This window comes from Bos indicus, chromosome 16 (genome assembly GCF_029378745.1).
Source record: "Bos indicus isolate NIAB-ARS_2022 breed Sahiwal x Tharparkar chromosome 16, NIAB-ARS_B.indTharparkar_mat_pri_1.0, whole genome shotgun sequence".
Classification (NCBI taxonomy): Eukaryota; Metazoa; Chordata; class Mammalia; order Artiodactyla; family Bovidae; genus Bos; species Bos indicus.
This window is the reverse complement of record NC_091775.1, coordinates 30,723,436-31,300,151: the sequence shown is the minus strand read 5'-3', so window position 1 is coordinate 31,300,151 and position 576,716 is coordinate 30,723,436. Positions and strand designations below refer to the sequence as shown.

The window sequence follows — 576,716 nt, the reverse complement described above, 5'->3', positions numbered from 1 at the left end:
TAACATGATAGAGTCCTCCATCCAAGCTGCAAAATTTTCCTCTGGTCTCCCTACAACATGGTTTCACTTTCATTCCCTTCCAAAGCTTGTTCTTGCCTGTTGTCACTTTTTTAAATTACGCAATTCTTTTTTTTCTTAACATGGTTCCTATCATTTTCATCCCACCTGATTCATTACTGACTTTTAGCCTTCTGAGACGTTTGCTTACCCTCTTGGACATTGACATACTTGCTGGCATTTACACAGCCAACTATTGAGCTTGTTTTTGAAGTTGAAAAGAAGGGTGATGAGAGAGATGGCACCTGGCTGACAACCGCTGCATACCCTCCCAGGGTAACAGCAGTATGAGCCTGGCTCTATTCTTGCCCTTGGAAGTTCAGAAACATGGCCATGTCAATTCTTCAGTTTCTCAAGGAAACTGACTTGTAGAAACCACACTCGTACAAAATTAATGTTGTCATTCAGTCACCTAGTCATGTCAAACTCTTTGTGATCCTATGGACTGAAGCACGCCAGGCTTCCCTGTCCCTCACCATCTCCTGAAGTTTGCCCAAGTTCATGTCCACTGCATTGGTGATGCCTTCTGTCTAGCTCATCCTCCGACACCCTTTTCTCCTTCTGCCCTCAATATTTCCCGCCATCAGGGACATTTCCAAGAGTTGGCTGTTCACATCAGATAACCAAAATACTGGAGCTTTAGCTTCAGCATCAGTCCTTCTAAGAAGTATTCAGGGTTGATTTCCATTAAGATTGACTAGTTTGATCTCCTGGCTGTCCAAGGGACTCTCAAGAGTGTTCGAAAGCATCAGTTCTTCGGCACTCAGCCTTCTTTGTGATCCAACTCTCGAATTCATGCATGACTACTGGAAAAACCATAGCTTTGACTCTACAAACCTTTGTAAGCAGAGTGATATCTCTGCTTTTCAACACACTGCCTAGGTTTGTCATAGCTTTCCTACCAAGAAGCAATTATCTTTTGATTTCATGGCTACAGTCACCATCCACAGTGATTTTAGAGCCAAGAAGAGGAAATCTGTCATCACTTCCACAATTCCCCTTCTATTTGCCATGGAGTAATGGGGCCGAATGCCTTGATCTTAGTTTTTTTTTTAATATTTAGTTGATCTTAGGTGTTTTTAATATTTAGTTTTAAGCTGGCTTGTTCACTGTCCCGCTTCATCCTCATCAAGAGGCTCGTTAGTTACCGTTCACTTCTGCCATTAGAGTAGTATCATCCGCAACAACCTCAGGGTTGTTGATGTTTCTCCCACCTATCTTGATTCCAGCTTGTAACTCATCCAGCCTGGCATCTCATGATGTGCTCAGTGTATAGGTTAAACAAACAGGGTGACAGCAGACATTTATAAACCCAAATTCTTATGTCTTCATTTACAATACATTGCACTGGTGGATACGTTCTTGGATCCCTGTAACTTATATCCAGAGCATTGTCTTTTCTGATAGTGAGGTACCTGGGAAATAGAATAATCAAAAGATTACTTGGTGAACATGAAGTAAAAGTTTAGAAAGGGGTGTTGTTTTGGGAGAGATCTCATCCAGGCCTGGGAAGCATGATAACTCATAATAGCGTCACAACAGAAGAGTCGTGTTGGATAAACATGCCCAGTTCAAGTCCTTGACTTCCTTTCCCACCCTGGGTTCACCATCACCAGTCTGAGTACAAGGTCAGTCCAGACAAAGCCCAGTAGAACAGATCAGGATTTTGCTGATGAAATCATCAGTCTGGTCTCCTTGAGATTATTTCTAGGTCACTGTGAGTAGTATATTAGGTGTTTCTGCACCTCTCAACCAAACGTTTATTCACACAACCTCTTAATTCTTTTCCACTGATTGTCATGTCTATTCAGGATATGTGTGAATTTCATTTGTTTAATTTTTTGGAGAGCAATCTTGTTTCCCTTATTTATATTTTTTAATTGAAACATAGTTGATTTACAATATTATATTAGTTTCAGGTATTTGGCATAATGATTCAATATCTTTATAGGTTATACTCCCTTTAAAGATATAAAAGAATGACTATATTTCCCTGTGCTACATAATATATCCTTGTTTCTTATCTATTTTATATATAGTAGTTTGTATCTCTTAATCCCACACCCCTATCTTGCCCCTCCCCCCTTCTCTCGTCCCGCTGGTATCCATTAGTTTGTTTTCTATATTTGTGAGTCTGTTTTTGTTTTGTTGTGTATATTTATTTGTTTAAAAATTTTATATTCCATGTATAAGTGATATGTATAAAACAATGATATTTATCTCTCTCTGTCTAACTTATTTCATAAAGATAATACTCTCTAGGTCCATCCATGTTGCTGCAAATGGCAGAACTTCATTCCTTTTTAGGATTCAGTAGTATTCCACTGTGCATGTGTATGTGTATATATCACATCTCCTTTATCCATTCATCTGTTCTGTCGATGGACACCTGGGTTGCTGCCATATACTGGATATTATAAATTATACTGGTATACACTTCCATATATTGACTGTTGTAAATAATACTGCTACTAGGGTGCATGCATATTTTCAAGTTGATTTTTTTTCAGATATATATCCAGCAGTGGAATTGCTGGATCATCTAGTAGTTCTATTTTTAGTTTTTTTGAGGAAATCCCATGCTGTTTTCCACAGTGGGAATTTCAAACCCAGGTCTCCTGCATTACAGGCAAATTCTTTACCATCTGAGCCACCAAGGAAGCCCCACTTTCCACAGTGACTGTGCCAATTTACATTCCCACCAACAGTGTACAAGCGTTCCCATTTCTCCACATCCTCCCCAACATTTGCTATTCATAGACTTTTTGATGTTAGCCATTCTGGCAGATGTGAGGTAATATATCATTGTGATTTTGATTTCCTTTTCTCTAATAATTAGTGATGCTGAGCATCTTTCCAAGTGCCTATTAGCCATCTGTATGTCTTCTTTGGAAAAATGTTTACTCAGGTCTTCTGCTCATTTTTTAATGGGATTGCTTATTATTTCCCTTATTTTAATTTCTTGGACAATATCTTGTTCTCACCTCCATGAATTACTATGTACCAACTTCACTCTTCTTTTTTTTTTTCCAACTTCACTCTTCTGTAATTCTAACAGAACATTTGTAATAGCCATTGTTTTCCTCATATAACATATGCCCTGTGAAATGATGGCAAGGAATGGGAGAGGGAAAGCACAATGAAGAAGAACATTCTGAAGAGCTGTTTGCTGAGGCCAGCAGCTCATTCCTTGAACGCTGGGAAGATAGTGTGGTATACAGCAGGGTGACCTGCATTGGAATCCTGTCTCTAACACTCATGACCTATGAGACTGTGAGTGTTACTTGATCTTTCTAAACCTGTGCTATTATAAGTGTGATCTCAAGGAAATACGGAGCTAGTGCCAGAAGATAGAATCATCTCTGTCACTAAGCACACTGGCTTTTTCTTTCAAAGGGAAACTTTCTCAGTGGAGGAAGCTGTGCATTAATTTACATTCTGGTTCAGGCTCCTTATCAATAGAAATGGAAAACAGCACCAACTTTATGGGAATAAAATTAATGATGATACAATATACATGCCTGGAATGCTAGGTGTACAGTAAATAATGGTTTGTTATTTTGTTATTATTGTTGCATAATTTAGCACTAGCAACAAACTTTTGCAGCAAGTATAACCCAGCAACAGCCTCACAAACAAAAGAGAAGCAAGAGCTGAGGATTTTATATCCTGCCATTAGCTTCATTATTGCAAGCCTTACCTCTCTAGGCATCTCATCTGTGGAGTAACAGTAGTGCCTACTTCTTAGAGTTGTTATAAGAACTAAATTACATGTGCTATGTAAAACACTGAGACCTATGCCAAACACATGGTGGGTATTCAATAAACATTAGTGTCCTTTCCTTCCTTCATTTCCACCAGCTTTGAGGATACTTTTAAGAATAGTGGCATAATATTTAGGGGAAACTGTAACCATATACAAACATTTCCTAAGGTAACAATAACTCCAGAACTCTAGAAAATAATTAAAGATAGGAGTAATGACATAGAAGGACCCCACTGGTAGAAATAAGAATATTATATTACAGTATTTTCTTTAAATTAACTCTGTGAAAAGCATAAAAATTTGAACTCTGGCTCAATCCAGTCACCAGTCATATTGGAAACAGTGAGACTTATGCTTAGTTGCTCAGTCATGTCTGACTCTTTGTCACCCCATGGACTGTAGCCCACCAGGCTCCTCTATCCACGGGGATTCTCCAGGCAAGAATACTGGAGTGGGTCGCCATGCCCTCCTCCAGAGGATCTTCCCAACCCAGGGATTGAACCCAGGTCTCCCACATTGCAGGCAGATTCTTTACCATCTGAGCCATCAGGGAAGCCCAATGTCTCCTAAAGAACTCTCTTCTGAATCATGGGCTTGGACTTCCTGGCAGTCCAGTGGTTAAGACTCCACTGGACAATGCAGAGGACACAGGTTCAATCCCTGGTCTGGGAACTAAGATCCACATGCCGTCAGGTGCAGCTGAAAAATAAAATCCAATTTTTGAATTATATTTTTGAACCACAGGCTTTCTTTCCTGCAGAGCTGCTCTTTTCTCTGCATGATCCCCAAGGTGACAGATTCTTCCCAACTTCTCAAAGGTCTCTCACCTCCCCTATGCCTTCTTGCTATTGAGTATGGGGTCATTGAAAAAGTCAAATTACTACTCTATTATATAATATTACTATCAATTACATACTAACAATTGTGGTTCTGTTAATATAAATGTACAGAAGGTACATTTTATAACAGTTAAATGTATGGGGAATCTAAGCAGTTCAGCTTCAGAATTCATTGCTTCAGTAGTGTTTCATGCCATAAAGAGAAGTGGTATTTGTGTTTTATTTTTTTATGTGGCTAGGTTTCACTTATTGGAAGCCAAATGAATGAATAAGCTGTTGACATAATACAACATGAAAAGCTCTTTGCATTAAGAATATGTCTCACCACTTTTATCCAGTAACGTCCTGCTTTTGCTTAATTTTATTATTTGTGATCTTTTAGGAGAAAGACAAAATTGATGTTTGAATATATAACTAGGATGGATTCTTGAATGAGATTCAGATTTGCTACCCTTTGTGATTACACATAAGCCTTTTAAAATAATGCTCCCAAGCCAGAAACATCCAAGCTACAGGGTTTTGCAAAGGTTATCAATATTTTATTGCTCCTATGGCTCTGTCACTTCCCAATTGAGTACCTTTGGGCTACTTAATCATGCCATGCCTCAGGTTCCTCATCTGCAAAATGCAAAAAGACAATAGTTTTAACTTCTAGGGTTATTGTGAAAATTAAATGATTTTAAGAGTATTAAAAACTACATACCTTCTCTAAAGTTTTATTCACTGCTTGTCTCCAGCGTATACAAGATACTTGATGACTATTTGTTAAATGCATGATTGAATAAGTGATATTTCTTTTAGTCTGTATGTTTAATTCAGCTTACCCACCTACCCACTCACCCACCCACAGTATCTGTAACTTCTTTCTGGAAATTAGTGCCTTTCTCAACTAAGCTGAAGAAGATCTGGAAAAAGAATTTGACCATACCTGGGTCATACTTTTGAAGCAGAATATACCTACCACCATTCTCTAGGGGTTTCCCATTGCCAGCTTTTATCACACTCCTGGAATCCTGGTTAAACACTGGGTTTACTGTACTGTAGTCAATGTTTATCACATGCTCAAACCTCAGGCCTTCTTTGGAAAGAGGCATAAGGGAACATAGGCAGTCTCCAATACATTGAAATGAGTTAACATGGCATTGCTAATTATTGTTTAATTCATTGGTAAGTTCTGAAAGATCATCAAAAATTGTAAATTGTAAATCAGTCTCTCTGGATCAAGAGACTGGTCATTTATTTTAAGAAAACCTATATAATATCCTCAATGATAAAAACAAAGAAACCTAAAAGTCAGGATAAGTGTAACACATGGGGCTCTGCTAAGTCCCTAAGTAGTCCCAAGAGGATAGTCATTCAGTTTTATAAAAAATCCTGAAGTCCTCCATTTTGCCATCTGTAGAACATCTGTTCCTAAATACAGGGGCACCAGCACATGAATGAACAAATGACTTTAATTTGTCCTCATCTGACCAGACCCCCCTCGCTCATCAAGCCAACCCAAAAGTAACAGAAGGCACTGTCCTGAATTTCCCTGAGAACCAACAGCATCCAGAACTGTTAAACCAGGAGAACAAAATCCCCAAGTATTAGCATCCACTCTCCAACCACATTGCTGAGAGGCTTAGAGCCAAAGACAGGAAGAAGCAATGCCTGTCAGCTGTTTCAGAGAAAGGCTCCAAAGTGATCTCTTTCATATTGCTGGAGAAGATCCATGACCCCTCTAGTGGCACAAGATAGACCTCCAAACAGGCGAGTACCGTTACACAATGCTGGTTACACTATCACACCACTACCACTTCAGCTGTCACAGAGCAGAAAAGAAAATCCCTGTAACTGGAAGATGAGGAACAAAGATTAAGGTAATATAAGATTCTGGTTGTTCTATCCAATAAACAGGATTTCAAAATTGGGCTTCTACATATAGAAACTATGTGCGTCTAGAGCCTTAAAATTCATACAACTTCCTCTAAAATAACCACTGATGAGATCATCTGTAAAAATGTGGAATCTGGGTTAGATGACCTCTATAGCCCCTTTCAGCTCTAACCCCTGTGAGTCTCACCATCTCTGTGTTCTAATAATATGGGTCTGCTTTTTTGCTTATTAAGTATTTAGAAAAATAAAAACTAAGAAAGTCAAAAATTAGCAAATATTATGTGACTGGGTGGAACTGGGCAGCAGACGATGAGATGATTAGATGGCATCATCAACTCAACAAACATTATATATGCATTTATATATAAATGTTATATATATATAACATGGATGTTATGTATGTATAACATGGATTATATATATGAACGCCTGGTGGGCTGCCGTCTATGGGGTCACACAGAGTCGGACTCGACTGAAGTGACTTAGCAGCAGCATACATAATTTTATTTAGAAGCAGAAGAACCTCTTTACACAGTGCTTTTATACACTTAAACTCCAAAGTACATGGGTGCTCACTTGAGTCCAACTTTGCAACCTCATGGACTGTAGCCCACCAGGCTCCTCTGTCCGTGGGATTTCCTATGCAAGAATACTGAAGTGGATTGCCATGCCCTCTTCCAGGGGATCTTCTCCATCCAGGGATCGAACCAATGTCCCCTGCGGCTCCTGCATTGGCAGGCAGATTTTCTTTACCACTGGACCACCTGGGAAGCCCTGGTGTTCGGAAAATTTGAAGGCAACAGAACTGGGTGGCAGAGGGTGAGATGATTAGATGGCATCATCAACTCAACAGACATGAATTTGAGCAAACTCTGGGAGATAGTGAAGGACAGAGGAGCCTGGCCAGCTGCAGTCCATGGGATCACAGAGTTGGACACGACTGAGCACACATGCACTTTGGAATTTAAAGTGGATAAGACAACAACAACTTCCAAAATTGTCATTCTGCTCAGTACTACTAATCTGTTCATTGAGCTTGCCAATCACCTCTACAGAACAGGAATGATTTAATTTTAATCCAAATCGATTTTATTTTGCATAAATGACATTTTTTTTCAAGATCTGCCCCAGGCCTTTAATCTGAAAGGATGATCCCCCATATTTATATAGCACTGTTAACTCTCAAAGACTATTCTTTTCTAATATCTGTCTAGAGTGTAAGCTCCATGAGAGCATGATGGTCCAGCACACGGTAGGTGTCAAATAAGTATTAGCTGAAATGAATGAATGTGATACTTACAACAACTCCATGGGTGGACAAGGATCTCCTGGCTAAGGGTGTATCTGCCAGAGGTGGGAACTGAGGCACAGGATCCAGGTCAGGAAACCAGCCAAAGTCACATAGGGGCCAAAAGTCAACCTTGAGTGGATCCTAATTTAAAAAAAAAAAAAAAAAGCTGTGAAAGATGATCATGAAACAAATGGAGAATATTGAATATAGGATGGGTATTAGATAGCATTATAAGACTATTACTTTTCTTAGATGATAATGGGGTTGTGATTATTTAAGATAATGCCCTCATTCTTAGGAGATACATACTGCAATAGCTGAGTGCCAAAGAATCGGTGCTTTCAAACTATGGTGCTGGAGGAGACTCTTGAGAGCTCCTTAGACAGCAAGGAATCAAATCAGTCAATCCTAAAGGAAATCAACTTTGAATGTTCATTGGAGGGGCTGATGCTGAAGCTGAAGCTCCAATATTTTGGCCACCTGATGCGAAGAGTCACCACATTGAAAAAGACCCTGATGCTGGGAAAGATTGAGGGCAGGAGGAGAAGGGGATGACAGAGGATGAGATGCTTGGATGGCATCACTGACTCGATGGGAGTCTCTTGCTCTCCCAGAGCAAGCTCTGGGAGAAAGCGAAGGACAGGGAAGCCTGGCATGCTTGCAGTCCATGGGGTCGCAGAGTGGGACACCACTTAGAACTGAACAACGATAACAATATGTTGAGGCAGTATCATGATATCTAAAACTAGCTTTCTAACTAACATTTTTACCGGTTCAGCAAGAAAAAAAGATACAGCAAATATTGCAAAATGTGAATATTTGGTGAATCTATGTGGAAAGCAAATGGATGTTCTTAGAAATGCTCTTTCAAAATTTTCATTAAAAGTTGGGAGGGGAAGGCAATGAAAGAGGCCACAGGGGGAAATTGTAGATGTGACTACATGAAAACTTTCATCCTTTCTAGCTGTGGTTTATTTGGGTGGTAGGACTTTATTGGACTCTTTCCCTTTATATTTTCCTAAATTTTTCATATGAGTAGGAATTTTATTTGTAATAAAATATTAAAATGTAAATAATGTAGCAACTACAAGATGAATCTCCAATACCTTTCTAATCTATGGCCATACCACCCTGAACGCGTCCTATCTCGTCTGATCTCAGAAGCTAAGCAGGGTTCAGCCTGGTTAGTACTTGGATGGGAGGCCTTTCTAGAATCACAGTGTAGCAGATTGTATCTTCCAAAGATGGCTCTATTTATACATTTTTCCCATCCTACATGCATGTCTTCCCATCCTACATACAACCTCCTATATGAGATAAGATCTCTGTCTCAAGCTTATGAACCTGAACCTCAACAGGGACTTGTGGCTGCCCAAAGCATTGGAGTCTGGCAGACCATCACTAAGCATATGACTTTGAAGCCCAGCCCACGCAGAAGATACAACCTCCATCTCTTTCTCCTCTCTCTTTAGATACTTGTCCTTAGAACTCAGTCACCACATTGTAAGGAAACCCAGCCCACATAGAGAGGTCCAGTGCAGATATCCTGGCTGACAGCCCCAGCCAGCCCCCAGCCATGAGCCAGCATCAGCCACTGTCATACGGTGAGAGTGGATGATCTCTCAGATGGTTCCAGTCTTTGAATTTTCCAGCTGATGCTCCAGATATTGTAGACCAGAAACCAGCCATCCATTCTGTTCCTGGTCTGAATTTTTGACCAAAGAAACAGTAAGAGGTAATAAATACATTATATAATGCATGATTATAGTGCCTCAAGGCACTATGTTTTGGGGTAACATGCAGTCGTCATAACACAGAGGGACAGTAATATCCTCTGATGTGGAAAATGTGTTTGTTATTGATTAGAAAACTGAGTGCCACTGGGAGAGAAGAACTGAAACGCAGTGTGAAAGTGAAAGTCACTCACTTGTGTCTGACTCTCTGTGACCCCGTGGACTTTTAGAGTCCATGGGATTCTCCAGGCCAATCCTGCAGTGGGTAGCCATTCCCTTCTCTGGGGATCTTCCCAACCCAGAGATCCAACCAGGGTCTCCCGCATGGCGGGTGCATTCTTTACCAGCTGAGGTATCAGGGAATCCTGAAATGCAATGTAAGTTATAATTAATCTTCCTGGCCGTCAGTCAACCAGATGTATCCTCTCTTCAGAGAGAAGCATTTAAATGTTGAAAATGAATGTCTGGTTACTGCAGAGAACACCAAAAGAAAGCATCTTTAGAACTTGGATGACTGAGGTTGTCCCTTTTGCCTATAACGTACCACATATCAGATTACATGTTACACAAATGTGCTCTTTGGAAAAAAAAAAAAAACTTCATTTAAAATCCACTTTTTGATCGTCTTAGTCTTTCTTCCGTTAAAACACAGGTTTTAGTTTTATGAAGAATTCATAATTGTTTGTTTTTCCTATCACATTTCACACATTTTGCCATGTCATTATTTAAGGAAATGATCGTATTGTAATACTTCCTCTTTTCAGACAAAGAAATTGTAAACATATCAGAAAAAGGGAACCATAGCTTTATCTGAACACTAATATATTTAGAGAGTCAATACCATGGCCATCCACTTTCTCAGTGACCCAGATGCATTTTACTGTACTCAAGCAAAGTGTTAGGATTGCAGTAAAAAATATATATCTCTCTATATTCATATCTATCTATCTACTGAGGTAAATTTTTAATGGTGACCTGCTGCTCTCTCCAATGCTATTTGTCATACATGTAGAGGTAAAAACAAGTTAGTGCAACAACATAGAACATTACCCATGTTTCACAAATATGTAAAAAGCCCAGGGAACAATCTCCATTCAGAGTGAGCTGCTTGGCTGTGCAGGAAAAAATTTTTTTCTTTTCTGTCCATTAATTCTCAATAGTTCAATTAAACTATCTAGCCTCTGAAGGGAGAAGGCGATGGCACCCCATTCCAGTACTCTTGCCTGGAAAACCCAATGGACGGAGGAGCCTGGTAGGCTGCAGTCCATGGGGTCGCTAAGAGTCGGGCACGACTGAACGACTTCACTTTCACTTTTCACTTTCATGCACTGGAGTAGGAAATGGCAACCCACTCCAGTGTTCTTGCCTGGAGAATCCCAGGGACGGGGGAGCCTGGTTGGCTGCTGTCTATGGGGTTGCACAGAATCGGACACGACTGAAGTGACTTAGCAGCAGCAGCAGCAGCCTCTGAAGAACAGCACAAGCAGCTGTAAAAAAAACAAAGGATCTATGGCAATCTTTTAAACTCAAATGCTTTTATTTCATTTATCATTTTTAAAATATTCATCATGATGGTGAGCCTCCTGACTTTAGTCATGGATTAATACTTATAGGAGGGTTAAATTAGTAACCAAGAAAAGTTATCTACATCAAAACCATGGGGTAAGACTCCTACACAATATATACTTAACTCAGAATTGCCATCTTTAGCTGTATCATCAAAAAAGAAATTGCATACATGTCATTTTTCTAATTAGGAGTAACACTTCATTAGAAGTTGTATATGTGTTAAAAGCCTCCTCCAACTGCACTAACCTATAATTTGTTTCTTCCATTCAGGTGGAAGTATTGTTTTATGTATTTGTAGGTACTTAATAGGGCTTCCCAGGGGCACTAGTGGTAAAAAACCCGCCTGCCAATGCAGGTTAGACATAAGACATGCCAGTTCAATCCCTGGGTGGGGAAGATCCCCTGGAGAAGAGAATGGCTACCCATTCCAGTATTCTTGCCTGGAGAATCCCACGGACAGAGGAGCCTGGAGGGCTACAGTTCATAGGATCACACAGAATTGGACAACTGAAGTGACTTAGCATGGCACAGCACAGGTACTTAATAGGACTTCCCAGGTGGCACTAGTGGTAAAGAGCTTGCCTACCAACGCAGGAGACTTTAGAGATGCAGGTTCGACCCCTGGGTCAGGAAGATCCCCTGGAGGAGGGCATGGTAACCTACTCCAATGTTCTTGCTTGGAGAATCCCATGGACAGAAGAGCCTTGCAGGCTGCAGTCCTATAGGGTCACAAAGAATCAGACACGACTAAAGCAACTTAGCACAGCACAGGTACTTAGTAAAAGCTTTCTAAATGAATAAATGCAAATGTTCTACCTTCCTACAGTGTGACAGTAAATCTTAATCTCTTTTGTGCTATTCCATCCTCTACCACTTCCATTCCATAAAATGTGGCACAGCTGCTATGTAAACTGCTCATGTTTAAGTGAGTTTCTTCAGCTTTCTGTATACTTACAGGTTCTGCTTCTCTTTTCCAGACCCTCAAGGAATCTTTTCAGGATGTGTCCCTCCCTCTCTACTAAACTGACTTACTCCCTCTTGTTAACTCTGCTCATAGTCTCTTTGCTTCACACTCAAATTTCACCCATCAGCCTGATCCCTCTGATGGGTGAATGATAACTTCAGGCTCTCTTCCTGGGTGCTCTCTCTGGAGTCCTCATCCCACAGCCCGTTTCACTGCTCCAGCCAGTCCCAGCCTGGGAGGGAAATTCAGGCTGCTTGAACTTCACGGTAGGGGTGATCTGACTACTTGACCATTGGCTCCAAGGTTGACCAGTCTGGTCAGTCAAGTGTCTTCTTCACCACTCCCCTCACTACCCAATTAAAGGAAAAGATCTTATCACAAAGGCAGAGGTATAAAGTAACACCTCAAAGGCACATAAGCTTAGTTTAGTGTCTAACACTGTACTTTGCATAAACATTCATTGTCACGGCAGATTCTGGTAGTGACAATCCTTGTCGCCTGTACCTTTCTAATCTTAGGCAAATCTAAACTTCTCTTTAGGGAAACTTACACATAATTTCCTTCTCCAGTTACTTCATAGGGCAGTTAAGGTGGGGCAAGAAGCCACAAAGCCCTGTTTAACAAATTAAAGCAGTGTTTATATTATAGGCTTGATCTTTCATAATAGAAGGGAGGCTGCTGACTCATGGTGCTCAGATCAGACTTCCTGCCACCAGCAGGGTGTTCACATACGGTGAATACAGATGAATGGCTTGGGCTTTGCGCCCATCATCACTGGGCCCTGGTGACCCAATAACAGGAAGATGACTGGTGAGGCTGTATAATTGCTTTTCATCTGTGTTCAGTGAATGGCACCATCACCTCTCAAATTACCCAAGCTAGAAATCTGGTTGTCATCCTGAATTCTCGCTCTGTCTCACAACTCACAACTGATTTGTTTACAGAGTCCTGAAGATTCAACTTCCTAATTATCCTTCGAATTCACTCTCTTTCTGTGTTAATACCTCTGGCCATTGATTTAGAGTCCTCATCATTTGTCATCAGATCTGCTGCAATTGGAAACAACTGGTCTCCTTGAGTCTGGCCTCACCACTTCTAAACTGATATCTCTGGCAGAGCGATCTTTCTAAACTACTGACATGATCAGGTTTCACAGCTCTCTCCACTGAGCTTAAAAATCTTTCAACTAGACACCTTGTTGCTTTAGGCTGCAGTTCAAAGATCTTAGCATGGCAAACCATCCCCTGCCTCTTGGCTATATTTCCACAGGCCCTTCATTCCAGCTATATACATCTCATTTCAGTTGCCTGATCGTCTCACTCTTTAACCTTTCATTGCTGTTTTGTGCCATCCCCGCATCCTGAAATGATCCTTCACTGATTTACCTCCCCTACCATTACCTTGGCGTTCATCTATTCACGAAATGCTTACCGAGGCTGACTGTGCCTGATACTCTTTTAGGTGCTGAGCATCAATGACTAATACAGACAAAACTTCCTGACTTACAGAATTTACCGTTATAGTGGTGGTGATGGTGGTAGTGGGAGAGGACAGACAATGAACAAAATAAATAAATAAATTATATCACAGACTAGGAGGGGTAAGTGCTATGAAAAATATTAAGCAGGGAAGCAGGATGTGGTGGGGATGCCAGAGCAGGTGTGGAGGTCAGGTCACTGCAATTTTAAATGGAGTGGTCAGGGAAGGCCTCACTGAGAAGGGACATTTGAGCAGAGACTTAAGGAAATGAAGGAGCAAGCCATGTGAGTATTTGGGGGAAAAGTATTAAGGGAAAAGTGAGGAGGAAGAGCAAAGATCCTGAGGTCAAGGCAGCCCTCGAAAATGGGAACTGGAAGGAGACCAGTGTGGTCTGAGGAGAGTGAGCAGGGCGGAGAAGAGTAAAAAGGTCAAAGGGAGGCCCCGCCCCTTCCCCCGCCCGGGCGGCCATGGCCATTCCCGGCATCCCCTATGAGCGACGGCTTCTCATCATGGCGGACCCTAGAGATAAGGCGCTTCAGGACTACCGCAAGAAACTGCTGGAGAACAAAGAGATTGACGGCCGTCTCAAGGAGTTAAGGGAACAATTAAAAGAACTTACCAAGCAGTATGAAAAGTCTGAAAATGATCTGAAGGCTCTACAAAGTGTTGGGCAGATTGTGGGTGAAGTACTTAAGCAGTTAACTGAAGAAAAATTCATTGTTAAAGTTACAAATGGACCGAGATATGTTGTGGGTTGTCGTCGACAGCTTGACAAAAGTAAGCTGAAGCCAGGAACAAGAGTTGCTTTGGATATGACTACACTATCATGAGATATTTGCCAAGAGAAGTGGATCCATTGGTTTACAACATGTCTCATGAGGACCCTGGGAATGTTTCTTATTCTGAGATTGGAGGGCTATCAGAACAGATTCGGGAATTAAGAGAGGTAATAGAATTACCTCTTACAAACCCAGAATTATTCCAGCGTGTAGGAATAATACCTCCAAAAGGCTGTTTGTTATATGGACCACCAGGTACAGGAAAAACACTCTTGGCACGAGCTGTGGCTAGCCAGCTGGATTGCAATTTCTTAAAGGTTGTATCTAGTTCTATAGTAGACAAGTACATTGGTGAAAGTGCTCGTTTGATCAGAGAAATGTTTAATTATGCCAGGGACCATCAGCCATGCATCATTTTTATGGATGAAATAGATGCTATTGGTGGTCGCCGGTTTTCTGAGGGTACTTCAGCTGATAGATTCAGAGAACTTTAATGGAGCTACTGAATCAAATGGATGGATTTGATACTCTGCATAGAGTTAAAATGATCATGGCTACTAACAGACCAGATACACTGGATCCTGCTTTGCTTCGTCCAGGCAGATTAGATAGAAAAATACATATTGATTTACCAAAGGAACAAGCAAGGTTAGATATATTGAAAATCCATGCAGGTCCCATTACAAAGCATGGTGAAATAGATTATGAAGCAATTGTGAAGCTTTCAGATGGCTTTAATGGAGCAGACCTAAGAAATGTTTGTACTGAAGCAGGTATGTTTGCAATTCGTGCCGATCATGATTTTGTAGTACAGGAAGACTTCATGAAAGCAGTCAGGAAAGTGGCTGATTCTAAGAAGCTAGAGTCTAAATTGGACTACAAACCTATTTAATTTATTGTAAGGTTTTTGATGGCTGCATGACATCTATTGGCTTAATTTTTAAAAAGTTAAGGAAAATAATGTATTGGCAATGATCTCATTAATAGCATATGAATAAAAATGTGTATGAATAACATTGTAAAAATTAGTAATTCAGTAATTCTGCTTTTAAGAAGTACAGAGGAAATTTGTATGTTTGTTAATGTTGCATTTATTGCAGCAAAAGTCAGAAGAGTATGTTGAAGCTTTTTGTATTTGCTGTGTGAGTATTTTGTAAAACCTTGAAAATGGTTTGACATAGTAGTACCAGGGAGCATTTCTTATGACTTACTTTATATCACTTGTTTTCCTCATCCTAAAAAGTTTAATAAAATCTGTTTAATTTAGTTCTCCTAAAAAAAAAAAAAAAAGGTCAAAGGGAGAAAGGTAAGGGGAGACCTTGTAAACCACTGCAGAGCTTTCTAAAAATATTTATTTGGCTGTGTCGGGTCTTAGTTGTGGCATGCAGAATCTTCCTTGCGTCATGCAGGATCTTTCTTTGCAGCACATGGATCCTTTAGTTGTGGTGCATAGGCTCAGTAATTGCAGCTTGCGGGCTTAGCTGCTCCTCGGCTTATGGGATCTTAGTTCCCCAACCAGGAATCGAACCCACATCCCCTATATTGCCCAGCAGATTCTTAACACTCGAATTGCCGGGGAAGTCCCCATGGCATTCTAAGGGAGATGAGGAGCTTATTGGAGGGTTTGAATCGGGAAGTTACACAATGGAAGTATCTCTCTGGCTGCTGAATTGAGAATAGGTTGTAGGAAGACAAGGGTGGAAGCAGGAGATTTGTTAGGTGGTTGCTACAGAAATCCAAGCAAGAACTGCTAATGGCTTGAGCCAGGGTGGGGACAGTGGAAGCCATGAAACAGGGTTGAATTCTACGTCTAGCTTAAAGATAGGTCTGATGGAGTTTGCTGACGGATTGGATGTGGGATAAGAGAGAAAGAAAGGTCACAAGGATGTCATCAAAGTTTTTAGTCTGATCAACTCTAAGGATGAAGTTGCCATTAACTGAGATAGGGCATACTTGGAGGAGCAGGTCTGGGGCAAAGATTAGGAGTTCTGGTTTGGATTTGAAACATCTGAACTTCTTCTGAGTTTCTTCTCCTAAAAGCCTCCCCAGTTCTCTCTCTCCACCTAGAATATGCACATTGGTTTTCCCCTAAATTGGTTTCTATTGCTCTCAGAGCCCTTAGTACACAAAGCAGCCCTTTTAACACAAACATTTTCCATTAAGCATGTATTGACTCAGATTAAAAAACAAACCAATAACTTCTGTTCTGACTGTAAAGGAGTAATTGAAATGGAACTTGCCCTTCCAGTATAAACAACTAGAAAATGGGACAAAATGAATGAAACAACTGTATTCAGATATTGGGACAATAGGGAGTGAAGAATGTGCCCTCAGAGATGAGGGAAACAAATAAGTGAGCCCCACAATAACTCTAGCTATTAAACTTCTGCTCAGGGGTTGGGAACCCAGTCAAAACCCATGAGATCTTATTGAATTAAAGAGACAAAGACTGGAGTTGTTGGAGGCTGAAGGGGGTGTGGTGGGGGGGGAGTATTAAAGAGACACCATATAAAGAAAGTGTTTCACAAACATCATATGATATTGCTTATATGTGGAATATTAAAAAAAATGATACAAAGGAACTTATTTACAGAACAGAAACAGACTCACAGACATAGAAAGGAAACTTACGGTTATCAAAGGGGAAAGGTAGCGGGAGGGATAAACTGGGAATTTGGAATATACACACTACTATATTTAAAATAGATAATCAACAAGGACTTACTATATATTATAGGGAACTCTGCTCAATATTCTATAAGAACCTAAGTGGGAAAAGAATTCGAAAAAGAATAGACATATGTATTTGTATAACTGAATCACTTTGCTGTAAACCTGAAACTAACACATTATAAATCAACTACAGCCCAATATAAAATATTAAAAATTAAAAAAATAATGAAGTGCTTCAAATATCTGCATGGGGACTCCCTTGAAATTTTGTGTAACTACTAATCTGGGCACATTCTGGATGAAACCCTGAAGGCCTAGCAAAGAGCAGCTGATGGGAATCTCTAAGCTAAACAATCACCAAAACTGATACAAGACTGAGAGACCTGAGTTCTTACTGTGCAGAGTGGAAAGTACTTGTTGAACACTTGGGGTACTGAGTAAAGACCTCAGAAGGGTCATGCCTTAGTATCAATAGAAGAGCTAAACTAAGCCTAAAGTAAAGGCTGTAAAATAAAGCTGTAATTCAAAAAGATCAGCCTGATCTGCAAGTAACTTAACTGCCCCAAGAAAACAGACTTTAACTCTCTTTAAAGGAAGACAAGAAAATCCCATCACTCAACAACAGAACATTTACAATGTCATGAATTTAAAATGGCACCAAAACTATGAAATATTTACAGATACATCCAGTGTGTGTTGGAATCGGCTCACACAACAGCTCATTCTCTCATCCCTTCGGAACTCCATGTTGGGTGACGTCACGTTGAGAGCTTGAAGCTGATCATGGTTTGAGTATTCACACCACAGAAACTGGCAAACAAAACACATCAAAAGTTTGGTTACAAAAATAATATCTATGAATGATGGTATGAAGAATATGTAGTCAACTCATTTTCCTACTTAATCTAAAATTGTTCTTTCATTTAAGCCAGACTTTCAAATTGATATATGCCTTTGCCCCTTCACAGTGACTCATGGGCTAGTATTGTGCTCTATTTCCTAAGCCAAGTAGTGTTATAAGAAATAATCATAGCTTAGTTAGGGTCATTGGATTCCATGGAGCATACACCCACCGAAATTTCCTCAAAACTACATTAAAGTAATGTGGCTCTTTGGCTGACCCTAAGTCAGGCTATTAGGAAAGTTCCCATCTTTATTTTCATGGGCATGATAATAGGGCCTGAATATCTGAGTTTATTCTGTGAATATTTGTTAGTTGAATCTCAAAAAACCTATTTAACACGTGTAGTTTTATAATGAAAATATCCCACAAAGCAAGCATCTACTATTTTGCCTGGAGGCTGAGATGGTAAAGAATCTGCCTGCCAATGCAGGAGACCTGGGTTCAATCCCTGGGTGGGGAAGAGCCCCTGGAGAAGGGAATGGCTACCCACTCCAGTATTCTTGCCTGGAGAAATTTTGACAACTTAGATAAATATTGAACAGTTTCCCCAAAAACACATTTCACCCAATAAAAATCATTTAAATACTCTGTAATTATTAAGAAAATTGAATGCATAATATAGAAACTGCTAGAGCTTCTTAACTGGTCTTGATTCTGACCCTGCTCGTCTCTGCTCTGCTTTCTACACAGTAGCCTGAGAGATATTCTCAAAGGAAAAATCTCATCACACCGACTCGCACTTAAAACCAACCAGTGTCTTCCCACTGCTCTTAAAACCCAAATTCCTATTTTTGTGGCACACATGGTCTGTATCGATTATTCGTCTATTGCCTTTCAGGTCTAAACTCATCCTTTTATTCTAAATTTGTTTTTCTGGATCTGAGAGTCTAAAAATTCTATTTTTGTTTTTGACAGCTTTTTTTTTTTTAGTACCTTGCCAATAGGGTGGTAGAGTGAGACTGTAAATTCAGAGGAGGAAGAAGGAAGCTATTCCTCACTGCCTCCCGTCTGCTTCCTTTTTCTGAGCACATCACCCTTTCTTCATTCTGTCAGTGACTGCCTTCTTCTTAGTAATAGTCAAGTCTAGTCTTCAGTTTTTCTGATGCACACAGAACCAGCCTTATCATGACCCACAGAAGTAGCATCACTAGTTGGCTAGTGCCTCCTTCTTCTCTGAGTTCTGGGTCCGAGCTTGAGAGGCCCCCTCCTCTGAACTTAGAAACATCAACAGAAGCTCAGCCACACCCCCTTCTCTAAGGTCCAGAAATTCAGCTCTGAGGGGCCCCTCCTCCAAGTTTGTGAGTTCTAACAAAAGCATGCTTTCCCTTTGTTCCTTCACCTCTAGGGACATTAGCTGCTTCCTGAACCTGTAGCTTCATGATACCTTACTCTATGCTTTTAGCCTTTTCAGTTACCCAGTTAACAATTGTTTACATAGAATTCTCTCTTACCTAGTTAACAATTGTTTACATAGAATTCTCTCTTTTAAAATAACTGGTTTGATTTCTCTCTTTCCCGACTAAGCCCTGATCATCTAAAGTCCTAAGTGATCTGCTTCACCTAATTTACCAATCTCATCTCACACAACTCTCCTCCTCAATCCATGTTCTTCAGCTGCACCAGCCTAATTTTTATCAGAAAGCTCTTTCCTATCTCCTGGGCTTTGAGTATTTTTCTCCTTTGCTTGAAATGTTCTCCCCCTGAAATTTAATGAGGCTAAGCCCTTTTCATCTATGACTTCCTTTTCATTATTTAATGAGGCTAGACCCTTCTCACCTATGACTTCATCTTCATCATTGAGCAGAGCTCAAATGTTACCCACTCAGAGCCGACTTCCCTGGTGACTCTATCTAAAATACTCCTGAGCACTTTCTCCCATTTCCTGTTTATTTCTTTGCCACACTCAACAAGATATGTAATGATCTTGGTTTTGTTTATTTACTTGTTTATTGTCTATCTTCACATCCATTCCAGAAGAGAATGTAACTTCCATGCATGCAGAGTCCTTGCTTACGCTTTGTGTATTTTCTGGTACACGTTTTAACTCCATATGTACTTGTTGAGTTAATGAATGGGGTCGCAGGTGGGAAAAGAGATTTGAAGGAGAAAAGGGGCCCACCGACTTCTGCAATGCACTAGAACAGGTGCTGTATGACCTGGGCCATAGAGATGCCACAAAGGATCAGACACCTGACTCTGGCCCTGACTGACTGAGATTCCAACAGCTTGTCACTGGGAAAGCTGAGATGTCCTTGGTCCTCCACTCTCCAGCCTCCTTTCCCAATCCGGTGCCTCCTGATCTTTCTCAGGTGACTAGTGCTCTCACAGTCTCCCATTTCCTCTCACAGGGACTCATTTTCATAAAACGATCTGAATAGACTCCAAAATAGAAGTGACAGGACATTCTAGAGCACTCACTATCCTGAAGGCATTTTTTTTTTATCTGGCAAAAATCCCTAAACCAAGAAAGCTTTAGAGCAGGGATTGTTATTTTTTGTAACTTTTGAATATGCCGTGGTAAATGTATTTATTATTTTTAAAGGTCCATAAAGATTTGAAAGGCTGTTTTTTTAAAAAATAATTGCATTATCTTTACCATAAATGTAGTAGGAGTTTGTTCAAGATAATGATGGACTGACTGAGCAAATGTCTATTCCTTTTATTCCTACCCTTTTAATTTTACTGAAGTACAGTTGATTTACAATGCTGTGCCAGTCTCTGCTGTACAACAAAGTGACTCGGTTATACACATATTTACATTCTTTTTAAAAATAAGGAGTGGAAGGACACCCTTTGCCATCTGAGACCACTGGTTGGGATACTTCCCCAGTATGCAAAACCCCATTGGACAGCCAGCCACCTTGCCTGAGTGACAGTGTGTAGGTGACCCTATTGGGGGCAGGTCATCTGCATTTGGTTTCTTTTCTCTTTCCTTTGCTCCAGAGGAACGCAGAAGTCTGTGGCTGCCTGCCCTCGGCTCTCTCAGCTTTTCCTACAATCCCTCCGGATACTAAAACCAGAAACTCAGATGTCATCCTTGACAACTCCCACTCCTGCCTCCGCCCCGTAAAACCCATCACCAAATCTTGCTAACATCACTCCCAAAGATCTTCCAGATCTGTGGCCCCTCCCCACTGCCAGCCCTGCACCCCACGAGCTCTCCTCGCTCTTCTCTGGAGCCCCTCACCAACTCACCCAGCCCCCCTTTTCCTACCCTTTCTCTGTGTTGCAGCCAGAGAAATCTTCCCAGCCGCAGACGGATCGTGTCCCTTTACCCCTCTCCCAGGAGCGGAATACCCTCCGACACTTGTTTTAAGATGAAGACCAGATTCCCTAAAAAGCTGAGTCAGCCCCCTCTGCCGGCTGTGTCCCCACAGCCTCAGTGCCACCACCTTTCTCTGCTCCAATCTCAACGGCCTTGTTTCATCCCATATCCCCTCCTGCTTCGGGGCCTTTGTGTATGAAGGCTCTGTTTATCTGCTTTACACTTTTACTCAACTCCACCTCACAGCTCTCAGGCCAAGCTGATAGCGCCAACGGAGAATTTCTTCACTTCCTCAGGGAAGTCTTCCCGACCTCTTGACTGGGTCGGATCCTCTCATACAGCTTTCCTTTCACAAGGTTTGTCTCAATCACTATCCTACAGCTACAGGCGTGATTACTGGGTTAGGACCTGTCTTTCTGGCTGGAGAGCCTGACTTCTCTCTCCTACCTGCCCCTCATCACTATAACTCGTCTGCCCGGGAAGCAGAAGGGAAGACATCTTAGACTGCAGGGCTTGGAGAGAAATGATATTGCAGGTGGGACTGGGGAAGTAGAGCCTGAGGCAAGGTAGTGGGTGCTTGTAATTTACTGAGAGGTTGTTTTTAAGAAAAACCGGCAAGTGAGAAAAGGAGGCAAAACAGGTAAGGGGAATGGGAGCTCCAAGTAAGGGTGGGTGTCAGGTAAGTACTAACTCAGGTGAAGGTTGTGGTCTCAGGTAAAGGCTGAAGGGGACTGTGGAATGTAACCTATTCTGAGGCACAGGGGGCAGTGTGTACTCCCATTGTCAGTCAGTCAGTGGCTGGAGCTGCCTGCTCCTCCTAGGGAAAAGAGTTCGTAACTTCCCAGCAGGCAGCTCTTGTCAGTCAAGGGCAGTTATCCTAAGAAGGGGAGGAAAAGGCGCAGCCATGATGTACGTGTTAGCCGCCAGCACTCAGCGGGTGCTGGGGATCTGGGTGGGCACCACAGCTTCCACTATGGTGACAGTTCAGATTTCTTCTTTATAAAGTGTGTGTGGGAGCCGCAGGGGGTGCAGGTTCAATCCCTGGTTGGGGAATTAAGATGCCACATGCCGAGCGGTGCAGCCAAAAAATAAACAAATAAAATAATAAATAAGTAAAATGTGTGGGAAGAATTCAGATGATAGAAGTCAAAGAAGGAGATTAAGTCGAGGTAGAGAAGAGTTCTAGCAGATATCTTTCTCTCGTTTTATTTTTTAGACTCAGCCTAATCAGATGCACTGCCCTAGAGTCAGACCTGAGAGTTAATGAAACAAAGGACCCTTCCCAGCTGTGACAGGATGACAGTCACGGTCACCCGCCGTGTCACGAGTGTCGGCGTGGTGGCTGTGGTGTCCGCGGTCCAGTGTGGGCAGTACAAGCAGCACTGCCCTGTATTCTTTATCCCTGTCTCCTCCAGGTCGGATTTTCTAGTCCTAGCCCTTCTCTGAGCTGCCCAGTATCTTCTCAGTATACTTGTCTTCCACTCTAACCTGCTGGTTTCTGTTGCTTGCAACCAAGATTCCTGACGCACACCCTCTCAGGGCCATGCTGCACAGCCCCCAACACCCCCACCCTCAGGACTACCGAGGCGAGGATGGGCCCGATGCCAGTGGCCTGGTCCCTGACTCCTGTCACCAGGCCTCAGGCCCAGGAGAGGGTTCCACAGCCTGCTGGCATTCTGAGGGCAGGGAGGAGGCAAAGGAAGCATTGGGTTCTGCCTTCAGGTCAGAGCATTTATGGACTCAGGGCACAAGGAGACTTTATGGAGCAAGCCTTGGTCTGACAGAGCAGGCTTCCAACATGACCCAGGGCCACCTGTGCGGAGATAGACCTGGCAACATATATGCTCTGAGGAGGGCATGTGACTCCTAAGCTCTTCCCTACCCCGCTGCTTATGACAAACATGTCCAACTTAGTGTTGTTATCCCCCACCCCAGCTCCCTGTAAACCAGGATCCCCCTCCTCGAGGACTCCGAATTCTCATTCCACTACAGACTCCTGCTCCAGCGCTGCCATGTACCTACCACCTCTGCAGAGTCCCAGTTTATCGTGACCAGCCTCTCACTGCTGAGAATGAATGACTTCTCCATCAGAGGACGGGGCCATCTTATGCCTGTTTTTCTCTGAATCTGGTAGCAGTAGGAGGCAGATATCCTTTTCAGAAAGCGACGTTTGCTTGATGACATCCCATCTTGTGACATCATTTCTGGCTTCTGTGCCTGGGGACATCTGAGGATCATTGCATATTTCCCAATCCCAACTGTCCCTGGAATATGTGTTCTCTGGGCTCCATCTCTGACCTTCTGTGCTTGTATACCCTTGGCTGGCTCATTCCCAGTGGTAAGAGATACTGTCAGCAAGACAATCACTTAATACTCCCCCTACCCCCACCAACTAGTTTCGACCTGTTTATCCTCCAAGGACCCTGATGGACCACATTTCAGGCATTCCCACTACCTCTTCTTTTGGCAACTCCTATCCAAGCCTCTACACTATTGCCCACCATCTGTAGTCAGCCAAATGCAAGTTATGAACCAGCTGATGGTGGGTCACAGTTCCTTGGTTGTAAGCAAGAAAAATCAACTTCAGTGAATCAGACAAAAGGAGAAGCTTGTTGAAACACAGGTCGCTCACAGGGTAGACAGGAGACTGGGTACCCAGCTTTGAAATGGGACAGGAACCAACAGAAACCGGTGAAGTGTTGCACCTGAGAGTCACTGATGGGTATGCTCCAAGTGTTCATTGCTGATGATGCCTTGTTCTCTTCAAGAATCACAGTCTCATGGGAATTCCCTACCAGTCAAGTGGTTAAGACTTTGTACTCTAGGATCCCACAAGCCATGTGGCTCAGCCAAAAAAAAAAAAAAAAAAGCAGACTCAAAGTCTCAGGAGAGTCTGAGTTGCCTGGCCTGCATTGTGCTCCCACCTCTTGGCGTGGGAGAGTCCCCTGATTCACTGTCCCACACAGAGTGCACACAGGAGAGAGGCTTAACTCCACAAACAAAAGCTGGGGTGCTATCTCCAATAAAGGGGAAACGAATGCCGGCAATTAAAAAAAAGAACAACTAATGGCTACTATACGTAGCTCTGTTGCTACATGTTCTACCAACCACATGACTAATCAACCCACCTCACCACTGCAGAAACCACCCTGAGGAGCTCTCCCCCACACCCCAACCCAGGCTGCTTCATAACCAGATGGCCTCCACCTCAGCAACTTTCCCATCAGGCTCTGAGGACCTGAGTGCAGGACCGGCTGCCCGGAAGTGCCTCCAGGGTGCCCTCTAGGGGCCAAGGGCCGTATACTTTTCTGAAGGATAAGAAGTCCCCTACATGTTGTTCAGTTGCTAAGTTGTGTCCGACTCTTTGTGCTCCCATAGACTGCAGCATGCTGCCAGGCTTCCCTGTTCTTCACCCTTTCCTAGAGTTTGCTCAAACTTATGTCCTTTGAGTTGGTGATGCTATCTAACCATCTCATCCTCTGTCACCCTCTTCTCTTGCCCTCAATTTTCCCCAGCATCAGGATTCTTTCCAACGAATCAGCTCTTCACATTAGGTGGCCAAAGTATTGGAGCTTCAGCTTCAACATCAAGTCCCGTACATACAAACGTTCAAGTTGCAAACTTTCACAGATGTGAACGTGTCCTGGTATACCAGTTGTTGGACTGTACGGCTGTACTTTTCAAGGTACTGTTTTCTAAGTTTAGAATGTTTTCTTTATTTTCTGTATTTGGTTGTTTTTTATGTATTATTTGTGTGAAAAGTGTTACAAACCTATTACAGAAGAGGACTGGGATTTCCCCTGCCACCTGGTGGGATGCTCTAACCACAGTGGCACCTTCCTCTGAACATTTCTGGAAGGCTTAGCATTGTTCTGTCCTGAGTGAATGGTCCTTAAAGTGGATCATTGGTGGAGGGTGGTGAGGCTAATGACAGGGTGGGTGTGAATGGAGCAAAGAGCAGGGAAAAGGAGTATAAAGAGCACATTTGTGAGTCCAGTTTGTTCATAAATCCAATGAAGTTAGCTTGGGTTCCTAGCTAACACAATCTGCTATGTAGTACTATACTGTAATAGGTTTGTAACACTTTTCACACAAATAATACATAAAAAACAATCAATGTTCATTATAGCACTGTTTACAATAGTCAAGACATGGAGGCAACCTAAATGTCCATTGACAGAGGAATGGATAAAGAAAATGCGGTGTGTATATATATATAATGGAATATTCAGTTCAGTTCAGTTCAGTTCAGTCGCTCAGTCGTGTCCGACTTTTCGCGACCCCATGAATCGCAGCACGCCAGGCCTCCCTGTCCATCACCAACTCCCGGAGTTCACTCAGACTCACGTCCATCAAGTCAGTGATGCCATCCAGCCATCTCATCCTCTGTCGTCCCCTTCTCCTCCTGCCCCCAATCCCTCCTAGTATCAGAGTCTTTTCCAATGAGTCAACTCTTCACATGAGGTGGCCAAAGTACTGGAGTTTCAGCTTCAGCATCATTCCCTCCAAAGAAATCCCAGGGCTGACCTCCTTCAGAATGGACTGGTTGGATCTCCTTGCAGTCCAAGGGACTCTCAAGAGTCTTCTCCAACACCACAGTTCAAAAGCTCCACAGTCCAACTCTCACATCCATACATGACCACTGGAAAAACCATAGCCTTGACTAGACGGACCTTTGTTGGCAAAGGAATGTCTCTGCTTTTGAATATGCTACCTAGGTTGGCTGTAACTTCCCTTCCAAGGAGTAAGCGTCTCTTAATTTCATGGCTGCAATCACCATATGCAGTGATTTTGGAGCCCCCAGAAATAAAGTCTGACACTGTTTCCACTGTTTACCCATCTATTTCCCATGAAGTGATGGGACCGGATGCCATGATCTTCGTTTTCTGAATGTTGAGCTTTAAGTCAACTTTTTCACTCTCCTCTTTCACTTTCATCAAGAGGCTTTTGAGTTCCTCTTCACTTTCTGCCATAAGGGTGGTGTCATCTGCATATCTGAGGTTACTGATATTTCTCCCGTCAATCTTGATTCCAGTTTGTGTTTCTGCCAGTCCAGCGTTTCTCATGATGTACTCTGCATATTATTCAGCCATTAAAAAGAATGAAATAATGCTATTTACAGCAACATGGATGGACCTGGAGATTATCATAGTAGGTGAAGTAAGTAAGCTAGAGAAAGACAAATATAATTTGTTATGGCTTATATGTGGAATTTAATGGTCTCTTTATACTCCCTTTCCCTGCTCTTTGCTCCATTCACACCCACCCTCTGTCATTAGCCTCACCACCCTCCACCAATGATCCACGTTAGGGACCATCCACCCAGGACAGAACAATGCTAAGCCTTCCAGAAATGTTCAGAGGAAGGTGCCACTGTGGTTAAAGCATCCCACCAGGTGGCAGGGGAAATCCCTGTACTGTTCCTATTCCTGTGGTGGGGAGTATATGTTTATATTCACTGAGAAAGCCAAATTGTTCCCTTCTTCAACATAAGGCCACAGGCCCATTTGAATCCATTCCACAAATTTTTATTCAGCATTTACTGCATGCCAGGTACCATGCTAGGTGCTAGTGATACAAGGTTGAATTGACAGGCTGGGGGGGCGGGCAGGGTTGGAAGGAGACATTAATCAACTGAATGTGCACATAGAAAATTAAATTCTGATGTTTGCCATGAGGAAAAAGCACACGAGATCTAGACTAGATCGCAGAGTGACCTGTTATCTGCAGAAATGATGTCTGAGCTGCCATCTGGAGGGTGAATGGAATTAACCAGATAGAGGGGGAATTAACTAAGAAAGACTGTGCTGGACAGAAGGGACGGAGAAGTGAAGACGTGAAGGCAAGAGCGAACTTGTCTGGTTTAGAGAATCGAAAGAAGATCTGTGTGCAGATATGAGAGGGTCAGGAGGAGTGGGCACCAGATGAGGTGCTGCAGCCACTCAGCCCCCGGGTTGTGGTAGGGGCTTGCTCTTATTCCTAAAGCAAAAGTATTCATTGCTCAGTCTTATCCGATTCTTTGTGACCCCATGCACTATAGCCCTCCAGGCTCCTCTGTCCATGGGATTCTCCAGGCAAGAGTTCTGGAGTGGATTGCCATTTCCTCCTCCAGGGTATCTTCCCAACCCAGGGATCAAACCCAGGTTTCTTGCATTGCAGGCAGATTATCATCTGAGCCATCAGGGAAGCCCTAACTCCTAAGAGCAACCATAAAACATTAAATGGTTTTAAGCAGGCTGCTATGATTTGCAGGAAGTGCATTGACAGGAAGAAAGAGAATATTAAGGGAGGCAGCTTGGCAAAGGGTAGTTTGGCTCAGGATAGAAGAAAGCGGAAGTGGAGAGATGTGAATGGATCTAAGAAGCATTTTCGACTTGGAATTGAAAGGACTTGAAAATAGATTGGAGGTGGAGAGTGTTCCCAGGATTCTGGCTTGCACACTTCTCTTCACTGCATTTACAACAAATTACCTAAATTGTAACCTCTTCAAGGTTGAGGAAGTGAATTTATGCCCCCACTTCCAAGTGCACATAAATACCTGGAGAATGAATGAGAAAGCTTCTCTTCCACGGGCCGGCAGTTCTGCAGTTCCTAAGTCTCCCGGGAGGTGGCAGCACACGAAAACGTAACCGATCACTGTTTCCGTGCCCGGAACTTCGTTTCCTGCAGCCTGCGATTTTGACTCCCTTTGGGAGTTTCCCACATTCCCAGTTCCCAGAAAAGAGAGCACTCCCTATCCTTTCCGAGCTGCCTCACTGGAGGGTGTGACTTAGCCGGGGAACTTTTCATGTGGGGGACAAGGCCTGAATTTACTCAGTGATTCTGTGGCCAGCTTCTATATTTTCAGCTGCGGTGGTTTTGCACAGGCATCTGTTTTCAGCATTCCCGCCTTTCACAGAGCTCTCAGGACAAGCTGATAGCGCCAACGGAGAATTTCTTCCCCTTCCTATTGCTCCAGGCTGGGCATCAAACACCAGGTAGTCTAAGTGAGCCCTTCTCAGTTCTGTCGGGGGAGCAGGGAGGGGGGCGATCAGGTGGGTTTGATCCAGGAAAGGAAAACCAGAATGCAGGTAGCCAGAGAAGGAATAGCTAGTCTGAAAGGCTAGTGGAAACAGGCTGAAATTACCCCGAGGATATATGTGAAAGGACCGATTTATCAGTAAACATAACTCTTGATTTATCAAGTTAAACATAAAGCTTGATTTATCAAGCAAACAGAACTCTGAGTTAAGAACAAGAAAGATGGGGGTTGGGTGGCAGGGGAGGGAAGACGTGAAAAGCATAAAGAACAAGGACCCAGTGATGGGCACAGTAAGTTGAAGGTCAGTTTAGGGGGACACATTGCCAGGAAGGGCACAAGTCAGAATCCCAAAAATTTCGCTCAGGGCTGGGATGTTTCCTGTACGTTAAAGGCAAAGGTCTGCGGCTACAGCACCCCAGGACTTGTCTCCCATTGTTCAGGCTCTTCAATCACTGACAGAACAAGATGTGAAGGCCTTTCCTCCTCAGAATAAATCACCAGCAACCCCACTAGTGCTCTCCTGTGCCACGTGCTCACCGTCGAACCCCTTTCAACCTCTTTTCTCGTTCCCACCCTTTCTGCTTCTACTCCTTTTTCTTCTGACTTCCTGATCTTTACAGACTATGAAGAACTAGCGGTTCCCAATTTCAGGGAGCTCGATCTCTCCTGATTTCATGCATGTATCCCTCAACCTCTGACTCATTTCCTGAAGTGCTATATTTCATTTTATAACGTTATTAATACTATTTTTACTATATTTATTATATTTTATTTAATGTATTTTTATTAATTTTCATTATTTTATTATACTTTAGTGTATGTTATTGGAGAAGGCAATGACACCCCACTCCAGTACTCTTGCCTGGAAAATCCCATGGATGGAGGAGCCTGGTAGGCTGCAGTCCATGGGGTCGCTAAGAGTCAGACACAACTGAACGACTTCACTTTCACTTTTCACTTTCATGCATAGGAGAAGGAAATGGCAACCCGCTCCAGTGCTCTTGCCTGGAGAATCCCAGGCACGGGGGAGCTTGGTGGGCGGCCGTCTATGGGGTCGCACAGAGTTGGACACGACTGAAGCAACTTAGCAGCAGCAGCAGTGTATATTATATATTTTATTATTATTTTCAGTATTTTTTAAATCTTAATGCTTTAGTCAGCTGAGTTTAACAAATACATGATGAGGAGCTACTTGGTAAATGGTGCATCCATCACTTAATTCAAACATATATACTCTGGGAGGAAAACACATTTATCTGTCACTTGCTCTTTGATTTTGGATGTTGGTGCTCAGGTGAAGTAAAGTGAAGTGAAAGTGGTTCAGTTGTGTCCAACTCTGTGACCCCATGGACTATACAGTCCGTGGAATTCTCCAGGCCAAAATACTGGTGTGGGTAGCCTTTCCCTTCTCCAGTGGATTTTCCCAACCCAGGGATCGAACCCAGGTCTCCTGCATTACAGGCAGAGTCTTTAGCAGCTGAGGCACAAGGGAAGCCCTGGTGCTCAGGAGTCACCCCTAACTCCTTTTATATAAATAGTTTCATACTTTGGTACCCTGGCCAGGGTTGCCTGATAGATTCTCCTCTGAGTCTATTGGTGAAAGTGCCCCAGGCTTGTCTCTGGTCACTCACGTGTCATATTCTATAGCCACCTTGAATAACCTGCTGTTCTCTATTGTCTCATTTTCTACTGCATCTTTGCTTGTTGCCTCGACTGCTCAAGATATTCCCTGACCTGTTTTCATCTGGTCAATTCTTAGCCATTAATTAGGACTCAGGTTAGTTGTCATCTCCTCCAGGAAGCCTTCCTTGACCACACCAACAGGCACTTAGTATGTTTCAAGCTCTGTGCTAGATTCTGGGGATCCAAAGATAAACAAATCAGAGTACGGAACCTGAAAGTGCTCACAGTCTAGGGGTGAGGACAGTGTGGTGAGTATTATGGGAACACTGGAAAAAACACCCAGCTCAGGGAGGGTGGAAGGATCCCAGAGAATGTGACATTTCAGTAGAGTTAGGCAAGAGAGGAAGCTGGGGAGGGGAGGGATGTTCCAGATCAAGAATTCCTGAGGAGAGGAGTTGCAGTTGTAACACATCTGGGCAATGGCTAGTGATTCCAAATGAGCTCGAAAGACAAAACCAGGAAGTGACAAGAAATTAGGCTTGAATCAGAAGGTAATATGACCAAATCGTAAAGGGCCACACCGCAGAATTTGTCCTTCTAAGGGCATTAGCTTTATGCCCAAAACATGGTGGAGCCTCTGAAGGATTTTAAACAGGGGAAGATGGGATCAAATCTGCATTTTACAGAGATAAATGACTGAAGTGAGAAGATTAGAACAGCTGGAACAAGGCAGGAGACAGGGACTCTGGTGGGCATTCAGATGTCAGATGACCCTGGCCTGAACTGAGATGGTAGTGTTGGGGCCAGATGTGGAGAAGTGAAAAAACTCAGGAGCTAGCAGGGAGCTAGAATTGTTGAAACTGACAAGAAAGCCATCTAGGTCTCTAGCTTTGGCACTTGGATGAATGGTGGTAGGGTTTGGAAAGGCAGAGAACACCATGGGGGATGAGGTTTGGGGGGAAAAGTTTTTGTTTTGGGCAAGTTGAGTCCAAGGTTCTCTAAGATATTCGGACTGAGGTGTCCAGTAGGCAGCTGGCTATGCAAGTCTAGAGTTGACAAAACTCATTTGAATCTTATACCCATTAAGATCAGTTCAGTCAGTTCAGTCATTCAGTCGTGTCCGACTGTTTGTGACCCCATGGACTGCAGCGGACCAGGCTTTCCTGTCTATCACCAACTCCCAGAGCTTGCTCAAACTCATCTCCACTGAGTCGGTGATGCCATCCAACCATCTCATCCCCTGTCATCCGTTTCTCCTCCTGCCCTCAATATTTCCCAGGATCAGGGTCTTTTCCAATGACTCAGTTCCTCGCATCAAGTGGCCAAAGTATTGGAGTTTCAGCTTCAACATCAGTTCTTCCAATGAACACTCAGGACTGATTTCCTTTAGGATGGACTGGTTGGATCTCCTTGCAGTCCAAGGGTCTCTCAAGAGTCTTCTCCAACCAACTTTCTTTATAGTCTAACTCTTACATGCATATATGACCACTGGAAAAACCATAGCTTTGACTAGATGGATCTTTGTTGACAAAGTAATGTCTCTGCTTTTTAATACGCTGTCTAGGTTGGTCATAACTTTCCTTCCAAGGAGTAAATGTCTTTTAATTTCAAGGTTGCAGTCACCATCTACAGTGATTCAGATATAGAAGTCTGCCACTATTTCCACTGTTTCCCCATCTATTTGCCATGAAGTGATGGAACCGGATGCTATGATCTTAGTTTTCTGAATGATGAGTTTTAAGCCAACTTTTTCACTCTCCTCTTTCACTTTCATCAAGAGGCTCTTTAATTCTTCGCTTTCTGCCATATGGGTAGTGTCATCTGTATATCTGAGGTTATTGATATTTCTCCCGGCAATCTTGATTCCAGCTTGTGCTTCTTCCAGCCCAGCGTTTCTCATGATGTACTCTGCATATAAGTTAAATTTTGCAGGATGAGAAAGAATTCCGGAGAAGGGCCATGGTTATGGTTGTACAACAATGTGAATGTACTTAACACTACTGAACTTAAAAATAGTTATGATAAAAAAGAACCCCAAAGATGGTTATGATGGTTCATTTATGTTATGTGTATTTCACCACAATTGAAAAAAGTCATTTGAGTCACAGATAGTGATTTGGGAATCTTTAGAGTATATAGATCACAGAAGGCGATAGCACCCCACTCCAGTACTCTTGCCTGGAAAATCCCATGGATGGAGGAGCCTGGTAGGCTGCAGTCCATGGGGTCTCTAAGAGTCAGACAGGACTGAGTGACTTCACTTTCGCTTTTCACTTTTATGCATTGGAGAAGGAAATTGCAACCCACTCCAGTGTTCTTGCCTGGAGAATCCCAGGGATGGGGGAGCCTGGTGGGCTGCTGTCTATGGGGTCGCACAGAGTTGGACACGACTGAAGCGATTTAGCAGCAGCAGAGTATATAGGTAGCAACTGAAGCCGCGATCTCACCTAGAGTAGGATAGAGAGGGAAGCTACCAGTTGCAGGAAGGAAAAGGAGCCTGACACTGAGGGGCCTGAGAAGTAGCATTCAGAAGCATCGGAGGGAAAACTGGAGGAATGGTGTACAGACGTGAAGGGACGAGAGCAGGTTTCGGGCGCAGAAGCTGTAGAGATGCTAATGGTGGTTTAGTAGCTAAGTTGTCCAATTCTTGCAACCTCATGGGCCGTAGCCTACCAGGCTCCTCTATCCATGGGATTCTCCAGGCAAGAATACTGGAGTGGGTTACCATTTCCTTCTCCAAGAGATGCTAAGGAGAGTGACTAAAAGGGATCTTGTATTTAGCAACAAAGAGAGCATTTGTGACCAAGGTGAAGGCAGTTTCAGGGGAGAATTTGGGGTAGAATCCAAATTACAGTGTGGTGGGGAGTTTATGGGCTGAGGATGGTGAGAAAAGTGCATCCCAGAAGCTTGGCTTCGAAGGGAGGGGGAGAGGAGCTGGTACTGGAGACAGATACGATGCCATCAGAAGTTGATGACAAGATCATTGACTTTGCAACTCACTCCAATTTCATGCTCACTCAGCACCCTTCTGCATGCATCTGGATTCCAGGGCCCACACAAACATCTGGCCCACCAGACAGAGTCACTCTAACTTGAGAAATTGGCATTCTACTTGCTATGCATCTTCTCAAGAATTTGGTTAGCTGAAGGAAGCTAACTGGATGCCAAACAACTCTGACAAAATTGAGTTTTCAGAAGTACAAAGCCCCAGATACTGGAGTGCTGGAGATCCTCATGAGCCCCGGCTGCCTTTCTCCTCTTTGTCTTTTTAAGTTGCAATCTCTGTCTGAAAGATCATCCCTAGGACAGACACAACTTGGTTTCATTCCTATGCGTCCTTCTTTGAGACTCAGGCTTCACTTCAGAAAGCCTTTGCAGACCTTTCCCTCCTGTCCTAGGCTGGGTGACAGCCTCCTCTGTATCCACTCCACAGGGATCTGATGCTCACAAAAGAGTGCTTGCCATGTTGTCTGGTAGTTATTTGCTTGTTCTCCCCTCTGAAATGTGAACAACCGGAGAGCTTGTTTCCGCAGTCCCCGTTCCCAGCACATTGTAGCTGTTTAATAAATGTTTATAGAATTGATGAATGATTGGCAAAGAAAGGTTAGGTTGAAATTGCATGGTGAGTAACAGGACAGGAAATTCCTTCTTAGGAGACATTGTTCATTCAGTGTTTGTCACCCACCACATACGATGAGTCTGTGAAAAGATCCGAGCCCTATCCTTTCAGAATGTAGACATGGGAGCTGTCTTATCCTATCTATCCTATTTGAAAGAGGAATGGTAGTTATATGTGGCCTCTGTGCTTTTAAAATTATTTGTTCATACTTGAGGCTGGCACATTGTGCACAGTAAATCTTTGTTGAACAGATGAATAAGCCTTTATTACAGAACTTTTAATGCGATTTCCTAGTTTTTATGTCTCCTCTAGACTGTGAGCTCCTGGAAGTCAGGGACTGTGTCTCATTCCTGTTTGTTAACAGAAGCTAGCACAGAGCTTTGCACATAGTAGGTATCAAAAATGTTTATTGGCTGAAAGAATAAATATCTGAGAAGAGAGAGAGGAGCACACACACACACACACGCACTCACACATGTATTGTACACACACTCTTTTTTTTTTTTTTCTCTCTGGTATTATTTTTTTTCCATAGGAAACCAGGTGAAAAATTCATTTCTTGTTATTGGCTTTTAATGAGCCTGAACGCTTCTGCAGGCTTCCTTGGCAGTTTGCTCTGGCAGCAGCAGACACACTTCCATTGCATGGCTAGAGGTTCTGAAGGGTCTGGGAAGAAGCACAGGCTGGTGAGTGTGGAGGGTGGGAGGGGGCAGTGTGAACTCCCCAATGAGTGTATTCAGTTCACCAATAGGTACACAAAAAGGCGAGGGTGGAGGGGCTTCCCCATGGCTTAGTGGTAAAGAATCTTCCTGCAATGCAGGAGACACAGTTTCAATCCCTGGTTGGGAAAGATCCCCTGGAGGAGGGTATGGCAACCCACTCCAGTATTCTTGCTTGGAGAATGCGCATGGACAGAGGAGCCTGGCAGGCTACAGCCCATAGGGTTACAAAGAGTCGGCTATGACTGAAGGACTTAGCATGCACGCACACAAAAGGGGGTCCCTAGAAGTTATGGAGTCATCGAGGAAGTTTCCCTTCCTCTGGCCAAAAGAACTTCCCTGCCCCTATCACCCCTTCCCCCCACCCCTGATCTTTGTCTTGCCTCTAGGAGAAATGGGTTTGTTTAAGCAAGGATGAGATTCACAGGAGGGGTTGAGGGAGGAACATGTGTATTTTAATAGATTGGTTTCCCTTTACTGAGGGAATGAGCTTATCAAAGAGCAGAAGCAGAGCCTCCGTGCCACAGGTAATTTAATTTCGGAGGTTCTACGTGTTGCTTTGGCGGCTGTGAGACTGGCTGGCTCAGAGCAAAGATGACAGCCCCTCTGCCTGCTCGGGGGTCATCTCAACATTGTGGGGCTTTGTCCTCTTTGGCGACCAACAGACATCCAATCTGTCCCCACCCTGGGGTCGAGCCCTGGAGGCTCATGGACCTTACTTCAGCACATGTTGTCACTGCCTCTCAGCCTTGATGAGAGCACCGAGCAGCAGTTCAAGGTCAGCCAGAGAGGGGAGTGACCTTGGTGATGATTCTCTATTCTGGGGCTTCCGGGGTTGGTTCCACCTCTATAAACAGAGATGGGAAAGCCTTACCCCGTACTGATCTATAGCCTAATTTCTCTTGGACTAGCCCGATTGCTTTCCTGCTGTCTTCAGAGGGTGGTTGTCCAAAAGCATGTTCTGTTTATTCCCAAGGAAAAGAACTGGCTTCCTCTTCGGCTCTTTTTCTGCTCTTCATTATTTGTAAATTCCAACTCTCCAGCCTCCAGCTAGGCAAATTGACAAGTTATTATTATTAGCTATGTGGAAAACCTCATAGTCCAAATGTTTTCTGATAAAAGAACGGGGCCGTACTTCGTTAAAAAATAATTCAGAGATATTTTGTCCGGCTCTCCCTGCTCTCTCTCCCCTGCACCCCTACCCTCACCCAGCTTACTGACACAGGCAGTCGTTTTACAGTTTTAAGACACTGCCTTCTCATTTGACACAACGCTAACAATATGGGTTTTAGTTAAAGGATTATTTAACATAACGTTTATATTTATCAGAGGAAAAGAAAACCCCTGAAATCAATTGCTTTGCACCCTCTTGCCCTCAGTTCTGTTAGGGGCTTGGTTGCTATCTCAGTTCCCAAGCTGCCAGCAGGGCCACACCGTTTCCTCTGAGAACAGTGAGATCTTAGTGTTCCAGGCTGGTGTTTCTCCCACCTAACAACCACTGCTTGCCAACCATTCTTGCCGGACCTGGAAGTGAACCACTGATCCCAAAGATTAACAAACAAAATAAGGACCTGTAGTGTCCCGTGGGGACGTCTCTGCTAGACTCTACCATGGATCACTGGCCTTGTCCTGTGGTTTGTTCCTGGGGAGAGGAGGTGGACAGACCCTCTAAAGCTACTGGGGGTGGGGGAATCCAGACCAAGATGACACAGTGCTTGACCCTCGAGGGAGCTGAGGGTACAGGATGAAGCTACTGACTCCAGAGCTACAGTTTTAGCTCACTTGGTCACACCCTTGTTTGCCTTCAGTTAACCAACAAACTGGGGCTTCCCAGGTGGCCCGAGTGGAAAAGAACCTGCCTGCCAATGCAGGAGACGTAAGAGATGTCAGTTTGATCCCTGGTTTGGGAAGATCCCTTGGAGGAGGGCATGGCAATCCACTTCAGTACTCTTGCCTGGAGAATCCCATGGACGGAGGAGCCTGGCAGGCTACAGTCCACAGGATCGCACAGAGTCAGACACGACTGAAGCGACTTAGCACGCACGCAACCAACACACTGCATCTCTGTGTGTTCCCCGCAGTGTCTCCACTCACAACCGTGGCTCTCCTGCTTATGTGACATCAGAACCAACAAGTCCCACAAGAGAACTTGTTAAAAGTCCAGATTCTGAGTTTCTGGTCCATAGGATTGGGGTGGAACCCAAGAATTTGCATTTCTAACCAGTTCTGAGGTGATGCTGTTGGCTGAGGAACAACCCTCAGAGAACCAATGATTTAGGAGATAGGACTGGTGGTCTTATCTTATCTCTGTGCTGGGGTGAGACCAAGATCAGGAGAGGAAGAGATGTGGTGGTTTTGCACAGCTCAGTGCTTCTAAGTGTGCTTTTAACAGCAGCACATCCATTTCCACTCTTCTGTGCTCCAGACGTTGGGGAGGGGTGCTGTTTGGGAAGGGGCACATCCAGGTGGATCTCAACCAGGAAGGATTTTCTCTGGTCTTACGGTGACCCACCTGCCCACTTTCCTGGTTGGAAGCCAACTTGCAATTTGTGTTTCTGGTTGTGGTAAGTTTACTAATGATGTTTTTCAAAAGTTCACAGCATAATGAGCGTTTGAAGCTATGTTTCAGGATATCCTAATTCTACCTACCCATCCTGCCTGCTGTTCCCATGGCAGCTCATCCCTCACAGGCTGGCTGAGTATCTGGTTGTCATCTGTCCAGGCCAGTCTCTCAGCCCCACGGAGGACCCAGCTCTGGGGTTTCTGCAGCCAGTCTTGATGCACTGTGGACCAGCCAGCTAGCTGCATCCCAGGAATTCTTGAGGTTCTGTCTGTCTTCTGATGTTTATTTAGAGTTGAGTTATTGGTAGTGCTAACTCAGGAAGTGGAAAAATCCCTGATGTGTGTGTCTTGTGTGTTTGGAGAAAGGGGAGAGCGGGGGAGGGGAGTAGTCTTTGTTTTCATGGCTCAGTAAATTTCCCCAATCTCCACTTCCAACGTTTAGCACTGAAGGAAAATCCCCAAAATGGATTTTTAATAATCTAAAATCTTGACCAACAGGAGCAGAGGGTGAAAGGTTGATAATATATTACTGTTTTCTTATAGAGCAATTAAACCTTGATTTTTGCCGTGGGGCTTTATTTTTAGAGCAGTGAATTGTCTTTGCATACAGGTATAGTCTAATTTTTTATCCTCTCTGTAACATAGTAACTCATTGTACACACACGATATTGTACAAATCCTTTCATTATTATTAAATTTTCATATATAGGAAAATTTAAGCAACATCTATCTTAAAATAAGTTTCTCTTACCTTGCACACTTTGGGAGTGTTTCAGAAGCCTTGCTGTTCTCCCTGATGCTAGCACAATCTTTTTCCAGATAGGCAAATTAGACTTCATTTCCTTCTCCTTACCAGGAATCTTAGATCTGGGGCCATGTTTTATGAACTATGGGACCATTTGGTGACTTCTCTAGAAAGACAGAGAGACACATTCTAACTATTTGCCAGTGGTCCTTGAACTAGGTTACATTTATGTTTTAATGCACCTCACCATTAGATGGTAGTATAGTAATAGGCATAATAGTTGGGGGCAGAGGGACAATCTCTTCACCCATTTAAACAAGCTCAGCGAGGTCTTGGTTGGTCTAGTAGAGCCATCAGGTCCTGGACAGCCCCAACAGGGTAGGTTTGGGCTTGGGACCTCTGTCCTAAATAAGAATCCATGGAAAGCCACCCTGGTAACGGAACTTACTTTTAGCTCTGTTAGCTTCAGATCGGGGATAATTATCATTTAAGCCTAAGAATACTTGATTGGAGTTGAAAGTTGTTCAGAGACTCCTTAGCAGAGCTTTCAGCTTCTCTACTTTTCTAAATTTGGATGCTATCATATATAATTTATCATTACTCTCTGATAAAGCTGTCATTTTCCCAACATCAAATCCAATGCATTTCTTTACATTAGAATACAATTTCCAATCCCTCGTGTCTCTGTGTTCCTAAACTGGTATTTTGAAAAGAAGCAAGTTCAGTGTTTGGCAGCTTCTCTCCTCGGTCACTTGTGACCTGGGGCAGAAAGAAATGGCTCTTCTCAGGTTCTGTCCCTCCTCTGTTTCAAGAGTCCTCTGCCCTTTGACACTGGTGTCTTCCTGTCTTCTGCAGTGAGTTATAAAGTGTCAAGATCCTCAGGATTCTGTGCCCAAAGGGACGAAGGAAACCAGGTCAAGGGGACTTCCAAGGAAGTTTAAACATTTTTAAGAATGACAAGTTTGGCTTAATTTCCAACATAATTGAAAGACTCTCTAATAGTATTAGAAAGCTAATGGGGCTATCCATGGCTGGTAGAGAAAGAAAACATCCAATTAGACCTAGTTTCAGGAAAGATAAAGAGTCCAGGAAGAAAACAAACCGGGAGAAATGAGAAAACAGAGTGAATTCGATTTGTAAAGGTTTTCTTAACTTCAGAATCAAGGTGGTAGAGAGATTTGCAAATAGGGCAGTTTATCAGTGTAGGGCTCAGTGTCCTCAGCCCCAGAACCTGATGCTCCTTTAGGAACCTGACTTTAACCATCACTCATTCCTTAGGTCATTGCCACAGACTGTTTCACTGTTGAGTTTTAGGTTTTTCTCTAATGGCATGCCCTCTCCAGGGAATATTGTAAGTGTCACAGCCAGGAGCTGACCCTCCACATCCTGAGCCTGGGCACTCACTAACCCCCCTGCCCCCACCACCTCCGAGCCTGGCCCATCCTCACACCATGGGGAAAGATGTCAAGCCAGATGACTGCACACCTACCAGAACAGACTGCCAAGGTCCTCCTGGCCTATTCACCTCCCAAGAAGGCTTCTACCATCCCCCATTGCTACCCAAGCCCCTCTGTTCCCTCCTAATGTGAATGGCCTTCATGATCCTCAATAATGCAGCCTTCAAAGGTCAGAAGGTTGAGCACAGCTCAGGGACCATGAAGGCCACATTGCTTGTGGGGCTACAGTGCACTTGTCTGCTCCTGGGCCCTGGGGAAGGCATGTGGGAGCTGAGACTCCTCCAGGCCTGAGAAGGGGGTGGCCCAGCCTGGTGGGCCACTCTGCAGCTGCTCCAACCTGCACAGCTACTGTGAGGAACCCTCCCTCCTCTATCCCATCTGTTAGCAAATTACTTTTCCTAGAAAACAGGTGCTTCCTTAGGCCCTGAGAGCTCAATTGTCCCTTCCCTTCAACGCATCTTTGCTGGCCACTCCCAAGGATATTCCTATGTGGAGTGCAGGCTTCAATTGTCTGCCCTCTTCTTTGTCATGGTTCTAACTGGGAGCCATATCTTCCAGCCAAGTCATGTGAGGCCTCCAGATATAAACAATGTATAACAAGAAGATGCAGGTAATGATTTAAAGCCACTTTTGGATGGAGAGATGGGAGAAAGCTTTAATGTGTAACACTTGCTCATTTCCATGGTGTAAATATTCTCAGCATGGCTGATTTCAAGCTACTCATATGATATCACAGAACATGGTGATTGGGTTTTCAAAGGTGATCGCAACAGCTGTCAGAGCAGATGGAGCAGCCTTGCACACCACTGATGGCATGCATTTCCAGAACTTCCTGTCTGATCCTATCCTAATCCTGACACTATGTCTGTGAGGTAAGAAGGGCAGATACTATTCTCATTTTTATAGATGACAACTCTTATGTGTCCACACAGGTGGTTGGTTGAATAGTATGTTCGTTTTGGGCATGTATGTGACAAACCATACACGCTTTTCAAATGAAATATCTCAACACTGTTTTCTACAACCCTTCAAAACCCCCATCCGTGAAGGAATAGAGCAGGATCAAGAAAATGGAGAGAGGAGAATGTGTGAGGAAAGTTGTGATTGACAGTCCTCCATAAGAGGTGTGGGGCTGGGAGTATTGCCTCCTTCACATCAGGTTACTAGAGGAGAGCCAGTCTGAGACCTGCCTTGGGGAACTCCTGCGGAGGCTACAGCTGCTGCGGCCATGGGAACAGGTTGCTATTGTTGTTCAGTCACAAAGTCATGTCTGACTCTTTGTGACCCCATGGACTATAGCATGCCAGGCTTCCCTGTCCGCCACTTTCTCCCAGAGTTTGCTCAAACTCATACCCAGCCATCTCGTCCTCTGGCATCCCCTTCTCCTCTTGCCCTCAATCTTTCCCGGCATCAGGGTCTTTTCCAATGAGTCAGCTCTTCGCATCAGGTGGCCAAAGTATTGGAGCCTCAGCTTCAGCATCAGTCCTTCCAATGAATATTCAGAGTTGATTTCCTCTAGGATTGACTGGTTTGATCTCCAAGGGACTCCCAAGAGTCTTCTCCAGCACCACAATACAAAAGCATCAATTCTTTGGCATTCTCTTTGGTCCAACTTTCACATCCATCCATGACTGCTGGAAAAAACATAGCTTTGACTATGCAGACCTTTGTCAGCAAAGAGATCTCTCTGCTTTTTAATATGCTGTCTAGATTTGTCATAGCTTTCCTTCCAAGGAGCAAATGTCTTTTAATTTCGTGGCTGCAATCACTGCTGGCAGTGATTTTGGAGCCCAAGAAAATAAAGTCTGTCACTGTTTCCACTTTTCCCCCATCTATTTGCCATGAAGTGATGGGACTAGACGCTGTGTTCTTCGTTTTTTGAATGTTGATTCACCCAGCTTTTTTACTCTCCTCTTTCACCTTCATCAAGAGGCCCTTTAGTTCCTCTTCACTTTCTGCTATAAGGGTGGTGTCATCTGCATATTTGAGGTTCTTGATATTTCTCCTGCCCATCTTGATTCCAGCTTGTGATTCATCCAGCCTGGCATGGGCAAGGGAATAGGTAGAGAGAGACGCGAAAAAAAAAAACAAAAAAAACAGGGCTTCGTTTAAGAAAGAACTGCCCAAGAAACACACACACAAAGTATAAATAAATAAAAGATTTTTTAAAAGAGGAAATAACTGTTCTCTCACAAAAAGTAAGGACCAACCAACGTGGGCCTCATGATGGAGAGAGCAGGCCAAAGATATTTGAAATGAGTTGGCCTGAGAAGGTAAGGGGGTGAGGGGATCATCACAGGGAGAGAGAATTTGTGTGGGAGGAGCAGCAGGCACAATGAGGAGGGCATCAAGGCGCCAACACAAGACTGAAACAAAAGTCAGACCTAGAGAAGAGAGTCCTCTTCACCATCTGCCAGGGCCTCAGAGAGCCTGCTAAGAACTGTGCTGTCCCCTGAGCTCGGCTCCTACCTACAGGCTGGGCGTGGGAAGGGCTGTGAAGCCCCACCTTGAAATGAATATCACGATGTTAATATTCTGGATACTTGGCCCAGACACCTAATTTCTGAAATGAAACTGTTTTGTGATTTAAACATCTGTCCATAGAATGATCCAGTATCTCAGCATGAACATAAAAATTCTGGAATCCGCAGAGTTTAGTCTAATGGCAGGAAAGAGCTCGTGGAATATATTTTGAAGGAGCAGTGGGCGACAAAAACTTGCTTCTGGATCCCATCCCATGAGTGGTACTGATCACATGTGTGGATTTGGTGGTAAGCTGTAAGTGCCAGGCCTCTAGGGCCACTGATCTGCAGGGTTCCTGGGGGTGGGCCCTGTGGTTGCAGAGCCACCTGCAAGATGCGGGGGCCAGCCTGAGCCCACTGTGAACTATGGTAAAGGCTGAGTTAAGAAATGCATCTGTTAATAAAATGATACTTCTGCAGACAGAGTTATTGCCTGAGTCAGAATTCCGTGGGACAGTCTCATTCCCATTTGTAGTTTCCCAGCCCCTTCTGTGACTCATGAAGGGTGGGAATTGTATGCCCACCCCACCCACACGCAGTCCTCTTGAGAAGCCATACTAAAATCTACCATGCTAACCAAACTTCATCTTGGGATGTTTCACGGAATCATAACTGTGAGAAATAGCTGTGCTTGCAGGTGGATACTGGTTCTGGTTTGGAGAATTTGACCCCAGGGACACATGTCCAGCTCCTTAGAGAGAGAGTCTTGATAAAAAATGTTAGTGGAAAGCCGAGTGAACATGCGAAATCTTTATACATCCTGCCAAGTCTGCAGCTCCAGAAACCTTTGATTCTGTGTCTTGTCAGCAGCACAGTCTAAGAGCCAGAATTTTTGCTCTCCAGGCGATGTTTGCACTGTGTGTGTGTGTGTGTGTGTGTGTGTGAGTGTGTGTGGCTGTTGTGTGAGCTGCCACTGCGGCTGCCACCTCGGACTGCAGCTGGTGTTGATGGCACAGAAGCGCTGAGTCACTGGCTGTTTGCTCGCCCTTACATCACGTTCCATTGTCCTTTCTTCCTTTCCAGGCTTTTAAGGGCCTTTTCAGAGGTTTTGTTCTGTTTTAGCCTCCGGCCTATCCCTGTTAGGATAAAGGGGTGTAAAAACGGAGAGGCTGCCGAGGTTTCTGAACAAAGCCATTCAGAGGGATGGCCCATCCCCATGGGCTGCAGCACTCAGGGCGCTCAGATCCTGCTTGGAGGCACCCAGTAGGCAGGGGAGGCGGCGAGGGTGTGGGGCTGGGCCCCAGTGAGGCCAGGGTGCCCCAGGGTGGGCTCTGGCTCATTTTTCTGGAGCTCTCCCTGCTGTGCTGGTTTGAACTGGAGCTGATGACTTTAACAATCTCTTTATGCATTCTGAATCCAACGTTCCTCATGCCCTGTTTTAGCACGAGTGTAACAGGTGGTGCTAATTATCTGTGTGACATAAATTCTTGGAGAGCTGGCCTCTGGAGAGTGCTAGAGAATTTGTTTAAGTGACCATTTTGACCCAACAAGCTTGTCACTTTATTAAAATTTTTTTGGTTGTAAAAATACCTATTTATCATGGAAAAATTGGGGGAAATCCAGAAAAGTATAATGGATGAAATAAAACCACATTTTGATGTATATTTTCCCAATATTTTTTTCTATATATCAATTGATATGCACACAAAATTTACATAATTGGGCCCACATTGCACATCTTATTTGAACTGAAAAATATTCTGTGCATATGCTCTTATATCCTTAAATCACATTCTGGAAGTGCCACAAACTAGTTGCAGTCCAAATAAAGAGATATAGCTCCATTTCATTCACTGTCATTTCATTTTTTATTTCTATAATGTTTCTCTTGCCAAGATAACCTCATCCAGAGGTCTCATCCTTCCCTCCCACTTTCACAAGGTCTGTAAAGCATTTTCTCAGGTATCCATCTCACACCATCTCTTCTTCTTTTGCCTTCTGAGGACCCTTAACATGCATGTCTATCTTGGTCAAAGGTTCTCAAACTTGAAGACACCATCAAAATCACCTGGAAGGCTCAAAAAAGAGCACTGGGCTTCAGCCCCAGAGTTTCAGGTTGGTAGGGATGGCTGGGGGTGGGAGGATCCTGGGGGATGTGGCCCATGTTGGTTCACCACTGAGCCGGATGATATGGGAGCATGGAGGGACAGTTTGATTACTCCAAGCCCTCTCCCACCATTCCTTGGCTCCTTGTCCTTTTCCCTTTGAGCCTTCATCCTGCTTCCAATGTCTTGCTTTATTTCCTATCTATTTTTTGGCTGTGTTGGGTCTACATAGCTGCATGCAGGCTTTCTCTAGTTGTGGCGAGCAGGGGCTACTTTGCAGTTGCGGTACATGAGCTGTACTTGCATGGGCTCCGTAACTCTGGCCCACGGGCTTAGTTGTCTGCAGCAAGTGGAATCTTCCCAGACCAGGGATCGAAGCCCTGTCCCCTGCATTTGCAGGCTGACTTCCACCCACTGTACCTGCAGGGAAGTCCCCAAAGCCTTGGTTTTAACTTGTGTTGATTCCTCCTGGTGTCACCTGTGCCTACAGAGGACAGAGCTACTTTCTTAAGGAAGGATTGGAACCGAAGGTTTCAGAGAGGCCCCTCAGTACCTGAGAGTGGAAGGCAGAGTGGTTTGTCCTTCACTCTTGGCGCATCACATTCTCCTAAAGAGCTGGCTCAACAGGAAATGCACAAATGCCCAGACTACTTGTCCAAGGAAATGACACATTATCCTCTTCCCAACATCTGGTAATTCCTGAAAGACAGTCAGGCCCTGATAATACTGTTGGCTCACTAGACGCCTCTGTCTTCTTTCCCGAAGGGAGGTGGGGGCAGGCAACCAAAGAGGAGAGAGTCTATTTTTGGTGTCAGCCTGAGAGGATGCCTTGAGGAGGGGGCGAAGGGTCAGCGGCACCGCTGTTCTGTTCGCTGAGCCAGGAATGCAGGCTTCCTTCCTGTCCTGCCCTGAGCAACAGTCTTTTTCTGCAGTTTTAAATCTTGCAAGGAGAGCTAAAGAGATTTAAACAGGCCATGCCCAACCAGAATGGCTGGACGGGAGGGCAGATGAACTGTTGATGCAGGGAGAGAAGATTGGGAGGACGCTGGGTGTTGGGGAGGAAAGGGGAGCAGAGCTGTGTCCCATCAAGAGGCTGTCACACTGCACCAGGGTGGCTCAGAGGGACTCAGAAGCTTCTGGGTGCTCCTCAGCTGGGAAATGCACACATTCTTTCAGCCCCAAGTCATCCTCTGGAAGCAAAATACAACGTACAGAAGGACCGGGAGAGGTGTGAGAGGGATGCTTAGTTTCTCCAGGTAATTAATGTCACAGGTAAAAAAAGCAGGAGCCAAGCTTTGAACTCAGTCAGAGAGCCAAGGGGTAGGGGGGTCTCCAGCCTGACCCCTACTTAGCATCTAGGCTGATGGCACAACCTCAAGTGGAGGCCTGAGAGGAGCTGTTAAATTAGCACAGGACTGGGGAGGGGGTGGCGATGGTGGGGAGGGCACCTCTGCCTCCGGAGCTGAGGGCATTGGTTGTGCCAGGCCTTTGTTTTGTTCCAGCCAGGGCACTCTGGGGAAGGCATCCTGGGAATTCGGCCTGCAAACAGAAAGGGCATTTCCTTGTGTGGGTTTCCTGTTTAGGTCTGTGTAGAAACCCAAAGGATTGCTTGGCCTCATAAATCCTCCAGACATTACTGATGTAGATGCTCTGGCCAGATGCCGTGGGAAAATTGCACAAAAATAGACGAAGGGAGGAAAGCACATTGACTCTCAGGCTTCTGGGTGGGTTTCTGGCTTCATATTTTTGGATCTATAAATGGAGGGGGTTGGGTTAGAAGAGAGTATCATCAAGGTCCCCTCCGGCTCTGACGTTCTCAGCTTCTGTTTCCCTCTCAAGGATTACCCGCAGCTTGAGTGGTCCAGCTTGGTGTCGGGGGTCTGCCTGGTGGCTCACCGAACAGAAGCAGGATGAAAGCTTTAGGCAAAAAAATTAGGAAGTTGTCCTAGGATATATTTTAGGCCCCTTCACAAAAGAATAAAGGTACTTTTGAACTTTGGTAATTCCCAGACTTTCCTAAACATTTAGTTTATTCCTAAAGTGACAGACACCAGGCTCAGGAATACTGCGGAGTCTTGGGGCTGGTTTTGGCACCAGGCGAGGTCACCGAGCTGACCCCACGGTGGTAAATAAGGTGTGTGTTAGGAGACAGCACCCATCTCAGGATTCTTTTTTACTTCCTGCTCACCTCAACTCCTGCAAATGTCAAATGGACATTCAAACTTGTTGGATTAATGGAAGAAGCCACTTTTTCATACTTACTCTGCGCCTGGAACCACAGCCTCTGTGGTAGGTTCTTTACTCGGAGTCCAACCAGACGTTAGGTTGGCTGGGAAAGAGATGAGACGAGAGCGGGACTTCTCACTGAAGTTTCTTCTGTCAATCATGCTTTCTTCCGGTGAGGACATTCTCATTTCTTAAACTATACTTCTTGGGTTCTTCATTTTCCCATTTATCCTTGTTTGCATCATTAAAAAAAAATTTTTTTTTTTTTGTCATATGAAACTGTGCTTTTTAGGGGGGAGGTACTAAAATGATATTGAGCAACATGAAGCTAATCTCCTTAGTCTAGCAATGCAGTGTTCTAGTCTAATAGGTTAATTGGATTTTCTACTTAAATGTGGATAAACTCATTTATGCAGCAACATTTCCCAAGATAAGATTGTTCCCTTAGAATTCACCATTGCTCTATTCTCAGTTCTCTCAGGTATGGATTTGATGTTGGTCTATAAACTTTATTCCCTAGAACATGTTCTTACAGGTAAATAAATCAGCAAAGAAATTTTACTTCCAAGATCTCATTCTGTCATTTCTTTTCCAAAGTTTGCTTCTATGTATTTGAAATACATTCTCCATTTTCCTGACTGATCCTGATCTGGTTTTTCAATAATGAAATGGAAGGAAGGTAAAGCAATATGAAGGTCTAAGCTTTCTGGGTCAGTACTCCTTAGAACACTGGTCCTGGGACATGTATTTTCAAAGGGGAGTTCCATGGTCACATATGTTTGGGAAATGCTGCTCTCTTTAAGACTCACACTATAGGGACTTCCCTGGTGGTCCAGTGGCTAAATGCAGGGGACCAGAGCTCGGACTAAATGCAGGTCCGAGCTCTCAATGCAGTGGGCCAGGGTTCAATCTCTGGTCAGGAATCAAGGTCCTGCATGCCTCAACTAAGACCCGGTGCAGTCAAAAAAGGAAAAGAAAGCGAAAGAATCACACTGTACCCTAATGTGTTAGAAGCTCTAAAAATTCATGCCATAAAGCAATGTGTTCAACTCTAACTCGGCATTTCCCAAACTTACCTGATCGAGGACATTTCTTTTTATATTATTTCTATAGCAGCTGTCCCATGTGTTCCATGGGACACATTTTGAAAAATGTTTCTTTCAACCAAATCATAGAGTTTTCTGTCCTGCATTTAGCAGCTGGGAATATGTCTCTCTATCTTCTATTATTTATCTATCTTCCATCTACTATCTATCTATCGATGTGTAATGGAAATGTTTTGCTCTTTTCCACATTTTTTTTTTGTTTTTGTTTTGGCCTTGTGGCTTGCAGGATCTTAGTTCCCCCACCAGGGATCAAATCCATGCTCTCGGCAATGAAAGCATGTTTTCCTAATCACTGGACTGCCAGGTAATTTCCAACTCTTTTCCAAATTTTAGTAAGCATAGACTAGGATGTTCATAGCTATGAAAACATTTTCATAGAAAAAAATACTAGAAAGATACACCAAAACTTCAACTGTGGCCCTTGGTGGCCAGTAGAACGACAGGTAATTTTTTTTTCCTTCTTTCACATTTTTCTACAATGAACATGAATTCATTCTATATTTGGGGTGAAAAGCAAAATAAACTTCATTTTTTTAAGAAAAGAATCAATATACAAAGTTCTTTCCATTTGTTCTTAAAGTGACCGTACCTCTCTGCAGAGAAGATGTCAGATGGACATCCTCCATCCCCAGTCAATTCTCCTAGTTTTCTTGGGGCTCTGTGGCATTTGTCTTCTAAAGTCCCATGCACCTGTCCTTTGGCGTTCAAACAGCTCCTTCTGATTTAAGATGAAGCAAAGCAGTTCACATGATTGGAAGGTCGACCCAAGAGATGGAAATGATCCAGTCAAGCCCGCCATACTCAGTTCTTGTTGGACCACACGTCCACGAAGGAGAGATCGGCATGTTGATCAGAATTCTTGTTTGCAACCCATGAAAATCTCTTCTAGTTGACTGGAGCAGAATATGAATTTACTGGAGGAATACATGCAGCTCAGAGAATCAGTGGGAAGGCTAGAGAATCCAGGTATGGAAATGAGTAAAAGTCAAGGGAGGCAAACACAGATGAAAAGAACAAACATATGGATACCAAGGGGGCTGGGGTGGGCAGTCGGGAGGACTGGGATTGACGCATATATACTATTGATACTATGTATAAAATAGATAGCTAATGGGACATACTGTATAGCACAGGGAACTCTACTTAATGCACCGTGGTGGCCTGAATGGGGAGGAAATACAAAAAAAGAGGAGATAGGTGTAGATGTATGGCTGATTCATTTTGCTGTACAGTAGAAACTAACACAACATGTAAAACAACTATAGACCAATAAAAATTAATTAAAAAGAAATCAAGGGAGGCAAGACACAGCTGAGATCTTGCTGCCACATGGGTGATCTGCTTAAAATGTTACCTCTGGGGCTATCACTACCAGACACTTGTCATAGTGCTGCTGGGCTCTGCCACCTGGGCATTTGTCACCATGCTGTTGGACACTCAAACCCAGCTCTGCCCCTGCCAAAGACCACTGCCTCCCCATAGACTGCGGGTCCCGGATGGGACCTTCCATCTGCCGAGCCCAGGTGAGATCCTAGTATCCTCATTTCGGGCAAAGAAACTCTCTGTTCTCTTTGGCTTCTAAAGTAGGAAGTAGAGTCTTGTTTTTCCTCTACTCTGGACTTCTTCCCAGGTGGGTAGGATGCTTAAAGGCTGGGTAGCCAGAATGACAAATAGGCATAGGTACTCCATCAGGGGGCTGCTAGGATGATGCAGGGGGCAAACTGAGGCCAGTCATGGTCAGAAGAGAACTCACCCTCCCACAGCTACCTAATGCAAGCTTTCCTTTTTTTTTTGAAAATTTTTTAAAAATTGATTTTATTTTTTGCTGCGCTGGGTCTTCACTGTGGTTCGCAGGCTCTTTGCTTCTGCACATGGGCTTTCTCTAGTTCCAGAGAGCTGGGGCTGCTCTGTACTTGTGAAGAACAGGCACCAGGGCATGCAGGCTTCAGTAGTTGTGGTGCAGAGGATTAGCTGCTCCACGGCATGTGGGATCTTAGTTCCCTGACCAGGGATGGAACCTGTGTCCCCTGCATTGGTGGGTGGATTCTTAACCACTGGACCACCGGGGAAGTCCTGCAAGCTTTCCTATCAAACTGGGTTCCTAAGATGGGAAAATTTCCACTCGATTTCTTGGTCAGTTGGTAGAAAAATCCGCCCCTCTAAATAACTGACCTCTCCTAATAAAAACCACACTAAATAATAAAATAAGAATAACCATTTTCCAGTAGAACCAGGTGAACGTAAAATGTCCAGGTGACTGAGGGGCTAAAATTTGTGGCTTACCCTGTGTGTCAGGCACGTGAATTGTCTGTATCACACTGACCAAGAGAAATGAAGGAGTACAAGGTATCAGAAGAATTTTGTTTTCCTCTGAAGAACTTTCAGTATAAGGAAGGTGATTGATTAAATATAATAGGTTGATATCACCTCAGAGAAAGGCCCTGTATGTACAGGGAATGAGAAAGGAGTGGAAAGTGTAAACGTGGATATTTTATTGACTTCCTTATTTGAGAATGTATCTTTCTGTGTGCGAGTGTCCAAACATTGGAATTGAGAACAGAGACCAAAAGATGAGTTCCCGGGGCAGAATTTCTGCTGCTCTGCCTGCTGTGAAATTCTTCGATGCCAAACACAGACCCCAAATTGGACTATATAAGACAAAACTGATGGGGTTGACCACTTCAGAGTTTGCAGTCTTAAGAGTGGAACTAGAAATCAGTGATTAAAAGATGAGAAAAATCCCTTTGTTCTTGAACTGATATGGATATGCTTCATATTATTATAGTGGGTCAGCATGTGCCAGAAGAAGGGTGACATCTTTAAACCTCAAAACTTGTGTAAGACATCCAGGTAAGCTTTCATTTGATGAAACTCAAAAAATGCTACAGCCACTTACTCTGACGTGTTCATTAAGTGTCTCTATAGTGGAAATAGTTAACTTGCATCTGTAATAGTAACAAATCGCTAGCATTAAAATCTTACTAGTGTGTATACATATAACTAATTCACTCTGGTACAACATTGTAAAGCAACTATACCTCAATTAAAATAAATTTTATTAGTAGCAAATGCTTTGTTTCATTGAAGCCGTTCTTAGTTGAGAGAACAATGTGGTTAAAATGCAGCCCTTCTGGACTTTAATATTAAGATCCTTGGAAATGGAGTTCTTATGAGGGGTTAGGGAACCCATGGTTTCTTGTAGTATTTCTTCCAGGGAGGTCCTCAGGATTTGAGGAGAACTTGACCATTTTAAAATTTATGTTTTCATAGAGCATAACTTTGTTTCTCCAACTAGGGTCTGTGAGACATTTTTTTCTTAATCAGATTTCAGAGTAATAATGAAATTTGAGGAATGCTGGTATAGTGGAAAGGACATGGGCTTTGAAATCACAGAGATCCATGTTCAAACTCTGTCTCTACAATTTACTCACTGGGATACCTCAGACAAGTTCCCTGGCCTCTCTGAGCCTCACTTTTCTCATCTGTAAAATGGTGACAATAGCTACTAATCTTGTCATAAACAGTGCATAGAAATTATTTAACATATAATAGGGGCTCAATAAAAATTATCTCCCATCTTTTTGCCTATTTTACTTCTCCTGCAAAGAAAGGAGAGATTGGTTATTCTGTCTTCGTTAAGGAAAGTGATGAGAAACTCAACTGAGATATTTAGCAAGTTTGTACTGGAAACCCAGTGATTCAGATAGTGATGGTGTGGTTGGCTGAATAATGTCCCCCTCCCCCACCTTAAAAAAATTGCCATGAGCCAATGGCTGTAACCTGTGAATATTGCTTTCTATGGCAAAACAGACTTTACAAATCTTGAGATGGGGAGAGTTTCCTGACTATCCAGGTGGGCCCTAAATGCAATCATGAGCATCATCGTTAAAGGCAGTCAGAGGGAGATTTGACAATAGACAGAAGAGAATGAGGCAATGTGACCAGGGAGGCAGAGCTTGGAGTGATACTGCCATGAGTCAGTGAATGCCAGCAGCCACAAGCACCTGGAAGAAGAGGCCAGGAATAGATTCTCCACTAGAGCTTCAGGAGAAGGTGCTGCTGACTCAACACCCTGGTTTCAAGCTTCTGGCCTCCAGAGCTGTAAGAGAATTGGATTTCTGTTGTTTTGAGCCACCAAGTTGGTGGCACTTTGTCACAGCAGCAATGAGAAACTAATACAGCTGGTTGGCATGACTGCAGATTGAATACGATGGAGATGGGATGGAGATGGGATGCTTCTCCCCAGCAGAAACGTAAGACTCCCAAGCAAACCTTTCCGTTCTTTTGCCTAGTTCTTGACTGCAAGGTCAACAGTTATGTAGAAGAGAAAATTCTTTTTAAAATGTAGCATTTTTCACACTGAGGGTTGAGACCTTACCCTGCTGTGAACAGCATATTTTTTTAAAAAAGTCAACTTGGGGAGATGAAAAGCCTGACACCTAATGCTCTTGCCTCTGTAAACCACGTGCCCTCCCACCTTCCCACGCACAGCCACCACACAAGGTCTTTCTTTGAGTCTCTTTCTCTCTCCTGCTGAGTGTGGTCAGGCGCCCTGGTGTGTGTTCCCACGGCCCCTCGTGGTTCCTTTCTTAAGGTCCTCATCTCCACACAGCAGAGGCTGCCCATTTGTTCAGCAAGTCTCCTGTGAGTCCTACTGTGAGTCAGGTGCTGCGCTGGTTGTTGGTCCTAAGTGCTTGTCTGTCTCCCTACTGGATGCCCGTTTCTCTGAGGAACAGTATTTAACAGGTCTGTATTGGAGACCCCGTGATTCAGATAGCGATGGTGTGGCAGGCTGGATAATGCCTGGCACACTAAAAGAGACTCAGTAGGATTACACACTATGGTTGTAGATTTCAGAATTGTTCTTAGGACTTCCCTGGTGGCCCAGTGGCTAACACTCTGCGCTCACAATGCAAGGGGCCTGGGTTCAATCCATGGTCAGGGAACTAGATCCCACATACCGCAACTAAGAGTTCTCAAGCTGCAACTACTAATAAAAGATCCTGCATGCCACAATGAGGACCCTGTGTGCTGCAGCTAAGACCCAGCGCAGCCAAATAATTTTTTTAAATTATTCTTTTGAACAAATTCAAATGGTGCCGGGTGGGGAAGGTCATCTGGTTTGATTCTACTAGCTGTGGACAGGATGTTGCTCTGTGGGCATAGGCTTGATGACCATACGCTTTCTAGAGGCATGATCATAAAAATCCTCAAGCTGGGCTTCACATTTTGGCAACCCCTCAGTACAACTGGACACAGTTCTTCCTCCTCTCCAGGTCACCCCTTGCTATAGTACCCTCACCCTTTTAGAGGGGGAATCACATGACTGATAAAGAAGTGGAAGGAGGTGGTCCTAACCGCAGGACCATGTGGAGAAGATAGACAACAATGTCTCTGTCATTCAGAAGTTTTTAAAAGAAGAGGATGCTTCAGTTTCCCAACTTAGGCTCTTTTACTATTTTATTGTAATATGATCATAACCTTAAACATCAAAATGAGCACCAAATTATATTCATCAGTATCTTAGGCAAAAACCACACATGTAAGTCACGGCTAACTCTATATAATTATACCTTTGTGTGTAAACTTTCTTTCTAGGCTTTCAAAGCACACAAAACACATTATCTGGTTGTTTTCCCCAACACCTTTGCCAGCAAGGTAGGGAACAGGTATTGTTACAGTGTTCTTCTCACATGTATATTGATGGCTTTCCTGGGAATTATTTGTCCAAAGTCCCACTGGCAATAAGAACAGCCAGAAAGAAAATGACTGGCGTTTTGATTTAAAAAACAGAACTTCCTGTTGAGGCAACTTCAGGTCACAGTGCTGGAATATTTCTAATTTCAGGCATTCTTGAAGCAAGGGAGCATAAAGCATTAGCTAGTTCCCTTTATTGTGGGTGTATAGGGAATGAGGTAGCAGATAATTTAAATCAATTTAACTATTGGTATTCTGTGTTCAACGTCTACAGGGAGCTTCTCCATTTGTTTTCCTTCCATGATTGTAGTGGCATCACCAAGCACAGGTCAATAAAATAGGACTAGCAACAGACTCTGGAACATAAACGTACTGTTGAGAGTCCCTTGGACTGCAAAGAGATCAAACCAGTCAATCTTAAAGGAAATCAGTCCTGAATATTCATTGGAAGGACTGATGATGAAATTGAAGCTCTAATACTTTGGCCACCTGATGTGAAGAGCCGACTCACTGGAAAAGGCCCTGATGCTGGGAAAGATTGAAGGCAGAAGGAGAAGGGGATGACAGAGGATGAAATAGTTGGATGGCATCACTGACTCAATGCACGTGAGTTTGAGCAAACTCTGGGAGACAGTGAAGGACAGGGAAGCCTGGCGTGCTGCAGTCTGTGGGGTCACAAAGAGTCAGACATGACTTAACGACTTAACAACAAAGACAGTTTTTTGCTATTAAAAGCAATTCTGCTATAGTGAGGAAAACATTTAGAGTTATAAAGGTCTGGGCTGGAGTACCAACTCGGACAGTAACTTGCTGAGTGATTTAGAGTAAGACTCTTAATCTGAGTCTTTATCTCTCTTTTTTGTCTGCAAAACGGGCACAAAAATATTTACTGTAACCAATGGCTTTCCCTGGTGGCTCAGCAGTAAAAAATCTGCCTGCAGTGCAGGAGATGAGGGTTTGATCCCTGGGTCATAAGATCCCCTGGAGGAGGAAATGGCAACCCATTCAGTACTCTTGCCTGGAAAGTTCCATGGACAGAGGAGCCTAGCAGGCTACAGTCTATAGGGTGGCAAAAAGTCAGACACAGCTGAGCAACTGAGCATGTATACCCACATGAGAATAAATAAAAAAGATCATATTTGTAAAGTGCTTTATTAACAGTAAAATGCTATTATGAAGCTGATGGACCACTAAAATTATAGCCCCTAGTTCCAGTTATGTTATCTGCCAATGGCGTCTATTTCCAATGGGTCAATGGCACAGGAAACATGACTTTAAATCTGTAAATTATTATCTCCCTGGAAAATCAGAAGAAAAGAAAATGAAGAGGGGAAACGAGACCTGGGGCTATAGGTATATCAAAATTTAAAGAATGTGTCAAGTATGAACTCTAGTCTATGTGATGGAATTCAAGTATCTATACACTGTAGCGGGCAGGACGCTTGAAAATGAGGCTTTCCTATGCCTCCTGGAATGTGGAGCCTTTGTTCAGGATCCACGAGGTAAAGCATTCCATAAGAAGTATTTGTTTGATTAATCGTAGCCAGAACTCAGCTGGGGGTAGGCCAGATTCCGTCGTGTAATGTTATTGCTTCTTCAACCAAGATACGTGCACGCTTGAGGCCAAGTGCAAACCCACAAGATTTGAACTCCTAACCTTTAAAATACAAGGCAGCTACTTGGCTACCAGGCATCCCCGTTCTTGTTTACCAGGACTGGGAGTTCTCATCAGACAGAGCTCCATTTACTCCATGACCCTCGCAGAATAACATTGAGAAACTCAAAGGAATATCCATTTTAAAATAGTGTCTGTGGAACCACAAGGATTCTAGAGGTCTGAATCAGCCCCTTACCTCATGGCAAAATTTACAGGCTTGCAGAGTTAAATGGAAATCAGATTGGAATGTACGGGTTCCTATTTTTCTGTAATGACACGTTGTGAGGAGAAGGAAGGCAATTTTCTTAGACATTCCTCTCAAACCAGTGCACTTGCAGTGGTTGTTTTTGGTTTATGAAACCATCCAAAGCAGACCCAGGGCCTGCTGTCCCCTCTGGGTGCAGGATTCTGGGCCACTTAGGCCACTCGTCCGGGGATTGTACTTGAAATCCGTAACCATACCTTGCTTGCTGGACGCGTGTTTGCTTCTTCTCAAAGCCCTCAGAAAGTGGACTGATTAACTCATTCTTTCTCAGAAATAATTTAATGATAATAAAGAAAATAGATTCTCTAAAATACAATCTTACACTTTGGCTAACCACCCACGAGTTGAAAGAACTGTGTGAGGAAGGAACGAAGAAAGGAAAGAAATGTGTGTTTCTCACATCAGACGATGAAAAAAATCCATGTACTATAACCTGAAAAGGAAAAATAAACATAGTCCATGAAAGCCTGTGGCTAAAAGGAATGAATATGTTCTTTAAAAAAAAAAATCCCCCAAAACGGAACTGTATTCTTTGCAGGTTTAGTGGTAACCTTTGCCAAAATCTGTTTTCTGGAAATTTTCCTCCAGACCTGGCTCCCATCAACGAGCTTGGCTGCAGGAGAAAGGCTTGGATGACTGTGGTTTGGAATGTGTGAATGTTAAAATCAGACCTTGTTCCCTTTTCTTTTTCACAACAAGCTTTTGGTTTGGCTGTGTTCGTGCTGGGTTTTCCAGTGCTGCCTTGTTTCTTTTCTTGCTACAGGTTGGAGCTATTGAGGAGTTCTTCTTTTAAATCAAATATGTATTTATTTATTTGGCCGTGTCAGTCTTAGTTGCAGCATGTGGGTTCTTTGTTTCGGCGAGGACTCTAAAGTGCCTGGGCTCAGTACTTACACCACAGCATGTGGGATCTTAGTTTCTCAACCAGGGATTGAACCTGCATCCCCTACATTGGAAGGCGAACTCTTAACCACTGGACTTCCAGGAGAGTCCCTGAGGGGCTCTTCATATTGTATTTTCAGTTCATTTTCTCTTTTGACCACCACTTTGCCCTTTCTCGCAATGCCCTTGAGAATCAATAGACCCCATTGCATGCTGAAAACTGAGAGAGTGTAAAATGATTCATGGAAGCCACACAGCAAGTTGGAAGAAGGTTCTGAATTAGAATTTAGAATTTCCTTATCCACCCAGGTCTGTCAATCTGATCCACTAGGCTCAGTTTTTCTAAGACATTGAAATCCTCTGGTGCATAGTGATCCATAGATATAAAGTGAGACTTCAAACTAGTACTACTATGCAGAGTGACTAGATATGAAATTTTATTGTTGTTCAGTCACTTAGTCGTGTCCAACCCTTTGCAACCCCATGAACTGTAGCCTGTAAGGCTCCTCTGTCCATGGGATTCCCCAGGCAAGAATACTGGAATGGTTTGCCATTTCCTTCTCCAGGGGATCTTCCAGACCCAGTGATCAGACTCTCGTCTCCTGCATTGCAGGCAGATTCTTTAACCCTGAGCCACCAGGGAAACCCAGGTAGTTTGTGTAACCTACCGTATTATATAGCAGTTGTTTCCACTGAAAAAGCTGTTTCCAGGGAAAGGGCACATGCTGAAATCATTTTCACTGGATCTTCAAAGCAAGCAGATGCCTTTATGCTCTGGTGTTATATAGACCAGAACATACATAGCTAGAACCAGAGAACATGAAGAATCTACTTAAAAGAGCGATGGTGGACTGAAAGACTGAGAATGTCCTGTAATTAGTATAAAATGCTTCCTGACATCAGGAAGTTTTGTTGATAGAGGTGGGCATGGGATGTGGGACAGTGTGGGATGCAGAAAAGGATCAGTAGATGAGCAAGAACAAGGGGTAATGGAAGGATCAGTAAGGACCAGGGCAGATATGTTTCCTTTGGTTATATTTGTCTAAAATGAAACCCAGAGCCACACCATATACTAGCTCATTGCATGTGTGCATTTGTCTAAGATATTTATGGTTGTTTTATGATATTGATGTATTTTACACTCTTTCTGCTGATTTCAGATTTTGAAAAATCTAGATTAAAGCCATCTCTTCTTATATTAATAAATATTGATATTAGGCACTTTAGTTGAAGATGGCAGATTAAATGTATACATTAGCCTGCAGTCCCTTCTAAACTGTTCTAAAGTATAAACAGAAGAATTGGGGTTGAGAGGGGAAGGCGTAAACCATAATGACAGAGAGACTAGGACAAGAGAAAATAAAGACAAAGTTTGGGCTGCTAGAAAACACCTGGTCTAGTGATAGCTACTTGGAAAATTGGAGAATGCCAAGTTTATAACAGTGGTTGGAAAACGGAGAAGCAACCCAGTTTACACTCAAGAACCTGAAAAAGGCTGAGGAAGTGGGGACTGGAGGTTCTTTTTGAAGTGATATTGAAGCGGGGCTACAGTCAGCAGATTGGATAAAAGTCTATTTACAAAGCAGTTAGATGGATAAATGGATATATGAAATGTGATATATCCACAGAGTGGAATATTATTTACCAAAGAAAGAAATGAAGTTCTGATTTAGTATAAAACAAGGGTGAACTTTGAGACATCATGCTAAGTGAGAGAAGCTAAGTACAAAGGACCACATACTGCCTGGCTCCATTTATATGAACTGCCTAGAATAGACAAATCTATAGAAATAGAAAGTAGATTAATGGTTGCCTAGGCAATGGCAACCCACTCCAGTGTTCTTGCCTGGAGAATCCCAGGATGGGGGAGCCTGGTGGGCTGCCGTCTATGGGGTCGCACAGAGTCGGACACGACTGAAGCGGCTTAGCAGCAGCAGCAGAGCTCGTGGGAGGTAAAATTGGAGTTTTGGCTGACGGAAATGAATTTCGTTTGGTGGTGATAAACATTCTAAGATTGTTCATGTGATGGATGCACAACTCAGTGAATACAGTAAAAATCACTGAATTGTGCCCTTTAATTAGATGAAATTATATGGTAAGTGAATTATATTTCAATAAGTCTGTTTAAAAAACAGTTAGATGTCCATATTTTCTCTCCCACCCAGGAATGTTTTCTGAACCAGAGAACACCAGACATAATTGAGGATGGGGATACCATACTAAAACCAGAGGTATTAGGTGAAATTTTACTCACTGAATGTTGGTACCTGTATTACTTCTTTCCTTAATCAGTTCCTGGTCTACCAGCAGCCAAGCTTAGGCTTTTCATCTAAGTAGAAAATTGGAAGTCTTCTCTGGGGCATCTGTCCAGCCCTTGAGAAAAGATCTAATTATATTGACATAGGTGGGCCAAGGGGGTGTCCTTTAATGAAATGACCTGGGAGATTGTGAAGGGCAGGGAAGCCTGGTGTGCTGCGGTCCATGGGGTCTCAAAGAGTTGGACATGACTTAGTGACTGAATGACGGCAACAATGTGAATCTCTCTATTGAGATGTTTGCACAACTAGGGAAGAATTTGGAGATGACTCAGCCATAAGTACATTAAAAAGTAAACATGTTTTAAAAACGAAACAAGACTATGTAAAATAAAGTATTTGGGAAAGAAAAAAATCAAGACAGTATACTACATTGCTTAGCTGTTATATCATACAGTTAAAATAGTATAAACACTAAATATAAAAATAAAATTTGTTTCAACTATATTGTAGAATGAGAGTTGAAGAGAGAGTGGATATGAGATACAATACAGGGGGAGAACTGTGAAGGTGAGAGAGCACTAAATCCTCATCTTCCAATGTAAGAAGTTAATAGATAATGCTGGGAAATGAAAAATCCAAAAGAACCAATATAAGAGTAACTTTTAGAAATTTAGAAATAATTACTAGGAGAATCAGTTGCCAGTACTGTCACTGAGGCATAGGTAACAAGACTGGGTTCAAGAAAATGCTGATTTGAATAGCAATACTTATGGATTACTTGATTAAAAAAAAATATGTGCAAGCATAACTTGGATAAACATAAAAATTAAAACCCAACAATTAGAGCATGAACAACTGGGTTTAAAAAAATGGCTTGTTGACCTTAACAGGCACTTTACCAAAGAAGATATGTAGATGTCAAATAAGCACATGAAAAAAATGCTGTACATCTTCTCAAATATCAAAGAGAAATGCCAATCTAAGACATTGGTAACATACCACTACACACCTATTAGAATTGCCAAGTCCAGAATATTGACACCAAATGCTGGTGAGTATATGGAGCAATAGGAAATCTCATTCATTGCTGGTGAGAATACAGAATGGTATGATCCCTTTGGAAGACAATTTGGCAATTTATTATAAACCTAAATATATTCTTAACAAAAAAATCCAGCAATCACACTCCTTGGTGTTGAAAACTTATGTGCATACAAAAACCTACACACAAATGTTTATAGCAACTTTATTCATAATTGCTAAGACTTGGTTACAACCAAGATGTCCTTTGATAGGTAAATGGATACATAAACAGTAATCAGTTCAGTTCAGTTCAGTTGCTCAGTCGTGTCCGAATCTTTGCAACCCCATGGACTGCAGCACACCAGGCCTCCCTGTCCATCATCAACTCCTGGAGTTTACCCAAACTCATGTCCATTGAGTTGGTAATGCCATCCAACCATCTCATCCTCTGTTGTCCCCTTCTCCTGACTTCAATCTTTCCCAGCATCAGGGTCTTTTCAAATGACTCAGTTCTTCGCATCAGGTGGCTAAAGTATTGGAGTTTCAGCTTCAGCATCAGTCCTTTCAATGAATTTCAGGACTGATTTCCTTTAGGATGGACTGGTTGGATCTCCTTGCAGTCCAAGGGACTCTCAAGAGTCTTCTCTAACACCACAGTTCAAAAGCATCAATTCTTTGGCCCTCAGTTTTCTTTATAGTCCAACTCTCACATCTATACATGACTACTGGAAAAACCATAGCCTTGATTAAACAGACCTTTGTTGGTAAAGTAATGTCTCTGCTTTTAAATATGCTGCCTATCATAACTTATCTTCCAAGGAGCAAGCGTCTTTTAATTTCATGGCTGCAATCACCATCTGCAGTGATTTTGGAGGCCCCCAAAATAGTCTCTGTTTCCACGGTTTCCTCATCTATTTGCCATGAAGGGATGGGACCAGATGCCATGATCTTAGTTTTCTGAATGTTGAGTTTTAAGCCAACTTTTTCACTCTCCTCCTTCATTTTCATCAAAAGGCTCTTTAGTTCTTCACTTTCTGCCATAAGGGTGGTGTCATCTGCATATCTGAGGTTACTGATATTTCTCCCGGCAATCTTGTTTCCAACTTGTGCTTCATCCAGCCCAGTGTTTCTTAAAACAGTAATAAATCCAGATAATGGAATACTATTCAGCACTGAAAAGAAATGAACTAGCCAGTATGATTTCAATTATATGACAGTTCTGGGAAATGGAAAACTATGGAGACAGAAAAAAGATCAATGGTGGCCAAGGGTTGAGTGAAGGGTGAGCAGGCAGAACATGGAGGATTTTTAGGACAGTGAGCTATTTATTTTGCATGATATTATAATGGTGGGTACATGTCATTATGCAGTTTTACATTTGTCAAAACCCAAAGCATCTACAACAACAAGAGTAAACCCTAATGTAAACCATGGACTTTGGGTAATTATAATGTGTCAGTTTGGGCTTATCAGTTATAAAAACTGTCCCATTCTGGTGGGGGATATTGATAATGGTAAAGGCTGTGTGTGGGGGGAGGTAAAGGGGGTATTATGGGAAATCTCTGTATGCTTTGCTCAGTTTTGCTGTGAACCTAAAACTGCTCTAAAAAATAAAGCCCATTAAAAAGTAAATAAATAGGGGTGGATACAACTCCCATCTTAATGAAGCATAAGTTGCCATTGTTGTTGTTTAGTCGCTAAGTCATGTCCAATTCTTTTGTGACGCTATGGACTGTAACCCGCCAGGCTCCTCTGTCCATGGAATTCTCCAGGCAAGAACACTGGAGTGGACTGCCGTTCCCTTCTCCAGGGGATCTTCCTGACCCAGGGTTCAAACACAGGTCTCCTGCATTGCAGGCAGATTCTTTACCACCTGAACCATCACTTGTGGTCTAATCTCTATGCTAGACCCTCATCTTTTAACACTTGTGTTCATAAAAGTAAATATACCTGGTGAAGGTGTTGCTTTATTTTGCATTTTAATCATATTCAGGGAACTTCATACATTTCCTTGGTTTGTTTTCTATGCTTTCTTTCCAGGAAATTCTCCCAACTTTATATTGTCATAGGAATGCTATCATCAAAAAGAACTGTGAATTATTTTCAGTCACAGAATTCGAAAAGCTTCAATGGCAATAGTCACTCCAGTTGCCTCTTTGCATGTGTCCAAAATGTATACCCTTAAAAGGTCCATCTGAAAATCTGATCTTGTGTTCATTCATTTATTTATTACTTTTTTTCTACAAATATCCATTGAGCACTTACGATGGGCTAGGCGTTAGGTATACAATGAGCGTAATAGATATGGTCTTTGCACTCATGTAGCTTACAGTTTAATGGGAGAAGATAGACATGAAACTGGCAAACAGTTCAATACTCAGAATTATGTGTGTTAAGACTCTAAAACAACTTGTGGGGCCAAGTGTGTTAGTGAGGAGGAGAGTGGTAAGAAATGAGTTTGGAGAATTAAACTGAAATCTGATCATGCAAGCCCTGTAGGCCATGTAAGGATGTTTCATTTTCTACTAAATGCAATGGAAAAAGCAATAAAGGTTTTAAAGCATGTTTAAACAATCTCTCTACCCACTGTGGCGAGCACAGAAGGAAGGGGCAAGAGAAGATGGGGTAGTGCTTAGGAGTTCCACTGCTGTAGTGCATTGGCAATGGTGAGAGCCTGGACATGGAGAGATACAGAGAGGTTCGAGAAATATTTCAAAAGTGGTTTCAGTAGTATTTGGAATGGATTGCTTGTTATGAGCAAAGGGGAGGGAGCTTGCCTCGATGACGCCTAGGTTTGTGGTTTTAGAGAATGAACAGACGGTAGTTTCATCTACTTAGATAGGAAAGATGGGAGGAGGAGGGTTAAGAATTCAGTTTTTGGACAACTTAAGTTTGAGTTGCCGCTGAGATATCTGAGTAGGCAGTTGGATATCAAGCTTGGATATCAGAGAAAAGGTCTGGGCTGGAGACAAAAATATGGGAGTTAACAGCATTTCGGTGATATTTAAAGCTATGGGACTGGATGAGATCACCCGGGGTTGGGGAGGGGGGGGCGGAATGTAGAGAGAAATGAACAACAGCTCCAGGAGGGCCGAGTGTCTCTAGTAATAGAAGCAGAGAGGAGGAGTTGCTGACAGTGATACTTATATTAACCCAAGCTTAGGGGAGACGAGGCAGCACTGCTGGCAGAACGGGCAAGGGTAGAGTGTTTCAATAATAGTACAAGCAACTGTGCTGAGTGCTGCTGAGAGGTCAAGCTGAGATCTGGAAAGAATCTATTGGATTTGGCATTAGCACTGTATGGTGCTGAAGCTGAGCCCTACCTGCCCAGAAAACCTATTGTGAGCATCTCCTTTCAGTTCTGTGTTTAGCAATGACACACTGTTAGTTTGAAATGAGCCACAGTGGGAGTATTTACAACATGGAAGTTGACAAACACTATGATTTTTTTTCCCTCGAGAGCTAGTTGTTAAACATGTACCAACATGCCACTGGCAATGCAACTCCATTTATAACAACATGAAGGGTGAAACAGCCTTCTCTGCTTTCTCTGGTCCCATCAGAAAGTTTTCAGAACATTTTTCATGGAAATGAGTTCCCTTCAAAGAAAGCAGCTGAATGTCCGAACTTCCTTTGAAATGGGTTTTTACCTTTGCACAGGACCTTCTAAAGTCTTTGCCTTTTAGTCATTAAACTTTGCAAATGGGATGCAGACCAACAGGAAAAAAATATTCAGTGTGCTCATAGGAAGAAATTCTTCCATGTCTAAGATGCTATAATTATGAGTTGGCTGCAAGCAATTCTGGGAAGCATAACGGTAAACCACATTTCATTTACTCCTGGGTTTATTTACTTGGTAAAAAATAATCATTAGAAGATTCCAGAATTCAAGGGCTAAGAGATGATATTTCTCCCATCTTTCTTTTCCATTTCAAAAAAATGTGATTCTATGAAAATGTAGACAAGAAAAGTAACTGGAAGTTGGAAAGTTTGATATGTTCAGTATCATGACAAACGAATTAGATTATTAGATAATCAAGCTAGTTATTAGATAAACATGTTAAGATGAAATTGTTTAAAGAGCTACGCTTTTGACATTATTTCAGCTGTGATATCTAGCCACAGGCTAAATCCTGCTCTCACCTAAAAGTGAACTAAGGATTGAGCTGAATGCATTACAGAGTCTTCAGTTCACTGAAGAAGATGGCATGCAAACCTAATCCAGGCTGCTCTGAAAGTCTGTACTTTGACACATCTTTACTCCAAAAACATAGCAATGATAAATGAAATGTTTCAAGCTTAAAAAGTAAATAAACACTTCTGTGGCCCAGAATTGGGATAGACATACAAAACTCAAGCCGAGCGGAAGCCACAGGCTTACAGGGCTCTAGGTCTGGAACCAGGCAATGCTAGCTAGAGTTTGGCTCTTCCAGGGTAAATTAAAAGCATTCCATGCCGAGATAGGAGACTGAAGCCAGGTTCACTGCTTGAAGCCAGAGGCAGATGCAGGCTCCTCCTATTCTTGAAAGGAGGTTGAAAAAGAAGTTGTTCCTGCCTGGGGCTACAGCTGTTAGCAAACTGTGGTCTTAGAGGAGAGAGAAGACACAGATATGACCCTGTGACTAGGACAGGGAGAAGTCCATCCCCTGGCTTGGTGCCTGGATCTGTCTTCAATCACTGTGGGCTGGATCTCTGAAGATCCGTTAGTAGATCTGGGTCTGAACTGGGGTCCACAGAGCCAAGAGCAGCATGAGGGCAATCACAAAACCACTAGACAGGAAGGAGAAAACACACTGAGAGTGGAGGGAAGAAGAGAAAGAGCGATGGAAGGAAGGCAAGCCTAGTCTCAAAATGATCAACTCAGCCAAAATCCAATAATAAGTAAAAGCCGACTAGACAAAAGAAGATGAATTTATTACTGTTGAAACTACTTTTATGGAACAATCTGAGAAAAGGTTTAACTATATTTAGAATGTTCAAAGAGATATGTGAAAGAATAACTTCCATTAGAAAAAGAGCAAGACATTGTGAGAAAAAAATGCCAGCATAAAGGAAATTAGAATGGATGGAGGCTAAAAAGAACAACTAGAAATCTTAGAAATGAAAAGCAGAGTCATTAAAATAAAAATCCAACAGATGAGATAAGCTCTACACCAGAAATAGTTTAAAAGAAAATGAATGAATTAAAGATAGTGCTGAAGATTTTACCCAAGAAACAAGACAGGAAGACAAGAGATTAAAAAAATGTGAGCGAAATGTTAAGAGAGTGCGTGCGTGCTCAGTCATGTCTGACTCTTTGCAGCCCCATGGACTGCAGCCTGCCAGGCTCCTCTGTCCATGGAATTTTCCAGGCAAGAATACTGGAGTGGGTTGTCATTTCCTCCTCCAAGGGATCTTCTTGACTCAGGGATTGAGCCTGCGTCTCTTGAGTTTACTGCACTGGCAGGTGGATTCTTTACCAGTAGTGCCACCTGGGAAGCTCTAGTTAATTAAGAGAAAGACAGGTCAAGTGAATCTTCAACATAACGTCTCCAAGGAGTTCTAGGACTTGAGGATGAACAGAATGGTGGGAAACCATTATTTGAAGAGGTAATAGCTAAGAATTTCCCACAGTTAAAAAAGATCTTCTATCTTAGATTTGAAGAGTCGTATAAACTGCCAAGCAGGAAAAACATATATTCACACATCCTAGTGAAACTGTGTAGCATCAAAGATAAGTAGAGAACTTAAAAGCTGTCAGAAAAGATGTATCACCTTCATAGGAATGAAAATTTGACTGATAGCTTACTTTTCATATGTAGACATCTATGCCAGAGGACAATTAAATAGTATCTTTATAAGTCCTAAGGCAAAATAGCTGAGAGTACAAAAATCTTATATCTCTTGAAACTATTATTAACCGTGAGGGTCACAGACATTTTAAAAAAGACCCTGATTAAAATATTTCCACTCAGAGACTCTCATGAACATAACTAGTAAGAATGCGTTTCAGGAAAAACAAAAAGAAACAGAGATTGATAATGATAAACAGAGAGATTGATAGATTAGCAAATTTAGTTTTCTTAAAAAACTCACCATTTTTGCATTTATTAAAAGGATGAACTCTAGACAAAACTCTAAACAAAAGTGAAAAAGCCAAAGGAGGTAAAGGAAGGGTAAAGAAAATGAGAATTACTCAATGGGAGGTTTATATATATACTAAGATCACTTTCATGTCAAGGGAAAGGATAAAAATACTGAATAATCTTAGATGTTTTCAGGAAATGCAATAGTTAAGTATGTATGTTAACAATTTTAAAATTCCTACTAAAATAAATAAAATACCATGTCTGGCTCCTAAGCCAGCAGAATAGGAAAAAGGGAATGTAGAAAATGTTTTTAATGCAAGAGAAGGCAGGAAAAGTGGGGGAAAAAGAGCAAAAGATGGTAAAAATAAAAAGAGTTAAAAAGAAGTTCAAATACTCATTAACTTCTGCAACTACAAATGTGTTAAAAATTGATTTAAAACAAGGATATTATCAGAATACATAAAATGCCAAAATCAGTTACATATTATAAACAACAGACATATCTAAAATAGTCATTTGGAAAAATAAAAAATATAAGAAATAGTTCACAGTAAAAATAATAACAAAAAGAAAGTTTGTATAGAAATCTTAATACCAGATACAATAGAATTTAAAAACACAAAAATTAATAAGTATATAGAGGTACACTATACAATAACATGATATGTATGTAATAATCACAAACCTGTAAATACCTCAAAATATGTAAAGAAACACTGACCATATTATACAGAGATTTATTAGTCCAGTATCATGGTAAAGAATTTTAACACACCATTGACAGATCAAGCAGAATTTTAAAAATTAGCAACTCCCCTGCAAGGGATGATTTGAAGGAGTAGCACTGAAATATATACATTATATTTGTAAGGGCTTCCCAGGTGACGCGAACGGTAAAGAACCCGCCTGCCAATGCAGGAGACAGAAGAGATACACATTTGATCCCTGGGTTGCGAAGATCCTCTAGAGGAGGTCATGGCAACCCACTCCAGTATTCTCGCCTGGAGAATTTCACAGAGAGAGGAGCCTGGCGGGCTACAGTCCATAGGGTCACAAAGAGTCAGACACTACTGAACCAACAATAGGTAGTGGGAATTTACTGTATGATGCAGGGGACCCAAATCTGGTGCTTTGTGACAACCTAGATGGGGGGGATGGAGTGGGAGGAGGGAGGGAGGTTCAAGAGGAAGGGGATACCTGTATACCTATGGCTGATTCATGCTGATGTATGGCAGAAACCATCACAATATTGCAAAGTAATTATCTTCCAATTAAAAATAAAATTCGCAACTCCTCAGAATATTCAAATACCAAATTTAAAAGTTTGATCTAGTACATAAATCAAATACATGTAATACTCTGAACCAAGCAAATAAAGAATATGGACAGTGGGTTCTTTTTCAGCGTCATCTAACTTTTAAAAAAGAAATTTATCACCTACTAGTTTAAAAAGTAGTCAAGACAAATTTAAGAAAATCAGTATCATACAGACTACAGTCTTATGGTTAATTAGATTGGAAATCAACACTAAACATTTAAATGTCCACCTGTTTTGAAACTTAAAAATTTATAACCAAATAACTCAAGATTAAAAAGAAAATCACAATGAAAATCACAAAAATGAATAAAATAGTATCTAGAGATAAACATATATCCTTTTTTTTTTATTAAGAAAAAGATTGAAAGCAAATGAGCTAACCATTTAAAATAGAAACTAGAAAGGTGACAGAGTAATAAAGAGTGCAAAAGCAAGGAAGCATTCATTTCCTAGAGCCGCCATAGCAAAGTACCGGAGACTGGTTGGCTTAAAACAACAGAAACTGATTGTCTCACAGTTCTGGAGGCCAGAAGTCTGAAATCAAGATGTAGGTAAGATGTGAAGGGCAAGAACTGTCCGGGGCTCTCTACTAGATTCTGGAACCTCAGGTGTCCTTTGGGTTATAGGTGTGAGTGGGTGCTAAGTCGCTTCAGTCGTGTCTGACTCTTTGCGACCTCATGGACTATAGCCCCTCAGGCTTCTCTGTTCATGGGATTCTCCAGGCAAGAATACTAGAGTGAGTTGCCCTTCCCTCTTCCAGGGGAACTTCCCGACCCAGGGATTGAACCCTTGTCTCTTAGGTTTCCTGCATTGGCAGCTGGATTCTTTACCACTAGTGCCATCTGGGAAGCCCTTGTTTTACAGATGCATTGTTCTAATCCTGTCTTCACCTGCCATTCTTCCTGTGCATCTTCACATTGTCATCCCTCTGTATCTCTGTCTGTGGCCAAATCCTCCTCCTCCTAAAAGGACCTCAGTCATGTCGGATTAGAGACCCTTTCTACTCTAGTATGACCTCGTGATGACTTAACTAAATTCATGTGCAATGACCCTATTTCCAACTAAGGTCACATTGTCCAGTACCAGTGGTAAGGACTTCAACATCTTTTGGAGGTAGAGGGACACGATTTGACCCATAACAGAAAGCATGAATAAAAATAAAAGCAGAATGGCTGAATAGAAGGCAAAGTTGTAATAAAGAAATACAACCAAAAGTTAGTTCTTAAAAAAAAAAATCTAGGGTGGATACAGTCTTTAACAAGGCTCTTCAAGGGGGAAAAAGCACATGTGAGTTCTTATAGCAGTCTTGCACTTAAAATTGATCCTGACTAGATGTTAACTCTACCTTTTGGAGTTCATATTTTAGAAGAAAGAAAATAAAGCAAAAGGAAAAAAGAACACATGATTAAATCAGAAATTTATCAAGCAAAAGCTAATTACACTCACTTAATTGTTCAGTTCAGTCACTCAGTCGTGTCCGACTCTCTACGACTCCATGAATCACAGCAAGCCAGGCCTCCCTGTCCATCACCAACTCCCGGATTTCACTCAGACTCACATCCATTGAGTCAGTGATGCCATCCAGCCATCTCATCCTCTGTCGTCCCCTTCTCCTCCTGCCCCCAATCCCTCCCAGCATCAGAGTCTTTTCCAATGAGTCAACTCTTCGCATGAGGTGGCCAAAGTACTGGAGTTTCAGCTTTAGCATCATTCCTTCCAAAGAACACCCAGGGCTGATCTCCTTCAGAATGGACTGGTTGGATCTCCTTGCAGTCCAAGGGACTCTCAAGAGTCTTCTCCAACACCACAGTTCAAAAGCATCAATTCTTCGGCACTCAGCCTTCTTCACAGTCCAACTCTCACATCCATACGTGACCACAGGAAAAACCATAGCCTTGACTAGACGAACCTTTGTTGGCAAAGTAATGTCTCTGCTTTTGAATATACTATCTAGGTTGGTCATAACTTTCCTTCCAAGGAGTAAGCATCTTTTAATTTCATGGCTGCAGTCATCATCTGCAGTGATTTTGGAGCCCCAAAAAATAAAGTCTGACACTGTTTCCACTGTTTCCCCTGTTTCCCCATCTATTTCCCATGAAGTGACAGGACCAGATGCCATGATCTTCGTTTTCTGAATGTTGAGCTTTAAGCCAACTTTTTCACTCTCCACTTTCACTTTCATCAAGAGGCTTTTTAGTTCCTCTTCACTTTCTGCCATAAGGGTGGTGTCATCTGCATATCTGAGGTTATTGATATTTCTCCCGGCAATCTTGATTCCAACTTGTGTTTCTTCCAGTCCAGTGCTTCTCATGATGTACTCTGCATATAAGTTAAATAAGCAGGGTGACAATATACCTTGTCACCTTGACGTACTCCTTTTCCTATTTGGAACCAGTCTGTTGTTCCATGTCCAGTTCTAACTGTTGCTTCCTGACCTGCATATAGATTTCTCAAAAGGCAGATAAGGTGGTCTGGTATTCCCATCTCTTGAAGAATTTTCCACAGTTTATTGTGATCCACACAGTCAAAGGCTTTGGCATAGTCAATAAAGCAGAAATAAATGTTTTTCTGGAACTCTCTTGCTTTTTCCATGATCCAGCAGATGTTGGCAATTTGATCTCTGGTTCCTCTGCCTTTTCTAAAACCAGCTTGAACATCAGGAAGTTCACGGTTCACATATTGCTGAAGCCTGGCTTGGAGAATTTTGAGCATTACTTTACTAGTGTGTGAGATGAGTGCAATTGTGCGGGTGTTGGAGCATTCTTTGGCATTGCCTTTCTTTGGGATTGGAATGAAAACTGACCTTTTCCAGTCCTGTGGCCATTGCTGAGTTTTCCAGATTTTCTGGCATATTGAGTGCAGCACTTTCACAGCATCATCTTTCAGGATTTGAAATAGCTCAACTGGAATTCCATCACCTCCACTAGCTTTGTTCGTGGTGATGCTTTCTAAGGCCCACTTGACTTCACATTCCAGGATGTCTGGCTCTAGGTCAGTGATCACACCATCGTGATTATCTGGGTCATGAAGATCTTTTTTGTACAGTTCTTCTGTGTATTCTTGCCATCTCTTCTTAATATCTTCTGCTTCTGTTAGGTCCATACCATTTCTGTCCTTTATTGAGCTCATCTTTGCATGAAATGTTCCTTTGGTATCTCTAATTTTCTTGAAGAGATCCCTAGTCTTTCCCATTCTGTTGTTTTCCTCTATTTCTTTGCATTGATCGCTGAAGAAGGCTTTCTTATCTCTTCTTGCTATTCTTTGGAACTCTGCATTCAGATGCTTATATCTTTCCTTTTCTCCTTTGCTTTTCGCTTCTCTTCTTTTCACAGCTATTTGTAAGGCCTCCCCAGGCAGCCATTTTGCTTTTTTGCATTTCTTTTCCACGGGGATGGTCTTGATCCCTGTCTCCTGTACAATGTCATGAACCTCATTCCATAGTTCATCAGGCACTCTATCTATCAGATCTAGGCCCTTAAATCTATTTCTCACTTCTACTGTATAATCATAAGGGATTTGATTCAGGTCATACCTGAATGGTCTAGTGGTTTTCCCTAGTTTCTTCAATTTAAGTCTGAATTTGGCAATAAGGAGTTCATGATCTGAGCCACAGTCAGCTCCCAGTCTTGTTTTTGCTGATGTATAGAGCTTCTCCATCTTTGGCTGCAAAGAATATAATCAATCTGATTTCGTTGTTGACCATCTGGTGATGTCCATGTGTAGAGTCTTCTCTTGTGTTGTTGGATGAGGGTGTTTGTTATGATCAGTGCATTGTCTTGGCAAAAACAATTAACCTTGCCTGGTTAATTTCATACAGTAATGACAGTCATCTATAGCAAAAGTCTAAATTAGAGGGCTCTTGAACAAATATGGGCATGAATTTCAGTCATATACTTAATATACAATTCACACTTATTTTTAAAACAAATTCTATAAATCTTGGATAGAGTAGTACTTCAATCTATTTTTAAAACTTGGATGGGTAGATGATCACATAATATCTCTATTTGTAATAGCTATGTCTCTTCCTTGGGCTTATATTGGGCCTTATTTTCAGATTTTTAGGTGAAAAATAAGGAACTGAGAAATGTGCCCTTAGCCAGCAGGGAGCTGTAGTGTTCAAAAAACGTTTGTGGTAAGATTTAATTTTATCCATTAAATAAATACTTTAGCATATTTGTATACACAGAGCATATATTTTTACCTACTCCAATCTTTCTGGGTGGATATAAAAATAAATATACAAGAAAGTGATAATGGAGCTGCTGACAGATGCTTTGGTACAGCTGCGAAATGAAAACATTTCTCTCTATATATTCATAATCACTGTAGAGATAGAGATCTGTAAACCTGCTGAGCTGGTATTTCACTTATGCACTATTTTCTGTCTCCTTCTTAACAAGGGACTCCACATTCCACATATGATCTACATTTTATTTTAACTACCATGTTCTTGGCTTTGTTCTTGTCGTGTCAGATTTATCTTTTAAGAGTCCTTTAATTCACTATGCTTTAATAGTGATTCTCAGCTTCAGACTGTGACTTGCTTTTCTTCCCCTTCAGAAATGTCCTGTAATTTTATTTCTTGTTTCCCAAAGTGTAGCTGTCACTCATATTTTCCATGAATAACAACCTTTTCCCAGAGGGAGCCATCCTCTAGCTCCACTTAAAAACTGTGTTTAAACGCAAATATAATTGCTCCCATTTGTTTAGCTTTGCTTCTCATATTTAATCTAAAGTATTGAGACATTACCAAATGAAACCACAGAAGACTCTGGATAGGCAAAACAATCCTGGGAAAGAACAAAGCTGGAAGCATCATGCTCCCTAATTTCTAATTATCCTATGAAGCTATAGTTATTAAAGCAGTAGGGCACTGGCATAAAAACAGATACAGAGCAATGGAAAAGAATTGAGAGCCCAGAAATAAACCCTTGCATATATGGTCGACTAATATTTGAAAAGTGAACCAAGACTACTCAATAGGGGAAGGATGGCCTCTTCAGTAAATGGTGTTGGGAAACTGGATAACCACATGCAAAGAGTGAAATTGGACCTCTATCTTACAGCACTCACCAAAGTTAACTCAAAATGGATTAAAGACTTAAACATGAGCTCTGAAACTATAAAAAGCTCATAAGAAAACATAGGGGGAAAGCTCCCTAATGTTGGTCTTGGAAATGATTTTTTGAACGTGACGCCAAAAGCACAAGCAGCAGAAGCCAGGGTTAAAAAGTGCACTACATCAAACTGCAGAGCTTCTCAGAGCACAACAAGCAAGCAAAAAAAAAAATTAAAATTAAAAAGCAATCTATGGATTGGAAGAAAATTTTTGAAAATCATATATTTGATAAGGGGTTAAAATTCAAAATATATAAAGAACTCATACAACTCAAAAGCAAAACTGTCAAACAATCAGATTTTTAAATGGGTTAACATACTAAATAGATATTTTCCCAAATAAGATATATGGGTGGTCAAAATGATTTACTGTCCCTAATTGTCAGGGAAATGTAAATTAAAACCTCTGTGAGATATCATCTTACATTTATTGGAATGTTATTGCTTAGTTGCTAAGTCGTGTCCGACACTTTTTGACCCCATGGACTGCAGCGCCCTAGGCATCCCTGTCCTTCACTATCTCCTGGAGTTTGCTATTTGCTATCTAGTAGAATGGCTATCCTTAAGTGACAAGAAACACAAGTGTTGGTGAAGCTGTCTATGGAGAAAAGGGGACACTCTTGGTAGGAATGCAAATGTATATAGTCACTATAGAAAACAGTATAGAGATTCTTCAAACATTCTAAATAGAACTACCATATGATCCAGCAATCCCACTTCTGGATATACATACACATAGGAAATGAAAACAGGATCTCGAAGAGATATCTGCACTCCCATGTTTATTGCAGCATTATTCACAATAGCCAAGATATGGAGACAACCTAAGTGCCCATGAACAGATGAATGGATAAAGATGTGGGATACGTGTATACACACTTACAACAGACTGGGGGAAATGGGCAAAAGTCGGTCTAAAGGGACAAACTTCTAGAGATAAAATGAATAAGTTCTGGGAATCTAGTGTACAGATGGGGATTGCTGATAATAATATTGTATAATATACTAGAAAGTTGCTAAGAGAATAGATCTTAAATGTTCTCACCACAAGGGAGTGGTAATTATGTCATGTGATGGAGGTGTTAGCTAATACTGTAATGGCAATCATTTTGCAATCTTTGAATTTATCAAATCACCATCTTGTATATCTTAAAGGTACACAGTGTTGTATGTCAATAAAATGGAGTTGGTGAGAAGCATTACCAAAATCTAGCTTTTGTTTTTGTGGTGCTGGCTTTTAATTGTTGAAAAAAAATTTTTTGAGTTGTCTCAAAATTATGTAATCCCCAGGAAAAAGTTTTATTATATAACTTATATTATTAGTATATTATTATATATTAATTAACGTGTATTTATTATATAGTATATAATAAATATATAATTTTACAATTATATTATAAAATCCTCAAATATATAACATATTATTGATATATATTAATATAATACATTAATATATATAAATATATAACTTACATAATAACTATTATATAATATATGATACAATATGTACATTGTATTGTGGTTGCACCTGAATATTAATTAAATTATTAGATTTCTTGTACACACAACCATGTATCCCTATGCCTTTGCTTGCACTGGTCACTGCATCTGGATATTTTGTTTCTCTTTTGCTACCATTCAGTTCAGTTCAGTTTAGTCGCTCAGTCGTGTCTGACTCTTTGCGACCCCATGAATCGCAGCATGCCAGGCCTTCCTGTCCATCACCAACTCCAGGAGTTCACTCAGACTCACATCCATCGAGTCAGTGATGCCATCCAGCCATCTCATCCTCTGTCGTCCCCTTCTCCTCCTGACCCCAATCCCTCCCAGCATCAGAGTCTTTTCCAGTGAGTCAACTCTTCGCATGAGGTGGCCAAACTACTGGAGTTTCAGCCTTAGCATTATTCCTTCCAAAGAAATCCCAGGGCTGATCTTCAGAATGGACTGGTTGGATCTCCTTGCAGTCCAAGGGACTCTCAAGAGTCTTCTCCAACACCACAGTTCAAAAGCATCAATTCTTCAGCGCTCAGCTTTCTTCACAGTCCAACTCTCACATCCATACATGACCACTGGAAAAACCATAGCCTTGACTAGACGGACTTTTGTTGGCAAAGTAATGTCTCTGCTTTTCAATATGCTGTCTAGCTTGGTCATAACTTTTCTTCCAAGGAGTAAACGTCTTTTAATTTCATGGCTGCAGTCACCATCTACTCAACTGGTAAAGAAACTGAGGCCTGGAGCTTGACTCACCCAAAGTCACATAGTTCAGTTCAGTGCAGTTCAGTCGCTCACTTGTGTCCGACTCTGCTACACCATGAACCGCAGCACACCAGGCTTCCCTGTCCATCACCAACTCCCAGCATCCACCCAAACTCATGTCCATTGAGAAAGTGATGCCATCCAACCATCTTATCCTCTGTCATTCCCTTCTCCTCCTGCCCTCAATCTTTCCCAGCATCAGGGTCTTTTCCAATAAGTCAGCTCTTCGCATCAGATGGCCAAAGTATTGGAGTTTCAGCTTCAACATCAGTCCTTCCAATGAACACCCAGGACTGACCTCCTTTAGGATGGACTGGTTGGATCTCCTTGCAGTCCAAGGGACTCTCAAGAGTCTTCTCCAACACCACAGTTCAAAAGCATCAATTCTTCAGTGCTCAGCTTTCTTTATAGTTCAACTCTCACATCCATACCTGATCACTGGAAAAACCACAGCCTGGACCAGATGGACCTTTGTTGACAAAGTAATGTCTCTGGTTTTTAATATGCTGTCTGCTGCTGCTGCTGTTGCTAAGTCGCTTCAGTCGTGTCCGACTCTGTGCGACCCCATAGACAGCAGCCCACCAGGCTCTGCTGTCCCTGGGATTCTCCAGGCAAGAACCCTGGAGTGGGTTGCCATTTCCCTCTCCAATGCGTGAAAGTGAAAAGTGAAAGTGAAGTCGCTCAGTCACGTCCGACTTGTAGCGACCCCATGGACTGCAGCCTACCAGGCTCCTCCATCCATGGTCTAGGTTGGTCATAACTTTCCTTCCAAGGAGTAAGTGTCTTTTAATTTCATGGCTGCAGTCACCATCTGCAGTGATTTTGGAGCCCAGAAAAATAAAGTCAGCCACTGTTTCCACTGTTTCCCCATCTATTTGCCATGATGTGATGGGACCGGATGCCATGATTGTAGTTTTCTGAATGTTGAGTTTTAAGCCAACTTTTTCACTCTCTTCTTTAACTTTCATTAAGAGGCTCTTTAGTTCTCCTTCACTTTCTGCCATAAGGAGGTGTCATCTGCATTATCTGAGGTTAGTAAGGTCATAACTGAGCCTAAAGTCACCTCTGGACTCTGGATTCCCAGGGATTTTTGTCTACCACACCCACTGCCTTTTCAAGGTTCCGCTCAAATAATGCTTTATTTCTGAAGCTTTGTTGAAATCTTCAAATAGAAGTAATCTGTCCCTTCCTTGAGATCCTAAATGTTTAATTTTAACCCCTATGGATAGTTATCACTTTAAATTTTGTATGACAGTTTTTTGTGCTCACTTTCCCCTCTGGATATCTAATTCTTTGAGGACTGGAATCTGCTTGATTTCACTTTTGTGTCTATCATATCATCCAGACTTGTATTATTAATAGTAGGTGCTCAACGTATATTCGTTAAAATAATTAAACTTCTTTTGGATTTTGGAGACTCGTGACAGGATATAGAAGGCAGCTGCAGCAATATGCCAGGGCTTGGGGAATCCAGGCTTTCTTCACACTTCAATGGTTCTAGACCTGCAGTGCCCAAAAGAACTTTCTGGAATGATGAGAATGCTTTATATTTGTACTGTCCAATATGGTAACACTAGCCACGTATAGCCATTGAGCATTTGAATGTCTAGCGAGATGGAAATGTTAATTTTATTTAATTTTAATTAAGTTATATTTAGACAGCCACATGTTACCACACTAGACAACACAGTTTTAGATTACCTTGGCACCCTATTTTGATTCCATATCTTCTGGATCCTCCCTGGTGCTAAGTATGGTGCCAGTTATATCGCAAATATCTATAAATATTGATCAGTTGAAGGTAGCAAAAGGGGATTTGATAAGCAACAAAAGGCAGTACCCGAGACACAGGGAAGAAGGCTTGTTGATGTCTGGTGCTGTGGTAAACAACCTGCCTGCCAAAGCAGGAGACGTGGCTTTGATCCGGGTTTGATGCTCTGGAGTAAGAAATGGCAACTGCTCCAGTAGTCTTGCTTGGAAAATTCTGTGGACAGAGGAGCCTGGCAGGTTATAGTCCATGGGGTCAAAAAGAGTCGGACATGATGAGTGACTGAGCATACATGCACGCACTAAAAACTAAAGGATTTTAGAAATTATTTTTTATTCCCATAACTGTTTTTGCAAATGCCACTTAGTACTATTTTCCAGTCATCTAAGGAGCTCAACTTAAAAAAAAATTTTTTTCAGAGAAATTTTTTTCTGAGTACCCATGTGGCAAAAACTATGCTATCCATTTTGAATGTATTCCTTTCTAATAGGGTCTCCTATCAAAGGAAATTTCTAACCACATTTATGAGCTGCACTTTAGAGTATTTATTTACTGGGAAATTGAGAGGTTGCTAGATGTGCATAACAGTACATTTGGTGGAACCGAAATTAGAATTTGGCTGTATGTTTGTTCAAAAACGTCCCCTAGATGGTCTTGATCATGTACAAGGCTATGCTTTTTGGTGGATGAGGAAATCCAGGCCAAGGCGTTAAGGTTGGTTCACCTTTCCCTCTTTCTTAAGCACCTAAATTATATGTTAGCAAGATTGGGCTCTTGTAGGAATCCAGATAATGGCAAAATTCCTGCTGACCACACCCTGCGTGAGACCACAGTGAGACTGTAAGGGGCTTTGGCAGAGGATTTAGGAAATGAATGATAGCTGCAAAGTTAGAAGGCCCAACCCTGGAATTCTCTCCTGCAGAGCCACACTGCCGGCCTGCCTGCGCTCCAACCACTGGCTCCCAATACCCAAAATATGAGACGAAAATAAGGAAGCCAGGAGGGAGTTGTCCTTGTGGGACAGGAATTTCAGCTGGCAATTGTTAATCACATTTTTCCAGCTCTTTTGACATGTGTTACATAAGGGAACCAATTCCAAGACCAAACAATTAAATGCTGTGACTCAATCAGTCAGTTCAGTTGCTCAGTCATGTTCGACCCCATGCCATGCCATAGCACGCCAGGCTTCCCTGTCCATCACTAACTCCTGGAGTTCACCCAAACCCATGTCCATTGAGTCGGTGATGCCATCCAACCGTCTTATCCTCTGTCGTCCCCTTCTCCTGCCCTCAATCTTTCCCAGCACCAGAGTCTTCAAATGAGTCAGCTCTTCGCATCAGGTAGCCAAAATATTGGAGTTTCAGCTTCAACATCAGTCCTTCCAATGAACACCCAGGACTGATCTCCTTTAGGATGGACTGGTTGGATCTCCTTGCAGTCCAAGGGACTCTCAAGAGTCTTCTCCAATACCACAGTTCAAAAGCATCAATTCTTCAGCACTCAGCTTTCTTTATAGTCCAACTCTCACATCCATACATGACCACTGGACTACAAGGGTGTAAATATAGAATAAGTTGGAGCTGACTTTTCCTTTTAGGGCTACTCTGGTGGCTCAGACTGTAAAGAATCTGCCTTATATGCAAGAGACCCTGGTTCGATCCCTGGGTCAGGAAGATCCCCTGGAGAAGGGAATGGCAACCCACTCCAGTATTCTTGCCTGGAGAATTTCAGGGACAGAGACATCTGGGGGCTATAGTCCATGGGTTACAAAGAGTTGGGCATGACTGAGTGACTAACATTTCCACTTTTTTCCTTTTAACTTCTTAATTATGTAGGATGGATTTGTTTAAGCAATTTGTTTTTTACTTCTGTGAAGCAGCAAATCAAGTATTTTATTCCCCTTTCTATTGTTCATTTTTATTTCTACTAATTTTCATACATTTAAAATCTTTATAATTTGCTGAAAATACTTATGAATCATATGCACACATGCATATGTACAATAAATCAATTTTTTAGAATTAATTAAATCTGTTTTTTTTTTTTTTTTTTTGCTTTGAGGTTGTTACTTTTGAGTCAGCTGTTATGTTTGTTTGCTTCTTTTTTTAACTTTTAATTGTGTATTTGAGTATAGCAATTAACAAAAACATTGTGATAGTTTCAGGTGAACAGCAAAAGGACTTAGCCATACACATACATGTATCCATTCTCCCCAAAACTCCCCTCAAATCTGGCACTCTTTTGTAGCTTACTATGGTTCAAGATTTCAAGGCCTTAGCCCTGTTTGAGTTACAACTTGATACTTACAAAATAGGTGGCTCAAAGGTAAAAGTTTGGTTTAAAGTCCTTTGACAGATACATCTAGATTTAGTTATAAGTAACATGGAAGAAATAACTTTGGTCTCATTCCCATTCATGTCGAGACTAATGAAAAAAATACAGTTGGTAGTATGTGCCCACACTGCCCAGTGTCTAAATAAGATCACATTGATCTGGTGATTATTGATGGTGTGCTTCTGATGTAAAGATTCCACCAAAATGCTGATGAATCCTAAATTATTTAAAAATTTTCTGACTACTCTCCTTAATTCCAAGGTCATACATACCATTTCAGCTTAGTGTCAAATAGTCTTCTCAAACTTAACATGTCTGAAAAACAACTCTTGACTCCCAAACTCCTGGAACTTGCTCTTTCCCCAGCCATCCTCAGTTCAGTTAACAGCATCTTTATTCACCTGGTTGGTCATTCTACAAGTTTTGACACATGTATATATTCCTGTAAACACTACCACAGATAAGATATAGAATAGTTTCAATGAAGAACATTTAGGTTGTTCCTGGTGATTATAAATAGAGCTGCTATAAACCTTCATATGTGTACTTTTGAATGAACACATATTTTCATTTCTTTCTGGGTAAATACTCAGGAGTGGCATTACTAAGTTGTATGGTGAGTATATATTTAATGTATATATTTAACTTTAGAAGAAACTGCCAAACTGTTTTTTCAGAATAGTTGCACCATTTTATACTCCCACCAGTGATAACTTCCCAGGTTACACTGGTGGTAAAGAACCTGCCTGCCAATGCACGAGATAAAGACACCTGGCTTTCATCCCTTGGTCACGAAGATCCCTTGAAGAAGGGAATGACAACCAGTGTTCCTGCCAGGAGAATCCCATGGACAGAGGAGTTGGTAGGCTACAGTCCATAGTGTCACAAAGTCAGACATAACAAGTGACTTAGCATGCAGTGATGTGTGAGAGATTCATTTCTCCCTGAGCTCACCAGTATTTGTATTGACATTAGTTTTTATTTTAACTGGTCTGGTAGATATGCAGTGACAGCTCTTGTGGTTTTAATTTGCATTTCCTGACTGGTGATAGAAGCAAGGTCCGATGCTGTAAAGAGCAATATTGCATAGGAACCTGGAATGTCAGGTCCATGAATCAAGACAAATTGGAAGTGGTCAAACAAGAGATGGCAACAGTGAACGTTGACATTCTAGGAATCAGTGAACTGAAATGGACTGCAATGGGTGAATTTAACTCAGATAACCATTATATCTACTACTGCGGGCAGGAATCCCTCAGAAGAAATGGAGTAGCCATCATGGTCAACAAAAGAGTCCAAAATGCAGTACTTGGATGCAATCTCAAAAACGACAGAATGGTCTCTGTTCGTTTCCAAGGCAAACCATTCAATATCACAGTAATCCAAGTCTATGCCCCAACCAGTAACGCTGAAGAAGCTGAAGTTGAACGGTTCTATGAAGACCTACAAGACCTTTTAGAACTAATACCCCAAAAAGATGTCTTTTTCATTATAGGGGACTGGAATGCAAAAGTAGGAAGTCAAGAAACACCTGGAGTAACAAGCAAATTTGGCCTTGGAATACAGAATGAAGCAGGGCAAAGACTAATAGAGTTTTGCCAAGAAAATGCACTGGTCATAGCAAACACCCTCTTCCAACAACACAAGAGAAGACCCTACACATGGACATCACCAGATGGTCAACACCAAAATCAGATTGATTATATTCTTTGCAGCCAAAGATGGAGAAGCTCTATACAGTCAACAAAAACAAGACCAGGAGCTGACTGTGGCTCAGATCATGAACTCCTTATTGCCAAATTCAGACTTAAATTGAAAAGTAGGGAAAACCACTAGACCATTCAGGTATGACCTAAATCAAATCCCTTATGATTATACAGTAGAAGTTAGAAATAGATTTAAGGGCTTAGATCTGATAGATAGAGTGCCTGATGAACTATGGACTGAGGTTCGTGACATTGTACAGGAGACAGGGATCAAGACCATCCCCGTGGAAAAGAAATGCAAAAAAGCAAAATGGCTGTCTGGGGAGGCCTTACAAATAGCTGTGAAAAGAAGAGAAGCGAAAAGCAAAGGCGAAAGGAAAGATATAAGCATTTGAATGCAGAGTTCCAAAGAATAGCAAGAAGAGATAAGAAAGCCTTCTTCAGCGATCAATGCAAAGAAATAGAGGAAAACAACAGAATGGGAAAGACTAGAGATCTCTTCAAGAAAATTAGAGATACCAAGGGAACATTTCATGCAAAGATGGGCTCGATAAAGGACAGAAATGGTATGGACCTAACAGAAGCAGAAGATATCAAGAAGAGGTGGCAAGAATACACAGAAGAACTGTACAAAAAAGATCTTCACGATCCAGATAATCACGATGGTGTAATCACTGACCTAGAGCCAGACGTCCTGGAATGTGAAGTCAAGTGGGCCTTAGAAAACATCACTACGAACAAAGCTAGTGGAGGTGATGGAATTCCAGTTGAGCTATTTCAAATCCTGAAAGATGATGCTGTGAAAGTGCTGCACTCAATATGCCAGCAAATCTGGAAAACTCAGCAATGGCCACAGGACTGGAAAAGGTCAGTTTTCATTCCAATCCCAAAGAAAGGCAATGCCAAAGAATGCTCCAACTACCACACAATTGCACTCGTCTCACATGCTAGTAAAGTAATGTTCAAAATTCTCCAAGCCAGGCTTCAGCAATATGTGAACCGTGAACTGCCTGATGTTCAAGCTGGTTTTAGAAAAGGCAGAGGAACCAGAGATCAAATTGCCAACATCTGCTGGATCATGGAAAAAGCAAGGGAGTTCCAGAAAAACATCTATTTCTGCTTTATTGACTATGCCAAAGCCTTTGACTGTGTGGATCACAGTCAACTGTGGGAAATTCTGAAAGAGACGGGAATACCAGACCACCTGACCTGCCTCTTGAAAGTCTGTATGCAGGGCAGGAAGCAACAGATAGAACTGGACATGGAACAACAGACTGGTTCCAAATAGGAAAAGGAGTATGTCAAGGCTGTATATTGTCACCCTGCTTATTTAACTTATATGCAGAGTACATCATGAAAAACGCTGGGCTGGAAGAAGCACAAGCTGGAATCAAGATTGCCGGGAGAAATATCAATAACCTCAGATATGCAGATGGCACCACCCTTATGGCAGAAAGTGAAGAGGAACTAAAGAGCCTCCTGATGAAAGTGAAAGAGGAGAGTAAAAAGTTGGCTTAAAGCTCAACATTCAGAAAACGAAGATCATGGCATCCGGTCCCATCACTTCATGGGAAATAGATGGGGAAACAGTGGAAACAGTGTCAGACTTTATTTTTTTGGGCTCCAAAATCACTGCAGATGGTGATTGCAGCCATGAAATTAAAAGATGCTTACTCCTTGGAAGGAAAGTTATGACCAACCTAGATAGCATATTCAAAAGCAGAGACATTACTTTGCCAGCAAAGGTCCGTCTAGTCAAGGCTATGTTTTTTCCTGTGGTCATGTATGGATGTGAGAGTTGGACTGGGAAGAAGGCTGAGTGCTGAAGAATTGATGTTTTTGAACTGTAGTGTTGGAGAAGACTCTTGAGAGTCCCTTGGACTGCAAGGAGATCCAACCAGTCCATTCTGAAGGAGATCAGTCCTGGGATTTCTTTGGAAGGAATGATGCTAAAGCTGAACCTCCAGTACTTTGGCCACATCATGGGAAGAGTTGACTCATTGGAAAAGACTCTGATGCTGGGAGGGATTGGGGGCAAGAGGAGAAGGGGACGACAGAGGATGAGATGGCTGGATAGCATCACTGACTTGACAGACGTGAGTCTGGGTGAACTCAGGGAGTTGGTGATGGACAGGGAGGCCTGGCGTGCTGCAATTCATGGGGTCGCAAAGAGTCGGACACAACTGAGCGACTGAGCTGAACTGAACTACAGTTAAAGACACTAACCATCTTTTCATATGCTTATTTGCCATCCATATACTCTCTGAAGCTGTGCTGTCTTATTGAAGAATCCAAATCTTTTGCCTTTCTTCTTCTTCTTTTTTTTTTGGCTTTAAGGATCTTATATTCCTGACCATGGATTAATTCCCTCCCCTTGGCAGTGAAAACACCAAGTCCTAACCACTGGACTGCCAGGGAATTCCCTTGCTATTTTCTAATTAGATTGTTTTCTAACTGCTAAGTTCAGAAAAAAAATTTTTTTCATTCATTCATTTATTCATCCATAGGGCAAACCCACTATGTTCTAGATACGTCATTTTCATATAGTCAACTACTTAGAAGAAAAGGATCAATTTTTCATAAACTATGAACCAGCTAAATTTAGCCAGGAAGAAATGGACATCCTGAGTAACCATTTAAAAAATTGAGATAATACTTAAAATTCTCCCCGCAAAGAATTCTCTAGGAACACATTGTTTCACTGAAGAAGTCCACCAAATGTTTTGAGAAGAATTAATATCAATTTTACATAATCTCGGAAAATAGAAAAGGTAGGAACACTTCCTAAAAGACCACATAAAGATATTCCAGTCCAATATCTCTTGTGAACTTTTTTTAAAAAATTTTATTTTATTTTTAAACTTTACTATATTGTATTAGTTTTGCCCAACATCGAAATGAATCCGCCACAGGTATACCCGCTCCCATCCTGAACCCTCCTCCCTCCTCCCTCCCCATACCCTCCTTCTGGGCCGTCCCAGTGCACCAGCCCCAAGCATCCAGCATCGTGCATCGAACCTGGACTGGCGACTCATCTCATACATGATATTACACATGTTTCAATGCCATTCCCCCAAATCTCCCCACCCTCTCCCTCTCCCACAGAGTCCACAAGACTGATCTATACATCAGTGTCTCTTTTGCTGTCTCCGGCCAAATCAGCCTGAAGGCGCCCGATCTCGTCTGATCTCAGAAAATTTTTAAAAATAGTCTGAATATAAGTACTTTGTTGGTTATATTTTTAGGGTTAGGATTTTTTTTTTAGAGCAGTTTTAGGTTCACAGCAAAATCAAACAGAAGGTACAGAGATTTCCCATATACTCCCTATGCCCCCCACATGCACAGCTTCTTCTATATGGACTTCCTCCATCAGAGTGGAAGATTTGTTACAATTAATGAACTTACACTGATACATCATAATCACCCAAAGTCCATAGTTTACAACAGGATACACTCTTGGTGTTGTACATTCTATGGGTTTGGGCAAATGTGTAATGATATGTATCCATTTTTATAGTATCACATAGAATAGTTATATCTGTGCACACTAAGTTGATTCAGTTATGTCCAACTCTGTGAAACCCTATGGAATGCAGCCCACCAGTCTCCTCTGTCCATGGGATTCTCTAGGCGAGAATACTGGAGTGGGTTTCTGCGTCCTCCTCCAGGCGATCTTCCGGACCCAGAGATCAAACCTGCATCTTTTACCTCTAACCTGCATTGGCAGGTGAGTTCTTTACCACTAGCACCACCTGAGAAGCCCTAAAAATCCTAAAAATAGTGCTCCACGTCTTCATTCTTCTTCCCTAACACTGGGCCATCACTGATCTTTTTACTGTCTCCATGGTTTTGCCTTTTCTAGAATTGTCCTGTAGTTGGAATCATATGAGAGATAGCCTTCTCTAACTGGCTTTTTTTCACTTTGTAATACACCTTTAAGATCTTTTCCATGTCTTTTAATGGCTTGGTAGCTCATCTCTTTTTAGTGCCGAATAATAATGCATTGAATGAATTTACCTCTGTTTACCCATTTGCTCACTGAAGGACATCTTGGTTGTTTCCAGGTTTTGACAATCTGAATAAAGCTACTATAAACATCTGTATGCAGGGTTTTATGTGCACATAAATTTGTAAGAAACTGCCAAACTGTTCCAAAGTGGCTGTACCATTTTGCATTCCCCACCAGCAATAAATGAGAGAATTCATGTTGCTTCACATCCTCACCAGCATTTGGTGTTTTCAATGTTCTAGATTTTACATGTTTAGTGGTTTGTCTTTGTTGTTTTAACTCGTATTTCCATGATGACGTATGATGTAGCACATCTTTTCATGTGCTTATTTGCCCTCTGTTATCTTCTTTTGGGTCTTTGGACTATTTTTTAAATTTTTCCTTACTGTTGAATTTTAAGAGCTCTTTGTATATTTTGAATAACAGTGTTTTATTAGATGTGCCTTTTGCAAGTATTTTCTCCTAGTGTGTGACTTGTCTTCTCATTTTTTTGACATTGTCTTTTGTAGAGCAAAATTTTTTTAATGTTAATGAAGTCCAGTTTCTCAATTGTTTCTTTCATAGATCATGTCTTTTGTGTTGTATGTAAAAAGTCATTGCCATACCCAAGTCTAGGTTTTTTTTCCTATATGTTGTCTTCTAGGGGTTTTATGGTTTTGCATTTTACATTTAAGACTGTGATCCTCTTAAAGTTATTTTTGTAGAGGGTGTAAGCTCTATGTCCAGATTTATTTTTGCATGTGGACGGCCAGTTGTTCCAGCATCATCTGTTGAAAAGACTATTCTCCATTGCATTTCTTTTGCTCCTTTGTAAAAGATCAGTTGACTGTATTTATGTGGATCTATTTCTGGTCTCTATTTCTGGTCTATTTCTGGTTCTATGAAGACCTACAAGACCTTTTAGAACTAACACCCAAAAAAGATGTCCTTTTCATTATAGGGGACTGGAATGCAAAAGTAGGAAGTCAAGAAACACCTGGAGTAACAAGCAAATTTGGCCTTGGAATACGGAATGAAGCAGGGCAAAGACTAATAGAGTTTTGCCAGGAAAATGCACTGGTCATAGCAAACACCCTCTTCCAACAACACAAGAGAAGACCCTACACATGGACATCACCAGATGGTCAACACTGAAATCAGATTGATTATATTCTTTGCAGCCAAAGATGGAGAAGCTCTATACAGTCAGCAAAAACAAGACCAGGAGCTGACTGTGGCTCAGATCATGAACTCCTTATTGCCAAATTCAGACTTAAATTGAAGAAAATAGGGAAAACCACTAGACCATTCAGGTATGACCTGAATCAAATCCCTTATGATTATACAGTAGAAGTGAGAAATAGATTTAAGGGCCTAGATCTGATAGATAGAGTGCCTGATGAACTATGGACTGAGGTTCGTGACATTGTACAGGAGACAGGGATCAAGACCATCCCCGTGGAAAAGAAATGCAAAAAAGCAAAATGGCTGTCTGAGGAGGCCTTACAAATAGCTGTGAAAAGAAGAGAAGCGAAAAGCAAAGGCGAAAGGAAAGATATAAGCATTTGAATGCAGAGTTCCAAAGAATAGCAAGAAGAGATAAGAAAGCCTTCTTCAGCGATCAATGCAAAGAAATAAAGGAAAACAACAGAATGGGAAAGACTAGAGATCTCTTCAAGAAAATTAGAGATACCAAGGGAACATTTCATGCAAAGATGGGCTCGATAAAGGACAGAAATGGTATGGACCTAACAGAAGCAGAAGATATCAAGAAGAGGTGGCAAGAATACACAGAAGAACTGTACAAAAAAGATTTTCACGTCTCAGATAATCACGATGGTGTAATCACTGACCTAGAGCCAGACGTCCTGGAATGTGAAGTCAAGTGGGCCTTAGAAAGCATCACTACGAGCAAAGCTAGTGGAGGTGATGGAATTCCAGTTGAGCTATTCCAAATCCTGAAAGATGATGCTGTGAAAGTGCTGCACTCAATATGCCAGAAAATCTGGAAAACTCAGCAATGGCCACAGGACTGGAAAAGGTCAGTTTTCATTCCAATCCCAAAGAAAGGCAATGCCAAAGAATGCTCCAACTACCACACAATTGCACTCGTCTCACACGCTAGTAAAGTAATGTTCAAAATTCTCCAAGCCAGGCTTCAGCAATATGTGAACCATGAACTGCCTGATGTTCAAGCTGGTTTTAGAAAAGGCAGAGGAACCAGAGATCAAATTGCCAACATCTGCTGGATCATGGAAAAAGCAAGGGAGTTCCAGAAAAACATCTATTTCTGCTTTATTGACTATGCCAAAGCCTTTGACTGTGTGGATCACAATCAACTGTGGAAAATTCTGAAAGAGATGGGAATACCAGACCACCCGACCTGCCTCTTCAGAAGTCTGTATGCAGGGCAGGAAGCAACAGATAGAACTGGACATGGAACAACAGACTGGTTCCAAATAGGAAAAGGAGTATGTCAAGGCTGTATATTGTCACCCTGCTTATTTAACTTATATGCAGAGTACATCATGAGAAACGCTGGGCTGGAAGAAGCACAAGCTGGAATCAAGATTGCCGGGAGAAATATCAATAACCTCAGATATGCAGATGGCACCACCCTTATGGCAGAAAGTGAAGAGGAACTCAAAAGCCTCTTGATGAAAGTGAAAGTGGAGAGTGAAAAAGTTGGCTTAAAGCTCAACAGTCAGAAAATGAAGATCATGGCATCCGGTCCCGTCACTTCATGGGAAATAGATGGGGAAACAGTGGAAACAGTGTCAGACTTTATTTTTTTGGGCTCCAAAATCACTGCAGATGGTGACTGCAGCCATGAAATTAAAAGACGCTTACTCCTTGGAAGGAAAGTTATGACCAACCTAGATGGCATATTCAAAAGCAGAAACGTTGCTTTGCTAACAAAGGTTCGTCTAGTCAAGGCTACGGTTTTTCCTGTGGTCATGTATGGATGTGAGAGTTGGACTGTGAAGAAGGCTGAGAGCCGAAGAATTGATGCTTTTGAACTGTGGTGTTGGAGAAGACTCTTGAGAGTCCCTTGGACTGCAAGGAGATCCAACCAGTCCATTCTGAAGGAGATCAGCCCTGGGTGTTCTTTGGAAGGAATGATGCTAAAGCTGAAACTCCAGTAGTTTGGCCACCTCATGGGAAGAGTTGACTCATTGGAAAAGACTCTGATGCTGGGAGGGATTGAGGGCAGGAGGAGAAGGGGAGGACAGAGGATGAGATGGCTGGATGGCATCACTGACTTGATGGACGTTAGTCTGGGTGAACTCTGGGAGTTGGTGATGGACAGGGAGGCCTGGCGTGCTGTGATTTATGGGGTCGCAAAGAGTCGGACACGACTGAGGGACTGAACTGAACTCAACTGATTTCTGGTCTCTGTATTTTGTTCCATTGATCTATTTATCTGTTCTTTCATTAAAACCACACTGTCTTGATTACTGCAGCTTAAAGTCTTAAAGTTGGATGCTGTCAGTCCTCCAGCTTTGTTCTTCAATATTGTGTCGGCTATTCTGGTTGTTTTGCCTTTCCATATATACTTTATTTTATTTTGCCATGCCATGCAGCACTTGGGATCTTTTTTTCCTGACCAGGGATTGAACCCATGCCCCCTGCATTGGAAGCACAGAGTCATAACCACTGGACCACCAGGGAAATCCCCATACAGACTTTAGAGTCAGTTTGTTAATAGTCTCACAACTTTCTGGGATTTCGGTTGGGATTCTTTGAATCTATAAACCAGTTTGGGAAGAACTGATATCTTGACAATATTAGGTCCTTCTGTCCACAACAATAGACTATATCTCAACTTGGTTTTATTTTGATACCTTTCATCAGAGTCTTGTAGTTTTTTTATATAGATCTTATACATAGTGTAGTAGATTTATACCTAAGTATTTAATTTAGGGGAGTGCTATCCTTGGAAAGAAAGTTATGACCAACCTAGACAGCATATTCAAAAGCAAAGACATTACTTTGCCAACAAAGGTCCGTCTAGTCAAGGCTATGGTTTTTCCTGTGGTCATGTATGGATGTGAGAGTTGGACTGTGAAGAAGGCTGAGTGCCAAAGAATTGATGCTTTTGAACTGTGGTGTTGGAGAAGACTCTTGAGAGTCCTTTGGACTGCAAGGAGATCCAACCAGTCCATTCTGAAGGAGATCAGCCCTGGGATTTCTTTGGAAGGAATGATGCTAAAGCTGAAACTCCAGTACTTTGGCCACCTCATGCGAAGAGTTGACTCATTGGAAAAGACCCTGATGCTGGGAGGGATTGGGGGCAAGAGGAGAAGGGGATGACAGAGGATGAGATGGCTGGATGGCATCACTGACTTGATGGACGTGAGTTTGAGTGAACTCTGGGAGTTGGTGATGGACAGGGAGGCCTGGCATGCTGTGATTCATGGGGTTGCAAAGAGTCAGACACGACTGAGCGACTGATCTGATCTGATCTGATTGTGTTTGTAATTTCAAGTTCCACTTGTTCATGACTGGTATATAGGAAAACACTCAACCTTTGTTTATTAACCTTATATCCTACAACCTTGCTATAATTGCTTATTAGTTCCAGGGGTTTTTGTTTGTTTGTTTGTTAATTCTTTTGGCTTTTCTACATACAGAATCATGTCACCTGCAAAGACAGTTCTATGTCTTTCTTCCCAATTGGTACATTTTCCTTCTCTTGTCCTGTTGCATTAACTAAGACATACAGTACAATATTGAAAAGGAGTGCTGAGATGGGACATCCTTGCCTTGTTCCTAATTATGATGTTGGCAGTAGGGTATTTTTTGTAGATACTCTCTATCAAGTTGTAGTTTCCCTCTATTTCTAGTTTACTGAGGATTTTTGTCATGAATGGGTACTGGATTTTGTCAAACACGGTCTCTGCATCTATTGGTATGACCATGTGTTTTTTCTTCTTTAGCTTGTTGATGTGATGGATTATATTAATGGATTTTCAATGTTGAACTAGCCTTGCATAACCAGGATAAATCACACATGGCCACAGTGTATAATTCTTTTTATGCATTGTTGAATTCAATGTGTTATTATTTTGTTGAGGATTTTGCCTCTATTTCATGAGAGATAACGGTTTGTAAACTTCTTGTAATATCCTTTGGTAGTCAGAAAATGCTGGCCTCATAGGATGAATTAGGAAGTATTTCCTCTGCTTCTCATTTCTAAAAGAAATGGTAGTGAATTGGTATAATTTCTTCCCTACAAGGTTAGTAGAATTCACCAGTGAACCCATCTGGGTCTGGTGCTCTCTTTTGGAAAGTTATTAATTACAGATTAAGATGTTTGAAAGATATACATCTACTTGGATTGTTTATTTCTTCTGTGAGTTTTGGCTGATTGTGTACTTCAAGGAAATACTTTATGTAATCTAGATTATAAAATTTGTGGCCATCGAGCTGTTCATAGTATTTCTATATTATCCTTTTAATATCCATGAGATCTGCTTACTTTGAATTTAATTTCTTCTTTTTCTAATTTTCTAATGTAGAAACTTAGATTATGATTTTAGATCTTTCTTCTGTTCTAATATATGCATTCAATACTATAAATTCCCCACTAAGCACTACTTTCTATTGAGATATCTTCAAATTCAGAGATTTTTTTTTCCTCAGCAGTGTCCAGTCTACTTATAAGCCCATCAAAGGCATTTTTCCTTTCTGTTACAGTGTTTCTTTTAATCACAGCCATTTCTTTTTGGTTCTTTCATAGAATTTCCATCTCTCTTCTTAATTTGCCCATCTACTCTTGTAGATTGTGTATTTTATCTTTAGATTCCTTAGCATATTAATCATAGTTCCTACAATTCCTGATCTAATAATTCCAACACCCCTGCCATATCTGAGTTTGGTTCTGAGACTTCTCTATCTCATCAAACTGTGTTTTTTGCTTTTCATTATGCCTTGTAATTGTTTCCCTGATAGCTGAACATGATGTATTAAGTAAAAAGATGTATTAAGTAAAAAGAAGTACTGTAAATAGGCCTTTAGTAATGTGATAAGGTGTGATGGGGGAGGGAAAGCATGCTGTAACCCTGTGATTAAGTTTTAGGCTTTTAGTGAACCTGTGCTTCTGGACACTGCTTATCAGTTCATGAACTGCACCGCCCCGCCACCCCCCCACCCCTGAAAAAAAAAATTCCCTTAGGTCCTACCGGATGGCTAGAAGGGGCAGGAGTTGGGTATTTCCCCTCCCCAAGGTCAGTTGAAAGTGAAAGTGAAAGTGAAGTTGTGGCCGACTCTTTGCGACCCCATGGACTGTAGCCTACCAGGCTCCTCCATCCACGGGATTTTCCAGGCAAGAGTGCTAGAGTGGATTCAGTTAGGCTCTGATAAAACAACAGCAGGTTAGGTTCTAGTTAAATAGTTTCTCCTGAGGACAGGCCTTGTTAAGAAGAATAGAATGTTCTATTGTGCTTCAAAATGATTTCTTTTTTCCTTCCCTGGCCAGAAGCACAATGGGATTTTTCTCTGATAAGCACTTGAACACCTGATTGAGTTCTTAGAAGGAAAACCCACAAAAATGTGACGCCGTCTGTATAACAGGGGGATCTTCCTGTAGTTTTTATCTCTCAGAGTCGTTCACACTGAGCCTGCAATAATTTGTCATTGACAGTCCAGGTTTCTCTATCCTGCACTGGTTCCCATGAAGGTTTTTGCTTGCAGGTTTCTGCTCTGGCAAGTTGTGCTTCCCTCTGTTTGTCTGTCCATTTCTTCAATCTGTGGGCAGCAGTTTGCCCTGTGACCTCACTGCTTTTAAAGATCTAAGGAGAGTGGTTGAGTTTTCAGTTGGTCAGCCATCTCCTTCTTAGGCTGGGGCAGCGACTTCCAAGCTCCTTGCCCCCTGGCCTGGTCGTGCTCTGTTTTTAATCCTCTAAGTTGTGTTTCTCAGGGAGCAGAAATCCTTAATTTTAATGAAGTCCAATTTTTCAATATTTTCTTTAATGGATCAAGCTTTTGTGTGTTGTATCTAAGAACTCTTTGCCTAATTCAAGGTCACAAAGATTTTCATCTGTTTTCTTCTAGCAGAGTAATTTTTTTAAAGTGTAAATTAGATCACATCACTCCCTTGCTTAAAACTCTTCAAGGGTTTTCCCTCACATTTAAAATAAAATCTAAACTCCGGATTCTAGTCTACAAAGGCCTGCACGGTCTGGCCTTAGGCTTCTTCTTTGACCTTTGCCTTCTTCCCCTTTCTCTGTTGTTCACTCTGCTCCAACCGCATTTCCTTTCTTACTGTTCCACATACCCTGCTGCTGCTGCTAAGTCACTTCAGTCGTGTTCGACTCTGTGCGACCCCATAGACAGCAGCCCACCAGGCTCTGCTGTCCCCGGCATTCTCCACGTACCCTAATGGAGCCCTTTTACCTGCTGTACCTTTGCCTGGATTACTTTCCTCTTAGATCTTCATGTGGCTCACTTAACACTGAGGACTGCTCAAATACCGCCTCTTGGGGAGCTCCCTTATACCAGTCTATTTCAATTGGGTCCCCTTTCTTTTGCAATTTCATTACCTTGTTGCATTTATCACGACCTGAAACTACTTTATTTGATTGTTTGTTTTTTGGTTCTTTGTACCTCTAAAATGTAAGTTCTTTGAGGTTATGAGTTCTGTTCTGTTTACTACTGTATTCCCCAAGTCAAGAGCAATGTCTGGCACAGGGCAGATGCTCAATGAATTACATGTTACTAAGAACTATACCTAATATCCTGAGAAACTCGAAATATGGATTTGAGAATAAGGGAGAGAGTAAGATCGGGACAGAGTGGGTCTTGTTTTGAAGCAAAAGAAGAATGGAAGACTTCAGAGGGACCACATGGAGAGAGGAAGCCTATTGAGCAAGACACAGCCAGTTCCCAGGAATGTTGACCCCTGCACGATTCCCTCACCTAAACAGAATCCAAGAATAGATCTATAGCAGCTGAAGTTCACTGCTTTCCTCTAGGGCAAGAGCTATCTCAGGATCTTGAGCTTAGGGTAATTTTAGGGGGCCTTCTGAGCTTCAAATTGTATTGCCTCCCATGTAATTATTGACAGGGATGACGACTTTCAAATTAAATTAAAGATAAAAAGTTTTAACATGAGAATAGACATATAACTCAATGGAATAACACTGAAAGTCCACAAACAGTTCCATTTATGGGCAGTTGGTTTTCTAGCGTGCCGGGACAATTGAGTGGGAAAAGAACAGCCTTTCTGACAAATGGTGGTGGAAAAACTGGATATTCACATGCAAAAGAATGAAGTTGGACCCCTATCTCAAACCATTCACAAAAATTAACTCAAAATGAATCACAGATCTAAACGTAACACATACGCCTGCGTGCTAAGTCACTTCAGTTGTGTCCGACTTTTTGTGACCCTATGGACTGCAGCCCATCAGGCTTCTCTGTTCATGGGGATTCTCCAGGCAAGGATACTGGAGTAGGTTGCCGTGCCCTCCTCCAGAGGAATCTTCCTGGCCCAGGGATCGAACCCTTGTCTCTTAGGTCTCCTGCACTGGCAGCTTGGTTCTTTACCACTACTGCCACCTGGGAAGCTCCTGTAGGACCTACTGTAGGGCTCCCCTGGTGGTTCAGTGGTAAAGGATCCTCCTGCCAATGCAGGAGACACGTGTTTGATCCCTGGTCTGGGAAGATTCCACATGCTGTGGAGCAATGAAGCCCATGTGCCTCAGCTATTGAGCCTGTGCTCTAGAACCTGGGAGCCGCAACTACTGAGCCCGTGTGTCACAACCTCTGAAGCCCACGTGCCCTAAAGCCTGTGCTCCTAACAAGAGAAGCCACTGCGGTGAGAAGCCTGTGCACCGCTGCTAGAGAGGAGCTTTGCTCACTGCAACTAGAGAAAAGCCTATGCAACAACGAAGACCCAGCACACCCAAAATAAATAAATAAATGTTATAATATTTTTTTAAGATGGATGATACCTAGTATCAGTGAGGATATGAAGAAAATGGACCCTTATTAATTGTTGGTTGAAATGTAAAATAGTTCAACCATTTTGGAAACAGTTTGGCAGTTTCTTAAATGGTTAAATATAGAGTTACCATATGACCAAGCAATTCCACTCTGAGGTATATACTTCAGAGAAATGAAAACATATGCCCACACAAAAACTTGTATGTGAATGTTTAAAGCAATGTTATTCATAATATCCAAAAAGTGAAAACAACTCAAATGATCAACTAATGAATGGGTTAAAAAATGTGGTATATCCATGCAGTGGAATATTATTCACCCATTTAAAAGGAATGAAGTAGTTGTACATGCCTCAACCTGAGTCCTGAAAACATTATGCTAAATAAAAGGAACCAGTCACAAAAGACCATGTATTGTATACTTCCATTTATGTGAAATGTCCAGGCTAGGCAAATCTATATAGAAAGAAACTAGGTTAGTGATTGCCTAGGACTGGGTCAGAAGTACTGGGGGGTTGGGGAAGTGATAGTTAAAGGGTATGGGGCTTTTTTCTAGGGGAACAAAAAGTTTTAAAATTAGATTGCTATGATTGTTGCACAACCCTGTGAACTTACTAAAAGCCATGGAATTGTATACAAGAGTAATTGTATGTTGTGTGAATTATGGATAAAACATAATGTTCCCCTTGAGCACCTTAACTCACAGCTAGGTAAAAAATCCAAACACATCCACCAAGAAATTGAGGGTATTTCCTGGTGGTCCAGTGGTTAGGAATACACATGTTAATGCAGGGGACATGGGTTTAATCCCTTGTCCAGGAAGATCCCACATGCCATAGGACAACTAAGCCCATGAGCTACCATTACTGAAGCCCAAGCATCTAGAGCCTGTGCTCTGCGATGAGAAGCCACATTAAGGGCAGTGTAATGCATTGCAACTGAAGAGTAGCCCCCCCTGCTTGCCGCAACTAGAGAAAACCCGCAGGCAGCAACAAAGACTCAGCACAGCCAAAAATAAATACATAAATTAAAAAAAATTGAAATTCAAAGCACTGCAGGGTCCAGGAAGGCAGAATAAGCCACCATGCCCAGTATTTTTTTTAATTAATTTATTTTGATTGGAGGATAATTATAATATTGTGATGGTTTTTGCTATACATCAACATGAATCAGCCACAGATTTACGTGTGTTCCCCCACCTCCTGAACGCCCCCTCCAACCTCCCTCCCTTCCCCATTCCTCTAGGTTGTCCCAGAGCACTGGATTTGGGTGCCCTGCCTCATGCATTGAACTGGTATGGGTCATCTGTTTTACATATAGTAATGTACATGTTTCAGTGCTATTCTCTCAAATCATCCCACCTCGCTTTCTCCACTGAGTCTGAAAGTCTGTTCTTTATATGAGTGTCCCCTCTGCTGCCCTGCATGTAGGACCATCAGTACCATCTTTCTAAATTTCATATATACATATATGGAATTAATGCATATATATATGCATTAATATACAGCATTTGTCTTTCTTTTTGTGACTTACTTCACTCTGTGTAATAGGCTCCAGCTTCATCCACCTCATTAGAACTGAATCAAATGCATTCCTTTTCATAGCTGAGTAATATTCCATTGTGTGTATGTACCATAACTTCTTTATCCATTCATCTGCCAATGGACATCTAGGTTGCTTCCATGTCCTGGCTATTGTAAACAGTGCTGCGATGAACATTGGGGTACACGTGTCTCTTTCAGTTCTGGTTTCCTTATGGTATATGCCCAGCGGTGGGATTGTTGGGTCGTATGGAAGTTCTATTCCCAGTTTTTAAAGAAATCTCCACACTGTTCTCCATAGAGGCTGAACCAGTTTGCATTTCCACCAACAGTGTAAGAGGGTTCCCTTTTCTCTATACCCTCTCCAGCATTTACTGTTTGTAGACATTTTGATGATGACCATTCTGACTGGCATGAGATGATACCTCACTGTGGTTTTGATTTGCATCTCTCTAATAATGCATGATGCTGAGCATCATTTCATATGTTTATTAGCCATTTGTGTGTCTTCTTTGGGGAAATGTCTGTTTAGGTCTTTTGCCCACTTTTTGACTGCGTTGTTCATTTTTCTGGTATTGAGCTGCATGAGCTGCTTGTATATTTTGGAGGTTAATTATTTGTCAGTTGTTTCATTTGCTATTATTTTCTCCCATTCTGAGGGCTGTCTTTTCACCTAGCTTATAGTTTTCCTTCATTGTCGTGCCCAGTATTGGAGGGACTTTTTCAGAGGTGATTTTTAAACTGAGATGCTATGGACAAGTAGGACAGTGAAGGAAGAACAGTGTACATAAAGGCACAAAATCACTGGAGTGCTCAGGGTATTTGGGGAATTGTCAATTCATTTGGCAATAGGGTGCATTTCCAGGAGAATGGTGAGAAATTAGTAAGAGTGACAAAGAAAGCTAGGCTGAAGGAAACTTTATGGCATTTTAAGAAATCCCAACATTATTTTACAGGCAAAGGAAAGGCAGGCAAAAGAGACAGTAACTCTGCAAACAGTGCTAGAGGACCTGAGCAAGGAGAGGCTGGGAGAGGGAAACCGGTTCAGATGCTCTTACCCAAAACGATAAGGGTGGTAACACTGGGAAGGTTAGCTGGACTTGCTCAAGAAGCATTCTTGAGATAGATTGCCAGAATATGTAGAGTGGGTTTATTCAGATGAGAGCGATGGAGGAATCTGAGCTGATGCTGGAGAGTCTAATGCTAAAGGCAAAATGGCCAGAGACACAATTCTCTGTAATACAAACATGGGTGAGAGCAGGTTTGGCAGGAGGATAAAGTGTTTGATTTTGAACATGTTATGTATGCTTCAGGTGCCTACAGGACATCCAGGTGGAGTGTCCAGATGGTTGGAAATATATGTCTAGAGCTCGGGAGAGCTATCTGGGCTAAGACACAGATTTGGGCATCTTTAAGTCTGTAGGTGGATGAATTGTCCAAAGGAAGTATGTAGTGTCAAAGCGAGAGGGGCCTCAGCGTGGGGCCCATTTAAGATGCAGGCAGAGAAGAAGGACTGGCAAGAGAGACAGAGAAGGAAGAAGATGAGAGAGGAGGGAACGGTGGTGTGGAAACCTGAAGGAGGGTTTGGAGCCAGCCCTGGGGAAAGCAAAGAGGAAGAAAGGAGACGGAGGGGTTTTTCTGATGGTCCAGTGGTTAAGACTCCACACTCCCAGTGGAGGTGGCCTGGGTTCAATCTCTGCTCAGGGAACTAGATCCCACATGCTGCAACTAAGACCCAGTACAAACAAATTATAAACAGAGAGAGAGAGAAAGGAGGCTGAGAACATACCGGAAAATGGGTATTGAATTGATCAAGACAGGGAGACTGGGAGCAGAAGGGCATTAGCACCAGTGGAGGTGAGTAATTGCTGCTATGGATCAAACGGATAACCAGAGCCAAGTGAGGAAGTTGGAGCACACTTGCTGTCTCTATGATCTTGACTAGAGTTGGTCTTCTTTAAGTCATGTTTTGAATTTTTGGCTGTGTTATACAGATCTTCAATGATAAGCAAGCAGTCACTTTCTTTAAATTGTTTGAGAATGCTGTCAGCAAAAAATGCCTTTGAAAGTTTACAGAACCTCTCCTGCTTGAAGTTCATTTTGTTAGAATAAGAATAATAACATAGACATTGAAATACGCTAAAGAATTCTTTTTTTGTTGTTAACATTCATCTAATTGTTTCTCCACTCTTTTTTCTGCTGTCTTCTTGCAAATCCCTCTGCACCTGGGGGCCTGGCTTGTATAACCTTTAATTATGCACAGCTTGGAGGCAGATGCTACCCATGGAGGTATTTTGTCTCATGTAGCCACTCACGTGGGAATGAACTCCACCAGATGAGATATGCCAACACTGCTTCATGTGCTTCCTGAAGATCAGCGTGACCAATTTGCTTATGAAAAAGGTTTATTTCCAGAAGACCAACTTATGATGGTATTAATATAGCACCATTTGGGGATGAAGTTTTGAAAAAATGTGGCTCCTTGTGGCCTAAGCTAGACTTAAACACAGATTTGCTGTGTGACCTTGGCCAAGTCATTGAAACTTTGTATTCTCAATCTCGTCACCTTCATAATCAAGTAGTTAAATAAGAACCCGTGCCTCTTCAGTTTACTTGATGACCAGCATCTCCTGGCGTTCTTGTTAATTATATAAATTCCAGGCCCTACCCCATGTGGCGCTAGTGGTAAAGAACCCGCCTGCCAATGCAGGAGACATGAGACATGGGTTCGATCCCTGGGTTGGGAAGATCCCCTGGAGGAGGGCGTGGCAACTCACTCCGGTCTTCTTGCCTGGAGAATCCCATGGACAGGGGAACCTGGTGGGCTATAGTCCATAGGGTCGCACAGAGTCAGACACTACCGAAGCAACTTAGTATGCACACCTGCACCCAGACCCACTGGATCAGAGTCTCCAGAGGAGGAGCTAGGGATGCCGTGGGTCTAACAGGTGCTCCCAGCCCTCTGATCCCACCTTTCTATGGTGCCAGTTTATATTAGGGCAGAAGCCTGGGTGAGCTGGAAATTCCCCTTTTGGCCCCAGCTTGAGTGTCCCTTGTGGAAGGTTTGCTGGCGGTGGTGGGTAGAAACATGGTAGCTTTTTATACGCGGGACATTTGTATGTATATAGGGCACCTCAGCCTAAGAAAGAAGCAGCAAAACAGTGGCTCCTTCACTTCTATCTTCCCTTCCTCTGCGAACCCCAGAAATGCCCCTTTAGGGAAATGGGCCCCCTGAGGCACAGCAGGAGAGGCTTCTGAAGGAATGAGCAATGTTTTCTAAATGATGGTGTTGTCCTTTGAAAACACAGTGATGTCATTCAGTATTCTTCTTCCAAAGAGAGAGACTGTTCTTTTGGTATTTCAGCTCGTTTAGAATGGTGTCACTCATTAGGGTCTCCCAAAGCCGCCATTCAGAATAGCATCTTTAAGTGCCCACTTAAGTGCCATGAAGCCATTACAACAGGCATCGTTTCCACACTGTCTAAGCTTTCCGTCAGGGTGCACAAACACATCAAAGGGCAGACAAACAGAGCTGCGTGACTTTGGGAAGAACGTACACAGAGGCCCTATCCAGCAAATAAACATAATTTGAAATACTGACATTCTGAAAAGGGATTAGTACTTGTTCTTATGCTCTCTGTTAAGATGGTTGGAGCCAGTCCAGGGGTGCAGGATTCACTCCCCCGGGCAAACAGAGATCGGATTCTTTCCTCCCTATCTATCCACCCTGTCTCCAAATTTGGAGTTTTTAATTTATTAATAAACATTCATTAAATTTTTTCCCATTTGCTAATTGTTACACCCTGGGGATACAAAATAGAAGACATCTTGCTGCATGTTGGCGGCTTGGTAATGACGACAATTAGGAAAATATAAGAAGACCTTTCTACTATGCAGAAAAATGCAAACCATCCTTTCTTAGGAATTTAAGAGAGCCAAACTCCAAATAAGCATGTAAATGTTTAGATCACTTTTAAAAATCAACTTGGCTTCCAAGCTTTACCCAGGATTAGTTAAAAGCCCAAGCTAGCTTATTCCATGGGAATTGCTGTAATTGTCTTATTGTAGAGTAATTGGATTTTTTTTTTTTCTTTTTGGGTCAGATGAGTTGATCTCATTTTGACTGGAAGCTGTTTTTTCCTTCTCTATTTGCAGGAAGCAGCAGGCTTTAAGTAGATCAGCACTGCAGCTTGTATACATATGGGCAGCTGATTTTTTAAAGGTATTTTTAAATATGAAAGATTCTGGATGCAATTCTGTCAGCAGAGTCAAGTGCAAACCTTCTTTTAGTCTGTGTTCAACTTTTCCAATTTTAGAGGTCATCTTTCAGAAACAGCTGAGTTTCCTATAAGTTGGCCCCTCTGAAGATCTATTATGAAAATCGTTAATGAGTCGGGGCAGAGAAAGTGAACTTGGAATCCTTAGAACATCGTCCAAGGACTTCATGACCACCTCAAACTGACATCTTTGTACCATCTAATTGTGCTCACAGCAAGAAACTGCCTACTGAGATTGGATGTATTTGGTCAAGGGCATGATACAAATTTTTCCATATGTTAACTGAAGCTTTATGGGCCTATAGTTTGATTTTCTGAAATGTAATTCGGTTTTTCTTGCTGCCTTACTTCTATGTTTCCCTCCTAGAAAGCAATAAATTAGATTATACCCTGGCCTTCTGCAAAAAGTCTTCCCTAACCCTTCCAAGCTGGTTGAAAGTGAAAAGTGAAAGTGTTAGTCGCTCAGTCATGTCTGACTCTGCAACCCTATGGACTGTAATCCCCCAGGTTCCTCCACTCATGGGATTTCCCAGGCAAGAATACTAGAGTGGGTTGCCATTTCCTTCTCCAAGCTGGTTAAGATACCTCTTCTTAAGCTTCCAAAATAATACCCTCTGCATTTCACTATTACTGATTTTTTTCTTACTATTTTATACCATCATTATCTTTATTTATCTGACTCTACTACTATATTGTTAGTTTCTTGAGAGTAACAATATTATATTGTTTATTTCTTCCTTGCTTGGCACATGGCAGATGTTTAACAAATGCATTTTTTTTTTTGCCTTTTTTCAGAAATTGAAGGATAATTGCTTTACAATGTTGTGTTGGTTTCTGCTGCACAACAAGTTGAATCGGTCATATATATATATATATATATACATATCGTCTCCCTCTTGAGCACCACCGTCTTCCCATCCCACCTCTCTAGGTTGTCACAGAACACCAGACGGTACTCCCTATGTTATAAAGCAGCTTCGCACAAGTTATCTATTTTATATATGGTAGTGTATACTTCAATGCTCCTTTCTCAACTCATCCTTTCCTTTTCTTACCCCATCACAAATGCATTTTAAATAAGTGGTTAAATGCATGAGCATCAGTCAGTTCAGTTTAGTCGCTCATTCGTGTGTGACTCTGTGCCCCATGGACTGTAGCATACCAGGCCTCCCTGTCCATCATCAACTCCCGGAGTTTACCCAAACTCATATGCATTGAGTTGGTGATGCCATCCAACCATCTCATCCTCTGTCCCCTTCTCCTTTCACCTTCGATCTTTCCCAGCATCAGAGTCTTTTCAAATGAGCCAATTCTTCGCATGAGGTGGCCAAAGTATGGGAGTTTCAGCTTTAGAATCAGTCCTTCCAATGAATATTCAGGACTGATTTCCTTTAGGATGGACTGGTTGGATCTCCTTGCAGTCTAAGGGACTCTCAAGAGTCTTCTCCAACACCACAGTTCAAAAGCATCAATTCTTTGGCGCTCAGCTTTCTTTATAGTCCAACTCTCATATCCATACATGACTACTGGAAAAACTATAGCTTTGACTGGACAGACCTTTGTTGGCAAAGTAGTGTATCTGCTTTTTAATATGCTGTCTAGGTTGGTCATAACTTTTCTTCCAAGGAGCAAGTGTTTTTTAATTTCATGGCTGCAGTCACCATCTGCAGTGATTTTGGAGCCCAAAAAATAAAGTCTGTCACTGTTTCCCCATCTATTTCCCATGAAGTGATGGGACCAGATGTCATGATCTTAGTTTTCTGAATGTTGAGATTTAAGCCAATTTTTTCACTCTCCTCTTTCACTCAAGAGGCTCTTTCATTCTTCTTCACCATAAGGGTGGTATCATCTGCATATCTGAGGTTATTGATATTTCTCCTGGCAATCTTGATTCCAGCTTGAGCTTCATCCAGTCCAGCATTTCTCATGATGTACTCTGCATATAAGTTAAATAAGCAGGATTACATATACAGCCTTGATGTACTTCTTTCCCTACTTGGAACCAGTCTATTGTTCCATGTCCACTTCTAACTGTTGCTTCCGGACCTGCATACAGATTTCTCAAGAGGCAGGTCAAGTGGTCTCAGGGGTCTCGTGGGGTATCAGATCAGGTACCCTGTATCCAAGGGCAGAGAAGCCCCAGTAAGATAATAGGCCCTGGAGCAGTGGCTGCTTGGCGCTGGAGCAGCTGTTAGGAAATATCCCACGTCCAGGGACAAAGGAGAAGCCCCAGCAAGATGGTAGGAGGGGTGAAATCATGTTTAGAATCAAACCCCATACCCTCCAGAGATGCTCAAAGGGCTCAAACAAACCTTGTGTACACCAGGACCCAGAGACCCCACAGAGACTGAGACAGAACTGTGTTTGAGTGTCCCCTAAGGAGGTATGGGTCAGCAGGGGACTGCCGCAGGGACAGGGGCTTTGGGTGCAGCAGACTTGGGTTTGGCATAAGCTCTCTTGGAGGAGGTTGCCATTAACCCCACCATAGAGCTGCATGAGCATATGTATGTATAAATCAGTTCTGCAAGAACAAATACATCATTGGGCACAGAGAAATTCAGTGGTTCTGCTGTGGGGCTAAAAATCCCCTTCTCTGAGTGTAGCCAGTTATCACCTGTGGGTGTTAAAAGTGACTTAGATCACATTGCATGTGGTGCTCAGTTTGGAAAACCAGATACACCAGCTAAGTTGGGTGTAAAGTGAGACTCTGTATCACGAACACTATTTTGGGGAGGTGAGTTCTGGAGGTGGTAGAGTCAAGGGAGGATAGGTTAGGACACAGAGCCAAATAGAGGAGTATTAGGCAGAAGAGAGGAGAGATTAAGCCTTTGACCCACTGGGGTTGAGACCTGGAGTTAAGAGAGTGGGGCTGAGGCCTGGTGAAGCCATATGGGGGAATAAGGGAGAGGGAAGGCAGTCTAGGAGGTAGGGAGCCTTCTGAATTAGAGACTTGATTCCCAGGCATTAGTCAGATCATGAGAAAAAAGCGATTGTGTTAGGCCCTTGAGATCCGGTCTAGACGCACTTGTGCTGGTGTCGGTAGGGGCATCACAGGTGTAACCGGTGCTCCTGAGCACCGGCCCCTCTGCAGCTCTTTCAGCCAGAAGTGCCTGCCATCCCAGGTCAACTTTCTTTTAACTGTGCTGGGTCTTAGTTGCAGCATGTGAGATCTAATTCCTTGACCAGGAATCGAACCCAGGCCCCCTGCATTGGGAGCACAGAGTCCTAACCACTGGACCGCCAAGGAAGTTCCTTCCCTGTCAACATTTTAGCATAGCAATTTCAATCCACTGAATTCAATGAGAAAGGAATTTTTAAATCCTCAAATTCAGAGTCTTCAGGCCATTATTAGGGATTTAATTCCCTGCTTTATTTACTTTCTAGTGCTAAAATCTGGCAAACTTTTTCTTTTTTGCCACAGGATGAGGAATGCTTGTATTAAGAAAAGAATCTACACACACACACACACACACACACCCCTGTAGAGTCCTTGCCATCTAGCTGCTTACAATTGAAACAATGGTTCTGACACGGAAAAGGAACCTGGTGTGCAAAGAGCAGATATTTGACCCTGAACAAACTTTGCATATACTACGGTCAAGTTAGAACAAGGAAAAGAAGAATGAGGACTACTTCTCGAAAAGGAGGTAGTGCCAGCGACTGAAAATGATTTCCTAGGGAGACCCATGAAAATGGCAGGGATTTTATTCAAAAAGCAAATAATCAGGACAAGTTAAAGCAGAGGAGCAGACCTCTACGGGGCCTGCCCGAGCCTGACTAAGTTATCACTTAACACAGACCAATGTATGTTTTCCTATTACATAGTATGTGGTTGTCTTTGCTAGGTGATTGTCTGCATGTCTATTTTAGATTAAAATAAATAAAGAAAGATTGGGAGCTTCCCTTGGCTGTGACTGTAGTCTGTTCAGATGCTGAATGGGATTATGGAAGGAGGTCTGATCTTACCCAGAGTGGCTGCTTGTCCTCCTGATGGGTCGTTCCCAGACGCTGGTGACCTCAAATCATCCCTTGAGGTCTTGGATCTTGAGTCATTCCTACCACTTTTACTAATAAATATCTGATCCTGTGTGTCTTTCCGGGCATCAAGTGATCCAGCGTGTTCTCTGTTTCACTTATTAAATGCTGCTCAGAAACCACACTGGGTTTGCTGCAGAGTGCTTTGGCTATGATGCAAAGAAAACGGCCTTATTTCCTTGCATTTTTAATGCCAAAGCATGGGTTGGTAAAAAGAGGATTATGCCAAACCAATGTTATTTCCTTTTGTGCTTCAGGGGCAGGATATCTGGTGGTGGGTGGTGGAGAGTGGACGGTGGGGTACAGAGAAGGAGCCTATGTGAATATGAATAAAGCAGGTGATTCTACTTCACATGATATGAAATGGCAATCCTCTCCAGTACTATTGCCTGGAAAATCCCATGGACAGAGGAGCCTGGTAGGCTACAGTCCATGGGGTCGCAAAGAGTCAGACACGACTGAGCGACTTCACTTTAGGTACCCTTTAGGCTTTTTTCTAAGTCAGATGCTGAGATACTATTAGCCTACTAAAAATTCCTTAACAGTCAGTGATTATCAGTGGCTCCTTATTAACTCAATGACATCCTCCGGGGCTAGTTCTCTATCCGTAATTTAGATGAAGATATTGAAAGTATTCACTAAATTTGAAGAGGGCACCCATTTGCAGGGAAGAGATGCTATCAATTTGAATATTAGAAATAGAATGTAACATGACTGAAAATATGTCTATTAAAACTAAAATTTGCTTTCAGTCTCAGCAGAGATGAATGCATGTTATAATCTTGAGAAGTCAGAAATATAGACCCAAAGAGGCTTAAGTCTAAAGAGTCACAAACTGAGTAGACAGTGTTTCCATGCCCCATGGACTGTAGCATGCCAAGCTCCTCTGTCCACGGGATTTCCCAGGCAAGAATACTGGAGTGGCTTGCCATTTCCTTCTCCAGGGGATCTTCTTGACCCAGGGATCCAATCTGAGTCTCCTGCATTGCAATTAGATTCTTTACCGTTTGAGCTACCAAGAGTAGACCACACACTACATGAGTTAGCAGTGCAGTAGTATAATTGAAATGATTTATTGTGACTCAAAGATAAATTAAAGGGAGTACGCCATACAAGACAAGAAATCATCTCTCCATGGTGTTTAACAGCATTACATTTGGTGTTCATTTTTTATGATCCCATTTGTGAAAGAGCAAATACTTTGGCGAAATATAATAACGGTGATCATAAGAATGACAAATAGAAGAAATAGAGAGGTAATGACTCTTCGCACTTGAGATGCTGATAAGGCCCTGCCTTCAGTGTCTGTTACATGAGATAGGATCATTGGATCTTAAATATTGTTTGGGGGTCTCTTCTGCAGCGTCAGTTTTTGACTTTGGAACTCAGTATTACTAAATAATGAAAAAATAGGTAACTGGTAGGCTAAAATTAGCCACTAATTATTTGCAAAGCACTCCTCTATCAGGCTCTCCTCATGCTTGTCCTACTTTTCTTTGTCCCTAGCTATAGAGACCATTTATCTTTTTTAAACAACTGCAGAAACACAGCAGCACTTTCTTGGCCTGAAACCCAGGCTTCTTTTGTATTGATTCTAGCCAATTACTGCTCTTCACTAAAAATGATAAACCAAAAGTAAGGGAGGGCGCAAACCTGAGGTTCTAAATCAGTATTTCAGGCGATTCGTCCTCTCAGCACTACTGAGCTTAGGAGCAAACTCTGTGGGGCAGAAGAGCTAGTCTCGGTGAGGGGTGCCTCTTCTCCTCCACAGCGCCCTGTGCTTCCTTCTATGACATCATTTATTATACTGCCATGTTGAGCTTTTCTTTTCTTCCTTTTTTAACAAAATATTTATTTATTTACTTAGTGGCTGTGTCTAGTCTTAGTTGCAGCATGTGGAATCGAGTTCCCTGACCAGGGATCGAACCCAGGCCCCCCTGCACTGGGAGCACAGAGAGTTAGCCTCTGGACCACTAGGGAAGTCCCTGTGCTTTTTGCTTCTAATTTTATACTTTAGATGAGTGCTTCTCAAACTTACGTGTGCATTCAAATCACCTGGGAATCTTGTTAAACTCCAGATTCTGGTTCAGTAGGTTTGGGGTGGGGCTGGAGAATTTATGCTTCTGTTATCCTCCTAGAAGTCCACGCTGCTAGTCCCGTGGAATGCCATTACAAGGTCAACCCCTTGAGAGCTGGGAAAAGTCTCTTCTTGATCTTTAAAAAGAAAATAACCAAAAACTTTCTGTTGAAGAATCACATACATACAGAAATATGCACGAAGCATCAGAGTTCAGCGTATTTCCCAAAAGCGAACACACCTGTATAAACCAGTCTCCAGATCAAAAATTAAAACACCAGCACCCCAGAGGCCCACGTTGTGCTCCGTCCAGTCACCACTTTATCCTTAAGGTAAATAGAATCTGCCGTCCTTCATTTTTGCTCTTCACTACAACGCTTCAGTGAACACATTTGTCTGTGTCCCTTTACTGAAAAAACGCATGTTTTTCTCTAGGGTCGTATGTGGACCCACTCTGATTTTCACAGGAGGAGGATACTCCACCTCCTGTGAAACATGAGTGCCTTGCATCTGTATTAGGACTGTATGACTTGGTCTCTGGATGGCTTTTATCTAGGAAATCAAGGACTTATGAATGATAAATGCTGCTAATAGCTTAAAGTGGTTTTGCATTCTTTCAAACTAAAACAGAATAACTGTGACCTGTGCTTCTCCATTGCCTGAGGTATGTTTGTTTGTTCTTTACATGAAGTCTCGATTTAGAAACTATGACCCAATAATTTGTCAAAAAGAAACAGGTCTGGAGTTTTGAAGAAATTGATGATCTACTAGTTTAAAGCGTGAGTGTGTTCTGAAAATGGAATGGACAAACCTCTATCTACATTCTGACGGAAAATACACCTATTGTTCACAGGGATAATAGTTTGGCAAGGACTGGCATTCACAAATCAAGGCAGCATCTAAGTAATTTTGATGACAGAACTCTTCTGGGGCTTTTCCAATTGAGTAGCTGATCAGCCATTATGATGGGGTTATAATGTAGGTCTCTATAATCTACAAAATATGTACCCACAGTTGTAGAATAGCACAGCTGAAGAAAGCAAGTTGTCTGGTTAAAAATGATTTATGCTTTGATAATTCCATTTACAAAAGAGTTACAATGGACTCAGTGTCCCAAATCTAATTTCACCATTATGTAACTGTAGATATAAAAATCTTCACTGGATTCTGTTATTGTCTAGTTCTTTGAGGTAATAATCATAAAACAATATTAATTTAATGTGTCTACAGTTGATTTTTGCACAGGATATTATTTATTACAGGATATTATTTGTCAGGCTCCTTTTGAGAAATTCAGTTCTTTTTAATATGATTGCTGATGTGTTTTCCTCAGTCTCTAATCATGATTGAATAAGAGATGGATGATACTTTCTTTTTTATTTCAGGCAATTCCCCTGGAGATTACGTGCTGTGCTTAGTCGCTCAGTCATGTCTGACTCTCTGACACCACATGGATGGTAGCCCACCAGATTCCTCTGTCCATGGGGATTCTCCAGGCAAGAATACTGGAGTGGGTTGCCATGCCCTCCTCCAGGGGATCTTCCCAACCCAGGGATCGAACCCAGGTCTCCCGCATTGCAGGCGGATTCTTTACAATCTGAGCTATCAGGGAAGCCCAAGAATACTGGAGTGGGCAGCCTATCCTTTCTCCAGGGGAATCTTCCCAACCCAGGAATCGAACCGGGATCTCCTCCATTGCAGGCAGATTCTTTACCAGCTGAGCCACTAGGGAAGCCAGGCGATCTAACCCAATGTAAATTCTCTGAATAAGCACATTTGGCAGAACCATTACAAACTTTGATGTCCAAATGCTTCTAAATTAAGATGGTAGCTGGTAGCTGTTTAAAAATTCACAATTCAGAAGACTAGCATTGGTTTCCAAACATCTAAGGGATTAGCTTGCAGGTTAGTAGGATGATACATGTGTACATTAAGATGTACTAATTTAGTGTTGTCAGGTCATGTGCATGTGATCACTTAGAGAAGATGTTTCTTTTACTAACTGTAACCAGAGTTCATTGACTCATTTAAAAAGGTCTTCCAGGACTTCCCTGATAACTCATTGGTAAAAAATCCACCTGCCAACGCAGGAGACATGGGTTTGATCCCTGCTCTGGGAGGATCCCACATGTTGTGGAGCAACTAAGCCTATGAACCACAACTACTGAAGCCCTTGCTCCTAGAGTCCGTGCTCTGCAACAAGAGAAGCCACGACAATGAGAAACCTTTACATTGCAACTAGAGATAAAGCCCGAGCAGCAAAGAAGACCCATCACAGCAAAAAATAAATAAATAAATAAATAAAAAACAAAAGGATTCTCCAAGTACAGGTATATATCACATGCTATGGCAGGCACTGAAGATAAAGAGATGAATGTGAGTAGCTCGTGTCCTGGTGTGGCCACTGTCTACCTGGGGAGATACACAAATAAGCAAACATTGGCGATTATGGTGAGTAAGATGCTGTTTCACATTTGTAGTAACTGATTAATCCAGAATCTAGCCTAGTACATGCCCAAATGAAGAAGGCATATTCTCTAATAAAAGAATGTTCTAAAAAGGTGTGTGTGTGTGTGTTAGTTGCTCAGTCGTACCCGACTCTTTGGGACCCCATGGACCATAGCCTGCCAGGCTCCTCTGTCCATGGAATTCTCCAGGTGAGAATACTGGAGTGGGTAACTATTCCCTTCTCCAGGGGATCTTCCCAACCCAGGGATCGAACCCAGGTCTCTTGCATTATGGGTAGATTCTTTACCAGCCGAGCCACCAGGGTAGCTCTCTAAGAAGGTAGAATGATCAATCAAAAGGAATGCCAGAGTCAGGAAAGTGTTCACAGAAGAGAAAATATATATTGCTGATGTGGTCAGCTGAATGATGTCCCCCTCAAAGATCTCCATGTCCTCATCTCCAGTACATATGACTATGTAAGCAACGGAAGGGACTTTGCAGATGTTCAACATTAAAACCTTAGAAATTAAAGATCTTGAGATGAGGGCAGAGGAGGGATTGTCCAGCTGGGCCCAATATAATTAGGGGTCTTTATGAGAGAGAGGCCGGAGAAGGCAATGGCACCCCACTCCAGTACTCTTGCCTGGAAAATCCCATGGACGGAGGAGCCTGGTGGGCTGCAGTCCATGGGGTAGCTAAGAGTCAGACACGACTGAGTGACTTCACTTTCACTTTTCACTTTCATACATCGGAGAAGGAAATGGCAACCCACTCCAGTGTTCTTGCCTGGAGAATCCCAGGGAAGGGGGAGCATGGTGGGCTGCCGTCTGTGGGGTCGCACAGAGTCAGACACGACTGAAGAGACTTAGCAGCAGTAGCATGAGAGAGAGGCAGGAGGATCAGGGTCAGAAGAGGGAGAGATGAGAGAGGCAGAGGTTGGAGTGATGCATTTTTGAGAAAGGAGCCATGGCCAAGGGAGGCAGGCAGACCCTGGAGGCTGGAAAGAGGAGGGGAGAGGTTCTGCTCTTGAGCCCCCAGAGAGAATCCACCCTGCTGACTCTTTGACTAAAGGTTTATGAGACTGATTTTAGACTTCCAACCTCTAAACCTGTAGGACAACAAATGTGCATTTTTTAAAGCCACTAAGTTTGCAGTAGTTTGCAAATGGCATCAATAGGAAACTAATGTATTGGTTCACTGCCTGCTCTCTTCCAAGTTCTCAGACCTGTCTGTTCAGTGACTTCTTTCAGTGATTTCTATCCTACTTGTCACTCACTCACTTGGTGATAGCCTAGTTTTAACGTTACTAATAATTTCAAGCCTTCTCTAACTTTCACTTTCAAGGATCTCACTTTGACCATCACTTCCTATGTTTCCAGCACTCTCTCAAGTGCCCTGATTCCAGTAATCCTTCAATCCCACTGGATCCTCCAATCTACTGATCCTACCATCTGTTCACTGTCCTTCGCCCACTGATGTCCTGGTTTCCCTCCTAACCCGATTTAGATTTCTTGGGCAGTCATTGTAAACATTCCCTTGCCCACACGCTAGCCTCCCTCGCCTCTCTCTCATTTTGATGTACTTGCTTGCCAAGATTCCACCCCTGCTCATAGCCGGCTTTCTGCCTACTCCTTGCCTGCACTTGGACAGCTGAAGAAAAACACACAACCATGCTGTTGGTTCTAAATTAAACAATCACTAATCTCCAGTAGCCCTAGTGCTGCCTGGCCATCCTACCACACTTTCAGAGTCCACTCATAGCTTCCCCTGCCTCCCCACCCAGCACCTTGTCCCCCCACCCCTCGCGCCCAGCCTCCTGCATCCCTACCACTACACACTGTTTCACCCCCATCTTGGGATTCTAGATGAACTCCCTGTGCTCCTGTTTCAGGCCAATTTCTCATTAATCTGCTAGTTCCCATCTCTTTCTGAGGCTCTTCAGTTTAGAAAACACTGCTCCTGATACAGCTCCCCTCATCTCCAACGTCATTATCTTTCCCCTCTGTTTTTGGATCAACCCCATGTTATAGCCAAACTCCTTATAAGACTTGCCTATCATTGCTATCACTATTTTCCTCCTCCAATTCTCTCTCCCTCTTTTTTTAAAAAATTACTTTTAAGGGTGTATGTATTTATGTATTTGGCGGTACCAGGTCTTAGCTGTGGCATGCAGGATCTTTGGCTGCATGTGGACTCATAGTTGCAGTATGTGGGACCTAGTTCCCCAACCAGGGAGGGAACCTGGGCCCCCTAGATTGGGAGCTCAGAGGCTTCACCACAGGACCACCAGGGAAGTCCCACTTCCACTCTCTCTTTCACCTACTCCCATCAAGCTGTCTTTCCCACCATCTTACCGAAATACGTCTTTTTAAAAAATATATTTATTTATTTTTTCTTAGCTCCGGCACTCGGGATCTTCACTGTGTCATGCGGGGTCTTTTGTTGGGGTGTTCAGGCTTCTCTCTAGTTGCAACTCGTAGGCTTAGTTGCTCTGTGGCACGTGGGATCTTAGTTTCCCCACCAGGGATGGAACCCACATGCCCTGCATTGGAAGGTGGGTTTTGAACCACCAGGGAAGTCCCCAAAATGGCTCTTTATCGAGGAGTCAGTAATTCGAGAGTGCTGGTCAGGCCCCATCTAACTTCACCTTTCAGAAACATTTGACATGAATGATCACGTCTCCTTTCATGAAACACTTTTTTTTTCCACTTAGCTTCTGGATCATTCTTTCTTGGTGCTCCTCCTCCCAGGCTGATGACTCCTTTTCCACTTTTCTTCCCAATCTCTAAACACTTAGAAACCCCAAAGCTCAGTTCTTAGAACTCTCTTCTCTGTCTATACCCACTCCAAAGGGGTATCATCCAGACCTGCAGCTTTAGGTAGGTGACTGCACCCACATTTATATCTTCCAGATGGTCCAGAGCTCCCTTTTGAACTCCAGACTTTAACATCTAATTGCTGCCTCAACATATCCACTTGGCTTTATAATAACATGTCAAAATCAACAAGTCTGAAGCTGAATCCCAGGTTTCCATGTTTTCCCCCACAGAATGCCATCAAACCTGCTCCCTCTGCAGGTTTCCCAAACTCTGTGAATGGCAACTAGAGAAGGAAATGGCAACCCACTCCAGTATTCTTGTCTGGAGAATCCCATGGACGGAGGAGCCTGGTGGGCTACAGTCCCTGGGGTCACAAATGAGTCAGATATGACTGAGCAACTAACACATGAATTGCAACTCCGTCTTTCTAGAGATTCAGCTCAGCCTTGACTCTTCTCTTTGCAAATGCTATCACCTTCACAGTATGTTCAAGATCCAAGCACGTAGCATCTCTACTGCTGCCGCTGTGGTCCAAACTCTCATTACCTCTCTCCTAGATTCTTGAATTGGCCTTGTTATTGATCTCCTTGTTTCTGCCTCACCTCCCTGCCCCAGCAAGAAGAGTTAACTCTCGACTTGGAAGCCATTTATTTAACAAATATGTATCAACTGGACATCTGCTCTGTCTGACATGTGAGATCCCATCAAGTGTCTGCTCCATCTTTCTAGAGTCAATGCCAAAGCCCTAACAGTGGCCAAAAGACTAAAAATGGTGTGCCCCTTGCTCCTTTGACCTCATTTCCTAGCAGACCCCTCTTGTCCACTGTGATCTAGCCACACCAGCCTCCTTGCTGTTCCTCCACCTCAAGGACTTTGAGCTTGGGGCTCATTTTGCTTGGAGTGTATTTGTGTGTGTGTGTGTGTGTGTGTGCCCGCCCACACACATCTGCCTGCATGATCAATCACGTCTGACTCTTTGCCACCCCATGGGCTGTAGCCCTCCAGACTCCTCTGTCCATGGAATTCTCCAGGCAAGAATACTGGAGTGGGTTGCCATTTCCTGCTCCTGGGGATCTTCTCCACCTAGGGGTTGAACCCACATCTCTTGCATCTCCTGCACTGGCAGGTGGATTCTTTACCACTGAGCTACCTGGGAAGCCAGAAGTGTACACCACCTCCAAACCTTCATACAGCTGGCTTTATACTGAGAAATTTTACCTAATCAGCAAGAACATCATACAACTTCCTCTTCATGACATTTATTTATACTCTAACAGTATCTTTGCGTATTTACTTGTGTGTTTGTTTATGGCCTGGTTCCCTCCATTAGAATGTAAACCGCATGAGAGCCAGAATTGGAGTTACTTTTGTCTGGCGCTCTATTCCCAATACTTGGAATAGTTTCTGGCATGGGGTAAGTGTTCAGTAAATGTGTGAAGAATGAATAGGCTTGCTAAATAAAGTACAGGATATCAAGTTAAATTTGAATTTCCCATCAACAAGTGATTTTTTAGTATCAGTAGGTCCCATGGAATAGTTGGTCAGAGTTATACTAAAAACATTTGCTATTTTACTTGAAATTCAAATTTAACTGGACATCCTGTACTTTTATTTACTAAATCCGGCAACCCTACGAATGAATAGAATCCTGGGGGGAGACAGGGGTAAGAAAAGCACTCTGGCAGAAAGAATGCATTTGCAAAGGTACCCAGGTGTGAAAGCAGAATCACTCATCCGAAAAAGAGCAATTGAGAAAGGTTATCCTATCCTCAGCTCTGCCAGAATTACTTTGTCAGAAAATAGATTTAAGACGGGTTGGTTTTTCAAAACCTGGACACACTTTGTCTCCTCTTTATAGATGGGTGATATTAAAAGTTTATGGGAAGTACAGAAGATAGATTGTGTTTCTCCGCCACAGGATTGATACACGGAAGGATCTACAAAATATGCAAAGAACATCCTTGGGGTGAGAGAAGATGCATTCTTGCCTTTTTGACCTTGGGATTAAATGAAGTCACCCACGGTTATTAATACCATGTTATTAATCTTGCTGCTGTTTTTAGGCCTGATTTACTGGGCTAAGTCCCCTCCCTTATAATAGAATAAGTTGTATGCTTATTAGTTCTCTTCATTGGAGAAGAAGAATTGGCTTCACATAGTGTGTGCTATGGCAGGTGCCCATAGGCCCCTTCAAGACTGAGGCTCTCATTCACCTAACTGTTATGGGTTTGGGTAGACTCCAGGAGTTGGTGATGGACAGGGAGGCCTGGCGTGCTGCGGTTCATGGGGTCACAAAGAGTCAGACACGACTGAGCGACTGAACTGAACTGAACTGATAAAAGTGTTCACATTAGACTACTCTCCTTTGAATTTGTGTGTGTGTGTGTGTGTGCGCGCACCAATTTGTGTGAATTCCCATAAGCCCAAGAGAGCCACTTTGGCAAGTCACCTTCTCCCTGGAGGTGACCCACATCTCACCCCAGAACTCCCTAGAAGATCAGCCAAGGTTTTTTGCTGTGACTGCAGCACAGTTTGTTTCTCCCTCTTCTAAATCCTTCTTTCTTCATCTCATATTCACAATGATCTGATGACACCCCTCCCCTCCTAAATTCACTGTATGCTAAGCCTCATCTCAGAGTCTGCCTCTTGGAGAACCTGACCTAGGATAGCTGGCTCCGGGACTGGTCTGACCAAGCTGACTCAGAAATGGATTTTGGAGCTGGATTACCCATGGTCAGGCTTCCCTGGTGCCTCAGTGGTAAAGAATCTGTCTGCAGTGCAGGAGCCACAGGAGACTCAAGTTCGATCCCTGGCTCAGGAAGATCCCCTGAAAGAGGGAATGGCAACCCACTGCAGCATCCTGGCCTGGAGAATCCCATGGACAGAGGAGCCAGGCAGGCTACAGTGCACAGTCCACAGGGTTGTGAAGAGTTGGACACGACTGATGTGACTTGGCATGCTCACATGCACCCACGGTCACTGTAATGACATTAACACTGTGGTGGGTGGATGCCTGGAGATTCACTTTCCCTCGTGGTGAACTCGGATAGGGTATTGGTGGAGAGGAACGGAGGGGCGATTAGGGTTAGGCTCAGGCGTTTGAGACATTCAGGGGAAGTAGTAATTTTAAGAACTATGGAAATGGGTGGCTGTTACTGTGGACATTTAATGCACTAGAGAGAGACAATGAAAGGCTGAGGATGATTAGTCAACAATCAGAAAGCCAGTTCTCGTTGGCATCACATAAAGAGACTATTGCCCTGCAGCTAGAACACAGAGAAAACTGAGGATCAGGACCGGGACTTAATTACAAGCTAAAGAAAGCTCCAGGAGAGACTGAGTTCATGTTTTCTACCTCTGTTGCAATGGTTCCTCTCACTCAGCTTATACCTACGGACCATGGAAGGTCTTAAGGATAAGACCAACTGACAGAGAGGAAAGAGGCCATGTTAAATTCACAGGGCCAGTTTGGTGTGCGGATGCAAGATAAAAACGAACTGTGCCTGCACCACAGCTCTATTGTAGCCCCACAGTGGAAGACCCTGAAAGAAAGGGAAAGAAATCCTACCAGCTGGCAGACCTGGGCAGTGCATCTGGTCATCTATTCTTGGTAATTAGCTTTGATGATTCCTCAGGAGGCTAGAAGCAGAAATATTAGAGGATTGGGGTAAAGACATCTGAAGGAGAGGTACGTTGATAGACCTAAGAGTGTGACCCGAAGTATGTAGGTTTTTGAACCCCACTGTTAATTAGCTCATCAGAGAGCACCCACAAGGGAAGGGGCACTCGAATCAAATAGAGAGAATGACTCAGCTGGTAGTCATCAGCCAGTCCCTATCGTCAGTCAACCCAGTGTTGGCATAATGGACAGGGTAGATATGGTGGCTGGAATGGAGGCTACACATGGATCAAGGGCACGGACGCCCACTTACCAAGGCTGGTCCAGCTACTGCAACTACCACCTGTCCAACCTGCCAGCAACCATCTCTCAAGAAATCCCATTAACTGTTTGGTGGCAAGTTGATTACACTGGATCCTTTCTACCCTGAAAAGGACAGCAATTAATCTTGACAGAAATCAATACCTACAGACGCAGTTTTGCCTTTCTTGCCTACATGATCTCTGCCAGCACCACTTTCTGGCACTCAGGCCATCACCAGGGGAGTTCCCTGGTGGTCTCTCAATTTTGATAGTAAGTGGGCAAGTTGCCACAGTCACAGCCTGAGAAGGGCATGGCAACCAGGGTCTCAGGTCTGTCAGGGATGAGAGTCTAGGTCACCCTACCAAGTAAAAGCACCAAGACCATCAGAGGTGCTAGCCAAGGGCGGGAGGATCATAGAATAGGCAGTTACGGGGAGAGATGGTTAGTTGGAGCTTCAAGTTCTGTTGCTTCAGTGACGGAAGTTGTGGTGTTTTTTTTTCCTGCTAATGTTCCTCTTTTAAATTTCCCACAAGAAGAACCAGTCAGAATCCTGGAAGGACTAGCTGTAGAACTTGACTTACAAAGAAAATAACCCAAGCAGCAGAAAGGGTGACATTAGTTAACACTGTGATACACTGCCCAGATTTTCCCTTCAGAACTGCGATATCATCTCCCCAGCTGTGGGGAGTGTTCCCGCTGAAAGCTCTCAGCTGAGTCACTCTCCAGGAAATGCTCTCAGTCCCTCGTCCAAGAACACACCCTCCCTGGGGCCAGTCCTCAGCCAAAGACTGATGGGTGTAGGATACAAAGGTCCACCCTCTTTGCATCAAGGTGGGATCCGAGGAGGAGGAAAAGAAGGCGGTGACAGAGGATGAGATGGTTAGATGGCATCATTGACTCTGGGAGACGGTGATGGACAGGGACGCCTGGTGTGCTGCAGTCCATGGGGTCTCAAAGAGTCGGACATGACTGAGCGACTGAACAACAACAGGCCATGCACAGCTCCCCTTTGCTGGCAGCCTGGTTTCTGTGAGGTTTCAGCTTCTCTTTCTGCCTAATCCTACTTCCTTCCCTTCTTATTGGTGCTGATCCTGAAGGCACTCCCCAATAAACGTCTGGCAAACAAACCAATCTCAAAGTGGATGTCTCAGAGGATATGACCTCAGAAATCTTTGTCACAAATCTATTGCAATTTATGACCGGGGGCAGTTAAATAATATGAGAAACAACCTGAGGAAAGAGTCGTTATCTGATAATTCACCAAGGAAATTACACAGAGGAAATGGATGAATACTGCTATTAGATAATAAGAGTGTTGTTGGGTTAAGCTTTACAGATGGGGAGGGACTCCCTGTTGAGATTGTTTCCGGGAGAGAGTCAGAGTGATGATAAATGAAATAGAAGGTTTGGGCGAAGAGAATAATATTAGGCAATGTTTTGGGAGAAGAGGCATATCAGAGACATCTTGCATCTTACCGTACAACACTTTGACCTGTCTTCTTTCTTTTTAATAATTTTATTTTTTTTGTTTATTTTTGGCTGTGCTGGGTTATTTTTGGCTGTGCTGGGTTTTCATCGCTGCGAGTGGGCTTTCTCTAGCTGCGGCAAGCAGTGCTACTCTCTAGCTGCGGTGTGTGGGTTTCTCATTGAGGTGGCTTCTCTTGTTGCAGAGCACAGGCTGTTGGGCACGTGGCCTTCAGAGGCTGCGGCATGTGGGCTCAGCAGTGGCCCCTCCTGGCCTCTAGAACACAGGCTCAATAGTTGCGGCACACGGGCTTAGCTGCTGCGCCGCATGTGGGATCTTTCCAGATCAGGGATCAAAAGGGTGTCTCCTGCATTGGCAGGCAGATTCTTTACCACTGAGTCACCAGGGAAGCCCCTTGACCCATCTCTATGGGGCAAGTCACTGAGGTGACTGGAGGTATGTGGGATTAAATGGGGTAGGCTTCCATGTAGGCTTGCACCCTGATCAGTCAGAATGTCACCAACAGTGTGCAGGTGTAACCGGACAGAACCCACCTCAACCCTGTATCACATTTCTCTCAGCTTCTCTCACTTTGTACTCTCTTGAACCCTTAGAGGAACACATTCAGCCATTCTGACACAGTGGCCATACGGACCTGGCAGGGAGTTTCGTTTCCTGGGGCAGATATTCCCTTGACCTGTGTTAGAGGCTCTGATGCCTCTGATTCTGAGGCACATTTTACATGACCCTTTAGAAAGTTCCCACCAGGACTGAGCTCGATAACAGCTTAATAACACACCTTTGGTTTGTTTTCCCTCCTTTCCTATTTTACTCCTCCCTGCTTCATTTCTGTTCCTCGAGATCACATCCCAAAATGAATAATCTGCATGCAAACCTTTCTCTTAGGCTCTACTTTCTAGGGAAACCCAGGCTAAGGCAGTCAGAGCCAGAAGTAGCATAGAAAGGAAACTTTCAGAGAGGAGTCTGGCTCTTCCACCAGGCAAGGGCCTCTGACTGGTGTTAAGTGAGGTGATAACAACCACTGGCTTGCAGCAGCATCCTAATCATGGAGAATTTCACCAGTGATGGGCTGGCGTGAGATGCAGGCAAACACTGGAACATGGTCTTATACCACGGTAATGGCATCTGAAGGGTACGGGAATGATGTGTGTTACAGGCATGTGGAGTTGGCTGGGTCTTATGAACAGCATCGCAAGTCAGGAGAAAGAAAACGGCAGGCTCAGATGAATCAAATATCAACTGAAGTGTGCTGTGAAAGTCAGCAAACCTTCACAGCAGCATTTTAAAAGGATCTTGTCTTTTTTACCTCAGACCCAGGATTTAATTTTAAGGGTAGAAGACCTACAACAAAGAGTGAATGTGAAGCCTTGTCAAGTCCTCTATGTTAGGGCCCTGAAGTGGAATGAGTGAGGCTCTGGCACATGGAATGGGAATAGTGGGGTGGATGAACTAAAGAATTTGAACACCCAAGATCTTGGTTCCACTGGACACTCCAGGTTGGCAAACGTGGCTCACTTATCTCAGGGTGAAGGAAAGAAGCCTCTCCCCTTCTGGAGATCCTGCAAAGACCTCACTTGAGTGACTTGCCTGGTGGTCCAGGGGTTAACAATCTGCCTTCCAATGCAGGGGATGTGGATTCAGTCCTTGGTCGGGAATCTGAGATCCCACATGCTGCAGTGCAACCACTGAGCCTGGGCATAGCGACTAGAGAGAAGCCCTCATGCTATAATGCAGAGCCCATGCACCCCAACAAAAGGTACCACACGCCACAGCTAAGACTCAATGCAGCCGAAAATAAATACATTTTAAAAAGAAAACTGACTTGAAGCAGTTGCCTCATGGATGAGTGTCCTCCTCTGGGTCTGCTCCTACCTCCCTTCATTGCCCAAAGATCTGGCTAATATGTACTGGCAGGAAATAGGAAGCTACATCCAGGGATGGGTCTTGAGGGTGCTGGGCTAGGAAGGGCAGGATCTAAGACTGTGTAGTTGGGAATTCATTGATATAAGAGTGCCCTAAACTTAGGAGTTTCATGTCCTGGCAATAAAACCCAAAATCAGTCCTACTATGTGCTGGAATTGCTCCAAAAAACTTAACATAGTGATGACCTGCAGTAAACAAGGTTGAGATGTTGGAACTGTCTTATAGAATATAGAGAAGGACATTATAAATAGTGGGGAGATGAAAATATAATCCTTTTTATTATGTGATAAAGAGAACCCATTACTGAGCCCCACATGGTCCAAAGAACATGCCTTCCACTGAAGCACTAAGGATGTGCCAGTGAGCAGAGCACCAGCACCTTTGAGAAGCCTGGTGATGCTTATCCTCACTGGTTACTGAAGCAGTGGGCTTCTCTGGTGGCTCAGTGGTAAAGAATCCACCTGCAAATTCAGGAGACACAGTTTGGATCCCTGGGTCAGGAAGATCCCCTGGAGGAGGGCATGGCAACCCACTCCAGTATTCTTGCCTGGAGGATCCCATTGTCAGAGGAGCCTGGAGGACTTCAGTCCACGGGGTTACAAAAGGATTGGACATGACTAAACAACTAAAAGCAACAACTACTATTGTTGTTGGACTGCCTTGGACTGGGTTATCTAGTATTAGTATAGGTGAGAGAATTCTGGGATAGCAAAGTCCAGGTACTAGCACTAAACAGATGAGAGCAAGGTAAATGTAACAGAAACGAGCAGCAAGTCAGAAACTCAAACAGGGTGCTTTGTCACACAAAGTTTTATGGCAACGGTTAACAAACAGACCAGTGGTGCTAGGGAGGCAAGATAAATGGGCAGCTAACTAAGATATTAATTCACTTATATAACCAGAAAAACACTAGAGCTTAGTGAACAGAAAGTTAACATTAACTGCAGAAGTGGAAAATCATAATCCCTCACCTCGTTTCCATATCTGAGCCAGTTCTCCCTCCCAGAGGTCATTGATTGAAGGAGAGGCTAGATCCACTTGAGAAAGGACCCCACAAAGCCACTATAGGAATATAAAGCTACGCTACAACAACAACAATTAAAATAAGTATACAGAGGGATAAGGGACCATGCCTTCTGAAGGGTGTTGGACATTGTTTTGTCCAACAGTTCAGTTGCTAAGTCACGTCTGACTCTTTGAGACCCCATGAACTGCAGCATGCCAGGCTTCCCTGTCTTCACTATCTCCTGGAGTTTTCCCAAACTCATGTCCATTGAGTCAGTGATGCTATCCAACCATCCTATTCTCTGTCTCCCCCTTATCCTCCTGCCCTCAGTCTTTCCCAGCATCAGGGTCTTTTCCAATGAGTTGGCTCTTCGTATCAGGTGGCCATAGTATTGGAGCTTCAGCTCCCGTTGGCCACAGGGGACTCAAAACATCAACACAATCCTCCGATTATAGGCAAATCTTATGGAATCCAGGTGATAAATGGAATTCTGTCCAAATCCATCTGCTGGTGGGTCTACTGAGTCTGCAGACCCATCTATGATTATTGTCCCAGTTCCCAAGGGCGTCACTGGGATACATATACTTAACAGGAAGCAGGCACCTTCCACTGAATGCCTGATCTATGGCATAAGGGCTAATATGGTAGAAAGACCCAAGTGGAGGTCCTTAAAACTGCCTTCCTCTAGCCAAGACAATAAATCAGAAGCGGTCATGTATCCTAAAAAAGACTGTGGTGATAAGCAAAAGGATGCAAGGCTAGCAACCTCCATCAAATCCCCTTTCAATTTACCTCTCTGGCCCTTGTGAAAACTAGATAGATCAAGGCAGGTAGTAACCGGGGCGACCCAGTTGCTACAATTGTACCAGATGTTGGATCTTTACTGGAATATATTCACAAAGGCTCTGGCACTTGAAGTGCCACTATTGATGCAGTGAATGTGATCAGTAAGGAAAATTAAAAACCCATTTCCTTTTATAAGGCATCAAGATACCATCACTGTCTTGCCACAGATCTGTGTTAACACGTCTTCTTTCCATGACAACATAGCCCAACAGAGACCTTGGCCATCTCAATCATCTGTGGAACCCAGATGATTGATCATCAGTACATCAGGCTGATCAATTGAATTAATGACATTATGCTCATTCTGATTCAGGGAGCAGGGACTGATAGAATCTTAAGACCCCTCCCCTTGGGTCTTTCTATCATAATAGCTCTTATGCTATAGATCAGGTATTCAATGTAAGGCGCCTGCTTCCTGTTAAGTATATGTATCCCAGTGACGCCCTTGGGAACTGGGACAATAATCATAGATGGGTCTGCAGACTCAGTAGACCCACCAGCAGGTGAACTTGGACAGAATTCCATTTATCACCTGGATTCCATAAGATTTGCCTATAAATGGAGGATTTTGAGTCCCTTATGTCCGATTGGAGCTGAAGCTCCAATACTATGGCCACCTGATGCCAAGAGCCATTCATGTCTGGAAGTAGACATAGTTGCAGATAGGCTCCCATAGGCAGCTTATAGGCAATTTCCCCCAGAGGTGATGAAACTACCAGTGAGATATTATTGTAACATGTGTTTGAGAAAACTCCAGGAGATAGTAAAAGACAGGGAAGTCTGGCATGCTGCCATCCATGGGGTGGCAAAGAGTCAGACACAACTGAGTGACTGAACAATATTAATTACTGTAACTCACTTATAGTAGACAATAAAAGGAAAAAGTTTTGAGAGAGGAGTTTACAGTAACCTCTTGTGTGTCTACCAAGCCTCCCGATTTTTAGTTATGATCATTTTTCTGCTTCAACTAAGGAAGAAATGAGTGAGTGGCAAATGAAAAGCCTTAGAAGTAGAGATTTATTGTTATTGCTGTTTTGTGCATAGGTGTTACAGAAGGAATCCATCTTCTTGCTGATGCTGCCTGGAAACCCAAATGACATGGGTTTCTTAGAAGTAAACAAATAGCCACTGCTATTGTTGGGAAAAATAAAAGGGAAAAAAAGACGCAAAAAAATCCCTCCAAAACAATCGGAGTGTGCAATCAAGTGTGAACACTGCCACTGTTTCTGGAAGGGAATGCTCGAGTCAGCACAGGGGTGGCTGGGTATCCCAGGGAAGCAGAGATGCCTGAGAGAAGGAAAGAAGGGAGACGCAGCAGCATGAAGTCAGGCTGAAGAACGGTCCTTAAATGTGGATGAAATGCCTGGGAAAGAAGGAGCAGCAAAGTCATGAAAAGCTGAAATGAAAGACGAGGGGAAAAAAAGCAGCAAGTCTGTGACATCTATAAGGACAGCAAAGCTGAGTGACACCAAAAGACTGATCAACCTCAAAAATATTAATGCCTTTCCTCAATACAAAAGCCAGTTTTTCTCAGGAAAGAAAACCACAAAATTATCCTAAGAATTTGTTTTCAAAAGTAATTTTCATCACTTTTTAGAAAAATTATGCTTATTCGTTTTAGACATTTTGTAAAACTGTAAGCTAGTAAAAAAAAAACCCATAATTTTACCACTCAGAGTTTAATACCATGAATAATTTGATGCTTACTCTTCAAAGGGTTTGTGTGTCTGTATTCTGTTTTAATAAAAACAGGATCATGCTGTGTCAGACAATTTCTTTTAAAAATGCATTATTTTCATCTGTGAGATGAACAATAGTGCTTCCCTCAAATCATATTCAATTTCTGAAAGGAACTCAACGGACAATAGGAAATCTCTTCTGGGATTATTTTTTTATTTGAATGCTCAACATCCTATTTTCATCTTCTGGAATGTGCTATATCATGGTACCATGAAGCCAGGGCCAGGGTAGGCTCAGCCTGGCTTTTTCCCGCTGCAGAAATACACAGCCTGCCTCATGTGATGTTATCAAGTAGCTTGCTGAAGCTGACCCATATATTTAATTTATTTTTATGGAGGCTTTTTCTGGAATAATAAAAAAGGTATTCTGGGATATCTTCCACAAGAAATGCAGAGGAAGTGCTGTCAGTCTGGGAGAATGGCAGGGCAGGAGCTGCTTTCCCCACAACTCTGTTTCATGGGGTCTGTGTCTTTTCTGCTTCTGCCTTCACTTTGGTTCTGACTGGAAAGTGTTGCTGAGTAGAAGTTTATGAGGCCAGCTATTAATACTAAGTGTGTGTTAGCCCCTCAGTCGTGTCCAACTCTTTGCAACCCCATGGACTGTAGCCCACAAGACTCCTCTGTCCATGGGATTCTCCAGGCAAGCATACTGCAGTGGGTTGCCATTCCCTTTTCCAGGGGATCTTCACAACCCAGGGATTGAACCCAGGTCTCCAGCACTGCAGGCAGATTCTTTACCAATTGAGCCACCAGGGAAGTCCAATAATAAGTAGGGAGTATATAATGACTGAAAGTCATCTTGCCCTCTTATTACAATGAGATTCTGAGTTACAAATGAGTTATAAATTCTCTGAGCCTTGCTTTCCTTTCTTCAGTTAATGGGGATAACTCCTATCAATAAAATAGTGACAAGAACTGAATAGGATTACATAGGTAAAGGACAGACATTTCTGTAATAAGTGCAGAAACCACAGGCCACTCATTCTGTAAACATGCGCACACAATTTATGGAAAAAAGAGTTGGACAGATTGCTCAAAATCTGTGCAACTTTGTAACCAAAGCACTGACAATCACAACGCATATGCTAATAAAATACTATCACAGTTAAAGTTCTCTTTAAAAAAATAATAAGTAAATATCAGACTTGCCTTTTAAGAAAATGTGATGGCTACTTGATGGAAGAGGGTATGAGTAAGGGTAGATGCTGCCAAGTTATGGAGATGAGGGCAAAATGCACTAAGATCCAGGAAAACTCCCAGCAAGAACTTCCAAGAGAGCCAAGAGGAAGAAAGTGGGGTGAATGGGCACTGTGTTCAGTACTGGATTACTTCATGACTTCCTGTGTTTTTTTTAGACCTTATTAAATGGTGTGCATTGAGCTGAAACATATTAACATGTGTGCATTGAGCTGCAAAATATTCGCTTGCTGGGGGGGAAATCACTTATGAATCAAAGTAATCTTGATTATATTGATATCTCCTTATTTGCTATTCAGTTATGAACTAATTTGCCTTATATGTATAGACACTGGAGCAGAACAGACTGAATTTAATGGCTGCCTTATAGTAAATGCTCCTTAGATGATTGTGAAGTCATCTTCAACATCATTCTCATCGTACTCATCATCACAATAATCATCATATATGTTAATTTTCCCTGATCAGGCATTCAGAATAGAGAAGAAAGTTCATACACAGAACCAGCATATAAGGGACGAATAAGGAAAAACCATCCTCAAACAAGATTCCGATCTGAGCCAGAGACTTCGTGTGTGTTCCTGCTAACATAGCAACTGGTTCTAGCATGTTGGTAGTTTTGAGTTTCAGTTGAAAGTGACAAGCTACAGGAGAACCAGATGACTTTGGGGATGGTCATCGAGATTTGAAATTTCTGTAGTAATCTGCTTATGGCAAAATAGTATGGATGGACTTATTTGGTGTCCAAAATAGAGAACAGAATGAGGTTCTCCGATTTTATTTTTATAATTTGTCTACTAAAACAAAATTATGAGTAAGGAAAAACTGAATCTAATCCCTCTTCATCCACCACTTCAGATTGAGCATTTAGCGCAAGAGGTCACGGAAAAACAGCGAGCTCATGTTTTACTATAAGAGCCACTAACGCTTCCTTGCTTTTCCAACAGCTTCTGTCCTGCTTGTTTGACAAAAATTTGTAGTAAGAGTCAATGATTTTAAGAATTAAAAAACAATTGCTTCATATATAATCTTTTAAAAATATTAATAAGAACTTCAATTTCAGAATTCTCTAGTGCCACACTAGCTCAACTCTGCTTTGGCTGACAGAATCCCTTGTCCCAGGCTGCCGTGGAAAGCCACAGTGACCTAATGGTGAAAGGAAACATAAAGTAGAGTAGAAAAAACCTAGAATGGTGCTTGTTTTTATGAAACTGTCCATAAATAGTGTAACGCAACAGTCTTGTGAATTTACACATTCAAGAACCAGGAAATTCCAGAGTTCACATTCTTATGTTGATTCAACTATAGAGCACATTCAATATGGTTTATAACATGCCCTAAAAGTATAAACCATACTGTGTTATGCTATTGTATACCATACAAAGGGGAAAATGGGAAGATCAATTTATGGGTAAAGAGGTCAACTGAACATTGCTATGAAAACTTTGGAATTCCTTATGCTTGGATAATGTATGTTCCTAATGCTTGTGCTTCATTACTATATGTATATTTTGAATTTCGGTAGAAGGTATATCAAAAGAAAAAGTATCACTTTGCTAAAGTCAAATCCCTAAGTTGCAATTTTTTGGAATCAGGAAGCCTTAAGTCAAAGTTCTTGTGAAAATCCGTAAAATGTCCTCTCTTGTGCTTGTTCTTAACTACTTTATTTAAATTTTTATGACTTTAGATTGGCTTGATTTTTTTCTTTTCCTCCATTGGGAGTACACTCCTGCCAAGTTGGAAGTTTATAACAATCATTTTTGAATGACATAAATGCAAAAAAATCTCAACCGTCTGTCTGCCATAGGAAAATTGTATTTCTTTCACCATTGTTTTACTGCAGGCTCATGAAGTTATTTTTATAAAACTATTTTTTTTTTCATGGTGGGGAAGAAAGTTCAGTACAAATATGTTGACTTAAAATCCAAACATAAATTTTCAAGGGAAGTCTTCAGTAAAAGAGTGACTACATTGTAGTCTTAAACATTATTACTTAAAGTTTTGAGGGTTTCAATTTCACTGATTTGAGCAAGGTGACTAGTCTTTATAAACTTCCTTTACCAAAATAAGATTGGGACCAGGTGATCCAGTGGTTAAGAATCTGCCTGCCAGTGCAGGGGACACAGGTTCGATCCATGGTCCGTGAAGATCCCACATGCCAAGCAGCAACTATCTGTGCCCCACAACTACTAAGCCTGTGCTCTAGAGCCCGAGAGCCACAACTACTGAAGCCCATGTGCTCCAGAGTCCCTGCTCTGTAACAAGAAAGAAGCTACCACAATGGAAAGTCCGTGCGCCACAACTAGAGAGTAGCCCCTGCTCGCTGCAACGAGAGAAAGCCCACGTGCAGCAATGAAAGCCCATGCGCAGCCAAGCAAATACATAAAACAAAGGAAGATTGACTATAGTTTATGTAATAAAAGGCAGTAACTATTGTTTGTTAGCCCAGCAAGATTTCCCAAGACTTTCTTTGGTTCACATTTCCTGCTCTAGGAGTCCTTCTCTGGGATTTCTTGATTTGGAGTCTGAGGAGTAATAGTCCTGCCCCTGAGGTCAGGTGCTCAAGGCTTATGAAGTTATGTTGTAAGGGTAGGAGGGTAGAAGGTTGACATCTTCAGGGTGAACAGAAGCCTTCTGTAGTAGAGGATGAAATTAAGCAGAGACAGAAATGAGCAACTTGTGGGCTGAGGGTGGGGAGGGGGGCGGGCGGTGGAGCCAGGGTGCACAGTACTGAACACGGACAAGAGTAAGACGTTTTTTGCCTTCTTTTCAGTCCCAGAAGCCCAGATCCTGTAGGTCCAGATCATTCCTTTGATCCTATGAAGTACCCCCTTATCACAAGCCTCATGAACTAGGATATGCCCTCTTATGCTAAAGCTAAATTTATAGCTAGATTTCTGATATCTGTAACCCAAAGGGCTAACACACAGTGTCCTTGTTAATTTTGTTGTATGAGGTTGTATATAGGGCTGCTGCTGCTGCTGCTGCTAAGTCGCTTCAGTTGTGTCTGACTCTGTGCGACCCCATAGACGGCAGCCCACCAGGCTCCCCGTCCCTGGGACTCTCCAGGCAAGAACACTGGAGTGGGTTGCCATTTCCTTCTCCAATGTGTGAAAGTGAAAAGTGAAAGTGAAGTCGCTCAGTCCTGCCCAACTCTTAGCGACCCCATGGACTGCAGCCTGCCAGGCTCCTCGATCCATGGGATTTTCCAGGCAAGAGTGCTGGAGTGGGGTGCCATTGCCTTCTCTGGGTATATAGGGCAGTGGTTCTCAAACTTCAGCGTGCATCAAAATCACCTGGAGGGCTTGTTAAACTACTACTGGGCTCCTTTCTTAGACTTTCTTAGTCAATCAGTCTGGAGTAGAGACCAGAGAATCTGTGTTTCTAACAAATATTTAGGCCATGTTAATGCTGCTGGTCCAGAGACCACACTTTCAAAACACAGATTAAGGGTTAACACAGATCTTTATACAACCAGAGCTTCTGAGTAAGGAAAAGAAGCACCGAACTACCCATCATCGAAAAATATTCAGGAAGCATCTGGGTGAAGATTTTTCAGGGATGCTGGCAGAAGGGGTTTTGCATTGTATGGAAAATTATACTACACTTCTAGGTTCCCTTCTAATATAATACTAAAATTTTATGTTTCTCTAAAATTTCTTCTAGGTTGAAGGAAGTGAGAGAACAACAAAATTCTCTGTCTGATTCCTCCAAATAATAGAAATACAGGAAAACTAAATGTGTTCCTGCCACAAATTCAGACTTGTTCAGTAAAGCCAGCACCACAGTGCATTCCCATATTGACTTTAGGAAATACACTTTGCCATTATTTATGAAGTTTTGTAGTATATCAACAAACATAAAGTTAACCCCTATTCAAGTTTGCTAACAAAGTATATTATTATGTCCTCGTTGCCCAAACCCAGTGTAACAACTACAAACTAAATACATGGATAAATATATCCAGAGTTCACTTTATAATACCTAAAAAGTTCTAACTTGAGGAGGCAATCAATTTTACTAGCTCCAGAAGTTCAGTTCTGTTACTGTTACCAACAGGTAAATCTAACAGTTAGTCCAGTAGGATTATCCTGTGGAAAAAAAAAGTCCTTTATTTCCTCTTTAAACTTTTGAGAAAGAACAAATTGTGCATAACAAACACGATAGTGAAAATATTATAGTGTTACTTGGTACTGTTTTCCTTGTGTTGTGACAACCTCTCAGGATTTTTTTTTTTCTAACATGGGGCATTGTCCATTTTTGAGTAATATACCCAAGGTCATATGCAGCTGGCAGAACCAGAACAGACAGAACAATTGTTGGGCAATGTCTATGATATCCTGTTGTTAAATATGTTGAATATCACCTCGGATTAATGATTTCTTAGAAACATTCTTAAAGGCACAAGCCCCAGTAGGAATTCTTTGATTAAAAAAAAAATGAGACACAACGGGTTATTTTAGTTGTGTTTGCTTGTTTGTCTTTTGACTTTTAGGACCTCAGTTCCACGTCCAGGGACTGAACCCAGGTTGCAGCAGTGAAAGCCTAGAGTCCTAACCACGAGGCCACCAGGGAACTCCCTTAGTTGTATTTGGAGACTTCAAAAATTTAACCAGGCTATATTAGTCTTCAGATTTTTTAAAAAAAGAAACTAATGCAAATGAAATAAAGGGACTTGCCTGGTGGTCCAGGGGTTAAGAATCCACCTTGCAATACAGGGGACACAGGTTCAATCTTTGGTCAGGAAACTAATGTCCCACATACAGCGAAGTATCTAAGTCCATGCGCCACAGCTACCGAGCCCGTGAGCCACAACTAGGGAATCCATACGCTATAACAAAAGATCCCACATGATGAAACGAAAATCATGTGTGCCACAGCTAAGATCTGGTGCAGCCGAATAACTAAATATTTTTTTTAAAAAAAGAAGTAAATATCAATATTACATGTTTTTAAAACTATACACATACGGATCTGTCACTTACTCGTCTTGCCACTTTGGGCAAATTTCAAGATTCCTTGAGCTCCCCAAAGCTCAATTTTCTCATCTCTAAAATGCAGAGATTGGCCTGGATATTCTTTATGTTTGCTTCAAAGCTAAAATTCTACAGCCTCATGGGAAAGGGATAGCATAATGATTCACTAACAGTTTTGTTTAAACAATCTCAGTTTATTGAAGTTCCTAGAGTTCAGGCATTTGAATCCATGCCATATGTTTATTTAGGAAGTAGAGACACAGAATGAGCCGTATATTACTAAACTTCATGAGAAATTGTTACTTTGTAAAAGGAGAAGATGTGAACTTCTAGAACTGGGCAGAAACCTGTGTATCAGAATTGTGGGTTTGTGGAGAGGTGCTAAAAGGAACACTGATGCAGCCCACTATTCATGGAGGCTCTTCTCTCTCAAAGCAGCAGATTGCCATGGTGGTTTCTTAAGTGGAATTTCACAGTGTAATCTGTGGTAGCTAAATCATTAACTTTTATATATGAGGGAATGGAAATTGTAAAAAATAGCAGTTTTTCCAGGTTTATGCAATGAATGAAAGTCAGACTTGAAAGCTTGATGTGACATGAGGGCTTCCCTGGTGACTCAGACAATAAAGAATCCGCCTACAATGCAGGAGACCTGGGTTTGATCCCTCTGTTGGGAAGACTGCTTGGAGACGGGAATGGCTACTCACGCCAGGATTCTTGCTTGGAGAATCCTATGTACAGAGTAGCCTGGTGGGCTGTAGTCCATGGGGTCGCAAAGAGTCAGACACAACTGAGTGACTAAGCACACATATATGCATAGTCATGTGAAGATACTGGAGAATTAATTTCAAATGCAGAGAGTCAATATGTTGGCTGTGTTTCCTTTTCTATCAACATAAAACCAAATAACTTTATAGGAAATAATTGTGGGGGAGCATTACATCATCACTATTTACAAAAGAAACCATTCAAAGTATTCTGCTAACTCACTTTCAACTGCTTTTGAAAATCTAAAAACAAAACTGGAATCACAAATGAAATTTGGTATGGTAAAGTGTAAATCAGCACAATCCAGGTGAACACAATTAAAGGACAGATAAATTGTGTTAATCAATGTAAAATACTGAAGATTTTGTGTTAAGGAAAGTATATATATTAAGTCTGAATTCCCTGGTTTGAAAAGGATTAACCAAACTCACTAGAAGTAAAGCCAAAGAAAACATACACTTCATTTGTGGAGAAAATAAAAAATACTTAAATTTCTCTTGATGATGTCATAAAGCTACAGGATACTGAGGTCCTTAAAAGATCAGTTCTTACATATTCAGTAAATAATATAAAACACAGTCATTACCACTCTGTTGAGCCTGCTGGCATAATTCACAGCAGACAAAAGAAATATATCCTTTGGCAACTTTTGGCTCACCCTTCAGAGAGTCTGATGTTTGATATATTTAATAAAGCAGTGAAGCTTGATATTGCATTTCTACTGAGCAGAAATATCCCAAGAATGCACAGAGAGAAAATAAATAAGAATGTGACTCTAGTAGAAGAATTGAAGCAAATGTGAAGACAGGAACATCAAAGTAGAAAAAAAAATGACTAGTTTCATATGCTAAACATTTTAAATCACTGAGGATTTATTATATTTTGGCATCAAGTTGGAAGATCATACATCGATAAATCTATAATATAAACAAGATTTTTAATATCTTAAAATAGATTATTAATGTATGATTGCATATATCATAACATGTTTAAAAGCAGATTCAGACAATAATTGTGGCTATACCAACTACTTTGATAAACTCAAGAATCTGAGCATGATAAACAGGAACTGGAGTATTGGAAGGAGGTTCAACAGACTGTGCCTACAGCATATCAGATGGTCAAAATGGAACTTAGAATGAGGTTCTGGGGCTTCCCAGGTGGCTCAGTGGTAAAGAACTCGCCTGCCAATGCAGGAGATGCAAGAGATGCAGATTCAATCCCTGGGTCAGGAAGATCCCCTAGAGAAAGAAATGGCAACCCACTCCAACATTCTTGCCTGGGAAATCTCATGGACAGAGGAGCCTGGTGGGCTACAGTCCATAGGGTCACAAAAGACTTAGACACTTAGCAACTAAAAAACAACAGTAAAGGCTTCATTCCACATTGTATGCCACTTATCTAGGATCTTCATATATCTTCACATGGCTGCCCAAAGAATACAGCTGTTTTAACTTTTTTTTTTTTCTTACTTTCTGTACTCTTGATGCTCTAGTATTTGGAGCCCTACGGATCTGGGGAACTGCCTTCCCAGGGTTAAATAATTCCTAGAGAGACCAACAACTTTCTTGCCAGCATGCTTTTGATACGCAACCAACACCCTCCACCAATTTCCTTTTCTCATACTTCTTCAGTCTGGGACACTGTCTTCTGCCCTAATCACCACAGGACTGGGTACTGGACAACTGGGAACCATCCCTGCAGAGCAGAGCCTGTTAAAACTATTCGAACTATCCAATTATAAGTCTGTACTGCTTGCTTCTGCCATTCTTTTCTGTATGACTGAAATAAAAGCTCCTGCCTGCAGTTCCCCTCACCCGCTCTGCTGTCTCATCTTATTTGGTGCTTTCCTTTGTGGCCCTGCACAGAGTGGTATACTGCTACTGCTACTGCTAAGTCGCTTCAGTCGTGTCCGACTCTGTGCGACCCCATAGACGGCAGCCCACCAGGCTCCCCCGTCCCTGGGATTCTCCAGGCAAGAACACGGGAGTGGGTTGCCATTTCCTACTCCAGTGCATGAAAGTGAAAAATGAAAGTGAAGTCGCTCAGTCGTGTCCGACTCCTAGCGACCCCATGGACTGCGGCCCACCAGGCTCCTCCGTCCATGGGATTTTCCAGGCAAGAGTACTGGAGTGGGGTGCCATTGCCTTAGCATGGCACAATCTCCTGTTTCTAGAGGATTGTCAGTATAATAAAAACTTCTTCCTTTAGACAATCATTTTTATGCCTATTTGTCTTACTTTCCTGCTCAAAACAAGTGCCAAGTACATTTTTAGAACAATTGTGTTTTGTAGATTTACTGAGTTTCTCAACCATTCAAATAGACTGTTCTAACTCAACACATTCTTCTGAGGTTGTCTGTTAGACTATTACACATTACAGTCCCCAGGTCACCTTAACCTCACTGTACGTCTTCACTCAGCACTTTAAAGATACTGTGCTATGATATTGCAATGGACTCTTTTGGATGACCCTACAGTCTTTCCTATTCCTTTGGAAAATGAGAAGTGAGTCCTCTCTGCTCAAATTAGTTCATTAGGTTCCATGACTTTCTCTGTCCAGGGGATGAGCATGCAATCAAGTTAGGTCAGCTAAACATTGTTTTCCTAAAATTTGGTTCTTACATCCTATGATACAAAGATCAAAAGTGTTGAAGCTGATTTATTCTGTCCTTGGCAGCTGGAAGACATGTGCTAAACAAGACATTAGTTCTTGCTGCCTAGATCTTAACAGCTGTCTGGGTGATTCTGGCTTTTCTTTGATTTTGTGAGCTATCTTATAATCTTCCAGGAAATTCCTTATGTTAGCATTGGTTTCTGTTGCTTGCAACCACAGAATTCCAACTTACTTATGAATACAGTTAAACAGAGACACTTTATGCAAAGTTGACTATTAAAGTAAATTCACAGTGATTTCTGAAAGTTCAGGATGTATTAAGAGGATTTGTGTGCACAAGTATTTTGTAAAATGTTAAACAGCATATAGCATTGGCCTCTAGTCTTCTCTCTGCTCTTCTTCCTTCATCCCTTACTCTAAACCAAAAACCAGGCTTTGGTATAGATATTCAGGTTTAAGGATAACTTTTTTAGCCAATCTTTATGAGTGGATGGAATCACTGCTCTGGGATGAAATATTTGGTGTACAAGGAAAGATTCCCTTCTGGACTCCTGCTAGAAGGTTAGACAAATGAGATAAAGCCTGAATCTCCTTCTTAAGAGTGGAGACTCACCCAGGGCTCTCTCATCCCTCACCAAAGGGTAAGGCACCTGGTGTGATAAACACTCACTATATCCTTCTCTTTAGATGTCCTTCCCCTCTTTGAGCCCCGACCTGTTCTGTGACTAATCTGAGAAGTACCGTGTTTCTCCTCTTGTCTAAGAAGCTATGAAGTAGACAAATTTTGGCTTTGAGGCAAACTATCTCTTGCTGTTTGTCCCCTTTGGATCTTTTGCTTCCTATCTTCATATTTTTAGAACAAACATGTTATGTAAATTTACTGAATTTCTCAATCATCCAAATATACTGGATACGACCTATCCGTGCAGAAGAGTGAAACGATCTGAGAATCAAGTTCAGGCTTCCAGTGGAAAACACAAAGTTGGTCTTTGGGTCAACTTAAGTTTGAAGCTATTCAGATTTAAGTTGAGATCTTTGCTAGAAGTTCAAAGTTTCAGCCAATGATAAGGTAACTTGCTATATCTTTTGAGTATATATTTGCTTTGAGTATTACATCCTTCGAGTCAATGAGTATACATTAGTGTGGCTTTATCTATTGTTTACGGTTGTCATCCATTCTGGAATGTTTAGTGTTCATTTCATACTGGTTGCCCTTTAGACATTTTGCATGTCATCTTTTATATCCTTAATAACATACCCAACGTCTCCTAAATGCAATTTTTTTTTTAAGTTGCTCAGTTGTGTCCAAATCTTGGCAACCCTGTGGACAGTAGCCCCGCTGGCTCCTCTGTCCAGGGAATTCCCAGGCAAGCATATTGGAGTGGGTTGCCATTTCCTTCTCCAGAGGATCTTCCCTACTCAGGGATTGAACCCATATCTCCAGTGTCCCCTGCGTTGCAGGTGGATTCTTTACAGCTGGGCCTCTGGGGAAGCCCCTAAACGCAATTTTTATGATATATGTGGTAGGTGTCAAAAATGGTCACAATCATTCTTGCTTCCACATGTCCACACTCTTTATAGTGTATCTTCTTCCATTCAGAGGTAGAGTCTACTTCCCAGTTCTCTGAATCTAGGTTGAATTTGTGATTTGCTTTGGCCAATATAGTATGGCAGAATGGTGGTGTGCTGATTCCAACCCTAGGCTTTTAGAGGCCTTGTGTGTTTCTGTTTGCACTATTGGGACTCCAGCCTTTTGCCATGGGAACAAGTCCATGCCAGTCTGCTAGAGAATGTGAGACCATGTGGATCAGAGTAGAGTCAGCTCAGTTGTCCCACCTAAGGCTCTAGACATGTGTGAGAACCCCCCCAAGAGTAAGAGAACCCATTTGGAGCTGGCCACAGGGACATGAAGAGACCCAGCTGAAGAACTGCCAAGTAGAGCTTGAACTGCTAACTCTAGTTTCATGAACTTTATAAACGATTGTGTTAAGCCACTAAATTCTGAAGTGGTTTGTTATGCAACAACATCAGTTGCTAACTGGTGCAATATATTGCTTATTATTCATAGTAAAAAGTAGAATTATTTAGCAATAGAGAAAACCTTGGGCTTCCCTGGTGGCTCAGATGATAAAGAATCTGCCTGCAATGCAGGAGACCTGGGTTCGAGCCCAGGGTTGGAAAAAGCCCCTGGAGAAGGGAAAGGCTACCCACTCCAGTATTCTGGCCTAGAGAATTCCATGGACTATATAGTCCATGGGATCAAAAAGAGTCAGATATGACTGAGCAACATTCATTTTCACTTTCATAGACAACCTTGAAAAACAATAAGATGCTTATCACTGGGATCTCTCTGTTCAGTTCAGTCGCTCCGTCATGTCCGACTCTGTGATCCCATGGACTGCAGCATGCCAGACTTCCCTGTTCATCATCAACTCACGGAGCTTACTCAAACTCGTGTCCATCGAGTCCATGATGCCATCCAACCATCTTATCCTCTGTCGTCCCCTTCTCCTCCCACCTTCAATCTTGCCCAGCATCAGGGTCTTTTCCAATGAGTCAGTTCTTCCATCAGGTGGCCAAAGTATGGGAGTTTCAGCTTCAGCATCAGTTCTTCCAGTGAATATTCAGGACTGATTTCCTTTAGGATGGACTGGTTGGATCTCCTCGCAGTCCAAGGGACTCTCAAGAGTCTTCTCCAACACCACAACTCAAAAGCATCTACTCTTCAGCTCTCAGCTTTCTTTGTAGTCCAACTGTCATATCCATACATGACTACTGGAAAAACCATAGCTTTGACTAGACAGAACTTTGTTGGCAAAGTAATGTCTCTGCTTTTTAATATGCTATCTAGGTTGGTCATTCCATACATGACTACTGGAAAAACCATAGCTTTGACTAGACAGAACTTTGTTGGCAAAGTAATGTCTCTGCTTTTTAATATGCTATCTAGGTTGGTCATTCCATACATGACTACTGGAAAAACCATAGCTTTGACTAGACAGAACTTTGTTGGCAAAATAATGTCTCTGCTTTTTAATATGCTATCTAGGTTGGTCATAGCTTTTCTTCCAAGGAGCAAACATCTTTTAATTTCATAGCTGCAGTCACCATCTGCAGTGATTTTGGAGCCCCCAAAATAAAGTCTCTCACTTCCATTGTTTCCCCATCTATTTGCCATAGAGCAATGGCATCAGATGCCATGATCTTATTTTTCTGAATGTTGAGTTTAAAGTCAACTTTTTTCACTCTCCTCCTTCATTTTCATCAAGAGGCTTTTTAGTTCTTCTTCGCTTTCTACCGTAAATGTGTTGTCATCTGCATCTCTGAGGTTATTGGTATTTCTCTGGCAATCTTGATTCCAGCTTGTGCTTCATTCAGCCCGGCATTTTGCATGATGTACTTTGCATATAAATTAAATAAGCAGGATGACAATATACAGCCTTGACATACTCCTTTCTCAATTTGGAACCAGTCTGTTGTTCCATATCCAGTTCTAAGTGTTGCTTCTTGACCTGCATATAGATTTCTCAGGAGGCAGGTCAGGTGGTCTGGGATCTCTAAGCCGAGACTTCATGATTCCTATACTGTACCTGTGACAAGATCCCAAGAAGTATTTTCAAATGCATGATTCCAAAATTTTGTGTTATGATAGTTTCATTTCTCCCTCATTCTGAATGCCCACCAGGCTCCTCTGTCCATGGAATTCTCCAGGCAAGAATACTGCAGTGGGTAGCCATTCCCTTCTGCAGAGGATCTTCTCAACCCAGAGATCGAATCCTGAGTCTCCCATATTGCAGTCAGATTCTTTATCATCTGAGCCAACAGGGAAACCCATTCTAACTGCAAATAAACACATTTAAATCATGTTGCTTTTGTCTTTCCATAAATGAAACTCTTGTATGTTAGCATTAAAATATCCCAAGTTAATAGAACATCTGCTGAGCATGGACTCAAAAAAACCAGTTGGTCATGTAATGACAGTGTAAGAGAAGTGAGAGATTCTGAAGCACATGCATCGGTTTCTAAGTCATGATCATGTCTTTAATATCTTCCCACTGTTGCTGTAACACCTCAGCTCAATTCTTCATGCTTTTGAGTTTTAGTTTCATGACCAATAAAATAGGCACAATAATCTTTCCTCTGTCTTGAAACTTGGTATGAGCCAATCATGTATATTCCTTCTATACAGCTGAGAATCCAAGTTAGATTAAATATACATATGAAGCACTCTGATATACAGAAAATAAATCTCATAATGAGAGTATCTTAACAAATATGTCACCTGATGTGTGAATATTCCCAAATAGAAGTGTCATTGAAGAAATAATTAGGTTAGAATACAAATGTTCAAACTGAATTACAGTGGGCTCTTCAGTATTTGTAGGGCTTCCCTGGTGGCTCAGACGGTAAAGAATCTGCACGCTAGGTAGGAGACTGGGGTTCGATCCCTGGTTTGGGAAGATTCCCCAGAGAAGGGAATGGTTACCCACTCTAGTATTTTAGCCTGGAGAAGTCTATGGGCAGAGGAGCCTGGCAGGCTACAGCGCAAAGAGTCACAAAGAGTTGGACACAGCTGAGCAACCGACACTTCAGTATTCGTGGGTTCCACATCTACGTGTGCAATCAAAGTATTTTTGAAAATTTCAGAAAGCTTCAATAAGGAAAACTTGAATTATTTGCAGTTATTATAACAGTTACAGTTATTATATCAGTCACATTGTATACATGACTATTAACACAGCATTTGCATTGTTTTAGTGATTTTACGTAAGCTGAGTGTGAGTGCTCAGTTGCTTAGTCACGTCCAACTCTTTGCAACCCTGTGGATTGTAGCTCACCAGGCTTCTCTGTCCATGGAATTTTCCAGGCAAGAATACTGGAGTGGGGTACCATTTCCTTTTCAAGGGGATCTTCCTGACACAGGGGTTGAATCAGAATCTCTTGTGACTGCATTGGCAGGTGGATTCTTTACCAGTGCGCCACCTAAGTAAGCTAAAAATGACTTAAAGTATAAGGGAAAAACAGATAACTAATAAAGACCTGCTGTAAAGCATAGGGAACTCTACTCAGAACTCTGTAATGGCCTAAATGGAAAAAGAATCTAAAAAAGAGTGGATACATGTATATGGATAATGGATTCGCTTTGCTGTACACCTGAAACTAACACAACATGGTAAACCAACTACACTCCAATAAAATTTTTAAAAATATATTTGAAAAAGTAATATCCCCTCCCCCCAAAAAAGTACATGGGAGGATATGCATAGGTTATATGCAGATACTAAGCATTTTATATGAGAAACTTGAGCATCCGTGGATTTTGGTATTCAAGGCGGCGGGGAGGGAGGGGGCGTATCCTGGAACCAATCCCTGTCAGATACGGAGGGACAGCTGTAATTGTAAAATGTGAACTACTGTAGAGCAACCTAGACAGCGTATTAAAAAGCAGAGACATTACTTTGCCAACAAAGGTTCGTCTAGTCAAAGCTATGGTTTTTCCAGTAGTCATGTATAGATGTGAAAGTTGGGCTATAAAGAAAGCCGAGCACCGAAGAATTGATGCTTTTGAACTGTGGTGTTGGAGAAGACTCTTGAGAGTCCCTGGGACTGCAAGGAGGTCCAACCAGTCCATCCTAAAGGAGATCAGTCCTGAATATTCACTGAAAGAACTGATGCTGAAGCTGAAACTCCCATACTTTGGCCACCTGATGGAAGAACTGACTCATTGGAAAAGACCCTGATGCTGGGCAAGATTGAAGGCGGGAGGAGAAGGAGATGACAGAGGATGAGATGGTTGGATGGCGTCATGGACTCGATGGACACGAGTTTGAGTAAGCTCCGGGAGTTGGTGATGGACAGGGATGCCTGGTGTGCTACAGTCCATGGGGTCACAAAGAGTTGGACACAACTGAGCAACTGAACTGAACTACTGTAAAAAATTTAAACTTACATTTATACAGAAGGCTGAACAGAAATATGAGTTATTAAAACTTCCAGAAGAATAGATGTAAGAGTGGCACTAACATGGTATTCAGCACAGTTAACAGCTAAGCCCCAATCCCAAGGCAAATAGACTTGCTTAGTCATCCTTTGAATTTTAATTTTTTTCTGAAATAAAACAAATAGCTTACTTGTCCATGCCACCGACTTGCAAGATTATATATTTCAAAATTATATATATTTTATAGACATACATGTTCATATTATGATGATTTAAAATTTTTTTACTTATGAAAAATGCACAAAACTTAACCATGTTAACTATCTTTAAGCAGTTCAGCATCATTAAAAGTCTGTTCACATTACAGTCTGGTGATGTTTAAAGAATTAATGACAGATGAAATGTTATAAAAGTGGGAGTATCAGAAAGCTATTTTAAAGCCTCTGCATACATGGGAGTTTAAGGCCTTAAACTGTTGTATCAAAAATGTGGCTCAATGGTGACTCTTATTTTGTAGGAGGATTGTCCCTGGGAATGTTTACCCAGAGGCTGCCTGACCCCTGAATTGGGTGCGATAATGATTTTTCCAGTTCAGAAACTCCAGTGCTTGCTGCTTTGAATCCTGTTCATGCGTTCTCTAATCATTTATTCAGCGCCCTGGTCTGTGCCAGCACACTGGTAGGGACCACAAATGTGAAGCTAAATGGGAGTAGTCCAGTGGGACCATGAGCCCTCAGAATATCTTTCTGTCGTTCCTTTTTACTACTGTTCTAACAGATAGAACTATCTAGCTAATGAAGTTTCTCTTTGCTTTGTCACCATGGACTTTGGTAACAGACAGATTGGGTCTCCCTTCTTCCTCTGTCACATACTTTCTACACCTGTTTCCACATCTGGAGATAATATCGATAATGCTACTTAATTCACAGAGGTGTTGTGAGGATCAAAGAAATGATGCGAGAAAAACGTTCAGAACAGAGCCCCCCCCCCTCCACTGAATGTTTGCTCAGATTTCTCCAATGGTCACTATCCTTATGGAGTGTCCCACAGCGAAGGCTTTTCCTTCATCCCTCTACCTGCCACCAATTGTCAGGAAAAATTACACCTGGCATGCTCTTCCTTCAGCCCTGTCTCTTCTAGGTAAGTTCATCTAAATTTAAATGAATGTGTAAGTGAGCTCTAACTTCTTTTTATTTGTCCCTGGTAATGCATTTACCTTCTTGAAAGGATATTTTCCTCCATTGAGACAGGTTAGCTCTACTAAGTATTCACAAATGATTTTTCATTTATTATTATGAGAAGTTAAGGGAAAGGAAAATAGGAAGTCAGAAGGAAAAAGAAAGAGAAATGAAAGAAAACTAGAAAAGAGAAAGAACACATAAAGGGGGAAGGGAGGGAAGTTAGAGGAAACCAGGGAAGAAGTAGATAATGGAAACTGCTGCAGAAAGATACGTTAGCAGAGATTGAAGCGGGGTTAAAAGGTAGAAACAGAGGGAGGGAAAAAGAGAGAGGTGAGGAGAGAGTTCTTTGTATTGTCAACCTTCACAGAGACTGGAAGCACCCAGAACTCTGCCTAGCACAGTCAGTGTGCCGGAGAGACACACTGAGACACTGTGTCATAGAGGGACACCGTCACCATCTGATTGCTCTTTGGGCTGAGGATGTTCTGCTTTCATTATTTCTTCTAATGACTTTCATTTACAAGGCTGGTTCATAGCTCCACAGCAGTTTATTATCTAACCTTCAGAGGTTCCACTCCGAATAGGATTGTCGTAGCAGACAGTTAAAGGAGAAAGCACTATTTGAATTTTAGCTCCAGAGAATAGATTGTATGCACAAAGCTCTAGATTGTATCCAGCCTGTAAAAGATGTTCCCCCAACTCGACCTTAACTCAAAGCAGTGTCAGACTGCTGAAGGGGTTAAGCATCACGTAGGATGTGGAGAGAGCTAGTTTTAGGTAGGTGGCATCAGTCTGTGGCTCTTCTAGTTCTAACTGGATGTCGGCAGTGATGACCCTCACGCTCCATCCCATAAAGGCCCTGAATAGGGTAAGCCTGGCCTTATAAGACACTGACAACTCTAACCATTAGGCAGCAGTGGTTCTACATCATAGCTTCTACATCTTGGATCTAGTGAGTCCAAAGAAACATTTAGCTCCCAAACACCTTAGAGAGCTTCTACCTGACCCCTGTTCTACTTGGTCACCTTGTATGTCAAGCTTTGCATCTTGGTTTGGGGTTTCTGTTCCAATTTCCTTCTGAAATGAGTTCATTCCTTGTTGGCTGAGTTCTGGGTTCCGGCATCCTGGGTTCCTGCCTATAGATCCTCTTCCCACCTCTCTTACTAGCCTAGAAGAACCACCCTTATACTAGCACCCATATGATAACAATCACTGCTTCTTTCAACCCTGTCCTCATGGAAACGAAGGACCTGAATATTAAATCACCCACATAAGATTTCATTTAGCTGTACTTAGATTTCATTGTCTGTACCTCGTCCCTTCCTGGAGGGCTCTGCTTCTTCTGTCCTGGCTTGTTTCCCACAGTGCTGAAGTTCGCTTTTTCTTTTCTTTCTGCTTGGAAAAATCCCCTGTCTGCTCTGTTCTGTGAGTAACCCAAAGCTTACCAAAAGGTATACTCTAATTCAACTTCTCAGGGAAATTTCTCCGCCTTATCACCTGCTACCAACCAATCTTCCTCTTCCAGTTAAAATGATATTAACAGTATTGTGATACCTTTGCTTATAATTTATAAGTGTGTCTTTGGGGATTTGTACAATGAAGCTTAAACAATATCCACTTATACTTTTTACTTTGTTCCTAATGCAGACTGGGGGCTTGGTAAATGGTGAGTGAATGAATGAAGAAACTAGAACAGGTTAGTGGTTTGAAAAAATTGGGAATGATTGCTCTTGTATTTGTTGCTGCTGCTGCTAAGTCGCTTCAGTAGTCTCCGACTCTGTGCGACCCCATAGACGGCAGCCCATCAGGCTCCCCTGTCCCTGGGATTCTCCAGGCAAGAACACTGGAGTGGGTTGCCATTTCCTTCTCCAATGCATGAAAGTGAAAAGTGAAAGTGAAGTCGCTCAGTAAGTGTCCAACTCTTCGTGACCCCATGGACTGCAGCCTACCAGGCTCCTCCGTCCATGGGATTTTCCAGGCAAGAGTACTGGAGTGGGTTGCTATTGCCTTCTCCACTTGTATTTGTTAATGATTAGCTAATAATTTTATGAGATGGTAAATTCCATTTTTAGTATGAAGTACTCATGAGGACAATGTTCTAGCTTTATCACTGCCTGGACTATTTATTTTTATATAGAGAAAGTGTTTACTCCACAGTACTACTTTGTACTGTGGCTTGTCATTAAATATATCATTCTTTTCTCACAAGGCAGGGTGAGCAAAAGGGTTCAGAGAAATTCAGCACCATTGCTGAGAAAATAATCCACTAAAGATGAACAGGATAACATGTTATTATTATGAGAAACCAAGTTTCAAGGTACAGGAAAATCTAATATTAGAGTAAATAAAAATACTTAATTTGTTTCTTCTAACATCATTTCTTTATATTATTTTATAGCTTTTACCTTGACCTACACCACCCTAGTATCTGAAGAAGTGATTGAAACAAGTCCCAAGTTTTAATACTTACAAAGGGTTTTACACTGTTTCCTGTTTTCTGCAGGGATTTCTGCTTGTACTTGGTCATGTTAGGAACCTTTCTTATTCAAGGAAAGCCCCTCTTGCTATTTCAGATTTAATTTGCTTGAATTTTCATTTCCCTTATTCGCATGAATGCCAGGGGTGATCCAGATACCATCCTATATGTGGGTTTATGTCTTGATACTTTTTATTACTATTATTGTTATACTTTTTATTGTAAGGAACACTGCTGACAGGGCCTTAATTCATTTGGCTTGCAAGTGCTGATGCTGCTATCCTCTGGGTCAGGGAGAGGTCATAGTCTGTTCTAAAACAGAATCGCTGGCTCCACCGTATGCCTGTGGGTTTAATTGGTCCCCCACATAGTATCTTATTGCTGATTGGAGCCTGGACAGCACATCTGTTCTGACTCCCTCACCTTCTGGCAGGTGGATTTCAAACTGTTTAAGAAAGATGGCTGTTGAAATCGAATTGAAAATGATCGTTTTACAAATCCTCAGATATTACAACTCCACAGTCTCTGTGTCTGATTTTGGGGTTTACCAACCTAACAATTAAGAGTTTCTCTTTTTGTCTGCCTGACATAAACCCTATTTCAATAAACTGTTCTCTCTGGTTTTGCTTTTTTTTATATGGAAAACAATGATAAAACTCCTGCCAGAGAATGTCTTTTATGTTTTGAGGTTATAATCAAGTCATTTTAGTTTTTCCTTCTTTTTATTAGACAAGAGGGCTTAGTCTAATTATTAGTCAGTTAACTCCTATTAGTTTCTCTGACTTGTACTGAGACAGGTTAGCAAAACATTTCAGCACATAGGCCTTAGAATGAATCTCACCTGGATTGAAACCCTGACCTTACTACCTATCAACTTTACCAGCTTTGGAAAGTTACTTAAACTATTAATCTTTTGTTTTTCTATATGGAAATGTTATGGACCAAATGTTTGTATTCCTTCTAAAATTCAAATGTTGAAATCCTAACCTTCAATGTGATGATATTAGGAGGTAGGGCCTTTGGGAAGTAAATAGGTCATGAGGGTGAAGTCCTTATGGGTGGGACTAGTACCTTTACAAGAAGGCACACAGAGAGCTTGCTTCTTCTCTCTGCTCTCCATCATGTGAAGGTACAATGGGAAGCCAGCCATCTGCAAACTAGGAAGAGTGTTCTCAGCAGGAACCAGTTTGTCCAGCACCTTGATCTTGGATTTCCAGCCTCCAGAAGTGTGGAAATGAGAGTTTGTTGTTTAAGCTACCCATTCTATTGTAATTTACTGTAGGAGCCTGAGTTGATTAAGGCAAGACATAATAACAGTTTCGGTCCTATAGAGTTGTTAAGAGGATTCAATGAATGGAAAGTCCTTTGGTACTTGAGATGCTGCCGCTGCTGCTAAGTTGCTTCAGTTGTGTCCAACTCTGTGTGACCCCGTAGACGGCAGCCCAAAAGGCTCCTCTGTCCCTGGGATTCTGCAGGCAAGAATACTGGAGTGGGTTGCTATTTCCTTCTCCAATGCATGCATGCATGCTAAGTCGCTTCGGTCATGTCTGACTCTGTGCAACCCCATGGACAGCAGCCCACCAGGCTCCTCTGTCCATGGAATTCCCTAGGCAAGAGTACTGGAGTGGGTTGCCATTTCCTTCTCCAGGTACTTGACATAGAAAATGCTTAATTAATATTAGCGGTTATTAGTGGACAAAGGAGCCTGGTAGGCTGCAGTCCATGGGGTCACTAAGAGTTGGACACAACTGAGTGACTTCACTTTCACTTTTTACTTTCATGCATTGGAGAAGGAAATGGCAATCCACCCCAGTGTTCTTGCTTGAAGAATCCCAGGGATGGGGGAGCCTGGTGGGCTGCCGTCTATGGGGTCACACAGAGTTGGACACAACTGAAGCAACTTAGTAGCAGCAGCAGCAGCAGTGGTACTTGATGGGCACCATACAACAAAGGATATGGCCATCACATCTCGTTTTCCCAACCTCAATAACTAACATAAAGTTTTTCTTTCTCTAATGTTTGAATTTTGCACACATATCATCCACCTTTCTTAGAGAAAAGTGTCTGTGACTTTATGCTTTAGGTATTTGCAGGCTTGTTGTATTAGGATGAGAGGATCCTAGAGATTACTTCCTTAAAGGCACTCAACTTACTGATTGCCAACAAGATCCTGGAGAAGCGGTGGCATTAAAAATCTTAGTAGGCAGTGCAACAGGGAACCTCTTTCCTTAGGAAAAGTCCTCTCCATTTCCTGCTTGGTAGGCAGTGCCTGCTCCTGGGACAGTTTACATGATACAGACAAAGCCCAGGAGAAAGTAGAGCATGGTGTCTAGTACTAAGTGTTGGTGAATGACACAGCATTTCTACCTTCGTGGAGCTTACATTTTAGTGGAGAGACCCAGGCAATAAGCAATATTCAGATCAACAACAACAACAATATAGCCTATGCCGTGTAGACACATGTTATATAAAAGCAGGATAAGAGGCTAGAGAAAGGCAGGGTAGAGGGCTGCTGTTGATAATAGCTTGCATGGGAAAGGTCTCTCTGATGCAGTGATGTTTGACTTGAATGTAGTGGGAGAATAAGATATGTAGATATATGGCAGAAGAATGTTCTAGACAGAGGGAATGGCAAATTGCAAAGACTGAGGCAGGAGTGTGTGGTAGTTGGGAAACAGCATGGGCCATAGCATGGTTGGAACATGAGACTGAGGGCAGAGAATGATAGATGAAATGAGAGAGAGAGTGTCAGGGACCCCACAGCCTTATAGGCTATGGTAGGATCTTGGTTTCTATTCTTTGTATTATGCGTGTGTGCGTGTTCAGTCATTCCAACTCTATGTGACCCTATGGGCTATAGCCCACCAGGCTCCTCTGTCCTTGAAAATCTCCAAGCAAGAATACTGGAGTGGGTAGCCATTCCCTTCTCCAGAGGATCTCCAGGGATGGAACCTGGGTCTCCTGTATTGCAGGCAGATTCTTTACTGTCTGAGCCATCAGGGAAGCCCATTCTTTCTATAATGGGAAGCAACTGGAAATTTCTGAGTTGGAGCATGAAGGCAACAGTAAGACACACCTGTTTTGATGTTCAGATTGGCATCTGTTCTGATTTGTTGGAGCCATATTATTCCGGTTATTAAATATTTTGAATTATATACCTGCTTTCAAGATACGGGATTTGCTGTTAGATTGGTCATGGAGGGTAAGAGAAAGTGAAGCATTTGGGTTAATACCAAGGAGCTGGGTAAATGAAGGTGCCATTTACTGAGATGGAGTACTCTGGAGAAGGATCATGGGTTCTTTTGTTTTTGGAGGGAACAGGTTAAAGTCTTCTGTTTAAACATATTGCCTTAAAATAAGTGTAAATAAGACAATAAGAAATAAGAAAAATAGGTCTGGGATTCAGGTAAAGGCTCAGCTCAAAAACACACATTTGGAGTTATCAGCATTTATAAATTATTCTGCTACTATTTCTGCATAACAAACTACTCAAAACTTAGTAGCTTAACACAATCATTTTACTAGGTTTATGGATGATATGCTTGAGAAATTTGGAAAAGTTACAGTGATGAGAGTTTGTCTCTGCTCTACAATGACCAGGGTGTCAGCTGGGAAGACCTGGAGTCTTGGTTGGGGTGATGACATGTACAGCTAGAATCACCTGGCATCTTCAATCATATGTCTGGTAGTTGTACTGCCCAGAGCTGCTGTCTGAGTGCCTGCATGTGGTTCTTTCGTATGATTTGGGCTTCCCCCTAGCACGGCAGACTTGGGACAGTTGAACATTTTATAATAATTGAACTTCTTTAATGGTAGTGCAGGGTTCTAGTGATAGTATTCCAGTGGACAAGGGGAGGCTGCATGGCCAGCCTGGGAAGCTAAACGGTCACTTCTGTTACATTCTATTTGTTACAAATAATTCACTAAGATTGGCCTAGATTCAAGATGCAGACCCAATCTTCACTGAGAGAAGTGTTGAAGAATTCATGACATGGTTTTTTTCAAACCATCATATATAGTGTTTAAATCTTTAAGACTAATTGAGGTTACCTAGAGACTAGGTGTAAATAAAAAAGAGAAAAGGTCCAAAGATTGAGCCCTGAGGCACTCTAGTTTTTAGAAATCAGGAATACAGGCTGCTGCTAAGTTGCTTCAGTCGTGTCCGACTCTGTGCAACCCCAGAGACGGCAGCGCAGCAGGCTCCCCTGTCCCTGGGATTCTCCAGGCAAGATCACTGGAGTGGGTTGCCATTTCCTTCTCCAATGCATGAAAGTGAAAAGTGAAAGTGACATCGCTCAGTCGTGTCCGACTCCTAGCGACCCCATGGACTGCGGCCCACCAGGCTCTTTCGACCATGGGATTTTCCAGGCAAGAGTACTGGAGTGGGGTGCCATTGCCTTCTCTGAGGAATACAGGAGGACCTAGCAAAGAAGACTGAAGGAGGAGAATGTAAGGACAACATAGAAAGCACATTAAGAAAAGTATTTCAATTAAGGGGGGTGAGTAGTGCTGTCAAAACAGCTAAAAGTTCAAGTGAAATGTGGACTGAGGATTTATCATTGGCTTTGATAATGTGTAAGTCGTGGTAACCCTGGCAGAGAGATTTCCAGAGAAGAATAACCAGGTTTTTCAACTTATTTCTCCAGCTGCCAGCCCCTAGGTCCTGGCTGTGTCACCCCCAGCCCCACTTTGGGGCTGAGAAGAACACATTGGCTTAACTGGCTTGGTTTTTGTCATCACACACGGCATGGAGCCTTTTGCCAAATGTTTCCTGCTAATGGAATTTTTAAAAGAATGGCATCTATCTTCTCAACATTCAAATTTACTAAACTGCTGTAATAGGGGGGCAATATCTGCATTATAATGTTTGACTCTAAACTTATTTTTGAAAATTCCATTTATAGTACAGCTTGTTTATGTGGAGCTTTAAAGAGAAATTCAAATGCAAGATTGAAAGGTAGGACAAAGCAGACAAGATCCACTGATAAGCAAGAGGGAAATATTAGTCTGTGAACCTAAGTAAACATGCCCTAGACATGGAGGGTTGGTTTTGTTGGGATTTTAGCTTTTTGTTTTTGAGAGATTAAACCAAAGCAAAATAAATATGAAAAGGGAGCAGTAAAAACTGCTCCTAGGTTAAAACCACGCCACTTTAAAATCCACTTAATTATTATTCAAAGATAAGACATTTGCTTTATTTTTTTAATAGTTTAGGTAAAACTGAAACTGCATTAATGATACGCATGTAAATCCTTGACCAGTTTATAGCCAGTCCACTTTCATCACCTGCTCTGCTCTGTATCTTTGCGGACAATGCCTGCAGGCTCTCTAACACAAGCTCTGTTTCAGCTGCAAATGCTGGGAGATTCTAGGTAAGAGGATTCTCCTTCCTCTCTCTCTGTCCTTTTTGTACTTCCTCTGTGGTTCCAGCTCCCTCCAGGCCTGGTTTTAGCTTCCACCAGTCTTGGGGTAGTAGATGGTACTGCCACCAAACTGAGGGTCACCTCACTCTCCCGTTTGTCTCCTCAGCTCAGCGCTTCCATCACCTCTGTAACCATTTCTCATAGCTAAAGTTCTTCTGGTTTAAATACATGAATGATTTCTCTTTTTCTGGCTGGATCCTGATCCATCATATGTGTCTCCCTTTTCTGCCCTGATGTCAACTTCTAACATCCAAATATGTGAATTAGCAACAATAGCCCACTGCTTCCTGGTTACAACAGGAATGAGGAGTTGGGTTTATAGAATTCCACAGATCTTTCTGACTCCTCTTGTATAGTGGTTAAAATCATTGACTCAGGCCTGGTTTTGACTCCCAGCTCCTATGTCATTGCTAGCTATGCAGTCATTCACAAGTTATCCAAGGTAGCTCTAAACCTGTTTCCTTATTTACATACAGAAATGATACTTTGTCTACTTCGTATGGTTGTAATGATTGCATTGCATAATATGTTCAAAGTACTCAGGAGAGTGTTGTCATATTGTAAAGTGTTCTCCCCTTGCCCCTCCTTTTTTTTTTTTTTTAAATAACATCAGCTTTTGCAGCTGGTATTACTCATGTCAGGAGCCAGACCCGAAGGGAGGACAAGCATTTGGCGGCATTTTATTCTCAGAAAGCACTAAACCAAGTCAATCATTTTCAGGGTCAGGATGTGCTAACTGGGCTGAAAGGCAAAGTAGTAAAATACTTGTGTGTTACTATACCTGAAGCCCTGCTGTGACACTCACCTTGCTTTTGGGCTCTGTTCTTCATTATTGAACCTATAGTTATTCTGGAGTAAGATATAGCAAGGTAAGAGTGGGCTGGTTGTTATAAATGTTAATTGTTGGATCAGTTCTCCCCTTTGTAGGCCAGAATTGGAGGATTCGTTGGACTAGGCTTAATGACCCCATCCTGTCTTATTCTTTTCACTCTCCTATCCCTGTCCTCTCCTGTCCTATTTCTTTTCTGAAAGGTCAGAATACTTCCTAGCATCTTCGTAAAACTTTTCCTGATTATTTCAAATAATTTGTTTGCGGTTACATCTAATCTCCAGTCCCCTCAGCAAAATTTCACAAAGCCCTCCTTCAGGTTCTTTATCCAAAGAACACCCTGCCATGTAGCCTGTAGCACTCACGTTTTGTAGGATCACTTCAAGCACTGTGGGACTGCTGGGGCTTTGCCTTGCTTTGGTTTCATTAACAAGCATGTTCACACTTTAACCGGAACATTTAAAATAACACCCACACAATGTTTAGGGTCTAGTTAATGATTAAGTCTCTGAGCTTGAATTATTCAAGCAAAATTGATTGGGTTCACCCTTCTTCCTTCTCTTTATGTGTGTGTGTGTGTGTGTGTGCGTGTGTGTTTTTAATAAAATAGTTCTCCTCTTTACTCTCTAAATAATGTGGAAAAGTTTATGAAGCAATCATCAGTACCCTGGACTATGGGTGGTACCCAAGTGCTAACAGAATAGGTAGAGAGAGGACTGGCAGCATGACTCTTCTGTTAAAAAACATATCTGTATCTCATATACTTCCACTGTTAATTAGCATTTATTGAGACAACATGTTTTAGATTCTCTCTTTTAACCTCTTCTTTAGAGTTATTTACAAGTTGGATAAGTGGTTATCTTGGAGCCAGGTCTATGGTATAAAAGCAGAAGAAATTTTCTTTGCTATCCCACCTCATGGTCAATTGAAAGTGTTAAAATGTCTTGGCTTCACTATTAAAAACTGTGTTGTTGAAGAATACGTGTTGACCTGAAAACATGTTTATATTGCCAGTATTTCATGGCAAATGTGTTGTGTTGTCAGTAGTAGCTCAGTCATGTTCGATTCTTTGTAATCTCATGGACTGTAGCCTGCCAGGCTCCTCTGTCCACGGGGATTCTCCAGGCAAGAATACTGGAGTGGGTTGCCATGCCCTTCCCTTCTCCAGCGCATCTTCCCAACCCAGGGATCAAACCCAGGTCTCCTGCACTGCAGGCAGATTCTTTACCGTCTAAGCCACCAGGAAAGCTGTAAATGGGGAAAAAGTGGCAGATTTTATATTCTTGGGCTCCAAAATCACTGCAGACAGTGACTGCAGCCATGAAATTAAAAGATGCTTGCTCCTTGGAATAAAAGCTATGACAAACCCAATGTATTAAAAAGCAGAGACATCAACTTGCTGACAAAGATCCATATAGTGGAAGCTGTGGTTTTTCCAGTAGTCATGGGTGGATGTGAGAGTTGGGCCATAAAGAAGGCTGAGCACTCACGAATTGATGCTTTTGAACTTCAGTGGTGCTTGAGAAGACTCTTGAGAGTCCCTTGGACTGCAAGGAGATCAAACCAGTCAATTCTAAAGGAAATCAACCCAGAATATTCATTGGAAGGACTGATGCTGAAGCTGAAGCTCTAATACTTTGGCCACCTGATGCGAAGAGCTGACTCACTGGAAAAGGCATTGATGCTGGCAAAGATTGAGGGGAGGAGGAGAAGGGAGTGACAGCGGATGAGATGGTTGGATGGCCTCACTGACTCAATGGACATGAGTTTGAGCAAGCACTACCAGACAGTCAAGGACAGGGAAGCCTGGTGTGCTGCACTTCACGGGGATGCAGAGTTGCATACGATTTAGTGACTAAACAACAAGTAAAAACAGGAGGCTATAAAACTTTCTTTTTTTTAATGCATAATTTTATTAAAATACATAGGAGAAAGACTTCAATAGTAAACACGAAAATATTATTTGTGTATTAACCTTTTCTTTTTGTTTTTCTATTACTTTTATAATTAATCAATACATACGTACACACACAAAGTTGTAATGGCTATAATGACCCATCTTTCGTCTGAACCTATGTATCAATCATGTGTCAAGAGCACATTGGAAATGTTTTGTCCTTATTGAAGTCAGGCAAGTGTAGAATTAACAAAAGATTCACAATATCTTCTGAATGACGGCATCTTGAATCCTTAATTTTAGCCTTCATTTCTAAACCTTCCTTAGCTTCCATATTGCTGCTAAGTCACTTTAGTCGTGTCCGAATCTGTGCGACCCCATAGATGGCAGCCCACCAGGTGCCTCCCCCCTCCCCCCTGCCCCGTCCCTGGAATTCTCCAGGCAATAACACTGGAGTGGGTTGTCATTTCCTTCTCCAATGCATAAAAGTAAAAAGTGAAAGGGAAGTCGCTCAGTCGTATCCGACTCTTGGGGACCCCATGGACTGCAGCCTACCAGGCTCCTCCATCCATGGGATTTTCCAGGCAAGAGTACTGGAGTGGGGTGCCATCGCCTTCTCTTCTCTTCTTCTTCCATATTAGTAAGATGTAAAAAACACAATTGTGCGTATTAACATAGAAAATATAACTGCCTCAGGGATGCAAGGAAAGAATATAAAATAACTGTATTTTGGAGAAAGTTTTTATAAAGGAGATGGCATTTTGAAAGGGAAAGACAGAAATGCAGTGACCCAGTTTAGTGACACATTTAAATGTGGCCTCTTCCATGAGAAATTTGTAGAGCGCTCTCCTAAACAGGGTGAAAAAAAAAAAAATCCCTGAAAGGCCCTAAATGCATCAAAGGCCTTACCTATTCAATGACTCGTCTTTGCTGCCAGGTCTCTGCATTGTGCCACTGGGCTACGTGTGTGTGCGCGCGCACGCGAGCGCGCTCTGGGGATGGAGATTTGAGGATAGTGAACTGTCTTGACTCCCCTTCATTGGCTGAATCCCGTGTAGGTGGTAACCTTGGCTGGGGATAAACAGGCAGCAGCTAGAATAGTTCCGGAGAAGAAAACACTGTGCTCTCCGTAGGGAAACTTTTGGGAATAGACATGGGGAATTCTGTTTTTCTCGCACTCAGGGCTTGCAGGTAGCGCGTACAAGTGTGTCACTGTATTCGTCCTGGGAAGTGACACAAGAAGTGGTGTAATTAGACACCCAAGGAATTATTACTTTGGAGTGCGTGAGAACTGAATTTGGGGTGGGGGGGGGGACGGGTGGTGGTGAGCAGGTAAGAGGCGCTGAGAAGGGCACTGTTTTTAGAGATCTGTCGGAAGCCTAAAGCCGTCTGCTTCTGGGCCTCCTTAGCAAACGTGCCAGTCAGGTGGTGCCTCCGAGGCCCAGGAGGAAGACCCGCTCTGCGATCCGTACAAGAAGCCTCGAGGACCGGGAACACAGCGGCGAGGCGGTGGCGCAGTTCCCAGCCCGCGCCCGGGTCCTCCCACCTCCAGACCGGCCGCCGCCGCTGCGGCCTCCCTCAGTCCTCCCGTATCCCTGCATTCCACGTTGCGGCAGCGGCAGCCTCGCCGGCCGATGCGTCCCCACCCGCCCCTCGCGGTGGCGCAGCCGCCGCGCCCCCGGCCCCCTCCCGCGCCCCCCCCAGGGCCCGGGCTCGGCTCTGCGCTGCCTCTGGACCGGACCCCGCCGGGCCGGCTGGACTCGGGCGGGGGCGGGGCGGGGGCGGGGAGGCGAGAGAGGGCGGGCGCGCGCGTGTCGGGGGGCGGGGGCCGGGGCCGCCATATTGGATCTGGACTCGTCGGCCAGCCTCCGCCTGCGTGCGGTGGGCCCTGGAGCTGCCTCGCGGAGCCCAGGGCGCGAGCGCGAGAGAACGGGGAAGGCGGGGGAGGGGTGTAGGGAAAGGAAGGGAGTGGCTGCGAGCCGGGCTGCGGCAGCCTCTGGTCTCCTTACCAGCGGCACCAACCCCTCCTCCTGCGCCTCGGCCGCTTCCCTCCTCGCCGGGGAAAGATGCCCTTAAGCCAGGGGTGTGAAGAAGGGGGAGATCTAGTTGCCGGAGCCGCCCGCGCCCTCGTCGCCGCAGTTGCCGCCGTCCGTGTCCTTTGAATCCAGAAAAGCACCCCCTCGCCAGGGCATCGGGAGCGTCGGCGGGCGGGCGGCCGCGGTGCGGCTGTGGGGGAGACCCGGTTCTCTGCCGGGCGCGGCCCAGGCCGGCGGCCCAGCGACCACCGACATGGAGCGGGCTCTGGCCGCCAAGTAGCCGCCGCTCCCGGAGTCGGGGGCGAGTGCCGCCCGCAGTCAGTCAGGCCCCTAGGAGAAGCGGGGAGAAAAATGAAGAGTTTTCATCGGAATCGGTTGGAAATAGGACTAACTGCAAAGCCTTAAAAAGACGGACTTCGGAAGGAGAAAGGAAAAGCCTCCTCCAGGGAAGACTTGGCGTGCTCCGAGCCGAGGGGCTGCTTCAGGGACCTCGCCCCCTCCCTTTCCCGCTGGAGAAATTGCCTCTGATGCGTTATCCAAGTGGTGGCTGGGAGGATTTGCAGCAGAATTTTTGGTTTTCCCTCCCCCTTATATACATTCTGGCTTTTTCCTCCCCTTTCGATTTTCCTTCTGCCTGGAAGTGAATTGCTGATGCAGATCGGGACTTAATTCATAAATGATGCAGCCGGATTCGTTTCAGGATTCTGTTGCACGAGTTGAATTTTGAATGAAGGAGAAGAGCTTTTTTTTTTTCCCTAAAGAAGTGTTGACTGGTTCGCTGTACTTTTTAATTATTTTATTTAAATATACGATTTAATTGTATTATTCTTTTAAGAATGTATTAAATATATATTTTATGGTAACTTTCCCTCAAAAGTATATGTATATGTGCGGAATTGAAGACGCTTCAGTTAAGTGAGGTTACTGGCGTGTTGGATGTTGAATTCAGCACCGGCATTGCATGACAGTTATTTGAATAACAAGTGGTTTATTTTTAAACCACACATTTTAACATTTAGGTTTCAGTAATCATATTCAAAATCGTTTTAGTAATTGAAAGGAAAACCAGCGGATATTGAAGCAAACATGTCTGGAGAAGTGCGTTTGAGGCAGTTGGAGCAGTTTATTTTGGACGGGCCCGCTCAGACCAATGGGCAGTGCTTCAGTGTGGAAACGTTACTGGATATCCTCATCTGCCTTTACGATGAATGCAATAATTCTCCATTGAGAAGAGAGAAGAACATTCTTGAATACCTAGAATGGGGTAAGTTTGTATTTAAAATAAAAACTCTTTAGCTGGCCATTGTGATTTGTTATAGAGAGCTACCGTGATAAACTCTCTACTCTGTAGTAAGTATATAAACATATAATATCTGTTGTGTATGTATTATGTATTTAAATATGTATGTTTACACACAATAAAAGAGTAGACACCAATTCAAGGGTTTTTTTTTTCAGTAGTTTTCGGTAAATATTTTCCCAAGAGTGAAAGCATGGTACTCAGTTGTTGCCTTGATTTAATGTGAAGCTTGAGGGGAAGAACTTAAGTTTTTTCGGTCAGACAAATTTTGAATAATTCTATGACGGGCGGAAATGGATTATTGCTCACTTTGCCTAAAGCGTGGTGGTCTAACAGGCATTCAAGGGAAAGGTATTTATTAGTGGAAACATTCCTTCCTAGGCTTTGGAAGTCACTCTGGAAATGGGAGGAGGTTTTAAAATATCTTAGATCAACAGGAACTTGAAGGTGGTCATCACTGGGTTTTATTACATCTCTATATAGTACAAGGCAAGGAAATTACTAAACATGGACTTGCCAAAAATTGTCATGTTTGTAAGATGACATAAATAGTTTAAAATTTTTGTGATAATATTTGCTAGAGAATGTTTGGGAGCAACTCCTGCCTGCCTGAGAGTTAGATTCACTCCAAATTTAATTCAGACCTAAACTGGTTCATTTTTTATCTTCATTCTCCGAAATCTAGATGTGATTTAGAAGACATAGATATTGGAGTAGATCAATGATGAGAGCAAATTCTCCATGAGACCTTTAGCTTGAAGTCTTGGTTTAAGTTCTGCTTCCAGTGTTACCTGTGAGCAAGTTCCAACATCCACCAGTTCACTGTGAGGAGAGTATACATCATCACACATCATACTGTTAATATAGTACATACCAATGCATCTGTATTGGTACACTGACTTTTGAAGGATATTAGCCAAAGAAGTTATTTTGTATCTATGGAATAAGGATACTTGAGTTTGTTGGAAAGTTTTTATAGTAAAATGTCTTTGTTCCCAAGTAAAGCTTTATTTTTTTTGAACCAAAAGTCAGTTGGTGATTATTCCCTTTTTTGGACTTGAAATTTATTAAAAATTCATTTGCCAGGTAAATCACTTATTCAGGATTGCATGCACATAATAACTTTAATTATTCAATATGTCAATATCAGGAATTTTCTAGTAACTTGATGTCATAGGGTTAAATATATATATGTGTGTGTGTATAAGACATGAATTGAATGATTTTGAGAAACTGATTAGTAAACTCATACTGGAAATGTAAGAATTTTAAATCATCTTTCAAGAGCTCACTGTGTTAAGAATGAGACAGTTTTGACTTTGATACTGGATTAGTGAGTATATGTCCTTTAATTTTATATGTAGAGCAAAATATTTTATAAAGCCTGTGTAGTTTTATACTTCATGTTTCATAAATTTAGAAATTTTTTAGTTCTTTTTAAAATTTAATGAAAAGATTCTGATACTTTGAGTTAGAGTTTCAGTTCTTAAATTATGGTTCCATAGGAATACTCTAGTTTATGATTATGGTTGTCATTTAATATCCTTTCTCATCTGTAAAATAATGGGAGAACTCTTTGTATGTACCAGTTGTAAATGTAAAAATTATGATAAGAGAGAAAACTATCCTCAATTGCCTTTTGGTTGTTAGGAATTTACATTTATGTTATGAGATATTTTGCTGTATTATCAGAAAAATTTATATACATTTTCCACTAAATATGATTCCCTGGATCTTGTTTCTTTTATCTATATTAAAAAAAACTTGTTTGTATATATTTAATTTAAACCACATAAGCCAAAAGTCAAAGAAGTGTTTGGCCAAATACATTTTATTTTTATTAATATAGTAGATTTTTAAATAATTTTAAAACACGGACTTTTCACAATTTTAAAATAAACTGAGTTTTGGTATTATCCTTCATATTTTGCCTTTTAGAAGTCTGGTGTGATGTAACAAAAATAATATATACAGTCTCTTAAGTACACTCCTGTTGTAATAGGAAATAAGGGACTAGAATTTTTAGGATTTATTTTGTAGGCTTTAGAACTTTTGTTGTTGTTATTTAGTAGCTAAGTCGTGTCGAACTCTTTTGGGATCCCATGCGCTGTAACCCACCAGGCTCCTCTGTCCATGGGATTTCCCAGGCAAGAATACTGGAGTGAGTTGCCATTCCCTTCTCCAGGGAATCTTCCTAACCCAGGGATCGAACTTGTGTCTCTTGTTTAGCAGGCAGATTCTTTACCCCTGAGCCACCTGGGAAGCCAGGCTTTGTGACTAGGCAGTGATTAAGTCTCAGGCATTTTTAAGTTGGTGTTTGAGGTCTTGAAAGTGGAAGGTACCAATCATAGAAGTCTAGGTAAGGAGGAAGACAAGAATGGAAAAAGCTGTCAAGAAGTACATCATGAGTAGTAGTATTTACTATTTTTAAGTTATTTGAGAAATTGGGTTATTTAACAATTTAAGTCTCCTCATTTAATTATTGAAATAGATCCGTTGTTCTTCGAGTATAATTTGATTGCACATTGGGAAATGTCTTATTTTATTCTCACTACCTAACATTATATAAAAAGCAGTTAGATTAAGGAAGTTTCCAGATAGTGAATTGGCCTCAGTTTAATTTTTTAACATTATTTATTTGGTCTGTGATGGAGATTGAAAGAATTTGTTTGTTGGGGTTAAATTTGATAATTTAGATTTGCCTTAAATGATACAGTTTTTAGTTTGAGTTTTAAAAGACCCAATATTTGCAACAGGAGAGCAGTAGTAAATACTCTGTTAATACATGCTGTATATTTGTGTTTGGCTGTCTGTATTAATGAAAGTGCCATCTAGATAATATCTTTATTTTTTAAAAACTTTTTAATTTGTATTGGGGTGTAGCAGATTAACAATGGTTTCAGGTTAACAGCAAAGGAACTGAACCATATGTGTACTTACATCCATTCTCCCCCAAAACACTCCTCCCTTCATATGCCTTATTTTTAAAAATGGAATCAGCAAAATTCTATTTGACTTGCTTCATTTCCATCCATTTCACTTTATTCCTAGTTATGACCCATTTCTCGTTTATATTGATACTGTTCATGTTTTGTTCATTACAGCATCATGACAATGAGAAAACTGACAGTTCAAAGTCAGATTTTGTCTTTGGATAGCACTCCTTGCATTTGCTGCTGATGGCCTCAAGGAGGGAGTAAGTAGAGCTCTAGAGAGGAAGAGGGGACTAAGCCATTGAGCAATAGAGCAAGAGGATAAGAGTGCTTTTATACCTTAACGCGTAGATCACTGTCAAATTTATATTTTCCAGTTATATACAGTAGGATTTGAAAGATTCTGTTTTGTCCTTATTTTTTGTCAAAATGATTATGGTTTATATGTTTTGTTTATAAAATAATAGTTTTTATGTCAGTAGTGTAACTCTACAGTAGAGTTGTAAAAATAGCTTTTACATTATAAGCTAATTTGCTGATAGTGACTAAATGAATATGTTATTCATTAAATTGGCTATCTTCTACTTTGAAATGGAAAGTTAAAATTTTAGGAAATTCTGAATCAAGTTGCTTAAAAAATAGGGTAAAGAAAATATTACTCAAATAAAAAAAAAGCCAGACTGTATGTGGCTAACTGTATTTTGATGCTTTCTGAATATTGGAGTTTACAATATTTCATATAAATTATCCTTTAACAACAGTAATTTTATAGTTTATTCAGTGTATGTACACACACAAAATAGCCTGAATGGTTAATAAACTTGCTACTAGAGTACATCAGTAGGTACTGTGGTTTAAACTTTTCATTTTATTAGAGTAATTTTAAAGCTTATTCACATTTTTTGATGTGTAGGGAGGTGATGATGGCCTAATTACAGAAATCTGACTCTTTTCTTTGTTTTTCACTTATACTGTTCTTCATTGTTAGCTTTTCCTAAGCTTATTAATCATACCAAATTATCAAAAAGTTCATTTAATACACATAATTAGGTTTATTTAAGTCCTCAATTCGGAGAAGGCAATGGCACGCCACTCCAGTACTCTTGGCCTGGAAAATCCAATGGACGGAGGAGCCTGGTGGGCTGCAGTCCATGGGGTTGCTAAGAGTTGGACAGGACTGAGCGACTTCACTTTCACTTTTCACTTTCATGCATTGGAGAAGGAAATGGCAACCCACTCCAGTGTTCTTGCCTGGGGAATCCCAGGGACGGGAGCCTGGTGGGCCGCCGTCTATGGGGTCGCACAGAGTCAGACACGACTGAAGCAACTTAGCAGCAGCAGCAGCAAGTCCTCAATTAGGATCATCATAAATGTCACCATAAATATAGGTTGGGTAGTTTCCTTTATACTAGTCACCTAATAATCTAGTCTCTTCTAAGAGTGATAATAAGTACAATTATTTGCTCTCACACAGTGCTGGCACATGATAGAAGCATGTTCATAAGTGGTGGCTATTATATTTCCACTTCTCTTCTATTTCTTTCTTTTCAAAAGGATATATTGCTCCATGAGTGAGAACAGGGATGTCAAGAATAACAATAACAATTTTAGGAACTTATTTCATATGAAAATGTAGGGCATACCTAAGCATAATGGTGTAAACACAAATAGCATAATATGTTGGAAATTTTATGAAATAATTTTGGAAATTTTATGAAATAATTCCTGGGACTTGACTAATATTAGATAGTAAGCCCAGGCTATTTTAAAGTAAAAGAACTGAGCTTGTTGCAAATTAATAGTTTATTGTACTCCTCTTCTATGGTAGTAAAGAAAATTCTCCCAAAACCTTTTCTTTTCATGTTCACTTATTGCCAGTATATTGTATATATTGCTGACTTCATCCTATTGGTTTTGATAGGTTTTAGAATCAGTTTACTAAGTCCAGCTAGCATTTAAAAAATTAAATATACTAGAATAGAAAATACTAAGTAGCCATGTGTTGAAAGAATAACTATTGTTATACAGAATTCCTGTGTTTTCTTGTATAGTTTACTGAAGATTGGATTGAGCAGAGTTAGAATTCTAGGGTAGATGATACTAAAGCATGTTGGCTGTTTAACAGTGAAAAGATTATGGTTGCCCTTTTCAAAAAGCACACGTGTTTAAATTAGGGACAGACTGAAGAATTTAAAGAAAAGGAACTTAGATAGGGATAAGATACTTGGAAGGAGGGAGGGAGAATAGGAGAGAGGAAAAATGAGATAATGAGTGTGAATATACTGTTTTCCTGGGTTGCTACTTCAGGCTGATTTGTGAATAACTGGGTACTTTTAATTTAGAAATTAACGGACAGGTGAATTCACTCATTTGTTTTGTCTTCGATGGTTCATTTCCTTTCTTTTCACGTTTTTCCTTCTCTGACTTTGGGCTCCTGGATGTTGACTACCATTGACTGTAAAGTTGTATAACTTGTCAAACATGAGGGATATGACCTACAGTTATTGGCTGTAGTTTTTGTTTATGCCTTCCCATTACTCCAGATGCATGTTACAGTAGATACAGGTGAGCAGGGTTTGCTGGTTCCCTTGTTACTCATGGTCTCATCCCTTGTTACTCACAAAACTTCCAGTGCGGTTGCCTTCAAGTTTCAGTAGCTAATACGAAGAATTGCTCAGCAGATTTTGCTGTATCTTGAGTCAAGAACTTCTTTCCATAAAGGTTTTTTTTTTTTTTTTTTTTAACCCGCACTATAAATACAGGTCATCCCAGACATATGAATGACTGTCTTTTGTTATCACTGCATACAAAACTCCTTTCCAGATCCAGGGGATTTCCTTTATCCCCCTTTGATACTGACCAGAGTAACAGAATTGCTTTTCTCAGCTAGTTGCTCCATACTTCCCCTCTGCATTGTCCACTTCTTCTAATTAATAGCTATTAGCCTCTATTGGCCAGTACCCCTCCTCCCATTCTAGTGCTTCTTTATCTGCTGCTGTAGGAAAGTAGCACTTTGGCTCTCATGGTTAACAGGAGGCTCAAAGACCTGGCTCTCCACTTCCCAGTCTCACTATTTGCCCATTAATTCTTCCTCACATGAGCTGTTCTGTTGGGAGTTAGGGTTTCTTTACTCTAGCCCCCTCCCTAGTTTTTAAGTGAGTTCTGGAAATCTGGGATATTAATAGGTGCTTTTGGAGGGGAGAAGGTTTATGTGGCTAAATAAATATGGGAAAGTATTTTGAACAAAATTAAATGTTAGAAATATTGTGGGTTATCCTGAAATTTTTTATGTTTTGGGGAAGATGGATGAAAGCCAGTATTCCATGGAACACCCTTTGGGAAATGCCCTTTCAGTATGAAGTCATGGTGTCCCTTGTGTCAGGGATAGAAAGAGTTAATTTTGAGGGGAAATTTGGAATGTGGTATGGTTTGGAGAGAAAATCCAAATCAGAATAAGTAAGATTTTAACTTAGTGGTTGTGAACTTTTGTCTCCTGTGTGATAGTCACAAGAACTGAAAGATAAGCTTAATCATGGTGGAGTAGGACATGAGTGAGGCTGGTGAGCATTTGCATCCAGTCCAGGAAAAGCACCCTGTAAAGTAGAATGAAATTAAATAGAATAATGAATCAGTGCTGTTAGCGTCTAAAGTCCTAGGAATTACTGATAGGTCTCTATTTATGACCTTTTCTTGCTCTCATATCAACTTGCTATTCACCTATAGGCATTCACAACAAATTCAGAAGTTCTCACCGTATCTTTTTGCAGCTTTAGTTATTTTCATTACTTAGTGATATTTCAGAGGAAAAGATCATGGACATGCAATTTCAGGATTCATTATAGTTTTAAGTACTGTTTTTTCTAAGGTTATAATGTTTTTGCTAAGCTGTTGGTTTCAGACTTTAGGATTAGTGTGGGAACTTTTCTGTTATTTGCATCTGTGAAACTATGGGTTTCAAGTGCCAGCACCTATTTATGTGTAGTGCAAAGAAGCCAGAATATACAGTACTTTTATTAAAGAGGAAGCCATATATAATTGGTGCTGTTTCAGCACTGTGAGCAAGTAGAACTCTGTGATTACTGTAGACTTATATTCTGAGTATAGAGTGGTAGATAATAATACTGGAGAGTAATTTGACTTGATTTTAAAGATAAATAACTTATAGGATCAATTAGTCTTTTTTCCCACTCACTTCTGACATACATTAATTTTTCTCTTTAATTCTTCCTCATCAACACTATTCCTCTCAACCCTGATCTAATTAAGTTTGAAAATACCTACCTATGTGGTTGAAAACAATCTTTTAAGAATACATGAGTTCAGTCATGCAGTCATTTGTTAAATTTCGATTTTTATTTCAAATTGCTTACACATCACTGTAGACTAAATCTACAAAAAAACACACATCTATTCAGTTTGTTCTATTCATAGTGATAAAAGGCTAATTAAATTTAATACTTAGAGTTTCCATGGTGAAGATCTACAGTGGAATACCTCACCCTGAAATATTTCTGTTCTAAACCTATATGCTAAACAATAGCAGGGACTTTGGTTTCAGACTGGCTCCCTTGGTTATGGGCTGGTTGATTTAAGCAAGTTACTTAACTTCTCTAAGTCTGTTTTATCATCAGTGGAAAATTGAGATAATAATAATAGCTTATTCTTCCAAAAGGTTGAAGGTTGGTTTAGAATTTTCTTTTTCTGGTGATTTATAATTAAATTTTGTTGTCTTTTTTCTCATTCTGGTTTGGAGTTTCTATTGGGCCTTATGATAAAGGAAGATAAAATGCTAGTTTTGAAAGTTTGGTTGGCATGTATAGTTATACAGGGATGTAAATAACTTTATTTTACTGTTGACAAACATAACTTACTGATAATGTTTTATTGAATTATATTGGCATCAGAGGTGTCTTTCCTTCTGATGTCTGACTATGCAGACAGCATCTTATTCCTTCTCTTAGGATATTTTGCATTGTCACATTTTGTGGTTTTTAACATAACTGTTTTTCAGTAAATATTGAGCTCATCTGTATTTTCATCACCTACAGCAAATATTATGAAATGGGTAGTTATGAATTATTTTTATATTTATAAAGCTCCAACCTGCAAATCAGTGGTAGAGTTCTAGACCTCAACTCAGAAGATGAAAATAATCCTGAAAAATTATTGGTATTCATTCACTTAGGATGTTTTGTGGACTAAAGATTATGTAGCACCCATAAATGCGTGTTGTGGACTGATAGTAAGCACTAAGAAAATACAGTATACCCTAGTGTTTCCTAAACTGTGTTTCATATATAAAGTGTTGAATCTTCTACTAATCAGATCTTTTGCTTGCTTATTTTTAAGCTATTAGTATTCTATGGATTTCTTTCCTCACTGATGTATCCTGTTTTATTTCAAAAGAGATTTCTCACAAGTAGTGGTTTATCATCCCCTCCCTTAGCAGTTGACAGTCTATAAGTATTTAATCAGGGTAAGGTAAGGAGAAGAGGATGTTACTGTTTAGAGGAATAAGGTAAAACGCAAATAATCTCTAGTTTTTGAAGATAAAACTTTCTTACATTGAGTGTGTAACCTTATTTGCACAACATTCAGCATAGTTTGGTGATGATGAGTTGAACACACAAATTAGTTGCATTTTCTTCTGCAACCGCATTAAAACTACAGTAAAGGAATTTTTAAAAAGTCATGAGTCTTCAAGGATGACAAAAACGGGAGGATACTGTGAAATATTGGAAGCTGAAAAAGCAGGTAGACGAGTGATAACTGCTGACTTAGCACATCTGAGAATGTGGTCTTAAGTCGTTAATTGTGTAAAGCAGTGTAAAGCAGGGCCTATCCCTGTTAACTTGGCAGAATCCTCAAAAGTCTTAGATGTTGGTATTGTCAGGAACCTGTGAAAGTTGAGGTAGGGGTGGAGCTAAATGTGGACGATCCATTGAAAGTGTTGTGTGAATAGTAGGAGCTCTAGTGCCCCTCTCCTCCTCTGCCACCTGGCTCCTGTCTTTCCTCCTCGAGGACTGGATGTTCATTTTCAGTAAAACAGAGCTTCTCTGTGTTGAGTGACGTTAGGCATAGTTTAGGATTGGCATTTCATCATGAAAACAGGAGAGTAAATACATGTTTATTTACTTTTGCTTGACTCGCAGAATGTGGGCAACTAGGCCTTTATCACAAAGGCAGGAGGTTAGAGAAGTGTCTCTGGAGCATCTGACCAGCTCCAAAATCAAGGATTATGATATAGATATATCAGGGATTCCTCAGCAGAGGGCTTAGGCAATCACACGTCAGTGCAGTTCATTATCAGTGGGCTTCACCCAGGGCTTCAGAGCTTTGATTGGTCTTTCATTTTCTCAAACCTAATAGAAAACCAAGGATTGTCAGGTATCTGAAGAAAGCCTGTAAGGAAATAAGTATAACTGCAAAGAACAGAAAAACGGGGAAAAAATACCTTACGTGAAACAGCGTCTGCAGAGAAAGCATAATTTCAAAAAAGCTATCAATATTCTCAGAGATAAGAGAAGGACCATGAAGTAAGTCGTGAGTCAGGATGTCCTAAAAAGGAATAAAAGTGAGTAAAAAAATCCTTTGAAATTAAACGTGATAGCTAAAATTAAAACCTCAGTTCTAGACCTGGAAGGTAAAACAGAAGGAGTTTCTTGGAAAATAGAGCAAAAATCACAAAGGGATAGAAGAGAGGAGATAGAAGAGAAGAACACTGGAGGACCAGTTTAAGAGGTCCGAATAATAGAAATTCCAATTGGGAGGACGGAGGGGAGGAACCTCTAGGAAAATAGTCTAGAATTGAAGGACATGAGTTTCTAGACAGAGAGGCCCCACCAAGTACAGCACAAGGGGTGGAAATAGATTCATACCAAGATTTACAGCCAGTTCACTGTGGAATTTCCAGATCTCTGGGGACAAAGAATAGACTCAAAAAGTTTCCGAAAAGAACTAATCAATACAAAGGATCAGGAATCAGAAAGGCTCTGGAATTCTCAGCAGCAACCCTGGAAGCTAGAAGATAGTATTCTGAAGGAAAAAGATTTCCAAACTGGAATTCTGTAGCCATCCGTATTCTCAATCAGGTGTGAAGGCGGGATGAGGACATGTTAAGAGCTGCGAGTCTTCAAAAAATGTTTGGCCTGCAACCCGTGGACTCCCAGTAAGGTAACCCACCATCCAGGTTTACCTGGAACCAGGGAATTTCTTTGGAGAAGGCAATGGCAACCCACTCCAGTACTCTTGCCTGGAAACTCCCATGGGCGGAGGAGCCTGGTAGGCTGCAGTCCCTGGGATCGTGAAGAGTCAGACATAACTGAGCGACTTCACTTTTTTTCACTTTTCACTTTCATGCATTGGAGAAGGAAATGGCAACCCACTCCAGTGTTCTTTCCTGGAGAATCCCAGGGACGGTGGAGGCTGGTGGGCTGCCGTCTGTGGGGTCGCACAGAGTTGGACACGACTGAAGCGACTTAGCAGCAGCAGGGAATTTAATACATAGACTTATGCTGAAACCAGGAGAGACATAGATAAACTGTGATGAGTTGGATGCTTTAGCCCCAACTAAACGAGAGAGGAAACTAAGATGAGAAAATACAGGATATCTCCTAGTAGAGGATCCAGTAGAGGGGAGAGAAGAAAGGATTTCCTAGGATGATGGTGGAGGGAGAATACAGAGTGATTGCACGGAACATAGAGGTCAATCAGCCCGGATAGAGGCAGCAAAGAAATCTCCCAGAGAGACTTCTTTAAAATCTGATGTAAGTGAATATCTTGAGAGGAGATTCAGAAATCTGGGGAGAGCTTAGAGTTGCTTGGAAAAAGAAGCAAATGAGAAAGCAATTATTAAGAAAAAGATTTGTGTAGAAAATGGTCACACATCATGTCATAGGAATGGAAACAGTGAATATGAATTTAACTAAGGTTATGCTGTACCTGTGTTGGGAGGTTGGTATAGAAAGGGAAAGGCTTTTGGTCAGGGTGAAGGTACTTACTGGGGCCTGGTGGTTTTCTTGAACCTTAATGGGCAATTGAATTTGTGTTTATTAATAACTAATAAACATGAATACTTAAAAAAAATAGTTTTTGAAGAATTATGTAGTCCCTGTTCCTTTAATCCTTCCTCATTAATCTCATTTTCAAATTTTTTTCTAAGTCCTTAACCGAGGAGCTCAAAACTGGGTATGGTAAATAGGAGATTTAAAATTTATCAGTTTATTTTTGAGCAGATAGTCTTTTTTCTTCTTTAGTGATTGCTCTGTTCTTATAGATGGCACTTTATATATAGTCTTTATCTTAGGAAAAGGTAGGGTAAATTCTATGTAATTAATGAAGTTACATAAGGCACACATATTACTCAATGTTTATGGAATGAACACACAACAAAAGAACTCTAGTAGATCAATAAAGACAAACTAAATTATACAAATGATATGAAAGATGGATGAAATGATCACTTCTATAAAGTAGTATGCCACCAGGTATTATGACAACAGACATCAGAATGCTTGTCAGATACTCAGCTGCAGGATAGCTCTGTTTTAACATTACTCAGCTTCTCTTGTAGGCTTACCTGGTGGCTCAGTGGTTAAGAACCTGCCTGCCAGTGCAGGAGATGCGCGTTCGATCCCTGGATTGGGAAGATGCCCTGGAGGAGAAAATGGCAACCCACTCCAGTGTTCTTGCCTGGAAAATCCCATGGATAGAGGAGCCTGATGGGCTACAGTCCATGGTGTCACAAAGAGTCAAATACAACTGAGCAACTAAGCTTACAGCCTCTCTTGAGTCTTCTGAAATTCCTGTTGGACCTTGTAAATGCAAGGAAATGCCTCATATGAAATCAGATTAAATCTCTTTTTGAAATAAAATTTAATATTCCACAGAGAAAATTTTTTTAAACCTAAATAATTTGAGTTATCCTTTTCATATCTGTTTTAGGGCTGGGTTGTGAGAAGTTTGTTTCAGGTAGTTGCTGAGCAGTAGGACTTAGTGGGAAACTGGACTGTTTTCTAACTACTCCTGGGTCAGGTTTTAGGGGATGATTTCCTTTTTTAATTTGAACTCTAGGATACTTGAAAAACACACTCTAAAACAAATTACTATTGAATTGCTGCTGTGTTCTGAATGTTAGTGTCCCTCCAGGATTCATATGTTAAAATCCAAACCTCTAAAGATGATGACATTAGGAAGTGAGGCCTTTGTGGAACCTCTCTGAATGGGATTATTCGTTCCTTTATAATAAAAGAGGCCCCAGAGAGCTTGCGAACCCTTCCACTGTGTGTGGACACAGAAAGCAACTGTGCTGGCACCTTGGAGTTCTGACTTCCAGAATTTAAGAAATAGATCTCCGACATACATCACAGCAGGATCCTCTATGACCCACCTCCCAGAATATTGGAAATAAAAGCAAAAATAAACAAATAGGACCTAATTAACCTTAAAAGCTTCTGCACATCAAAGGAAACTATTAGCAAGGTGAAAAGACAGCCTTCAGAATGGGAGAAAATAATAGCAAATGAAGCAACCGACAAACAACTAATCTCAAAAATATACAAGCAACTCCTACAGCTCAACTCCAGAAAAATAAACGACCCAATCAAAAAATGGGCCAAAGAACTAAATAGACATTTCTCCAAAGAAGACATACAGATGGCTAACAAACACATGAAAAGATGCTCAACATCACTCATTATCAGAGAAATGCAAATCAAAACCACTATGAGGTACCATTTCACACCAGTCAGAATGGCTGCGATCCAAAAGTCTACAAATAATAAATGCTGGAGAGGGTGTGGAGAAAAGGGAACCCTCTTACACTGTTGGTGGGAATGCAAACTAGTACAGCCACTATGGAGAACAGTATGGAGATTCCTTAAAAAACTGGAAATAGAACTGCCTTATGATCCAGCAACCCCACTGCTGGGCATACACACTGAGGAAACCAGAAGGGAAAGAGACACGTGTACCCCAATGTTCATCGCAGCACTGTTTATAATAGCCAGGACATGGAAGCAACCTAGATGTCCATCAGCAGATAAATGGATAAGAAAGCAGTGGTACATATACACAATGGAGTATTACTCAGCCATTAAAAAGAATACATTTGAATCAGTTCTAATGAGGTGGATGAAACTGGAGCCTATTATACAGAGTGAAGTAAGCCAGAAGGAAAAACATAAATACAGTATACTAACGCATATATATGGAATTTAGAAAGATGGTAACAATAACCCGGTGTACGAGACAGCAAAAGAGACACTGATGTATAGAACAGTCTTATGGACTCTGTGGGAGAGGGAGAGGGTGGGAAGATTTGGGAGAATGGCAATGAAACATGTAAAATATCATGTAGGAAACGAGTTGCCAGTCCAGGTTCGATGCACGATGCTGGATGCTTGGGGCTGGTGCACTGGGACGGCCCAGAGGGATGGTATGGGGAGGGAGGAGGGAGGAGGGTTCGGGATGGGGAACACATGTATACCTGTGGCGGATTCATTTTGATATTTGGCAAAACTAATACAATTATGTAAAGTTTAAAAATAAAATAAAATTAGAAAAAAAAAAAAGAAATAGATCTGTGGTATTTATTATAGCTGCTCAAAGGACTAAACAGTTATTCAGTACTTTGTTTCCTTACATGAGAGATTATTCTCCTGATTTTTTTGTTGAAAGCACTGCTGTCGTTGAAGGTCATTTTTACTGTTTTCCACACTGTTAGTAACTTATTTTGTTGGTGATTGTATACTTAAAACATTGTGTGCTTATTCTTGCATTTCATCTAAAAGGGAAAAAGAAAATATTAAAAATAGTATTGCTGTAAACTAAAATTTAAATCTTAAATTGGTGATCATTTTTCAGTTTCTGGATACCATGCTTCTACTTAGAATCAAAATAATTTAAAGTAGCTCTAACCAGAGTTCCTAGATAGTAGCATCCATAGTTTAAAATAGTTACCCAGGGTTAGAATGAAATATTTGTAATAACCTAGTATCATTTTGTTTTCAATTAGGTATGCTACAAAAAATAAAATTTCAACCAACCCATTTTTAAAAAACAGAGGTAAAAGGAAATGATGTCGTATAGCTGGTATTTGGAAATAATGAAGGAATTTTTCCGCTAGCAATAGTGATATTTCCTTTGTAGTAGTATCTAATTTACATTTCAATTCTGAAATATACAAAGATGATTTTTGTAAGAGTATGTAGTTTTTGAAATAGAAATTATTTAGATTTTTAAAGGCCCCAATACTAAGAATTTTCAGGTAAGGCTGTTTGGACTAATTTTTTTCCCCTAAAATTCTCTGCAGGTTACTCAAATTATATTGGAGTCAGAATTTCTCATTTTGAAAGTTTGGAAAACTTTCTGAAAAAATACCAAGAAAATGTCTAGTTCAGTTTACTACTGTCCTTTCACAGAAGGATTTTCACTATGATTAACTGTTTCGCCTGGTTTATATTTCTTCTGCTTTAAAGGTTGTCCATTTCTAAAAGATACTAGCCTCCAAAATGTAAAGACTAGTATTTATTTACATGCCTTTAAATATGACTCTATTCCAGCATATTGGATATGGAGTTTTATAGATGACCAGTGTGTTTAGCTCAGCTTTGTCGCTCAGTCGCTCAGTTGCGTCTGACTCTTTGCGACCCCATGGATGCGGCATGCCAGACCCCCCTGTCCTTCACTATCTCCTGGAACTTGCTCAAACTCATGTCCATTGAGTTGGTGATGCCATCCAACCATCTCATGCTCTGTCGACCACTTTTCCTCCTGCCTTCAATATTTCCCAGCATCAGGGTCTTTTCCAATGAGTTGGCTCTTGACATCAGGTTGCCAAAGTATTGGAGCTTCAGCTTTAGCATCAGTCCTTCCTATGAATATTCTGGGTTGATTTCCTTTAGGATTGACTGGTTTGATCTCCTTGCTGTCCAAGGGACCCTCAAGAGTCTTTCCCAACACCACAGTTCAGAAGCATCAATTCTTGAGCACTCAGCTTTCTTTATAGTCCAGCTCTCATACCCGTACATGACTACTGGTAAAACCATAGCTTTGACTAGACAGACCTTTGTCGGTAAAGTAATGTCTCTGCTTTTTAATATGCTGTTTAGGTTTGTTATAGCTTTTCTTCCAAAGAAAGCTCAGCTTAAAAAAAAAAAAAAAGAAAGCTCAGCTTAGTTTTGATTAATTTTCCTTTGGAGTTTTTAGGGTATAGCAGATATGGCTATATGAATGCCATCTGGTTTATTCACATATTTAGCCAAATTATTAAAACTAAAAAGACGTTATTAGGTTGTTACTTTAGATTATTACTACATAAAGAATACAGCGTGAGTAAAGGCAGTTACAGTGGTTGAATTCTGGTGCTGTTTGATTATAATTTAACTTGTGATTATTTTGTGTTTGTGTTTGTGTATGTGTTTTGGACGTGCTCTAAATGCTCCTTGTTACCAGTGCTTTGGAAATATACTTGAATTTGGAGTCATGGTACAACTCTGGGGAGGGAAGGACCCTTGAAAATTGTAGCTGCCTGAACTTCTTACTACACATGAGAGAGTGTGTGTGTGTGTGTGTGTGTGCGCACGTGCGTGTGTATGTATGTGTTTCTGAGATGAATGAAAAACACCGTCATCTCTCTGGTTTCCCCCATTTTCCTGTCTCCCTTTGTTCTTTTTTTTTTTTTTACCAGTTGTTTTTTGGTGGCTAAACATATGTCAAAAATTTCTGTTTTAACCATTTGAAAATGTATAATTCAGTGACATGTTTACAATGTTTTGTAACCATTACGGCTGTCTATTTCTGAAAATTTTCATCACCCCAAACAGAAACTGTGTACTAATAAAGCAATACTTTCCATTTTCTTCTCCCCCAAGCTCTTGGCAACCTGTAATCTATTTTCTTTCTCTATGAATTTGCCTATTCTGGATGTTTCATAAAAGTTGAATCATACAGTATTTATCCTTTCGTATCTGGCTTATTTCACTTAATGTCTTCAAGATTCATCCTTTTTGTAGCATATATCACAGTTTCATTTGTATTTAAGGCTGAATAATATACCATTGTATGTATATTAACCACATTTTTTTATCCATCCATCTTTCAGTGAACATTTGGGTGGTTTCTGCTTTGTGGCTATCATGAATAATACTGCATCAAATGTTGGTATATAGATATCTGTTTGATTTCCTGTTTTTAATTCTTTTGGACGTGTACCCAGGAGTGGAATTTCTGGGTCATATAGTAATTCTGTGTTTAACATTTTTGAGCAGTTGCCAAACTGCTTTCCAAAGCAGTTGTACCATTGCACAGTCCTACCAGCAATGTACTAACGTTTCAGTTGCTGTGTATTTTTGTCAACACTTGGTAGCTTGACATTTTTTTATTGTATCCATTCTAGTATGTGTGAAAGGGTATCTCATTGTAGTTTTAATTTGCCTTTCCCAAATGATTAGTGGCGGATTTTCATGTACTTTTTGGCCATTTGCGTATCTTCTTCAGAGAAGTGTCTATTCAGGTCATTTGCCAGTATTTTAAATTGAGTTGTTTGTTTTTTTGTTGTTGAGACTGAAGAGTTCTGTATTGAAGAAGCTGAAGAATTCTTCTGTATGTATTCTGAATATTAAGCTCTTATCAGATATATGACTTGCAAACATTTTCTCCCATTCTGTGCTTTGCTTTTTTTCACTCTGTTGATAATTATCTTTTGATGCACAAAGTTTTTTTGTTTTCACAAAGTCCAGTTTATTTATTTTGTCTTTTGTTTCCTCTGCCTGTGGTGCCATATCCGAGAAGTCATTGCCAAGTCCAATATCATGAAGATTTTTCTCTATATTTTCTTGCTAGAGTTTTACAGTTTGTGAATGAGTGAATGAAGTCACTCAGTTGTGTCCAACTCTTTGCGACCCCATGGACTGTAGCCTACCAGGCTCTGCTGTCCATGGGATTCTTCAGGCAAGAATACTGGAGTGGGTTGCCATTTAGCTCTTATTTTTAATTTGATCCACTTGGAGTTAATTTCTGTATATGGTGTGAAGTAGAAGTCTAACTTCATTGTTTTAGATGTGGAAATCCAATTTTCCCAACATAATTCCTTAAAGAGATTATTCTTTATCCATCAAATGAACTTTTAAACCCTTTTCAAAAAGCAGTTGGCCATAAATGTATGGGTTTATTTCTGGACTTTTCAGTTCTATTCCATTGGTCTGTGGGTCTGTTCTTATGTCAGTATCACAGAACCTTGATTACTATAGTTTTGTAATATGTTTGAGATTTGGAGGAGTGAGCCCTCCAACTTTGTTCTTCTTTCTCAAGACTGTTTTAATTAATCTGGGCCCCTTGTAATTCCATAGGAATTTGAAGATTGGCTTTTCCATTTCTATTAAAAAAGGCTGTTAGAGTTTTGAGGGGGCTCCCCTTCTTTAATAATACTCAGTTGACTGTATTTTCCAGCTTTCTTTGCAGTTAGGTTTGGACACAGGACTAGTTTTGGACATTAGACATTAAGTGAAAGTGATATGTTTTATCAGGAGCTTCAGTAAAAGGTGAACTTTCCCCACTTACTCCCTTCTGCTATACAGAGAACATGTCAGGTGATATCTTCCAAGGTTGAACCTTAAGGATGGACGCATGAGGGCCATGCTCCAAGGATGACGTAGTAGGAGGTGAAAGCATCCTGAATCCCTTGACAACTTTGTCAGACTGCCCTACCAGCCTTGGACTGTTTACCTTCAGACTTCTTTTGTTTGAAACAGAAATATGTTTTTATTTTGTTTAAGTTGAGGTTAACTTGAGATTTTTGGTTTTATAGATCTGAATTTAATTGATACGCCTCTCCAGTTATATTAATTTGGTTTCTCTTTGAGTGGAATGTTTGAGGGGATGAATTTATAGATATGTTTTATAAATTACACTTTAAAATTATTTGTTCTTAATATATAAATGGCCACTACAATTTTTTAAAAAGTAGAAAAAAATTTGCCACTATGACATACCAGCTTTTGTCATTTTGTACCTTCCTATTATGTTTTTTTTTTTTTTATATGCACATTTAGTTTTCTACATGGAAACACTTCTGGTATTTTTATATTCTCCTTTTTCCACTTAACATGACAAAGTGATGGTGCGTATTGATGAACCTCTTTGTTCCTCAGTTTCTTCATCTCAAAAAGTGGTGATAGTTATTATATATAATTCACAGAGTTGTTGTGAAGATTAAAATATTGCACATATGGTACTAGACAGTGCCTGGCACACAGTACGCCCTCAATATTAGTTCTCATTAAGACTGAATTATCATAATCTTTTTTCCTCTATTATTCTGTGTAGAATGTATTCTATATTATTTCTGTATTATTGTATCTTTATACTCACCACGGCTGTAGCATTGGCTTCTCTTAACACTTTTCCCTCGAGACTGTGGTACTGATGGCACTGGAGCAACATGATCCCTTGTTTAAGTGGGAGAAGAGAGCGATTGAGAGACGGAGACAGAAGTGGCTTCCTAGGGCCCTTTCAAGAGGGACAAGCCTGCCTTTCATAGAAACACCCCCAAAATCTCCCCTCCAGTCTGAATGGCCAGAATGAGGAAACAGGTCTGTTTTTGAATTAGTGGTTACTTTGGTGAGATTATTAAGGATACATAGGCTATGTGAGGGAAGTATAGATAACAATACTAGGATTCTGTTTAGAAAGAGTGGCTGGGTTCTGGGTAAACCACAAACAGTCTCTACTGCAGTTGGCACTGTGGTTTTTAGCAGTTTATAGCAATTTCTTTAGGCATTATTAGTGCTACAGTAAAGTTTTACGGTGTTCTTTGCCTTTTCCCTGATCACCTTTAAGTAATGCCTTCTCTAATGTGTGGTTTTGATTTAAGGATTCTGAGCCAGTGTTGCTGTATAGAACAGAGAAAAGGATGCATTATAAATACATACAATTAAATTTTAATTTCAAGATTGCAGATGATCATTAAAATGATACTTTTCTCAGCCATTCCATTTTTTTAAAATTTATTTTTAATTGGAGCATAAGCCATGACATCTTTTGTTGGCTTATTCCTCTCTGAATGCCTGTAAAATTTGTTTTGTGGTGCTTGTTTGGCAACCAAAATGAGTAATCTTGGATTATTAATTGTCTTTTTATATATGTCACACTAAGAATCAGCTCTCCTTGTATCTCTGACACAAATAAATTCCAGTGTATCTTTATTGTTGGTGATATCTCCAGATGGTGTGGTTAGGAGAAGGTCTGTTTAAAGTTAATTTATAAATATTTATTGTACACAATAAATGTTATATGTATAATAGAGTGTGGGAATTATTATGTGTATAATAGAGTATGGGAACAATAAAGATGGATGGTATGTGGTTCCTACCCTCAAGGAATTAAGTAGAATATAAATGTATTAAAGGAGGCACAAGAGGGATTACTTTTGATGAGAGTAGGGAATGAAAAAGGATCAGTTATGTTGGCTGATTTAAGCTGATCCTTAGAATAGCATTTTGTGAATTAGAGGTAGGAGGAAGGGCATTTTAGATGAAAGGGAACAGTGGAGCTAGAGTATGGAAGCGGGAAAGCTCAAAGGCATGTGCTTTGTAGCAGAGTCAGGGAATAGTGGGAAATGTAGTTGGAATGGTGGGCTGGGGCCATTTGAGAAGTATTACTGCATAAGTTGAATTTGACTCTGGACAGTAGGAAGCCATTGAATATGTATTTGTTTTTAAAGCAAGGAATCTTGGAAATTGCTTTCTACCAAAGCATAAGTAGCCTTAGGATTTGTAGTCTCTTGTTATGATAGAAAGATTTTGGAGTTCACCCATTAACTCATTTTAACAAATATTTATGGCATATCAAGGATGCGGTAGGTATCATTTTCTGCAGATCCAGCAATTACCAAGGCAGGCAGGGTCTCTGCTATCGTGAAACTTATATCAAAATTTGGGGGGAATTCAGGAAATAAACATGCAAATAAATAGGATTACTTTAGATATTTCTAGAAATGCTAAAGAAAAGAAGAGTTTGACATGACAGAGTGTTTTAGGTCATAATTTAGATCATTAGTCATGGAATGACCCATGGTTTTGCTCTGGGCAACCAGCTGAATAACAATAGCTAATATTGATTATTTACTGTGTGCCAGGTACTGTTTAAGCAGTTTTCATGGATTATCCCATTTAATAATAATCATCACAACCTTATGAAGAAGGTAGCGTTATTCTTATATTATAGATGAGGAAACTGGGGTATTAAGTGGTGGTGTCAAGGTCTAAACCATTTAATCTGATTTTAGAGCTCACACTCTTAATCACAACTTCTCAGTTGTACTGCCATTGTGTTCAGTAGTGTCTGACTCTTTTTGACCCCATGGACTGTAGCTCACCAGATTCCTCTGTTCAGGCAAGAATACTGGAGTGGATTGCCTTTTCCTATGCCAGGGACTCTTCCCAACCCAGGGATTGAACCTTCGTCTTTTGTATCTCCTGCATTAGCAGGTGGGGATTCTTTGCCACTGAGTCATCTAGGAAGTCGGACTGTTACCCCTGAGAAGTGGAGTAGGGTGAGAATTAAGAATTCTGTTTTGGCCACGTTTGAAATAGTCAGTAGTTGTTTTGGAGGTTAGGACTGGAGATAGAAACTTCAGATTCATCTGCTTATAGGTAAAACCATGGGACTAGATGAGAATTTTTAATGTGTAGATAAGAAAAAGAAAAAGATTAAGGGCTGACTCTGGAAGCATTCAGAATTTAAAGCTTGAGCAGTAGAGGAGCCAGAAATGGAGAGTGGCTAGTGAGATAGAAGAAACCAGGAGAACATGTCAGGAAGTCAAAAGAAAAGCTTCAGAAGAAAGGACTGTCACATGTTGTGAATGTGGCTGGTATGCAGGCACAAGTCTAAATTGAGTCCGATGAGAAAATGGAGCCAAGTGGAAGACACACACATGAGCACACATATATGTGTTTATGTGTATGTATATAGACAATTGTATGGACACTTTTTACAGAGGTTTCACAGTGATGGCGGGGCAAAGAATTTTGGTGGTAGTTAGACAAGACATGGGATTCAGGAGGGTTTTTAAGCATGGGGGAAAACTATGGTTGATAAAAGTGATCCACTGAGGAGACAGAGATTTATGATTAAGGAAAGAGGAAAATTAATACAGGGATTGGTCTTTGATTGAAGCAGGGCACTTTTTTTTTAATATATAGTAGAGAGGCAGAGCACAAGGGTACAGTTACAGGGTTGTAGGAGGATAAAGGAGTTCACTTCTGATTGCTTCTATTATTTCATTAATATTTAAGACAGAGTAATCAGCTGAGAGAGGTGGGAGTTATTGGAAATTTAAGGAGAGAGGAGATGTGTTTGACAGAGTCTCTGAGATTACCCCTCAGTTAGGTGCTTCACTAGTGGGATTCGCAGAACTCAGCATGTAGTCATAGTCATGGTTAGTGTAACAAAAAGCTGCAAAGCAAAATCAGTAAAGACAAAAAGCTCATGGGGCGAAGGCAGAGGAAACCAAACAGAAGCTTCCAAGAATCTTCTCCCATAGTTGACCTAAGACGCTATTAATCCCTTCAACAGTGAACTATGACATCATGTGTGAAGTGTTGACTACCAACAACTTTTAATGAGTAAAACTCATTACAAAGTTACTGCCCAAGGTTTTCCTTGGAGCCTGGTAACATGGGCTCACTCTGACTAGCACATACAAAATTCCAGATGCCCAGAACACAAGCATTCAGCCTAAGCCATATTGTTTACACAGTTTAAGCACATTGGAGCCACTAACTCCTGTCAGGATTGAGGGGACACTTCCCACACCCGAGTTCCCAGACTTCAGGCAAGGACCAGCCTTGCCAGCAGGTCTTTCTAAGAATAGGAGCCTTAGGCCTGCAGTGCCACCTCTTTTCTGCACAGTAAGCAGTGATTTTAGAGGATAGGAGAGTGACCATCCTAACGAGAGGTATTGAGATCGTCAGGAATGTTGTGTTCATGTGACACATGTGGTGATAAGTTTAATCAGCTAGTAGGATTGTGGGTTTTTTTAACCCCCCTCTATCTATATCCAGCTGCTCAGAAGCAGGCTATGTTGCAGTTTTATCATGGTAGTTTAGTTGCTAAGTCATGTCTGACTCTTGTGACCCCATGGACTGTAACCCACCAGGCTCCTCCCTCCATGGGATTCTCCCGGCAAGAATACTGGAGTGGGTTGCCATGCCCTCCTCCAGGGGATCCTCCCAACCCAGGGATTGAACTCTGGTTTCCTGTATTGCAGGCAGATTCTTTACCGACTGAGCTACAAGGGAAGCCTGTAGTTTTAACTAGGCTGTGCCAAAATCATTTGACTAGCTTTCATGCATTGGAGAAGGAGATGGCAGCCTACTTCAGTGTTCTTGCCTGGAGAATCCCAGGGATGGGGGACCCTGGTGGGCTGCCATCTATGGGGTCGCGCAGAGTCGGACACGACTGAAGTGCCTTAGCAGCAGTGGCAGCAGCGGTGCAAAAATAAGATTGCTCCTTTCTCATACCAGTCTGAAACAGAGACAAAGATGGAGTTTCTTAGATTTTTATTCTCAGTTGATATTTTCATGGTAGATGATCCTCTTTGTAGTGACAGGAGCATGTGGGACTTAGAGCATAGAATTTGTATGGAATTACCTGGCACTCTTAAAGAAAAATAGCACCAAATCCTGAAAAGCCTTCATTGTGACTTTTTAATGGGGTTCCTCTACCTGGTTTGGTTTTGGGCCAGTTGTTTTAGGACTAGATGGATGGAATTTGGGTCTATTTCAGGAGCAGATAGATGAAACCAAGAAAGTGAATTTTGGTTTTTCTTTCATAGGTATATGTGGCTATTGAAGTCCTCAAAAGCAGTGGTTCTTAACTTAGGGTAGGGGGGTGTGTGTGTGTGTGTGTCTGTGTCTGTGTGTTGGGACCCTCTGGTGTGTAGCCTGCCAGACTCCTCTATCCATGGCATTCTCCAGGCAAGAATACTGGAGTGGGTAGCCATTCTCTTCTCTAGGGGATCTTCCTGACCCAGGGATTGAACCTAGGTCTCCTGCATTGCAGATAGATTCTTTACTGTCTGAGCCAGCAGGGAAGCCTCAACTTAGGGTATACGTCCAAATAACTTGTGTGGCTTTTTCAAAATATATATGATTTTTAACTCACTTCCAGAGATTATGATTCAGTTAACTCAGGATGAGGAAATGGTATGTGAATTTTTAAAATGCTTCCCTATTGATTCTAATGTGCACTTCTGCTTAAGAATCACAGCTTCATACTGGAGAGTGTCAGCTTAATCTTTATAAAATGTTTGGATCCTCCATTAGTACTGTTGAGGCAGTTTGTTTTGCTCCCTGTTTAAGGTAAGAAACCAGGAGAATTTTGTCATGGTCATGTTGGGCTGTGTGTTTGGCTGGATAGATGGGAGAGTGTTGACTGGACCATGTATCTCCACCTGGAGATGTGTGCCAGGGAATTGAATCCTTTGGTCAGCCTGCCTGATTTCTAATAGTTGGCAGAACTTTGGTGTCTTTTAAGAGAGCTCAGCCAAATGTTGCCTTGAAGTCTAGACTCAGGGACCGATTTAGTATTTCTTTAGGAATCATAGATTGAGAATATTAGTACATCTTCAGTGCTATTAAGTTCAGGCACTCTCTTGAAAGTGATGGTGAATGGAAGAATTGATAATTAGTTGTTTAATCTTAGGTTTAAACTTAGAGACTTAAGTGGGCCGGAAAACTAACCATTATTTGTAACACTTTTGATGAGATATTGTATTCTAAGTTTCAGATTAATTATTTGGAAATAAATTTCTGGATTATGACTAGTTCATACCTCATGAACTGCTTGAACTTCAGTTTTTCATTTTGAGTATAAAATATAGAAAAGTAAATACATCTTTTTTTTTTTTTTTGACAAAGTAATTCTTGTAACATTTTGGGTTATAAAATATCAAGACATACTGTTAAATACCTGTCAAACTACACCATCGTATCTGATATGGTAAGACAAAGCATTAATTACTTTATATTCATTTCCTGTTATAGAAGAAAGAGTTTATGGATTGTTCAACAGTTATTTAAACTAGTAAAGCATTTTGAAAGTAAATGTATTACGAACATTTTCATCACAAATAGATCTTACTTTTTGGTTCTTAGATATGTTTGCTATTATTTTTTCATGCAGAAAGAGTGGTAAGACAAAATTTGTATTAGCTCTTAGTAGATATTTTTACAATGGCTCATGAAACATCATTTTTTTGTGGGTTAAATACTTTTTACTCATTTATATTTCTCTTGTTTATGTATATTTAGAAAATCTATATAGGAATTTCTATATCATTTTATATCAAAAGAATTATAAATGCTTGCAAAAATATCTATGAGACTTATCTGTATCTTTTCAGGACATTGGTATTGCATCAGTATATGGACTTTAAGTCATATTCCTTAGAGCACTGATATTCTGCTAATAAAAGAGAATAATGGACAATTTATTTAATTGCAGAAAAGATTAAGTTAATGAATAGAAATTTCTCAGTTTCTGTTTTTGAGTTTTTCATTCTTCTATGAATTAAAAAAATCTTTATTTTAAATATTGTGGTAAAATATACATAACATTTTCCCTTTAAACCATTTTTAAGTGTACAGCTCAGTGTCATCAAGTATATTCACATGGTGGTATAACCAACACTACCGTCCATTAACAGCTTTTTCATCGTACTAAACTGAACCCATTTACTCCTGACCACTGACCATTACCATTCTACTTTCTGTCTGTGAATTTGACTAAGTGTCTCATAGGAGCGGAATCATGTAGTATTTGTCCTTTATCGACTGGCTTATTTCACTGGCTGTACACTTGAGTAAATGCAAGAATCACTAGCAAAAAGTGAGGTAGAGGTGTGCCTTTCTGCTGTGTACTTTTTACCTGCTCTTGAGCAACTAGTATTACTATTTTAAATACTTAAATAATTTATCATCTGTGTTTTTAAAAAGCTGTGCTATGTTAAGCAAGGTCTTAGCTGCCTGCAGGTAATAACAGAGCCCATTGCTGTTACAGTATTGTGCTAGAGAAATTCTGTTGCCTTTTTCCACTCAGCTGCCATCAAAATTCTTATGTCATTTATGTATAATGTACATAAGTAAACACTAGAAGTGATCCTGCTATTTTCTAACATATTTTAGAGTGTTTTGTAAACAACTGTTTAATTTTACTCACTGGAAGTGCTGCTTAGGAGCCATAAAAATAATTTTCAGAAAATTGCTGTTCTGGCCTGAAGAATATTAATATTACAGTCTTAGGCAATATTTACTCCTTCACTCTAAATTTTCCTTTTTCTTTTAGTTTTTAGAACTGCTTTTCTTTTTCTGACTGACTGCTCTGGTTTTACCCAGGACCAGGTGGGTTTTCTCTCTTGTCTTACACTAAAGGATGTGTGTAGCCTGCCCAGGATTACTTGGGAGTGCTATTATGTCCAGTACAGCAGTTCAGGTCTTCTGAGTCTCTGTAGTACTCTGTCCTACTCCAGTTCCTTTCCTGAGGCATTGTTATCACACTCAGTTGTCGGAGTCGGAGCACCTGTGAAAGCTCTCGCTCTGGATGAGGGGTGCTCAGACATACTGCTCGAGGTCCACTGCCTCTGGCTCAGTGCAGGCATGGAGTGTCTGCCACAGTAGACGCGCCGGCTGCAGGTGGGCAGGCCTGTGTGCTCTGGGCTGCTTTTGGGAGACCTGGGATAGCTGCTTCTGAGGGCCTCGTGTCTAGTGGGCCTTGGGACCCAAGACAGGACCCTCGCTTAGAATTGCCAGGGCTGGGATGAGGCTGGAGGCCTGTTTTTGGCTGACTGCCTCTGTCCCATAGATTGGGGAACTCAGCCTGCTGATTGATACCCTTTGGAGCTATGTTCTGAGAAGGCTTGGAATTCCCCGGGCATGCTTGGGGTGTCGGAAGTAGGGACAGAAAAAAAAGCCTGAAGATTTAGGACTCTGAACCTACCTATCCCCATCTGGTTTTTGGTAAAACCAGAGCAGCCAGTCAAGAAAATGAGTTCTAAGAATTAAAAGGAGCCTTGGCCACCAGTGCCAGCAGTCGTGTCCCAGGGAACTTCAGAGGCAGCTCTGGCCCTGAGAAATGGTTCTGACACTCTGAACTGCTGGACTGGGATCCCTAGCTGGCAAGCTTACCTTCCAGTGAGGAAGAAAGGGAGAGGGTTGAGAAAATAATCCCTGTCCCTAGCCAAAACTCCTCTCCCTACATACCGCAAATGTTCCCTATGAAAAAACAGAGCCCCCAGCATGGAGTCCTTTTTAAAGATTTCTTCATTCGCTTACACCTGAGTCATTATAATTCACTTACACCTGAGAGTGATTTTAAATATCAGGTTAACATGTTTTTGTTAAAATGAAAATTGTGAATTTCACTTATAAACATCTACTAAAGCTCAAGATTATGATAATCTAGTGTAGTAGTGTTCAAACTGAAGTATCTGTACCCGTGGTGCATGAAGGCATCCCAAGGGGTTTGTGGATATATATAGTTTAATGGGATTCCAGATCCTCAACTTCCCTAAATATTCTTTCCTAAAACCCATCTGTTTCAGAACACCAAGTCTCTTTTTCTTTTTCCGCTTCCACTACATAATTGCTCATCTTCCACTTTATAAAATAAAGGCATACTTCTCACATCTCACATACATAGTGTTTCACTTCTTGCTATGGTGCATGCTTTAGCTTGTGAAGATGTGTTGGGTGCAAAACAAAAGGGACTATTTGAGAATGCATAGCTCCCAAGGGAGGGCAAAACAAAAACCTATAAAAAGTATTGAAGCAGGTGTTTATTTCACTAGCTTACAAACTAGTGACAAAACTCTGTCATCCATCTTTCTGAAAACTCTGAAGCAAAGTGCTGATATTGGCCTATGTATTAACATACATTTGAGTCAGAAATTTAAGTCTGAACTTTTCTAACAGAAAATAAGTCTGTAGATTGGTTTGACAGTGAGGCTTTGCTTTCCTAATTAGATTATATAGTAGACATTTCCCATAAATTTTCATAAATTCCAGATTTTAATAGAATTCTATTTAAAGCATATATGCAATAGGAAATACGCTGGAAATTACATCATTTACAACTGTTAAACCTATAATTATTCGAGTTATAATGTAGAACTGTTCAAAAGAGTATGTTTTTTGAAACCTTTATGGAGATAGTATGTGAATAAAAATAATTTCATGACCACTGCAAGCATATTGTGGGAATGGCTGGGTTTTAGAGTCATTGTGTGTACCCTAGCTTTGAATCTTGTCCTTGGCAATATGACTTTAGAAGTTTACTTAAAAACTACTCAACGGTTTTATCCGATATACCCACACACACACACACACACACATCTATATATACACCTAATTTTCTAAAGATTTCAAGTGTTTTTTCATTTTAATATAGATTGGTATTAAATTTTTGTCATTTTTTGCATTTGTTTTGATAATCATTTGATTTTTCATCTTTATTCTGTTGATATGGTGATAATCATTGAAGTTTGAATACTGAATCAATCTGACATTCCTGCATTAAACCCAACTTAATTGTGATGCTTAACATATATTTTTGGATTTGATTTATTAGAGCTTTAATGATTTTTTACATTGTGTATACAAGAGAGAATCTTTTCTTAAGTTTTGGTGTAAAGTTTTGGCATCAGAATTCAGTGACAAATCTGTCTTATCATGGAGTTTTCTTTTTGGAGAGATTTTAAAGTAGGGATTTAGTAGTTTATTTATTAGTAGAATTTTATAAAGTCTGATGAAGTAGTTTCTTTATTACCTGTAGAATTATTTAAGTTTTCTGTGACTTCTTGTGTCATTTGGCAAGTTGAGCTTTTTTAGGAATTTGTCTGCTTAATTTTAAAATTTATTGGCATAAACTTGTTCAAAATAATGATTTTCTGTTTATTCTCAATATCTGTAATTGTGTACCTTTTTTCATTTCTAATATTGCTTATTTATGTCTACTCTTTTCTTGGTCTCTTTTCTAGAGGTCTTGTGAAAGAACCAAGTTTTTGTAATGTTGATTTTCTCTATTTTCTTTTAATCTGTACCCTCATCTATGTTGGAGAAGGCAATGGCAACCCACTCCAGTACTCTTGCCTGGAAAATCCCATGGACAGAGGAGCCTGGTAGGCTGCAGTCCATGGGGTCGCTAAGAGTCGGACACGACTGAGCGACTTCACTTTCACTTTTCACTTTTCATGCATTGGAAGGAAATGGCAACCCACTCCAGTGTTCTTGCTTGGAGAATCCCAGGGACAGGGGAGCCTGGTGGGCTGCCATCTATGGGGTCTCACAAACTTGGACACAACTGACGCGACTTAGCAGCAGCAGCAGCATCCATGTTATTTTCTTTCATTTACTTTCGTTTTTTTCCTCATCTTTTGAAGTTCTTTGATTAGTTCATTAATTCTCAGCATTCTTCTTTTCTAATATAAATTTTAAGGCTTTGAATTTCTAACTACCACTGTAGGTGCACCTCACACATTTTGATATGTTGCCTTTTTATTCCATTTCTCTTACTTAAGAGGTTACTCTAATTTGGAAGTTCCATGTTATATGCTTTCTGATTTCCTATTTATCTTTTTTTCTTCAAACTGTCAGTTGTTTAGAGATATGTTTTAATTTCCAAATGCTTTAAAAAGTTATTATTTAAAAAAATTTCCAACTTATTTCCATTGTGGCCCAGTATTTGTTCCATGTATGTAAATGTTTCACATGTATTTCAAAGTAATGTTTCTCCTGCAGTTGTTGTATGTGTCCACTAGACCCAGCTTATTATTTAGATTTTCTGATTTTTGTCTGCTTCACCCATCAATTAATGAGTATTAATGTTACCTATCTTGATGGGATATTTTCCAAATTTACATGTAACTGTCAGGTTTTGCCTATTATATACTTTGAGTAGTACTAGATTAAGTACATAAAATATAGAATTATTACATTTTCATGATCAATTGCATCTTTCATATAATGACCATCATTATCTTTAGTTAGGACTTTTGCCCTACAGTTCCAGTTTTTTCTTTTATTAATATAAATAATGTGACTCTATTTTGGTTATTTTTGTGGTTTGTTTTTCCATCCTTTTATTTACATTCTGTATTCTTGTGTTTGGATGTTTTTTGGGAAAGCATCTGACTGAATTTTTCTCTCTCCGTGTGAAATCTTTGTATTTTGACTGTAATGTATAGACTACTTACATTTATTGTAAATACAGAATTATTTAGATTTATTTTTACCATTTTTTCCTTTTAAAAAACTTTTAAAATATTTATTTTCCATATGTTCTCTTTATCTTTTGGATTAGTTTATTTTCCTGAATCAATTTTCCCCTCTTGTTTGCCTGACATGCATTCCATTTCTCTTCCTTTAGAGGTTACTCAGTTAAAACTTCCAAATGTAAGTATCAAAGTATAAAGCTAATCACTGTCTTTTAGGTGTCTCCCAAGGATGGTCTCCTATGATTCCTACTCTCTATTTCTTTTAATTGAGAGAGAGAGAATCTAATTAAGATAGTTTGGATCAGGTGTCTAGCTCTAGTAGCTATTGTGAGGAGTAGGGGAAGAGGAGGATTTTAGTAGAGATATGGCCCCTGGGTTCCTCTCTTTTACCTCTTACCACCCCCCTTTCTCTTCCCTTCCCTGTGCCATATATTACCATGCCTCTTATCTGCCATTTAGGAGATATCTACTACAGAATTGCGGCAAATCCACATGTATGTAATTCTATACATTTTCTCTAAGACTTCTTTTTCCCCACAAACTCACAGCATGGGGAAATCTCTTCTTTCTCATCTCTCTACCCTCTACCCTTCCCATTTCTCTTTCCTCTTCTTATCAGGTCCACTTTCTCTTCTCCTTCACTTCCCATTCCTTTTTCTTTTTTATATATGTGAATATTTGAAACCTATCAAAGGCAGTCCCCTACCCCAACTGGTCATCTTTTTTCAGGGTTGAGCTGTTTTCAAAAGCCTTGGATAAGTTATGTTTTTTTCCTTGGTCTCTCCGTTCTTTTCCATTAGTGTTTATCTGCTTGAGAATTCCTAGGAAACTTTGAATATGACATAGGTGTTCCACAATTAGAATGAATTATACCTTAACAGTTAAGGGAGGCTCAAGACTGAATATGGAGAAGGCAATGGCATCCCACTCCAGTACTCTTGCCTGGAGAATCCCATGGATGGGGGAGCCTGGTGGGCCACAGTCCATGGGGTTGCTAAGAGTCAGACATGACTGAGTGACTTCACTTTCACTTTTCACTTTCCTGCATTGGAGAAGGAAATGGCAACCCACTCCAGTGTTCTTGCCTGGAGAATCCCAGGGACGGGGTAGCCTGGTGGGCTGCCGTCTATGGGGTCGCACAGAGTCAGACATGACTGAAGCGACTTAGCAGCAGCAGCAAGACTGAATACATATATGCTAAAATGTCTGTGTTTGGAACAGTGTCAGATATCTGACACTGTTCCAAACACAGACATTTTAGCAGGCAAAGACATTCTTCTGAATTCTCCACTGGCCATTATTATTTTCATTTTAATTTGAGCTCCTTATCATTTTTATCAATCATCTTATAGCCAGGTCTTGCTTTCTTTTATGTTTTCATCTTATCTGTTTATAAAATATTAATACTTACCTTGCCAGTACTTTTGGGTTAATAAAGTCTCCATAAAGAAACTGAGAATTAGTTTAAGAAACTTATCCAATAATTTAGTTTTCTTTTAAATTTATTCAGAGAATTAAATTCATAACTTTTAAATAAGCAATAAGGATATATTACATAGCACTGGGAATTATAGTCATTATCTATAATAACTTATAATGGAGTATAATCTTTAAAAATAGCAAATCGCTATGCTGTACATCTGATACTAATATAATATTATCATCAACTACACTTCAATTAAAAATATAACTAAATTTTTGTTAAATCTTTCTATCTTTTCCTTTAGAGTTTTTGCTTTTGGCATCTGATTAGAAAAGTTATTCCTCATCCCAAGAACATAAAAATACCCTACTCTAATACATTTATGGTATACATAGGTTGTTGTTTTAGATAATCTACCTATATTTGGACTGATACTTTTAAAACACATTTTAAATAGCTGGTAAGGCAAGACACTTCATGTTTCTTTTTAAATGTTTTAAAAACATGTAAAAAATATAAACTAAATGGCCAAACTTTTTTTTTTTTTACTTTTGTCATGTTTTATACATATGGAATAATTTTAAAACATCATTTTGAATCCAGTGGTTAAGACTCCCTACTTCTACCGCAAGGGGAATGAGTTCAATTCTTGGTCAAGGAACTAAAATCCCACATGCTGCATGGCACTGCCCAAAAAAACAAAAACAAAACCCCACCATTTGATTGTAGTATTCTGACCAGCTGAGTGGAAATACATTTATATAGTGTCATATTTATTTTGATTTACTTCCCATAAAACTCTCACATAAAATAGCCTTTGAACCTGTTATTTATTTATGCATTATTAGTAGTGGTGATAACTGAAGATACATGAAAGAGGTATGTGATGAGATTGTTACTATGGGAAGACTAAGTAACTGGTCCTTTCTAGCACAGTGGCTGGTACTGAACAGGAACTCGGTATCAAGAATTAAACGTAGAATTAAATGATTAATGAAGACATCTTCTGGGAGAATTTATGAGACTCACCCTTATAGAACTGATTGAGTTTGGGATGCTCATATATTCACTGATCTCACTGGTAGGAAGCCAAGTAGGTGAGTTTAGAATGCTAGTTTATCTATTTATAATAAGGAATGTGTCTTAAGCATTGGAGGCAGTTGTGTCAGCCCTATGAGTGCTTATTTTTTCTTGCAGAAAATATTTTACTAGAGGTTTATCTGAAGAATGGTGTTGGAATAAGGATAGTTACTCTAATGGATTTAAGTTCTGATAGCCCATGACAGGAAGGACATATCAAATGGATTGATATTTTGTTCATTTGTCAGCATCCCCATCTGCTGTGCATGAAAGACTACTACTTAGGTTTTTCACTTACAAATATTCTCTCCTGATCAGTGTCTTCCTCCTGGACACATTCTTTCCTAATTTAGTTATATTATTATTTTACCATCAGATCTTGCTCTGACTTAGGAGCAATCATTTAAAAAAATGTACATGTACATTAACACAGGTTTATTTAAACTATTGGCAGTTATTGAGCTTTTATATATGTGAAATACATTTTAAGTATTTTATTATTTAATTATAAAACAATACACCACCACCACAAAGGTACTATACACCAATGTTCATAGTGATAATCATAATAATACAAGTGTTCATTAATTGATGAATGGATAAGAGAATGTGATATACACACATGCACGATGGAGTATGATTCAGCCATAAAAAGGAATGATGTTCTGATACTGCTGTAACCTGGGTGAGCCTTGAAAATGTTACGCTAAGTGATATAAGCCAGAAATAAGCCACTTATTGCATGGTTCACTTATGAGGTACCTAGAAAAGGGACATTCACAGAGAAATAAAGTAGATTATAGAGTTTACCAGAAATTGGGGCCAAAGGGGAATGGGGAATTATTGCTTAATAGTTGCAGAGTTTCTGTGTGGGGTGATGAAAACGTTTTGAAAATAGAAATCAGTGATGGTTGTACAATATTGTGAATGTGATTAATGCTGGTATGTACCCTCAAAAGTTGTGAAAATGGCATATTTTAAGTATATACGTTTACCATAAAATAAAAATGAAAAAACAAACAACCCACTGACTTAGGTTCTATTATTTCCATTTTGCAGTGAGGTTCAGAAAAGATAAGTAACTAGTATGAGATCATATAGCTAATAGGTTACAAACCCTAGCCTTGAACTCAGATCTAATCTCAGCTTTCATATTTTTAACCAAATGGTTCTCTGCTTTCAATAGTCAAAGTTCCTCCTTTGCTGCTCCCTATGTCCATTCTCTTTCAGATATTATCTCTATTAATTCTTTGGCCTATATCCTTTTAGACTCTCTTTCTGTGCATTCATTTAGGTGGGATATGTGTACATATAAAAATATGTACAACCTTTCCTTTTTTAAAATAAACATGATAATTTTGTACATACTGTTCTGTCACTGCCTTTTTTCTCTTGATAAGACACCTAAGAGGTGTTTCCCTATTCATGTAGGTCTACTTCATTCTTTTTACTGACTGCGTAGGGTTTCATGGTATGGGTATACCATAACTGATATACCATTTCCCTGTTTCTTAGGTAGTTTCTAGGATATCGTTCTACATAGAGTGTTACAGGCTTGTACATATATGTTTGTACTATTCAGGATTAGATACTCACAAGTGAAATTTTGGGGTAAATGCAATGCACATTTAAAATACTTAAAGTTACTGAAATGTTTTCTTTTCCCAAAGTGGTTATTAAACTCTCCGTAATGGTGTATGAGTGTACCTGTTTCCCAGAAACAGGATATTATGAATCTTTTTTTCTTCCTATCCCAAGATCAATAATTGATATTTTGACTTTAACATGTAAATTCTGATTTGCTTCCAGGTCTTTGATATTTTCCATATGATCTTTTTTATTTTAAATTACCCCTTTTGTATGCTCTGCCCATTTCTCTAGTATTAGTCTTTTTCATAGATGTGTAAAAAAACTATTCTATATGTTCTTTTAAGTATATATTACAGATTTTCCCATATACTTCAAATTTTCCCATTGTTTTAAAAAACTTATCTTTAAACTTAGATTTAAGTTTTTATGTAGGTAGAAGACTTAAATTTTTATGTAGATAAATCTAGCACTTCTTTCTTTTATGGCTTCTGGCCATGTGGCTATGTTTTGCTGAGAACGTCTTCTCTACTTCAAGATTACAGGAATGTGCTCCATTATTTCCTCTGGTAGTGCTGTAGTTTTTACAAACATTTATTTCTTTAATTGGAGTTGGATGAGTTTGGATTAATCCCCCGCCCCCTGCCCCCAAATAGTCCATCTTTTTGCCATTGACTTGAATTGCCACTTTGATTTTATACTAAATTTTCACACATTCATGGACATTTTACACTAAATTTTCACACATTCATGGACATTTTACTGAACTTATTTCTGTTTAATTGTTTTGTTGGTCCGGGGTTCGGGAAACTATGACACCATTGGACAAATCTAACTCACCACCTGTTTTTATTTTAAAGACTATTTTGTGAGGAAAGAAAGATTTTGTAAAGAAAGATGTTTTTAAATCTGTGCAGTAAGTTTATCCTGTTATTTGAATACCACAATCCTAAGTTACTAGTTCCTAGTTCCTTCTAAGTATGTCACAGGAAGTAGAATTCACTGAGGCTTGGAATGTGGAAAATGACATTCTCAGCCTATCCTGTGGCTTAAAAGGCTAATATTTTAAAACCAGGTGGTATTTTCTCTGATGACATTTAATTTGGTATAATATATCTACATACTTAATATCTTTTAGAACATGATTTCTTAATCTAGGATTATGCAATATCTGATAATCTTTTTTATATGATATATAAAATTTGAGGTATATGTGCTTTTTCTTTGGGAGAAGTTCATAGCCTTATTTGGCTTCCCTGGTGGCTCAGTGGTAAAAATTCTGCCTGTAATGCAGGAGATGTGGCAGGAGCTACAGGTTCGATCCCTGGGTCAGGAAGATCCTCTGGAAAAAGAAATGGTGGCCCACTCCAGTATTCTTGCCTGGGAAATCTTCTGGACAGAGGAGCCTGGCTGGCTGCAAGTCCATGGGGTTGCAAAAGAATCGATGTGGTCACTCACCTAGAGCCAGACATCCTGGAGTGTGAAGTTAAGTGGGCCTTTAGAAAGCATTACTATGAACGAAGGTAGTGGAGGTGATGGAATTCCAGCTGAGCTATTTCAAATCCTAAAAGATGATGCTGTTAAAGTGCTCACTCAGTGCATCACAAAAATTCAGCAATGGCCACAGGACTGGAAAAAGTCAGTTTTCATTCTAATTCCAAAGAAGGGCAAGAGCAAAGAATGTTCAAACTACCATACAGTTGCACTTAGTTCACTGGCTCAAAATCCTTTAGGTTGTGCTTCAGCAGTATGTGAACTGAGAACTTCCAAATGTACAAGCTGACTTTAGAAAAAGCAGAGGAACCAGAGATCAAATTGCCAACATCCGTTGGATCATAGAGAAAGCAAAGGAATTCCAAAAAAACATCAATTCTGCTTCATTGGCTATGCTAAAGCCTTTGAATGTGTAGATCACAGCAAACTGTGGAAAATTCTTAAATTGATGGGAATAGCAGACCACCTTACCTGCCTCTTGAGAGACCTGTATGCAGGTCAAGGAGCAACAGTTAGAACCTTACATGAAACAGCAGACTGGTTCCAAACTGGGTAAGGAATAGGTCAAGTCTGTATATTGTCACCCTGCTTATTTAACTTCTATACAGAATACATCATGTGAAGTGCCGGGCTGGATGACTCACAAGCTGAAATCAAGATTGCCAGGAGAAATAACAACTTCAGATATGCAGATGATAGCATTCTAATGGCAGAAAGCAATGAGGAACTAAAGAGCCTCTTGAGGGTGAAAGAGGAGAGTGAAAAGGCGGGCTTAAAAAATTCAACATTTAAAAAACTAAGATCATGGTATCTGGTCCCATCACTTCATGGCAAATAGGTGGGAATAAAATGGAAAGAGTGACAAATTTTATTTTCTTGGGCTCCAAAATCAGTGCGGATGGTGACTGCAGCCATGAAATTAAAAGATGCTTGCTCTTTGGAAGAAAATCTGTGACAAATCTGCTGCTGCTGCTGCTGCTGCTAAGTCGCTTTAGTGGTGTCCGACTCTCTGTGACCCCATAGACGGCAGCCCACCAGGCTCCCCCACCTGGGATTCTCCAGGCAAGAACCCTGGAGTGGGTTGCCATTGCCTTCTCCAGTGCATGAAAGTGAAAAGTGAAAGGGAAGTCACTCAGTCGTGTCCGACTCTTAGCGGCCCCATGGACTGCAGCCTACCAGGCTCCTCCATCCATGGGATTTTCCAGGCAAGAGTACTGGAGTGGGGTGCCATTGCCTTCTCTGATGACAAATCTAGAGAGTATTAAAAAGCATAGGCATCACTTTGCTGACAAAGGTCCATATAGTCAAAGCTATGGTTTTTCCAGTAGTCAGGTATGGATGTGAGAGTTGGACCAAAGAGAAGGCTGAGCGTCAAAGAATTGATGCTTTTGAATTGTGGTGCTGGAGAAGACTTGAGTCTCTTGGACAGCAGGGAGATCAAACCAGTCAATTCTAAAGGAAATCAGTCCTGAATATTCACTGGAAAGACTGATGCTGAAGCTGAAGCTCTCTCTGATACTTTGGCTACCTCATGCAAAAAACTGACTCTTCAGAAAAGACTCTGATGCTGGGAAAGATTGAAGGCAGGCAGAGAAGAGGGAGATAGAGGATGGAATGGTTAGATAGCATCACTGATTCAATGAATGTGAATTTGAGCAAACTCCAGGAGATAGTGAAGAACAGGGAAGCCTGGTGTGCTGCAGTCCATGGGGTTGCAGAGTTGCACATGGCTTAGTGACTGAACAACAACTTTAAATAGCGAGTTTGAATTTAGGTATTATTAGTCTAATACGTTTTCATTTCTGACTTTTTTTTTTAATTTGGATCATTTGTTGACTGTGGAGAAAATTTTTGTTTTTTCACATTTTAATGTTGACATCTTGTTTTAAAATTTTTATTATGAAAATTACAATGCCCTACAGAAGTTTGAAGAATAGTTTAATGAACTCCCATGTATCCTAGATTTTTCTGTCTTTGATGTTTTGCCACATTTGTGTGGTTCTTTCTCTGTACACACATGCATACCTATTACTTTTGCTGAATTAGTGAGACTAAATTGTAGGTATCTTGCCCTTACCTATACCTACTTCAATGTCTGTTTTCTGAGAAATTAAAACATTCTTTTAGATCTTTCTACCATACAATGATTAATTTAGCAAATGTAACATTGATACAGTATTATATAATATACATTTAATATTGAAGTTTCACCAGTTATCCCAATAATTTCCTTTACAGCAGTATTTATTTTTTATTTTTGGCTATGAGTCCCAATCCTTTATTACACATTGCATTTAGTTTTTATTTTATTTTATTTTTTGGCCACACTGAGCAGTTAGCAGGATCTTGGTTCCCCAACTGGGATCAAACCTGAGCCCTTAGTGATAGCCTGGAGTCCTAATCACTGGATCACCAGGGAATTCTGCATTTCATTTTAATGTCTCTTTAAAATCTTTTAATCTGGAGCAGTTCTTCATATATATATATATATTTATTTTTTTTTATCTTTTAGGATCCGTGTTGAGTCTTAAAACTTGTCATACCACAGGCAAGATATTTTATAGATTGTTCCTCAACTTACGTTCTTCTGATTATTTCCATGTGATTAGAGTCGAGTTATCTGTTTCTGGGGCTCCCCTGACAGCTCAGTTGGTAAAGAATCTGCCTGCATTGCAGGAGATCCCGGTTCGATCCTGAGTTGGGAAGATCCGCTGGAGAAGGGATAAGCTTCCCACTCCAGTATTCTTGGGCTTCCCCTGTGGCTCAGCTGGTAAAGAATCTGCCTGCAATGCAGGAGACCTGGGTTTGAGCCCTGGATTTGGAAGATCCCCTGGAGAATGGAAAGGCTACCCACTCCAGTATTCTGGCCTGGAGAATTCCATGGACTGTATAGTCCGTGGGGTCGCAAAGAGTCAGACACAGCTAAGCAACTTTCACCTTCACCTTCACCTTATCTGTCTTTGGCAGGTGTGTAGTAATAAGTGATATTCTGTTCATTCAGAACCTCATACCAGAAGGCACATAATGTCTTTTGTCCATCGTCATGATGTTGTGTTGAACACAATAAGACGTTCATCCCAGTAACCTAGACTGATTTTGGTGAGGGCTGGTAAATAGAAATCAATGTCTGGATGTTATGTATGTTCTTTGCTGCTGAGATAGTTGTATGTCATGCTTCAGTGTCTTCAGTATGTTATGCTGTGTGTGTGTCTATGAGTTTATACTGTGTATTATTCTTTTTAAAACATTTTAATTAATTATTTTTTTACCACACTGCTTGGCATGTGGGATTTGGCTCCCTGATCAGGGATGAAACTCCTGCCCCCTGCAGTGGAAGGATGGAGTCTTAACCACTGGACCACCAGGGAAGTCCTGGTTCTTTGTATTCTAACTTAACACGAAAGATTTCTTTCTTGATACCCCTATTTCCATGTTTGTATTTCCTGACACTGGGAACCAAGGCTTCCAGCAACAGTTAAACATTATTGATTTGTTTAACTACACTACATGTAAAATAGTTTCATAATTGCTACCTACTGATTCACAGAACCAATCTAAGTGCAGTTCAAGTTGTTTGTATTCCTTTTTTTTTCCCCACTTGACTGAAGACAAATATTTAAAATACTTTGTTGTAAAGTTACTTGGATAAGATTTTTTTACTAATTCTCTTGTGGTTATGTTATTTGTTTGAAGGCTAAAATTACACACAGAACAGAATACTCAGATAAGTGTCACTGTCACTTGTTACCACCCTGTCACTTCCACCTCACTCCTACTCACACTTTGTAGGTAATCACTTTTAACTTTTTAATTTCTCCTTGAAGAAGTAAGGACATTTTAAAAATATAGTACCAGACTTCGTAAGTATCCAATACTTTGGCCACCTGATGCAAAGAACTGACTCATTGGAAAAGATCCTGATGCTGGGAAAGATTGAAGGCAGGGGGAGAAGGGAACAACGAGGGATAAGATGGTTTAATGGCATCACAAACTCGATGGACATGAGTTTCAGCAAGCTCTGGGAGTTGGTGATAGACAGGGAAGCCTGGTGTGCTGCAGTCCATGGGATCGCAGAGAGTCAGACACGACTGAGCAACTGAACTGAACTGAACTAGTTTCTTCACTTAATGTATCTTGGATTGGATTAACAAGATGTAGTACAATGGAGTACTCTTGTTGTTGTTTAGTTGCTGAGTTGTTTCTCTTTTACGACCGCAGAGACTGTAACTCACCAGGCTCCTCTTTCCTGGGATTTCCTAGGCAAGAATACTGAAGAGGGGTGCCATTTCCTTCTCCCAGGGGGCTTCCCAACCCAGGGATTGAACCCGAGTCTCCTGCATTGGCAGGCAGATTTTTTACCACTGAGTTGCCAAAGAAGCCCACAATGGAGTATTCAGTTCAGTTCAGTTGCTCAGTCGTGTCCATCTCTTTGTGACCCCATGAATTGCAGCACGCCAGGCCTCCCTGTCCATCACCAACTCCTGGAGTTCACTCAAACTCACGGTCATCAAGTCGATGATGCCATCCAGCCATCTCATCCTCTGTCGTCCCCTTCTCCTCCTTGCCCCCAATCCCTCCCAGCATCAGAGTCTTTTCCAATGAGTCAACTCTTCGCATGAGGTGGCCAAAGTACTGGAGTTTCAGCTTTAGCATCATTCCTTCCAAAGAACACCCAGGACTGATCTCCTTTAGAATGGACTGGTTGGATCTCCCTGCAGTCCAAGGGACTCTAAAGAGTCTTCTCCAACGCCAGAGTTCAAAAGCATCAATTGTTTGGGACTCAGCTTTCTTCACAGTCCAACTTTCACATCCATACCTGACTACTGGAAAAACCATAGCCTTAATTAGACAGACCTTTGTTGGCACAGTAATGTCTCTGCTTTTCAATATGCTCTCTAGGTTGGTCATAACTTTCCTTCCAAGGAGTAAGCGTCTTTTAATTTCATGGCTGCAATCACCATCTGCCATGATTTTGGAGCCCCCAAAAATAAAGTCTGACACTGTTTTCACTGGTTCCCTATCTATTTCCCATCATGTGATGCAACCAGATGCCATGATCTTCGTTTTCTGAATGTTGAGATTTAAGCCAACTTTTTCACTCTCCTCTTTCACTTTCATCAGGAGGCTCTTTAGTTCCTCTTCACTTTCTGCCATAAGGGTGGTGTCATCTGCATATCTGAGGTTATTGATATTTCTCCCGGCAATCTTGATTCCAGCTTGTGCTTCTTCCAGCCCAGCGTTTCTCATGATGTACTCTGCATAGAAGTTAAATAAGCAGGGTGACAATATACAGCCTTGACGTACTCCTTTTCCTATTTGGAACCAGTCTGTTGTTCCATATTGAGTTCTATCTGTTGCTTTCTGACCTGCATATGGGTTTCTCAAGAGGCAGGTCAGGTGTTGTCAAACATAAAAATGAATGAACCTCTGCCATTTGTAGTAATGTGAATGGACCTAGAGAATATTATACTTAGTAAAATGTCAGAAAAAAAACATACTGTATGGTATTCATATGTGGAACCTAAAAAGTCATGCAAACAAATGTTATGTGCAAAATAGAAACACAGCTGTAGAAAACAAACTGCTGCTGCTGCTAAGTCGCTTCAGTCGTGTCCAACACTGTGCAACCCCATAGACGGTAGCCCACCAGGCTCCCCCATCCCTGGGATTCTCCAGGCAAGAGCACTGGAGTGGGGTGCCATTGCCGTCTCCGAGAAAACAAGCTATTGGTTACCAAGTGGAGAGAGGGAAGAAAGGAGGAGTAAATTAAGGGTATGGGATTAAAAGAAACTGCTGTGTATAAAGTAGATAAACAGAATGTATTGTATAGCACAGTTAATTGCAGGCATTATCTTGTAATAACTTTTAATGGAGTAAAACCTATAAAAAAAGTGAATCACTATGCTCTATACCTGAAATTACTGTAATATTGTAAATAAATAAAGTGCTATTTCAGATATTTTTCTAGATTATTTTTCAGAAGCTTTTTTTGATATATAGGAGTGAAGTTGACTTGTGAATATTGTTTCTGTCCAGCATCCTACTTGACTCAGTCATTAATAATAATGACTCATACTGATTTTTTTGTGGGATCTATGTAAAGTAATGCTCAAAACTCTCCAAGCCAGGCTTCAACAGTACATGAACCGTGAACTTGCAGATGTTCAAGCTGGATTTAGAAAAGGCAGAGGAACCAGAGATCAAATTGCCAACATCCATTGGCTCATCGAAAAAGCAAGAGAGTTCCAGAAAAACATCTACTTCTGCTTTACTGACTATGCCAAAGCCTTTGACTGTGTGGATCACAACAACTGTGGACAATTCTTAAAGACATGGGAATACCAGACCACCTTACCTGCTTCCTGAGAAGTCTGCATGCAGACTAAGAAGCAACAGTTAGAACTGGACATGGAACATCACACTGGTTCCAAATTGAGTAAGGAGTACATCAAGTCTGTATATTGTCACCCTGCTTATTTAACTTATACGCAGAGTAGTACATGCAAAATGCTGGGCTGGACAAAGCACAACCTGAATCAAGATTGCCGGGAGAAATATCAGTAACCTCAAATGTGCAGATGATGCCACCGTTATGGCAGAAAGCAAAGAAGAACTAAAGAGACTCTTGATGGAAGTGAAAGAAGAGAGTGAAAAAGCTGACTTAAAACTCAACATTCAGAAAACTAAGATCATGGCATCTGGTTTTATCACGTCATGGCAAATAGATGGGGAAACAGTGGAAACAGTGAGAGACTTTATTTTCTTGGGCTCCAAAATCACTGCAGATGGTGACTGCAGCCATGAAATTAAAAGACGCTTGCTCCTTGGAAGAAAAGCTATGGCCAACCTAGACAACATTTTAAAAAGCAGAGACATTACTTTGCTGATAAAGGTCCATCTAGTCCAAGCTATGGATTTTCCAGTAGTCATGTATGGATGTGAGAGTTGGACTATAAAGAAAGCTGAGTGCCAAAGAATTGTTGCTTTTCAACTGTGGTGTTGGAGAAGACTCCTGAGAGTCCCTTGGACTGCAAGGAGATCCAACCAGTCAATCCTAAAGGAAATCAGTCCTGAACATTCACTGGAAGGACTGATGTTGAAGCTGAAACTCCAAAACTTTGGCCACCTGATGTGAAGAGCTGACTCATTGGTAAAGACCCTGATGCTGGGAAAGATTGAGGTCAGGAGGAGAAGGGGACGACATGGTTGGATGGCGTCACCGACTCAATGGACATGAGTTTGAACGAGCTCCAGGAGTTGGTGATGGACAGGGAAGCCTGGCATGCTTCAGTCCATGGAGTCGCAAAGATTCTGACATGACTGAGCAACTGAACTGACTGATGTAGATAAATGACACAATCTGCAGATTGTAACAGTTTTCTTTCTTCCTTTTCAATGGTTTTGTCTGTTATTTCTTACTACACTGACTTGGACCACTATTACAATGTTAAATAAAACTGATAATAACAATTATTTTAGTGGAAGTCATCCTTTATTTCCTAATTTTATAATTTTATTGATTTATATTTGCTGAGTTTCCATCGCTGTACGAGCTTTTCTCTAGGTGTGGCAAGCAGGGGCTTCTCTGTAGTTGTGGTGTGTGGGCTTCTCATTGCAGTGGTTTGTCTTGTTGCGGAGCACAGGCTCGAAGGCGTATGGGCTTCAATAGTTGAGGCACGTGGGCTTAGTAGTTGCGGCTTCTGGGCTCTAGAGCACAGGCTCAAGAGCTGCATGAACCTAGTTGCTCCATGGCATGTAGGATCTTCGTGAATCAGGGATTGAACCCATGTCCCCTGCAGTAGCAGGTGGGTTCTTTACCAGTAAGTCCCCAGGAAAGCCATATTTCCTAATTTTAAAGAGAACAGTTTTAACATATTACCTGTAAGTTATAGATGCTGTTTGCAACTGCTGCTGTTATTGCTGTCATTTATCAGGCCATAGCAATTTCCTTTTATTCCTCATTTGTTATAAATGTGGTTTTTAAAGTTGCATGAATGGTTGTTTAATTTAATTGAAATGTGTTTGTATAAATATATTGATACATTAATTTTCCTTAAATCTCTTTATGTGTTAAATTATGCTAGTCAGATATTATAGTTTCCTTTCATGCTTGGTATAAGCCCAACCTGGTCATATTATGTTATTTATACATTGCTTGATTCATTTAGTTGGATAATTTGATGAGACTTTTTGCGTCTATGTTTGTGAATCAGTTCAGTTCAGTCACTCAGTTGTGTCCAACTGTTTGCGACCCCATGAACTGCAGCATGCCAGGCTTCCCTGTCCAGCACCAACTCCCAGAGCTCGCTCAAACTCATGTCCATCGAGTTGGTGATGCAATCCAACCATCTCGTCCTCATGAATGTTCATGAATAAGACTGTACTTTTGGCATGAGATTAGGATTATATGAATTGGATAGCTTCTCCTCTTTGTTTATTGTTTTGAAAAATCAGTTTTACTGTGGGAATTATCTCTTATATGTTTGGTTGAATTTGCTTGTAAAGCAGTTCAGGATTGGTATTTTATGTGTGAAAGATTTTAAACTATTGATTCAGTTTACTTGTTGAACAATTCATATTTTCAATTTTTGTCAGTTGCTCTTTTTAGTAACTTGTTCACTTCATTTTCAGATTTATGCCCCGAGTTGTTTATGACATTCTCTTACTATCTGTTTAATATCAGTAGAGTCTGTAGTTTTGTCTAATTTCTCATTTCCAGTGTTGACTTTTCTATACCTTCCTATTTTTTTCCATTTCTTATGTTTTTATTTTACTGTGTTCAGTGATTTGTCCTTTGGCCCTGTTGAGCCTCTCTGTTTTATGCTTATTTTCAAATTAATTTTATTTTTTCCTTCTTTATATTTTTGTTTTCTTCCTTCTAATTTGATTTTATTCTCTTGGTCTGACCTTCTGTGTTGTGTTTTTAACATCTTAAATTTCAGCTTTCCTTCTTTCCCATTATAAATACTGAATGCTTTCCCATCCCAGTTATATTATAGAAGTTTTGATATGTAGTATTTTTATTATTAAGTAGTTCTGAATATTTTCTAGTTACCTAATTAATTTCTTCTTCAAAATTATTTTTGGATTTCAGAGCTTATGGATTTTCCTTGTAGTCTTTTTGTTATTGATTTGTAATTGTGCTTATTGCATATTATTCATAGAATTTTGTTTTTATGTTCCCAATACTTTGAATTTTTGTTGGAGATAGTTTTATGTTTTGCATATTATAGAAATTTGTAGAGGTTCAGTGTGTGTTTGAAAATTAATCCTCCAGCTCTTAGGTGGAGTGTTATACATATGTCACTGAGTACACTAAAAGTACAGTAAAACCTTCTTTGGTCTGCTTGAGCTGTCAGTTACTAAGAGAGTCACAGCCCCCTTTAGGAAGGCGAGTTTGTTCTCTTGTCTGTCAGTTTGGCTTTACATATTTTGAGGTTATGTTATTGAGTGTATACATGTTTAAACTTACTATGTCCTGGTTAAGTTCAGCTGTTTTTTTTTTTTTTAATCCTTAGGTATGACTCCTTTAAATCTCTACTCCACTAGTGCCTCCCCACCTGGTATCTCTTTTGTTGAATTTTTATTGCTGTATTGATTTTGAGGGTGAAGACAGATGGTTAATATTAGCCTCTATTTACTTTTTCTGAAATTTTATGTAAGTTTAGTTAAGAACCTACTAAAACAGAATTTTAGAAAGGATGATCCCATGTAAATATTGTATATTTGGAAAAATGCTTACAAAATATGGAAACTTCCAGCAATATTGGTAAAGAAAAGTAATGAATATAGACTTGAATATATATATTAGTAACTGAAAAGGGATCAAACCTATTCATACAGTAGGGTTTATTTATTTTTAAAATTTTATTTATTTTTGCCTGTGCTGGGTCTTGTTGCTGTGCAGGCTTTTCTCTGGTTGTGGCAAGTGGAGGCTGCTGTCTAGTTTCAGTGCACGGGTTTCTCACGGTGGTGGCTTGTCTTGTTGTGGGGCACAGGCTCTAGGACATGTGAACTTCAACAGTCGCAGCACGTGGACTCAGTATTGCGGTTTGCAGGCTGTAGAGCGCAGGCTCAATAGTTGTGTTGCACAGGATTAGTTGCACTGTGGCGTGTGAGATCTTCCTAGATTGGAGATCAAACCCGTGTCTCCTGCACTGGCAGGCAATTTTTTACCACTGAGCCACCAGGGAAGCCCCTGTATAGTAGGGTTTTATAAAAGAAAAGAGTATTTTGTCACCCTATTCCAGTAAATTTGAAAATTTCAATACAGTGTATAATTTCTGAGAAGAATATAATTAATACAGTTATCACAGGTATAAATAGAAAAATGAAAATGACAGTCTGAAAGAAATCAGAATATCAAAAGTACAACATAATGATGCATGTAAGATGTTTCACTAGCAAGTTTTAGCAGACCGTACAGTCATAGTCTCCTTTGTCTTCTAAAACTTCTTTAGTTTTGTTTTTCACAGTAAGATCTTTAAACAACCTGGAATTATTTCATTTTAGAGAAAAGAAAAGGAGAAGAAGCTACTCAACATATTACATGAGGCTGGTTTATCATTGGTACTAAATCAGATCAAGATAGTAGAGAAAAAAATATAATTGTAAACCAACATTGTTTATAACCACAGATGTAAAATACGTAAGTAAAATGAAAGCAAACCCACTTATTTTTTTTTTTTTTCTTAAATACATTACAGCGACTTCCTGGTGGCCCAGTGGCTAAGACTCTGCCCTCCCAATGCAAGGGTCCCAAGTTCAATCCCTGGTCAGGGAGCATGATTCCACATGCCACAGCTGAGTCTGCATGCTGAAACTAAACAAACAAATAATCATGCATGCTGCAACTAAGACCCAGCACAACCAAAATAAATAAATAATATAAAAATAAATCATAATACAATATTACAAAATTAAAAATACAAAAATTAAAAATACATTATAACCAAGGCAGATTTATCTCAAAGTGTACAAAGATGTATCAACTTCTAAGACCTTTTAAAGTAAAATGCCATGTTAAGAGAAGAGAAAAGAAAACCAAATCTTGTCCACAGAGGTTGTAATTACAGTCCTACCAGTTATTTATGAGAATACCTGTTATTCACACTCTGGAAAATCTTGGTGGTTTCAGGTTCTTTTATTTTTGGCATATTTGGTTGTTAAATAATAGAATATTACTAAGTTTATTTGCATTTCTCTAATTCTTGTATTGTGAACATAATTTTCTCTTTATTCAGTTCAGTTCAGTTCAGTCGCTCAGTCGTGTCCGACTCTTTGCGACCCCATGAATCGCAGCACGCCAGGCCTCCCTGTCTGTCACCAACTCCCAGAGTTCACTCAGACTCATGTCCATCGAGTCAGTGATGCCATCCGGCCATCTCATCCTCTGTCGTCCCCTTCTCCTCCTGCCCCCAATCCCTCCCAGCATCAGAGTCTTTTCCAATGAGTCAACTCTTTGCGTGAGGTGGCCAAAGTACTGGAGTTTCAGCTTTAGCATCATGCTTTCCAAAGAAATCCCAGGGCTGATCTCCTTCCGAATGGACTGGTTGGATCTCCTTGCAGTCCAAGGGACTCTCAAGAGTCTTCTCCAACATCACAGTTCAAAAGCATCAATTCTTTGGCGCTCAGCCTTCTTCACAGTCCAACTCTCACATCCATACATGACCACAGGAAAAATCATAGCCTTGACTAGACGGACCTTTGTTGGCAAAGTAACGTCTCTGCTTTTCAATATCCTGTCTAGGTTAGTCCTAACTTTCCTTCCAGGGAGCAAGCGTCTTTTAATTTCATGGCTGCAGTCACCATCTGCAGTGATTTTGGAGCCCCAAAAAATAAAGTCTCACACTGTTTTCATTGTTTCCCCATCTATTTCCCATTAAGTGATGGGACCAGATGCCATGATCTTAGTTTTCTGAATGTTGAGTTTTAAGCCAACTTTTCCACTCTCCTCTTTCACTTTCCTCAAGAGGCTTTTTAGTCCCTCTTCACTTTCTGCCATAAGGGTGGTGTCATCTGCATATCTGAGGTTATTGATATTTCTCCCGGCAGTCTTGATTCCAGCTTGTGCTTCTTCCAGCCCAGCGTTTCTCATGACGTACTCTGCATATAAGTTAAATAAGCAGGGTGACAATATACAGCCTTGACGTACTCCTTTTCCTATTTGGAACCAGTCTGTTGTTCCATGTCCAGTTCTAACTGTTGCTCCCTGACCTGCATACAAATTTCTCTTCATTAGCCATTTGCATTCAACACATTGAAAAATTGGGATACTTATTGGGATACACTTATTGCATAGTTTGTTTACTTGAGAACAAAGCACTATTTTATTTATCTTTATACCTCTTACATCTTATAAAATGCTCAGCATATAGTGAGTATTCAGAGATACTTTTTGAGTGAATAAATATTGGTAAACTATGAGACTTCTGTAGAAATTTGTGAAACTCATTTTTGAATGTAAATAGAATTGTTTTGTTGTGTCAAAGAAATGGTATTTTTGCTAGCATTTTCCAGGAAATAAAGAATGGACAGAATTATTCTTTTAATTCATGTTGTTAATAATACTACAAGGTGCCATAAAATGTGGATATCTGACTGAATCCTTAATCATACATGATTTAACTACTTATTTGCTTGGTGCTTGCAGAATGTATACTGTTGCATGGAAAGATAATATCATTTATTTTTTGACATATTGTTACTCTTTGTACCTTTGCTAAAGATTGTTTCAGCAACCATTTGCTTACCTGAATTGTATTTCAGATACTTTAGTTTTTTAAAAAAGTTTCTTTTCCTGTTTTATGATAGTGTTTTAGAGGATTGAAATACTTAGATTTCTAACCTTTTAGATAATGTTACCCAGAGGAAGGCATATATAGAATTATTCTTTAACCATAGTTGTCTGTGTTGAATTTGCTGTCTTTGAATTTAGGGTCAGAAAGAAACACAGATAAAGAACGTATCCTCTGCTTGGATTAAGATATTTGGAAATCTTGAGGGGGACTGGGTTATAAAGAGAAGTAGAAGAAACAAAGAACTGTTCAATGTAATGTAAGCTGTGTTGTGATATTTTCCAGCTCTAGATGACAACTTACTTGTCTCCCCTGGCTGGCTCCAGGTCTTTATTTTTAATTTACACATTCTATGTGTACCAATTTTAGCCAAGTATTTCCGATACACTGGTGTAGAAGCAGGGAAAGAGAAGGACACTAGTCTCAAGATTATTGCAGTATATCTTGCCATGGCCTTATAACCCTCCTACACCTTTGTAGTGATGCTTTCTAATGCCCACTTGACTTCACATTCCAGGATGTCTGGCTCTAGGTGAGTGATCACACCATTATGATTATCTTGGTCGTGAAGATCTTTTTTGTACAGTTCTTAGTATTCCTGCCACCTCTTCTTAATATCTATTGCTTCTGTTAGGTCCATACCATTTCTGTCCTTTATCAAGCCCATCTTTGCATGAAATGTTCCCTTGGTATCTCTAATTTTCTTGAAGAGATCTCTAGTCTTTCCCATTCTGTTGTTTTCCTCTTTTCTTTGCATTGATCACTGAAGAAGGCTTTCTTTTCTCTTCTTGCTATTCTTTGGAACTCTGCATTCAGATGTTTATATCTTTCCTTTTCTCCTTTGCTTTTCACTTCTCTTCTTTTCACAGCTATTTGTAAGGCCTCCCCAGACAGCCATTTTGCTTTTTTGCATTTCTTTTCCACGGGGATGGTCTTGATCCCTGTCTCCTGTACAGTGTCACGAACCTCATTCCACAGTTCATCAGGCACTCTATCAGATCTAGGCCCTTAAATCTATTTCTCACTTCTACTGTATAATCATAAGGGATTTGATTTAGGTCATACTTGAATGGTCTAGTGGTTTTCCCTAGTTTCTTCAATTTAAGTCTGAATTTGGCAATAAGGAGTTCATGGTCTGAGCCACAGTCAGCTCCTGGTCTTGTTTTTGCTGACTGTATAGAGCTTCTCCATCGTTGGCTGCAAAGAATATAATCAATCTGATTTCGGTGTTGACTATCTGGTGATGTCCATGTGTAGAGTCTTCTCTTGTGTTGTTGGAAGAGGGTGTTTGCTATGACCAGTGCATTTTCTTGGCAAAACTCTATTAGTCTTTGCCCTGCTTCATTCCGTATTCCATGGCCAAATTTTCTGTTACTCCAGGTATTTCTTGACTTCCTACTTTTGCATTCCAGTCCCCTATAATGAAAAGGACATCTTTTTTGGGTATTAGTTCTAAAAGGTCTTGTAGGTCTTCATAGAACCATTCAACTTCAGCTTCTTCAGCGTTACTGGTTGGGACATAGACTTGGATTACTGTGATATCGAATGGTTTGCCTTGGAAACAAACAAAGATCATTTTGTCGTTTTTGAGATTGCATCCAAGTACTGCATTTCTGACCCTTTTGTTGACCATGATGGCTACTCCATTTCTTCTAAGGGATTCCTGCCCACAGTAGTAGATATAACGGTCATCTGAGTTAAATTCACCCATTCCAGTCCATTTTAGTTTGCTGATTCCTAGAATGTCGACGTTCACTCTTGCCATCTCCTGTTTGACCCTTCCAATTTGCCTTGATTCATGGACCTGACATTCCAGGTTCCTATGCAATATTGCTCTTTACAGCATTGGACCTTGCTTCTATCACCAGTCACATCCACAACGGGGTTTTGTTTTTGCTTTGGCTCCATCCCTTCATTCTTTCTGGAGTTATTTCTCCACTGATCTCCAGTAGCATATTGGGCCCCTACTGACCTGGGGCCCAGTGTGGAATGTGAATTCAAGTGGGCCTTAGAAAGCATCACTACGAACAAAGCTAGTGGAGGTGATGGCATTCCAGTTGAGCTATTCCAAATCCTGAAAGATGATGCTGTGAAAGTGCTGCACTCAATATGCCAGCAAATTTGGAAAACTCAGCAGTGGCCATAGGACTGGAAAAGGTCAGTTTTCATTCCAATCCCAAAGAAAGGCAATGCCAAAGAATGCTCCAACTACCACACAATTGCACTCATCTCACACGCCAGTAAAGTAATGCTCAAAATTCTCCAAGCCAGGCTTCAGCAATATGTGAACCGTGAACTTCCAGATGTTCAAGCTGGTTTTAGAAAAGGCAGAGGAACCAGAGATCAAATTGCCAACATCCGCTCGATCATGGAAAAAGCAAGGGAGTTCCAGAAAAACATCTATTTCTGCTTTATTGACTATGCCAAAGCCTTTGACTATGTGGCTCACAATAAACTGTGGAAAATTCTGAAAGAGATGGAATACCAGACCATCTGACCTGCCTCTTGAGAAATTTGTATGCAGGTCAGGAAGCAAGAGTTAGAACTGGACATGGAACAACAGACTGGTTCCAAATAGGAAGAGGAGTACGTCAAGGCTGTATATTGTCACTCTGTTTATTTAACTTCTGTGCAGAGTACATCATGAGAAACGCTGGGCTACAAGAAGCACAAGCTGGAATCAAGATTGCCGGGAGAAATATCAATAACCTCCGATATGCAGATGACACCACCCTTATGGCAGAAAGTGAAGAGGGACTAAAAAGCCTCTTGATGAAAGTGAAAGTGGAGAGTGAATAAGTTGGCTTAAAGCTCAACATTCAGAAAACAAAGATCATGGCATCTGGTCCCATCACTTCATGGTAAATAGATGGGGAAACAATGGAAACAGTGTGAGACTTTATTTTTTGGGGCTCCAAAACCACTTCAGATGGTGACTGCAGCCATGAAATTAAAAGACGCTTGCTCCTTGGAAGGAAAGTTAGGACCAGCCTAGACAGGATATTCAAAAGCAGAGACATTACTTTGCCAACAAAGGTCCGTCTAGTCAAGGCTGTGGTTTTTCCTGTGGTCATGTATGGATGTGAGAGTTGGACTGTGAAGAAAGCTGAGTGCCGAAGAATTGATGCTTTTGAACTGTGGTGTTGGAGAAGACTCTTGAGAGTCCCTTGGACTGCAAGGAGATCGAATCAGTGCATTCTGAAGGAGATCAGCCCTGGGATTTCTTTGGAAGGAATGATGCTAAAGCTGAAACTCCAGTACTTTGGCCACCTCATGCGAAGAGTTGCCTCACTGGAAAAGACTCTGATGCTGGGAGGGATTGGGGGCAGGAGGAGAAGGGGACAACAGAGGATGAGATGGCCGGATGGCATCACTGACTTGATGGACATGAGTCTGAGTGAACTCCGGGAGTTGGTGATGGACAGGGAGGCCTGGCGTGCTGCGATTCATGGGGTCGCAAAGAGTCGGACATGACTGAGCAACTGAACTGAACTGACTGACGCCTTTGTAAATAATCTACTTGTAAATAAAGTATTCTCGGATTGAAATGATTTATTTCTATTAGGACCCTCAGTGATTTCACAGTCTCACCATTTGTCCAGTCCAGTTTGTTCAAAACTAAGATGTCTTGTTTATTTTATTGAAATGTTAACTCCCTGGCTTTACATCTCTCTCTCACAGTATGAGATCCTTTATACCTTCATTCAGATTTGATCTGTTTATTTGATCTTCATCTTTTCCTGTGTGTGAATTCCAAATAAGAGTTTCAATCTGTATTTCCTTTCCTGACAATCTACAGCAGAAATCTAAACCACTGCAGAAACTTCTATACCAATGCAGAAATCTCTCATAGACTGTGTTCTGCAATGTGGAATACCCCTCTTTTCTAAACTAGTTAGGGCTAAATATCTTAGACCAAAACAAGTGGTAAGGCATTCTGTGTTTCTTTCACTCTTCTAGTGCTTAAATACATACCCTTAATCTTCTACATTCTGGTCTATGGTAGGAAGGAGACAGAGCTATACCCATATATAAAGACTTTTAGTCATATTGACTCCTTTTTGTGTGAGAATAAGGAGGGACATCAGGGGAGGAAAGGTGACAGGTCTAAATTTCTCTCAGAGACAGCAGAACATATAATTTATTTTATAATTTTTTTAAAATTTCAATATATTCCCTATAATTAATAATGTTTAAGTTTCTTGCATGGCATCCAAGGCCATTTCCATTTTCCATTTTCTAGCCCTGATTTCTTTTTTATTGTTACAATTCTATTACAGCAATTATTTATTTACCGTTATTGCCCAAAGTTCACTTCTTGCTTCCCTTAATTTGCAAATATCTCTCCCTTTGCTGGGAATGGGGCTTCCCTGGTGGCTCAGAAGGTAAAGCATCTGCCTGCAGTGTGGGAGACCTGGGTTCAGTTCCTGGGTTGGGAAGATCCCCTGGAGAAGGAAATGGCAACCCACTCTAGTATTCTTGCCTGGAGAATCCCATGGACAGAGAAGCCTGGCAGGCTACAATCCACAGGGTATCAAAGGGTTGGACACGACTGAGCGACTTCACTTTCACTTTGCTGGGAATATCTACAGTGCAAACAGGTGAAGTAGCGAAGTTTACTTAGTCCTCAAGGCCCAGGTCCAAACTTACTCCCTCATTAGTGTTCACGTAAGAGGATTAGGGTTCCATTCTCACTGACCCTGAAGCGCTTTGTGTCTGTCTCTGTTAGAAACTTTGATCACATTATTATGTTATGTGTTTACATACTGTGTAAACAGTCTTTCAGAAAGACTGTGAAGTTCTTGAATGAAGGTACCATATTGTAATTATATTTGTTTAAAACTCCAGTAATTGTCACCATGCTTTGTATAATATCAGCTCTTGCTAAAGGAATGTTAAAAGAAGAAATAAATGAATGAATGTGGCAGAAATTTTGATTTACTGTGTGGGAACTGCTGAATCTCTCTGGTGCCAACATATTTCCTTTTACTCCTTGAATCTTTGTGTTAAAATATATATCTAGCATTGAGTTAGAATACATGGGATGTTTAACATAAGAATATATTGATCTCATTTGTATGTCACTGCTACTTTGTGTTATTTCATATGTTGTTTGGCTTTTAAAAATATGTTTTCCACCAAAAATATAATTCATATGTAAGAAATAAATGAAACATGGAAATTAAAACTATTTCTTCTCAGTATAGTTTCATGGGACTATTAAATACGTCAGCTTAATCCTTAATCATAATGTTTAAGAAATTCTGTTTACATCTAATTTGTATCACATTTCAATAATTGTTATTACGTTTTTGTTTCAGCTAAACCATTTACTTCTAAAGTGAAACAGATGCGATTACATAGAGAAGACTTTGAAATATTAAAGGTGATTGGTCGAGGGGCTTTTGGAGAGGTAAGAGATAAAGATTTTATAGAGATCTGATGTTTGTTTTGCAAGCTATTTTATACAGTCTTTGAAAGAATTTAATGAAATATTATTTACTTGCTTTTGTAATTGATACTATTGATCAGAAATCATTAAATTTTGAATGAAATCTTTCTACATGGATTTTTTTCCCAGTATACTTCTATTTTTTATATGTTATTGAAGTTTGAGTATGTGGACTCTTCTGTTTGTCTGTTTGTCTCTCTTGTGTCAATAGTACACTGCCTTAAATTAACTTTAGTTTGAGAAGTCTTAATATCTGGTAGTGTATTTACTGTAACTACTTCTCTCTTTGCCTCCCTTGTTAACCCTTTATATTTTCATATAATTTGGAATAAATGTTTCAGTTTGTACTTACTCTTGAAAATCCACATCTACACTCAGCACTCACATATCTGGAATTTTGATGAGGATTGCACTTAACTAGAGATTACTTTGAAGTTAATTTACATCTTAATAATATTGAGTCAACCAATCCATGAACATAGTATGTTCCTTCATTTATTTAGGGCTTTATAAATTTAACCCATGAATTATTTGTAGTTTTCATTCAGTAGAGATAATTTATGCGTTTTTCAGCAGATTTAGTCCTAGGTATGTTATATTCTTCATGCTGTTTTAATTAGATTGTTTAAGTTTTATTTTCTAATTGTTTTTACTAGTGGTTAGAACTACAATTGAATCTTGTTTATTGACTTCATACTCAGCAACCTAGCTAATTGTACTTTTAAAATCATGAATTGTGTTGGCTTTTAATCAGTGCTTTATCAGCATCTTTCGAGACATGGCTTTTCTCCTTAATTAGTTGAGTTACATTGATGTATTTTCAAATGTGAAACTAACTTTGCATTTCTAAAATAAGCCAGCTTTGTTGGGATATATTATCCTTTTAATTTACTGCTGGACTTGGTTTACTATTAGTGTGTGTGTTTTGGATCTTTAACAGGAATTGGCCTGACATTTTCCTGCTTACCACATCCTGATCAGATTTTGGTATCTTGGTTATACTGGCCTCATAAAAAGAAGGAGGTGTTTCCTCTTTTATTGTTCCATAGAAGAGTTTGAGAAGAATATTATTTCTTCCTTAAATGCTTAGAAGATTTCATTGGTGAAGCCATTTGAGCCTGGAGGTTCCTGTAGAGAGAGTTTCAAATTATGTATTCGTTTAAAAAAATTGAATTGGACTATGCGGATTTCCTGCATAGGTGTGTCAGTTTTGCTAGGTTCATCCATGTCACCTAATTTTTCAAATTTATTACTGAATTGGTCATTAGCACTTCTCATTTTTTTCATTTGTTATGCTTTGAGGTTTATCAGTTCTGTTATTTTTTTCAGTGAATTAACTTTTGCCCTTTGAATTTTCCTATACTAGATTTGTTTTCTGTTTCATTAGTTTTTGCTCTTAAAATATTCTCTGTCTTTGGTTTTAACTTGCTGTTCTTTTTCTAACTTGTGGAGATAGAGCATTAATTTCTAGCTCTTTTCTATACTTTTTCCTCTAAGCAACTTTAGCTATAGCCAAGTTTTGATGTGTCATATTTTCATTATAATTTTCCTTAAAATACAGTGTAATTTCCAATGTGATTACAGATTTCTCTAGTGGATTTTTTTTTTAATCTTTGGTTTTAGAAGTTTATTTCTCAGTCTCTACTTGGTGCATTTTAGTTATATTTCTGCTTCTGAGTGATAATTTAATTCTAGAGCAGTCAGGGAGTATGCACTGTGTACCTTCACATCTTTGAAATTTGCTGTCTGGTGTTCTATAAATATCAGGTGAAAGATATTAATCTTGTTTAAATCTTCCATATCCTTAGTGTTTTTCCTGCTTGTTGCTTCATTTCCTGAGAGAGGATTTGCTTATTTCTTTTTTATTTTATTTCTTTCAGTTTTCATCGATAGCAGATAAACATTATTATATCTTCCTAGTTATTAACTCTTTTATCAGGATGTAATGATACCTGTTATCTCTAAGTAATAAAGTTAAACTTTACTTCATCTGATATTAGTTGAATGATTCCAGCTCTTTTTATTAGTCTTCTACATTAAACATCTTATTCCACCCTTGTAGTTTTAGTTTTCTATAACCTTGCATGTTTACCATTTAATAAAATATAGTTTTTGGTTTTTAATTTGGTCTGATAAATTTCTTATCTTTAATTGGAGTATAGTCAGTTGGCATTTAAATATAATTACATTATTCTTATTTGTTTTCTATTTGTCTTGCACATTTAGTATTATCTTTCAATTCTTGGGTTAACTGAGTATTTTAAATTATTCTTTCCCCCTTCTATTAATTTCTTAGCTGCACCTTCTTTTATTGGTTTCCTGAGATTACTTCTTCTGTTCTTAGTAAATTTGTATTGAGTGGCCAAAAGTTTGTTTGGGTTTTTCCAGAACATCTCACAAAAAAACCTGAATGAACTTTTGGCCAATCCAATATTTTGCCATTTCCCATTTTTTATTTTTTGTCATTATTGTCTTTTAGCTCTACATGTATTTGAAACCCCCCAAAATATGATTATACTGTCCCTCTTCATTTTAGATTTACCCATGTATTTACAGTTTTTTACTCTTCGCATTCACATATTTATTTATATTTATATATTTGTTTTTGATTGGCATTTCCTTTTGACTTAAAAATGTCCTTTAGTAATATTTTGCCAGGTCTGCTGAGATAAATTATCTGCCATTTTTTTTCTGAAAATACATTTATTTTGAGGTATTAACAAATTTGTGTTATATACATACTTAGCTCAGTGAATTTGTACATTTGCATGAACTTCTGTAACCTTTATGTTGATCAAAATAGGCTTCTATTCCTGCATCTCTGTGAATAACCACCTTCTCAGTAACCATCTATTCTGACTTCTATAATTATAGGTTTATTTTGCCTGTTTTTGAATGCTATACTAGTGGAATTATATAATGTATATATATATTTCTTTCGTTTCTGGCTTCTTTTGCTCAGTATTATGCTTATATAATTCACTTTTGTTTTTTATTGATCCACAATATTCCTCTGTATGAATATACTGCTGCTGCTGCTGCTAAGTCGCTTCAGTCGTGTCTGACTCTGTGCAACCCCATGGACTGCAACCCACCAGGCTCCTCTGTCCATGGGATTCTCCAGGCAAGAACAATGGAGTGGGTTGCCATTTCCTCCTCCAGTGCGTCAAAATGAAGTCGCTCAGTCGTGTCCGACTCTTAGCGACCCCATGGACTGCAGCCTACCAGGCTCCTCCGTCCATGGGATTTTCCAGGCAAGAGTACTGGAGTGGGGTGCCATTGCCTTCTCCAATGAATATACTACAAGTACTCAAATTTATTTTTGACCATTGTTATTAATGTTGTTATGGATGTTCATATACATGTTTTTTGGGAGACAGAAGCATTCATCTCTGTTTGCTATAACCCTAGTAGAATTTGGGTCACATGGTAGGCATATTTAGATTTAGTTGGTAGTGCCAAATAATATCCCAGTTGGTTAGGTCAGATTATACTCCCGCCAACAATGTGTGAAGGTCCCAGTTGCTTCACAACATCACCAGCAGTTGGGTCACTTTTTAGACTTCAGACATTTTTTTGGTGGATGAGTAGTGGTATTGATTGTGATTTCATTTTATATTTCCTGATAACATTTAAAGTTGAGCCTATTTTCATATCACTTCATGTAACTTGGACATCCTTTTTCATAAAGTGCACATTTGGGGCCTGGGGGAGTGGGAACAGGTGACTTATTGGTATATTCTGGATACAAGTTCTTTGTTAGAGGGGTGTGTGTGTGTGTGTGTGTGCACGCGTGCACGTGTGCGCACGCATGCTCATGTATTAAACAAAATCTCTTCCTGTCTGTGGCTTGACTTTTCTCTGTATAGATGCTTTTATTGAAGAAAAGATTTTAATTTTGGTGAAATCCATTTAATTAAGCTTTTCTTTATGATTAGTGTTTTTTTGTATTTGTTAAATTTTTTCTACCCTGAAAGTCATGAAGATGTTTCCTGTTATATAATCTATAAAAAATCTTTTTCATTTAGGTCTATGATCCATCTGGCATTATTTTGTGTCTTGTGAGGTATAGTCAAGGTTCATTTTATTCTTTGTGGATTTCACAGCATCATTTATTTAAAGACTACTTTTCTACATTTGACTGCAAAGGAACTTCTGTTGGTCAGGTGTTATGTGTGATACTTTTATTAATTTTTAATAGTTTTTAATGTAGAATTTTTGTTCGTGTTTCATTAAATTTATTTTTGGGTCTTTGATGTTTATTGATGAACCTATAACTGCTGCTAGACTAGAACTACAATTAATTTTTGTGTATTGATCTTGTATTTAAATATCTTGATGTATTAACTAAGCCTAGTGTATTTATAAATTAAAAAAAAGTTTCATGTGCATAGTCATACCATTTCCAAATAATGACAGCTGTTTTCTTTCTTTCATTTTTCCTTTTATTTCTTTTTACGTATTATTGCAATAGAGAATATTTTTGCTTAAAACATTGAATTCAGTTGTTGAAAATAAATTTTTGTGTGGTTTGTAATTCAGGGGTAAGTATGAAGTTTGCTGCAGCTTTTTTTTTTTTAATTGTTACTCTTTTTAGGTTAAGGATGTACTCTTTTTTAGGTGAAGGAAGTTTTCCTTGCAATTCTAGTCTGTTGAGAGCTTTTACCATGCATTAGAGTTAACTTTTGTCAAAAGGTTTTCTGTATCTCTTTTGATTCCTGATTTAACTTCTATATTTGGTTAATGTGGAAGTAATATTGATTAATTTTTAAATATACCAATAGTGGATTGCTATATAAATCTGGTTGTTCCTGATGTATTCTTTTAGTATATTGTTGGTTTTGATTTGCTAATATTTTGTTTTCCATTTTTTGTTATGTCCATGAAAAAGATTGGCCTTTAATTTATCTATCTTTTAATTTCCTTATATTTTAAAAATTATGCATATCTCTTAAGACAATTTGGGAGTTATTCACATATTATCAATTTTCTGAGTTTGTTTAAGATTATTGCTATTTCTTTATATGTTTGAAAGTATTCTCTAGTGAAGCCATCTAGACTAGGAGTGCAGTTTCTTTTGGTTGTTTGTTTATATCTTTGGAGGTAAATTTTATATGTGTTGAAATACACTAGTTGTATTATGTACAATTCTATGAGTTTTGACAAATGGATTCCCCTTTCTCAAGATACAGAATGTTTCTGTCACTCTAAGAAGTTCCATTTCCTGTTAGTTTCCCGTAACTTCTGTCAAGTGGCAACCACTGTTCTAAATTTTAACCATGCATTAGTGTTGACCATTTGAAAATTTCATGTAAATGAAAATCATACCATATATAATCTTTTGTGTCTGGCTTCCTTTGCTCAGAATCATGTCTGTGAGATTCATTCTTGTGATCAAATGTAGTAATACTTTTTACTGCTGATTAGTGCACTGCTTTTTTAGTATACCATAGTTTATTCTTCTATTGATAAACAATTGCATAGTTTCTCATTTTTGGTTGTTAGGATTAAAACTGAAGTGAATATTCGTGTACAAGTTTTACAGAACTGTGTATTCATTTTTCTTGGATAAATAATGGATTGGAACTGCTGTGTTAAGTAGTAGATGCATATTTAAATTGAAAAGAAACTACCACATTTTTTTTCTAATAGGGTTGTACCATTTTATATTCCTATCAGTTCTGTGTTCTCACCAGTATTTTTTGTTGTTGTCGTTAGTCTTTTAAATTTTAGTCATTCTAATGGATGTGTAATAGTGTCTTATGGGTAAATTGCATTGTTATGTGGATTTGTGTTATATAAAAACAGAATGATGAATTTTTGTGTTATATCTTCCTTTGTGAAGTATATGTTCAGATATTTTGTTCAGTGAAAAAAATGAGGTATTTGTGTCATTAAGTTGTAAGAATTCTTTATATTTTATATTTATAAATGTCTTTTGTCAGATAAATATTTTGTCAGTATTTTCTCAAAGGCTGCATAAATTTCCTGTTAATTTTCTTAAAAATGTCTTTTGATGAGCAGAAGTTAGGTTTAATTTTACCAATTTTTTTCCTTTATGGTTATTTTTTTCCTGTGTTCTTTGTAATAAATCCTTATTTATATCCAGGTCACAGAGATATTTACGTATGTCTTTCCCTAAAACCATTGTAGTTTTAGCTCTTATGTTTAGATTGGTGATTCATTTCAGATTAATTCAGGTCTGATATGAGATAAGGATCGAGGTTAATTTTTTTCCATGTGGCTATCCACATGGCACATGGCAGTTGTTTCAGCACCATTTGTTGAAAAGGCTGTTTCTCCTCAATGAATTACTTCAGTTCCTTTGTCAAAAATGTCAGTTGACCATAAGAATGTTGATCTGATTTTCCTCTTTCTATTCTACTTCATCAATATCTTTTTCTATCCTTATGTCAGTACCACACAATCTTGATTTGTAGGTTTATACTGTAGAGTTGAGTGTTTGTTTTAACTGAGGACTTTTCCATTATTATATAAATGTTAGAAATCAGTGTGTCAGTTTCCATAAAAACTTACTGGTATTGAAATTGAGTTTACATTCAATTTGTAGATTAATATTGAGAGGACTGACATCTTAATCTTGAGTCTACTAGTTAGTCCATGATCATGGCAGTTTTCTTTGTCTTTTAACTTTTTTAAAGAGTATTTTGTAATTTTTGTGTATAGATCTTGTTTATAATTTGTTAAATTTATTGCTAAAATTTTTATGTTTTTTGATGCTAATGTAAATGATATTTAAAAATTTATATTTCACATAGTATGCTCTTAGTGTGTAGATATACCACTCATTTTTGTATCTGACTTTATTTTCTAAATTCATTTATTATTTTTTAAATAGTTTTTTGGTTTTTTTGGTTGCTACTTTCTTAGTTGTTCCCTGCAAACAACCATATTATCTGAGAATAGGAATAGTATCCTTTTCACTTTCTAGAGTTTGTGTTCTATTTCTCTATTTTGACTTATTATACTAATTCAGACCTCTAATATAATGTTGAATGGGTATCTTGAGGGTACATGGTCATACTTATTTCTGAATTCAAGGAGATAGGATTTAGTGTTTGACTAGTAAGTATGATGTTAATTATATGTGTTTTTGAAGGTACCCTTTATCTGATTAAAGAAATTAACTTCTATTATTAGTTTGCTGAGGATTTAGTAGTCATGCGGATTTACTCTTTTATTCTGTTAATTTGGTGGATTAATTTGATGGATTTTTAAAATAGGCTTTGTTTTTTTAGAGTAGTTTTAGGTCCATGGCAAGACTGAGCACAAAGTACAAAAATTCTTTGTATACTCCTTTCCCTTGCACATGTGCAGCCTCTCTCATTATCAGCCTACCACACAAGAATGATATATTTATTATAACTGTTGAATCTACATGGACATATCATAAGGTATAGTCTATAGTTTACATTAGGCTTCACTTTTGGTGTTATACATTAGAAAAATGTATAGTTACATTTATCCAACATTTTAGTATAATACATAATAGTTTTTCACTGCCTTAAAAATCCTCTGTGCTCTGCCTATCCATCTCTTCCCGCTCCTAACCTCTGATCACCACTGATCTGTTTCCTGCCTTCATAGTTTTGCCTTTTCCCAAATGTCATAAACTTGAAATTATACAGTATATAGCTTTTTCAGATTGGCTTCTTCCATGTAATAATAGTCATTTTAAGTTTCCTTTGTGTCTATATATTGCTCGATGGCGCCTTTCTTTTTAGCACCAGGGAATATTTCATTGTTTGAATGTACCACTGCTTATTTATCCTTTCACCTACTGAAGGACATCGTTGTTTTTTACCAAGTTTTGGTAATTATGAACAAAGCTGCTATAAACAGTCATGTGCAAGTTGTTGTGTGGACATCAACTTTCAGTTCGTTTGCCTAAATACCAAGAAACAGAATTGCTGAATCATATGTTTAAGAGCATTATTTAAGTTTTGTAAGAAAGCACCAAACAGTCAACCAAAGTGGCTGTACCATTTTGCATTCCCACCAGCAGTGATTGAGAGTTCCTGTCGCTCCACATGCTCACCATCATTTAGCAGTTGTCAGTATTTTGAATTTTGGTCATTCTAATGGATGTGTAGTGGCATCTTATTGTTTTAATTTGTAGTTCCCTAGAGGATGTTTGGCAACCCACTCCATTGTTCTTGCCTGGAGAATCCCAGGGATGGGGGAGCCTGGTGGGCTGCCGTCTATGGGGTCGCACAGAGTCGGAGACGACTGAAGTGACTTAGCAGCAGCAGAGGATGTTGAGCATCTTTTCATGTGCTTATTTATCATCTGTATATCTTCTTTGGTAAAGCATATATTAAGATCTTTAATCTTTTAACAGGATGGTTTGTTTTCTTATTGTGAAACTTTAAGAGATTTTTTTATGCTACATTTTAGATAATAATCCTTCATCAGATATCTTTTGCAAATATTTTTTTCGCAAGGCTTGTTTCTTATGCTTTTGACAGTGTCCTTCACAGAGCGGAAGTTTTTAAATGAAGCCCAACTTATCAATTATTTCTTTCATGAATTATGCCTTTGATGTTATGTAGATTGATTTTCAAATATTAAATTACTCCCTAGGATAAGCTCCATTTGGTCATGACTTACTGTCCTTTGTGGCTTCCCTGTGCCTCAGCTAGTAAAGAATCCGCCTGGGAGACCTGGGTTCGATCTCTGGGTTGGAAAGATCCCCTGGAGAAGGGAACAGTTACCCACTCCAGTATTCTGGCCTGGAGAATTCCATGGACTGTATAGTCCCTGGGGTCACAGAGAGTCGGACACGACTGAGTGACTTTCACTTTCACTACTGTCCTTTTGAGATAATTGATTTATTCAGTTCCTTGATATTTTCTTAAGTGTTTACATGTCTATATTCAGGGGAAATAAAGTGAAAGTGAAAGTTGCTCGGTTGTGTCCAACTCTTTGCAACCCCATGGACTGTAACTCATCAGGCTCCTTTGTCCATGGAATTCTCCAGGCAACAATATTGGAGTGGGTTACTATTTCCTTCTCCAGGGGATCTTTCCAACCCAGGAATCGAACCCAGTTCCTCTTGCACATGACTGTTTATAGCAGCAGATTCTTTACTGTCTGAGCCAAATGTTGACCTATAATTTTCTTGTTTTAAATCATGTCTGTGTCAAATATTGACATCAGGTTATGCTGGACTTATGAATTGGGGAGTGTTTTCTCTTTTTCAGAAAAAATATGTGTTTATTTATTTATGTATTTATTTTTCTTTAAAATTTACCAGTGACGCTATCTGGACTTGGGTATTTCTTTGTGGGGCATTTAATCCTACTAATTTAACTTCTTGATGCTTATAAAGTTAGCAAGATTTTCTATTTCATCTTTTGTCACCGTCAGTAAGTTTTGTGTTTCATAGAATTTGGGTAATTCTTTTAAATTTTTGAATGTATAAGGTTGTTCATAATATCTGTTATTTCTTGATGTCTGTGGAATACAAGATGATATTCTCTCTTTTACTGCATATATTTATAATTCATGTTTTATTTCTCTTGATCAGTCATGTAGAAGTTTTTCAGTGTTGTTAATAATTGAACAAAGCTACTTTGGCTTTGTTAATTGTCTATATTTTTGTCTCTTTTTGGGCTTCCCTGATGGCTCAGCTGGTAAAGAATCTGCCTGCAATGCTAGAGACCTGGAGAAGGGAACGGCTACCCACTCCAGTATTCTTGTCTGGAGAATTCCACGGACTGAAGAGTCCATGGGGTCTCAAAGAGTTGGACACAACTGAGCGACTTTTACTCACTTGTCTCTTTTTAACTTAAACCTTTTTTTTTTTTTTAGCATTTTAAAAATCTTTGTTATTTCTTTCCTTTTAATTTCTCTGGATTTAATTTGTTCATCTTCTATATGCTTCTCTAGACAGAATTAGAGATCTTTGATCTCTTTGATTCTTTTCCATTCCAGTTTAAGCATTAAAGCTATAAATTTCCCTTTACGTAGAGTTAGGTGTATCCTATAGATATTGATGTTATATTTTCACTGTCATTCATATCAAAATACTGTTTAATTTTGATGTCTTCTTTGATAAGTCATTATTTGCATCATTTACTTTTGGTAATTTTTGAACTTTGTGAACTCTTTTACTGTTATTGACTTAAATTCTTTTTTTTTTTCCATCAGACATCACACTCTTAATTTTTCAAAAGTTTTAAGGTTTATTAAAATTTGCCATATGATCGGAATATGGCTTGTCTTCATGAACACTCCATGAGTACTTGAAATTAGTTTTTAGTCTACATTTGTTGCTTTTAGTCTTTATAAATGTCAGTTGGGTCAAGATGGTTGATGTTGTCATTAGATCTTCCATAATTTGTTGAGATTTGTTCAGTGTTTTTGAGGGAGGGGTATTAACGTCTCCAAATATAATTGTGAGTATGCCTGTTCCTCCTCCTGTAATTTATCACTGTTTATTTTATACGTTTTGGAATTCTTAAGGGGGTATACACTTTTTCCATTTTTATGTCTTCCTGATATACCAACCCTTTTAGCATTATGGAATGTTTACTTTAGATAAGGTAATATTCCTCGTGTTGTAGTCTAATTTGTTTCACATAAATATAGCCTTTTTCTTTTCGCATTTGCATTTAAAGGGAATGTCTCAGGCATGCCATATAGTTAGGTTTTGCCTTCCTTATACACTATGATAATCTCCGCACTGTTTAGACCATGGTCAGCAGACTTTTTCAGTAAAGTGCCAGACCGTAAATATTTAGATCTTGAAGGAAGACCATGTGGTTTGTGTGGCAGCTGCTCTATTCTGTCTCTGTAGTGTGAAAGTAGCCCTTGACAATTTGTAAATGAATGGATTTGGTTGTGTTCAAAGAGAGTTTTATTTATAAAACAAGTATTGTGTCATATTCACAAGCCACAGCTTGTGAAGCCTGTTTTAGGCAATTTTTAATTAATATATTTATAAATGTAATAGATTTAGCTATGTCATTTGTTGTTTGTTTTCTCCTTGTCTCATCAGTATTCTATTGATCCTTCCTTTGAGTTGCTAGAGTATTTTTTAGTGATTTATTATTTATGATTTCTCTGTTGACTCTTTTACCACACATCTCTGTATTATTTTCTTAGTGGTTGCCCTTTATTATGGATCTTTTTTCCCCATTCCAAGAAGTTAGTGTGTTTGAAAAAGTGTCACAATATTCTTACTTATCACAGAAACATCAATGTCTGTTTCCTTCTTACTGATAACTTTGCTTTCTTTCTTCTTTTATGTTAGTACATAGCCAGAGAGTAGCATCAAATAAATTGCTGAGAATTAGAGCCAGACAGAAGTGAATTGCAGTGACCCAGAAAAACATGCACATAATTCCTGCCAAAAAGTATATTAATCAGGTATAAGAACTGGAAAGGGTTAAAATTCTAATTTGCCAATATGATATTATTATATATCTTAGAAACCCAAGATAATAACTGAAAGCTACTGTAAATTAAAGAGATAATAATTAGACAGAAGTCTTGAGTTTTCATATGTATAAACAACCATAGTTGAAAGATAATGGAAGAAAAAAATGCACATCTTAAAAGTGTTAATTCTTTCTAAATTAATTATAGATTAAATAACTAATATATATGCTAATTATTAGACAGGCTGACTCTAAGTTTAGGAATATAATTAAGAATCATCAGAAGAACTCTTTAAAAGTAGAGTGATGACAGACCCATTATATAATTGAAACATGTTATAAAGCCTCAACAAATAACACATGAATAAGAAGTCCAGAAATGGGGTCAGTTACATAAAGGAATTTAAAATTTACTAAAGACAGGATCTCCCATTAGTACAAAAGAGATAGAATTCACAGTAAATGGTCTTGAGACAACTGGATCGCCAGTTGGAAAAGTCCATTTGTGGATCCAGTTAAAATTCATACCATATATTAGGAGAAAGTACAAATGGATCAAGTGTTCAAGTATAAAAGTAAAATAAATGTAATACAAAGTACCCATCAATGGATTGACTAAGCTGTGGTCTGTCTACCTATGGAATGCTGTGTAGCTGCAGTAAAGAAAAAGTTCACTATGCTTCTATGGAGAAATCTATAGGATACATTGTGAAGGGAAAAAATCAGGTGTAGGACAATGTCTTTAGAATACTATCTTTTGTTAAAAAGAGGTAGAAATATTATGATTCATACTTGTGTTTTCATAAAGTGTCATTTTAAAGGGACAAGAGGGAATGGGGTAGACAGAAGTGTGAGTGACACTTCTAACTGGAAACCTTTTTATGTTGTTTTAATTTTTGAAATGTGTGTATGTAATCTATTTTAAAAGTCATTAAAAAATTCTTCCAGATTGATATGAATTAATTTGCAGGTTCTGTGAATCATTTAAGGAAGAAGCAATTCTAAATTTAAATTTCCTCAGATAATAGAAAAAGAGGGACAAGGAAGAAGCAATTCTAAATTTAAATTTCCTCAGATAATAGAAAAAGAGGGACCACTGCCCAGTTCCTTCTATGAGGCTAGAACAATCTTGTTTCTGAACTCTTGACAGTATACTGAGTGAAGGAGACAACAGGGAAAAAATGCATATAATTTGCTTTTATCACATATGTCAGGGTGTTGGTTATCTCTACTGGGAAAGCAGAAATTGTGGTCAGGTGAAACATGTCAGGGATTTCAAGGTTGCCCCAGGGTTCTGTTTCTTAATCTTAGTTTTGGTTCTGTTTTGTTCACTTTATAATTGTGGTGAACTCTACCTTTATTTTCTTTATGTATTTTATAATCAATTACAAATGTTATATAATAATGAAAAAAGCTATAATAATCATAGAATATATGTTCATCTAACAAATTAGCTTTAAAATGTGTAAAGTAACAACTGATAGAATTTGCAAAGGGGAATATAAGAACTTTCAATAGTTTTAGAGCTTTTAACTCTCGTCAAAAATTGTCAAGCATGTAAAAAATCAAGACTTAGAAGTATTTATTATTTGAAGGTGGAACTCTTTAATGACATAGTTATTCCATTCTGTGTTTAAATATTTGATGGAGCAGTGATTTTAAAAAATGGTAAAAACTGTTTTCTCCCAAACTAGTTTCACAAAGGGGTTACAGGTCAGTTAAATCTGTATCTAGTGGGCAACACCTAGTTTTGTTTTCAGTTTTGGCAACCCACTCCAGTATTCTTGCCTGGAGAAACCCCAGGGACAGAGGAGCCTGGGGGGTGCTCCTTCCGTCGCAAAGAGTTGGACATGAATGAGGGAGGAAGTACACACACATTTCTTTTTTAAAAGCTAATTTTACTTATTTATTTATTTATTTTTGGCTGTCCTAGGTCTTCACTGCTTTGCTCAGGCTTTACCTACTTGTGGCGAATGGGGCCTGCTCTTTGTTGTGGTGCATGGGCTTCTCATTGTGGTAGCTTCTCTTGTTGGGGAGCACAGGCCGTAGGTATGTGGGTTGCAGTAATTGCAGCAAGCAGGCTCTAGAGCGCAGGCTCAGTCGTTCTGGCTCGTGGGCTTAGTTGCTCCGTGGCACGTGGAATCTTCTCATACCAGGGTTCAAACCTGTGTCCCTTGCATTGGCAGGTGGATTCGTATCTACTGCGCCACCAGGGAAGTGCTATTTGAAGCTATTTCTGTTGTCAGCTGAGAACTTCCAGATGTTCAAGCTGGATTTAGAAAAGGCAGAGGAACAAGTGATTAAATTGCCAACATCCATTGTATCATAGAAAAGGCGAGAGAATTCCAGAAAAAAAATCTACTTCTGCTTCATTGACTATGCTATAAAGCCTTTGACTGTGTAGATCACAACAAACTGTGGAAAATTCTTAAAGAGATGGGAATACCAGACCACCTTACCTGCCTCCTGAGAAATTTGTATGCACGTCAAGAAGCAACAGTTATAATGGGACATGGAACAACGGACTGGTTCCAAATTGGGAAAGGAGTATGTCTGTATATCGTCATCTGGCTTATTTAACTTCTATGCAGAATACATCATGCAAAATGCCAGGCTGGATGAAGCACAAGCTGCAATCAAGATTGCCAGGAGAAATATCAATAACCTCAGAGATGTAGATGACACCATTCTTGTGTCAGAAAGCAAAGAGGAACTCTGCTTTCTTGATGAAAGTGAAAGAGGAGAGTAAAAAAGCGGCCTAAAACCCAACATTCAAAATTCAGCTTTCATAAAACTAAGATCATGGCATCTGGTCCCATCACTTCATGGCAGATAGATGGGGTAACAATGGAAACAGTGAGAGACTTTAATTTTGGGGGATCTAAAATCACTGCAGATGGTGACTGCAGCCATGAAATTAAAAGATGCTTGCTCCTTGGGAGGAAAGCTATGACCAACCTAGGCAGCATATTAAAAAGCAGAGACATTACTTTGGCAACAGAGGTCCATCTAGTCAAAGCTGTGGTTTTTCCAGTAGTCATGTATGGATGTGAGAGTTGGACCATAAAGAAAGTTGAGCACTGAAGAATTGATGCTTTTGAACTGTGGTGTTGGTGAAGACTCTTGAGAGTCCCTTGGACTGCAAGGAGATCAAACCAGTCAATCCGAAAGGAAATCAGTCCTGAATGCTCTATGGAAGGACTGATGCTGAAGCTGAAGCTCCAATATTTTGGCTGCCTGGTGCAAAGAACTGACACATTGGAAAAGACCCTGATGCTGGGCAAGATTGAAAGCAGGAGGAGAAGGGGACAACAGAGGATGAGATGGTTGGATGGCATCACTGACTCGATTGACATTACTTTGAGCAAGCTCCAGGAGGTGGTGATGGACAAGGAAGCCTGGCATGCTGCAGTCCATGGGGTCTCAAAGACTCGGACACGACTGAGTGACTGAACTGAACTGGTTAGAATGTATACTCTGCAACTAGCACAGCAGTTCTAGCCACTGTTAGAATTGCTCATACTATGATCAGCCCAAGTGAAGTGAAGTGAAGTTGCTCAGTCGTGTCTGACTCTTTGCAACCCCATGGTCTGTAGCTCCAGGATCCTCTGTCCATGGGATTTTCCAGGCAAGAGTACTGGAGTGGGTTGCCATTTCCTTCTCTAGGGGATCCTCCTGACCCAGGTTTTGAACCCGGGTCTCCTGCATTGTAGGCAAACGCTTTACCATCTGAGCCACCAGCAAAGTCTTTACAAATAAAGTCTTTGTAAAAACTTTACAAATAAAGTTTCTGTTAGGAAAAAAGAATCATGCTACAGAAAACAGAGGGTATATAACACTGGAAGTTCAACAGTTTTCCCAAGAAAAAATGGCTTTCTTCACTTAAAGGGCTGTGTACCACTTCTCCTCTTAACTTATTCCAAACCTAGAAAATAACTACTTGGAAAGAGATAGTAAACGTAGGGTTTTAAATTCTTGTTAGGAATTCTATATTCCATTTAAACGCTTCAGGTTCTCAGTGAGTTCTGCTCCCTGGAGATGTTCTGGTGGGGGGAGGGTTGGAGGTTGGTTGTAGCAGGCTTTAGGGCAGCAGGCTCTGTGTAGAACTAGTCTCTGTGAAAGTCCTTATTAGGAAATTTAAAGGGCGCTCTGCCTTGTCAGCAGTAAGGAGATGTAGCAGTAAGGAGATGAGGCTAAGATGTAGCCAGGATTTGGAGTTATTTTCTGTGTAGGAGAGCTCTGTTTAATCTAGAAAGGATCAGTTCAAATCGTATACACAGGATTGGCCTCGTCTAGTCTTTCATGCTGCTTAGTCACTCAGTCGTGTCTAACTCTCTGTGGCCCCATGGACTGAAGCCCACCAAATCTCCTCTGCCCATAGAATTTTCTGGGCAAGAGTCATGGAGTAGGGTGCCATTTCCTCCTCCAGGGAATCTTTCCAACCCCGGATTGAACCTGTGTCTCCTCATTGACAGGTGGGTTCTTTACCACTAGCTGCCACCTGGGAAGTCCCAAGTCTTTCATAGCCACTGTCTAAACTCTTCAGTCTTAAGTGAAAAAGAAAATTTCCATCCCCATAATCACCTTAACCCAACCTGCCATATTAAAAACAAAAACTGTGCAAGGATGGCTGGATAGGCTGCAGTAGGCTAAACTTTTTTTCTGTATTGATCAGTGCATGAGATCTGTCCATTATCTGATTTGATCCCACAGTAGTCCTTTTCTCAGAGAATTTGAACAAGCAGTTGTCACTGTGTCCAGTTTTCTAAGGTTGATAGCCAGCCATTAGGGGGTGGCATTCTCTACTCTCCAGTCTCCAGGAGGCAGGTGGTGTGACTTCCCTTCATTTCATTGGTGACATGAACTTTAGGCTTGGACTGCTGAAAGTTGGCATACACAGGGAAGGTTCCCTCTATGGGCAGGCCATTCTTGTAAATATCATCTGTGATCTTCAAGGACATTGTGGAAACTGCAGCTGTAGTGCTTGTTGTCTTTGTAGGAAGGAGTAGACCCGGTTCATAGGTCTTTCTGCCCTCAGGAGACTCTCTTCACTTTCATCATGTGGTGGCTGAGAACCATTGAGATGGTGCTCACATTGGTGGGTAGAATAGGGCCTGCAGCCTACACGGGAGTCGTAGAGGCCTCCAGAGACCTTTCTTGGTCCAGAAATTCCAGGTTTCAAAGGGAAGGCCCCCACATAGCCATCCCCATACCTCACAGTAGATTTTCAACAGGGATCTCTGTTTGCATTCCTATTGTTATCAATACAGATCTGAACAGAAGTGGTTTCTGTGACCCCAGGCCCCCAGGAAGAAACGCAGGACTCTGTTGGTAATGTCTCTTTTAGTGTTTAGACAGTTTAGCCACTATTCCTGGGTAGCACAAATTTTTTTGACAGATCTATTTTCTTAGCAAGCTGTCCTCTCTGAGGCAGCTTGAGTCTATCCAGGAAATGCTCAAAAATCCTGTTGAACTCATATCCCCATTATGGAGCCTAAACAGTTCATCTGCAGAGGGGCAAAAATAGGGTCTGATTACAAAACTGAGCAGCACCATCAGGCCAAAAAGCATGGCTAGGGCCTACCACATCCTTGGATCTGGATCCTGGATTTACTGAAGTTGTAGAGACTAAGCCTGCAGTTGCTATGTCTAATCTCAGTATCTGGTGTCTGTAACCCAAGTCCACTATGTTGCCATTTGGACAAAATATAAAGTATTTTAATGACATGATTGTCATGCTGAACCTAATAGATATATATAGAGTTCTCCATCCATAAGAGAATACACTTTTTTTTCCCTAGCACATGAAGATCCTTCTTAAAATCTACCACGTTCTAGGCCACAAAAGGTGCCTCTGTTGCTGCTTAGTCACTCAGGCGTGTCCGACTCTTTGCGACCCCATGGACTTCCAGTCTCCTCTGCCCATGGGGATTCTCCAGGCAAGAATACTGGAGTGGGTTGTCATGCCCTCTTCAAGGGGATCTTCCCAACCTAGGGATCTAACTCAGGTCTCCCGCATTGGAGGCAGATTCTTTGCCATCTGAGCCACCTGGGAAGCCCACAAAAGTTGCCTCAGTAACTTAAAAAAAAAAATCGTCTTTATGCAGACCATGATCTCTGACCTTAATAAAATACAATCAATATCAGTCAGATACAAAAAATTAAACATGTTTGCAGACTTACAAGCATAAATCATAGGAAAATTATAAAATAATTAGATATTAATGGAAATATTGCATTTCACAGTTTGTAAAGTACTTAAAGAGAGACTTACATTTACGAGGAAATAAGAAACTCTGGTGGGCTTCCCTGCTGGCTCAGTGGTGAAAAATCTGCCTGCCAGTGCAGGAGACATGGGTTAGATCCTTGCGTTGGGAACATCCCCTGGAGAAGGAAATGGCAACTCACTCCAGTATTTTTGCCTGGAGAACTGCAAGGACAGAGGATCCTGGCAGGCTACAGTCCATGGGGTTGCAAAAGAGATGGACACGGCTTAGCAACTAAACAAAACAGCAGTAGTCCAGTATGCGCTGAAATCTTTCTTGGCACTTCCGTGGCAGCTCAGTGGTAAAGAATCCTCCTACCAGGGCAGGAGATGTGGGTTTGATCCCTGGGTTGGGAAGATCCCCTAGTGAATGAAATGGCAACTCACTCCAGTATTCTTGCCTGGGAAATCCCATGGATAGAGGAGCCTGGCAGGCTACAGTCTATGGGGTTACGAAAGAGTCAGACATGACTTAGCAACTAAACAAGAAACTGGTAATTGTTATCAGTTGAATTATGTCTCCTTCTCCACCTATTCAAAAAAAAAAAAACAAAAAAAACCCAGACATATTGAAGTCCTAACCTCCACTACTTCAAAATGTGATAGTATTTGGAAACAGTCTTTTCAGTGGTAACTAAGTTAAAATGAGGTTGGTAGGGTGGGCCCTAATCTAATATCATTTGGTGTCTTTATAAGAAGGGAAATTTGGACGTTGGCAGAGACAGAGGGAAGAGGATATGAAGACATGGGAAGAAGTTGTCCATCTCAAGCCGAAGAGAGAGGCCTGGAACAGATCCTTCCTTCATGACTCTTGGGAGGAATCAGCTCTGCTGATACCTTGATCTTGAACTTATAGTTTCCAGAACTGTGAGAGAAGATAAATTTCTGCTGTTTGACAGCTGCTCAGTCTGTGATACTTTACTACAGCAGCCCTAGCAAACTAATATAGTAACTAATGAGCCAAATACTTCAGAAACTGGAAAAAGAACCACAGAGTAAAAAAGAAGGAAGGAAATAATAAGGCCAGAAATATATTAGAGTAGATATTATCAAAATCCAAAATTGATTCTTTAAAAGTTGTTGGATACATGGTTTGTTCAATTTCAGAAAAAGCATAAGAGTAACATATATTTATTAAAAAGCCAGAAAAATAGTAAAAGAGAATGTCTTTAATTTGATGAAGGATATGTGCCAGAAACCTAAAGCAAACCTTTAGTGGAAAACTTGACATGCATTCCATTTAAGATCAGAAACAAGACAAAGGTGGTTATCACTATTTTTTATGTTACTGGAGTTCCTGGCCAGTGCATTGAGAAAATAGAGATGAGTTAATGGGATTAAAAGAAAAGAGATAAACCTGTAAGTATTTATAGTTCACCTGTATAAAAAACTGTAGGGGAAATAGATGAACTCTATAAAAAATTGTTTTCCAGAAATCAGTAGAATTCCTTTATACTCAAAATACTTAGCTACAGGAAATAATATATCATTCATATAACAACAACAAAAAAAAATAAGTAGGATTTAACCTGACAAGTAATACATAAGATCTACATGGAGAAAATTCTTGAAACTCTTATTATAATATGTGATTTAAAAGACCTGAAAAACAGATACATCATGCCTAAATATGGAACAAAAATATTTCTGAAGATATAAGTTCTCCCTAAATTCATCTATAAATTTTGTGAAATGCCAATCAAAATCCAGTAAAATATTTTGAGAAATTTGACATATGAAATAATTTGCGCAGAACTTCTGATTCTAACACACTTGTTTATATCACACCAACTCTTCTGCTGAAAACAGCAAAGGACCTTGATTAAAATATAAATTCATCTATTTGAAGGTGTTAGAACTATAAAATCATTAAATACTCAAGGTACTAAGAGTCACAGAAATAGGTTTTTTGAGAGGTGAACCCCCAACCTTCAGCTTTACTTTTCTCTTGTAAGCAGTTTTCTGGAGATAGAGAAGTTAAAGATCATGTTCAGAAATCTTACAGGTAAGGGAAACAGAAATTGGAGTTCAGTTCTCAATAAAGAGGGAGGGCTCTGTTAAAGAGGGAGGGCTCAGGTGTTTAATTGGAACATCTGAAAGGGTACATTGTTTGGTATAAGAACAAATGGAAATAGGCAAGCCCTCACAAAACTGAAACTCAGTTCTGATCAAGTCAATCTCAGATTGGACTAAAGTAATCTGGACCCTAGTGTAGAAATGAAACATATAGTGACTCACATTAAAACTTGATAGGTTTCACAGCAAATGAAGAGAGGATTAGTGAACTGGAAGATAGGTCAAAAGGAAATACTGAAGCTGAAACATGATAAGGAAAACAAATGGAACAAAAGTTTAAAAATGAGTTAGGGTTCATAATAGACACAGTAAAAAAATTAACATTCTGTGTTTATAGTTCCAGAAGAAGATAAAAGAGAGAAAATGGGATGAAACAATATTTGAAGAGATAATGGCTGAGAATTTTGGAGCCAACTACATACATAAATCTGTACATAGATTCAAGAATTCCATTGACTCCATGACAGGATAAATATTGATACATCTAGGCATATAATATATCCAGCTACATAATACTACAACTTCTGAAAACCAAAGATGAAGATAAAGTTTTAATAATAGTTAGAGGAAAGGGACATGGCAGGCAGTTCTTGGCCACTGACATCACCAGTGAAAGTTATCTAGCCACATATAAAAAAAAGCAGTGCCACGTTAGCAGATGAATGTATAAGGAAAATATACATACACTCATTAAGCTCTTTTAGTTACAACATTCTGACACCAAATGTGTGGGTTTTCTTTTTCTCACACCAACCAGTTCTCCAACTCTTTGGATACTATCTGGGCACGCAGCAGTTCAGTTGAATTCTGATATTATCTTCCTGGAGTTATCAAGAGATCCCACAAGACTGCCCCTACTACAAATACAATTTGCAAGTCCCAGGCCACTCATACTTTTGACCAACCAGCTATAAATTAAGGGTTCCTCTATCTCCTTCTTCAAATTCAGTAATTTTCTTGTAGACTCACAGAATTCAGGAAATATCCTCAATATGTATTTTTATTAATATATAAGTTTCAGGTGTACAACATTATAGTTTGACATCTACGTATGCTACCAAGTGATGACCTCCCCAAAATCTAGTTACCATCTATCACCATATAGTTGACCCTCTTCACCACTTTTGTCTACTTTCCAGCCCCTTTCCTTTTTGGTAACCACTGATCTGTTCTCTTTATTGATAAGTTTGTTTCTCTTTAGTTTTGTTTGTATTTTTAGATTCCATGTATGAATGAAATCATACAGTATTTGTCTTTTTCCTTCTGACTTTTTTCACTTAGCATAGTACCTTCTAGAGTCATCTGTCCTGTTGCATGTGGCAAGATTTCATTCTTTTTATGGCTGAGAACTATTCCATTGTGTATATGTGTATATATACATATATGTATATATGTATACACACTATGTGTGTGTATATATGTATGTATTGATTGTCGGTAACTTGGATATTGTCAGTAATGTTGCAGTGAACATAGGGGTGCATAGATCTTTTCGATTTAGTGTTTTTATATTTGGCTAAATACCCAGAAGTGGAATAGTTGGATCATGTGGTAGTTCTATTTTTAAGCTTCTGAGAAGTCTTCACACTGTTTTCCATAGTGACTCTACCAATTTACAACCCCACCAACAGTGTGTGTGTTCTCTCTTCTCCACATTCTCTCCAGCACTTGCTATTTTTTGTCTGTTTTATGATGGCCATTCTAATAGGTATGAGGTAATATCTCATTGTGGTTTTGACTTGCATTTCTATAATATTTAGTGATGTTGAACATCTTTTCATGTGTCTGTTGGCCATATGTCTTATTTGGAAAAATGTCTATTTAGCTCCTCTGCTTATTTTTAAATGGGTTGTTTGGGTTTTTTTGTTATTGAGTTTTATGAGTTCTTTATATAATTTCAATATTAACTCCTTATATATATGTGTTATGCAAATATATTCTCCTACTCAGTAGGCTGACTTTTCACTTTAGAGATGGTTCCCTTTGCCGTTTAGAAACTTTTTAGTTTGATGTGGTCCCATTTGGTTATTTTTGCTTTTGTTTCCTTTACCTTTGGAGTCAGATCCCCTAAAATATTGCTAAGGCTGATTTCACTGAGGTTATTGCCTATGTTTTTTTCTAGGAATTCTATGGTTTCAAGTCTTAACATTTAATTCTTCAATCTATTTTGACTTACTTTTTGTGTATGATGTAAGGTAGTGGTGGTCTAATTTTATTCTTTTGCCCATGGCTGTCCAGTTTTCCCAGTACTATTTACTGAAGAGATTGTCCTTTCTCCATTGTAAGTTCTTTGCACCTTTATTGTGAATTTATTGCCTATATATGTGTGAGTTTATTTCTGGGATCTCAGTTCTTTACCATTGATTGTTGTGTCTGTTTTTGTGCCAACACCGTATGACTGATGACTATAGCTTTGTAGTACAGTTTGATATCAGGAACCATGATACCTCCAGCTTTGTTCTTTTCAAGTTTGTCTTGGGTGTTCCAGATCTTTCGTTGTTCCATGCAAATCTTAGAATTATTTGTTCTAGTCCTGTGAACTAGAATGCCATTAGACATTGGATAGGGACTGCATTGAATTTGTAGATTGCTTTGGGTAGTATGGATATTTTAAAAATACTAATACTTACAATCCATGAGCACTGAAGAGCTTTCTATTTATTAGGGTCTTCTTCAGTTTCTTTTATCAGTGTCTTATAGTTTTTAATGTAAGATCTTTTACCTACTTCAATAAATTTATTCTTAGATATTCTTCTGATGCTTGTAATGGGATTGTTGTAAATGGGATTGTTTTCTTAATTTCTCTTTCTGGTAGTTCTCTATTAGTGTATAGAAATGCCATGGATATTTATTTTGTATCCTGTGACTTTGCTTAATTCCTTTATTAGCTTTTTGATGGAGTCTTTAGGGTTTTCTGTATTCAATTTGTCTTCTGCAAGTAGTGACAATTTCACTTTTTCCTAATTTTGAGTCCTTTTTCTTGTCTGATAGCTGTGGCTAGGATTTCCAATACCATGTTGAATAGAAATGGTGAGAGTGGGCATCCTTATCTTGTTCCTAATAGAAGAAAAGCTTCCAGCTTTTCACTGTTGAGTTGTATGATGTAGATTTATCATGTATTTTCTTTACTATGTTAAGGTGATGTCCATTTGTGCATACTTGTTGAGAGTTTTTATCATAAACTGTTGTTGAGTTTTATCAAATGTTTTTCTTATATTTATTGAGATGATGATATGATTTTTATTCTTTGGTTTGTTAATGTGGTGTGCCACATTGTTTGATTTGTGGATATTTAGATATCACTGCACCCCTGGGATAAATTCCACTTGTTCATGGTGTATGACCCTTTTAATATATTGTTGAATGCAGTTGGCTAATATTTTATTGAAGATTTTTACATTGTGTTAATAATGGATATTGACCTGTAATTTTCTTTCCTCACTTCCTCCTTTCCTTCCTTCCTTTTTTAGGTGTGAGTGTGTGTGTTTGTGAATGTGTGTGGTGTCCTTGTCTGCTTTTGTATCAGGGTAATGCAGGCTTCATAAAAAGTGTTTGGAAGCCTTCCCTCCTCTTTGGTTTTATGGAAGAGTTTTAGAAAAACAGGCATTAACTGTTCTCTGACTGTTTGGAACAATTCACCAGTCAAGTATCTAGTTTTGGACTTTTGTTTCTTAGAAATTTTTTGATTACTGGTTCAATTTCATTTCATAGCAATTAGTGTAGTCAGGTTTTCTATTTCCTAAAATTTCAATCTTGGTAGACTGTATATTTTTGGAAATTTATCTCTTTTCTCTAGGTTGTCCAGTTTGTTGGTGTATATGTGCTTAATATTCTCTTACAATCCTTTGTATTTCTGTCTTATCAGTTGTAACTTACCTTCTTTCATTTTTTACTTTATTTGAGTACTGTTTCCCTTAGTCTACCTAGAGGTTTGTCTACCTAGAGGTTTATTGACTTTTGTTTTTATCTTCTCAAAGAACCAGCTCTTAGTTTCATTGATCTCTTCTGTTGTTTTTTTTCTCCCTTCAGTTTTATTTATTATTTAATTATTTAAATCATTTATTTATTATTTTCTTCTATTTATTATTTCCTTCCTCCTACTAGCTTTGGGCTTTGTTCTTTTTTCTTCCTAGTTCCTTTAGGTAAAATTATATTGTTTACTTGGGATTTTTCTTCTGTCTTGAGACAATCCTATATTGCTATGAACGTCCCACATAGGACTACTTTTGCTTCATCCCATAGACTTTGGTACATTTTATTTCTGTTTTCATTTGTCCCTAGGTATTTTTTGATTTATCTGTTGATTTCTTCAGTGAGCCACTGGCTTTTCAGTAGCATTTTGTTTAATCTACATTTCTTTTTTCAGTTTGCTTCTTGTAATTAATGTCTGGTTTCATACCATTGTGGTCAAAAAAGATGCTTGCTATGACTCAGTTTTCTTTGGAATTTATTGAGACTTGTTCTGTGGCTTAACATGTGATCTTTGCACTGGAGGGAGAAAGTTACATGTACGCTTGTGAAGAATATGTATTGTGCTGCTTTTGGGTGGCATACTCTTTATATATCTATTAAGTTCATATTGAATAATGTTCCATTTAAGACCATTGATATGTTCATCTATGTAAATGGGGTGTTAAAAATCCCCTACTCTTATTGTATTGCTTTCACTTTTCCCCCTTAGGTCCATTAATATTTGCTTTATGTATTTTTCGTTCTCCTATATTGGGTGTACATATATCTATAAATATGTCTTTTTGATAGATTGACCCCATTTATCATTATATAGTGCCCTTGTCTTTTATTACGGGGCTTCCCAGGTGGTGCTAGTGGTAAAGAACCCACCTGTCAATGCAGGAGATGTAAGAGACCTGGGTTCGATCCCTGGGTTAGGAAGATCCCCTAGAGGAGGGCATGGCAACCCACTGCAGTATTCTTGCCTGGAGAATCCCATGGGGAGAGGAGCCTGGTGGGCTATAGTCCATAGGGTCACAAGGAGTCTTTTTCATTTCCATTTGAGTAGAATATCTTATATCCTCTCACATACAGTCTGTTTGTATTCTTACTTATGAATTGAGTCTCTTGTAGACAGAGATGGGTCTTCTTTTTGCTCATTCAACAACTGTATGATTTTTGAGTTTTAGTTCATTTGCATTTAAATTAATTACTGATTGGTATTTACTTATTGCCATTTTGTTAGTAGTTTTCTGTGTGTTTTTGTAGCTCTTCTCTGTTCTTTCTTCTTTTTCTCTCTTGTTTGCTGGCTTTCTTTAGTGTTTTATTTATTTATCTCACTTCCTTAGTGTTTTATTTAATCTCACTTTCTTTTGTGTGTTTATTATAAGTTTATGTGTATGTGTGTGTGTGTGCAGACAGATACTGTGAGGTTCACATATAATCTTAATTAGATCTTTTTTAAGTTGATAGTAACTTTTCTGAAAGCTGTAAATTATTACTCCTCTGTCACCTTTTATATTTTTGATGACACCTTTTCCATCTTTTAATATTTTCCTTAACTAATTATTATATATTTTTAGTTTACTTTTGTCTTTTAGGTTTCATGCTTTCTTTGTAAGTGATTCATCCACTACCATTACTGTATTTTTGCCTTTTCCCTTTTGTATGTTCTCTTATTGTTAATTAGTATCTTCTCACTTTCGTATTTCTTACATGACTGGTACAGTGGTGATAATCTCCACTCCCATATCATTCTGAATGATAACCTTGATGACTAGAGAATTCTTGGTTGGAATTTTATTTTTAGCACTTGAATAAGTTATGCCACTCTCTCAGGTCTGTAAAATTTCTGCTGAAAATCTGCTTGTACCTTCATGAGGTTTCCCTTGTATGTAATAGGTATTTTTTTTTTCTTTATGCATTTTAAGATGCTCTCTTTACCCTTAACTTTCCCTATTTTAATTATAATGTGTGTCACTGTGTTTCTCTTTGGGTTGGTCTTATTTGGAACTCTGTGGGATTCCTCAACCTGTATGTCTGCTCTGGATCTCAGGGTGAGTGGGTCTGTATGTGAGCCTTTTAATAGTAGGTTCTCCCTTCCCTTCAGTTCTGATGTTTTCCTGGATTTAATTCCCATTCATTCACTAAATTAGATGTTTTGAGGGGGTCACCTTTCCTGTGCTGGACCTGAGGGTTGGGGTACCTCATGTGGTGCTCAGTCTCTTCACTCCTTGAGGAAAAGTTTTGTATTTTTGGAATCCTTCCCAACTGTGGGTAACTGCTCCTGGTGTGGAGTCCCACATGAAACCATGTCTCTGCCTTTCCTACCTCTCTCCATACATCTCTTTTATCTTTTCTTGTGAAGATGTTGTTCATCTAGTTCTCAGGTCCTTTAGAAAGGAAAACTGCTCCTTATGTAGCTGTAAATATGTTGTGTTAAGGGGAGGAGGTAAGTTTATCGTTCTCCTATGCTGCTATCTTTAACCACTCCTGGAAATTAACCTGGTGTTACTGGTTTATTGTAAAAGATACAACTCAGAAACAGCCAAGTGGAAGACATACATAGGGTAGTGTGTGGAAGGAAGGGCATGGAGCTTCCATGCTGTCTCTGAGTGCACCCCTGTTGCAGCACCTTGATGTGCTGAGTAACCTGGCAGGTACTCATTCAATTCTAAATTTTTATGGAGATTTCATTACTTAGACATTATTAATGACGTTGTAGGCCACTAACAAGATCTCTGGTCCCTCTCTTCTGTGTAGGTTGGGTGAGGGGCTGAAAATTACACTTCTAATACTAGGTTAGTCTTCTGGCAACCTTCCCCTATACTGAACTACCTAGCGCCACCACTTATCTCATTAACATACAGAAGAATTTTATCACTGCACAAATTCAAAGGGTTTTAGGAACTGTGTGCCAGGGACAAAGATCGAATATTTATTTTTATTATACTACAGCCACTATATATTTTCTAATTGACAGTTCTTATGTATGTAGAACAAAAATGGACAAAACTAAAAGAGTAGACCTATTAATTTCATAATAGGAAATTTTGACACACTGTTTTCATAGCTGATACAAGTAGATGAAAATAAGGAATAAAAGATATGAATAACAATTAACAGACAATTGATACAGTACATTATGCTCAGCAGCTGATGAATGCTCATTTCTTATCTAGCACATATGGAACATTTACCGTTTATTAGTGTATGGGGATGCAGAAGGTATTTTGGTACATGGACCTTGTATCCTTTGACCATGTTTTAAATCCATTTATTAGTTTTAGGAGGCATTTTATATATATATATGGCGCCTGTTAGGTTATCTGCCTTATGTGCTGCTGCTAAGTCACTTCAGTCGTGTCCGACTCTGTGCGACCCCATAGACGGCAGCCCACCAGGCTCCCCTGTCCCTGGGATTCTCCAGGCAAGAACCCTGGAGTGGGTTGCCATTTCCTTCTCCAATGCATGAAAGTGAAAAGTGAAAGTGAAGTTGCTCAGTGGTGTCCGACTCTTCGCAACCCCATGTGCTGCCTAGTCTTTATTTCCTTTTCCTATCTGCTTACAGTTACCAACATGAAAATCCAGTCTCTCGAGTATGGGGTAAAGTTTCTGCCTTCGTGGTGAAAGCCAGCTATGCTTGCTTGTGGTATAGCATTCTTAGATGTGCTTAGTTTTGATGCTATACCACTTTCTTGCATTCTAGTTCTGAAATTTGCTTAAAAGGTGATTTTAATAGTTTTTCATGTTTACTATTGCGTTAGCCAAAATGTTCCTTCAGTTTTTAAGTAAAAATAAATGATGCATTTTTCATTTTCATCAAGGACTTTATGGAACAACGTATTCATTGTTTTGTTCCACTACCTTCTGCCATTTTTTTCAGGCCACTTCATAATTCTATCTTCCAAAACTTTTTATCTTTTTGAGCAAAGAACTGTTCAGGTGCCTTTTATAGTCTTCCAGGGAATTGAAATTTTTTCCATTAAGAGAATTTTGTAAAGACCAAAATAAGTGGAAATTCGAAGGTAAAATATCTGGTGAATATAGCAGCTGAATGAGCACTTCCCAGCCAAGATGAAAGAGTTTTTGCCTGTTCATCAAAGAAACAGTGCAGTCTTGGGTTATCCTGATGGAAGATTATGCATTATCTGTTGACCACTTCATGGCCCTTTTTGTTGAGTGCTGCTTTCAGCTAGTCTAATTGGGAGCAATACTTGTTGGAATGAGTCCTTTTGCTTTTCTGGAAGGAGCTCCTAGCACAGAAGGAAAGTGAAAGTGAAAGTCACTCTGTCGTGTCTGACTCTTTGGACCCCATGAACTACATAGTTGGAATTCTTTAGGCTAGAATACTAGAATACTGGAGTGGGTACCATTCCCTTCTCTAGGGGATCTTTCCAACCCAGGGATCCAACCCAGGTCTCCCATATTGTTGCTGCGAAGTCGCACATTGCAGGTGGATTCTTTACCAGCTGAGCCACCAGGGAAGCCCAAGAATACTGGAATGGGTAGCCTTTCACTTCTCCAGGGGCTCTTCTCAACCCAGGAATCAAATTGGGGTCTCCTGCATTGCAGGTGGGTTCTTTACCAGTTGAACTAGCCGGGAAGATCCCCAAACCATCATTCAGGTCCCCCCTCCCAAGATTTGAGGAGGTCATTGAGATGGTTATTCAACACTTCTTTTTTTGTGTGCTTGTGTGCTCAGTTGCTTCAGACTCTGCAACTCATGGGCTGTAGCCCATTGGACTCCTCTGTTCATGAGATTCTCTAGGCAGGAATGCTAGAGCATGTTGCCATGCCCTCCTCCAAGGGGATCTTCTAGACCCAGACATCCAACCTGTGTTTCCTGTGTCTCCTACATTGAGGGTGGATTCTTTACCACTGAACCACCTGGGAAGCCCAAGCAAGAATACTGGAGTGGGTAGCCATGTCCTCCTCCAGGGAATCTCCCAAACCAGGGATTGAACCCGGGTCTCCTGCATTGCAGGCAGATTCTTTATCATCTGAACCACCAGGTAAACTCTTCAGATCCTACCATATAAACATCATCACCTTCTTTGGATGAAGACCAGCCTTTGCAGTGGTTGTTGGTGGTTCATTTCACTTGCCCCATGATCTTTTCCATTCCATATTATTGTACAGTATCCACTTTTCATCCCCATCACAATTTGTTTTAAAAATGGAACATCTTTGTTATGTTTTAGTAGAGAATCATATGTGGAAATATGGTCAAGAAGGTTTTTTTTTTTTTTTTTACTTGTGTGGAACCCAAACATCCTTAATATAACCAAGCTCGTGCAAATGATATTCAGTGCTTGATTTGGATATTTTGGGTATATTGGCTGTCTTTCACGTGGTATAGTATTGATTGTCGTCAATGTCTCGATTTGATCACTGGCCTCTTCAACTGGTCTACCTGACCATGGAGCATTGTCTAGCGAGTAGCCCGTGCTCATTCTCAGTTGTGTCCAACTCTTTGTGACTCCACGGGCTGTAGCCCGCCAGGCTCCACTGTCCATGGAATTTTCCAGGCAAGGATACTGGAGTAGGTTGCCATTTCCTATTCTACTATCGAGCAGTCTCCAGCACAAAATTTTGCAAACCACTTTTGACACATTTGGTCAGTCATAGCACCTTCTCTATATACTCTGCACAAAACTTTTTTTTTGCATTAGAGATGAATTTTTTCCTTTCTTGAAATAATAAAGCATAATAGGCTAAAAATGTTACTTTTTTCTTCCATCTTCAATCTTAAAATGGCTATACAAACATTCACCAATTTTGATAAGTTTTTTTAAAATGCACACTGATATGACTGCTGTCACAACACAATCTAACAAAAGTGTTTCAAGTGAAGTTAAAGACAACTGAGTGGTGCTAGAGCCATCACTGGAAAAACCGAATGAACCTTTGGCCATCCTGATAGGTTTAGAAAACTCGTGCAAAGTTTCTAACCTTACATACCACCAAAAATAGGAGTGTTTATTTTCCTATATGAACTTTAGACTCAACTTGTCTACTTAAAGTGTTATTTTCATTGAGATAATATTAAATTTATAGGTTAATTAATGGAGAATTGATGCCCAGTATTCTTTGGGGATTATTATGATTTATGATTTATAAATTTAAAGGAGAAAGATTGACTCATTTACTACATATTTTTTCTTCTGTTCCTATTGGGATATTTCTCTACCATTATATTTTCATTTCTTTCTTGAAAAATATGAATATCATTTTTTAAATGTATATTAGTTCTTTAATATTACTTTTTTTCAGTTCAATTCAGTCACTCAGTTGTGTCTGACTCTTTGCAACCCCATGGACTGCAGCCCACCAGGCTTCCCTGTCCATCACCAACTCCTGGAGCTTGCTCAAACTCATGTCCATCGAGTTGGTGATGCCATTCAACCATCTCATCTTCTGTTGTCCCCTTCTCCTCCCACCTTCAATCTTGCCCAGCATCAGGGTCTTTTCCAGTGAGTCCATTCTTTGCATCAGGTGGCCAAAATATTGGAGTTTCAACTTCAGCATCAGTCCTTTCAATGAATATTCAGGACTGATTTTTATTAGGATTGACTGGTTTGATTTCTTTGCAGTCCAAGGGACTCTCAAGAGTCTTCTCTAACACCACAGTTCTTCGGTGCTCAGCTTTCTTTATAGTCCAACTCTCACAACCATACATGACTACTGGAAAATCCATTATCTTTGACTAGACAGACCTTTGTTGGCAAAGTAACGTCCCTGCCTTTTAATATGCTGTCTAGGTTGGTCATAGCTTTTCTTCCAAGGAGTAAGCATCTTTTAATTTCATGGCTACAGTCACCATCTGCAGTGATTTTGGAGCCCCCCAAAGTAAAGTCTGTTATTGTTTGCATTATTTCCCCATCTATTTGCCATGAAGTGATGGGACCAGATGCTGTGATCTTAGTTTTCTGAATGTTGAGTTTTAAGCCAACTTTTTCACTCTACTCTTTCATTTTCATCAAGAGGCTCTTTAGTTCTTCTTTGCTTTCTACCATAAGGGTGGTGTCATCCACGTATTTGAGGTTATGGATATTTCTCCTGGCAATCTTGATTCCAGCTTGTGCTTCATCCAGCCCAGCATTTCTCCTGATGTACTCTGCATATAAGTTAAATAAGCAGGGTGACGATATACAGCCTTGACGTACTCCTTTCCCGATTTGGAACCAATCTGTTGTTCCATGTCCAGTTCTAACTGTTGCTTCTTGACCTACATACAGATTTCTCAGGAAAGCTTCTTTTACCAGCTGCCTTACCAAAGTACTTTGTGGTTTTCGGTAGTTTCCTGTTCATTCACTATTTTATTCATGTTAAAGTGTACAATTCTGACTTGTACCAAAAATGATAAAATTTGGAATGGTGTCATGAAGACTAACAGTTTCTTTGTGAGTTCTCTTTAGTCTTTGAGTTTATTGACTTTGAGCTTTAACTCCCTATGTCATTGCTCTTAACTTGTGCCTCAATTTTCTTCCTTAGTGGTTTGGGCTGTGGTTTCACCATTCTTGTCTCTATCTAATCTCATTTTATCCATCCTAGATTTTAGGGGTTCTTTAAAATATCTGATTAGTTGATGTTCTTATTTTCCGATGTTGTAATTTTATTCCTTTAAACAACTTACAGTTTCTATAATTTCATGAGATTGAGGGTGAGAGAGAAGTAAATATCATTTACCATCTCAAAATACTTTAAATAGTAACAAAAAGAAAATGTTATCATTAACAAAAGTATGCCTGGCTCTTGTTCTTCAGTAATTAACTATTTCTTGACTGGTCTGCACAGACCGAGGTTCTTTATATGACTTCAGTGTTTCCATCCTTGGAGAATCCCAGTCTTCCATGTTCTGCCTCTATATATCTTTCATGAATGTCTGTAGTCCCTGTACTCTAGAATCCTGGTTGTTTTTGATATTTTTTATTTCTGGACTATGAGATACTGTATCCGTGTAAGGAGATGAGGTTCCAATTACTCTCTTCTCTTTGCCTCATTGGGTTTTAATCAATATGTTGGAGCCATATCAGGTTCAGAGTTATCAGGATCCCCTGTTGAAAAAAGATTAAGACGTGAACTTGGAGCCAACTTGGAGACTTAACTGCTGCTAAGTCACTTCAGTCGTGTCCGACTCTGTGTGATCCCATGACTGCAGCCTACCAGGCTTCTCTGTCCATGGGATTCTCCAGGCAAGAACACTGGAGTGGGTTGCCATTTCCTTCTCCAATGCATGAAAGTGGAAAGTGAAAGTGAAGTCACTCAGTTGTGTCCAACTCTTAGCAACCCCATGGACTGCAGCCTACCAGGCTCCTCCATCCATTGGATTTTCCGGGCAACAGTACCTGAGTGGGGTGCCATTGCCTTCTCCGGAGACTTAACTACCTTCTCCCAAATGTAAACCTTTGTTCCCCACTTTGGATCGCAAAATAGACTCAAAATATGCATATCCAGCTAGCTGCATTGAAGTTTCCAGTCAGCCTTAAAAACTCATTTGCTACTGGAACAGAGTCATGTTGAGATACGGGCTTCCAGACTGATTGCTCTGAGGCTTAATCCATTTGTAAATTGTGGACAGAAGTGAAGGAGAATTATTGTGGTTTTTCAACACTTGTTTCTTGACCCAGAGAGGGTAGAACCTTTCTTGCTTTAAAGATAGACTGTTTTTATTCACTCCAAACTTGATCTCTAGGAAGAAAAAGGTGGCAGGAAAAGTTTTACAGAAGCTAGAAATAGAGCAGAGTGAATTTGCTCAGGCTCATCTCTTTCGATACTGTTCCTGCCGATAGTTTAAAATGACTCTTGCATTATATTTGTGGCCAATATTAATGGATATTGTGTTTCCAGAAAAAGTGGAGATCATCCTGCCTAACAAAATATATTTTGTTATTACTATGGCTTCTTTAAAATCATTACATATTTTGAAATCAATGAAAGAAAGAATTGATGGCAGAATGCAGTCAATGAAAGAAATGAAGGGGAAAATGAAATCAGTGGATTAATGAGTTCAGAAAAATGGGACTGCAGATGTAAGACACTTTTATCTTTTTATTGGGGAAGGTGAGAACCTTGTACAACTCCTTCCTAGCACTTGTACTTTTAAGTTTCCTTATTTCTAATGTTTAATATTTGTCTTCACCAATAAACTCTAAGTGAAGGCAAGGAGTGAATGTCTTTATTCCTTATACTCAGTACTTAGCACAGTGCTTTTAAATATAATCATTTTCTTTATTGGAGCTTAAAAACAGAAAAGTGAAGTTTTTTTTTTTCTTTCATCCTTGTCTGTTTTGACTAATGAAAAAAATACTTATTAATCATACATTATAATCTAAACATGTTCCATACCCGTGACTAGGATCACAGTCTAATCTACAAGAGGGAAAGGTACACAGCATTGAGATCTACTTTTGTAATTTTCTGGCATTGTTTTTCCCCAACTGTATTTCTACTCATAGGAATAAAATTGGGGTAGTTTTGTAAACATTGATGTCAAAACGGCTCTTCTTACCAAATATTTTAAGTCTTTTCCCCATGTGCTGAAACATTTTCTTTTAAACCTGATGATTCTAATGGTTCCAAACAGTAATATTAAGCTAGAATGTATGCTGTATGAGTATAAGGATTTTATTCCCTGTCAGTTCACTGTGACTCCCCAGCACCTAATAGTACATAGTAGGTGCTCAGAACATAAAAAATGAATTATTTAAGTTCTATTTTTTTCTATATTAGAGATGATGCTCTCCAAAGCATTTTTGAACAAAATGCTTTTGCTGTATTTCAGCTGATTTCTTAAATAATTACTTTAGAATAAACCTCTAGAAGAGGACTTTGCTGGTTGAAAGGATATAGACAACTTACATGATTTCATGGTTTTGTCTATGAAATAATGCTGTCTGTGGCTCTTTTTTACACTTTAGTTTTATAAATTTTCTATGATAATTCTAAAAGAATCAAAAGAATTTTTTTTTTCTTTTAAGTGCATTTCTTTTATTCAGGCAGCAGTTAGTGATCTTGTGCCTGGAATATAAGGGGTTTTGGTGGTGGTGGTGAAAGATGAGGATTGAAAGTTCTCTTGGGCAATGCAGTGAATGATTTGGTATGCTATGGTAAGGAACGTTATTTCATAGGAATGGGACTTCTATCAAATGTTAATAAGCAGAGCAGTGATATAATCAGAATGATAGGAAAGATGATACCGATAGTGTCGATGAAGGATTTGGTAGAGAAGAGACCAGAAGGGAGGGAGATCCTAGATGATTTTTCAAAATTCTAAGTATTTCTTAAATTTCTTCCTCTCTTCCTTATTTAGGTCCTCAAATCTTTCACTTCAGCTACTGCTATAACCTCGTGTCTTTCCTTGCCTCAGACCCAGTCTCCACAGAGCTGTTAAAGTGATGTAACCAACTCTGAAGAGTTGTTCTCTATTATCTGCATTTTAAGGTTCTAGTTGATTAACATGGCATACAAGCTCTTGCATTACTTGGACCCTTCAGTTTCATTTCTAGCCATTCCCTGCTAGGAAGAAACTCTTTCCTAAGAAAGACACCTGCTTATTATCCCTGATCGTCTTCACCCCTTTCCCCTGTCACAGACATCACTTGCTTCTTTGCCTTGCTCATGCTGTCCCCATTTCCCAAAATATTCCCTCTCTTTAATCAGATCCTCTTGGTCCCCCTTTTCTGGGGTTCACTGTGTAAGACTCATATGTCAGTTACCTCTTTCAGGAAATTTTAACATATATATTCACAAATTACATAGATCCCTCCCTTCTCCCTCATTTTGGGTTAGGAATCTCTTTTCTTTCCTTTTTATAGGACCTTGTTTTTACCTTTCTTTTCATGTTGTACTGTAATTATCTGTTTAGTGTTGTTTCCCATACTGGACTGTGAGATTTTTGAGAGCAAGGGCTCTTTTATTTATCTTTGTATTCTCAGCAGTTAGCATAATGTTTGACATGGAGTAAGGTAGTCAAAAAGGAACCTATTAGCATTTTTTCAGATGAAATGAGGGCTTGAACTTGGCCAGTGGAAGTGGGCAAGAAGGGTGGATAGGATAGACAGAATGTTAAAGAAATCACTTTATATGTCACTGATAAATTAAAGTTAGAAATCATGGATAATTGAGGTATGCAGTCTGAGTAAACGGGTTTAATGTGCAGGTTTTTGACTTGTTAAATTGAGATATATGCTGAACATTTCAGAGAGATGACTAGTAGGCAACTGAAAGTATGGGTCTACCTATTAGGAGATAAGAATTTATGAGTCATCAGCATATAGATATTAATAGGATCATATATAGGTAAGGGAAGAGAGGAGATATAAAAAAGGTGGAGTAGGGATCCTTGGAGAAAATCATTTAATAGGATATGAAAAAAAGAATAAGTAGGAAAATATGTTGCTCATCCGCGATGTCCAGTAATGAAGAGAGGTTGAAACAGATGAGAGTTGAGGACAATATAGGAAAATACATTGCTCATCTGCGATGTCCAGTAATGAAGAGAGGTTGAAACAGATGAGAGTTGAGGACAATATATTTTATTTGGAATTTGGAAGGACATTATTAATCTTTGAGAGAGTAATTTCAGTCCAATAGAGGGAAATAGCAAGTAGATTGAAATAGGTGATTACAAGAGGCCGAGAAACTGATGATGAATGAGTGGAAAAAGCAGGCATATAATATTCTTTAGAAATGTGCTTTATGGAGAAATAATACCTTGTGGAAAGGGATGTGATATCACTTTCTTGAGGGGAAGATAGGATAGCAATAAAGTTTTTGTTTTATATTTGGTTTGGATAGGAGATGGTCATGGAAATGTTGATCAGTTGGTGTTCAGGTGCCATAAGAAAGAAAGCTTCAAGTTCAGAAACAAATCTTTAATGGAACAAGGGAAAGAAGGAAAGAAAGGAGAGAATCTGGCATTAAGATTTCAGATGATACTGTTATCCTTGCAAGTGGTGGGGACACTTCTTCATTGGGCTCAAAAGGAAAAGAAATAAGGAGAAGTAGAAAACTAGAAATATTTAAAGGTGATATGAGGAAATGTGAAGGATCTATTTTCTATGATAGACTACTAGGTTATTAGTTGCAGGGTAGGGTTTGGATAGTTCAGGGTTAGAATAGATGGTGATGGCAGGGTAACATAGGTTATTTTAGAAGCTTGGTAGAGGACAAAGGGTTAATGGCGGGGCTGCAAATAGATTTAGGACTCAGTTGAGATGCAGCTAAGGAACAAATAAAGCAATAACATAAATATTTAAATAACTGTATACGTGTTGTTTTATATTTTTTCCATAAAAAGGGCTGAAGGAAAGGACAGGGTACTGAAGAATTGCTTAAAGTTACTCATGAGGATTAAGTGAGGCATATAGTTAAGGACAATGATATTTGCTCTATAGTCCTAATGCTTGGAAGAACTGAAGAATGGATGCAGGGCCTGGGGAGTGGGCTGTAGCAGACAGTAGTCTGGCTGTTAGTGGACTGGGAATAAGTCCTGCCTGGTCATAGGCCAGTGTGATCTGGAGTCAATTCAGAGTATTTAATGCATGACTGATAATATTTGAGATTTTGTATGAAAAGGTACCTTTCTCTGTCTCTCCCTCCCTCTCTCTCTGTTTATTCTTCCTCTCTCTATATATATCAACTAAAGTATATAAAATAAAAGGAACCAATAGGTTGTAGATAATTTACTCTCTTTTAAGACACAGTGAATTTTGTATGAAAAGTACTACTGACTGGTTTATGAGCTCTTGCTGCTTAGCTATTCATTCCTAATTAAAGTATCTTTGATGGCCTTACATACCCTTGTAGTATTTATCAACTAATAGATTTCAAAATTCAAAGACTGCCCTAAAGAGATCATTTTTTCCTCTAAAGTATTTTGTCTTCTATCAGGAATTTGTCAGTAGATATTATATAGACCCAGTGGATAGGTTCACCTCTGGCACAGATGTCTGATAGGAACAGCACCTCTCTCAGTTATGCTTTTCTTAAAAAATATATAACTATGAAAATAAAAGCATAATTTATATAACTCCTACAAGAAATGCATAAATTATGGGAAATAATAAAGGAGCAAGATACAGTTGAAAATCAACAGCTCTACGAGTTAAGAACCTTCTCTCTACGACTCAATTGTTGTCAGTGACTGCTTAACTTAACGCTGGGTTTTCCTTTTTGCTTTCAGGAAAACCTTTAACTTACGCCCTGGGTGTTGCCTGTCCACAGTTTCCTGGTGGCTCACCGCTTCTGCCTGCTCCAGCCTTGCTCCGGCAGCTTCAAGGCTTCTGGGCTTCAGAGCTTGTTGTGAAAGCTTGCTGCTTTGGCCTGCTACCCCTGCTTCAGGTGTCAAAAGCTTTTAATTAGCTTGCTTCCTCTAATTACCATAAGTAGGCCCTTATGTGTCTGCATAACCTAGTCCTAGAGTTTGAAAGGAGAATTATTTTTAGCCATTCATTCTTCCTTAAAAGCTCTGTTCCCTGGCTCTATGGGGAGTAAAAGAAGTTTGAAGTTATGTTGCATGATTCACCTTTGATAGCCTCTGTATATACAGGGCTAGTCTTCAGTCCATAGGAGTACTCCGGCATGGGCATACTGTATTTTTATAGCTAATGTCTGCTCTAATTGGTCAATGCCCAGCCTATACCAATTTCTAAATATTTTGACTATCACTAGTAGATATATAAATTGCATCTCCGTAGAGGGGATACCTCTAGCCAGTTTAGTTAACTCTTTGTAGTGTTTCTGGTTTGTTAAAGAGTCTTAATTTTTTTATTAAATATTTTGAATACAAGCTGATCACTAACAGAATAGTTTATAAAAAACAAATATAGTTATTTCCATATACATTAACCACGATCACCATTAACATGGCAGCAGGAATCAAGACTACAGGCGAGACGAATGGGATGATCTCTATAAAGACCTACAGAACTGTCTAGCACTCATAGCAGTAAATAACACCAGCTTTGCAGCCACATAGTGAGGACTGTAGAAACTACTTTAGCCTGGTGTAAGAATCGATTATGGCAGTACATGTATTGTGCCTAGCCCAGTGCCAGGCACAGAGTAAGCTTTCCATAATTGAGTTGTTTTTAATATTTTATTATTATTAATAATGAATGATGGTAGACATTATACAGTAGAGAAAGAAGGAGACAATGACATGAAAACAGTAAGAGTGAGCAGTAACCATAGGCAAAAGATAGTGAAAGCCAAGCCGCAAAGTTCGAGTTTAAAAGCCATACATGTGATTAAGAGAGCAGCATCAGCTGGAATAATCTGGTACACACTTAATACACCTTAAGATAGAGAATTGTATCTCTTTTATCATAATGCCTTGTCTTTATTTTAGTTTCAGTCTCAATTTAGTAGTGTACTTGAAGCTTGAACATATAGATGGTTTTCAATAGTCCAAGTACATATGATCATATAGCCTACAAATCACTTGTTATTTATTCAGTAAATATTTATTGTCTACCTACTGATTCCCACACACTGGCACATACTAGTGAACAAATGAGAAAAAATAATTCTGCCCTTGTAGAGGTTATGTTCTAGTGAGTGAGGCACACAATAAGCAAAATAGGTAAATAGAATATATAATTTGTTAAATAATAAGAGCTAAGGGGAAAAAGAAGCAAAGAAATGAGATAGAAAGTGTGAAGGGCAGAATGACATTTTAGTGAGGAAGTGAGAGAGCAAACCATCTAGTTGTGGCGGAGTGTGGGGAGGGGGAGACTGTTTGAGACTGAAGTGCACAGACACCAAGTTGACTTTGAACAAGGTGATCAGTATGTTTTGAGCAGAGTGAGCTAGGAGGAGAGTAGTATGAGATCTGGGAGACTGGAAGACCAGGGTGTGTTGGAACCCATAGGAAACTTAAAGTTTTGGAGCAGAGTGTCACGATATGAGCTAGTTTAAACAGAATCACTGTGGCTGCTGTTTTGAGAATAGATTTTGGAGGATAAGAGCAGAAGTAAGAGAGGACAGTAAGAGAGAGTAGAAGTAAGAAGTAATAGAGGACAGTCCAGGCAAGACTGGTGGATAGGAATGGGATGGACCAGAGGAGGTGTGGTGAATTTTAGGTACATTGAATGTGGACTAGATCTGTGGAACTGCATGGCGACTGCTTCTTGATTATTGAAATTCTGTTTAGTATAGTATGATCATTCTGAGTTATATGCTATATCTATAAGTGATAGTTCAGAACTCATTCATTTATACTTGTCACCTACTGATTTTTCTGTAGCGTTTGCTGTTTTTCTGATATCATAGTGCTTTTAATAAGACATCTCTGTATTTGGTGCTTTTAAAAATACATCTTTGTTCTGCATTAAATTTGTAATCTTCCAGTTCATACTAAATGTACTTTACATTTTGGTCAAATTAGATAAGAAGGGACATTTTAACGTACTGCCCTTTTGTATATCAGTTAGCTGTGGTTCTTGAAAGTCTAGAACCTAGAGTTTTAGGACAATCCCTTCTTCAAATTTACAGAAATGAACATGAAAATGATCTGTAGTGTTAAAGGAGAAAAGCATGATCAATTTTATTGCTTCATCAGCTTCATTACTCTTGTCTCATTTTGTCATCAATTTGATAATTTAAGAATCGTTTCTGAATTGACTTTTAAAAAATTGAAATGTAGTTGATTTACAATGTTGTGTTGGTTTCTGGTGTACAGCAAAATGATACACACACATTTTGTTTTCATATTCTTTTCCATTATGGTTTATGATTGGATATTAAATGTAGTTCCCTGTGCAAACAACAGGACTTTGATGTTTATCTATTTTATATGTAGTACTTTGTATCTGCTGATCCAAACTCCTGATTTGTCCCTCCCTCACCCTATTTCCCCTTTGGGAACCATAATTTTGTTTTCTGTGTGAACTGACCTATTTAATTTCACCACATCCCACTTCATCCCAGAGAAGATTTAGGCAGCTCACGAAACTGTTGTAAGACAGTGCTGAGAATGTTTTTCACCCTGAAGCAGCTTGACATTCCTGATTAACACATAGATGTGAAGTGTGGGTCTCATGTTGGCCTTTATCAGTCACACTATAATATCTCAACAATTAGTGGTCATTTTATGTTCAGGATGAATTGTGGTATTCTATACTAGCCCCTCCATGTTTCAAATTTTGTATGTCCTATATAGAAAATATAGAAAGGAGGATAGAAATCATATTCCCTAGAAATAACTGATTTTTAAGGGTCTGATGCTTGTCTTTCTATATATGTATACCTATACATATGGAAATGTATAGGTATATATTTTATGTGTATATATAGAAAATTTTATTTTAGTTTATAAACTTTAATAAAATCCTTTTAAACAGTATATTGTGAACTTTCTCCTATTAATTAGTAATCTTTAACAACATATTCAAGAATTTAAAACATTTTCTAATGTTTGTGATATATTCAGTCAGTTTTACCTTTCAGAATGTATTTATTTGCAATATTTCACAATTGGAAATTACACATAAATATTGTAGCTTAGTTTTTATTTGTAAGAATGTTCCTTTGAGGATATTTCTAACTATATTTCTATGTATATATATGTGTCATGGATAAAAATTTATAAAGTTGAGTGTTGAAGAGACCAAAGCTGCTTATTTCCTAAAGAAATTGAAGAAATTAGGATGTATACGGTCTACCACGTCGTAGTGATAGAGCAAACAACAGTTAAGAGACTGGGCTATAAGGTGCTTAGTGCAGTACCTGACGTGTAATCATAGCTAGTGGTTATCAAACACTTGTGCTGTGTGCTTAGTTGCTTAGTCGTGTCTGACTCTTTGCCATCCCACGGACTGTAGCCCACCAGGCTCCTCTGTCCATGGGGATTCTCTAGGCAAGAATACTGGAGTGGGTTGCTGTGTTCTCCTCCAGGGGATCTTCCCAACCCAGGGATCAAACCCAGGTCTCCTGCATTATAGATGGATTCTTTACTGTCTGAGCAACCAGGGAAGTCCAGGAGTACTGGGGGGGGTAGCCTATCCCTTCTCCAGAGGATCTTCTCAGTCCAGGTATCAGATTGGGATCGCCTGCTTTACAGGCAGATTCTTTACCAGCTGAGGTACCAGGGAAGCCCTACTGAACTCTTACCAAGTGCTAGACCCTGTTGTATGTACTTTATACTTGTATATAACCCGAATCTGGCTGCACAGACTGTGTTATCACCACTACCCTGAACAGTAAGTGCTAGCTCAGTGTTTGAGTGTTCAATAAATGCTCGCTTATTTCAACTGCACATCCCTATAATCCAGAGTTGGTTTTGATTCCAGTAGTTTTTGGATTTTAGAAAGATAATTTAGTACATATACTCTGTATTGCACTCTTAATGGGGTTTTGAGCAGAACCTCATAAGCAATCGCTTATGAGGTGTTTCTGCAATGAAGCACATTTATTTTTATACTAAGTGAGATTAAAAAAAAAAAAAACTCCCCTCAAACTGTGATTAGCCTGATGTCAGTGTATGTTGCCAAATGAATTGTGAAAACCCTTTATCTTGCAGAATTGCAGGTAAAGGATTGTGGACCTGCATAAAACTCTTAGAGGAGTACTTGGCATTTAGTACACACTCAAAATGTGTTGGTGGATTACTACTACACTATTAGGTATCCTCAGGTACTTCTGTACTCATATGCATAGAAAATTGGTGAATCATACAGTGCTGGGAGGAGTTCGTATCACTCCATATGACCTGAGGAGGGCAAGTCTAGGTGTTGGAGTCTTTCAGCAATTCTTCTCTAAATCAGAAGAGAAGGCTTAAGTGATAGCCTTCCTTACCTCTTCCCTGTCCTCAATGTAGGCATGTCTAGCTCTGTGCTCCTATCCTTCCATCCATTTGTGCAGTGTATGATTGGAGTCTACACAGTTGTGTAACTTGTGTTTTCAGTCTATCAGAGATCTTAGTGAAAAAAATGTTTTAAGTTTTTCTGTGCTCTCTATTACAGTACTCCCCTCCTCCTTTTTGGTGATAAGAACATTTAAGATCTACTTTCTTGGCAACTTCCAAGAATATAATACAATACTGTTAACTATAGTCAACATACTGACATTAGATCTCCAGAACTTATAACTGAAAAACTTACACCCTTTGACCATCATCTCCCCCTTTCCCTCAACCCCCAGCCACTGGCACCACCATTCTAGAATTAGAATTCTAGAAATAGATTTCTCTGTTTATATTAGTTTACCTTTTTATATTTTTCCATATAAGTGAGACCACACAGTTTTGGTCTTTCTGTTTCTGGCTTATTTCACTTAGCATAATGCCCTCCAGGTTTATCCGTGTTGTCACAAAAGATAGATTTCCTTCTTTTTAATGGCTGAATAATATTCTATTTCTTTAACCATTCATTTGTCAGTGGGCATTTAGGTTGTTTCTATATCTTGTACAGCCCCTTTTCTTTAAACGTGAACCCATTAAGAGATCCATAACTGGTGCAGAAATGGTGGATCCATAACTGATTCATCATTCTGCAGATATGACCAGATATGACTAAAGACTAAAGTGATTGTAGTTGAAATTGAGATAGTTTTTCTTCCTTCCCACCATTTTATTAATAATTGATGAAAAACTGTACTCACAGTCAATATATAACCATTTATGACATTTCAGTTCAGTTCAGTTCAGTCACTCAGTCATGTCCGACTCTTTGCCACCCCATGGACTGCAGCATGCCAGGCCTCCCTGTCCATCACCAACTCCCTGAGTTTACTCAAACTCATGTCCATTGTTTATGACATTTACCAAGATATATTCTAGTTCAGATGCCATTATAGTATTATAAACTGATTTGCATTATACATGGTCATATTACTGTTATTGTACTGTGATCCAAAAATAAATTTATTATATGACCCTGATATGTACCTTCACTGTTAGGGTTTTAAAAAGTTTGGCACTTGAGTTTAAACCTCAAATTTAAAAAATTCTCTATTCTTGGAAATATCCCTTTAAACTGTTTGAAGATATGCTGTACATAGTTTGTTTTCTATTTCTTCATATTAGAGTAGTGTTTGTTTTCCCTGTCCAGCCTCCCACAACTGATAACAGCGTTTGTCTTCTCTTCTGTAGTTTATCATCTGCTGTATAGCATACTCAGTGAGCTGCAAAGGCCCTTTGAGGTTATCTAGTCAAACTGAGGGAGAGAAGCAGAAATAGAAATGTCATCACTTTGTTGAGAGTGGGAAAAAAAGGGGGGGATTTATATTTGACAGTTTTTTGATCCACAACTAAAATACAAAATACAGAAATGTCTGTTCTTTTTTTTGTTGGGAAGGAATGTGTGAAGTGTACGATTTGTAGAGATAGCAGCCTCAATTGATCTTTAGGGGTCTGTGTGTTGTGGGGGGGTTTGGTTTAGTGTGCAAGACTGTGTGGCATGAAAAATAATATCATTTTCAGTTTATGTCATACTGTGTGATCCCCATGAAATGCATTTGTTTTGGCAGCTGGCTTTACCTGTAACATCGTGTTGGAATTTGGCATGCAGTGTTTAATGTTGTTTACTTGCTAAGTGGTGTCTGATTCTTTGTGACCCCGTAGACTGTAACCCGCCAGGCTCCTCTAGCTGTGGGGTTTCCCAGGCAAGAATACTGGAGTGGGTTGCCATTTCTTTCTCCAGGGGATCTTCCCAACCCAGGGATTGAACCCATGTCTCCTGCTTGGCAGGAGGATTCTTTACCACTGAGCCACCTGGGAAGCCCGCAGTATTTACTAAGCTTTAGTTATTTCATATGGTACATTTTGGTCAATTTTTTAGATAGTAGATACTGAGTTTAAATTCCAGGAAAGAAAACTCGAAAAGGCAAATATAATATATAATCACCAACTGATACCGTGTTCAAAAATAGAGTTGTTTGGCTCATGTTCACTAATGTAACTTTTTCAACTGACAGTATTATTTGATTTAGGATCTTAGAATTTGAACTGCATGGAAATCATTGATAATTTTGGTATTTATTTTTTTTACAGAGAGGAAAAAGGAAAATGGATGACTGAAAAAAGTATTATTTGTCATATTTTAAAAGTTGTATTTCCTTTTCTAGGTTGCTGTAGTGAAACTAAAAAATGCAGATAAAGTATTTGCCATGAAAATATTGAATAAATGGGAAATGCTGAAAAGAGCTGAGGTAAGATTTTAATTATTGGAATATTTAAATATCTTAGAAATATTTTTAGAGAAAAATAAAATTATAGAGAGCCAACAGATCTTTAAGTATCATTTAGTAACCTTTTATCTATTATGGCATCATTTTTTCAGGCCTGAAATAATTTCAGGAATTCATAGTTGTGATATAGTTATTATAAATGTTACATTTGTGATGATATTTTAATGTTGTCTGAAAACCAAATGGAAACTCTTGTAATGTCGGATTTGACCCTTATGTTAAAAGGATGTATGGCAACCAGTTTCTTTTATAGGAAGAAATTTTGTAGTGATTGATATCCAATTTGACATAACTTGTTTATATTATTTTGTATTTATCTCTATTCTGCTCTAAGCAAAAGCCAGCAGGAATTTTGAATATGGCCTATAGGAATTCTATTTATTGCTGACTATGCAGTTAAATTTATGTTGCTGCTGCTGCTGCTAAGTCACTATGTTCTGTATTAAGAATGAGAGTAAAATCTTCTGTTGTAAGAATTGTCAGCATTTTTATCTTGGTACTAAATTTGAGGGAAAGACTGACTGGAGTGATGTTAAAAATGTCTAATAGCTGGTATGGTATGGTCAAAACTGACATTATATGTAAATTTTGGGGAGGGGTTCTAGAGGTCTCCTGCTGTGCTGGGTTATAGTGAGTTCCTGGATGAGGTAAGGCATTCAGGGGCCTCAAGGATGCAGAACTTACCAGTGTGGAAGTATTTAAATATTTTAACTTGGAGAAGGGTTATACTGCTGAATAGGTAAGTATTAGCCCTGGAGGTTAGTAAGATGCATAAGAGAATAATGAGAAATTGGCCCTTAGAAATCTTTCTTTATATATCAGTACTTGTAGCAACCTAAAAAAACAATAAACACATAAGGAAAAGCAAAAATGGTTCCCATAATGATAGATACATACCATGGGAGTGAAAGTGCGTGCGTGCTCAGCTTCTCATTGTATCCAACTCTTTGTGACCCCGTGGACTGTAGCCCGCCAGGCTCCTCTGTCCATGGGATTTCCCAGCCAAGAATACTGGAGCGGGTAGCCATTTCTGAATCCAGGGATCAAACCTGTATCTTCTGCATTGGTAGGTGGATTCTTCACCACTGAGCCTCCAAGGAAGCCCAGTAGTGAAAGTAAATACTTCAATATTTCTTTCTTTTAGAAAATATGGAAAATATAACAAAATTCAGAAAAGAAAATAATAATCACTTATATTCCATCACTTAGGATTAATAACATTTTGAGCATGTTTTGCTTTCAGGCTTTTTCTTTTTTTGTCTACTGAAAAAGCTGCACAAGTGAAATATAGATAAATTCTTTGTAATGTCACATTACAGACAAAGCTAAAGTACTCATTGACTATACCCCACCCAAGTCCAGCCCTTCTCTGCCTCCCAGAGGTAATTACAGAGTTAATAAAATCCTGTAGCAATCAGAATCCAACAACACATTAAAAAGATCATACACCATGATCAAGTGGGCTTTATCCCAGGGATGCAAGGATTCTTCAATATCTGCAAATCAATCAATGTAATACACCACATTAACAAATTGAAAAATAAAAACCATATGATTATCTCAATAGATGCAGAGAAAGCCTTTGACAAAATTCAACACCCATTTATGATAAAAACTCTCCAGAAAGCAGGAATAGAAGGAACATACCTCAACATAATAAAAGCTATATATGACAAACCCACAGCAAACATTATCCTCAATGGTGAAAAATTGAAAGGATTTCCTCTAAAGTCAGGAACAAGACAAGGGTGCCCACTTTCACCATTACTATTCAACATAGTTTTGGAAGTTTTGGCCACAGCAATCAGAGCAGAAAAAGAAATAAAAGGAATCCAAATTGGAAAAGAAGAAGTAAAACTCTCACTATTTGCAGATGACATGATCCTCTACATAGAAAACCCTAAAGACTCCACCAGAAAATTACTAGAACTAATCAATGACTATAGTAAAGTTGCAGGATATAAAATCAACACACAGAAATCCCTTGCATTCCTATACACTAATAATGAGAAAACAGAAAGAGAAATTAAGGAAACAATTCCATTCACCATTGTAACGAAAAGAATAAAATACTTAGGAATATATCTACCTAAAGAAACTAAAGACCTATATATAGAAAACTATAAAACACTGGTGAAAGAAATCAAAGAGGACACTAATAGATGGAGAAATATACCATGTTCATGGATTGGAAGAATCAATATAGTGAAAATGAGTATACTACCCAAAGCAATGCAATCCCTATCAAGCTACCAACAGTATTCTTCACAGAGCTAGAACAAATAATTTCACAATTTGTATGGAAATACAAAAAACCTCGAATAGCCAAAGCAATCTTGAGAAAGAAGAATGGAACTGGAGGAATCAACCTACCTGACTTCAGGCTCTACTACAAAGCCACAGTTATCAAGACAGTATGGTACTGGCACAAAGACAGAAATATAGATCAATGGAACAAAATAGAAAGCCCAGAGATAAATCCACGCACGTATGGACACCTTAACTTTGACAAAGGAGGCAAGAATATACAATGGATTAAAGACAATCTCTTTAACAAGGGGTGCTGGGAAATCTGGTCAACCACTTGTAAAAGAATGAAACTAGAACACTTTCTAACACCATACACAAAAATAAACTCAAAATGGATTAAAGATCTAAACGTAAGACCAGAAACTATAAAACTCCTAGAGGAGAACATAGGCAAAACACTCTCTGACATACATCACAGCAGGATCCTCTATGACCCACCTCCCAGAATAATGGAAATAAAAGCAAAAATAAACAAATGGGACTTAATTAACCTTAAAAGCTTCTGCACATCAAAGGAAACTATTAGCAAGGTGAAAAGACAGCCTTCAGAATGGGAGAAAATAATAGCAAATGAAGCAACTGACAAACAACTGATCTCAAAAATATACAAGCAACTCCTACAGCTCAACTCCAGAAAAATAAATGACCCAATCAAAAAATGGGCCAAAGAACTAAATAGACATTTCTCCAAAGAAGACGTACAGATGGCTAACAAACACATGAAAAGATGCTCAACATCACTCATTATCAGAGAAATGCAAATCAAAACCACTATGAGGTACCATTTCACGCCAGTCAGAATGGCTGCGATCCAAAAGTCTACAAGTGATAAATGCTGGAGAGGGTGTGGAGAAAAGGGAACCCTCTTACACTGTTGGTGGGAATGCAAACTAGTCCAGCCACTATGGAGAACAGTGTGGAGATTCCTTAAAAAACTGGAAATAGAACTGCCTTATGATCCAGCAATCCCACTGCTGGGCATACACACTGAGGAAACCAGAAGGGAAAGAGACACATGTACCCCAATGTTCATCGCAGCACTGTTTATAATAGCCAGGACATGGAAGCAACCTAGATGTCCATCAGCAGATGCATGGATAAGAAAGCAGTGGTACATATACACAATGGAGTATTACTCAGCCATTAAAAAGAATACATTTGAATCAGTTCTAATGAGGTGGATGAAACTGGAGCCTATTATACAGAGTGAAGTAAGCCAGAAGGAAAAACACCAATACAGTATACTAACGCATATATATGGAATTTAGAAAGGTGGTAACAATAACCCGGTGTACGAGACAGCAAAAGAGACACTGATGTATAGAACAGTCTTATGGACTCTGTGGGAGAGGGAGAGGGTGGGAAGATTTGGGAGAATGGCATTGAAACATGTAAAATAGCATGTATGAAACGAGATGCCAGTCCAGGTTCGATGCATGATACTGGATGCTTGGGGCTAGTGCACTGGGACGACCCAGAGGGATGGTATGGGGAGGGAGGAGGGAGGAGGGTTCAGGATGGGGAACACATGTATACCTGTGGTGGATTCATTTTGATATTTGTCAAAACTAATACAATTATGTAAAGTTTAAAAATAAAATAAAATTTAAAAAAAAAATAAAATAAAATAAAATAAAATTAAAAAAAAAAATAAAAGCACCTATTGGACAGATGAAAAAAAAAAAAAGAAATTGGCCTTGATCAAAGGGAAAGGAGGTAAAACATGATTTATCAGGGAGACATCAGGCTGTCCCAGCAGCCTCTCTTGATCCAGCAGGGAAGTGAGGAGCAGAAATGGTCCTTCAGAGTTGTCCTGCCTTTAGACCAAATGATTGCCCTCTTTGCAGTTGCCTTAGTCAGTCATTGGATGTGGGCTGCCTCCAGAAGGACATGGATGTGGACTAGTAGGCTTTTGGCAGCTGAGACAAAGCCAGGAGGGGCTGATGGCATTGCTGACAATTGGAGCAATTAAGTCTTATTACTAAAAAATAGTAAATAATTATGTTCTTAATTGTTTTTCAGAATTCATAATTGTAGTGGGCTAGTGTTCCAGGGTTAGAACTTTTAAAAGATTGAATTAAAGTTTCTACTTACTTTTTATGATGTTGGCTGTTGGGGAAGAATTTTGAAAAGAAAGAGTAACTGGTTTAGCTTTACTTATTGACTAGAGGAAGTGGCAAAATTGAGGCTAAAACAGGAGTAATTAAAAATTAAATATGATTTTGTTGAATTAAAAAATCATTCATATAGTCTTTTTCTGGGGCAAAATGGAATACACATGCTTCTTTTTATCTCTCCCACTAAATACAGTTAAAGACCATGGACATTATATATAAAATAAATATATGAAGACTCTGAAAGGCAGAAAGAATGAGGACCAGCTAGGGGCCATGGAACCCAAGAAACATCACTCATTCTGTGAAGTCTGTATTATTCTGAAGGAACAACCAGATAAGGACCATACAAAGAAAGTTAAAATCAATATGTCTCATGAAGATAGATGCCAATACCCTTAACAAAATACTAGTAAACAGAATTCAGCAATATATAAAGTGAATTATACACTGTGAGCAAGTGGGGTTTGTTTAAGGGATACAAGGCTAGTTCATTATTTGAAAAGAACTTGCCTCAAACTCCTTGAAACTTTCATTTTTTTAGGAGGAATTTCTCCATTGAAACTTTTAAAGAGGAATTCATTTTAAAGCAGAATGGAATTATATATATATATATATTTTTTCAATTTATTTATTTATTTTACTTTACAATATTGTATTGGTTTTGCCATGGAATTACATTTTTGTGCTTGAATTGTCAAATCCTTCTTTAAAAAAATTAAGAAGAAACTTACTTTGATCATTACTTATCCAGTTTTGGAAAACTGGTCCTACCAGTGATGGTTAATAAATTACAAGTGAACAGCAAAATTTCTTATTTTAGTCTGTGTATTGTTGATGCTGTAAAACAGTTTTCAGTGATTTACCTCCAATCTGTTTGTCATATTTATTTCTATTTTCATTGTGTAACAAATATAATTAGTGCAACACAGATTATTTGAAGGTACTAGGAAACTTGTCTCTCATACCTGGCAGATAAATAATTAGTAAATAATCTTGTAGTTACAAGAGCTTCCCTTGTGGCTCAGTTGGTAAAGAATCTGCCTGCAATGCAGGAGACCTGGGTTCGATCCCTGGGTTGGGAAGATCCCCTGGAGAAGGGAAAGGCTACTCCCTCCAGTATTCTGGCCTGGAGAAATCCATGGGGTCACAAAGAGTTGGACATGACTGAGCGACTTTCACTTATAGTTACAAAGATTAATATATCTATAGATTCATCATTTACAAACTTTGTTAGTATGTCAACAGTGTCTTAAGTTAACTTCTCCAAATCAATTCTGTAAATTTTACTTTCTCTTCAAATTTATTCAACTCTTAAGGATTTCACTTACATGGAAGATGTGTTACTTATTTCATTGGAAGATGCAGAATCGATTACAGAAGTGTTCTCCATCTCAAGAGTCAAACCTTTCTGAGGCTCAGTTGTCTCTGTACCATTTAGTAGAGGAATAATATATCTTAGTTTAACCAGGATAGTACTGGTTTATGCCTCGTGTCTTACTATTTTTGTTATTGTTGTTAGCCCTATTTTATTATTTTTATAATTGACATGCCAATGGTAGTAGTTAACAGTAGCAGCAGTAGTAATAGTAGTAATGAATTCAGTTCGTTAGATTGGGATTGCCTCTCCTTCCTGACCTGTTACCTGTAATAAAAAAAGAAAATGCAAGCACTGTAGAAAATAAGTAAAAAGATAAAAGCTTACTTTTTCTCCCTCAGATAACCAGTCTTTCTGTTCAAAGTAAGTCTTTACTAAGAGGTTAGTTTCTTATTTATCCCTTTTTTCTCTTAGATAAATATATATTTGTTTAAATATATATTTATTTGTATACTGTTCATGTTGTATAATGTTCTTTCTGTTGAGAGTTACCTTGACAAAGACCATTCTCAGTGAACATTCAGGTGATTTAGAGCTAGTTCCAAACAGGGCTAAACTTCCACACAGAAGCACACTTTTTTTTTTTTTTCCTGGCAGTGGACAAAAATTCTGAACATATTTGTAGAATTGTCCTTGTTGAAAGGACTTCCCTGGTGGCTTAGACGGTGGCTCAGACGGTAAAAGCGTCTGCTTACAATGCAGGAGACCTGGGTTCAATCCCTGTGTTGGGAAGATTCCCCTGGAGAAGGAAATGGCAACCCACTCCAGTACTCTTGCCTGGAAAGTTCCATGGACAGAGGAGCCTGGTAGGCTACAGTCCTTGTTGATATTTTTGAGTAAAATAGATGGTGAATTTATGAGGGTTTACTGAATTGAAAATATAAACACCTGGGATATGAATATTTATCATGGGGTTTTTGTGGTTTGTTAGTGCTGGGCCCTCCGTAGGCCCTTTCAGTTTTGAAATACATGCTTTTCAGTTCTAGGAAATTTTCTCGTATTACTTCTTTGGTAATTTCCTTTCTTCTGTTTCTTTTGCTCTCTCTTTCTGAAACTTTTATTTGGATATACCCTTAATGGACCAGTTAGCTAATTTCTCATTATTTCTTTTCTAGTGAGGTTGTGTTGGCTTTTGCTGTAATACTTCAATTGAGTGTTTTATTTCTTCAACCACCCTTTTAGTATTCAGTAGCACCTCCCTTTGATCTTTTTTTTTATGTTCGTTTTTAGTGAACCTGTGCCTCTGGACTGTAAACTTAAGGAGTTTCTCAGTTGGGTAAGACAGGATGCTCCCGCTGACTGGTGTTAGGTGTTCTCCTTTCTACCAGTCGAAAGGTCAATTAGGCTCTGATCGTACCCAGCAGATTTGGATCTGGTTTATTAGTTCCTCCTAAGGGCAGGCCTTGTTAAGAACTGAGTGCCGCAGCAAATTTCAAAATGGGTTCCTTGCCTCTTTTCCTACTGGAAGATCTAGGAGATTTTTCTCCTTTACTTACTGTTACCGTGTGATTAAGCTCCTGGAGGTGAGACTAAAAAATTGTGTAATTCTCCCTAACTGGGTCCCCTGCAGTTTTGAACTCTCAGAGTTGTCCAGACTCTAGAAATTATTCCCAGTTGAGTTTGTCTTACTCCCAGCAGCATCAGTTCTGGTTTCTGCGCCTCTTTCTGCTCTGGCATCTCTGCTCTGGTAAGCTGCAGTATGTTCCCTTTTTGTATATCTTGTTTCATGGTTGCAATGTTTTTTTTTCTCTAAAATATATATTTGAAATATATATATATATGTGTATACATCCTTCTTGCCTGTCTCCGTTTCCGCTATTTTATTCTTTTTCTGTTTGGGACTATTATTCACATTGATTGCTATCATGAAATGTCGAAAATTATTTCTAACTGTTGGCTTATGATTTTAATTGAATTTTTCAGTCCTTAAACACTGCACCCCTCCATCTCTCATTTATTTAGTTACTTAATCTCACTATTATTGTCGAGTTTTCTCTGTAGAGGCCTTGAATATCTTTTACTGTTTACTCTGAGATGGTTGGTGTTTTTAATTTGCTTTTGGAAATGGTATTATTTATTTATATATATATATGTTTTAAAAATGGTATTATTTAAAAATATATTTTCTAATTGTTGCAATTATATAGGAATATAATTTATGTACGTTGACATTTAAATTCTGTTAATTTATGTTTTCTTTTGTGATTTCTTTTTTTTAAATTATTTTAATTGGAGGCTAATTACAATATTGTATTGGTTTTGCCATACATTGACATGAATCTGCTATGGGTGTACATGTGTTCCCCATCCTGAATGTGATATCTTGTTATGCATCCACTTTGTCTGCTCTTTGCGTGTCTGACTCTTTGCGACCCCATGAACTGCAGCACGCCAGGCCTGTCCATCACCAACTCCCAGAGTTTACCCAAACTAGTGTCCATTGAGTCACTGATGCCATCCAACTATCTCATCCTCTGTCGTCCCCTTCTCCTCCTGCCCTCAATCTTTCCCAGCATCAGGGTCTTTTCAAATGAGTCAGCTCTTTGCATCAGGTGGCCAAAGTATTGGAGTTTCAGCTTCGCTCTCCTTAGTAATCTTTATATACCTTTTATTTCTTCTTAACTAATTTCACTTCAAATCCCTTATGATTATACAGTGGAAGTGAGAAATAGATTTAAGGGCCTAGATCTGATAGATAGAGTGCCTGATGAACTATGGAATGAGGTTCGTGACATTGTACAGAAGACAGGGATCGAGACCATCCCCATGGAAAAGAAATGCAAAAAAGCAAAATGGCTGTCTGGGGAGGCCTTACAAATAGCTGTGAAAAGAAGAGAAGCGAAAAGCAAAGGAGAAAAGGAAAGATTTAGGCATCTGAATGCAGAGTTCCAAAGAATAGCAAGAAGAGATAAGAAAGCCTTCCTCAGCAATCAATGCAAAGAAATAGAGGAAAACAACAGAATGGGAAAGACTAGAGATCTCTTCAAGAAAATTAGAGATACCAAGGGAACATTTCATGCAAAGATGGGCTCGATAAAGGACAAAATGGTATGGACCTAACAGAAGCAGAAGATATTAAGAAGAGATGGCAAGAATACACAGAAGAACTGTACAAAAAGATCTTCAAGACCCAGATAATCACAATGGTGTGATCACTGACCTAGAGCCAGACATCCTGGAATGTGAAGTCAAGTGGGCCTTAGAAACTAGCATCACTAAGAACAAAGCTAGTGGAGGTGATAGAATTCCAGTTGAGCTATTTCAAATCCTGAAAGATGATGCTGTGAAAGTGCTGCACTCAATATGCCAGCACATTTGGAAAACTCAGCAATGGCCACAGGACTGGAAAAGGTCAGTTTTCATTCCAATCCCAAAGAAAGGCAATGCCAAAGAATGCTCCAACTACCACACAATTGCACTCATCTCACATGTTAGTAAAGTAATGCTCAAAATTCTCCAAGCCAGGCTTCAGCAATATGTGAACCGTGAACTTCCTGATGTTCAAGCTGGTTTTAGAAAAGGCAGAGGAACCAGAGATCAAATTGCCAACATCCGCTGGATCATGGGAAAAGCAAGAGAGTTCCAGAAAAACATCTATTTCTGCTTTATTGACTATGCCAAAGCCTTTGACTATGTGGCTCACAATAAACTGTGGGAAATTCTGAAAGAGATGGAATACCAGACCACCTGACCTGCCTCTTGAGAAATTTGTATGCAGATCAGGAAGCAACAGTTAGAACTGGACATGGGAACAACAGACTGGTTCCAAATAGGAAAAGGAGTTCGTCAAGGCTGTATATTGTCACCCTGCTTATTTAACTTATATGCAGAGTACATCATGAGAAACGCTGGACTGGAAGAAGCACAAGCTGGAATCAAGATTACCGGGAGAAATATCAATAACCTCAGATATGCAGATGACACCACCCTTATGGCAGAAAGTGAAGAGGGACTAAAAAGCCTCTTGATGAAAGTGAAAGTGGAGAGTGAAAAAGTTGGCTTAAAGCTCAACATTCAGAAAACGAAGATCATGGCATCCGATCCCATCACTTCATGGGAAATAGATGGGGAAACAGTGGACACAGTGTCAGACTTTATTTTTTGGGGCTCCAAAATCACTGCAGATGGTGACTGCAGCCATGAAATTAAAAGACGCTTACTCCTTGGAAGGAAAGTTATGACCAACCTAGATAGCATATTGAAAAGCAGAGACGTTACTTTGCCAACAAAGGTCCGTCTAGTCAAGGCTATGTTTTTCCTGTCGTCATGTATGGATGTGAGAGTTGGACTGTGAAGAAAGCTGAGCGCTGAAGAATTGATGCTTTTGAACTGTGGTGTTGGAGAAGACTCCTGAGAGTCCCTTGGACTGCAAGGAGATCAAATCAGTGCATTCTGAAGGAGATCAGCCCTGGGATTTCTTTGGAAGGAATGATGCTAAAGCTGAAACTCCAGTACTTTGGCCACGTCATGCGAAGAGTTGACTCATTGGAAAAGACTCTGATGCTGGGAGGGATTGGGGTCAGGAGAAGGGGACGACGGAGGATGAGATGGCTGGATGGCATCACTGACTTGATGGACGTGAGTTTGAGTGAACTCTGGGAGTTGGTGATGGACAGGGAGGCCTGGCGTGCTGCGATTCATGGGGTCACAAAGAGTCGGACACGACTGAGCGACTGATCTGATCTGATGTCAAATGATACTATTTTCCCCCTAAAGTGAACAGAAGCATAATTATGGTAGATTTTAATAATTGAATTTATGAGTAAATTGCCCATTCATTTGGTTTAAGTTTTATTTGTTTTTAAGATTTTCCTTGGTGATGCTGTTTAATGAGTGGCTTTAGAAATTCTGTTGCATCAGACAGCAAAAGAGATACAGATGTAAAGAACAGATTTTTGGACTCTGGGAGAAGGCGAGGGTGGAATGATTTGAGAGACTAGCTTGAAACATGTACATTACCATATGTAAAATAGATGACCAGTGCAAGTTCGATGCATGAAGCAGGGCCCTCAAATCCGGTGCTCTGGGAGACCCCAGAGGGATGGGGTGTGGAGAGCGGTGGAAGGGGGGTTCAGGCTGGGGGGACAACATGTGCACCCGTGGCTGATTCATGTTGCTGTATGGCAAAAACCACCACAATATTGTAAAGTAATTAGCCTCCAATTAAAATAAATAAATTAATTTTAAAAAGAAATTCTATTGCATCAAATAAAATTTATGGAAATACATGAAAAAAATTAGGGCACTTAGATAATGTGAGTAGTTTTGTATATCATGACTAGTGAATTTATCTTGTGGGAAATAAATTACTAGGTACCTACTATGTGTAGGATACTGCATGATGATTTTTAAATGTGTATGAAATATGGTATAGCCATTGAGAAAAATTAGGTAGCTTTCTATGTACAGGTATGGAAGGCTGTTCAGATATGTTGTTACTTGAAAAAATGATTTATAGAGCACTGTGATCTCGTTTGTGTAAAGAAAGAAAAGTTACGACAGATGGGATACCATATGAATATAGGGTGTGTGTGTCTTTGTGCATGTGTCTCTGTTTGTGTATGTACAAAGACATTTTCTGAGAAGAAATTCAACTGAGTTACTGGTGTTAATCATTGGATGTAACAAGGGGACAATGAATCTAGGAGGGAGCGTTTCAGTTTCTACTTTACCTTTCAGTTTGTTTTGAAACTTGCTGGCATAGTGGTTATTTAAATTAAAAATTAAAAAATATATTGTATTTGGCAAAACTAATACAATTATGTAAAGTTTAAAAATAAAATAAAATTAGAAAAAAAAATTAAATTAAAAAAAAAAAAGTTCTACAGGAAAAAAAAATAAAATAAAATAAAAAATATTCAGCTCAGAAATGTTTTAAGAGTTCACTTTCAAATAATTTAGTTAATGAGACAAGTTTAATATTACTGGTTTTATTTTTTGCAAGTTATGTCATCTATGATTTGTCATTATTAAGTAAAATACATAAGTATAAATGTTTACTTTACTTGAATATGTACTACCTAATCTTAAATAGATTCACTAATTAAATAAACTTATATTACTTCTAAAAAAAAATATATATATATTGTAGAATTGTATCATACACAGTTATTTTTTATTTTTAGTAACATATTTCTAAGATTCTCCAGGCTGTATCTTTGTAATGATGGAAGTATATCCTGAGAATAAATTAAAACTTTTATAAATCAGAAAAAGATAATCCTTTAGAAAAAATGGGCAAAAGGAGTTTTTCAAAGAGAAAACTCAGATATCCAATTAGCATATGTAAGTTATTTATTTGCACCTGTAATTAAGAAAATGCTAATTAAAGAATGATGAAATATTATTTCATACCCATCTTATTGAAACATGCTTAAAAGTCTAGCAGTGCCAAATGGAGTTCAGGATGTTGTGGAAAATGGGTAATTTCATACACTGGGGTGAAGGTAGAAATTGGTATAGCACTTAGGAAAGAAACTAGGTTGTGTCTGATAAAGTTGAAAACGCTTAAGTCTAGTATTTCTGCTTCCAAGTGTATACCCTAGAGAAACTCTTGTACATTTGTACAAATATATTTATTGCAATATTGAAATGATGCAAAAATGGGAATAACCTATGTTTTCATGATTGGGACGGGTTACATGAGGCAATTCTGCTATGATCATAGAATGGAATACTGTAGCAATTAAAAATTAAACAGCCATTATTGATTAAAAAGTGATCATGTTGCAAAGGGAATAGATACAGTGACACTATTCACAGAAATTTTCAAAACACAGAGCATTTCTATTGTTTTTGGACACATGTGTAATAGAGCATGTGGTGGGAGGAATATATACTAACTTCAGATTCTTCATTTTTCTTAGAGGAAGAACTGATACTTTTCTAGAAATAGGAAGGCTGCAACTTCTATTTTCTTAAAAGCAAATAGGTTAGGAGTAAATGTGACATTGTTGACATTTATGTCATTTTGATATTTGGCAAAACTAATACAATTATGTAAAGTTTAAAAATAAAATAAAATTAGAGAAAAAAAAAATGGTAGAGTGAACCATGGTTGTTAAATAATTCTGCATACTTTTCTGATTTTTTGAACTATAACAGTAATTTCAAATATAAAATACTTTTAAGTTTACTATTCAGTTGTTCAGTTTTTGAGGGTTCTTTGAAACTTGATTTATTGGGAAGTCATATAATGTTGTTGGAAATAACAGCATTATATGACTTTATTATTTGACTTTATTATTATTATATCGTATAATAATGTTGGAAAGTCATATAATATATAATACATATAATGTATTCCTTTTTCAGAACAGAAAGTATAATATTTGAGTAATTGTTTGCATAATATATTCCTAGTTTTACATAAAGTATTCTTTATCTAAAAATTTATTTTTTTCCTTTTCAGACAGCATGTTTTCGTGAAGAAAGGGATGTGTTAGTGAATGGAGACAATAAATGGATTACAACTTTGCATTATGCTTTCCAGGATGACAATAACTTAGTAAGAATCATTGTTCTATGTTTCTATATATTTATTATCTTTTTATTGGCAAAATTTAGCATTATTTTCTGTGAAGCATTGTTTAAATGTAAATGTTATTTAGAAAACCACTCTATTTCACAGAGTATAAGTTTGATATATGATTGTTTCCCTGGGTAATTTCATACCTTTCAATTGGAATTTTTAATGTTTTTTAGTAAGTAAGTCAAATCCAAACATTTAAATTCTGTAAAAGGTGGTCAGGATTTTTTCCCCATGATTCTGTCAATGTATTTTATTTGTATTGTAAATGTAATAGTATTCTATTACTATTTAGAATTTTACATATTTTTCAGAGTTGTCATGTGCTTCTTTAAGTAGAGCCATATTTAAAATGTAGGCTTTGTTTAATTTTATATTAACGTCATGGACCACTAGACAAAAGAAGTTAGGGGAGAGCTTGGAGGAAAATCAAACTATTAGAAACACTGCCAAATGAAGATTGAAGAGATGAACAAGTGAATAGGGAAATAAGACAGAATCTATCACAGTTGAACATAAGATTCCTGGGCTATTACTCAGGGGTCTTCATTTTCTGACCCCAATTTTTATTTTAAGATTTATTTTTTGGCATGCATATGCTTAGTGACTGCTTTGTGCCAGCCACTACACTATGTACTGGGATATAAAATTACTAAGACATTTTTCATTTGATAAACATTTATTGGACATGTCCTGTGTGCTTGGCACTGTTCTTTAGATTCTAGCAATTTGGTAGTAAATAAGACAGACAAAGATCTTATTCTTACATTCTTGTGAGGGAAGCCAGATAAGAAATTCACAGTCAATTAAATAATATTTTCACATTGTTTCTTATAAAGAAAAATATAACATTTATTCAAAGATATAAAGTCAAGAAGGGCTCTTCCAAGACAAGTGTAAGTTGGCTAAACCAAGAATGGAGAAGAGGCAGAGAAGGGTTGGTGAACATGGGGATCTGAAGCCACCTGTTATGTTCCTATTGATGGAGGATAGAGAAAGAGGCTTTGGCGATGAAAGAGGAGAGATACATAAGTCATACTGTTTAGCACTTTATACATTATGGTATGTAAATTAGACTGTAACAGCCATGAGTTTCAAAAGCAAACTTTTTTTAAATCATAGAACTCGTGTGTGTGATTTTTAAAATGACATTATATCTGAAAGCCAGCTTAGTTGGTAAAGAATCTGCCTGCAATGCAGGAGACCTGGTTTCGATCCCTGGGTTGGGAAGATCCCCTGGAGAAGGGAACAGGTACCCATTCCTGTATTTTGGCTTGGAAAATTCCATGGACTGTATAGTCCATGGGATCACAAAGAGTCGAACATTACAAAGTGGCTTTGACTTTCACTTTCATATCTGAAAGCCTAGACAGTGAAGCATATAGAAATGCAGCTGCCCTGATTGATATCTTAGCTTTCCTCCTTCTACTTTCTGTCATGCTTTTTCAGGGTTCTTTCTTGGAGCAAAACTGCTGTTTTAGGACTGTAGAAGGGTTTGTGGCAGGAAAGGATGGGGTTGTCAGAGGAATGAGAGGAAGGCTTAATAGGGTTATGATAAGGAGGGGAGAGATATGTAAAATGAGGCTTCCTGGGTGTAGGCCATGCAGAAGAGTTCAAATTTTATTCTAATTTCAAGGAGGATTTTAAGGACAGTGTGATAATCAGTTTTGTATTTTATATAGAACATCTTAGCAGCAGTGTGAAGGATGGATTTCAGAGGGCTAGACTAGAGAGACTCGGAGAAGGCAGTGGCACCCCACTCCAGTACTCTTGCCTGGAAAATCCCATGGACTGAGGAGCCTGGTAGGCTTCAGTCCATGGGGTCGCTAAGAGTCGGGCACGACTGAGCGACTTCCCTTTCACTTTTCACTTTCATGCATTGGAGAAGGAAATGGCAACCCACTCCAGTATTCTTGCCTGGAGAATCCCAGGGACAGGGGAGCCTGGCGGGCTGCCGTCTATGGGGTCGCACAGAGTTGGACACGACTGAAGCGACTTAGCAGCAACAGCAGCAGACTAGAGAGACTAGTTAGGAGACAATATTCAGGTAACAGGTAATGAGGATTTGAATAAAGGTGATGGAGGGGATGGATTCAGGTACTATTTAGGAAGTAAAATAATTAGAACTTGTGTTAGAGTGAATGTCAGTGGCAGAGAGAGGAATCAAAATGATTCCGTTTTCTGGTGTCTGACTTAGGGGTTCAGTACTTGGTGGTTGATTCCGGAGTTGGGGCATATAGGAAGGAAGATAAAATTTAGAGTAGATGGGAAAATGGTTAGTTTAATTTGGTATATGTTGGGTTTGAATTATAGTGTGATCTACTTAATGGGTTATAGATATTAGTCTGGTGTTTCTAAGGGTGAATAGCACCATTTATTTTGGAGTTATTATCTTATAGATTTTGGTAAGCTCTGACTTGTGGTTTAAATCTGGACCACCACCTATTTTCACACAGCCTGCAAGCTGAGAATTATTTTTATATTTTAAAATAGTTGAAAGGAAATCAAAAGAAGAGTTTTGCGACTTGTGAGTCTTTTAAAGTTCGCATTTCACTGTCTGTAGTTTTATTGACATAGCCATACTGTTGATTTGCACACTACCTATGGCTGCTTTTGTGCCTCAGTGGCAAAGTTGACTAGTTGTGATGGAGACTGGCACTGTATGTGTTACTCAGTGCTTTGCACTGCTGTGCTCAGCAGACTATAAATTGCAGTGACATTTCAAGTGCTGTATATATGTGTGTGTGTATATATATATGTATGTATTATATATCTCGCTATACCATGGCATTTTTTATTTAAATTAATAGCACATATGCCTCATGTCAAAATAAGGTAGATTTTTCAAATATCATGCTCTTAAGGCACAGTAGATTGTGGATTATTTTATTAATAAATTACAGCATGGTGTTTATTACACCACTGTGCTTCACTTGTACTAATAGAATACAGTAAATGTCTACACTGCTAAACTGAGCACTCATCACAACATTCATAACTCACAGGAAAGCAGCAGTCAGAAAAGCTAGAAAATGTAACCTAATATCTTACCATAGCAAAATCTCTTCACAAAATAAAAAATGAAAGTGAGGCTGCAACTATAGTACCTGAGTGTCTCATTTATTAACCAAGCAAGGAAAGCCATTGACCAATATTGAGTTAATGAAATCATATATGATTGCAGCAGCCAAAGAAATGTGTCCATGGAAAATAAACTTGTCTAAGACTTAAGGAGAACAGTTACTCAAAGAATTGAGGACATTGGAAGGAGCATCAATGGTGGATTATAAAAGCAGAGAGATATAATCATTTCTTATCACATTGAGAGGTTTTCTTTGACTCTTGAGTGGAAAGATGTTGCTGATTCTGCTCAATCCTTGTTATTTGAGGAATCAGTGTTTGAGTTTGAAATATCTGAGGAATTAGCCTCTCTGAACAGTTTTTGTGGAATCATTATTGTCATATTATTAGGTTGGCACAAACGTAATTGCAGTTTTGGACCATGAATTTTAAATCATTATAACTAGGCTCAAATATATCTTCATTAATCAAAATAGGAACCATTACAATCAACACATTTTTGCCAACAAGAAATAAGTTTATTCCTGTAGTGTAAAAATCCATGCTTTGGGATTTAATGAACTCTTGGAAAGTATTTTCCACATTCTGCTGGTTGTGGAAGCATTTTCCCTGCAGTGAGTTGTCTAGATACTTGAAGAAGTGGTAGTCGGTTGGCAAGAGGGCAGGTGAATATGGCATATGAGGCAAAACTTCGTAGCCTAATTCCTTCAACTTGGGAAGCATTGATTGTGCAATCGGGCATTAGCATGGAGAACTGGGCCCTTTCTGTTGACCAGTGCTAGCTGCCGGCATTGCAGTTTTCGATGCATCTCATCGATTTGCTGAGCCTGCTTCTCAGATGTAATGATTTTGCTGGGATTCGGAAAGGTGTAGTAGATCAGACTTGGAACAGACCACCAAACAGTCACCATGTCCTTTTATTTGGTGCAAATTTGGCTTTGGGAAGTGCTTTGGAGGAACTTCTCGGTCCAGCCATTGAGCTGGTCGTCACCAATTGTCGTATAAAATCCACTTTTTGTCACACATCACAATTCGATCAAGAAATAGTTCACTGTTGAGTAAAACAAAAGATGATGACACTTCAAAGCGATGATTTTTTTGATTTTTCAGTCAGCTCATAAGGCACCCACTTATTGAGCCTTTTCAACTTTCCAATTTGCTTCAAATGCCAAATGACTGTAGAATGGCATTGAACACTGAATGCCAGTATTGAATTCTTGGACAACTTCTCGTGTAGTTGTAAGAGGATCAGCTTCTGTAATGGCTTTTGTAATGGACGTTGTAAACTTTCAATGTATGGCCACTGTGCTCCTCATCTTCAAGGCTCTTGTCTCCTTTGCAAAATTTCTTGAACCACCACTGTACATTCTTTAGCAGTTCCTGGACCAAATGCATTGTTGATGTTGTGAGTTGTCTCTGCTGCTTTATGAGCCATTTTGAACTGAAGAAAATTGCTTGAATTTACTTTTTGGTCTAACATCATTTCCCTAGTCTAAAATAAATATAAAGTAAACAGCAAGTAATAAGTCAGTAGCAAAAAAAAAAAATAAAGCGAGAAATGTGCATTAAAATGATACATAACATAACCACATTTATTTAAGAATATATTCCAGTATCAAAGTCAGATTTCAACAATGCACAAACTGCAGTTACTTTTGCACCAACCTAGTATTTTCAAAGAAGTTGAGAAAATATTGTTTTGATACAACCTGAATTGTAATCTGCTAAAATGTGTTACAATGGAGTGTGGTAAAACAGGAAAAGGCTTATTTGGACAGATTTACAAATTATGTGAAAATAATAGGTACTTGAAGCCTGTGGATGTTCATTTTTGTGTTAATCAGCAGGCAACTTGCTGCAAGTATTTGAATCTATTATGTATTGAACCAGTAGTATCAAAGTTGTGTTTCATTCAGTTTTTTGGAAACAACTATTATCATTTCTGTGGGGTTTTTTTTTTTTTTTTTGTCAAATCAAAAGCCAAACATTCTTGGTATGCCATACACCCATTCACTGATTTTGCAATGGTAATGTTTTATTACAGTATTTTGAACAAAGGGCTGGCTGAAATATTTCTGAACCCCAAACCCCCCTTCAACCATTATTGTAAAGTATTGAATAGGCTTGGAAATTAGCTTTTCCTGTAGACTTGATATGTTTTCAAAATAAATTTAATATAAGATTACAAGGCAAAACAACACTTATATGAAAAACTATGCTGTGGTGAAGTCATTTTGACAGCTAATGTTTGAGTTACAAGAAATGTCAAGTTGCTGTATCTACTTCCCATATTGTCAAAAGTGAAAAGGAGAGAGATCTCCATTTCCATATAGATTTGCAGCAGATAGATATTTTGAGGTCAAACTACAGTTCTAACATCAGTTCTTGGCACTTGATGCGAGTGCAAAGGAGATGCTCATAGTTCAAAATTCGTTTAACTGGGCAGTGAAGAACTTCCATTTAACTTTGACTTAGAAGTGGTTAATCTGCAGTAATGACATGCTTAAACCCAAGTATCAGGAGAAAAATTCAATCGCGTTCTATAAATGCCTTACAGCTGAGGAATATGCTCAATCAAAACTATATACTCATGAACTGACACCAGTACCTTTTCTTGTGAATAGATAGTTTCACAGATGGGATGTGTAGAATCTCATCGTAGATCAGCATTTACAGATTTACATTTGCAGTAGATTTTTGATGGCTTGAGGCTTCCCTATTAGTTGAGCTGGTGAAGAATCTGCCTGCAATTCAGGAGACCCCGGTACAATTCCTGGGTCGGTAAGATCCCCTAGAGAAGGGAACAGCTACCCACTCCTGTATTTTGGCCTGGAGAATTCCATGGCCTGTATAGTCCATGGGGTCGCAAAGAGTTGAAATTGACTCAGAGACTTTTGGCACCCCACTCCAGAACTCTTGCCTGGAAAATCCCATGGACGGAGGAGCCTGGAAGGCTGCAGTCCATGGGGTCGCTGAGGGTCGGACACAACTGAGCGACTTCATTTTCACTTTTCACTTTCACGCATTGGAGAAGGAATGGCAACCCACTCCAGTGTTCTTGCCTGGAGAATCCCAGGGACGGGGGAGCCTGTTGGGCTGCCGTCTGTGGGGTCGCACAGAGTCGGACATGACTGAGGTGACTTAGCAGCAGCAGCAACAGAGACTTTCACTTCAACTTTCTTTTGATGATAGGGATCACTAACTTTGAGCCCCAGTTAAACAAACTTTTATATTCTCCTCTGCTTACAAAAGGATTACATTTTCTCATTAGTAGTCTGTATTACCAAAATTGTACTAATTATCATTATATTTTGAATTTTGCTAATGAAATATGTGGAAATTTTTTGTTATTATATATGTACCTATATGTTATTTTGATTTTGCCTCTTGCCTGCCAAGCCTAAACCCTATTTACTATGTAGTCCTTTACAAGAAAACTTGGCCAACACCTTTTGCAGATAACAGTGAATACAAGGAGCGAATGAGAATCAATAAATAGTGCTTGTGAAAAGAGAAAACAGATGTGCCTAGAGAAGATGGAGATAGGACACCTGAAGTAGAAAACTTGTGGGCATGATCCAAGCAAGAAAGAGAATCATAACACTGCACCATGAAAGCTAAAGCAAGAAGAGTTGGTAGAGGAAACCATTAACAGTGTAGTCTTGTTGTTATTGTTCATTCATGTCCAACTCTTTGCGATACCGCAGACTGTAGCACACCAGGCTTCCCTATCCTTCACCATCTCCCGGAGCTTGCTCACATCCATCGAGTCGGTGATGCCATCTGACCATCTTATCCTCTGCTGTCCCCTTCTACTCCTTCCTTCAATCTTTCCCAGCATCAGGGTCTTTTCTAATGAGTTGGCCCTTTGCATCAGGTGGCCAAAATATCAGAGCTTCAGCTTCAGCATCAGTCCTTCCAATGAATATTCAGGATTGATTTCCTTTAGGATTGACTGATTTGATCTCCTTGTAGTCCAAGGTGCTAAATAAAAAAGAGATGACTGGAAATACTGTGCCCACCCAAATCCTGTGTTTCAGCCTCAGTGGAATACCCTCCATTCTTGAACATCCTCTGTACTCTTCTATACTCTTCTTCATTTTTATTTTCCATAATACCTTTCATACTATGTCACTCCTCTTCCTCTTCCTGCCACTAGTCCTGTTGAAGTCTAGCCAGTACTTTAAAACTGTGCTCAAATTCTGTGTCTTAAATTCAGAATTCACAATTTGAATTAATCTTTCCTATTTCATTTTACCTTTACATTTTTAGTACTGCTGTTATATGATTAACGTGTGTGTGTGTGTGTGTGTGTATGTATCTTTGATTTTTTTGGTACAACTTAAAAATTTTTTTGAATAAATGACATGAACCCTGTTATCTTTAGCTAAAATATAATCAGAGATTAGTGAAACTTAATAGTTGTGGGGTTTATCTGATATCAGGACAGGTCAAGGTGTTCAAGCAGGGTCATTACTTGTCCTTATACTCCATACATGCTTCCAGAGTATAGTAGTGTTTTTCAAACTTCAAATTGTGACCCATTAGTGAGTTAGAAGGCATGGCACCCCACTCCAGTACTCTTGCCTGGAAAATCCCATGGATGGAGGAGCCTGGTAGGCTGCAGCCCATGGGGTCATGAAGAGTCGGACACGACTGAGCGACTTCACTTTCACTTTGCACTTTCATGATTGGAGAAGGAAATGGCAACCCACTCCAGTGTTCTTGCCTGGAGAATCTCAGGGATGGGGGAGCCTGGTGAGCTGCTGTCTATGGGGTTGCACAGAGTCGGACACGACTGAAGTGACTTAGCAGTGAGTTATAAAACCAATTTAGTAGGTTACAACCAGCACTTAAAAAATTAAATAGAATAGAAAATGATAGAGTTCGAGTAATAGGAATAAATATTATTTCATAACATTTATTTCTTTTATTATGATTACTGAATGTTCATATAAACCATATTTTTTATTGTGACTTATAGTCTATTGCCTAAAAGTCATGACATAGAGCTTTGCACATTTTAGTTGCTCAGTTGTTAAATTGAATGGAATATTTGACTTGAATTTACCATACTTACATGAAATTTTAGGGATGAATGTATCATTTCAAATATAATCTGCGTAGATAAGCAAATTTAAAAGTAAGTCAAACATGTGCCAAGTATTTGCTTAGCAAAATTGTAACAGTTTATCATAGCTTTGCAAAAATTTTAAGATAAGGACTATAGACCACTACGACAGTGTATTCTACTGTGGATAGATATAACACTGTATATTTATGGTTTGCTTAAAATCTATATTTTGCTATAAATATAGAGATATATAGAATGGAAATAAAGTGTTCAAATACCAAATTTTATATAGCAAAATTTTACCTAATTTTTAATTTAAAAAGCCTGATTTATAGCTCAGAGATTCTCTGTCCTCTGAGTTAATGAGTCTTTGCTTTTTGTATTTGACACCAGGATTAATACTTCTTTTTCAGAGACATTTTAAGAAACTGTGTGTATAGCCAGTCATTAATTATATTAGAATTAAAGTTTCACAATAACTGAGGAGGACTGAAATGCTCTAGAACTCAGATCTCCTGTAAAGTGTCAATTTTTCCTTACAGAAACCTTCATGGTATGAGTCAGAAGTCCTAAATTATCTTAGTTATCATCAAAGATTTTCTTTTGAATATTTATAAAATATAAGAAAATAAAATCATTTAAAAATATTGACAAGCCTAACTGTAGATACCCAAAAGGAAATTTTATTATACATAGTTATTTTCCAGAATAACTTTTAACCCTAGTAGCCCTAAACCAGTCAAACAAGTAATAGAATTTTCAGAGCTATACAGTTCAAGAAAGCTGTGATAAATATTCAGTAACTTGACTTTCATTTGTAATAAGTTCAGATTCACTATAGTCAGTTTATGAAACAATAATCATAGCATATGTGCATTTTATTTACTAGGAAGAAGTTGAATAATTTAATGAATGATATTAAGATGTGATTAGAACATTTTTTCCCTTAAGAAAAACTCACTAAAGCCAAGCCTACTTGGTAGCATGTATATGGACACATAAACTTACTCACTTAGACATCATTTAGAATATTACAAATCAACAAAATTTTCTTCTTCATATTTTTTATCCACTCTTTCCTATTTAGTTATTTTTGTTGTTGTTTGAGGAAAAAACAAAAAGATATTTAAAGCAAAAGTTTTACTTTTTGAATCAGCATTTGTAAACTGATTAGTGGGTGACAGATATTTATTGAATTGTATTTAGTCATATGAACTTCAAATTCTTACAAGAATCCAGTTTGTACTGAAGATAGGAATAGTTAGAAAGGTATTTTTGTAAAGAGTGAAAAAACAAAAAGCTAGAAGGGATAAATAAAAGTGGGGCTCTAAGGACTGACTATTAATCTCTTCATGTTAGAACAAGATAACTAAAGGAGTTTGGTGTTTTCCCTAAGACAACGTCTAAAGCGTATCTGTTCTGTGAAATGTTTTTTCCTTTGTACTATTTATTTATTGTATGTTTTCACATGGCTTATCGTATGCCTTCATAGCATTCTTTTATTGTATGTTTTCACATACTTTAGCATTCTTTCCTTGGAATGTTGTTCCTTAAAAAGCAAAACTTTTAATTAAGGATTTTTTAGAAATTCAGAATTGGAAATTTTCTGATTGTATATTCACATCTAGAGACCTGTTTATTTTGGAGGGATACAAGATTTCTGAAGACTCGGCCTGTATCCTTAATTTCTTTTTTTGTTATCTTGGTGCTTAGTACCTGCTGTTTATGTCATGGATATTGGCAGCTTTTTTTACTGAACGCTGAGTCTCTCTAATTTGAGTAAGATGGAAATTGATCAGAGGATCAAGAACCCTGAGTTCTGACTTTCCTACTCTTGAATGTATGTTTGGGCAAATAATTTATCTTCATTCTCTTTTATTACATAGCCATAAAATAGGAATAAACAGTCATATCCCTATCTCCAGTACAGGATATTATATAAATTATGATTACTGTACTTTCATTCTATAACTCCTACTTCTGGGGAAAATGAAAGCCATTGGCTACTCCAGCATGAACTTTAACTTTCTATGCTCTGACCTCAGCATCTTCCTTTCATCTCTCCCCTGTATAGAAATTTATCCACATTTGGACCTCTTCTTTTCTCTCAATGTGAATGAGGTATATCTTTATATTTAGGGTTATTCTTATTGTCCTTTGCCTTTGACTCCATCACCTTTGGCCTTTAGCAGAACTTGGCTCCAATGGTTGACCTCAGTTTGACTAGATTTTTTTTCCCTTCTATACAGTGATCTCTGTACAGTGATCTCTATACGTTAAAAAGTTAATAGTCTCACCCTCTTAAGGTAACTGATGTTAACTTTATTGTATCCTTTCATTTTTTATGCTTTGTAGAATTGTATGTTTGTGTGTATATGCTATTTTCTTCCTTTTTATAAAAATGGAATTACAAAGTATATATTATACAGCAGCTTGCTGTTGTCACTTAAAATATCTCATGGGCATATATGTTTAATTTTCTCTTGGGCAACAGTATAATATTTCACAGAATTAATATATTCAATGGATCCAATTACCAGTTTTGATGTTGATCTCTATTCATATTTTCATATTTGCTCCAGTTATCAACAGTGCTGTGCAGTAAGCATACTTGCCCATAAGCCTTACACACTGGAGCTTTAATTTTAATTGACTATATTTGAAGGCGGGAGGAGAAGGGGACAACAGAGGATGAGATGGTCAGATGGCATCACTGACTCAATGGACATGAATTTGAGTAAACTCTGGGAGTTGGTGATGGACAGGAAGGCCTGGTGTGCTGCAGTCCATGGGGTCGCAAAGAGTCAGACACGACTGAGCGACTGAAGTGAACTGATATTCCTAAGAGTGGAAATGCTAGATCGAGGGGTATGCATCTTTTAAAATTCAATAAATACTGTGAAATTACTTTCCCAAATAGTTGTAGTCACTCATCTTTCAAAAAATCAGTGTTTTTTAACTCACGTTCTCTAAAACAGCAGTGATCTTTTTGCTAGTCGCATTGATGAAAGATATCTCATTGTTGCTTTGGTTTTGATTATGTATTAATTGGCTAATTGTGTTTCCTCTTAAGTGAGTTACCTGTTAATAGCCTCAGCCTAGTTTTGCTGGATTCCTTCCCCTCTTCTTGACAATTGGTAGGACCTCTCTATGTTAGGATTATCATCTCCTCAGCATGCCATCTGAATGTTGCCTCTCAGTCTCTGATTTTCTTAAACTTGTTTAAAGACATTGTTGCCATATTGAGTATTTTAAAGGTAGTCAGCCTGTAAGAAGTAGATACTTGTCCTACTGGATATTAAATGTTACTGATTAGTTGATGAGAACAGTATGATACTGATACAGAAATAGACAACTATAGCAGAATAGAGTGCCCAAGAGCAGACCCAAGTGTATGTAGCATCTTAAAATATGATGAAGGGGAATTTCAATTAAGTTGGAGGAAAGAATGGAGTATTTAACTACTTGTTTTAAATAATTGACTCTCTGCATATGAGAAAGTACTCTTCACACCTTGTACAAAAAATCAATAAATTTCAGACGAATAAGTGAACCAGATTAAAAACAGATTCTTTTCCTTTCCTCTTCCTACAGCAGTACCCTCTGCTTATCTCTGTCAGAGATTTATATTACATTAAAAATGCCCATTTATTTGTATTTTTTCTTCATTAGATTGTAAATACCACGAAGGCAAGAACTGTGTCTTGTTAATTGTATCTCCCTTGCATACATGCAATGTTAGCACCTAGTACATTATTTTTATATATATATAAATATGGAATCAGTGAATGATTTCATTTGTCCCTCTCTTGTTCTGTATTCTTTTTTCCACTCCCAAGAAAATTATCTACAGAATAAATGTATTATAGAAAGCTGTTCACTTTGGCCATAAACTTGCAGTAGTGATATAATCAAGAGAGGCCCGGAGCCTGGATTAGGATAGTTGGTAGGGTTAGAAGTAGATGGACTTCACAGATTTAGTAGGAAATAGACTCAACAATGGAGAAGGCAATGGCACCCCACTCCAGTACTCTTGCCTGGAAAATCCTATGGACAGAGGGGCCTGGTAGGCTGCAGTCCATGGGGTCACGAAGAGTCAGACACGACTGAGCGACTTCACTTTCACTTTCCTGCATTGGAGAAGGAAATGGCAACCCACTCCAGTGTTCTTGCCTGGAGAATCCCAGGGACGGTGGAGCCTGGTGAGCTGCTGTCTCTGGGGTCGCACAGAGTTGGACATGATTGAAGCGACTTAGCGGCAGCAGCAGCAGCAGACTCAACAAAAACCCTGATGATTTAGTTGAATGTTTTAGTGAATAGTAAAGGAGAAAGCATAAAAGAATGACTTAGAGACAGTCACCGGGATATGTTGTAGAGGAAAAGGGCCTTTTTTTCCTACGTGAGAGTATTACTTGTCTGCCTTTTTGGATGCGTTTTGTCTGCCTAACAATAAAACTCTGTTGCGAGTATAGTTCATTTTCTTTTCTCTTGCCAGTCTCCTTGTGTGTTTTCTGCTTCTTCCTTTCCCCAGTTGCTGAATACTCTACCTCTGAGGACAAGGTGGGGGGAAATGTGAATAGTCAGAGGCAGAACACTCTTAGCAGGCAGGATAGGAGAGCAAGGAACACTTAAGTACTTACGTTTTATTCTGTCTTAAGGATGGTTGTATACTGTAGAAGAGATACATGATGCACACTGAAAGATTGGAAGGGAAGGAGTTCATGGAGTTTGGGGTTTGTTAAGAGAAGCACAAAGCATATGAGGATGAAAGTAGAAATAGTTGGTGACTCTCAGAGCCTAAGTTTTAAATGGTGATGGTGGATGGGGAAAATGATAGGATGATTATTTTTTAGCTGTTTATTGATAGATGGTATACTCAGACTTTAGGATTCTGGTATGGCAAGGATAGAGTACACTTTCAAGAGAGAAGAGCTTTTATGTAAAAGCCTTTGATCTATTCATACTCTGTGTGCTACCAAAAAGAAATCCTGATTGGTACCTAGTAAATGTTTATTGGAGAGTAAGTTATGTTTTATGACTTTCTATGTATAAATATTAGATTTTAAAGATACGTTTTTTTATTTGAAAAGTTTCTATGTTTGCTACTATATTCAGAGTACTTCTTTTTAAAGTTAGAGCTGTGGATTTCTTCTCCATATCCATCGCCAATTTTAGCAACATGTTTAGGTTAACAAAATTTTACTACATTAAATTAGTCTGGACAGAGGAGCCTATCGGGCTATAGTCCACGGGGTTGCAAAGAGTCGGATATGACTGAGCAACTTTACGCACGCACACACACACACGCGCAACCTTCTTGACAGTCTGTTAAGCATTAGACTTAGTAAATACAGCAAGTAAACCGTAGACCATAATTTGAAATATATTGTTTTCCTGATTTTCAGGGATTAACAAAATGAAATGTTTTTTTTTTTAATTTAACAAAATTGCCCATGCTTATAATTTTAATGTATAGTAATAAGAATGTGAATTTTCTCAAGACTTTTAAATCTTAATGTCAGCTTGGTAATAAACTTGAAATAGTAACTCTCTTCTATAATAAAATCACCTTAAAGACATTATAACTGGCATTTAAATATATTCTGTTTACTAACCTTCTTGTAAATGCTGTACTCTGGAGAAAGTATCATTATTGTAGTTATATAGATAAGAAGGTAAAGTGCCAAAGGAATTAATTTTTCAAAAGCTACTTATAACCCACAGTTAGAATTTGAATACAGGTCTTTCTGAGTACAAAACCTTCTTTCTTTCCACTATGTTTAGCTTTCGCTCACTAACTATGTTATGTTAGTGTTATGTTATGTTAGTATAACATAAACTATGTAACATAACAATATACTCATGTGTATGTAATACATATCCAGGAAATAACGAAGAAGTCTAGAAAATAGCAAAAAGTTAGGACAGACATAGTCTCTAATCTAACAGCCCAGGTTGCGTTTAGTTGTGTACTCCTTGTTTTATCTTTTTGGTGTACACACGCTGTAATGGGACACTATTGTTTTTATTTACATTATTGCACACTACTTCACTTCTGACATTAGATGTGTGGATTTTCTACATGTCAAGTAATTCTCCCACACTAGCTGGGTGTCCTCTAATTTAACTCAATTCTGATACTGTCCACCGAGAGAAGGCATCAGTCCTTCAAGATGTCCCCACTATATACTCCCCAAAGCAAAGTCCATGTTGTTACTGGTGCTTCTGACCTCCTGGCTGTAGATGAGAGATTTTTCTACCACCCTCCTCAAATTCAGTTTCTTTGCTAAAGCAGCTCACAGAACTCAGGAATAGCCCAATGAAAGAGATGTGAAGGGTAGGCACAGAGCTTCATGCCCACTCCCAGGCTGTACCACTCTCCCAGCACCTCCACTTGTTCGTCAGCCTAGGTGCTCTGTAAAACCCCAGGCTGAGTTTTTATGAAGGCCTCACAACTTAAGCATGATTGCTTAGATTGATTAAATAATTGGCCATTGATTTTTTTTTTAAATTGAAGCATAGTTGATTTACAATGCTGTGTTAGTTGCTGGTGTATAGCAGTGTGATTCAGGTATGCACATACATACACATGCATAGAATACATATTCTTTTCCATAATGTTTTATTATAGAAGATTGAATATAGTTCCCTGTGCTATGGAGCAGGACCTTATTGTTTATTTTATATACAACAGTTTATATGTGCTATTCCCAAACTCCTAATTTATCCCTCTCCCACCTCCTTTCCCCTTTGGTAACCATACCTACATTTGTTTTCTATGTATGTGAGTGAGTCTGTTTCTGTTTTGAAAATAAGTTCATTTGTGTTACATTTTGGATTCCACAGAAAAGCGATACCATATGGTGTTTGTCTCTCTCTGTCTGACTGACTTCACTTAATATGATAATCTCTACATCCATCTACGTTACTGCAAGTGTTATTATTTCATGCTTTTAAGGATTGAGTAGTATTCCATTATGTATATATACCACATCTTCTTTATCCTTTCATCTGTCAGTGGACATTCAGGTTGCTTCCACAGTCATAAATAGTACTGCTATGAACATTGAGGGTGTATGAATCTTTTTGAATTATCATTACCTCCAGATATATGCCCAGGAGTGGGATTGCTGGATCATATGGATGTTGATGATTTATTCAACTTCCAGTTCCTTTCCCTGGAGGTCACGAGTGAGGGTTCTGGGGGTGAGGGTGTGAGACTGAAAGTTCTGATAGTCTACTCTTGGTTGGTGCCCCAGGCAACTAGCCCCCATCCTTAGGTTTCCTAGAGGTTTTCCAAAAGTCACCTTATAAACTCTAGTGTAGCTGAAAGGAACTTGTTATAAATAACAAAAGACACCTTTATCTTGTCATTTGGGAAATTGCAATGTTTTTTTTTTCAACTTATGTATTTTAATTGGAGGCTAATTACTTTACAATATTGTAGTGGTTTTTGCCATACATTGACATGAATCAGCCATGGGTTTACATGTGTTCCTCATCCTGAACCCCCCTCCCACCTCCCTCCCCAACCCATCCCTCTGAGTCATCCCAGTGCACCAGCCCTGAGCACCCTATCTCATGCATCGAACCTGGACTGATGATCTGTTTCACATATGATAATATACATGTTTCAATGTTATTCTCTCAGATCATCCCACCCTTGCCCTATCCCACAGAGTTCAAAAGACTTCTATACATCTGTGTCTGTTTTGCTGTCTCTCATATAGGGTTATCATTACCATCTTTCTAAATTCCAATGGTTTTAAGAAATTCTCTGCTCTATTCCAAAAATATATATATTTCTTATTATAAATCACAATATTACATACCCATCAGAGTTTGTATCTAAAATTAGTTCTCCTCTGTTTATGTATACCTAAGAAAAGTCTTTACTGGTTCAAGATGAAATAAGGAAAATATAGTGATGATGAAGATGAATTTATTCAACATAAATGACTATCTTATATGAAATGTTGGTAAAACTGTGGTCTGTTGTTGTAGGTTGACGATAATGATGTTATTTTTCACTTTTAAAGACAACATCAAAGCAATGATAATCCCATGTTTTCCCCTGTACCAGTTGTTAGAAGATTATTTACTACTTTATGAAATTTTTAAGACTTATTGTGAGTGCTCCTGGTCATCTTACATAGCTTCTTGTTAACTAACAAGAAAAGTATTTGATCTGGTGCTGTTTGACCTTGCTGTACATTAAGTACATTGATTTTTCACTCATATTTATTGAGTACATTTTATATTTTCATTCCTAGTACCTGGTTATGGATTATTATGTTGGTGGGGATTTGCTTACTCTACTCAGCAAATTTGAAGATAGATTGCCTGAAGACATGGCTCGATTTTACTTGGCTGAGATGGTGATAGCAATTGATTCAGTTCATCAGCTGCATTATGTACACAGGTGAGTAAAATGCAGTGAAGGAGTGGATTATATAAATGTCAGAAGAGATGTTTTTGTAAGAAAGTGATCATTTTGATGGCCATGGGATGATTTCTTCTTTGTAAACTGACAGGTGTAATGATTTAGTTTAAAAATTTCCACAAATGTGTTATTTGGTATATAGTTTCAGATGGAATGAAAAGAAAAAGGCCATTTACAAAATGACTTTTATATAGGCCTGCTTTTATGCCTGTTTTCAAATGTTAAAAATCTCTATTTAAACATCTCATAATTTATGTGTAATAAAAAATGTTAAAACTTATTGGATGGTTTAAAAGGCAGCCTCACATTTTAAAAGGAAAGAAAGTAGGAAATCCTCCCAGAGTTATTGGTGAATTAATCATTCAGATGAGAAAATCTTTAGTGTTGTACAAAATGTGGGAGAGCAGAGACACTAAGGAGAAGCAGGCAAAGGGATCCTGGCGTGTTAGAAAGAGCAACCATTTTCTAAGACAGTGGTTTGAAAACTTCAGGATATGCATCAGAGTCATATGGAGGGCTGTTAAAACTCCAGAGTTTCTGATTTGGTAGGTTGGATGGGGCTGGAGAATTGGCATCTCTAGACCAGCAGCAGGATCAGTAGCATCACCTGAGAACGTGTTAGTTACTTAGTTTTAGTCGCTAAGTTGTGTCCGACTCTTGGAACCCCATAAGTCGGACACGATTAGTGACTAAACTAACTAACTAACTAACTAACACCTTCTCAGGTGATGCTACTGATACTGCTGCTGGTCTAGTGACTTCACTTTGGATAATTTATGCCAAGAGAGCAATGGGTGTTTCTTTTGAGTTGCAAGTGATAAGTGTAATCTCTGTGAAGAACAGGAATGGGGGAAGAAAAAAATTTTTCTGCCTCAGTGTTTATTTTGATGTGGGTATCTTATGTTGTGGATATCTTATGATGATTGATTTAATTAGTAATGTTTTGGGACATCATTAAAATAATATTTTTGGTTAAAAATTTTTGTATTTTTCAGATCTCAATTTTACTTTTCCTATTTGCATGCTTTTCTCTGTTGATATCTGATAATCACAAATTTTACTGAAAACTAAAACATGCACACATTAAAAATTGTAAAGTACAGTGCAGTTTTTAAGATGGTACTGTGGTCTCCAGAGTGAATTATAGTATAAGAACTCCGAAGTGCTTTTTTGTTGCTTAAGCAGTAATCCAAGATTGTAGCTGAGGGCTGTCATTTAAAAATACTTTAAGATATCATTTCATCAAACATTTAAAGGATAGTCCTAGACTTACGGAGTTTAGAGACACTTTACTTGGCTCACATCTAAATTCTCAACAAGGAATAATCATTTCTGAAAATAATACATCCAGATACAGAGATAGTAAATATAAGGTATTTCTGTTACCCTCCTTTCTGCCAGGTTGTGATAGATATTCTTAACTGATCATAGGACCCTTTCCCACCGACTATATATGCAGTCTTATAATTATTCTCAACACAGTATTCTGGCTATCAACTATGTTTCTGATATTGACATCTGGATTGAAATCCATTTCAACCCTCAGTGCTGCTTGAGTACCAGGCTGGGTTTAGAAAAGGCAGGAAAACCAGAGTTCACATTGCCAACATTCGATGGATCAGAGAGAAAGCAAGAGAATTCCAGAAAAACATCTACTTCTGTTTCATTGACCATTCTAAAGCCTTTGACTGTGTGGATCACAACAAACAGTGGAAAAATTTTAAAGAGGTGTTAATACCTCTTAACACCACATTACCTGTCTCCTGAGAAACCTATATACAGGTCAAGAAGCAAGAGTTAGAATCAGACCTAGAACAACAGACTGGTTCCAAATTGGGAAAGGAGTACGTCAAGGCTGTATATTTTCACCCTGCTTATTTAACTTCTGTACAGAGTACATCATGCAAAATCCTGGGCTGGATGAATCGCAAGCTGGAATCAAGATTGCCAGGAGAAATACCAATAACCTCAGATATGCAGATGACACCACTCTTATGGCAGAAAACAAAGAACTAAAGAGCCTCTGATGAGGGTGAAAGAGGAGAGTTTAAAAGATGGCTTAAAACTCAGCATTCAAAAAACTAAGATCATGGCATCCAGTTCCATCACTTCCTGGCAAATAGAAGGGGAAAAAGTGGAAGGAGTGACATTTTTTTTTTCTTGGGCTTCAAAATCACCACAGACGGTGACTGCAACCATGAAATTAAAAGACCCTTTCTCCTTGGAAGGAAAACTATGTCCAACCTAAACAGCATATTAAAAACAGAGACATCACTTTGCTGACAAAGGTCCATATAGTCAGAAGCTATGGCTTCTCCAGTAGTCATTTACAGATTTGAGAGTTGGACCACAAAGAAGGCCAAGCACTGAAAAATTGATGTTTTCGTACTGTGGTTCTGGAGAGGACTCTTGAGAGTTCCTTGGATAACAAGGAGATCAAACCAGTCAATGCTAAAGGAAATCAGTGCTAAATATTCATTGGAAGGACTGGAGCTGAAGCTCCAGTACTTTGGCCACCTGATGTGAATAGTGGACTCACTGGAAAGACTCTGATGCTGGTAAAAATTGAAGGCAAAAGGAATAGGGGACGGCAGAGGCTGGGTTGGTTAGATAGCATCACTGATTCCACGGACATGAATTTGAGCAAATTCTGAGAGATAGTGAAGGACAGGGGAGCCTGGCATGCTGCAGTCCATTGGGTCACAAAAAGTCAGATCTGACTTAGCTACTGTACAATAACAACTTAATGTTAAATGAATCCTATTCATTCAATTATTGGACAACTCCAGTGTTACAGAATTTTACTTTATGGTAAGCTGAATTTCTTTTTCTCCTAATCATTGGTCCTAGTTTTGCCTTCAGAGTCAAATATAATCATCTAATTTATCTTATAGTCATTATGCTTTCTGAAGTCATCTCTTCTTTAGGTTAAATATCTAAATGTTTATAGTGTCTCTGTTATCAAAATTTACATATTCTCTTTCCCACTGTCTGACACATGTACACATACACACATGTACTCTCTCTTTCTCTTATCAACCTATGACCACTTCCATCCCTCTTCTTTCTCCCTTCTTGTCTTTCTTTTTGCTTGGCAGTGAACATGTTCAGGTGCATCATTGCACTTCTTAAAATGTTATTCCCATTTTCTTGATAGACTGTTTCAGCAAGTAGTTTACTGAGGAAATATTTGTTGAGTCCTCTTTTACAAATAGCATTGTGCTATTTATACGTGAAATTTTAATAAGTATAGCATACAGTTCTGACACTGAAGACAAGCTTCTTGTCCGTTTGGGGGCACGAAATATAAGATAAATAAAATTTAGTGAAGATTTTTTTAAAAGATAAAACCAAGCTTATTTTAAAGTGCATATGGAAAGGCCACAGAACTAAAATAGCTAAAATGGTTTTGAAAAAGGAGAATGAAGTAGGAAGAATCACTGTAGCTGATATTAAGACATACTATATTGCTGTCTTAAGCAAGACTCTCGTAATGGTGGAGGAATAAGCACATAGATCAGTAGATAGAATAGAGAACCCAATCATAGACTGACACAAATCACTCCCAACTAGTTTGGCAGAAATCGTAGTATGAAGTAAAGGAAGACACATTTGAGATGAATGAATCTCTTCAGTGAAATAGATAATATAAAAGAACTGTTGTTGTGTATTCGTTTAATCATATCCAGCTCTTTTGTGACCTCATGGACTGTAGCACACAAGGTTCCTCTGTCCCTGGTGATGTCCAGGCAAGAATAGTGGAGTGGGTTGCCATTTCCTTCTCCAGTGGGCCTTCCCAGATCAGAGACCAAACCTGTGTCTCCTGTATCAGCAGTCAGATTCTTTACCATTGAACCACCAGGAAAGCCCAAAGGAACTATGTGTGTGTGTGTATGTATATGTGTGTGTGTGTATATATATATATATATATATGTAAATGAGCTAATATAAACGGTACATGTAATGAATGATCACTTTGTAATTTGTTGTATGCTGTGTTAAAGTATAGGATAATGTACTGATCAAATGCTTTACTTTTATATTTGCCTTATGGCAACGCACTCCACTGTGCTTGCCTGGAGAATTCCATGGACAGAGGAGCCTGGTAGGCTGCAGTCTATAGGGGTCGCAAAGAGTCGAACATGATTGGAAGTAACCAATACTTTTTCTCCATAGTTTTTAAGCTTCTGGAGGTAGAGACTATGATGTTTTCCTTTATTGTTTTGGATAGATATATTTTATTATGTATGTCTGGAGGTTTCCTTCCTCTAGACAGGGAACCTTGTGTTTGTTTCAAAGTCTTCTTACTGGTTGTGGGTTAGTTGGTTTTTGCAATATAGCATTCCCATTGTCAAATCATATTTTAGAAACAGTTGCTATTGCATCTAGTATTTAGACTATACATAAACTTAAAAAATAGTTAAATCAGTCATTGTGGAATGTCCACTGGATTGTATTTCCTCATAGTGTAGTAATTTATCTAGGTGATTATTCATTCCTTTTCTTTCTCCTATCATTCCACAATGGATTTAGGTAGATTAAAGTGCATGCAATAAAACAATGGCAGAATATTTGTATGAGTAAAGAATCATGAGATAGAACTTATAATTAAAAATGAAGAACCTAAATCAGGAAAAGATAACTAATGAGCAGAAGTTGTTGTTATGTTTTCATGTTTTTCATGCTTGCCTATACTTGTTTTACTTGGTATATAGCTTATTCATGTAAAAATGCTCACATTTCGGATCAGACAAGAATCCGAAGGGCTCATGCACACCAACTTTTTGTTGGATAGACTCTGTCTCTGAAGTCAAATTAGATTGGTTTTGTGGAACATAATGGAATGTGTGTGCTTTCCTGTGTTTGTCTTAAATATTAAGTATTGGCTTCAACAAATCCTAGGGTGGAAAGTATTTTTTGAAGTACTCTGGCCTTACTGTGGTCCAAAAATAAAACAAAAGGCAAAAAACAATTCACTTATTTTTCATGGATTTCTTCATCACTTCTTTTTCCTCATGGAATTTATTCAGTATTCAAGATTTATGACTATAGTTTTTATAAACCTCACCTACTTAATGTTAATACTGTTTTATGTAAATGGTTAACTCTAGGGTAAAGTATACTGATACATTACAAGAAATGGATCAAACCTATTTTTATAGAATTTGTTGAGGGAAATAACACAGAATTCAGTTTCAGAAAAATTTTTTCATCCCTTATCCCATAAGATTTTATGAAGGATAGGTATGTACAGGCCTCCACCAGGGCTTCAGGCAGATTTCCTCTCTTTTAAGCATGGATATATAGTATGATTTGTCAGTTATTTTCTTGGTATATGTAAAATTATTATACTTTTAAAATGAAATAGAAATACTTTGAAGCCCAAGGCTAATAAAAAAACTCCCTTCAGTCTCCTACAGGTCTGAGTCTCATTTGAAAACTAGAATTTTTGATACTACTAATGAAGGAGTTATTTGTGTAATACCTTAAAATTACTAAAGAATAGATCGTTTTACAGTTAGAAATTGTCAGACTAGAGTTGTAGGTGAAGTTGGGATGTCAGCCATTATAGAGATCATTTTACTTAAAGATAGTCATTGTCTTACAGTGCATTTAGTATTTCAGTAACTGCAAGGAATCTGGGCCAACTTCACAATTTAAAGGGACCAGTCTCAAAAGACCACCCTTATTTCTGGCACCAATTACAGCTTGGGGGGTTCCCAAAACCACTTTCAATTTTAATAATTTTTAAGAGAGATTCAGAAAACTCACTGAAAGCTCTTCTACTTAAAGTTCCAGTTTAATACATGGAAAGGGTATAGAGTGAAATCAGCTGGGAGAAAGAAGTGCACAGGGCAACTCTCAGGAGAAGTACCAAACCCAGGGCTTCTGTCCTCTTCTCCTTGTGAAGTTAGGATCGCATTATTTCCCTGGTGTCCATGTGACAGTACATGTGGAGTACTGCCAATTACAGAAACTCACCTGAGCGTTTGGTTTCCAGAGTTTTGGGGGATTGCTCAATCACATATTGTCTATATGACTGACCTTTCGTCTCCAGCCCTCTCCTGCAGTTGAGATGATACTTTCCAGTCCCTTTCAAAGATAAAAGTGATACTACATGGACCAAACAAATTACATCATCATGAATTACATTGTTAATCTGTTTGGTGGCCCAAGGCCCCAGACAAAGATGCCATATTGGGTATGATGTTCCAAGGACCTAGAGGTCACCTACCAGTAGCTGCAGCAAAAGCCAGACATCTCTTTGGGTGAGATTAGTTCTTCACTGCACAGGTGACTTCCTGGCCTTTAGCCAAGTCTCTTTTACAACAAAATGGTCATATTTGGGGGGGGTGGTGCTTAGATTTAGTGTAACATTTATATAATGAACAGAGCAATAATTCCAGTGTGAGTATGTCTGTCATTTGGAGGAGCTCAGTAGGGATAAATTCAAAGAAACCAGTAATTCATCTAATAAGGCCATATTAGATGGCCTTCATATTTTTGTACAATTATGTTAATTGTTTTCCCCCTTTGATCTGTTATTTGTACCATATGATGAACTTGTGCAGAACTGTTTAGCATAGAATCTAGTTGAGGGTTAACAAAATTGAGTTCTTTCTCTGGCTGATCATTTTATTATATCCTGAGGAGGCTTTAACTAAATCTCCCGATACACTTATTTATTAATATCGGTATTATCAAAAGACTTACGTAATGTGATTCAATCTTGCCAGCAAGGCCGGTGTTAACACCATATGGTGAGTCAGAAGATTCTGGCGTGTTACCAGGGTCCCACTGAGTTAGCAACCATATAGTCCATCATCATGTCATATGACTAAATTGTCTCCCAGAACAATGGCACTCAGGCTTGCAGAATTCCGTTTGACGATGCCAGGTGCCAAAAGCAGGAAGTTGTTTCAGCAACATATGGCTTCACCCCTTGTGGTATCTGGTGCAATTGAGCTAAGAGACAATACCATCTCTTGCTCTAAGTCTCTCACAGAGCATCAATATACTATTGGATTTCCCTTATTACATAATCCACTTATTTATACTTTTATCCTTAGCTATTACTTTTCCTTCTCTCCATTTGTCACTTATTCTTGCCCAAACTTTTGGTCCTTTGGGAAAAACGTTAGGTTTGACCCTGTGCTGGTCCAGATTGACAACAGCAGTACTAGCAGGTGCCTCCATACCAATGCACTGATGCAGTATAGGGTTGCATAAATACAGAAATACCTATCTGAATGACCAAGCAACCCAACAGTATTCCCTGCCAGCCTCCGTTTTACCAGATGGGAAGTGGCATGGCTCACCCTACCAAGTCCTTGGGAATACTGACGTTAAGGTTTAAAGGCTAGAATTTCTTCTTAGGAATTATCCTTGCTTTTGGCACCTACAGTTGCAGCCCTGGTGCTGAGACTCTGCATCTGGTAGGAAGGTGAGATGAGGAGGGAAGAATTATACAGTCATACCATCATCTGGAGGTTTGTGACATTGTACAGGAGACAGTGATCAAGAACATCCCCAAGAAAAAGAAATGTAAAAAGGCAAAATGGTTGTCTGAGGAGGCCTTACAAATAGTTGAGAAAAGAAGAGAAGCTAAAGGCAAAGGGGAAAATAAAAGATATACCAGTTGAATGTAGAGTTCCAAGGAAAGCAAGGAGAGATAAGAAAGCCTTTCTCCGTGATCAGTGCAGAGAAATAAAGGAAAATAATAGAATGGGAAAGACTAGAGATCTCTTCAAGAAAATTATAGACACCAAGGGAACATTTCATGCAAAGATGGGCTCAATAAAAGAAATGGTATGGACCTAACAGAAGTAGAAGATATTAAGAAGAGGTGGCAAGAATACACAGAAGAACTATACAACAAAGATCTTCGTGACCCACATAACCACGATGCTGTGATCACTCACCTAGAGCTAGACATCCTGGAATGTGAAGTTAAGAGGATCTTAGGAAGCATTACTACAAAGCTAGCGGAGGTGATAGAATTCCATTTGAGCCATTTCAAATCCTGAAAGATGATGCTGTGAAAGTGCTGCACTCAATATGCCAGCAAATTTGAGAAACTCAGCGGTGGCCAAAGGACTGGAAAAGGTCAGTTTTCATTCCAATCTCAAAGAAAGGGAACGCCAAAGAATGTTAAAACTACTGTACAATTGCATTCATCTCACACACTAGCAAAGTAATGCTTAAAATTCTCCAAGCCGGGCTTCAACCGTATGTGAACCGTGAACTTCCAGATGTTGAAACTGGATTTAGAAAACGCAGAGGACCCAGAGATCAAGTGGGTTTTGGCTCAGTTGGTCTCACTTCTGCTTCATGGTATCTGAAACCAACACAGAGTTCTGATAGGTGTTAAGTGAACTTTGTGGAACATCATGAAATATTGATATATCTTACTCCATTATATGAGGTAGGAACCATTATGTTATCAACAAATATGACATTCATTGGATCATCAAAAAGACAAGAGAGTTCCAGAAAAACATCTGTTTCTGCTTTATTGACTGCGCCAAAGCCTTTGACTGTGTGGATCACAACAAACTGTGGAAAATTCTGAAAGAGATAGGAATACCAGACCACCTGACCTGACTCTTGAGAAATCTGTATGCAGGTCAAGAATCAACAGTTAGAATTGGACGTGGAACAACAGACTGGTTCCAAATCAGGAAAGGAGAACATCAAGGCTGTATATCATCACCCTGCGTATTTAACTTATATGCAGAGTACATCATGCAAAGTGCTGGACTGGATGAAGCACAAGCTGGAATCAAGATTGCTGGGAGAAATATCAATAACCTCAGATATGCAGATGACAACACCCTTATGGCAGAAAGCGAAGAAGAACTAAAGAGCCTCTTGATGAAAGTGAAAGAGGAGAGTGAAAAAGTTGGCTTAAAATTCAACATTCAGAAAACGAAGATCATGGCATCCGGTCCCATCACTTCATGGCAAATAGATGGGGAAACAATGGAAACAGTGAGAGACTTCATTGTCTTGGGCTCCAAAATCACTGCAAATGGTGACTGGAGCGATGAAGTTAAAAGATGCTTGCTCCTTGGAAGAAAAGCTATGATCAACCTAGACAGCGTATTAAAAAGCAGAGACATTACTTTGTCAACAAAGGTCCGTCTAGTCAAGGCTATGATTTTCCCAGTGGTCATGTATGGATGTGAGAGTTGGACTATAAAGAAAGCTGAGTGCCGAAGAATTGCTGCTTTTGAACTGTGGTGTTGGAGAAAACTCTTGAGAGTCCCTTGGACTGCAAGGAGATCCAACCAGTCCATCTTAAAGGAAATCAGACCTGAATATTCACTGGAAGGACTGATGCTGAAGCTGAGACTCCAGTACTCTGGCCACCTGATGCGAAGAGCTGACTCACTGGAAAAGACCCTGATGCTGGGAAAGATTGAGGGCAGGAGGAGAAGGGGACAACAGAGGATGAGATGGTTGGATGGCATCACTGACTCAATGGACATGGGTTTGGGTGGATTCCGGGAGTTGGTAATGGACAGGGAGGCCTGGCGTGCTGTGGTTCATGGGGTCGCAAAGAATCTGACACGACTGAGTGACTGAACTGAACTGAACCATCCTCCTCCTTCACATCCTCTTCCTCTAAGAAAGTGAAGTATCACAGATTTACTTGTTATATATTACTGGTGAAATAGTTTTCTTTTTATCACTAAGAAGGCTTTTGTTTTGCCTTGAAACTAATTTTGTATTGTAAAATACAAGTATACCAGGCTTTGGTAGGCATATCCCTCTGAATTTTTGCATCTTGTTTTTATGCTTTTCATTTTGAGCCTCTCTTTAGTATATGGCAGTTAGTTGTTCTACTTGCTGATCCAGGAAAAAAAATCTGTGATGGTCATTAGTGATTATTTTTGTGCTTTAATTACTTGTTTCAAGAAATGTGTTGATTTTTACAATATGATTTTGGATTTATCAAAAGCAGTCAAGTGAGTAAGTGTAAGTTTTGAAACGGATTCTGAAGACAGAAGTGCCTAGATAACATAACAGTGTATAAATACATTTTAAAGTAATTTCATATTGTTTTAGTAGTACCATCTGAGAATTATTTGAAGAAACTTCAGCCAGAAGAATGCAAAATATGGCTAGCCATTTTCTTGCAAGTTGGTGGCTGATTTCATTGTAAAATAGAACATGCTGGGTTTTGGCTCAGTTGGTCTCACTTCTGCTTTGTGGTATCTGAAACCAGTACAGAGTTCTGATAGGTGTTAAGTGAACTTTGTGGAACATCATGAAATATTGATATATCTTACTCCATTATATAAAGTAGGAACCATTATGTTATCAACAAATATGACTATTGTGTGTATATAAAAAGTACAATATCATCATATACTTATTAAAAAGAAAAGTCTGTCAAACTATTTGATTACTCATTAGCATCTAATGTAAATAATTATATGGTATTTTAAAATAGATAAATTTTCCCATTACCTTGCTGTTTTCCCGCTATTTCTCATTATTTAATTTTAGCAGTAGAAATACTTTGGTTAATCTTAGATATATATTCAGTAACCCTAACACCAAGCACAATCTGTGGTACATAGTGATTATTCAGTTGTTAGCTGATTAAGGGATTAATAAAAACTGTAGAAGAAAATTCATTAGGTAAATGTTAGGGCTTTCCTGCAGCTCAGCTGGTAAAGAATCTGCCTGCAATGCAGGAGATCCTGGCTCGATTCCTGGGTCAGGAATATCCCCTGGAGAAGGAATAGGCTATTCACTCCAGTATTCCTGGGCTTCCCTGATGATTCAGACAGTGAAGAATACCCCTGCATTGCAGGAGACCTGGGTTCCATCCCTGGGTTGGGAAGATCCCCTGGAGAAGGGAAAGGCTACCCACTCCAGTGTTCCTGCCTGGAGAATCCCATGAACAGAGGAGCCTGGCAGGCTACATACAGTCCACAGGATTGCAGAGAGTGGCACGACTGAGCCACTTTCACTTTTAAGCATAAATAAGCCTTTATTCATAGTGCTAGGGCATGAGACGCTTTCAAGGAATATACTGCTTGTTATGGAATGAGGATGTGTTCCCTCCACCCCCAGTTCATATGATGAAGCTCTTAGTCCCCAGTATGTCTTTAGGAAGTAATTAGGTTAGATGATGTCATTAAGATAGGGTCCTCATGATGGGATTAGTGAAAGAAGGTAGCAGAGTGTGCTCCCCTCTCCCCCAGGCTGTGAGCACACCAAGGAAAGGCCGTGTGAGGACACAGCTGGAGGGCAGCCATCTGCATGCCAGAAAAATAGTCCTAATTGCAAGCCGAACCCTGCTGGACGTTGATCTTGGACTTCCCAACCTCTTGCACTGTGAGAAAATAAATTTCCTTTGTTGAAGCCACCCAGTTTATGGTATTTATCATGGCAGCCCAAGCTGACTTAGACATTGCCTCAGGAAGGAAAGGGAGTTTTTATAGAGTTTAGCAAGTGAGGTCATGTGGAGGGAATATAGGAAGAGCTACCTCGTTTAATTGTGCTTTGCTTTATTATACGTCAATACACTATGCTTTTTGTAGATTGAAGGTTTATGGCAACCTTGCATTGGAAGATGATTGTTATCATTCTTAAGTAATAAAGCATTTTTAAATTCAAGTATGTACATTGTTTTTTTAAGACATAATACTAGACTACAGCATAATGCTAGACTCACTAGACTACAGTATAGTGCAAACATAATTTTATATGCACTGGGAAACCAAAAACTTCATGTGACTTGCTTTATTGCTGATAAGCTTGATTGCAGTGGTCTGGAACCTAACCTGCAATATTTCTGAGGTGTACCTGTAGTGTCAAAGGCTGTTCTCAGAAGAGAAAGCAGTTATTCTGCAGTTTAGGAGCTGGCGATTGGCCAGTTGGGATTTCAACCAGAGGAGTGGAGGCAAAGATCATGGGCAAAAGGGAATGTGAGAAATGACTGAGCTGGGAGGGACAAGGTCATAGGAGGTCCACTGATGAAAGAAAATCGTATACCATTGACTGTTACACAGTTTTAGGTTCTTCTCCTTAGTGATATATTGTTTAAGTACTATGTAAATATGTGTTAAAATGATTATGTTAATATATAACACAAAAATAAGGAGCATAAAATAATAAGCCCATAAATTTTCTCAAGGTAATTTTCAGGGTTGGGCCTTAAAAAAAAAAGCTTTTTATTTTGACACCATTTTAGATTCACAGGAAACTGCACTCAGTTCAAAAAGATCTCATGTACCTTTTACTCATTTTCCCCCTTTGTTCCATCTTACCCCGTGCTTAATAAGGGGCTTCCCAGGTATTGCTGGTGGTAAAGAACCCACCTGCCAGTGCAGGAGACACAAGAGGCGTGCTTTTGATCCCTGGGTCTAGATCCCCTGGAGGAGGGCATGGCAACTCACTCCAGTATTCTTGCCTGGAGAATCCCCATGGATAGAGGAGCCTAGCAGGCTGTGGTCTGCAGGATCTTGAAGAGTCAGACATGACTGAAGCAACTTAGCATGCACATGCATATCGTGCTTATTGGGACTTTTCTTTCAGTGATACCGTGGGTAGTAATTTAATCCACATTTTATCATCCCTGGACTCCCTGTTCTTTTCTTCTTTTTCCCATAGTCTCTTTCCTATGTCTTGCTTCCACGTGCATATTAGAGTTTGGTCTGCTGGATTTGAATTTTTTTTTTTTAAATTTTATTTTTAAATTTACAAATTGTATTAGTTTTGCCAAATTTCAAAATGAATCTGCCACAGGTATACATGTGTTCCCCATCCTGAACCTTCCTCCCTCCTCCCTCCCCATACCATCCCTCTGGGTCGTCCCAGTGCACTAGCCCCAAGCATCCAGTATCGTGCATCGAACCTGGACTGGCAACTCGTTTCATACATGATATTATACATGTTTCAATGCCATTGGATTTGAATATTTATTTCTGTAATTAGAAACGATTTTAATTTCATGGTAGACTTTCTTTGAGTTACACTATAGGTGTGAGTTGTCAGTTTCACTTGTTTCCTCTTGTTAATTGTATCTAGATGGTTTCTTGAAGGATATGGATCAATAAAAAGATTAGAATTTGGGCAGCCACTGTTGGGAAAGATAAGTTTGAGAACAGTTATCGACAGAATGTTATGAATAACTTTTTTCAGTTGTAAGCTTCAAATTAATATTCCTATTAAAAATTCAAATGTATGACTAACAAAGAGGCAGTTTGTGACATAATTTTACCAGTGTTGGTTTCCTTTTCTTTATTACTGATGTAATATGTATTTGACAAAATTATGATACAATTTTAATAAACATTTTAGTTGTAATGTTTTAATACAGCATGCTAATTTTTTTGTATATTGGTGTATAAAGAGGAGGAGTAGGAAGACCAGGAAATAAAAGCATTCATATGTGAGAGCCTACATCCCCAACCTGTATAAGTGATGAAAAGGAACCAGATGGGAGACACTGACATGATGTTGATGAAAGGAGAGACATGTGTCCTAAATGAGTAGTTAGTTCTCAGTAATCAATCCCTGTGCAATAATCCAATTGTGGTTTCTGGACTGGGGCTGAAGTACACATAGGTGCAACCTCTCTAGTTGATTTTGTTGTCCATCCAGGGTTGAAAATTGCTGCGTTGAAGGTTAACTAATGTTATTATATCCACATTTTACTATTATAGGAATAATATTTATAATAATCATGCTCTAGTACTGATAACCTAGTGAAATGTTAAAATAAGAGTGACCTATAGAATATTTCCCTTTAATATGGTCATTGTTTTGGGATGCTTTTTTATTCTTATAAAGAAGAATAATATAGAATAATTGTTAATTATATATATAACAGTTATATAAGTAATTGTTATACATAAAATATATCATTATAAATATTAATTTTGACTTAGAATTTTAAATAATATTGTTCTTTTTAAGTTAAATGTTTCAAGTCAAGTGTTCTTTTTAAGTCAAATAATACTTTTCCTTGGAGATAAAGAAAATTACAGATTACAGAAGCTTTAACTAATGATAAATGGTATGACTCATATTCAAATTAAGAAGAAATTTCTTATAAATGGAGTCATTCATCATATATTTTTTTTTGGCCTGATGTCCTTTGATCAGCATAAGGTTTTTGAGATTCATCCGATTTGATCTTTCCTTCTTGCTGAGTAGCCTTCCACTGACAGTTTATTTTTCTGACAGTTTATTCACCTACCTGCTAATGGTCATTTGAGTTTTTTCCAGTTTTGAACTGTTAATGTATATAGCTGCTATGAACAGTCTTTTACTTCACCTGGTTTTATGGAAGAGTGGTCCTTTACTTTTAATTGAATCCTGTTTAAACTGTTTTAGAAAATTTGAAAATTTTAAAGGCCATTTACCTTACTTTATGAAAATAGTAAAACCTTAACAACAAAACTTGACAAGGATAGTACAAGAAGAGAATGTTACATGAAACAATGTCACTTATGAATATAAAGGTAAGGTTTTAATAAAAATTGAATTCAGTAACATATATATTATATATTTTCAATGCTAAGATAAACTTAATATCTCTGAAAGTTTTTAATCACTTCTGAAATTATAGTAGTCAGTATGTTCTTTTAGTGGCATATGATTTACTAGTGTATCTTTATGATAGAATTCTAGACTCAGTGACTGGTGGCACATTAAAAACAAAAGTGTGACCATGTAGGTTTTATCCCAGGATGCAAGGAAGTTTCAACATTAAAAAATCTTTTTGAGCGGAGGGAGGCTCATGAGTGAGGAGACATAACTATAATTATGGCTGATTTGTGTTGTCATACAGCAGAAATCAACACAACATTGTAAAGCAATCTTCCTCCCATTAAAAATTTTTTAAAAATAAAGGACCATGAAAAGAAGAAAAATCTATTTGTGTAATACACTGTATTAACAGGTTAAAGAAGAAAAACGATAAAAGAAAATACCAAAAATGACAACAGAATTGAATATCCATTCCTGATACTTTCAGCAATGTGAAAGTAGAAGGAAATTCTCTTAATATTGAGGTTCTACTAAAAATCTAAACCAAAGATCATATTTAATGGTGAAATATTAGAAACATGCCCATTAAGATTGGAAGCAAATTGAGAATGTTTCTATGAAGAAAGTCGTATTCACAATAAGTATGTAAGATTATTGATAACAAAAGATGGGTAAGCTCTCTGTGAAAAAATATTCAGTATTATTGAAGGACATAAAAGAAGACTTGTAACTAATATATAATGTGTCTATATACATTAAGTAAGATATAATGTGTCTATAGTGTTAATTGATACATGGATGGAAAAAGTCATATTGCAAAGATACCATTTCTCTTCAGATTACTCTGTAAAGTCATTGTTCTGTGCTCAGTTGCTAGGTCGTGTCTGACTCTTTGCAACTCCGTGGACTGTAGCCTGCTAGGCTCCCCTGTCGATGGGATTTTTCCAGGCAAGAATATGGGAGTGGGTTGTCATTTTCTTCTCCAGGGGATCTTCCCGACCCAGGGATTGAACCTGTGTCTCACGGATTGAACCTGTGTCTCCCGCATTGACGGGCGGATTCTTTACCACTGCTGCACCCTGGAAGCCCAAAGTCATTGTGATTCCCATCAAAATCTCAATATGTTTTATAGAGCTTACTAAGCTAATTCTAGCATTTATCTGGAAGAGCCATGGCAATTTAAAAACATGATCTACTGGTATAGAGAGGTCATATAGAGCTGTCACGATAAAGACAGTGTGATATTAGTCTAAGTATAGGCATGTAGATAGGGCAGCCCTACCTCTGTTTGCCTATGACAGTTCCAGTTCATGCCTGTTGTCCTGTTAATAGGCTCCCTTTTGTTCCAAAGACTGTTCATTGAAATTACATGGGAAGTCCTGAAATAGATCCACTTGATTTATGACCTCGGTGCTATTAAGAATCAGTGGTAAAAGGATGTCATTCAATAAATGGTATTGGGACAAAAAGAAATATAGTGTGGCCTTTATCTCACACAAAATAAAAATTAATTCCAGGGAGAATAAAGACTTGAAATGAAAAATAAAACTTTTAAAAGAAAATATAGGACACTGTCTTGATGACTCCTGGGAGGAGAAGATAAGGGAGCTACCTTAGGACAAAAAAGGCAAATTTTGAGAGTAGAATGGTGGTTGACAGGGACTGAGGGTATGGGAAACAGGGAGAACTTGGTAAAAGTGTACAGACTTTAAGTTTTAGGATGTACAAGATCCAAGGAGCTAATGTATAGCATGATGATGATAGTTGATAATATCTTTTTGCCAGGAGAGTAGAACATAAGTGTTCGCACACAAAAAAAGTAAATATATTCGATGAGATGATGAATGTGTTAACTAAATGGTGAAGATCCTTTCACAATGTTGTGTATATCAAATTAATTATCATTTTGTACACTTATAAATGTATTGCAGTATTGCTTGTCAATTCTGTCCCCGTAAAGCTGAAAAAAGACAAAAAAAATGATAAATTATAAGGCTACATTATCATTAAATGCTTTTTTATGAATAAGAAAGATCCATTAAACAATATGGGAGAACAAGCCCACATGCTGGGAGAACAGATTTCTAACACAAGTAGGTAAATTTGAGGAAACAAAATTCCTGAAGATAAACCAAAAACAAACAGTACACATACAATATAAAAAAAGGCATAACATTTTAATTAGCATTTCATTAAAGAAAAATCTAAGATGACCATTCAGTTCAGTTTAGTCGCTCAGCCTTGTCCGGCTGTTTGCAACCCCATGGACTGCAGCACACCAGGCCTCCCTGTTTATCACAAACAAAAGTCTTAATTTTAATAGTAATCCTGCTAGTAAAATTAAAAACATACTTGTCTTTTCATAGCAATTCCACTTCTAGATAGTGTGGGGAAATGTTCCTATGTGAGTTTAAGGAGGTATTTGTAAAAAACATTCATCTCAGAATTTTGTGTAATAGCAAAATAAAAATCTAAAACAACCTAAAATTGTTGGGAATAATTTAAATTCTATAATCTGGAGAATTGATAAGTAAATTACATGTATGAAAATATTCCACATAGCATTTAAAATAATGAACTAAAACAATATGTGTCAACATGGATAAATTTTAAAAACATAGTATTAGATTAAAACCAAGTTTCAAAAGGATACACACAGTTTAATATCAATTATAAAGTTTAAAGACATTCAGGAAAGTATATAGTCAATGATTGCATATACATGTACTAATAAAGTATTCATGGATATCAGATCAGATCAGATCAGTTGCCCAGTCGTGTCCGACTCTTTGCAACCCCATGAAACCCAGCACGCCAGGCCTCCCTGTCCATCACCAACTCCCGGAGTTCACTCAGACTCAGGTCCATCGAGTCGGTGATGCCATCCAGCCATCTCATCCTCTGTCATCCCCTTCTCTTCTTGCCCCCAATCCCTCCCAGCATCAAAGTCTTTTCCAATGAGTCAACTCTTCACATGAGGTGGCCAAAGTACTGGAGTTTCGGCTTCAGCATCATTCCTTCCAAAGAAATCCCAGGACTGATCTCCTTCACAATGGACTGGTTGGATCTCCTTGCAGTCCAAGGGACTCTCAAGAGTCTTCTCCAACACCACAGTTCAAAAGCATCAATTCTTCGGCGCTCAGCCTTCTTCACAGTCCAACTCTCACATCCATACATGACCACAGGAAAAACCATAGCCTTGACTAGACGGACCTTTGTTGGCAAAGTAACGTCTCTGCTTTTGAATATGCTATCTAGGTTGGTCATAACTTTCCCTCCAAGGAGTAAGCGTCTTTTAATTTCATGGCTGCAGTCACCATCTGCAGTGATTTTGGAGCCCAGAAAAATAAAGTCTCACACTGTTTCCACTGTTTCTCCATCTATTTCCCATGAAGTGATGGGACCAGATGCCATGATCTTTGTTTTCTGAATGTTGAGCTTTAAGCCAACTTTTTCACTCTCCACTTTCACTTTCATCAAGAGGCTTTTGAGTTCCTCTTCACTTTCTGCCATAAGGGTGTTGTCATCTGCATATCTGAGGTTATTGATATTTCTCCCGGCAATCTTGAGTCCAGCTTGTGTTTCTTCCAATCCAGCGTTTCTCATGATGTACTCTGCATAGAAGTTAAATTAGCAGGATGACAATATACAGCCTTGACATACTCCTTTTCCTATTTGGAACCAGTGTGTTGTTCCATGTCCAGTTCTAACTGTTCTAACTGTTGCTTCCTGACCTGCATACACATTTCTCAAGAGGCAGATCAGGTGGTCTGGTATTCCCATCTCTTTCAGAATTTTCCACAGTTTATTGTGATCCACACAGTCAAAGGCTTTGACATAGTCAATAAAGCAGAAATAGATGCTTTTCTGGAACTCTCTTGCTTTTTCCATGATCCAGCAGATGTTGGCAATTTGATCTCTGATTCCTCTGCCTTTTCTAAAACCAGCCTGAACATCAGGAAGTTCACGGTTCACGTATTGCTGAAGCCTGGCTTGGAGACTTTTGAGCATTGCTTTACTAGCGTGTGAGATGAGTGCAATTGTGCGGTAGTTTGAGCAGTTTTTGGCATTGCCTTTCTTTGGGATTGGAATGAAAACTCACCTTTTCCAGTCCTGTGGCCACTGCTGAGTTTTCCAAATTTGCTGGCATATTGAGTGCAGCACTTTCACAGCGTCGTCATTCAGGATTTGGAATAGCTCAACTGGAATTCCATCACCTCCACTAGCTTTGTTCGTAGTGATGCTTTCTAAGGCCCACTTGACTTCACATTCCAGGATGTCTGGTTCTAGGTCAGTGTGGATATATAGTAAACACCAAATTCAGGATTGTGGTTGCTAACCTCTGGGGAGTGGAGGAAGAGGGTGATATCAGGAAGGGAAATGAGATACTAGAGGAGTATCAATACTATCTATAATGCCTTGTTAAATATTTTCCATTTCATTAATTATTATAAATATATAATTTATTTCTCCTAGGTTTTAATAGTTCCTATTTTCCTTATAACTGAAAATATTATTGATGTTTATAAATTCTGTCTTTATAATTTCTTTTGTCTTCTTTAAAATCTGAGAAATCTGCCAGTAGCAGTTATGTATAATGATTATATAGCTTTAATGTTTTTAAAAATAAAGAATAAAGTACAGTTTTCCCTGCATCAGAATATGGTTTAGGTAGTATCTAAGGTTCCTTCTAGCACTAAAGTGTACTTTTTTAGTGTTTTCCAAACAGCAGAAAATCTTTTCTTAATATAGCATCTCTGACAGTCAAGGTTGTAAGTTCAAATATTGAGGATTATGAAACCCGTTTCCCATCCAGGTTGTTGTTTTTAGTCTGTCTATCTGCCTGTCTATATTAAGCAATCAGCTAATACAGGGGTCAGAAAACTTTTTCTATAAAGGGCTAGGTAGGAAAAATGTTCGACTTGGAAGGCCATAGTCAGAACTGCTCAGCTCTGCCCTTGTAGTGGGATACCTGCCACAGAGTTTTGCAATACTGTAAAAACAAATGCCAAAACTGGAGTGATAGAGCTTGTTATTAATTATATTTGGATATCTTACGAGGCTTGACTTAACATCTGTAAATAGCTTTATATAATGTAGATCACTATTAAGTAGTAGTTTCAGTTGTTTTCCAAATCAGTTTTATGAAACAGTTATTTTTGTGTAATGACCTGCAGTAACTGAGTATTTATCTACATTTATGTTCAGGGTCTAGGAAGTATATTTTTTCCTGTTCAATTTCATGGGTTAGAATCAAGTGATTATGACTCTTCTTTGTATGCAGAAAGTAGGCCTACTGTAGTCACATTGGAAACTGTGCATATCTTAAGGAAGCAGGGTAAGGCTAATGTAGCCTGAGAATTACCAAGCACTTTTTATCTCCAGAACACTGAAACTGCAGATGTTTAAGAAAGTTTTAATACGAACCAGAGAGAGGATTTGAACCCATAAAATAACTAAGAAATATGTGTTCATAGAGTAGTAATTCTGAAAAAACTTGAGATTTTCAGACAAAAATGGTTATCTTACCAAGTTGTTGTTGAGTCGCTAAGTCGTGTCCGACTCTTTGCAACCCAGTGAACTGCAGCACACCAGGCTTCCCTGTCTTCACTGTTTTCTCCTGGAGTTTGCTCAAATTCATGTCCACTGAGTCAGTGTTGCCATCCAACCATCTCATCTTCTGTCTCCCTCATCTCCTCCTGCCCTCAGTCTTTCCCAGTCTTTTCCAATGTGTTAGCTCTTTGCCTGTGTCAGGTAGCCAAAGTATTGGAGCTTCAGCATCAGTCCTTCAAATGAATATCCAGGGTCGATTCCCTTTAGGATTAATTGGTTTGATCTTCTTGCTGTCCAGGGGAGTTTTAAGAGTCTTTTCCATCTTACCAAGTAACTGATTGTATTTATTTTTTCCAACTAAAAATTGAATGTGTCTGTTTTTTTCAGAGACATCAAACCTGACAATATATTGATGGATATGAATGGACATATTCGGTTAGCAGATTTTGGTTCATGTCTGAAGCTGATGGAAGATGGAACGGTAAATAAAGATAAATCTTAAACTGTTATACCCTTCCTCCTTGTTTCCTTTATCTGTTTTAGAATCCTTCTGTTTATATTATCTATCAAATATCCTTCTATCCATTTGTCTTTCTGTGCTTTACTTCCTTCCACTTAGGCATGCTTACTCATAATAGGGCTTTTCTATAAATTCATGCACCATTTTCTACTGCTTATATTAATGATTTTAAGATTGATAATACTATGCCTTTTTTGAGACTCTTGTTTGTTTCTTCTTTAGCATAACTTATTTTCACAGTTCCAGAGGACTGAAGAAAATAAATCCCAGAGGGAAAAAGAAAAGATGTGACTCCTTCACTTTCATTTCTCTTCTCTTTCTTTACTAGTTATCTAGTTTTCCTGAGGGATAGTGTATAACAAGTGAATGTTTTTTATCAGAAAATCCTCTAAGTTTTATGTTACCATTTGCTTTATTTCTGCTAACCTTCAGTTCAGTTCAGTCACTCAGTCGTGTCTGATTCTTTGAGACCCCATGGACTGCAGCACACGAGGCTTCCTTGTCCATCACCAACTCCCGGAGCTTGCTCAAACTCACATCCATCAAGTCAGTGATGCCATCCAACCATCTCATCCTCTGTTGTCCCCTAGACCCCTCCATTATATTCTCTCAATTACTTAGTGGTTTACATGCCTCAATTTTATTCCATGTTTGTAGTAGTAGTAGTAATATTAATTTCCTGGTTGTATAGTAGATGTCCAAATATATATCATTTTAATTGGTAGGAACTTTTTGAAAAGTAATTTAGTATAATACATTCCAAAGGCCATAAAAACATCCCATTATTCTGGACCAGTCATTTGACTTTTGAGAATTTACCCTAAGCAGATAACTTAGAAACTGGCAACCCACTCCAGTACTCTTGCCTGGAAAATGCCCTGGATGGAGGAGCATGGCAGGCTACAATCCATGGGGTTGCAAAGAGTTGGACACAACTGAGCGACTTCACTTTTCTTTCTAAATTACTTGTAATACCTACTTCAATGTAAATGCTATGTAAATAATTGCCAGCATGTAACAAATTCATTTTGCCTTTTGGAACTTTCTGGAAATTAAAAAAAAAAAAAAAAACTTTTGATCCCTGATTGGTTGAATCTGCAAATGTGTAACCAGGAGACATGGAGGGCCAACTTTATAAGAACATCTGAGAATTACCAAATAATAAATTTTATCCATTTGAAAATCAAACAGATTACTTGAAATCAAGTAGTGCTGGAGGAGACACAGTGCTAGGGGACATTGGACTATTAGCTCTGGAGAGCTAGTTAAGATGTTTGTTACATGTAAGTCTTACCCTAAAACTATCTAGCAGCCTAAATCCAAGTCCTGGTAAAATCAGCAGAGTGTGAAAGTGGTCCTCCAAATGAAGAGGCTTGAGATGAATCTTTGTTGTTGTTGTTCAGTCACTAAGTCATGTCTGACTCTTCTGCAACCCCATGGACTGTAGCCCATCAGGCTCCTCTGTCCATGGGATTCTCCAGGCAAGAACAGTGGAGTGGGTTGCCATTTCCTTCTCCAAGGGATCTTCCTGACCCAGAGATTGAACCCACATCTCCTGCATTGGCAGGCAGATTCTTTAATACTCAGCCACCTGGGAATCACAAGATGAATCTTAGGTTTTTTATAAATCTGCCCTTAAAGAATAAACTGTAAGCTGTCCCAGATTCAAGTTAGTATTTTTTTAACTGCTTAAAGAATTAATATTCTTCAGAGGAAGATGGAAGAATTCATATTCTGTACAATGTCTTATTGACAGTGACCAGCATTCAGTAAAAAATCACTAGACCAAAAATAAATAGTGGGTAACTTAAGTGATTGTGATACAGAATTTAAAAATAAAAGTAGTCAGTAGAAACCTGGGTAGCACAGATGTTGGATTTGCCAGACATAGACTAATGAAACTATCATAAATACGTTCAAAAGAAGATATTAGTCTTAGTAATTACACAGACAAGGAGCGTCAGCAGAAAAGTAAATCAAGTGAATCTTTTTATAATTTGATAATTATTAATAGAAATAAAAAGTTCGTAAGAAGTTAATGGTGGGTTAGAAATGAAAAAAGAAAAAGCCAGTGAATTTGAAGATAGATTGAGAGAGATCAAGCAATCTGAAGAACAGAGAGAAAAAGATTGAAGCAAAATTAATATAGGGGGCCTAGGGATGCATACAATTAGAAGCCCTAGAAAAAGATGAGATAATAATAGAAAACATTTGTAGAATTGATGGCTCAAGCTATTACATATGATGAAAAACAGATTTAAGAATCCTGGTATATTTCAAGGTTATGAAAAGAACCGTGCCTGGCCACATCACAATTAAACTACTGAAAATTAAAGATAAAAAAATTGGGAAGCAGCTAGAAGGAGAAAACCATACATACTGTGGGAAAATGGTAAGAATAACCACTGACCTTTCGTGAGAAATCACAGCATGATATCTTTAAAGTCCTGAAAGAAGAAAAAAAGTCTCTAAACCAAGAATTCTATATCGAATAAAAATACTCTTCAAAATGAAGACCTTTTCAGATAAGTGAAAGAGGCCTGGATGCTAAAGGATGTCCACTACAAAGGAGACAATTCCATTTGGATACTTAGATCTGTATGATAAAGAATATCAGATATGATAAATAAGATTTATAGGATAAGAATAAAGAAAAAAGACTATACTAATCTTTCTAAGTTTACATAAGAGACATCTGATTAATAAAAATAAATGTAATGTGGATTTTTTGACATAGGTGGAAATAAAAGATACAGCAATATCACACAAACACTGTAAAACCAGTGTATATAATTATTCTGCTCTAAGGTAATTGCATGTGTATGAAGTATAAAGTGGGAAGTAGATAGTGCTGGGGATGCCATGAGAGGGAGAGAAATAGCATGGTGGTTTTGCTGAGTTGAGAAAACACAGATTAAAGTCAGGGAGGCTGTGGCACCATAAAGCTGTGGTCCATAACTCTGGAGAGGAGAGAGATACACTGAAACAGAATTCCAGGGGAACGGGTAGTGTTTCCCCAGTCCTGCGTGTTATAAGCGCCTTAGATTCAAAGCTGGGACTCCTCTGGAGTCTGTTGTTCAGCTCTCCAAATTCCTGTGCATTCCAGAACGCATTGAGTGCTATTTCTGTCTGTATGTGTTTCCCTTGATCTGATTTATTCCTGAAATTCTGTAGAGTCAGAAATTCTTTCTAGTCATTCATTTTTTATTAATCATCTCCAAATAGTTTTTCTTGACATAATAGCATGTTGGTCCTCCATTAAGAAAGTTATAATGAAGGAATCTTCTTTTTTACTTGTTTATTTTTATCAAGTGATGTTTACATATTTTAGGAAAACTTATCACAAAAACAGCATTCCTTTGTCCTAGGTCCTTCTCACCTCCAAGTCTCTTTTTCTACAGACAGACACATACAAATCCTTCAGCTCTTTATTCTGTTGTTTCTTTTATTTATTTTTTATTATTGTATTCATACTACTGTCTCTTGTTATTTAGTTTTATATATTATCTACTAATTTCCCAGCATGAAAGATGAGGATTCAGATCTCTTACACCTATCTCAACCAATCCTTACACATCCTGTCTTCCCCGTGTTGTAATTATCACATAGTCTTTCATTAAATCCTGTTCAGTTTTTTAAAAATACTTATACAAATATTATTTACGACTGTGCCATGCTATTTATTTTATTTGTTTTAATTACATTTCTTTTCTTGAACAGCTCTTTGTTTTCCCCGGAGTAAGTGACTCATTTGCTTTGCTTAGTTTTCTGTATAAATCTCACTTTTGTTGTTGTGTCCAACTCTTTGCGACCCTATGGACTGCAAAGTGCCAGGCTTCCCTGTCCCTTACTATCTCCCTGAGTTTACCCAAGCTCATGTCCATTGAGTTGGTGTTGCTACTAACCATCTCATCCTCTACTGGCCTCTTCTCTTTTTGCCTTCAATCTTTCCCAGTATCACGGTCTTTTCCAGTGAGTTGGCTCTTCACATCATGTGGCCAAAGTATTGGAGCTGCAGCATCAGTCCTTTCAATGAATATTCAGGGTTGTTTCTTTTAGGATTGACAGGTTTTTGATATCCTTGCTGTCTAAGGGACTCTCCAGAATCTTCTCCAGCACCACAGTTTGAAAGCATCAACTCTTTGGCATGCAGCCTTCTCACTAGTTTATCCCCAAACTCTCTACTACATTTAGGAAATTGAGCAATTCCTTTCTTTCTCAGACACAATGAATAACTTAGTGACTCTCTTGTCTGGAGGCTTGCATACTCTGATTCTAGTCTGTAGGCCCACTGTCCAATAGGCCTACTATACAACTGTCATCCTAGAATTACCTTTCCTCATCATCATGGAATTTAATGTGTTGCTTTCTAGTATTGGATCTTCTGTTTCCTGGATCTATCTGTGTCTTTCTTCTCATTTAGTGGTAGTTAAGCAAGAGAGTTCCAGGAAAATGTCTATTTCTGCTTTATTGACTATGCCAAAGCTTTTGACTGTGTGGATCACAATAAACTGTGGAAAATTCTGAAAGAGATGGGAATACCAGACCACCTGACCTGCCTCTTGAGAAACCTATATGTAGGTCAGGGGCAACAGTTAGAACTGGACATGGAAAAACAGACTGGTTCCAAATAGGAAAAAGAGTACATCAAGGCTGTATATTGTCACCCTGCTAATTTAACTTCTATGCAGAGTACATCATGAGAAACGCTGGGCTGGAAGAAGCACAAGCTGGACTCAAAATTGCCAGGAGAAATATCAATAACCTCAGATATGCAGATGACACCACCCTTATGGCAGAAAGTGAAGAGGAACTCAAAAGCCTCTTGATGAAAGTGAAAGTGGAGAGTGAAAAAGTTGGCTTAAAGCTCAACATTCAGAAAACAAAGATCATGGCATCTGGTCCCGTCACTTCATGGGAAATAGATGGGGAAACAGTGTGAGACTTTATTTTTCTGGGCTCCAAAATCACTGCAGATAGTGACTGCAGCCATGAAATTAAAAGATGCTTACTCCTTGGAAGGAAAGTTATGACCAACCTAGATAGCATATTCAAAAGCAGAGACATTACTTTGCCAACAAAGGTCCGTCTAGTCAAGGCTATGGTTTTTCCTGTGATCATGTATGGATGTGAGAGTTGGACTGTGAAGAAGGCTGAGCGCCGAAGAATTGATGCTTTTGAACTGTGGTGTTGGAGAAGACTCTTGAGAGTCCCTTGGACTGCAAGGAGATCCAACCAGTCCATTGTGAAGAAGATCAGCCCTGGGATTTCTTTGGAAGGAATGATGCTAAAGCTGAAACTCCAGTACTTTGGCCACCTCATGCAAAGAGTTGACTCATTGGAAAAGACTCTGATGCTTGGAGGGATTGGGGGCAGGAGGAGAAGGGGATGACAGAGGATGAGATGGCTGGATGGCGTCACCGACTCGATGGACCTGAGTCTGAGTGAACTCCGGGAGTTGGTGATGGACAGGGAGGCCTGGCGTGCTGCGATTCATGGGGTCGCAAAGAGTCGGACACAACTGAGCGACTGAACTGAACCTCAGAAAGGTTCCACTGGAAGTAAATATTTCATAATCCTGCATGTCTGAAAAATGCCTTCATTTGTATTCTTATACTTGATGAATAATTTTTATAGACTGGACATAATGTTATAGATTTGAACTTACTCTTCTCTTAGAATTTAGAAGACACTGCGTTGTCTTCTAATTTACTGTTGAGGCATCTGATGCCATCCTAATTATCAAAGCTTCTGTTATACTCTTCCCCCCTTATTTGGAAGCCTTTAGGATGTTATGTTTATTTCTGGTGTTCTGAAATGTTGTGATTATATAATTTTGTATGGATCATTATTTATTACCTGGATAGTTGCTTCAATTTTAACCTTTCCCAAAGTTTGTGAGTTTCTGTATTAACTTTCAGCTTGCTTTTTGTTTCTCACATTGAAGTCAAAATTAAACCATTTTAATCTATATATTTATAAGAAGTCAGTTTTTGTGTGGGGATGTCTTGCTGTAATTCTTTTTCTTTCTCTGAAATTGTTTTGGATGTTCTTGGCCATTTGTTTTTCCATATGACTGTTAGGATTATATTATTGGTTTATATACATACAGACACAGATAAACACCCCTTCACATATACAAGCTTGAAGACCTTCACTGAATTTAGAGTTTAATTTTGGGAAAACTTTGTCTGTAACTTGCAATCTTCCCATCTATGAATATGGTTTCTGTCTTCATTGTTTTAGGTTTATCTTATTTGTGTAAAGTTTTATAATTATGTTCAGGTAAAGGTAAATTATGTAAAGGTAACTTCATTACTTTTATTTGTTAAATTTGCTCCTAGATACCTTGTGGAGTTTTTTGTTTTGGGGCTATTATAAATGGATAACTTAAAATTTTGCATTTTAATAGTTTGTTGCTGTTCTTTAGGACCACAGTTGATTTTTGTATGTGTATTCATCCTGAAACAAACAAGCTTGCTAAGCTTTTTTTTATTAGTTCAAAACAATTTATAGATCCTATATGTATATTTTTCTATATAGACAATCTTATAATCTGCAAATAATGACCAGCTTTGTGTTTTGTCCTTTCCAGTCCTTACATTTTTCCTTTGCTGTACTTTTTTTCCTGTCATGCCGTCAGTGATCTTCAGCACAGTATTAATGTTGTAGTAATTGGGAGCTTCTTTGCGTTGTTCCTAGCTTTATTGGTGTTTTCCCTGTAGTTTTAAATTAAGTAGTATATTTGCTGTAAGCTTTTGGTATGTATTCTTCATCAGATTAAGGAAATTTCTGTTTCTGATTGCCATGTAATGGTTGTTAATGTTGTACATTCAAATCATTTTTCTGCATCTATTGAGTGGATATCAGAGTGTTTTTCCTGTTATATGATGAGTGACATAGATTGTCCAGTGTTAAAGCATACATTCTTTGAATGTAAATGTAACTTTATCATCAAGTTATATTGCTTGCTATATTTGACCAAATTGCTAGATTGACCATGCTAAAATTTTATATTGAATTATTATCTGAGATTCATATCTGACATTGATTATATCTGAGTTTGCAGTATAATTTTCCTTCTCAAATTTTCTTGTGTGCCTTCTTTTGTATTTAGGTTGTTTTAGCCTTATAAAATGAACAAGGTAGCCATGTCCCCCACCCTTACCCATTTTGGATCTAGAACAGTTCTTATAATACTGGGATTATCTGTTTCTTATGTAATTGGTGGAACTCACTTTAAATCACCTTTGCTTCAGTGAGGTTTTGTTTTCTTCTTATTTTGTTTGTTTTCCAGGTAGATTTTATACTATTGATTCAGACTTTTTAATGGTTATAGGTCTCTTTGGTTTTCTATTTCTTCCTGAGTCAGTTTTGGTAAGTTACATTTTTTTCTATGAAAATTATCTATTTTCTCTGAGTTTTCAATTTTATTTGTATAAAATTGTTCAGATTGTACTCTTTCTAATTTTAAAATCTCAATTACATGCGTATTTCACCCCTTTCTTCATTCCTAGTATTGTTTATTTATGCTTAACTTTTTCTTTGTAAGTTTTGACCTAGAGCATTTTACTAAATATTTTCCAGCTTTAGTTAGAATTCTTCTGTGGACCATTAATTATTTAGATGTGTGCCTTTTAGTATTCATAGTACAATATTTACTTATTTGGTGTTTATAGAAAGTTTTCTTTTACTGAAGAGTGGATCTATTTGTTAGCAGTTTTTTAGCATTTGTCAAGATTATGTTTTGATTCCTCATGGGCCAGTTCTTTTAACTGTTACATATTTGTTTGAAATTATGAATCTTTTTCTAACTTTTGGTTACAGATTTCTGTAATAAGATTAAAGTTGTAAACTTTGTTGTTCAAAATTTTAGTATTCTTACTACCTTTATTTCTTTCTGATCTATTTATTATTTAAAAATCCTTACTATGATGTTGAATTTCTTCATTTTCCCTTCTAATTTTCACAGCTCTTTTGTAGCTGTGTTGTTAGTTACGCATTATTTAGGATTGCTCTTCCATGATTAAAAATCATAATAATCATCTTGGCCTTAGAATCTAGTTTGACTGATAATTAATACAGCTCCCTTAGCTTTCTTTTGTTTAGCATATGCCTGGCATATCTTTCCATCCTTTTTCTTAAAAAACATTTCTTAGTTTCTATGTCTAGGTGCGTTAAATAGATTATTGCTGATTTTTCAAAAAAATTTTTATTTTAGTATTGTTATCTAGTGTGATAATGGTGCTTTTTGATAGGTGAACTTAATAATTTATGAATTTCATTATTAATTTGTTTGTATTTCTTTCTAGTATCTTGTACTATTTTACTATAAATTTTGCTTATTTGTTTGTATCATGCTTCCTACCCCCTTTCCTACTTTTTGTTGGCTGGGTCAAATTTGTTTTTATTTCTTTTTTTTTCCTTTTTGGAAGTTACACATTCTATTTCAAATATTTTAATGTTTATCTTAAAAATTTTATCATTTATCATTTATGTAAAATCTAGTTTTCCCCATATTCCTAATCAAAGAAAAAAACTTAGTTTATCTTACATCATATACAAAAATTAGCTCAAAATGAATCAAAATCCTAAGTGTAAGAGTTAAAACTTACATTTAATGGGCAGAGGGAGAAGTTTTATGATAATGGATTTGGCAGTGATTTCTTGGATATGACAGAAGACAATATGCAACAACAAAAATAGATGAGTAGACTACATCATCATTAAAAATTTCTATGCATCAAAAGATACAGTTGTTATAGTGAAACGGCAGCCTATACAGTGGGAGAAAATAGTTGCAAATTGTATGTCTGACAAGAGATAATTATCCAGAATATGTAAAGAATTCCTACAACTCAATAACAGACTAACAACCCAGTTCAAAATACACAAAGGATTTGAAGTGATGTTTCTCATAAGAAGAGAGACGAATGACTCCACATCACTAGTCAATGCGGAAATGCACATCAAAACCACAGAGATACTGCTTCATACCATTAGGATGGCTACTAAAAAAAAAAATAATAATAAGTTTTGATAAAGTTGTGGGGAAATTGGAATCTTTGTGCACTGCTGATGGAGATGTAAAATGCTGTAGCCACTGTGGAAAACAGTGTAACAGTTCTTCAAAAAGCTGAAAATAAAATTACCCTATGATCTAGCAGTTCCACTTTTGTGTACATATTCCACAGAAGTTAAAGCGGAGTCTCAAAGAGATATTTGTTCACCCATGTTCACAGCACCATTATTCACAGAAGTCAAGGGATGTCAGCAAGTCAGGTGTCCACTATTGGATGAATGGGGAAAAAAATGTGGTATATCCATACATTGGAACGTTATTCAGCTTTAAAAGAACATCCTGATCCATCCTACAACATGGATAGACCTTTTAAAAAACATGCTAAGTGATATACACCAGACACAAATGAACAGATTGTTGTACAATTTCACTTGTATAAAGTACCTAGAGTAGTCAAATTCATAGCAGCTATAGTGGTGGTTGCTAGGGTCTGGGAGGAGAAGGGGATGGGGGAGTTATTATTTAATAGATTTTCAGTTTTGTAAGATGAAAAGAGTTTTATAAATGGATGGTGGTGATGGTTGCACAGCAGTGTAAATGTACTTAATGTCACCAAACTATACATTTGGAAATGGTTATGATGGTAAATTTTATGTCATGGGTATTTTACCACAATTGAAAACAATAATTAAAAAATAAATAAGAAATAAAAAATAGAAAACCAAGAAACTCAGAACATTTTAATCCTAATCACTCCCTAAGTAACTTGTTGTTTTCTGGTATTTGAGTTCCATCTTATTTTTCATCTTTTGAGTAGTTATTCCTTCCTCCTCCTCCCCCATCTCCTATTTCTATTGCTCCTGCTCATCTTCATCTTCCTCTTTATTGCCCTGTTTCTCCTTTTCTTCATCATTAGTTTATCCAGTTAATCACCATTTAGGTGCATGTTAAAGTTTACTACTATCTTTGTTCACAGTTGCCTCTAGTATCACATTCTTTTCTCTGGATTATGTTTCTTGATTCTGAAGTATATCCTTTAGTACTCCTGTTTAACTAAAAGAGTCTATATGTGGTAGTTCACTCATTCTTTGTATGAAAATATCTTTATTTAATCCTCATTCCTGTTTTATAATTTAGGTGGGTGGGGAATATAATATTGACCATTACTTTGTTTCATCACTTTGAAAAATACAATTCCATTTTCTTCTAACCGTCACATTAGCATTAATAATTCTTGTCTAATCATCATTTCTTGGGTAGAAAATCTCTTTTTATTCCATAGGTTTTTAGAATCTCTTACCTTTGGTGCTCTGTAGTTTAACAAAGTGTACAGATGTGGATCTGATTTTATTTCTTCATATCTTTTATGTCAACAACTAGTTTTTTCCATTCTAGGACTTTGTTTTTTTCAGCTTTTTCATATGCTTTAGATTTTTTGTTATCTAATAATTTTAAACATACTTATTTTATGACATGGAATTGATAATTTTTTGAGGTCTGATTGTGTTGTTTGTTTGGATTTCTGGCTTTTGCTCATAAATGGACTGTTTCCTCATTTAGTTATATTATTGGATTCTGAACTCATCTTTTAGTGAATTGTTATGTGTGAGAATTATATGAGGCCAAGTTTGAGCATGTATCCTCCAGGTAGTTTTGAATCTGTTATGAGAAGCTTTCTAGGGGCACCTAAGCTGATGCCAGTATTATGCCAGTTTCTTGGCTTGAGAATTTCGGAATCACAGAAGTCCTGTGCATTAGAATCCCAAATGGTGGGACTATGTGACCTAAAAGTTATGAATTTCTAAAGGAGTGAATTTTTTTTTCATATATGTCACTGTCTTTCTCTGCTGAATGGCAGATTTTGTAATTCACCTTTTTACTTACAATATACCCTTTAGGCCTGGAGAAGGGAATGGCTACCCAGTCCAGTATTTGTGCCAGGAGAATTCCATGGGCAGAGTAGTCTGGCGGGCTACAATTCTTGGGGTCACAAAGAGTCAGACACGACTAAGCGAATGGCTGACTGACTAACACACACACGCACACACACCTTTTAGGATAAAGATTATATGGGGCAGGCTTTTACTTCAAACCTCAAGTAAGCACAGGATCTTTCTTCTTGACCTTATGTATATGTTAAAAGTTAAGTACCTAGAAAATGAACACAATTTCCCAACTGCACTCCTGCTCTAATGCTTATTGCCCTGGTTTCCAATCATTTCTTGATTACATATATCTAAGAATGTCTCTTTATTTAAAGGCTTATTTATATATACATTTAGAAAATGGTTGTTATATTTTATCTAGTATTTTTAAGAGTTTTCAAGAATTTTCAAGTTACTTAATCTCAGTATTGCCAAAGAAGTCTGTTCTAATAATTATTAAGAATGGTACTTTAGGAAATTCAGAATATTAACCATTATTTTATCTTGAGAATGTTCATTTCTTGGTATGTTCTCTAAAAACATACATAAAACTAATTTTCTTTTATTTTGGAATACCTTAAAAGATATGTGCCCAGGATCTGTTTTTAGCTGTTGTTTTCTTAGTTATATCTGCTGCTGCTGCTGCTGCTGCTGCTGCTAAGTCGCTTCAGTCGTGTTCGACTCTGTGCGACCCCATAGATAGCAGCCCACCAGGCTCCCCCGTCCCTGGGATTCTCCAGGCAAGAACACTGGAGTGGGTTGCCACCTTGCCATAATTGTATGTTCTCTGTTTAGACTCAGTGTTTTGAATAATATTTTTCCCCTTTTATAATTTTTTAAATAAATAGTTTGCAGGACATTATTAACATTTATTTAGTTAGATTATCTTTAAAATGTTTTAAACTAATCTCCAAGCTGCTTATAATAGTAGCCAGGTTTGTTTCTGTTTTTTCCCCCACATAATTAATTGTAAAATTTTCAAAGTTCCACTTAATATATGGCAATGTTGGACAGATAATATCAATAATAAGAATGTTCTAATATAAATATTCAATTTGTGGTTTGTGGCTGTGGTGTTCAAATCATGTATTTTTACTCTAAGTGTAGTCAACTAAGTAACAGCTATAATAAACATTTCTATAGTGTTAAAAATCTGGAGAACTTGTTGGTGTGGTGATTATATATATTTTAACTTATATGCACAAGGAGACTAAATTCAGATAATGACAAAATTGAAGTTGTTATGAAATAGTGCTTATTGTGTTTCTATGTAAATATAAACATTTCTAATTAAAATAATTATTTATTTCTAATATATCATGGTTGATTACTAACAATGTGAACTTCTTCAGGTCCAATCCTCAGTGGCTGTTGGAACTCCAGATTATATCTCTCCTGAAATCCTTCAAGCCATGGAAGATGGAAAAGGCAGATATGGACCTGAGTGTGACTGGTGGTCTTTGGGGGTCTGTATGTATGAAATGCTTTATGGAGAAACACCATTTTATGCAGAATCTCTGGTGGAAACATATGGAAAAATCATGAATCACAAAGTTAGTATATTTTACTATTTTTCACATTAGTGTGGCAAATAATACATATAATAAAATTAAAATGTGATATTTAAAAAGATAATAATTTTCCCAAAACAATAAATAATCTAATTTCTATGCTAGCAGGGAACATGACCAACATGAGTAATCAAAATCCATAAATTATTTTTAAAAAATCTATAAATTATGCATAAAATTGTTAGTCCTCATCTTGTAATTTTGCAGAGATGCTAATAAGTAGACAATTAAATGATCTCTCCAGTAGAGTAACAAAGATCATGAGCAGACAATGTATCATTACTACTATAGTATCAGTATAATCATGACTAGAATGCATTTAAAATGCTTAATCTTAATAATAATAGATAGATGAAATCCAAATTAAAATAAGAATGGTATACTTTTCTCCCTGTCAAATTGGTAAAGATGAAAAGAAAATAGTACTCTGTACTATAAATGATCCATTGAAAAGAACAGTGTTAGATTAGACATCATTGATAGGGATGTAAATTGATATAATCTTTCTGTCAAGAAGTCTGTAAGTATTCATCAACAACCTTAGAAAGAAATGGTTAAAACTTTTGGTTGGGCACCTTCAATATTAAGAATCTACCATGAGGGAATATTCATAGAACAAAGCTATATGTGTGAGAATACTTATCCCAGTATTATTTATGATCATCAAACATTGGAAACAGTCCAGATGCACAGCAGGAAAGAATAAAATTTTAATCCATTTAATACCAAATGAAATAGATTGTATAAGAAGTGGGAGACTCTGATTATCAGTCTCAGAAGATTGTGAGTAATTGCAAAAACCTAGAATATGAATAGGAATAGCCCATAAAGAGAGTGCTAATCTGTTCTTTTTAATTTGTTGTGGTAATACAATTAAAATTAATTGCTATATATATATAGTTGTTGTTAGTTGCTAAGTCATATACAACTGTTTTGTAACCCCATGGACTGTAACCCTTCAGGCTCCTCTGTCCATGGGATTTCCCAGCCAAGACTACTGGAGTGGGTTGCCATTTCCTTCTCCAGGGGATCTACCTGACCCAGGAATTGAACCCAGGTCTCTTGCATTGCAAGCGGATTCTTTACTACTGAGCCACTAGGGAAGCCCCAAATATATATATTAGTTTTACGAAGTTGATGCTTTTCTGTCTGGCTGCAAAGATAATCTGCTAAGTAGTTATCAAGAGTTTGGAAACAAGAAATAGCTGCAAAGTTGTCAATAGCATGTAAAGCATTTCTGATAGAAGTCATTGTACTGTAGCATGGCTGTTGAGAGCACAGATTCTGGAATCAGTTTCAGTTCAAATCCTAGCTCTACCATTGATTATGTAACCTTGAGCAATTGTTTTAACTGTTTCTTTGTTTCCTTTTCTATAAAATTAGAGTAATACAGTGGCTCTGAGGATTAAATGAGCTAAACAAGTAACATACTTCTAGTAGTACATGTTACATTCTTTACAAATGTTTAGTATTAATCATTAGTGTGTGACTTATATGAATGTTATCATATAATCAATATCATAATATTGATTATGATTTCATAATATCATAATTGTTATCATAATCAGATATACTATTGATTATGTAAATTCTATTACATTTAGTGAATTCTTTTTATTTTGACAGCATTTAAGGTGTTTTTACATTTAACTTATTCTTTCTGTAGTACATATATGACTAAGTTACATATGAAAAGTTCTTTCAGGAAAATGATCCTTTTAAATTTATTCTTGAATCTCCTTTAGTGTCAGTACTTTGTACCAGTACATATTTATTAGATATTTTAAAATATATATGTATATATTTAAGAAGGTCAGTGTTAGCATCAACCTACTTAGTAAATTAGTGATTTATATTTTGTTTCTATTATTCTCTATTTAGGAGAGGTTTCAGTTTCCTCCTCAAGTGAGTGATGTGTCTGAAAATGCTAAGGATCTTATTCGAAGACTCATCTGTAGCAGAGAACATCGACTTGGTCAAAATGGAATAGAAGACTTTAAGAAGCACCCATTTTTCAATGGAATTGATTGGGATAATATTCGAAACTGTGAAGCACCTTATATTCCAGAAGTTAGTAGCCCAACAGACACGTCGAATTTTGATGTGGATGATGATTGTTTAAAGAATTCTGTGAGTATGATTGTTTAAAGAAGTTCTGTCTCTCTGCTTTAAAAAAAATATATGGTTATAAAGTAATTTTATAGGCCACCTTACCATTTATCACTTCAACAGTTGTCAGGGCACATGTAGACCTTGAAAAAAACCGCTTGCTTACTGAATGAGATCTGAAACAAGAGGGCAGAGCATCTCCTTGTTCCGCTCTGGCTGGGAACATGTGTGTAGGGCAGTGCAAATTTTTATTTGCTCTGCAAATATCTGAAAATAACTACAAAAGTATTTGTGAATATTGGTTTGGGATTACAAATAAATTTTAACAACTAGGCAAATTCACATATATGGAATACATGAATAATGCTTGTACTCTCGGTATCCATCAGACTTTAAATCTTTCTTTTCTTTTAATTAGAATTCTACAGTAGCAGTGTTTATGGTCTAAATTTTTTTATCACTAAACGTCTAGACCAAACTTATCAGTGTTTGTAAATTGTTGACAGTGAATTTTTATAGCCCAGTCTACAGTTTATAGTTATTCATTTTTTACCAGATGTTTCTTCCTTCTTTAGGAAACGATGCCCCCACCAACACATACTGCCTTTTCTGGTCACCATCTGCCATTTGTTGGTTTTACATATACTAGTAGCTGGTAAGTTTGAAAAGTTAATGTGATTTGGATAATTTAGAGCAAATTAAAAATGAATTGAGGTTTTAAAACTATAATGCATAAGAGAGCCTTATAAGTAAAAAAAAATTTTAATAGATTGAAGCTGCTTCTAGGAAAAGTTAGACATTACAAAGTGAATAAGACATATTAATATAAGAATCTTAACTCATTTTGAGGGGAGAAAAACTAGAACACAGAGAGAGCTCAGAATCTGTTAGCAATGGAACAGGAATTAGAGGAGTCTTAGGCTATTGAAGAAATATTTTCTAGGTTCCAAATATCAGTCTTTCAGCCCATCAATCTTAGCCCTCTTTCCACTGACCCTCATTCTACTTGTATGTCTTTCCTCCTTGTGAAAGTGAAAGTCACTCAGTCATGTCCATCTCTTTGGAACCCCATGGACTATAGAGTCCATGGAATTCTTCAGGCCAGAATACTGGAGTGGGTAGCCTTTCCCTTCTTCAGGGTGTCTTCCCAACCCAGGGATGGAACACAGGTCTCCTGCATTGCAGGCGGATTCTTTACCAGCTGAAGCCACAAGGGAAGCCCTGTTTCCTCCTTTCGCTTCCTTAAATTTCATTGAGAATGATTACAGTCACTCCTTGGGTGCTTCTCAGTTCCTGACTATCTCATTCTATGACATTGGTTACCATTCCTTATTACAGCTCAGTTTTCTGCCTGTACCTGTGCAGTTTAGATTGTCTAGAGAAAAATATATGAGTACTCTTACTGATCTCACTTTAAGTTTGTGATTACCAATCCCAAGTGCCCCTTGTTGCTGCCTGGCAAATATACTGTATTACCCTAGTGTATTCACTCTTTACTCTCCTAGGTAACTATCTCCTACTTTATACTTTGCCTGTGAAACCTCTGTCATTCTTACTCTCACCTGATGACCTCACTTCCCCTTTCACAGAGAGATTGGAGCCGTCAGCAGACAGCTTCCACAAGCCGCATCACCTCATTTACAGCCTACATACCTCTAGACCCATATACTCTTCTTTATGTGTATGACTCTGTGAGATGAGCTCCCTACCTAGCACCCATCCCTTCTGTTCCTTCTTGCCTACTCTAGTGTGTTGCTGTTACATCATAAAATTTCCCCTTTGTGTAATTTGCATAACAGACCATTTCCATCAGCTCACAAAATGTAGGTTTTTCTTTGATCTTAAAGCAAAATAAAAAAATCTCTCTTAATCCAACTTTCTTTACCTGCTACCAACCATTTTTATGCTCTTCAATACAGCAGAATTACTTAAAACTGTTGCCCTGACTTTGTCCATTTTTCTCATCCTCTTCTTTCTTGGTACCATTCCAGTCAAGTTTGTGCTCCCATCACTTGACACAAACTGATTTTTATCGATGTCACTGCTGGCCTCCCTTGCGCTAAATTTGATGGTCATTTCTTTGGTCCTAGTCATCCTTAAGTCATCCTTATTTGCTTAGTCTCATCTCCTTGCCACAGCTCCTTTCCGTTACAACACTTTCCAGAACACTGGCCTCATTTATCCTTGTCTTTCTGGCCACTCCCACTCATTCTCCACATCCCTCCTAATTTCCTGTGGCTTGTGGCTTCGTCTTTGAATCTTTTCCGTTTACTTTCTGATGCTCCCCTAGGTGGTATTTGCTGATGACTTCTAAAATGTATATTTCCAGCTGAGGCCTCTCTTCTACTCAGAATCTCTCTTAATCACCTACTTCAGATGTTCATAATGTCATTTCTTATATTTCTCTGAACCTATTTCTGCTAAACGATAAGTCAGAGTATGTCACTCACCTGTGCAGGACCAATCCTCACTGCCCCCACCTCCAGTGGCTTCATATCTTAACTCCAAACAGAGTTCTTAATGAGACCCAACAAGGCTCACTTTCTTTCTCGTTTTATTTCCTACTACTCTTGCCCTTGCTCACTTTGCAGCCCCACAGGTCTCCTTTCTGGCCTGTGAACATGCCAGAGAACTCTTGCCTCAGGACTTTTGCACTTCTTTTTTTCTTGTATTAGGTTTATTTTATTGAAGTACACTTGATGGTGTGTTTGTACTTCTATTCCATTTGCCGGTAATGTCTTTCCTCTCATATTACCTTGACAGGGCCATTTATTTTTTCTGGACTTTTTCAAGGTTACTTTCTGAGTGATGACTTTCCTGACCACTTTATCCAAATTTTAATTTACTCCCCCTCAATACTTTATTTCAAAAGGCAGAAAGGGGAAATGAAGTTGCCTTCCTTTCCTGTTTTTTGTTTTCTTCTTAGCCTATTAACACTGCCATGTACTGAGTTATTTTCCTTGTTTGTTTATTTTTGTCTCTGCCACTGGAATAAAAGCCTCTATATGGGCACATTTTGTCTGTTCTGTTCACTGCTGAATGTCCAACACTTCAAATGTTTTTAATTAAATTGTATTGAGTTAAAGCATTTCACTTAAAAATTTTTAATCAAAGTGTATAGTTGATACACAAGTTACAGATATACGATATACTAATTCATACTAGTTACAGTTATACTCCATTTATAGTAATTATAAAGTATTGGCTATATTCCTTGTGTTGAGCAGTGTATCTTTGTTTATGAAACATTTTATATACGTAGCTTATGAAAGCATTTTATAATTCCACAGAGGACCATGGTTGGTGCTTTTGATTGCTGTTTTACTTAGGTGGTCACATTGTTTTAAGCTACCCGTAACCCTTCAGCAAGCTTCATTTTATAATTTATGGTTACTAGAATAAATTCAAGATAATTAGGACTATTTAAGTTTTTATTTTCAAAAATGCTTCTAAGGAATTCTCTGGTGGGCTTAGGCCTTGGTGCTTCTGCTGCAAGTAGCCTGGGTTTGATCCCTGGTTGGGAAACTAAGATCCTGAAAGCCATGTGGCACAGCCCCCGCTTCCAAAAGGTTGTTTATGGTGATTTTGGAAAAAAAAAAAAAAAAAGTATTTTGTAATCACTCCAGATGGCTAGCTGTAACTAGATGTTCAGATCCATGTTTTAAATGAACAGTTTCAAAAGGTTATCTTTTCTCTTCAGACTTATTATTTCAGTGTAAACCCATATTCCCCCCCCCCTTTTTTTTTCAGTGTTCTTTCTGATCGGAGCTGTTTAAGAGTTACAGCTGGTCCCACACCATTGGATCTCGATGTTAATGTGCAGAGGACTCTAGATAACAACTTAGCAACTGAAGCTTATGAAAGAAGAATTAAGCGCCTTGAGCAGGAAAAACTTGAACTTAGTAGAAAGCTTCAAGGTAAATATATTTTAAAGATAATGTTTTCCCTTTTTGTATTGGATTCACAGTGTAGAAACTGTTTATTGTAAGTGATTGTTTTATCTTGAAAAGAACTTTTTTTATTAAATGGAAAAGTGAAATTTATGCAGAATACAGTATAAATACTGTATAATGCTGTGTTGCTGTGCTTAGTTGCTCAGTCATGTCCGACTCTTTCCAGCCCTATGGACTGTAGCCCACGAGGCTCCTCTGTCCATGGGGTTCTCCAGGTAAGAATACTGGAGTGGGTTGCCATGCCCTCCTCTAGGGGATCTTCCCAACCCAGGGATTGAACCCAGGTCTTCCACATTGCAGGCAGATTCTTTACCGTCTGAGCCACCAGGGAAACTCATACAGTTTAATACCACTCACGTAAACTCACAAAACTAACAGTAAACAACAAAATAGCATTTGTTTCCCCCACGTACATATTTATGTATATAAATCTGTGGGAATAAGTACCTCTGGGGAGAGGAAAGTAGTATTCAATACTACTAATGAAAACGGAGCCCTTCTCATCCTATAGTAGCACTTTATATAAGACTCCCTACCATATTTCCTCAGTCCTTAAACATTCTAGCTTCTAGTGAACTGTCGTTCTCTACAGTGTCAGCCCTGTTGTAATATCTGGTGATTTTAAAATGCACATTAGGGAACCTTTTAATAGTCTGACTTCTTTGTTGATTCTTCACTTTCAGTGAGCTTGTTCTCCACCCTACCTCTGCCACTCCTTCTGGTGGTAGTAAGATATATCTTAGATTACAGTGTCTAAAATTCTTTATTAATCTCAATTTCAAGCAAACCTTCTGTATATTCCTGCTCGTAATTTTCTAGTTAACTCTCTCTGGTGTCTTATGTGTTGTCCTTCAATTCCACCGTTACCTATAATTCTGTCACCCTTTCCCTATTCCCCTTATACCGTCAGGTCTCATTCTTGGTCAATCTTAATTATACCCTTACATACACTCTTACAGCTATTGCTCCTCTTTCTGTTAGTTACACTCCTTTGGCAGAACCCCAACCATGTTTATATACTTTGCATTTAACTATGTGGCTGAAAGTTGCTTACCGAAAACATACACCATGCCAGCTAATCCCACTTGAAATTCCTGAAAAGTAATCTCAAATTTACTAAGATCTTGATGCTGCCCAGCAATCCTACTTTTTTTCCTTAGTTCATTTCTCTAGCCTGTGTTGCAAATTCCAATGATTATTTCCCGGCCTTCATCTTCTAGCCTATCAGAATTTAACCCAGTTGATCATATTCCTCTCCTGATAGCACTTTTTCTTGGCTTTTGGAACACTTTATCTCCTGGTTTTATTTTTCTTAATAAATTAACTGTTTCCAGTCTCATTCGCTGATTTGTCTTGAACTCAGACCTTTCAAACATCTATATTCATTTTCTTTACATGTATACCCAGAAGTGGAATTGGTGTATATTTAAGGTAGATTTATTTTTGAATTTTTGAGGACCCTTCATATAGTTTTCCAGAGTCTATAAGGGTTCCCTTTTCGCCACATCCTTACCCACACATGTCTCTTCTTAGATACTCTAACAGATGTGAGGTGATATCTCATTGTGGTTTTGATTTGCATTTCTCCCATGATCAGTGATGTTAAGCATCTTTTCATGTGCCGTGTTGCTCATTTATAATGTTCTCTTTGCAGAAATGTTTGTTTAGTTTTTCTGCCCTTTTGGAACTCAGATTGCTTGCTTCTTTGTTATTAAGTTGTATGAGTTCTATATATAGTTTGGATATTAACCCTTTATCCAATGGACAGTTGCAAAAATTTCCTGCCATTCTGTATTTTTTTTCTTTTTTTTGCTATACAGATGCTCTTGAGTTTGATGTAGTCTACTAAATTTTTTCTTTTGTTGTATTTTTGACATCATATTCAAAAAAATCATTGCCAAGGCTAGTGTTAAGGAGCTTTTTTTTACTACATTTTCATGTATGAAACGTATGGTATTGGATCTTACGGAAGTCTTTGAAACATTTTGAGTTAATTTTTGTGAGTAGTACGAGTTAGAAGTCCAGTTTCAGTGTTCTGCATGTGTTTCTCTGGTTTTCCCAGCACCAGTTGTTGAAGAGACTATCTTTTCCGCCTTAGGTTCTTGACTCCCTTGTCAAGTATCACTTGACTGTATATACTGGGATTTAACTCTGGGCTCTCTACTCCATTGGTCTCTGTGTCTGTTTTGTGCCAGTACACTACTATTTTTAACATTATGGCTTTGTAATATGGTTTGAAATCGGGATACTTCCAGGTTTGTTCTTTTTTCTCAAAATTGCTTTCAGTATTCAGTGTTTTTCATGGTTCCACAAACATTTAGGATTGTTTCTTCTATTTTGTGAAGAATGCTTTTGGTATTTTGATGCAAGTTGTGTTGATTCTGTAGATGGGTTTGGTAGTATGTATATTTTACCAGTGTTAATTCTTCTGATCCGTGAACATGGGATGCTTTCTGTTTGTATCTTCTTCAGTTTCTTTTAGCAAAGTCTTGTCATTTTTATTGTACATATCTTTCACATGCTTGGTTAAGTTTATTCCTGAGTAGTTTCTTGCTTTTGATGCTATTGTGAATGGGATAGTTGTACTTTATTTCTTTTTCAAATATTCATTATTTGTGTAAAGGAATGCAGCTAATTCCTATATGTTAATTTTGTATCCTACACTTTACCAAAATAGTTGATTGGTTCCAAAAGTTTTTTTGGTTGCCTTTTTGAGATTTATACCTATAAAATCACATTGGCAAATACTGACAGTTTTACTTCTTTGCAATTTCAATACCTTTTATTTATTTATTTATGTATTTTGCTTAATTGTTATAGCTAGGAATTTTAGTACTATATATTGAATAAGAGTAATGAAAATGGCCATCCTTTTCTTGTTCTGGATCTTAGAGGAAAATCTTTCAGGTTTTCTCCATTGAATATATTATCTGTGGGTTTGTTGTATATGGCCTTTACTGTGTTGAGTTATGTTCCTTCTGTACCCAGCCTTTTAAGGGTTTTCATCATGAAAGGATGTTGTATTTTTTAAGATGCTTTTTCTGCATCTATTGAAATGATCATGTGATTTTTATCTTTCAATTTATTGATGTGATACATTACATTTATTGTTTTTTGTGTGTTGAGCTATTCTTCCATGCCAGGGAAAAATCTCATTTGATCACGATGTATAATCCTTTTAATGTGTGCTTGAATTTGCTTTGCTAATATTTTACTGAAAAACTTTACACCTATATTCTTCAGAGATATTGGTTAATACAGTTGGCCCTTGAACAACACGGGGTGTGTGGCACAAGCCCTGTGTAGTCAAAAAGCTGTGTATAACTTTATAGTTGTTCCTCTGTAACCGTGATTCTGCATCTACAAGTTCAACCACCTGGGGATCATGTAGTACATATTTACTGAAAAAAATTTGTGTATAAATGGACCTGTGCAGTAATACAAAGTGGTGTTGTTCAAGGGACAACTATGGTTTTCTTGTGGTCTCCTTATCTGGTTTTGGTATTAAGGTAGTTCTGGCTTCGTAGAATGAGTTTGGAGGTGTTCCCTCCTCCTCAGTATTTTGGAAAAGAAGAGGATTGATGTTAATTCTTCTTAAAATGACTGGTAAAATTCATCAGTGAAGCCATCTGGTCTTGAGATTTTCTTTTTGGGAGGTTTCTGATTATTGATTCAATCTCTTTACTCATTCTCGGTCTGTTCAGATTTTCTAGTTTTTCATGATTCAGTCTTGGTCAGTTTTGTTTCTAAAAATCTGTTCACTTCTTCTAGGTTATGTAATTTCTTGGCATACAGTTATCCATAGTAGTCTCCTATGAGCCTCTGTATTTCTGCAGCATCCTGTGTAATGTCTCCTCTTTCATTCTAACTCTGTTTGAAGCTTCTCTCTTCTTTCTTAGTCTAGATGAAAGTTTTGTCACTTTTGTTTGTCTTTTCAAATAACCAGCTTTTAATCTGATTGATCCTTCCTGTAGTTTTTCTTGTCTGTTTCATTCCTTTCAGCTCTAAACTTTATATTTCATTCCTTCTGCTAACTTTCAGTTCAGTTCAGTCATGTCCAACTCTTCGCGACCCCATGGACTGCAGCACGCCAGGCTTTTCTGTCCATCACCAACTCCTGGAGATTGCTCAGACTCATGTCCATCAAGTCAGTGATGCCATCCAAGGGCTTAATTTATTCTTCTTGTTTAATTCCTTGAGATGTAAAGTTAGGTTATTTGTGATATTTCTAATTTTTTAATATATGCATTTTTTTGCAATAGACTTTCTTCTCAGAACCGCTTTGCTGCATCCCACAAATTTGATGTCATATTTCCAATTTCATTAGTTTTGAGTTTTTTTCCTCTTCATTTCTTCTTTCACCCGTTGGTTGTTCAGAAGTATGTTGTTTAGTTTCCACATGTTCGTAGATCTTCTCACTTTTCCTCTTTTTATAAGTTTCTATTTTCATACCATTGTGACCAGCAAAGATAATTGGTGTGATTGCAGTCTTTTTATGTTTGTAAAGATATGTTTTTTGTCCTGTCATATGATCTGTTCTGGAGAATGTTCTGTGTGCACTTGAGAAGAATGTATATTCTGCTGCTGTTGTATGGAATGTTCTATATATGTTTGTTAAATCTATTTTTCTAAGATGATTCATTTCCAACATTTCCTTATTGATTTTCTGTTTGTATAATCTGTCATTGCTGAGAGTGGCGTACTGAAGTCCCCTACTATTATTCTGTTGTCTGTTTCTCTCCTAGGGTTTGTTAGTATTTAATATATTTTGGTGCTCTGCTGTTTGGAGCCTATATATTTACAGTTGTTATAGCTTCTTGATGTGTTGACCCCTTTATCATTATAATGACCTTCTTTGTCTTGCCGTTTTTGGCTGAAGTATATTTTGTCTGATATAAGTATGGCTACACTCACTTTGTTTTGCTTTCTGAAATATTATCTTCCATCCCTTCACTTTGAGCTTATTTGTGTTGATAGAGCTGAAATGACTCTTGTAGGCAGCATATAGTTGGAACTTTTTTTTTTCCAGTCATCCACTTTGTGCCTTTCGTTTGGTAAATTCAATCCATTCAATCCATTTAGGGTGATTATTGGTATGTAAGGACTTATTATTCCACTGATCTTTTGCCTTCTGGTTATTTTGTGTCTCCATTGGGTTTTTTCTTCTTTTTTTGTCTACCTTTGTAGATGATTTACAGTGGTGATGTGCTCATTGTTCCCTTTTTTATGTCATGTCTCTCCTCTAAATTTTTGCTTTGTCTTTACCATGACATTTACATAAAATATCTAGTTGATGGACTAGTACTTTTACTGCTGATAGGAGCCCATCTTCACTCACCTACAGAGGTTTCATCAGTTTACATCTCCTATTATATTTTCAGTGTCACAAATGATCACTTTTTATGCTGTGAATTTGCTACCAAATGGTAGTAGCTATAGTAAGTTTTAATGCTCTTTTCCTTTAACATTTATGCTATAATTAATTAACACACTATTCTAAAACACAGTTCCAGTTTTCTAATTCTGACTGTATTTGTTACCTTGATCAGAGCCTTGTGTACTTTCATCTTTTTTGTTTCGTCTTGAAGAATGCCTTTCAGCGTTTGTAGCAGTGGTGAACTCTCAGCTTTTATTTGTCTAGGAAAACCTTTATTTCTCTTTCATATCTGAAGAATAACTTTTCCAGGTAGAGTATTCTTGACTAGGAGCTTTTATCTTTCAATTCTTTTAGTATGTTATTCTGCTCTCTCCTGGCCTGCAGAGTTTCTGCTGAGAAATCTGCGTATTACCTAATGGAGATTCTTTTGTAGGATACTTTATTTTTTCCCCTGCTGCCTTTAAAATTCTTTCTTTAGTATTGACTTTTGATAGTTTTCATTCTACAATGTGTTGGAAAAGATCTTTTTTCATTGGGACAGCAGGGTGTTCTATTAGCTTCATAGAATTGTATGTCCAGTTCTTTCTCCAGGTTTGGGAAGTTCTCAGTTATTATTTCATCAAATAAACTCTCTGCCCCTGTCTCCATCTCTTCTCCTTCTGGTATACCTATTATTCTTATTTTTACTTTTTAAATGCAGTCTGATAACTCTTGTCAGTTTTCACTTTAAAAAAAAACTTAGTTCTCACTCCCCTTACACCTGAATCATTTCTCAATTCCTGTCCTCCATATGGCTTATTCTTTCTTCCATCTGATCTGTTCTACTCCCAGTGCTTTCTAATCCAGTATTCCTCTCACTTATTGAGTTCTTCAGCTCCAGGATTATTGTTTTGTTCTTTTTTGTAATATCAGTCTCTCTAGTAAGTGCTCCTTCTATTCGTTAATTTTATTCCTGACTTCACTGAGTTGCCTTTCTGTGTTTTCTTGTAGCTTGTTGAATTTCTTTGTAATTATTTTGAATTCTGCAAAATAATAAATACTGCAGTATTCTGTATCTTTGAGACGGTTGCCTAGAAAATTGTCATTTTCCTTTTTGGATACTATATTACATGGGTTTTCATAGTGTTTCATGAAATGTGTCTCTGCCATAACATTGAAGTAGCAAACACCTTTCTTTTTAGGTGAAGTTTTCCTTTGACCCTTAATTCAACAGATTGGCAATCAGAAGCCGTTCTTTTGCTTTCCAAAAGGTGGCGCTATAGCACAAATTTTGGGTTTCTCTTCCCAAAGCTGACTCACCACTAAAGTTCGGAGTGTGTGCATGGTAAAAGCTGTTGGCAGAGTCTAGGAAGTGTATGCTTGGTACCTGGACCTTTTTGGTGAAAGAACCCAGAGGTTTGTGGACAGACAGCAGGAAATGCATTCCTTCATTTCTCTTTGCCTGCCTTCTTTCCTTTCTTACCCTCCCCCTCCCCTTCAGAAATCCTCCAGCTGTGGCCCTCATCACAGTCACTTTGCTCTCACTCATCACTTTCACTTTCTACCTCCTCTGCTCGAGAGGTCACTGCTGCCAGTACCTTGGATCTGCAGCCTCCTCCAAGGTCCAGTCCACCCACTTTCAGATGTGGGTGCAGTGCAGAAGCACTTTTGTTCAGCTGTGGATATCCAATTAATTGTAAATTGAAGTGGGGAGGAAAAAGGAATGACTCACAGGGATGTGACACTGATGTCACTCAGTTTTGACTTTTAAACGGTGATACGCATAAGTGGACAAGCATTCTAAGGTGTACTCCGTATAAATGTTTGTATTAGTGTACCTTTATGTAACCTCCACCCCAATCAGTATACAGAACATTTCTTGCATAGCATCAAGTTCCATCATGCTCTCTTCCCAGTTTGTAACCTACAACTCTGAAGTAAACAGTATTCAGAATTTTTCAGCATGAATTTTACCTTTTCTTGAAGCCATACAGTATCTACATTTCATACAGTATGCATGTTCATACAGTATATTGTCTTTTGTGTCTATTTTTTTGGTAACAGGGTTTTCCATGTTATTTATATATCAGTAGTGTGTCCTTTTTTAAAACTGCTGCTTAGTATAGTATTATATTGTACATAAATACTAAAACAAATTATCCAATGATGATACAGTAAGTGAAACTCATACATTATTAGCGAAACTACTGATACAATTAATCACTTTTGAAAACTCTTTGCAACATTTTCTAAATCTGAAAATACACTATCCCATGACCCAGAAATCCTACTGCTAGGTAGATATCCAAGAGAAATAAGTACATATGACCATCAAAAGAAATATATAACAACATTCACAGAAACCATGTTTAAAATAGTCAATACCTGGAAATAACTCAAATGTTCAACAACAACACCTTGGATGAAATGGTCTGAATATCTGTGTCAGATCAGATCAGCCGCTCAGTCGTGTCTGACTCTTTGCGACCCCATGAATCGCAGCACGCCAAGCCTCCCTGTCCATCACCAACTCCCGGAGTTCACTTACTGTATATCCCCATCAGAACTAGATATTGTCAGCTTTTCAAAATTTTAACCATTCTGATATCTGTATATTGGAGTTTTGCTATGATTTTAAATTTGTATTTTCCTTGTAGGTAATAAGGTTGATATCTTTTCATATATTTACTGTCTATTTGAATATTGAAATTTCAGTCAATATTCAGCTCCCTTTTTTTCCATTAGGTCTTACATGTCTTTTAAATAAGTTTTATTTTACCACTTCACAAACAGTATCAGACCCTTATGACAAGCCCTTTATGTCGTTGTTTTATAGTTTACCTGTTTCTGTGTTGTAAACCTTTCAATACTTTTATTTTATTCTTGCTTTATACTCATTTATTTATAAAATAGCTTTTTATTTACCCACATGTTTACTCTTTTTGTATTCTTTATTTTCTCCTGGTGATCCATGTATCCATCCAGAACCTTTTTTCTTTAGTCTGAAAATTTCCTTTAGTGTTTCTTATGATTACATGTGTTGTGACTCAATCACTCAGATTTTGTTTGTCTGAGATGCCTTCATTTTTGAAGAATATTTGCTGGTTTAGAATTCTAGCTTGGAAGGTGTTTTCTTTCAATGCTCTACAGATTTCATGGCATTGTTTTCTGATTTCCAGTACATTTGAGAAGTCAGCTGTTAGTCTTGGTTTCTTAAATATACTCTAGCCGTTTTTAAGTATTTCTCCTTAACTTCAATTTCAAGCAGGATGGCTATGATCTACCTGGTAAAGTTTCTTTGTATTAATGTAAATCCTGTTTGGGATTAACTGAGCTTCTGAATACTTGATTGATATCTTTCATCAGTTTTAGAAAATTCTGTTCATAATCTCTGAATATTTCTTTTGCTCCATTCACAATCTCCTCTCTTTCTGGGACTCCAGTTACATATATCTTAGACTGTGTCCCTTATTCCTTTTATTCTCAGTCTCATTTCTTCCATTGTTAGGTTTTTTTGTGCTTAATTCTCTATAGACTTGCCTTTAGGTTCATTTGTCTTGTCATCTGCTATATCTGTTCTGATATGAATCCATTCAATGAGTCTTAATTTCAGATATTGTCTCTTTTAGTTCAGGAATATCCATTTGCTTTATTCTTACAGTTTTCAGTTCTCCATTGAAATTCCCCATTTTTTGTTTACTTTTTCATTTGTTTTCTTTATTAATAATAGTTGTTTCAAAGTCCTGACCGCTAATTAAAACACCTGGAGAGAGGAATAGCTGCTGGGCAAACAGCCCTAACAGTGGCTGCATAGCAGATATGTGTGCCTGTGAAGCCAGCTGGATAGGTTGTCTCTTTTGTGTTAAAGTCACTAAAGATAATAATAAAAAGAGTTGTAATGAAAAGAAGGACAGTGGGTAACTATGATAAACAGGTAATGGGCATTTTAGAAGATCTGGGATTTATGGGAAGGACAGAGATGGCAAAGAGGAGCAAGGATACCTCCTGCACCTCCATACCCTGCAGTGTGGGGGTTGTTGAAGGAAAAAACCAACTAATGTCCAGTGGATACGTTTATGCCTCCCCATTTTCTACTCTCAACTTAGATGTCTTAAAAAAAGAAAAAATGTTTTTTAAAAATAATAAATACAGAATGTACCAATTTTTAATATGTTTTTGAAACCAAAGAAAAAGAAATGTGTAAAAAATACTGGATGTGAAAGGTCGTGATTGAATGCACAATATGGTGTATCTTACACCTTTAATTCAAATTAACAAATATGGACCACCATCATGTGAATATAATGATACTGTTCTCTATACAGATGATGAATATAAATTAGAAAATCTCCATCTTCTGAAGGTCACAGTCCCTTGGAGTTTTCAGATCAGTTCAGTCGCTCAGTCATGTCTTGACTCTTTGTGACCCCATGAATCGCAGCACGCCAGGCCTCCCTGTCCATCACCAACTCCGGGAGTTCACTCAGACTCACGTCCATCGAGTCAGTGATGCCATCCAGCCATCTCATCCTCTGTCGTCCCCTTCTCCTCCTGCCCCCAATCCCTCCCAGCATCAGAGTCTTATAAATAAGTAATATATGTATATAAGTAATAGGTTACCTAAAGCAATGTGTGCATAAGATTAGTAATCTAAAGCGATCAGTAATGATTTGTGCTAACAAAAAAATTATGATGAGGTAGAAATTTACTATTTGGGATCTTTCCATGAGCTGGCAGAATAATTATTTTAGGACCATTTCTTTTTTTTCTTTTGATGGTGTCTGGAAATATGCCTGACTATATTTAATGCTTCTTTAGTACTTTTTATCTTTCAATTAGAACAACAAGCTGATGAACCAAGTCATCTGTAGGTGGGCCTCCATTTTCATACATGACATTTGGAAGGCCAGCTCTTCTACATGTTTTGTATTAACATCTTTAAACCTCTCTTCATACACCAGATTCAGTTTTTCATATATCACCTGACATACATTTTGATGACAGTTTATGCTAGGATGAAAGGGAACTGAATGGTCGACTCACTGGCAGAGTGTACCAACAGTATTTAAAACTGAAGACCACCTATATTAGAAGGTAGATAGTTATAATTCTAGTGACATTATAACTCTAGTGGAGTTTTGTGACTTAATTTTAATCTGTTTACATGCTTTTTTTGTCAGTGGGTAGATGCTTTGACCAGTTGAATTAAGTAAAGATTTCCCTAGAAAAGAAATATATTGGCATTAGTTTTTCAATTTTAGAATGTGGGTATATTTCTCATTCTTTCTTTTTTTAAAGAGTCAACGCAGACTGTCCAGGCTCTGCAGTATTCAACTGCTGATGGTCCACTAACAGCAAGCAAAGATTTAGAAATAAAAAGCTTAAAAGAAGAAATTGAAAAACTAAGGAAACAAGTAAGAGGTAAATTCCTGATTCATTATTAATTCAGTTTAGTAGATATTTTTAAGTGTTTTATTCACACACAAAAAAACATTTATTGAGTACCTGTTATGTGTTAAGTGATGTGAGCTGTATGCCAGTGAGGGAAAAGCAAACAAGAATGGCTCTGCTGTCAAGGAGCTCATGTTTTGGTCTTGGAAAAAGATAAAGAAATAGTTTTTTGCAGTACGTCGACAAAGGTCAGAAGATAAACACAGGTACATGGAGAGTGCACAAAGAGGAGCACCTTACCCAGATTTAAGTGAAAAAACATGACTTTTTGGGAGGACCTATTAGTTTGGAATAATTAGTGGAAACTTGTCTGGCAAAGCATTTAAATGAGTGGTTCATTTTTCAGTGTATTGCTGAAGTTAATTGAAATTAATTATGATAATTGTTGATATGCCTATTATATCTATTCATCATTTATTCCATTCAATAAATATTTATGTACTAGGCATTATTTTATGTTCTTGGGATGCAGTACTAAACAAACCAATAAAAATTCTTACTGGAGTGAAGGGCAAACACGAGACATGAAACAGTAACTATGCACCTTTGTGAATGATATGGTATGTTGCAAGCTGATAAGTGCTTACAAATAGAGGAGAATAAGGAGAGTGGGTCTAAAGTCTAAGATGATAAGTTTTATTGTTTTAAATAGGGTAGTCCACATGAGCAAAATATTGAAAAAGGTAAAGGGGATTAACCAGACAGTTAAATGGGAAACACATGATCCGAGAAGACAGCTCAACCAGTGCAAAATCCCTACAGTCAAAACTATGCCTTGTGAGTTCAAATTAAACGTAAGAAGACAGTGTGGCTAGAGCAGAATGAGGAAGCAGGTGGAATGGGTGGAGATGAGGATAGAGAAATAAAGAGCTGAGGAGGGCTCATTGCCTGATCAGTGGAGTCTTACTGACTGTTCCGTCTTTGGTTTGTTCTGTGAGTGAACCTTTTGCAGGATTTAAAGGTATCACATGATCTCAGTAAGTATAGGGAGAGAAAGAGAGAGTAGAGGGAAGAAAAAAGATACTGTTTTAGCTAGGAAAGTCAGACCTCTCTAGAAAAGTGGTTTTAGGCCAAAACAAGTAAAGAAAAGAAGGAATCTGACAGTGTCTTTTATAAAAAAGGACTATTTAAAATAAAATATTAAGACACAAGGAGACTTAAAATTTGAGCATAATTTATGCTGTTCTCTTTTTTTAAGTAGCTCTTTTAAGAAAAATATCTTCATCAAATTTCTGTAGATTTTTCTTTCTAAAAATGAATAAGATTTGGAATATTATAAATAGAAAAATTTACTTTGATGTCAACACCGAAACATTGTGTAGCACTTAGTATATTTGAGTTTTATGGCACTAAAAAAGCAGTGGAACACAAGGCACCAGATAGTATGGTTACTAAGGTGTCTTCAAAGAGGTGATACGGATTTGGAAAACTTGTTTACATAGACCTATCTCACTAATGGGCTTCCCTGATGGCTCAGATGGTAAAGAATACGCCTGCAACTCGGGAGATCTGGGTTCAATCCCTGGGTTGGGAAGATCCCCTGGAGGAGGGCACAGCAACCCACTCTAGTATTCTTAGCTGGAGAATCCCCATGGAGGAGCCTGGTGGGCTACAGTCCATGGGGTGGGAAGAGTTGGACACGACTGAGCGATTAAGCACAGCACAGCGCATCTCACTAATATGTTCTAGGAGGGTTTTTTGGTTTTGTTTTTGTTTTTAAGATTCCTTGGGGTTTTCTTTGCTGACCATTATGCAGCTGCAAATATGAACAATTTTCTTTTGCCCTTTCTGATCTGGGTGCTTTTTCTTTTCTTATCTTACTGGCTAGAACTTGTAGCACTTTGTTGCAGAAGAGTGGTGAGAACAGATGTCCTGGTTTTCTTTCCTATCTTAGGGGGAAAGCATTAAGTCTTTCACCTTTAAGTGTAATATTAGCTGTAGAATTTTTATAGATACTCTTTATCAAGCTTTTTATATTATAGAAACTCTCCTCTATTTCTACATTTCTAAGGGTTTTTCATGAATAGATATTGAACTTTGTCAAATATATTTTTTGCATTGATTGATATAAGCATGTGTTTTTTCCCTTAGTTAACCTTATACTATGGTAAATTAAATCGGTTGATTTTGAAATATTAAATCAACTTTATATTCCTGGAATATATACATCCCTGGTCATGGTGTATATTTATTTTTATAAATTAATTCTATTTTCAATATTGTGTTAAGGATTTTTTTAATCTGTATACATGAGAGATACTGGTCTTTGTTGTGTTTTTTCTCCTTTTTTGTGTTACCTTTTTCTGAGTTTTTAGTTTGCTTTTCCTTTTTTGTTTTTTTTAAATATGATTGACATGTAACATTATGTTAGTTTCAGATGTACAACATAACAATTCAGTATTTGTATATGTTGTGAAATATTCACCTTAGTAAGTTTAGTTCACTTCCATCACCATACATAGTCTCAATTTTCTTTTTTGTGTGTGTGATGAGGACTTATAAGATCTATTCTGTTATTAACTTTGAAATATACAGTATGGTATTATTTACTGTAGACACCAGTGTTTTATATTACATCCCCAGTGTTTATGTATTATATAACTGGAAGTTTGTATCTTTTGACCATCTTCCCTCCTTTAATATACCCTGCACCCCTGTCTCTTAGAACCACCAGTATTCTTTATACCCATGAGTTCCATTTGGTGTTGTTGTTTTAGATTCCAACTATAAGTGAGATTTTACCGTATTTGTCTTCTCTGTCTGATTTATTTCAGTTAGCATAATGTGCTCAAGGTCCAATTCATATTGTCACAAATGGCAAAATTTCTTTTATTTTTTTATAACTGAAAAATATTCTGTTATACACACACACACACACACACATTTTATCAATTCATCCATCAGTGGGCACTTAGCTTGCTTCTGTGTCTTGGCTACTTTAAATAATGCTGTAATGAATATGAGAGTGCACACGTCTTTTTAAGTCAGTGTTTTTGTTTCATTCTGATAAATACCAGAAATAGTGTTGCTGGATCATATGGTAGTTCTGTTTTTAATTTTTTGAAGCCTCTCCATACTGTTTACTGTAGTAGGAGCCCCAATTTACATTTCCACCAGTACTGCAAAAGGGTTCCCTTTTTTCCACATCTTTGCCAACACTTTTTATTTCTTATCTTTTAGATGACAGCCATTCTGACAGGTGTGAGATAATGTTTCACTGTGGTTTGATTTACATTTCCCTGATAATTGGTGATGTTGAACACCTTTTCATGTTGGCTGTCTGTATGTCTTTTTTTAGAAAAATGTCTCTAGCTCCTCTACCCCTTTTTGAATGGGATTATTTGTCTCTATTAACTTGTTGACCTTAAAAATAAAAGTCAGTTATTTTTCCAGAAAAAATAATGGGTTTATTTGGGAATACCAGAGAATTGCAATAGGGCAAGCAAGCCACAGCAAAATCCATAGCCAAGTCTAACAAAGTAGAGGAACATTATTTTATAGAGAAAAATGAGAAAGTTGAGAAAGATTGTTTTGAATGAAAGTTCATTGGGGAAAAGTGAGAGTTTAGGGTGATGATGGTTTCTCATTGACTGAGTTCCTGGGGTAATTGATTTTTTGTACGAGATGTGATATACTGTCTTTCCCGTTGGGGCCTGTAATTGATGCTTTGTCTATAATTGACAGTTCTTTCTGTAATTGATGTAGAGAGGTCTGTGTTGAGTTTCCCCCGTCTGGCCTCCCAACTCCATTTTAGTGAGGCTTCTATTGATTTTCACAGATACTTTGTCAGATATTTGATTTGCAAACATTTTCTCCCATCCTGTATGTTGCTTTTTAATTTTGTTTATGGTTTCCTTTGCTGTGCAGAAGCTTTCTAGTTTGATGTAGTCTCACTTATTGATTTTTGCTTTTGGCTGTGGTGTCAGCGTAATTGTTGTATTGCTGGCCTCGTAAAATGAGTTTGAGAGTACTCCCTCTTTTATTTTATGAAAGAGTTTAAGAAGAACTGACATTGACTCTTATTAAAGTGTCTAGTAGAACTCACCAGTAAAGTCATCAAGCCCTAGATTTTTCTTTGTCGGGACGACTTTGATTACTAATTCAGTATTCTTACTCTAGTTGCTTAACCTGTAAAGCTAGGTATCCTGAGTTTTGTTTTGTTTTGCTGTGTTTAATGCTGTGAACTTCCTTCTTAGAATTGCTTTTGCTGCATTCCATAAGTTTTGATATATTTTTTATATTTTCATTTGTTTCCAGATTTTTTTTGAAGTTCCGCTTTTAATTTCTTTTTGACCCACTGGTTACTCAGGAATGTGTTACTTTCCACATTTTTGTGAATTTTTCCAGTTTTTCTCTTTAGTAATTTCTAGTGTCATATTTTGTGGTTGGAAAAATTCCTTGGTATGATTTCAGTCTTTCTAAATTTGTTAAGACTTGTTTTGTAACCTAACTTGATGTACCCTGAAGAAATGTTCCAGTGTTTGAGAAGACTGTATGTGTGCTGCTGTTGGTTGGAATTTTTTGGTTAGGTCCTAGTGGTCTGAAATATAAGCCATGTCCAGTGTTTCCTCATTGATTTTCTGTCTGCATAGTGTATCCATGGTTGAAAGTAGAGCACTGAAGTCCCCTACTGTTATTGTATTGTTGTCTATTTCTCCCTTCAGATCTATTGCATTTGCTTAATATATTTAGGCACTACAATACTGGGGTCATAAAAATTTATAATTATTGTATCCTGTTGATGAGTTGACCCCTTTATTATTATATAATAACCTTTTTCGTTTCTTGTTACTATTTTTTACTTATCTTCCATTTTGTCTGATAAAAGTGTGGCTACCCTTGTTCTCTGTTGGTTTCCATTTGCATGGAATACCTTTTTCCATTCCTGCATTTTGAGCCTATGTGTGTCTCATAGGCAGCAGGTAGTTGGGTATTGGTTTTTTATCCATTCAGTCACTTGAGGTCTTTATTGGAGAATGTGATCCATTTATATCTAAAGTAATTATTGAGTAGGTATGGATTTACTAATGTCATCTTATGTTTTCTGACAATTTTATAGTTCCTTTGTTCCAGGCTTCCTCTCTTACTGACTTCATTTGTTACTGTTGTTGCTCAGTTGTGTCCAGCTCTTTGTGACCCCATGGACTACAGCATGCCAGGCTTCCCTGTCCTTCACCATCTCCCAGAGTGTGCTCAAGCTCATGTCCATTGAGTCAGTGATGCCATCCAGCCATCTCATGCTCTGTCATCCCCTTCTCCTGCCATCAATCTTTCCCAGCATCAGGGTCTTTTCCAGTGAGTCAGTTCTTCACATCAGGTGGCCAGAGTATTGGAGCTTCAGCTTCAGCATCAGTCCTTGCAATGAATATTCAGAGTTGATTTCCTTTAGAATTGACTGGTTTGATCTCTTTACTGTCCAAGGGACTCTCAAGAGTCTTCTCCAGAACCACAGTTCAAAACCATCAATTCTTTGGCGCTCAGTGAATTGATGATTTTTCCATAGTGGTGCTTTGATTTCCTTCTCTTTCTCTTTCGTGTAGCTCCTGAAGATTTTTGCTTTGTGATTTCCATAAGGCATGCATAAAATATCATATTACAATCTATTTTATGTTGATGACAGCTACTTATTCTCTCGGTTTATTATTTAATTGTTTTAATTATTTCCTCTTCAGCTATTTTAGAAGCACATCAGACAAGGTTATGTTTTCTTAAACTATGAAATATAATTTAGAAAACTTAAGGTGAGAAAAAAGTTCCATTGTATTTACCCATACTTTTATATGATGCTCTTCTTCCTGATATTGTTGAATTCCTTGTTTTGTTGTTTGCTTTCTATTTAGAGACTTTAACTATTTTTTAAAGGAAGGTCTGCTACCAACAAATTCTCTTCATTTTTCTTTATCAAAGAATGTCCTGATTTTCCCTTTATTCCTAAAAAATATTTTTGCTGGACATAGTCTATATTGTAAGTTTTCTAGCTTTTTTGTTTGTTTGTTTAAGCATCTGAAAAATACCATACTGCTTCCTCTAGGTTTCATGTTTTCTGAGGAGACATTCACTGTCATTCTGAGTATTTTTTTCCCCTTTACACAAAGTGTTTTTCTCTTGACTGCTTGCACAGTTTTTCTTTTTCTTTAGTTTTCTTGGGTTTAATGATGTGTTTGGGCATGAATTTCTTTGGGTTTGTTCTATTTTGTGTTTGTTCTTCTTGAATCTTTAGGTTTATCAGTCTTTCCAAATTTCAGAATTTTTTAGACTATTTCTCTAAGTACTTTTACAGACCTGCCTACTTTCTCTTCTTCTGAGACTCTGATGACACAGGTGTAAGATCTTTTGTTAATCATCCCACAGCTCCCAGAGGTTCTGTTCATTTTTGTTTTTATTTTATTTTATTTTTTTCCTGTTATTCAGATTGGCCAATTTCTGTTGTTTTATCTTCAAGTTCACGGATGCCTTTGACACCTCCCCTGTGCTGCAGAATCCACCTGTCAAGATTTTTATTTTATTAATGTCTAAAATTTCCATTTTGTTCTTTAACCTTCCATTTCTTTGCTGAGATTTTTTTGTCTTTGCTCTGGTCTTCTGTTTATTCATTTGTTTCAAATATGTGTATAATTGCTTATTGAAGCATTTTTATCATAGATGTGTTAATATCTTATCAGATTATTCTAACATCTTTGTTAAATATTTTGGTGTCAGCATCCATTGATTTTCTTTTCTTATTCAAATTGAGATTTTTCTAGTTCTTGGTAGGATGAGTGGTTTTGATTAATGACAGCGGATCTTATTTAACCTTCCACGTTAGCTGGCTTTTCTGGACACCACTCCAGCAATGGAGATGAGGTTACCATCTCCTTATTGCCAGGTGGAGGTAGAAATCCAGTTTCCCCACCTGGCCTCCTTTGACACCCAATGAAGGGCTCCTTGTTATTCCTGGAAGGGAATGGAAGTTCCAGCCCACTGCCTAATACTATGATAGGGGTGGCCTTATTACTGCTGGGCGATGGTGAAAGCTCTTTTCTGATGGCACCCCAATAGGGAGAAGGGGAAGATCGTCATTACTGCTGGGTCGGGGGTGGACGTCCTGGTTCTCCCTGTAGTTTTCACTGACACTTGTGTGAAAAGAGGCTTGTTACCAGCCAAGGCAGTTGAAAATCCTGCTCTCCCTTCTCTACTTACCCTCAGGTGTGTTTGGGCACATACCCAATTGGAAATTGGATTGGGAATTTAGCTCCTCACTTGTCCCTGGCTGACGTATGACATAGGTGGGCATGGGGCCCCAGTGCTTTCTGTTGTGTTTAACTTGAGCAGAGTGGTTATTTTCTAAAACTTTCCTGTCTTGCTAGTTTGCCCCTTACTTGGTTCTTTGGCTACGAAGAGTAACCTTTGGGCCTTTATTCTCTGTTTCTGTTAGAATTTCTGGGTTGCTGGTTTCTTCAGCTCTGAGTCTATGAAATAAGAACCAAAAAGAAAAGCCAGAGAACTTAGCACTGTGTAGTTTCAGTGTCCTGACACACTGTGAAACTTCACCACCACCAATTTTTTTTTAATTTGTATATTGCTTTACTTCCCTCACCTCTCTACTAGACTGTAAGCTCCTTGAAAACAGTGACTTTGAGTATTGTATTCTTTGATATATTGAAGTGCCTGTAATAGTGCTTGGCACATAAAAATCCCTAAATCAATATTTGTTGATGACTGAGTAAATAAATGACTAAATGAAATCTCATTCTTGGAAATTTCTGACCACTTCCTAATGTGTGTTCCTGCATTGTATCTTTATAGGCAATTTCCAACATGCTTACATCCCTTACCTGCAAATAAATGGTCCCTGGAATTACCCAACTAGGGAAATTGATGGCCGTTAAATTATTGGTTGAATAATGTCCTTCCTTTATTCCTAACTTCTCTTTAAGTTCAGTGCTTATAGGACTAATCTCATTAGTTTGGAATATAATCAGTGAAAAAGGCTATATCCCTTTTAGTATTCTTCCTTTCCAAGCACTTTTTTCTTGATCATGTGTTACTCTCAGTGATACTCTCAATTTTATTCCATCTCTGAAATATCATTCATTCGTTTTTTTTAAACCTTTTTGGAGAAGGAAATGGCAACCCACTCGAGTACTCTTGCCTGGAAAATCCTATGGGCTACAGTCCATGGAGTCACAAAGGGTTGGACACAACTGGGTGACTTTTTTTTGGTGGTGGTAAGAAAATACATAAGATAAAAATGGCCATCTTAACCATTTTTAAATGTACAGTCAGTAACATTAAGCACATTCACAATGCTGTGCAACCGACGCCATCCATCTCCAAAACCTTCCATTATCTCAAACTGAAACACTTGATCCATTAAACAGTAACTCTTGTTCCTGCCACCCACTAATACCTGGCATCCACCATTCTACTTTCTGTTCCTTTGAATTTGACTACTTTGGGAAACTCATATAAATAGAATCATCAAATATTTGTCCTTTTGTGACTGACTTATTTCACTTAGTGTAGTATATTCAAGATTTATCCATGTTACAGCATGTGTCATAATTTCCTCCCTTAATATGATATTCCACAGTATGTGTATGCCACATTTTGTTTATCCATCTATTTACCAATGGACCCCTTGGGCTGCTTCCACCTTTTGTTTATTGTGAATTATACTGCTGTGAAGATGAGTGTACAAATATCTGTACAAAGTCTTTTTTGGGTGTATAATAAGCAGAATTCCTGAATTACATGCTAATTATGTGTTTGATTTTTTAGGAATTGCCATACAGTGGCTATACCACTTACATTCTTGCCAGCAACATTTATTCTTTCTTAATTCAGTCCATAGACATACGTGTTGAGTTGCTTCTGTATACCAAAAATTACACTAGATACTAGAGGCATAGTGGTAAAATTGAGGTTAGATATGTCTCATTCATAATTGTATCCAAGCTGTCTTAAATAGTTTGCTGATTTAAAGAGCAAGAGATAAAACAAGTGGGCCCCTGAGGACCTGCCTGATGAATAGTCCTTGAGGCTTTAGTCCTGGCTTGAAAGGAAAATAAGTGTCCAGGTCACCTTCAATCTCTTGTGCCTCTACATACCTCATAAGCAAGATCTTTATTACTCAACATTAATGTTTTTCTCTTTTTTTTCCCTATGTGTTACCCAGTATTTTTAAACTCCTAAAAAAATTGAATACACTTATAATTATTTGCATTTTTTTTTGTATTTGCTTTCCTCATCGCACTTCAAACTCTTAAGTAGGACAGAGTTTCCTGATACCGTATAACAGACACACAATATATATTGACCATATACAGACAAAAATTCATATTTTCATTTAATATTTTTATATGAAAAATAAAGGTATGTTTTCTAAATAAAACATCTGTTGTGACCTATAATGTGCTTTATATCCCCATACTTTTTATTGCCTCAAAGTTGGTGGTATGTGCCGCTGCCCCCGCGGGTGTACTACCGTCTGTGTCTCCAACTCTAAAATGCCCTTGCCCTTCCTCTGTCTCCCTATATCCATTTTCTCCTTCTTTTCTGTGTGTGTCACTCTCTCACACACACACACAAACACACAAATACATGTACATAGTGTCCTACATTATGTAAGTTGAGAAGAAAAATAGTGAATGGAGGGAAGGATAATATGGAACTCTTTTCCTTCATCGTAGTTTAGAAGTAAAATCTCTTCACATCAGAAGAGTTACTAGTTATTTGAGGAAATAAGACCACAATGGAAAAGCTGTGACACCACTTTTACGTATCAGAAAGAGGTGCTTTGTGCTGCCTGCCTTCATCTGCCTCCAGTTTGAGCCCCTCTGCAGACTGTCGTGCTCCTCCGTGAGCGCTGCTTTGTGTGTGCTTAGTCGCTCAGTGGCGTCTGCCCCTGTGGACCCCACTGTACTGTAGTCCGCCAGCAACGCCTTAGTCATGCCTGTCTCTTACTTCCTCTGTCATCCATATAACCTGCCCGACAATTTGTAATTGGTTTTCTGCTTTTTAAAGAGCGTTACTCTTGTCTTCCTATCACCTTCAAGACAGAGACCATCTTTTATATTGAGATATACTACACAGTGCAAAGAAAATTGCTGTGTATTTTGCCCTCATTTAATCCTTGAGTTTCAGGATTCTACTCGCATCAGTGACTTAAGAACGTTTTGGTTGGTATGAGCTAATCTCACTCCCCTAGTATTGCTTTTCTCTTTATTCACTAAAACTGATTTTAAATAAAGGCCCTGAGAGAATTAAACCTATACTAAATCACCCCCTACCTATGACTTGAAGACAATTGAGAGGATTTTTGGGAATCACAGGTTACTGTCACATTTGGATTCCGGGTTACGGGGAACTTGCTCGACCTTTATATAAACTTATAGCTGAAACTCAGCAGGCCCAAACCGACAAACTGGTTTGGTCTCCAGAAACTCAAAAGGCTTTTAAGGTTCTTCAGACTGCTCTCCTGCAAGCTCCAGCTCTGAGCTTGCCCACAGGGTCAGAATTTAATTTGTTTGTCACTGAAAGAAAAGGTGTGGCATTGGGAGTTTTGACACAACCCCAAGGGCCTCACCAGCAACCTATTGCTTATCTAAGCAGAGAATTAGATGTAGTTTCATGTGGGTGGCCCCACTGCCTAAGAGTAATTGGGGCAGCGGCTTTATTAGCACCTGAAGCTTTAAAAATAATTAATGGACGAAACCTTACTGTACTGACTTCTCATGATGTGAGTGGAATCTTAAATTCTAAGGTTAATATTTGGATGACAGACAGTAGGCTTCTTAAGTATCAGTCATTGTTGTTAGAAGGACCAGTAACTAAGCTTAAAGTTTGTGGAAATCTAAATCCTGCCACTTTCCTTCCTGAGAAGAAAAACGAAACACCTGATCACGATTGTTCTCAATTCCTAACTTTAAACTATGCAGCTCGGGAGGATCTAAAGGATACCTCATTAGCCAATCCTGACATGGAAATATTTACAGATGGCAGTTCTTTTGTTCGGGATGGAAAGCGTAAAGCAGGTTATGCCATGGTGACTGCTGAACAGGTTTTGGGAGCAAAATCTCTCCCCCAGGGAACCAGTGCTCAGTTAGCGGAGCTTGTGGCCCTGACCCGAGCTCTAGAGTTAAGCAAAGGGCAGCAGATGGGCCTGATAATCTATGTGAGTCTACTTCTGCTGACTCCAAATATCCTGAGTCTGCCGTTGGATCCTCAAGACAATGTCCTCCTGTCCTGGGCTCACTCTTATGCTGCATTCCACAATCGGTCTAACTGCTGGGTCTGCGGAGCGCTCCCTTCTTCGTCAGTGAAAGGCTTCCCATGGTGGACATCCCCACTTCAAGGAAAAGACTTTCTCCAAGTCTGTGAATACCTTCAACAACAATCACATGCGATGCCTCTTCTTCATCTGATGACATCTACCAACCCTAAAATGGACTGGTGCAACACTTTGTACTTTAACTATGGACATAATGTGACTTTTAATTTTAATTCTGGTTGTTTTGTTTTTACTGTTTGCTCCCTGCATCTGTAATTGTATAACTGGATTTGTTTCTAGCCGCATGAAAGCTTTTAAGTTACAAATGGTTGCTCAAACTCCTGCTACTGCTGTAGCTTCCTCCAGCTACTATTTGGGGCCCCTGGATCAGATATCCTCAATATGAGGATTAGGAGAATATGTTGCCTCACCAATTTAGGGACAACGCCCCTTGTCAGCTCAGAAGTAGTTATGGAATGAGAACGACGCCCCTTTTCCCTAGGCAACATAATTCTCCTAAAAGAAAAGGGGGGAATGATAGAGTCATTTCCTAGGCAGGTTGATAGGGAGTCTAGGGGTCCCCAAGGAGAGAGGGGTCTGGAGTTCTCAAGGAGGAAGAAAGGACAAACTTTTTTTCTTTCTCCACATTCCTTAGGATTATATAACAATAATGTATCCTGCCTGAGGACAGTCTCTGGATTAAGGACAGTCTTTGGATTAAACCTTCTGGCTAATTCTGTTATCTTAAAATGTAAATTATGGGAGTAGGTCTGATGAGGTCTTTACAACCTCCAGACATTCTTTGGATTCATTAGAGAGTATATAACTTCATTGTCAACACTAGCAAGCGGGTACTCTTTCTGCCCCCTTCTGATGCCTATGTCAGAAGCTTTCTCTATCTCCTTTATACTTTAATAAAACTTTATTACACACACACAAAAAAAATAATAATTTCATCTAAATGTTTTGACTAAATCAAGTTGACATATATTTAATAGATATTTTTGTTAATCTTTAAGGATTTCTTTCAAAATTTTAATTGAATTAACTCTTTGTTGTAGTGAAAGTGAAGGTCCTTCTGCCTGAGCCGTTTTATAATAGTTGGCCAAAGTTCAGTATGTTCTGGACTTTTCTTGATTTTTTTTTTCCTTTGGGGCAATATAAAATTCTGTGTATTCCAAATTACAGGTACTATACTTCTCTCCATATTAGAGGATTTTATAAATAATTGGGTATGTTTGTCTTTTCCAACGTCTTTATCTAGTGCATTTCCTTATGTACTTCTCATAATTTACCAGATGTTTAAATGAATATTTTTAATTCTTTAGGCATTTCTGAAGTGTCTGAAATATGAATCATGAAAATCTGACATGTATTTTGTATATCTCCTTAACAACTTCATTGTAAAACTTCTAACATGAAATGTCTGGGATAAAACTAAAATTTAACCTGTATTGAAATAAAACAATAAAAATATCCTTAAAGAGTATTGACATGGTCACATTTAATACACTTTGCTGTAAAAGTTATATGATACAGACATTTTATGAATTGCTGATTTTTTTTTTGTTTCTAATGAAGAGCAGTTTTGATAAATGAATGACTCAATAATTTACAAAAGATTTTAGCATGCTAGGGAAGAGCTTTTCAAGGTAGAAGAAAGAAGTGAGCGTTCTCAGAAGGCATTGCTAAATGTACCATGCTTCTACTCTAGATTGATATAGCTTACCCATAAAATTTGATTAAAATGACCCCAAAAATGACAGAAATAAGCTGTCACATACTAAATTGTGACTCCAAGTTATTGGAAATAACTAAATTGATACCTACTTCAGAAATTGTTAAAATTCTAAAAATGCTGAAAACTTAAAATAACAAAAAAAGATGTTTGAAAGAAATTAGTATAAACAAAAAAATTCCCACATAAACTGAAATTTGAAAAAAATGATAAAATGTAATTTTCTGAATATAAATCTGTCATCTTTAAGGTTAAACATCCATTGATATTTTCTATTGTTCTTCAAGGAAAACATTTCTTATTATATACTATTAAGACAAAATGAAAATAATTAAATGTAACTTTGCAGATATTTTCAAAATTGCTAAAAACTGTGCTATCTATAAATGTATTTAGACTTCATAATACCTAATATAGATAAGCTTTTAATAAATCTAAGGAATCAGAACCAGTTAGTTTGTAAATTTGTGAATACATTTAGCTGACTTCTTGACTTCAGGACTTTCTATGCAAATGAAATACTCTTCAACAGGATTCTTCATTTATTGAAAACATCAAATTCAACAATGCCCAATGCTTTGTGCATTTATTCCCGACCTTTAATTTGCAAATGAGCCACCTGGGAATCTTGTTAAATATAGATTCTGATTCATTAGGTTTGATGTGGGGCCTGAGATTCTGCATTTCTAATAGGCTCCCAGAGGATGCTAATGCTACTTGTGTGGAGTTGACACTCAAAGTAACAAGGTTGTAAAGAATAGAAAATATCTAGAACAAAATTAACAATGAATGTGCTTAGATTTCTGTTTTCACTGGCTTTAATTCTTTGATTTGCTAATTTACTTTTAATGTCAGGGATATTTTATATCAACTTATTAAATTTTATGTAAGCATATATTAACATTAATAATTTTGTTTTTAAAATAACTCTTTTGAACTGATAATGGTTAAATATTTTTAATTGCATTACCTTTTTAGTTGGAGAGTTGATGTAAGATTGGTGGGCTGTAGTTGACTCTGATCCTCATTTAGCAATGTCACTTTAGGCAAGTTACTCAACTCCCTGAGCCTATTTCAAATATTTACTTGTAGAAATCAGAGTTTATTCTTTCACCACTAGTGAAACCAAGCAGGGTGATTTGGAGCATTAGTATTTGGAGCATCATACTGTAATTTGAGGATTATCAACAGAAGAATGCCAACTAATAGTTGAGGAAAATGTACCTGTTTTGTTTGATTGATTGTGTTCTTTTTTGTAAGTTTTAAGTTTTTAATTCGTTCTGAAGTTACTATTTTTTGAAAGTATGGCCTTTTTTCTAATAAATATGTAAGATATTTTTGCACATAAATTTTGTGCAATATCTTTGCACATGAAATTTACTCTTCACACTGGCATTACCTATTCACCATCTTTACAGTGAACTGATAAGCATTTAATTGTCATGAGTCAGTGACATGTGGTGTCAGTAAGCTAAATACCAATTTCAAGATACTTAATTTACTTGGTTTAAAGCAACTCAGTGATAGTTTTTGAAGATTTATTGTAAATAGTTGGTGTTGAGTGTTTGTCTTTATGCAAATAGTAAATGAAACATTGTCTCCTATTTTTAGAATCAAGTCACTTGGAACAGCAACTTGAAGAAGCTAATTCTGTGAGGCGAGAATTAGATGATGCTTTTAGACAAATCAAGGCTTATGAAAAACAAATCAAGACATTACAACAAGAAAGGGAAGAATTAAATAAGGTAAAAATATATAGACAGATTGGTAAAGTCTTTTCTGAATTCTTAATCTTAATTCTTAATATTAATTACATTAGTAAATTTTTATGTTTTTCTTGAATCACTTTCAAACAGTGTTTGGTACAAATTCATTTATATTTATGGTCAGTTTAATAATATTTGTAATTTATAGCAGAGGTCCTATTTGTTTTAATAATATTTTATTAGTGGTTATTATTCACACAAGGCAGTGGCACCCCACTCCAGTACTCTTGCCTGGAAAATCCCATGGACGGAGGAGCCTTGTAGGCTGCAGTCCATGGGGCCGCTAAGAGTCAGACTCGACTGAGCGACTTCACTTTCACTTTTCACTTTCATGCATTGGAGAAGGAAATGGCAACCCACTCCAGTGTTCTTGCCTGGAGAATCCCAGGGATGGGGCAGCCTGGTGGGCTGCCGTCTGTGGGGTCGCACAGAGTCGGACACGACTGAGGCGACTTAGCAGCAATGGTTATTATTATGTATTTAAAGGTAGGATTACTCAGCCAAACTTAGTTAACATAATAAGGATGAGCATCTGATATCTAGATTTATGGTTACTTTGCCAGTTTTTAATAAGTTTTGATATTAAAAATCCTTTAGTATATTCTGAGAAGAGGGTAGTGCTAAAATGAAATACATATTGATAAAGAATTTTAAATGATTTGTCTGATACCCTACAGGCAGCAGATATTCTTTTTAAAATTTTTTTCATTTGAGGCATATACAAAATAAATGTAACATTATATATATAAATATACATATATATAAAGTTATAATGTTATATAGTATTATATAAGTTTTGATATAAATAATAGATAAACCTAACATCTAACTTAAGAAATAGACCATTACCTATTTTATGGCATAGCCCTGGGTAGTCATTTCCTTCCCTTTCTCTCCACTTCCCTCATAATGTTTTGAATTTTATGTTAATCATTCTTTTAGTTAAAAAAATTTTATCACATATTCAGTTCATTTCAGTCGCTCAGTCGTGTCCGACTCTTTGCAAACCCATGAATCACAGCACACCAGGCCTCCCTGTCCATCACCAGCTCCTGGAGGTCACTCAAATTCATGTCCATCGAGTTGGTGATGCCATCCAGCCATCTCATCCTCTGTCATCACCTTCTCCTCCTGCCCCCAATCCTTCCCAGCATCAGGGTCTTTTCGAATGAGTCAACTCCTTGAATGAGGTGGCCAAAGTACTGGAGTTTCAGCTTTAGCATCATTCCTTCCAAAGAACACCCAGGGCTGATCTCCTTCAGAATGGACTGGTTGGATCTCCTTGCAGTCCAAGGGACTCTCAAGAGTCTTCTCCAACACCACAGTTCAAAAGCATGAATTCTTCAGCGCTCAGCTTTCTTCACAGTCCAACTCTCACATCCATACATGACCACTGGAAAAACCATAGCCTTGACTAGATGGACCTTTGTTGGCAAAGGAATGTCTCTGCTTTTCAGTACGCTATCTAGGTTGGTCATAACTTTTCTTCCAAGGAGCAAGCGTCTTTTAATTTCATGGCTGCAGTCACCATCTGCAGTGATTTTGGAGCCCAAAAAAATAAAGTCAGACACTGTTTCCACTGTTTCCCCATCTATTTCCTATGAGGTGATGGGACCAGATGCCATGATCTTAGTTTTCTGAATGTTTAGCTCAAAACAGTATATTAGTGTTGCTTGTTTTTAAGCTTATAAAATATTATAATTCATCAATATAACTGTTGATTATTCACTTAGTTGCTATAAAATACACTATTATTTCAAAACCCACAATTTACTTATCTAATTTTTTGTTTGCAGGCCATTTAGGTTTCTTATAATTGATAACTACTATAAATGATGTTGCTGTGAACATTCTTGAACATATATCCAGATACACATGCAGACACACACACACAAGCACAAATAGAATAATTGGGTCATAGGCAATGCAGATATTCTATTTTTTATGATAATGTCAAATCATTTTCCACTGGTTGTACCAATTTATACTCCCACCAGTAGTGCATAGGAATTTTTATATTCAGCATTGCTTCATATTATTAGAAATGTTATTTTTGAAAAACCTAATCTAAATTGACATTTTAGGTCTAAAATGATATTTTAGTATGGCCTTAATTTGCATTCTTTAATTACTAACGAGGTCGAGTAACTCCACACATGTCCTTTTATCATTTGTATTTCTTATTTTGTGAAATACCTCTTAATATCCTTCATACATTTTTCTGTTGGGTTGTTTGTCTTTTCCTTATTGGTCTGTAAGAATTCTTGAAATTCTCTGGCATGCTAATCTTCTGTCGATTATATATGTTACAGAAGTCTCCCAGCTAGTGGCTTGTCTTTTCATTTTCTTTATAGGATCCTTTGAATAGCAAAAAGTTTTTAGTCTTAAAGTAGTGAAATTCATCAATCTTTATTTTTATGATTATTGCATTTGCTGGCTTATCTAAGAAGTCTGAGGTAAAAAAACAATTCTCCTAAATTTTTATCTTGACCTTTTATAAGTTTGGTCTTCATATTTAAGTTTTTAATGCATCAGATATTTACTTTTGTGTATCATATGAGATAAGGATCCACTTTCACTTTTTCCAATATAGCTAGCCAGCTGTTCATTTATTATATAAGCCCTCCTTCCTTCAGTGATGTGCAGTATCACCTCTCTCATATATTAAATTTCCATTTATTCAACTCTCTAGTCCTTGAAGGCTGTGATGGGATTTTATTTAAAATTGCATTAAATCTATATAGAACAATTTCAGGAGAATTGACACCATTATAATATTGAGTCTTTAAGTTCTTATCCATTATATATTAATATCACTCTAAATGCTCACAGGATTTCAAGAGCAAGGCAAGATTATTATCGTTTGCATTCAGAAAGAAAACTCAAGGAGAAGGAGTCCCAAAAAACTGAATGAGGGTGCTTATACAGAGGAGAGAGGCAGATGCTTGCCCTCTATCTCTACCCACCTTTCTGAGGGTCTCCTTAGAAACCTAAAGAGAAGAATCTAGGACCCTTTGAAATACAAATGAGTCACTCCAGTGAAAAGATAAGTCCGACTCTCCAGCTCTAAAAAGAGGACGTCTCCTTGGTTCTAGCTCTTATCTCTCTCAGCCCCTCCTTGAAATGTAAACACCTAAGTCCAGGAGATAAATCTCTTTGCAGTTTTCTCACTGTCTAAATTAGTCATAAAGACTTGCTCATGTCCTAAGTTTCAGTAAAATTTGCTTAGAAAGGCCTAACTGTACAAAAATATAAAATTATTTAATCCACAAACTTTGTATATCTGTGTATCTTTAAAGTATTTTAAAATGTTTCTCCATAAAATTCTGTGCAGGTCTTGTTTGCCTCTCCTTAAATTTATTATCCTAAGTTTTCATATATTAAATTGTGAAAAGAAAGTGTTAGTTGCTCCTTCATGTCCAAGTCTTTGCGATCCCATGGACTGTACTCCATCAAGCTCCTCTGTCCATGGGATTTTCCAGGCAATAATGCTGGATTGGGTTGCCATGCCCTTCTCCAGGAATCTTCCTGACGCAGGGATCAAACTTGGGTCTCCTGCATTACAGGCAGAGTCTTCACCATCTGAGCCACCGTTGAAGTCCCCAGTAAATTGTACCTTTAAATTTTTACTTTCTTACTGATTCTGTCCTAGCAACATTCCTAAACTCTTACTGTAGTAATATATTTGAGATTCTTTAAGGTTTTATAAAATAATGACAATTTTGTTTGTTTTTTTTACTGTTTTTTCTTTCCTTGTCTTACTGTATAAGCTAGGACCGCAAATACAACATTCAATAGAGGTGATGATAGCAGCCATCCCTGTCTTATTCCTGATTTCAAGAAAATATCTTTACTATTTTATCATTAATAATAATGTTTTCTCTAAGTTTTTGGTGAAGGTTATCTTCTTTTCTTATTTTGCTAATCATTTTGATTAAAAGGGTATTGAATTTATTAAATGTACTATTTTTGCACAGTACTGCAACAGATTTCTAGGAATTTGTTAATACCTATTGATGGAATTATATAATTGTTCTCCTTTAATCAATTGGTTTTCTGACTTATGTTTATAGACTTTTTCTAATGTTAAAACATTTTTGCTCTTCTGGGTTAAAACTATATTACCCATATATTGTCTGCTAAATATTAATATGATAATACAGGTAGCAGTTATGTTGTATCTGTTCTAATAGTACTGTTTTAAGTGCTTTATATATATATTAGATCATTTAATCTTTTACAGAACCCTATGATTTAGGTATTGGTAGTAGTAGCAGCAGCAGCAGTAGTTATAGTATTTATGTAAATGGTGAGATCCCACACAAAGAAGCTTAAGTACATTTGTTCAAGATCATAGAGCTAGAAAGTGGGGAAACTGGAATTTCAACACAGGGAGTTGAGTTCCAGAGTTCATGTTTATCCACTTTATATATCACTGAACTTATTTGCTAATGTCATTTTTTTAGGATTTTTTTAAATTTGTTTTCTTTAATAAGGAAACAAACCATCTTTCTTTTTTTTTTTAATATATATAAAGATTATACTGGTCTCATATAATTCGCTGAGTAGCACTGCCTCTTTTTTGTTCCCTAGAAAAGTTTGTATAAGAGAAACATTTTGATCCTTGAAACACTGGGAATCATCTGTAAAACCATCTGAGTCTAGAGATTTCTTTCATGCTGGGGGGATGAGGAAATTTTGTTAGCTATTGGTTTGGTTACTTTAATTGTTATAGAACTATTCAGGCATATTTAGGCATTCTATTTCTTCTTGAAACAGTTTTGATAAATTTAGTTTTGTAGGAATTTGTTCATTTCACAAGTTGAAAAGTTTATTGGCATAAAATGTTTCATTGTATCCTTTTACCTTTTTCGATTTCCTCTAGATTTGTGATTATATCCTCTCTTATTTTTTTCACTTCTAAATGCTCTATAAAATTGTTTTATAAACAACTTCAATAGTCTTTTTGCCTGATCATTTTAGTCTTTTGTCATTTTTCTATTTTTATAATTTCCTTTCATTTCTTCATTTTATATATAGCAATATATTAGTATCTGATGATTCTAATATCCAGATACATTGGGGTTTATTTTTATTGTTTGTAATGTTTGCTTATAGTTGTTTGTCCTTTGGGTGTTTGGGTAATCTATGGTTGTGAGCTCATATTTGTATGCTCTTAAAAAAAAATACCCTAGATTTCATTGAGACTCTTTTCCTCAAAAAAGATTTGCATTTCTTTTTGCTGGGAGGCAGGTGATTCTTCTGACCCAAGTCTACTTTAGCCCCTTCTAAGTTTCTCACTTTAATTAGAGAGTTTAGCTTTTCTCTTTGCTGCTGGCCCAAGAGTTGGTCCCCACATCAAATATAACTGTTGTTTTTATCATTTGTAATCATTTGATATAATTTTTTAAACCTTACAGATAGCCATTACATTTCACAAAATCTTTATTTTGATCATTGTATCTTTCATTTCTGTACCATTTATTTATTTATTGAAATGAAGGTAATTCAGGTTAAATCTCTGCAGTTAGAATGTTAGCATAAGAAATTGAGAATATGAACAGAGCATCATGCTACTAGTATCTGTTCAAAAGTAGTTCATTTCTTTTAATTTTATTCCAAGGTGAATAATTTTGGCTCTTCTTGGCTTCATGATAGCTAATTTGATGGCCAAATTTGGTCCCTAGGTTGCAGAATTGGTAACTTATATTCTTTTTACAAAACTGTAGGAACTAGTCCAGGCTAGTGAGCGATTAAAAAACCAATCCAAAGAGCTGAAAGACGCACACTGTCAGAGGAAACTGGCCATGCAGGAATTCATGGAGATCAATGAGCGGCTAACAGAATTGCACACCCAAAAACAGAAACTTGCTCGCCATGTCCGAGATAAGGAAGAAGAGGTGGACCTGGTGATGCAAAAAGTTGAAAGCTTAAGGCAAGAACTGCGCAGAACAGAAAGAGCCAAAAAAGAGGTTAGTAGTCAGGCAAATTTTGTAGTGGCCATGGGGTAGTGATTAAAGCTGCTTTTTCAGACTAGTGAAATAATATATATTTCATTTAATTTTTGAAAAAAGTTTTTTGTTTTTTTTTTTAGTTTGGTAATGTTATTTAATATGAATTTCAACATTTGAGTTATCTCCCTATTGCAAGGTAAATTCTCATGGGGAAAACATTTTATTAGAGAAACAATTATAATCATGAAATCAGCTTTTTTCATTTTCCTTTAAAAGCTGGAAGTTCGTACAGAAGCTGTGGCTGCTGAAGCATCTAAAGACAGGAAATTGCGTGAACAGAGTGAGCACTATTCTAAGCAACTGGAGAATGAACTAGAGGGACTGAAGGTAACTTTTGATACCATGTTTATCAAGTTGAATAAATTTTCTCCCCTTTATGCCTAACATGATTACTAGTTGTGTGCTCCTTTTGGTATGGAGTAAAAACTAGCTGTCCTTCAAATATAGTATTCTTAATTCTCATCAGTAGGAAGCTGGTGTAGACTTCTTAATCATGCTGCAAGGAAACGGAAGGCTGTGTTTAGTGGAGAAATCTGTTAGGAAGGAGTTAAAATATTTATGAAGGTCTGCATACCTGGATGAGATACATTGGTAATCTCATGGGAGGCATGGTTAGATGTCTTAGACCCTCTGTCTTGTCTACACATGGACATCACCAAATGGTCAATACCAAAATCAGATTGATTATATTCTTTGCAGCCAAAGATAGAGAAGCTCTATACAGTCAGCAAAAACAAGACCAGGAGCTGACTGAGGCTCAGATCATGAACTCCTTATTGCCAAATTCAGACTTAAATTGAAGAAAGTAGAGAAAACCACTAGACCATTCAGGTATGACCTAAATCAAATCCCTTATGATTATACAGTGGAAGTGAGAAATAGATTTAAGGGCCTAGATCTGATAGATAGAGTGCCTGATGAGCTATGGAATGAGGTTCGTGACATTGTACAGGAGACAGGGATCAAGACCATCCCCAAGAAAAAGAAATGTAAAAAGGCAAAATGGTTATCTGATGAGGCCTTACAAATAGCTGAGAGAAGAAGGGAAGCTAAAGGCAAAGGAGAAAAGGAAAGATATACCCAACTGAATGTAGAATTCTAAGAACAGCAAGGAAAGATAAGAAAGCCTTCCTCAGCAATCAATGCAAAGAAATAGAGGAAAACAATAGAATGGGAAAGACTAGAGATCTCTTCAAGAAAATTAGAGATACCAAGGGAACATTTCTTGCAAAGATGGGCTTGATAAAGGACAGAAATGGTATGGACCTAACAGAAGCAGAAGATATTAAGAAGAGATGGCAAGAATACACAGAAGAACTGTACAAAAAAGATCTTCAAGACCCAGATAATCACAATGGTGTGATCACTGACCTAGAGCCAGACATCCTGGAATGTGAAGTCAAGTGGGCCTTAGGAAGCATCACTACAAACAAAGCTAGTGGAGGTGATGGAATTCCAGTTGGGCTATTGCAAATCCTAAAAGATGATGCTGTGAAAGTGCTGCATTCAATATGCCAGCAAATTTGGAAAACTCAGCAGTGGCCACAGGACTGGAAAAGGTCAGTTTTCATTCCAATCCCAAAGAAAGGCAATGCCAAAGAATGTTCAAACTACTGCACAATTGCACTCATCTCACATGCTAGCAAAGTAATGCTCAAAATTCTCCAAGTTAGGCTTTAACCGTATGTGAACCATGAACTTCCAGATGGTCAGGCTGGATTTAGAAAAGGCAGAGGAACCAGAGATCAAATTGCCAACATGCGCTGGATCATCAAAAAAGCAGGAGTTCCAAAAAAACATCTATTTTTGCTTTATTGACTACACCAAAGGCTTTGACTGTGTAGATCACAACAAACTGAAAAATCTCAAAGAGATGGGGATCCCAGACCACCTGACTTGCCTCCTGAGAAATCTGTATGCAGGTCAAGAAGCAACAGTTAGAACTGGACATGGAACAGCAGAATGGTTCCAAATTGGGAAAGGGGTACGTCAAGGTTGTATATTGTCACCCTGCTAATTTAACTTATATGCAGACTACATCATGCGAAATACAGGTCTGGATGAAGCATAAGCTGGAATCAAGATTGCCAGGAGAAATATCAATAGCCTCAGATATGCAGATGACACCAGCCTTAAGGCATTTTCACCATATGAAAGTGGTGAAATTTCACCCTTATGAAAGTAAAGAAGAACTAAAGTACCTCTTGATGAAAGTAAAAGAGGACAGTGAAGAAGTGGCTTAAAGATCATGGCATCCGGTCCTATCACTTCATGGCAAATAGATGGGGAAACAATGAAAATAGTGAGAGACTTTATGTTTTGGGCCTCCAAAATCACTGCAGATGGTAACTGCAGCCATGAAATTAAAAGATACTTGCCCCTTGGAAGAAAAGCTGTGACCAACGTAGATAGCATATTAAAAAGCAGAGATATTACTTTACCAACAAAGGTCTGTCTAGTCAAAGCCATGGTTTTTCCACTAGTCATGTATGGATGTGAGATTTGGACTGTAAAGAAAGCTAAGCACTGAAGAATTGATGCATTTGAACATTGATCCTTTTGAACACTGTGGTGTTGGAGAAGACTCTAGAGTCCCTTGGACAGCAAGGAGATCCAACCAGTCTACCCTAAAGGAAATCAGTCCTGAATATTCATTGGAAGGACTGATGCTGAAGCAGAAACTCTAATATTTTGGCCACCTGATGCAAAGAACTGACTCCTTGGGAAAGACCCTGATGCTGGGAAAGGTTGAAGGTGGGAGGAGAAGGGGATGACAGAGGATGAGATGGTTGGATGGCATCACTGACTTGACGGACATGAGTTTGAGTAGGCTCTGTGAGTTGGTGATGGACAGAAAAGCTTGGCGTGCTGCAGTCCATGGGGTCGCAAACAGTCAGACACGACTGAGCGACTCAACTGAACTGAAATATCTCAACAGAAGTGCTTAGGAAGAGAAATCCTTGTGCCAGTTCTAGAGTTGGACTTTATTGTTTTAAAGCCTGGCCTCATCAGTTACTTGCTGTTTAATGCTGGACAAAACATTTAGTCTCTTTGGACTTTAATTTTCTCATTTGTAAAACCCTATCTCATTGGTTTTACATAAGGAGTACATATATATGTATGTAAGCTGCTACATCACATGTGTTCGGTTACTGATAGCTATAATAATGTTATTATGTATGTCAAAGTGAGAGAATTAGGATTAAATGGATATCATATTTCTGTAGCACTAAATTATAATCTGAATATGATGTCTGCCTTTTCCTGACTCTAACCTTTGCATATCCCATTTCCTCAGCATTGTCTGCCAGCCACCACCTCCACACACTCCTTGCAGGCCTAGTCTAGTATCTTATTCATCCAACAAATGAAAGAATTAAGTTGAATGTCTTCTGAGGAAGTTTAAGTATTCCTAATTCTGTGGTGCTTTAGAATTTTGTTAATAAATTTACAATAGCTTTTATTATAATTATTTATTCACAAAATGTCTCCCCATCTAAACTATGACTTAGTTTATTGAAAGCATAGGCTGGTATATTATTATCCTGGCACAGGACCAAATTTTCAATACTTGTTTAATAAGTGTGTTAAATCAGTGAATGAATGATGTGGTAGAATTGGCTAGAACTTGCTTGTTCTCTGAAAATTGAATAATAGTGGTTGCAAGTAAGTTTTTCTCTGCTTTAAATACAAATATGAACTAGATTTTATTTCTTGCTTTGGGGATTGGTTTTTCTTGTTTTGTTTTGATTAATTGTGATTCCATGGTCTTGTTTAGCTTTCCAAATTAGAAATGTTTCTTCCATAAAAATCTAGACTTCTAGAACAGAATTAGTATATAGAAGTCATTGCATTACCATCTCAAATAACTGTCAGTCAGGGACGGCTTCGTTTCCAGCACTATTTTGGATGCTTTTGTTAAAAACCAGAATCAGAAGGTACAAACTGAAAGAAATCTTAGAGATTATTCGCATTTGAGGAAAGTGAAACTCAGAAGAGTTTAGGATTTACAGTCTTAAATGACAGAGTACAATTTAAACCCAGGTTTTCTAATTCTCAGTACCATTCTATCTGCTAGTTTCCCCTTTTTTTTATCTTTACTAATCACTGCTGCATGAAGACTTCCAATCACATATATTAACCCACTGATCAAGCACTCATAATCTCTTGTATCTTTTAAAAATTTGTGGTAATAATAAAACTACCCAATAAATTAGTTAACACATTGAAAATACTTAGCCAATGGCCTGATACAAAGTAAAGGCTCAGTAACTGTTAGCTATGATTATTATCATAATTTTAGGATATTTCATTATATTTTAGGATTATTATCATTTCTTTAAGATATTCTAAAAGTGGGAATGTCTTGAATTAAACTTATATACATATAAATTTTGAAACTTATTTTGGCTCCTTTAAAAGGTTATAGGAATCTTTATTTGCATTGAGAATACTTTTCAATAGAATTGAGTGAAAGTTAGAAACTGTAGCACCCCACTTCTAAAAGTGGACAGAAGATAAATAAGGATACAGATGTCTTGATCAACAATTTAACCAACTATAACTAACAACACATATATAGAACTCTCCTCCCAACAACAGCAGAATATATATTCTTCTCAAGTGCGATTGACACATTGTCTAGGATAGACCAGATATTAGGTTAGGCCACAAAATAAATCTCAATAAATGTAAAAAGACTGAAATCACACAAAGTGTCTACTCCAATTTCACCATAGAATGAAGCTAGAAATCAGTATCATAAGGAAAACTGGAATGTTAAAATATGTGTCAATTAAGCAAGGCACTCTTAACCAACCCATGGGTCAAGTGAAGAAATCACAATGAAAATTAGAAAATACCTGTAGGCTAATCAAATGAAAACACCACATGGGATGCAGCAGAGGCAGTACTCAGAGGCAAATTTGTGGCTGTAAATGCTTCTATTAAAAAGTAAGAGTCTCAATCAGTAACCTAACTTTATATCTTACAGAACTAGAAACAGAAGAGCAAAGGAAACAAAGCTAGCAGAAGGAAGTAAATAAAGATTAGAGCAGAGTTCAGTAAAATGAGAAGAGAATAATAATAGAATGAAACCAAAGCTGATTCTTTGAAAGATCAGCAAAATTGACAAACCTTTAGCTAGACTTGACAGAGAGAGGGAGGAAGGGAGGAAACAACTAACATCAGGAGTGAAAGTGGATGTTGCTACCTGTCATCAAAAAGCAAAAGGATTATAAGAGAATACTCTAAATAACTCTGTGCCAACAAAGTAATCTAGGTGAAATGGATAGATCGAGACCCATGCAAATTATCTAAATGCAAGATAAAATACAAAGTCTCAACAGACTTATAACAGGCAAAGAGAATGAATTGGTAATAAGAAACCCATGACAAAGAAAAGTCCAGGACCAGATAACTTCACTAGTGAACTGAACCAAACTTTTAAGGAAGAATTAACACCAGTTCCTCTTACACTCTTCCACAAAATATAAGAATAGGGAACACTTCCTAATTCATTCCCTAAGGCCATTTAACTTATATGCAGAGTACATCATGAGAAACGCTGGATTGAAAGAAACACAAGCTGGAATCAAGATTGCCGGGGGAAATATTAATAACCTCAGATATGCAGATGACACCACCCTTATGGCAGAAAGTGAAGAGGAACTAAAAAGCCTCTTGATGAAAGTGAAAGTAGAGTGTGAAAAAGTTGGCTTAAAGCTCAACATTCAGAAAACGAAGATCATGGCATCCGGTCCCATCACTTCATGGGAAAACAGTGGATGGGGAAACAGTGGAAACAGTGTCAGACTTTATTTTTGTGGGCTCCAAAATCACTGCAGATGGTGACTGCAGCCATGAAATTAAAAGACGCTTACTCCTTGGAAGGAAAGTTATGACCAACCTAGATAGCATATTGAAAAGCAGAGACATTCCTTTGCCAACAAAGGTCCATCTAGTCAATGCTATGGTTTTTCCTGTGATCATGTATGGATGTGAGAGTTGGACTGTGAGGAAGGCTGAGCGCCGAAGAATTGATGCTTTTGAACTGTGGTGTTGGAGAAGACTCTTGAGAGTCCCTTGGACTGCAAGGAGATCCAACCAGTCCATTCTGAAGAAGATCAGCCCTGGGATTTCTTTGGAAGGAATGATGCTAAAGCTGAAACTCCAGTACTTTGGCCACCTCACGCGAAGAGTTGACTCATTGGAAAAGACTCCGATGCTGGGAGGGATTGGGGTCAGGAGGAGAAGGGGATGACAGAGGATAAGATGGCTGGATGGCATCACCGACTCGAAGGACCTGAGTCTGAGTGAACTCCAGGAGTTGGTGATGGACAGGGAAGCCTGGTGTGCTGCGATTCATGGGGTCGCAAAGAGTCGGACACGACTGAGTGACTGGACTGAACTGAACTGAACTGAAGGCCAACACTGCTGTAATCCCAAAACCACATGAATAATGTAAGAAGAAAATTACAGACCAGTATTCCTAATGAATATAGATACATGCATTCTCAACAAGATACCAACAGACCAAATCCAAAGTCATATTAAAAAGCTTATAAACCAAAAAAAAAAAAAAGCTTATAAACCATAGTAAAGTGGGGTTTATCCCAGGAATGCAAGAATGGTTAAATGTAAGAAAATAAATCAATATAATAAATCACATTAAAAGAAACAAAGTGAACAGGGGGACCACATGGTCATCTTAATTGGTGCATCTTAATTTCACAAAATGCAATACTCTTTCCTGATAAAAACTCTCAGAAAACTAAGAATAGAAGGGAATGTACTTAACGTGAGAAAAGGCATTTATGAAAAACCCACAGCTAACATCATACTCAATGATAAATGATTAAAAAAAATTTTCCCTTAGGAATGAGACAAGGATGCCCATTTTCACCACTGCAATTTAACATTATGCTAGTGGTTCTAGCCAGAGGAATTAGACAAGAAAAAGAAATAGAAGTCATCCAACCTGGGAAGGAAGAAGTAAAACTATTTGCAGATCATAGGATCCTATGTTTTAAAACTTTAGAGAATACTGCCAGTTTCCAATCTAGCATGTAAGAACTTTGGAAATCACCACTTTGTTCTAATACCAAGTAAAAGGCTGAACAAATTGAAAAATCAACAGTTCTTAGACTTGTAAGAAAAGTTCAGTTCAGTTGAGTCACTCAGTCATGTCCAACTCTTCGTGACCCCATGAATTGAAGCACGCCCGGCCTCCCTATCCATCAACAACTCCCGGAGTTCACTCAAACTCACATCCATCAAGTCAGTGATACCATCCAGCCATCTCGTCCTTCGTCATTCCCTTCTCCTCCTGCCCCCAATCCCTCTCAGCATCAGAGTCTTTTCCAATGAGTCAGCTCTTCCCATGAGGTGTCCAAAGTACTGGAGTTTCAGCTTCAGCATCATTCCTTCCAAAGAACACCCAGGACTGATCTCCTTTAGAATGGACTGGTTAGATCTCCTTGCAGTCCAAGGGACTCTCAAGAGTCTTCTCCAACACCACAGTTCAAAAGCATCAATCCTTCGGCTCTCAGCCTTCTTCACAGTCCAACTCTCACAACCATACATGACCACAGGAAAAACCATAGCCTTGACTAGACGAACCTTTGTTGGCAAAGTAATGTCTCTGCTTTTCAATATGCTCTCTAGGTTGGTCATAACTTTCCTTCCAAGGAGTAAGCATCTTTTAATTTCCTGTCTGCAATCACCATCTGCAGTGATTTTAGAGCCCAGAAAAATAAAGTCTGACACTGTGTAAGAAAAGTAGTATCACAGAATGAACTCCTACCCTCCAAGTTGGAGACAGTGATCAAGAGAATCACAACTTAGGAGATCAGGAACCCTTGTAGGAAAGCAGTGCCAGTGCAAGGAAGCATGAACAAGTACTTGAATACTTGAAAAATTGCTGGTGGCTCAGCGCAGACAAGTCTGAGATACAGAAACTCCAGGGGACCCTCATCATTGGGGAGCCCTCACAGTTTCATCAGTTTTACATCCTAGAGCTCTACCAGGTTTTCACAGTGAATGTCAGAGGATAATACCCCTTGTACTAACAATAGGGGTAGCAGTTGTCAGATGTACCAGAGCGGTCTGTCCTTCTTAACAAGGTGTGTCTTCAACTAGAACCTAACTTGCTGAGGTTTTATCAGACCTAACTAACTTGAGAGAAGGGAAATAACCCATCCCAGCCCACTGTAGTCACTCTGTCCAAACAGGTAAATGGGGAGAATAGCTGACAAGGTTGTCTTAAGTTCACAGTCCAGAAGCCCAGGCTCAGTAAGAACACTTCCCCTCCCCACACAACTTCCACCACATTACTAAGAGCCTGTTTACAGCAGTTCCTTTTACTCACTACATCATGGTGACCTAACAATAAAAAATAACACTGAAAGTCAAAAAACACAGAATAGAGCAAACATCAGAACCAGACTCAGGGTTGTTGAAATGATCAGACCAGGAATTGAAAACAACTCTGATTGATAAGATTAAGACTTTATTGAAACTATGATAATGCTAATCAAAAGAAAGTGGGAATAGCTATATTAATTTCAAACAGGGTGAAATTCGGAGTAGGGAAAGTTTTTAGAAGTAAAGAAAGGCATTGTTTGCCGTCAAAAAGGCCTAGCATACTTAACGTGTACGTGTGTAACAATTTAGCATCAAAATGCGTGACGTAAAAACTGGCAGAAGTGCAGAACTTTAAAAAGAGATAAATTCACTGTCATACTTGGGAACTTCAGCACCCCTCTGTCAGAAATGGACAGATCCAGAAGGTATAAAATCAGTAAGTACATAGCTGAATTCAATATCATCATCAATCACATGGATATAAGGACATCTATAGATCAACAACAGCAGAATACACATTCTTCTCAAGCTTACATGGGATATCCACCAAGATGGACCACATTCTAAGCCATAAATTAAACCATAACAAATCCTTAACATATTTTAAAAGAATAGGAATCATACATTGTCTGCTCTCAGACCACAGTGGAATTAGACTAGATGTCAATAACAAAAAGATAGCTGGAAAATTCCAAAATACTTGGGAATAAGGCACCACCCTTATAAATAAAACGAGTCAAAGAAAATATCTCATGAGAAACTTAAAAATATTTTGAACTAAATGAAAATGAAAACACAACTTATCAAACTTTGTCAGATGTAGTAGAAGCATTACTTAGAGGGAAATTTGTAGCGTTGAATGCATATATTAGAAAAGAAGAAAGATGTAAGATTAATCATCTTAGCTTCTACCTTGCTGCTGCTAAGTCACTTCAGTTGTGTCCGACTCTCTATGACCCCGTAGACAGCAGCCCACCAGGCTCCCCCATCCCTGGGATTCTCCAGGCAAGAACACTGGAGTGGGTTGCCATTTCCTTCTCCAATGCATGAAAATGAAAAGTGAAAGTGAAGTCGCTCAGTCGTGTCCGACTCCCAGCGACCCCATGGACTGCAGCCCACCAGGCCCCTCTGTCCATGGGATTTTCCAGGCAAGAGCACTGGAGTGGGGTGCCATTGCCTTCTCCAAGTTTCTACCTTAGGATACTAGAAAAAGAAGAGCAAGTTAGATCTAAAGTAAACAGAAGGAAAATAATAAAATTTAGAATAAAAACCTATCAAATTAAAAATAGGAAAATATTGAAAGCTTATTAAATTCATGTTGACATCTGGCAAAAACCACCACAATATTGTAAAGAAATTACCCTCCAATTAAAATAAATTGATTAATTAAAAAAAAGTTCAAGTGGGCAATAAAAGCCTACATTTAAAGTAAAAAAAAAAAAAAACACACAAAATATCAATGAAATAAATAAGCCTATGGCCAGGCTAAATAAGGGGAAAAAAAGGGGAGGGGGTCCCTTTATCTATATTTGAGAGAAATCATATTAAGTTTTCTAACATGAAAGTATTCTTACATTCTGGGAATAAGTTGCTCATATAATAGTTGAATTTCAGTACAGCAGTAGGTTACAAATGTTAACATTTTATTAAAAAACAATAATCCTGTGTATGAGACAGCAAAAGAGACACTGATGTATAGATCAATCTTGTGGACTCTGTGGGAGAGGGAGAGGGTGGGGAGATTTGGGAGAATAGCATTGAAACATGTATAATATCATGGATGAAACGAGTCGCCAGTCCAGGTTCGATGCACGGTACTGGATGCTTGGGGCTGGTGCACTGGGACGACCCAGAGGGAGTGTAGGGGAGGGAGGAGGGAGGAGGGTTCAGGATGGGGAGCGCGGGTATACCTGTGGCGGATACATTTCGATATTTGGCAAAACTAATACAATATTGTAAAGTTTAAAAATAAAATAAAATTTTAAAAAGTAAATTAAAAAAAATTTTTTATGTTAAATTTGCATTGAGATGAGTCTGATTTTATTATTCTTATGGTTTCTGACCAGATTTTCTTCCAAATTTTAAAAAATAAATTAAAAAAAATTTTTTTTATGTTAAATTTGCATTGAGATGAGTCTGATTTTATTATTCTTATGGTTTCTGACCAGATTTTCTTCCAGAAGTTTGATACCTTATATAAATTTAATAATTCCACTGGAAACTTGAAAAGAAGGGGAATTACCTATCAGTATAACTTACATCATTTTGTATGCTTATAATTACCTTTAAAAATTTTTCTGTGGTAAATTTTTTGCAAAGAATGTTTAATCTATGTTTTGCCTGCTGTGCTTTCTGCTATATTTTTAAACTTTGGTTGTAAAATAAAGCACATAAAAAGATAAAAAGAAAAGAGAGAGAGGACACTAATATCAGAAATGAAAGGCAGGACATCACTGTGCAACCCATGTACATTAAAATGCTAATAAAGAAATACTATGGACAATTAATTATTTGCCTACAAATTTGATAACCTAGTGGAAATGGACCAACTCCTTGAAAGACACAAGCTGCCATAACTAGACTAAGAAGAAGTAAATAATATGAAAAGGCTCTGCCTGTTAAAGAAATTGAGTCAATAATTAATAACCTTTGAGAGCAGAAAGCATCAGGCCCAGATGTGTTTACTGGTGAATTATACCAGACATTTTAGGAAGAAATCACACCAAGTCTCTACAGTCACTTTCAGAAAATAGAACTAGAGGAAATACCTCCTAACTCATTCTGTGATACCAGAATTATGCTAATACTAAAACCAGACAAAGTACAAGAAAAGAAAGCCACACAGACTAACATGCGTCATAGGCATAGATGGAGAAATCCTCAACAAAATATTAGCAAATTGAATGCAACAATATATAAAAAGAATTATATACCACAACCAAATGGGATTTTATCTCATTTATGTATGCAAGGCTGGTTCAACCTTTAAAAGTCAATTAATGTAATGCATCATTGATTTGATAAAAAAAAATCACATGACTGTATCAGAAGCTGCAGGAAAAGCATATAACAAACTCCAGTACCCATTCATGATAAAAACTCAGTAAACTACGAATAGAGGGGGACTACTCAACTTGACAAAGAATATCTATCAAGAAACCTACAGATAACATGATACTTAATGTATGAAGCTTGAAAATTTTCACTAAGATCAAGACCAAAACAAAGATTTTTCCTCTCACAACTCCTTTTCAACATTATACTGTATGTCCTAGCTAGTGCAGTAAGACAAGAAAATAAAATGAAAAAGGTATCCAGATTGGGAAGGATGACATAAAACTGTCTTGGTTAGCAGATGATATGATTGTCTATGTAGAGAATCAAAGAAATTAACAAAATCTCCTGGAACTAATAAGGCATTTATAGCAAGGTTGCAGGTACAAGATTAATATGCAAAAGTTGGTCACTTCTTTATATACTAGCCATAAATAACGGAATTTGAAATTTAAAACTCAATTCTATTAATATTAGCACCCACAAAAATGAAATACTGAAATATAAGTATACCAAAATATGCTTAAGATCTGTATGGGGAAAACTATAAAGCTCTAATGAAATAAATCAAAGAAGAACTAAATAAATGAAGAGATATTCCATGTTCGTGGACAGGAAGACTCAGTATTATCAAGATGTCAGTTCTTCCTACTTTCAATTACAGATTTATTGCAATGTAAGTCAAAATTCCAGCAAGTTCTTTTGTGAACATCAAGCAATCAAGCCTGAAGCTTAAATGGAGAAGCAAAAGACCCCAAATAGCCAACACAATAGTAAAGGAAAAGAGCACAGTTGAAAGATTGACTTCAAGATTTATATCAAGCTGCAGTAATCAAGACAGTATGGTAGTGACAAGAAAATATATAGGTACAGCATCTGTGACAAGTTCAGTTCAGTTCAGTCTCTCAGTCGTGTCTGACTCTTTGCGACCCCATGAAGCACAGCACGCCAGGCCACCCTGTCCATCACCAACTACTGGAGTCTACCCAAACCCATGTCCATTGAGTCAGTGATGCCATCCAACCATCTCATCCTCTGTCGTCCCCTTCTCCTCCTGCCCTCAATCTTTCCCAGCATCAGAGTCTTTTCAAATGAGTCAGCTCTTTACATCAAGTGGCCAAAGTATTGGAGTTTCAGCTTCAACATCAGTCCTTCCAGTGAACACCCAGGACTGATCTCCTTTAGGATGGACTGGTTGGATCTCCTTGCAGTCTAAGGGACTCTCAAGAGTCTTCTCCAACACCACAGTTCAAAAGTATCAATTCTTCGGCGCTCAGCTTTCTTACAGTCCAACTCTCACATCCATACATGAACACAGGAAAAACCATAGCCTTGACTAGATGGACCTTTGTGGACAAAGTAAACAAAGGCAATACAGTGGAGTAAAGATGTTCTTTTTAACAAATGGCTTAGAACAACCAGATAGCGCATACCAAAAAAAAATAATAATAATAATCTATAAATAGAGCTTACACCCTTCACAAAAATTAACTTAAAATAGATCACAGACCCAGATGTGAAACATAAAATTATTAACACTCCTCAGTCAGTCAGTTCATTTCTTCAGTCATGTCCGACTGTTTGCAACCCTGTGGACTGCAGCATGTCAGGCCTCTCTGTCCATCACCAACTCCTGAAGCTTGCTCACACTCATGTCCTTTGAGTCGGTGATGCCATCCAACCATCTTATCCTTTGTCGTTCCCTTCTCCTCCTGCCTTCAATTTTGTCCAACATCAGGGTCTTTTCTAATGAGTCAGCTCTTTGCATCAGGTGGCCCAAGTATTGAAGCTTCAGCATCAGTCCTTCCAATGAATATTCAGGGTTGATTTCCTTTAGGATTGACTGGTTGGATCTCCTTGCAGTCCAGGGGACTCTCAAGAGTCTTCTCCCACACCACAGTTCAAAAGCTTCAGTCCTTCAGTGCTCAGTCTTCTTTATTGTCCCCCCACTTCCCATCAGCTTGCTGCAGCTTCTCCTTTGCCTTTGGACATGGGGTATCTTTTTTTGGTGGATCCAAAAAAAGCAGCTAATTGCGATTTTGGTGTTCTCTCAGGAAGATGAGTGCATGTCCTTCTACTCCGGGATATGTCCCTACCCTTAATACAGACTTCAAAAAAAGGATGCACTGCCCTCTAGATTTTGATTCCTGTTGTCACTAAGTATAATCTCAAAGGTTCTTTGGATTTTAAAAGTTTTATTGTGGATCATCTGGGAAAGTTGCATATAACAAAATAGAAAAGGTACAAAACTCAGGAAATCTTATAGTCATAACCTTTGTCTTACCTTAAGCACTACTTTGAAGAGCCGTTGGACTTTACATTTTCCTTTCTCTTTGATACCAAGAGTATATTTCAACCTAATTTCTACAAAAGATGGCTTTCAACCAAAATTTCTTCTTCTTACTACCCTACCTAAATGCAAAGAATTGTGTCATTTTTTTCCTGGAATGGCTACGGAGATGTTAGATTAGACCTTTGTCATTTCTCCTTGGACCATTGCAGAAGACTTCTCCCTTTTCTTTTTGTGCATTCTAGCTCTACCGCTTCTCCCCCAATTTAATCTGTTAAAGACACAAGTGTGTTTATAACATTTTATAAGTTCCACATCAGAAACAGGATGCAGTTAGATTTTCCCCTAACTCATACGCAGTGTTATATATAAATTCGAAATTTAAATGTAAAACAAATGATTATATAAGTACCATTAGATAAATATTTAATCCTGGTGTGAAGGAGACTAAAATACAACAATAAAGGAATACACACTTAGAAAAATATTAGTAACATATGGCAGACAAAAGGTTAACAGCCTTAATAAAGTATTAGTCTATATAATAATATGCAAAAGTAATATTCATTTCCATCAACAGTCCTTTGTATTATAGTTATTATTTGATATTTTATTATTCTTACAGATTAACTAATCTTGTATTATTACTTCTATAGCAAAAACAAATTAGTTACTCACCAGGCGTATACAGCATAGAACATCAACAAGAAATAACCAAACTAAAGACTGATTTGGAAAAGAAAAGTATCTTTTATGAAGAAGAATTGTCCAAGAGAGAAGGAATACATGCAAATGAAATTAAAAATCTGAAGAAAGAACTACATGATTCAGAAGGCCAACAACTTGCTCTCAACAAAGAAATTATGATTTTGAAAGACAAATTGGAAAAAAACAGGAGAGAGAGGTAAGAATCAAGTTATTTACTCCTCTAATAATTATTTGTTGAGTACCTGTTTGGTGTCAAGGATTGGAGAAACATATGCAATAAATACAGTCTAGTCCTCAAGAAGAGAAAAGTCAAGATTGGTAAATAGAAGATTATATTACAGCATCATAGGAAAGCAAATGGGAAGTGTAGGAACACTTGTAGAAGAGATGCAAAAGATGACTTTGCTGCTTGGGTTTTTTTGTTGTTGTTTATTTCTTTCTTTTTTTTCAAATGTTAACTTTGGTGTGTCTGGGTTTTTTGAACAAAAATTATTTCTGAGTTAAGACCAAGGATATAAGAAATATATAGCTGTGGAAGAGTGTCCAGGCAAAGTTTAGCAGACTTTGCCACGATCTATAGGAACAGGGTAGCAATGACATATTTAAAAAAAGAAAGATGTTCATTATGGTGGAGGCATAAAAATAAAGATGAGTGTTAAGAAATGAAACTGGAAAGGAAAATAGAGGTAAGATCATGAAGGAAAGTAAGGAATTTAGACTTTATCCTAAGACTAGTGAAGAAAAATATCAAGATTATATTTTTGAAAGATCACTCTTATTACTGTGTAGATTAAAAGGAGCAGACTGTAGACAGGAATCTACCCATGAGAGATGAGGTACCTGGACCTTATGTATGACAGTGAAGATGGAGAAAGGCATATGAACTCAGAAAGTCTACTGAGAAGACAGAACCTGGAGGACATAATGACCAGATATGAGAAATGAGAAGCAGAAGAAATTATCAGTGATACTCAAATTTCTAGGTTTTAGGGAACTAAATGTATGTTATTGTCATTCTCAACTTATATGGGCAGCTTGAGTTTAATTCAGTTTGGTCCATTCATTCAACAAATTTTTTTAGAACCTGCTATGTGAAAGCACTGTTGTAGGCCCTGGGGACATAGCAGTGAACAGACAAAAATTCTCTGTCCTTATGGAGCTTTCCTTTAATTATGGTGAAAGACTATAAATAAAATATAAACAAAATAAGTAAAATACAGAATATGTTAGATAATTATTAAGTCCAAGAACAAAAAGTAAGGCACAGGATGGGAACTGTGAAGCATTAGGGTGAGAATTAAATTGTACACACACATACACATGATAGCCAGGAAAAATTATACTGAGAAGGTGATTTCTCAGTAAGGACCAGAGAAAGTGGGTCCTTACATATGTATGAGAAGAACATTTTACATTAAGAAGTCTGTTGAGATAGTAAAAAGATAAGTGATTGCAGGGGTTGGAAGGAGGATGGGATGAATATGCAGGGTACAGAGGATTTCTCGGACAGTGAAACTACTCTATGTATGTCACTATACAACCTAATATAAATTGTAGAGTTTTAGTAATAATGATGTGTCTAATGTAGATTCATTAATAATAACAAACACACCACTCTTTCCTTTCAGTATTGCTATGAACTTAAAACCATTCAAAACATCAAAGTCTATTAAAATAATAATACTAAAAACGAGTCCAATGTAGATAAAACAGAGTTAAAGAGAAAGAATAGTGAGAGATATGTATGAGAGGTAATGGGTGCCAGATCATGTAAAGTTTTATGTCATTTTCAGTGACTTACAATTACTTACAGTAAAACCATGGCAGGCTTCCCTTGTGGCTCAGCTGGTAAAGAATCTGCCTGCAATGTGGGAGACCTGGGTTCAGTCCCTGGTTGGGAAGATCCTCTGGAGAAGGGAAAGGCTACTCACTCCAGTATCCTGGCCTGGAGAATTCCATGGACCGTATAGTCCATGGGGTCGCAAAGAGTCAGACACGACTAAGCGACTTATATTTTCCCTTTCAAAACCATGGCAGGGAAGCATTGCAGGATAGTGAGTGGAAAATGGACAAATACTGACTTGTGTTTTAAAAGGGTTACTCTGATGACTAGTTTAAGAAAAGTCTGAACTAGATAAGAGAAAAGGCAGGAAAACCATTTAGAAGGCTATTGCAGTAATCTAGGCAAAAGATGATGGTGGCTTGAGCCTAGGTTGGTGGCAGAAAAGGTAAAGATAATGATAGTTGCTGATACACTAGATATGGATAAGAAAGAAAGAGGAAAAATCAAGGGTGATACTACCGTTTTGGGCCTTAGCAATTAAGAGAATATAGTTACCATTTAGAGAGGAAGACTACAAAAGAAGTAAGTTTGGGATGAGAATATCAGAAGCTCAAATTATGTGTGAGATGCTTTTAGACATCCAGGTGGAAATGTCAAATAGGTCATCATGTAAACAAGTCTGGATTTCAGGGCTGGAGATAAAATCCTAGGGGGATCTATTACTCACATGATATCAAAAGGGGTGAGACTATATGAGATCACTTAGTGAATGAATATGGATGAAAAAGAAGTCCTAGGACCGTACCCTGGAACTCCAATCTTTAGAAGCTGAGAAATGAAGGAACAGCAAAGTGGATAAGAAAGAGCCAGGAAGAATGATAAGAAGAAGACCAGGCAAATTTGGTGCCCAGATTTGGTATTATGATGAATGTGTATCAAATCTGTCTACATGTCAAATTAGATGAGGTCTAAATCAAATAAGATGAGGACCATATAATTGATAGATGAGTTTAAAAATATGAAGGTCATTGGTGACTTTGATAAGAACAATTTCAGGGGCCAGAAAACCCATAATGGATCTGAAGACTTGAAGGAGAGTGTTTGGAGACAGGATATATATAACACTGTTATTATTGGAAGTCTTTCATTGCAAGAACAAGAAGGTGAAATAATAATTGGAGGAGAAATTTATCTCAAAAATAACACCATGCTTGTAATCTGATAGAAAGTACCCAGTAGATGATTCAGACAGATAGGGAAGAAGTGTACTTAAGCAGGCACATAAGCAAAGAGGTTGACCTTAGCTGTGTTTTTTCCTATAGTAAGAGAAGAGTAAGTCGAATATATGATTATAGGGAAAGGAAGGTGGTGTTGGTGGTAACTTGATTATCTGTTATTAGGGTTGGGCATGTTGAATTGGAGGTGCTTAGGAGACAATTTTGAGGAGATATCAAGTCGACAGTTTGAAACCCAGGAAAGCTTCCAACCTACATAGTGGTGGTTTAGTCGCTAAGTTGTGTCCAACTCTTGCAAATCCATGGACTGTAGCCTGCTAGGCTCCTTTGTCCATGGGATTCTCCAGGCAAGAATACTGGAGTGGGTTGCCATTTCCTTCTCCAATGTAGATTGGAGTAGTTTAATTAGTTCTAATTCATCTCCAATGTAGATTCAGATGTAAATTCAGCATAATAGATGATAATTGAAATCAGGTAATATAATAGATGCAATAGCTCAGGAAGAAGGTGTAAAGAAAAGTTGAGCACCTGAGACAGAATACCTAAGAGTATTGGCATTTATGTGGAGGAAGGAGGGGATGGTGGGGGCTCACAAAGACAGCTAGAAAGTCAAAATGTAGGCAGAAATCAGGAAAGTGGGCATCACTGAAGCCAGAGGAAGACTGCATTTCAAGAGAGGGAAATGGGGACAGTGTCAAAGGTAGCCAGTAGATTGGATATAATAACAGTTTGGAACAATAGGTTTGAGACAGCATTTTTTTTGAGGTGATGGCAGCAGAAGCCAGATTTTGGCATAGGGAAGAAAAATTAGGCAATGAATTAAGTGAATATGGCAGTCTCAAGATTTCAAGGTGGTTACCAGTGAACAGGAAGACCAGGAAAGTGGCTAACTTGGTAAAAAATCAGCCTGCAATGCAAGGGACTGCCTGCAAAGCAGGAGACCTAGGTTCACTCCCCAGGTTGGAAAGATCCCCTGGAGAAGGAAATGGCAACCCACTCTAGTATTCTTGCCTGGGAAATTCCATGGATGGAGGAGTCTGGTGGGTTACAGTCCATGCAGTTGCAAGAGTCAGACACAACTGAGTGACTAAACCACCGCCGTCATAGTAGACCCTCAGCACATTTTTAAAGGCTTCCCTGGTGGCTCAGACAGTAAAGAATCTGCCTGCAATGGTGGAAATGCGGGTTCGATCCCTGGATCAGGAAGATTCCCTGGAGAAAGGACTGGTAACCCACTCTAGTATTCTTGCTTGGAGAATTCCATGGACAGAGGAGCCTGGTTGGCTACAGTCCATGGGGTCTCAAAGAGTTGGATACGACTGAGTAACACTTTCACTTTCCTTTTTGTTTATTTTGTTTAAGTATGGCAGAGACTTATGTTTAATGCTAATAGGAAAAAACAAAAACGGTTTTATATAGAAAAAATTTTTTTGGCTGTGCTGGGTCTTCATTGCTGTGCACTTTTCTCTAGTTGCGGTGAGCAGAGGATACTCTCTAGTTGCGGTGTGAGGGCTTCTCCTTGCAATGGCTTCTCTTGTTGCCAAGGACAGACTCCAGGGCCTTTGGACTTCAGTAGTTGCAGCACGTGGGTCCAGTAGCTGTGGCTTCCAGGCTCCAGAGCACAGGCTCAGTAGTTGTGGTGCATGGACTCACTTCCTCTGAGGCATGTGGGATCTTCCTAGGCCAGAAATCAAACCCATGTCTCCTGCATTGGCAGGCATATTCTTTACCACTGAGCCTCCAGGGAAGCCCTTTATAGAAATTTTACTCAATTTACTTTCATCTACTTGTATTTCTGAAAGAATGCATCTTTTTAGTTTTTCATATTTTTTTAAGTTGTTGTTTTTGTTGCTTCTGAATCTAGAAAGATTCTAAACATAACTGAATTTCACGTTTTGATTGTAGATAATAAAGTGACACATTTGCTTGGACACAAAATGGTTATTTTCCTAGAAGTTAATCATATAATTATAATTTAATTTATATTCAATAATTTAGTGATAAAGGGATTTTTAAGATTACATTTTTAAATCAACCATTATTTGTGTTCTTTGTTGACTTGGAAGCAATTATAGAATTACCCAGAACTACTTCACTTTGAAATTTATTTGCTGCTAACCAACTTTCTCCATCAAACTGCAGTAGAGATAAGGCTCTTCTCTACACTTCAGTTCAGTATTCAAAAACTGATTCCCCTGTCTCCTTTGCTGCTGCTGCTGCTAAGTCACTTAAGTCGTGTCCGACTCTGTGTGACCCCATAGACGGAAGCCCACCAGGCTCCCCCGTCCAGGCAAGAACACTGGAGTGGGTTGCCATTCCCTTCTCCAATACATGAAAGTAAAAGGGAGGTTTTTAAAAAGTTTGTAGAATTGTGTTTACCTCTAAGGGTTAATCAGTTCTGTCCCCCAGAACTAAACAAGTTTTATAACATTAAATGTGTTATATGTATATATATGTAGACTGGTAGGTACGTAGGGAAGAAGCAAAGAAGGAATTAGGGAAGGATGGCCTGAGTGTATTGAGAGAACTGTTGGTAGTATAATTTGAGTTTTCTTGAATTTTCTGTGCAATCTAGACCTGAGTGTAGAATCATACTGTGGTCCCTGTATCCTCCTTTTCCCCTTGCTTCCTCATGATCTCATACTTCCTAGCATATACACAGCCAAATAAGGAGAGCATAATCAGGATGTCTTCCTCAGATTTTCAAATGAACAACAAAATAAATGTTATTAAGCAGAGAAATCTACTTATTAATTAAAAGGAAGTGATTGAGATTTCTTCATTTTAAGGGAAAGGATTGGGATTTGGAGCAATTGAGATATAGTGGTTTTTCAGAATAGAGCATATGATACAATACCATTATTTTACTTTTAATTCAACTCCTTTTTTTCTTGCATATTTTGAATTGTATTAGTCAAAGTGAAAGGGAAGAATTTGAAAATGAGTTCAAGCAACAGTATGAACGAGAAAAAGTGTTATTAACTGAAGAAAATAAAAAACTGACAAGTGAGCTTGATAAGGTGAGTGATTCAGTCTCATTTATGTTTATTTTTTTTTTATGTTTATTGACACATGCTAGATTGTTCAGTACTGCCATAGTAGTTGTAGATATAATTTTATATTTGATGTACATTTTTAATTTAATATTTCTTCTTATATCACAGATTGCTTCTGTGTACAGCCAATGTTTCATTTTACCAATCTTTACAAGAGTCTTCTGGAGAAAGGACTTGGCTCACCTTGTCTTGTTCTTTGTCGCAGTATTTTTTGAGCCCTTGTTCTTTATTTCACTTTCCATCCCTTTTTACTCTTTCTTTCAAACTCATCACTTATAATGTAATGGCTAGCTAAGTTAGGGCCTGCCTTTGGTAAGGACAGGAACAATTAAGCCAAACTAGAGTAATTGTGACAACTCTGATCTTATTCATGATGGAGAACTGAAATAGCTAGAAATAATACCATTGGTATGTAAGAAGCCAAAGAAACCAACTCTGTCTAAACCCTAGCACAAACAAAGGGCTGAACCATAGACTAAATCTAGATTACAACAACCAGATTTATGAACAAAATTTCAAATACTTAAAGGAATCTTTTTTCCAATTAGTATCTCAGTTTTCTTAAATTGCCATCATTCTGCATTTCTGTGTTATTTGTTAGCATATGTGAAAATCCTAATGTTAATCTGCAATTTTAATGGTTGTACTTACTTATAAATAAGGTTTGGATAATTGTCCTTTATAATGAGTTCTAATATTTTCCAAAGTATTATGTTTAATTAGTCATTTCAACAACAGATTGAAAGACAATGGCTAAATAATCACAAAAAAAAGAGACTCTTCATTCTATCTTAATTTCCAACATATTCCATGTTTATTTTCATTTCTCTCACTATATTTCCCATGATTATTCAACTTTTTAAGCATTTAAAAATGACTTTGCTTGTTTGGTTACAAACCATTTGAGAAAGAACTCTGTTAGTTTATTTTATGCTTGCAAAGCTGATGAATACAAACACTGGAAAATGACCAAATACTAAGTAGTATGAATTATTTTAGACTGTGAATACTTTGTGAACATTATTGTATAGCTGTTGGTTATTTCCACTAAAATAAAACTAATAAGGCTTCCCTGGTGGTTCAGTGGATAAGAATCCACCTGCCAACACAGGGGCACAGGTTCGACCCCTGGTCCAGGAAGATTCCACATGCTGTGAAGCAGCTAAGTGTGTGCACCACAGCTAATGAGCCCACACTCTAGAGTCCGTGAGTCACAACTGCTGAAGCCTGTGTGCTCTAGGGCCGCCCAGTCACAGTTACTGAAGCCCGTGCACCTAGAAGCCAAGCTCCACAACTAGAGAAGTCACTGCAGTGTGAAGCCTGCGTACCACACGAAGAGAACCCCCGTTCCCTGCAACTAGAGAAAGCCTGCACGCAGCAACAAAGACACGGTGCAACCAAAATAAAATAAATGTATCTTTAAAAACTAGGATGCTTTAAATTTTATCCAAATAAGTCACATAATTGTTATTGAATGGACTTGTATCATGACTGCAAAATTGAGCAATCATTTCTGTCTACAAGACAGAATTTTAAGATTCTGTTAAGAGTTATCTTGAGGTAAGAAATATAATTAAAGCCTAGAAGGCCACTTCATATAGAATTTCTAAGCAAATGACCTAGTAAAAGATGGTATTATAGTTGAATAAAAATTGAATTGTGATATAATCAGATTGAATATAGATCAAATTTTATATTCACCCCTTGGCTTTATTTCATGATTAACCATAATGTTCTGGTGAGCTTACCTGAAACACATCTTTAGAAATAATTTTTAAACAATACTCTTTTGATTTTGATGAGATCTGAAAGATAAAAACCTATCTCCTAATTTTATAAAAAATAGAGCATTTCGATATTTGGCAAAACTAATACAGTACTGTAAAGTTTAAAAATAAAATAAAATTTAAAAAAAGAAAAAAAAACAGAGCATTACCTTGTCTTGCTAAATTGAAAGATATGAAAGAGAATGTGAGTAGAACTTTGACAGCAAGTCATAATGGTTGGAGAGTATTCAATGACAAATGATAACAAGGAAATATGTATTCCTTGAGAGTTAGGGGAGGATCTGGGTCTTCTTCTGTTTGAACCTCTTCTGTATTTTTGCTCCTCATATTTAGCTTTACTTGTCTTTCTCCTTCTTACTCAGCCCGCTGCGTATTTTCACTCTTTCTTTCCATTTATGTATTTTTGTTTGTTTGATTACATGGAACATTTTCCCCAAGAGAAATAACCAAAGAACACCTTTGCCATTGCTACGCCAGCTGTCCCAGCTGGAAGAGAACCGAATTCCTTCTCAACACAACTTCAGATATAGACACCAAAAAGCAATTCGTGTGTTAATTTTGAAACTTAGATAACTAATAGGTTCTTACAGTCAGGTTTTTTAACTTCAAAAGTAAAAATTAAAAATTAAATAGAAAAAACCTTATTGATATTTTCAGAAGTCTGCATTCAAAGTTTCTATTAAAGGTAACTTATTGCAAATAAAATCGCCATCTGTGCCAAGGAGTGGAAGTAAATGGTTTCCGGTGAGAAAAGATTATCATTTGTATCTTGTTTTTAAATAATTATTTTGTGTAAAATCAAACTTGTACAAAGTGTGGAAAATATTCAACACAGAAGTTACCTATGATTTCATCAACCTGAAACAGCTGTTTTACTTTTATATGTTCCTTTCCAGGTTCTCTTGGTTGGTACACATATTATTACATAATTTCAGTCATATATACATTTTATTTTCTAATCTGCCTTTTCACTTAAAACATGAGCACTCTTCCATATCCTATGTAGTCTTATAATTATCATAAACCAAATATGTCAGTTCACAAATAGTAAAATCTTATTCTCAGATATGCAAAATGAGCTAATACTTAGGTAAAGTTTACTTTTTACCCTCCTAATTTACTTTATATAAATCATTTAATCCTCACAAATCTTTCAGGTATACCCTATTTTTCTTAGCATTTTACAGATACTGAGGCAAAAGGGAGGTGAAGCTACTCTCCTAATCTCACAACTAGCGGATGGCAGAATGGGATTAGAACACAGGTAGTCTGGCTCCAGAGCCCATGCTTTTGTTTAGTGAGAATGAAAAAATTAGCTTTTTCTGACAAATACTAAACAAATCTATTTAAGACTGCTTGTAACTATTGTAACATGACAGTGCAAAAATCTGTATTTCCTCCTCTTCTTGCAAATCTCCAGCTGAAACCCCAACCACAAATTATTTGGATGGGCTGTCAAAAGCAGTGGTGATCAAAAAATGATGTGTTGTGGGAATTAGTGATAACACTGCATCTGGAAAAAACATTCTCAAAAACAGCCTGTATACCTCTGGCTGTGTTAACATCAAGAGATTGATGCATCCTGTCCAAAAAAAAAAAAGTTTCATAGTGGACACAGTTATTGAAAATAGTAATTTCAGAGTTCCCAGAGTTAACTAAAGGAAGACAAATGCAAAACATTGCTGAGTTAAATTAAAGGATGTCTAAACAAATGGAGAGAGATACTGTTAGGATATTGTTAGAACTGCAGTTCTCTAATCTGTAGATTCAAGGAAATCCCTATAAAGATTATATAGGCTTTTTTGTTAGAAGTGACAAGCTTATTCTTAAATGTATATGGGTATACAAAAGATCTAAAGTAGCAAAAATATTTCAGGGAGTGGGTATAAAAGTTGAAGAGTTTACACTACCAAAGTTTGAAACTTACTGTAAATCTACAGTAATCAAAAGATTACTAAAGGAAATCAACCCTGAATATTCCTTGGAAGGACTGATGTTGAAACTGAAGCTCCAGTACTTTGGCCACCTGATGCAAAGAGCCAACCAATTGGAAAAGACCCTGATGCTATGAAAGATTGAGGGCAGGAGGAGAAGGGGATGACAAAGAATGAGATGGTTGGATGGCATCACCGACTCATTGGACATGAGTTTGAGCAAGCTCTGGTGATGGTGAAGGACAGGGAAGCCTGGTGTGTTGCAGTCCATGGGGTCACAAAGAGTCAGACACGACTGAGCAACTGAACAACAACCTTGCTATAACAAAACAGAGTAGAGTCCAAAAATAAGATGTCATATTAGAGTTGATTGATTTTCAGCACAAGTGCCAAGGCAATTAAATGGGAAAAAAATAAATGTGAGACATGATACTATACTAGAAGAGAACATAGGAAAAATATTCTATGATGTAAATCATAGCAGTAGTTTCTTAGGTCTGTCTCCCAAAGCAATAGAAATAAAAGCAAAAATAAGCAAATGGTACCTAATTAAACTTAAAAGCTTTTGCACAGCAAAGAAAATCATAAATAAAATGAAACAAAAAAAAAAAAAAAAAAAACTTGTGGACTGGGAAAGAAATATTTGCAAATGATGCAACCAGCAAGGGCTTAATTTCCAAAATATACAAACAGCTCATATAACTCAATAACAAAAACAAACCCAATCAAAAAATGGTCAGAAGACCTAAATAGACATTTGTCCAAAGAAAATATACAGATGGCTAACAAACACATGAAAAGATGCCCAACACTGCTAATTATTAGAGAAATGCAAGTGAAAACTATAATGAGATGCCACCTTATACCAGTCAGAATGACCATCATCAAAAAGTCTACAAAGAATAAATGCTGGAGAGGATATGGTGAAAAGGGACCTTCCTACAGTGTTAGTGGGAATGTAGATAGTGGCAGGCACTATGGGAAACAGGATGGAGGCTTCTTAAAAAACTAAAAATAGAGTTCAATCCAGCAATCCCACTCCTGAACATAAATCTGGAGAAACTCAAATTTGAAAAGGTAATGCACCTCTGTTCATAGCAGTGCTGTTCACAGTAGCTAAGATATGGAAGCAACCTAAATGTCCACCAACAAATGAATAGTTAAAGATGTGGTATATATTGATATATATGAAATTGAATACTTTGTTGTTCTTTAGCCACTAAGTCCTGTTCAGCTGTTTGCAACCCCATGGACTGCAGCATGCCAGGCTCCTCTATTCTCTGCTATCTCACAGAGTTTGCTCACATTTAAATCCATTGAATTGGTGATGCTATTTAACCATCTCATCCTCTGCCACCCGCTTCCCCTCTTCCCCTCAATCTTTCCCAGCATCAGGGTCTTTTTCAGTGAGTTGGCTCTTTGCATCATGTGGTCGAAGTATTGGAGCTTCAGTTTCAACATCAGTCCTTACAATGAATATTCAGGGTTGATTTCCTTTAGGATTAACTGGTTTGATCTCCTTGCAGTCCAAGGGACTCTTGAGAGTCTTCTCTAGTAGCACAGTTCAAAAGCATCAATTCTCAGTGCTCAGTCTTTATGGTCCAACTTTCACATCCGTACATGACTACTGGAAAAACCATAGCTTTAACTATATGGACCTTTGTCAGCAAGGTAATGTCTCTTCTATTTAATACGCTGTCTAGGTTAGTCATAACCTTCCTTCCAAGGAGCAAGCATCTTTTAACTTCATGGCTGCAGTCACTGTCCACAGTGAAATTGGAGCCCAAGAAAATAAAATATGTCACTACTTCTACTTTTTTCCCCTTCTGTTTGCCATGAAGTGATAGGACCAGAGGCCATAATCTTAGTTTTTTACTGCTGAGTTTCAAGCCAGCCTTTTCACTCTCCTCTTTTGGCCTCATAAGAGTCTCTTTAGTTCCTCTTCACTTTTTGCTATTAGAGTGGTATCATCTGCATATCTGAGGTTGTTGATATTTCTCCAGCAATCTTGATTCCAGCTTGTGGTTCATCCAGCCTGGCATTTCACGTGGTGTACTATGCATAGAAGTACATATGTAAGCTGTGCATAAGTAAGAAGGGTGACAGTATACAGCCTGTTACTCCTTTTCCAATTTGGAACCAGTGCGTTGTGCCATGTCTGGTTCTAACTGTTGCTTCTTGACCCACATACAGGTGTCTCAAGAGACAGGTAAGGTGGTCTGTTACTCCCATCTCTCTAAGAATTTTCCAGTCTGTTGTGATCCACACAGTCAAAGGCTTTAGAGTAGTCAATGAAACAGAAGTAGATATTTTTCTGAAATTCACCTGCTTTCTTTGTGATCCAGTGAATGTCAGCAGTTTGATCTTTAGTTCCTCTGCCTCTTCAAAACTCAGCTTATACATCTGAAAGTTCTTGGTTCACATACTGCTGAAGGATTTTGAGAATTACCTTGCTAGCATAGGAAATGAGTGCCATTGTATGGTGGTTTGAACATTCTTTGGCATTGCCTTTCTTTGGGATTGGTATGAAAACTGACCTTTTCCAATCCTGTGGCCATTGCTGAGTTTTCCAAATGTGATGACATATTGAGTACAGCACTTTAACAGCATCATTTTTAAGGATTTTAAATAGCTCAACTAAAATTCCATCATCTCCACTAGCTTTGTTTATAGTAATGCTTTCTAAGGCCTACTTGACTTCACACTCCAAGATGTCTGGTTGGTGTTTTCTATGACCAGTGCGTTCTTTTGGCAGAATTCTGTTAGCCTTTGCCCTGCTTCATTTTGTACTCTAAGACTAAACTTGCCAATTACTGCAGGTATCTCTTGACTTCCTACTTTTGCATTCTAATCTCCTATGATGAATAGGGCATCTTTTTTTTTTTTGGTATTAGTTCTAGGAGGTCTTCTAGGTCTTCATAGAATTGTTCAACTTCAGCTTCTTTGGCATTGGTTGTGGGGGCATAGAATTGGATTACTGTGATGTTGAATGCTTTGCCTTGAGACTGCATCCAAGTACTGCATTTTGGACTCTTGTTGATTATGAGGGCTACGCCATGTCTTCTATGGGATTCTTGCCCACAGGAGTAGATATAATGTTCATCTTAATTAAATTCACCCATTCCTGTTCATTTTAGTTCACTGATTGTTAAGCTATCCATGTTCAGTCTTGCCATCTCCTACTTGACTATGTTCAATTTTCCTTGATTTACAGACCTAACATTACAGATTTCTATCTAATATTGTTCTTTACAGCATTGGGCTTTACTTTCACCAGCAGACACGTTCACAGCTGAGCATTGTTCCTACTTTGGCATACCCACTTCATTCTTTCTGGACCTATTAGTAATTGCCCTGTATCTTTTTGCCTTGTCCTACTGTTCATGGGGTTTTCTCTAGGCACGAATACTGAAGTGATTTGACATTCCTCCTCCAGTGGGCCACGTTTTGTCAAAACTCTTTATTATGCCCATCTTGGCTGGCCCTGCACAGCATGGCTCATAGCTTCTTTGAGCTATGCAAACCCCTTCTCCGTGACAAGGTTGTGATCTATGAAAGGGAATGGAATACTACTCAGCCATTAGAAAATTTGTAAATAAGTTCATTTGTATCATTTTTTAAGATTCCACATACAATTGACATCATATAATACTTGCCTTTCTCTGTCTGTCTTCCTTCACTTAGTGTTCATCTTTAAGTCCATCCATGTTGTGGCAAATGACATCATTTCGTTCTTTTTTTCCTGGAATACTACTCAGCCATTAAACAGAATGAAATATGTCATTTGCCACAACATGAATGAACTTAGAGATTATGTACTAAGTGAAGTTAAGTCATACAGAGAAAGATAAATATCATTTAATATCACTTATATGTGGAATCTTAAAAAATGATACAAATGAACTTATTCACAAAACAGAAAGTGACTCGTAGACATTGAAAGCAATTTAGGGTTACCAAAGGGAAAAGGACAGGAGAGGGATAAATTTGGAGTTTGGGATTAAAAGATACAAACTACTATATATAAAATATACAAACAGCAAGATTCTACTGTATAGGACAGGAAATATCAATATCTTGTAATAAGCTACAATGGAATGGAATATGGAAAAGGTTCTCTCTCTATAGATAGATATAGATTTATCTGAATCATTGCTGATGTGATTTCATCAGAAACTACACAACACTGTAAGTCAACTGAATTTAAAAAAAAAAAACAGAGATTATATACACATACACACCCTTATATACATACACTCACATAATCACACACATGTATTATGTATAAAAATGTTTACTGTAAGGAATTGGCTCACTTGATTATTATTGTTGTTTAGTTGCTAAGTTGTGTTCCAAGATCTGCAGTTTGTAAGCTGGAGAGACAGTTTAGTCCAAGTCCAAAGGGCTTAAGAACCAAGAGAACCAGTGGTGTAATTCTAGTCCAAAAGCTAGTGAAGACTCCAAACCCAGGGAGAGCGACTGTTTCAGTAAGAGACCAAAGACAAGTGCAAGCAGCGTGAAGGCAGTCAGGCAGGAGCAGTTCCCTCTTACTCACTAGAGTCAGCCTTTTCTTCTTTTCAGGCCTTCAACTGATTGAATAGGGTCCACTCACATTAGGAAGGGTAATCTGCTTTATTCAGTCAGTTGATTCAAATGTTAATCTCACCCAGAGACATCTTCAGAGATACCAACATAATGTGTAAGCAGATGTCTAGGCACCCTATGACCCAGTCAAGTTGACATAAATTTAATCATCCCATGGCCTCTCATCTTCACAAACCTGTTAATAATTGTTCTAGGATAAATTCACCTCCTTCAAACTGAGTAATCAAAAATAAACTATAAACATACCAGAAAGGGAGAAAGGAATAGTGATAACTAATGGCAGAGTGAGACCATTTATCAGAAAAATGTAGCCATGAAGTAAAAATTACATGCAAATATTTTATCATGGATTTTTAAAAACTTAATAAAGCAAGAAGTTTTGCTTCTGTGACAGATTAGCTTACATCATACCTACCACTACCACCTCACCAAGAACTATAAAGCTGGATGGATTTAAAAAAAAAATTTTTTTAATACAGTAGGAATACTGCCTACAGTATTCTTTTTTTTTATTTTATTTTATTTTTAAACTTTACAATATTGTATTAGTTTTGCCCAACATCAAAATGTTTGCCTACAGTATTCATCTGCAAGAAGGCATTGGAAAAATAGGAAGGCAGCCTAGACTTTACTGACCCAGATCCTACAGAAAGGAGTAGAACTGAGAGATGAGCCCAGCATTCATTGCCACTTGAGGATTTGCTGGTATGAACGCTATCACTGAGAATCCAGGAAGTTGAGCACACTATTCCACAGTATTATCACGAGTTTGGAGAGATTAAAAACTAAATATCAATGCAGGATCCTTGATAATCAATTCAAGCTTTCAATTAAGGTCATTGAAAAGACTCCATTTTCATAATAAGCATGAACCAAAAAGAGAAGAGCCCACTCAGTGACTGAAACCCAGCCTTTAAGTAATTCAGTCCTTCATCTGTCTTTGTTTAGTTGCCTGCCAGAGTATAAGTAAACGCTCTCTGGAGGAAGATATTATATAGAGTCTCAGATTATCTTTAAAATTTTCATTCGGTGTGCATGGCATGCAGTAAGAAATTACAATGCATACCAAGAAAAACAACCTAATAAAACCAAGACATAAAAATATAACAGCAACCAAATATTAAGTCAGAAAATAAAAAATGAGAGGAAAACTAGTCAGTTTAAACAGACCTACACAATTCCCAGTAAAGAAAATAGAAGACATGTAGAATTTCCGCAGACACCTGGAACCTATACAAAGAAGTCAAATAAATCTTTAAGAGTAAAAAATAAAATAATTGAAACACCTAACAGAAAATTTTAACAGTAGATTGGAAAGAAGCAAAGAAAGGGTAAATAAACTTTCCATGCTGAAGTAAAGATATATCAATACGTTTTAAAGCACAGAAATATATAAAAAAGGTATATATAGAGACATAGGGGATGTGATGAAAAAAATCTGACAGAAAATATTTGCTTTCCCAGAAGGAGAGAGAACGTTTGTGGCAGAAGCAATATTTGCAAAGTTAATAGCCCACCATTTTCCAAAACCTATGAGAAATATTTAGCTACAAATTCAAGAAATGTCACAGACCCTAAAGGGAAATTAAATCCCTATCAGGCATACTATGGAAGAATTGCAAAAACCAGCAACCAAACCTAGACAGCATATTAAAAAGCAGAGACATCACTTTGCCAACAAAGGTCTGTATAGTTAAAGCTATGGTTTTTCCAGTAGTCATGTACAGATGTGAGAGTTGACCATATAGAAGGCTGATTGACGAAGAATTGATGCTTTTGAACTGTGGTGCTGGAGAAGACTTGAGAGTCCCTTGGACAGTAAGGAGATCAAACCAGTCAATCCTAAAGGAAATTAACCCAGAATATTCATTGGAAGGACTGATACTGAAGCTGGAGCTCAAATACTTTGGCCACTTGATGCGAAGAGCCAACTCATTGGAGAAGACCTTGATGCTGGGAAAGATTGAAGGCAGGAGGGGAAGGGGACAACAGATGATAAGATGGTTGGATGGCATCATTGACTCAATGGGCATGAGTTTGAGCAAACTCCAGGAGATAGTAAAGGACCAGGAAGCCTGGCATGCTGCAGTCCATGGGGTTGCAAAGAGTCAGACGTGACTGAGCAGCTGAACTACAACAGAACAACCAAAGAAAATCCAGGAAGCAGCCAGAGAAGAAAGACATGTTATATTCAAAGGAGCAACAGCTAAACTTAAAGCTGTCTTTCCAACAGAAAAGGAACAGAACCCAGAAATAAAGGAATGCTGAAGGACAATAACTGCCAATCTGAAATATTTTATACAGCAGAAAATGTCTTTCAAAAATGAAAGCAAAAATTCAGAGTATAGAAAACTCTATAAGACAAACAACCTACTTTTTTCAACAAATAAATTACATGAAAATTTAAAGTGTTGGAAGGGAGCTGCTGTGTCCTAAGTGTGTTCCTCTAGCACTCAGATGTGAAACCTAGTCACCAATGTAGTGCTATTTGGAGACAAAGCCTTTGGGAGATGATTGGGCAATCAGGGTAGAGCCCTTATGAATAGGATTAGTGCTCTTATACAAGAGACCCCACAGAACTCCCTCATCCCGTGGCCATCTATAAACCAGGAAGTGGGCCCTTGCCAGACACTGAATCTGCAGATGCCTTGATCTTGGACCTCCCAGCCTCCAGAACCAGGAGAAATAAATAGTTCTTGTTTAAGCCCCTCAGACTATGGTATTCTGTTAAACAGCTACCCAAGACGAGTACTCCAGAACCTAAGAGTGAGTGAGTGAAGTCGCTCAGTCGTGTCCGACTCTGCGACCCCATGGACTGTAGCCCCCCAGGCTCCTCCATCCATGGGATTCTCCAGGCAAGAGTACTGGAGTGGGTTGCCATATGAGTAAGAGAGGCTTAAAAGATAGAGCAACCATTGTGTTATGTTAAAAGACAGAGCAACCATTATGTTATGTTTACTTATTGGTACGATTCAGTTTAACACGCTGTTAAGTCTTTTGATATCTTGAGACAACTGGAAATTTGAATAGTGACTACCTATATATAAGACTCAGAGAAGGCAATGGCACCCCACTCCAGTACTCTTGCCTGGAAAATCCCATGAACGGAGGAGCCTGGTAGGCTGCAGTCCATGGGGTCGCTAGGAGTCAGACACGACTGAGCGACTTCCCTTTCTCTTTTCACTTTCATGCATTGGAAAAGGAAATGGCAACCCACTCCAGTGTTCTTGCCTAGAGAATCCCAGGGACGGGGGAGCCTGGTGGGCTGCTGTCTGTGGGGTCGCACAGAGTCGGACATGACTGAAGTGACTTGGCATTGGCATATATAAGACTACCTATGTAAGAAAGTTTGTTAAATATAATAATAATATTGTGGTTATGAACAGAGAGCCTTATTTTCTAGAGATACACCAGAAATATATATGGATAAAATTATATGATGTTTGGTATTTGCTGCAGAATAATACTGGAGGAGGGGGTAAGAAGACAGGTGTACAAATGAAATAAGATTGACATTAAGGTGATAACTGTTGAAGTTGCTAATGATGGGTTCATGGGAATTTGTTTATACTCTTCTATTCATTTTTGTATATACTTGAAACTCATTATAAGTTTCTTTTTTTTTTAAAGAAGATGACATAGAGATATTTTAAGACAAAAAAAATGAGAGATGTTGTTACCAGCAGAATTGGGGAGTTCTTCCTGGCAAATGGAAAATGTTCACAAATGGAACCAATTAATATAGGGAGTGAAGGGAAAGCAAAGGCAGAAGGAGAATTCAGAGTACTTGATGTTTCCAAATTCAGTGACCAGGGCGTGCATCACAATAGAAATCAGGAAGATAAGCACTTTTGACTTACAAAATTTAACAAGAGGCATCTGAGTCCTGTTCCTAAAAGTCACACTTCTTTAAGCATCTTGAAACTGCCTTTCAGCTTACCACTCTGTGTGAGAACTTAAGTGCACGCAACCAGCAGTTAGAAGAAGAGGTCAAAGATCTAGCAGATAAGAAGGAATCGGTTGCTCATTGGGAGGCTCAGATCACAGAAATAATTCAGTGGTGAGTACTCTTTAAATGTGTTTTTTGGCTGATTTTTGGCCATATAGTCAAATTGGTATGAATTCCAGGAGGAATATTTATTATTAGTCTGTGTTTCTTCTATGTTTGCTGTTTTTTCTGCTTTTCCTTAACTGTCAGATATTCCATATCAGCTTTTACAGTTTCATTAGAAGCTGATATTTCTTTCTAAGAAAGAAAATATTATTCTCTCTGAAGAGAGTTCTTATAGAACTGAAGAAACTCATTTGCTAGCCATCAATATTTCTAAGACCAAAATTCCTGTATTTGTGTTTATTTTAGGAAACAGCCTGGAGAAAATTTTAGAAGCTAAAGATGTTATGCCTTCACCTTTTTCATAATTAAAACAGACTAATTCACATCTGGCATTTTAAAGACATTAAATGGTTACAGTTAGTTTTATCAACTGTTCTTTAAGCCCATAGGATTTAATTTGAGATAATTACCTTAGTGACTTTCATATTAATTAACTCATTAAATGATTGTTCTGATATTTGTAAAAATCTGTATATTTTTATAATACTTAAAGTTGAATCCAATAGGGATTGTATTTTCTAATGAAAATAGGTAGCTTAACTTTTTATGCTTTTTAACTTTCTGACTTTTTCAGCATATTATTGATGTTTTATTTACATAAACAACTACTGGTTTCTTCATATATCTATAGACCAAGAATTTGGTGAGAATTTTAGTTTATCATGCTCTTATTTTGGTTCTCTAAGCATTTTTTCCTTGCTTATATTAGATTAATACTCTCCTTCTTAAATGAAATCATAAGTGAATAAACACTGTCTTTTTAAATAATCTTACCCAGTTGACTCATGTATTTTGATACTGATTTATCTGTAGAACCCTTATGTTAACTCAGCTTTAGCTTATGAATGTGACTATTCACTGCATATCTGAAGGAAAATGCCCAAATTGTGGAAGTTTGGTTGTGTTCCAAATAGTACATTTAATGGTTCTTTAATATTTAATTGATATCCTTGTCATAAACTGCAGTTCTGAAGCAAAATCACTATAATCTTTAACCTTGCTTATACATCAAACATTATGACTCTTCATTTGTAACTCCATCATTATGTAATCAAATTTGTAACTAAGATGTTAGTGAAAATGACTTTATAGAAGACAAAACTGATTTAGCCAAAGCCTGCAATCCTAGACCACTGATCTTTTCAAGTGATTGCATGATGAATTGAGATGGAATGGGAAGTGGTTCTAGTAAAGGAAAGAAGCTATAATTATGGACTGTCTGGAAAGGGTTAGTAGAAAGGATGAAGATGAAATTTTTCTGCATATTTCACATTCAAATGAAATATGCAGAAAAAATCAAGAATACAGGAAGTCAATCTGCATTAAAGCTGTTATTTAGAACTGGACTAATACATTAGATAACAAATTATTAAATACCTAATAGGCTAAAAGTAAAAGATATACTCACTGTTCTCAGGGTTCTAAACTATTTGAAAGTTAACTATGATATTCTTTGCAAGCTTATAAACGTTAAAAGTCTCAGCTGTTTCTGGTTTTTTAATCTGGTGTATTAAAAAATGCTAACACAAGATTTTGGAAACTTGTCATATGCAGAATTGTAAATGTTTCCATTGGTCAAATTAACATTTTTAAAATAAAACAAACATGCTGTATATAAGACTTCATTTGAAGTCTTATGGTCTGATGGTCCTCTTACTCTGCTCCCTCTGCCTTTTCCTATGAAATATCTCTTTCATATGAAAAAAAAATTTTAAACCTTTTAGGGCAAGGAAACCTTGTTGCTCACCTTGTATTGGAACAGGGACCTTTCTTCTCAACCTAGATTCATCAGAAGACTTCATTCTTTCTCTTTGAAATGATACTACAGAAAGGCATTGAAGTAACAGACTGGCCCATAAAATTCATTTTTCAGATGTATCTCCTGAAAGTTTGGGGAAAATTGAACAAATGGGGAAGACATTATGGAAGAAGGATCTATAGGACTTAAATACAAATGAAGGGCAAGAAATGAGGAGGAATGAGTATTTCTGAAATTCTGAGTTGGAGAGATTGAGAAAAATGGTGATATCATTGAAGTGGGAAAGATCAGGAGAAGAAACAACTTTGGGGGAGAATGATATCAGTTTTAGTTGTTCTTTTGTTTGTTGGTGAGCCTGAGGTCATTCTCAGGTATCTTGAGTGGAGATTTCTAGTATGCTTTAGAAAAGACGACTTATAGGTTAAGATTAGAAATATGAATTTAGGAATTTAATTTCTGCTAAATATGGCCATTGAGGTAGAGTTTGTTTTGAATGGAAAAGAAAGATAATGGTGAGTGTGTATAGTATTACTAGAAGAGAGAAAAGACTAGTATAAAATAACCAGGAAAATGTTTTAATAATCAGGAAAGGATTTCAGTAATGAAACATTTATTTTCCTTTGTTTAAATTCACTCATATTATTTGAAACACTCCTCATTCATTCATTTTCATTCATGTGCAGTAATAGTTTGTAGTGATAAAACTGTATGTTCTAGGCAGCCTTCCCAGGTGGCACAGTGGTAAAGAATCCACCCACCAATGCAGGAGATGCAGGAGACACAGGTTCAATCCCTGAATCAGGAAGATCCTCTATAGTTGGAAGTGGCAACCTGCTCCACTATTCTTGCCTAGAAAATTCCATGGACAGGGAAGCCTGGCAGGCTACAATCCATGGGGTTGCAAAGAGTCAGACACGACTGAGCGATGAGAACACACTCATGTTCTATGCATTAGGCTGAAAATTCACATGTATTCTCATTTAGTTATAATCTAGTCCTTGAGGTAGGTGGTATTATTATTACCCCATCTTCTAACTGAGATAGCAGAGAGTTAGAGGTGGTAAATGACTTATGTAAAGTCATACAACTGATAAGCAGTGAGCTACAAATTGAACCTAGGTCTACTTAACTCAAGAATCAAGTTCTTAATCACTACTGATACATGTGCTGACTCCCAAACAATTCAGTAAAGCATTTCCTGCTTGTTGACAGATAGTAGTACTGTGGTAGACCTTTAAAAAATGATATTAAGAACATCTTTAAATTTCTGTCACTTTTCACTTATTTCTTAATGATGCTTTAAAATAATATACATCTCACTGAAGTTTTCTGATTTACTCTGGTACTTGAGCTCTGTTTTAATTTGTATATATTCTAGGGTCAGTGATGAAAAGGATGCACGAGGGTATCTTCAAGCCTTAGCTTCTAAAATGACTGAAGAATTGGAAGCTTTAAGAAACTCCAGCTTGGGGACCCGAGCAACAGTAAGCTCTACCATTTAGCCAACAGGCTTATTATATTAGTTGGGGTGAAGGCTCAGAAAACACTGTAATGAATCTGAGTAATTATATCAGTTTTTCTAGTTTTTGCCTCCTGGAAAGTTTTTCATAAGAAATCATTCCAAGTTCCTCCAGTTTAAGAAATTATAATACATAGTTGCTTAGCTGTCATTTGTATGGCTAACCATTAATGGTAATAACCATGAAAAATAAATGTATTTATAATGAGTCTAGTTATTTCTGAATTTAATGAAAATGTATTTTCACAAGTAATAAATATATCTCTTTTATTCTGTAATTAGAGCAAGATAGTTCTTTTAAGTACTTTCAAAATTCACTTACATTACTGAACTTTAGAATAGAACTAAAAGCACAGTCATGTTGTCTCATAGGATATGCCCTGGAAAATGCGACGTTTTGCAAAACTGGATATGTCAGCCAGACTGGAGTTACAGTCAGCTCTGGATGCAGAAATAAGAGCCAAACAGGCCATCCAAGAAGAGCTGAATAAAGTTAAAGCATCTAACATCATAACAGAATGGTAAGACTCTATAGTCCCACTAGAGTGATTTCTGATTTGATCCAAAAGTATCTGGAGAGAAATTACATATTTAGTTTCCTACCTATCACTTTTTTTTTTTTTAAATGATGACCACAAAAAAACTGTGAATGTGTGAAAATGAATTGATTCTTTTAGGCCTTTATGCAGTAATGGGACTTTAATACAGCTCTATTTCTATCTGACTTGTTCTTAAAGTGGAATTAATAGTATTAATATTCTATTATTTACTTTTCCCTTTTTTGTATAATTTAGTTCATTTTCAAATTTTATAGTATTAAATTCAAAATTATCTCTTGGTCAAGAATATTACATTAGTATAAAAATGTAGCATAGAGTCAGAACAAAATACAGTCATCTGTAATTTCTGGCCTCTACCATAGATTTTTTATAAATGAAGGTTCTAGTGATGATGAATTTCACAGTGGTATAATATATTTAAATTATAATTTTTTCTTACTATGTTTACAAAAAGTATATCCTCCACACTCTTCAAGACAGTTAGCTAATTAATATATTCCCTCCACTGTTATCACAGCAGTAGACCAAATCATACTCTGAATAAATGATAAAAGGAAAATCATAATTGGATTGGTTCAAGAATAAGTCAGTGTAGGTGATATGGAGGAACAGTAGAAAGTTCATGTTACAAATCAAAATACAAATAGAAAAATCCATTCAGTGCTCAGAATACCTAAGGTTGCAAGGTCATTGAGTCACAAAAGGAAGTATAGGCCCATAAATTGTTTTTAATGGTATGAAGCCTTAGTCCTTAACTGCAGTCATTAATGTTTTTAATTATATCAGAGATGCCATGTATCTCTGATTGAATTGAATTATAAATTCCTCAGTTGAATTATAAATTCTTATTATAAGTCAATTATAAATTAAATATGCTTTACTCAAATGTGCTAGTGTGACACTGAAATGGAAAAGAACTTTTTCTGGAGAATATGAATTGATCCCAACATGAAGAACTACTAAATGTCATTCTCTGTATTGTAATTTGGAGTTAGTGAGATCTTTCTTCTTAAGCTTAGGACATAAACTTCCACATTTGTTTATAAATCAGGAATACAAGTCAAACTGAAAATTATAAACTTAGTCTTATGGTTCTCTATGAAAGAAATTTAACAATTCTAAAGTTAATGTTTGATTTTATACATTTTTTTAATTTAATAATTTAGCTCATGGCTAGCAACTTTTTCAATAAAAGGCAAGATAATAAATACTTTAGGGTTTATAGGCCACATAGTTTCTGTCTACTCAGCTGTGCTGTTGAGTATGAGAGCAGCCACAGACAGCATATAAATGAATGAGCCCGAGTGTGTTCCAATAAATCTTTATTTGCACAAGAGTAGATGACAGGCTGGATTTGTCCTTCCTGCAGTGGTTTTCAGTTCCCTACATCATCATGACTGACATTTAAACCAAGTAAGTTCAACTACATACATGATGGCTCATTGACAAACAATATAAATAATGACATTTTTCCTTTTGTTCCCTTATTTAAGTAAACTAAAAGATTCAGAGAAGAAGAACTTGGAACTACTATCAGAAATCGAACAACTGATAAAGGACACTGAAGAGCTTAGATCTGAAAAGGGTATGAGAATGTGTTTTGCATCCATCAGGATGTAATGTTCTGTTACAAATACATTTTATTATAAAAGAATCAATTTAATGTGTAGGCAGAAGAATTCTTCACATGCATGAATATATGGTACACACATGCACATATTTGGTAGATAAAGTCTCTGAGTTATTTTGTTTTATCTGATACACTGTTAAAGATTTCATAAGAGAAAACTCATTTTGCCATATATTCAACTGTTTTTCAGGGCCATGGACTATATCTTGAACAGTATTTTTGTGATTAGAAACATTTGTTCTTTTCATATACTTTATACTATTCTCAAATGTTGTAGAGGATTCGCTCTCCAGGTAGTTGAAGAAATAATGTAGAAATAACTAGATTAATCCAATATTAGAAAAGCAATTCAATGACAAAGAATTATTTTGACATCTTCTTCCATGTTTGACACTCGAATTGCTTGCCCTGTGGGACTTCTCAGAGTTTATTCCCATTTTCTTGAAAATATTACTTCAGCACGTTATAATGAATGTAAAAAGTAACTCAGAGTGCTTGGTAGCTTTATTACATGAACTTCAATTTTCTTTCCATCATGTGGGCATTAAGAATATGAAGATTTAATTTTTAAAAATTCAGAATGTTATTTTCTTAATGAAAGGATCTCTTATGTACAGTTTTTTTTTTTTTTTGTATATTAATCATGTTATACATTACATCCCTAGTACTTATTATCTTATAATTGGAACTTTGTACCTTTTGACTACCTCTCAGTTAGGATCTCTTATGTACAGTTGTTAGAAATTCATTTTCCTGACAGTATTCCTGGCTAAATACTGACCTAATTAATTGGCTCTAAGTTGTACTTGTGTGCTGCCCTCTATTTCCCAGTCCTATGACACAGTGTGACAAAGCTGGTTGGGTCTCTCTATCTGCTTTTAAAACTGGAGGAAAGAGAGTAATCACAAAGGAGTTAACATGAAAAAAGCCATTAAAAGTAGTAGATGTTTAATAATTTTTTGTTATGAATGAGAAAGGAAGGAATCCAGAAAAAGTGAATTAGGAACTCAGATTAGAAATACAAGGCATCATGCTAAAATGAGAGTCAAGCTTAATTTTCATGTATGAAGAATGGAGGGAGCTGCATTATTTAGCGAGTAGAGGAAAAAGTATATAAGACATGGAGGACCTGTGGCCCAAAAAGCAATTTATATAGAAAAGAGAACAGTGAGGAGTATGACTTAACCAGTTGGCATTGATTGCCTCATTTTATAGTAGATCTAAATTTGCAAAAGAAGAAATTAAATGTATTACATTGCATGTTAGCCTCTGGCTTTTATTTGAATTTTGAGCATTGCAGAATAATAAAATTTCACTATGTTATAAAATAATGTTCTATTTAAATAATATGATGTAATATTTATATAATGAGGGCAAGGATTTTGTTTGTCTCTTTCTTTACTATTGTATCTCCAGTATCTAGACAGGGCTTGGCAAAAAACCCTCTCAGCAAATATTTATTGATGGAGCAAATTTCTGTACTGCCGTGTTCAGCAACCATGGGTTATTATTAGAGAGTAATTCAAAAAAGCACATAAATTGATACCAATTTAGTGGATCAGTTTAGTCCTAATGATATGGAGATCAGAGCGTGTATTGGTGTTTCTCCTTTTTCCTCCCTAATATTTATCATTATATGTATATGATTAAGAATTATTTTGGAAATTATGCAGTTAGAATTAATACCATAGCCAAGAGATATGCATCAAATTTTTAAAAATTTATCTGAGAAAAGCTTAGGTTTAGAGTCCTCATTCTCCAGCCCTAGTTTTTCTCAGACAAACTTTTGTCATGCAATTTTTCAATAAAACAGTAGATGAAATCAGATTGAAGCCTGAGCAAAAGTTTATTCATAATTTAATAAGTGTGATTTATCACTGCATTTTTTAAATAAAAGGTTATTTGTATTGGTGTATACTATATATTTGATGAAAGTATTTCAATAAGGAAACCTTGTTTGGTGCTAAATTACCTTAGAAAAATCAGACCTAACCAGAGTCCTATTTTTAAAAAATTTCCCAAGTCTACCAAAAGATTTAATGTGCTTTTTATGGTATACTGTATAGGAGAAGAAATTCAAGAACTCAAGTAAGTCAAGAAACAAGTATTTCCTAGAGGTTGATGTAGTTTAACTATTGAGTGATAGTACAAGAAACACTAATGTATTTTAGTTTTTTTAATATGTGGAGTTAATAAAGTTAATTCGTTTTAAAATATGGTAGTTTGCGAGCAGCTTTTTAATATATTCAGACAGGAAAGGTCATCCATCCATGAAAATTAGTGTTAATTGTTCTAGTTTTAAGAAAAGTTGCTGCTGTCTTCTAGGTATAGAGCACCAAGACTCACAGCATTCTTTCTTGGCATTTTTGAATACGCCTACCGATGCTCTGGATCAATTTGAAGTAAGTATTAAACCTTTCAGATATCCCCTGTGGTCGATTTAAAATTTACTTTGTGATTTAAAATTTATTTGCAATAAAACTTTTATTGCATCCCATATAAGAGGACCTAGAATCTTATATAAACAAAAATGTATTATGAAAGAAATATATGTCCTGCAATATTATGGAAACTTTAATCATAAACTTTTCTTGTATTTAAGAGAAATCTAAGATCTAAATAAGAGGGTCATTGTAAGATTTAAAAGAAATTTCATCTCTTTCCCTGAGGAACACTAAGTTTAGAACAGATCCTAACTTTAAATAATTTTAACTTTTTATTCCTCCAAAGCAAAGAACCACAATAAAAAAAAGCAAGTGAAAACGTCAGAGCTCACAATAGGGCGATGCTGGTTCCAATTCCAAATCAATACAGTTGTTTAGAAGTATACCAAAGGAATGCTTTTTGTTCAAAGTATTGCATGTAGAGTTTATTTGGCACACTCCAGAATAGTGAGATAGTGACTGTATGACTGTCCTTCTTTGGTACTTAAATTTTTTGCTAGAAAAAAGCTTATGGTTGAACTTTTTAATCTCAGAAAAAATTTGTTAATAATTATATGTTAATCAACAGATAATTGTACATATCTGAGCAAGGCACTGTTGTAGTGCTGACAAAATCCACAAAGTCCTGCCCCTCAGGAACCTTACATTCTAGCGGGAACAGTTAGAAGGCAGAGATTCTGTTGTTTACCTTTAGTTATTACCTTTTAAAGTGCTTCCATTTAATTTAATTAGTAATGATTTGCCATGAGCTTCAATTTATTACACCTTGAGCACAGAATATGAATTGTATTTCGTTCTTTTGGGAAAGGGAAAAAAAGCACTCTTTAAAACGTACTTAATGAATTTCTAAGTTTCTTGAGAAACAATGACAATGACTGCTTTTCTCATTTATTTATTTGAATTAATGTCATTTGCCTTTCAATTGTTCTACAAAATTTTTGATTTATTATTTGTTCTTATTAAATTGCTTCATCCATATTTTCTATTTTTTTATTGCTGTATTCGTTAAATAGGATTCCTTTTCTTCTTCCTCATCTTCACTGATTGATTTTTTGGATGACGTAAGTCTTTGATTTTCAAACAAATGCATCCTTCAGTAAAAAAGATCAGTGAATTGATATGAAGAATTTACCTAGTAATGCAGTCAGTTTTAGAAATATCACACTTGATAATTTGTGAGCCAAAATGTGCTTCTTTCTTACCTTAAATACAACGAAGAGTTATCATTATTAAGTATAATAAAATAAAAATGTACTTTAAAAAAATGCATTGGCCATCAGAGAATCTCTGTAGTTCCATTCTTTGCAACAGTTCTGAAGACTGGAATGCTTATTTGATTATTGTCACTATATAGCTATATAGATATAAATAATTGCTCATTTTTGTTTTTCAAGGCAGTTTCTATTTCACATTTCCCTTTTCTTTCCAGCAGTTTGCTACTTGGTTTATATGTTAGTTAAAAGCAAGCCTCTGGTGGTATAATAAAAAGTGACATTTTATTAACTCTTCCAATAGAGTTTATCATACATAACACAATAGTTGAGTGCAAATCGGTTTTTAATGCTGACAGAATCTCTCTTCTAATGTGAAAATTGATTTAGTTAACATATGCACTGTAAATTGACTGCATTATCATATTCTCTCCTAAATTAATTCTATAGATTTAATAATTTAGACGTTCCTAATGTATATTGTTCTCTTACAGAAATACCTGACATATACATTCTCTATTCTGCTTTAAATGGCACAGTAATTCTTGTTGTAAAGCATTGTATTTTCCTATTGAGCATTCTGTCTTTACAGAAATTAGGAAATAAAATGGGTTCAGATGCAAATGCAGTGCATATAACTTTTTTAAATCAGGGGAAACTCTTTTAATGTTTTATTTTGTGTGTTTTGTTAAATATAATTCTTACATTGAAAAGAGTATTAAGCATAATTTTTTACTAAAGAAAAATCCTGATCTATAGTTTTGAGTGTTTCTTTATTTCTTGAAATATGTATACCAAAATGTGCACCTTTTCATTCCAAATGGAAACTGTTTTACTACTCTTGAGATACATAATTATACTAGTTATGGTTTTTTAAAGTGTGATTAAAAAGAAAACTTTCTTGATATATAATAATATTTGATATTATAATCTAATGTATATTTTACTAAAATATTCAGTATGGTATTTCCGTATAGGTAACATTCACCTTAAAAAGAATGGAAAGGAAATCTGAACAAATATTTTAATTGTTCTTTCTTCTAGAACACCATTTTCATTTTTCTTTCTAACAAACTCTTTTCTACATCCCTTTTTCTCTCACAAAAATCTCTGAATGTAAAGCGCAGGAGTAGTATGTATTTTGGTAAATAGATTAGCTCCTCTCAACAAAAAACACTTCAGCCCCCTGCGGTCTCGTCTCTGCTCTCACATGCTGTCTGCCGCCACCACCCCGCTGCAGTGTCTAAGCTTCCCACTGACACTCATGCTCCAGGAATATCCTTTCTTATCCTTCCCCCACTGTTACTCAGCATAGATTCATCGATTCAATTCAGTTCAATTCAGATCTAAATTGTAAAGCGTTACAAAGGAACTATTATAAAGTAAGCAGGAGCTAAGTTCACAAAGACTGCCAAATCTTTTTGATTCAGGCTCCAGCTCTTTAAGGGCATGGTTTTTCCCTCATTTGCTTCCTAAGCACTTTCCTCTCCATTTATTGCTGAAGCACTTAAATTGATTCAAATCCTATCGCTGCCACTTTCTTGGTATATAATTTGGAGCAAGATATCTAACCTTTCTATGCATTGGTTTGCTTATTGGACAAACAGGGATAATAATAGTACTGATCTCATAAGCTTGTTTGCAAATTTAAAGTGACAATGTATTTAATGCCCTCAATGATATTGGTTATTATTTCATTACTCTTAATAGGCCAGTTCCCCTCCATTGCTGTGTTCTCTTTAGCTTCCTTTCGTGTTCACAATTTCAGTTTCACTTGAGTACTTTCTAAGCTCTTTAACACTCAGCCTTCCAGTCACCACCAATATGAATCACTATACTTTCCTCCTGTTGAATCGCATTACTATTGGAAATGATTTTTCGTGTCAGGATGAAGACTATCCGTAAGCTGCCATTAAAAAAATTTTTTTGTATTCTTAATTCATATTTTATGGCATAAACCTCTTATTTCTCCTCGTAGTTTGTAACTATGACTACCCTTCCCATCGTTATCATCCATTTCATCCTCAAGGTCATAATAGAATAATGGTATTCAGTCTTTGGCATGCTTAGGTTCAGCATCGAAGGTATTTAGTATTAATATATAAAACTCAGGTTTCTTGACTTCCTTATTACTCTTAAATGCTTGGATTCTTACAGATGAATATAAATCTTGATTGTTCTGTGTGCCCAAACCAGTTAGGCTGTTGTGCATCTTGTTTATAATATGTGACTGCCCTCTGTTACTAGGTAGACTCTATTAACTAACCCATAGAAACATCCTCTGCTCATTCTTTTCTGTTTTCTGTCTCATTGCTGTAGAAAAGAAAAATATTGTGCTGAAGACTTAAAATTGAATTGCAGCTGGAATTTGTAGGTATAGGAGGGAATATGGTTAGTTTTAAGCAAAATTATACAAGTGCTGTTTTCTTTTGTGCCCACACATCATGGACCTTCTCCTGGTAACCTGGTGCCCTCATGCTGCCCTCCGACTTTTCAGTGCTTTACTAGCAGTGCTTCCCCTCCTCCAAAATTGCCTTCTGGCTTTATCCTTCACCCCCCGACACACAGGCCTGTCAACACTATAATCATTTTACACAAAATAGTATGCCTAATCACTTTCCTATCTCTAGTTTTTCCTCAGTATGTTTTGTCTGTTATTCAAAATTCAGATAAATGCTGGAATTTGTGGCAGTCTTGGAAGACGTTTGGAACAAGTTGCTTACCTTTTAAGTTACACTGTTTAGACAGCTCTTAACAGAAGAGAAAGAGCATTTGTAACACCAGTCTTTCCTTCCCTCTGATTCAGACAAAGCAGAATACATTCTCCACACTTTACTTCTGAAACTCAAAGGAGCTTAGGCATTTGGACTTTTCTACATGTAGAATAACAGACTTTTGAAGGAGAAAAGAACCCTAGAAAATCTTGAGCCCACTGATTTTAATTGTTATATACCACAGCACTCTCACTAATAGATAGGTATGTTGGTATTGTTTAGTCGGTAGGTCGTGTCTGACTCTGCGATGCCAGGGACTATAGCCTGCCAGGCTCCTCTATCCATGGGATTTCCTAGGTAAGAATACTGGTGTGGTTTGTCATTTTCCTTTTCCAGGGGATCTTCTTGATTCAAAAATCAAACCTGCATCTCCTGCCTTATATTTTTTTAATTGGAGACTAATTACAGTATTGTAGTGGTTTTTGGTATACATTGACATGAATCAGCCATGGGTATACATGTGTTCCCCATCCTGAACCCTGCTCCCACCTCCCTCCCCATCCCATCCCTCAGGGTCATCCCAGTACACTGGCCCTGAGCACCCTGTCTCTTGCATCGAACCTGGACTGGCGATCAGTTTCACATATGATAGTATACGTGTTTCAGTGCTATTCTCTCAAATCATCCCACCCTTGCCTTCTCCCACAGAGTCCAGAAGTCTCTTCTTTACATCTGTGTCTCTTTTGCTGTCTCGCATATAGGGTCATCGTTGCCATCTTTCTAAATTCCATATATATGCATTAATATACTGTATTGGTGTTTTTCTTTCTGACTTACTTTACTCTGTATAACAGGCTCCAGTTTCATCCACCTCATTAGAACTGATTAAAATGCATTCTTTTTAACGGCTGAGTAATATTCCATTGTGTATATGTACCATAGCTTTCTTATCCATTCATCTACCAATGGAAATCTAGGTTGCTTCCATGTCCTAGCTATAGTAAACACTATATCAACACTATAACCTTTAGCCCAGTGATTTTAGTCATTATATACCACACTGTTTCCCCATCTATTTCCCTCCTAGTAGTGACAGTGACTAGGATTCTCAGTCTTAGGAGTAATAGGGAAGTGTTGATAAAGGGGTTATAGTGCTGTGATGAACACTAGAGTACACATGTCTCTTTCAATTCTGGTTTCCTTGGTGTGTATCCCCAGCAGTGGGATTGCTGGGTCGTATGGCAGTTCTATTTCCAGTTTTTTTAAGGAATCTCCACACTGTTCTCCATAGTGGCTGTACTAGTTTGCATTCCCACCAACAGTGTAAGAGGGTTCCACTGAGCCATCTGGGAAGCCCAATAGATATGTTCAGTTCAGTTCAGTTCAGTCGCTCAGTTGTGTCCAACTCTTTGCGACCCCATGAATTGCAGCACGCCAGGCCTCCCTGTCCATCACCAACTTCCGGAGTTCACTCAGACTCACGTCCATCGAGTTGGTCATGCCATCCAGCCATCTCATCCTCTGTCGTCCCCTTCTCCTCTTGCCCCCAATCCCTCCCAGCATCAGAGTCTTTTTTAATGAGTCAACTCTTCACATGAGGTGGCCAAAGTACTGGAGTTTCAGCTTTAGCATCAGTCCTTCCAAAGAACACCCAGAAGTGATCTCCTTTAGGATGGACTAGTTGGATCTCCTTGCAGTCCAAGGGACTCTCAAGAGTCTTCTCCAACACCACAGTTCAAAAGCACGAATTCTTCAGTGCTCAGCTTTCTTCACAGTCCAACTCTCACGTCCGTACATGACCACTGGAAAAACCACAGCCTTGACTAGACGAACCTTTGTTGGCAAAGTAATGTCTCTGCTTTTGAATGTGCTATCTAGGTTGGTCATAACTTTCCTTCCAAGGAGTAAGTGTCTTTTAATTTCATGGCTGCAGTGATTTTGGAGCCCAGAAAAATAAAGTCTGACACTGTTTCCCCATCTATTTCCCCCCTACTAGTGACAGTGACTAGGATTCTCAGTCTTAGGAGTAATAGGGAAGTGTTGATAAATGGATTATGTGTGGCATTCTTTAGGACAGAAAAAAGGGAGGTGAGTTAATTTAGAAAGAAACTGAGGCATTTTGATAAGTAGTCTCTTCGGTAAGGCATTCCCATATGAGCCAGTAAGACAGCAGTCAAACAAACACCAGGATCCCTTCTGCTGTGGAAATTATTTACTCTTTTACCCTCATCTTTCCTCTCAGCCCCACTTGCCCAATTGTAGACTGCCTGAGATACTCCATATCAGGTCCAGCCTCATCTCTAGGTTACAGGTGGGGAGCAGTGGAGCTTACCAGGTCGAATTTTCCCCCCATCTGTTCCCTTTGTTCCCATGGTAGCAGATCAAGGAATCGTTTCAGACTAAGCTTACAGAAACTTCCCATTATGTTCAACTCATTTTCTCCTTTTCAAGTGAACCCCCAAAATACTTGACTTTATTAAAGGAGTACTAAGTACAGTTGTATAAAACTATATGCTAGGTAAATTTTGAGTTTTATTAAATTACAGGTCTATTCTCTGTTCATGTAGGCGAAATTCACAGATGTGGAAATTGCCCACTTATCTGGCAAATGAGAATGTACCATCTTGCTCTTTGGAGGTTGTCTTACTCTAGTGTACTGAGGAAAAAAGTTAATCAAGGAATTAATGCTCTAGAATATAAAGGTCAGACATAAAGGAATAAAGATAAAACATTTAGTCCAATTGTCTAGTACTCCTAATGTGTTTTTTTCTTGCATTCTGGCATATTAAGAGAAGAGTAGCCTGAACGTATTGGCAAGCTGAATTCTACTCTTGGTTTTGGCCTCCTATAGAAGCTTATTAAGGTGTCCCAAAATATGTAATTTCATTCCTGACTCCCTAGTAGGTTCCTTCATGTATGTTTTGCTTTTTAACATTGTTCTCCCCGCATCTTTTCTCATATTCTGTCATAAGCAGCCACAGAAATCTGCAACTTGGCAACTTGGGTTAACTGATTCTGGGAAAAGTTGATCACACATGAGAATCAATGAGAGATGAAATTCTGAAACATGCATTGTAAAGAGTTTTTAATCCTGTGACTCAAGCTAGGCCTAGATCCTTCTAAGAAATAATGAAATTTCTATAATTTCCTCCTTTAATTCTTGTTTTTTGAAAACTTCCACATATTAAGTCCAACCTGACTTGAAATTCTTACATTTCAGAAGATTGTCACATGTAATCTTCTCTATTTTAGGCAGCATGTTATATTATATATTATATATATTATATCAATAATGTATTTGGGTAACTAGAGGGAAACAGTCATGACTATGTAGTCTTTTATCTCTTCGTTTTTTTTTTTAATTAAATAAGACCTCTGAAATACATTAACTGAAACCTTAGAATCTATTAGCTAAACTCTGTGTCCATAAGATAAATTACTTCTTTTCATTTCTGCTCATGCTTACTCCCATAATCAGCCTTAACATTCTGGTGGCAATCTATAGATCTAGATATAAAATGGTATATGATTGCACACTTAAGAAAATGTACTGGTTTCCAGTGCTTGTTATGAGACCCAATTTCAGTGTTTTTAGAAAACCATGGTATGTGTGGGTATGTTCAAGAGGTTTAAGAGTGTGTGTGTTTTCCTCTAATTGTACCATCAGGAAAGTGTAACTTGCCCTTTTCTATTGAAAATATAAAAATGGTCTGATTTCTCCGTAGCCACTTGGGGAAGAACATTATTACAATGGTGATTTAGTATCACTGTTAGCTTGGAAAACCTCTTGTCCTTCATATGCAAAGATAGTTTTGAGAGACATTTTGACTTGTTTTGCATATAATGGCAATATAATTTGAGCTATTCCGTGTTCTTTCTCATGATTTTAACATAATCTGGACTTTCAGAATATGTATAGCCAATATGTAAGGGTTTCTCTATGTTCAATATTTTAGCACTTTTTACGTGTGTGGTACTCTGCTGTGCACAGTGGTAGATACTAAGATAAATCAGACATAGAAGTAGACCTCAAATACTTATTATTAGAAAAAATAAATACACTGTTATGTACTATGCGAAGTAGAAAATGGTGAATGCCATAGGAAATATTTAGGTTAAATATCATATAATTTCAGAAGGATTTATTCAATATTTATTAAGAATTTTTAAGTTTACAAGTTTTATGCTAAGCATAATACAGTATTATCTGCCCTTAAGGATCTGATCTGATGGAAAAGACATCTAAATAATTATAACACCCATGGAAGAAGTACAGTAATAAAAGATACAGACTGCATATCATGGGAGTAGAAAGGAGATATTAAGGAGCTTATATTTAATCAGTCCCATATGTAATATTTATTAAAAGTCTTAACAGAGGAGAAAGGTGGCCAGCTTCCTTTTGGACAAGTTAAATATGAGGTACCCGAGGGACATGCACATGGAAATGTTCGACAGATAGTTTTCTAGATGAGTCAGCAGCTTAAGGAAAAGGAGTGAGCAGGAACTGGCAGGACAAATTTGGGAATGATCAACATAGTTGAAACTAGATTGAGATCTGCCAGGGAGGGATTGTATTGCTGCTGCTGCTGCTGCTGGGTTTTGGACTGTGAATTTTAATTCATTGTAACTAGATTCAAACCCTTTATTAATCAAAATAGCAACCATTACAATCAACACATTTTTACCAATGAGAAATAAGTTTTTATTCCTGTAGCATAAAAATCCATGGTTCTGGGTTGAATGAACTCTTGGGAAGCATTTTCTGCCTCCTGCTGGTGGTGGAAGCATTTTCCCTATTAAAAAATTGTCGAGATGCTTGAAGAAGTGGTAGTCGGTTGACAAGATGTCAGGTGAATATGGCAGATGAGGCAAAAGTTTGTAGCCCAATCTGCTCAGCTTTTGGAGTGTTGGTTGTGCAATGTGCTGTCAGGCATTGTCATGGAAAAGAATCGGGCGCATTCTGTTGACCAGTTCTGGCTGCAGGCATTGCAGTTTTCAATGCATCTCATCAATTTGCCTCAATTTGCCGAGCCTACTTCTCAGATGTAATGGTTTCGCCAGGATTCAGAAAGCTGTAGTGGATCAGATGGGCAGCAAAACACCAAAAACTAACCATGACCTCCTTTTGGTGCAAGTTTGGCTTTGGGAAGTGCTTTGGAACTTCTTCTTGGTCCAACCACTGAGCTGGTCATTGCTGGTTTCACATAGAATCCACATTTCGTCACACATCACAATTCGATTGAGAAATGGTTCATTTTTGTTGCATAGAATACAATGACAGTTTCTCTATTTTCGGTCAGCTCCTGAGGCACCCACTTGTAGAGCATTTTCACTCTTTCCCATTTGCTGCAAATGCCGAATGACCATAGAATGGTTGATGTTGAGTTCTTAGGCAACTTCTTGTGTAGTTGTAAGAGGATCAGCTTTGATGACGGCTCTCAGTTGGTCATTGTCAACTTCAATGGCTGGTCACTACACTCCTCATCTTCAAGACTCTCGTCTCCTTTGCAAAACTTCTTGAAGCACCCCTGCACTGTATGTTCTTCAGCAGTTCTTGGGCCAAATGCGTTGTTGATGTTGTGAGTCGTCTCCACTGCATTACAACCCATTTTGAACTCGAATTAAAAAAAAAAAATCACTCGAGTGTACTTTTTGTCTAATGTCATTTCTGTAGTCTAAAATAAATACAAAATAAACAGCGTGTAATAAGTCATTAGCAAAAAAATAAATAAAGCAAGAAATGTGCTTTAAAATGATATATAGCATAACCACATTTATTTAAGAATATATTCCAGTATCAAATGGCAAAGTTCAGCAATGCAAAACTGCAGTTACTTTTGTACCAACCTAGTAGCAAAAGAAAAGTGATGAGTAAGAACACAAACCCAGGATCTCTCACATTGAGAAGGGTGGAGGAATAGGACTCCACGTAAGAGGAGGAGCAGTGGTCACAGGGGATGACTCAGGAAAGTGTTGCATCACAAAAACTAAGGGAGTACAGTTTTAAGAGGGAACAGTTAGCAGCCTCAGGTTCAGCCAAGATGTCTGGTACCATCAGACAAACAGGAGACCCTAATCCTCACAGTATTTCACTAGAGCAGTCACAGCAGAAGCCAGATGGAGAAGTGATTGAGAGGCTCAGAAGTAGAGGCAGTGATTGTATACCATTTTGCGGAGTCTGACTATGAAGGTTTGAATCCTACCTCTGCCACTTACCAGTTTTTTGACCTGTTGCAAGTTAATCTGTTTTCTTCATGTTTAAAATGGAGATTGTAATACCTTATATTAATTCTTCTATGAGGATTCTGAAAGTTAATATATGTAAAGTTCTTTGAAAAGTACCTGTATATGTTTTACATGTGATAGATGTTAGCTATTATCATTATTAAGGAAGAGAGAGGAGAGATTAAATGTTTGCTAGAGAAAGGGCTGGTGGTTGAGTTATTAATGTTTGATTGTTTGGTTTTGGGGAGTATGGAGGGAGACAGGTACTTCCTGTTAGTAGCTGAAGGACTATAACTTGGTTTGAACCTGAGACTTTAGCTTTTACTATAATGGAAGGCTGTCTGGACTAAGAAGAACCTGTTTAGAAATCTGTAGACTTTCTAATCCTAGTTTGCTGTTAACTCTTGGGTTACAGTGTTTGTCACCTACCGTTCCAATTTCCTACAGAAAGAAATAATAATTCCTGTTTACCAAGCTGCCAGTTATTGTATAAGTAAAACTGTTAATCTTGAATGATGTTTCTTATCCTTGAGGTTTTCTCTCAAATCTTCTGTAACTCCTGTAGACTCAGTTTATAAATTCACTTCTCTAGGTACCCATAAAAATCTTGTACATGCCCCTCCAGGTTCCCAAAAAACTTTGTACATGCCCTTATTACATCATTCGTCACATTGTTGGTGGTGTGATGCTCCCCCACCAGTCTGTGAACTGCAGTGCTCTCTATCAAGTGCCTGGCATATTATAAACCCTCAATAAACATCAGGTTGAATTGATTTTAGAAAAATGATTGGATCTGATACATATTTGGAAGCTCTATTGCTTGAGCATCACAAATTTCAAAAACTTTAAAAATATTTCTATGTAATTGTCTACTTATTGTTACCTTTTCTGAATTACTTAATTGTTTAATGTCAGAAAGGCAAAGGTCCTTCTTTTGATTAAGCCTAATGTCTAGTCAGGATGGACAATATTGTTGAAGTAGCTTTTTGTGTTAATTCAACATCAGTAATTCTAAAGGCCTAATTTAGCGCTTACCATTGAAAAGGGTAAGAATTTGGTAGTAAATGCCTGAAGCAAAACTAGTTAATTAAATGCTTCGTTTAAATGCTAACTAGCACTAAATCAGAGTTATTCAGATCCTTTTTGTACTCTTATTTCAAGTTGCCACCACCAACCTTTCCAGAAAAGAGATTGGCCTTCACTTGATGGATCATTACTTGGTGGGTGACTGTGCAAAGTCCAGTGAAAACTTGATTACCATTCTTAGATGGAGCCTGAACAACTTTCTTTACTTTCCTGTCTTCCAGTTTTTTCTGAAAATGCCTGTACTTTCAACCTATCAGAACTATGTCTTTATATGTATGTTTATATACTTTGTCTGTTAATACAGTATTAGTCATTGAGAGTCATGTGTGTAAATATTTGTAACGTAGTATTCTCCTTTCTTTGTTGAAGCGCTCTCCATCCTGTACTCCAGCTAGCAAAGGCAGACGTGTAAGAGACTACTGCACTTGTGTGCCCATCCCGATGCCCTCTACCTTCTCTTTTATCCTTTTTGCCTGTGGTTGCAGTACATGCTAATGTTTTTGTGGTGTATTACATTTATTGCATGCTTTGTGCTGCTGCTCTTGCTACTGCTACTCTGCTTTTCTGTATTTTCTTTTTTTGTTGTTGTTTTTTGGCTTTGGCCGCAAAGCTTTAGGAATGTTCATATAAATTTCTATAACCAAAATACTAAAATTGTAAAGTATCTTTTTTATTTTGATGGGGTGAAAAAGTGATCCTAAAGTATGCTCCCTAAATTGGCCACATACAAAGTAAATGAATTTCTGAATAATCCAGTGTAAGCAGTTATGTAGAGATTCATAGAGATTTTAATTATGTAGAAAGAAAGCTTGATAATTCACATTATGCAAAATTCAAAAAAGATTTGGGATAAAGTATGGATCTGACTGATTATAATTTTTATAAATCAATTCTGGAGAAGTCTTTGATAGATTTTTTAGCATAGTTCAAAGCTATATTCCCAAACACCTTGTATTTAGAGATTTGAGGCAGTGATGTTGATAATCATTTATATTCTAAGATATTTCCAAGATTGAAAAAAACATTTATAGCTTTCTTTATATATGTATTGATTACAAGCTATAACCATCTTCCTGTGCTAAACCCAATCCAGTGTTTCTCAACCTGAAATGGGCAAGCCACTAACTCTATGCTGTAAGGTTCTGATATGTCCTGAATGGGGAGTCTGTTTGTGAAAAGGTCTCAAATTTTTCTAAACCAGCCTCCACCCCAACACCAATATACACACTTTCAGACTCACTAGTTGAAAAGATAGCTGACACGGTTTGTTCTGGTTTTCATAGGTAATGTAAATAACAACATTCAAAAGGAAAATCTATGATTGATACAAATTTCAAACTTTCTCTTGTCAGCTTCATGATTTTTGGTGTTGATCAGCACCTTCAATCCATAATTTTGGACTGGGAAAGTTCTAAAGGGAATTATCTGGTTTATGGAGGGCATGGGAAACAGTGGGTCTCTCCACAAGCAGTGGTCTGCCTGTGGAGAGACCCACTGCTTCGTGTGCTCTTATCTTCAGGTGTGATGGACAGTTGATTGTAAAATAAACATGATTAACCCTAGCATAGCATATGTTTTCAAGCTACTGTTTAATAATGAATAAGCAGTTCAGATCCAATGGTATGGCAAGTAGAACTGCGACTTCAACTGATACCTCATTTATTAAAGAAGTTGATGAAAAGATTGCTGGTTAACTGACTTATTGATTATTTTTATATTTGGGTATTTGGATTTGTCCAATCTGAATATATGTTAATTAGAAGGAAAGACCAAAATGTTGTGTGCTGAGTTATATTTGGTTCAAATAATTAGTCTGTGGATTGACTGCTTTATTAACTGTTTGGTTTTGAATAAGGTTATCCTTCAGAGAGATTTTCTTTTTCTGGTTAAATTTATCATTACTTATGTTTCTTGCCTTGTAGATCTCTGCCCACACAGAATATTTTTGTGAATCTTTAAATAAGGAAAAAATTTTGAGGGAAATAGCTGTTATAAGGCCCCTGCTATTTAGTTTATATTTTAATCTATAGGATATAATTAAGTCACACTTTACTAGAGCCTATTGGCTTATAATTACATACGGTTTTTTACAATGCAGATGTGATAGGTGTGGTAATTTCCTTTCCAGTCTTCCTTTAATTTTTCCTTATTGAATATTTGACAGATAAGAAATCAGGTAATGTCTATGAGGGAGATGATTAAAGAGTTACCAATTATTCAACAATTAAATAGAAACAGAATAATGAGTAACCTTCATAGTCCCTGGAAACATCCATGAAAGCAGCAGGACATGAATAGTTACCACTTCCAACAGTGACCTTGAATCTAACTGTGGCATACAGTTCTTATGTCACATACTGTGTTTTTAGACAAGAAATACATGATATTTTCATAAATTTAAAATTCTTTAAGTGACTGAAATGTTATATTTCCCATGTGCTCTAAAGCTTCATTTATAATCTAGATATTTATATACTTTTTATGTGGTTTAGTTTAATTAATAATAGTATAAAAAAGATTTGTTATTAATGTCTGAATACAGATAATTATGGAAAGTTTTATAATGTTTTCATTAATAGTGAGAAACACTGAATATCTTTTGGATTATTCCTTTAGAAATTAAAGCAGAGACTGTAAATAGCCAACATGTGGCTGGGCTTTATTCTGTGTTTTCTTAGAACATGTGTAAATTCTCCAGAGTAGATATTCAAATGAATAAGCTGAAAATAATTTAAGGAGAAAATTTTCATAAAGAGAAACAAGTTACATCATTTGTAACTAGTAAGATTACATTTACAGGTCATAAGCTTCAGTAATTTATTATTTGTTTTAGAATGATAGAATGATAAAATATATTTACTGTTATCTAAATGACATGCAGTAGTGGTTTTTAAATCATAAAGTGAAAGTGAAGTTGCTCAATTGTGTCCGACTCTTGGTGACCCCATGGACTATAGCCCATCAGGCTTCTCCATCCATGAAATTTTCCAGGCAACAGTACTGGAGTGGGTTGCTATTTCCTTCTCCAGGGGATCTTCCTGTCCCAGGGATCAAACCCGGGTCTCCCGCATTGCGGGCAGATGCTTTTACCATCTGAGCCACCAGGGAAGCCCTTTAAATCATAAGCACAATTAAAAGAAATAACTACTTCAGTGAAAGCTTGAGGTTACATGTTTCTGAATAGTAAAAATTGGGTTACTTTCCTCTTTGTTTTTAAAATACTTCCAGCTACGGGATAAAGAAAATTGATGAAAATTTGGATTTTTTTCCCATTAACTTTGAGTTTTATATTTACCAATACAGAACAATGTATTAGATGCAAGCTATTTTTAAATCTCTTATCAAATTCATATCAAGTCTTGGTATCGTTTTCTTTTAAAACTAGGTTTCTTCGGTGAATGTTTTGCTACTTGTTCAAACCTATAATTATTTTTGGAGTAGAAAGGACCCATTAATACATATTCAAGAAAGTCATTTTTGATCTTTTTATTATTTATAAGAAGGCCATATTGCATAATTTGAGAAAATCTGGAATAGTGGGTCATCTAAAAATCAGATCTGAGCCAAAGCGGAAAAAATTTTCTATTTCACCATGCTGTTCTAAAAACACATTTTATGGGTTATTCATTAGAGAAGTCCTAATAAATTCAGGAAACATTATGGACTTTTTACATGACATTTTTATGCATTGTGAATAATATGCTGATATTAGGCTTTTCTGCTTTTTTTTCCCCAAGCAGTAGAGCATTAAGTAAAAGTGACATTAAAGTATGGTAAATATTTCTAATACTTACTCATCAGAATAACTCCTTAAAGTATGTTTACTTAGAAAAAAGAATCAGTTAATCAAAAAATAGAAAAAGAATTGCTTTTACTACTGCTTTTACTGAGAAAGAGGTTTCTCAGTAGATCACAGCTTATAAAATATTGAGTGAATTGCTTATTATTGTTAGTGTGTTAGTTGCTCAGTCGTGTCCGACTCTTTGCGACCGCATGGACTGTAGCCCACCAGGCTCCTCTGTCCATGAAATTCTTCAGGCAAGAATACTGGAGTGGGTTACCGTGCCCTCCCTTCTCCAAGGGATCTTCCCAACCCAGGGATTGAACCAAGATAGCTTATACTATTCAGTTAAGATCTGTTTCCAAGATCTTCCTTTGGATTATATCACAATATACTGTCCAATTAATATAAGCTATTTATTGTTCCTTATTATTTTCCCCCTTTTATCGTTCTTTCTATAATCATAAACTCAATTATCAATTTAAGATATCTCTGCTATGATATTTTGGTATATCATATTTATTAGCTTTTCCTGCATTATTAAGTCATTGTTTACATTTAATGCTATAATTATTTTTATAACACAAAGAATTTTTAACTTCCTTAGTTTTAATATAATATTAATTATATTTGTTTCAAAGGTAAAGTAGCTAATATGCTATTAATTGCTTTGCTGTCATATTATACCTAAATCATTGCCAATTAATTATTAAAATTAGTTTTAGGCTATCTATAAATCCTGGCATATAATCATTGAGTATTCTGAAAGTTTAGTAAAATTAATTGCCTTTAGTAGTTAGAATAAGCCATTTATTATAAAGGCCTTGGTAGCATGTAATTATAGATAAAATTAATAACATCTTAAAAGCATAATTGTGTTGGGGTTAACATTTTGCTGAAGGGAATATGTAAGCAGTATTGTATTTTTCTTGTTAATGGTAACTCTTTTGAGGTGTCGTTTACACTGGTAGTAATCCAGAAAGGAAAGAAAATATTAAAACCTATTAATCTAATTAGATGTTAGCTTTTATTAGTCTTTTAAAAGACCTGGGAAGTGTTTTTTTTAAGTTTGATATTCAACATTTTTTTGCCATGAGTTTATTCATTTTTACCAAACTTTTGTGTCCTTGTTTTTATGAGAAACACACTTGGAAAATAAAGTGGTAATTTTTAAACTTCACTTATATATGCATGTTTTTTGTTAAATCACAGTATCATTGTAAATGGCATAGTTCACCTCTTTAATTTGGTCAGTTAATGCCATTTCAAAATATTATTTCAGTATTTCTTACTTTGAATTTTGTTAAACAAAATTAACTTGATTTTGTTTAATCTCTGGAATTTATTTTTACTTTAAGAGCATAAAGCTCCAAAAAGTTAGTGTGGAAATTTTCATTATTCTATTTTACTGTATTTAGGATGAGTTATTTTTAAAATTTTAATGTTTTCCACTCCTGAATAACCAGTTTTGATCTCTTTCAACTAGGAAAATAATTTTAAAATCTGTTCTCATTTCTGTTGTTTTTTCATTTTATTGATGAGCAAAAATGTGTTAGGAGAAAAAGATTTATAAATGACAATAATTCTTCGGAAGGGCCAAGAGGTATGTGCTTAAAGCCTCAATCATTCCTTAAGAGTCACTGATTTATGTAATTATGGATTAAGCTGTGATCATGTTTTTCTTTTTCCTTTGCCAATATTAAACTGTCATAATGTCACATATGTTAGTAAATATTTTAGCTACCAACTTGATTTTTAGATTTGACAGTTGTCATGATGTGAACCTCTCATTAGAACACATATGGCTTAAAGTGGTATAACCCAATTTTAGCACAAGAAAGTATATAAAACAGTGTGTCCACATTCTGTCAGCTTGTGTCCCTATGGCACAAAGTGCAGGCCTGCTTTAAAGTTTCAGCCAGTACTACTAGAAGCACCAGTCTCTTACCTTTCTCATTTTTGAAGAGTTTTAAAGTAATTGGACCCAGAGGAACAAAGCCACTATATTAGCTATATTAAATTTTCTTCTCCCAGAAAATTTTTATGGTCTTAACTCACTGTCTTATTTTAAAATCTATTTCAACCTAAACAGAACCAAATCGTTTTCTGAATTCTCTTTATCACCTTTTTTAAACAGCATTATCCTTCACATAGGAACTTCTGATTTTATGTCTTTTAAGCTGTGAGCTAAAGGCTTCTGCGTGACAGGTCAGAAGCTTACATTTTCTTAAAATAATCCAATTCTTTCAAGTAGCAAATCCTCTATTTGGACACTTCTTTGAAACTTTATGAGATCATTAACTCTTGATTATTTGAATCAGTTTTAAAATTCTTATTAAATTTTAAATTTAAGTCATCTTCATTGTAAAATGTATCAGTATTGCTTTGCTTATCAATTCCATTTTAATTGAACCCACTCACCCATAAACTTTTTATCAGCTTGCAGTTTATATAATCTTAGGGAAACCAGAAGGAGATTTTTAGAAAATAAAAGACTTTTTTGCCTTATTCCCAACCTAGGGTCATATTTCAGATTAACAGGTAAGATGGATAACTTTCTCCATGGCTGTCCTTTAGTGAAATTGTGAGCTAGGCAAAATTTGTCTGGAGTGCCATTTGCTTCCTTACTCTCTGTTCCTGGTCAAAGTTCCTTGTCAGCCTCCATGATCTCTAAATTGTTTTGAATGTGTCTGCTATGGAGGTTTCTTGGTACAACGAAGAGTACTGAGTTTGGAGTCAAGAGATGAAATTTGGGCCTGGCTTCCCCACCTTTAAGTCATACTAGTTTTATGGAATTATCTACATCTCACACACTGAGCTAACATACAGCTGGGACGTGTCAGTTCAGTAGTTCAGTTTTTAAAATATGAAGTGTTCTCCTAGCTGTTAGTACATGGCTGCTACTCCAAGTCCCCTGGGTGCCCTTCCTGGGATCCTTCCTCTCCCCACCTCTCCCTAATCCTACAGCTAAAGGTTTAAGGCCCAGCTGGTGGCCATGTTGGCCCCACCAAAGTCTTCCCTCGTAATTTGCCAGAATACCTGCCCATGCCCACTACCAAGGGAGGCCACATGTGGGCACCAGCAGAGGGCTACTCCAGGACTGGCCAGCCAGCTAGCCAGTCCCTGAAATAGGAAGCATAATAATAACAAAGAAATTTTTTTAAAAACCTTTTTAGTATATATTTAAAATCCTTAAGCTGATTGCTCTTATTGATCCGTAATAAATGATGATTTATAGCAAATACTAATCTAAGCATTGTTCTTGCTGTACAACATGTTTGAAACCAGTTTCCTAATCCTCCCAAGTCATCTTCATTGCCTTTCATTTAAAAAACCCAATCCTGGTAATTCTGAAAATTGCAAAACTGAATATATCATCAATCAGTGTGCTCCATAGGACTGTTTATGCTAAATTTTAACCCAAAGTGTCTTCAGCTACTAAAAATACTTGGTTAAAAGGGTGCAACTGAATATAAGTGTGAATATTTCTACTGCTGCAAAATAAAAAGAGGATTTAATTTAGTGACAAAGCTGACAAGTTAGTTTCTTTTCCTTTCAACTAATGCCTTATAGCAAACCAAGTTTCATTCTTACCAAGGACAAAATTATTCCTAATCTGCAGAACATATTTCTGTTAAGTACTCTGCATTTATTTCACTTGTATGATTTATTTTGTGAAATACAAGTAAAGAACATACAGTAGCTCAAAGTAACAGATGAGTGGTGAAGACTGGAGCATTTTGTTAACTGTTGTTATCTTAACCTTTCTTTAAAGCTAGTGGTTATGAGGCTGTATAATGACACATCCCTGTTGTGAATATTCAGAGTGAAGTTTGTTATTCTCCTTTCTTGAGACTGTTGCCATGATCATGCCTTGAAGAAATTTACTAAGAGCTGCACATTGTTTAAAAGTGATGTCTTGGGTTTTTGTTTTTCCTGACTTATTTTCCTAGACTGATCCCGTTGAGAACACATATGTACGGAATCCGAACGTCAAGTTTTACATCCAGTCAAGGTCCACCTCTCCTTCCACATCTAGTGAAGCTGAGCCAGTTAAGGTGCCTCATTGGAGCAGTCTTGCTCCTCAACTTTTCACTTGTGTCAGGAAAGAGGGACTTGCAAAAACAAGTGAAATCTGACTCTCCTCCTTTTAACAAATGTTTTGTGTAATAAATCACAGCATATTGGAGATCATTACATTTGACTGATAATATAGATAGGATTGTAAAACTGAAGTAAATAATGGTCCCCCCAATTTTAAGTAGAGAGCTATATTGAACAGAGGACAGAGTTATGTGAATTTTGGAATTATAAAAACTATAGATACATGGCAATGTCAGGTGCCATTCTCATATTTTAATTCTAATAAATCTAATGAAGATACGACATAACTGTTCCTTCATAAGCAGAACTTAAAACTGCCACTGCTGGCAACTCAATAGTTTATTATAAGTATTAATCAGCAGTAGGTATGCAACTAAATCATGCCTTTAATAATGCAAAAATAGTGTATTTGCACCTTAAGTAAGTAAATGATTTTAAACAGCCAATTAGTCAATTTTTCTCAACAGAGATCTTTTTCTCAACAAGTCAAAAGGATATATTATTCCTCAGTTAATGCCGTCCTGACTCAGATCTAGTTCTGATTATTTACTCAAGCATGATAGTTCTGACATAGCTCCTTTGCCTCCCACTTGGTCTTCAGAGCTGTGTCTGGCATTCCAGGTGAAGCAGAGAGTCCCCTTTGGAAAGCTGTCTGAAGTGAAGTTTGAGGTGTAGTCAGATTCTAACTTGATTTTTTTCCAACCCCGTGGTGTATACTACCTCAGACAGGTTAAGTTGATGACACCATCTGATTTTTTAGATTATCATTGTTTTAATATTTTGAGTTCATGCATTTTTATTTTAATGTTAAAATATTTCAAGCATACAGAAAATAATATTAGAACCACCCACATAACCACCATCCACACATTTAAGATGTGTAAACATTTTGCTCCAAAATTTGTATTAAAAAGAAAATATTCCAGACAGTTGAAACATCCTACCCTATACCATTACCCCTCCCCTTTCCCAGGCATATCTGAATAACCTGAAATCGAGGTACTCCTTTTCTTCCTTACTTTTACATGTTTATTTCATTTGTATTCATAAACAATAATATAATAGTGTTTGTTGTATATTTAAATTTTACACAGAGGTTATCTGCATCATATAAAGATACATGTCCACTTCGTTCATTCATTGTAACTATTGCATTATATCTCATTGTATGAATATACCACAACTATTTATCCATTCTCCTGTTGTTGGATATTTAGGTTGTTGCCAAGTTTTTGTTATTACAATTCATGCTGAAGTGAACATCCTAACAGCTGTCTGCTTTTGCACATGTGCAGAGTTTGTTTAGCCTATATACCTAGAAGTGGAATTATTGGATTGTGTGGAATATGCATTTCAGCTTTAACTAGATCTTGTCAAATTATTTTCCACAGTGGTTGGACCAATTTTCACTCCCACCAGCAGTGTGTGTGAGTGAGTTCCTCTATTTCCCCACATTCTGCCAACCCTTTGTACTGTCAGACATTAACTTTTATCTATTTGATGGGTATTGAGTGGCATTTTTGTTTTAATTTGCATTTCTCTGATTTCAAGTGTTATTCAACATCTTTTTATGTGTTATTGAGCATTGGTGATTTGTCTGTTCATGTCTTTTGTCTGTTGTTCTATTGAATTATTTTTCCAGTTGTTTTGTGATTGTTCTCTATGTATTCTGGATACTAATTCCTAGCTGGCTATATGCGTGGCAAATACTTTCTTCCAGTCTGTGGCTTATTTAAAATTTTTATTTTTTATATCTTATTGCCTTGCAACAGTTTTTATTTTAATGTAGTTATATTTATCAATTTTTTCTTTTATGACTTCTGCTTTTTGTCTTTTTAAAACAGTTCTGCCCTATGCAGCAGTTATAAAGATTATCTTCCATATTTTCTTCTAAAAGTTTTTAAATTTTGCTTTTACGTGTTTGGGACTTTAAACAAACTAAACTTTGTTGTTAGGTGTTATGAGAAATGGGGTACTAATCTATTTTTCTCATACGAACAACCAGCTCTCCTGTATTTCCTCTATTGATTTGTAAGGCTATCTCTGCTTTTTATATAAATGGGTCTGTCTGGGGATTCTCTATTCTCTTTCATTGTTCTTTTTGTCTATTTCTGCACCAATGTCACATAGTCTTATTGTAGCCTTAAAATAATTCCTGATGCCTGTTATGATCAGCCACTCCCAAGTACCTTGTTCCTTTACTTCTTGACCCTTTCGTTTTATATATGATTTTTAGGTTCAGCGTGTAGGTTCCATGTAAAGCTTTTGATTGGATTTAAATTTATAGATTATCTAAGGAGAATTCGTCTCTTTGTGGTATTGGGCGTTTTGGTCTATGAACAATGTCTAGGTACTCTTTTATATCCTTCAATGAAGTTTCATTATTTTCTTCACGAACATGCTCCAAATTGCTTGTTAGATTTGTTCCTAGATACCTTAAAGTTTTTATTGCTCTGGTGAATGGGACCTTTTAAAAATGTTTTCTAAACTAGGTGTTGCTATTCTTTATGAATTCTGTTGATCTTGGATTCAGCACCCCTACTTCACTCCTTCTAATTCTGAAAACTTCTCTTGGACTTTCTGTGTAAATTCAAGTGACAATTCTGTTTCCTGTGAATTTTTCTTTAGTAACTTTCAAAAAGGTTTTGTATTCCTCTCTGTTATTTCATGTTTTTTTTTTTAAATATTGAGTTTAATACTTTTTTCAAGCTTGAAATTAGAACTAAACTCACAATTAAATAGAAAACTCTGAGAAGCCCACCTAAATTCCATGTGTATAAAATATTTGGGTTTTGGAGCTTACATGGTAACAGAGACAAAAAGGGACCATTCATTTTTTCTCTAAATGTTTTAGAATATTCTGTAACTTTATACAAAGCTAGCTTTTTCCTCTTGCTTGCTTAGCATCCTAAAGGAAGTCATTCTTTGTGTATTTTTTTTTACACTTTGCTAATAAGTGATCTCTCTTTTTTCCACAATAGCATCCAGTAAAATCCTTTCATTCAAAGAAATATCTTAATAGAAATACTGCATAAAGATATAACTTGTAGTTAAATTTCTGTCAGTTCTGAATTCCAATCATATTAAATAATCTAACTCCCTTCTTAGAAATTACTTTCTTCACAAAATCCCACTAATCAACCCATCAATCAGTATATCTCTATATCTGTCTCACAGGTGCTCACTCACTCTCTCTTAATCTCTACACACAAACACACAAATCCACAGAATTGTTTTCCATATGTGTAATATGCATTCTGTATACAGAAGTCAAAGGAGTTAAAGGACTCTTCTAAATATTTTATTATAAATCTTGATAAAAACTCAGATATTTTATAGAATTAATATGGTATTTTCAGTTGAACTTGAAAATTAAAATTTAATATCCTCATTTTTAATGTAGGCGAGATGCTATGACTTTCTTATGTTTGTCTATAGATTCTCTTTTACAACTTACTTATTTTTAAATTTCCAGATTGAAGTAGTTTTTACAAATTGAACAAATACTAATGTTTTATTTGTAGATATTGCAGAAAGAATTTAAATTATCAACAGTGAGAATTTTAGTTCCTTGAGATAATTTTTCCTTATGCTATTTTGTTTGGCTGTACTTACATTTATTTTAAATGATGTTTGAAGTAGATGGAGTGTTTTATGACATTTATTTCCTCTTTTCCCCTGGATTCAGACTGTAGACTCTACTCCACTTCCAGTTCATACACCAACCTTAAGGAAAAAGGGATGCCCTGGTTCAACTGGCTTTCCATCGAAGGTATTCAATCTAGTTATAAGCATGGTGTGTTCTAAAAAACAGAGAGAGAGAGAGAATGGATTTCTTCTGCTTTTTGTATTTGGCATGATTTTTACTACTGGTTTCCTCAAAATTACAAACATAAAAGCTGAGAAAGAATAAATTCTATATGAATGGAAATAATCACCACTGAGAAAGGTAGGACAAACATGCAAATTGTTTTGCTTTATTTCCATCTTCTGAAATTCACTGTTTTGAAGTCTGTTAGTATGGAATGAGCAAATACCATCTAACCCAACCATCTCATTCCTTAAGAAAAAATTTTACACAGAACTATAACGAGATGCTTACTGCTGTTTATGTCAGCAGAGTTGGAAATAGGAGAAAGATAGGTAAAATATGGCTGAAGTGCAACAAAATCACATTTATATAAGTTATCAACACCCAAATGTGTCTAATTCATAAGGATATATACATATCCAAGGACCTGTGTAGATCACATTAGATTGGGTGATCGATTTCATGGGGAAAGATTGACGGTGGATCATCAGGATGAATTTTTTTTTTTTAAGTAAGACAAAATTAAATTGGAGGGCCCTCCACGAAGCACTGGTGATAATATTTCATGGACTGAATATTAATTTTTGTACACCTATTGTCCCTCTCTACAAAATAAAGTTTACTTCATGGTTTCTAAAAGATTGAATCTACAATTATCTCAATATAAAAGTATTTAAAAGGGAAAAAAAGTTATTTAAAAAATATTTAAGAAGGGTTTGCTCCAGATAAAGTCACCTTTACTTGTCTGCTATAGTGTTGAATCCTAATTGTGTACAACCACTAGTTTGCAAGTTTGCAAGAAGGATTGGCTCTACTTTGTTCTCACATCTTTTATTAAAAGTATTTTAACTCATCCATTGAGTAGCTTGAAGTCTGCAGCACCAACAAAATAGGAATGAAAAGAACACTTCTTCATATCCACCTCTTTAAATTTTGAGGTTATAGTTATTTCTCATTATACTCCAAATTACTGCATAACCTAAAATTAATGTGTTCATGCTTGAGGTTTAATGCCCTTTTACTAGACTTTTTTTTTTTCTCTTCCTCCAGCTACCTTTTGTGGAAGTATTAGAAATCAGATATTGACCAGAAGACAAGAAAGGGGATCTTAGAAACCTCCAGAAGCCAAGTAGTCTAGAATTTAGGACTGAATAGACCCTAGAGTCACACACCACTGAAGCAACTTAGCACAAGCGCATGTTATATATTATACTATCCTTAGTTGGAATTAGTGAAACATGGGCCTTTTAATCTTTATTAATAAATAATGTCTATGTCTTACAGTTTAACCAGCACCTGCCACTTGATCATTTAAAATTAATGTTCTGCTAAAATGTTGTTTATATTTCCTATTGTTGCATACTCAGTTAAAATTATGATATTCTGAGTAGATCTCTGGAGAAGAAGTGTATAATGAATGTGTTTTGTAAGTAATTTTTGGATAGTGTGAAGTGATACTATTAAATTTGTCACTGGCACAGTTGTTTCATTATTGTCATTTCATACATGTCTTATCTTTTGGAAAAAGGAAAAAAGGACAGAGCTACTTACCTTGAGCAGTTGACTACTCTTTCACTGTATTAAAAGCCTACAGAACAAATTAGTAACAAACTGAATTGTTTCATTAATTCATTTTGAACAACTGAAAATGTTATCAGCACTAGAAATTTTACTCTAATAGTTCCTAAAAGTGCAAGAAACTAAGAATAAGATCAGTATACAGGAGAAATGTTGAGCAAAAATTGATGTGATGTTAACAAATTAGATATTTTTCATAGGCATGGAGGCTCCTAGTGTTGACCTAACTATGTCTTATGCCATCTGATTTTTTTTTAAGATCATATTTTTCATTTACATGTTTTTGAATAGTCAAACTTTGAAAGATGGCAGAATCAGATCTGGGCTTGACTTTTAACTCTACCAGTAACTAACTATTATTATTTAGTACTTATTTAATCTCTCTGAGTCTCACTTTATTCATCTATAAAAAGAAATATACCTATCTTCCCAGAGGCATTGTCTCCATTAAATGAGATAATAGTGAAGCACTGGCACAATATCTGCACTTTGACTTTTGCTCAGCCACATACAGAAATTATAAAGCCATTGAAAGACAGCCTGTATTCTACTTAGAATAAAGTCAAATCCGAATGCTGCTTTGAAACTAGGTCCCAAGGAACTTCTAGAATAGATTGGTTTGCATGACTGCTTTAAATGCTGGATTTTCAGTCTGTCTCTGGAATAATACATGTGTGTTCTTATCTGCTCAAGTGTCATACTGCCTGCTTCCAAGGGAGGAAAGATATTTGTTAAACATATTATTTGTTCTTGGTCTCAGAAAATCAAATACGTGGTTTATAGTAGGGACAGGAGTTTTAAATTACTCTTTGTCTTTCATATGAAGATATAAAAGCCCATTTCTTTTTTTTATATAGTATAAATACGGAAACTTTTACTCAACTCATTGCCAAAGCACAATCTGAGGAATTACAAAAGCCCTGAAGTCAAAATTTGTGGGGAAAAAAAACTACAATTTATTTTATAACTTTTCAAGTGGCATTCAAGAGCAGTTGATTATCATTTAACTTCTTACATTATCTTTAGAACACTCCAGCTCAATATTGTCTAATAAAAATATTTGAAGGGTATGAATTATAGAAAGGAATTAGAAAACATTCTAATTTCGAATTAGAAAACATAGCAGCTGGTGTGTTCACAGAGGTTCACATTATGGAAATGTGATTTTTATTAATGAATTTTTAAATGATTTTTATCAATTTGTTTTGCAGCGCAAGATTCATCAGTTTTTTGTCAAATCTTTTACTACTCCCACCAAGTGTCATCAGTGTACATCTTTGATGGTGGGTTTGATAAGACAAGGCTGTTCTTGTGAAGGTAAGAATTAAATAGTAAGAAAATGTGACTTTAGAGTCCTAACGTTTACTCCCTAAATTGTAATCAAAAAGCTTTCTATTTAGAAGGTATATAAATGTTTATTTATTTGACTTAATCATTTGCTTTTCTTTGGATAATAAACTGAGCACCTTGCTAAAGTCTGTTGAGTATTGGAAACTAGACAGATAGTTCCTAGAAGCATGTTCCGGGGAGATAGATTTGTGTTGCGTTCACCTTTGTTTCGTTATTCAGGTGAATTTGTGGTCCCCCAGATGGTAACCTATATGACAAAACAGGTGAAAGTTATTCTTGAATCTGTTCATTTAATTTTACTCTTGCTTAGTTTGTTAGAGAAGTTATTATTAAGTAAACAATGCGGCATCTTTTTAGAAATATTAAATGTCTGCTATAATGCCTCAAAAGATATTTTATTCCCAGTGTTAGTAGCAGAGGATTCCCCCTACCATTCATTGATTCATCCATCACATGCTTGCATAATGCCTGCTCTCTGCTTTTAGGCATTGTTCTATGTCTGACTAGTTCTCACAACTCACGGAGAAGATCCAGATTGTATTATCCTAACTAGTCTCTTAGATGCTTGGATTTAAAACAAAAGAAAATGGGCAGACATGAGAGATAAGAGAGTTGAGTTATGAATATGTGAAGTGATGAATATGAATGATGTTTTCCAGGGAAAACATAAGAGTGAAAAAGAGAGTAAATATGAGGACCAAGCCTTGGGAAACATAAATAAGGGGAGCTAAAAGATAAAGATAACATAATAATCTGAGAATGAATAAGCTCTGCCATTGACTAGGAAGGGTCTAAAGTCTACAGGAAGAATTTGTACAGTTTTTAAGCCTTGTCTCATTGTGAAACTTCGCCAGTACTTACAAATGTGACTTTTTTAATCTGTTCATCAGAAGGAATCCTGGGCAACTGCTTGGCTTTAGGTCCCTTGTCATTTTTTATGAATCAGAATCCTTTGCAATTCTGTAGTAGGAATTTTTGAGATCTTTCCAACTCTCTTCCCTTCTCAGGTCCCATGCCATGAAATTGGGCCTTTCTTCAGACTCTTTGAAACTACCCTATAAAACAGTGGGGACACATTAGACTATGCCCAAGCTTTTATAAATGTTGTATAATGTGGTTATAGCCTCTCAAGATTCCTGTCATTTTAAGTCTTCTTGGTTGATTGAAGTTAGATTCAGTATAAGGCAATAATTTTGTTGTTTCCATTACCTGATAAAAGTGAGATTTTTTTGCTTAGTAAAACAAATTATAATTTGTTAGATCCTCTACTTAGAAGTGAATGAGCTGTCTTACAGAAGATGGATAGTTTTTGATAGTTAATGCTAGTCCCTCTTCCTTCTTTGTTGGTTTTATATCTATTTGTGATATTCAGTTCATTTCCCCATGTATATGTGTTCCCATGATGCTATTGCTTCAGTTCCACTTTTATTCTTTCAAAATATTCTCCAGGATCCCCCCTAGAGTAGGAATTGTCTGAATAGATATTCTTAGTCTGTCACCCCTCCAAACAAGCTTGTTCATTTTAGATATTTTAACCTTTAATTCTCAACCAACCAAGTCTCAATGGGAGAGAGTTTATTTTTATTTATCTCAGGTTCATCATGTAAGTATCAAGAGGTCTCATGGCCATACTGTTAGTAGTAATGTATGCAGGCTCTAAGCCAGACTGCCTGGTTTTGAATTCCAGCAGTGTCACTTATGAGTTCTGTGACCCCTGCAAAGTCATATGTAAATGGTGGCATTGTACCTCTCTTAGATTATTGCAGATTATTGCAAAAAATTAAAAACACCCAAGAAAGATAACTATTGTTATTATCTTCGTAGTAGTTTAAATATATATAATAATATCAACAACTCCTAAAATGTAAATACCTTTTTAATCATTGAGCCATTTAAATTTCAAAGAGAGGGATTGGTAAAGTTTGCCAGATATTGCAGAGATGTCAGGTAATTTAATGTCCATCAGTGATTCCTATAAAAGAAATTTCAGAATAAGTACCCAACTGCAGTGAGATGAAGAGTTAGAACTCCAGAAGCTGCTTTTTTAGAAATTCAGTTTAAAACGGTCATTTTATTCTCAAGATTAGATTTTTTGCCATTTATTTGCTTCTCATTTTGATCACTAGTGTTAATACAGAACAATAATATTACAGTAATGAAAAGAAGTATTTACTATTTCTCATTGCAAGTCTTACCTATGAGCAAATCCAGATGACAAAAATGGTTTAAAATAAAACCAGAGATAAACATTCATCTGATGTGACACTTTGCCTATAATGAGTGCTCAGTGAATGTTCTCTTTGTAAAAATGAATTTTTCTTGAACACTGTTTCTTTTTTCCCCTCCGAAGTGTGTGGATTTTCATGTCACATAACTTGTGTAAACAAAGCTCCAACTGCTTGTCCAGTTCCTCCTGAACAGACAAAAGGTCCTCTGGGTATAGATCCACAGAAAGGAATAGGAACAGCATATGAAGGGCATGTCAGGGTAAGTATGGTTAGGTTGGATTTAGACTAATCTTTTAAGGTTTATTAATGAATTAAGAAAAGTCAATTACCTTACAGACATAGTCCTTGACCGAAAATTCGGAGAATAAAATTCACCTAACAATTTTATTTCATTCAGAGAAATGATTTGAAAACAAAAACCTGGCTTTTGTTTGGAATAAATTCTACAGTGTCTCAAAATTTTCTGTACTGTCCCTACAGCGTAATGTTCAGATGTTTAAATCTCCTTAAAGGAATCTGTAGCACTTAGTCTTGCTGGAGAGGTGGTATATGCTTATGAAGTATGAGATATTGTCAAGATGTAATCTTACTTATAATCTTGAATAATATTTAAAGTATACACTGCCTTTCATCCTATTACCAAATTTGGCTTCTATGCCACTTAGAAATCTATGAATGTTATTTTAATGAATTACTAGAGAAAATTAAAATGGTACTGTTAAAAATTTTTCAGAATCAAATGTCATTCCGTGTTTGAAGAATGTGTTCTCCCTCTTGCTCATGTCATTAATGATGTATGTGTTCCATCTGCTGCTTTACCAACCACGGTGGCAGACGTACAGCATGTGTATGTTGTCTTTAGGTTTTCACCCTGCAGTTACATGTGTAATTAAAGGGGTTCTGATTGACGTTTCAGTTCGGGTTGTTTTGCTTATTTGTTTGCCTAAGATCCCTAAGCCAGCTGGAGTGAAGAAAGGATGGCAAAGAGCACTGGCTGTAGTCTGTGACTTCAAGCTCTTTCTGTACGATATTGCCGAAGGAAAGGCATCTCAGCCCAGTGTTGTAGTCAGTCAAGTGATTGACATGAGGTAAGTTTCAGAGATGAAAATATGTGTATCTTTGCAACACAGAAATACAAACTGTGTGATTTTTCTTCTGATTATATTCCCATGTTTTTATTTAAATCTAATTTCACAGTAATTTTCTCATTTACTAATACTGTAATCACAACATAATTACAAACTGGAAGTATCGTATAGTTATAGAACAGGTTGATGTGCGTGTGTATGCATGTTGGGTCTGGGGGTCTGGGAAAAGAGGTTAATGCTTGAAAACCAAAAGACCAGTTAAAGGCTTCTGGGGTACTAGAGGCCTAATGTGTAATGTCTGTATCATCACCTAAAGCAAAGGCTTCAGTATAATTTCAATGTGAGGAAAGGAAATGAAAATCTCAAAATCAGACAGGCTCTTGGAATGTAAAATGAAGCCGTGAACATTTAAGTTAAGTACATCTCTTAAATGTTTCTGGTCTCATTTTCAGACTCTCTCCTCTACTCAACCCCTTCTCGAGACTCCAGGCATTCTCCCTCAGTGATCTTATTTACTCCTATAGCTTCAAGCATCATCTCCGCATTGAGATGACTCCCGAACATATGTCTCCAGACCCGTGCTCAAAACTAAAATTTCCCGTTCTGGCTCACATAAGCATTTCATACCAGCATCTAAAACACATTATCTTCCCCATACATGTGAAACATAAAGAAATACATTTCTTTATTTGCAAGAAACTTTAAAATATTAGCAAGGAAAATTTAACAGAACCTGCTAAGGACCAAATATAGAAAGATAGGGAGAAGAATCAAAGATAAAACTAAGATGTCAAATCTTCAAGATCAAGAGAATGATGGTACCAATAACCAAATTAAGGAAATCACAAGGAATAGATTATTGTGGAAGGGATCTGTCTTAGGATTTCCTAAGGAACAGTAGCACGTCAGATGAGCTGTGTTGAAGGAACAGTAAAATGTCAGATGAGCTGTGTTGAGGGCACTTGACATGTATTATCAGAGCAAAGAGGGGACAGTCTGCTGGAGACCTACTAGGATCCAAATCCACGTGTCCCGTACTTACTGGCATTGTGACACTGAGTAAGCCAGAAACCATTTCTAACTCTTGTGTCATGTGGCACTGTTAAATCACACCTGATACGTTACTTTTGGCACTATCAGTTACAAAGAAAGAAAATTCAAAAATTTTAAAAATTCAGTTTGGGTGTTCTGTGCAATTAAATTTTGAGGATTGCTTCATATGTGTTATTTAGATGCAAACCCAAAACCACACACACACCCCCCACATACGCTAACTTTTAATGTTTCACTTTTCCTTCAGGGATGAAGAATTTTCTGTGAGTTCAGTCTTGGCTTCTGATGTTATTCATGCAAGTCGAAAAGATATACCCTGTATATTTAGAGTAAGTCTGTGTGTTATAATTTGATCACTGAATTATTTGCTTTTAAAAACTAAATGTTTTACCTCTCTCTATAGATCACAAACTTACTTGGAATATAACCAAATCTTACAGACAATTTGTGCAAAGTGAACACTGAATTAGTAGAAGACCAATAGAAGGCTTGAATATATGGCTTCTAAAATAGGTTTCATCTTGGATAATATTTTTGAATCACATTCAATTTTCAGATAAGTAGTACTACAAGAAGAATTGAATAAGTGTGAGATTTCTCAATTTTTTAAAAAAATAAAAGTTTCTTTAAGATCTTATTTACAAGTTAGAATGTTTCAGTTCTATTGCTCTGTAATAACCACTCCAAAACTTACCGGCTTATTTATTTTTCACCATTATGTGGGTCAGTTCTGGTGTCAACTGGAGTCACTCATATGGCTGCATTCAGCTCATTTGGGGCTGAAATAGCCAAAACAGCCTTACTTTCACATCTGAGGCCTTGGTTCTGGCTGTTAACCCTGGTACTTGGCTGGTCTCTGGGCCACCTCAGTTCTCTTTGCAGACTCTCTCCATGTGGGCTCTAATCATTCACTAGTCTGGCTGAGTTCTCCGTGACTGGCTTCCAAGAGAGGAGAAGAAAAGCTGCCAGGCCTTTTAAGGACTAGGCTCAAAACAGGCACAATAACCCTTCTATATTCTGTTGGCCAAAGTAAGTCATGAGGTCATCCCAGACATAAAAGAAGGGGAAATAGACTGCATTTTTAGATAAGAAGAGTGAAATTCTGTAGGAAAAATTGTTGGTAGACATCTTTGGAGGCTGTCTAACACAGTGCAGTCTCAAACTGATGAGTTAAGTAAGATAATGGAGGTTTAAAAAAAAGGACTATTCTCTTGATGGTATGCCTATATACTTAGTACAAGTGTGTATCTTGTATCTAAGACCATACTTAGTCTCTCAGTTCCCAGACCGAAAACTGTTCTCTCTCCAGCTACCAAGGGAACCTACACAGGTGCACTTATCTTACCTGATTCTAATTGTGGGATTTTATTGTCTCTGTTGCTTAAATTACTTTTAATAAAGGATCCATATATACATAAAGTAAGTATTCTGATTATAGGGTCATTGTAAAGTGATAAACCTTCATTTGAATATTAGTTCAAATGGTCTTCTCTAAGTTATTGTTATGAAGTAACAGAATCTAAGTATTTCTGAGCATTTTTTACTTTTTTAAAATGGGTTGAAAATCAGTATTGTGTAGTACTTATGAGCCTGGACACAGGATTCCAGTCTAGTTGTGTGCCCTTGGAGAAATTAATTTCTCTGCATTAATACCTATCTTGTAAAGATTTTGATGGACTTCCCAGGTGGCACAGTGGTAAAAAATTCACCTGCCAATTCAGGAGATGCAGGTTCAATCCCTGAGTCGGGAAGATCCGGTGGAATAGGAAATGGCCACCCACTCCAGTATTCTTGCCTGGAGAAAGATGTTGATAGAGTTAAATGAGTTAATACTTATAAAGCGCTTTGATCAGTGCCTAGTGCTCAGTTATTACTCAATAAATGTCAGTGGCTGTTGTTAAACGACTATGTGTAATGAGTTTTTTGTGATGTATTCTGGCACTCTGTAGCAAAGAAAATACAAATGACACTGCTGCTAAGCTGCTTCAGTCGTGTCCGACTCTGTGCAACCCCATAGACGGCAGCCCACCAGGCTCCCCCGTCCCTGGGATTCTCCAGGCAAGAACACTGGAGTGGGTTGCCATTTCCTTCTCCAATGCATGAAAGTGAAAAGTGAAAGTGAAGTCGCTCAGTTGTGTCCGACTCTTAGCAACCCCATGGACTGGAGCCTACCAGGCTCCTCCGTCCATGGGATTTTCCAGGCAAGAGTACTGGAGTAGGGTGCCATTGCCTTCTCCAAATGACACTAACGTTATGAATAAGTAAACTCTATTAAAGGTATGACTTAATGAGTGCTCATTTGCTGGCTAATGCAAAGCAAACTAGCATAAGCATAAAACTGGCTTAAAGGATGGCTGGCTGAAAAGATGTCAAGATGTTTCTAATATCATGAATTTTGATTAAATTTTTCCAGGTCACAGCTTCCCAGCTCTCAGCATCTAGTAACAAATGTTCCATCCTGATGCTAGCTGATAGTGAAAATGAGAAGAGTAAGTGGGTGGGAGTACTGAGTGAATTGCACAAGATTTTGAAGAAAAACAAATTCAGAGACCGCTCAGTCTATGTTCCCAAAGAGGCTTATGACAGCACTCTGCCCCTCATTAAAACAACCCAGGCAGCTGCAATCATAGGTATGGATTTATAACATTTATCTTGTTATAATTGTTTATATACCTTGTCAGCAGGGATTGGCTTTCATTAGGAATCCCTGATGTCTGACATAGTATGTGTTATATCACAGATGCTCAGTAAATGTTTATTGCCTGAATGAGACCATATTAAAGCTTTATTTCTCAGTAAACAAGAATGAATAAACTTTTCTAATGTATTTTCCTCTGAAAAAGCAACAGTGCTAAAGATGAACCTATTACCAAATCTATTTTATCCTTGCGTGACTTCGAAAAAGTTGCTTCTTAATGCATAAGCTGTTTTATAAAGCATAAGTTTCCTAGGTAAAATACAGGTACTAATTACTTTGCAAAGGTTATTGTAAAGTTTAAGTAAGATGGAATTTGTAACAGACTGCCCATATATAAAATACCCTCAAAAATGGCAGCTTCTGTGTCTGGAAGTTTAAATTTTTGCCATCTTCTTGTGTAACAAAAGCCAACTCTTGTTACTTTGTAGTAAATAATGAAAAGTTTGATGAGTAAAGTTCAAATGCCTTTCACAATTTTTCCGTCTCCAAATGAGAAATGGAACTGGATCCAGGGTGCTGACAAACTAGAGTTTTTTTTCACCTTTTATTGAATAAACATTTCTTTATTTTTGTAAGCATTGATAGAAATTATTTTCTAGTGATTGTTCTATTAAAAAAGACGTGAGATAATATTTACTACAGTAATCTGAAAGGAAATTTAATAGTATAAGTTATTGCTATATTTTAATTATTTTTATTTCAGTTTTTTTGTACCATATTTCTTTATCTGTTTTATACTGTGAGTTTTATATAAGTTTTCACCTAATAAAAATATTTCATATTTGTGTCTTGTATAGATCATGAAAGAATAGCTTTGGGGAATGAAGAAGGGTTATTTGTTCTGCATGTCACCAAAGATGGTAAGAGGAAATATTGTGGAGAAAATATTATTGATACAAAATTCTAAACTCTAGATTTTAAACTCTAAAAAGAACAGTCTTTGCTCTTATGTATTCTGTAATTGAAATTTTCCAGACTTAATTTGATACATTTATAAGTCAAAAGATAATTTTTTAAATTTCTATAATCCTCTTGAGTTCTAAAATTTCCATGTATATTTTCTTTCCTGTGTCATTTTGTTTAACAGTTCTGCTGTATAAACTCAGACCGCATTTCTAAAGATAGTACATGAAAGAAAAACACAACTTGATTTTTCCATTGTTCTAATGTACTAGAAGCAGTAACAGTCATTAAAATGTTTGTTGTTGGGTTCTTTTATTCCACAAGTTAATACAACAGATTTTTTTTTAGAGAGAAATTAAATACTAGGTGAAATAAAAAAGGAACCCATTTAGTTTAGCATTCTTGAATGCCTCTAAATTATGTCTTTATATCCAGTTCAGTTCAGTTTAGTTCATTTCAGTTGCTCAGTCGTGTCCAGTTCTTTGCGACCCCACGAACTTCAGCACACCAGGCTTCCCTGTCCATCACCAACTCCCGGAGCTTGCTCAAACTCATGTCCATTGAGTTGGTGATGCCATCCAACCATCTTGTCCTCTGTCATCCTCTTCTCCTCCTGCCTTCAATCTTTCCCAGCATCAAGGGCTTTTCCAATGAGTCAGTTCTTCGCATCAGGTGGTCAGACTATTGGAGCTTCAGCATCAGTCCTTCCAGTGAACATTCAGAACTGATTTCCTCTAGGATTGACTGATTTGATCTTTATATCAAGTAAGATCATGGGAAAACAATGTATTTAAACTTCATTAATTTGTTACCCAAAGAAATACCTTTAATGAAATGTGAGTCAGTTTTTAAAAATAGTAACCCCATGGTAAAACTTCACTAGAATTTGGTGAGAGTGAAAAGGTTTTTCTTAAAGATCTGTCATGTTTTATCACATAGGAACTCTTTGCCATGGCTGCCAGAAATCTCAGTGCTAAATTTAATACCTTACTGTAGGTAGGTTAAATTATCTTACAGTGAGTGTGATTATCTTCCTCTTTCTCCATATGGTTTCTGATATCTTAGTTTTTCTGTGTGTATCTCTATCTTTATTATAAGTTAACATATTCCTTTGAGTATAATTGGGATATGATTAATAAACAAAACACTATTTTGCAGTTGATTCATTATTCTTTATTTGCACAGAAATTATTAGAGTTGGTGACAATAAGAAGATTCATCAGATAGAACTCATTCCAAATGATCAACTTGTTGCCGTGATCTCAGGACGAAATCGACACGTCCGACTTTTTCCTATGTCAGCTCTGGACGGGCGAGAGACTGATTTTTATAAGCTGGCAGAAACTAAAGGCTGTCAGACAATAACTTCTGGAAAAGTGCGTCATGGAGCTCTTACATGCTTGTGTGTGGCTATGAAAAGGCAGGTCCTCTGTTATGAACTATTTCAGAGCAAGACGCGTCACAGAAAATTTAAGGAAATTCAAGTCCCATACAACGTCCAGTGGATGGCAATCTTCAGTGAGCAGCTCTGTGTGGGATTCCAGTCTGGATTTCTAAGATATCCCCTGAATGGAGAAGGAAGTCCATACAGTATGCTCCATTCAAATGACAATACACTCTCATTTATTGCACATCAACCAATGGATGCCATCTGTGCGGTTGAAATCTCCAGTAAAGAATACCTGCTGTGTTTTAACAGCATTGGAATATACACTGACTGCCAGGGCCGAAGATCTAGACAACAGGAACTGATGTGGCCAGCGAATCCTTCCTCTTGTTGTAAGAGTTTTACTTTTGGCTGCCTTACTTTGCTGTCTCTTTCCTTTTCCTTCTACTTCATCTCCTATGTGTATTTATAATTATTAACAGCATTTTTTTTAAGTCATCTTTGAGGTTTTTCCTAGGCATTAATTATCTTGGTACAGAAAATAACCATACCTAGTTAACCTCATTAAGGTATGGTTAAGTCAACCCACTCCGGTGTTCTTGCCTGGAGAATCCCATGGACAGAGAAGCCTGGTGGGCTGCAGTCCATGGGGTCCCACAGAGTCGGACACAACTGAAGCGACTTAGTAGTAGTAGTAGTAAGTTAACCATACCTAGTTAAACCATACCTAGGCCAGTGGGGTCAACATTAACAGGAACATAATTAAAGCTAATCGTTTTATGGAATATTTTACTTAGATAGATTTTTAAAAACACATATGCTTTTATTTCAAGGAAGGCAATGTCAACCCACTCCAGTACTCTTGCCTGGAAAATCCCACGGATGGAGGAGCCTGGTGGGCTGCAGTCCATGGGGTCACTAAGAGTCAAACACAACTGAGCGACTTCCCTTTCACTTTTCACTTTCATGCACTGGAGAAGGAAATGGCAACCCACTCCAGTGTTCTTGCCTGGAGAACCCCAGGGACAAGGGAGCCTGGTGGGCTGCCGTCTATGGGGTCACACAGAGTCAGACATGACTGAAGCGACTTAGCAGCAGCATGCTTTTATTTTGGAATAACCCTAAGAAGTTATGTTCATGGTCCCCCCCAGATACAGTGCTTGTGAAGATTAACAGCTCATAAAACTCATAAAACTTCTGTGTTATTTCACTGAAAGAGATATAACAGTGAGCAAAATAGACAGTCTCACCCTCACAGAGCACAGAATGCAGTAGAAGGGATTCCTGACAGAACAAGTTACAGTAAGGTCTAAGTGCTCTGGTAGCCAAAGTACAAGTTCTGTAGAGGCACACGGGAGGAGCATCTCATCCAGCCGGTTTTGTTTTTAGTGGAAGATACTTGGAGCATGTTTAAATGCTGAAGGGAACTAGCCACTAGGGAGCCAGGAAAAGGTTGACCTTGTGCTAAATATAAGAAACAGAGTAAGAAGGCCAAAGAGGCTGGAAGTCAGAACACAGGAAGAAGGATATGGAGCAGGATGGGAATTCTCTTCCACTGCAACAAGATAGGAGGAATGGTGGGTATGAGGACAGTCAAGCTTAAAAGTTCAGTATAAGAAAATGTAGAAGAGCCACATATGTTACGACAGAGAAATTGGGAAATCTAGATAAAAAGAAAAATACTTGTAATCCTACCTAGCCAGGCTTAACTATTCTTAACGTTTTGTTTCTTTTGAAATTTACACTCTTGTCTATGGCATCATGTTTAGAATGAATCCTAGTCAGAAAATAATTGAGAGTGTTGTGTGAATTGGAATTAGAATAAGAATTGGAACATCTGGCTTTTATGAATAGCTCTGCCAAAAATTTGTGACCTTCGCCTGGGTAATCATTTAACCTTTGTTTGTGTCACCATTTATTGATGTTCAGCTCATCCATAAGTATATGTTGAGCATTTTTTGTGCCAGATGCTTTACCACGCATTCATAAATGTGAACCTAATTCTTAAGATTTCTCTGCTCTGTAGCTTTGTTTCACTGTCAAGAGCTTAACTACTTTAGGAATCAGTTATTTTAAATGTAATGAAATCCCTTTATAGAACTAGTATTGGGCAAGGGAATATTATACCCCTGGTGTTAACAGACTCCTTCTGTATTATAATGGCCATAAAACCTCTTCATTTATGATTGATGGGGTTTTTACTTCAAAAATGTTTTGATGTGGCTTATCTGTATTGATACTGGAATTTGGTGGGATTCCACTCTACAGTTCCTTAGCATAGATCTTTCAGAATGTTTTGGAGTTAACAGTTAACAGGTAATCAGCCTTCTGTTCTCTCCTTCCTGTCTCTCAGGTTACAATGCACCGTATCTCTCAGTGTACAGTGAAAATGCAGTTGACATCTTTGATGTGAACTCCATGGAATGGATTCAGACTCTCCCACTCAAAAAGGTAATTTAACATTAAAATACGGCCTGGACCTCCTTGCAGCCCAGTGGTTAAGACTACACACTTCCACTGCAGCGGGCGTGGGTTCAGTCCCTGGTCAGGGAACTAAGATCCCGCGTGCCGTGTAGTGTGGCCAGGAAAAAAGGAAACATATGGGCTAAGTGAACAAATGAGTATAAGTGAAACACTATATGACTATTCAGCTGCTTTTCACTAATTTAGCATTTTCTGTCATATGTAATAATATAAGTGGGAATTTGGGACTTTGCTAAGAGAAAAAAGAAAATTCAAGCTGGTTAATTTTATAGGTAGCTCAGCACCATACTATTTTTATTGCATTTAGTTTCACTATATAAAGTATGATTATTATCATAATGAAAAACTATAATACATTCTGTAACTTAAAATGCCAGTGTTACCTTTCACTTTAAGGAACTCTGAAGGAGCATTTCATTTGTAATTTTACTGTTTTTCACATAATGGTATGCAGTTTTAATCCTGTGAGGACAAACTTCATGGGCTAGAAAAGTGATTAAAATTAGAACCAAAGTTCTGTTAATAAAGGTTTCACATATTCCTAATAAACTATAATATTTTCCTTTAACATTCCCCCATGATAACATAAATTTTTACCACTAGAGAATGTCTATTTTGCAAAAAATGAAGAAGGATAGCTTGATATATGTAGCATGTGTCATTAGTTGAGGGACAGGGTTTAGAGGGATAGGTAAAAGAAAGTACCCAAGATCTTATTTCAAAATCTGCCCCAATTTTAAACCTTAACAGTGGAAAAAGCTCTTGTTTACTGCCACATTTTATAAAACAACTAAATATGGTCCTTGATTTTATAAATTCGGACTGGTTACAATGAATTTTCCCTTTTATTTTTACGATGTGAATTTTGAAATATGTATAAAGGAAGCATAATAATAAACTGACCTCTTATGAACTAACTTAAGAGCCAGAATATTACCAAAATATCACTGAATCTACCTGTGTATTTTTTATCCTGAACATTGTGTTCATCATTCCCTTGCTTTTCTTAAAATACAGAATTTTTGTATATTTAAATATTCCTAGGCAGTGTATTGTTCGTTTCGCTTGTGTTTGAGGTAATAATAAAATGTTGTATATCATCTTTTGCCTTGCTTTCTTCATGTACTTACTGTGTGTCTAAGAGTCATCCATGTTACATTGTACTGTATTTTTCTTCATTGCTTTTCACTGCTATAAAATAGTCCCTTGGGTGAATAGATCACTATATATTCTTCTGATTAGCAGACATATGAGTTATTTCCCCGCTTTTTGCTATTGTGAACATTGCAGCATATGTCTTCAGGTGTGTATGTGCAGGAGTTTCTTTTAAGTCATATGCTGAGGAACGAAAATGATGGGACACAGAGAATGCAAGTGTTCAGCTTTGCAAGACAGTGACAGTTTTTTCCAAAGTAACTGTACCAGTTGACACTCCTACCATCTGTATATGACTTCGTAATGACCCATGCCATTGTCAGTATTCAGTTTTGTAACTAGTTTATTTGTGGTTATCAAGGGCTACCTCATGGGGTGTCGATTTGTATGTCCTCTGTTAGCTATGCTGTTGATAATCTTTCATGTTTCTTCATCGTTCATATTTCCTCTTCTGTGAAATGCCTGGTCATGTTTTTTATCCCTATTTCTGTTTAGTTGATCATTTTTTTAATTGATTTATTGAAGTTATTCATATACTGTAGATACTGGGTTAGTGATAGGTGTGGTGAATCTTTTTCCTGTTTGTGACCTATCAAATAATTTTCATGGTGTATTTTGGGAACATTTATTATTATTGCTGAAAATTCATTGTGATAAATTTTAATGTAGTTAAATATATCATTCTTATTGTTCATGGTTTTTTTTTCCTTAAGAAACTGTTTCCTACCTCCATGTCTTAAAGATAAGATCTTTATTTCCTTTCAAAAGTTTCGCCTTCTACCTTTATATGTAATCCATTTGGAATTGATTTTTTGTGTAATGTGTGAAGTAGGGATTCAGTTTCATTTGTTCCATGTAGATACCCATTGCTCCATCACCATTTATTGACAGACCTTCCTTTCCTCATACAGTTTTATCTCTGTCCTGTGTGTACATTTAGTTCAAATAAGATTCCTAAAGTATCTGTATTAATATCTTAGTATCATCATCTGCTTGCTAGTGGCTTTAAAAGTTAAATTTAGGGTTTAAATATATTTCACTTTTTTTTTGCCAAGAATACTCTTTCTTTAAAATTTTATCATTATGAATTAGATAATTTTATACCCTTCTAGTTAGAATTAATTTTAATTTTTTGTAGATTTTCTGAGAAGGCTACATTTTGAAGAGGAAAGATAAAAGTCTTAAGAATGTGTGCTTTACAAGTATGTCAAAGTTTTATGATTTAAATTTTGAACCTTGTTAAAATATTAATTTTATTTTTTATTATTTTAGGTTCGCCCCTTAAACAGTGAAGGATCATTAAATCTTTTAGGCTTGGAGACGATTAGATTGATATATTTCAAAAATAAAATGGCAGGTAAGAAAATACACATTAATAGGAGAGCTTCATAGAAACATTCTCGCTAAGCTGACTGCCAAAGACAGAGCCACTTAACTGACTGCAGAGCCACTTAAATTCAGGTGTACCTTACTCTAGGATCTGTGCAGTTGACCACTATCATACTCTCAGTATATTGGGATAAACTACTTGACAAAAAGTCATTCTGTTCAGGCTCACATAACTGTATAAGCAAAATATTTGTTTCTGACCTACCTTGTTAATTTTCTGTGGATTACTGAGGTTAATAGAAAATGTATAACTGAATGTCTCTTCTGTACTCTTAATACTGTAGAACCTAACCAAAATTGGTAGCACTAAAATTGTGAAAACTCACCCAGAGTACTGATTCGGGACTATTGGAGTATAGCTTCTGCCAGTGCGTAGCGCTTAAAACTTTTGAAGTGCTGACAACAACGTGGACAGCAGAAGAAGCAGGGACAAGAAGAAGTGACTGGAGGGCCCAGAGTCAGGAAGAGGGGACGGGCTCCTGAGCGCCCTGGACAGGGCGAGGGCCGTGTCCAAAGTAGCGGAGCGAGTCCTAGCCAGGGAGACTGCACACATCACATTCAATAGCAAGTTGTGAACAATTAAAATCTTATTTTTAACAGAGATTATTATAATTCTATCTTCTATATAGTATTCTCATGTCTTAGCAACAGATTTCTCCGTAACAGAGGTATCATAAATTTATGATCTTTTGTGGTAGATCTAGTTAATGCAGATGTAATTAGTGGTACATTATGTACTGAAAAATAATAATTAAAATTGACTTAAATATAAGAAAAACATTGCTATTAAGAAAACGCATTAAAATGTTTATACTTAGCTATTATCTCTGGGTAGTTGGGATTAATTATATTCTTTATGCCTTTCTTTTTTTCCCCCATACTCTTCCAATAAATTTGTATCGTCTAACAAAAAAAAAAAAAAACATCAAAAGTTTGTTGTTTCTGTTTTGCTTGTTTGTTTTTAGTACTAACATACACACAAATGCTTAGCTTCAGATTTGGTGCTCTGGTACATCTTCTTGGCACTGAAGGCTTCTTGGTATACAGACAGGTGACTGCAGGAGAAGTCCTATGCTAAGAGGATATTCAGTTAGACTTGAGAAAGGACATTCGGGTATTAGAAATGAGTCCTGCTCAGTGATGGATTCACCATGAACCTGTGCTTTACAGCCCCTCCCTCCAAGACTCGATACTTAATTTTGTATCTGTTTCTTAGTCGCTCACTCAGTCATGTCCAACTCTTTGCTACCCCATGGACTATAGCCCGCCAGGCTCCTCTGTCCATGGAATTCTCCAGGCAAGAATACTGGAGTGGATTACCGTTTGCTTCTCCAGGGAATCTTCTCAACCCAGGGGTTGAACTTGAGTTCAGCATTGGCAGGCGGGTTCTTTACCACTAGCGCCACCTGGGAAGCCATCTGTTTCTTAGAGGAAGTCTAAATATTTGTGTAAGATTAAATCTACTCTGTTCTCACTGTGTACTGTAACCATGATAATGTTAAAATGTGTCCATTATCCAGTTTGTGTCTACGGAATAAAACCTTTTCCATTTTGTCTTTTTTTATGCTTTCATCTTTCTACTCTAGGCCAGGAATAAAGGTGGAGTTTGGAGAAGGAAGACTCGACAACATAGTAGTCTTTGTCTTTTGGAAAGGAAAGGAAATCCTATTTCCTGGAGATTCTGTTTCTTTCTTGTCTTCTCCCTATTCTGTCTATTTCTCTTTCATCTCTCAGGAGCTCAGAGTGCTTTTGTAGCCCTCTGGCTGTCCAGAATCTCCCATTGCCACTGTTACTCATCTGCTTTACCTTCATAATTCTCAAATTCTCATCTACTTTTTAAAAATTATCATTTTAACTTTTGGTATTAGGGAAGCAATCTGACTAAGTTATTGATTTTGCTACAAGGAGACTGTTGCTTTTACTGATCATGTTACTTTGGCTTGGTTTACAGGCCCCCTTGCTTTCTTCCCACTTCCTTTTTCTCACTTTAGCTTTCTGGCTATTAAAAACTTCTCTAAAGGTTGGCTTTTCTCTTTTTCCTTATCTCATTTAGAGAATGATACTCCTCGTGTTGTATGGATACAGTTGTCTATTTTACAGTATGTTCACCATATTCCAGCGTCCATGGTTGAGAGTTTTGTTTACTTCCAGGTATTAAAATGGAAAGATATGGGCATTAGATGACTAGGTGTATATGATTGTGTATCCCCCCAAGAACAGGAGAGTAGGAATAGGAATAAGATTCTTACTTTGGTAAAGAAACTAGTATATAAACTAGTATAAAGAAACTAGTGTATAGGAAACACAATTACTTTCCTTTACTCCACATCTTACAAATTGGAACTTGAGAGAAAATGTTTTAGTATACATAATGGGCTTCCCTGATGGCTCAGATGGTAAAGAATCTGCCTGCAATGAGAGAAACGTTTAGTTGGTATCATTTCTGTGAATAATTCAGAGTTTATGCCTGATTGCTGTGCAGGTTAACAATAAGAACTTTTCAACATCTTAAGCCATTGAAACAAATACTTGGAAGGAGGGAGAAGTTGGTATAGAGATATTGAGGATGGGGTAACCAAAGTGACGGGACACCAAGGCAGCTACATTTTTCTTTTTTTCTCCTAGTAAAATTGTACCATTTTATGTTTGTAATCAAATAAAAGTGAAAATATACTTTGTAAGCTATGTTTGATTTCAGCATATATTTGTTTACTTATGTTCTGTTGAAAATTACTTATTTACTGTGATTATCAGCACACAACTTTTAAAATCAGAATTGCATATGCTTGTATTGATTGACATTGTACCATCTTGGGGATTAATGAATAAAATGCATTTTAGCACTTTAAAGAATATCATTGTTCTTTGCTGTCTTTTGTTTTTTTTTTTTTAACAGAAGGGGATGAACTGGTAGTTCCTGAAACATCAGATAATAGTCGGAAGCAAATGGTTAGAAATATTAACAATAAGAGGCGTTACTCTTTCAGAGTTCCGGAAGAGGAAAGAATGCAACAGAGGAGGTAGATGTTTCATTTGTGCTCGTCCAGAGACGCTCTCAGCACCAGAAGGACCATTTGGTGTTAATACTAGATTTGACTGGAAGGAAAATTTGATCTCTGAAAGCCTGTCAGTCATTCTCTGTGATTTTAAAAACTGCAATAATTAATGTATTTCTCAGTGTAATTTTAATAAATACCCTCCAAATTGTGAGTATGTGCTAGATTAAAGTACCATATTTTGATTCATTTCTCCTATGTATATATAATAGTTACAAGTTTTAGAATGTGGGCCTTTATAAAAAACATAGAACATATCTATGCAGATTAACTGGTCTCTTCATGAGGAGTAGCCTTGTAATATGTCCAGTTACACACAAAAACATTTCTAATATATTAGCAATTATTTAAAAGGACATCCATAAAATATTCAGAATTATCTGTAGAATAAGAACTTGTTTCATATTTAAATACTAACTCTGTTTTCCCACCAAAAAGCATAAGATCTTTTAAATTTAAAACAAAATCTTCTAAGTTAAAATTTTATTTAGTATATTCTATTATTTTAATTCTGTCCTTATTAACATGATTTCACAGTTTATTTTTATGAAAAAAATTGAATATATTTTTCTCTAAAATTATCTAGATTGGTCATGGAACAAAAGTATCTAAACAGATGTTTTTTCTTGCAGGGAGATGTTACGAGATCCAGAAATGAGAAATAAGTTAATTTCTAACCCAACTAATTTTAACCACATAGCACATATGGGTCCAGGAGATGGAATACAGATCCTAAAAGACCTGCCCATGGTAAGAGAAATGAAGACTGAATGTGAATATAGATGGGGTTAAGAATAAGGTGCGAGGGAGCAGATATATATATAAATATGAATGTGTGTGTGTATACACATATTTGTGTGTGCTTAAATACATATGAGTTGAAAGGATATATTGGTGTAATGAGGAAATGTTTATCTCAGAATATCACGATATATGTAAGATGCATGATGACATAACTGATGGAAAAATGTTAAATTTAGCTACATATCAAATAACAAGCATACCAATTCTTATTTAGTTGCATCTCCTATAAACTTCTCCCATATCTAGATTTACCATTTGGGAGAAATAAACCAGATGTGGAGAGGCTCTATACCAAGATTCAGAACTTTGTTACCAAATCACTAAAATTTCACTAAGTTATAGAAATTCAACACAGATATTTGGCCCACCTCCCATTGAAACCATATTAGCTTGTTCATTAATGATTACACTTCTCATCTGATTATGAAATTAAATCTTTTTCATTTGCCTAATTACAAACATGTTACCTAATCAGTCTTATATTAAAAAAAATACAAATTGGAAATTTTCTTTTTTTTTTAACAACATGAAGATTGGATTCTTAGACCTAATATATTGAGATTAAGAATATTAATCTTAATCTGGAATTAGCTAATTAGCCAGGCTCTGTTTATACTTAACATTTCAGTATGATGGTACTCTCCAACTATGTGTGTTAGTCACTCCGTCGTGTCCGACTCTTTGTGACCCCATGGACTGTAGCCCATCCATGGAATTCTTCAGGCAAGAATACTGGAGTAGGTTGCCATTTCCTTTTGAAACTTTAACGTGACTCTTTTGATCAGTGGTGACAGCATCTAGATTTTGCACAGAATTTTAGGCATAATTTATATACTGTGGCAGTCTGGGAGATGATTTGTGAATCTTAACCCAAAGGTCTTTCTAAGAAAGTCTGTGTTAAATACCCACATTACTAACTCTACTGTGATAGAAGATAAAAACATCTATCACTGACAGAAAAAATAACAGGTAACACAATTTGTACAATGGAGTTTTTTTATTAAACTCTTAAGGGTAGTCGTGCATCCATTTCATGGAAGGAACCAAAAAAAATCTGCATTAATTTGAATCTGAGTTCCACATTATAAATATCTCAATTAACCAGTTGGTTCTGTTTATGAATGAATATGACATTCCTGCTGTCATTTTTTTTTTTTTTTACCAATTTTACCAATTATCATCAAGACATTATGTGATTATAGTACTATTCCTTCTTTTCAAATCATTCACAATAGTCATTTATCCTTTTGAAATGGGGATTTTTATTAGCTGTGCTGGGTAAAATATAAAGTATGCAAAAAGATTACAGCCGATCTTGATATAGTAATTAAAACAAAGTAAGAAATTTAAGGCTGAACATAAATATTAAGCCAAAAATTTTGAGCATAAATAAAGGCCGCATTTAAATATTAAACTGTTTTACTAATCTATCATATTTAATACACTGTTTTTTTTCAGTTTTTGCCTGGGAATCAGATTTCAGAATTTTCTCTATTCCTTTCCCATTCTGAACATTTGTTTAAGTCCTTAGTCTGAAATCCCTCAGTCTGGGTTTCCTTTTCTCTCAGAAGTAAACGTAACGGAACCATACAGTTCAAAGCTTCTGTCATTTTTTTTACGGAAGCTACAGTGTTACATACAAAGTACCTTAGGAGAGAGAAATTTTTAATTATGATAAACAGTTGAAATGTGAATATATATATAGCTTATATTTGATAGAACAAGTGTTATATACTGTCTTAATGTAACTTTTTGAAATTTAAATAACAAATAGTTTTTAACACTTGCTACATAGTTAGCATTTTGGAGGGATGTATGCATGCATGCTAAGTCACTCCAGTCATGTTTGACTCTTTGCAATCCTGTGGATTGTAGCCCGCCAGGAGGAATACAAATTTCAAATTTATCCATATGTTGCAAAACAACACATCAACAAACACAAAATTATTTCAGTAGTGAACAAAGTTTTAAGGGGTATTATCCTTTCAAAATTAAGCTTTCTTTCACACATGCTTCATATTTGTGCACAAAAAAGAATATAGTTTTCCTCTCATTATATTCCAACAACATAGCAAAAAGAATTATGGAAAAATTTTCTATAAATTCCATTATAGGTGAAATAGTTTCAGGATTTAATAAAATGAATGACCATGTGAAATGCTTGACCAGGTGAAAAATTAGTTTGCTAATGTTTCAGAATTCTTTCAGACCTTCATACACAATAAGATTTGGTCTTTCTACACCCTGAATATGTACACAGAAGCAAAATGTCAAATTTCAAACATAGTAATAATTTTTGTATCTCAGTATCCCTCTTTTTCCTCCCTTTACCCTCTGACCACTTAAAGGAAAGGAAATCTCTTTTTTTGTTGTTGCTGTTCAAAATAAGATCCAGTCTTAATTACTGTGCAAAATAAGTTCAGATAGCATTTCCCAAAGGTTCATCCCTGGTCTCACTCCATGGCACATGGCCTTCTCTGCTGGCTACTTATTCCCATTAGACCTCTTGATTTTCAGTATTTGTATCACTGATCTTGTTAACCACTGACTGCCTCGCTGGTTCTTTTGTCATTAACAACAGTGATTTTTTGCCCTAACAGTGCAATTCAGTTTTTAATGTTCATTTCATGTTTTCTTATCATATAAACACTTTTGAATTTCCAGGACAAGAAGTTGGTGTAAATTTTTGAAACCTGTTCACCTGTACATGGAGTATTTATTGTAGCAAAAATGTTATGCATCTGAACTCCTGTTTTTCACAGTCTCACTTTATTTTCATCTGACTTTCTTCCTTTTACCAGCTAAGAACATAAAAGCTATGACTTTTCATAAGCATCCATTTAATCACTTAACAAATATCTTTTGATATACTGTCTTACCAGAACTGTGCTTATCTTGGAGTAAACATTGGTAAACAACACAATAATATGCATGTCTGAAAAGAAAACAATATGCATGTCTGTATCTGTGTGTGTATATATATATATGTATACATGTATTGAAAAGCTTGTGATATTTTAATCTCAGATTTTAGTATGTTCCTTCCACTGCGGTTTTCTATATTTAATGAACTATTTCAAAAAAAGAAAAAGATGAATTAAATTCATCTAATGTTAACATATATAAGAAGCACTTTCAAATACCAAAGCTAGGTTGTCATTTGTGCAAAGAGCGTGTACCCCAGACATTTTTATGTTTAACTTATTCAAATCAGTATTGCCTTCCTGTGAAATGCTTATAAGCTTAGAAAGTGTATTGAATGTCTTTGGAAGATTATTCTGTTTCCTTTGTACCAAAATGATACTGAAACAGGTTGTTTGCCTCACAAGTGTGGAAAAGATAGTAAGGGTAGGGAGTCGTTTTTTATTTTCTGTCCTATATCAGTGTGAATCTTTCATGTGTGGCTTAGGGAACCAAGAGAATATAAGCAATTAATATAAAATAGCATGTGTGTCTTACAAGTACATACTGTAGTAGTTTCTGGGATCCTTTTTGTCATCTACCTTTTTTCATAAGTGGATACTGGTCATAAAGAATAGATTTGTCTCAAGCTGAATTAAAGAGTAATATTTTACCTCTAAAAGATTTCTTTTTTTTTTTTTAGCACATAAAACTTCTCCTAGTCTTTCACCTGCTCCTAAAATTGTTAATAAATAAAATTTCTAGCTCAATGACCTTTTAGACTTTTAAGAAGTAATTTTACATGGGCATAGTTATATGCCCATGAATAGTTTTTCCTTTTGGAAAAGAACTTAGTAGGTATTGATTTAACACACATCTCTAAATTTAAAATAATATCTTATATAGGAGGCTTTCTTTTAAGCTTCCCTAATTTATCAGATTTTTTTTTTTTAACAAAGCAATCTCATCTCAACTCATGAGAATATCAGTCAGCATCTCTCTGGGAAGTCATTCAATCTCTGTCTTTAATGAGGTGATCTTAGGATGTTTTCTTGAAACATAATTCTTAAGAACTGAACTTTGAAAATTCCCATAAGAGAAGTTGACTGGGTGCTAAGTGATATCTCCATATATCCACAAATTATATTACATGAAAAACTAGAGTCCTTGTTTTCAAAAACTTTGTTCTATGTCTTTAGTGTTAAATTATTTCATTTTTTTTTAATGACACTTGAACATTGAAGAAAAGGTTGTTCTCTTGTTAAAAAACAAACATGTTCTCCAGGTGTCTGAGTGGAGATAAGCTTGGGCTACTTATAGGTAAACTAATAATTAGTACATTCCATTCACGCAGTTACTCGCTCAGTCATGTCCAAGTCTTTGCGACCCCGTGGACTGTAGCCCACCAGGCTCCTCCATCCATGAGATTTTCCAAGCAAGCATACTGGAGTGGGTTGCCATTTCCTTCTCCAGGGGACCTTCCCGATCCAGGAATCGAACCCAGGTCTCCTGCATTGTAGGCAGGAGCCACCAAGCATACAGTACATTCTAGAGTTACTCATTATAGGAAGATAAGATCAGTAAAAGCAAACACATGTCAAGTCTATAAATACAGGAAATGGTTTCAGTTTCTCAAGGAACACTTTCGTAAGGCTTCTGGTAAGAGGCTGGTTGTATTAATAGGTTCACTTGTTCTTTAATTATTTCTTGCTTTTTCTATCCTTAATGTTTTTGTTTAGATTTTTTGCCATGTTTTGATTATATCACAATCAAAGGAGAACACTGAACTAAATTTCAAAATTCTACTTGTATTTCTGAAAGTCCAGTTTCTACTCTTCTTGATGACAGCAATAAAAGAGAATAATCTTACAAGGCAAATGACTTTTTGCAAATCAACTCTTCAAGTATCTGGCAAGAAGATTACAAAATTTGACTTTCTAAGGCCTAAAAGTATTTCATGATGGATTCAGTTATTGATGCGAGATGCTTCATGGTTTTCTACATGCATGTTCTCTGAAATGTCACATGTATCTGGTGAATCCATTTTCATTACCTCATTACCTTTTTTCTTTCTGTTGTTTTGATAGCCGGGTTTCCCTTATCCATCCCCTCATCATCACTCCGGTCTGATCTCCTCTCCGATCAACTTTGAGCACATCTATCACATGACTGTTAATTCTGCTGAAAAATTTCTCTCTCCTGATTCCATAAACCCTGAATATTCCCCGTCTCTGCGCTCTGTCCCCGGTACACCAAGCTTTATGACTCTGAGGGTATGAAAGCTGAGTTAGGTGTTAACTTGTACTAACCATGTGCGGATCTCTGCCTGGCTTCAATAAGTAACACTGCCAAGGGGGTACACTCTGTGTGCATTTTCCTTTGGCCTGTTCCTCTGCTGCCAGACTTCTATCCTTCCTCTTCCTCCTCTTCTGTCTTCAAGTTCTACTTTGTTTCTTCTTTTGAAGAAAAAGATAAGGACTAGGGAAGATTTCAGTTTTATTTCTAAAACAGTACTGGAGGTTTTTCTATGTGTAATATAAGATAATCCCATCATGATATATTTCATTACAGATACCATAAGAAATAGCCCCCAAGTAAGTCTTGATTCTGTTAAACAAAAAAAACAGGTCCTAGAATTTCTGAATTTTTAATAGCTCGTTAGCTCATTAACCAGTGCAGTTCAGAGAAATTTTTAATATTTAGTGAATTCTGTAGTAGGCCTGTCTACAGGCCTTTTATCTACAATAAACCCCCTTCCAAAGAGCTCACAATTCTTAAAAATATAAAGTATAGTAGTATCAGTGAATAACAGGAAAAATTGCCAAAAGAAGGTAGTCTTATTTGAGTTGCTGATGCGCCTTTAATGCTAGTCAGGATCCAAAATAAGAGAAGTAAATCAACACAACAAAAAAGCAGAGTGTGCTGCATTCTGGGGGACCGCGGCCTGGGTCCTTCCATGCAGCCTTGCATCCTTGTAACTGGCAGCTCCGCAGTGGACAGAGAGCTGGCAGCCATTCAAGCTGAATATCCTTATTTCCATCAAGAAATATGTACTGATTTCAAGGGGGCATTTTCTCAAGTTTGTCTTGCAGATAAAATTTGGATTACATCACGCAAACCCATTTCCTGTAACTTAGAAAAAAATAGCATCCATTTTTATCTGTATATTTAGTCATTTTCCAATAAGAAAACTATGTGTAGGGGGAGTTTATTTTTCTATTTTTGTTTGTATTATAAAATTATTCTAAATTGTGTTTTAAATGTCATTGTCACTGACATTATGTTATTTACATATCTTATTTGATGACATAAGATTACTTATGATAAACTAAGCCTTTGTCTGCTTGGTAACAGATTACAGTGAGTGGATTCTAGAGGAGGTTGTTTAACGAATCAGTCAAGAATTTTTGATATAAAAGATGGTGGAAATGTTACTTAAGTTAGTCATCTATAAAGAGAAACACGACTATTAGTGGACATTTTGCCCTAATTTTAAGCATATTTGTGAAAGGACCATCAGATTAAGTTTCATGTTACTTTATACTGAAGTTGAACTTCAGCTGGATGAATGACAAAACTGTTGGATTTGCGTTTTTAAAATGTTTCCAGAGCACACCTTCTGTGTGTCATTCTTTTAGTACCTCAATATTCAGTGTTACTAAACCACTGGTATTTTTATAGGCCTTCATTTTTGCCATTTTTCCTAGAGTAGGTTTGTTTTATAGAAAAGGACAATAACAAGGTACCTTAAGGTTCATAGCAGAAACAATAAAAGTGGAAAGGTTGCAACTGATACCCTGTCTCTCTTGAGCTTTCCTCTGCTGCATCGTACGCATGTCACTGGCACCTCACAGGGTGGCTCCCGTGAGTGGATGTTGAAATGCTAGCACTGACTGTTTCCATTTTAAATTTTTTATTTTGTTAGAGAAAAAAAAAAAAGGTAAAGCATTTGCTTTAAACAAATAACACAATAAGAATTACATGGACTTTGCAACTTTGATATATGAACCAAAATGGCAGTGGTGGTATTTGAAGGCAGCCAGCCTGCCGACTTTCAATGTGTGTGATTCTTTAAACTGTATGAGTTGGAGTTTTTCAAGACATATATTAGCGCATGTTTTCCTGATTGCTAGCTTGGGCCCTGCATTAATTGTGTTGTCGTAACCTTCTCTCAGGTACCAGCCAGCCCCAACACCCCTTCTGGTCTGAAAAGTTTGGGGCCATGGAGGAGCCGTTCAGAAGGCTGAACCTGCACCCCACCTGTCTAGGTGTCTGTACCTTTCAAAGCATTCCGTAGCTCATTCTCCTACATTGGGCCCCAGAATCATTCAGTATTAGATGGAGAACTTGCCCCCCAGCGTTCCCAAGTTAAATCGCCTCACGCAGGCCGCGATGGTCGCGGACGCCATAGTTAGGACCCGCGCTGCTTTGTCCGTGAGGCGGGGAGGCTGCCTGTGACCAGAATGGGAACGTGCGACTGGCACCTTTGGTGTCAGAACAGTAGAAGGAGTACTTGAGAAGAACATGCTTTTAAGCGACTCTCTTCTCAACAGGCTGAGTCAGCTTTTGAGTTTTCCTAAGGAAATAAAAATGTCAGACAGTAAAACCTTTGCTTCAGTTATCTGCAGATGTCCATGTAATTCTGCGTTTCATTGTCACTTCTAACCATATAACTTTCACTTACTGTTCTCACAACAACAAAAAATTCTTATTTACTGATAAGTATTTCGGTGAGTATAAGGATAAGCACTTACGTTTGATTGGCCTGAGGTCTATTTCTGTTAGGGCTTTAGCACCTTTGTGGGTGGGAGGTATTATATAATTTGTTTTGTGTTCTGTATCACTATAGACTAAACAACTTTATTTCTTGAGATTAGGGTGAAAAATAGACCTCTCTGTCGAAAATCAGTTTCTCTCTGGATGAAGAATTTTTCTTTCTCTTTTGATCTTAGAACCCTCGGCCTCAGGAAAGTCGGACAGCATTCAGTGGCTCCGTCAGTATTCCGTCTATCACCAAATCCCGCCCTGAACCCGGTCGCTCCATGAGCGCCAGCAGTGGCCTATCAGCAAGTAAGTAGCCTGGGCTGCAGGAGACACATCCAGAGCAAAGCAGCAGCCATGCACTCACGCATCACCAGGTGTCAGTGTCTCCAAGCTGGCTGGGTAACGCCTTAAGTGCAGGTGTTACAGAAGTTGTCATGGGGTCCCTCTAGAGGTCACAGTCCATCTGGGAGCCAGACAGGTAATACTACAAAACGTGATAAGTGCCCAACCTCCCAAATCACCATCTAGAACTTTGGGGAAGAGACCCTGCCTAGGACCACAGTTTTCAGATTGTCCCCTTTGCTGTTCAGTCAAAACAGCCCATCTCAGTTTTTTAAGATTAGGGTTGTTTGAGTGTAATTTTTCTCTGAAAGGAATTTTCCCAAACTTAAAAAGTGTAAATCACAGAGGTGAGGTTCTATAAATGATCACTAGGATGGAGGAAAGGAGCCCAGGAAGAACGTACTAAGCGCTAGGCAGCCCCGTCAGACACCGTCCTTCTGACATTTTATTCTCTGTGTATTGAGAGCTCAGTTCCCACAAGACCCCCATAAGGTAGAATTCATTTTCTTATTTACAAATGAAGAAAACTGAAACTCCGACAAGATAACTTGCTTAAGGTCACACAGGTTAGTAAGCAGAGCAGCAGAACTCTATGGTGGTTTGGGTTTTTTATTCAGAATGACAAAATTTTTAAAACAGTAACTCCACATTACAGCTTTTTGTTAAATTGAGGACTATACTAGGTGTGGAATTGGAAGAGAAATCTTAAAAAAATGATTTATGCCTTCAATTAGGTTATAATCTAAGACAGAGAAGATCAGCAACGAAAAAGTAAAGAGTGCCTATCCAAAGAAACACATCAACAAATGAAAATCAGCACATGTCTAGCGACAGACACCTCTAGAAACAGGATGGAGTGTTGGGAGGGAGCAGATCTCCTAGGGAGTGAGGCTCAGTCAGTGGTTCTCAACCTGAGATGCATTCTAGAATCATCAGAAGGGCTTTTTAAAAGTTCAGTTGGGAACTCTGCTTTTGTTGGTCTGGGACTGTTGGTCAGGGGCCCAGGCACTGGTATTTTTAAAGCTCCATAGTATAATATGCAGTGTACACCCAGCACTGGTAACTTCTGCAATAAGTAGATTATGGTGACACATTTGAGGGGCTCAGGAAAGAAACTGGAAGGAAGCTGTCAGATCACCAAGGACAGGGCTTCAGCAGGCAGGCTCCTGTTCAGTCTATGAAGACATCTGAATGTGGGTGATCATTAAGTACATATCCTTTGACCAGTCCACCTCTTGACATTTCATTGAATCCTGAATGTAACATAACTCAATTTTAGGGATTTGTTAAACCAGCAGGAACTCGAAACCATCGATACCTTGTAGTTGTGCTAAAGCCTCAACACAGCCTTAGTCTTTCTTGAATGGTGATCCTAATATTGAAGCTCAACAGAATTAAAACATGTTTAGGTTAAAAACTAAAAAACAGTAGGGAGTGCTAAGAGTTGAACATATATAGGTGCTAACAGTACCCCAATATTTCCGAGAATTTTCTGGTCATCCCCTTTCCTCCTCTGGGTGGTTGCCAGTCCTCCTTTGATGTGTCCCAACTCTAAAATCAAAGCAGAGGGTGAATTTAAAGAAACATACCTTGTTTTTTATCTGGGGTGTTTTGCCCTGTGGAATGAAAATGCTTCTGTTACGTTCCTTTGTGTCTTTAATGAAAATTCTCTAGAAGCTAAGTGACAGCTCTGCATCATCAGGTGGCATGGTCTTCATTTCTCTGAGATCGGTTCTCCTAGACTTCATCATTCAGCATGTGTGCTTTAAACATCTGCTCCTTCCCCCATTCTTGTCAGGGGCCTCCAGAGGCAAGGACCATCCATTAAAAGAATGGCAGGCACATAATTCCAACCTAATGTCCAGATGCTGTGAAAGACGTGATGAGAAGTACTGTAGGAGCCCCAGGGAGCAGGAAAGACTCACTGAGACAGTAGCACGTGGGTGGAGACTTGAGGCATTGATTCTGCAGAATCGCCTAGCAAGCAGGGCAACCCGGGCACAGCCAGTGAGAGCAGGGCCTGGCGGCCTGGCAAGTGCTGCCCACTCATCCAGCAGCCCCAGTGGCTGGGCCACAGGGTGGCCTTCAGTGTAGCTGGACTCACTGTCCATCAGTTTGCTTTAAGCAGGAAGGAGGGCTCCTCACCTCAGCTGTCTGTTTACTGTCTAGAGGGTTGTCCCCTTCTACATGTGTAAAGTTTTACCTGAACCGTCTGCTGTAGGGTCATCTGCACAGAATGGCAGTGCGTTAAAGAGAGAATTCTCTGGAGGCAGCTACAGTGCAAAGCGGCAGCCCATGCCCTCCCCATCGGAGGGCTCGCTGTCTTCGGGAGGCATGGACCAGGGAAGTGACGCCCCAGCACGGGACTATGACGGAGAGGTGAGTGCCTGTGGGGAGCAGCTCCACCTGAGAACAGGGTTCACTGGAGAGGTCCTTGAACCAGACAGGTGAATGTATTTCTTGAAGCCATTCTGCCGCCTGGACCGCAGCAGGGATCAGCCACACGCTCCAGCAGGGGTGGCAGAGCCAGTCACTTGGGTTGCAAGCTGCAGTTACCCTGGAGGTGTTCAGACTTCTAGCTTTCGTATGAAAATAGCCTACATTTCCAAAGACCTGCAGAAAGGACTTGGAGAATTTGTTATATTCTGTGCCTCTTACTCAGCTCAGAAAAGGTGCTTTCTACCCACAGTAAAGAAGTTATGCATGCATGCTAAGTCGCTTCAGTCGTGTCCAACTCTCTGTCACCCTATAGACCATACCCTGCCAGGGTCCTCTGTCCATGAAATTCTCCAGGCAAGAATACTGGAGGGGGTTGCCATGCCCTCCTCCAGGGGATCTTCCCCAGGGAGGAGGAGCAAACCCAGGGAGCGAACCCAAGTCTCTTATGTCTCCTGCATTGGCAAATGGGTTTTAGAAAAGTCATGTCCAGTCATTGGCCAGGATGGCTGGAGAGGACCCGTGGTGGCCTGAACCCCTCCTGACCCTCTGCTGCTCCCTGATGTCTTCCTCTGGCCTCCCAGGACTCTGATTCTCCGCGGCATTCCACGGCTTCTAACAGTTCCAACCTGAGCAGTCCTCCCAGCCCAGTGTCGCCCCGGAAGACCAAGAGCCTATCTCTGGAGAGCACAGACCGCGGGAGCTGGGACCCGTGAGCGGGAGCTGGGACCGTGAGCAGCCTCCGCGCTCAGACACTCTGGGCTCCCCTCCACTGCCCCCCTCCTCTCACTGTCATCTCTTCCCCAACCTCTGCCTGAAGATGCCAGGGCCGACTGCAGTAGCAGGGCGGGGGTTCGGGAATTCTGCCTCTAGGACTTTCATCCACGCCCGCTTCGACTTAACAGCAACAACCATAAAGGCAGACTTTCATTGAGCAGCTTAGATGAATACTGATTTCATTTCATACACTTAGCGTTGCTTTCTATTTCACCCTTCCCCTAAAAAGGTAGCTTAAGTAGACAGATTCCACACATGTAAGTGATAAGAATAAGATTAGACAGACATTGTTTTCACAGTAGAGTCTCATGTAGCCCTGAGACAGCACGTGGGGCTCGCCAGTGGGTCCCGGGCGCGCGCCAAGCCCCTTCAGCACCACAGTGAACGTCGACCTGATCGTTGCCAGTAAATCCCTTATCACTAAAACAATGCATATTTTACTACAAAACAGAGTTTAAATAAATACACAAATGTAGAGGTTAAGTACTGAATGTATATAGTAAAAGGAAGCATCTTGTATTCAACAAAAAAATGGATGCATATATGAGAGATCATTTAATTTAAAGAACTGTGTTATTTCCTGTCTGTTTTCCACCTAAAAAATGAAAGGGTAGAAAGGCCTGGCACTGACGTGTAAAGAGGGAGGGCGGGAGGAGCAAGCATCCCCTTACCGCCAGCTCTCACGCTGGGTGGGGGAACCTGCGTCTCTCACACTGGACGCGGCACCTGCGAGCTTTAGGAGATGCTCCGAGGCTTTGGTTTCATCGGTTTGGAGTGTAAACTGGGAACCAGACTTGTAACATTTAAAGCCTCTTCAGCAGCATCATTAAAAGGCAGATTTACTTCTATCCAAGACATTTCTATTTCTAGCAGTAGAATTTGAACCACACTTCTCATCTGTTATTATATTTTGGTATCTTCTGCAGATGAATGTAGAAACGCAGTTTTGTCACCTTCTGGATCCCTTCCATCTGAAAGGACACAAGGAATGGCCATAAACAGGTTCAGCAGAGTGCTTTTTTCCCTTGGCTGGTCTGCTCCCCCCTTGCAGTGAGGCCTATGCCCCCAGCTGAGCCAGCTTCTCTTCAGAGAGGGAGCTGTTTTGAGGGGGTGTCAGCATCCTCAGATAAGCCTGGGAAAGGGGGTTAATTACCAAATAATGTAAAACCTCAAAGGCAAGGACTTGAACAGCCTTAACCAAATACTCTTTCCCACACGGAGTAGGAAGCGGACAGCTCATCCCTGCCGCACACAGGAAGTCAGCCCGGCGTGGCCTTCCTGAGCGGGTAAGCTTTGCCTCCCTCCTAGCTATATTGTGTTAGTCCCATATCCATTTGGATTCCTGCTGTTTTAATTGCCATAAGGAAAGAGATGCAGAATCAGGAATTTCTTTCTCCAGAGTCATTTCACCAGTTAAGCACATGAGTAGAGAAAGATAGAAATAAAAATATCTGACGGTCATATAGAGAATCTGCCTCTCTTTTACTTTTTATCTAAATTTCCCTGAGAAGTACCAGCAGATTTTCTGCTGTCTTTAAAATTCAGCTGAAATAGAAGACCGTTCCTGCCATTGCTTGTCCGCATCTTGGTGTGTAAGCACTGTCGTCTTACCCGCCCACCACCACCTGCACACGCGCGCACACACACACACCCGCCACAGCTCTTCCGCTTCCCACCGCAGGCCACAGGGAGCTGGACTGTTCCCAGAGGATGCCACTCTCAGGAGCAGGTCACTGAGTTCAGGGAGGGAAGAAAGGGTCCTGTGTGGGCATTATATTGTGAAATATTACAGTAGAGAATTTTAAAATAATAACAGGTTTGGCATTTAAACATCCTGAACTTGGCGCTTGCTCAGATTTATGTTTAACTTGGATGGGCATAAATGACTGCACAATTCTAACCTTCTAAATCCTTTGCTTTTGGAAGAGAAGTGTTAGGTGGAAATACTTTTGTGCGTTTAGATTTCAAGAGTCGGACGTTGAGTCTGGTTACTGCCATGACTCCAGTCACTCCTTACGTTTGGCACTTCCCAGGAGGAGACGGAACCTGCCAGCCGGCTGCTGAGCGTCTGTGGCCCGCTCCCCTTCAGACCCTCCCACCCTCTTCTTTCCTTTCCCCTCACCTCTTCCTGCCCGCCTTTTCTCCTCTGAGCAGAGGCAGATCCAGCTGAGATTCACTGGACTCCACACTAAGCCATTAGTTTATAGCTTTGACAACTAAGTTTCTGTTGCCTATAGGTGCTTATTTCTTTCAGATGCTTTTAGGATCAAAATAATAACCATACTTGAAGTCTGGTCACCAGTATAGTGAGTCATACCCTGTAGCCCCCCAACAGGGCAGATAAGGGCTTGTCCTGGCTGTCGGGCTCACTGGGAAGTGTAATACTAACCCAGTAGATTATACTCCAGTAATCTGAAATGGTCTTAGCAGTAGCAAAAGAGCAGTCCCAAATGTGATTCATATTCAATAGGAGGAGCCTTGGGGGAGAAACACTGCCAAGGGTGGTAATCTGGGAGGTATTTTCCCAAGATAGTGATCATTCAACTGGGTTTATCCCCATTCTCCAATATGAAGCAGTTACCTTCAGAAGCTTCTTGAAAAGAATGATTTGGGAAATGGGGAATGGATTCTAGAGAAACAAAAAACAGTGTCACTGAAATGGATCAGTAACAAAGATTACGGAACAGATGTGATGTTGCTGTCTGAATTCATCCTTTGTTTTCATGCAGGACATTCAAAGAAACGTATGTGGAAGCAGGAACTTATTTCTCAGTAGAAAGGAAAAATAAGAGGCATTTCTGGCGCAGTCTAGATATGTTGATATTTGGTGCTATCTATATTCAGCCAATTTGTTGTCTACTCTTGAATTCTACTTTAATCTTGCTATGTGCTTTGGGTGTATAAAATTACATATATACATATCACACACACATATATATATATATATTTCTTTTTGCCAAAAACAGACGCCTTCCTCGTCAAATGATGCTGAAGCAACTTTTTTAGTTATGTGTCTGCACACACACCCACACTTAGAGATTTCATCTGCTTTCTGAAGGAGCATAGTTTTAAGGCTGTGAAACACAACTAAAAAGGGCCCATCTATTTCATTTTCCAAGCAGAGCTTGTACCCAAGCTTCAGGGAAGAATCTGAAATCCCTGTTTTGTTTACAGCAACAATCTGTCATTCCCCAGCTGGTTCTCAGCCTCCCTCTGCCTTCCATATGGTTAGAGTCATGTCATTTTGTTTCTTAGTGGCCACATCTACTTCTGTGAAAGACCAGTTGCATTTCTACGGACTCTCAGGTATCGTTAAAGAAAAGCCAGAGTAGAGGTGGGCAGACATCCCTGACCCCCCAGGTAGAACAGGGCTGTTTAGTGGCCTTTGTCACAAGCTCTGTGTTCTCCCAGCTTAGCGGAGCCATCAAGCTCAGCATCCGCTCTCTGGACAGAGGGGCGTTCTCAGCAGCGGCCAGGCCTCACCACTGCCCCAGTCTGCTGGGCACAATTGGGAAGTGACTGGGCCCCCCACTCCCCTCCTCTCGCTGGCCCAGCCCCTGTATTCATTAGATAAGCCACATGGCATTTCACTGGGCCCATCTTAAAAACCTCTTTCCCTGTTATGACTTCATTATGACAAGTCCAGCGTTCTCTGCAGAGCCCTGCTCCTAAGGGGCCCTCGCTTCAGCTGGAGCTCTGCCTCAAGTCTCAGCGCTGGTCGGCAGGCCGGGCGCTCCTCTCCCTTCACAGGGACGACCGTTACACACACAAACCATTTCATTTATGGGGGGAAATTGATGAAAACAAATCAGCCTTGAAATTTCATGAAAACAAAATAACCTGCCTTTTTATTTGATAGTGTAATATCATTTATTTTATAAATTTTTTAGGGTTTTTTTCTCATTGTAATATTATTGTACAGTTTTGCATGGCCTGGGTGTAATCATTTTTTTGTTTAGAATATAATGCTGACAAATAAGTGTGTATGGAAGGGGAAAAGATAACTGCTTTGGCCTCTGATCACTCTTTATTTTGTTTGGTTTTACCCCCTCAGTGTCTTAGGGAACTTTATAAGGAGATTCTCTGCTACCAAACAATGGTGTGGATTCTTTTGCACAGAAATATTTAAGGTGGGACAGTCAAAAATGTAACAAGACTTCTCACCGATATTTTATGTTGGTATCACTTAATATTAACCAGACTCTGATGTATTGCAATAAAACAGGGAACTGTTAGAACTGAGTATTTTGTCTTTTTTCCCCTGATTAAGAAGTCTGAGGAATGACGAAAAGGTGACTGACTCTTCATCTCTCTGAACCCCGATTTCCGCCTGTCTCCCCCCTCAGCCAGCTTCCTCGTTACTGGAAGGATAGGGATAATCTGGGACTTTTCTTAGTTCCTTCCATAGCTCAGGTGAGAACAGTGTTTGACTCTCTTGAGGCTTTTGGCTCCCCTCTCTGGTCAGAACGTCCCTGGTGCCCAGTCTGCAAGGCCAGGCTTTGCCTGCGCATCTGTGGGCCGCCCTGCCTGTGTGCGCTTGCCACAAGGGAGCCCACCACACGAGGCCCGCCCCCCCTTCCCCAGCCAGACTTCCCGACCCGTGCCACCGCCGACTGAACGCGGCGACTGCTTGCTCGTCCATCTCCTACCTGCAGAGCAGCAGCAGACACGGCCCACAACTTGTGCTTGAGTTAGAACGTCAGAGCTGAGGACACTCAGGAAGCCTGGGTGGTCTTGACAAAGGAGATCTTAAATGGGCTGCAGCTAAGTAATTATTCTGAGACCCCTCCCCATTCCATTTCGCACGTAATGGACATTTCTGTTACCTGTTGGTTCACTGTTTGAAACCATGCTTTAGAGGCAGTAGTTGTGCATAGGTTGGCAAACGTCTGTAAAGGACCAGTGAAGAAATACTTTCGGCTTTGCAAGACTAGTCTCCTGCTCCGACTCAGCTCTGCCATCTTTCTCTGATGATGAATATGGGCTAAGCCTTCTGGGTTCAGGTACCAAGAGCCTCGTGGTGGGAACAGGGCCAAACCTTGCAGAAGCATCTGAGGCAGGAAAGGGTGTGGCACTGACCTCGGGCTCATCACCATGAGCTTAGAAGCCTTTGCAAGTGAAATAATTAATGCCAGAATGCTAGGGTTTTTTTGTTTTGTTTTGTTTTTTAATTGAAACAAGTAAATCAGACAATTACAAGAATTGTACGAATATTAACACAGCCTGAAATGACCCCTTGGGTCCAAGCAGGTGATATGTGCACATCAAGGCCCCGGCCCGCCCCCCCGCACACCAGTCTTGGAGCCCAGGGACAGCGCATGTGGCCCTCTCTCCTTCTGTGGCTCCTGTCCTCCCCGTAGGAGGCGGCAGTTCTCTGGAAACCTCAGGTTCTCAAGAAAGCCTCTAGCAACCAGCCAGAGGGCAGGTGTGGGTGGACCTGGCTTGGCAAAGTAGTACTTGTTGGCACTGCTCAGCTCAGCACTTCTAGATCCAGGCCAGAGAGGAAAAGGCAAAAAATACAAATCTCATTCTAGAAACACACACACACACAAACCTGATATTACACATTCAATAAAATCCAAAAAGGCTTTTCTGGTTTTGGTGTTTTGTTTTTGTTTTTGGTGGCAGGATTCAAAGGAAGAACTCTTATCTTCTGGCTAACGTTCACATTAGCAAAAAACCCCTGTTACAAAAAGGAAGAGGAAATAAAATTGTCTTTTTATCGAGAGTCATTTCAGAGGATTACTAAACAATAAGCAGATTCTGACAGACAGTAGTGGGGCTACATTTTCATCCTTGCTCCTCTCACCCCACAGCCACTTAGCAAGAAAACCGTGTATAAGCGCGGGCAACGGGCTCCGAGCAGCGTCCCCCCCATCAGCCCGGCCACCCTCTCCCACTGGGTGAAGTTTAAATGCAGCGCGGGCACCACCAGCTTCCTACTAGTTTCAGCGGCTCAAGGACCGAGGCCGGAGGGTCCTGCTACTGCTGCTCGGCCTGCCTCCTGCAGTAGTTGCTGTAGGCCTCCTCGAACATGGCCTTGCAGGGGAACCGGGCCTTCAGCTTGGAGCAGATGAGGAAGGAGCCGCCCATCTTCCTGTGCAGGGAGTAGGTCTCCTCCGGCGGCGGGACGAGCCGGTGCTTCAGCATGATGGGGATCAGGTTGTGGATCTTCTCGGTGGTGCTCTGGGTCCCAAAGTCAAAGGGCTCCTCCGAGGCAAAGGCCTCCCCCAGGATGAGGATGGCATCTAAGTGGGCGTCTTCCATGGCCTGGAGGAAGACGGAGGGGAGACTGAAGAGCCTGGGGGCTTCAAGCCCAGGGCTCCTCCCACACACACCCCCCAGGGGCTAGACTGAGCACTCCCTGAGGGCAGGGCGGGTAGTGAGTGCTTCACCCAGATTGAATCATGGTAAGTGGGGGCATGAACTCAAACCACTTAATGTGTGACCTTTCTTCCAGGTAAGAAGAAAGGGAGCTTGGCAGGTCTGTGGCAGAATGCCAGGTGTGACCCAGCCTGAGGGCACTCAAATCCAGAGGTTTTATAAAACGCCTGTCAATCTCGAAAGAGCCACAGGCCTAAGCTGAGCTGAGCCTCTGCACTCCTTGTAGGTGGTAGACCCGAGACCACCAGGGGGTCTGCGCCCCTTCCCCACTGTCGGGAGAGGAGAGTGCTGCTATCTGGCGACAGGACACCAAGACGGTCACCCCTTCATTTAAGGGGCTATTAAGATCTCTTCCAGCGTGCCCCTCACCCCTCCCCCAGTGAGGCCACAGGAAGTGGGGGCTGGGCTTTACCATCCCACCTGCTCGCCCAGGCCCTGAGCGCCCGCGACGAGCCCAATGACTAGGATCTCGACATGGGCTGGGGTGGGACACAAGGGCTTCATGACCAGCCCTGGTATTCTGAGGACCTCGGCCCACCGGCTGGGGCAGGGCCTGCCCGACCTGCCCTACCAGCTCTGATTCCATCCACTTACAAACTGAGATACCCTTCAGATTTCACAGGGAAAGCAGTCCACGTCCCAGCCTTCCCACAAACACCAAAGTGGGCCCGGGGGCTGCATGTGGCTCAGCAGGCCTGGTGCACCTCCAGAGTCAAGAGAGCTCACCTTGACCTCATAGCCGGTAAGGAACTTCATCTCTATGGATTTCTTCAGTACAGCCTCCCTGTCCTGGTTAGCAGCAGCCCTGATGATCTGGACAGAGGCACCATGGGTGGCACGTAGAGAGGAGATCCTGGGGGTCCAGGGGGCTGGCACCAGCCCCTCCCCCCACATGCCAGCACATCCACTTTTACCCTTTACTTGGGCTTCCCTGGTGGCTCAGACAGTAAAGAATCTGCCTGCGGTTCAGTCCCTGAGTTGGGAAGATCCCCTGGAGAAGGGAATGGCTATCCACTCTAGTATTCTCGCCCAGAGAATCCCATGGACAGAGGAGCCTGGGGGGCTACAGTCCATGGCCTCGCAAAGTCATACACAACTGACTTTTACTTTCCTCTGCACCTGAGGCGGCTGTGACCTCCTCCACTGTCACCAAACACCAGGGACAGACAGGGACATCAGGATAGGAGTCCACCCTCCCTCCAAGCCCCAGAAGATCACTGGCCAAGGCCAGCCCCCCACCTCCCCTCTACCTGGATGTAGAGGTCGGTGAAGGATCTGTCAAATTCCCGAGTTGCCCCGAAGTCCAGAAGAGCCACCTGGGGATGGGTGATACCAGGGAAGGTTTGCCTCAATGGGGTAGAGGGACAGGGCAACGGGGGGCTGAGACCCCCAGATCTCGGAGCCTGGTCCAGCGGAGCTCAGGGTCCCTGTGGGAGCCCCCGGGTGCTCACCTTGTGCAGCTCAGGGTCATAAAAGAAGTTGGACCAGTTGGGGTCTGTCTGCATGAACTGGAATTCGAACAGCTCCCGCAGGCACAGTACCAGGATGTTGTAGCAGATCTGGGGGCCGAGTGGGTCCAGTCACACCACGCCAGGCTGCCTGGCCCCGCTAGACCTGGACCTGGAAGCCTGACCCCTGCTTTCCTCTCATCACCCACCCCATCCCACCTCCCGCCCACAGCCAACTTTGATTCCAGGTATATCGCCGGGTGGGGGGACGACAAAGCCTTCTTGTCCCACCCCCCACAGGGAGTGCTGGGGACTCCAGGGTCCCCAAGTGACACACCTCATTTCGGATCTCCTGGCTCAGCCCCTCGGCCTGGTCCAGGGGGAAGCCGGACACCAGCTCCGTGGTCAGCACATGGGGGCTGCAGAGCTCGTCCACGATCTCGGGCACGTAGAAGAAGGGGTGGTCCTTCAGTAGCTCCCTGGCAGGGTCGACAGGTCACACCCTGTTCACCCTGATCCTCCCACGCCCACCCTGGAGACGACATGCAGGACAGCAAGGGGCTGAAGCCTCCGGGCTGAGGGCCCTGCCTCCAGCTGGTGGGGGACGGGGCTCTGACCCCAGGCCCCAACCACGGTCTTCCGCCCCTTGGAGCCGGAGGGCCGAAGAGCCACCTCTTCTGTCCCCGCAGCGGGAGCAGCGGGCGCGGGCCCGAGGCTGGAGACGCACCTGAACCTGCGGGCGCAAGCGGCCTCCCGCTGGTAGTCGCACTCGAGGGCCAGCTCCCGCCGCAGCACGTCGATCAGGTGCTCGGGGAACAGGCCTGGGCGGGGGAGCAGGCTGTCGGTGGCCAGGGGCTCCCGCGTCAGCACCCCACCCCCACGCCTGCCCTGCCCAGCAGCAGCCTCAGACCTTCCGGAAGCATGTTGCTCATGTTCAGCACGGTCATGAGGTTGTTGACGTCACTGTTGATGCTCTGGGCCACGCCAGGGTACTGCAGGGAGCATGGGGGCACCGGGCACTCAGAGCACAGCCCTGCGAGCCCCACCCTCCTGCCGCCCGTCAGCTTCCCAGCTGTGTCTCTCCCAGACCCCACACCTCCAGGGCAGAGCCAAAACCCCACGATGCTGCTGTAACCCCCGAGCCCACCATGACCCTCTTGCACTCCGCCTGCCGCACCCCCACGCCCATACAGAAACAGCCGCCCCACCCCTCCAGCTCAGGCCCCCAGGCAGACCATCACTTGCCCCCTGTCCCCACCCCGCTCAAACCAAGCTTGCTGGGAGGCTATTATCCTTCCCAGTCACTCCGCAAATACTTCTCCGCACCCAGCGCTGATCTGGTGTTAGGGACAGAGGCGATGAGACACGCACTCTGCCCCGGGCGCAGGTACACACAGGGCATGTGGGTGCAGAGGCCCCCACATCGCAGGCCCCGGCTCTGCCCTGAGCAGCTCCCGAAGACATGAGCATGCCCCTGGGCACCTACCTGGATCTTCATGGCCACCTCGCGGCCCCCCTTCAAGCGGGCCAGGTGCACCTGCCCGATGGAGGCGGCTGCGAAGGGCCGCTCCTCGAAGTACTCCAGCTTGTCCCGCCAGTTGGGGCCCAGGTCGTTGTTGAGAGTTTTCTGGAGAGAGAGGCCAGGGAGGGGCTGTGAGCACAGCTGGGGACACCCTGCGGAGCCCCCCATCCCCACCCACAGGGCTGCCACGCCCCAGCCAAGAAGCCCCGACCTCACCATCATCTGCTTCAGCGGCATGAAGTCTGCACTCTGCCTGACCCGATCGAAGATCTTGGCCAGATGGGGGTTGATGAAGGCGTCGTCTGGAAGGCAGCAGAGCAGACAGCAGAGCGCTGACCCCTCGGAAGGAGGGTGCACAGGCCACCTCCATCACCCTGCCCAGTGCGGCCTCCTCAGAGGAGGCCCAGCGCTGCTCCACCCTTCCATACACTGAACCCCGGTTCAGAGAAGCCAAGGCACAGGCCCAGCCTCAGGTTCCTCCTGCTTGAGGGGAACTGGCTTTGCTCCCACTCAGGACACCAGCCTCTCAGCTGCTCCGCCCGGGGGGCCCCCATCAGAAGGCCTGAGGCTCCCCTGCATTCAGGCTCCACTCTCAGCACTACACCGAGCCCGCCTCCTGCTCAGCCACAGCGTCCTCCCCAGCCTTCCTTCCCTGGGCCACACCCGGCATGCCCCGATGTCACGCCACTGCAGCCCATGAGCTCCCCCACAGCACCCTCGGTCCATCAGCCTGACTCTCACCAATTTTTGAGATGCCAGGACTTTTGGATATGCCAGAACACTCAGAAGAAGCCAAAGAACAACAACCGGGGGCTCTTATTTAAGACTCTGTTTTTTAAACATCCCAGGTTGGTTAACAGCAAGGACGCAAAACAAGAGAAGCCAGTGAGCAGAAAACCTCCCTCCCTACTCATCCCCAGTGGGGCCGAAACACACACCCTCCCTCTGCTCCCTACCCCACACTGCACCCCCCCGCCCCCCGCCCCCTCCCCGTCTCCCCCGCCCTGGCCGCACTCACCCTGGATGCTCAGCATCTGGCCCAGCTTGAGCGCCGCCCCGCGCACCTTGCATAGCGTGCGCACGATGCGTTCCGCGTTGGCCTCCGACAGGAAGGGGCTGGAGTCCAACACGGCCTTCTTCCCTGCAGGGGAGCAAAGCCACCCTGATGTCCCTGAGGCGGGGCTGCCAACCTGGGACCCCCACCCCCTCACCCCAAGAGGCCCCTCCCCCAACTCAAGACTGAGTACAACCCAGCCCACCAGCCCCTGGTTATGGGTCTTGGCAACTCACTGGTTCTCCCAGTAAAAACAGAACAGTAACGAAATGTCAGGGTTTAGCACATTTTAAGGGCAGTGGAATAGAGCCCAGCAGAGAGCCTGACACAAAGGGCTTCCCTCCCAGGGAAACCAGCAGGGCAGTTTTAACTCCACTTCTCACACTTTCCCCCCAGATGCTGAGGAAGGCCCTCCGGGGCCCCCCAGGTCTCCCCAGGCAGCCCCCAGCACCCTCCCAATTCACACACACACACACACACACAGGCTGGCCCATGGGGCCTCTCCCTCCATGTCAGCCCCAGCCAAGTGACAGTCCCTTGCCCCTCAGTGTCCTGGGCAAAGGCCACCAGCACACCCGGAGTCCCCGCACAGTCACCCGGGCCCCGCTGGCCATGGTGAGAGCGCAGCCCTCCAAGGAGGGGAGTACAGGGTCAAGGACAGCCTCACCAGGTGGGTGCCCGCCTCTCCCCTCTCCCCCACAGAGGCCCTGCAGCCCCCTGCAGCCAGCTGGCCCAGGGAGAAAGTGTAGGAACCTCCAGGGAGCAGAATACTCAGGGGTGGGAGGGTACAGGGTGGTGACTCAAGGTGACGAGGAGGGGGTCACCCAGTGGTCCTGCCCTCTGTCCTGTGAGCCCAGTTAGACCAGAAACTCCCCAGGCTGCCCCCACGGTGCCTGGCACTTTCCTCAGCCTGCATCCCTGCTGGCCTGGTCCAGCACTCAGAGCAGGTCTGAGCCGGATCCCCATGGGGGGACCAGGGGAGGTGGTGTCATGCCACTGCCCTCCGTCCGGGGCTGTACCAGCCTGGCCTCTGATATACCAGGGCCAAAGGGCTAAAGCAGGATCTGAGTCTGAAGGCCAGTGTCTGAGGGTAGCTGTTAGGCCTACACAGGGTCAGGCTCACTCTCAGGGAACCAGATATCAGGACAGGGTCCCAGAAAGGGGAGAGAGTTCAGCTCCACAGGAAAAGGCCAGCAGCTGGATGTCACGGAAGCCACAGCCCCTGGGCGGGGCCACTCCAAGGTGGCTGGGCCAAGAGGGGTCCCTGGCAGACCTCTAAGTCCCCTCTGCCCTCCCCAGCCACTCAGCCCCTGGGCCCTGTGAACCGGGGACCTGGGTCGTGTCCCCTGAGGAGGCAGGGGAGGAGGAAGGCCCCGCCTCAGGCAGGAGGAGGGCGCTTTCTCCCCGAGTGACACAGTGACCCTGACATTGAGAGACAGGGCCCGGCCCTCCTGAGATTTCTAGGCAGCCCCTCCTCACAGCTGGCCAGTCTCCACTGCCTGGGCAAGGGTGGTCTGAGAACAATGTCGGGGAGTCAGGGAGCCCAAGGGCATGGTGGGCTGGCCCCCAGCCAGGAGAGGCTCCCTGGGGAGAGCGGGCTGGGCTGGTGGGCGCCCTCCAGGCCCAGCGTTCCAGGCGCTGCTCAGGAAGGGGGAGCACACCCTCTGGCCTGAGCCCCATGTCCTGCTCCCAGTCTGGTGGCACCCAGGTGCCTTGACCCCCAGCCAGGCCACCGCTTCCCTGACAAAGGACACCAGCTGTAACCTAGGAGCCGGGGTTGCCTTTCCGCTGCTTGGACAAGGCGGGATGGAGAGCTGCCAGTTTTGGAGCGGAGGACGGGAGGATCTGTGCCTGGGGGAGGCTGGCTTCTCACTCCAGAGTCAGGCTTCACTTCCCGGAGCCTCAGCACCAACACTAAAAATACCTCCCTAATCCTCTCTGTCCTCTGGCCCCTTCCAAGGACACACATGCTCAGGGGCCGCTGGGACAGGCTAGTGCCATCTCCCCCGAGAGGACTCTCATCCCCTCCAGAGGGTCCTGCAGGTGAAGCAGGGCCATCCGGGTGGCTGGCAGGCCACCAGGGGAGCCAGGCCCGGAGCTGTAGCCAGGGCTCAGGGACCACGTGGACAGTGGGGACCATTCAGGGTCCCCAGGGATGGGAGGAGGAGGTGTCAGGCCCTAGAATGAGCTGATGAGCCCTGAATAGGGATGGGGGCACTCAGCCGGGAACATCAAGTACACGCTGAGAAATCCATGAGCAGACGGCTCTAGCAGGGCTGCCCTTAATGGCCACCAGAACTCCATTAAAGGGAAAGTTCTCTGCATCTACCCAACCCACCCCCACGCCGGGACAAGTTTGGGGGAGGGGCCCTGGCTGGGCACCCCCGGAAGTGGGAGGTGGGGGGAGCTGCCCCCTGACCCACTAACACAGCACCATAAGCACCCAGGTTCCAGCAGCCAGTCTGCAGAACTTTCTCCATGGAGTGCTGCCCACAGCTGGCCACCCAGAACTGGGCATTCTGACCTGACCCCAGGCTGGCCCTGGGATCACAGGAGAGTCATGACCTTCACCTCAGAGACAAAAGGGTCTGAGGCTGGAGAGGAGATAGCCACCCCAGGGCACTGAGCAGCAGCTCCCACATCCCTCAGCCACAGCCAATCGGGGAGCCATGGGCAGCTGGCCTAGCAGACCTGGGGTCCCAACGGAACCTGAGGCTCCTGTCAGGAGAGAGCAAGTGAACTCCTCCTCACCCTCCAGAGGAGCCAGGAGGGTGGGGTGAGCCAACATGGGCCGGGACGGGTGCACAGCGGCCTTCGGGTCCCAAACTCCAGGGCTGCCATTTACACGAATGCAAGGTGCAAGGTGGTGGCCAACCCTCGGGGAACACAGGCAGGAGCTCGGAGCTGACAGGCCCAGCTCCCAGGGCCCACCCTACCTTCCTGGTCAAGGGCCCAGCTCACCTGAGGGGTCGTCGGGGCGGAGGCTCTTCTTGGCAACCTCGGCCAGGGCCCCGAAGCCCAGACCTACGGCCAGACCTGCAAAGAGGAGGTTGAGGGCTCTGGGCATTCGCTCAGGAGCTGCCCATTGCCCTTCCCCATGAGCCCTGGAGCACCCCAGGCAGACAAGGGCCTCACTCCCCAGGGACCCCGCTGACACTGCAGACATTGTGAAAAGGTAGGAGATACATACTGACTGTTTTCAGAGAACACCTGGATCAAGACGAGTGTTCTGGTGGAAAAGTCTCCTCTACCCCTACTCCCATCGTCTTTGCTATATGCTCACGCGACGCACAAACACGCCCGAGACAACATACAATGAAAAACACAGGGGGAGGCACAGCACAAATGGAAAATAAACCAGGAATGGCTGCAGGCCAAGGACAACACAGGGCACCCTTCGGGACACAGTCACCCACTTCAGTGTGTGCAGTGGGCCTCAACACCCTAGAACTCTCTGATCTAGTTCACTGCAGCTGCAAGGAGACGTATTACCACCACAACATACAGCAGTCATTGGTAGGGTTGGAACATTTTGCAAAAGCCATGGGGCCTCACTGGAGCCCAGACCACAGCTCTCACTCAAGAGGAAGGCCCCACAGACACGCACAGGGGTTTAAGGATGGTAGGGTATCAGCCCCACTTTCTCCCTTCATCAACCTTTGAAATCAAGGTTTCTTAACACCTCCTTTGTCCAGAGGTTGGTACTGGATGATCCCAACTGTCCAGGAGAGGCCCGAGGAGCCCAGCAGGTGCCACTCAGCCCACAAAGAAGGCCCAGGAGCCTGGCTCAGGGCCCATCTCCTCTACTTCAAACACAGTTCCGGCTGGCTTAGGGGCGGGGGCCAGTTAGCCGAGAGTGAAGAACACATGGAGGAGCACACTGACCACAGCAGACGGGACAGCAAAGACCCAGGGAAGATCCCAAAGAGGCCCGAGAACAGCCAGCGCTGGTGAGCACGGTCCTGCGGGCGGGGAGGTTGACGAAACAGCTTCCCTCTAGGCCCGGCAGGCGCACACCGGGCAAGGAAACCTGCACGTGCGTCTGCATTTTCCAAGTTTTCTACGATTATGCGTTACTTCTATGAGAAATACTATTGAACTGACAGAGAAAGCTACTTAATGAAGGTAAATTTTAAAACATCAAAAAAGGATAACCAAATTAAAACACATGTATTTATGGAATACACTTTACCCACCATTAGGCAAATGCACAGCCCCCACTTTGTCAGCTGTAAAGCTGTAGTCCTCGGTGTGAGGATTAAACAGTGGAATAAGACTGAAGCACCTCCAGGAGGGGCAGTCATAGGGCGACACCGTTTAAAGATGTTTGCTATTACTGTCCTTTCTCCTATTCAAAGGCAGACCAGTGCTGCCCAGGAAACATAACGCCAGCCACGGGTATTTTTAATTTGCTAGTGACCACATTAAAAAGGCAAAAAGAAGCATACGAAAAGAATTCCGATCGTATATTTTATTTAACCCAAAGTACTCAACATATTTCCTCTATTTCTTTGCATTGTTTACTTAGGAAGACTTTCTTATCTCTATTCTCCCGAACTCTGCATTCAGATGGCTATATCTCTCCTTTTCTCCTTTGCCTTTCACTTCTCTTCTTTTCTCAGCTATTTCTAAGGCCTCCTCAGAGGAAAACAATAGAATGGGAAAGACTAGAGATCTCTTCAAGAAAATTAGAGATACCAAGGGAACAGTTCATGCAAAGATGGGCACAATAAAGGACAGAAACAGTATAGACCTAACAGAAGCAGAAGATATTAAGAGGTGGCAAGAATACACAGAAGAGCTATACAAAAAAGATCTTAATGACCCAGATAATCATGATGGTGTGATCACTCACCTAGAGCCAGATATCTTGGAATGCAAAGTCAAGTGGGCCTTAGGAAGCATTACTATGAACAAAGCTAGTGGAGGTGATGAAATTCCAGCTTAGTTATTTCAAATCCTGAAAGATGATGCTGTGAAAGTGCTACACTCAGAATGCCAGCAAATTTGGAAAACTCAGTAGTGGCCACAGAACAGGAAAAGGTCAGTTTTCATTCCAATCCCAAAGAAAGGCAATGCCAAAGAATTTTCAAGATACCACACAATTGCACTCATTTCACATGCTATCAAAGTAATGCTCAAAATTCTCCAAGCTAGGCTTCAACAGTACATGAACCCAGAACTTCCAGATGTTCAAGCTGGATTTAGAAAAGGCAGAGGAACCAGAGATCAAATTACCAACATCCACCGGATCACAGAAAAAGCAAGAGAACTCCAGAAAAAAACAACTACTTCTGCTTCATTGACTAAGCTAAAGCCTTTGACTATGAATCACAACAAACTGTGGAAAATTCTTAAAGAGATGGGAATACCCGACCACCTTATCTGCCTCCTGTGAAACCTGTATGCAACTAAAGAAGGAACAATTAGAACTGGATATGAAACAATGGACTGGTTCCAAATTGGGAAAGGAGTATACTGTCAAGGCTGTATACTGTCACCCTGCTTATTTAACTTATATGCAGAGTACATCATAAGAAAAGCCTGGCTGCTGAAGCACAATCTGGAATCAAGACTGCCAGGAGAAATATCAATAACCTCAGATATGCAGATGACACCACCCTTATGGCAGAAAGTGAAGAAGAACTAAAGAGCCTCTTGATCAAAGTGAAAGAGGAAAGTGAAAAAGCTGGCTTAAAACTCAACATTCAAAAAACTAAGATCATGGCATCCAGTCCCATCACTTAGTTCATGGCAAACAGATGGGGAAACAATGGAAACAACGACAGAGTTTACTTTCTTGGGCTCCAAAATCACTGCACATGGTAACTGCAGCCATGAAATTAAAAGACACTTGCTCCTTGGAAGAAAAACTATGACAAACCTAGACAGCGTATTAAAAAGCAGAGACATTACTTTGCCAAGAAAGGTCCATCTAGTCAAAGTTATAGTTTTTCCAGTAGTAAGGTATGGATGTGAGAGTTGGACCATAAAGAAGGCTGAGTGCTGAAGAATTGATTCTTTTGAACTGTTGTGTTGGAGAAGACTCTTGAGAGTCCCCTGGACAGCAAGGAGATCAAACCAATCAATCCTAAAAGAAATCAACCTTGAATATTCATTGGAAGGACTGATGTTGAAACTGAAGCTCCAATACTTTGGCCTGATGCAAAGACCCTGATACTGGGAAAGACTGAAGGCAAGAGAAAGGGTCAACAGAGGATGAGATGGTTGAATGGCATCATCAACTCAATGGACATGAGTTTTAGCAAACTCCAGGAGATGGGAAGGACAGGAAAGCCTGGTGTGTTACACTCCATTAGGTCGCAAATAGTTGGACACGACTGAGTGACTGAACAACAACAACTCAACATATCATCCCTTACAAGTACTCAATATAAACACGGTTAAAAAGATATATTACTCTTTTCTTACACTAAGCCCTCAAATCCAACGTGTATTTTACTCTCAGAGCACATCTCAACTTGGACCAGCCACATTTCAAGTGCCCAGCAGCCCATGTTGCTGCTCGGTCAGCACATGCCAAGCATAAGCCAAGTTCTGGCAGCCAGAGGAAGAGGCCACAGTCATCTGGAGATGCCCCCAAGGACACCCTGGTGCGCTGAATGGAGATGCTGTGGCCTGTTTCCCTCTGACACCCCAACCCAGCCCCAGGGGACACTGAGCACAGAGCCGGAGCCGCGTCTCTGGTCAAATATTAACTCCTGCTGCCTGCCCATCCCCACCCCACTCATCACACTATCTGACTTAGCAAAAAAATGATAATGGGAACGTTAACTTTCAAATCCCAATGACCTTCACCAGCGTATCTCTGCCCCAAGATTTTTCTCTGGCTAGATCAAATCCAAAGAGAAGCCTACGAGAGAGGCAGACGCACCAAAGGTTACCCAGCCTGGCCACTGCAAGCAGACGCCGCACCCCTCCCTCTGCAGATCCCCCCGCGCCTCCTGCTGGGCCCCCTCAGACTCTTCTCTGGCCACTTCTAGGCTGTGGGACAGAGCCAAAGCTCTCCAAGCCAAGGACATGTCACTGAACACTGAATCACGGAGGGAACATTCTGCAAAGGAGGCCGCAGGCTCCTCCAATGGCCCCGCGAGCTCCCTCAGGACCAGCCTGGTGCCAGGCCTGCAGAACTGCCAAAAGACAGGCTCCCCACTGCGGCCCGGAAGGTGAGCAGCCCCGCCAGCCAGCTAGCCCTGACCTTGACCTCAGAGCTCCTGCTCTACTGAACCAGGAATAGACTGGCCCTCCTGCCAGTCCTCAATACAGCTGATTTAAAGGACTCTCAGAGCCTCGTGGAGAGAGAAGGGCAGGGTGCAGCCAGGTTCCTCCTTCCCGCAGAGCCAGGCGGCACCTCTGTCTCAGATTCCCCGAGTTGGTGAGGACACCCTGAGCCCAGGCTCACTCACTCTCCGTGTGTCACCTTTATCCCCACCCACACCCAGCCCCCCCCCCCACACCCCCCCAGCCCTCAGGACAGCGCCATCCATGCCCTGACCCACAGGCAGCCCTGGCCTGGACCGCACAGGCTGCTCAGAGGTCCCAGAGGAGACCAGCCACAGATTCAGGTAAGTAGCCCCACGACCACTGTCAGCAGCCTGGCCACCACCCTAGGCTGTGAGAAGGCACCAGCCCCTTTCAAGAAAGTTCCTACATTTCTCTCACCAGAGGAGGTTTTTCAGGCTAGAAACACGGAAGGAGTGAGGAACTGCAGGGAGCAGGGTTCTCCCTAGGAGTTGGGAGCAGTGGGCTGCTTCCCAGGGAACTGGGCCTGTTCCTCGTGACCAGAAATCCCAGGCCCCAGAGGCCCTCTGCAGGTCCTCAAGAGACAAATAGGTCCCCTCTGAGCAACCACTGGGCTTCCGCCCACACAGGCACATAGGTCAAGAAAAAAGTAAAAATAAACACCTTCCAGTAAACAGCAGCATCTGTGAGGAGGCGTGGTGAGAGGTGCTGAGAGCAGAAAGAAGAGGAAATGTTCCGCATTTACCTGCCAGACCCCCAGGCATGTTTACTGAGCAAGGCTGGCCAGAGATTTCCTGCAGCGGTGAGGGGCAAACCTAAGGGAAAACAGCTTCACTCACACTGCACCACCCACGTGCCAGGCTCTGTTCACGGGCCTCACTTTTATCAACACATCCCACGGTCCTCCTGATCTCATAGAACAAGAAAGTCCACGCAGAAAAGGCAACGGACAAGGAAATTTCCTTTGCTTCAAGGTGCTCCCGAACCCTTGGTTCTTCCACATTCTCTCCCATCACCTGCACCCTCCACACCACGCCAGCTCCAGGCCTGGGAGGGGCTGCAGCCCACAGCGCTGCAGGAAGGCAAACAGGAAGGAGCGGTGGAGGAAGTTCCCTGCAGGGTGAGTGTTCTCCTCGGTTCTAAGAACTGGGCCAGGGTGGGAAGGGAAGAACTGACGGCCCCTCTGCTGGATCCAGGAGAAGGGACGAGTTCAAGGGTGGCAGACCCAGACTCAAAGTGCCTTTGAAGCATGCTCCTGGGAAATGCAGGAGACCATGTTCCCTCACCCTTGCCAAGGTTGCTAACTTCTCTTGGACTTACAGAGCATCAGTCTTGCGACCACAGAGGCACAGAGGAGCGCCGGCTGCTTAGAGGGACAGCACATGTGCAGCGTGCGTCCTCGGGAAGTCAAGCGGCAAAGCTGGCATCACTGAGTGCCACCCAACGAGGGATGCCAGGGCAGCCCCTATCGACACCAGGACCTCAGATCTCCACACCCTCAATGAAAATCAAGTGCCCTATCAATAATGCTGGTGGGGGAAGCCTGACTTCAGACAAGTCAACACAGGGCTTCATGCCAGGAGCTCGGAACACAGTCCTACTGCAGGAGATGTGAACACTCCCACCCCTACGGAGCTGCGCCCCCCACCCCAGCCAAGGGGTCCACTGGCATCCCCACTGCTGAACCGGCTCTGCAAGGCCCCTGGCAAGACACAGCAGGGTCTACATCTGAAAACAAAGAAGACTGAATGAGGCCGTCAACGAGACTCAGTTACCCGATGTACCATCCTTTATCTTGGGAGCATGTCCTTTGTACTTTTACATTGCTAAATGGCCTTTAAAAGTATAAATTAAATGGTGTTCGTAGTTGATAATAGGTTTTGTTTTAAATGTTCTTACTTAGCAAAATTGAAAAATCACCAAACTATGCCCATTTATCCCCAAATCTTTTGTTTTCAGTTTTACTACTGAGCCGAGGGGCGGTGGGGAACGACACAAAAGCTTTGTCGGAAAGGGGGCAAACGAGCTCAGAGAGAGCTTTGTTGCTGACATATTAACAGGACACCTAGGGTGATCAGAATCTTTATGAAATTAGGCAACAATGGCGATCAGTTTGCATTCACCTATTTTCTATTTGTAAGAACACTGTTCTTACAAAATCACTTAAGAAATTCAATGGTGTCTTGGGAACTATTTTTTAAAGCAATGTATTTTTCTGGGAGTAGTCCTTAACCTTTTACCTTTTAAAAATAAGAGGATTCCTGAGAGTCCGTTCCCTCTACTCTTCACTCCTGGCCCACTGTTTTCTCAGACTAGCATCTATTTTCACGTATCATATTTCAAAATCCTTTCTACGTAGAATCTAAATATCCTTATCGCTTCCTATTTCTTCACTTGTTGTTCCTCTCTTTCTAGTTCTCTTACTTAGTATTTTTCTCCCTTCTGCCTCAATGATGTGGACTGTAAATTCCTAAATGAAGGTCCTAGTGATCAGCAGGAGAAGGCAATGGCACCCCACTCCAGTACTTTTGCCTGGAAAATTCCATGGACGGAGGAGCCTGGTGGGCTGTAGTCCATGGGGTCGCTAGGAGTCGGACACGACTGAACAACTTCACTTTCAGTTTTTGCTTTCATGCATTGGAGAAGGAAATGGCAACCCACTCCAATGTTCTTGCCTGGAGAATCCCAGGGACGGGGAAGCCTGGTGGGCTGCCGTCTCTGGGGTCACACAGATTCGGACACGACTGAAGCGACTTAGCAGCAGCAGCAGCAGCAGTGATCAGCAAAGTGCTATGCACACAGTGCTCAGCTCCTTTTGATAAGTTTTCTCTTGTTGTTGTTTATTTACTTCAGTCATGTCTGCCTCTTGCAACTCAGGCTCCTCTGTCCGTGGGATTTCCCAGGCAAGAATACTGGAGTAGGTTGTCATCTCCTTCTCGAGGGGACCTTTCCAACCCAGGGAAGAACCCACATCTCTTATGTCTCTTACACTGGCAGGCAGATTCTTTACCACCGAGCCACCAGAGAAACAAGTTTTCTTTAGTGCTCACTTTGTCTGTTAGTCTCATTTCTATAATCATCCAGTTCTCCCTCTATTTGTAGGTGCAGGAGAGAGGATTAGACATCTCCCTGAACCTGTAAGGTTGAGGCACAAATGAAAAATACAGAAAAGAGCAGAGGAGACACATAGGACAGAGGGAAAGACCCAACACATGTGTAACCGGAGTCTCAGAAAGAGAGGGGAAGGAGAACAGGCCAGAAACAATATGGTAAAAAATGACCGTTATTTTCCAAAACTGATGAAAGACATCAAGCCACCGATTCAAGAAGCTCTGCAATCCCGAGCAGGATAAAAACAAAGCAAATCACACCCAAGCATGTCACAGTCACACTGCTGAAAACCAAAAGCAAAAACAAAACTCTAAAAGTAGAGGACAGAAGTACAGATCCCCATGCCCACAGCATCACAGCCATGACACCCTACGGCCAAACTGGACCTAGAGTTCTTGCCCCATCTCAGCATCAAAATGTGCCATCCCAGCTGGAAAGCCCCTGCCTCTGCCTCCATACAGCTGAATACTGCTGCGGACATTCCCAAACACAACCCTATCTCCCTGAGGTCGAGAGCAACTGCCTTCCTTCATACCCCTCATAAAACTTCCTAAAGTCTGTTACTCTGCACCTCAAAACATCTCACCCTTGTGAGGAGAAAAAAGGTTCAAAGTGTTTCCTAGGAGAAGAAAGTAAAGCAGGGTCACTTCAAATTGTTTAGACAATGACTCACCAGTAAGCCATATACAATGCAATGAAGAACATGGATCAACAGCATAAATATATCTGAAACAAATATTTTTGCAATGTTCTAAGTTCTCAGGATCTACGATACTAACTCTGATCCTTTTCTCTTAAATTCCATTCTATTTGCTTCTTTTTAAAAACACTGGTCCTGATCCACTAAACTGATTTCACACTCACTTAAGGGTCATAACCCACAGTTTGAAAACCTCTGGATAGGACAGAAGGTTCAGAATTTACCTCTGGGGCCAGAACAGCACATTCTTTCCAGACCTGGCTCCTCTTTGCTCCCATCCTGCCACCTCCAATCCTGAAACACGAGCCGCCAGCTGCATGGGCAACATGAGCAACTCACAGCTGTGAGCAAATCTTCAGCAGAGACTCTGAAGGAGGGCTCTGGGCACCAGGCAGCTGTCAGCAAGGGCTCAAGAGGCTCCGGAGGGTGCAAAGCCCCTACAGAGACCAGGCCTCTCTCACCCAACCCCAGCTCCCTCTGGCGGCCATGTCTCCCACACCCCGAGGGAAGCCCTGCACCCTGGTTTTAAGGAAGTTGGCTTTTTGTCCTACACACCTTCCTCGACCAGTGCTTTCACTTCAGTCTGCTGTCCTTAACCCACTACCCAAAAGGGCTTGACTTTTGCTGGCTTCACCATTATCTCCATCAAATTCTAATCGGCCATCACGACCTTCATCCTGACCGCTTTCCCAAACAGGTCCTCTACTACTCCACCCCCGCAAAGACTCGAGAGAGAGGCTTACGCCCATTCTAAACTATGTTAGTCAAACTAAGCCTTCCGGCAACAGGGCTTTGTGATGAGCTCTGGTCTGAGTGAGGGGAAGAGGATTACAGGTTACAGAGAAAAACTAGAGTAAGAAGAGAACGGCTCCTGCCCTCAGACTCATGGAGGAGAAAACAGAACCTCCACTCAATAAGAATGATAATAAACATCCCAACTAACAGCCACTGAGCAAAGCAGGGAAGTGCCGTGTCTTCTGGGTGTGAGGACCGCTGGACACCATCAGAGCAGCGACTCTCAAACCCATCCTGGTGGTGGCGCCCCAGGGGGGTACGATGTTCTATGAGGAACTGCTAGCCCATGAATGTGAAATGAAGCAATAATTTTGTACTAAAACTCAGATGACACTGGATGCCAGATTCTGGAAAAGATAAGTAGCAGCAGATGTCAAATTTTAAGATAACAGTTATGGAAGAAAACCTCAGAGTTGAGATAATTCTATCCAACTAACCTCGTCTGCTCTGAACATAAGGTGGACAGCCAGCCACTGTTCAGTGTTAAAGCCCACACATCAGGCCAGCTCCCAGAGGGCCAGGAACACAGAGCCAATTTTGAACAAAGAGAAAGATGGGTTTTCAAAAGAGAAGAGCAGCCAGGGAAAAGAGTGAGCCTGATGTACAGTCTATAGGAGGGGAGACGTACAGACCAAGAGAGCAAAAGGCAGGCAGTAATAGCTCAGACAGGTGAGTGGGCCTTCATGACGAGTCAGCACTGGCATCGACAGGAGCCAATGAGACCTCTGCCACACACAGCCTTGCACTTGCCCAGCAAGGGTATATGAATCAAGCTGCCAGAGCTGATTGCCATAATAATACCATACTTTCATTAAAGTATGAATGGAGAACCTACTAAGGACAAGCAAGCTTTAGAGAGGTCATTCCATCTTCAAGTAGAACCACTGCAAAGGACAGCACTTTCAACAGAAATATTTTGGTCAGCGAATAAGCACCAGATAGACAACACAACATCACAAAAGCAGATACAACTGCTGTGAATCTTCATTGTAAGATGATCCTCCAGTATAGACAAAGAGAGCACAGATGTATTGCACACAAACTCCCAAAGGAAAGGACAAATTCACAACTCTACGGGGTATTAAAATGGACAGCAGCAGCTCAGGGCCAACACACCTCAATATCATTCTACTGGAGCCCGCAGCCCTGTGGGAATCAGCAAGTGGCTCCCCAAAGGACTGGGCAAAACTACTGTGTCCAGGAGCCAAGCAGCCCCACTGTCCCACCTCCTCTCTGCGGGGCCTCCGGAGGCCTGAGTGAGAAGCTGATGCTGCAGACGCTGCCCCACAAGAAGCAAAGCCGCAGTCACAGCACAGCATCAGCCACACCCCACTGATCCCCAGGGGTGAGATGAGGTAGTGGCTGGATCACTCACAATCACATTGGATCCCATGAATGTTTTCACATTCATGGAAAACATCCAAGAATGGCAAACACAGGAGCTACCACCCTCCCCAGGACACCCGTGGGTCCCCATCCTTCCCGCCTCACAAAGGCCCCATGGCAGCCTCAGCTCCTCTCGCCAGGACTGGCACCTTACCTCCAAAGTTAGCCAGCCGCCCAATACGTGTAACTGGTACCTTCCGCTCACGAGCATGCTCACTGAGCTAGAGGGAGAAGAGAAGACCCTTCATGGCATCAGTGACCAGGAACAGGACCAACCTTCAGGGTCCATGCTGCCCCCCACAGCCCCTCTCCACCCCAAGGGCAGCACACTCCACCCACAAGAGGCCTCCGTGTGCCTGAAACTCCAGGCCACAGACCTGGACAGTGTCCCCAGAGGCTGCGCCTGACACAGCAGGACTGTGGGGACCACTCCAGCCCACCCCAGGGGCCTCCTGCACGCACTGCCTGCTTGTGGGGCTTGCTCTCAGGGCGAGCCTTGGCCTGCCGGGCCTTCTCAATGTCCTCAGCCGTGAGGCCTCCCATGGACGACTGGTCCTGGTGGTAGACCCTCCGCTGAAGGCCTGGGGCAGAGAATGGGTCTCTGGGACTTGCGAAGAGCCTCCCATTCACCCTGCCCAGAGGGGAGGCGGCCTGGCCCAGGACCCCGCCTTCCCGAAAGGGTGCGCTGGCAACATAGGCAGGAGCCGGGCCCTCGCTGCCTGCGGCGTGAGCCCAGGGCGGAGGTGACTGCTCCGGGGAGGAGGCTGCAGAGACATCCGCAGAGGCGCTCTCGGCCCTCATCCCTGAGAAGTGGAATGCTCCTTCTGGGTCATCGAGGCTCTCAGAGTAATATTCTTCAGGCGTCTCCTGACCCTGCAGGAAACAAAAGCCAGCGTGAGAGGAGCAAGAGCGCAGCCAGGAGCAAATCCCTGTGTGCACCCTGTTCCACCCAGGACAGCACACCCTCCAGGGGGTTCTACTGTGTCACCCCATGGCCCGTTCTAGAGGTGAGCAGCAGCCTGGGACCCAGGAGGACAAGATTCCACACCAGCTCCCACCAGGGCTCCCACCCTGTGGGCCAGGCAAGCCAGTCGCACATGGCCCCAGCTGGATGCCCAGACCAGACCACATGAGTGACCACCTGCCTGGAGTACGCGCCTCACCTGTAAATCCACACTAAGGAGAGGCTACCAGGGGCTTTGGAGAGGGTGAGCCAGGGCAAAAGATGGGGAAAGCTTTGCAAAGTAAAAGCGTGACCATTGACCAGCAGAGGGAAGGGCAGCACAAAGGTAGGCCCTCCCTGCCTCTCAAGGCCAGTGCCTTGCTGCATCTCTGCCAGTCAGCCTTGGTTGCCCCCTCAGGGGCTCTCACCAGAGGGCTTGTCACAGCCAGGACCAGACCCGGCTCTTACAGGGGGTCACAGCGCAGGCGAGGAGGGTGATACACCAGGTTTCCCTGTTAACAGTTGCTGAGACTTGAGCTTCAGGCCCGGGGTCTTTCTACTTCTGAACCCCTCGTGGCCTGGCGAGTTCCTGACCCCTCTCTGCCGCTTCCTTCTCTGAAAATAGGGCTCCCCCCAGTCACAGAGTTACGTGAGGCACAGACAGGGCCAAGAGAACAGTGCTGAGAAGGCTATAATTAGAACAGCACCGACTCCTGAAGTGAGGTCAGTGACCTGGATTCCCTGAATCCAGGATTCTCTGAAATGGATTCATCACACAGAGCATTGCCTGCAGATCCTGCAGAAACAGCAGCAGACCCCAAAGCCTTTTCACTCTCAGCTTGATAAGATACTGTGGAATCTAGACAGATAAGACATGCCCTCCAGTGGAAGAAAAGAGACAAGTTATCACTGTCCCTAAGTGAGAAACTGAGGCTGAGAGCTGAAATAGCCTGGTAGTGGCCCACCAGGCAGAGCAAGCACCTGGAGCCAAGGCTGGCCCCACCGGCCACCCCAAGGCCACCTGACAGCACTTTCCTCAGAGAAGAAGTGAGCTGAATTTGGAATCAAGAGGCACCTCTCAAGGTGGCCAGGGAGGCCCTGGGAAGAGGGAGCCTGGGGCAGGGTCCCGAGAGCCATGTAAGTCCTGTAACTCCCCTGCTGGCCACCAGCCCTGCGTCACCATGACCTGATTATGCGGCAGTCAAGGGACCTCAGCGTCTCAAGGGGACCAGACTCAGTAAGTGTCTGCTGAATGAGTAAGTGAACAAACCCCCTAAGAAAGTACAGGGAGAGCGGCTTCTGGGGTATCTGGCCCTCCACCCCTCCCAGTGTGTAGAGGAAAGTGGAGCACGCTGGAGACCACCGCGCAGGGCCTCCTTCCAGGCGGGGAACCATCAGTCCCTCCTACTGCCGAGTGGCTGTGCCGGTGGATGCCCTGGTCTCCTCCCAGGACCAGGAACCGGCCTGTCCGAGGGGAGCCAGGGCTCCCTCGCCTCTCAGGGAAGCCTGCCCACACCTTCCTTACACGCTCCTCGCTCCCAGGAGGCCCAAGTGAGTCGGGCAACCTCACTTCGGGTGTTCCACATGCAAACGCCCAACAGGAAGGTGATGGCTCCTCACTAGCCAGGACACCGAGCGAGGCAGCCAGGGCACAGCCCCGCCTCAGCAGAGGGAGCGCGGGCAGAGACAGCGTGTGGAGAGGACACAGGATTCCGGGCCTGTCAATCAATGATCGCATCAGACTGCTGAGACTCAGCTTCCCCATCTGAAACAGGGGGTAAGCATCTGGGCCTGCAGCCTTCCCAAGACAACGGTGAGGCTCATAAGAGACCACAGGAGTGAAAACCTCTGCGAGGTGAAGGCGTCTGTGTAGAGAGAGACACGGTAGGACCTCAGAGAGCAGGAGGGGAGGCTGGCAATCCTAACCTAAGACTGGCCGGAGGCTGGCAGCCCAGAGCCTGGAGGAGTGTGCGTGTCCTTGTCTAGAAGGACAGGGCAGAAATGAAAGGGGAGCGGCAGTGGGGCTCCCTCACAGCATGGCTCCCAACGCACATGTGCCCAGGCACACGTGAGTGCACACACGTCCATGCAAGCACATGCAGACCCTCCCCACACCCTCAGACTGTCAGGAACGGGGTGTGGACCACGCGGGTGACACGGCGGTGGGCGGCGCTCTGCCACAGCAACCCTGTTGACCACCACGACTCCAGTGCTCAATTCTGCTTACAGAAGAATTGGACAGTAAAGCGTCGAGGTCTCTGGACTCAGCACGAGACAACATGAGGGACGAGAGGGAGGCGGGAGGTGAGGCTGCTGCCCTGGAAAGCGGCAGGGCTCCCGAGTCAGCTCCCGGAGACCCCAGCCTGTGAAGGGGCAAAACGAAGCCCAGCCCCGCGGGGAGGGGTGGGGTGGGCAGCGGGGAGGGGCAAGGGATTCGAAGTCCCAGTTAGACCTGCTGACACTCGACCCTGTGACACTGATGCTGAGGCCTGACGTCCAACAAAATGTGCCCGCCCCACCCACCCACACATGGGAGACCTCGCATCACTTTACAAAACTGACCCAACAAAGAAACACTAACAGAAACCAGAGGGACAGAGAGAAGGCGCTTTGATTATAAAGTACTTGTTTCCTTCAGAGAAGGAAGTGTATCTGGCCTTCCAGATACAGTGGAATCCTTCCAGCTGCCTCTCCTAAGGACACAGGGGACGATGAGTTTCATCTTTGTGGCTTTTTTTTAATTCCCAAAATTAAAAAGGCCTCTCTTCAGTACCCTGAGGACAGGCCCAGGAACTGAACCCAGGCCAGGCAGAGTGAACAGAGCAAGCCACAGGCAGCCCCCGGTGGGGCGGGGCCTGTCTCTCCCCTCTGCGCCCCATGCCTGGCACCAGTAGGCACAGGGTAAGTGCTGGTGAGTTACTGGTCAGAGACTTACTGGAGAGCACGCTGGGCTTCATGTTCCTGGGGTTCTTCCCAGCTCTGTGAAGCCTCGTATAACTGAAACTCCAGTCACATGGCGGCAGCCTCCCCCTCACACCCAGGACAGTGGGCTACGCTAAACATTGGGCTGTCTGGCCCTGGCCACAAGGAGACTGGCCATCCTGGAGGTGTCCTGGCTCACCCCCTGGTCTCACCAAGATCTCCAAGTCCAGCCCCCCGCCCACCGCCAAGCAGCCTCCTTACCTGCACCTGCCCAAAGACCATGCCGACCTGCTCTGTAGCAGTGGACTGCAGGGCCCTGACCGCCATAAGGAGCTCCCCGCTGAGGCCCAGGTGCTGCAGGTGGGTCTCCACGGCCGCCTGGGTCAGCTTGACAAAGCCTTTGATCAACATGATGGCGTCCCCCAACATGGCCGCCATCCTTCAGGGCTGGAAGAGAGTCGGGTGGGCCAAGTCAGGGTAGGGGCTCCATGCCCCACACAGGGTCACACTCACACGGACCACCTCTACCCCAAACTCTGGCTGTTTGGTTTTTCCAGTGACCTCCACTTCTGATTCGGGGAGAGAGAGAGAGGCAGGGAGGGTCCAGGGCTCAAGGCAGACTGGGTGGCTCCCCACGCTGCGGGGCGCTGAGCAGAGAGGGTCTGTGGAGTTGGGGCCGCGCACCGGGCCCATGTTTCCTCACCTCACGCCCACCCTGTGGCACAGGGTGAAGGGATTTGTCCAACGCCGCTCAGCCACCAAGCGGCAGAACTAGGACTTGAACCTGGGAGTCCCTGATTTAGTTCATTGTTCTTCCCTCTGAACCAAGACTGTAGGCTGGGGAGGGAACACCTCTCTGCAGGGCTCTGGGGCCCCCAACCCCGACTCCTCAGCAGCTGTCTGTCCGTGCCCAGCCACTCTTGCTCTGCCCTGAAGCCCCTGAAGACGCCCACCAAGGGACAACCACAATCCCTCCCCACACTCAGGCAATGCCTTTGGAAAATCCTAACCAGCATTAAAAACCAGCATTAAAAAACCACCAACATGATATAGGACATGGTGCGGGAACAATGCAGGCAGGACCCAGCCTGAAACCTGGGTCCCCTCCATGCGCATGCGGGCTATGCTGTCCTTTCTCCTGGGTCGCAGCATAAAACGTGTTTCTTTATGTCAGCAGTGAAGAAGTGGAAAGCCAGTGTACTCATGCCTCACAGGGTGGGGCGTGTGCTGGCACTCTCCCAGGCATTGCTCAAGACCTACCTGGGGCTGTGCTGCTGGGAAGGGTAAGATAAGTTAAAATGAAGTTGGGGGGGAGGCGCTGAAGAAAAAACACAAAAAGCAAAGGAGCAGGAGACCCCAGGGTGGGCAGGAGCACTCTGGCCAGGGGGCAGGGAGGAGCTGGGATCTGCCAGGAGTCCCAGAGACAAGAGGATGGCATGTGAAGGTTCAGTGGGCAGGAGACCCACAGGAACAAACCTGGAAACAAACACAAGGAGGCTGAGAAGCACAGATACACCCTGGACACAGGGCTGGGCCAGCAAGAGGGAGGGGACCGTCCCAGAGACGCCTTCAGGATTCTCATCAGATTCATTAACAGAAGTGCAGACGGGAAGGCCAGGCGAGAGCACTGACAAGGATCTCAATCAGAACCCTCAGGATTTCAAAGACGCAGGCTCGCTCCTGGCTGCCCTTCATGGGGAAGCAGCCCGTCAGTCCAGAGACACCTGCAGGGATCCGCTTGGCTTCTAAGCATGGGCACAGCTACTTTTACTTAAAAGAAGAGAAGCCCACAAATGTACAGGAGCCTGGAAAGTTAAGATGACCCACCCAACCTGCCCTCAAAGACCCCTTCACCTTCATAGGAAGACAGTTCCAAGGCACTAGGCTGGGGTGCTTTCCACACTCCATCTCCTTTTAATCTTTATATGCCACCTAATGACATGGATATTATTGCCCCCATTTCACAAAGGAGAAAACCAAAGTCAGAGGCATTAACGAACCGGCTAAGGCCATTCAGCTCCAAACACTCGGTCCACCGACCCCAAGGCACTCCCACAGGGAGGCACTGATTAGACACAAATGAACCTCCTGTACCCTAATCACAGCCAAGGAGGTTTCTGGAAGGTGACCATACCCTTGAGGGAGACGGGAACGAGGAGGGAAGCTAGCCCTGCCCATCACCCAGTGCTATTTCACACCCTGGGCTCCACTCTGGGCTCCTGCTCCTATGGCAATAAACAAGTGTGTGCCCCATAGACCAAATGTCCAGGACTGGGAAAAGATCACGTAATCAGAGCTCAAATGCAGCTGGTGCCAGCTCTCAACAGCGTCCCTGCCCATGGGCCCACCCCTGACACATTTCACTCACAAAGAGAGAAGTTTTGAAAGAGACATCAGGGACACGCAATGGCAGAGGCCAGGGGCCCAGCCCCCTCTGTTCAGAAGGACCCTTGCAGGCAGTCCCAGGACCATCCACCATACCCCACTGCTGCAGCAGTCCCCAGAAACAGATCTTCCCCTTGCTCACCTCTAAATCCAATCCAGATAACCAAGGCAGGAGACTCTCATAGGCCATGTGCATGCGTGCTAAGTCGCTTCAGTTGTGTCCGACTCTTTGGGACCCCATGGACTATAGCCCGCCAGGCTCATCTGTCCATGGGATTCTCCAGGCAAGAATATTAGAGTGGGTTGCCATGCCCTCCTCCAGGGGATCTTCCCGCATCTCCTGTGGCTCCTGCATTGCAGGCAGATTCTTTACCACTGAGCCACCAGGGAAGCACCTCACAGGCCACAAGCCTTGATAATTCCAAAACCTCACCTTGTCTGCTAACTGACAGACCTATTTAATTCTGTTTTAGGCTTAAAACTAATTCTACTGAATTTCTCATCCAAGTTATCATAACCACGTAACTCAAGTTTTGCTAGAGCAAAGCTGATACGTGGGTTTTTTGGCCAACTTCCCCTGCCTAGCTTGACGGGGGAGCTCACTGTGAAATGCCCAGGTGCGGTCCTGCACTCTGAAGAGGCAGGTCTGGAACCACCAGAGTCCAGTCCTCACTCTCTCGGTTCCTAAGTATGTCGGCTCTGAGCATAGTTCCCTGATGGGCCAGGATGACACCTACATTACAATGATGATTTTTTAAAAATTCAAAAGAGGAAAAAAAATGTTAAATAAACTGACCGTTTTTTTTTTTTTTATTAAATTCCTGCATTTGGGAAATATAAGTAATAACAATCTCCTTCAATATTTTCCTAACCGTATTTCATTAACTTTTAGTTCACATATTCCACTTTCAAAGTGGCAAATAAATATGTCATCTTTAAAAAGTACACATTAAAAATTAATTAGCTATGCCTTTCTTCTTGCCTGCATGGTTGAATCCTCATACCGGAGAATTTCCATGGGTGCCTGTCTCACCCTGGACAGCGAGTGCTATCATGGAGGAAGACTAGAGCCAGTTCCCTGGGAAGGCAGGTTCCATCCACATGGAAATGACATCATGGAAATACACCTTCCCACTACTGTGGGGCAATACCACCTCTTCTCACGTTAACAGATGCTGTTCATAAACAGTCTGGCCTCGTGAACAGATTCACAGGTGGATGCATATTTCAAAATCACAGCCCAGGCCAGCCCCCTTGAGGATTATTCATCTAACGTGCAGGGACCACTGCCCCCAAACCTCCCCACATGCTGCTCTGCTGCGTACAAAGTGAAACGTTCAAACCTTAGTCAACACCGGGTATTTTTTGACAAAGGAATGTCTACCCTCAAGGAGCAGGGATGGGAAGGTGGACAACTGCCAGAGGAAATACCTTTCCAGAACTGTGTTCACCTTCTGATTTTCAAAAACTGGCTCTCATAAATCCTACTTTTAATACACCAGAACCCCAACATGACTCAGAATTCAGCTATCCTGAATGTTGGTGCAAAACCCCTGCAGGAATGCACCGGCGCCAGGCACTCAGCTACACCAGCAGGCATTTTCATCAGGATCTTAGATAAATAAAATCAAAAGCCCCGAAAGTACATTAACCACAAGATTCAAATCTTATCCTCATCATGATTTCAGCTACAAGTATTAGAGCCCTCACCCCAGCCTGCTTCACCCTGCTGGTTCTTAAATGGGTTTTGGGGACCTTGCTGGGGAACAATACAGGGATGAAGGGTATTTTCAGGCTCCTCACCCACTTGGCACCATGCACCCCAGACAACCTGGGCACTTCCCGCTATCCTCTGAGCGAACACCAGTGAATATAGCAGTGGGGGTGGAGGACGGGCACTCACATTCAGGGGCGCCCACTAAGGCACCCGCACCAAAATAGAGTCATTTGGTCTATTTTCTCAACACATTTCCCCCCTGGTGCTCTGGGCTAGTCTGTGCAGGTCCTGGGATGAACCTGCCCTTGGCCCCAGAGCTCACAGCTGTGGTGGCATGCACACACATCTATAATGGGCACAGCCACCACGGCAACAACCAGAGGCCAACTGAGACTAACACGCGAGGATCAGGTGCAAGGGAAGCAGCTGAACAGCAGCAAAGCCTGGGAGCCCAGACAGCCCAGCCACGGACACAGCGCACTGCTCACCTCCCCAGCAGGAGGGCGCTGCAGGCGGTTGGGGGCCGGGAGGGGGTCTCCAGGCCCCTTTTCCGGTCTAACATGCTAACGGGCTATAAAGGAAGTAAACAAAGTTGTTGTCTAGAGAGAAAGAACTGGAACAAATGCAGCTCACCACTCCCCAGGGGCAGACACTGAAAAAGAAGCACAGCCAGCGTCCCCTGACATGGGAATCCTCGCGCTCCAAGAGGAAATCTTCCTGCTGAACCTTCACTCTCTGACCTTCCCCACGAGCCTTCATTCACGTTGAAAAACAGATTCTGAGATCCTTTAGCTGGAAATTACCTGTAGTGTGAGAGCCTTCAAATCTAGCCTCCAGAACTGGGGAAAAAAAAAAAATCCACCAAGTCATGCCTACCTGGCCAGTTACAGTAAGATGTATCAGCAGGACAATGAGCTGTGTTTTTTTAAAAAATAAATGGGACTTCTCCGGCTGTCCAGTGGTTGGGGCCCAGCGCTTTCACTGCAGTGGCCTGGGTTCAAGCCCTGTTTGGGGAACTAAGATCTCACAAGCCTCATGGTGTATCTCCATGCGGGGATACATACCCCATGCGGGGATACAAAATACATACCTACATAAAACAGACAATCCTGACAAGCATTAAGCAAATAAAGCCACCATAAATTTTTCCATCAGGACCCACACGGGAGAATTTTATTTGGGGGGAGGGTTCCCACATGCATCCCCAAGCCCCTCCTTCACTGCCAGAATTCACAATCTGTCACTTGTCTCGTCTCACAAGGTGACAGTAAGCCAGGGACAGTGAGGAAATTTATTAAGCCACTGTTCAATCCCCTCTGTGAGTATGAAGTGTGACAAGACAGACCGGCTCCCATCCAAGGAAAGCCCCAGAGTGTGTCTCTCTAAAAGCGAGCACGCCCTCCTCTGATCTCTTCCCATCCTGAGCTGGCCGGGAAGCCATGGGATGCCCGGTGTAAGGACCCCAAAGCAAGCTGCGCAGCAAGCCCTTTGTCTCGAGGAGTATGTGTGAAGCTCACTGACAAGCCTTCCCGAGCAGGCTTCAAGCCTCGACGTCACCCAGTGGCCCACGGACACATCCGGAACTGATTTCACTCCCCTTACCCGCCCACCCAGGCTCCCCATCCTGAGGACTGAGACCACCTCTCCTAATCCCCCCAGGGGCTCCCAGCTGGGCAACCACAGCAGCCCCTAACTGACCTTTCTGCCCCCCAACCCCCGCTATCTTGTGCAAGAATGCACGTCTTTCCTTCTCACCACACCTCAGTGCAAACAGCACCTCTTTTGGGACGCTCTCCCCAACATGTCCCATCCCCAAAGCCCATCCACATCCCTCCATGGCTCCTTGTTCCATCCCCAGGTAGCAGTGACTATGCTCTAAATCTCCTGTGGGTCCCACACACTGAGCTGTGAGCCAAAGGAGGGCACAGACCACACCTGTGGTCTCCCCTCCGTGTCTCCAGCAACTCGCACCACATTGACACAGAGCAGACAGAAATGAACTCAGCTGGCCCCCCCCCAAGATTTAAGAAAGCCTGCCATTTCTGGGACAGGCTCACACCTGCTTACAGCTTTCAATCTACATACGGACTCAAAGGTCTCCTAGGAGCCTTGTCTGAGGCAGAGGTCTCATACTTTAGGGGGCATCAGAAATCACCCAGGAGACTCGCTAAAATACAGCTTGCTGCTCCCCAACCCCAGGTTTCTGATTCTCTAGGTCTGAAATGGAACCTGGAAACCTACGTTTCTAATAGATTCCCACCTGCTGCTGCTGGTGGTCCTGGAAACTTACCTTAAGAATCCTGTCCTGGAAGAAGAGGCAAAAAGGAACCAAGGTGGCCCACACTCAAGGCCAGGCAGGAAGTCTAAACAGAGACCCTTTCCTCAAAGCTTCTCCCTGCTACTCCCTAAAAGTCTGGCTTTGTCCCTAAGTGGAAACCTTCCACTGCCCCTTCCTTTCCCATTACTCTTCCTCAAGAAACTGAAAAAGGAGACAGCCACCAAAGGAATCTCAAGACTGCCACTTAGTGTTCCTGGGAAAAGATTGTTTAATGACCTCCAGGAGGCCCAGGATGGGGGCTCACAGGTGGCCAAGAGCAATCTTTTTTTACTTTGGGCATGAACAGTCCCAGTTTCTAGTCTGCATGGACACTGGAAAGTTCCTTTACATGCCTGAAATTTTTCCTTCTTGCTTTCCCTCTTAGAAAATGAAAATACCAGTGGACTGTTTCCTCCAAGGACTGATAAGAGTGTGTGTGTCAGAGAAAAGACTTAAACCTTTGAAGCCCAAATCCATGAACTTCTGTAGATGTGCCCTTCACTTCGGCCTTTAAAATCACACCCCGGGGGCCAATATCTCAGACCCGGAAGGCTCCTACCTAGTGAGGTCTGCCCTGAGGGCCCATTCATCAGCAGGTTCAGAAACATCCTAACACACATCAATTTTCAAAGCCAACTGAAAACAGGAAGAACCACCCAGGGGAAGAGACAGAGAAAAAGAGCCTGTGCCCCTCTCCAACCCCACCTCGTACCCACCCCTCCGCTGTCAGTCAGTCCCAGCCAGACCTGGTGAGTCAAGCTTCCACAATGGAGAACGGGCGACTAGGGTCATTCATGCCCGACAGCTACAAGCCACCTCTGGAATACCCCAAACCTGTGTGCCTACTACGAAGTCCCCTTTCCCTGTCGCCCTCCCAGGCCATCCTTTCTGGGAGATATCCAAGCATCCCTGTCAAACTGCATTTCCTTAACATTGAATGTGTGATAATTCAGCCACAAGAACATAAATTACAACACTCAGACTGGCTACATAAATAGTGGTCCACCCATAGATGGACTGCTGTGCAGCCACTTAAAATGACAACAAAGGTATTTACTGGCAAATAAGAAAGTTTACTATATGTTCCCACATAGGAAGGAAGCAGCTTACACAACAATATTATCCTTTGTTTTGGAAGGACAGAAGGAGGAGGAAAGAAGTTTCAAAGAAGGGTGATGGGTGATAGCAAACATGCATAACAGGTCTTCTCTGGGCGGTGGGGTGATACATTTCTTTTTACTTTCTTCATTTGCTTTATTTCCTAAAGTTTTCAACAAAGAACATACACTACTTCTGTAACAGAAAATAAGTTACAGAAAAAGAATCTTCAATATCTATTGTTAAAATGAAAAATACAAGCAAGCACACAGAGGTGTGATTTAAAGCAACTATCCCACATCCCTCAAGTGTCTGTCCTGGGTGCGATGGGCAGAGGGCTGGAGGCAGATCAGAAAGCTATAAATAAGGCCTCTCCACACCCTTGTTTAGCCACTCTCCTTCATCAGAAGACAACTGCCCCTAACAGGCCACCAGGAAGATGGAACATGGCCATCCCTCTTTTGGGAAAGAAGCTCAACTGCCCTTCTCAGGAAGTGGTGAGAAAATCACTGGGCACAGGTAGGTCTAATGCTGGCCCTGTGTTAAAAGACAGAAACGATTAATGGGCACTTTCCCCCAAAACAGGATCCTAGTTTAGAATAATGCAGTAAGTGCAGTGATCACATTTTTCTGACCCAGAAGTTAAGAGATGTAATATGACTGGTGCCCTTCTAGATCAGGGGTCAGCAAACCATGGGGACAAATCCAGCCCTGTTTACTGGAACACAAATGTTTTAAATAAGGATTTACTGGAACACAAATTACTGCTCATTCCTTTAGGTATTGTCAACAGCTCATTGATATGTATTACCTACGGCTGTTTGGGGTTTTGGGGTTTGATTTGGTTTTAAGCTATAACACCAAGTTGAGTAGTTGCAAGTGAGAACTATGGCTCACAAAGCTTAAAATATCCCCTTATCTGGTTCTTTCAGGGAAGTGTGTTGACCCCGATTCTAGGGCAACAGAGTAAAACATAACCTCAACTGTCCCAGGAAATCTGGAAAGGCCACTGGAGTTAGAGCAGTCCACCAGAGCTGGCACTGGGGTGAGCACACCTCAGCACAGCTCTGCTCCTGACCCCAAGAGATGGGCACCTTCCCAGGCATAGAGCTGCCCACTACCCAGAGGCCCCAGGCAGGGGCTGGACAGAGGGAGGGGCTCTGAGGTGACCACCTTTTACTGGCTCACCCAGAGCAGGATGATCTGAGAGCTGCTAATGAAGGGGTCAGGCCAGGGGTGGGGTGGGGTCAGATGCCGACTTCCTGTTCTCCTTCCTCCTGCCTTTCCCAAGGTTTTCAGCCATACAGCTGCCTCCTGCGTCCCCTCATCTCACATTAAAATGACAAGTACACTGTCAGTCCACTGCTTGAGACCAGTCCTCCATTCCAGAACTTTCACCGTATCACTAACAGGAGCCCCCTCTGCCAGGCAAGCACCAGTGTGTGCCTGGGAGGGGAGAGGCAGGCAGACAGGATGCCCACTGCCGCTCCCACCCTCAGCCGCCCACCGAGCCCCCACTGCAGGACAGGGCAGCCTCCTGCCCTGGTCCAGGCTGCTCACCACAGACTCCCACGGGGCTGAAGACGCAGCCCGTGGCTGGCGCAGCAGAACTGTCCCCTGTAAGGAAAGAAGTTCATTTCTGGGCCTCAAGTTGTCTCCTACGCTAAGGACTTCATGTTCCTTCAAAAGCCATTTCCAGACTATTGGGATTTTTTTGGAAACCATTTAAAAAGTATAGACTCTTATGCTAACACACTCAAGGGCTTGTTGAATAGCGGGCACTCTGACATTCTCCAGTGAATTTCACTGGTTCCCCAAACATCTGAAGCAGAAGACCAGCATAATGTGACGTTAACTGTAGCTTCTATTTTTCACTCAGAGTTTATTATATGCCAGGCTGTGTGCTAAGTGTTCTATGTGTATTACCTCCCTTACTTTTCTTTCTTCCCTGACCAGGGATTGAACCCACAACCCCTGCATTAGAAGCTTGGAGTCTTAACCACTGGACTGCCAGGGAAGTCCCCTATGTCCATTGTACAGTGAAGGAACTAAGGTAGAGAGAGGTTAAGTGACTTGCCCAAAGTCACACAACAAGTCACACCACTTGCCCAAAGTCAAAATAAGAGCTAGAACTCAAATCCATCACGGCTCAGGAACCAGGCAACCATTTCACAGGTAAAAGGAGAAAACTAGCAAAAGAGTGATATCCTCGATGGCAAGCCTCCATTCTTCACCCTTTTGGGAAATTAAGATATTCTTAGGACTCCCTGGTACGTTGCCCCAAAGTGGACACTGGGCTGGGGGCAGCAAGAGGGAATCGAAAAAGCAGCAGCAGGAGTAGTTCCAGCCTCTAATGACAATCCAGAGAGAAACTCAGGCCATGAATGGACCTGCACGGGCCCAGGGCTCCAGAGCACAGGTAGGTACCTCAGAGGGCCCCAGGTGACCTTTCCTCTCACTGGGGAGCAAATGTAACTGATTACAAACACCAACATGCCAAGCATGGGGTCCTGAGTGCAGTCTCACTGTCTGATTATAAACCAATGTATTCTGCTTAAAAGATTAAAAAAGATTTGGTCCAGGAAGTGATACTGATGAAGCAGTCAAGATGCTCTGGAGTTGGGCGCTCCCGGTTAAAATTCTGACTCTGCTGCTGACCTAAGTAGTCATTTAAGCTCAACTTTGCACCTCAGTTTCCCTCATCTGTTCTCAAGAGGAGTGGGTTAGATAATCCATATAATAGTACTTAGGACCCCGGATGCCTGGCACATACAGAAGGTGCTCAAAACCTGCCAGCTGATGATCATTATTATTAAGACCACACAGACACCCTGGAATGAGGTCTGGACTTGGTGAGACCAGGGCGAGCATGAATGAGACCAGTGTGGACAACCCTCTTACTGATTTACACTCCCAGCAGCCGGGCCGGGTACAGTACCAGATGTGACTCAGGGAGGGCAGACTCACCCTCTCCTGGGGACCAGTGTGGCTTATACGGCTGTGGTGTGAGGCATTACTCAGGAAAGGCAGTCTGGCGTGCTGGCAGCCCGCATGCAGTGCCCAGGACAAGCAGGATAAAAATACCACTGGTAATCCTCAGCACGGTCGATGCCACTCTCAGAGAAGATAACTGCACGGGAGGCTTTCGCTAGGTATTTTCAGGGAGGGACAGTGCAGGGAAACCCCTCTGACGCCCACAAGTTCCCTGGCTCCATCCTACAGCCCATCTGCCGCCAGATTAATCCTCAAAGCCATTTGCATCACATTTCACCCTCGGCTCAAATGGCTCCTAGTTTTCTACAGAATAAGCCCCAAACTCCTGAGCCTGAAGGTGGAGGCTGAAGTCAGGACCCAGGCCTCCCATCCAATCTCTACTTACACCTATGTACCCCCACCACACACAGACACATACACGCACGCACGTACCTGCTCCTTCACCTGTGCACTTCACCTATGCACCCATCAGCCATGCAGACTGTATGCATGATGCCAGCCTCTGGGCCTGAGCATCAGCTCTGTGCGCGCGTGCACACACACACACACGCACACACACACGCATGCGCACACATGCATGCGCACGCACACACACGCACCTGCTCCTTCACCTGTGCACTTCACCTATGCACCCATCAGCCATGCAGACTGTATGCATGATGCCAGCCTCTGGGCCTGAGCATCAGCTCTGTGCGCGCGTGCACACACACACACATGCACACACACACGCATGTGCACACATGCATGCGCACGCACACACACGCACCTGCTCCTTCACCTGTGCACTTCACCTATGCACCCATCAGCCATGCAGACTGTATGCATGATGCCAGCCTCTGGGCCTGGGCATCAGCTCTGTGCGCGCGTGCACACACACACGCATGCACACACACACACATGTGCACACATGCATGCGCACGCACACACACGCACCTGCTCCTTCACCTGTGCACTTCACCTATGCACCCATCAGCCATGCAGACTGTATGCATGATGCCAGCCTCTGGGCCTGGGCATCAGCTCTGTGCGCGCGTGCACACACACACGCATGCACACACACACACATGTGCACACATGCATGCGCACGCACACACACGCACCTGCTCCTTCACCTGTGCACTTCACCTATGCACCCATCAGCCATGCAGACTGTATGCATGATGCCAGCCTCTGGGCCTGGGCATCAGCTCTGTGCGCGCGTGCACACACACACGCATGCACACACACACACACATGTGCACACATGCATGCGCACGCACACACACGCACCTGCTCCTTCACCTGTGCACTTCACCTATGCACCCATCAGCCATGCAGACTGTATGCATGATGCCAGCCTCTGGGCCTGGGCATCAGCTCTGTGCGCGCATGCACACACACACACATGCACACACACACGCATGTGCACACATGCATGCGCACACACACACACGCACCTGCTCCTTCACCTGTGCACTTCACCTATGCACCCATCAGCCATGCAGACTGTATGCATGATGCCAGCCTCTGGGCCTGAGCATCAGTTCTGTGCGCGCGTGCACACACACACGCATGCACACACACACGCATGCACGCACACACACGCATGCGCGCACACACACACGCACCTGCTCCTTCACCTGTGCATTTCACCTATGCACCCATCAGCCATGAAGACTGTCTGCATGATGCCAGCCTCTGGGCCTGGGCATCAGCTCTGCTCTGACCGGCCAGGATGCTCCAGGTCCCTGAACCTGCTTCCTATAACCTCACCTGAATACTAATGATGGCCTAAGTCCAATCTAAATAAGAGAGACAGAAGTACTTTGAAATGTACGAATATATTCAACATTCCTTGAATATATTCAAGGACATATGTCTAAATTGGGCCCTCATTTTTTCTCAGCTCTTCTGAATTTAACACTTTCCATTGATTGACCAATCCAGCTCTGGTCAGATTCTGCCCCATTTGTAAGTTACCTTTAGCACATAGAAGTCTTTTCAGTAACAAACCTCTTGAGGGAGGCTCACATCTCATACACCTCTGACTCTTTCCACCCCCACTCCCCCCGACATTCACACAGACTGACCTTGACCACACAAACACCAATGTCATCTGCACGGTCACACAGCGGTGAGGAAGGACCCTGGTGCTGTAGTTGAGGAGTTCCTCTTAAACTAAAATCAGGTATTTACGCGGTTGTGTTAAAATCTGGCCAAAATACTGCGGGTGGCTGTGGCCGGCTGAATGACGGCCACCCAGAGATGTTCACACAGATGAACACACATGTTCTAATCCCCAGAATCTGCGACTAAGTTATCTCATGTGGTGACAGGGACTTTGCAGGTGTGATGAATTAAAGAACTTGAGATGGAGGGGGCTATCCACCTGGGCCCAGTGTAATCAGGGGTCCTTACGAGAAAGGCAGGAGGATCCAAGTCAGAAGAGGAAGATGTGAGAGAGGCAGAGGCTGGAGCGATGCAGTTGTGGAGACAGAGACTCAGCCAAGGGAGGCAGGCGGCTCTCAGAAGCTGGAAAGAGGAGCGGAGCGGCTCTGTCCTCGGGCCCCCAGAGAGTCTGCTGACTCCTTGGTCTTAGCCAGGTGAGACCCACATCAGACTTCTGACCTCCAGAATATTAAGATAATCAATCTGTAGTGTTTTTAAGTCCCTGAGTTTGTGGTCATTTCTTACAGCAACAATGGAAACTAATGTAGTGGCTATTTTTTAAAAGGTAGATTCCTGGGTTGGGAAGAAGGGCTGTATCCTAGAATAATTTTGAGATCATTCCTCTAAAATAACTTCGTGTGGTCACTCCACAAGCGGCACTGAGTGCTGGCTAGTGCCCGGTGCTGTGCTGGGTGCTGGCATGTCCCACGGGCCGCTTGAGACACATTCCTGCTCCTGATGACAGAGTCCTGCTTGCGTTCAGTATAAACATGCCCCACTTGTCCACCGGCTTCGGGTCAACACTGAGAACACCACGGAGCACCTGTGTTACACACCAGGCACTGCACAGCGTAGGGCCCCGCACCCTCCGAGTAAGAGCCCCCAGCCTCAAAACGCTGTCACCACTTATATTCTTAACCTTTTAAAACACGTTCACTGCAGATTAAACATTTCAATTAAATAATATTAATAATAAGAACAGCTAACAGTCATTATTCCCCTTATGCATGCGTCACTTTGTGCTGCTCCTAATCTTACAACCAGGGCTTCCCTGGTGGTTCAGATGGTAAAGAATCTGCCTGGAATGTGGGAGACCTGGGTTGGATCCCTGGGTCGGAAGGATCCCCTGGAGGAGGACATGACAACCCACTCCAGTATTCTTGCCTGGAGAATCCCATGGACAGAGGAGCCTGGTGGGCTACAGTCTATGGGGTCATCAAGACTCAGACATGACTGAGCGACCTTCACTTCACTTTCATCTCACAACAACCCTGTACAGAATTACGGTCTCGACTTGCTGATGAGGCAGAGCTCCACACGGTAAAGAGAACTCGTCCCAACACTCTCAAGAGCTGGCCAATCTACACCTGCCTGACCCCTGGCTCCCTCAGCCCTTTCCTCTTGTGGCCTAGGAAGTGAGAGCAAATAAGAAAACTTCACCCCAGTCAGAAACATGTTTTTAAATCAGTAGTCACTCTCCTGGAAACACAGCAAGATTCACGCCTTGGAAAGTGTCCAACTGGTTGCAGAAAATTATGAGTCATAAAAATCCAGGAGCTGGCTGGGCTCTCAAGGGCCACCTGGCCAAACTGCCTTACTGGAAAGTTCCTCAGCTACCAGACTGAGAGTGTCAGGCTTCTCAGCACCAGCAATCCCACCCTGGTTCTATCTCAGACACAGTGGGAGAAAGAGGCAGGAGCCTCACACTGGGTCTACGCTGGGTATGCGCTCCACTGGGTATGTGGCCCCAGTCCTACCATGTACCAACCTTTATCAGCAGCACCTCCAAACACCACATGCAGGCCAGGCACAGACACTTATGCACATCACTGGTGTAAAGGTTAAATTAATGACTCCTGCCACGGAGAGCCCATGCAACCCTTTGGCACTATGTGCTCAGTCGCTCAGTTGTGTCCGACTCTTTGCGACCCCATGGACTGTAGCTCACCAGGCTTCTCTGCCCATGGCGATTCTCCAGGCAAGAGTACTGGAGTGGGGTGCCATGCCCTCCTCCAGGGGATCTTCCCAACCCAGGGATCGAACCCAGAGCTCCTGTATTGCTGGCGGATTCTTTACCATCTGAGCCACCAGGGAAGTGTACACAAAACCCCAATAGTTTTTAAAACCAGTGAGTTAACCTACAAAGGACAACTCCAGACAAATGACTGTAGGCAGGAAGAGAACGAGAAAAGGACAGACAGAGGGCGAGGCAGCTGCCTCCTCGCTGACCTCCACTCTTCTTTGCTGGAAGAACTAAGGCCTGGCCCTCAAGGTTCTTCACTGTGGACCACAAGACATCTTTCCAGTGCTTATTTCCCACTATCTCCCCCACACCAGGGCTTCAGCCAGAATGGCTCATCCTCAACACACACACAGACATACTCCCACCCCCCCCACACACACACTCACACGTCTTCCTGCTTCCACATGCTGCCTCTGCCTCCCCCGGAACACCCTTTCCTCTACCAAAGTCCTACTCATCCTCATGAAACATTAAGACGCTCCACAGCAGTCCCCTGCTCCATCCTAAAGCCACCTCTCTTCCTCTAAAGTCCCTCTTGCCATGCCCTGTATGACTCTTGGTGTATCCATCCCATCTCCCGGGGTTGCATGGTGCCTTCCTGGAGAGGGGACTCTCTTACCCAGACCCTGACTCCTGCTGAGGGCTGGCACTTCACTACACCCTCACCAGGAGTGTCATACCCACGGGCACCCAGGGGCTCCCCAGCTTCCCAAGCTCCATCTTTTGAACCCACAACTCAAGTGACACCAGGGATGCTAAGCACCTGGGAAATGCTTTCTGTCCACAATCACTGTGAACCACCTCAATGCAGAGGCATGGACACAGCAGTAGGATCAGCACCCCAGTGTTTTAACAGGCAGAAGAGGGGGAAACCAAGGAAGAACAACGTTCATAAGGGGACACTCGGGAGCCTGCTCCTATGCTCATGCAGACACGGGGAGCGAGTGGTGTGGTCCACCCAGGATACCCTATTCGGCCCCACTCCCTCCTTAGAAGAAGAGTGGGAGGGAAGACGGAAAAGAGAGCAGGTCTGGCCCACTAACAGTGCGTTCATGTGGGCTGCAACAGGGGCATAGCAGGCGTGACCCATACGTGGTACCCAGCCCTCAGCTTTACCAAACGTTGGCTATAAACACAGCAGGGAGCAAGAGCCACAAACTGCTTTTTTGATCTCACACAGATGGGAGATGTTTGCTCCAGAATCTGTCAAACAGTAACCACTTGTGGGTCACAGGGCAACCTATTCTTACCTTCACCCTCCCCTGAGCCAGGCCTGGTGCCAAACAGAGAAAATGTGCCAGGCAGAAAGCAAACCAGGCTTAACCCCAGGATCTGGGTTTAATGTAAAAGTTCTGTGTGTGAACAACCCCCAGGACCTCACATCTTGCCCAGGAGATGGCAGGAACCCTCTGGCTCCCGGTCCGCGAGGGCAGCCAGCCAGCCCCAGGTTCGAAGCCCACCCTGGGCACCAGCCACATGTGACAATGGGCCCTCCTGCTCTCCCTTGGGCTGAGCTTCCTCGTTTCCTCACATATAAGAAGCTGAGACTGACCTAGATGACCTCAAGATTTGAGATTAGGTCATGGCCTTTTATCCCCTGAGCGGATCAGTATGACCCAGGGCTGTGCTAAAAATTGGGATTTAACAGGGTCTAGAGAGAATCACAGGCTTCCCAAGTGGCGTGAGTGGTAAAGAACTTGTTTGCCAATGCAGGAGGCATAAGAGACCTGAGTTTGATCCCGAAGTAGGGAAGATCCCCTGGAGGAGGGCATGGCTACCCACTCCAGTATTCTTGCCTAGAGAATCCCATGGACAAAGGAGCCTGGCAACTACAGTCCATGGGGTCACAAAGAATCGGAAATGACTGAAGCGACCTTGCACACACACACACACAAAGATTTTCACACTCAAAAGAATCTAAGTACTAACTCTTCTAGACACTCTGTGAAAACAGCAAGCGTGTGTGTGTGGCGGGGGTGGGGTGGGACGGGGGTTGAGGGGGTGGGCAGACTTGCTTCTCAGGGGTGGAGAGGTGGGGACCACAACCTCTTTCAGGCAACACCTCTGGGAAAGTCCAGTAGGAGGGGCAGGGAGCAGGGAAGGGATTTGGGCCCCTTCTCAGAGAACCAGGAAACACTTCCCTGCCCCACTTACACACACACACCAGGAAACACTTTCCTGCCCCACTTACACACACACACACATACACACACCAGGAAACACTTTCCTGCCTCACTTACACACACACACACATACACACACACACACACACACACCCGCCTCCTGCCCTCCTCAGCAGCTGCCAGGAGCCTGACTTCCCCTTTGAGCACCACCCCAGGCCAGCCTCCCCTCTCACACCAAGCAGAGGGCCTCACTCACATCTAGCTGACCTGTTGCTTCCCTAAAACAGAGGCAATCAGCTGTGCTCGCCCTCAAGCCCTGGTCCAGGCCTCAGCCCTCCCCCGGCTTCCCTTATCTCCTATCTCCTCATCCTATCTCCTCCCCGCACTGCCATCCCGAAATTCTTCCCTCTCCCTCCTCCTCTAGGACCTTGCCTCTGACCTATTTTTTGTTTTGCCTTCAATCTCTCCTTCCACAAAAGCTTTCCCCCTCAAGCCCACAAACCTGCTCTCAGCTTTCACGCACCAAATATGAAAAAACCTCCTGTTGATTCTGTCTCTCCTTCCATCTCACCTCTGCCAACGTTCCAGGGACAGAGGGCACCTCCCGTCTTGTCCTTCCTCCTCCCTCAGCACAGGCTGTCTGGCCCAGACCCCAAGCTCTCCACCACCACCCCCCACACCATGACACTCACAATGGCTACCTGATGGCTCCATACACCTAAGCCACCCCAACACCATCCTCCCCAGCCTTTCCCGCTGGCCCCACTCTCTCGGGAAATCCTGACCTGGGTTTCCGTCACTCTGTCAGCCCCTCAGCTCAGCTTCTTTCACCAGCTCCTCATCCTCACAGCACAGGTGTCCCCAGGCCTGGTCCCCAGCCTCTCCACCCGGCTCCCTACACTGTCCCCTGGGAACAGGCTTCAGCCTCCCCATGGGCTGGTGGCTCCCCCAGGCCTGTGCATGCCATTCCCAGCTGGGGCAGGGCAGGCCAACCCAACCACTGAATCAATTCTAGAACCAAACCAGTTATACATACATGACATCTCTCCCTCCAAGTCCTACGGACACCAATGAAGGGGTCCAGGGAACTGGGGGTGGGGGGAACGGAGCAGTTCTAGACCTTGACTGTGATAATGGTTACATGATTCTATGCATTTACCAAACCACCCAACTGCACACCAGAAAGTGTGAACCTACTGTATGCAAACTGTACCTTAATAACAAAAGAATACAGGGGAAAATCCCACAAGGCACCTCGACCCCTTTGCTTCTAAAACGATCACCATCTTCCTTCCGCCAGTCCAGCTCCTCCTCCCCTGACCCTGTTTTCAGCAGTGACACCACCATCTACCCCAAACAGTGCTCCCCTCACTAGACATCTCAGCCCGGGTTAAGCAGTCACTTAAGAGATTCCACCTGCACAGAGTTATACTCTCTGGAATCTACGCTTTCACTCCACCTCCCCAAGGCCTGCCACCTGGGACTCAGGCCGCCCTCACTTCTTACAGGCCACCTCACTAGGCTCCCCTTCATCTACCCTGAGCCCTCCACCATAATCCAGTCCCCATTCTGCACAGTTTGCCTACTGAGTGCCCTCCCCTCCCCAGAGCGGCATCCACTTTTGCCCCTTCCTGCTCGGGCCTCAGCTTTGGATCCTTTCTCTCCCACAGAAACCCAGGCACCCTTCAGGCCGCAGCTCCTAGACCTCCCAGCACAGGAATCCACTTCGTTAGCCCTCTCCCAACAGAACCAGTAGCACTGCACCCTGGGTTCCCACAGCAGAAGGCCGCCCCCGCTCCCACAGCCCCCGGTCCTGCACAGTCCGCCCAATACCCTCGGATACCCACGTCCACTGCACATATGCCACGGCACGGAGCCACCTCCCTCTCTGTCAGGGCCCCCCAGGCTGCAACGGAGCTGTGGGCGCTTTCCAGCCTGAACTATCAGCTGAAAAGTAGGAGGGCTAGGCCAAGCCCGCCTGGCCCCCTGACCCCACTGCTGAGATTAAATGCCACAACAGAAGTACTAGTGGACTATCCTAAATTCCTAAGGGTGATCGCACAGGCTACTTCAACAGGAAATAGGGACTCACCCCATCCACTCCCTAGCCCAGCCCCCTACCGCTCCCCTCCAACTCCTAACCCTCCTACCAAGCTGCACTCACCCCCACCAGGCAGTCCCCGGCCCCAAGGCTTCTGCTCAAAGAGCCCACTGCCTGGACAGATGCCACTCAAAGAATGGTCCTGGGACTAAAGGTGTAATCCTTGATGAAATAACAGGAGTAAGCAGAGATCAAATTGCCAACATCCACTGGATCATGGAAAAAGCAAGAGAGTTCCAGAAAAACATCTATTTCTGCTTTATTGACTATGCCAAAGCCTTTGACTGTGTGGATCACAATAAACTGTGGAAAATTCTGAGAGATGGGAATACCAGACCACCTGATCTGCCTCTTGAGAAATGTGTATGCAGGTCAGGAAGCAACAGTTAGAACCGGACATGGAACAACAGACTGGTTCCAAATAGGGAATGGAGTATGTCAAGGCTGTATATTGTCATCCTGCTCATTTAACCTATATGCAGAGTACATCATGAGAAACACTGGGCTGGAAGAAGCACAAGCTAGAATCAAGATTTTCAGGAGAAATATCAATAACCTCAGATATGCAGATGACACCACCCTTATGGCAGAAAGTGAAGAGGAACTCAAAAGCCTCTTGATGAAAGTGAAAGTGGAGAGTGAAAAAGTTGGCTTAAAGCTCAACATTCAGAAAACGAAGATCATGGCATCTGGTCCCATCACTTCATGGGAAATAGATGGGGAAACAGTGGAAACAGTGTCAGACTTTATTTTTCTGGGCTCCAAAATCACTGCAGATGCTGACTGCAGCCATGAAATTAAAAGACGCTTACTCCTTGGAAGAAAAGTTATGACCAACCTAGATAGCATATTGAAAAGCAGAGACATTACTTTACCAACAAAGGTCTGTCTAGTCAAGGCTATGGTTTTGCCAGTGGTCATGTATAGATGTGAGAGTTGGACTGTGAAGAAAGCTGAAGTGAAGTCGCTCAGTCGTGCCCAACTCTTTGCGACCCCATGGATAGCCTGCACCCAGCTTCTCTGTCCATGGGATTTTCAAGGCAAGAGTACTGGAGTGGGTTGCCATTTCCTTCTTCAGGGAATCTTCCCAACCCAGGGATCGAACCCAGGTCTCTCACATTGTAGACAGACGCTTTGCCACTGATGCTTTTGAACTGTGGTGTTGGAGAAGACTTGAGAGTCCCTTGGACTGCAAGGAGATCCAACCAGTCCATTCTAAAGGAGATCGGCCCTCGGTGTTCTTTGGAAGGAATGATGCTAAAGCTGAAACTCCAGTACTTTGGCCACCTCATGCAAAGAGTTGACTCATTGGAAAAGACTCTGATGCTGGGAGGGATTGGGGGCAGGAGGAAAAGGGGACGACAGAGGATGAGATGGCTGGATGGCACTACCGACTCGATGGATGTGAGTTTGAGTGAACTCCAGGAGATGGTGATGGACAGGGAGGCCTGGCATGCTGCAATTCATGGGGTCGCAAAGAGTCTGACATGACTGAGCGACTGAACTGAACTGAACTGAAGCACTTAGAAAGGCTTCCCTGGTAGCTCAGCTGGTAAAGAATCTGCCTGCAATGCAGGAGACCCCAGTTAGATTCCTGGACCAGGGAGTTCCCCTGGAGAAGGGACAGGCTACCCACTCCAGCATTCTTGGGCTTCCCTGGTGGTGGCTCAGATGGTCAAGAATTCACTTGCAATGTGGAAGACCTGAGTTCAATCCCTAGGTTGGGAAGATTCCCTGGAGGAGGGCATGGTAACCGACTCCAGTATTCTTGCCTGGAGAATCCCCATAGACAGAGGAGTCCATGGGGCTACAAAGAGTCGGACACGACTGAGTGACTAAGCACAAGCACTCAGAAACCCTCACAGCAATTTAGCATGGCCATGATGTGAAGAACTGACTCGTTGGAAAAGACCCTGATGCTGGGAAAGATTGAAGGTGGGAGGAGAAGGGGACAACAGAGGATGAGATGGTTGGATGGCATCACCGACTCGATGGACATGAGTTTGAGTAAGCTCCAGGAGCTGGTGATGGACAGGGAAGCCTGGCGTGCTGCGGTCCATGGGGTCTCAAAGAATCGGACACGAATGAGCGACTGAACTGAACTGATGACACTTTTAGTGTGTTTTACAAAAGTACTGGTCTGCAGCAAATTGGGGAAAAATAAAACCTGGCCTTTAGCATAGAGTCTGGGAAGCACTGGCCCCTCACTCCTCTACACTCCTGCCTCTTTCTGCTAAAATCCTGCTCATCGTCAGTGTCCCAGTTAATACGCCTTCTCCTCCAAGAGTCACTAGCCAGAAGTGGTCTCACTCAGAGCCCCTAGTTCAAACCACACTGAGGGTGCTTAGGTGGTATCTGCATACCACTTATTACAATTCCCAGAGGCCAGGGACCCAGAGAACTGTTCAGTTGTATATTCCCAATGCCACACTCAAGGAATACAATAAACTGATACTTGTTCAACAATGAGTAAATAACCAGCTGCTGCTGTTGCTGCTAAAATGCTTCAGTTGTGTCCGACTCTTTGCGACCCCATGGACTGTAGGCAACCAGGCTCCTCTGTCCATGGGATACTCCAGGCAAGGATACTGGAGTGGGTTGCCATGCCCTCCTCCAGCGGATCTTCCCAACCCAAGGATCGAACCCACGTCTCTTACATCTCCTGCATTGACAGGTGGATTCTTTACCACTAGTGCCACCTGGGAAGCTCACCCACAATGTCACAGAGGGCTTTTCTTCAGGGCAGGACATGGAGGGGCACCAACCCTTAGGGTACACATGATTTCCCAGGTTTGGACAAAACGCAGCCCCTCTCCCTCCACCCAGAAGGAAACGGAACAATGTTTTAAAAAGCAAGTTGAGGGCTCTGGAGACAAGAACTCAGTCACTATTCACTACAAGAGAATCTACAATACTCTGAAATGGCAAGTTGAGAGAAAAACCCTCAGCTTTCTCATGAATCCTTCTCTGCATGGACAGAAGAAAAAAAAATAAATCATATCCAAGTATGAAGAATAAAAAGATTTTTTTCAGGGTCATTTCCAACTTTAAATATACTATAGGCCCATGACCTCAAAGCAAAAAGGTCAAGAGCTCAGGAGCCTATAACCCCACAATGAACAGCATGCTTATTAACAGACCACTCAGGTGTGAAAATTGTGGGGAGAAGCCCACCCAGACGCACCCCTCTCAGGGTTCTGACCCTGCCTCAGAGTCAGCTGACCCCATTCCCGCTACCCCCTCTCCCTGCATGGGCGCAACTCCTAACGCAGCAGGACCCTCACGTTCCCCCCTCCCACAGGCTCTTCTTTCTCTGGCTCTCCCAAGTTCCTGGCTGTTGTTTAGCAAGAATGCTGGAACTATTTCCAGATGCCACTGTCAGATCAAGACAACTCTCTATCTAAATATTCCTGTCTAATTTTGCACACAGCTCTTGTTTCAACTGACAAAGATAATGACTCAGTGTCCACAGCTCTTGATGGAAAATCATCCTGCCGAGTTTGGAGCTTCCCAATAATAAGCTTCTCTAAACTTCTTTTTGAGAAAGGAAGACTGACCTCCCTGTCCAGATTCTGTTCTGCAGGCAAGAAAGGGTACCCAAAAGACCCCCTAACAAACCAAGGAGTGTTATGGGAAAATCCTGATACATCCCCATAGGACCAATCAATGACAAGAAAAGGAAATCCACGGTATGGACTTGGGGTGTTTTTCCTGTCCAATAACCATTGTTTCTTCACTTTTCTGCATCCCCGTCAGTTTGTGACTTTGGAATTTGGGGCATAAATTCTGGGTTAAAGTGAAGACAAACTCTAGACTCAGAAGTAAGTGTCTTTCCCTGCAAAAACAAATGGCTCATTGTCTCCGACATTGTCTCTGATGCTTTGATCAACTGGAAAAGCACTCTACAAATTGTACATGTGTCCCTTCTGCACCAGTACATTTCTGGGTAGCCTCTTTCAGGAGGAGTACATGGTACAAGTAAATACACCTACATATATGTTTGAAATGCAGACACTTTCTCTCTGCAGACATGGGCCTAGCCCCCTCTCACATCATAAGACATAAGAGATGTCTCAGTAAATAAGTGAGGATGAACAAAGTATCACTTTGCAAAAGCCACTTATGGAAAACTGAATTGGCCTTTCAGTCACCACTGACGGCTTAAACCTCTTTGCTCACTGTTTACAAAACACCCCATGGTTATTTCACATGCATATCTCCCACAGTCTTGCAAACACCCCAAAGACAGAAACCACAAGTCTCCCACTTCTTTTGGGGCTTCCCAGGTGGCGCTAGTGGTAAAGAACCCACCTGCCAATGCAGGAGACATAACAGACCTGGGCTGGATCCTTGGGTTGGGAAGATCCCCTGGAGAAGGGCATGGCAACCCATTCCAGTAGTCTTACCTGGAGAATCCCATGGACAGAGGAGCCTGGCAGGCTACAGTGCATAGGGTCGAAAAGAGTTGGACACGACTGAAGCGACTTAGTATGCATCCCCGCTTCTTTTGTATTCTGGACTCAGTCTCTGCCATGCATTCAGCAGGCACAGCTAATGCCCATAGGTTTCTAACCTCCTATCTCACCCCTATCCCCCAGGTATGGAGCAGGGGGTAAGGAAATTCCCTTGAAGCCCAACCAACATGGCTTCTATCATTGTTTTGGGACAGAGAGCACAATGCTATCTGCTACCTAAACCTCTCAGCTACTCATGGACAGGTCCCAGGGGGGCCTTTGGCAGCATGGGAACTCTTACAGTTTTATCTCTGTGGTTCTCAATCAAGGTTGACTGAGTCCTCCAGGAGACATCTGGCAATGTGTGGAGACATTTTTGGTTGTCACAACTAGTGGGGGAAGATGAGGGGGTACTACTAGCATCTAATGGATAGAGGCCAGGGATGCTGCTGAAAATTAAGAAACCCTGGCTTATGTGACACACAGGAAGCATTCTGACCACCTTAATTCACTTTTCCTTTGAGTTGTCCAAGGTCAGGTCCAAAATCCTAACCCTGTTTTGTCTGCATCATTTGCAAAGTTGAAAATGCCCAAAGCCATCATCAATCATAAAGGTGTTTCCCCTGAGAATCACCAGTTTCCCCACCCCTCCTCCCGCTTTGTACCTTCTCCAGAGATGGGCCCTCCTGCCAGCATAACAACTGGCAAGCTGGCATCCTGCACGCTCAAATCCTTTAACAACAAGTTAGACCTGGCAGGTCCAACTCTTCAGTCTTCTGTCACGCACACCCAAGGCCCAAGTGAGCATGGACGAGTTTCCCAATGGGCTGCAGGCCCTACCTAGGATGAAAGGCTGCACAGAAGCCGCTCACCCTTCAGAGGACTGGCACCTGTCATCCAAATGGAGAGTTCCAGCATCCAGACCTGCCCCCCAGCAGCATTCTCCATCCCACAAGGTCCATGGGAGGACCGGCCTCCGTTTGGCAGAGGGGCAGGCACTGGGGAAAGGCACGACCATTGACAAGATCCCCAGCGTTTGAAGCAGCAGGATGGGCCAAAGAAAAGGCAGCGGCGAACATAACCAAAAAGGACCCTCAGTCCCATGTTCATACAAAACCCTCACCAGTGAAACCCAACAGCTGGCTAGGGCCAAGGGCGTCAAAATCCTGACACAAACCTCGGGCCAGGGACAATTAGCGCCCCTGAGACAGTGCAAAGGGGTCTAGGCGTGAAGAGAAATGTCATCGTAAGAAAGCGAGGCAAGAAAGCAGTACTGGCAACCAAGAAACAAGGCATCAGGTCACCAGGGCTGCTAGGCGAGTTCCGAGGACCCAAGGCTCCGGCACGCAGCCTTCGCACCCTCCCCGAGACAGATATGGGCTGTGGGAACGGGGGTAGCAGACAGCCGTAGGCGCCCACCCTGCATTCTGAGGCGCGCCCACGGCGCCGTGGCCTGGAACTCCGGGCAAATGAAACTCGCAAAGGGGAAGCCGCTCTGTCACTTGAGGATGCAAGAAGGGCCCAAGCGGGAGGTGAGCCCTGCTCTGGCCTCAGGCAGACGGCGCCCAGGGCACGCGGCGCCCGGCGGGCAGCAGCCTTACCCGGCTGCAGGAAGCTAGGATCCGCGGTCACCTTCGCGCAGCCTCCGCGCGCTCGCCTCAGCGCTGGCGCCCGGCACGCGCTCCGGATCTGTTTACCAACTCGCCCGCGCCCGGAGACCCAGAGCCCTCAGCCCTGCCCCGCGGGCCACTCCCATTGGCTGCGCCGCCGCCTCCAGCCCAACGCCGCGCATCGCGGGGCAGCGTGCTCGGCCCGTGCGCTCGACCCGCGGCCAATGGGGTCTGAGGGAGGAGAGAGAGGAGCCAATGGGAGGCCCGCCAGCGCGCAGGGCCCCTCCCATTCTTCCCCTGGCTGCTGCCCTCTTCCCTAGTTAAAAAAGCCGGACTGAAGACCACGCGCTGGGTCTAGAGAGACATCTCGCGTGCTCCCGGAGACCTCAGTCTTCTCCAGACCGGACGGCAAACGCAGCTGCGGTGACCAATGTCGGCTGTCTTGTCCCGGGCTGGTACTCCCCGGGCTTTCTAGAGGCCGAGGAAGGAGCCGTCGCGACTACAGCGGGCCCGCTCCGCGCTGGCCGTTTTGTAATGAGGAGAGGAGCCCTCTCCTGGTTCCCCAGAAAGGACTCACAGAGCTGGGAAGCCTTGCGGGCCTGCTGAATGCACGTCCGCCTCCGGCCCCCGGCCCCGCCCACTTGTCGCGTTTCGCTTTGGGCTGGCAGCGTTGGCCGGCCTCCCACGCCCCAGGCCGGGTCGCCCTAGCAGTGGCCCCAAAGCATGTGGGGTTATTTGCCTGGGTCCTCGTGGGGGCCCTAGGTAGAGGGGCCCCACCAGCACATGGAAGGAGCTACCCGGGAAGGAAGTGCGTGGACTGAAGTGGAGTGGCCCCAAGTCTACGCGTCAACCAGTGTTTCAGACCTGAGCCCCAAATGTCTGACAGTTTCCACTCCCTGATCATAAAGATAAATATTCAAGTCAAAACATTGTCCTTTATGCTGAGCTGATTTTGAGGAATTAATATATAACATTATGCAAGCTAGTTTATTTTTTTAAGTTTTATTTTATATTGAAGTATAGTTGAGTGAAAGAAGAGAGTGAAAAATTTGGCTTAAAGCTCAACATTCAGAAAACGAAGATCATGGCATCCGGTCCCATCACTTCATGGCAAATAGATGGGGAAACAGTGGAAACCGTGGCTGACTTTATTTTTCTGGGCTCCAAAATCACTGCAGATGGTGATTGCAGCCATGAAATTAAAAGACGCTTACTCCTTGGAAGGAAAGTTATGACCAACCTAGACAGCATATTAAAAAGCAGAGACATTACTTTGCCAACAAAGGTATGTCTAGTCAAGGCTATGGTTTTTCCAGTAATCATGTATGGATGTGAGTTGGACTATAAAGAAAGCTGAGTGCTGAAGAATTGATGCTTTTGAACTGTGGTGTTGGAGAAGACTCTTGAGAGTCCCTTGGACTGCAAGGAGATACAACCAGTCCATCCTAAAGGAGATCAGTCCTGGGTGTTCTTTGGAGGGACTGATGTTGAAGCTGAAACTCCAGTACTTTGGCCACCTGATGTGGAGAGCTGACTCATTTGAAAAGACCCTGATGCTGGGAAAGACTGAGGGCAGGAGGAGAAGGGGACAACAGAGGATGAGATGGTTGGATGGCATCACCGACTCAATGGATATGGGTTTGGGTGGACTTCGAGAGTTGGTGATGAACAGGGAGGCCTGGCATGCTGCAGTTCATGGGGTCACAAAGAGTTGGACATGACTGAGTGACTGAACTGAACTGAATAGGGGTTGATTTACCATGTTGTGTTCAGATTCTTTTCCATTATAGGTCATTATAGAGTATTGAGTAGACTTCCCTATGCTATATGGTAGGTCCTTGTTGATTGTATATAGTAGTCTGTATATATTAATCTCAGCCTCCTAATGAAACTGGTTTATTTTTATTATTAGTCAGAAAACTTGAAAGCCATTGTATACTGACGCCTGAAATGAAGGAGGGGGGAGAACTGAAAAAAAAAGAAGTGTGAAGTGTGTTAGTCCCTCAGTTGTGTCCAACTCGTCACACCCCATGGAGCCCACCAGGCTCCTCTGTCCATGAAATTCTCTAGGCAAGAAATGGGGGGGGGGGTATTAAAAATAACAGAATTCAGATGTGAACCTAACTTCACAGTTTGGACCAGAGCTGCGGCAACATGTACCCTGGAGGGCAGAACAGAGCCTGCAGGTCCTGGGTGGGGGAGCTGTGAATTTCCATGGCCTGATCACTGGGGTGCTGGATCTCCTCTGCAGAAACGTTCATATACTCTCTTGCCAGTCCAAGTTCTGCCCCAACCCCCCAATCTTCTGCACACAAAATAGAACATGTTTTTTTGAGAGATAATTAAAGAGTTTTTGACAAGTTTCAAGGAACTGCCACAAATAGTACAGGGCTAACTGGGACCTTGCCTTGAATAGGAAACTGGCTCCCTTTTAGCACACTGAAGAGAAAGTTTCAGCCCCTATTTGGGCCTTCAAAGGGTGTTCATTGCTCCCTCCCAAGCTAACTGTTCCCTTAACTGCCTGCATTCCTTCAACTCCTGCCAGCTTAGTGACCCTCTATCACTGCCCATGGGATGGTGGAGTCCCTGGTTCATCCCTTCCTGTAGTGTACAATACAGACCCTACCTCCATCAGACTTCACTTGGATGAGGATGTGATTTTCATCAGCTCCAGCTTCTGCCTTTGAAAGTGGAGAGAGGATGTGGTTCCTTGTGGGAGGGAATTGGTTGCTTCCAGGCCAATTCAGTCTCACTCCGCTAGCAATGCCAGGGTTAACTTTTCTCTTCCCAGGTGGCACTAGAGGTAACAAAACAAAACAAAAAACCCGCCTTCCAATACAGGAGTCAAGACAGGCTTGGATCCCTGGGTAGGGAAGATCCCCTGGAGGAGGGCATGGCAACCCACTCCAGTATTCTTGCCTGGAGAATCCCATGGACAGAGGAGCCTGGCGGGCTACAGTCCATAGGGTCACAAAGAGTGACTACTGAATAACTTAGCACACACAGAGTACCTGAAGACCAGCATAACCCACTACCATAAACATTAGTTTTTCATCAGAGACTACCACTAGTTTATGCAAAGAAGGAATCTTCATCAGATTGATATTATTTTGATCTTACTCCTTGTGAATAATGACCTCAGCTTTTTTATGCTAAAAACACATTTCTTTCCTGACCTGATTTTTTATTGCAAAGATTCCTCCATTACTTCAAGTTAAAGATTCCTTCAAATTATTTTTTAGTTACACTAATGGCATGGTAGTTAGGTTTTTTTTCTTTTTTTTTAAAGAGTTCTTGTGTTTTAGATATACACACTGAATTATTTCCAAGTGAAATCATAACTATGTGGGATTAGCTTCAAAATACTACAAAATACTACAGGGCTGAGAAGTCATAAGTTGATAATTAAAGAAGGAGAATGATGGATATACTGGGGTTCATATTCTGTGTTTGTTTGAATTCTCCATAAAAAAAGTTAAAAAAGAAATTGGGCCAAAAAAACAAAAACAAAAACCCAGTTGGAAGATAATACTAATGCAGGCAGGGTGAATAACAAGAAAACAAAGAAAGATCAGTTACTACTATTTTAGGTATAAAAGAGTTACATTACAAAGTAAGAGCAAGGATGAATCTAACTGTAGCTGATAAAAAGACAGCCAGAAAATTCAAAATTAGCAAAAAGTCAATTGAAGCATGGATTTTATTCACTACGTACCTTGCTCTGAGTGTCTGAGCGCCTGAGGTGTTAGTGATTATATGATATACCATCTTATTTATCGACTTTTTTTTTTCCAAATTTAGCTTCTAAAAATTTAATTTTTATCTTTTCTAGTGGACATAATATATTAATACAGTGTTATTCAATACACACAAATATGTGTATACATACCTACACACATATATATAGGCATGTTCTCCCAGTAACCAAAGACGCCGATTCCTGGGACATTTGGGTAAGAAGCAAGGTGCTGTAATAATTCCCTTCTGATCTCAAAATTTCTTCCTTAATAACAGTGACAGAGAAGGCAATTATCAATTTTTCTCACTCTGCTCAATTATTGTTATCAGCACACAAACCTGTTAACTATCTCTCACTCTTCATCCCACTTCCATTTCTCTTCTCCCATTTTCAGCAAACTCATGAAAGAATTATATTTTTCTTTTTTAAGAAAAAATAATTTTCTCCCCCTCTTTTTTTTCCATTCTACTTGGGCCAATCTAGTCTGCCTTACGCCCCACCCTGCCTGTAAAACTGCTCACCAGTGATCTCCAAGTTGCCAAATCAAGCAGTCAGTCCTCAGATTTCATCATAGATAGATCTCTATCAGCAACATTTGACACAGCATATCACTCCCTGCTTTTTTTCTTAGCCATTGCCTGAAGTATAATTAACATAATCCTCTAGTTCAGATTAATTCTAACTTAATTTCAATAATATTTTCAAAAATATAATTTCAATAATATACAAAAACTTTGTATGTTATATATATACACACACACACACACACACACACACACACACATATGGTTCATTCTCCCCCTTCTTTTGTGCTGTTATCATACAAGTTATATCTCTGTTCATGGTATGCCCACCCCCACAGATTTATCATTGTTGCTTTACGCAGTTATTGTATTTTTTTTGGCTGCACTGGTCTCAGTTGCGCCACTCGGGATCTTTGTCAAGTCACGTGGGAGCTTCCGTTGCCGTGCATGTACTCTCTAGTTGTGGCATGTGGGCTCTCTAGTGGTTGTGCGTGGTCCCAGTTGCTCCGCAGCATGTGGGTTCCTGGTTTTCCGACCAGGGGTCAAACCCATGTCCCCTGAATTGCAAAGAAGACTCTCAACCACTGGATCACCAGGGAAGTCCCTGCAGTGATTTTTTAAAATCAGGTGAAATGACCAACAGAAATCGACCTTTGCTGCCCTTTTTATGTTTACCTGTATAGTTTCTTTCACCCTTTTCTATATTTCACCATGCGGATTTGCTTTATTGTTCTTTTATCTCTGCCTGATGGACGCTCTTTCTTTCTTACAGAGTGTATAAACTAGTGATGAATGACCGTGGTTTTGTTTATTTATATAGAATGTTGGATTGGCAGGGTTTTTTTCCTTCCGTACTTTAAATATATCATGCCACAGCCTTCTGTCTTCCATGTGTCTGATGAGAAATGAGATGTTAATCTTATTAAGGATCTTTGTGCTTGATGCTTTGTGAGTTGCTTCTTTCTTGCTATTTTCAAGACTCTCTCTCTGTCTTTTGACAGTTTGATTATCATGTGTCTAGGTGTTTATCCTGTGTGTGTGTGTGTGTGTGTGTGTGTTCATCCCTCAGTCATGTCCAACTCTTTGAAAGACCATGGACCATAGCTTACAAGGCTCCTCTGCCCATGGAATTCTCCAGACAAGAATACTGGAGTGGGTTGCCATGCCCTCCTCCAGGGGATCTTCCCAACCCAGGGATTGAACCCAGATCTCCTATATTGCAGACAGATTCTTTACCATCTGACCATCAAGGAAGCCCTGTGTTTATCCTATCTGAGTTTAGTGTGGAGTTATGTGGAGTTCAGTGTGCTTTTTGGACATATAGACTAATGTTTTTTTAATCAAAATTGGGAAGTTTTCTGCCATTATTTTCTCTAAATACTTTTTCTGTTCCCTTTTTCTCTCTCTTCACCTTCTAGAACTCCCATTCTATGTATGTTGCTATATTTGATGACATCCGACAGATTTCCGAGGCTCTGCTAATTGTTTAAAAATTCTTTTTTTTCTCTCTCTCTTTCTTTTCTTCAAACTGGATCATCTGAATTGGTTCCTGTTTTCAAGTTCATTGATTCTTTTTCTTGCCTGTTCAAATCCCATGTTGAGCTCCTGTAGTAAATTTTTCATTTTAGTTATTATATTTTTCAACTCTAAAGCTTCTATTTGACTATTTTCTTTATAATTTCTATCTTTTTATATTCCTTATTTGGTGAGGCATCATTTGCATATAAACCCAGGGTTTGTTATTGTTGCTGCTTATTGTTCTTTGTTTAGTGATTTTTCTGAACTAATTCTATAAAGTCTGATTTTGTTTCGTATGGCCACTGATGTCTCTACTCAGTTAACTTAAGGTCAACTAATGATAAGACAGATTTCCTTAAATGCCTGGAACTAATAAATCATCCAGTGTTTGTTGAGAGACTCTGTGTGCATGTTGGGGCATGCTTTCAACACTCAACCAGGCAGTTGACAACTCTTCCTTAATCTAACTTCCTGCTTGTGCGGAGTCTCACAGTCACAGGTGAGATCTTAGGGCCTTCCCTAAGCATATGCCCAGCCCTGCCATGTGTGTGGCCTTCTAGAGTTCCAAGAATAGGTCAGTTTTTCACAGTCCCTGTGGATATCTCATTCCTCAGCTCTCCTTAAGCTTTTTAAATAGTCTATTATTTGTCTCAACTGTGATCCACTATATCAGGCAGCTGCAAAGATAAAACACGTCTGTAATTTTTTTTTTTTTTTTTTTGACAAATGCTTCTTAGGAAAAAATGCTTTTCACGCTGAGTAAGCTCGAGTCAGGTCACAGACAGCCTTGCAAGTGGTGTTTTCCAGAGAAGTACCAGACAAGTAGAATAATGACGATTCTCTGAGAACTGGCTTTGAAAAGTTCCAGCTCTATTATGCTCCCTGAGCCAGTTTGAACCGGGAATGTCAACTGTTATATTCCAAACTACTACCTAGCTCAGCCGTTTGTTTTAGTAAACACTCCCCAGGTTAGTGTAAGCCTTTGGTTAGTTTGCAGAGTTCTGAAAAGAAGATTTTGAATATTTTTGCCAGTTTGTAATTTTTTTGTGGAGGACAGAATTTTCAAATGCCCTTCCTTTGCCATTTCCACTCACTCTTGAAAGTTTTTTCAGTTTAGCCCCTGGAACATTATACTCTCCTGTCTATCTTTCTGAGAACCAGCCTTTTAGCCTCAGTTGCAATTGCTGCTCCTCCTCATCGTCCTAACTTGTAAATGTTGGAGGGCCTCAGGACTCAATCCTTGTATCCCCTTCTCTGTCTACACCCACTCTCTGAGTGAGCTCATACACTTCCCATAACCTGAAAACTTCCAAATTTGTAATCTCAGGCATTGACCTCTTTTTCATACTATAAGGATCTTCACTATGGTGTCCACTGGGTAACAAACTCAAAAAAGTGTCCAAAACTGAACCCTTGATCTACCACCCCATTCCTGCTCCTTCCTTAAGACACTGCCTCAAATAAATGACCTTCATTCAGTGCTCAGACCTAAAACCCTGGCATTCTCCATGTCCACTCTTTCTTTCATACCTCACATCAAATCCATGAGCAAATTCTTCTACTCCATCTATAAAATACACTCTGAATCAGCCAATTTTTGCCTCAGTATCACTGCCATCCTAGTTGAAACCAACATATTTTTTCACCTGAATTATTCTAAATAGCCAATGAACTGGTGTTGTTTCCAAAAATCCCCTTAGAGTGATCCTTTTCTGTTTGTCTCTTTGTTGGAAAGGAAAAGTCAGATCATGTTATTTCTAAATTCAAACCCCTCTGATGGTTTCTCATCTCACTCAGAATGAAATCCAAAATCATTGCATTACTTTACAAGACCCAGCATGATCTTACCACCAGGTATCTTTTAAACATTTATGGAGTTTTTTTTAAATCACTTTATTTGTTTGTTTGGTTTTGGCTATGCTAGCTCTTCATTGCTGCCAGACTTCTCTCTAGTCCCCAGCAGCAGCTACTCTTTGTTGTGATGTGTGGGCTTCTCATTGCAATAGCTCCTCTTGTTGCGGAGCACAGGCTCTAGGGCACTCGGGCGTCAGTCGTTGCAGCACATGGGCTCAATAGTTGCGGTTCCCAGGCTCTAGAGCACAGGCTCAATAGTTGTGGCACACAGGCTTAGTTGCTCTGAGGTACGTGGGATCTTCCCAGATCAGGGATCAAAACCTGTGTCTCCTGCATTGGTGAGTAGATTCTTTACTACTGAACCACCAGGAAAACGCCTCAGATGTTATTTTGAACTGCCCTCTCCTCTAATTTTATTCCAACCAAAAAAGGCTTCCTTTCAGCATTCTCCTAACATCCCGAGAACAGTCCCATGTGAGACATTGCACTTTGCCTGGAATGCTCCTCCCTAGACATCCTCTTGGCTCACTCCCATGCTTTATGGGGTTCTCTGACAAAATGTCATTAGGGAGTCCTTTCCTAATCATCCTACCAAAATATGACCCATCCTATTCCTTAACTTTGGAGAAGGCGATGGCACCCCACTCCAGTACTCTTGCCTGGAAAATCCCATGGACAGAGGAGCCTGGTAGGCTGCAGTCCATGGGGTCACTAGGGGTTGGACACGACTGAGCGACTTCACTTTCACTTTTCACTTTCCTGCATTGGAGAAGGAAATGGCTACCCACTCCAGTGCTCTTGCCTGGAGAATCCCAGGGACGGGGGAGCCTGGTGGGCTACCGTCTACGGGGTTGCAAAGAGTCAGACACGACTGAAGCAACTTAACAGCATTCCTTAACTTGTCCTAAGAGGACTCTCTAGTCCCTTATCTTGTTTTCTAGTTCTTCCTAGAACTTTTTTATCACCTAACATTATACCAACATCTGTTGGATCATCAAAAAAGCAAGAGAGTTCCAGAAAAACATCTGCTTTATCGACTATGCCAAAGCCTTTGACTGTGTGGATCACAACAAACTATGGAAAATTCTTCAAGAGATGGGAATACCAGACCACCTTACCTTTAACATATATGCAGAGTACATCATGTGAAATGCTGGGCTGGATGAAGCACAAGCTGGAATCAAGATTGCTGGGAGAAATATCAATAACCTCAGATATGCAAATGACAACATCCTTATGGCAGAAAGTGAAGAAGAACTAAAGAGCCTCTTGATGAAAGTGAAAGAGTAGAGTGAAGAAGTTGGCTTAAAACCCAACATTCAGAAAACTAAGATCATGGCATCTGGTCCCATCACTTCATGGAAAATAGATGGGGACAGTGAGAGACTTTATTTTGGGGGCTCCAAAATCACTGTAGATGGTAACTGCAGCCCTGAAATTAAAAGACACTTGCTCCTTTAAAGAAAAGCTATGATCAACCTAGACAGCATATTAAAAAGCAGAGACATTACTTTGCTGACGAAGGTCCATCTAGTTGAAGCTGTGGTTTTTCTAGTAGTCATGTATGGATGTGAGAGTTGGACTATAAAGAAGGTTGAGCACCGAATAACTGATGCTTATGGACTGTGGTGTTGGAGAAGACTCTTGAGAGTCCCTTGCACCGTGAGGAGATCCAACCAGTCTATCCTAAAGGAAATCAGTCCTGAATATTCATTGGAAGGACTGATGCTAAAACTGAAACTCCCATACTTTGGCCACCTGATGCGAAGAAATGACTCATTCGAAAAGACCCTGATGCCGGGAAAGATTGAAGGCGAGAGGAGAAAGGGGATGACAGAGGATGAGATGGTTGGATGGCATCACCGACTCGATGAACGTGAGTTTGAGTAAGCTCCAGGAGATAGTGATGGGCAGAGAAACCTGGCGTGCTGCTTTTTGTGTCCATGGGGTCGCAAAGAGTTGGACACGACTGAGCGACTAAATTGAACTGAACTAAACATATTATCCATTTGTCTGTATCCCCCAACTGGAATGTAAGTTTTAGAGAGCAAAATCTTTGTTTCTTTAGTTCCCCATTGTACTTCCAGAACCTAGAACAGTTCCTGGCAGATAGTAAGTGCTCAATGAATATTTATGGCTAAGAACATTGACCCTGGATCCAGAATGTCTGGGTTAGAATCCCCACTCTGCTACTTACTTGTGAACCTGAGTTAGTTACTAAACTTTTCTGAGCCTCAGTTCCCTCCTTGGTAAAATGAAGGTAATACTAGTATTTATATGTAATAGAGTTGTTGAGGATTAATGAATTAACATATGTAAAGTACATAATATGGTGCCTATCATGTAGTACACATTATATAACTTTAGTTATTATTTTTACTTAATAAATGATTGATAAACCCAACATTGTAATATGTATTTGGCAAGATAGTGTATTGATATCAATTTTTTGTCTAAATTGTTACCATACACAACCTCAAAATGACTTCTAGATTTTGAAATGAAAAAAATTAAAAAGGACCACATTTTCTGAAATTTCGTCTAATTTATTAGCTATGGTGTTTCAAATACTTTTAGACCGTCTTGGTATTACTAACCCATAGTAAAAGTCAACTAGTTTACTTAATAATTGCATCTTTATTTCTAAATAAGTCAAAGTTTAGTCTTTATTCATAATACCCAGAAAATTAATTTGTATACGGGTTGCAGTATTTTCTCTTTAACACTAGATTTTAAAGTAAAAAAGCTTAATTTTCTAAGAAGTTGGTAAATCATAACTTTCAGGCCTGGAGAAAAGATTCTGAGACATATTTCTAGAATTATGGTTTTCTTGCTCTACATTACCTAGTAGTGTTCAACATCAGTATTTTTTTTTGATTCTGTTAAAGAAAAAAGAATTTATGATACTTGTTTAAAGATAGTAAAGCAGACATCATTCAGGGCCATTGCTGTAGGTATGGGACCACTGCAGTAGGAATTTGCAGAGGGGAGAGACTGGGCTCAACTCTGAATACAGCATGGACAAATGGGAGTTTATAGCCAAGAAGCAGGGTTGGGGGTTGGAGTAGGAAGTTCTCAGTGTATGGAAAATCACTAAGAGGAAACATTAAGGGTAAAGGCTGCTGCAGCTGCTAAGTCACTTCAGTCGTGTCTGACTCTGTGCAACCCCAGAGATGGCCTCCTATCAGGCTCCTCTGTCCCTGGGATTCTCCAGGCAAGAACACTGGAGTGGGTTGCCATTTCCTTCTCCAATGCATGAAAGTGAAAAGTGAAAGTGAAGTCGGTCAGTCGTGTCCAACTCTTAGCGATCTCATGGACTGCAGCCTACCAGGCTCCTCCGTCCATGGGATTTTCCAGGCAAGAGTACTGGGGTGGGGTGCCATTGCCTTCTCCGAGGGTAAAGGCAATTCTAGCTAAATTAACCTAAAAGGATTCTTGCTGAAGGCGGGCTCCGGTGATCAATGCACACCTGGGGGATCGTGGCAGATGAGCAGCCTGATCAGGTATCAAGAGTGATCAGATAGGGAAGATGGGGGTTCTTGCTAAACTGACTTAGCTGGGTTCTTGATAAAACTGGATTTTACAAGGAAATACACAGATGGGCCTAGGAGATTTAGGAGCCTGACTAAAGTTTGGTCAAGCAAAGCATCTTTGTCAATTCCTGGACCATTTCACATATATTTTAAACCACACGTGGTTAAGAATAAAAACAACTCATAACTGTGTGATGGTCAAAACCGCCCACTCAGGAGGAGTGGGAAGATGCCTGAGCAACTGGGTCACAGGCTGCACATCCCTCTCCACAGGCTGCCTGGGGTGCACACCCACACCCCCAGGGCTCTATTACAGGAAAACAATCACTTAGTACCTATTTTATTCCTTAGCTGTAACAAAGTAGGAATTAAAACAAATTCCACTCTTCTTTAAGTACATGAATTTCCCACCTTCTCAAACTACTGTGGGAATGCTGGATAAGGTGAAAACTTCTTTTTCCTATTTTTATAAACTTATGAACATTTCAATAGATTTCAGTCTTCCACTGTGCATGCTAAGTCACCTCTGTCACGTCCAACTCTTTTTGACCTTATGGACTGTAGCCCACCAGGCTCTCTGTCCATGGGATTTCCCAGGTACGAATACTGAAGTGGCTTGCTATTTCCTTCTCCAGGGGATCTTCCAGACCCATAGATTGAAACTGCTTTTCCTGCATTGCAAGCAGATTCTTTACCACTAGCAAAATGCATTCACGTGATTTTTTTAAAAAACTATTTGAAAAGGTTTGTGTGAAAATTCTCCCCCTGTTCCATCTCTCTTTCAATCACTCGTCAACCCAATGCCCCCACACCCATACAACCTCCCCACTCAAATACAACCACTGTTCTTAAGATTTTTTTCTCTCTTTCCAAAATGTCTTTAGACATATATAAAAGCAAATACAAACATAAAACCTCGTATTTTGTACTAACAGTCACACTCTACACTACATTCTCTTTTTTCATTTAAGATTATGTATAGCTTGAAGCTCTTTCCAAATTAGTACATGGAGAAGCGTCCTCACTCTTTGATAAGTATTACGTTACGAGCATGAACCGTAATTTATTTATCCAGGCTCCTACTGATGTTCATCAGACTGTTTCAGTCCTTGTGTTATTTCAAACAGTGCTGCAGTGAATAATCCTGTTTTCAAAATGTGATTAATTTGGGCCTAAGCAAAGCTGGGTTGGCACACCAAGAGAGCAGTGCCAGTGCAGAGCCCACAAGTGCCCTCGCTGTGCTCTGAGGCCTGACACCATGACTCACTGGCTCCAAGATTAGTCACGTAAGCCCAGACACCCCAGGGTGAAAACGGATCATCTCTGGAGCACCAGGCATGTGCCATCACAGGCAGCAATCTGAGGGGGTCTCGGGACTCAGAAAAGTCCAACCCAGTCCGCTAACGGAATAAATATAAGGGGTTCCCAAACCTTTTCCACTAAGGAAAGACTAATGACTGTAATTAGCTGACTGCACAATTAGAAGTGATTAAGCCTGTTACAGAAGAGGCTCAGATCCCCACAGCTGGAAGCATCCCAGCGTGGCCAGCTTGAAAGGTTTACTGCTTTCCTCTCTGTTTTCTTAGACTATACCTGTAGCACATGTCTACCCTCACAGTAGGGGTATTATTTTTCTTTTCCATATTAGTTTCTTTTCAACATACTGCCGCATACGGACATTAGCCAAGTGTGCCAAATCGTCAGTTTAATTTTTCTACTTTAAAATATAGAATTCCTTGGCAGTCCAGTGACTAGGACTCAGCACTTTCACTGCCAGGGGCCTGGGTTCAATTCCTGGTCAAGGAATTAAGATCCCACAAGCTATAAGGAGTGGCCAAAACATAAAAGTTGAAATATAATTTATATGCAGTACAATGCACCGATGTTAAGTCTGTAGTTTATAAGTTTCATAAATGAATATGTCATGTAACCAACACCCCAATTAAAATATAGGAGAATTTGTTCCCTCCAAAAAGTCCTTCATGCCCTTTTTTCCATCACCCCCTTCCTTGCTCCAGGCAACTGTTGTTTGCATGTGAAAGTCAGGCCAACCCCACCCCCCGTTAAAAAGAGTATGTAATTCATTCTCTTGTCCTTAAATTCGCGAGTGGGTCTGGGCAGCCATCCTAGTCGCTGAATATGTATTTTACTTTGTTTTCCTTCAAACAGTCACTGAATACTTTTTTAAAACTTCTAAAAAATTCACTTAAGTTTAGGAGTAGTTTCCAGACTCAGGGCCAAGTTTGCAGACTAGAGCAGCAACAAACACACCGGAAGCTGAGAACCAGAAGCAGAGCCTGCCTGTGTGTCAGCCTCTTGCACCACGTCCTTCTGAGCTTTCCAGGGGCAGGGTTTAAGAGAGCGGGGCTGCAAAGGGAAGTTAGAAAAGAGAGGAACAGTGTGCCCCCAAACAGAAAGAGCCATCTACAGGCAGGAATGTCAATCAAGGCAGGTAGGAGGGCTGCAAGAAAAAAAACCCCAACCTAAAGGAGAGGACAGACCAAGGGCACACACGGGGGCTCTGTTTTGCCAATGACCAAGAAGGCTGAAAGTCAGCGTGAACTTTCAGTAAGAGTGCAGGGGGGCCTGCTTCCCTTGGATGAAATAAACAATCTGTGGAAGAGACTAAGGTGTCAACCTGCAAGTCTGGGTAGGGCAGCGGGTCCCACTGGCAAATGAACTTTGGGTGTTATTTTCTTTCTCTGTGCCAGTAACAGAGGTGTCAGACAGTCACCGAGGTAATGGTAAAGCATCTCACATAGTTGTCCCCACCCCAAGGATCCCAGGAGTGAGTGTGTGTGCTGGGAAATGTATGCAGGGAGGCAATCATTAAAGGGAGTGCTGCTGCTGCTGCTGCTGCTAAGTCACTTCAGTCGTGTCCGACTCTGTGCGACCCCAGAGATGGCAGGCTCTTCTGTCCCTGGGATTCTCCAGGCAAGAACAGTGGAGTGGGTTGCCATTTCCTTCTCCAACGCATGAGAGTGAAAAGTGAAAATGAAGTCGCTCAGTCATGTCTGACTCTTCGCGATCCCATGGACTGCAACCCCTCCAGGCTCCTCCGTCCATGGGATTTTCCAAGCAAGAGTACTGGAGTGGGATGCCATTGCCTTCTCCGAAAAGGGAGTGCAGAAAGCTGTAATGTTACAGGGCTTGTAGCTGAGAAGGAAAAATTCCTGCCTCCTGATGCCTTAGACCCCAGGGAAGTATAGCGGGTGGGAGTTATGCATCCACATGGAGACCCCAAACTACCTCTTACCCAGAGTCCCTGGGAGGGTGGAGGAACCGCGAATTTAACTGAGGGGCAGAGCTCCAAGATTATGGTCCTGGACCACCGGTGGGGAATGCTGTTCCCCAAACTCAAGGTGACAGGACTGGAATTGTCTTTCCTGGGGAGCCACAGAGACCTGGGGACTCATATGGCCACTAGACTGACCAGAGACCAGTAGTCCTTGCTTACACGTGAAAGTCAGACCAACCCCACCCACTGCCTTGGACTGTGTAAGCCTTTGGGTTTGAAGAAGAGCAAGTGAAGTAACCCCATGGAGGAGACTATGAAGTTCCTGCTAACCATGCAAATGGGGTATTGATTAATTAATTAATTTTCTTTACAGGAGAAAAGAAAAGGTTTGTTTTGCACCCTAACTTTGTGGGGTGGTCATCCCATGTACTCAGGTATCACCTGAGCTCCAAGACCTTTTGTAGTGGGTAACAGGTCCTGCCTTTGCAGCATCTCTAGAACTTGAGCTCCAACTGTTGCCTTGCTTCCAATGTCCTCCCTTCCTACCTGTAGTCTCTAAAATGCTGCTTATTCTTTAAGACCTAATTCCAGTGTAATTTTCTACATGGTACTCTTCTGATCACCTCACCCAGAAACAGTCTGACTCTCTCCTTTACGTTCTCCATTACCTTTCTAGTACTTTGTTTTAGCATTTGCATACCTTTCATCTTGTCTTTTTATACCTAATAAATTGTAAACTGCATATCTTAATACCTCCTATAGTGCCTTGTACCTAGCAAGTAGTCCTTATATTAAAAAAAATTTTTTTTAATTGCTACAAAGTTGTGGTAGACATTGAGAGTGTCTTTGCCACACCTCTTGTCCCCCTCCCCACTGTGTAATCACCATAAGGTGAGTGGGATTGACCTTACCTGATTCCAGGGGCAGTCCCTTGTGGTGTATGCCAATTCCAACAAACCTGCCAAAGTGATAGGTTTTTGAGCCTGAGCCAGACAGAATATGGCACACCCATAGTGATTGGTCCTTAGGGTGATTCAATCAGAACGAAGCATGGCACTCACCCACAATGGCTACAGGCAGCAGTAGTCTTTCTCTCCCTGGACTAATTGTCAAGCAATTTTGACTGAGCTGTTCAATTCCAACTGGGCTGCTATTCACAGGCATCTTGAACCCAGTAAGAAAGTCAGCCTAAAAAGGAATTGGGCCCACAAAGGTGGGCAGGGCAGAGAGAGTCAGAGATGGAGCCAGACCCCTGATTAACCCATTTTAGAAGGCTTCCCTAACTTAACTGTAGTCATCTGAACTAATAAATTCTCTTCATGGTTTCTCCTACTTGCAACCCAAAGCATCCCAGCCAGTGCATTGGGAAGGCAGCCCCACAGTGAGCATTCTAGGTTCATACATGTTGTGTGCACACACTCCCCACCCCCCAGCCTGAATCTTCCCAGGGAGAGGGAAAAATATACACCTCTCCAGTTCCTGGGATGGGGGCAACATCTGGTTTTATAAAACTACACATTTTAAAGCTTTTGTGAATAATTACCAAAACGTGGAACTGATGTTTTTGATAAGTTTTAACTAATGTCTGTATTAAAAACAATTTGCAATTATAACCTAAATTTTTAAGAATATCTCAGACTCTAACAACTAGTAATAAACTACACATTTTTTTTCTTAAAAAAATAAAATCATATACTGTTTGGGACTCTGTAACAGTACTTAGAGTAATAGAATCAGCTTTTAGCTTTTTGTGAAATTTGTACTTTCAACATCTTTCTTAGAAGATGAAATGGGGTTGAAATAATTGGAAGGCGATCTTGACTTTTTCTTGGTCAGGGTTTCATGCCTTGACCTTATTTACAATGTTAAGGTCTTCTAGTCTGCTGGTTCACTTGCTGTCTTGGCAAGCATCATCCTTAAGTCTCCTCTCTAGGGGCTTAGCTGCTTGTGACCTGGGACCACATCTTGTGCCTCTTTCATAACCAGTGTCTTCCTCCTGCCATGAGGAGTTCTAGAGCTTCCCAAATGCTGGTGAATGGCCCACGGAAATTTCCACAGCAGCTGCCTAGCCCTGGCCCCCCCACCTGGGCCCTGGCCTGCAAGTCCTACAGCCCAAGGACACTGAGCCTGGCTCTGGGTCAGGCCTGTGGTCTATTTATGACTTTTTATCTCAGGCTTTGTGCCTTGGCACTTTGCACTCAAGAAACTTCCGCCCCTCCTCACCAGTCAACACACGTCCTTATCTAGAGAAGAGAACAGTGGGGTGATAAACAAACTCTCTTTTTCCACGGCTACCCAGATGGCCCCAATGTCTCTCTGCCTTTGGTTCATTCCTCTTGTTCAGGGGCCCAGATCCTTTCATGGGAGCAAAGAAAACCTTCTGACATTCAGATAAAATATCTTTATGAACACTGATGAGATTGTTGATGAATTTGTTTCTCACATGTGTCCCCTTAGTGTGTTGGTGTTAGTCACTCATGCATGCGTGCTAAGTTGCTTCAGTCGTGTCCAACTCCTTGTGACTCTATGGACTGTAGCCCGTCAGGCTCCTCTGTCCATGGGATTCTCCAGGCAAGAATATTGGAGTGGGTTGCCATGCCCTCCTCCAGGGGATCTTCCCTGCCCGGAGATTGAACCTGAGTCAATTATGCCTCCTGCATTGGCAGGTGGGTTCTTTACAACTAGCGCCACCTGGGAAGCCCATGTTAGTCCCTCAGTCGTGTCCACCTTGTTGTGACCCCATGGACTGTACCTTGCCAGGCTCCTCTATCCATGGGACTCTCCAGACAAGAATACTGAGGTGGGTAGACATTCCCTTCTCCAGAGGATCTTCCTGACCCAGAGATTGAACCCAAGTCTCCTGTATTTCAGGCAGACTCTTTACTTTCTGAGCCACCAGAGAAGCCCTCCCTTTACTAGGGAAAATTTGTCTCCCAAGTGGAAGGAACCTCTCGCTCACTCCCACCGGGTATAGTCCTGAGCTCAGCTCAGGGGCAGAACTAGTCACTGATGGATCCCAAACAGCTCAGGGAAGAGCTGGCTCAGGAGGTACTAGGAGCACACAGGGCCTGAGGAGCTGTCCTGCTTCCAGCCCTGTAGCATTGCTCTCTCCTCTCGGGCGTGGAGCGAGAACGAGGGACCAGGAGCCAGAGAACCTGAGAACAGACCAGAGCTCTACAATTACATCAGGTAGGTCTCTTGGGTACCTTACGTAACCTCTCTGGGCCTCAGTGTTCTAAGGTGCCAAATACCTGAGCTACCTACTTAATTCTTAATTTAATCTTGTGATATTACCACACTTTTTTTTTTGTTTTTAGCAATGACCATGTTTATTATCTGACTCAGATGTCAGCTGAAGCCTCCCGGAATAAGATTGGTTCAATCATCCATTCCACATCCTATGGAAGCCTAAAATCCTGCCCCCCAAGTTTGGCCAATTCCCAGGAGACCAGGGTGGAAGGTGCGAGGAGGCTTATGTACACAGTCACCTCTGGCCCTGAGCCCCTGAGAGTGCTGAGGTCCACCAATTTGTGGACAGTCTCACCATCTGTGTACCGTCCCTAGGCAGAGCTGTGCTGACCCCTTTGGGGAATGAAAGGGATCTATGTGACGTCGGACGAAAGAGTAGACACCGCTGTCCTTAGAAGTCTTTTAGCTATCCCATTCTGTGAGGACTTCTATCAGCTGATTGCCTCATGGAGTTTCCAGTTAGTGGATTTCTTTTTTTCTCCCTTACTTTCTCATCTCTAGGGCTTTACTGGTGGCTCAGATGGTAAAGCATCTGCCTGCAATGCAGGAGACTTGGGTTCAATCCCTAGTTCGAGAAGATCCCCTGGAGAAGGAAATGGCAACCCACTCCAGTACTCTTGCCTGGAAAATTCCATGGACTAAGGAGCCTGGTAAACTACAGTCCATGGGGTCGCAAAGAGTGGGACATGACTGAGTGGCTTCACTTTCTTTCTTATCTCTCCCCCTTATCCCTTCTCTTTGAGACTGCCTCCAGAATACCAAATGCTTCTTACTGTATTCTGTGGAGTCATTTATTTCTCTACCATTCCTTCTGCCAAACTCAGCCTTTCAAACTAATCAAGGTGTGAAATAATACAGCAAGATCAACTGTCCTTATGTACCAGGCAATTGGGGCTATATGTGTTTTCTTATCACTCTATTAACAGCATCTGCTAAATTCTTGCCTAAATGACAATTCCATTCCTTAGAAAGCAGAGAAAATAAACAGGAGCAGCATTTCGGTTCTAATTCTGCACAACCTGGGGAGGTTGCTCATCAGGGGAAAATGACAGAAATCTCACTGTCACGCAGGAGTGTATGACCGCGGGGAAGGCCTGCTAGATGGTCCAGTGTGTGCCAAGACTCAAGAAGGAGTTGTTGTTGTTCACTTGCTCAGTTGTGTCCGACTCTTTGCGACCCCATGCCAGGGAGGGTCTGCAGCATGCCAGGCTTCCCTGTTCTTCACTATTTCCCAGAGTTTGCTCAAACTCATGTCCATTGAGTTGATGATAGCATCCAACCATCTCATCCTCTGTTGTCCCTTTCTCCTCCTGCCTTCAATCTTTCCCAGCATCAGGGTTTTTCCCAATGAATTGGCTCTTTGCATCAGGTGGCCAAAGTATTGGAGCTTTAGCATCAATCCTTCCAGTGAATGTTCAGGGTTGATTTCTGTTAGGATTGACTGGAATCAATCCTTTAGGACTTATCTCCTTGCAGTCAAAGGGACTCTCAGGAGTCTTCTCCAGCACCACAACTTGAAAGCATCAATTCTCTGGCACCCAGCCTTCTTTATGGTCCAACTCTCAGGAAGGAGACTCCTACGGTATTTGGAGAAAAGTTAGGTGTGATTGATCTCAAGTGCCAAGAATAAAGGAAAGACAGCTCAAGCAGGACTGAGTGGTCCTGTTACAGATGATCCCTCCACAGTCAAATACACCCATAGGTAGGTGAATGGGTCAGCAGGGTGTTTCCGCACTGGCCAACAAGAGCTCCAGCATCTTCACCACGTGACTTTAAGGTTGCCCTGGGGACTGTCTCCACTCCTGTGGGAGATCAGTGGGCCTGGCCCAGTAGCAGCACACAGACTTCTGCTCACGCTCCCTGCACTGATCACGTGGTCACACCCGCTGCAGGGGAATGTGGGAATGGAGTCTAAGTGTGCTCTCAGAAGAGCCAGACGGCAACAGCAAGGTGTCGCCCAGTAGGAAGCAGTCTCTGCCACACACTTCTTCAATTGCCTTATCAAGTGTGCAAAGTTGAGGAACAGTGTCAGTAAGAGGATATGGAAGCAGATAGAAAGACAGCACCTTGATGCCCCAGGAGAGCTACTGGAAGGCTGAAGAGACAGGCACTATCATCCCGATATTTATAAAGACTAAGAAATCTAGAAAGTACACAGTGACGAACTTGACATAAATACAGGATGAGTGGCTCAAAGAGATAGTCAGATGGGTGGTCTTGAACATTGAGAAGGAAAGCAATGACCACGAAGAGCCAGCATGTAGTCCAGGCTAACCTCGTTTTCTCTTTTGAGAGGATTATCTTTAATAATGTTTGTATCTTTAGTCTTCATAATACTCCTTCAGGAAGTTTGTGCTATGGAATCAATGCAAATTATGGACAAAGTTATGTTGCACAAAATGATATTATCACTATTTTTATTTTTGGCTATACCATGCTACTTGCAGAATCTTAGTTCCCTGACCAGGGATTGAACTTGAGGCCCTGGCAGTGAGAGACCCAAGCCCTAACCACTGGACCAGCAGGGAACTCTCACTATTTTATTTATAATAGCAAAAAATTATATATGATCTAAAAGTACAGCAATACGGGAATGGTTATGTAAATCATTAATCATTAATACAATGAACTATTGTACAGACTTTAAAACTGTTTTTGAAGAGTAATAATGATATGAGAAAATACGTATGAAATACTGTCAATGATAAAATCAGGATGCAAATATCAGAGAATTTATGCTCTCAGTGATGTGAAAAATATCAGCATAGAAAAATGATGGATAAAATAGGCGGAAATGTTAACAGTAGTTATCTCAGATGGCAGAATTATTGGTCGTTGTTAATTTCCTCCATGTACTTCCCTATATTTTGCAACAGTGAGTATGTATGACTTCCACAAAAAGAGAAAAAAACCTATTCTTTGAAAAAGAAAAAAAATCACCAAGCTGATAGAGCAGGGCCACCACACATATAAACAGGACATCATCATTTCACAAGGTATTTGAAAAAGAATTTCAATGCTATTCACTGCACTTATAGATAAAATTGTGAGTCAGTTATTATGAATATAGGTGGTTGTTAATCCCTGAATGACCACCCATCCCCAGTCTAGACTTAGGTCTGCAGAGGCAGGAATAGGCTTGTCTCGGGTGAACATCTGCACTGTCCAACGTGCTATCCACTAACCATGTGTGAATAATTGGTTCTACATTAATTAATCAAATTAAAACTCTGCTTCTGCTGCAGGGAGCCTGGGTTGGATCCCTGGTCAAGGAACGAAGATCCCACATGCCACGTGGCCAAAAACAAACAGAAACCCCCCCGCAAAAATCTCAGTAACTAAAATTAAATGCGCTTTAAAATTCAGTCCCTCAGTTGCCCTAGCCTCATTTTAAGTGTTCAATAGGCACACATGGCTAGTGACCACTGTATTGTACAGCTTAGATATACAGCATGTCCACCATTCTAGAACATTCTTTTGGGAAGTGCTGATCTTGGGGTAATGATGATCCGCTTCACAGAGCACACCAGGCTGAAGGAAAGTCGGCCTCTCAGGTGATTACCACAGGCTGGCACAATGAGCCAGGTCTAATCAGATGAACCTGAACAGTTCTAAGCATGACATCCACCACTGGACCACCACAGAAGTCCCTGGGGGTGGGGAGATATTAATTTTTGTTGAAGACAAACTCTATATGTACTTGTGAGATAATGCAACTAAACCAAAATACGAAGTCTTGAGTTGAATTAATGAAGTATAAGGTTCAGGACAAGTGATAGTTCCAAGCTATGTTGGTCAAACTACACTGAGAATTCAAGTGTTTTTCCATCAGTGGTGTTTTCAGAACTAGAATTGGCCAGAATGAAACGGATTAAATACAAAAAATAGTTTGTATCGCTTGAGACTGCTGTTGGTTATAAGTGGATGGAAACTGGAAACCAGCACAGCATATGAGGGAAAAAAAGACTGTTAGGAACAGTCCAGCTACTGGGTTTTAGTGGCTTTGTGCCTAGTTTGGTAAACAATGAGGTAATAAGCCATACAGGTAATAGAAGTGGTGAGACTGGTGAGAAATTGCACTAACATGGTGCTGGTGTGGGGAGAGAAAGAGAGAACCAAGACTGATACCTAGAGCAAAAGCCAGAGGTAATCAAGCGATGTTTAAGGTTTAATAGCAATTCAACCAGAGCTATGAAACAGCTTTATTATCAAACCACTTGCAGGAAGATGAATTTTGTTACTGTACATCTAAAACTTTCTATTCCTAACCTCGTCTTGATTCTTTTTTTTTTTTTTTTTAAGCCACACACAGTACTGGGATCTTAGTTCCTCAGCCAGGGATTAAACTCATGCCCCTTAACATTAGAAATACGGAGTCTTATCCATATGGCAGTCTTATGGACTGCCAGGGAAGTCCCTATACTTGCTTCCTTTTTGTTCCTAACCTTGTCTTAAAACAGTTCTTACACTAGATAAGAACTCCTCTAAACAAAGTTGTTTTTTGATAATGTGTGATTTCCCCAAAATGCAACTATCATATTTTATATAGTGGAGCAGACGCAATTGTCTTCAACTTGAGTATTTTGGTCCAAAAGAGATGCTGGATTACTTAAGCAAGTCAAGAGAAAAAGGATAAAGTTCTAGAAACAAAAACAACAGAAGATATGTGGAGCTGAAACTGCTGTGTGGACACCTGTAGAAAGGGAAGTGATGGGAACTGAATCTTAGTTTGATACAAGGAAGGCACTTCCAACTGTCAAAGGTGAGGCAGCAGCTGCAGGAGGCAGTATGGGGTGGAGGTGGGTGGAGGAGGGCCAGGTAAAGGGTCAACCTGAGTTTGTGCCTGGTACTTGCTAGCCATGGGACCTCAGGCCAAGTTACTTAACTCTTCTAAGCCTCGGTTTCTTCACCTGTAAAAGGAGATAATAACTCTTGGTGTTATTCAGTTCAGTTCAGTTCAGTCACTCAGTCATGTCCGACTCTTTGCGACCCCATGAATCGCAGCACGCCAGGCCTCCCTGTCCATCACCAACTCCCGGAGTTCACTCAGACTCACGTCCATTGAGTCAGTGATGCCATCCAGCCATCTCATCCTCTGTCATCCCCTTTTCCTCCTGCCCCCAATCCCTCCCAGCATCAGTCTTTTCCAATGAGTCAACTCTTCACATGAGGTGGCCAAAGTACTGGAGTTTCAGCTTTAGCATCATTCCTTCCAAAGAAATCCCAGGGCTGATCTCCTTCACAATGGACTGCTTGGATCTCCTTGCAGTCCAAGGGACTCTCAAGAATCTTCTCCAACACCACACTTCAAAAGCATCAATTCTTCGGCACTCGGCCTTCTTCACAGTCCAACTCTCACATCCATACATGACCCAGGAAAAACCATAGCCTTGACTAGACGGACCTTTGTTGGCAAAGTAATGTCTCTGCTTTTCAATATGCTACCTAGGTTGGTCATAACTTTCCTTCCAAGGAGTAAGCATCTTTTAATTTCATGGCTGCAGTCACCATCTGCAGTGATTTTGGAGCCCAGAAAAATAAAGTCTGACACTGTTTCCACTGTTTCCCCATCTATTTCCCATGAAGTGATGGGACCAGATGCCATAATCTTTATTTTCTGAATGTTGAGCTTTAAGCCAACTTTTTCACTCTCCACTTGCACTTTCATCAAGAGGCTTTTGAGTTCCTCTTCACTTTCTGCCGTAAGGGTGGTGTCATCTGCATATCAGGAGAAGGCAATGGCACCCCACTCCAGTACTCTTGCCTGGAAAATCCCATGGACAGAGGAGCCTGGTAGGCTGCAGTCCATGGGGTTGCTGAGTCGGACACGACTGAGCAACTTCACTTTCACTTTTCACTTTCACGCATTGGAGAAGGAAATGGCTCCAGTGTCCTTGCCTGGAGAATCCCAGGGACTAGGGAGCCTGCTGGGCTGCCGTCTATGGGGTCGCACAGAGTCGGACACGACTGAAGCGACTTAGCAGCAGCAGCATCTGCATATCTGAGGTTATTGATATTTCTCCCGGCAATCTTGATTCCAGATTGTGCTTCTTCCAGCCTAGCGTTTCTCATGATGTACTCTGCATATAAGTTAAATAAGCAGGGTGACAATATACAGCCTTGACATACTCCTTTTCCTATTTGGAACCAGTCTGTTGTTCCATGCCCAGTTCTAACTGTTGCTTCCTGACCTGCATACAAATTTCTCAAGAGGCAGGTCAGGTGGTCTGGTATTCCCATCTCTTTCAGAATTTGCCACAGTTTATTGTGATCCACACAGTCAAAGGCTTTGGCATAGTCAATAAAGCAGAAATAGATATTTTTCTGGAACTCTCTTGCTTTTTCCATGATCCAGCGGATGTTGGCAATTTGATCTCTGGTTCCTCTGCCTTTTCTAAAACCAGCTTGAACATCTGGAAGTTCACGGGTCACATATTGCTGAAGCCTGGCTTGGAGAATTTTGAGCATTACTTTACTAGCGTGTGAAATCAGTGCAATTGTGCAGTAGTTTGAGCATTCTTTGGCATTGCCTTTCTTTGGGATTGGAATGAAAACTGACCTTTTCCAGTCCTGTAGCCACTGCTGAGTTTTCCAAATTTGCTGGCATATTGAGTGCAGCACTTTCACAGCATCATCTTTCAGGATTTGAAATAGCTCAACTGGAATTCCATCACCTCCACTAGCTTTGTTCGAAGTGATGCTTTCTAAGGCCCACTTGACTTCACATTCCAGGATGTCTGGCTCTAGGTCAGTGATCACACCATCGTGATAATCTGGGTCGTGAAGATCTTTTTTGTACAGTTCTTCTGTATATTCTTGCCATCTCTTCTTAATATCTTCTGCTTCTGTTAGGTCCATACCATTTCTGTCCTTTATCGAGCCCATCTTTGCGTGAAATGTTCCCTTGGTATCTCTTGGTGTTATTATAAGAATGAAATAAACTAACACATGCCTAGTGCTTACTGTACCACCTGGCACATGCCAAACCCTCCAGTGTTACTTATAGCCTGTTATGATTGTTTGTGTAAGCTCCTTGTCTCTGAATGTTCCAGCAAACCTCCTGGATCACTGGTTGGGAGAATCATAGGATGGATTTCTACACTGCATTGGTAGACGGTTAGGATGTGCTGTACGGATACTAGCAACCTAGAACTTAAGAGGTGGTGTAGGAAAAGGGTTCTGTGGTCAGATCAGTTGACAAGTGCTGGAATAATCAAAATTCAACAGCTCTCTTTCCTCTGTGACTTCTCTGAGCCTTTAATATCACTTGCTCATGTCTGACTCTTAGCAACCCTTTGGGCTGTAGCCCTCTAGGCTCTTGTGTCCATGGGATTCTCTAGGCAAGGATACTGGAGTGGGTTGCCATTTCCTCCTCCAGGGGATCTTCCCAACCCAGGGATCGAACCCGAGTCTCCTGTGTCATGGGGTGATTCTTTACCACTGAGCCATCGCTGAGCCCCGTTACTACCCTGATATTTAAATTCCTATCATACTTGGCCACAGAACCCTTTTCATAGAATATCTTGAGGGAAGAGAGTGTTTTGAACACATTTTAGGAAATATTGAATTAGATAATTTCTGAGATTCTTTCTGATTCTGGCATCTGAAAAAGTTGTGAACTGCAAATGCAGTGATGTTTACAGCTACTGTTTATTGAGCACTATTTATGAGCCATGCACTGATTTGAGCATTTTAGATATGTCACATGATTCTCACGGTAACCCTTAACATTTCATCAGCCTCTTTTTGCAGCTGAGAAGATTGAGACTCAGAGAGGTTATGCAGTTTGCCCAAGTTCACACAGCTAACACATGGTGGAACCAGGAATACATCCTTGCCTGCTCTTCAAAACCCTGCTCTTAACTGCTAGACCATGCATTAGCAGAAGCTCCTGATTTTTTTTATGTAGCAGTATAAATATGATGATGTATATTTAGGGGAAAAAAACAATGTGGGGTTGACATTTTAAGAAAAGGGAGAAAACACAGTCCAGGAGCCAGGAGACTTGGGAGGTGAAGCCTTATCTTACAAATTTAGATCTCATGCCCTTTCTACCGACCAGCATTCAAGCCAACTACTCATGCCAGTTTGCTTTAAGGTTATCAGTGAGGTCATTGGAACCACCGGCTACCAGGAAGTGAGAGGACTGTCTGTGTTAAATGACCAGGAGATGTTTTTTCCTTTAGTAGAATTTCCATGGCTGATGAGAAATGAAGCCCTTCACAACATATGCCCTTTATCTCTACCTTCATCCAAGATGAGATCAAAGGGCAGAGGAATTCCTTGGCTCCCTCTCTTGCTGTGCTTACCCCTTTACTGTGATAACTACATGCTACTTAACAGTAAGAAGAGCAAGTGCCCCTTCCTCATGGGCTATGCTGATGAGAAGAAGCACATCCAGATTAAAGCTGAGAACCTGAAAAGTGGGCTTCTTAACTCAGCTTGACCCATCAAGGTCACGTTCTTTCCCAAGCATGTCAACCCCTGCAGTGTGGTCGGCCTCTGGCCTGGGCCTCTAACTGAATCAAGCCTAGTCCTCTCCTAGCTCCTCAGCTCACTGGGAGGGAGCACAGGGTGGCTGCACTTTCTGAATCAAGCCTAGTCCTCTCCTGGCTCCTCAGCTCACTGGGAGGGAGCTCAGGGTGGCTGCACTTTCTGAATCAAGCCTAGTCCTCTCCTGGCTCCTCAGCTCACTGGGAGGGAGCACAGGGTGGCTGCACTTTCTGAAGGCAAGGACTTGGGTTTATCACCTTTGCTTCTCCAGCACCAGTGGTCAGAGATCCGACAGGAACTCAGTGCTGCAGACTGAAGCCTGAACATCAGGGCTTGAGGGCCTCCCTGTGGCTCCAGGTGGAATCTGCTGCCCTCGTGTGGCCATCCTGGCTCAGCGCTAACCGAAGGAAAATTGAAGGCAAACGGGCCCTTGAGAGGCCGGGAAGACAGTTGAACTGAGTGACCTGGTCAAAGTAGCAGGTTTAGGGGTCCAGTAGTGCTCCAACTTTTTAGTCCTCGTTCTATTTACACTCATAAAAATTACTGAAGATCCCAGAGATCTCTTATATGGATTGATTCTCTCCTATTTAGAAATTACAACTGAGAAACTTCTTAAAATGCTGACATAGCAATTCTTTAAAAGATAACAATAAACATTTCATGTTAACAAAAATAACATATTTAGGTAAAAAATTGTATTTTGCAAAGTGAAAAGAAACTTTAATAAAAAGAGCAGCACTTATTTGCATTTTTGCAATTCTCTTTGATAGAATACAATATTTCAATAGAAGACAGCGAGACCCTCACTTCTTTTGCTTTCAGTTGTTTCTAGAAAATTCCTGTGTACCTTCATGAGAGAAGAATGAAAAAGGCAGAGTATCTTCGTATTATTATGAAATAGTTTTGACTTTGTTATCCCCCCGGGACCACATTCTGAGAACTAACCCTGACTCAAGAGTCCTCCTCTCTCAGCTCAAGAGTCCAGGTAGGGGAAGTTGGGAAAGGAAGCACCCGAGGTGGCTTCTACTCCAAGAGGAAACATCCATAGAAACAGGTAGTAAAGTCTTCACATTTTTTTTTTTTTCTTTTATGTTTAAAAGAGCTGGACTTTTGTAAGACAGAGAAGATGGGGAAGAATATTGATTGAGTCACTGTTTCCCTTTCCCCTTCAGAGCTAAGATTTTTAAGAGACAACTTCACTTGCTTTATTTTTCATGCACTCTTTAAAAAAATTTTTTTTATTTATCTGGCTACACTCGGTCTTAGTTGTGGCATGTGGGATCCAGTTCCCTGACCAGAGATCTAACCTGGACCCCTGCATTGGGAACAAATAGTCTTAGCCACTGGACCACCAGGGAAGTCCCTTCACACACTTCATTTTTCTGTTTTTTGTTTTTTTTTTTTAAGGCAGTTCTGTTTTTTTAATAGAAAATTTAGAAATGGTGGCATGATACATATAACATAAAATTACCATTTTGAACATTTTAAAGCATGCAATTTAGTGGTTTTTAGTACATTCACAATGTTACACAAACATCACCGCTGTCTGGCCCTGGAACATTTTCAGCACCGCAAAAGGAACCCACGCCCACGAGCAGTCATTTCCCACTCCCCACTCCGCCTGGTCCCTGGCAGCCACCAGTCTGCACTCCGTGTATGTGGTTTGCCTTTTCTGGAGAGTTCATATTGGGAGAGTTCATATAAATGGTATCATACAATATGTGGCTTCTGGTATCTGGCTTCTTTTACTTACCCTAGTGTTTTCAAGTTTCATCTATGCAGTAGCAGGAATCGATACTTCATTCCTTTTCATGGCTGAATATTTCCTTGTAAGGATATAGCCATTTTACTTATCCAAGTTTTGGCTATTGTGACTAGTGATGTATCACCATTTTGTACAGGTATTTGAACACTTGTTCTCAATTCTTTTGAGTGGAAATGTTCAGTCATTTGACAATTTTATGTTTAACTTATCAAGGAACCACCAAACTGTTTAGGGTGCCACATTTTACTATGTAAATGTTTCTTCAGAGAATCATTAAAATAACATATTCAAGAGGCTTCCTGCATCAGTGGAAATGAGGTGGGCAACCCAGGTCCCACTGTAATATTAATAATTGCTGTTGTTAGTTTAGAATCATGCTTCTGGTTATAAAGTACATTATGATTTTCCACATGCTTTGATGATCATTATTTATTTGAGCTCGACAACACTGCAAAATGGGAAGCAAAGCTAGTCACGTACTCATGCCATGCATGTGTGAGCTCAGGTGCTCAGTTGTGTCTGACTCTTCTTGTGACCCCATGGACTGTAGCCCACCAGGCTCCTCTTTCCATGGAATTCTCCAGGGAAAAATACTGGAGCAGGTTGCCATTCCCTTTTCTAGGGGATCTTCCTGGACCAGAGATCAAACCCATGTCTCTTGCGTCTCCTGCATTGGCAGGTGGGTTCACCACTAGCACCACTTGGGATGCCCCGCTCATGCCATAGCTTCTTAAAAAACTTAAAGTACAATTTGGATCACCTTTACTACTCTTCAGATCACTAATTTGGGAATCACTAACGTTTTAAACCTTCCTCTTTATAAATGTGCAAAACTGAGGTCCAGAGAGGTAAATTGGCCAGCTGGCCATGGCTATGGGTAGCTGATTATAAACTTTCTAGGCACCAAACAACCATACATTTTACTGTAACACAGTCTTGTTAGGAAGCTGTGACTAGAGAGGAATTTCACGTATATTTCCTTTGCTGCTGCTAAGTTGCTTCAGTCGTGTCCGACTCTGTGTGACCCCATGGACTGCAGCCTACCAGGCTTCTCCGTCCATGGGATTCTCCAGGCAAGAACACTGGAGTGGGTTGCCATTTCCTTCTCCAATGCATGAAAGTGGAAAGTGAAAGTGAAGTCGTGTCCCACTCTTAGAAACCCCATGGACTGCAGCCTACCAGGCTCCTCCATCCATGGGATTTTCCAGGCAAGAGAACTGGAGTGGGGTGCCATTGCCTTCTCCAATATTTCCTTTAGGAAGATACAATTTTTTTAGTGTAATGAGAAGGTAGAGGGAGACACTGGTTATACTCAGGCAGGTCTTGTCGCAGTTTGGCTCCCCTAGCAGCTGACGTGAGCCAAGGACTGAGAGCAGGCGGCTCCTGTGCATCGTGGAGGGGATTCCGCTACGGAGGGTGGGGATGTGGGGAAGACAGGGTTGAGGGCAGGGGCAAGGGAGGCAGCAGGTTGAGGTGCATCATCAGGCCTCTCACATGGAGGCCTGCACAGGAGGCAAGGAGTGTCAACCGAACCACTCCCCAGCCCACCCCAAACTCACACTCCCAGATCCTATTCTAGTTCTTCATTGCTAAATGTGAACCGTCAGGCAAGAATCATCGGCCACTTCAGAACAGGTATAAAAAAGAAAAGGATGGGCAGATGAAGAAAAAGATGACCAGGGACTGGGGAGCCTGGTGGGCTGCCGTCTATGGGGTCACATAGAGTCGGACACGACTGAAGTGACTTAGCAGCAGCAGCAGAGAAAACTTGAGAGGATTCAGAGTAGAACACTTTTTAAAACAATTAGTTTTTCCAGAGAGATCTGAGATGATATTAAATTTATCAAAACATTAGTAGATCAGCTGTGAGAAAGGAACAAATAGAGGTGAACACTTTGGGGAAATTTTTTAAAATATGCCATTCATCTCACACACACACACACACACACACACACACACACACACACACACTTCTGTTAACTGTGTGTGGTGACGGATGTTAACTAGGCTCACTGTGGTGAGCATTTCATAACATATACTCTTAACAAAGAGACAACAGGCCCCAGATAGAGTCACTTGTGTTAAGTCCACATTCCCAGAGACTTAATACCTAATTACAGTGTGTCCAGAATTGTAATCTTAACCTGCCAGTCTGGAATTTCCTGGTCGGCACTAGTGAGATCATCTGCCAGCTAGACCCCTGCCATCCCCCAAAGGCAGGTGATCTTCCCTGAAACAATCTACTCTTTTAACTTCCTTGTCCTGCCTCGTTCTTCCATTTTGTACAGCAATTCAGAGCTCCTTTCTATCTGCAAGATAGGATGCTGCCTGATTCATAAATCATTGAATAAAGCCAATTAGATCTTTACATTTACTTTAGCTGAATTTGTTTGAATACAAGTAGAGAACAATAGAGAACAGACACGGCGGGATGGGGGTTGGGGGGTTGGGGGGTTGGGGGGAAGTAGAGTGTGGGACGTATGGAGAGAGTCACATGGAAACTTACATTACTATATGCAAAATAGATAGCCAATGGGAGTTTGCTGTATGACTCAGGGAACTCAAACAGGGGCTCTGTAACAACCTAGAGGGCTGGGATGGGGAGGGAGATGGGAAGGAGATTCAAGGGGGAGGGGACATATGTATACCTATGGCTGATTCATGTTGATGTTTGACAGAAAACAACAAAATTCTGTAAAGCAATTAACCTTCAATTAAAAAATAAATTTTTAAAATGATAAAAAATTAAAAAAATACAAATATCAAATCATTCATTATGTTGTACATCTAAAACTAATATATGTCAATTAGATCTAAATTTTTTAAAATGTGATTGCCAAAAAATAAAGTGTTGGAAGGCTGAGAGATAAATTAGAATATGGATGGGTGGAGAGACAAAGAGAAGGCACAAGAAAATAGTTTAGAAAAAATAACAATATGAGAGATCTAACAGAAGTCTCAAAAAAGCAAAGCTAAAAAAACTGTAAAAATCCTAAGAGACCATCTACCTTAATCTCTGGCTGTCATCTGCCATCTCCCACTTCCACCTTCTTTGAAGACACCACCCTGTGGTCCACACTCCCTCATGACCTTGTTCTCTCATACTATATTGCTAACTTCAAGATCTATGTTGGCGAACCAGAAGATACACCATAGCCACATACTTCCTTATCCTCTTTTGATGGATATATAGTAATTTGAAATAAAGATATTTCCCAGTCTCCCTTGTAGCAAGGTGTGGTCATGGCCACAGAATATAAGCAGAAGTGCTGTGGGCAAGTTCAAGAGAAGAAAGTGCATCCATTTCTCATCCTCTTTTTATGCCAGATGGAGTGTTGACTTGACGACTAGAGCCTGGCAGCCAATTTGGACCATGAGGTGAAAGCTACCTACTGAGGACATCGAACAAGGAGAAGCCTGACCCCTGATACCTATCATGGTATAGGTCAAGCTATCATGACCTCTGTGAGCTGCTTGTTTGTGAGAGAACAATAGCCATCTTGTTTAAATCCCTGCTATTTTTGTTATATACAGTTTATCCTGATCCTATTCTCAGGAGGTTTCAAAGATGTCCCTCAGGTCACACAGTAAGTAACTGGCAGAGCCAAAATTTGAATGCTGATCATTTTATTCCAGAGCCCATACAGAAACTCAGGAAAGTGGGCTTTACCCTATCTCGAGGCCTTACAGAGGAGACACAGAACAAGGGACTGCAGTAATGAGCTCTCGGTGGAGGGAGGGCAACAAGAAGCCAAGTGAGCATGTGATGGAGAAAGAAGAAAAAGCAAGAGGCGCATACAGCACAGAGAGAGCAGACAAGCTTCACCGCACACTTGGCAGCCTCATTTCTATGTTGCTGTGGGACAGGAGTGAGGGAAAGCTGGCACTTGGGTTGAACCATGATTGGTTGGTTCGATAAGGTGGTGGACAGAGGTGTTTGCATACCACTTCTCTGTTCTTCTCAGCATGTCTGGATTATCTTTTTTCATCTCCTCCACTTAGGTGTTGGGTTCCCCCGTCTCCCAGCTACTCAGGGACCAAGCTTCCCCACACAGAGTCTCCTCAAGCATCTCTGTTTTCTCTCCAAGGGCTCTCGCCCTTTTGCCTTCTCACATTTGCTTCTTCCCAGTCTTCAATAGGCTTCCCTATGGACTCAGTTGGTAAAGAATCTGTCTGCAATGCAGGAGACCCGGGTTCGATCCCAGGGTCGGGAAGATCCCCAAAGGAAATGGCAACTCACTCCAGTATTCTTGCCTGGAGAATTCCATGGACAGAGGAGCTAGGCAGGCTACAGTCCATGGGACTGCAGAGTTGGACATGACTGTGCAACTAACTTTCACTTTTCACATTAATCTTAACATCTAACCAGGGCACCGCTCACCTCTCCTTCCCTCATTGTTCATTTCCACTTTATGCTGCTGCAGCTGCCAAGTCAATTCAGTCGTGTCCAACTCTGTGACCCCACAGACGGCAGCCTACCAGGCTCCTCTGTCCATGGGATTTTCCAGACAAGAGTATCCACCTTCTGCTTTAGCCTCTAAATGTGGCTTCTCTCCCAACATCCAGGTCAGGGCTTTGACAAAGGCCTTCTAAGCCTAACAAGTCAAAGCACTTGTCATACCTCCTCTTCAGAAGCCCCACCCTGAAACTACTCTTTCAAAGATAAGCATCGCCCTACTTGCCAAACTGAATGATTTTCCCCAGTTTTTCTTCCCTTTTAATCTCCAGGGAGCTTTTACTCTCACAGACCAGTCCTCGTCGTCTTAAAATTCTACCTACTTTTGGCTTTCACAGCAGCGATGGCACCTGAGTCCCAAGACAAGCCAGATTGAACTGCCACCCCTGGGTCAAGTGAGTCTGCCCTCTCGGCTTCCACATCTATCTCCCAGCCCAGGCGGGAAAGGAAGCTATGTCACAACACCAAAATACACAGTTCTTTCATCTCCTCATGATACGTAGCCAGCTTTGTGACTCTCGCAGCACTTCTGGGACAGCAGACAGCACTTCCAGTTTGAGCAGCAGTCTCAAACTGTTTTTTCAGGAGTCTGACAGCCATGCTTCCCACTCCCAGTGACTTGCTCTGTGAAGCCTCCAGGGGCTCAAGTCCTGGTAGGAGGGTGAGCTTCTCTTCGCAGCCTGTGAATGATGTAGAGGAAAAAAAAAACAGAAGGGACTCTCTGGTGGTCCAGTGGTTAAGACTTTGCCTCCCAATGCAGGAGGTGTGGGCTCCACCCCTGGTCGGGGAGCTAAGATCCTAACAGTCCTCCAGGCCAAAACACAAAAGAGAAGCAGCATTGTAACAAATTCAATAGAAACTTTCAAAATGACCCATCCTGGAAAAAAAAGGAAGAAAAAGGAAAAACCAATCTGCACCCCCACCTCGCCCCACGCAGTGCCCAGAGATATGACCACAGAAGGAAGGGAGAACAGGTTCCTGAGCTCCCCACCCCGACCCCCGCCCCGCCCCACCCCCTGCAGCCACTGCTGAGAACCAGCACTGCGCGTTCCTCCGGTGTTTTGGCAACCTTGCAGTGTTTCTGACGACAGCCGGCCGGCACCTGCCCAGCTGTCAGCCGGCATGCCTCTGCTTAGGAAACCTAGCTCAAGAAAACAATGCAGAAAGGGGGGCATTTAAGCCTCTCTCCTTCACAATGGGCAGATCTCTTCCCTTCCATGGCCAGAGCACACACGTTCTCCCAGGAGAGGCAGGGAGAGGGCCCACACTGACAAACAGACCAGACCCCAGCACTGTGACAGGATTCGGCTATTTATTGATGGTAATATTAAGACACTTCCCAGCAACGACTGCTGTGACAAGGACTCTAAAGGTAATCAGATAATGATGACATCATAGACAAAGCGTTGGGAACATTCCTTGCAGAGAAAATTGGCTTTTCTTCTCCAGTCAGAGTGACCAGGCGCTTCGTGCCATCCCGGGCACGGCCTCCTGGTCCCAGACAGCCTTGCCTCGTCCTCCGTCTTGGCCTTCTCCGAGGACACCAGGCTGCGGGGGTGAGAGCAGGGGGCCTTCCCCACGCCCCCCACGTCTCGGAACCGTCCTCAGCTCCTCTGGCCCGACTTCCCGGGTTTCCTGCCGGTGAAGCGAGTGCTCACGAGGGGGTGAGCCACGCCCCGCGACAAAGCCCCTAGCACCACAAAGCTGGCCCTTCCTCTTCACCAAGTTAACACAAGCCTTTTTCATCCTCACTTGCTTTTAAAGGAAAGAAAAGTCTTAAAAATATATGGCACTAGAGTGTAAAATCATACAGCTGCCTCCGGTTACCGCTTCCTACAGCTTCCAGCCCATGGCGCCCGCGTCCCCTCAGATGTAGAGCTGATGGGAGGCCAGGGTGTCCATGAAAGGCCGCACCAGGTTGTCCGTGGAGAAGTAGAAGATGAGCCCGAACGTGATGGAGATGGGGAGGGCGGGCAGCGCCTTCTTGAACACGGCGAGCAGCAGGAGGGTCAGACACAAACCCTGCGGGACACAGAGGCGGGGGAGCGGGAGAAGGTGACCACCGGTTGGACGGGGGGAGGGGAGCAGTTAGTGACAGCTCAGGGTGTGGGCTCAGGAGGAGGGGAGCAGTTAGTGACGGCCCAGGGTGTGGGCTCAGGAGGAGGGGAGCAGTTAGTGACGGCCCAGGGTGTGGGCTCAGGAGGAGGGGAGCAGTTAGTGACGGCCCAGGGTGTGGGCTCAGGAGCCCTGACACCCCAGCACCTCCCCTGGTCCTCTCGGCAGCTCCGTGAGGTGCGTGGGGGCGGAGGCTCTCAGCCAGTACTAACGCCTTGCACACGAGTGGATGAACCAGCAAGCAGGCCTCGTGAACTGGGCCGCTGCTACCGGACCACCTCCCCTGGCTGTGTGACCTGATGGCATGAAGCCTTCCCCCAGGGGACATGTATTTATGCGAAAACTGGACAGGTCTGACTGAAAGGCAGCACTGTTCTCAGTGGACACCAAGGGAACCCAGATGCCGAGTGACCACCCCCTGCCCCCCGCCGTAAGCAGGCGCGGTGGTTGCCTATCCTGTCCCTGCCCCAGCCGATGCAGGCAGTGGTCCAGGGTGGGGACAGGGAACCAGAGTGCCTGTCCTCTCCCCGGGGAGAGCAGGGCTTCAGGGCAGACAGTCTGGAAGTGGAGGAGCCTGGGCATCCCCTACCTGGTCCTTGACACACACTGTGGGCAAACAGAAATGTCCAAAGAACTGGAGCCTTGGTCCTAACCTGCCACGCGATGCCCCAGGTTCACCAGGCAGAGCACTGAGTGTGGGCCGTTCGGGGCCTCCACCTCCACCAGTCATCACAGATGCGTCCCCATTACGTGTACCTGATCATGGTAAGCGACTACGGGTGCTCAGTCTCTGCAGTCGTGTCCGACTCTTTGTGACCCTATGGACTGTAGTCCGCTGAGCTCCTCTGTCCATGGGATTCTCCAGGCAAGAATACTGGAGTGGATTGCCATTTCCTCCTCCAGGGGATCCTCCTGACCCAGGGATCAAACCTGCGTCTCTTGTGTCTCCTACATTGGCAGGTGGGTTCTTTTATCACTAGCGCCACCTGAGAAGCCCCTAAGTGACAATACGGGTCTTCAAATTTCACCGCTGGGGTTCAGAGTGAGGGGCCCCCCTCTCAAGCCCCACGAGATCCCATGGGGACTCAGAACTGCATGATGTCTGGGTGCTGTGGAGGGAAAACACACAGCCCCGGAGTCAGAGACCCGAGTTCACATCACAGCTTGGGCCTCGCAGCTTTGTGCCCATGGCCAGGCCCTCACCCTGCTCCATCTTCCAAACATCTCAGGTCACCATCCCTACCTCAAGGTGCGGTGAGACAAACGTACAGAGTTAGCCAAGACCTTGGCACCCAGCACGCACACTCAGTAACGCCAGAGCTCCGGGTCACCCTCCCTGCACCGTGCCTGCACCTACTGACGACCAGATCCTCCTGTGAACCTTGGTCTCATCCTGAGGATCTTTCTGGCAACCCTGCGCAGCCCTTCCGAGGGAGAGCAGCAGCTGAAAACTCCCTGGGGCTCCTGGGCCCCCCATGAAGACCCCCACTGCCCAGGGGCGGGAGGGGAGCACCCTGGGCCCACTCACAATGAGGATGGCCACAAAGCAGGCCAGTGTGGTGTTCCAGTCCCCGCTGCCCGTGGCGGCCGCCTTGCCCACCAGCACACTGTAGAAGATGAAGTCTCCGAGGCCGAGCTTCACACCCCCTGTGTGGTGGAGAGAGAGGGAACCCGTAGGTCTCAGAAGCCCTGGGAGGAAGCAGCAGAGAAGGCTGACCCCAGCCGAACAGCCCAGGCACGTGGCTCAGCCCAGGGGACCCAGGGCCCAGAGGCCTGGGGACCTCAGAGGGCTGATGGGTGGTGTCACTGCCTAGCCCACCTCACCTGGACTCTGGAACAAGGATTAGCTGTCTCAGAAAAACAGCAGCCAGTGGGGAAATGGGGGAAACCTGTGGTCTGGCTGACTTGCATTCTGGGCTATGCAAAGCCAGCATTTCTGATAATTCATGCAAAACTGGTGCTTGGTACTTGGTTTGAGTAAAGACAAGAGTGAATATAATCCATTGTCCAGGGCTGGTGGGAAGTTAACCAACTGAGCGGTGAGTATGAATTATAAATGCTTTTTAGGAAATTTAATTTCTTTGCTTTTAAGAACATATATGATAACCGAGGTCCTCTAGAGACTAATATATAAGAGGTAAATGTATAAGAGATAAATGTATATTGTAAATCAACTCTGTTGTTATTGTGTAGCCGCTAAGTCATGTCCGATTCTTTCGGCCCCATGGACTGTAGCCTACCAGGCTTCTCTGTCCATGGAAATTTCCCAGGCAAGAGTACTGGAATGGGTTGCTATTTCCTTCTCCAGGCGATCTTCCTGACCCAGGGATCAAATCCACTCTCCCACATTGTGGGCAGATTCTTTACCACTGAGCCACCAGGGAAGATAAACGTAACTTGTAACTAGTGTATCCATTAGTGAAAAGGAAATGAGCTTCTAGAATGTTTTGTTTCCTTTAGTACAATTGCCCTGTACACCTTCTTATAGGATAATTTCATTCATCATGGACAACAAAAATGCTTATGAAACAGACTCAAATGGAATTGACCGGGTCTGCATCAAGGAAACATGCTCTGCCCCGTCTGAACCCACTCCCCTCTCCTCTCTGGGCTCCAAGCAAGAAGCACCTTACCCTTCCTTCCTTAGTCTGTCCCTTCCGTCAGCCCCACCACTCCCAACTTCCTCACTTTGGCAAACTTGTAAGCTCTGCCCTCTTACAGAGACCACTGCTCCTGCGGGTCTCTTGCTACCACCCCGGCTCCTGCCTCCCTGTTCTGCCTGCTCTCCCCTCCCTTCTCTCTCCCTTTTCAATCAGTTCTTTCTCAAAGGAACTGTGCTCACCTAGCAGGCACTTCGGAGACCTGAGGCAGCAAGTCCCACATCCACCAATCAGTGTGCTCAGGCAAGGCCATCACCAGGCCTCGGTGGACCACCACCCCCCATGCTGTCTATCTCAGCACCCTGCCCTGTCTACTCCCCAGGATTCTCCACAAGCGACCTTCCCTTCATCCCTTTAACATCGCCCACACAGGCCCTCTGGTCTCCACTCTGACCCTGCACCCTTCCTGGGTACCTTGTGGGGACCCACGTATTTCACAAGTATATCCTGGTGACTCCTCTTCGGGCCTGGAACCCTGACCTTCCTGAGCACTACTCCCCCTCCTGAGTCTCTGGCTTCTCCACCTGAGGTCCTCCAGAGCCTCCCAACTGCCGGGCCCCCCTCTCATCCCTCTCCCCGCCTCCCTGCCCATCCCTTGTCCAGCCGGGTCCTCCTGGTGCCTCCCATGCAGGTGGTGGTGCCCGAGCTGGGCCCTTCTGGCTCTTCCCTCACCCAATCCTCCAGCAGTCTGTGCTCCTGTGGCCACCTGGGATCTGTCTGGGATGCAGCTCTGCTCACTTTAATTCCCTGCAACAAACCCCTAATGGTTCCCCATAGCCTCCAGGATGAAGTCTGAACTTCCATGAGTACCGCTCACCCTTGAAGGTCTGGCCCCCAGCTTCTCTGGCCACTAAACATCCCAGAGCTCCCAGATGGCTTCCTCCCCTCTCATCTGAGCCTTTGCCAATGCTGTTGTGGAACAGAATCTAACCAGCCTTTGTCCTTCATTCTGGGAGGGAGACCAAATCCTTGGAATTTCCCCAGGGACGGGAGTATCTTTGTTGTTCAGCAGCCCCTTGGATCATTTATGCAAGTGAGAGGATGGCACTGCTGCTGTTGCTGCTGCTGCTAAGTCGCTTCAGTTGCGTCCAACTCTGTGCGACCCCATAGACGGGAGCCCACCAGAAAGACCAACCATGTGATAAGGAGGTTGGGACTCCAGGCTAGGCTGAGTCTGGGGAGAAGGGGCAGCCTGGAGATGAAGTCCAATGTCATGAGCAAGGACTCAATCCATTATGCCTATGTAATGAGACCCCAGTAAAAACTCTGGACACTGGAACTCGGTACACACATCCCTGTGCAGGGGTGGGGGAGATTCCCGGGTCCCAGGGGCAGAGGGCACCTTCCCAGACCTCACCCTATGTGGCTCTTCATTTGGCCGGCTGGTCCTCATTTATATCCTTTATAATATCAATAAAGCTGTAATGGTATGTATAGCACTTTTCTGAGTTTCGAGAGTCATTCTAGTACATTTTCCAACCTGATGGAGTTGTGAGAATCCCCAGATTTGTAGCCAGTCGGTCAGAAGCGTGGGTGGCCTGGAGACCCCCAGAGCTTGTGGCTGGCATGTGAAAGGTGGGTGGTCGTGTGGGGATGGTGCCCACGTGGGATCCATGCTGATTAGGGCGGGGGCTCAGCGCCAGGCCTATCTCCGGCCCAGCTGCCTGTGTGCTGGGTGACTGCCGACTTGTCCTTCCAGGCCAGCCTCCAGCCAATTGTCTTCCCCACGTCCGTCCTGAGTACTTTTTACCTAACCTCCCCTGACTTGGGCTGCTCCGTGGGGAACTTCTCAAGGGCAGCAGCTGTGTTAATCCAGCAGCATCTCCCTGGCTCCCACGTGCCTCCCGGCACACACTAGTGGTCCATATATGTGTGCTGCTTGGTTATTTTAATCCACTTGGAAACATAACCATGTATCAGAAGGTCTTTGGGCGTGTCTTCAAGATTGTCTTCCACACCTGCTCCTTCTGCTCCCAGCCACTCGGGGCTCTGCCTGGGGGAAGCCTGCACCCCAACTCTGCCCGTCTTATGCTCCACAGCCCCAGTGTGGGGCAGTGCTGGTAGCGCCGGCCTGCGCAGCCCAGCTCACCCCCAGAACACAGGACCCATGCCTGCGACCCCACAGCTGCACTGGGACGGCCTCCGGCTACTCGAGCACACACTATCCCAGCCACAGCCCTGCCCCTCCCCGTCGTCTCCCTCCTCCCGCACAGCTCAAACCCCTCCCCATCCCACGGCTCCCACTGCTCACAGGACACAGACAAGAACCCCCATCTTGATCCAGAAGGCCCCTGGAGCCCCTGTCTGTCTCCCGGCCCCATCTCTGCACTTGGGTCTCAGCATCCGGCTTCCACTTCCTCTAAGTCAGCCCCAGGGTCACTGCTCCCAAGGCACCCTCGGCTGGAAACCAAACCCCTTTGCACTGTGTGTTCCCCTCTGTGTCCTCAGCCTCTGGAGCTCAGCTTAGAAGTTACTTCCTCAAGAGACTTCCTCTGACCCCTTCAAGCAGGTCAACGGCCTTGTCAGTGCCCCTACCACCCTATGTTCTTCTGAGCGGTCCTCCCAGCTCCCGAGAGAGTGGTTAGTGCCCATGCCCACATAGCAGCACCCCAAGAGCAGCACCCGTATGATCACCCCCCAGTGCAGAGTGGGCATACGGCCAACATCTGTCACACACGAGGTAGCCTGGGCGTTAAGTCCCCATGGTCTGCCCATAGGACTGCGCCTTGGCAGGCTTCTCTCTGACTTTGTAAAGCATCTCTGATGTCAAACGGGCTCCTCCCTAACCTCAGGAAGCCCCACCCCGGGCCCACGCAGACCGTCCATCTGAACACCTTACTTTCCTCCTCTTCCTCCAGCTCCTCCCCCGGGTAGCCAGGCAGCGGGGGCTCAAAGACGTCAGGGTACGAGGGCTCCCCAAAACTGTCATAGGAGTCTTCTTCTGGGTGTCCGTTGTCATGTGAGGAGGGAGAGAGACAAGAGGGGGTCAAAGGGTTCTCTGAGCCCAGGGCTTCCCTGCCCCACCCCGCACCATGCCCAGCCCGACACAGAGGATTCTCCAGACCACACAGCAAGGGATGGGAAGGGAGAGAAGCGGGGCTGAGGCAGAGGAGCGAAGCTCCACCTGCACCCAATCCCTAGTGTGTGCGTGCCGGCAGGCAGTCTTCCCTGCCCTTCCTGTCCTTGTGCCTCTCGGAGAGGCCAGGCAGCTGAGCAGGGTGTAGTGAAAAGCACCCCCCATGATGACAGGCTGTCAGTCCCCTGATACTCACCCATCTCCGGGTCGTAGGGGAGCTGAAGGGCTCCCTGAGAGGAAGGGTCCAGCTTGGCCATGCCCACGGTCCACACCATGGCGGCTGGGGAAGGAGAAAAGGGTCCAGCCTCAGACACTACTAACTGTGGCTGCCCCCGGGGCGAGGGAGGCAAGTGGGACAGTCTGTGTCCCCAGAAAGCCTGCACGGGACCCTCAGTCCCTGTGGGTATTTGCTTATGGCCTCTGTTATGGGGCCTCTGGGGGTCCAGACTCCACTGCACATCCAACACGCAGCACAGTGCCCACCACAAAGTGCCCACCATCAGTGCATGCTTGCTGATGCTTTTATAAATAGAGATCCCTGCACACTGGCCCTGAGGCCAGCAGCAACCCCGAGAGTGCTTCTTTAGAGACTGAGCTTCAGTTGTTGAGAAAGCCCAGGGAAAGGCAGGCATCCTGCCACCCACCTCCCCAGACCCCTACCCTGAACAGTCCCTCCCCAAAGTCCCTTTCCAGGGGCCTGGAGAGCTGAGTGGGTGGCCTCGGGCTCATGTGAACGCGGCCCATGCCCACTGCATGAGTCTGGCTGAGATGAAACTGCGGGCGGGTCACACTCCTGGAAGCCCTCTTCCTGCTCTAAATGTCCAAGCTTCTTCCTGAGCCACAGCAGGACGCAGCCCACCTTCATCTCAGGAAGGTAGACCCCTTCTGGGATCACCAAGGCTGCCTCCCTTCCTTTGGTCAGGAAAAAGGTTAACTGTCTCCCCATCAACTCTGAAAGCCAAGGCCAATGCAAACCCTGGTTCCCACGTCTGAAGGAAACACGGGGGTCACTCACATGAGTATATGAGGGCAGGGAATATGGGCTCATTTCTCTCCTGCGCGGTTTCCACGAGCATCCTCAGTGGCCCTTTGGGGCACAGCACAGCCACAAGATCTGGGAAAGCAAAGTCATCCCTGGCACATTAAGAAAGACGTTTATTCCCAGCCAGCGCTCTAACACCAGGCCCGGGCGAGTGTATCCTGGAACCTCAGGGCAAGGCTCTCCAACCATGGCCCCCTGTTGTTTCAGCAACCCCACCCTTGGGTTTCAGCCTCAATCCCTAGAGCCTGCACTGGCTGGAGCCCATGGTGGGGTCTGAGCGGGCTAACTGCAAACAGGGACTGCTGTTGTGTGGCTCAGAGACCCAGAGGATGGGCTTGAAGTCCCATTTCTCTGAGCCCCAAATTCCTTATCCTAAGAATGTAAGAAGCAGTACTGGTGATGGTAATCTCACTAATACAGTCGGCTTTCCAGATCTCTGGGTTCTGTATCCATAGATTCAACCAGCCGTGGATCAAAAATTTCAGAAAATAATTCCAGCAAGTTCCCAAAACCAGTATTTGCTGCACACTGGCAATTGTAAATGTCATTTACATTAACAGCTATTTATATATCACTTATGTTGTACTATATAAGTAATCTAGAGATAATTTTAAATATTTGGGAGGGGACTTCCCTGGCCCAGTGGTAAAGACTTCGCCTTCCAATGCAGGGGTGTGGGTTTGATCCCTAGTAGGGTAGCCAAGATCCCACATGCCTCACAGCCAAAAAAGGTCAAAATATAAAACAGAAACAACACTGTAACAAATTCAATAAAGACTAAAAATGGTCCACATAAAAAAAAAAAGTCTTAAAAAAACATACAGTATTTGGGAGGATGTACATAAGTTATATGCAAATCCTATGTCATTTTATGTAAGAGATTTGAGCATCCTTGGACTTTGGTACCTCAGGGGATACTGGAACCAGTCCCCTAAGGATACCAAGACAACATTATACTAATTAAAGAGCAGCTCACATCTGGGGTACTCACTATTTACTGGTACTGTGCCCAATCTCAGGGTTGTTCTGAGGAGTAAATGACATCTGACGTACAAAGTGCTTAAGGGTGCGAGTGCTCAGTAAACATTTGCTGTTATTAGTAATCATGTCAACAGTCATGATTCCATAGGACCCGGTTTGTTTTTATGAAGGTGAACTTCTCAGAAGGGAGACCATCCAGGCCTCCCTGGGGGGTTGAAGGGAAGTGGGGGGCACGTCTCAGCACCCACCAAGCCTGTCCAGCAGTCAGGACTCAGCCCTGGATGTCACTCCACAGCCTCCCACCAGGCTGGCGGCCCACCTACCATACACGGAGATGGCGCCCAGAATGACCCAGGCGGACCACTCCGGGAGGTACTTGATGAACACCAAGGCCATGAGCGCGCTGATCATGATGAGGTAGGCCTGCTGCAGCACTAGGGGGCCCTTCCAGTGGATGCACACCATGCCCACCGCCCCGAAGTTCCAGACGGTCAGGAACAGGGTGGGGTAGTCCATGGCCACATTGTAGGTCTTGAGCACTTCCCTGTGGGACCAAAGTGGAGCCCGGGGGTTGGGACACTCACTGGAGATGTCAGACCCTGAGGCAGGCAGTCCAACACCCTCAATCACCAAGTCCCAGCCTGGGTTTTCCAAATCTCTGGCTCATTTATTAACATCGCCTTCCCCATTTCCATGAGCCCTACAGGTAACCCCTCGAAATACTTTCTGAAACAAGGTGGGGAGTACACCAACATCTTGTCCTTGGGCTGGACGACCCTCTGCCCGAGGAAAAGATCTTTGGAAAAGTGTTTTCTCCTGTGCCTCCAGTCTTTTTGGGCCCCTGGGTTAGGCTGATGTCCTAAATACAGGGCAAGAGAGACCACCTTCCCCCAAAACTAGGAGGGACCCAGTCCCAGCCCAAAGATTGGAATGTAAATTTTGAGGCCTTTCTGATCCCTGCCTCTGCTGGGGTTCACAGCTTTCTCTGTGATGACTCTGAGTCTTTGTTTTAAATCAGGAACTAGAAGGAGACGTGTGGCCCAATGAAGGGCTCCACTCCAGTGTCAAGGAGGCCAGGCTCCTGGAGCAGCAACAAGGGGCAAGCATGGAGCCCGAGGGGCGCCCTTCCCTCCCAGGTCCTTCAGACCCACCCAGGCCACAGGGAAGGGGTCTCAGGGGACCTGCTGCCACCGGCAGCCACTCACCCAAGGTCCTCCTGCCCCCCAGCGGCCACTCACCCGAGGTAGATGTAGGTGAAGAGGAAGAGCAACATCAGAGAGGACATGATCAGCCAACCGTGGATGAACTGGGTGGAAACAGGCATTGTGACGGCAGGCCCCCAGGCCCCTGGTCCTCGGGACTGACTCCCAAGCCTAGAAACCCTTCCTCCTTAGGCTCCTCCTGCCTATGCTGGAAGGTGGCTGTTTTACAGGTAAGGAGGGCACAGACATTCAAGGCATTCTCTCCAGGTAACCCAGCAAGCATACAAAGGAGCTGGAAATCCTTCATGCCTAAACACCTAGCTCTCTACTTGGTCACCTGGAAAGGACACGCTTGGCACATTCCAAGCTCTAGAGAGAAAGCTGGCTGGGTTTCTGCTCCCACGTGCTATGTCCCCAAGTGTGGGCAGTGAGACAACAGACACATAGACACACACTAGCAGGAAGAGATAAAGGCTGTGAAAAAAAAACTGGCTGGGCAAAGTGACAAGAGACCCACCGCTTCTATTTTAGACACAGTGGTCAAGGAAGGCTCCTCCTCTCCTGGCCCAAATAAGGGAGGGTCAAAGGTGATGGGGGGGGTCCCTGCAACCTGCCTCCTCAGAGGACAGACCCGTCAGTCACCAGCTCAGGCCACTGGGGACCGCAGCGGCCACGTGGTTGTCTGTTCAAAGCAGAAGGGGCAACGCCGGTATGTGCTGATCCTCCTTATCCCACCTGAGCCTGCCCAGACCACCGTCACCTCTTGTCCGTGTCGTGGAGTAAATCTGACTGAATGGAGGCTCAGCAGCCTCCCAGCAGGTCCTAGCGTGGTCATGTGACACCTGCTCACCACGGCACTGCTGGCTCTCCCCTGGCCCCACGCCTGGCTTGTCCTCATAAATGTCTCTGCTCCAAACAAAAGCCCTCCACCCTACTTCTCACCATCCATGGCCACCTCTGCCCCAATCACAAACTCTGCCTCGGTTATACAGGCAGCTATTTACTAAGAAGCTCCAGCTCCTGGACGTGCCCCTCCCACTGCTCACCCCCACCCAGTCCCTCTCTATTTGAGGCTCTGCATCTCTCTCTACCTGCTCCACAGATGCCAGCAGCCTGAATATCCAGTACTGCACACGCCTGTGTGTGAACAGTTTAAAAATCAGTAACGTCTTGTTCAACTTCCTTTCAGTCCTCATGGCTTCAAAGCCTTTCTCGGGAGAAAAGCCTGAAACTCGTGCCTAAAAGCTTATGGATCTCTGTGAACGATTTGGGCTAGGTGGGACTCAACTCCCCTGTTCCTCCCCAGAGCTGCTGTGCAGAGCAGGGCCCACCCAAAGGTCTCTGGGAGCTGGAAGACCTCGGTATAGCAGTTGTACACCCCCAGCTGAAAGGCAAATGGGAAAATAAAAATAAGCTTGGAGGGGAAGTATATGTTGAAAGGAGCCTAAAATAGAAAATCTGACTTCTTCAGAAGGAGAGGCAAAATAAAATTAACTTCTGAATATGAGAAGTGACCCTATGAACGCAGCATAGAGGAACTCAGTGAAGTGGGATTAAGTGTAAGTGGAAAGCACAGGAGTATCGGGTAACCCGTGGTGGGGCAGGAGTCGGGTGGGAGAAAGTACAGGCAAACCTCAGGGATATTCGGGCTTGGTTTCAGATCACAATAAAGTGAGTATCACATGAAAAAGAGTCACAAATTTTTTGGTCTCCCACCTCATGCAAAAGTTAATGCTTGAACTGAGGTCAATTAAGTGTGCAATAGCATTATATCTAAAAAAATGTTAAAAACAGCATTAATTAGAAGATAATGCTGTTGCAAAAATGGCACCAACAGACTTGATCAATGTAGATTTGCCACAAACCTTCAATTTGTAAAAAAAAAAAAAAAAAACAAAACACAGTATCTGTGAAACCCAATAAAATGAGGTATTGCTCTAAAACTCGAGGTCTATTTTACAGGAAAAAAGGAACTCTGTTTAAAAAAAAAAAATCTAGGGCTGCTGCGTAAGAGGCCCTGAGGCATGAAAGCCAGGGTTGCTGCATGAGAGGCCCTGAGGCATGAAAGCCAGGGTTGCTGCATGAGAGGCCCTGAGGCCTGGCAGGCAGGCAGGAGGCAGACCGGCTCACCTTGTAGCAGCGGTACTTGTAGAGCACAACCAGGAAGATCGTCATGGTGACAATGACGCTGATCATGATGAGGGTATTGAGCACGGAGTTGAGGAGCCGCTGGCCCACTGAGGGCGTGTCCTCGGAGAACGGGGTATAGATGCTGAGGAAGGAGACAAGGGCTAGAGCTCTGCACCCGGCCTGCTTGTGCCCCCCAGCCCAGGGAGATGCAGGCGCCTGGGCACCCCCAGCCCTCAGCACAGCACTCTGGCTGTCCTGGTGAGTGCTGCCCACCATCCTCACGAGCTGTCCTGCCTCCCTGGCACCTAACTCCAGCTTCTAACTGAGCTGACGCAGCCACATGGGAGGGCCTGACTGGTCTTTACCACGGCTTCCCAGGACCCCACACCAACTAAAACCTCTCCCAGAAGTGCTTATCCCAGCTGACCCCACTCCCCAGTTCTGTACCCACTTCCCCATCAAGCCTAGGATGCCTCCACCCCCACTCCTACCCCTACCCACACCCCATGTAGCCCAGTAGCTGCACAGGCAGCTATAAACTCAAGAGGCAATTCATTGATCCCACACTCCTAGGGAAGCAAACTGTTTGCCAAGTTCTCAAGGTCTCAACACTTTTCGCCTGAGCTGCTCTGAGTCCCCAACAGACTATACGCTTCCTGAGGGCGAGGGCTTCTTTCTCTACTCCTTTCATTATCAAAATCATAAACAAAATGTAAAAAAAACTCCCTTAAAAAAGTTTCAAGAAGGTACTCAGCAGTGATACCATGGGAGGCTGGGGGAGGGAGCAGAGGGAAGCTTCCCATTTACCCAGGCTGCTGCTTCTTCCTGGATTCTCTTTATTAAGATAAATAAAATTTCCCTCCTGAGTCTGGGAGTGAGCTAAGAAATCGCGTGGTCCTCTTTAGTTTACATTCACAGGAGTGTGAATGAGAGGCCCAGAGAGAAAAAGACTTGTCTGTGGTCATGCAACGACAGGTGGCACCGCCACACCTGGGATGGAGCAGAGAACCTACCTCCTGCAGTGAGAGCAGGCTGCAGGGGCTGCACATGGATTAACTCTCTCAGTTCTCCTGGTAACCTTGCTATCAAACCCATCATACAGATGAGGAGACTGAGGCCGAGAGCAGTTAGGAAGGTGCCTGGGCAGGTCACACAGCCAGGAGGCTGTGGACGAACCAGGGTGTGGACTCAGGCAGCTCCCCACCCCTGCTCTTTGCTGTGGCTGCCACGGGGCCGCAGGTACAGTGGCCAACACAGGCTACACCCTCCTCCCCGAATCCTGCACCCGCACCCACCCCTGGCCCCCAACTCACAGCTGTCCATTCTTCTCTGTGTAGAAGCGCACGGACTTGATGGTGGCCACCACCACGATCATGCACAGTGTGACAGGCACAAACAACATGATCACGTGCTTTGCCCCGTATTTGAGGGTCAGCTCTTCCTCCAGGCCTGGCGGCCGCCCAGGAACCCCACTGCAGACGTAGCGGTCAGGGTCCTCCTCCTCGTGGTCCTCCTCACTCTCCTGGCTTCTCTGTGGGAAACCGTGCTGTGAGGACCATGGGATGCCCCCCAGCGGAGCCCTACTGACACAGAGCATGGGTGTGTGAACTGGAAACGAGAAGTTTGAATGTCACTTTTCAGATGTAAGACCAGTCTATGGGCTACAGCTTAGATGTGGCAGTGGTGGCTTTCCAGGACATGGAGAAGTTTATGAGGACAACTAGAGACTAAGAGTTGGCACTAGCCACCACAGATGCAGGAAGGGAGGCCATGGTAGCCACGGACGAGGACAGTCTGCAGAATGGGTCTGCAGCAGGTCTGCAGATCTGTTCCCTCCCTCAGTGCAGGGACTCAGTTCTGGTCACACGGCCATATTAGTTTGGGAGGAGCTAGGCCAGGTGATGGGAGGAAGGCAGAGACTAAACATTTTTGGTTGAAAAATCACAAACCAAAATGGTCAGCACACATGGAGACTCTCTTTGATTGTATTAACAAATAAGGCACTGGGAATTTGCAGGGAAATAAATTACTTTAAAATTTTTGCCCCCGCCAAAACCAAGCATGCAAACTTTGCAGTTTTGAACCGGAGGCTAACTAGGCATTGAGCATCTGGGAGGATCCAGGTTAGGGAAAGTGGGAGAGTATAAAGGAGGAGGCAGCAAAGGAGGATAGGATGCCTGCCAGACACTGACATACACTGATCTTCAAGAATGTGTTTCAGAATTGTGGCAGTTCAGGATCACTGGCTGCCTTGTTAATTACAGTAACAGCCAAGACAAAAGCCAAGTGAAACAGAAATCAAAAGTGACTGCTCTTTGGCATCAGTTTTTTGCAGAGAGAATTCCATCTAGATATTCAACTGAGAAGGAAAGGAAAGCTGTTAATGAACAGGAACTGAAACAACTGAAATGCACAAAAAGTCCAGGAGATTAAAGACAAAACACCGAGCAAGAATTGGCTAAGGAGTAGTGGGGCCATGGCCTTGAGCTGCTGAGATCTCTCTCGGAGCCCAGAGGGAGGACAGGCGAAGAAGTGAGTTCAAGCTACAGCAAAGGGGAATGAGGCTGGCTGGAAGAAAGAAAAATACTAGAATGGGCAAAATAGAGAATGGGTTTTAGGCAAATTCAGATACTGTTTTACCCTGATGAGGAGGGAGGTAGCTTGACTAAGTGACTTTCCCAAGTACACGCTCACTTCATACTGTTATAATCTCCTGCCTTTTGGGCTGCAGAGGCAAAATCACACAGTGCAGCACACCCTTCCTGCTATGGGCTGCATGTTTGTGACCCCCAAATTCACATGTTGAAACCTAATGCCCAACATGATGGTGTTGGAGATACAGGCTTTGGGAAGTGATTAGGTCATGAGAGTGGAGCCCTCAAGAATGGCATTCGCACCCTTATAAAGGGTGTCCAGGAAAGCTCCCTAACCCTTCTGCCTTGTGAGGACACAGAGGGAACACAGCTGCCTACGACCCAGGAAGTGGGCCCTCATCAGACATCAGACCTGCCAGCGCCTTGACCTTGACCTCCCAACCTCCAGAGCAATGAAAAATACACTTCTGCTGTTTATAAGCCACCCAGTCTATGGTATTTTTGTTATGGCAGCCTGAACGAACTAAAACACATCCCCAGCTCAAAAGTCAAACACAAATCAGCTAATCTCTCGGTTCCCATCTCCAGCCATCTACCAAAAAAGGTTCCCTCCAGCCTCTGTGCTGCCTGCCCCAGCATCCACTCACTCTCAGATTCCTGTGGGAACAGTAACCTGCATAGGAAGGTGAACCGAAGGGGCAGGGCCAGGGTGGATGACACCGTCTACTAGAGTCGGTCTGTGACAGGTTGTGCATGTGCAGAATCTACGATCAAGCCCTCGCAGACCTAGGATCCACCATGGTGGGCCACCTGCCCCTTTGACCAGTTCTCACCTTCACTTCCCCTCCCTCCCACATCAGGGAAGGCCTGGTTTCCATCCATGAGATATGGGACGCCAGCAGCCCGTCTGGAGACCACAGACTGCTGGCAGGAACCTACCCACTGGGCGGCACTCTCTCCGTCCTCCAGGCCCTGCCGGCCGTCCTGGCAGGAGCGCGGCGTAGGGCTCTCGGCTGACATCAGGGACGTCCGCTCATCACACACTTCTTCCTCGCTGTCAGAGGCCATGAATGTGAGCATGGCCCTGCCTCCGGAAGTGCCTGGAAAAGGAGCACAGGGGTCTTCGTGCCACTCTCCTGAGAGGCAAAGGCAGTGGAGGATGAGAGGTGGCTTTAAAACCTGGACACAGGTCCTGCCCACAGCGACCACCCAGGATGCATTTGTCAAAGGACTGCTATAGGGCTTCCCGAGTGGCTCGGTGGTAAAGAATCCACCTACCAATGCAGGAGACATGGGTTCGATCCCTGATCCAGGAAGATCCCACGTGCCAAGGAGCAATGAAGCCCGTGTGTCCCAACTACTGAGCCTGTGCTCTAGAGCCCGGAAACCACAACTACCGAAGACGGAGTGCCCTAGACCCACGCTCCAAAACAACAGAAGTCGCTGCAATGAGAAGCCCGTGCACCGCAACGAGAGAGCAGCCCCTGCTCTCTGCAACTAGAGAAAAGCCTGAGCAGCAGTGAAGACCCAACAGAGCCATAAATAAATAAACATTTAAGAAAAAAGGACAGTCCCCAGGAGCCATGACTGAGGCTGCAGCAGTCTCGAGAGGGACTGGCTAGAGAGGATCCAGGCCATGGGGGCAAAACTCCCAACCAGAAACACCAGGGCCACTCTAAACTCTCAGCACAATCATTCGTTCAATCAACAAATATCTGACCACCATCTATCATGTGCCAAGGACATGTCTGTCCTAAAAGAATAAAAACCAGTCCAATGTGGCAAATTCTATAATCCAAGTGTTCACTAAAAGGCATAGAAGGGACTAAATCTCAGAGATCAGGAGTGTTTTCTGGAGAAGATAGCATCATGTGATGGACACAGACTCTCCCAGGTGGGAGGGAAGGGCAGAGGGCGTGAAGAACGTCTCAGCCTGAGCCTGGCAGTGCCAGGGCTGGGGAGGGGGTCACTGCTGTGGACAAGTGAAGGGTCTCCAGCGCCATGCTAAGGAGGTGTGCTCTGTCCCCCGAGGACACAGTGACAGATCAGATCTCTGGTTAGAAATCTCAATCTGGTCACTGACTGAAAAGAGTAGAAAGAAGGAAAGGTGACCTCCTTGGAGACAATGATGGGTCGTGAACAGGGCCTAAGGTAGCAGCAAGATGCATGGGAGTGAGGGGAGACGATCCATACAGACAAGATGTCGGGGACACAACAGGACAGAGTCCAGGACCACGGCCAGGCGGGGAGTAGGACAGAGGAGGTGGGAGAACAAGGTGCTGGGGGAAATCTGCCGAATGTAAATGGTTGAAAGGAGGGAGCTGCCTGGGAGGCAGCTGAGGGCCAGTGTCTGAGCTGGAGGGGAGGGAGATGAGAGTCATAGGTTTAGATGCTGCGGCCACGGGGGCAGTGAGCCGAGACCACAAGAGAGGAGCGTGCATGCATGTGTGTGTGTGTGTGTGTGTGTGTTGGGGAAGTATAGCTGAGGGCAGGACCCACAGGAAAAACCAAAGCTGAAAGGGCCACAGAGGAGGGAGCCTGTCCCCTCGACACTGCTGTGCTGCCCTGAGTGGCGTGTGGACCCAGCAGCACCATGTGGATGCTGGGGCAGCCCGAACTCCTACCAACACCCTGGGCAGGTCAGCTGAGCTGCCAGCAGGGCCAGCTCCCCCATCACCTGCCTCCTGGGACCCTGGGGAAGACTCACGCCAGTAGGAACAACTGGGTCTGCTCTCGTCTCAAAGTTCATCTCCATGTCAATGGCCCTCAAAATTTATGATCATTTTTATTCTATTTCCACAGTGTCTTTTTTTTTTTTTTTTTACTATATGGACCATTTTTAAAGTCTTTATTGAATTTGTTACAATATCGCTTCTGTTTTATGTTTTAGTGTTTTTGGGAGAGGGGGCCACTAGGGACGCAGGATCTTAGTTCCCCGACCAGGGATCAAACCCACATCCCCTGCACTGGAAGGCTAAGTCTTAACCACTGGACCGCCAGGACAGTCCCTATGATTTTCAAGTGGAGAAGGCAGGCAGGTTCCTTCCACCGAGCCAGCCAGTTCTATTCATCTTGGCAGAGGCTCTGAGGGTGCTGCTTTGTTTTGAAGACAGTGTCCCAGGCTGTGGCCTGCATTACTCCCAGCTGGACTTCAGCTCCATCCCCAAGTCCAGGCCCACAGCAGAGCCTGATCCTACTCACTGACTCGGGCCCTTACAGAAGGCTTTCCCGTAGCTCTTACAAAGAATTCGAAATGAGCAAGGTAAGCTCCCCTGGGTTCAGCAGAGAAACAAGTATAAGAGAGACAGCAGTAGTGACATCAGTAGGAAGCAGAATAAGGTAACTTCCAGGAGAGGTGACAAGGACCCTGTGCTACTGGAGTTAAGACTAAGCGGGGGGCAATCTATCAACAGTGGGGAGTAGACGTCTCAAGTCTTTAGGAGGAAGACACATGAAACAAGACACAAAGGTTAGGAATATCGTGCCAGGCAGAGGCTGAAGTAGGTGGGGCATGTGGAAGTAGCCTCATAAACAGATGGCGGGATGGGGGCTTTGAAATTCTGCAACATCCAGCAGGCTGAGGTGGCTGAAGCATGGGGACCACGGAGGCAGTGATGGGAGGTGGGACCATTCGAGGGAGGGGCGTGGGGGCCTGGCCAGGGGACGAGGAGCTGAAGCTAGCCAGGGGAGGGGGCAGCCAAGGTTTCTGAATTAAGGAGGGATGTGACCAGAGTGTGCTGTATGGGAACAGAGGGCCGGCTGAGCCCTCCTGCCTCTTCCCCGGAGCCACTTCCCTGGAGTCACCAGGGGCGGTGCCGCCCGGGACCCAGGAGGCAGATCTGCTCCTCAGCACCCAGACCTTGGGAAGTTCTTAGCGTCCTTCATCTATGGTAACAGTAATGAAAGAAATTACCTAATGGAGACCCAGGCAGAAAAACTCTAAAGAGCTCCTCTGCAATGGTGGGCCCCACTAGATAAATCCTAAACATACACCTGCCCAGGCCCAGGAGATGCCCTCATTGACCCTGTGGCAATGCTGAGTCCATTCTTACTCAAAGAGCGACAGGGAACACAGAGCTGGCTGCACCTCAAGCTAAATTAGGACATTCTATCTTGAACAGTGTAGCAGCTCTTTCAATACTTTGTTTTGTCTGGGCTGTGAATTAATAATTTAGTTACCATCTCTCTCCTTCTGTTCTTCCCACGCCTTTAGAGGCCCTGGGATTTATCTTCGCAGTGACTGGAGGAGCAGATCAGGAGTTCCTGTATCTAAACGGCAGGGCTGCAGCCCCCAGGGCAGAGGCGAGCTCACCCTTCAGAACCACAGCTGCTGGCAGCCAGGCTGCCTCAGTCCCTAGAGCAAAGCATGAGGGGACTGGACAAATAAGAGGCTAGGATGCTTCTTAAAGGAGAAAGGGAGCTACAGGGCAGGTGGGGAGAGAAAGCAGGGGACCCACGATCAAGTAGGAGTTAAATCCTTTCCAATTTCCATTTCTTCAGCCGGTCACCAAATCCCAGGAAAACACATCTGCCTCCCAAAGTCTGTGGACACACCCAGGGAGAGCACGTTTAAAAACAGACTATATCCCTTCCATGTGAAACTGCACTGCAGAGGGAGAAAGTCAGAAAGCTATAAAACATGCTTTGCTATCCACCACATGTAATGCATGGCCTCCTCACCAGAAAACAAATGCTTCCTGAGCAGATTCCCTCCCTCCCTGGATGCTGCCCACAACTCCCAGAAAAGCAGGGCATCGAGGGGTTGCAGCCAGGAAGAGCTGGTCTTGGCTGTTGGAGCAAGGGCATCCTAATCACAGCCCTCTGGGCCTGGAGGAGGTGGGGACAGCTGGAGGTGCTTCCTGGGGCTCCCAGCATCTGAGGGCATGGCTTAGGACTTTCAGAAAGCTGTAAGATGCTGGAGATGCTGTTTCGCAACGTAGCCCAGGCCACCTGAAGGGTGGCAGAGCAGCTGCTGAGCCCTCACTGTGTACTAAACACAAGTCAGGAATGAGGTACAGTCAGTCCCCTACATACGAACCTTCAACCTGCACACTTCAGAGATTCGAACGTGAGTTCGCATGTCTGGCATACTTTTCAAGGTACTGTACTGTAAGATTAAAAATTTTCTGTTTGCTTTTTATGTATTATTTGTGTGGAAAGTATAAACCTCTTATAGTATAGTACTATATAGCCGATTGTGTTAGTTGGGTACCTAGGCTAACTTTGTTGGACTTACGAACAAATTGGATTTATGGCCTCTTGGAACAGAACTTGTTCGATGCAGGGCACTTACTGTGCTGCTGTTATTCCTCATTTTACAGATGAGGAAAAAGATTTTAAAAGTGATAAGTTCAAAGTCATCCTTGGACCAAGGTGGTCAAGTTCTGTGCTCTTAAACACGATGTTACGGTGCTTACTTAAAATGCGGATCCTAAGTTTCATTCTGGCCAAAGGTCCAGGGATCTGCATTTTGAGACAGTCCCTGGGCGATTCTTAGGCTGGTGTTAAACCCTCCCTGGAGCTGGTCCTGGCAAGTAATCAGATGCCCCAGCCTGGGCCCAAACTTGGTACTGAAAGCTCCCAGTAACAGTTCACTTCCTTGTCGCAAGGGCAGGGCCTCACCACCTACCTTAGCACACCTGCTGCTCTGCACAACTTGCTCACTGAATGCCGGTGTGAAAGAATGAGCAGTCCTTTCTCCTGAATACCCTGTGGTTGGGCTGAGATCCACTGGGGAGGAAGAGCAACAGGAGCTTTCTCAGACTAGGAGAGCTGCAGGGGGAGAATGCAGTGAGCTGACTGACAAGGTACGCATGCAATGCCCACCTGGAAGGAGGGTGTGAAAAAACTGGATCTTAAGCATCCCTGGTACAAACTGCACCAGCCTTTCTGAAGGCAGTAAACATCAAGAGCTTTAAAAACATTCATACCTTTTGATCCTGAAATGCTAACTTCTCGGAATCTGTCCTAGGAAAATAATAAAAAGATTTATCTGAAAACATGGTTGTTGCAGTCATTTATAATTTTTTTAAGTGAAAATGACTAAGATGTCTGACTTTGTATGATAATATATCTATCCGATATATGACTAATAAAAATCTTACTTCAAAGAATATTTACTAACATGAAAAAAACACCAAGATGCTAAATTTAGTAGACTTAAAACCACAGATATAAGCATCTGAATTTTCTTAGCAAATGTATACATATATATGAAGGACTGGCAAGAAATATTATACAACATTAAAGGTGCTTATCTTTGGATAGTGAGATTGAGGGTGATACATGATATTTTTCTGCATTTTTTAAAACTTCCATAACAAAACATGAATTGTGTCTGCTGTTTTTTGTAAAGCTAAAGGGGAAATAACAAGTATCAACATTTAGACAGATTTTTTTCCATGCTGCCTTCTCCCACATCCCCTCTCACTGGACTCGGGGGACCTTGGGAAGCCACTTTCACATCTTCTCCTAACCCCTCTTATTACCTGGTTCCTGAAGGAGAACAGAGCAGCTGGGATGGATTCCTCTGGCTTCTAAGTTGGAACTGAAGCCTGAAGGTACTCTGCAATCCTTGGAGGGAAAAAATGCAGATAAACAGTCTTGCTAGATGTTTGTCCACATTAGAGCACTAGAGATGCCAAGAACTCCCGCCGGGAGGCTGACTCACAGGCCGGTGGGGGTGGGGCTGGGTGACTCTCCTGCTGATGTCAAATCCTATCAACCCCATAGCAACCAGCTCTCCACTCTCTCCGAGGGAGCAACAGGATAATGCAGAGAAGCCAATGGGAGGAACAGGTGCCCCAGACTACATCCTGGAAACCCTTCCCAGAACAAGGCACTGTGGCTGAAAACTCCTTGGATTAGGATATAAAATCAAACATCCAAAGAAGCCACTGTTCACTCCCATTAATCAGCTGAATGGGATCCAAATGCTGAATGAGCCAAGCCAAGGGAGTCTGACCCAGGGAATTTCCTCAACCTTGCCTGTGTCAGCAGTTCCTGCAATTATTATGGAACCCTGGTGACCCAGTTTCCTCAACCTGATTCTCATTTCAGAAAAATGCAAAGGTTTTGACCTTAAAATTTAAGGCCAATGGACCTAACTAGGAAATAGATTCCTACATAAGTAGAAAATCGATTTTTAAATTCCATCGTAAACGAGAGTGCCTCAAGGAAAAACATGGAAATTTCGGTTCCAAAAGAAAATTGGGAGTCAACAGGTGGGGCCAAAGAGAAAGGCTTGGATCCGAGTACTTGCTTTCTTTGTCTCCACAGGGCTAACAGTACTTTCTTTCTTTCGGTATTGAAAGAACAACATTACAACATTACAGAAGTTTCAGGTGTACAACAAAGTGACTTAAAACTTTTTACAGATTACATTCCACATAAGGTTACTCTAAAGCACTGGCTGTATTCCCTGTGCTCTACATTACACGCTTGTATCATTTATTTTATACATGGTTGTTTGTCCCTCTTAATCCTCTTTTATTTTGCACCTCCCCCTTGGTAACCACGATCTGCTGGTCTATTTTTGCTTTTTTTTTTTTGCAGTTCTCCTTATGATATTTATTGAAGGAAAATAAAAATACTAATTCAAAATATATATATATGCACCCCCCCCATTCATTGCAGCATTATTTTGTTTTTGTTTTTCATTAATTTATTTTTAATTGAAGGATAATCACTTATAGTACTGCGTTGGCTTCTGCCAAACATCAAGATGAATCTGTTTCTGTTTTGTCTTGTTTGTTCATTTTAATTTTCAGTGCTCCCTCAAAGAGGGCAGTAATGGTTTTAAAAAGGTCACTTTCTAGGGTCACAGGGGTACTTCACAGAGCTTCCATGACTCCTGGGGCGTTCCCAGCCTTCCCTTATACGGGGTGAGGAAATTCCCTTAGAAATTTCCACAGCTTGCCTGCCTGCCTGCCTATTTCCCCTGGCCCAGGCACCTGACCATGTATGGGCCCTGGCTGGCCGTCATCCATCTGTCCATCCATCCAGCCCATAATGTGATGCACATCACTTGCCGGACGGTTTTCCCCAGAACAGGGAGGGGGCCTCAGCTGGAGCAGGAGCCCACATGCCCCAGGAAGGCCCTGAAGTACCACTCCACTCTCTTGAGTCACAGGCCCCAGGCGACCCTCTGGGGCCTCCTGAACCTTGACCCAAGCTCTAGATTTCCCTCTGTCTGCCCTTTCCTACTCAAAGGTGCTCAGTAAACATTTTCTCTCACTTCCTGAAGGAGCCTGGAAAAGGGGCAGTTTGGAAGTGACAGAGGGATGCTGCGAAGGTAGCCACACTGGCCATGAGCTACCGAGCTACCTTTGAGCAGCCTCCCATAAATCGTGTTTTTGCTTTCAATGAAAAGCAGCAAGACAGCAGTCAAAAGCTGAGCCTTAGAAATGGACAGAGTTTGAATCAGCTAGCCAATTGATCTGAACCACATACTCGGACAATTTAACTTCATACGGCCCATTTCCTCTTGTGTAAAAAGTAAGATAGGCACACTTTGCAAGATTACTGTAAAAACTAGAGCTAATGTGTAATGTGTCCAGCACAGAGTAGATGTTCAATCAAGGGTAAATATAATGAAATAAAGGCAGGGACACAGTGAGAGAGGACAACAGAAGCCTGTTGATGGCCCCTTGGAAAGCTACAAAAATGCTAAACCATCAGGCATGAGTTGAGTACCAAGGTCACGCCTCACTCAGGCCCTGAGTGTTTTCCTCTTCAGCCCCAGCCCGGGGCATGCTGGCAACATGAACACTTTGTCAAACAAAAGGGCACGTCCATGGACTGAGGTCAGAGCTGGCAAGGACCTTCAGGGCCATCCAGTCAGCACCCCATTTCATACTTGGGAAAACTGAAGCCCAGACGGACAAAAGGACAGGGGCCCATGAACAGAAGCCACAGTTACGGCTCAGGTCTCCAAACTGCCATTGAGGAGCTCTTCCCTGCTGCTCCAAGTACTTGAGAGGGTCACATACTCAATGGGTTTCCAAGAACACTCAATAAAGGGAAAATTCTGAAGGCATAATATGAACACAAAAAGTAGGATACAAAACTTCATCTTCAGTTTCCTACTTCTAATATTTTAACACATGAATACAGGTATGTGCATAAAGTACTGTAAGGAAGTTCATGTTAAGAGTGGTTCTTTGGACTAGGGGCTAACAGATGACTTGAAGAAAAAAAATTTCCCGAATTTTCTAGAGTGAACACATATTGCTTTCATTTTTAAAAAGTCAGAAAGTTTCTGGTTAAGGTACAGCAGAAAGTGAGTGCCCTTTAAACTTTTCTTTCCATTGCTCCGGAAGACAGTGTTTTGGCAAAGATAAACGAGCAACCCATTCTCCCAGGCAATGGAAAGAATGGACAGTAATCATCCCCCTCCCGGACATCCGGTCTTTACTGAGGATCCCTTTGAAACTACTTCTGCCCAGACTGTAATCACACAGCAGCCTCACCACCTCCTGGTCAAGAAGGCAACACTGATTCTACAAGGTTTGAAGGCCAGGTCAGATGCAGCCAGCTCAAGGTGAGGAGAAACCCCCAGGCCCCGGCCAGGGGCAGCGTGGAGGGTATGCCAACCTCAGAGCCCTTTGCCTTCCACCCCCAGCCCCACCCCCAGCTGCTGGAGTCCAGGGACAGGTGGAAATATTTGCAGAAACATTTGTTGCCTTGCCAGTCTTACCAACTAAACAGTGTCTAAAAGTCAAATCAACAGCTGAAAAACAGCCAAATGTGTCTTCAATAACATAAGGTGATCTATACACACAATGCTTTAGTTTCTTAAAGAAATTTTTTTGTTTGTTTTAGCTTTGCCAAGTAGCTTCTAAAGGAGACCCCACAGCAATGTCCTGGGCGGTCGTGCAGGCACATGGGTGGGACGTCAGAGTGGGAGGTCTTCCAAGCAAAAACTCAAAAGATGCAGAAGACACAGCCAGCTGGGTTCAAATGCTGGCACTCACAGTCACGGAAGCCACACAACCAGACAAGGTCCTTAATGCCCTGAACCTTAGTTTCCCCTTCTGTAAACCTTAGCTTCCCCTTTCCACTTCAGTGTGATGGTAACTCTTTAGATAACTGTGACAACTACTGTACAGAATGGCTTTTTATTGTATATAACAAACTTGCAAGTGATGTTATTGTCATTATTACCATCAATGATGTAAGAGGGGCAAAGGTAGGTGGAACCTCTCATTCTGGCAAAGCCTGTGTACATGTGTGCAGAGGGGCTGTGAGCAGGCACAGAGGAGCTGGGGGTGGCGGAGGTGGGGCGGGCTAAGGGCCCCCAGGCACAGTTGAGCAGCAGCCTCTGGCCAGGCTGTTCCTTGTCCTCCTCTTCTTCAAACAGACAGGCTCAGAGCATTTACCTCCCAACTCTGCACACATCAGACTCTTGACTTGGTGCCCAAATACTTCAACACCAAATGATACAGAATTTTTCCTGAAAACCCGAGGCACCATCATCCCATTCCACAGTAACATTCCACGAAGTCCTCCACTTCCAGCCTCTGCCCTCAATGCTCCCACATTCACCCAAGGCGAGAACCTGGATGACCTGCCTCATGAGTGGCTGAAGCTGCAGCTTTGAGCTGCAGACAGGACTTCAGGCCCCTTCACCAGCTGGACCCAGGAAACATAGCTGCTAATACACTTTCCTGCCCCCACACAGCCACGTTCACCCATAGGGGAACCTGAGGCTCACACACCTGCAGCAGCTTATACAAAGCCTTTAATTACTACCAAAGGTCTTAACCGAAGTCCTTGGAGACTCAGGTGTCTACAGAAGGGGCTATGTTGATTCAGGGCCATCCATGTGGGAAGAGCTCGGGTCCATAATGATCAATTACTCTCAGGACAGGCTGGCAACCCACGCTGTAAATTTTGGGTCAACCTGGCTCTGCGATTGCTCTGGATGGGAACCGCCTCTCAGGCTATCCATCTATAAATTGAGGATGCAGCTACTGCAACAATCCACAGTTCATACCGTCAAAAGGGAATACTCATTAAGTCACAGACTGGGGCATTTCATCCAGCTGTCCAAGGGCTGAGGTCTAGCCCCAGGTCTGGACAAGAGAACTAGAGTCCAGGACAACAGGTTCGAAGCCTGGCTCTCATATATTCTACCTGCGTGACCTTGAACAAAGTCACTTTAGCTTTGAGGGCTGAGTTTCTTCATTGATAAAATTTGGGATGGGAATTAGCTCCTGTTTCGGGCTCATTCAGCTTTTCAAAAGCTAGATTCTGGGAGTCTCCTCAGAGCTGTAAATGCCTGATCAAAAAACAGCCAAACATCGCAGATAAGGAAACTAGGGGCTCCAGGCCCGTCCTTAGGTCCTGTTCCTCAAGCCGGCGGAAAGACCTCCGCCTCCCCTCCTACCACTGCCAAGCAGACCCCGGGGCCGCGTGTCGCAGGCCAGCAGGACTGGGCGCCCATCAGGTGCCAGCCAGGAGAGAGACCACAGTGCCGCGTCCGCACGCCTTTGAGACCCACGTGCGCTGCTTCTTTAAATGTCCCGGCCCTTTAACAGATCGCACCGCGCCCACTCCGGCGGGGGCTCCGGCGGCGGGGGCTCTGGCGGCGGGGAGAACCCGGCTCCGCTGAAGGCCCGAGGCCTGGAGCCCCTCCCCGCGCTCCTCCACTCGCCAGTTCCGGGCCGGCCCCCATCGCAGCGGTCCCGGCGCCCTCCCCTCCCCAGCCGCTGGGGCCGCATCCCCGGAACCGCCCCGAGGCGCGACCCGCCGCGGCGAGGGGCGTGCGGAGGACAAGGCCCCGCCTGCGGAGTGCAGCTCCACCTCGCGCCCTTCGAACGCCGGGCGATCGGGCCCCCATCCGCGCGCCCCATCCAGCCGGCTCACCTGCTCCGCCGCGCAGCTCCAGCGGTGTTTACTGGCCGAGCGCCCGGCAGACCCGGTGCTGGCGCAGGCCCCGCCCCCGGCCCGCCCCGGCCCCGCCCCGCCGGCGACGCCACGCTCCCGGGTCCGTGTCAGGCCTCACTGGAGCCCGGGCACCGCGTAGGCGAGGGGCCGGGCTTCCCTTCGAGAGCCGCGGGGACCCGGGAATGAATCTGCCATTGGACTGAGCACTGACCTGAGAGGCAGTGGAGGCCGCACCTGTAATGTGAGAGGGCTTTGCGCACCATGGGGCGGTAGTGCGTTTGCTTCGTGGACAGTCTCCAGTCTTGCAGTTTTAGGTTCCGGTATCCCCCCCACCTTCTCCCACCCCCAGGATTTAAAAGCCAGCACTAGAGACTGGTGTGAGCTAACATCTTGAGAATTTTCCTGCTCTGTTTTCTAGAGCTTCCAAACTACCAGGAGCACTAGATCAAATTAAGCATGGATGAAATTGCTACCCATGCCCTGAGAATTGACCTAAGTTGTTTCCAGGATTTGGGGTCCATGGGGTGAGTTGAGATGGTCAATAATCTGATATTTCTGAGTAGCTTCACTTACAATAAAAAATTAAGGGGAAATCCATTCAACGTAAAATTAACCATGTAAAGTGTACAATTCAATGGCATTTAGTACATTCCTGATATGTAGGTGGTTCAAACCTAGCCACCTTGGTCTATTTCCACAACATTTCCATCAATCCAAAATAAAACCTCCTACCCATTGATTTGCTTTGTTCACATCCTCTTCTCCCCTCAGTCCCTGGCAGCCTATTGACCTATTTTGGATATTTCATATAAATGAAATCATAGGGTATGTAACGTTTTGTAACTGACTTCTGGCACTTAGCATAAGTGTTTTCAAGGTTCATCCACATTGTGGTGTGGATCAGCACTTCATTCCTTTTTAAGACTGGATAATATTCAGTTACATGTATATCACAGTTCGTTTATCTGATCATCCACTGACGGGCCTTTGTGCTGTTTCCACCTTTCGGCAATTGTCAGTGGTGCTGCTACAAACGTGTGTACATGTATTTGTCTGAGTACCTGTTTTCAGTTTTTTGGGGTACACACCTAGGAGCTGAATTGCTAGATCATATGGAAATTCTGTTTTTAACTTTTTGAGGAACGGTCAGACTGCTCTTCATAAAGCTGAACCATTTTACACTCTGTCCAGCAATAAACAGAGGGTTCCAATTTCTCTACCTCATCCATCACTTGTTATTTTCCATTAAATTTATTATTTTTGTTGTTGTTGTTGTTGTTGCCTTTCTAGTGGGTATAAAGGTTTTGTTTTGCATCTCCCTGATAATTTGTGATGTTGAGCATCCTGTACTTGCTGACCATTTATGTATCTTTGGAGGAATGTCTATTCAAGTCCTTTGCCCATTTTTAATCAGATTATCTTTTGTTGCTGAGTTATAAGTGTTTTATATATATTTGCTCTATATCAGACTCCTGTCATGATTTGCAAATATTTTCTCCCATTTTGTAGGCTGTCTTTTCACTTTCTGGTAGTCTTTTAATGCACATGCATCTGCGTGCTCAGTTGCTCAGTCACGTCCAACTGTTTTGCAACCCTGTGGACCGTAACCCACCGAGCCTGAACATGGAATTTCCCAGGCAAAAATACTGGAGTGGGTTGCCATTTCCTTCTCCAGAGAATCTTCCTGACCCAAGGATCAAACCCGCATCTCCTGTGTTAACATATGGATTCTTTACCACTGCGCCACATGGGAAGTCCTCTAATGTACATAAGTCTGGTTTATCAGTTTTTTCTTTTATTACTTATGCATTTGGTGTCATAGTTAAGAATCTATTGCCAAATCCAGAGTCAATAAAATTTACCTCTGTGTTTCTTCCAAGAGTGTTATGGTTTTAGAACTTGCATTTAGATTATCGATACATTTTGAGTTAATTATTGTATATGGTATGAGGTCTAGGTCCAGCTTCATTCTTAGGCATGTGGTTAATTGTACTAACACCATTTGTTGAAGAGACTGTTCTTTCCTCCAGTGAATGGTCTGGGCCTCCTTGTCAGAAATCAATGGGCTATAGATAAATGGGGGAAAAACCCGAATTTTAAAAAGAGCTATTTAAATGGAAATTAATCCAAGATGGAAATGGGGCAGGTCAGCATTTTGACAGACAAAATAATGATCCAAAGAATAACCACTGATGAATTAGAGAAATTAATTACAAGTAACAGAAAGAATTATTAAGTAATAGGTTCTTAAAAGTATAAGGATCCTTGAGGGTCACAAATCCAGCTCTAACTGATGTATGAACCATCTCTGCAGAATCCTCAAGAAAGGACTGCCCAGGCATATTTCTTGTTTTGGGAACTTTCAGTATTGTAATGTGGGCTTCCCAGGTGGCGCAGTGGTAAAGAATCCACCCCCAACCCCCACCCCCCAGCTGGAGTAACAGATGGCAACACATTCCAGTATTCTTGCCTGGAAAACTCCATGGACAGAGGGGCCTGGCAGGCTATAGTCCATGGGGTCACAAAGAGTCGGACACAACCTAGCAACTACACAAGCAGGGTACATATGTTAATCCCAAACTCCTAATTTATCCCTCTCCCCACCACCCTTCCCCTTTGGTAACCATAAATTTGTTTGCAAAGTCTGTAAGTCTGTTTCTGTTTTGTAAATAAGTTCATTTGTATCATCTTTGTAGATTCCACAGGTAAGTGATATCATATGATATTTGTTTTTCTCTGACTTACTTCATTTAGTATGATAATCTCTAGGTCCATTCATGTTGTTGCAAATGGCATTATTTCATTCTTTTTTATGGCTAAGTAATATTTCATTGTATATATGTACCACATCTTTATCCATTTCTCTGTTGATGGACATTTCGGTAGAGTCCATGTGCAGACTGTATTCCTGTCACATGTAATCACTGAGGCCACCGTTCCACTATCTCACTGGTCAGCCACTGACTTGACACAGATCTCCTTAAACACCAGAAGCCAACTCCTCCCACTCCCAAAGTGAGAAGAAACCTCTCATGGTCTTTATAGATTGGTCCTGAACTGGGTACTCCTGCTGCACTTAACCAGGCCACCTGCCTTAACTCTTTACTTTCTGCTTATGTGGAAGGTCAGCCCAAAGTGAAAGCCTAGGGTCCTCTTGGATCTCTTCTGAGCCTTTGTCTAGCCCTGGACTTGTGTGTTGCAGTCTGGACTCCCTGGTAAAAGTGGTAATCCTTCAAGGCCTTTTTGCTTCCAGTATCTTCCTCCTTAGCCTCCCCCTTCCCAGACTTTTTGGTTCTGCTGCTGCTTAACCTCATCTGCTGCCTCTTGCCCCAGACAACTATGGGTCCTGTATGTCTTTGTGTGTGTTAGTTGCTCAGTCATGTCTCACTCTTTTCTACCTCATGGACTGTAGCCCATCAGGCTCCTCTGTCCATGAAATTCTCCAGGCAAGATTACTGGAGTGGGTTGCTGTTTCCTTCTCCAGGAGATCTTCATGACCCAGGGAGATCAAACCTGGGGTTACTGCATTGAAGGCGGATTCTTGACTGTCTGAGCCACCAGGGAAGCTTCTGTAATGTCTCTTAAGTCCTTTCAAAAGATCCTTGGGAAGCTACTCTAGTCTGAGGGGAGTGAGCAAAGGTCAGCCTCTGTACCAGCCCCTCAGGGGACTCCCAGGTGGGCCACCATGGAAAACCACATTTTTGAGAACAAGGTCTGTGTAGCCCAGTCTGGCACCAGCAAGCCACAGCAGGGGTTCAGGGTGTTTGTCTTCCTGGCTGCTGCTGGGAGAATGGGAGATGGTGGGTAGGTAAGCAAAAATGCTGCAACAATTTCTTACTGAAATTTAGCAGCCTCTTTCTTCATGAGTCATTCCTCTGGTTGTTCTAATTTTTTTTTTTTTTTAGATTCCAGAGTCCTAAAAAAGCTGATTCTGCCAGTTTTTATAAGCCTAATGGTTGCTTCAGAGAAGGCAATGGCACCCCACTCCAGTACTTTTGCCTAGAAAATCCCATGGACGGAGGAGCCTGGTGGGCTAAAGTCCATGGGCTCACTAGAGTTGGACACGACTGAGCGACTCACTTTCACTTTTCACTTTCATGCCTTGGAGAAGGAAATGGCAACGCACTCCAGTGCTCTTGTCTGGAGAATCCCAGGGACAGGGGAGTCGGACACGACTGAAGCGACTTAGCAGCAGCAGCAGCAATGGTTCCTTAAGTGGAGGGACTGATTCTTGAAGCTCCTTGTCTGTCATTTGCCATAACATCATTCCTAAATAGCCTCAGTTTTACCAGCGGACACTATTGATTGAACAGTTTTCTCCTTGAAGCCATGCTCTCCTGTTTCCCTCCTTCATGGTGTCAGTGGGGTTCTGTTCTCACCGTGTACACTCTTCTTGGGGAATCCAGCCATGACCCAAGCTGTCCCTTCTGTGTTGATGAATCTCCAACTTAGTCCTATCCTCAGAGCCCCGTGGACCACTCCACTAAGAAATCCCACACATCGCTCTGGGTGAAGCTGTGTGAGAAAGTTCTGGCTAATAGTTTGGAAGGAGAAGGGGTTCATCCTTATTCTCATTCTTATTGCTATCTGGAACATGGTGGTGATAGCCAGAGCTCAAGCAGCCACCTTGGACCATGTCAACCATGGAGACAGAGAATCAGTGAAATGGAAGGAGCTGTGTCTTTGATAATTGTGGAGCCACTAGCTTAGAATTGCTTACCTCCTTACTCTGTCTCAGGCTGCTCTGGTGGCTCAGACAGTGAAGAGACTGCCTGCAGTACAGAAGACTGGGTATCCATCCATGGGTCGGTAAAATCCCCTGGAGAAGAGAATGGCAACCCACTCCAGTATTCTTGCCTGGAGAATTCCATGGACAGAGGAGCCTGGCAGGTTACAGTCCATAGGGTCACAAAGATTCAGATGTGACTGGACAACTAACACTCTGTCTTAGGGACGAAAAGCAATTTTGTCTTGTTATTTGTGAGTCCCTCACATGGAACTAAACCACAGGTTGCTTAATACACACGATGCTTCCAGCCCTGTTCCCCTTACACCATTGCCCCACTAGCTGCGCTAAAGCACACGCAGCTCTCACTGCTAGCATCCCTCTGCACAGCACCTACTGCAAGGGGTTATAGAGGTCTAGTCTCGTGGTCGCTTGTCTTCCTCACTTCCTGTGACCATCTCTGGAGCAGGGCCTGTACATCTCTTGGATTCCTGCCACGTGGTCAACTTAAGGCAAGAAAAAGAGGGATAGGGAGTGGGCATTCTTGGATCCCATTTTTATGTGCTTTACATTTTATCTATCTTACTTTAACTGTTAGAGCAACCCTGTGAGAGGTGGAACATTTTATTGCTCTTTCATATGGAGAAATGGAAGTCGACAGAGACAAAACTGGTTTCCCAAATGTACATGGATAACAAAGGGCAGAATTAAGTGTGAACCTCAAGTGTGTCTGGCCTGATGCGTAAGCCCGCTCTAGCCCACTTAGAAGGTTCCACGTCAGAGCATTGGCTGGGCTGTGGCTGCATGATCTTTGATGAATTAATTCCCCTCATGCTTCTCCTTTGAGACTGTCGTTCTCAGCTGCTTTTCACATGCTGGTTTGTGAAGGATGAGTAAGCGCCTTTCTGAGCCTGACCTCAGTTCAGAAAGGGGTGGCTTCTGCTTCAGGTTTTGTTGTTCAGGGGACTTGAAGGTTCCTCAAAAAATTAAAAATAGAACTACCATGTGATCCAGCAAATCCACTCCTGATATGTATCCAAAGAAAATGACAGCACAGCTTCAAAGAGGTATACACACTCCAAATCACACGCCTGTGTTCATTGTACTATTACTTACAATAGCCAAGATAGGGAAGCAACCCAAGTGTAAATAATTTTTAATTTTTTGAGGAACCTGCATGCTGTTTTCCATAGTGGCTGCACGAATTTGCATTGCTACCACTAATGCACAAGGGTTCCCTTTTCTGCATATCCTTGCCAACACTTGTTCTCTCTTATCTTTTTGATAACAGCCGTTCTGACAGGTGTGAGGTGATATCTCATTGTGGTTTTGCTTTGCATTTTCCTAATGATTAATGATGTTGAGCATCTTTTCATGTGTGTTGGTCATCTGTATATCTTCTTTGGGAAAATGTCTTATTTAATTCCTCTGCTTGTTTTCTAATTAGGCTTTTTTTATGTTGAATTGTTTATTTTGGATATATTATATTTGTATATTTTGTATATTAACTCCTTATCAGATGTACTTTTTGCAAATACCTTCTCCCATTCAGTAGGTGTCCTTTTCATTTTATTGATCATTTCCTTTGCTGTGCAAAAGCTTTTTAGTTTGATGTAGTCCTATTTGTTTATTTTTGCTTTTGTTTTCCTTGCTTGAATGCTGCCAATGTTTTCTTCTAGGAGTTTTATGATTTCCTAAAACCTATGATTTAGGTCTTAAGTTTGTCTTTAATCCATTTTGAGTTTTACTAAAAGTTTTTTTTTTATTTTGCTAAAAGTTTGATTTATGCTCTTAAAACTGAGAATTCCAAAAAAGCTTTTGTGTATGTGGATTGTATCTGTCAATATTTATCACACTAGAAATTAAAACTGAGAAAATTAAAAAATGTTTTCATTTTAAAGTAATAACAACCAGTGATATGTTAACATAACATTTTAATGAAAATAACTGTATTTTACCCAAAAGAATTAGTGAGGAAAGTGACACTGTTTTACATTTGTGGTAGGCAGAATAATGTCCCTCAAAACATGTAAAATATCATGTATGAAACGAGTTGCCAGTCCAGGTTCGATGCACGATACTGGATGCTTGGGGCTAAAGCACTGGGACGACCCAGAGGGATGGTATGGGGAGGGAGGAGGGAGGAGAGTTCAGGATGGGGAACACATGTATACCTGTGGCGGATTCATTTTGATATTTGGCAAAACTAATACAATTATGTAAAGTTTTAAAAAAAAAAAATGTCTAAACGCTATTCCCTAGGACCTGTGAATATGTGACTTTAAATGACAAAAGGGATATGTGAATGTGATTGGGGTTAAGGACCCTGAGATGGGGAATCTTCCTAGATTGTCCAGGTGGATTTAGTCACATGAATCCTTAAAAGTGTGGAACCTTTCCTGGCTGTGGTTGAAAGCAGGCACTAAAGAAGAAATCAGACGGAAATGTAGTGTTTCTGTCTTTGAATGGAGAGGCAGGAGACCTCAAACCAAGGAGAGCATGTGGCCTCTAGAAGCTAGAAAAGGCAAAGAAACAGTCTCCATTAGAACCTTGAAAAGGGGCACAGCCCTCTGGCACCTTGCTGTTCGCCCCGTAAGAGGTGTGTTGGGCCTCTGCCCCGGGGACCTGTAAGGCAGGGTGTTGTTAGGCCACTAAGTTTGTGTTAGTTTGGGGTTTTTTTTTAATATAACATCAAGAGATAACTAATACAACATTTTGGCAGATTTCTTTAATATCCAGCTTATAAGAAGACCATTGGATATTCACATCTGCTTCTACATTCAGTCTTTTGTGATATGATGCTTTGGTTGACGTATATAAAGAAAATTTGGCCTTGTGTATTGTTAAAGTTGGAAAATGTGAGACAGCTTCAGTAGCCTTCTCAGATCACTGGGGATCATTCTGATACTACACTAAATTTAACAGTTGTAATTTCCTAATTTTTAGTTGCAGACTGGAGCCCAAAATGATATCAATGAACTTTTCATATCCATTACATCAAAATCCATTGATCTCTCTGTACTTTAATGGATCTTTTTTTTTTTTTTACTGTATTATTATTATTTTTTTAATTTTATTTTATTTTTAAACTTTACATAATTGTATTAGTTTTGCCAAATATCAAAATGAATCCGCCACAGGTATACATGTGTTCCCCATCCTGAACCCTCCTCCCTCCTCCCTCCCCATACCATCCCTCTGGGTCGTCCCAGTGCACTAGCCCCAAGCATCCAGTATCGTGCATCGAACCTGGACTGGCATCTCGTTTCATACATGATATTTTACATGTTTCAATGCCATTCTCCCAAATCTTCCCACCCTCTCCCTCTCCGACAGAGTCCGTAAGACTGTTCTATACATCAGTGTCTCTTTTGCTGTCTCGTACACAGGGTTATTGTTACCATCTTTCTAAATTCCATATATATGTGTTAGTATACTGTATTGGTGTTTTTCCTTCTGGCTTACTTCACTCTGTATAATAGGCTCCAGTTTCATCCACCTCATTAGAACTGATTCAAATGTATTCTTTTTAATGGCTGAGTAATACTCCATTGTGTATATGTACCATAGCTTTCTTATCCATTCATCTGCTGATGGACATCTAGGTTGCTTCCATGTCCTGGCTATTATAAACAGTGCTGCGATGAACCTTGGGGTACACGTGTCTCTTTCCCTTCTGGTTTCCTCAGTGTGTATGCCCAGCAGTGGGATTGCTGGATCATAAGGCAGTTCTATTTCCAGTTTTTTAAGGAATCTCCACACTGTTCTCCATAGTGGCTGTACTAGTTTGCATTCCCACCAACACCCATGCACGATTTTATAACATCATGTATTGACTGTCTGGAAAAACATTGATTCACTGAACTATGCACCTCTTCCAAATGTTGACATTCTTCATTATATGATATAAAAATACAAAATTTTAATATCACCAGTACTCTTCTCTAAAATAGCTGGGAAGCTATTCCAGTCCCTATGGCAGATACAAGTTTTCTAGAATTCTCGTGTCATTAGCAACACACGCCGTCAGCATTTTCCCATCATTTGTTTCCCTCGAAATAATAGGCTCACTTTGTTCATTTTCATGAGAATGTCTGCCAGGTACCCAAGTCTGAATAACTTCCAGTTGTCTGTCATACTTCAAGCAAAAATGATATTCTCTAGAGAAAGCAGCTACTGCAGCTTACATATGAGTGTAATCACAGAAGTGCTTTTCATGGAGACGACCAAGACGCTTCAGATTGTAGCAGCAAGGCTTGATGCCGACTTTCCATTTCACTACACAGAATATTCAAAATATTATGCAGATATGTGATATAAAAATATTACACAATCAAGGGTAGAGATTAAACAAAATTGGCAATTTTTACTGCTTTCTTCTGTATGTTTTCAGTTGAATCTGGCACTTTGAAAAAGTCACTGATTCGTGGCCATGACTGTTATAATGGTGACCAATACTGTTTTGTGCCACTGAGTCTCCCCCACACTCAGGCCCCAGAAGTTTTATCTACCATTGCTTTTGTGCTGTCCGTGCCCATGTCAACATGGTGACAAAGAGTAATAATAAAGTTTTAGTATGAAAATCATGTTGCCCTAGCAGTCTGCAGATCATGCTTGGAAAACCATCCAGTTGCAGCTGTTTTCTCTCAGGGCTCTACCTTCGTTCCATGTTTCTGTGATACCTAGTGGATGGACTTAGCATTTTGTGTTTGTTTCTTTAAGGATTGCATATCATCTTGTCATGTTCTTCCAAGATTTATGAAGTTAACAGTGTATACTTTGTAGACAGCTCAGAAACATTTTTTTAATACCCTGTCTTCCTCTTTGTTATTTTCTTGGTTGTATGTACCACTCTACACGTTTGGGTTTAGGAAGGAAAGTAGTAACTGTCCAGTAGTCATTCCCACTTGGTGGGGAATGACTTCATTGAACACAGAGGGAAAAGATGTAGTGGATGTTAAGGAAATTAAACAAGAAGCCCATGAGACTGAATTGGCTCTAATGCCTTGGTGCCCCATGCAAGCAAACCAAAGCCAGAGTTAATGCACTTCAATCAGAGAAAATGAAACTTGAGAGCCACCAACTGCAAACAGCCAACTTGGCTTTTCCAAATAAGGCAACTAACTGCTTAAGCTTTGGCCAATCAAATAATCTCCTTGCTTTGCTTCTTCTCTGTCAAACCCCTCCCCTAGCTCCTGTCAGTGGAAAGCTCTTCATCACCTTTGGTTTGGTGCTGTCCAATTCAAATCAACATGAACTCAAATAAACTTTCTTTTTTAAGTTAATGCCCCTCAGCTTACCTTTTCACATGCATGTGCACATGCTCAATCACCAAGTCGTGTCTGACTCTGCAACCGCATGGACTGTAGCCCGCCAGGCTCCTTTGTCTGTGGGATTTTCCAGGTAAGAATTCTGGAGTGGGTTGCCACTACCTCCTCCAGGAGATCTTCCCGACCCAGGGATCAAACCCGTGTCTCCTGCATTGGCAGGCGGATTTTTTACCACTGAACCACCTGGGAAGCCCCTTTAATGTGTATACATCTGGACAATATTTAATTTCATTACACATTGTCAAGTAGAAAGCCACAGTCAGTCATAGACACAATCAGATTTATCCTAAGCCACATAGTCAGATACCAGGGTATGGAGTTTGAGGCTGGCAGAGTAACTGGAAATTGAGGGAGGCCATCCTGGGAAGAAGGAGCCAAAGAGGGGAGGCCCCCCCCAGGAGGCCCCCAAATCTGCATGTAAATTCCCCCCAAAGCCATGGCTGACCTCTTCACCAGAGATGAAGGCATTTTATTTATTTATTTGGCTGCTACAGGTCTTAGTCACACATGTGAATTCTTTATGTAGTTGTGGCATGTGGGATCTAGTTCCCTGACCAGGGATTGAACCCGGGCCCCCTGCATTGAAAGTGTGGCATCTTAACCACTGGACTACCAGGAAAGTCCCATGGAGGGCATTGCATAATGATAAATTTTAAGTTGGCCCCTTTCAGATATTTGCTGTATTTTCTGAGCTAACACAAACGATCAGAGGAAACCGGACACCTAGCCAGTGTCCTAAGAATTGCTTAGTGTGGGAAAAACGCTCACACATCTAGTGCTGGGAGTGTTGTGAATGTCATAGTGGTGTGAGAGTAAAGGAGAGACACCCTGGAGGAGGACTGAGGTTTTCTTTAAAGCCACATAAGGTAATAGTCACAAGTTCCAGGGATTAGAACCTGAATATTTTGGGGGATCATTACTTAGTCAACCACAGCCCAACCCTCAGCTCTCATAGTCATGTCTATCCTGCACGCAAAACAGTCACCCCATCCTGTTGTCTTCCTATGTCTCAGCCCACGACAGCAGCATCTCAAGCCTCAGATATTGTCTAAATATCATCAGCGATAAAGCTCAGAATTTCCTCATGTTTATCATCTAAAATCAGTGACGCTGGGTATGATCCATCCTGGAACAGAATTCCTCCCCATCTCTGGGCTTGTAAAACTAGAAAACAAGTTTATCTGCTCCCAAAATACAGTTATGGGACAGGTACAGGATAACAGCTATAGCAGTTCCCATTCCAAAAGGGAGAGAATTGCTGCAACGACTGAGCCCAGGCAGCACAACTAGAGAGTCTGTGCGCTGAAATGAAAGATCCTGCTTGCCACAACGAAGACCCAACACAGCCAAATAAATATAAAAAAGAAAAGGGAGAGAATAGAAGAAAGAGAGAGTCACCAGCCCCAAGCAATTTTTTTTTTTTTGCTCTGTTAAATTTTTTTCATCTTTTTTTTTTTTAACAATGGAGTATTACCCCAAGCAATTTTGAAACTCCACCAGCCAAACTCCGATAGGTTCGCACCCCTGCCCTGCCCCCTGCCTCCTCATCTTCCGTTTTCTTGAACGTGTAGCGTGTGTTTGCAGCTGAGTAGTTTTATCTGCCTGTTTCTGGCCTATAGAAGCTTGGTGACCACTTTCTTTGATTTCATGGTCTCAGTTTGAGTTGGCGGTTTTCTGACATTTTGAAAACCCTTATGTATGTCACGGAGACTGACACCATGAAACAAGAGGCTCCTGGAGTCCCCCACCTCTATTCTTGGCTTCTGGCTTCTGTTCAAATGGCTGAGGGGATGCACAGTCACGTGTCTCGTCTCTTCTGTGCTAGCATGGCTCTCCCACCACACCCTTGGCCTTCTCTCCACAGTCTGCTTTTGGGACAGTGAATCTCCGAATTAGCATCTTTTGCAATCTGGGATAGGTTGAGAGTTTCCCAAATCGTCAAGTCTTGGTTCTTTCCTGCTTAACAGTTCTCCCCTCAGTTTATCCGTTACCTCTGGAATTTTACTATAAGCAGCGAGAAGAAACCAGGCTGCACCTTCTCCACTTTGCTTGAAAACCCAGGTGCCTTGTTTGCAAGCTCTGCTGCTCTCAGGACTGGAGGACACAATTCCACTAGGCTTTCTGCCTTGATAGAGTCAGGATTCTCTTTCCTTCAATTTCCTATCACATGTTCCTCATTTCCTCTGAACCTTTAAGGTGCTAGCAGCACCTTTAACATCCACTTTTTTTTTTTAAACCAACAGTCTGTTTATGATAATCTAGGTATTCTCTAAGATTACGTGGGCTTTTCTACTGTGCTCTTCGCTTGCGTCTGAGCCATCATTGACAGTGTCTTTAACAACCATATTTCTTCTAATAGTCTGCTCACAACAATCTAGGCTTTTCCTATCGTGTTTCTCAGAATTCTTCCAGATTCTATCCCTTTCCCAAATCCAAAGCTACTCCATTTTCAGGCGTTTGTTATAACAGTACCCCACTTCCAGGCAAAATCTGTATTAGTCGGCTCAAAACAACACACATTCACTGTCTTCTATCAATAGCTCTGAAGGTCAGACGTCTGAAATTAGTTTCATGGGGCCAAAACCAAGGTACCTGGGTGTGCCCACTCTAGAGGCTCTATGGGAGAATCCATTGCCTTTCCTTTTCCAGCTTCTACCTGTTTCCTCCTGCAGATTCCAGCTTATGTTGCTTGGCTCACGGCTCTTCACATTTCTCTCTGCTTCATCATTACATCACCTATAATCAGATCTCCCTCTGCCTCCCTTATAAGTACTCTTGTGATCACATTTAGGACCCACATGGATAATCCAAGATAATCTTCTCATCTCAGAATTCTTAACATAAGCATATCTGCAAAGACTATTGCCATATGTGGTGGTTAATTTTGTGTGTCGACTTAACTAGACTGCGGTATTCGGACACTGGGTCAAGAATTACTCTAGATGTTTCTGTGAGGGCACTTTTTAGATGAAATTGTCATTTGAATCAGTAGACTTAGAGTGAAATGGATTACCTTCCGTTATGTGAATGGGCCTCATCCAATCCATCAAAGCCTTAATAGAAAAATATCAACCTCCCTGGAAGAAGAGGGAATTCTGCCAGCAAATGGCCTTTGGACTCAAGCTGCAGCTGTCTCCTGGGTCTCCAGCCTGCCAGCTACCCTGCAGATTTTGGATTTTCCAGCTTCTACAATTGCACGAGCCCAGAGTTTAAAATCTCTTTCTCTCTGTATAACTTTACACACACACACAGCCTATTAGTTCTGTTTCTGTGAAGAACCTGACTAATACATCATATAAAGTAACATAAGTTTCTAGGAAATAGGGCACAGTTAACTTTGGAGCCATTGTTCAGTCTATCACAAACATCATCAATTCTTTTCAAGTGCATATGGAATATTTATCAAAATTGACTCTATGCTATGCTACGCTAAGTCACTTCAGTCGTGTCTGACTCTGTGCGACCCCATAGATGGCAGCCCACGAGGCTCCCCCGTCCCTGGGATTCTCCAGGCAAGAATACTGGAGTGGGGTGCCATTTCCTTCTCCAATGCATGAAAGTGAAAAGTGAAAGTGAAGTCACTCAGTTGTGTCCGACTCTTAGCGACCCCATGGATTGCAGCCTTCCAGGCTCCTCTGTCCATGGGATTTTCCAAGCAAGAGTACTGGAGTGGGGTGCCATTGCCTTCTCTGAATTGACTATGCTGAACCATAAAATAAGTCTTGGTACATTTCAGTCTTACATAGTATGTTCTCTTTTGACAACAGAAATAAATTAGAAATCAATAATAATAACTAGAAAAGCCCCACATATTTGGGACCCATATGGGTGCTAAGCAGCACCCGTAGGACAAGGAAGAAATCACTAGAAGAGTGAGGGACTATTTCAAGCTGAATAAAAATACAATATATCGAAAATTAAAGACTGCAGCGAGGCAGTGCTTAGAGTAAAATTTATAGCAGTAAATGCTTACAAGAATAAAGATTTAAAGTTAATGACCTGTTTTACCTGGAAAACTAAAAGAGTGAGTTAAACCCAAAGTGAGTAGCAGGAAAAATAATAATGATAAGAACAGAAATCAACAAAATAAAAAAACAAATGATAGGGGCTTCCCTCCTGGTCCAGTGGCTGAGACTGCACTTCCAGTGCAGGGGCCAAGGTTGTTTGAAGTTTGAATTACTTTTCATGGAAAGAGGGTAGTGACGGGAAATGACCAGATAATCCACTCTTGACGTGTATCAGATAGTACTAAAGCATTTGAGAAGCCTCATGGGATTATACCGCAAATGGTCAGACCTTTAGTCAAGTTCAGATACCCAGGTAATAGTCTCACACAGAGCAACAGAATGCATGGCAGTTTGCAGTACATGTCTTTTAAAGCCTCTTCAGTATTTTTGGCTTGAGGACCACTTATGTTAATTGCATTCATAGAGCTTTCTGCAGATAACACATTTTGAAAATATGTAAGATAATTGCATAGAAAGGAAATAGACATGTAGATATACTTTGAAACTAGCAAATTATTTTCCTTGCTACAACACTTCTCTTTTCCTCTAATACATATTTTCAGACAGCGTTCATGGACTATTACTGCCATAGTACAAAGAATGACTTTTGTGGATTTCTTCTTACACTCTGCAGGAGGGCCAGCTTTCATTTTGGGTGTGGCTATCTCACACAGCAGTGTGATATATCAAGCCCATTAAAATGATCTATATTTAAAAGTACACATTTAATTTACTTACTTAAAGCTCAGTTGGTAAAGAATCTGCCTGCAATGCAGGGGACCCGTGTTCAATCCCAGGGTCAGGAAGATCCCCCGGAGAAGGAAATGGCAATCCACTCCAGTACTCTTGCCTGGAGAATTCCAAGGACAGAGGAGCCTGATGGGCTACAGTCCATGGGATCGCAAAGAGCTGAAAACGACTGTGTGACTAACTTTCTTCCACTTTTTCAGGGAACTGGACCCCACATGCTGCAACTAAAAGTTTGTTTGCTACAACTAAAGATACAACGAAGATGGAAGATCCTGCATGCTGCGACTAAGATCTGACGCAGCCAAAATAAATAAAAGAATGTAAGCTTCATGTCTACCTTAAAAAATAATAAATTAACAAATCCAAATGTTGGCTCTCTGAAAAAGATTAATAAAGGTGACAACCCTAGTAAGACTGATTAAGAAGAAAAAAGAAAGAATACATAAATTATCAGTATCAGCAATGAAAGAGAATCATCACAGATTCTACAGATGTTAAAAAGATAATAAATGAATATTATAAACAATGACACTAAATCTGACAACTTAGATGAAATGAGACAACTTCTTGAAAAATCCAAATGATCAAAACTGACATGAAAATAACTACAAAAATTTAATGGCCCCTTTTTACAAATATTGTCTATTACAGATGTTGAATTTCTAATTAAAAATCTCTCCATAAGCAAAACTTCAGAGCCAGATAGTTTCATTGGTAAATTCAATAAAACATTTAAGGAAAAAATAATAGTGTCAATCTTACATAAATCCTTTCAGAACACAAAGGAGGAGGGCAGAGTTTCCAATTTGATGACACCAGCAATAAACAATCTTGAAGCCAAAATCTGACAGAGATGCTTTAAGAGAAGATTACAGATCAATATCCCTCATAAATATGGATATATAAATCTTTAACAAAATGTTAGCAAATTGAATCCAGCAGTGTATAAAAAGAACAATACATCAAGTCAATGGGATTTATCCCATGAGTGCAATGTTGGTTTCATATTGGAAATCAATCAACATAATTCATTGTACCAACAGAATAAAGAAGAAAAACCATATGACCATCTCAGTAGATGTATAGAAAAAGCATTTGAAAAAAAAAAATGCAACACTCATTCATAATAAAAATGTCAGAAAACTAGAAACACAAGGGAATTTCTTCATTCGGATAAAAGTCACCTATGAAAAACCTATAGCTAATATACATAATGATGAAATATTGAATGTTTTCTCCTAAGACTGGGAAAAAGGCAAGAATGTTCTCAGTTTTACTCAACATTGTACTAGAGCCATAATGATTGCAACCATGCAAAGAAAAATAAAAGGCATAAAGATTGGGGAAGGGAGAAGAAAAACTGTATTTACAGCTGACACAAACACATATAAAGCATCTATGAAACAAGCACTGGAACTAAGAAGTCAGTTTAGTAGGGTGACAGATTACTAGGTGAATATGCAGAAGTTAAATGTATTTCTATATACTCACAGCAAGCAATTCAAAATGGAAGTTAAAAAAAAATCTCTTTTTAATAGCATCCAAAAACAAAACAAAAAAATTAGGAAAAAAAAGTTCTCAAAATGCATGCAGAACTCTACCATGAAAACCACCTACAATCATGAAGAGATTTAAGAAAATCTAAACCAATGGAGAAGTCACCATGTTTACATACTGGAAGATGTCCGTTCTCTCCAAATGTATCTATAATTCAATGTTGTGCCAATTAAAGTCTCAGTGTCTTTTGGTAGAAAATGACAAGTTGATTAAAAATTTTTAATGGAAATGTAAAGCAATACATGAACCGTGAACTTCCTGATGTTCAAGCTGGTTTTAGAAAAGGCAGAGGAACCAGAGATCAAATTGCCAACATCCTCTGGATCTTGGAAAAAGCAAGAGAGTTCCAGAAAAACATCTATTTCTGCTTTACTGACTATGCCAAAGCCTTTGACTGTGTGGATCACAATAAACTGTGGAAAATTCTGAAAAGAGATGAGAATACCAGACCACCTGACCTGCCTCTTGAGAAACCTATATGCAGGTCAGGAAGCAACAGTTAGAACTGGACATGGAACAACAGACTGGTTCCAAATAGGAAAAGGAGTTCGTCAAGGCTGTATATTGTCACCCTGTTTATTTAACTTCTATGCAGAGTACCATGAGAAACGCTGGATTGGAAGAAGCACAAGCTGAAATCAAGATTGCCGGGAGAAATATCAATAACCTCAGATATGCAGATGACACCACCCTTATGGCAGAAAGTGATGAGGAACTAAAAAGCCTCTTGATGAAAGTGAAAGTGGAGAGTGAAAAAGTTGGCTTAAAGCTCAACATTCAGAAAACGAAGATCATGGCATCCGGTCCCATCACTTCATGGGAAATAGATGGGGAAACAGTGTCAGACTTTATTTTTCTGGGCTCCAAAATCACTGCAGATGGTGAGTGCAGCCATGAAATTAAAAGACGCTTACTCCTTGGAAGTAAAGTTATGACCAACCTAGATAGCATATTGAAAAGCAGAGACATTACTTTGCCAACAAAGGTTCATCTAGTCAAGGCTATGGTTTTTCCTGTGGTCATATATGGATGTGAGAGTTGGACTGTGAAGAAGGCTGAGTGCCTAAGAATTGATGCTTTTGAACTGTAGTGTTGGAGAAGACTCTTAAGAGTCCCTTGGACTGCAAGGAGATCCAACCAGTCCATTCTGAAGGAGATCAGCCCTGGGTGTTCTTTGGAAGGAATGATGCTAAAGCTGAAACTCCAGTACTTTGGCCACCTCATGCGAAGAGTTGACTCATTGGAAAAGACTGATGCTGGGAGGGATTGGGGGCAGGAGGAAAAGGGGGCAACAGAGGATGAGATGGCTGGATGGCATCACTGACTCGATGGACATGAGTCTGAGTGAACTTCGGGAGTTGGTGATGGACAGGGAGGCCTGGCGTGCTGCGATTCATGGGGTCGCAAAGAGTCGGACATGACTGAGCGACTGAACTGAACTGAACTGAAAGAACCTATAATAGCTTAAATAATCTTGAAATGGAACAGTTGGAGGATCCATAAAATCTGATTTCAAGATTACAATGGTAATCAAGACAGAATGGTATTGGCACAAAGGCAAATAGATCAATGGAAGAGAATAGAGAGTCCACACATAGATAATCAATTGATTTTTTACAAAGTTACCAATGTAATTAGAAAAAGAAAGTCTTTCCAACAAATGGTGCTGTAACTATTAGATAAATGTATAGAAAAAAATGAACCTTGTCCCCTATCATAGACCTAAACATAAATGCCAATACTATAAAACTTCTAGAAAAAATTTAAGTGATTATTTTCATGACTTTGGGATTAGGGACATTTTCTCAGAGCAGACACACAAAAAAGCACTAAACAAATTAAAAATTGATAATTAGACTTTTTGGAAATTGAGATTTTCTTCTTACTAATAGACACCATTAGTAAAACCAAAAGACAAGTCAGATTGTTGAAAATTTTTGCAATACATATATTTGACAAAACACATCAAGAATATGTAAAGAACTGGAATAAATAAATAACAAAAAGACAGACCACCCGATTAAAAATGAGCAAAAGACTTCAACAGATACCTGACAAAAGGAGATAAACATGGTTTAAAACGGAGTGAAAAGATGTTCAACATTATTAGTCACCAGGGAAATGCAAATTTAAACTCCAATGACAGCTCCTTCCCCTGACAGTTTCTCCCCCTGACAATGCCAAATGTGGTGAGAACCAGTGAGCAGCTGACACTCTTACACGGTGGAAGTGTTAAATAATCCAGTCATCATGGAAAACTGTTACACATCCATCCATACTATGACCCAACTGTTCCATGCCTTTCCTAGGTATTTATCCAACAGAAGTAAAACATAATGTCCAGAAAAAGTCTTGAATGAGAGTATCCATAGCAGCTTTATTCATGTGTCAAAAACTGATGACAGCTCTAATATCAACAGAATGGATAAACAAATCAATAAAAAATAATGTACTGATAACATGCAGCAACTTTTGTGAATAAATCACAAAAAGTATTATAGTAAAAAAAGCCAGGCATACTAGTATATACGGTATGATTGCATTTGTAAAACATTTAAGAATGGCCCAATTCATCTATAGGCTGGAAATCAGAACAGTGGTTTCCTGTAGGGGGTGAAGATTAACTGGGAGGTGGTATTAGGAACTTTCTGGGTGACATTTGGGTGAAAATTTCTGGGTTGTGTATTTGTCAGAGTGGTGGTTATATGAGTATTTACACATATATCCAAACTCATTGAATTGTATATCTAATATAAATATAAAATTTATTGTATGTAAATTTCAATATATTATATGCGTTGTATAAAATGTATTTAATATATTTATATTTGTTATGGGCATTCCAATATCTGAAAAATAAGAGCTAGTTAAGCTGATGGTCAAAGGCAAAATAAGATACATTTAACGGGGTTTCTCTCCCTACTCTTTTCTTGTCTGTTGTAAACATGCAGTATCGTAAAATAAATAACAAAAATTGAAAACATTTTTGTTGTCTTCTAAAATACTTTCTTTTTGAAGAAGGCAATGGCACCCCACTCCAGTACTCTTGCCTGGAAAATCCCATGGATGAAGGAGCCTGGTAGGCTGCAATCCATGGGGTCGTTAAGAGTCGGACACGACTGAGCGACTTC

At 40.7% G+C, this 576,716-nt stretch overlaps 3 protein-coding genes, 1 non-coding gene and 1 pseudogene across 30 annotated transcripts; 2 read left to right on the top strand and 3 right to left on the bottom strand.

Annotated features, from left to right (window-relative positions):
* Window positions 1-14,023: 14,023 nt before the first annotated feature.
* Window positions 14,024-15,621, top strand: LOC109570714 (26S proteasome regulatory subunit 10B pseudogene; annotated as a pseudogene).
* Window positions 15,622-101,126: 85,505 nt separating this feature from the next.
* On the bottom strand, window positions 101,127-101,199 carry TRNAG-CCC (transfer RNA glycine (anticodon CCC)). The gene has a single exon. It is a non-coding gene; the product is annotated as a tRNA-Gly (tRNA).
* A 48,305-nt stretch (window positions 101,200-149,504) lies between these two features.
* Window positions 149,505-448,897, top strand: CDC42BPA (CDC42 binding protein kinase alpha). 19 transcript variants are annotated; one of them, XM_070768070.1, is made up of 40 exons: window positions 149,507-150,857; window positions 203,798-203,889; window positions 247,696-247,779; window positions 261,032-261,127; window positions 277,577-277,725; window positions 298,201-298,294; window positions 310,633-310,833; window positions 312,733-312,981; window positions 313,536-313,615; window positions 316,711-316,877; window positions 327,568-327,690; window positions 342,321-342,454; window positions 348,205-348,447; window positions 348,706-348,816; window positions 362,854-363,101; window positions 368,838-368,943; window positions 381,241-381,365; window positions 384,557-384,662; window positions 385,070-385,218; window positions 386,751-386,842; window positions 389,213-389,289; window positions 390,345-390,392; window positions 400,940-400,978; window positions 408,305-408,409; window positions 412,144-412,227; window positions 415,056-415,161; window positions 417,545-417,681; window positions 418,371-418,510; window positions 419,811-419,892; window positions 421,977-422,193; window positions 423,059-423,121; window positions 424,350-424,943; window positions 426,905-427,002; window positions 429,463-429,547; window positions 432,476-432,599; window positions 433,268-433,385; window positions 438,428-438,613; window positions 441,293-441,410; window positions 443,668-443,825; window positions 444,467-448,897. In XM_070768070.1, the coding sequence occupies exons 1-40, from the start codon at window positions 150,680-150,682 to the stop codon at window positions 444,596-444,598; spliced, it is 5,538 nt and encodes a 1,845-aa protein (XP_070624171.1). In that variant the 5' UTR covers window positions 149,507-150,679; the 3' UTR covers window positions 444,599-448,897. The 19 variants fall into 19 exon arrangements, with proteins under 19 accessions (XP_070624175.1, XP_070624181.1, XP_070624171.1 ...); XM_070768079.1 differs by lacking the exon at window positions 149,507-150,857 and adding an exon at window positions 240,815-240,972; XM_070768074.1 differs by lacking the exon at window positions 327,568-327,690 and having other exon boundaries at window positions 149,505-150,857.
* A 907-nt stretch (window positions 448,898-449,804) lies between these two features.
* Window positions 449,805-497,303, bottom strand: COQ8A (coenzyme Q8A). Of its 3 annotated transcripts, XM_019976048.2 has the most exons (16): window positions 497,149-497,303; window positions 472,449-472,634; window positions 468,785-469,195; window positions 468,477-468,543; window positions 458,029-458,103; window positions 455,032-455,154; window positions 454,230-454,315; window positions 453,978-454,118; window positions 453,402-453,483; window positions 453,219-453,312; window positions 452,829-452,970; window positions 452,495-452,602; window positions 452,294-452,359; window positions 451,770-451,856; window positions 450,603-450,929; window positions 449,805-450,342 (listed from the first exon to the last, which is right to left on the bottom strand). In XM_019976048.2, exons 2-15 carry the CDS (start codon window positions 472,623-472,625, stop codon window positions 450,642-450,644), a joined length of 1,947 nt encoding a protein of 648 aa, XP_019831607.1. In that variant the 5' UTR covers window positions 472,626-472,634; window positions 497,149-497,303; the 3' UTR covers window positions 449,805-450,342; window positions 450,603-450,641. The 3 variants fall into 3 exon arrangements, with proteins under 3 accessions (XP_019831607.1, XP_019831606.1, XP_019831608.1); XM_019976047.2 differs by having other exon boundaries at window positions 449,805-450,929; XM_019976049.2 differs by lacking the exon at window positions 472,449-472,634 and having other exon boundaries at window positions 449,805-450,929; window positions 497,149-497,250.
* A 33,516-nt stretch (window positions 497,304-530,819) lies between these two features.
* Window positions 530,820-557,281, bottom strand: PSEN2 (presenilin 2). 7 transcript variants are annotated; one of them, XM_070768063.1, is made up of 14 exons: window positions 557,195-557,281; window positions 551,815-551,899; window positions 551,257-551,293; window positions 550,956-551,098; window positions 546,266-546,426; window positions 544,046-544,263; window positions 542,733-542,874; window positions 540,639-540,706; window positions 539,724-539,944; window positions 538,393-538,491; window positions 537,574-537,657; window positions 537,141-537,242; window positions 533,170-533,288; window positions 530,820-531,548 (listed from the first exon to the last, which is right to left on the bottom strand). In XM_070768063.1, the coding sequence occupies exons 5-14, from the start codon at window positions 546,404-546,406 to the stop codon at window positions 531,393-531,395; spliced, it is 1,350 nt and encodes a 449-aa protein (XP_070624164.1). In that variant the 5' UTR covers window positions 546,407-546,426; window positions 550,956-551,098; window positions 551,257-551,293; window positions 551,815-551,899; window positions 557,195-557,281; the 3' UTR covers window positions 530,820-531,392. The 7 variants fall into 7 exon arrangements, with proteins under 7 accessions (XP_070624164.1, XP_070624170.1, XP_070624165.1 ...); XM_070768069.1 differs by having other exon boundaries at window positions 537,141-537,239; XM_070768064.1 differs by having other exon boundaries at window positions 550,956-551,056.
* Window positions 557,282-576,716: the final 19,435 nt, after the last annotated feature.

Coding starts and splice junctions, on each gene's coding strand:
- CDC42BPA (XM_070768070.1), top strand. CDS start 150,680: ATGTCTGGAGAAGTGCGTTTGAGGCAGTTGGAGCAGTTTATTTTGGAC. Junction 203,890..247,695: donor GTCGAGGGGCTTTTGGAGAG/GTAAGAGATAAA, acceptor TTCCTTTTCTAG/GTTGCTGTAGTGAAACTAAA. Junction 363,102..368,837: donor GAAAAAAACAGGAGAGAGAG/GTAAGAATCAAG, acceptor GAATTGTATTAG/TCAAAGTGAAAGGGAAGAAT.
- COQ8A (XM_019976047.2), bottom strand. CDS start 472,625: ATGGCGGCCATGTTGGGGGACGCCATCATGTTGATCAAAGGCTTTGTC. Junction 453,313..453,401: donor GAGCAACATGCTTCCGGAAG/GTCTGAGGCTGC, acceptor TCCCCCGCCCAG/GCCTGTTCCCCGAGCACCTG. Junction 452,603..452,828: donor GCCAGGAGATCCGAAATGAG/GTGTGTCACTTG, acceptor CTCGGCCCCCAG/ATCTGCTACAACATCCTGGT.
- PSEN2 (XM_070768063.1), bottom strand. CDS start 546,406: ATGCTCACATTCATGGCCTCTGACAGCGAGGAAGAAGTGTGTGATGAG. Junction 537,658..538,392: donor CCCTGCCCTCATATACTCAT/GTGAGTGACCCC, acceptor CTCCTTCCCCAG/CCGCCATGGTGTGGACCGTG. Junction 537,243..537,573: donor CCCCTACGACCCGGAGATGG/GTGAGTATCAGG, acceptor ACGGACACCCAG/AAGAAGACTCCTATGACAGT.